Source organism: Moschus berezovskii, chromosome 21 (genome assembly GCF_049115385.1).
Source record: "Moschus berezovskii isolate FMDL1 chromosome 21, NW_MosBer_1.0, whole genome shotgun sequence".
NCBI classification, from domain to species: Eukaryota; Metazoa; Chordata; class Mammalia; order Artiodactyla; family Moschidae; genus Moschus; species Moschus berezovskii.
The window spans coordinates 19,357,342-19,934,057 of record NC_142480.1 but is presented as its reverse complement, the minus strand read 5'-3'; positions in this window follow the sequence as shown (position 1 = coordinate 19,934,057).

The following is a 576,716-nucleotide window of genomic DNA, read 5'->3' as shown; positions in this document are numbered from 1 at the left end:
TATGGAAGTTGCAGGTGTAGCTAAAAGGTCATTGTAGTGCCTCCAAAATTTGCATTTTCAAGCCTTCTGGGAATATCATTCTACATGGTGATGTCATCTCCTAGGCTGCTTAAGTTTTTAAAGCAGTGAGATTTTATGACCTTGGGAAATGATAGCCCCGCTGCAACCACCTCCTGAAACTTAGAGGAATGACGAAATAATGCCAATGACATTGTGCATCATTATGTTAATACTGATCGTGTGAAAACTATCCAGGTGAGAGAAACCTATGGATAGATAGATACGCCTTTCATTAACTGGGCATTCTAAGTCATTCAATTAATATTTATTAATTGATCTTACATTTAATTGTTTTTTTTCTCCACCAAGATAAAACATTGAACTGCTGCATCTCTGTGTGTATATGTGTAATGGTGGTAATGATGTTGAAACCTGTGTTCTCTGCTCAGCACCTACTCAAAGTTGTAAATATTTTAGAAATAGAAATATGGTTCATCCCTTCTAGGGACACACAGCTGCAAACCTCGCTTGAGACCTTCTCCAAACCTGGTGATTGAATCCAGTCATTTTAAGTAGAATGTTTTGAAATCCTGATATAAACACTATAGAATTTTTAAACTCATTTTTATTAATTTTATATTGAATGCACACAAGGCATTCAGAACCAATCACATAATTGTGTAATTAAAAAGCAAATAATTATGATGTTGTTTTCTATAGTTTCATACTTATGCCAGGGGTAACTTGTGTAGACAGGTCTAATGTCTATGCATACAAACTTCAAAATCTATCACAGAGATTGGGTGAACAGAGAACACTGGGTTTTCTCCATTTATGTATGGGAAAGAAACACTGATCCTTTCTTTATCTTGCAATGGAATGGAAAGAATCTTGTTTCCATTCTAACCTTTGAAGCATAAATGAATCTTTCCAAGAGTCATGTAAACCATGGGTCTCCTACTTTTAAAACCTGAAGATATTACCAAGTAGTAGATTTCATACCTCTTGAAATGTAAATACCTAGAGAAATAGAGCTTCTGTCTCTCTGGTACATTGGGGCTTAACCTAAGGCCCTCATCTAGAGCATTTGGCACTTTTGGATCAGAGAAATTAACTACTCATGGCTGCAGAACTAACTCTCATGATGTGTAAAGAGTAAAATGCTTCTTTGGAACCTGAAAGCACACATTCCCAATCTTATGTACATTTCCATGTTTTAGAAGGTCAAGGCTTGTCACAAGAGCATTGAGAAATCTAAGGGTATTTTATCTCCCCATAGGCTAGATTAAGAGACAGGTGCTTTCAAATATATTACCTGATTGTCATAAGAAGTCCGCACAATAGCTATCATGATGGTAGTTTTTAAAGTTCAGAAGAATGAGATTCAGCAAACAGAAGCATATTGCAATAAGCCAGGTGAAAAATGATGGTGACTATGATCAGGATTGAAACAGTAGAAATAGTAAAAAAGGGCTAGATTCTAGATGTATCATTTTTTCCTTAATTTTATTGAAATGTAATCTACATATGATAAAGCATGCTCATTTAAAAAAAAAAAAAGAATGAGGTGCAACAGATTTAAACAACTGGCCTAAGATTATGTAGCTATTTATCGGGCTGTATATTGTCACCTTGCTTATTTAACTTCTGTGCAGAGTACATCATGAGGAACGCTGGGCTGGAAGAAGCACAAGCTGGAATCAAGATTGCTGGGAGAAATATCAATAACCTCAGATATGCAGATGACACCACCCTTATGGCAGAAAGTGAAGAGGAACTCAAAAGCCTCTTGATGAAAGTGAAAGAGGAGAGTGAAAAGGTTGGCTTGAAGCTCAACATTCAGAAAACAAAGATCATGGCATCTGGTCCCATCACTTCATGGGAAATAGATGGAAAACAGTGGAAACAGTGTCAGACTTTATTTTTTGAGGCTCCAAAATCACTGTGGATGCTCACTGCAGCCATGAAATTAAAAGACGCTTACTCCTTGGAAGGAAAGTTATGACCAACCTAGATAGTATATTAAGAAGCAGAGACATTACTTTGCCAACCAAGGTCCGCCTAGTCAAGGCTATGGTTTTTCCCGTGGTCATGTATGGATGTGAGAGTTGGACTGTGAAGAAAGCTGATGGCCGAAGAATTAATGCTTTTGAAGTGTGGTGTTGGAGAAGACTCTTGAGAGTCCCTTGTACTGCAAGGAGATCCAAGCAGTCCATTCTAAAGGAGATCAATCCTGGGTGTTCATTGGAAGGACTGATGCTGAAGCTGAAACTCCAATACTTTGGCCACCTCATGTGAGGAGTTGACTCACTGGAAAAGCCTCTGATGCTGGGAGGGATTGGGGGCGGGAGGAGAAGGGGACGACAGAGAATGAGATGGCTGGATGGCATCACCGACTGTGTGGACATGAGTTTGAGTGAACTCCGGGAGTTGGTGAGGGACAGGGAGGCCTGGTGTGCTGTGATTCATGGGGTCACAGAGAGTCAGACACAACTGAGCGACTGAACTGAACTGAACTGAAAAATAAAATTCTGCCTGGTTCCAAGCCTATACTCTTTCTACTATGGCAAACTAAATTGAAGAAGATCAATTTTAAGGTATCTCTTGTCACAAGATTTCTTTGACAAATCAAACAGATTTCATTTTATTTATTATGGCCATATAATAGAAAGTTAAAAACTAAACAAATATGAATCTGCACTGGCGGCTGGTGTCTGGGTCAAACCTAAGAGGAAAAAAAAAGACCCCACAAAACTTTAATTGTAATTTTCAAAGGAAAATTTTGTAAGTGTCTGATAGACAGGGGACCTTTCTAAAAAGGAAAGTGACTTCAAAATGTGTTATTTTCTGGCTCTAGTTACTTCCTCAGATAGACACATCTTTTCTATCTTTTCAATGACTTCCTGTTCTTCCAAGTTAACATGAAGAAACCCATTCTGAAAGCCAAGATAAGTACTGCTAAGAAATCGTACAATAGCACATCATAGATCTAAGAAAAGTTTCTCACATATCTGAAGCCTAAAGATAGAATTTAAAGAAAGGAAACATGCTAACACAGGAAAGCTGGGTGTTATTACTATGTGAAGGGCATTTTTCATCCTGAATTGAATGCAAGGCAAGAAAAAATTCTCTTTTATTGAAATAATTCCTATAACCTAAGCAGAGCAGATCAACCAGCAAACTCTTAAATTCCTTAGTACACATTCCTTATTCCACAACAAAACACATCAGTCAAATCAAAACAAAACAAAAATTGTGCCTTTATAAGAAATTAAGATTTCTTTTGCCTTTTTGAAAAGTGAAAAAAGAAATCAAATCCATAAACTAAAAACTCTTCCAAATTAATTTAGAAAGTTCCAGGAATATTTTAAAACAAATAACACATAATATTTTCCAATTTGTCCTCAAAAAATACAGTTTTAAATTTTGGTAATTGAGAATAATAGGCAAACATTACCTTTTGTGAAAAGTCAAATGACTGACAGCTAATTCAAGGATTCATTTGAAAAGGAAACAATAATATGAATGATCATTCAAACTGAAATTGAGATCTTGTCCTTTTTTAACACTGACATGACTTTTTGAAGGAAGGAGAAGTGATACTATAGATATCTGTGTATAATTGATATCCTCCTAATAAATTCAGTTCAGTTCAGTTCAGTCATTCAGTTGTGTCTGACTCTTTGCGACCCCATGAATCACAGCACGCCAGGCCTCCCTGTCCATCACCAACTCCCGGAGTTCACTCAAACTCATGTCCACACAGTCGGTGATGCCATCCAGCAAACTCATTCTCTGTCGTCCCCTTCTCCTCCCACCCCCAATCCCTCCCAGCATCAGAGTCTTTTCCAGTGAGTCAACTCGTCATATGAGGTGGCCAAAGTATTGGAGTTTCAGCTTTAACATCAGTCCTTCCAATAAACACCCAGGATTGATCTCCTTTAGAATGGACTGGTTGGATCTCCTTGCAGTCCAAGGGACTCTCAAGAGTCTTCTCCAGCACCATTAAAAACTTTTGAAGTTCTAAAGTGTTTGTAAAGCACTTGCCAAGATTATTTCATTTTTAGCAAAGGCTACAAATTATAAGTTGGGACTGAGACAATTTTGTCAAGTGGGACATGGGGTATATATGAATTTATTCTCCAAATATACTAATATTGAACCTAGTCACTTTCCAGATCCACTTTACTATGAAGTTTTCCACCACACAAAGCTTTTTCAGCCTAAACTTCTATGCCTCCTAACCTTTCAGTACCTCAAGAATCTGCCTGATTTTTCTTCCCCAGGCTCAGAATCTTAGTTAAATATATACCTGACTTTATCAAAGAGTATATTTCATTCATTCATAATTTTCTAGTTTGGTCTTTTCTTTTAGGTTGACAGTCCCTTGACATCATGTGCTTTCTTTTACACGCTATGTAGTGCTAGAGAAAACCCAGTGGAACTAAGATGTTATTTCCATAAAGAACTGTTAAAAGAAGTTTTTGGAACTACCAGATGTAAATCATCAGCCCCGAATGAAACATGATTAAACAATTCACATAAATAGAGACTGGTCCCAAAGACAGATTCTAAAGAACTGAACACTAAATGGGAGTGTGTCATTTGTTAAATGTGAGACATACGATTGCCCGTTTGTCCCTGACCTTGGGAAAATCAATGAGTTACATTGACAGTCCTTTGACTAGCTAGGCTTAACATTAGGAGATTTAAAAATAGGCTTAGCATGCATCAATGAATATCAGTAGAGTCATATTTAAAATAACGTATATACTGGAGATCAGATAATGCAGAAGACAGAAAATACTTAAAATCCTATAGGAACAGAACCTCCAAATGATTTATTCACTAGTTCTACTAAATAATGAAGTTGAAAGTGGTTTTGACTTTTCCCAAGTGAACATGTTACTGTAAGGTACTAAATTACCCCAAATACGACTTAATTTGATATTTAGAGGCAAATGGAATGAGGGGGTAAGAGAAAAGAGTCCCCAAAGTATGAGTTAAAATAGGTACAGTAGACGTCAGGGAACCTCATGTGGGTGCTTTTACAATAGGTATGTAAATTGCTTCTTTCATACATCACAAGATGTAATTCCCTTTTTCCAAAGAGCTAAAACCAATTTATTTCCTTTTTTGAAATGTGTGATAAAATATGAAACCTCTTAAAGACTTGATAAGGTTAAAAACAGATCAGTACCAGGATTTCTACTACCCACATAAAGTGTAATTCATTGTATTGTAGTTGATAGGAAAGAGGTTTTATGGATAGATTTTTCTTTCCTAATCTGCACAAGTCACTTAAATTTAGTGAAGACTTTGTATGACATACAAGCAGCTGAACTGATCTCTTCACATTCTAAGGTTCTCACAGCATGGATAATGATTATCTTATATGCTACCACCCATCTTAAGAAAACAGGTCTTGCTAGCCTTTGAACCTCATATTCTTTCTCTGATGTGTAATGTTCTTTGGTTTATTTTCATCTTTTCTTCCTCTCAAAAGGCTAATAATTTTTTAAAGCTAGCTCAAGCTAATTCTTACCTTCGAGGATTATGTCATTTGACCTATGTTATTGACAATTATGTCAATTCCAAAGTGCCCCATCTATTTGGTAAGAAAGTTATTTTGAGAGGCAGATGAGTAGGACAGCAACACAGTCAGCTGTAGATAATCTGCAGTTTGTGGCATATTTGCTGGAGATGAAAATCACTCTGGAATTCAGTCATTACTGCTCTTTGTGCTTCCTCTCACACTGACAGAGTGGAATGTAAAGCTGAGCTAGGTTAGACCGCAAAGGACTGGTCTGACTGTGAAGTTTTACAGGAAAGATGACTTGCCTCCTCAGATTTATTTTCCCTTGGATTATAATAGGAAACAAATGCTCAGAATAAAAGATACATATGGCATAACAATAAATGTGCAGACACAAAACGAGGAATTGACCTCCCCTCCATCCTTTGGCTCCTCTTATCTTCCTTAGTTCTTCTGGGAGGTGATTGCTGTTCTTAATCAGAAAACTACTACAGCCTGTTCCTAGAAAGGAAAGCAGATTTAAATTGGAGACAGAAAGAAACCAGAAACTCCCTGCCCTTTATATGGATTGTAAGGGCATCTGCCAATTACTCTAGGTTCCATCCAGCACCAAATAAGGCAATTTGTTGCTGAGCCACAGTTATGTAGCTGGTACTCTAATATTTCTGATAACACCTTGATCTTACAGGTGCTCTGGCCATGTCCAAAAACATTTTAGCAACAGTGATATTTTGGCATCAGCCAAGAGTGGATTCCTGAAAGAACTGTCTAAGGATGAATTCATTTACAAATAACTCACCTACCTGGAAAGGAACAATATATACCAATGCCCGGAGTTATAAGCATGCTCACGCTTCAGTGCAGTTCAGTTGCTCAGCCGCGTCCGACTCTTTGTGACCTCACAGACTGCAGCACGCTAGGCTTCCCTGGCCATCAAATCTTGGAGTTTGCTCAAACTCACATCCATCAAGTCAGTGATGTCATCCAGCCATCTCATCCTCTGTCATCCTCTGCTCCTCCTGCCTTCAATCTTTCCCAGCATCAGGGTCTTTTCCAATGAGTCAGCTCTTCGCATCAGGTGGCCAAAGTATTGGAGTTTCAGCTTTAGCATCAGTCCTTCCAATGAATATTCAGGACTGATCTCCTTTAGGATTGACTGGTTTGATCCCCTTACAGTCCAAGGAACTCTCAAGCATCTTCTCCAACACCACAGTTCAAAACCAGTAATTCTTCGGTGCTCAGCTTTCTTTATGGTCCAACTCTCACATCCATACATGACTACTGGAAAAACCATAGCCTTGACTAGACAGACCTGTGTAAGTGTTTATACTTAATTGATAAAAAAAGAGGGGGACTGCATTTTATTTAATTGTTAAACACAGTTGTTCTCTCTTTTACTGCTGTACCTTGCCTTATCCTGTGAATTAGATTCTTTTTTGTTTTTTTTTTTTTGGTTTTGTGCCCTTCTAGAGCATATTTTGCTTTTTTCAGTTCTGGTCAATTGACCAAATTCCTATCTATTGTTCTGTTCTTTTTTATTTCTTGCTCTCCTTTTATTCCTTCAGGAATTCCTATTTTTAGATGGTTATGGAAAGTGGCATAGTAAATTGAATTAATTATACCTTTTTTTCTTGGTTAAGTTGTACATGGCTCACTGCCCTTGTCATTGAAAATATCTTACCATATGGGGAATCCTCATTCTGTTCTAAGGTAATGGACAAAAGTAGATATAACAAGGATCTTAGTCCCTCTTTTTATGACTTGTAAACTTTTCCCAAAATTGTGTCTTTTAAACTGCTCCTTTTCAAATATATTCTCTGATCAAGAACCTTGAGTGATTTTTTAAAAAAATTATGCATTAGATATAATCCAAACACCTTCATTGTTCATTCATAATCCTTTACAACTGTGTCCTAATTTGAAATTAACTTATCCTGTAAGCAATTAATCTTATATATCCATTATTTATTACTTGATTTATATTCTCTTACTTACTTGGAAAAATATTCGGTCCTTTTCCTTTCATCTGATATAAACCATAAGCATTTTTTTGTATCCAACTCAAATATCACCTTTATGGTATTGTATTTTAACCCTCTCTCTCTTCTGAAATCATATATGATTTATATTCTCTGTGGTTCATTTTCTGCTTTTCATAAAGTCTTATAAACTATCTCCACACATGAAATACTTTTTCAACTACATTGAAAATATCATAATAAAGTCATTTTTTTTGTTTTTATTACTGCTCTAGTAAGACGTTTTGGAGAAGGAAATGGCAACCCACTCCAGTATTCTTGCCTGGAGAATCCCAGGGACGGGGGAGCCTGGTGGGCTGCCATCTATGGGGTCGCACAGAGTTGGACATGAATGAAGCGACTTAGCAGCAGCAGCAGCAGCAGTAAGACTTTATGATAGAAAATTGCTTAGGAAATATTCATTGTATTTTTGCTAGACCACCACAGCAGATTATACCATATTGGGTGTAACAGTCTAATGTATAAGTTTCCAAGTGATTCCTAACGGAAGAATAGCTCAGGTAAATGTGTCAATGCTGGTAGTATCTATCAGGTTGCAGATGCACAGGATATATTCTTGTGAGGAGACTATGACTTATACTTCAGATTTTTATATCCAACGTGACACCCATTGGTCTTTGATCTTTTTTTTTCAGTAGATGCATTGATTGGGATTATGGTGTTACCTTAAAAAATACAAATATAAGTTTGGCAGATAGTTATTGTGAGTTTTTATTAATCTTATTAGCTAATAATCTGTATTTCAATACTTTACAAAACATCTCTATTTTTGACCAGGACTTGCATAGTTTGTGATAGCATTTCTCTAATACCATATTGTACAATGTTCCCTCCCCAGTTTAGCGTTGTACAACATATATTGAGTCCACCAGTACTGTGTGACAGTGGATATAGAGGGATGATTAACTGGAGAGAAAGGTAACTGTTTGGCATTTATCTTGATTTCATTCCTGTTTTCTTTTGGCAAGTCTTGTCATCTTATGACTTTAAGCATCCATCAATAGTCTCTAAAAAGTGGAAAAAAATGCCCACTTTGCTAGATCTGTTGGTGTTAGGGTCTTTCTAACACATCTAACAATATTAGATAAGCAGGTTACATGATGGCTGGAGAGAGATGTAAGTCATTCAGAGACATTTGGAGAGTATAATTCTCACTGACTTGTTGGCAGTAGATAAGGAAAACAAGATTACTGAGGAAATATAAATTTGCTATACCTTGATGTAGGTATAGGAAGAGAATACTGAGAACGTTGAGAGAGGCCAGCATACCACCCACTTCTGCCTAATGCCTTTCTAAAATGAATAGTTTGAGTTTAAGGCATTACAGAATATCTAAGTAGGGATAAACTTTAGATAACTGAATATATATATGTTTCAGTTCGTTCAAGTCAGTCACTCAGTCGTGTCTGACTCTTTGAGACCTCATGGATGGCAACACGCCAAGCTTCCCTGTCCATCAACTCCTGGAGCTTCCTCAAACTCATGTCCATCGAGTTGGTGATGCCATCCAACCATTTCATCCTCTATCATCCCTTTCCTCTCTGCCTTCAATCTTTCCCAGCATCAGGGTCTTTTCCAATGAGTCAGTTGTTCACATCAGGTAGCCAAAGTACTGGAGCTTCATCATCAGTCCTTCTAAAGAATACTCAGGACTGATTTCCTTTAGGATTGACTGGTTTGATCTCCTTGCTGTCCAAGGGAATGTCAAGAGTCTTCTTCAGCACCAGTTCAAAAGCATCAATCCTTCGGCGTTCAGCTTTCTTTATGGTCTAACTCTCACATCCATACATGACTAATGAAAAAACCATAGCTTTGACTAGATGGACCTTTGTCGGTAAAGTGATGTCTCTTCTTTTTAATATGCTGTCTAGGTATATGTGTTTTGATCTTGATAAAAGTGTTAAAAATAACTATACCTACAATATTTTATTAATGGATTCACAATGTAAAAATATATAAATTGTAACATTAGCAACATAAAGTATATGTGTGGGGGGTAAGTTAAAAGTTGCACAGAACATTTCTGTGTCATCAGCTTAAAATAGACTGTTATAAATATGACATGTTATGAATGTCTCATTGTAATCATAGTGCAAACTCCTAGAATAGATACACAGATGATAAAGAGAAAAAAGCAAAGCATACTACTACAAAAATCATGAGTTTAGAAATAAAGATTGCGAGAGAAGAAGAAAGCAACAAGGGAACTAAAAAACAATCAGAAAACAATTATTAAAATGATGACAGTAAGCTTTTACACATTTATAAATACTCTAAATGTAAACTGAACTTAAATTATCCAATTAAAAGGCACATAGTGTAAATGGATTTTTAAAAAATACTCAACTATATGCTACATACAAGAGACTCAGTAAAGATTTAAAGATACTCACAGGCTGAAATTGAAGGGACAGGAAAAGATATTCCATGCAAATGGAAGCCAGTATAGGCACGGGGGAGCCTGGTGGGCTGCCATCTATGGGGTCGCACAGAGTTGGACATGACTGAAGCAACTTAGCAGCAGCATCAGCAGCTATACTTAAGTCAGAGGAAATAGACTTTAAGTCAAAAGAAGGGTAATAAAAAGATCATTATATACTGGTAAAGAGTCAATTCATCAAGAATATATACAGTTATAAGTATATATCCAAACTATACTAATAATAAACAATTATTAAAAGATTTGAAGGTAGAAATAACAATGCAAAACTGTAGGGGACTTTCAATATTCCACACTAACAATGGACAGATGATTCAGTTAGAGTCAATAAGTAAATAATGGAATTAAGCTATACCAGAACATTCCATCCAACCAGCTGCAACAGAACACATATTTTTCTCAAGTGCACAAAAATGTTTCCCAGGGTAAATCATAGTTAGTTCGCAAAATAAATTTTAACAAATTTAAAATGATTAAAATTTTATTAAGTATCTTTTTCAAATACATGGTATGAGCCTAGAAAACAAAACAGGAGGAAAGCTGGAAAATTCACAACTATGTAGAAATTAAACAATATACTTACGAACAAACAGAGTTGAAGAAATAAAAAATATTTTTAGATAAACAGAAATTGAAACAAAAATTTATGACATGGAACACAGTTCTAAGGGCTTGATGATTATAAAAAAGAAAGAACTCAAACAATCTAACATTATACCTCAAGGAAGAAAAAAAGAACAGAGGCTAGAATGACAATAGAAATAATCAATGAAATTAGGAGTTGTATTTTTAAAGATAAAATAGACAAAGCCCCTTGAAATTGGTCTTGACAATAGAAAAGCTAAGCCATCGGAATTACTAATCAATCGGAAAAAAATAACAATAATTCAGTTAAAAATGGGCAAAGTACTTGAATAGACATTTTCCCATTTTTCTATGTGGTGATGAATATGCTAATTATCTTGATCTTGGCAATCATTCCACGATGTTTATTATAACATATCATCATGTTGTATACTCTAAATAAATATAGTTGCTATTTGTCTATTATTTCCCAATAAAACTGAGGGAAGAGTTTATTTCTAATTTGTGGAAAGTCCATGAAGTAATTTAAGGATCCAGGGTCTGCCCTCCTATGGATCTGTTAATCAACATGTAACTTCTGAAATTACTCTGTTCGTCTTCATCAAGCTAGCCTGGGGGTCAAGGTCATACAGCATAGATGAAGGAGATTTTAACGGATTTTAATGTAGGCAGTGATATATCTGGACAGAGGTTTGTGACATTGTACAGGAGACAGGGACCAAGACCATCCCCATGGAAAAGAAATGAAAAAAAGCAAAATGGCTGTCTGAGGAGGCCTTACAAATAGCTGTGAAAAGAAGAGAAGCGAAAAGCAAAGGAGAAAAGGAAAGATATAAGCATCTGAATGCAGAGTTCCAAAGAATAGCAAGGAGAGATAAGAAAACCTTCCTCAGCGATCAATGCAAAGAAATAGAGGAAAGCAACAGAATAGGAAAAACAAGAGATCTCTTCAAGAACATCAGAGATTCCAAGGGAACATTTCATGCAAAGATGGGCTCGATAAAGGACAGAAATGGTATGGACCTAACAGAAACAGAAGATATTAAGAAGAGGTGGCAAGAATACACAGAAGAACTGTACAAAAAAGATCTTCATGACCAAGATAATCACGATAATGTGATCACTGACCTAGAGCCAGACATCCTGGAATGTGAAGTCAAGTGGGCCTTAGAAAGCATCACTACGAACAAAGCTAGTGGAGGTGATGGAATTCCAGTTGGGCTATTTCAAATCTTGAAAGATGATGCTGTGAAAGTGCTGCACTCAATATGCCAGCAGATTTGGAAAACTCAGCAGTGGCCACAGGACTGGAAAAGGTCAGTCTTCATTCCAATCCCAAAGGAAGGCAATGCCAAAGAATGCTCAAACTACCGCACAATTGCACTCATCTCACACGCTAGTAATGTCATGCTCAAAATTCTCCAAGCCAGGCTTCAGCAATATGTGAACCGTGAACTCCCAGATATTCAAGCAGGTTTTAGAAAAGGCAGAGGCACCAGAGATCAACTTGCCAACATCCACTGGATCATGGAGAAAGCAAGAGAGTTCCAGAAAAACATCTATTTCTGCTTCATTGACTATGCCAAAACCTTTGACTGTGTGGATCACAATAAACTATGGAACATTCTGAAAGAGATGGGAATCCCAGACCACCTGACCTGCCTCTTGAGAAACCTGTATGCAGGTCGGGTGGCAACAGTCAGAACTGTACATGGAACAACAGACTGAAAGGAGTACATCAAGGCTGTATATTGTCACCCTGCTTATTTAACTTATATGCAGAGTACATCATGAGGAACGCTGGGCTGGAAGAAGCACAAGCTGGAATCAAGATTGCCGGAAGAAGTATCAATAACCTCAGATATGCAGATGACACCACCCTTATACAGAAAGTGAAGAGGAACTCAAAAGCCTCTTGATGAAAGTGAAAGAGGAGAGTAAAAAGGTTGACTTGAAGCTCAACATTCAGGAAACAAAGATCATGGCATCTGGTCCCATCACTTCATGGGAAATAGATGGGGAAACAGTGGAAACAGTGTCAGACTTTAATTTGGGGGGCTCCAAAATCACTGTGGATGCTGATTGCAGCCATGAAATTAAAAGACGCTTACTCCTTGGAAGGAAAGTTATGACCAACCTAGATAGTTAGTATATTAAGAAGCAGAGACATTACTTTGCCAACCAAGGTCCGTCTAGTCAAGGCTATGGTTTTTCCCGTGGTCATGTATGGATGTGAGAGTTGGACAGTGAAGAAAGCTGATTGCCGAAGAATTGATGATTTTGAACTGTTGTGTTGGAGAAGACTCTTGAGAGTCCCTTGGACTGCAAGGAGATGCAACCAGTCCATTCTAAAGGAGATCAATCCTGGTTATTCATTGGATGGACTGATGCTAAAGCTGAAACTCCAAGACTTTGGCCACCTCATGCGACGAGTTGACTCACTGGAAAAGACTCTGATGCTGGGAAAAGTTGGGGGTGGGAGGAGAAGGGGACGACAGAGAATGAGATGGCTGGATGGCATCACCGCCTCTGTGGACATGAGTTTGAGTGAACTCCGGGAGTTGGTGATGGACAGGGAGGCCTGGCGTGCTGTGATTCATGGGGTCGCAAAGAGTCGGACACGACTGAGCGACTGAACTGAACTGAACTGAACTGATACATTATTTGTTCTCACATTTTTTTAGCTATTGCTTTGTTTTATAGTTGGTCTGAACTCAGCTGACTATAAAGGAGTTTAAGAAATTTTGTCCTTATGTGGGCCTGGAAATAAGCGGTTAGACAGACAATTTTCAGGTTTCTGCCACATTCACTAAAGTCAAATCTTATTTTATGGGCTTTAAAAGTACCTAATTCTAGTTCACATTGGGACTAAATACAGTACGAAAATAATTTTTTCTACATAGGAGTACAGTGAAATAAACTTTTTGGAAGCACTTTAATCCTGCTGCTGCTGCTAAGTCACGTCAGTCATTGTCCAACTCTGTGACCCCATAGAGGGCAGCCCACCAGGCAAGAATACTAGTCCTTCATACCAGTATGAAGGACTAATACTAATCCAGTCCCTGGGATTCTCCAGGAAAGAATACTAGTCCTTCATTTATTTTTGGTTTTGAAAGGTTGAGAAATTAGCATTTATTAAGTGCCAAAGTTCTATAAATGATGAAACCTACTGATACAAAGAAGATTGCTAGATTCCTCTGAATCCATTTTAAAACAAGAGAATTTTGTCTATGGCAGAATTTAGGGAAAACATGCCTTGCATAAAGACAAGTATGAATAACAAATTAACATTGATATTTAGTATTCCTAATACAGAGAAAATTTTAATTTAATAGAGGTCTGCCTTCAAAAATGACTTCTGAGATAGTAATTAGCAAATAAAGGGACAGGAGTCTATGTAACTAATCAAAAACTTGCATTTTCTTCATTCATTAAAGTAAGATGAAAAGATCAAAACATTTTTCCTGTTTTATCTCTGACTCTCCTCTCTTGTCTTGCTCCCTATTCTCCCATCCCTTCTACACAAACATGGAAGACAAGTTAATAACCTGAGCAGAAGATGAAAATCATACACATAAACAATTTTTATTTCCATTTACATGCAAACAAAGTAAAATTTGAACCTTAAACAAAACAGCAAAAGAACCATAAATGTCCTCTCATTCTGTGATACAATTATTTTCACTTGAACATCTGTTTGAATTCTTTTAGTGACTACAGGTATACAAAATTACTAGTCATTATGAACTCCTAAAATTGCAAAAAACAAGATGTAGTCTTTTTCATGTATGGATGTGAGAGTTGGACTGTGAAGAAGGCTGATCGCCGAAGAATTGATGCTTTTGAACTGTGGTGTTGGAGAAGACTCTTGAGAGTCCCTTGTACTGCAAGGAGATCCAACCAGTCCATTCTAAAGGAGATCAATCCTGGTTATTCATTGGATGGACTGATGCTAAAGCTGAAACTCCAAGACTTTGGCCACCTCATGCGACGAGTTGACTCACTGGAAAAGACTCTGATGCTGGGAAAGGTTGGGGGTGGGAGGAGAAGGGGACGACAGAGAATGAGATGGCTGGATGGCATCACCGCCTCTGTGGACATGAGTTTGAGTGAACTCCGGGAGTTGGTGATGGACAGGGAGGCCTGGAGTGCTGTGATTCATGGGGTTGCGTAGAGTCGGACACGACTGAGCGACTGAACTGAACTGAACTGAACGGAACTGAAGTTAACATCTAAAAAGGGTGGTCTTTAGTTAGAAACGGGCAGTGTGCTTGAACTGTGAACATTCTAACTTGATATTTTAATTATAGACATTATACAAATGAAAAGCTACAGGGACTAAAGTGTAATAGATGGAGGAAAATGACTGAAAACAATTAGGTTTGTTTATATTACTGTGACGATTTTAGCAATAATAACTATTAACTATTTAGCATTAGTGATGCTTTTGAATTGTGGTGCTGGAGAAGACTCTTGAGAGTCCCTTGGACTGCAAGGAGATCCAACCAGTCCATTCTAAAGGAGATCAATCATGGGTGTTCATTGGAAGGACTGATGCTAAAGCTGAAACTCCAAGATTTTGGCCACCTCATACGACGAGCTGACTCACTGGAAAAGACTCTGATGCTGGGAAAGGTTGGGGGTGGGAGGAGAAGGGGACGACAGAGAATGAGATGACTGGATGGCATCACCGACTCAATGGACATGAGTTTAAGTGAACTCTGGGAGTGGTGATGGACAGGGAGGCCTGGCATGCTGTGATTCATGGGGTCGCAAAGAGTTGGACATGACTGAGCGACTGAACTGAACTATTTCTTCAAAGAAAGATTTAAATGGGGGAAAAAATAATGCTATAGATATTTAAAAATATACCTATATTTAGGTATCCCTAAGAAATATATATATATGTGGCTTATATAATAGATAGATAGATAGATAGATAAGGCTTCCTAGGTGGATCAGTGGTAAAGAATCTGCCTGCTAATGCAGAAGACATTGGAGATGCAGGTTCGATCCCTTGGTTGGGAAGATCCCCTAGAAAAGAAAATGGCAAATCACTCCAGTATTTTTGCCTGAACAATCCCATGGACAGTGAAGCCATAGGTCGCAGTCAGACACCACTGATCACGCACTCAAAAACTATAAGCAGAATGTCCAACAAGTTCTAATTATTGAATACTTTCCTGCATTTCATCATTTCAATAGTTTCCATTCCAAATTTGTCTTTTACATTCCTCACTCTGAGTAACCACAATGGATTGTGTGAATTACATCATGGATGTATTTATGTTTTTTGAATTTCAGGATGAACAGTATGTTCTTGGAGGGGAAGAGGTTGTGGAGAAAAATAATGAAAGAAATTCAATCTGCCTTCATACTTATGGCCTGGGGTGAATCTAAAAAAGAAAGTGAGATTTCTTTTGTTGTGGATGAGGGCTGGGATGAGTGACTGCTTAATATCAGTTTCAGATGATCTCTCATTGTTTAAGTATCTTATAGCCTGAATGTACTTTTAGTATTTGAGGACTCATAATTGAGACACTAATGACTCTAAGTGCCAGTCAAAACTTCCATCTGTTGCCAGCTGACAAAACATCTGTCTGATCCATTGTTGGAGGAAAAGTTACCTTTGGTAGCATTATTGAGTTATGATCTCTTTACAAAACTTTTATGGGATGGTCAAAGGAATTACTCTCTTTGTATATAATTTGATCACATGCAATTCCTTTTTTTAGGAATTAAGAACTGATTTTAGAGCATTTGTCCTGTGTAAGATGGGACTCTACTGGGTGGGATATATATGATGCCTTATCATTTTTCCTTGTTTCATTTGTATGTTTATATTGGTCCCCATATTAAGTGGGTTTATTTGTATTCTTCTGTTTATTTTTCCAAAGGAAGGGTATTGTCATCCTTTCAGCATCATTTATATGTCCTGTTTTTCATGTCTTTACTTGATTCAATGATAGTTTCCAGAACTCAATCTTTAAAAATATTCTCAAAGTAATGAGGTGTAATATTTATAATTAAAAAAAAATACAGCTCTTAAATCAGAGAATCATATGCCCTAAATATTACTGAAGAAGGATCCATAAATTCATGTTAAAATTTATGAAATATTTTATGTTTCCAAATATGTAGAGATTATCATGAACCATCTAGTGTAGAAAACGTTAAAGTATGGGAATAATTTGTAAAGGTTTGAGCTTCAAGAAGATATCTCTTAGGTTAGGACAGGATTTCAAGAAAGAAAAGCATGGGAAGTTCAGTAGGAAGCTTTATAGTACAGACAACAGTGGTCATCACAGTGGTATGGCTCTTGTCTGTGCTGATAGATATTGTGCTTGAGGGGTATTGGAACTGTCTGTATTTGTAACATATCATTAAGATATCTTTGAGTGTTTTAAAATAAGCTGGATATATTAATACAGAAGTGAGGGGCTTCCCTGGTGGTTCAGACAGTAAAGAATCTGCCTTCAATACAGGAGACCTGAGTTTGATCTCTGGGTTGTGAAGATCCCCTGGAGGAGGTCAAGGCAACCCATTCCACTATGCCTGGAGAATCCCCATGGACAAAGGAGCCTGGCAGGCTACAATCCATGGGGTTACAAAACACTGGACATGACTGAGCGACTAAGCACAGCACATGTAAATGATTTATAAACTGACACACATATCTGGGTTTATTCTTGGTGGTGTATTTTCATTTTGGAGCCTGCCAAGCCAGAAATCAATATGAATAAAAGGGGCATCTAAAAGAGGCTTTATGGAAATCAAACCTTTATTTTCTTACAAGCATTTCTTACTGCTTTTAATATGACTATATTTTTCTCCTGTAGACTAAAACTATAGTACAGTTTCACAATTGATTTTGTAACTGCTTACTATTATGTTAAAAACTTTATCTGCGGTGGATTTGTTGTATAAAGACTTTCAGAGGCTGAGAGGCTGCAAATAATGATGTATGTCTTACAAATAATGTATGTCTTGTATCTGTAGAATATTTATGTAGGTTGTCGAATAGGAAAACCTCACTTCTCCTTTGTCTCTCCTTTATTCTCATACTGGTGCCACCCTCATAACATTTCTGACACCGAATGCCTAGGTTTATTTTTCCCACATAAACAGTTCTTTCTGACACCAGCTGAGTGTTCCACCATTTAACTAAATTCTGTCTACCTGGAGATAGCATTAGAACCCATGTGATAAGAGCGCAGGCTCCCAAGACTGTCCCCCATTACATAAGCCAATTACAAGTAGTGGATCTCCAGGTTACCCACAACTTTTGTTGAACTTGGCAACAAATCAGAAGTTTCTATGACCTCCTCACACTTCAGTCCAGTTCAGTCACTTAGTCATGTCCGACTCTTTGTGACCCCATGAACTGCAGCACATCAGGCCTCCCTGTCCATCACCAACTCCCGGAGTCCACCCAAACCCATGTCCATTGAATCGGTGATGACATCCAACCATCTCATCCTCTATTGTACCCTTCTCCTCCTGCCTTCAATTATTTCTGATATCAGGGTCTTTTCAAATGAGTCAGCTCTTCACATCAGCTGGCCAAAGTATTGGAGTTTCAGCTTCAACGTCAGTCCTACCAATGAACACCCAGGACTGATCTCCTTTAGGATGGACTTGTTGGATCACCTTGCAGTCCAAGGGACTCTCAAGAGTCTTCTCCAACACCACAGTTCAAAAGCATCAATTCTTCGGTGCTCAGCTTTCTTCATAGTCCAACTCTCACATCCATATATGACAACTGGAAAAACCATAGCCTTGATTAGACGGACCTTTGCTGACAAAGTAATGTCTCTGATTTTCAATATGCTGTCTAGGTTGGTCATAACTTTCCTTCCAAGGAGTAAGCGTCTTTTAATTTCATGGCTGAAATCACCATGGATATGTAAGTAAAAGGATGCCTCTGTAGTCTGACTGCCAGTATCTGTTTTTAGCCCCTCTATCCCAGTTATGCCAAACCTGTACCATTTCTCATACAGAATCATCCACTAAGATATATGTTTTACTTGGATAACATATTTCAGAAGTGGAAATACGTTCTCATAGTGTGTGTGCTGAACTTCAGTGAACACTGTCAAATAGTATGCCAAAATGCTTGTACAAGTTTAAAATCCCACTGGTTGTTTATGAGAGTTCTAGCTGTTCCATATCTTCTCTGACATGTCTTAAAAGTTTATTGAAGTATAGTTGATTTATCATGTTTGTTAATTTCTGCTCTACAGAACAGTGATTCATACACATATATATTCTTTCCAATTATAGGTTATCACAGGATATTGAATATAGTTCCCTGTGCTATACAGTGGGGATGTTCCCTTATAGCTCAGACAGTAAAGAATCTGCCTGCAATGCAGGAGACATGGGTTAGATCCCTGGGTTGGGAAGATCCCCTGGAGAAGGAAACGGCAACCAATTCCAGTATTCTTGCCTGGAGAATCCCATGGGCAGAGGAGCCTGGTGGGCTACAGTAGGACCTGAGGCCGATACGGTAGGACCCTGTTATTTATCCTCCAACATTTTATAACTATCTCTTCTGTAGAGTATCTAACAGTATCTCATTGTAAGTTAAATTACATTTTTTGATAGCTTATAGAACATGATGTTAACAGCCTTTCCTCTCATTTCAAGGATAACCTGAGATTCTGACTATTCATTGAATCCTCCCTGCAACATGAACTCAGTGAGTTTACAGGAGTGTATAACATACAAATGTTATATACCAACCCAATCACCTGAAGCTCATTGTTGAGACTGTTCACTGAACAATAGATTACTGACGAGTGACATGTAATTGATGAGGTACAGACAAATTGGAAAATGGCAGCTAGTCATATACTCCTAAAGGAGCTAAAGGGATATCAATGTGTCTAGACATGTTAGCTTTACAGGTGTTCCAGGTCCAGTTGTTTTTCCCACTGACTCCATATACCCCAAGTGGGGAGTTGGACCTTAAAAATCATACCTGGGAGTTATAAGACTCCAGTATGTTGTTACCGCACATGTTGTCCTGTATTCTTTTTTTGAGGTTTGGGTTCTGAGTAAAACCTATTGTATCTCACAAATTTGTCCATTCATAACTGTATTACTACTGTTTATCAGAGTGGACTCTGTAATTTATGAGTTACATAGCTTGTGGTTTCATGAGCTATAGTTACATGAACAATCTGGGGCCACTTGTTCATGCTGTTTTAGAAAGCTTCTTTTCACATTTTTGGCCCATTTTTTTCTATTGGGTTGTCACCTGTTTCACATTGATTCGAAAGGTCTGCAGTACATTTTTGGTAAGTCCTTTGGCAGTTATATTTATTCTAAAAAACTTCTCCTTGACTTTTCATTCTCTTAATAAAGACTTTAGTCACAAGAAGTTCATAATTTTCACATAGTTTATTAATATTTTTTCATTTTGTTTAGTGCTTCTTGTGTTCTGGTTAAGAAATTTTATTACTACTCTAAGGTTATGGAGATATTCTCTAGTGTTAACTTCTAAAGCCTATACATTTTGCCGTTGACATTTGGATTTGCAATCCACCTGGAATTTATTTTTGTGTGAAATGAAGTAGCAGTAAGGTTTCATTTTTCCTGTGTGGAACTCACATTGATCCATTGGCATTTAGTAGAAAAGCTGCACTTTCCCCACCTTCTCTATACTGCCCTTTGATTACAGCTGAAGAGAATGTATGGGTTTGGGTCTGTTTCTAAATACTCTTTTCTGTTCTGTTCATTCATTTCTATCCGTGGCTTTACTGCAGTCTGAATCATTGTTCTTTTGCAGTAAATTTTTATGTGTGAGATTGCAGATCTCTTAACCTTGTTCTTATCCAAGAATATTTTTCTCTTTGCAGTGCTTTGTGTTTCTGTATGAATTTTAGAATCAGATTATCCATTTCTATACACATGTATACATACAAATATGCCTACAAATACTGTTAGCATTTGGCAGGAGGTAGCACTGAATTTATAAATTATCTTGGGGAGAATTGACATCTTTACAGTAATAAGACTTCCAATCCATAAAAAGTTTGCTCATTAATTTCTTTAGGTCTTTTATACTTTTTTCTCACTTAATAATTTTCTGTATAGAAGTCTTACATACTTCTCAATAGGTATATTCCTACATCTATGGTATTTATTGATACCCTTTTTTAATGGTATATTTTATGATTTTATCTTCTTCTAAGGGTAGTGAATGAATGAAACTTCATTTCATTTTTATATGTTGAACTTTGATTCAACAATCTTCCAAAATTTCTTCTAATGTGTATCCGTAGATTCTTTTGAACTTTCCATATGAAAAAATCATATGACCTACTTAGAATAATATTTTTATTACTTCTTATCTGTTTGGCTTTAATCTGTTTTTCTTGTTTGTTTGCATTGGCAAAGACTTGTAATACCTGAATAGAAATAGCAAAGATGGATTGTGGATATGTTGGGTATTTTTAAAAATTGTAGTGAAATATGCATAATATAAAATTTGCCACATTAGGAATTTTTAAGTGTACAGTTCATTAGTGCTAAGTACATTCAAGTTGTTGTGCAGTCATTACCACCAATTGTCAGAACTATTTTCCTCTTGTAAAACTGAAACTCCATGCCCTTTAAACAATAACTCACCGTTGTTTCCTCCCTTCAGCCCTCAGCAATCACTATCCTACTTTCTGTCTCTACGAATTTGACCTACTTACAGAACAGAAGAAACTCTAGTTTCCTCATAAGTGCTTAGTTGCTCAGTTGTGCCCAACTTTTTGCAACTCCACGGACTGTATCCCGCTAGTCCCCTCTGTCCATGGGAATTTTCCAGGCAAGAAGACTAGCGTGGGTTGCTACTTGCTCCTCCCAACCCAGGGATCGAACCCAGGTCTCCCGCATTGCAGGCGGATTCTTTACCATCTGAGCCACCAGGGAAGCCCTCCTTATATAAGTGGAATCATATAATATTTGATGTTTTGTGATTTATTTCACTTAGCTTATGTTTCAGTGTTCAGGCATGTTTTAGTATGTGTCAGAATTTTCTTCTTTTTAAAGGTGGAAAGATATTCCATTATATTTATATATTAATACCACATTTGTTTATCTGGTGGCTCAGATAGTAAAGAATCTGCCTACAATGCAGGAGACCCAGGTTCAATCCCTGGGTTGGGAAGACCCTGGAGAAGGAAATGGCAACCCACTCCAGTATTCTTGCCTGGAAAATCCCATGGACAGAGGAGCCTGGTAGGCTACAGTCCAAGGGGTCGCAAAGGGTCAGACATGACTGTGCGACTACCACTTCACTTCACTTGTTTATCCACTTATCTGTTTTTGGATCCTTGGGTTGTTTCTACCTTTTGGTTACTGTGAATAATATTGCTATGAACATGAGTGTAAGCTTAAAGTAAATATTTACTCTCTTCCAACTGTGGACTGATTATACTTTCCTGCTCTGTTAATGTTGGGGTTGGTACTATGAACTGTTTTGACAAATGCAATGCTAGTAGATGAGACACAAGCAAACTTTAAAACGCTTTCTCAGTGGCACTTGTACACTTGTACTTCTACCATCAACATGAGATAAACATGACTGAGGCAGCTTTCTGGGCCTTGAAGGATATAAGTCATGTTGAATAGACCTAAAACTACTCCAGATTGAAGCCAAACTCATTTGGTGATGATCCACAGTTGTCCAAATACAAATGAATAATTATTATTTTAAGCCAGTATGTTGAGGAGAGTATTATGAATCATTATTATGGCAATACCAACTCTTGATATTTTATCATTAAATATGATTGTTGTAAGTTTTTAAAAAGAGGCCATTTATCATATTAGAAAATCTCTGTTTCTAGATTTATATTTTTTCCTTTTAAATATATAATCTTATTGAAATATTTTACATATCATAAAATTTCCAATTTTAAATATCATAATTCAACTATTTTTAGTAACTTTTCCCTCTTTCTAGTCTTCTAACTAGCTTGTTTATGAATGGACATGGAGATATCAAATTCTATCACATGTCTTTTCTATGTCTGTTGAGAAGCTTGAATTTTCTAAATACAACTTTATTTTTTTAATGTGGTGAATTCCATAATTTGAATTTCACATGAAAATAATTATAACTGTAAAGACAAGATAGTAGTGCTAAATTGTCCTCATCTATCTCTTGATTGAGTGTTTATGAGATATGTTGTATTCTTATTTTTTCCTTTTTGTAATGTCCTTATCTTGCTTCCGTCCATAGTTCATCAGGCACTCTATCTATCAGATCTAGTCCCTTAAATCTATTTCTCACTTCCACTGTATAATCATAAGGGATTTGATTTAGGTCATATCTGAATGGTCTAGTGGTTTTCCCTACTTTCTTCAATTTCAGTCTGAATTTGGCAATAAGGAGTTCATGATCTGAGCCACAGTCAGCTCCCAGTCTTGTTTTTGCTAACTGTATAGAGCTTCTCCATCTTTGGCTTCAAAGAATATAATCAATCTGATTTCGATGTTGCCCATCTGGTGATGCCCATGTGTAGACTCTTCTCTTGTGTTGTTGAAAGAGGGTGTTTGCTATGACCAGTGCGTTCTCTTGACAAAACTCTATTAGCCTTTGCCCTGCTTCATTCCGTACTCCAAGGCCAAATTTGCCTGTTACTCCAGGCGTTTCTTGACTTCCTACTTTTGCATTCCAGTCCCCTATAATGAAAAGAACATCTTTTTTGGGTGTTCATTGTAAAAGGTCTTGTAGGTCTTCATAGAACCATTCAACTTTGGCTTCTTCAGCATTACTGGTCAGGGCATAGGCTTGGATTACTATAATCTTGAATGGTTTGCTTTGGAAAAGAAGAGAGATCATTCTGTCGTTTTTGAGATTGTATCCAAGTACTGGATACAGTCAGTAGAACAAAAGTCATCTTTTGTTGACCATGATGGCTACTCCCTTTCTTCTAAGGGATTCCTGCCCACAGTAGTAGATATAATGGTCATCTGAGTTAAATTCACCGATTCCAGTCCATTTTAGTTCACGGATTCCTAGAATGTCGACGTTCACTCTTGCCATCTCCCATTTGACCACTACTTTGGCCACCTCATGTGAAGAGTTGACTCACTGGAAAAGACTCTGATGCTGGGAGGGATTGGGGGCAGGAGGAGAAGGGGACGACAGAGAATGAGATGGCTGGATGGTATCACCAACTCAATGGACATGAGTTTGAGTGAACTCCGTGAGTTGGTGATGGACAGGGAGGCCTTGCGTGCTGTGATTCATGGGGTTGCAAAGAGTCAGACACAACTGAGTGACTGAACTGAACTGAACTATCTTGCTTAGGTATGCTTAGGTATCTAGGCTATTTTGGCCTTATAACATGGGTTGCAAAGCCACCTTTCTCATGTTCTCAAAACTTGATTAAAATTGGTACTAATTCTTTCTTAAATGTGTGATACAATTCACTGGTGACACAAATATACTTTTCTTCTTTCAAAGAAAATTATGTTTGTGCTAGAAACTTATAAGAGATTTAGAAAAACAAACACAAAGATAACCCTCTGTGTGGCTAATTTACAATGCAAATTGAATCCCCAAACTTACCAGGTGTGTTTGATACTGTTAGGCATTGATTAGGAAAGATGGAATCCTTAAATTCTGGATGGGGTCTGTGTTAGAGTACCCAAGACCACCCTCAGGCTTGAGAGTTCACCAGAAGGATTCACAGGACTCAGAAAAGCTGTTATACTCAGTCATGGTTTACTACAGTGAAAGTATATAGATTAAAATATGCAATGGAAAGGACACATGGGGCAAAGTCCAAGAGAAACTGGACACAAGCTTCCAAGTGTTCTTCATTTCCCAATGGAACTGCAGAGGGACAGGATTAATTACATCAGTCATGCGTGAAAGGAAGTGCAACATATTGCCAACCAGTGAAGCTGTTCCCCTGAGCTCTGGTGTCCAGGTTTTTTATTAGGGGTCAGTCATGTAGGTATGGAGCACCCAGTCCCCAAGAGCAAAAACAGGTTTTCACCATAAATCACTTTGTTAGAATAAACTTATCTGGTTATCTTAGTCTCTGCATGGCCCAAGGTCTCAGGCACACACAAACACATTATCAGGTAGAATATTCCAACAGCTCAGAGGATCTCTCTCCAGGGCTGTCCAAGGGCCAGTCCTAGAGGCTAATTTTTATTTAGAAACATGTTTCCAAAAGAAATTTCTTTGAGATGTGCTGGGTTTGAGTAACCTAGTCCTGCTAACTGTTTCATGTACACCTTCTTCATCTCATGTTAGGACGCTTGTCTTAAAGTCTATTTTATTTAGCTACATCAAGATTTAGAAATTATGCTTATTGTGCATTTCTTTTTGTATTTTTGACCTTACTATGTCCTTATATTGAAGATTTGCCTCATAAGTAGCATACAATGTGTCTCCTTTTTTTTTGACTCTTAGTTTTTTTCAATTTGAAATTTTAGTCCACTTATATTTTTAAAATTACTGAAATATATAGGTTAAATTGAACATAATCCATAGTTTATTTTCCATTTTCTTATCTTTTTAATATTATGTGTTCTGTGTTAAGGGCTATTCCATTTCCACCCTATATTGTTAGATATATCATATTTTACTATTTTATTTCTGATCCTAGAAATTAAAATATGAATTCTTGACATTTTAAGTTTGAAATGTTACAGCTTGTTAAACAATATAAGGATTCTCAACATCTTAATTTCCTCTTTTGAGTTATGTTCTATGTTTCTTATCTATTTAAATATGTATTCATTTTAAACACCACAGGCTTAGCATGGTAATTTTATATAATAGTAACACTGCAAAGAAATAGAGGAAAACAACAGAATAGGAAAAACAAGAGACCTCTTCAAGAAAATTAGAGATTCCAAGGGAACATTTCATGCAAAGATGGGCTCGATAAAGGACAGAAATGGTATGGACCTAACAGAAGCAGAAGATATTAAGAAGAGGTGGCAGGAATACACAGAAGAACTGTACAAAAAAGATCTTCACGACCAAGATAGTCACGATAATGTGATCACTGACCTAGAGCCAGACATCTTGGAATGTGAAGTCAAGTGGGCCTTAGAAAGCATCACTACTAACAAAGCTAGTGGAGGTGATGGAATTCCAGTTGAGCTATTTCAAGTCTTGAAAGATGATGCTGTGAAAGTGCTGCACTCAATATGCCAGCAGATTTGGAAAACTCAGCAGTGGCCACAGGACTGGAAGAGGTCAGTCTTCATTCCAATCCCAAAGAAAGGCAATGCCAAAGAATGCTCAAACTACCAGACAATTGCACTCATCTCACACGCTAGTAAAGTCATGCTCAAAATTCTCCAAGCCAGGCTTCAGCAGTATGTAAACCGTGAACTCCCAGATGTTCAAGCAGGTTTTAGAAAAGGCAGAGGAACCAGAGATCAAATTGCCAACATCCGCTAGATCATGGAGAAAGCAAGAGAGTTCCAGAAAAACATCTATTTCTGCTTCATTGACTATGCCAAAGCCTTTGACTGTGTCGATCATAATAAACTGTGGAACATTCTGAAAGAGATGGGAATCCCAGACCACCTGACCTGCCTCTTGAGAAACCTGTATGCAGGTCAGGAAGCAACTGTTAGAACTGGACATGGAACAACAGACTGGTTCCAAATAGAAAAAGGTGTACGTCAAGGTTGTATATTGTCACCTTGCTTATTTAACTTATATGCAGAGTACATCATGAGGAACGCTGGGCTGGAAGAAGCACAAGCTGGAATCAAGATTGCCGGGAGAAATATCAATAACCTCAGATATGCAGATGACACTACCCTTATGGCAGAAAGTGAAGAGGAACTCAAAAGCCTCTTGATGAAAGTGAAAGAGGAGAGTGAAAAGGTTGGCTTGAAGCTCAACATTCAGAAAACAAAGATCATGGCATCTGGTCCCATCATTTCATGGGAAATAGATGGAAAAACAGTGGAAACAGTGTCAGACTTTGTTTTTTTGGGCTCCAAAATCACTGCAGATGCTGATTGCAGCCATGAAATTAAAAGACGCTTGCTCCTTGGAAGGAAAGTTATGACCAACCTTGATAGTATATTAAAAAGCAGAGACATTACTTTGCCAACCAAGGTCCGTCTAGTCAAGGCAATGGTTTTTCCTATTGTCATGTATGGATGTGAGAGTTGGACTGTGAAGAAAGCTGATCGCCGAAGAATCGATGCTTTTGAACTGTGGTGTTGGAGAAGACTCTTGAGAGTCCCTTATACTGCAAGGAGATCCAACCAGTCCATTCTAAAGGAGATCAATCCTGGATGTTCATTGGAGGGACTGATGCTAAAGCTGAAACTCCAATACTTTGGCCACCTCATGCGACGAGTTGACTCACTGGAAAAGACTCTGATGCTGGGAAAGGTTGGGGGCGGGAGGAGAAGGGGACGACGGAGAATGAGATGGCTGGATGGCGTCACCGATTCTGTGGACATGAGTTTGAGTGTACTCCGGGAGTTGGTGATGGACAGGGAGGCCTGGCGTGCTGTGATTCATGGGGTCGCGGAGAGTCGGACACGACTGAGCGACTGAACTGAACTGAACTGAACATTGTATTTGCAAATTTCTTGAGAAAGTTGCCTGAGCATGCTATAGAAATACTTGATTTCATTACTTTTACATAAGAAATGTAATCAGTTTTCCTCTATAATCAGTTCTGTTATGCATTTCTTTACTTCATAGATTTACCCACACTTCTACCCATTTATTGGCCTTTATTTCTTTTTGCCTCTCTTAGCTTCCATCTGGGGCATTTTTCTTGTGCCTGGAAGCACTTGCTAGCATATTCTTCAGTGCAGATCTGCTGGTAATGAACTCTCTCACTTTTTGTTCGTCTGAATATTCATTTAGGTTGTCTTCCTTTTTAAGGAATATTTTGTTAATAGATAATTTTGTTGAGTTTTTGTCCTGTCATTCATTTAGAGTTTTTACTATAATTTATTTTGACATTTCATGTTTCTTTTGAGAAATCAGTTGTTGGTTTTTCTATTACTCATTTTGATGTAATGACTTTTTTCCTTGCAGTTTTCTAAGATTTCTTCTCTTTCATTGTTTTTTCCATCAGCAATTATTCTTAAATGTACACATGTGTTATTTCTATTTATCCAAAGGGATAGGCTATCCACTCCAGTATTCTTGGGCTTCCCCTGTGGCTCAGCTGGTAAAGAATCCACCTGCAATGCAGGAGACCTGGGTTGGGGAAAGGGAAAGGCTACCCACTCCAGTATTCTGGCTTGGAGAATTCCATGGACTGTATCATCCATGGGTTGCAAAGAGTCAGATATGACTGAGCAACTTTCACTCACTTCATGATATGGTATTTATAAAATTTATTTAATATATGGCTTGATATATTTACTCAGTTTGGAAAAATTCTCAGTGTTTATTTTATCTTCTAGTCCTTCTATGTCACTCTTTTCTGAATAGTCCATCTTTTTGTTTGTGTTCTTATGATTTAGCTTATATATTTTATTCTAAAAAACTTTCAGCTCATTACTCTCTCTTCAACTGTGTATACCAGTTCATTGAGTGTCTTATTTCAATTATTGTGTTTTCAGCTCGAAAATTCTTACATTTTATTCCTTTTATGGGATAAAATTTTATCTCATGGTATTTAATTCCTTGACATGTTAATTATAGATTAAAGTCTATGTATGACAACTCTATTCTCTTCTGGGGGTATTTTTACTATCTGAGGATACTGTCTGTTTGCTTTGTTTTTTAGTCCAGTCTTTAACTTCTGTATGCTACTCCTTAATTTCAAGAGTTGTTTTAAAGCTAAAGTAATCAAGAGAGTATAATACTGGTACAAAAATGAGTAACTGATAAATGGAACAGAATAGAGTCCAGATATAAACTCGCAGTTATATAGTAAACCTGTATTCAATAAATGTGTTATAGTAGTTTCATAAGCTGTTGTAACAAATTATCACAACCTTTGTGGCTTTAGAAAAAAGTACAATATATTCTGTTACAGTTCTTGGGGTCAGAAGTCCAAATTGGGTTTCACTAGGCCAAAATCGGGGTGTTTTCAGGGCTGCGCTCCCTCCAGGACTCTAGAGGACAGTCAGTTTTCTTATCCTGTTTTCAGTGGCTGTCTGTACTGCTTGGTTTGTGGTCCTTTCCTCTATCTTCAAAGCCAGTGGCGTAGCATCTTCTCCCTCTGACTCTATTTTGTTCCCCCATTACATGGCCACTTTTTTCTTTCTGTAGTAAAATCTCACACTCCCTTCTTATAAGAACTTTTCTGATGACACTTAGAATCCATCTGGATAATCTGATATAATCTCCCCATCTCAAAATTCTTTAATCTACAAAGTATATTTGCCATATAAAGTAACATTCATACGTTTCAGTGATTAGGACCTGGATAGGCAGCCTACCTAGATGCTAAGGCAATTCGATGGGTTAGCAATGTCAATATTTTCAACATACAGTCTTGAAACTATTGCAGAGCCATAAACCAGTAAGCTCGCTGGCTAGCCAGCCAGCCAGTGACTCACAGGAAGGAAGGAAGGTGAGAAGGAGGGAAGAAAGGAAGATCTCTTTCCCTGACATTATATTACATTTTTAACTTAACATGGATCATTGACTTAAATATGAAAACTGAAACTATGAAACTTTAAGAAAAATTATAGATTTTTGTAATCTTGGATTTTTAAAAAATTTCCTAAATATGACAAAACTCATCAGGTATAAACGAAAAATCATTAAATTGGACTTCATCAAAATAAAAATTTCTGCTCTCAAAGACACCATTTTTAAAAAGGGAATTTTAAAAACATTTTAAAAAGGGAATCTACAGACTGCGCATAAATATTTGTAAAACATATCTGAGAAAGGACTAGTGTCTAGAATATATGAAGAATTCTTACAACCCATTAAGACAAATAACCCAATAAAAATGGGCAAATCTCTGCTTTCTTGGGGCTTCCCTGGTGGGTCATATGGTGAGAATCTGCCTGCAATGTGGGAAACCTGTGTTTGATCCCTGGGTTGGGAAGATCCCATGGCAGAGGGCATGACTACCCACTCCACTATCTTTTCCTGGAGAATTCCATGGACAGAGGAGCCTTGTAGGCTATAGTCCATGGGGTCACAAAGAGTTGGACACGAATGATAAGCACAGCTGCTTTCTTTACTCTCTCCCAAACCACTCAACTAAACTCAAACCCTACAATAAATCGTTTCTAACACTTTCCTACTAAGATTCCACATATTCCCCATGGTGTACATTATTTTTCATAGCAATGAGGAGTAAACCCAATTTATTAGCTAGATTAGCTAGAAGGAAGGCATTGAAAATTAGTAAAAGTTTCAAGATTGTGTTTCAAAGAGAGAGAGAACCTCCAAAACTCCCACTATCACATCACACCTAACCCTGTTCTAACATTGACACTAACACCCTCCAGCATATTATCTATGTTTCAGTTTAACACTAATATCCCTTTTTGTGCACTAGCACACATTCTCTCTAGCCCAAAGTCGTTATTCCAGCAAGTCTCCCCTCAAGGAATAGAAGAGAACAGCTGGTATTATCATGGACCCTATAACTAGATCGCATGGACTGAAACTCCAGCTCTTCAACTATTTGTGTGACCTGGAGTAACTTAGTTACCTCCTTTGTGTCTTATCCCAATTTTCACATCTTTTAAGTATAAGGATATTAATAATACTTATATCATAGTACTGTGCAGAATAAATATGTTATTTTTGTAAGTGATTTATAAGAGGGCTTTGGTGATTGTTAGCATGATAATTACTTTAATTAATGTATCTCTTCTGCATCATCAAATTTCAATCTCTATTAGATTTTTTCCACTAATGCACAAATATGATTATTTTCTCTATCACTTAAAAAGTAAACTTCTTAACTCTGCTCTCTCCTCTAAACTCTGCTTTCTCCTCTAGCAACTGCCCTGTTTTAAAAGTCTTTCTGGCCACATTCCTGAAGGGTGAGCTCTACTTCTTATCTCTAAATTCTTTTTTTCCCCAGTCTCAGGTTTTTGCCTCACCACTCCTCTGAACTTGTTCTTCTCAAAGTTACAAATCACCGCCCCCCCCACCCATGTCGCTAAATACAATGATTAATTCTCAACGTTTATATTACTTGAACAATTAGTATTTTGTATCCTTCTACAGTTAATTTCTCCCCTCTCAGATACTCTTTCTTTACTTGGCTTCAAGTACTCCTCACACGCCTGCCATCTCTTTGGTCCCGTTTTATAGTTACCTTGTTTCTCCCTGGCTTTTAAATATTGGTAAGTGCCAGGGCTTCATCACTGGTCCTTTTCTCTTGGTGTCCTCACCTTCTTGGTGAGCTCATTTCTTTCAATGACTTCCATCATAGGCCCATGACTCTTAAATATGCATTCTTGCACAAAGCTATTCCTGAAGTCTAGAATAATAATATACCAATACCCTCCTGACATTGCCAAATCAAAATGCTTATACATCAATGTCTGGATCTTCCCTCCACAGATATGCTCAGACAAAAGCCTCCCCTCAATTTTAGTTGGTCTCTATCCCTCTAATTGCTCAGGGTAACTTGGTATTATCCTTGATTCCTCTCTCACATGCATGCATGCTAAGTTGCTTCATTTGTGTCCAACTCTGCAACTCTATGGACTGTAGCCAGACTTCTGTCCATGGGATTCTCCAGGCAAGAATACTGGAGTGGGTTACCATTTCCTTCTCCAGGGGATCTTCCCGACCCAGGGATCGAACCCGGGTCTCCCGCATTGGGGGCAGAAGCTTTAACCTCTGAGCCACCAGGGAAGCCCTCCCCTATATCAAATCTTATTGCTCCTGCCTCTGAAACATATCTAGATCTTGCCTGCTTCTCATCCCATCCTCTTGTGCAGTCTCTCATCATCTCTTGCCAGAATTTCTACAATAGCCTCCAAACAGGTAGTCCCCTCTCTGCCCTTGGTCACTGAAAAATGTAAGTCAGATCATTTTATCTCTCTACTCAAGTTATCATTTTATTCAACGTCCTTAAAATTACCTATGACTCCTTAATTCTTCTCTCTGCTTTCCCCTATCTAGCCAAGACTTGTTTCAATCCCCTCACCTATTGGTTTTCTTGTCTTTTTTCATTTATTTACACTTTAGTTACATTGGTCTCTTTGCCTTATTGAATGGCTTTTGTACTGCAGTCTGTCTTCTCCACATAGCCACATGGCTCACCCCCTGACAGGTTTCAAGTGCCTGCTCCGATTTCACCTCCACAATGAGGCCAAATCTCTCTTACCCTATTTAATCCTGCAGGTGTGCTTTTTATGTGGGTATAATTCTTAATTCTCTTTGCTATTCTTTGATATGATTTATAGTACCTAAACACTGTAATATACTAGAGAGTTGACTTATTCATTATTTTAATTATTTCAGTCTCCCTGCTGGAATGTATCTGCCATAAGGGGACAGATATTTACATATTTTTACTGATATAGCTCAAGAACCTGATTAAATATAAATAATATGTCTGTGTTAAATGAATGAATAAATAAAAATAAAGGGTTGAAAAGGAGTCTCTCTTCTTCCCTTCAACCACAGTACTCTCGTATTTTTGTCTAAGAAGTCCAGTGAAAGAGGAAAAGCTTATAAAATTTGGATAAGTAAGAACAAGGGATGCATCAACCACCTCATCATTCACTGACAAATGCAGACTACTTGTGATTTTATATATATATATATATAAGATTTAGATTATTTCTTACAAGTTAGTATTCTAAAGAACTTTTATTTTTAAAACTCTTTATTGCTTAGAAGTGTTTACTATATTTCCAAACATTTGTAAACTTGGATTTTACTTTATATGTTTCTCAAAAGTATTTACTTCATAGTCTAAGTGTGGAGTATCAAGAAGTCAGTGTGTTGTATAAGCATCTACTTTGAGTTTGTGTAAGATAGAGTTTTCTTTCAGCTCAGTTAAGGCAGGTGGCTCTGTGCCTATCTCCAGAAAAGGTTGACTAATACCGACCCTTGTCTAAGATAAGGATGAGGCAGGTAGCTAGGGATTTATAAGATGATATTTGAATTTCGGAATGCTATTGGAGATATCCAGGGCTAATCTGTTTACATTTTCTTAGGGATATACCAAGGAATGACATACAGCTAGGTTTAATAGGTCATATGCTCTGGCTTTGCTAGAAGATCCTGCTGTATATATGCCCAAGCCCTCCTGAAAACAAGAGTCCTCACACATATCTTGGTGACTCACAATCATAACATAACATAATAGCACATCCTGAGCTGATAAGAAACGACCCTAGGGATCATTTTTTAATTTCGTATGCTCCCAATCTTACCTGTGCTTTCTTTCTGTTAATGGGCTAGATCTTTTACCTTTATTAAGGGCATAATGAATGCGTGTAATCTATGCTGATGTTCAGTCACTAAGTCGTGTCCGACTCTTTATGACCCCATGGACTGCAGCACACTAGGCTCCCCTCCTCTGTTATTTCCCAGAGTTTGCTCAAATTCATGTCCCTTTAGTCAGGGATGCTATGCAACCGTCTCATCCTCTGCTGCCCTCTTCTCCTTTTGCCTTCAGTCTTTCCCAACATCAGGGTCTTTTCTGGTGAGTCAACTTTTCGTATCAGGTGGCCAAAGTATTGGAACGTCAGCTTCAGTCCTTCCAATGAATATTCAGGGTTCATTTCCTTTAGGATTGACTAGTTTGATCACCTTGCAGTCCAAGGGACTCTCGTAGAGTCTGAATTCTTCCATGATACTTGTGTAATTGATATAGCAATAGTACTTTTTCTTTCAAAGAATAAATTATCTATTTTCAATTTTAATTTATAATTTTATACCATAACTTTTTATAACGCTTAATCAGAAAAGATATATTATTTTCATAGATTATCTGTTGTAAGAAACGTCAAACTTCTCATGTCATTTTTTCCCATTCTTTTGAAACATCAGTAAAATACTTTCAGAAGGACAGGCTTAAAATCAGATTTTCGTTATTATGAAATGACTTGGCCATAGTTCAATCATTTATTAACTTTTGTATCTCATATAAACTTTTAAGGCCATGCTGTTTTTTTTTTGATGTAAGTCTCTCTTTTCTCCTTAAAATAATAACATGGAATTATATTTTGCTATAACTTCTATAACTCTAGCTGCCCAATTGATTTTTAAAATTTATTTCTCTTAAATAATTGAAAATGAATTATTTTTTCCATTTACCCACAAAGTCTAGAAGAAATACTTCCTTGGAATGTTCTCTCTCTGTTAACATGCTGCATTTACTGGGTGATTTTCACACAGCAAGAGAATTCCTAAGATGAACTTTAAGGCAAAGTCATGTCATCATTGATCTCTTGCTCAACAATCCTTGAAGCACTAATAATTCAAAATGGTTACATTATTTCATTACCATGGAAATTGGAAGTGATGGCTGTGACCTTGGTGTATAGGTTGGTGACCCAAAACATGTAATGGATTCAGTGTCTCAGGGTGCTTGACAATTATGTTTATATAACCTTTGGGGATCAAAGTATTTTGATCCTAAAATGAATCCACTTAAATTTGTTGGTAACCTGCATATTTAGAAAATAACATTGTTACTCTGATGCTTTTTTCCAGTTGAATACAGATTTAAATTATCTAATAAAAGGCTATTACTTGTTGAATCAAAAACTATAAAAGCATCTGGAAATAATGCTATGCTTTAAAGAAATGTTTGGATAGAAAACTTCAAAGTAGAAACACTGAGATAGCTCACAGCTATGCTTATTAGTTTATCTGTGCCCTTTATAAACCATGCATTCTTTTACCATAACATTTTTTTTTTTTTTTTAGTTTTTTGAAATAATCCTTTGTCTAGTCCAAAACTTACAGTCTCTTTGTGACAAACATTGGCCATGTGGTCATCATAGCCATGTCCTCCTCCCAGCCTTCCTTGCAATTGCAGGGGGAGACTAGGACTGATTATGGCCAATAGAATATTAGCAGAGGTGATGAACACCATGTGCAGTCCTAGATCTCTCAGGAGAGTTTCTACACGCTTTTCCCTCTTTTCTCCCACGTAGAAGATTCAGCATAGGACTCTATATCCCTTGGGTATTATAGCAACATAAAGTGTAAGGGCCCTTGATTGCTGAACTACTGCTAGTACAAAATGTAGTTAGAGCTCAAATCCATTCTATAGTTTGCCTCATTCATGCTTATGTTTTAGTTGTCTCAGTACACTGAGATTTTAGGTTAGTTTTTTAAAAAGAAGTTAGCATATCCTAACTAATGTGGCACCATACTTTCTGTTATGAAAAACGTTTACCATCCCTAAATTGTCATGACTGTGGTATAAATTTTGGCATGTTTTTACTGATTAAAGTTTTCTAAATTATATCTTATCTTAAAACACAGGTATACTGATAGATGTAAAAAATAAGATACATTCTAATTGTATTGCTTTATTTTGGGGAAGGGAGAAATGTAGAGATTATGTGTAATTTGTCTTACTTCTAGGTTTATGATTATAATTTTAATACAAAATGTTACCTGACAGTCAAACAAATGAAATTTTTTAAAATGATGATCCTAAGCTTTCATATTATCCTTGCATGCACGCTAAGTTGCTTCAATCATGTCTGACTCTTTGTGACCCTATGGACTGTAGCCTTCCAGGCTCCTCTGTCCATGGGATTCTACAGGCACAAATACTGGAGTAGGTAGCCATGCCCTCTTCCAGGGGATCTTCCTGACCGAGCTATTGAACTCGTGTCTCTTTTGTCTCCTGCATTGGCAGGCAGGTTCTTTGCCAGTAACTCCAGCTGGGAAGCCCCTTATTATTATCCTTAAACACTTTGAAAATCCAGCCAATCCAATCAATCTATAGCTTCAACACATTTTCCTAGGCTACGATGCTTTATCTTTTGCATCTTATCAATGATATACTTTGCTTTGATAAAACACTGTAAAGAGAGGCACAATTTCATTCAATATTTACTCAATACAAATTTACCAAAGATCTAACATCTGCCAGGTAACATGTTAAGTGCTGAATTGTATAGCAGTGAACAAACCAACTTGAATCTTGCCCTAATAAACTTGAGGTCTAGTACAGAAACATTCCCAATAATTAATTATATAAATAACCTGTGATCATAATTATCATAAGTTAGTGAACATGTGGAAGAAGCTATGAGAGTGTGTTACAAAGGACATAATTTAATGTAGAGAAATGGAGAGTCCTTACTGAGAAAGGGACATTGATGTTGAGACATTATGAAAGAAAAGAAAGAATGAAAGGAAGGAAATGAAGGAAAGAAAGGGAAAATAAAACACCCCAGACCTGGTTATGGAGAAGGCAATGACACCCCACTCCAGTACTCTTGCCTGGAAAATCCCATAGATGGAGGAGCCTGGTGGGCTACAGTTCATGAGGTCGCTAAGAGTCGGACACAACTGAGCGACTTCACTTTCACTTTCATGCATTGAAGGAGGAAATGGCAACCCACTCCAGTGTTCTTGCCTGGAGAATCCCAGGGACAGTGGAGCCTGGTGGGCAGCCGTCTATGGGGTTGCACAGAGTCAGACATGACTGAAGCGACTTAGCAGCAGCAGCAGACCTGGTTAAGTTTGTAAGGAGATATACCTGTCGGTTTACCAAATTTGAAAGTGAAAGTGTTAGTCACTCAGTGATGTCCGACTCTTTACAACACTATGGACTATAGCCCCTAGGCTCCTCTGTCCATGGAATTCATCAGGCAAGAATACTGGACTGGGCCACCATTTCGTTCTCCAGGGGATCTTCCCGACACAAGGATCGAAGCCAGGTGTCCTGCATTGCAGGCAGATTCTTTACTGTCTGAGCCACTAGGGAAGCCCTTAGCAAGTTTAGGTTTCCATAATACTGATCACAAAGCATAGGTGTATATTATCCAAAAGGGGATTTTAACTCACAATTTTTATGATGAAAAAAGTTCTTTGAATAACCATATTTACTTGATGAATTATTTTCTGAATTCTTCTACAGTTGGTTAAGATGGGTTCGCCAAATTCCACTGCCCAACCTAAAATCTAATAGCAATTGAGAACACTTTAACTGTTCGGGAAATAAGACTTTCCTTTATCAGTGGGTGAACTGAAGTGTTTTACATTGTAATTTAAAGTTTGAGACTCAGAGACAAGAACATATTTTCCACATTCAACTGGACTTTCACTCAAACTGATATTAAATCATCCATTAGATTACAATAGCAGACTGAAGGATCAGGAAATAAGCAGGTCATTTCATACTGGGAGGCCGGAGCATGCTCATTTTTACAGTTTATCCTGTATGGGGTACCACTTGTGTAACACGTCTCATACGCTCAGTTCAGTTCAGTCGCTCAGTTGTGTCCGACTCTTTGAGACCCCATGAATCACAGCATGCCAGGCCCCCCCTGTCCATCACCAACTCCCGGAGTTCACTCAAACTCATGTCCATCGAGTCGGTGATGCCATCCAGCCATCTCATTCTCTGTCGTCCCCTTCTCCTCCCACCCCCAACCCTTCCCAGCATCAGAGTCTTTTCCAGTGAGTCAACTCGTTGCATGAGGTGGCCAAAGGATTGCAGTTTCAGCTTTAGCATCAGTCCTTCCAATGAACACCCAGGATTGATCTCCTTTAGAATGGACTGGTTGGATCTCCTTGCGGGGTCCAAGGAACCCCCTTCCTCAAGGGAATTTTTCCCATCCCCCCAATTTGACCAGGGGAAAAACCATAGCCTTGACTAGGGGACCTTTGTTGGCAAAGTAATGTCTCTGCTTTTTAATATGCTATCTAGGTTGGTCATCACTTTCCTTCCAAGGAGTAAGCGTCTTTTAATTTCATGGCTGCAATCAGCATCTGCAGTGATTTTGGAGCCCATAAAAATAAAGTCTGACACTGTTTCCACTGTTTCCCCATCCATTTCCCCAAATGAAGTGATGGGACCAGATGCCATGATCTTGGTTTTCTGAAAGTTGAGCTTCAAGTCAACTTTTTCACTCTCTCTTTCACTTTCATCAAGAGGCTTTTGAGTTCCTCTTCACTTTCTGCCATAAGGGTGGTGTCATCTGCATATCTGAGGTTATTGATATTTCTCCCGGCAATCTTGATTCCAGCTTGTGCTTCTTCCAGCCCAGTATTCCTCATTATGTACTCTGCATATAAGTTAAATAAGCAGGGTGACAATATACAACCTTGACATACTCCTTTTCCTATTTGGAACCAGTCTATTGTTCCATGTCCATTTCTAACTGTTGCTTCCTGACTTGCATGAAGGTTTCTCAAGAGGCAGGTCAGGGGGTCTGGTATTCCCATCTCTTTCAGATTTTTCCACAGTTTATTGTGATCCACACAGTCAAAGGCTTTGGCATAGTCAATGAAGCAGAAATAGATGTTTTTCTGAAACTCTCTTTCTTTCTCCATGATCCAGCAGATGTTGGCAATTTGATCTCTGGTGCCTCTGCCTTTTCTTGAACCTGCTTGAACATCTGGAAGTTCACGGTTCACATATTGCTGAAGCCTGGCTTGGAGAATTTTGAGCATGACTTTACTAGCATGTGAGATGAGTGCAATTGTGTGGTAGTTGGAGCATTCTTTGGCATTTCCTTTCTTTGTGATTGGAATGAAGACTGACCTTTTCCATTCCTTTGGCCACTGCTGAGTTTTCCAAATTTGTTGGCATATTGAGTGTAGCACTTTCACAGCATCATCTTTCAGGATTTGAACTAGCTCAATTGGAATTCCATCACCTCCACTAGCTTTGTTTCTAGTGATGCCCTCTAAGGCCCACTTCCCTTCACATTCCAAGATGTCTGGCTCCAAGTGAGTGATCACGCCATTGTGATTATCTTGGTCATGAAGATTTTTTTTGTACAGTTCTTCTGTGTATTCTTGCCACCTCTTCTTAACATCTTCTGCTTCTGATAGGTCCATACCATTTCTGTCCTTTATCGAGCCCATCTTTGCATGAAATGTTCCCTTGATATCTCTAACTTTCTTGAAGAAATCTCTTGTTTTTCCTATTCTGTTCTTTTCCTCTATTTCTTTGCATTGATCATTGAGGAAGGCTTTTTTCTCTCTCCTTGCTATTCTCATACGCTCAGCTTATCTTTAACCTCAGCCACTGCTGGATTAACAAGCCTGGCACTCTGTACTTCCAGCATCCTGCTGCAGATTCCTCTGAAGCCCCCATGGGAAGATGCCTGAAGAAATCATTCCACCTTGACACTGAATGAAAATGTTATGCCCAACGGGGCATCCCTTCACTAATGGTACATGGTAACTGGCAGATAAAATTTCATCCCTTGAGAAAACCATTCTAAAGCATTATTAGAAGGTCTTGGCCATATTGAATTATACTTTTCCACAATGGTAATCAACTTGATAACACACTGGAATTGGATTTTTCTCTTTTCCTGTTTTACTTTTTTCAATCTAATTTCATTTCATTAAAAATAAATGACTTTCTTGCAATCCATGTTCTAATTTTCAGCAAGGGAGTCTAAACTAAGAGGGACCCTGACTGATACCAACAAGATACCTTCATAGTTTCCCAAAGTCAACTCAATCTGTTAGTGCTCAACAGAAATAAAATATAGCTGTACTTAACAGTTGCACCTACATCTGGCCCTGAAAGTCAAGGATAAAAGGAAATTCTCCCTGCAGGCATATCTGTGAGTAAAACATTTATTCATTTACTTTTTATGGAGGGATAAATGGCATGGGTATACAAAGGCTACTGGGCAGTGATGAACAGCTTAGCTTATTGATAAGGAGCCTGAAAGGAGCAAAATTAGAAAACTGGAGCAAGAATGTTAGGAGAAGAGGCAATCCATCCTTGACGGATTATTGGAAAGGTTTCTCATTAATGCTTCCTAGAGTACATCTATGGCAGAGGAAAATCTCAGTAACAAAGTAGATAGTATGACTTGTTCTGTGGATGTCACCATACCTTAAGTTGACCACTCAATTGCAAATGACACCTTTTACCAGTGGGTACTGTGGATACTGGTTTGCTTTTCCTGCCTCTCTGCCTGCATTGCCTGTACCAGCCCCATAGAATGCCTGATTTATTTACTGTATAATTTAAAATACACCTAATCTTCAACTCAACAATCTCATTAGTAGAAATTCCACAACAAAGACAGTACTTTATATGTGTACAAATAGTCATGATGGTTTTTAGAAGTAGGAAAATGTGACTTTATAAATAAAATGAAATTTTGAATAGTTGATAAAATAATCATGCAGATATAAATGGAATAATATGGAGTTATTAATATAATTATATCTCTCAAAGATATTGTATTAAATGGAAAAGTTGCAGGGTATTATTATGGTACTATTGATATCTTTGATAAATATGGTTACATTTATTATATTATATATACTAAAATACAGTTGACCCTGAACAACAGACAGGGACACCAACTGTCCATGAAGTCAAAAGTCTGCCTATAAGTTTACATTTGGCCTTCTATATAAGTCATTCTGTATTTATGGATTCAATTAACTGAGGATCATATAGTATGTATTTTATGATATATGTATTTGATATGCATTTTATCTTCCCAGCCCAGGGATCAAACTCAGGTCTCCTGAATTGCAGGCAGCTTCTTAACTGTCTGAGCCACCAGGGAAGCCATGTGCTCTGTAGTATATATCCAACGGAACAAATTCATAAATAAGTGGGCCCGTGTAGTTGCAACCCATGTTGTTTGGGGGTCAACAAAATGGGTTGTATTCAGTGTTTCCATCAGGTTCAAATCTTGGTTAAAAGCGAATTTGGTTGTTGTTTGAGAGAGAAATATGAGAATACAGGTAGACCTACTAAATTAATAGTCTCTTGACTGGCTTCTAAGCAGAAGTAGTTGACCCCTGGTGCATGATCCTAGCTATACAGAGGACTGAGAAAAAGAATTTGGAAATTAGAGCTCCGTTTTTGCAGAAAGGGAATTATTAGACAGTGAGTCAATTCAATATAAATGTATTAATTCTCTCCTGTGTGCTTAGTACTTGTCAGACACTGTAGAAAGAACAGTGAACACAGTATTGGGCCTGCCCCACACAGGTCCGCTTACCTGTCTCAATCAGATCCCAACAATGTTTCTTCTGTTACAATTAAACTGGAGGTTCAGGCTGCCTAGGAAAAAGAAAAGTCACAATGTCTTCAAGTCCCCTTTCAAATACAGTGCTAAGCAGAGTTCAAATATAATCAACACATTGTACCCACTGTTGAAGGTAAAATTCTTCCAGGATGCTTTATCCCAAACCCTAACATGTGTGGCTCATTGGCCTAGAAGGAGACTATGAGGTGGCTGCCCACATTCCAGAGCCAGATTATCAAAGAAGCAAGCAACTGTTTTTTTTTTTTTTATTAGTGACGCTGAGAAACATGCAACTCTTTTTAACATGAAATTACACCTCAATGTTTTCATTCAAGGAATGCTGAATGCTGACATTTAGTTCCTCATTTTTTTAAAAAATTGTTTTTTAAATTGAAATATAGTTGACTTACTAGGTTCTGTAAGTTTCTGGTGTACAGCAAGAGTTATAGTTATATATATTATATGTATATATATTATATATACATATAATTATTCATATTCTTTTCTATTATAATTTATTACAGGATATTGAATATAGTTCCCTGCCCCAATTACCAAAATTTTTTTTAATTCATAAAAGAAGAACAGAAAGAAAAGATATGATCTCCAAGAAAATGTTTAAGTAAGACATTTGGTAAATAAGTTTTCCCTTTTTCGGAGTTTATTTTCCAAGAAATGTGTACACAGTTCTTGATGTATCTAAAGAAAATTGTCACTAACCACATAGGGGTAGACAGTCATTTCCATTAGTCTGATGTATGGTTATCAAACATTTCATTCTGTTTTTATTTATGTGGGTTAAATAAATCAACATTAACCATATTTATAACTTAAAACATGAAATTTAAAAATTATTTTAAATTAATTTACTTAAAAAATAACATGTAGACCATGTTAACACAAATAACATTTTAACAAAAAACCAAATTTTCTGAGAAGAGTGATATTTTTTATACTTTTGTAAATATCTTAATATTTCTTTAATAGAGATTCTCATAACTACTTCTGTACTCAGTCTTTGTATGTTGTTTTAATTTACATATGTGAAGAAAACCCTGCCTCATAGAAATGTATAGTTGGAAGTAGAAGCATTTTAATAATCTGTATAGAAATTGTGGCACTTTGTTGATATATCATTATCATCAAGTGGTATTTTCTTAAAGATTAGTTGGAATGTGGACTCTGAATCCTTATCAATGAATATTTCATATTCTAGTGCACTGAAATCCATTAGTCTTCTTCTTTAAATAGCTTTAAATAACTATATAACATCAATTATATAACATTAGTCATTGGGAAAATACTGATTCACTGAGTTCACAGAAGTTGAAAAATATTAGCGTACTTCATTATATATTTTAAAATATTACACATATTAATATAATTTATAAATATCAATATCATCAAGAGAATATTTAAGTATGGGAAGTTGTTAATTCATGCAAGCAGACACAAATTTTCCAAAATTCTTATTCTCATTTAAAAGTTCAAATTTTATCTTTAGCAACAAATGCTGTCAGTTTTCTTTGAAGTGACAGGCTAAGTTTGTTTTTTTAAATATCCACCAAATATCCAAATCTGAATTCTTATGTCTTTTCTGCCATTCTTTTGGTAAAAATGGAGTTCAATGGAAAATGTACTAGTTCAGCTTATGATGGAATCAACAAGCCTTTTCCTTGAGACAATCATTGTACTTTATTACTGTTTTATGTGCCTCCTTCCCGCTTACACAGAATGTTAAAAAAATTATATATTGAGTGGTGAAACTCTAATAAAAGTTGTTTTTTTCCTATTTCAACAAGAACAGTCAAGTGAAACTTTTTTTTTTTTAATCAGTATGTCTATGGTACCGAAGAACATGATAACCACTAGTGTAGTTTGCAGCACTGCCTTGATTTGTGCTATGGTGCTGGCAGTTTTAACACACCATTACTCGCTCCCTCATTTAATACAGTGAAAAAAGGCTATAATGTCTTACTATCCTAATAAAAAGAGGTTTGACCTTCTGTCCCCCATGAAAGATTCTCAAGTGCTACGCTGACCAATTGATTGGTTCATTCTGGTTGAGAAGTAGCATGTTACCAGTTACAATCAGTGAGATATGAGGGCGACTATGTTAAAGGGTCTTTGAACTAGTTTCCTACTTCTTAAGTAGATGTAATAAAAAAAAAAACCCCAGCACTTCTCACCCACAAGGTATTTTCTTTTCTGAATACTAATGTGTATAAATTTGAGTCTCAGAGTTGCTTAAAGCAACCTTAAACCACAACAGTTGTTAAATAAAAAGCTTGACACTGAAAAAATGCCACAATAATGATAATAAGGAAAGAAGCTGGATCGTTGGTAATGTCATTGGGCTACCATGAATTAACTAATCATATAGCTGGCTAACCACCATCTATGGTTAAGTGGGATGATACACAGTCTTACTATTGGGATACCTCAGAGTTGAGATTATCTGTTAGTTTTACTAAGAGACATCCTGATGATAAATGCCACTGTTCTTTTACCTTAGAAATGTAAAAACACTCACTACATGGTTATAAGAGAAATTCTCCCTGCATCACTTATTATACAAGGAGTAAACCTAATCTTACAGGGAAATCCCTATGATTAAAAATGGGAAATTATATCAGATTACTACAAAAGCAAGTGTACATGAAACTGAAATACTGGTCAAATTTCTTTGATTACCTATGACTAGAGTTAGAGTTTATTTCTAAGTTATGGGAATCTCTAGGAACAAGCTAAGAGTTTTCAATTTGTAAAATTATTAGCTATAAATAAAGGAACTTAAAAGTCCACAGAGAGACACTAGAATCAATTAATGTTACCCTCACATTTAGATGTTTAGTAACTTGGAGTGTTCATTTACCAGTTTCTGCCTGTATCACAAGAGACTGAGATTACCATAGAACAAGCAGGATAGAAAAATAAAATGTCCTGTAAACAAATTAGACAACATTTGTTATAAAGTTTCTCTGTGGAATGACATTGATTTCAGTTCAAGTATCTCAGTGAAATCACTCTTGCCTGGAGGTAAAGTACCTTAATGAAAATTGTCAAGTGAATTAATGACCAGAATTAAAAAAAAACCTCTACTGTGACAGTCCTTTGGTTTGCACGGGGAAAGTTACCCAAATGCTACCATTTATACTTAGTGTTCAAAAAGTTTTAAATAAGCACATTAAGCATGACTTAAAATAGAAGGGAAAAAATGCATGCTTTTTCTTCCTTAAGCTGTGTATAAAAATAACATGTTTAAGATAAAGATGGAAAATGTTCATTCATAATCAAACTACTCAATCACAGATAGTTTTTTATGTTCTCAGTTTAGTCTCCTTTAAACAATCTCTTTTTACATAGTTAAAATCACATCACTGTATGAACATAATTTACATTTTATTCTTTCCATATTATAGTACTATTCAAATCAGTAAAATGATTGCAAAATGAAACACTGAATAATTTGCATAGGTAACATAGCTACTTACCTCTTATTGAGTATTCAAATGGTTTCTCAGTATTAACTATCCCTGGTAGCTCAGACAGTAAAGAATGTACCTGCAATTCAGGAGACCCAGGTTTGATACCTGGATCGGGAAGATCCCCTGAAGAAGGAAATGGTTACTCAATCCAGTATTCTTGCCTGAAGGATTCCATGGACAGAGGAGCCTGGCAGGCTACAGTCCATGGGGTCGCAAAGAGTCGGACATGACTGAGCGACTAAGACTTTCACTTTCTTTCATTAACTATGATATATAATACCAGAAGAAATTCTTTGGGACAGTTTTTATATCTAACAAATGGAGGACTACCTACCACTTTATTGTGGTTTTCCAAAGCATAGGTAACAGATCAAATAATATGGAAGATAATACACTATTATTCATATATAATCTAAATGTTTTTAATACACTGTACCTACTTACATACAAATTTACAGTGTGAGAATGACTATTAATTATTTTTCATGATTTAAATACTTGACAATAAGTTGAAGAGTTAATAGTGTGATACTGATTGCATGTGTGTGTACTCAGTTGTGTCCGACTTTTTGAGACCCCATGAACTGTAACCCACCAGCCTCCTCTGTTCATCGAATTTTCCAGGCAAGGCTACTGGAGTGGGTTGCCATTTCCTACTCCAGGCATTGAACCCGTGTCTCCTGCATTGGCAGTCTTTTTTTTTTTTTTTTACCACTGAGTCACCTGGAAAGCCCTAATGTGATATTACCAGCTTCTTTAATTTTTATAAAAATCTGGACATGTGTGTTTAGTATAGAAAATTCCTTGAGCTGTTTATTAATCTATCAGACTGCAAGATGTATTTTGTCCCTAATTTCATTTTTGTCCAATATTTAAAATTTTGACAAATATGAAAGTTGAAATGTTAAAATGATAGGGTCTCAAGTGATTTGAATCACACAAATATAGTCAATAACTGAAATATGAAATACGTAGGAAGGAATCAGGAATTGATTAGATGATACAGAGCAAAGAATCAGTGAACTGAAATACTAGAAATTATTCATGCTGAACAGAGAAAGGAAGATAGAATTTAAAAAATGAGGGTAGTTTATGAGATATCAGACAATATCAAGCATAATTACATTCACATTATAGGCAGACCAGAAGAAGACAAGAGATTGAAAAGGGGCAGAGAATGAATTTGTATACAAAGTAACAGAAAACTTTCCTAAACTGGGAAAGGAAGCAAGCATACAGATCCACGAAGTGCAGAGATTCCCAGACAAGATCATCCTAAACATGAACACATCAAGACATATTGTATATAAAATGGCAAAAATTAGACAATATGAAAAGCATCAAGGGAAAAGGAAATGCCCATGAGACCATCACTGACTTTTCAGCTAAAACTCTGCTTGGTAGAAGAGTGACACTATATTTAAAGTGATGAAAAGGGAAAATATCAAATGAACAATACTCTAACTGGCAAAGCTTTCATTCTGATTTGAAGGAGAGATCAAAATTTTACAGACAAGCAAAAGCTAAAAGAGTTCAGCACCACCAAACCAATTTTATAGAAAATGTCAAAGAGACTTCTCTAAGTGGGAAGCAAAAGACCACAATGAGAAATATACATAGAGAACAGACTCACAGACATGGGGAGAGGGGAGAAGAGGGTGAGATGTATGGAAAGAGTAACATGGAAACTTACATTACCATATGTAAAATGGATAGCCAATGGGAATTTGCTGTATGGCTCAAGAAACTCAAACAGGGGCTCTGGATCAACCTAGAGGGGTGGGATGCGGAGGGAGATGGAAGGGAGTTTAAAAAAGGAGGGGATATATATGTATACCTATGGCTGATTCATGTTGAGGTTTGACAGAAAACAGCAAAATTCTGTAAAGAAATTATCCTTCAATAAAAAACAATTAAAATATATAAAAATTATGAAATGAAAAACCTCATTGATAAATCAAAAATCCAATAAAAGTAGATCAGCTACTTCTTAAACTAGTATGAAGGTTAAAAGACAAAAGCAGTAAGATCATCTATATGCACAATTAGTAGTTAATGGATGCACAAAAGGATGTAAAATATGATGTGAAAAAATAGTAAACATGGGGAGAAAGGAGTGAAAATGCATAGTTATTAAAATGCTTTCAAATTTAAGAGATTAGCAACTGAAATAATCCTATATAGAGATCACAGTAAAAGCAAAGGAATTTCAGCAAAACACATATTTCTGCTTCACTGAATATGCTAAAGACTGTGTGTGGATAACAACAAACTGTGAAAAATTCTTCAAGAGAAGGGAATACCAGACCACCTTACCTGCCTCCTGTGAAACCTGTATGCAGGTCAAGAAGCAACAATTAGCAGACATGGAACAACAGACTGGCTCCAAATTGGGAAAGGAGTATGTCAAGGCTGTATATTGTCACCCTGCTTATTTAACTTATATGCAGAGTACATCATGTGAAATGCTGGGTTGGATGACTCACGATCTGGAATCAAGACTGCTGGGAGAAATATCAACAACTTCAGATATGCAGATGATGCCACTCTAATGGCGAAAAGTGAAAAGTAACTAAAGAGCCTCTTGATCAGAGTGAAAAAGGGAGTGGAAAAGCTGGCTTAAAACTCAAAGTAAAAAAGCTAAGATCATGGCATCTGGTCCCATCCCTTCATGGAAAATACATGGGAAAAAAGTGGAAGCAGATTTCATTTTCTCGGGCTCCAAAATCACTGCAGATAGTGATTGCAGCCATGAAATTAAAAGATGCTTGCTCCTTGGAATAAAAGCTATAACAAACCTAGACAGTATATTCAAAAGCAGAGACATCACTTTGCCAGAAAAGGTTCATAAAGTCAAACTATGGTTTTTCCAGTAGTCATGTATGGATGTGAGAGTTGGACCATAAAGAAGCCTGAGCACTAAAGAATTGATACTTTCAAATTGTGGTGCTGGAGAACATTGTTGAGAGTCCCTTGGACAGCAAGATCAAACCATTGGATCCTAAAGGAAAGTGACCCTGAATATTCATTGGAAGGACTGATGGTGAAGCTGAAGCTCCAATACTTTGGCCACCTGATGTGAAGAGCTGATTTACTGGAAAAGACCCTGAAGCTGGGCAAGATTGAGGGCAGGAGAAGGGGGTGACAGAAGATGAAATGTTTGGATGGCATCAGCTACTCAATGGACATGAGTCTGAGCAATCTTCCTGAGATGCTGAAGAACAGGGAAGCCTTGGGTGCTATAGTCCATGGGGTCACAAAGAGTCAGACACCTCTTAGTGGCTGAACAACCATAAATATCACTGTCTATACACACATGTATGTACATACACACATACACTGAAATGTAGTTATCAAATCATAAAATCAATAGAAGAAGAAAAAGAATGTAAAAGAATTACAAGAACAACCAGAAAACAAATAAAATGGCCCTAAGTATATATCTACAAATAATTACTTTAAATGTAAATGAGCTCAATGCTCCAATCAAAAGATACAGTGTAGCTGAATAGAACAAAAACAGGCCCCATATATACATATTTCCTACAAAAGACTTGGAGACACACAGTCTGAAAGTGAGGTAGTGGAGAAAGGTACTCCACACAAGGGGAAATGAAAACAAAGCTGAGGAATCAAAACATATCAGACAGAATGGGCTTTAAAATGAATACTGTAACAAAAGACAAAGAAGCACATTACAGAATGATCAAGGGATCAAACCAGGAAGGAATTATAGCAATTGTAAATTTATATGCATCCAACATAGGAGCTTCTTGATACAAAAAGCAAATATTAACAGGAAGAAATTGATAGTAACACACTAATAGTAGGGGACTTTAATACCCCACTTATATCAATGGACAGACCATCCAGACAGGAAATCAATAAGGAAATACTGGTCCTCAGTGACACATTAGATTAAATGAAGTTAATAGGTCTATATTGTATGGAAGATTTCATCAAAGAGAAACAACAGAATACATTCTTTTCAAGTGCACATGGAACACTCTAAATGATAGATTATGTGCTAGACCACAAAACAAGTCTCAGTAAATTTAAGACTAAAATCTTATCAAGCAATTTTTCTGAACATAATGGTATGAGCCTAGAAATCAACTATAAGAAAAGAAACTCTAAAACACAGAGGTGGAGGCTAAAATCTGTGCTATTTAGCAATCAATGAGTCACTGAAGAAATCAAAAAGGAAATCAAAATATGCCTGGAGACTAATGATAATGAAAATACAATATTCCAAAGCAAAAGCAGTTCTAAGAGGAAAGTTTATGGCCATAAAAGTCCACCTCAGTAAACAAGTACAATCCCAAATAAAAAAACAAAACTCAAAGTTAGTAGAAGAAATCATAAAGATCAGAGCAGAAATAAATTAGAGACAAAACAATAAAAAAAGATCAGTGAAGGTAAGAGTTGGTTCTTTGAAAAAGTAAATAAAATTGGTAAATGTTTAGCCACACTCACCATGAAAAAAAGAGGGCCCAATCAATAAAATCAGAAATGAAAAAGAAGAGTTACACCCATACCACAGAAATACAAAGGTTCATAAGAGATTACTACAATGAACTAAAAATCAATAAAGTGGACCATCTAGAAGAAATGGACAAATTCACAGAAATGTGCTATCTCCCCAGACGGAGCCAGGAAGAAACGAAGTATAAGCAGACAAATTCCCAGTAATGAAATTGAATCTGTAATAAATTCCCCTAAAACAAAAATCCAGGACCAGATGGCATCACAGGTGAATTCTTCCAAGCATTTATAGAAGTTAACACCTGCCCTTGGAAGGAATGCTTCTGAACTCATTCTACAAAGCCAGAATCTCTCTGATACCAAAACCAGAGAAAGTTATCACAAAAGAAGAAAATTACAGGCCAATGTCCCTGATGAATATAGATGCAAAACTCCCCAACAAAATATTAGCATAATGAATTCAACAATACACTAGAAGGCTCATACACCAACAATCAAGTGGGGTTAATACCAGGATACAAGGATGGTTCTATATTTGCAAATCATCAATATTATACACCACATTAGCAAACTGAAGAATAATTATATGATCATATAAAAAAAAAACTTTGGATAAAATTCAAGATCCATTTATGATAAAAATTCTCTGCAGTGTGGTTATAGAGGGAATATGTGAAAGTGTTAGTTGCTCAGTCATGTTTGACTCTTTGCGACCCCATGGACTAGCCCTCCAGGCTCCTCTGTCCACCAGATTCTCCAGGCAAGAATACTGGAGTGGGTTGCCATTTCCTTCTCCAAGGGATCTTCCTGACCCAGGGATCGAACCTGGGTCTTCTGCACTGCAGGCAGACTCTTTACCATCTGAGTAAAGAGTATATAAATGGAATATAAGTCAATATAATAAAGGCCATCTAGGACAAGCCCATAGATGACTCATACTCAACAGTGAGACTCTGAAAGCACTTCCTCTAAGTTCAGGAACAAGATAAGATTCCCATTCTCACCACTTTTATTCAACATAGTATTGGAAGTCCTAACCACAGCAAACAGATAAGAAATAAAAGTAATCCAGAATCGAAAGAAAGAAGTATAACAGTCACTGTTTGCAGATGACATGATCCTATACATAGAAAATGTTAACTACAGATGTGACCAAAAATCTATTATAACTTATCAATGAATTCAGTAAAGTACTAGGATACAAAATTAATATGAATAACTTTATTTCATCTCTATATATTAACAACAAACTCTCAGGAAGAGAAATTTGAAAACTATACATCAATTATAAAGTAAGCCAGTAGAACAACGAGCAAAACACAATAAGCAGTATATAAAAAGTAAGAATGATAAATAAACCTAAGAAATAAATTTTTTACTTCATTAGTATCGCATTTATTTCATTAGTATTCATATTGTATTAGTATTTTTTACTTCATTAGTATTATTTAATATTACTTCATTAGTCAGGAATATGCTAATTATAGTAAAGAGTGACATAGTATTTTTTAGAATCTAGGATGACAAAAATTAACAAGAGCTTTTGAAACATGTAAAGTGAAAGAAAATTTAAAGGAGTGATGTTGGAATATAATTGGTACAGCTACACTGGAAATCTATTGGGAATTATCTTGTGAAGCTGAATATGGTCATCTGTTAGAGCAATTTCACTTCTGGAATCATTATACAAATACATTCTTGCATAGGTGTACCCGGGGATACAAGCAAAAATGTTCACAACTAATAATAACATTGTTATAAAAGATAGGAAATGATGACTCATTATTTTGACAGTAGAATGCACACAATGGGATATAAACAACAATGCAAAAAAACTCAATGAACAATGATCTTCAGTAATTTATGGCAGGTAAACATGTCAAGTGAATTTTTTTCTGAAGGTATTATACAGCATTATTTTTTGATAAAGGCCATAAAACCCCCAGATTAAACAATATTTTAGTGATTAATATACACTCTTTAGAAATAATAACTACAAAAAAGATTTTCTAAAATCACGAAAATGGTGGCAATTGAGCTACATGAAAAGGTACTGCTTAGAATCATTATTAGTAATCTTTAACTATTTGGGATTTGAGATTACACATTTCTATTCAATAACTGATTATGTTAATTCAATTTATATGCTTTGCAAGTATTACATTTAAAATTAAGGTCAGTAAACCTAAGGTTTTTAAAAATATCCCATATTTGGATCTAGGACTGATTTGTTTAACCAACAGACTTTTGAAGAGAGTTAAACACAGTAAAGAATTACTTCTTTACAATAGGTCACAGTCTTCATCTTATCTGGATTATTTCTGTGAGAAACTATTTTATTGTTTAAGTACTTGTCAGGATATCTGAAGATTTAATATATACATGATATGTATGGTATTTTTCTATCAAAAGATTTGCTTTATTTACCATTTATATTTGGCCTTTTTCAATATAATTTAAAATATTCCTGGTAGAAAATATTCCTAGCAGATTGTCTCATTTTAATACTAATTTCAAAGAAATGATAAAAAAAAAAAACCCATCTTGCTGCTTTTCTAAGTAAACAGTATCCTCTGTCATTCAGTTCAGTTCAGTTCAGTTCAGTTGCTCAATTGTGTCCAACTCTCTGCGACCCCATGAATCACAGCATGCCAGGCCTCCCTGTCCATCACCAACTCCCGGAGTTCACTCAAACTCATGTCCACAGAGTCGGTGATGCCATCCAGCCATCTCATTCTCTGTCGTCCCCTTCTCCTCCAGCCCCCAACCTTTCCCAGCATCAGAGTCTTTTCCAGTGAGTTAACTCGTCGCATGAGGTGGCCAAAGTATTGCAGTTTCAGCTTTAGCATCAGTCCTTCCAATGAACACCCAGGATTGATCTCCTTTAGAATGGACTGGTTGGATCGGTCAGGTCTATATTTTTGCCTGCCAACCAGCAAGCAAATGTTGGTTGAATAGTGTTAAGCAAGTGAAAGATTGCATCATTGTCAATATAAATAGTGTGCTTTAATTTTACTTTAATATTAAAAGAATATCACAATTTATTATGTATAGAATCATTACATAGTTTCTGAGATATACTTTCAAAGGAAGATTTTTATTCCATTTTTAAGTATTTCATAGTGAGAGTTTATACTTTTCAAAATTGATTTTTATTTTTTTACCATAACAAGCAACTAGGAAAAAAATTAGTGTAATAAGTTATTATGGATAAAACTGGGTTATTTGAGTCAAAAAGATCTCCTGTCTTAAAAATTTGGTTAAAACTTCATAGAAGGTGAACTTATTACATATAATTTCATAATATTTTAGTAACTATTATTATAAGAGGAAAAATATAAAGATTTCCAAACTATACATATTTACAAGTCTCATAACTAAAATAGTCATTACTGTTGGTTTATATAATTTGACATTTGGGCTTTGCATACAATCGATTTAAACATTGGGCTGTATTCAGGTGATAGGAAACTGCCCATTTTCGTAGTCTTTGTCCTGTTTTATGATTTGAATTTGAGCTACTTAAATATTTTCTGAGATGAATATTGCATACAATAAAATGATCCTTCTAGGCTGAACCAACTAGATTAGTTACAGCTCAGGGGAGACTCTGCAAAATAATATTGCTATTGTTGACTTGTGCTTTCCTATTTGCTGTTTTTATTTTTATATCAGTGAAAGTACATTCCATACCAGAGCTTTATAAAAAATAAAAATCATGCCTCCAGCAAAAGTACACTCTGTGTGCTTTAGCAAAAAGCAAAATATTCTACGAATAAAACCTGATATTTGTGTTCAGCTCTTAAAAGAATCTGATATTCAGATACTGCATTAGAAAATGGATCAGCCAAATTGGGTGAATCTAAAACATCATCTAAATAAAATCTATTTCATCTTCACATATTCATATTTATTTAATTGATATGCAAACAAAAGAATTTAATCACAAATATTGGCATGCTACTCCAATGTTACATTTTAAATATCTACATATTTATTACTTTATAAGGTATCTTCCAAACCCAGGGATTGAACTCAGGTCTCCCACACTGCAGGTATATTCTTTCCCACCTGAGCCATAAAGGAAGTCCAAGAATACTGGAGTGGTAGCCTATCCCTTCTTCAGCAGATTTTCCCAACCCAGGAATCAAACCGGAATCTCCTGCATTGCGGGAGGATTCTTTACCAACTGAGCTATCAGGGAAGACCATATTAGGTATCCTACCTGAATAAATTATTTTAAAATGTTAATACAATTTAATTGTATTAAATGATGTTAAACTTGTACTTTATTTCACATATCTCAAGCCTAAAATTTATATATATAAAAAAATATCAGTTAACCTAGTAAGTTGTAACTTGATTTGAAATACTAGTAACCCTTTATTATCCATTTTAAGTACTATTATCTCTTTAAGAGATAGTATCTTTAGGAAGATTACTCCCTGTTTATTATTTGCCATTCTATTTCATTAATAATTTTCTCACAACAACCTTGTCTGGCAGGCATAATTACTGCAATTTACCAACTAAACTGCCAGTCAAAGAGATTAAGAAATTTATCTGTGAATTTAAGGAAAATAAAAGTTTACAGTAAAAGTGAAAGTTGTTCAGTCTTGTCCAACTTTTTGTGACCCCATGGACTATACAGTCCATGGAATTCTCCAGGACAGAATACTAGAGTGGGTAGCCTTTCCCTTCTCCAAGGAAAGCCTTTCCCTACCCAGGGATCGAACCCAGGTCTCCTGCATTGCAGGTGGATTCTTTACCAGGTGAGCTACAAGGGAAGCCCAAGAATACTGGAGTGGGTAGCCTATCCCTTCTCCAGTGGACATCCCCAACCCAGGAATCGAACCACTGCATTGCAGGCGGATTCTTTACCAACTGAGCCATCAGGCAAGGCCTTCACAGTAAAAGGATCTGCTTTTTAAAAGTTTGTGGACTTTTTACTATTGTAAAAAAGCCTTTTGTTTGACTTATAAATTTAATAATCACTTGACAAGAAATGTATTGAATGTGTGATATTAGTTTGAAAGTTGAATGCTTGCTTCATTTTTTGTTTGTTTGTTTTTTGTGGTAAAATAACATGCTACTCACTTGGTAAATACATATAGTGTTGTAAGGCTGCATCTGTATTAGTCTGTTAGGTGTGCCATAACAGAGGACCATAGACAGGGTGGCTTATATAACCACCATTTATTTTCTTACAGTTCTGGAGGCTAGCATTCCAGAACAAGGTGTCAGCAGGATAGGTTTCATCTGAAGGCCTCTTTCTATGGCTTGTAGATGGCTATCTTCTCCATAAACCTAATCTTTTATAAGGATACTAGTCCTACTGGATAAGGGACCATCCTAATAACCTCATCAGGCTTCACTGGTGGCTCAGATGGTAAAGAATCCAAAGAAGAAGACCCAGGTTCAATCCCTTGGTTGGAAAGATCCCCTGGAGAATGGAATGGCAGTGGCTCACCACAGGGACGGGAGCACTTGTGTCAGGAGTCCTGGGAGTTACTGCTTGTTGTGAGTTCTCTAGGATTAAAGTTTTACTGAGCACAGCCCTGCCCACTAGAGCAAGATCTGGATTTTCTCATTGCCAGTCCCTCCCATCAGGAAGCTTGCACAAGCCTCTTAGCCTCATCCACCAGAAGGTAGATAGAAGTAAGAATCCCACAGCCTCAGAAGAAAAGTCACATTCACAGAAATTTATTCATGATTAAAAGGAAGAGGATTATAACTCAGATGAAAGAATAAGATAAAATCCTAGAAAAACAATTTAGTGAAGTGGAGATAGGCAACCATCCAGAAAAAGAATCCAGAATAATGATAGTGAAGATGATCCTGGATTTTGGAAAAAGAATGGAGAAGATGCAAGAAAAGTTCACTAAAGACCTAGAAGAATAAAAGAACAAACAGAGGTGAACAATACACTAGAAGGAATCAATAGCAGAATAAGTAAGGCAGAGGAATGGATAAATGACGTGGAAGACAAAATGGTAGACATCACCATGGCAAAATAGAATATAGAAAAAAGAATAAAGAAAAATGAAGGGAGCCTAAGGGACCACTGGAACAACATTAAATGCACCAGAAACTGGCATTATAGGAGTCCCAAAAGGAGCAGAGGGAGAGGAAGGACCTGAGAAAATATTTGAAGAGTATTAGCTGAAAACTTCACTAACATGGAAAAGGAAATAGTCAACCAAGTCCAAGAAACACAGAAATCCAGGCAGCATAAACCCTAGGAGGAATACACCAAGACACATAGTAATCAAACATGAAAATTAAAGGCAAGGATAAAATATTAAAATCAAAAAATGGAAAATTGACAACATATAAGGGAACTCCCATAAGGTTACTAGCTGATTTCTCAACAGAAACTCTACAAGCCAGAAGGGAATGGCACCATATATTTAAAGTGATGAAAGGGAAGAACTTACAAACAATAATACTCTACCCAACAAGATTTAGTCAGATTGGATGGAGAAATCAAAAGCTTTAGAGAAAGCAAAAATTAAGCAAATTCAGTACCACCAAACCAGTTCTACAACAAATGCTAAAGGAACTTCTTTAGGCAGGAAACAAAAGAGAAAGAAAAGACATACAAAAAATAAACACCTCAAATTAAGAAAATGGTAATGAGATCTTGCATATCAATGATTACCTCAAATGTAAATGGATTAAATGCACCAACAAAAAGACATAGACTTGCAGGGTGAATACAAAAACAAGACTAATAAATACGCTGTCTACAAGAAACATACTTCAAACCTAGGGACACTTACAGACTGAAAGTAAGGGGATGAGAGAAGGTATCCTACACAAATGGGAATAAAAAAAAAGCTGGGGTAGCACATTCATATCAGACAAAATAGAATTTAGAACAAAGCCTATTATAAGAGACAAAGAAGGACAGTAAATAATGATCAAGGGTTCAATCCAAGAAGATATAGCAATTATAAATATGTATGCAACTAACATAGGATCATTTCAATATATAAGGCAAATACTAACAACCTTAAGGGGAAAAATAAACAATAACATAATAACAGTTGAGGGCCTTTAACACCCTACTGTCATCAATGGACTAATCATCCAGACAGAAAATTCATAAGGAAATATGGGCCTTAAATGACACTTTAGACAAGATGGACTAAGCAGATATTTATAGAGAATTCCATCCAAAAGCAAGACTACACATTCTTCACATGTGCACATGGAACATTCTCCAGGATTGACCACATGCTAGGCCACAAGTAGGAGCCTTGGTAAATTTTTTAAAAAATTAAAATCATATCAAGAATCTTTTCTGATCACAATACTGAGATTAGAAATCAATTACAAGAAAAAAAAAACCATATGAAACATAAATACGTAGTGGCTATGGATCACTGAAGAAATAAAAAAGGAAATAGAAAAAAATACCTAGAGACAAATAAAAATGAAAGCAAAATGGTCCAAAACTTATGGGATGCAGAAAATGCACTTCTATGAGGGAAGTTTACAGAAATACAGTTTTACCTCAAGAAATAAGAACAATCTCTAATAAATGAATGGGTCATGGGGAGAGTTCTGACAAAATATGGTCCACTGGAGAAAGGAATGGCAAACCACTTCAGCATTCTTGTCTTGAGAACCTTATGAACAGTATGAAAAGGCAAAAAGATATAACACTGAAAGATGAACTCCCCAGGTCAGTAGGTGCCTGATATGCTACTGGAGAAGAGTGGAGAAATAACCCCAGAAAGAATGGAGACAGATCAAAGAAAAAACAATGCCCAAGTGTGGATGTGTCTGATGGTGGAAGTAAAGGCCAATGCTATAAAGAAGAATACTGAACAGGAACCTGGAATGTTAGGTCCCTAATCAAGGTAAACTGGAACTGGTCAAACAGGAGACAGCAAGAGTGAACACTGACACTTTAGGAATCAGTGAACTAAAATTGACTGCAATGGGTGAATTTAATTCACATGACCATTATATTTACTAATGTGAGCAAGAATCCCTTAGAAGAAATGGAGTAGCCTTCAGGAGTAGCTGTTTCAAAACAGCCTGAAATACAGTACTTGGTGCAATCTCAAAAACAACAGAATGATCTTGGTTTGTTCAGTAATCCAACTTTATGCCCCAAACACAAATGCTGAAGAAACTGAAGCTGAATGGTTCTATGAAGTCCTACAAGACCTTGTAGAACTAACACCAAAAAAAGATGTCCTTTTCATCATAAGGGACTGGAAAGCAATAATAGGAAATCAAGAGATACCCAGAATAACAGGCATGCTTGGCCTTGTATACAAAATGAAGCAGGGCAAAGGCTACCAGAGTTTTGCTAGGAGAACTCACAGGTCATAGCAAACACCCTCTTCCAACAGCACAAAAGACGACTCTACACATGGACATCACCAAATGGTCAATACTGAAATCATATTGATTATATTCTTCGCAGCCAAAGATGAAGAACCTCTAAACAGTCAGCAAAAACAAGATTGGAACAGACTGTGACTCAGGTCATGAACTCCTTATTACAAAATTCAGACTTAAAAAAACAGTAGGGAAAAATACTTGACCACTCAGTTATGACATAAATTCTTTATGATTATACAGTGGAAGTGACAAATAGATTCAGGGGATTAGATCTGATAGACAAAGTGCCTGAAGAACTATGGATGGAGGTTTGTAACACTGTACAGGAAGCAGTGATCAAAAGCATGCCCAGGAAAAAGAAATGCAAGAAGATAAACATGGTTGTCAGAAAAGGCCTTACAAATAGCTGAGGAAAGAAGAGAAGCAAAAGGTGGGGGAGAAAGGGAAAGATATACCCAACTGATGCAGAATTCCAAAGAATAGCAAGAAGAGATGCAAAGAAAGGAAGGGAAAAAAATAAAGAGAAAGACTAGAGATCTCTTCAAGAAAATTAGAGATAGCAAGGGAACATTTCATGCAAAGATGGGCACAATAAAGGAGAGATGATATGGATCTAACAGAAGCAGAAGATATTAAGAAGAGGTGGCAAGAATACACAGAAGAACTATACAATACAAGAAAGGTTTTAATGACCCAGACAACCACAATGGTGTGGTCACTAATCTAGAATCAGACATTCTGAAGTGTGAAGTCAAGTGGACTTCGGAAACATTATTACTATGAACAAAGCTACTGGAGGTCATGGAATTCTAGCTTAGCTATTTCAAATCTTAAAAGATGATGCTGTTAAAGTGTTGCACTCAATATGCCAGCAAATTTGGAAAACACAGCAGTGGCCACAGGAAGGTGTTCATTGGACAAAGGTCACTTTTCATTCCAGTCCTAAACAAGGGTAATGTCAAAAATGTTCAAAATATCTCACAATAATACTCACTTCACATGCTAGCAAGGCAATGCCCAAAATCCTTTAAGCCAGGCTTCAACAGTACGTGAACCGAGAGCTTCCAGAGGTATAAGCTGGATTAAGAAAAGGCAGAGGAACCGGAGATCAAACTGCAAACATCCTTTGGCTCATAGAAAGAGCAAAGGAATCTCAGAAAAATATCTACTTCTGATTCATTGACTATGCTAAATCCTTTGGCTTTGTGGATCACAAGAAACTGTGGAAAATTCTTCAGTTCAGTTCAGTTCAGTCGCTCAGTAGTGTCTGACTCTTTGTGACCACATGGACTACAGCATGCCAGGCCTCCCTGTCCATCACCAACTCCCGGAGTTTACTCAGACTCATGTCCATTGAGTTGGTGATGCCATAAAACCACCTCATCCTCTGTCATCTCCTTCTCCTCCTGCCTTTAATCATTCCCAGAATCAGGGTCTTTTAAATGAGTCAGTTCTTCGCATCAGGTGGACAAAGTATTGTACTTTCCCCTTCAGCATCAATCATCCATTGAATATTCAGGACTGATTTCCCTTAGGATGGACTGGTTGGATCTCCTTTCTGTCCAAAGGACTCTCAACAGTCTTCTCAAAAACCACAGTTCAAAAGCATCAATTCTTCTGTACTCAGTTTTTTTTATAGTCCAACTCTCACATCCATGCATGACTATTGGAAAAATTATAGCCTTGACTAGACGGACATTTGTTGGCAAAGTAATGTCTCTGCTTTTTAATATGCTATCTAGGTTGGTCATAACTTTTCTTCCAAGGAGCAAGTGTCTTTAATTTCATGGCTGCAGTCACCATCTGCAGTGATTTTGGAGCCCCCCAAAATATAGTCTGTCACTGTATCCATAGTTTCCCCATATATTTGCCATGAAGTGACAGGACCCAATGCCATGATCTTAATTTTTATAATGTTGAGTTTTAAGCCAACTTTTTCACTCTCCTCTCACTGTCAAAAAGAGGCTCTTTAGTTTTATTCGCTTTTTGCCATAAGGGTGGTGTCATCTGCATATCTGAGGTTATTAATATTTCTCCCAGCAACCTTGAATCCAGCTTGTGCTTCATCCAGCCCAGTGTTTCTCATGAAGTACTCTGCATATAAGTTAAATAAGAAGGGTTACAATATATAGCCTTGACGTACTCCTTTTCCTATTTGGAATCAGTCTGTTGTTCCATGTCCAGTTCTAACTGTTGCTTCCTGACCTGCATACAGGTTTCTCAAGAGGCAGGTCAGGTGGTTTGGTATTCCCATCTCTTTCAGAATTTTCCAGAGTTTGTGGTGATCCATACAATCAAAGGTTTTGACATAGTCAACAAAGTAGATGTTTTTCTGGAACTCTTGATTTTGATGATCCAACAGATGTTGGCAATTTGATCTCTGGTTCCTCTGCCTTTTCTAAATCCAGCTTGTACATCTAGAAGTTCATGGTTAACATACTGTTGAAGCCTGATTTGGAGAATTTTGAGCATTACTTTTCTAGTGTGTGAGATCAGTGCAATTGTGTGGTAGTTTGAGCATTCTCTGGCATTGACTTTCTTTGGGATTGGAATGAAAACTGAATTTTCTAGTCCTATGGCCACTGCTGAGTTTTCCAAATTTGCTGGCATATTGAGTGCAGCACTTTCACAGTATCATCTTTTAGGATTTGAAATAACTCAATTGGAATTCCATCACCTCCACTAGCTTTGTTGGTAGTGATGCTTCCTAAGGGCCACTTGACTTCGCATGCCAGGATGTCTGGCTCTAGGTTGGTGATCATACCATCATGATTATCTGGTTTTGAAGATCTTTTTTCTACATTTCTTCTGTGTATTCTTGCCACCTCTTCTTAATATCTTCTGCTTCTGTTAGGTCCATACCATTTCTGTCCTTTATTGTGCCCATCTTTACATGAAATATCCCCTTGGTATCCATAATTTTCTTGAAGAGATCTCTAGACTTTCCCATTCTATTGTTTTCCTCTATTTTTTTGCATTGATCGCTGAGGAAGGCTTTCTTATCTCTCCTTGCTATTCTCTGGAACTCTGCATTCAAATGGGTATATCTTTCCTTTCCTCCTTTGCCTTTCACTTCTCTTCTATTCATAGCTATTTGTAAGGGCTCCTCAGACAGCCATTTTGCCTTTTTTTCGTTTCTTTTCCTTGGAGATGGTCTTGATCCCTGTCTCCTGTACAATGTCACAAACCTCTTCCATAGTTCTTCAGGCACTCTATCAGATCTAATCCCTTGAATCTATTTGTCACTTCCACTGTACAATCGTAGGGGATTTGATTTAGGAAAATTCTTAGAGAAATGGGAATACCAGACCACCTTTCTTGCCATGCAAAACCTGTATGCACGTCAAGAAGCAACAGAACCAGACAGAGAACAATGGACTGGTTCCAAATTGGAAAAGGAGTACTAGTCAAGGAAGTCTACTGTTAGACCCTGTTTATTTAACTTCTATGCAGATTACATCATATGAAATGCAAGGCTGGATGAAGCACTAGCTGGAATCAAGACTGCCAGGAGAAATATCAGTAACCTCATATGTGCAGATGATACCACCATTATGGCAGAAAGTGAGGAGGAACTAGAGCCTCTCGACAAAAGTGAAAGAAGAGAGTGAAAAAGTTGGCTTAAAATTCAGTGTTCAAAAACCATAGCATTCAGTCCATTAACTTTATAGCAAATAGATGGGGAAAAAATGGAAACAGTGTCAGACTTTATTTTCTTGGACTCTAAAATCACTCTGGATCATGACTGCAGTCATGAAATTAAAACAGGCTTACTATTTCAAAGAAAAGATATGAAAAACCTAGACAGCAGATTCAGAAACAGACACACCACTTTACTGTCAAAGGTCCACATAGTCAAAGTTATAATTTTTCCAGTAGTCATGTACAGATGTGAGAGTTGGACCATAAAGAAGACTGAGTGCCAAAAAGTTGATAGTTTTGAACTGAGGTACTGGAGAAGACTCTTGAGAGTCCATTGGACTGTAAGGAGATCAAACCAGTAAATTCTAAAGGAAATTAGCCCTGAATATTCACTGGAAGGACTGATGCTGATGCTGAAGCTCCAGTCCTTTGGCCACTTGATGAAAGAACTGACTCACTGGAACAGAACCTGGTGTTGGAAATGATTGAGGACAGGAGGAGAAGGGGGCAACAGAGGATGAAATGGTTGGATGGCGTCAGAGTCAATGGACAAGAGTTTCAGCAAATCCTGGAGACAGTCAAGGACAGGGAAGCCTGGCGTGCTGCAGCCCATGAGGTCGCAAAGAGTCAGGCATGACTGAACGACTGAACTACAACAACTTTATACCTAAAACAAGTAGAGAAAGAAGTACAAACAAATCGTAATATTAGTAGAAGGAAAGAAATCAAAGATCAGAGCAGAAACAAATGAAATTGAGACAAAGAAAACAATTGCAAAGGTGAGTGAAACTAAAAGCTGGTTCTTTAAAAAGATAAACAAAATTGATAAACCTTTAGCTTGACATATCAAGAGAAAAAGGAAGGGAACTCAAAGAAATTAAATTAGAAGTGAGAAAGGAGAAGTTGCAGCTGACTTCACAGAAATACAAGGATCATAAGATACCACTGTGAACAATTGTATACAATAAAATGAACCACCGGGAAGAAATGGATAAACTCTTAGAAAGGTATAGTCTCCCAAGACTGAACCAGGAAACTGTGATTTAAAAACTCCCAGAAAACAAAGGATCTGATGACTTCAGAGATGAATTTTATCAAACATTTAGAGAAGCATTAACATATCCGTCTGAAATTGTTCCAAACAATTGCAGAGGAAGAAAAACTTTAAAATACATTCTATTGGGTTACCCTCACCCTGATATCAAAACTAAAGATGCCACAAATGAAGAAATTTACATGCCAGTATCACCGATGAATGCTGATGTAAAATCCTCAACAAAATAGCAGCAATTTGAATCCAAAAATACATTAAAAAGATCATACACCATGATCAAGTGGGATTCATCTCAGGGATGTAAGGATTTTTTGATATCTGCAAATAAATCAGTGTGATACGCCACATAAAAAATTTTAAGAATTAAAAACCATACTTAATGGTCAAAAGATGAAAGCATTTCCTTTATGATCAGGAACAAGAGAAGAATGTCCACCCTCACCACTTTTAATTCAAAATACTTTTTGAAGTCCTATCTAAAGCAAACAGAGAAGAAAAAGAAAGGGAATTCAACCTGTCAAAGAAGTTAAAATTTCACTGTCTTCAGATGACGCAATACACAGAATATATACAGTTCAGTTCAGTTCAGTTCAGTCGCTCAGTCGTGTCCGACTCTCTGAATCACAGCACGCCAGGCCTCCCTGTCCACCACCAACTCCCGGAGTTCACTCAAACTCATGTCCACAGAGTCGGTGATGCCATCCAGCCATCTCATTCTCTGTCGTCCCCTTCTCCTCCCACCCCCAACCTTTCCCAGCATCAGAGTCTTTTCCAGTGAGTCAACTCGTCGCATGAGGTGGTACAGAAGATCGTAAAAATTCTACCAGAAATCTACTAGAACTCATCAATGAATTTGGTAAAGTTGCAGGTTAAAAAATTAATACACAGAAATGTGCTGTATTTCTATACTAAAAATTCCATTTATAATTGCACAAAAATGAAGAAAATACCTAGGAATTAATCTAAGGAGACAAAAGACCTGACTCCAAAATGTACAAGATACTGATGAAAGAAATCAAAGACACAAAATATGGAAAGATATACCATGTTTGTGGATTGGAAGAATGCTGCTGCTGCTAAGTCACTTCAGTCGTGTCCGACTCTGTGTGACCCCATAGACGGCAGCCCACCAGGCTCCTCCATCCATGGGATTTCCCAGGCAAGAGTACTGGAGTGGCTTGCTATTGCCTTCTCCAATTGGAAGAATAAGTATTGTTAAAATGACTCTACTACCCAAGGGAATCTGCACATTCAATGCAATTAATATCAAATTACCAATGGCATTTTTCAAAGAACTAGAACAAAACATGTTGAAATTTGTATGGAGGCACAAAAGACCCCAAACAGCCCAAGTGATCTTGAGAAAGAAGAATGGAGCTGAAGGAATTAGGCTCCCTGACTTCAGACTACACAAATCTACATCAAAACAGAATATTACTGGGAAAAAATAGAAATGTAGATCAATGGAACAGGATAGAATATCTAGAAATAAACTGATGCACCTATGGCTAATTCATCTGTGACAAAGAAGGAAAAACTATGCAACGTTGGGAAGACAGTCTCTTCAACAAATGATGCTGGCAAAATTGGACAGTCACATGTAAAAAAATGCTATTAGATCATTCTTTAACATCATGCACTAAATAAAGCTAAAAATAGATTAGAGATCTAAATGTGAGACCAGACATTATAAAACTCCTAGAGGAAAAACTTTAGGCAGAACACACTGATATAAATCACAGCAATATCTTTTTTGATCCATCTCCTAGAATAATGGAAGTTAAAAATAAATAAACACATGGGACCTACTTAAACTCAAAAGCTTTTGCATAGCAAAAGCAAACAATAAACAAAACAAAAAGAAAATCCATAGACTGGGAGAAAATGTTTACAAATGATGTGACCAACAATGGATTAGTCCCTGAAACTTACAAATATGATGCTTAATAACATCAAAAAAACAACAACAACCAATCAACAAATGGGCATAAGAACTAAATAGACATTTCTCCAAAGAAGACATGCAAATGGCCAAGAGGCACATGAAAAGATGTTCAACATGACTAATTATTAGAGAAATGCAAATCAAAAGTACAATGACATATCACCTCACACCAGGGAGGATGGCTATCATCAAAAAATCCACGAACAATAAACACTGGAGAGGGAGGGAAAGAAGGGAGCCCTCCTACACTGTTGGTGGGAATGAAAACTGGTACGGCCACTATGCAGAAAAATATGGAGGTTCCTTAACAAGCTAGGCCCTGAAATCCCACTTCTGGGCAAATATCTGGAGGAAAAAATGATCTGAAAGGATACATGCATCCTGATGTTCATTTCAGCAGTGTTTACAGTAGCCAGGACTTAGAAGCAACCTAAATGCCCATTGAGAGAGGAATGGATAAAGAAGATGTGATACATATATACAGTAGAATATTACTCAGCCATTAAAAAGAATGAAATAATGCCATTTGCATCAACGTGGATGGACCTAGAGATTATCATACTGAGTGATTAATAAGTTAGACAGAGAAGGAGAAATATTGTATAACATCCCTTATATATGGAATCTAAAAACCAATGATACAAATGAACTTACTTACAAAACAAACTCCTAGAGAATGAACTTCTGGTTGCTGGGGGAAGGGATAGTTAGGGAGCTTGGAATTGACATGTACACACGGCTATATTCTAAATGGATAACCAGCAAGGACCTACTGTACAGCAGATGGAACTTTGCTCAATATAATGTGCCAGCCTGGATGTTAGGGGTGTTTGGGTGAGAATGGATACATGTGCATATATGGCTGAATCCTTTTGCTATTCACCTGAAACTATCAAAACACTGTCAATCAACTATACAGCAATACAAAATAATTTTTTTTATATTCTCATTTTTTAAATTGAAGCATAGTTGATGTACAATATTGTATGTTATAATGATTCACGATTTTTAAAGATCATATTCATTTCACAGTGGAAACAGTGTCAAACTTTATTTTTCTGGGCTCCAAAATCACTGCGGATGCTGATTGAAGCCATGAAATTAAAAGACACTTACTCCTTGGAAGGAAAGTTATGACCAACCTAGATAGTATATTAAAAAAAGCAGAGACATTACTTTGCCAACCAAGGTCCGTCTAGTCAAGGCTATGGTTTTTCCAGTGGTCACGTATGGATGTGAGAGTTGGACTGTGAAGAAAGCTGATCACCGAAGAATTGATGCTTTTGAACTGTGGTGTTGGAGAAGACTCTTGAGAGTCCCTTGGACTGCAAGGAGATCTAACCAGTCCATTCTAAAGGAGATCAGTCCTGGGTGTTCATTGGAAGGACAGATGCTAAAGCTGAAACTCCAATACTTTGGCCACCTCATGCGAAGAGTTGACTCACTGGAAAAGACTCTGATGCTGGGAGGGATTAGGGGCAGGAGGAGAAGGGGATGACAGAGAATGAGATGGCTGGATGGCATCACTGACTCGATGGACATGAGTTTAAGTGAACTCCGGGAGTTGGTGATGGACAGGGAGGCCTGGAGTGCTGCAATTCATGGGGTCGCAAAGAGTCGGACACGACTGAGTGACTGAACTGAACATAATCATTTGATAAAAGCTTATTTACTAAACACCTATGGACTAGGCATTGCTTTGCTATTTCTTTGGAGGAAGTGAATGACTTTGGAGAATTATCGATTCTTTGAATTTCTGGTCTTATTGAAGAGACAGTATAAGGACACATAAAATTAACTCAAGAAAAATTAATCAATGTCAGTTTTTAAAACTGTAGCAAAGATGAAGTATTCTGATAATAATGTAGGAAATGAAGAAAAGAAAGATTCAGGAAGACCTTTCGTTAGGTAAGATGTGAAGACAGCATTCAGATTCTTATTAAAAAGACTTGAGACATCAGTGTTTCCTTTTACTGCTCTAGGTTCCTGAGAATTTTATATTCAAAGATTGAAAGATTATGACACCTGAGTTTAAAATTCAATTACTTGCTAATTAAGCTGATATTAGCTGTTAAAAGAATTGTGAAAATATTTTATTCTTAGAAACCCTGTAAATTATATTCTTCATGGAAGTGATAATAACAATAGTAATTTACTGAATATTCTGTCTCATAAATATGGCTGTGGATGAAATATGTTAATTTAGTAAATCACAACTATGTCATCATAAGAATTTTCTACATTTGTGATCCCTATAAATGTCTGTTTTAATTTCATTAAAAAATGATATAAGCAAATGAGCTCTGTTCAACTTTATTTATTTGTCAAAAATTGCTTTGGGCAAAATTTTCCAGTAGAATGTAAGAAATGAGATGGAAAGCATTAATGAGCCAAAACAAAACTTAAAAATAAAAGAAAGCCTATGGGAGTTTCTTTCATTTCTTCTATAAACTATAAATATATTCCATCAGGTGAACTGTAGCAGAATTATAAGAATTAAAAATGAGATGCTTCCTAGAGGCTTGGGTGGGGAGTATTAATTTGAATTTTAACTGGAGTAAGAAAAATTTCAATTTTTCCATTGCACATGTTCCCCCTTGCCTTTCAATTTGAGGGTACTGTATTATTGCCTCAGGAGAGAGCATTGTGGTTCAATTTCATGTGCTCTCCTAAGTCCATTAGCTTCGTACAATCTCACATTTTTTCCCTCAATTTTTAAAAGATGGATAGAAAATATTTTAAGGAATCACTAAATAACTAATAAGCATTATTCCTTGAACATCCCTGGTATGTGCATGCATGCTGGTGGTGGTGCTGGTGGTAATGGGATGGCAGTACAGAGGACTAGAACAAAACAATCTCTTTTGGAATGAAGGGAATTCTATTGTGTTGGCATTATCTCCTATACTTTTTATTTGTGCTGATTTTGGCCATATGACACTTTTTCAGAATAGCAGCACGAAAATTATATTAAAATAAATTACTATTTCTACCTGTATTGTCATTTAGTGGGAGCAAAGATGTACTAAAAGCAAGGGGTCAAGGAAACATATATATATAGAGGGAAGGATAGTAATTTAATAAAGTATCAAGATAGGACTAGCAGTATTTTATTTTTTAATTAGCATACTTGAGATGTAGTTTACATGTCATAATCAGTTTGAGTGTGCAATTTAATGTTTGTTTGTGTATTTTTAGAGTTGTCAACCTTCATCATATTATATATGTTATGCATTTTTATCACCCTCAAAAGAAATCTCATATTCCTTAGAAATCCTATTGGGATTTCTTAGGGGGACTTTCAAGATGGTTGAGGAGTAAGATGTGGAGATCACCTTCCTCCCCCAAAACATATCAAAACTATATCTGCATGAGGAACAGCTCCTACAGAACACCTTCTGAACACTGGCAGAAGACCCCAGACTTCCAAAAAGCTAAGCTAGTCTCCACAGAATAAAGTAGGGCAAAAGACAGAAGAAAAAAAGAGACAAAGGAATTGGGGACCTTGCCTCAAGCAAGGAGCCCTGAAGGAGAAAAGTTTCCACACACTCGGAAAATGCCTCATGGATGGGGATGGGGGACAACTTTGGAACCTCAGAGGGGAACTCAGTGACAGGTGCTTGGAAGGCAAAAGAGACAGAATTCACCACAGAAATGAGTGCCAACCAGCACTTCCCAGCCCGAAACACTTGTTTGCGTACCAGCTGAGACAAGTGGAGGTTGGATCCTAGGCTCAGGCTTCAGGGGTTACACCCCAGGGAGGGGACTGCAGTTGACTGATGTGAAGATACTCAGAGGAAGCTACTATGAAACAGCTGAGAGAGTCCAGGGAAAAGCCTGGGCTGACAAGAGATCATTGTCACAGAAATCCTTGTGTGCTCACAGACTGCAGAGCACTGTCTTCGTGAGTGCCAGAGGCAGAGGGCGAGACAAAACTGCAGTCTGTGACCACAGAGGGGTACCTGCTGGCAGGCCACCAAGGAAGGCATGAGTGGCAGAAGTGGGACTAGCCACAACAGCAGTTTATGATCCCAAAGGAGGAAAGCTAGCTGGTTGGCCACTGAAAAAGCCTGTGTGAGTGTCAGAGATGGGGGATAAGAGTCCATTGTGGTGACCCTTGAGGTTGCAGCTGCCACCAAGCTGTGACAGGTGCAGGCCACTGCCCGTACCTTCCTGGGAGCATATGCAGCTTCACTCAGCCAAGGGACTGAGACAGAGAGCCAACTGCCCTGGGGGAGTACACGATCCACCTCAGACAATAGCAGCTTTCCTCAGGCCTCAGCCGCTGCAAGCACTCCCTGCACATGCCAACTGTGTCAGCTGTACCCTCTGTCTCCCCAGCCCAACTGAGCAAGTGAGCGCTAATCAGTCCCTCCTTTCACTTCCTCTTGTCTGGGCAGGGAGCAGATGGCAGAGGAAGGGCCAAAACCAAAGCTGAGCATCAGGGGAAGGGAATTCACTCCTGCAACCACAGGTACAGTAGATTGAATCTCCTGAATTAGCCTGAGACTGTGGACTTTTGGGGGCAATCATGGACTTTGGAAGCAAGTACAATCAGGAGCAAGGCCAGTTCTGAGTATGATCTGACCCCACACTGCCCACAGAAAGTCAGAGACCTTCCAAGAAATATTACAGGACTTCCCCAGTAGGCAGATTGGCTGGGGTTCACTGTGTGATGAGGGCAACAGAGTACACAGAAGGACATTCGTCTTATCACTTTCTATTTTGTCTGTTTTCTTTCTCGTACTGTTTTATTGTTGTCTTTTAAAATTATTCCTTTTTTATTTTTACTTACTTTTCCCTTTTAAAACATGTTATTTTTAAATAAATTGATTTTATTTTTTCAAATTTTTACTGTACTTTCTTGTAATATTACATTTTCCCATGTTTTTTTGTTTTGTATAGGATTTGTTTACTGGTGTGATTGCTCTCTTCTATTTTGGTTCCTGTTTTAATTCTTTTTTCTCTCTTTCTTGGTTTCTGTGAGTGTGTGAGTTTCTTTGGGTGTTCTTATCTGTTTAGTGTTACTTCTACCATTTGTCATGGGGCTTTGTCTTTCCTTTCTTTTTTTTTGTTTGTATGTTTGTTTGATATATTTTTTTTCTATTTGTTTCTTCCTTTTTCCTTTCTATGACGTGTGGCTTGGGGAACCTTGGTGCTCCAGCCAGGGGTCAGGCCTGAACCTCTGAGGTAGGAGACCTGAGCCCAGGATGTTGAACCACCAGAAAACTCCTGACCCCATGGAATATTAATCAGTGAGAACTCTCTGAAAGGCCTCCATCTCACCACAACGATCTGACCTTACCCAAAGGTCAGCAAATTCCACTGCCAGACATCTCACATCAACAACCAGCAAAATAAGAACACAACCTTACCTATTAGCAAACAGGCTGCCCAAAGTCATACCAAGCTCACAGACATCCCCAAACACCCCACTAAGCACGATACATTCCCTTCAGAGAGACAAGAACAGAGGTGTCAGTCCCCCAGTCAGGAAAGCTTCACAAGGCACTGGTCCAATCCCACCCATGGGGGGCCAATTCCACAAATAAGAGGAACAATGGCCTTGAAGCCTGTAGAAAAGAGGCCCCACTCACAGTAAATTAAACAAGATGAAAAGACAGAGAAAGATGCAGCAGATGAAGAAATGTGGTAAAACCCCACAAGACCAAAGAAATGAAGAGGAAATAGGCAGTCTATCTGAAAAAGATTTCAGAGTAATGATAGTGATGATGATCCTCAGAAATAAATGCAAAATAGATGGATGCACAAATAAACAGAATGGCAGTGGAGACTGAAAAGATACAAGAAATGTTTAAGAAGGATCTAGAAGAAATAAAGACTAGAGAATCAACAATGAACAATATAATAACTGAAATAAAAAATACACTAGAGGCAACCAGTAGCAGAATACTGAGGCAGGAGAGTGGATAAGAGAGCTGAAAGAATGGTGGAAAGAAGAAAGAATGAAATGAGGAAAGTCTCAGACTTCTGGGACAACATTAAGTACATCACCATTTGAATTATAGTGGTTCCAGAAGAAGTGAAAAAGAAAGTATATGAGAAAATATTTGAGGAAATTATAATTGAAAACTTCCCTAACATGGGAAAGGAAATAGACACCCAAATCCAGGAAGCCCAGAAACTCCCATACAGGATAAACCCAAAGAGAAATATGCCTGGATACATATTAATTAAACTAGCAAAAATTAAACACAAAGGAAATCTATTAAGAGCAGTAAGAGAAAAGCAACAAATATACAAGGGATTCCCCATAATGCTAACAACAGAAACTTTGGAGGTCAGAAGGGAGTGGCAGGATATATTTAAAGTGATGAAGGAAAAAACCTACAACCAAGGTAACTCTACCCACCAATGATATCATTCAGATTCAACAGAGAAATCAAAAGCTTTACAGATAAGCAAAGTTAAAAGAATTCAGCACCACCAATTCAGCTTTACAAAAATGGTAATGAAACTTCTCAAGACAGGAAATACAAGGGAAAGAAAAGATCTACAAAAACAAGACCAAAACAATAAAGTAAATGGTAATAGGATCATACATATCAATGGTTACCTTACATGTAAATGAATTAAAAGCTCCATTGAAAAGACATAAACTGGCTTAATGTATACAAAAACAATACATCTATATCTGCTGTCTCCAAGAGACCCACTTCAGACCTAGGGACATATACAGACTGAAAGTGAAGGGCTGGAAAAAGATATTCCATGCAAATGGAAACCAAAAGAAAGTGGGAGCAGCAATACTCAGATAAAACAGACCGTTAAAAATAAACTATTACAACAGACAATGAAGGGCACTACATCATGATCCAGGGATCAATCCAAGAAGAAAATATAACAATTACAAATACATATACACTCAACATAGGAATACCTCAATATATAAGGCAAATGCTGAGAACTATAAAAGAGGAAATCGACAGTAACACAATAATAATGGGGGACTTCAACCATCCACTCACACCAATGAACAGATCATCCAGACAGAAAATCAATAAGGAAACAAAAACATAAAAGGACACGTTGGACCAGATTGACCTAATTGATATCTGTAGAACATTTCATCCAAAAAACAGCAGAATTCACTTTTTTCTCAAGTTCACATGGAACAATCTCTAGGATAGATCACATCTTGTGTCACAAGTTAAGCCTTGGTAAATCTTTTAAAAACTGTATTTCTAGAAGCATTTTTCCTGACCAAAACACTCTAAGATTAGACATCAAGTAAACTGCAATACTTTGGCCACCTCATGCGATGAGTTGACTCACTGGAAAAGACTCTGATGCTGGGAAAGGTTGGGGGCGGGAGGAGAAGGGGACGACCGAGAATGAGATGGCTGGATGGCATCACCGACTCTGCGGACATGAGTTTGAGTGAACTTTGGGAGTTGGTGATGGACAGGGAGGCCTGGCGTGCTGTGATTCATGGGGTCGCGGAGAGTCAGACACGACTGAGTGATTGAACTGAACTGAACAGGGAAAAAAAAACACACAAAACTGTAAAAGCACAAACACGTGGAGGCTAAACAATATGCTTCTGAATAACCAAGAAGTCATTGAAGAAGTCAATGAGGAAATAAATTACCTAGAAACAAATGACAATGAAAACAAACCAACTCACAACCTATGGGATGCAGTAAAAGCAGCGCTGAGGGAAGTTTATGGCAATACAAGCCTACCTCAATAAATCAGAAAAATATCAAATAAACAACTGAACTTACACCTAAAAAATTAGAATTAGAAATAGAAAAAAAGAACAAAAAACCCAAAATTTATAGAAGGAATCATAAGGACAGAGCAGAAATAAATGGAAAAGAAATGAAGGAGAAAATAGCAAAGATCAAAAAGACTAAGAGCTGGTTCTTTGAGAAGATAAACAAAACAAACAAAGCATTAGCCAGACTCAGGAAGAAAAAAAGGGAGAAGACTCAAATCAATAAAATTAAAAATGATCAAGGAGAAGTTACAACAGATAACACAGAAATACAAAGGATCATAAGAGACACCGTGAGCAACTATATGCCAATAAAATGGACCACCTGTAAGAAATAGACAAATCCTTAGAAAAGTATAACCTTCCAAGACTGAACCAGGAAGGAATAGAAACTATGAACAGGCCAATCATAAGTACTGAAATTGAAACTGTAATCAAAATCTTCCAATAAACAGAAGCAGAGGGCCAGATGGCTTCATGGGTGAATTCTGTCACACATTTAGAGAAAAGCTAACACCTTTCCTGCTCAAATTCTTCCATGAAATAACAGAGGATGGAAAAAACTCCCAAACTTATTCTACAAGGCCACCATCACCCTGCTACCAAAGCCCCCCCCCCAAAAAAAAAAATTATAGGTCAGTATCATTGATGAACATATATGCAAAAACTTCTACAATATTCTAGTGAACAGTATTGAACAACACATTAAAAGAATAAGACACCCTGATCAACAGGGTTTTATCCCAGGGATTATGATTCATCAATATATACAAACCAATGTGATATACCATATTAACAAATTGAAAGATTAAAACCATATGTGCATTTCAACAGATGCAGAAAAAGTTTTCAACAAAATTCAACATCCATTCATGATAAAAACTCTACACAGAGTAGGCAAAGAAGGAACTACCTCAACAAAATAAAGGCTATATAAGACAAACAAATAGCAAACATTATTCTCAAAAGTGAAAAACTGAAAACATTTTTCTAAGATCAGGAAGACAAAGGTGTCCACTCTTACCACTAATCCATTGGAGGACAGAATGAAAAGCACAAGCATGGAAACTAACCAAACTGATCACATGCAACACATCCTTGTCTAACTCAATGAAAGTATGAGCCATGCCGTGTACGGCCACCCAAGATAGATGGGTCGGGGTGGAGACTTCTTAAAAAACTGTTCCACTGGAGAGGGGAAAGAAAACCACTTCAGCATTCTTGCCTAGAGAACCCCGTGAACACTTTTTTTTTCTTTGTTTTTATTTATTTTTTTATTGGAGGCTAATTATTTTACAATATTATATTGGTTGGTTTTGCCATACATTGACATGAATCCGCCCCGGGTGTATATGAGTTCCCCTTTCTGAACCCCCCTCCCACCTCCCTCCTCTCCTTATCCTGCCTCTGGGTCATCCCCGCACACCAGCACCGAGCATCCTGTATCATGCATCGACCCTGTATTGCGATTCGTTTCACATATGATAATACACATGTTTCAATGCCATTCTCCCAAATCATCCCACTCTCACCCTCTCCCACAGAGTCTCAAAGACTGTTCAATACATCTGTGTCTATTTTGCTGTCTCATATACAGGGTTATCATTTGCATCTTTCTAAATTCCATATATATGCTTTAGTACACTGTATTGGTGTTTTTCTTTCTGGTTTACTTCACTATGTATAATAGGCTCCAGTTTCATCCACCTCATTAGAACTGATTCAAATGCATTCTTTTTAATGGCTGAGTAATACTCCATTGTGTATATGTACCAAAGCTTTTTTATCCATTTGTCTGCAGATGGACATCTAGGTTGCTTCCATGTCCTGGCTATTATAAACAGTGCTGCAATGAACATTGGAGTACACGTGTCTCTTTCAATTCTGGTTTCCTCGGTGTGTATGCCCAGGAGTGCGATTGCTGGATCATATGGCAGTTCTATTTCCAGTTTTTTGAGGAATCTCCACACTGTTTTCCCTAGTGGCTGTACTAGTTTGCATTCCCACCAACAGTGTAAGAGGGTTCCCTTCTCTCCACACCCTCTCCAGCATTTATTGCATGTAGACTTTTGGATAGCAGCCATTCTGACTGGTGTGAAAATGGTATCTCATTGTGGTTTTGATTTGCATTTCTCTGATTATGAGGAATGTTGAGCATTTTTTCATGTGTTTGTTAGCCGTCTGTATATCTTCTTTGGAGAAATGTCTGTTTAGTTCTTTGGCCCATTTTTTGATTGGGTTGTTTATTTTTCTGGAATTGAGCTGCAGGAGCTGCTTGTATATTTTGTAGATTAATTCTTTGTCTGTTGTTTCATTTGCTGTTATTTTCTCCCATTCTGAAGGCTGTCTTTTCACCTTGCTTATAGTTTCCTTTGCTGTGCAGAAGCTTTTAATTTTAATTAGGTCCCATTTGCTTAATTTTGCTTTTATTTCCAATATTCTGGGAGGTGGGTCATGGAGGATCCTGCTGTGATTTATGTCGGAGAGTGTTTTGCCTATGTTCTCCTAGAGGAGTTTTATAGTTTCTGGTCTTACATTTAGATCTTTAATCCATTTTGTGTTTATTTTTGTGTATGGTGTTAGGAAGTGTTCTAGTTTCATTCTTTTACAAGTGGCTGACCAGTTTTCCCAGCACCACTTGTTAAAGAGACTGTCTTTTCTCCATTTTATATTCTTGCCTCCTTTGTCAAAGATAAGGTGTCCATAGGTGCGTGGATTTATCTCTAGGCTTTCTATTTTGTTCCACTGATCTATATTTCTGTCTTTATGCCAGTACCATACTGTCTTGATGACTGTGGCTTTGTAGTAGAGCCTGAAGTCCGGCAGGTTGATTCCCCCGGTTCCATTCTTCTTCCTCAAGATTGCTTTGGCTATTCGAGGTTTTTTGTATTTCCATACAAATTGTGAGATTATTTGTTCTAGCTCTGTGAAAAATATCATCAGCAGCTTGATAGGGATTGCACTGAATGTATAAATTACTTTGTGTAGTACACTCATTTTCACAATATTTATTCTTCCAATCGACAAACACGGTATATTTCTCCATCTATTGGTGTCCTCTTTGATTACTTTCACCAGTGTTTTATAGTTCTCTATGTACAGGTCTTTTGTTTCTTTAGGTAGATATATTCCTAAGTATTTTATTCTTTTTGTTGCAACAGTGAATGGAATAGGTTCCTTAATTTCTCTATTTTCTCATTATTAGTGTATAGGAATGCAAGGGATTTCTGTGTGTTGATTTTATATCCTGCAACTTTACTGTATTCATTGATTAGCTCTAGTAGTTTTCTGGTAGAGTTTTTAGGGTTTTCTGTGTAGAGGATCATGTCATCAGCGAACAGGGAAAGTTTTACTTCTTTTCCAATCTGGATTCCTTTTATGTCTTTTTCTGCTCTGATTGCTGTGGCCAAACTTCCAGAACTATGTTGAATAGTAGTGGTGAGAGTGGGCACCCTTGTCTTGTTCCTGACTTTAGGGGAGATGCTTTCAGTTTTTCACCATTGAGGATAATGTTTGCTGTGGGTTTGTCATATATAGCTTTTATTATGTTGAGGTATGTTCCTTCTATTCTAAACTTCTGGAGGGCTTTTTATCATAAATGGATGTTGAATTTTGTCAAAGGCTTTCTCTGCATCTATTGAGATAATCATATGATTTTTATTTTTCAGTTTGTTAATGTGGTGTATTACGTTGATTGATTTGCGGATATTGAAGAATCCTTGCATTCCTGGGATAAAGCCCACTTGGTCATGATGTATGATCTTCTTAATGTGTTGTTGGATTCTGATTGCTAGAATTTTGTTAAGGATTTTTGCATCTATGTTCATCAGTGATATTGGCCTGTAGTTTTCTTTTTTTGTGGGATCTTTACCAGGTTTTGGGATTAGGGTGATAGTGGCCTCATAGAATGAGTTTGGAAGTTTCCCTTCCTCAGCAATTTTCTGGAAGAGTTTGAGTAGAATAGATGTTAGCTCTTCTCTAAATTTTTGGTAGAATTCAGCTGTGAAGCCATCTGGACCTGGGCTTTTGTTTGCTGGAAGATTTCTGATTATAGCTTCTATTTCCAAGCTTGTGATGGGTCTATTAAGATTTTCTATTTCTTCCTGGTACAGTTTTGGAAAGTTGTACTTTTCTAAGAATTTGTCCATTTATGTCCATTTTATTGCCATATAATTGCTGGTAGTATTCTCTAATGATCTTTTATATTTCTGTGTTGTCAGTTGTGATCTCTCCATTTTCATTTCTAATTTTATTGATTTGGTTATTCTCCCTTTGTTTCTTGATGAGTCTGGCTAGTGGTTTGTCAGTTTTATTTACCTTCTCAAAGAACCAGCTTTTGGCTTTGTTGATTGTTGCTATGGTATCTTTTGTTTCTTTTGCATTTATTTTTGCCCTAATTTTTACGATTTCTTTCCTTCTAGTGACCCTAGGTTTCTTCATTTCTTCCTTTTCTAGTTGCTTTAGATGTAGAGTTAGGTTATTTAGTTGACTTTTTTCTTGTTTCTTGAGGTGTGCCTGTATTGCTATGAACCTTTCCCTTAGCACTGCTTTTACAGTTTCCCAGAGGTTTTGGGTTGTTGTGTTTTCATTTTCATTCATTTCTATGCATATTTTGATTTCTCTTTTGATTTCTTCTATGATTTATTCGTTATTCAGCAGCGTGTTGTTCAGCCTCCATATGTTGGCATTTTTAATAGTTATTCTCCTGTAATTGAGATCTAATCTTACTGCATTGTGGTCAGAAAAGATGCTTGGAATGATTTCAACTTTTTTGAATTTACCAAGGCTAGATTTATGGCCCAGGATGTGATCTATCCTGGAAAAGGTTCCGTGTGCACTTGAGAAAAAGGTGAAATTCATTGTTTTGGGGTGAAATGACATATAGATATCTATTAGGTCTAACTGGTCTATTGTATCATTTAAAGTTTATGTTTCCTTGTTAATTTTCTGTTCAGTTGATCTATCCATAGGTGTGAGTGGGGTATTAAAATCTCCCACTATTATTACGTTGTTGTTAATTTGCCCTTTCATACTTGTTAGTAAGTGTCTTATATATTGCGGTGCTCCTATGTTGGGTGCATAAATATTTATAATTGTTATATCTTCTTCTTAGATTGATCCTTTGATCATTATGTAGTTTCCTTCTTTGTCTCTTTTCACAGCCTTTGTTTTAAAGTCTATTTTATCTGATATGAGTATTGCTATTCCTGCTTTCTTTTGGTCTCTATTTGCGTGGAATATCTTTTTCAGCCCTTCACTTTCAGTCTGTATCTGTCCCTTGTTTTGAGGTGGGTCTCTTGTAGACAACATATATGGGGTTCTTGTTTTTTTATCCATTCAGCCAGCCCTTTTCTTTTGGTTGGGGCATTCAACCCATTTACATTTAAGGTAATTATTGATAAGTACGATCCCATTGCCATTTTCTTCATTGCTTTGGGTTCGAGTTTATACACCCTTTCTGTGTTTCCTGTCTAGAAAAGATCCTTTAGCATTTGTTGGAGAGCTGGTTTGGTGATGCTGAATTCTCTCAGCTTTTGCTTGTCTGTAAAGCTTTTGATTTCTCCTTCATATTTGAATGAGATCCTTGCTGGGTACAGTAATCTGGGCTGTAGGTTATTTTCTTTCATCACTTTAAGTATGTCTTGCCATTCCCTCCTGGCCTGAAGAGTTTTGGTTGAAAGATCAGCTGTTATCCTTATGAGAATCCCCTTGTGTGTTATTTGCTGCTTTTCCCTTGCTGCTTTTAATATTTGTTCTTTGTGTTTGATTTTTGTTAATTTGATTAATATGTGTCTTGGAGTATTTCGCCTTGGGTTTTTCCTGTTAGGGGCTCTCTGGGTTTCTTGGTCTTGGGTGACTATTTCCTTCCCCATTTTAGGGAAGTTTTCAACTATTATCTCCTCAAGTATTCTCTCATGGTCTTTCTTTTTGTCTTCTTCTTCTGGGACGCCTATGATTCGAATGTTGGGGTGTTTAACATTGTCCCAAAGGTCTTTAATATTGTCCTCATTTCTTTTAATTCATTTTTCTTTTTTCCTCTCTGTTTCATTTATTTCTACAAGTCTATCTTCTAGCTCACTTATCCTGTCTTCTGCCTCCGTTATCCTCCGTTTGTTCCCTCCAGAGTGTTTCTGATCTCATCTATTGCATTATTCATTGTATATTGACTCTTTTTTATTTCCTCTAAATCCTTATTAAACCTTTCTTCCATCTTCTCAATCCTTTTCTCCAGGTTATTTATCTGTACCTCCATTTTGCTTTCAAGATTTTGAATCATTTTCACCATCAAAATTTGAAATTCTTTATCAGGTAGATTCCCTATATCTTCCTCTTTTGTTTGTGATGGTGGGCATTTATCTCGTTCCTTTACTTGCTGGGTATTTCTTTGCCTCTTCATCTTGCTTATATTGCTTTGCTTGGGGTGGCCTTTCTGTCTTCTGGCAGTTTGTGGAGTTCTCTTAAGTATGTAGTTTCCTCTCTGTGTGTGGGGTTGGACGGGTGACTTGTCAAGGTTCCCTGGTTATGGAAGCTTATGTGGCGTTCTGGTGGGTGGAGCTGGATTTCTTCTCTCTGGAGTGCAATGAAGTGTCCAGTAATGAGTTATGAGATGTTAGTGGGTTTGGAGTGACTTTGGGCATCCTGTATATTGAAGCTCAGGGCTATTTTCCTGTGTTGCTAGAGAATTTGCGTGGTATGTCTTGCTCTGGAACTTGTTGACCCTTGCGTGGTGCTTGGTTTTAGTGTAGGTATGGAGGCATTTGATGAGCTTCTATCAATTAATGTTCCCTGGAGTCAGGAGTTCTCTGGTGTTTTCAGGATTCGGGCTTAAGCCTGTTGCCTCTGGTTTTCGGTCTTATTCTTGGAGTAGCCTCTAGACTTCTCTATCTGTCACTTCCAAGGTGGTTCCCTCTGTTTTAGCTTCTTCTGTTTGCTGGTCTCTTATATACTTCCTTAAGGAGTTTTTTTCCTATGTTAGCCTTAGAAATTCCTTCATCACTGTAAGAGAATATATGTATATTTTTGTTTACTTTGTATTTATGTTTTGATTTTTGCATTTCAATTTTTACTGGAATTAAATTTTATAGCAATGTTTTTCTATATGACTAGTAAATCATCCCCAAACCTTTTAGAAATCCTTTCTATGGATTTATGTTTATACTTAACAATTATGGTAACTAGAAATTCACAGAGATGTTCTAAGTCTTAAAACATTTTTAGAATTGAAAGCATTCCTTTGATGTGCCTCTCTATACCTGCTATAGCACTAAGCCCCATGGCATAAAGCAGAGGAAAAATCACTGCCTTTAGTAGCTGAGCTTCTCACCCACCCAATGGAACCTATGCTGGACACATCACTGTTTTCTGCTTAGTTCAGTTTAGTTCAGTTCAGTCACTCAGTTCAGTTCAGTTCAGTTCAGTTCAGTCGCTCAGTCGTGTCTGACTCTCCGCGACCCCATGAATCACAGCATGCGAGGCCTCCTTATCCATCACCAACTCCCGGAGTTCACTCAAACTCATGTCCATCGAGTCAGTGATGCCATCAGCCATCTCATTCTCTGTTGTCCCCTTCTCCTCCTGCCCCCAATCCCTCCCAGCATCAGAGTCTTTTCCAGTGAGTCAACTCGTCGCATGAGGTGGCCAAAGTATTGGAGTTTCAGCTTTAGCATCAGTCCTTCCGATGAACAGCCAGGACTGATCTCCTTTAGAATGGACTGGTTGGATCTCCTTGCAGTACAAGGGACTCTCAAGAGTCTTTTCCAACACCACAGTTCAAAAGCATCAATTCTCCGGCGATCAGCTTTCTTCACAGTCCAACTCTCACATCCATACATGACCACGGGAAAAACCATAGCCTTGACTAGATGGACCTTTGTTGGCAAAGTAATGTCTCTGCTTTTACCACACTGTAATTCTTGGAAGGAAAGTTATGACTAACCTATATAGTATATTAAAGAGCAGAAACATTTGTTGGCAAAGTAATGTCTCTGCTTTTACCACACTGTAATTCTTGGAAAGAAAGTTATGACTAACCTAGATAGTATATTAAAAAGCAGAAACATTACTTTGCCAACAAAGGTCCGTCTAGTCAAGGCTATGGTTTTTCCCGTGGTCATGTATGGATGCGAGAGTTGGACTATGAAGAAAGCTGATCACCGAAGAATTGATGCTTTTGAACTGTGGTGTTGGAAAAGACTCTTGAGGGTCCCTTGGACTGCAAGGAGATCCAACCAGTCCATTCTAAAGGAGATCAATCCTGGGTGTTCATTGGAAGGACTGATGCTAAAGCTGAAACTGCAATACTTTGGCCACCTCATGCGACGAGTTGACTCACTGGAAAAGACTCTCATGCTGGGAAAGGTTGGGGGCGGGAGGATAAGGGGACGACAAAGAATGAGATGGCTGGATGGCATCACCGGTTCGATGGACATGAGTTTGAGTGAACTCCGGGAGCTGGTGATGGACAGGGAGGCCTGGCGTGCTGTGATTCATGGGGTCGCGGAGAGTCGGACACGACTGAGCGACTGAACTGAACTGAATACTTAAACTCTTTATGATTTTAATCTTAATCTCTTTTTGCACTCCCTAGTAACCTTGGTAACAGTGGCCTTGTGTCTATTTCTAATCTTCCCCTTCAAGTCAAATGATTGAATACATTTTTCACCCATGTCTCTTGCATTGCACGCAGATTCTTTACCAGCTGAGCCACAAAGGAAGCCCTCATGCAGGGTGGCATCCCCCTATTTACCAAATATTTGATCACACAACCAATATTCTAATATGTAACCAGTATGTTATTCTAAGTATACCACTACATTCTAGCATGCATTTTCAAAATTAACTCACTGGCAAAGACTTGCAAGGTGTTCTCTTTCTCTACTGTCATCCCTCTTTGTCACCATGGGTTCATTTTCAAAAAATAATATTAACATAGCCATTTTTTTCTATTTATAAAAACAAAACAACTTCTTTAACTTCTATTCTAGCAACAGTTGCATAATTGCACTTTAAAAAATGTTTACGCTGTAATCACTGTTCACACTGCCACACTTCAAGTTCTCCTTCAACTAACTCCAATTGGGTTACTGTCCCACAACTCCACTGAAAATGCTATAGTCAAGATGACCTATGATATACAATTGACAAGCTTCTCTTTTTATCTTACTTGACTTCTGAGCATCATTAGTTACAGTGAGAAATTTCCTTTACATTTTTCATTTTTGATTTCCATGATACTTCTTTCTCTGCTGTTTTTTCCTATTCAGCATCCTCTCTGAGTAGGACTCTGTTCAGTACTGGCTTGATCCCTAAATATTGAAATTCCCATGACTTTGGCCTCTTCTTTTCTACTTCCATGTTTAATTATTCATGATGATTTGGTTTCTTGGTATTAAGTGTGCATTCAGCTCCCCTTCTCTGTAGCACGGCTCTGATATACTCATGTTCTTTTGTGAATTCATCCTAGACGCCTCAAAACGTATACTCAATTATTGCCTTCCTTGGTTTTTCCTCAAGTTGACTCATAGTTACCTTAAACTTAACATTTCCTGAAAAATATCCTTTTCTCTTTCTCACCAGAACTTCTAGTTTCCTAATCTGTACCATATTAGTGGATAGCAGTACATATACATGTATATAAATCCCTGCAATTTTCAGTCTTGAAAGTGACAGTGGTTCTTTTGTGCATTTCTCTATTAGTCTGCTTTGAAATACCACAGGCAGGGTGACTTAGACAACAGAAGTTTATTTTCTCACAGTTCTGGAGACTGGGAAGTCCAAGATTAAGGTGACAGCTAACCTGATTTCTACAGACTGCAGCCCTCTTGCTGAGTTTTCAAATGGTAGAGGGAGAGAGCTCTGGTGTCTTTTCTTCTTCTTTAAGGTTTCTAATCTAAAGATGGGCACAATAAAGGACAGAAACAGTATGGACCTAACAGAAGCAGAAGCTATTAAGAAAAGGTGGCAAGAACACATAGAATAACTATACAGAAAAGATCTTCATGACCGAGATAATCATAATGGTATAGTCACCTAGAGCCAGATCCTTGGATGCAAAGTCAAGTGGGCCTTAGGAAGTATCACATGAACAAAGTTAGAGGAGGTGATGGGATTCCAGTTGTGCTATTTCAAATCCTAAAAGATGATGCTATGAAAGTGCTGCACTCAATATGCCAGCAGATTTGGAAAACTCAGCAGTGGTCACAGGACAGGAAAAGGTCAGTTTTCATTTCAATCCCAAAAAAAGGCAATGCCAAAGAATGCTCAAACTAATGCACAATTGTACTCATCTCACATGCTAGTAAAGTAATGCTCAAAATTCTCCAACCCAGGCTTGGCTTCAACAGTACATGAACTGAGAACTTCCAGATGTACAAACTGGATTCAGAAAAGGCAGAGGAACCGGAGGTCAAATTGCCAACATCTGTTGGATCATCGAAAAAGCAAGAGAGTTTCAGAAAAACATCTACTTCTGCTTTATTGTCTATGCCACAGCCTTTGATGGTGTGTATCACAACAAACTGTGGAAAATTCCTAAAGAGATGGGAATACCAGACCACCTTAGTTGCCTTCTGAGAAATCTGTATGCAGGTCAAGAAGCAACAGTTAGAACGGGACATGGAACAACAGACTGGTTCCAAATTGGGAAAGGAGTACATCAAGGCTGTATATTGTCACCTGGCTTATTTAACTTATGTGCAGAGTACATCATGGGAAATTCTGGGCTGGAAGAAGCACAAGCTGGAATCAAGATTGCCAGGAGAAATATCAATAACCTCAGATATGCAGATGATGCCATCATTAAGGCAAAAAGTGAAGAAGAACTAAAGAACCTCTTGATGAAAGAGGAGAGTGAAAAAGTTGGCTTAACACTCAACATTCAAAAAATGAAGATCATGGCATCTGGTCCCATCACTTCATGGCAAATAGATGAGGAAACAATGGAAACATTGACAGACCTTCTTTCTTGGGCTCCAAAATCACTGCAGATGGTGACTGCAGCTATGAAATTAAAAGAATTTTAGCTCCTTGGAAGAAAAGCTATCACAAACCTAGAAATCATATTAAAAAGCAGAGACCTTACTTTGCTGACAAATATCTGTCTAGTCAAAGCTATAATTTTTCCAGTAGTCATGTATGGTTGTGAGAGTTGTACTATAAAGAAAGCTGAGTGCCAAAGAATTGATGCTTTTGAACTGTGATGTTGGAGAAGACCCTTTAGAGTCCCTTGAACTGCAAGGAGATCCAACCAGTCAATCCTAAAGGAAATCAATCCTGAGTACTCATTGGAAGGACTGATACTTAACTGAAGTTCCAATACTTTGGCCACTTGATGGGAGGAACTGACTTATTGGAAAAAACCCTCATGCTGGGAAAGATTGAAAGCAGGAGGACAAGGTTATGAAAGAGGATGAGATGGTTGGATGCCATCACCAACTTGATGGACATGAGTTTGAGCAAGCTCCTGGAGTTGGTGATGGACAGGAAAGCCTGGTGTGCTGCAGTCCATGAGGTGGTAAAGAGTCGCACATGGATCAGGATTTTACCCTTATGATCTCATCTACCTTAATTGTCTCCTAAAAGCCCTATCTCCAAATACAGTCACATTGGAATGTAGGGCTTCAGTATATGAATTTTGGTGGAACACAATATAAGCCATGGCATTTTGCCCCTCCCTCAATTCATGTCCTTATCACATGCAAAACGGGTTCATTTCATCCCCACAGCCCCAAACTCTTGACTCATTCCAGTATCATATCTTAGGTCCAAAGTTTCATCAAAATATCTAAATCAGATATGAGACTAAAGATAGGATTCATCTAAAGGAAAAATTCTTCTCTAGTTGTGAACCTGTGAAATGAGACAATCTATGTGCTTCCAAGATACAATGATGAGAAAGGCATAGGATGGATGTTCCCATTCCAAAAGGGTGAAATCAGAAAAAAAAAAAAAAAGGGTGCCAGTGTCCAAAATCAAGCAAGATAAATAACACAAGATTTTAAGATTCCAGAATAATCTTGTTTGGCTCTATGTCCCATCTTCAGACCCTCTGGGGTAGTGGTTTCACCTTCTAGACCTAATGGAATGGCAGTCCCAGCATGGCTCCACTGTGTGGGGAACTGTGCCCTCCCCCCCAAGCTTTGCCAAGTGGGTCTCCATTCCTGAGGCTCCACAGGATGACCCTGACATCCATCCAGAGATCCTTTGACCTACTGAAATAAAAGAAATGGCTCCACACTTTAAAACCAATGAAGCAGCTCAGATGGTCTCTGAGTCACCTTCAGAGTTAATCTTTCCATTTTTAAAAGAAGAATAGTGCATTTTTGCCCTTGAATTGCTTTACGGTCTATTTCTGTAGTATCTTAAGTTGAATAGTCTTCTTTCATTTACAGCTACCCCACCTCCCCGCCATTTTGCTCAAAATACCAGTTTATATTCTGGTATAATTCCATCTCTATTCCCGACTTCTGCTGAGATAGCTGATTCAGTCCCTGAGTCACATCTACTATCTATTTATCAAGTGATTATATAGCTACAACCTTAGTATTCCCTTCAGAACAAGCATTCTCACTTTAGGATGCATGCATGCTAAGTTGCTTCAGTCATGTCCGGCCCTCTGCAACTCTATGGGCTGCAGTCCTCCAGGCTCCTCTATCCATGGGATTCTCTAGGCAAGAATACCAGAGTGGGTTGCCATGCCCTCCTTCAGGGGATTTTCCCAACCCGGGGATCAACTCTAAGTCTCTTACTTCTCCTGCAAGGGCAGGCAGGTTCTTTACCACTAGCGCAACCTGGGTGTTGGCTGAGAATTTTCCAAATTTGCAAGCTGTGTTTCTTAACACATTTTACTGTTAGTAATTAGAAGGAAACAAGCTGTGCCTTCAACACTTTACTTGGAAATCTCCTCAGCTAATTACACAATATCAGTGCTTGCAAATTCTACCTTCCACATTAATCAGTTCAATTCAGTCACTCAGTCATGTCCAACTCTTTGCAACCCCATGGACTGCAGCAAGCCAGGCTTCCCTGTCCATCACCAAATCCCGGAGCTAGTTCAAACACATGGCCATTGGGTCAGTGATGCCATCCAACCATCTCATCCTCTGCATCCCCTTCTTCTGCCTTCAATCTTTCCCAGCATCAGGGTCTTTTCCAATGAGTCAGTTCTTTGCATTAGGTGACCAAAGTATTGGAGTTTCAGCTTCAGCATCAGTCCTTCCAATGAATATTCGGCTCGCCTTTCCTCTAGTTTCTAATAACACATTGTATTTGTGTCTGAGATTTCAACAGAATGGCCCTTAACATCCACATTTCTACCAACGTTCTGGTCATAATTATTCACGTATTCTCTATGAAGATGAAAGCTTTCTCTCCAACTGTCCTTTTTTAATCTCACCAGAGTTGCCTTTAACATTCACATTTCTGACATTCACCTCAAGACTCTTCCAGCCTCCACCCATCACCTAGTTTCAAAACTGTTTCAACATTTTTAGATATTTGGTACAGTAGCACCCATTTCTTCTAAAATTTGTGTTTTGTCTGCTCATGCTGCTTTAACAGAATACTGCATACTGGTAGCTTAAACAATGGATATTTATTTTCTTATAGTTCTGGAGGCTGAAAAATCCAAGATCAAGGTGTCAGCCAATTTGGTTTCTGTTGAGAGCTCTTTTCTTGCCTTGCATTTGCCCAGTTTCTGTGTTCTCACATCATTTTTTTTCAGTGTGAGCATGTGGAGAGAGATCTGTCTTCTTATAAAAAGTATTAATCCTATTGCATCAGGAATCTACTCTTATGACCTCATTTAACCTTAATTACCACCAAAAAATGCCCCCCACCTCCAAATACGGCCACAATGGGCTTCAAAATATGAATTTTGTGGGAACACAGTTCAGTCCATAGCACTTTCCAGTTGCTAATTTTGTTAGTCAATGACACTTATTTGCATTTTGTAAGTAGCAGCTCTTGTTCTGGAAAAAGAGCACACTGAAACCACACCCTTAGAAATTCTGGGTGTTGCTCAAAGGAGGACATTAATATTCTGATTCAGCATAGAAGTATGAGTGTCTTTGGGAATATATTGTAAATCGCGGTTTTTGCACATTGTGTTACAGATTTCTTCGGGGCAACTCGTCTTCATGAAACTCAAACCTAGCTTATAGGAACCCCCTGATTGATAGTTAAGCCTACAGACGAAACAAAGAAAAGCTTACAGTCTAAATTCAGAGGGAAAAAAAATGAAATCAATAACATATTTTTACCACAACCATTCATATCTCCCGGGAATTTAATATCATGTTATTATATTTATTTGGATTTTAACAGTAAATAAGAACCATGTGCTTTATTTATCAGCACAAAATAGGGTATTGCTATACATGCAATAAACTGAGATAATCAGGCAACTACTTAGATGATTTAGAGCCCCAAATATTTTTTTGAATAAATTTGGGAAATACAGAATTTCTATGTTACTTTAAATTATAGAAGCAATAGACTTCTGGTTAAAATGGCAATTTGAATGCAAGGACCTATTTGCTTTTTAGAATTTAAATAATTAAATAGGTGTAAATGTACTTGAATTAATTCTGGAGCTCCTTATGTTTTAATCTTATTGCAGTATTGAATTCAGAGAAATAGTGTATACAATCTAGAAATAAGATATGTAGTTTCATCTCCCCAAGTCCACTTTAGGCTCATTTACAGCTCACAGCAAGAACTGTGAGTCCTCTTGCCGTCCCCTCTCCAAGTACCCGCTGCCTTACAGCTCTTTCGGATCATCTCACTCTCTCTCTTACTTGGGTTTCCTCACCAGAGTACTCACCTTCCTTACCTCCTGTGTGTTTCAGTAGATATTTCCTGATCCACATTCTCGGGTGTCTGTTACCTACAGTCGTGTTACATGCATTGATTTCTTTGCTGTACAGGATAACACGTGAGTATTTTGAGAGGCGCTGGAATCCCTTCAATGTCAGTGAACTCTACAGACACAGAAGGGCTGGATAGGATAGATGGGATGAGTGGCTCCCAGTCCTCACAGATGGAAAAAGAAGGCAGCTTACTCTGGGGAAAACTTGAGCACAGGGAAACTTCCTTTCACTCCCAGAAGTATTTTAACTTGTGGGCTTAAACATTACTCTGCCTTCCACCACTCTATTATTTTCAAATGCTCAAGAAATACTACAGCCTGTTATAGCTAAGGGTACACAAAGCCTTAGCACTTTTGAGTGATTTATTGAATCACAGGCAAAAATGCACATACATTTAAACTGGAAACATTTCCATTACAATATTCTTCATTTCAACTCAAATTCTCTGTTTTTTTCCAATATGACAACTTGCTGTAATTTTCAGATTCCACAACCATGCTCATTCCTTCAAAATATAAAAGGTTCTCAAAAATATTTAGGGCATTTAATGACAAAAACACAGATAAATATTTAAAGGTGCAAAGTAATAAAAGGGACCTATAAAAAACTACCATATGGTGATTCTGCTGGCTTTTATTCCCCAATAACCAAAAGCAAACTCTTGCATTTGCTTTTGTTTGATCCAGACTGTGTTCAGAAACTGCTCTCCTGTGATAAATGTTCTTAACAACATTTTTCAAACTGATACCACAAAAGCTTCTGTTTTAAAACAATACGGTTTTAATTGAAAATTATTTTAATCAATCAAGTGTGAACAGCACTGAATATTTCTGTCTTAGCATTATGCATAATAAAAGACAAATGGCTCATATGGTGTTTTATTGGCATCTGTATAATTAATGCAATCAGGCTTTTAAGAAGGTGATGTTTCCCTTTTTGAAAAACTTCTGAAAATTTATAGATTGGCAAAATATTTCATAATAGAATTTCAGATGACTGATACACTGCGGTCAATGCATATATCGCCCCTGCTGACATACTTACAGCACTTTCAAACAGTTTCTCTGTCACCAGGAAGTCATTTTGCAAGGAAATAATAACTAATTCTTCAGGATGTTCTCTGATTCTTCACAAAAGAGGACTGATAGTAATCAGAGAAGTACAGTAAAAGTCAAGGAAGCAAGAGTAGTAGAAGCATGGAACCGGCCAACTCTAAAATCAATCCTTTAGACCTTATGATCCCAAATATCCAGAAATTAATAATCATGTAGAAGATAAAAACATTTTTGTAATTATTTTTGTTTTCAATGAATATTTATGATTCAATATACAGAGGTTATTGACAGATTGAAATCTGTTAACCCATAGCCTAAATCCCCTGCCCCAGAATTTTCCATATTAACTTTTGAAGGTTAACCTTCAACACTCCCGAAGGTGTACAGATGCCTTATCCTCATTTCTTGGGCATTTATATATCTGTAGCTGTGGGCATTATTTGCTGCTACTTAGCTACTAATTCATGTTCAACTCTGCTACCCCATGGGCTGCAGCATGCCAGGCTCCTCTGTCCTCCAGTGTCTCCCAGAGTATGCTCAAATTCATGTCCACTGAGTCGGTGATGCTGTCTTACTATCTCATCCTCTGCCTCCCCATCTCCTTTTGCCTTCAGTCTTTTGCAGCATTAGTTTTTTCCAATGAGTCAGTTCTTCACATCAAGTGGCTAAAGTATTGGGGCTTCAGCCTCAGTCCTTCCCCTCAGTGGGTTTTATAAGACCTAAAAAAATCTTTTGCCTCTTTTAGGCTCTCTGAGGGTCTAATTTCTCTTAAGAGGAAAGGTTTCTCTTCACCAATAAGTCATATATGTGTGTGTGTGTGTGTATCTATCTATATATATGCATACATGTATGTGAACAAAGGTTTCTCTTCACCACTAAATCATATATACATACATACATGTACGTGTACAAATATGTATATGTCTATGTATATATGTACACATATTATGAATTTTTGGAAAAATATTTTTAAAGGTTTGAAAGAAATAAAATGTCATGTGTCTTAAGTATCACTGTGTATAGGCTCTTTCCCCATTTTTGTAACCTACTGATTTCTATAGAAGGAATTCTACAAAAAGATTATCTTTTAAAATTATCAAACTTGCTAACTCTTATAACTTAAAAATTTTGGATTTTTTAATAGCCACACTAGATTAAAAATAATTAAAATGCAGTATTTTTGTTGAAACAGGATTTCTCAATCTTGGCATCTTTGACATTTTGGGCCAGAAAATTCTTTACTGTAGGGGATGTCCTGTGCATTGTCAGATATTTAGTAGCATCTCTGTTCTCCACCCACTAGATGACAGTAACTTCCCTCAGTTGTGACAACCAAAACTGTCTCCATTCTGTTCCCTGGGCAGAAAAGTCATCCTCAGTTGAAAACCACTATCCTTAAAAGAAAATATTCCATTATTTGTCATCATTAATATATGACATTATGAATAATAATGCCCACACTTGGATAACTGTGGATGTGAATACATATAAGATTCTATATCCTAATAGGAATCAACATAATACATTTGTTCCCATGCAGTAGACATTTCTGAATTTTAGTGCATCTTATAGAAATAAATGCATGTCTGAAGCTTAATTGAATAATCTTTTTTGCTTTGGATTAGAATTATGAGGACATTTAAATTCCTCTTCCCTGTGTTTATGCCCTTTTCTTTCTTGTTTCATATATTAAGGCAGGAGGAGGTGATTTTATTATTGTCTCTGCAGAGTTCATTGATGACATCTGCTGCTTTGCCCTCAGCATCTCACAGAAATTTCAAGGCAAATTAATGACCAGATGGCTTTACCTGTTAAAAAACAAAACTTTTCTAGATATCCAGCCTATTTCAGCATAGTGCCTTATTTCCTAAAAGGAAAGCCAAAAGTAATATAACGTCATGAGGCAGAATAAAATTTAGACAATATGGACTATTTATTCTTAAAAATCCTATTTCTTCTAGTTATGCATTTTTTCACTTCTGTAAAATTGCATCATTTCTTTGTGGTGCCATCCTCCAGTTAAAACTGATGGCTGTGAATATTCTATTTTTCTTCCTCATTAAAGTTTTGTAAAATATTATTTTAGCAACTTTCCAAGCCAATTTGACCTCACATAGAGAAAGAGATTCATCCATTTTTAAGAAGCAGCTATATGCTTGTGGGCCTTATCTGTCTCTGTCTCCGGTCACTGGCCTACACATCTAGGTGTATGTCCAGATAGCTCCTGCAGCTGCATGCTTGCATACAGCCACCCTCAGCTCCTGTCACCCATCTCCATTGCAATGTGCCCATGTGACCCCCTACAGCCAAAGGAGTGCACACTGACACTCAAGGCCTCCACAGCTACTCTTAGGCCAGGATCTGGCCTCAGCTCATGTCATGGAATGCAGTGCAGTCTACACTTGCATCTAGCTCTCGAATACTCCCAGCCCCAATGCCTGTCACTCACTTTTGCTACTGCATATGTGTCCATGACTAGCCCGTGTACACCACTAGTCCCAACTCTTATCTCCAGCCTTTACTGCCACACACATGTCCATTGCTAGCCCCTGATGCCACATGAGTTCAGGCTGAAACCCTGGCCCTTGCAGCGTTTCAAGTGCCCAGATCTGCCCTGACTTCTGTCAACGGTCTGCACTGCTGCCTGTGCTGACATTCAGCTCCTATAGCAGCACACTTGCTCAGTGCTGGCCTCAACTTTCATCACTGACACCCACTATTGAGAACACAATGATGGCAAGCCCCTGCAGTCACAGTGCATATGTGCCACAGATTCAATGCAATTATTTTTTCAAAATTCCAGTGTTATTTTTCACAGATATATAAAAAAAATCTTCTAAAATTCATATGAAACCCCTAAAGACCCCAAATAGCCAAAGAAATCTTGAGAAAGAACAAATCTTGCCAAATCATACTTTTTGATTTCAAAATATATTACGAAGCTAGAGCAAACAAAACAGTATTATGGTACTGGCATAAAAAGAGACATATAGCCCAAAGTGGAAAATAATCAAGAACCTGGAAATAAATCCCCACATAAAAAGGTCAACTAATTTTGACAATGGAGCCAAAAGGATACTCAATAAGTGGTTTTGAATATTTAATTGAAAAAAAGTGAAATTGGATCCCTATTTACGTTGCTCAAAAATTAACCCTAAATTTACTAAGGATTTAAAATGTAAGACATGAAATCACATAAAAGTCCTAGAAGATGACATAGAAAGCACCTTGACATTAGTCTTGACAATGATTTTTGGATATGACACCAAAAGCATAAGCAATAGAAGTAAAAAAAAAAGCAGAACTATATCCAACTAAGAAGCGTCTACACAGCAAAAGAAATAATCAACAAAATTAAAAGGCAGCCAAAAGAATGAGAGAAAATATTTTCAGATCATACATCTGATAATGGATTGATAGCTACATAAGGAACTCATAAAACTCAATATCCAAAAAAAAAAAAATCGGGTTAAAAAATGGGCAAAGAATATGAACGTTTTTCCAAAGAAAACATACAAATGGCCAAAAGACACATGGAAAGATGCTCAACATCACTGTCACTAATCATCAGGGAAATGCAAATCAAAATCACAATGAGATATCACAATGTTCCTGTTAGAAAGGCTATTATCACAAAGACAAGAGATAAGTGTTGGTGAGGATGTGGAAAAAAGGGAAAATTTTTACACTGTTATTGAGAATGTAAAATGTTACAATCAATATAAAAAATAGTATGGAGATTTCTCTGAATATTTAAAACAGAGTTACCATACAATGCAGTAATCTCATGCCTGAGTTTATATCTGAAGGAAATGAAATCAAGAACTCAAAGAGATACTTGCACTGCCATTTCCATTGTATTAATAGTATCATTTACAATAGCTAAAATATGGAAACAACCTAAGTTTACATCAAAAGACAAACCAATAATGAAAATGTGATAGCCACACACATACACATATGGTTGAATATTATTCAGGCATTTAAAAAAAGGAAACTTGAAACATTAATAATGGAATGTGATGGTATTATGCTAAGGGATAAATCAGAGAGAAAGACAAAGACTCACTTTTATGTGGAATCTAAAATAGATGAACTTATAGAAGCAGAGTGTTTAATGGTGATTGCCAGGGACTGGTGATGGGGGGAATAAGATTTTGGTCAAAGGATACAAACATCTAGTTATAAAATGAGTAAGTTCTGGAGCTCAAATGTAAACCATAGTTAACAACACAATACTGTATACTTCAAAGTTGCTAAAGAGAGTAAATCTTAAATGTTCTCCCACAACAATAACAACAAGAAATGGTAATCAAGTGAGGCTATGGATGTGTTGCTGCTGCTGCTGCTAAGTCACTTCAGTCGTGTCCGACTCTGTGTGACCCCATAGACAGCAGCCCACCAGGCTCCGCCGTCCCTGGGATTCTCCAGGCAAGAACATTGAAGTGGGTTGCCATTTCCTTCTCCAATGTGTGAAAGTGAAAAGTGAAAGTGAAGTCGCTCAGTCGTGTCTGACCCTTAGTGACCCCACGGACTGCAGCCTACCAGGCTCCTCCATCCATGGGATTTTCTAGGCAAGAGTACTGGAGTGGCTTGCCATTGCCTTCTCCGATGGATGTGTTAACTACCCTTTTTTGGTAATAATTTTGCAACATATACATGCCTCAGATCATTGGACTGTACATCTTAAACTTACACAATGTTATGTCAATTATATCTCAATAAAACTGGAAAATAAAATAAGCAGTAATACCAATCTATATTTATAAAATTTAAGTTAAAAAATCTAATATTTGCTAGGAAAATGACGTATGTTGCAATATGATTTCAAATATTTTTCTAACTATATATATCTATTGTGTAAAGATGTTTGAATAGAATAACTCAAAGAGGAAAATAACTCATCTATAAAATAAGCCCAGAGATAATGATTTCTAACTCCAAAGCCTGAGCTGCAGCCTAGCTCTAAAAATAAAATATACACACACATATTCAAAATATATACAAACATTTGATACTTAAAAGTCCATATATAGAATATACTAATGAGTCAAAGAAATACTGTATATTTTGCTCTGTGTCCGTAATCTTACTTTTTATCTTTAAGAGACACATTTGTTAAAGTACTTCATAATCCCCGTGGAAAAAATATGCCAAAATTCTAATTATACTATAGAATAATCTGATCTCTTTAAAATACAGTATTCTTGTATGATGTTTGGGAAGGAGTCTCAAAACTACATTCAAACATCATTCAAAAATGCTGAAGGGAATGGAAGAAATGGTGTGTTTCCAAAGAAGTGAGAAGTGAAACTTGTTCTGTGTACAGGTACATGTGTACTTCTCTAGCTCTAATCCCTTGATTCAGTTCATTTCAGTTCAGTTGCTCAGTCATGTCCGACTCTTTGCGACCCCATTAATCATAGCACGCCGGGCCTCCCTGTCCATCACCAACTCCCGGAGTTCACTCAAACTCATGTCCATCGAGTCGGTGATGCCATCCAGCCATCTCATTCTCTGTCGTCCCCATCTCCTCCCACCCTCAATCCTTCCCAGCATCAGAGTCTTTTCCAGTGAGTCAACTGGTCGCATGAGGTGGCCAAAGTATTGGAGTTTCAGCTTTAGCATCAGTCCTTCCAATGAACACCCAGGATTGATCTCCTTGATTACATCTGTGAAAACGGGAAAAAAATTATATTAAAAATAAATAAATAAATATTGCGCCGGTTATCCAGTTATATCGGAGAAGGCAATGGCCAGCCACTCCAGTACTCTTGCCTAGAAAATCCCATGGATGGAGCAGCCTGGTAGGCTGCAGTCCGTGGGGTCGCTAAAGGTCGGACACGACTGAGCGACTTCACTTTCACTTTTCACTTTCACACATTGGAGAAGGAAATGGTAACCCACTCCAGTGTTCTTGCTTGGAGAATCCCAGGGACGGGGGAGCCTGGTGGGCTTCCATCTATGGGGTCACACAGAGTCGGACACGACTGAAGTGACTTAGCAGTAGCAGTATCCAGTTATATACTTTACCCTGTAACTTATTGGATTTTTTATTATTTTGGGTTTGATTGGGTTGATAATTACAAATTGCAACATATCTACAGGTGGGCTGAATTAGTATTTGTAACATATATGAAAAATTTATCTAAAAATCAGTGGCTACTAGGGTTATTAATCAGGAGTTCTTTGGACGAAAGCTTTTCTTTTTCTGTCACTATCAGAATGACTTATGAGTTTCTGCACAGTTTAGGCCCAGGTAGAAGAGATGTATTTCACCAGTGTGACTGAGTTATGGCAGAAACCATGCAGAAAAGCTGTGCAGCCACAGACATGGGAACTGCTTAAGTGATCTATCTGTGCACAGCTTTTTATCTCCAATGACTTCTCTCCTGTGGTACCGTTACTGTTCATATCATTGTGTGATTTCATGCTCAGGCAATTTCTTTTTCTGCTATACAAGCTGATAGATTTTGCTTTTAAAAAAAGTTTATTTTTTATCTACTTTCAGTTTAGCTGTCGTTTAAGTCACCAAGCATTGTTTATCTTACCAAATGTTTAGTACTATTGCTGTTATATGTTACAGTGATATACTATGTATGTTGCAGTTAAAACTTGTTGAAATTGAATTTGGGAGGAAGTACTCTACACTCATATTAATTCAGTTCTAACAGTGTGACGGAAGTACATTGTTTATGCACTAGAACTATTCGATAAGGACATTAAAGTGCAGTGAGAAAATTGCTAATTCCAGTAAAATTTATGACAGTTTAGTGTCTTGAAATGGTTGATAAAGCTTAAAAAGAACTATTTCCTGCTGAATAGACAGCTACAGTATATACTTACAAATCTTTCAAGAACCAATTCATATTTACCTAAAATTTTTAGGATATAAAATTATTTTTGCATTTGATAGAATGAACCACAAAGGAAGTATTTGCTTGGCCCTAAAGTAACTATTGATATTTACAGTCATTGTAACTAGAAAACACTTGTTTATAGTTATTGCTAGTAGGACAGAATAATTTTATACCACTCCTCATCTTTAAGGTTTTTCCTTGAAAGTATATTCAAATATAAAAATAGTGCTTATACAATTTTTTTAAAACTTTAATGAAAACAAAAGTGAGGATAAAACACCAATAATTTTACACACATACAGAAAACCCACACATAATCAATGTCAATAATTTGAAAGATTTCCCTCCTATTTCTGTTTTATTTAATGAGAATCCAATCACTTTATCTTGTGTGAGACAGTATAGAATAAATGTAAGGAAAATGGATACTTAATCCCCATTGCCACAGTATTGTGATATCACATTATCGTGACTATCCTGGTCGTGAAGATCTTTTTTGTACAGTTCTTCTGTGTATTCTTACCACCTCTTCTTAATATCTTCTGCTTCTGTTACGTCCATACCATTTCTGTCCTTTATCGAGCCCATCTTTGCATGAAATGGTCCCTTGGAATCTCTAATTTTCTTGAAGAGATCTCTTGTTTTTCCTATTCTGTTGTTTTCCTCTAATTCTTTGCATTGATCACTGAGGAAGGCTTTCTTATCTCTCCTTGCTATTCTTTGGAACTCTGCATTCAGATGCTTATATCTTTCCTTTTCTCCTTTGCTTTTCGCTTCTCATCTTTTCACAGCTATTTGTAAGGCCTCCTCAGACAGCCATTTTGCTCTTTTGCATTTCTTTTCCATGGGGATGGTCTTGGTTCCTGTCTCCTGTACAATGTCACGAACCTCCGTCCAGAGTTCATCAGGCACTCTATCTATCAGATCTAGTCCCTTAAATCTATTTCTCACTTCCACTGCATAATCATAAGGGATTTGATTGAGGTCATATCTGAATGGTCTAGTGGTTTTCCCTACTTTCTTCAATTTAAGTCTGAACTTCGCAATAAGGAGTTCATGATCTGAGCCACAGTCAGCTCCTGGTCTTGTTTTCGCTAACTGTATACAGCTTCTCCATCTTTGGTTGCAAAGAATATAATCAATCTGATTTCGGTGTTGACATCTGGTGATGTCCATGAGTAGAGTCTTCTCTTGTGTTGTTGGAAGAGGGTGTTTGCTATGACCAGTGCGTTCTCTTGACAAAACTCTATTAGCCTTTGCCCTGCTTCATTCTGTGCTCCAAGGCCAAATTTGCCTGTTACTTCAGGTGTTTCTTGACTTCCTACTTTTGCATTCCAGTCCCCTATAATGAAAAGGACATCTTTTTTGGGTGTTAGTTGTAAAAGGTCTTGTAGGTCTTCATAGAACCGTTCAACTTCGGCTTCTTCAGCGTTACTGGTTGGGGCATAGGCCTGGATTACTGTAATATTGAATGGTTTCCCTTGGAAACGAACAGAAATCATTCTGTCATTTTTAAGATTGCATCCAAGTACTGCATTTCGGACTCTTTTGTTGACCATGATGGCTACTCCATTTCTTCTAAGGAATTCCTGCCCACAGTAGTAGATATAATGGTCATCTGACTTAAATTCACCCATTCCAGTACATTTTAATTCACTGATTCCCAGAATGTCTATGTTCACACTTACCATCTCCTGTTTGACCACTAATGTAATCACTAACCTAGAGCCGGACATCTTGGAATGTGAAGTCAAGTGGGCCTTAGAAAGCATCACTACAAACAAAGCTAGTGGAGGTGATGGAATTCCAGTTGAGCTATTTCAAATCCTGAAAGATGATGCTGTGAAAGTGCTGCACTCAATATGCCAGCAAATTTGGAAAACTCAGCAGTGGCCACAGGACTGGAAAAGGTCAGTCTTCATTCCAATCCCAAAGAAAGGCAATGCCAAAGAATGCTCAAACTACCGCACAATTGCACTCATCTCACACGCTAGTAAATTCATGCTCAAAATTCTCCAAGTCAGGCTTCAGCAATATGCGAACCATGAACTCCCAGATGTTCAAGCAGGTTTTAGAAAAGGCAGAGGCACCAGAGATCAAATTGCCAACATCTGCTGGATCATGGAGAAAGCAAGAGAGTTCCAGAAAAATCTCTATTTCTGCTTCATTGTCTATGCCAAAGCCTTTGACTGTGTGGATCACAATAAACTGTGGAAAATTCTGAAAGAGATGGGAATCCCAGACCACCTGACCTGCCTCTTGAGAAACCTGTATGCAGGTCAGGAAGCAACAGTCAGAACTGTACATGGAACAACAGACTGGTTCCAAATAGGAAAAGGAGTACATCAAGGCTGAATATTGTCACCCTGCTTATTTAACTTATATGCAGAGTACATCATGAGGAACGCTGGGCTGGAAGAAGCACAAGCTGGAATCAAGATTGCTGGGAGAAATATCAATAACCTCAGATATGCAGATGATACTTCCCTTATGGCAGAAAGTGAAGAGGAACTCAAAAGCCTCTTGATGAAAGTGAAAGAGGAGAGTGAAAAGCTTGGCTTGAAGCTCAACATTCAGAAAACAAAGATCATGGCATCTGGTCCCATCACTTCATGGGAAATAGATGGAAAAACAGTGGAAACAGTGTCAGACTTTCTTTTTTTGGGCTCCAAAATCACTGCAGATGCCGATTGCAGCCATGAAATTAAAAGGCGCTTACTCCTTGGAAGGAAAGTTATGACCAACCTTGATAGGATATTAAAAAGCAGAGACATTTCTTTGCCAACAAAGGTCTGTCTAGTGAAGGCTATGGTTTTTCCCGTGGTCATGTATGGATGTGAGAGTTGGACTGTGAAGAAAGCTGATCGCCAAAAAATTGATGCTTTTGAACTGTGGTGTTGGAGAAGACTCTTGAGAGTCCCTTATACTGCAAGGAGATCCAACCAGTCCATTCTAGAGGAGATCAATCCTGGGTGTTCATTGGAAGGACTGATGCTAAAGCTGAAACTGCAATACTTTGGCCATCTTATGCGACGAGTTGACTCACTGGAAAAGACTCTGATGCTAGGAAAGGTTGGGGGTGGGAGGAGAAGGGGACGACCGAGAATGAGATGGCTGGATGGCATCACCGCCTCTGTGGACATGAGTTTGAGTGAACTCTGGGAGTTGGTGATGGACAGGGAGGCCTGGCGTGCTGTGATTCATGGGGTTGCGGAGAGTTGGACACGACTGAGCGACTGAACTGAACTGAACTGGTTGTGATATCAGGCTGGTTAGTGGTTACTTAGTCTTTGATTCTCAGATTGTGCACAAGGTAGGAATAATAATAGTACCTAATTCATAAGGTTGTATAAGAGGAGACAGTATTATTGAATAAGAAGATTAAAGAACAGAAAAAATAAATGGAAATGTAGGACGATTATGTGAGGTATTTGATATGATCAAAAAAGGACTAGCATTTAGCATACATACATAAAATTAGGACAAAAGTAGTATATTGGTTAGGACATTTATAAAACTAGTAAAGCATAAAAGAGGAACATTCAAGAGATCTAATAACCCTCACATGAATCTGTAATTTTAAAATCAAATAACTGAAAATTAAGATTCAAAACACAGACTAATACCAGATTCATGTAAACTTCATGGAACTCCTTGAAACTAATTTTTACTTGCATATCTTATATTTTTTCATAGAGTTCCTAATACTGTATCGGAAAACTGTAGAGGCCTTGAATGATGTTTACTTCTGCACAGTGAAAGAATTGGATTTCTTTCTAACAGAGATTACATGCAGATTAGTCTGCATGAGCTCCATAAGAATGTCAGTATCCCTGCTTAGATTTTTAGTCTACAAGGGCTCTTTTTTTGCTTGTTTATATTTTCCAGCACTTTTTTTCACTGCATTAGAGGCTTAGGAGTTGGCAAATACTTAGGGAGAAGTTAATGGAGAGTTTTCAGGCTCACATCTATGATTCTCTTGCTAGTATCATGACCCCTCAATTCCCTGCCCTCTGGCATTTCTGAACTCCAGTCTTTGCCTCCACAGCCCACTGAAACTCTTCCGAGCACCCATCCACCTACACACTTGCCCTTTCTTCATAGCATAGGATATTTGCAGATATCTGAATGAAGTAAACACTGTCCTCCCGTCTTTGTTGGTAATCCTAAAGCTTGTTATTTTAAATCCATGTTTTAGACTTGCATTCATTGGGAGTGTTAGTCTGATACAAATTTCTCTGTTGAGTCCACAGAACCAGTGATTTTTAAATCCAGAATATATTCTGGGTCTCTGTAATGGCACTAACAGATGATAGGCTTCTAATTAGCCCCTATAATATCAGTGTCCTCTTCAATTGTAGCCTTTGAGAACAATATTTAAAGCAGATATTCTTAATACACAGTACATGGAATTGACAGGTTGATGAAGAAAACTTCATTCACAATACAGGTAATGCTTGATACTCTTCCTAGTAGGATTTCACAATTGCTAGAGACCAGTGAGGGCTGTACATTTCTCATTATTTTCCACTTTTTATGGTTGTGTTTTAAATTTTCCTTGTTCTCCTGGATCACTCTCCAAATATATCATGAGCAGGTAACCTAAAATTCAGTTTATACATCATCAAACCACAAGGAGGTATAGTCAGACCTGAGGAGAAGAATGAAACATTACCCAGAGATCTTTTATTTTGACCTGGATGCCCAGAAAGATGGGGCTTTGCAGTATTTGTTTTAAGGAGATGGGGAGACGTGTATATGAATGTTGTGTATGAATGTTAGGGGGCCAAGATGTGAATTGCAGGAGAGACTCATTGTTGCTTACATAATAAATAGCCTTATGGACTAATCAAACTCTGATTTGTTGAAGGTACCAAAAAATTCTAACTTCACTACCTTCACATTATGAAGGTAAAGTTAAGATAATCTTAGTCCTAGGCCCTGATCATCAAGTTCAGTTCAGTTGCTCAGTCGTGTCCGACTCATTGTGACCCCATGAACCGCAGCACGCCAGGCTTCCCTGTCCATCACCAACTCCCGGAGTCCACCCAAACTCATGTCCATTGTGCTGGTGATGCCATCCAACCATCTCACCCTCTGCCCTCAATATTTCCCAGCATCAGGGTCTTTTCAAATGAGTCAGCTCTCCACATGAGGTGGCCAAAGTACTGGAGTTTCAGCTTCAACATCGGTCCTTCCAATTAACACCCAGGACTGTTCTTCTTTAGGATGGACTGGTTGGATCTCCTTGCAGTCCAAGGGACTCTCAAGAGTCTTCTCCAGCACCACAGTTCAAAAGCATCAATTCTTTGGCACTCAGCTTTCTTTATACTCCAACTCTCACATCCATACATGACCACTGGAAAAACCATAGCTTTGACTAGATGGACCTTTGATGGCAAAGTCTTGTCTCTGCTTTTTAATATGCTGTCTAGGTTGGTCATAACTTTCCTTCCCAGGAGTAAGCGTCTTTTAATTTCATGGCTGCAATCACCAGCTGCAGTGATTTTGGAGCCCAGAAAAATAAATTCAGCCACTGTTTCCACTGTTTCCTCTGTTTCCCCATCTATTTGCCATGAATTGATGGGACCGGATGCCATGATCTTTGTTTTCTGAATGTTGAGCTTTAAGCCAACTTTTTCACTCTCCTCTTTCACTTTCATCAAGAGGCTCTTTAGATCTTCTTCACTTTCTGCCATAAGGGTGGTGTCATCTACATATCTGAGGTTATTGATATTTCTCCCAGCAATCTTGATTCCAGCTTGTGCTTCCTCCAGCCCAGCATTTCTCATGATGTACTCTGCATAGAAGTTAAATAAGCAGGGTGACAATATATAGCCTTGACGTGTTCCTTTTCCTATTTGGAACCAGTCTGTCGTTCCATGTCCAGTTATGGGACTAGATCTGATAGACAGAGTACCTGATGAACTATGGACAGAGGTTTGTGACATTACACAGGAGACCATCCCCAAGAAAAAGAAATGAAAACAGAAAAATGGCTGTCTGCGGAGGCCTTACGAATAGCTGTAAAAAGAAGAGAAGTGAAAAGCAAAGGAGAAAAGGAAAGATAAACCCATTTGAATGCAGAGTTCCAAAGAATAGCAAGGAGAGATAAGAAAGCCTTCCTTAGCAATCAATGTAAAGCAATAGAGGAAAACAATAGAATGGGAAAGACTAGAGATCTCTTCAAGAAGATTAGCGATACCAAGGGAATATTTCATGCAAAAATGTGTTCAATAAAGGACAGAAATGGTATGGACCTAACAGAAGCAGAAGATATTAAGAAGAGGTGGCAAGAACACACAGAAGAACTGTACAAAAAAGAACTTCACGACCCAGATAATCATGAAGGTATGATCACTCACACTCACCTAGAGCCAGACATCCTGGAATGTGAAGTCAGGTGGGCCTTAGGAAGCATCACTACGAACAAAGATAGTGGAGGTGATGGAATTCCAGTTGAGCTATTTCAAACCCTAAAAGATGATGCTGTGAAAGTGCTGCACTCAATATGTCAGCAGATTTGGAAAACTCAGCAGTGGCCACAGGACTGAAAAAGATCAGTTTTCATTCAAGTTCCAAAGAAAGGTAATGCCAAAGAATGCTCAAACTACCGCACAGTGGCACTCATCTCACACACTAGTAAATAATGTTCAAAATTCTCCAAGCCAGGCTTCAGCAATAAGTGAACCATGAACTTCCAGATGTTCAAGCTCGTTTTAGAAAAGGCAGAGGAACCAGAGATCAAATTGCCAACATCCGCTGGATCTTTGTAAAAGCAAGAGAGTTCCAAAACAGCATCTATTTCCGTTTTGACTATGCCAAAGCCTTTGACTGTGTGGATCACAATAAACTGTGGAAAATTCTGAAAGAGATGGGAATACCAGACCACCTGACCTGCCTCTTGAGAAACCTGTATACAGGTCAGGAAGCAACAGTTAGAACTGGATATAGAACTGACCATAAAGAGCAGTTGATCAAAACACCAGCACCTGTCCCTTTTCTGACATTTTATAACATGAAAAATAAAGCTATGAGTTGTCTGAAGTACTATACAATGATCCCTTTTCCTTATAGGTAAATCCCGCAGTTTCAAATCTGCATTATTATGAGTAGTGAGCACCACACAATATTCTCTTTTCCTCAAAGGACCCTCAAATCTGCATTTTATGGAGCTGTCTGCGAAACATATTTGTTTGCTTCTCTGGTAAAATGGCTTGAAACAGACTGACCATGATTCTTACTTTGGGAATTAGATACATAATACACATAGTCCCAGTTCATGGGACTAGAATGAAAACTGACCTTTTCCAGTCCTGTGGCCACTGCTGAGTTTTCCAAATCTTGCTGACATATTGAGTACAGCACTTTTTTATATGACGTGTCTTCAGTTGCTTTAATAATAGATTTAGAATAAGGGTGGTCAGTAAGTCAAAGATGAGAAATTAAAGCCATGCATTTCTTTGCAACCTGTATTCTAAATATATGAATGTATAAGAGAACATCTATTCAGTGCTAAGCTATTAATACCATGATGTTGTACAACTCTATTTGGTAATGTTTGACTCTTATGCTGTTTATATGCTCATAGGAAACAATCATTTTGTACTGTGGTTAAAACTTAGACAGCCTTATACTTAAATCTGCAAGTATTTGGGTCTAAATCTCAGATGAGTTTTGCTTTCATTATTTTTTATCTAGGATTCAATTTTGTGCACTCATAAAATAATTATTCTATCTAATGTCTATGAAAACATCTAGATTTTTGCAGATAAAAGGGGCCGGGGGAATACAGAGGAGAGGAGGAAGACTGGAGTGGGTAGAAAAAAAAACATAAACAAGAAGAAAGAGAGGGAGCAGAATGGTACTATTTTTTTCTGTATTTTCTTTTTACCACATACTAGAGTAACATCATATATACAAAGTCATTTCATCTTTCAACAACATTATGCAATAGGTACTATCAGAACCAAAGTAAGAAAATCAAGATTTAGTGTTTTATGAGATTTCCCCCAAGTTCAGACAAGCAGTAATAGAAAAGGGGCTCACGTCACTGCGCCTGTCTCAGAAACCAGGGCACCTTAGTAACACATAAATTGTATTTTCTCAGACCTTTCTTTATTACCCAGGGCCGAAATGTGGCAGAGGGTAAAGTAAGGCAACGCTTTTCTTCTCACAGAAATTTTCATTTCATTCTACGGCTGACTTTCGAGGATTTAATGTACTATTGCCTGGGAATCTCCATCTTAAGTCTGAAGTTTTACTGGGAGCTTTTTTCCCCAAAAGAATACTAAAATTAAGTGAAAAAAAAAATTCTAAGACTTCCTACTTGAAATAGGCCTGCATGCATGCTAAGTCATTTTAATTGTGTCTGACCCTGTGACCCCATGGACCCCATCAGGCTCTTATGAGCATGGAATTCTCTAGGCAAGAATACTGGAGTGGGTTACCACGCTTTTCTCCAGAGGAATCTTCCCAACCCAGGTATCGAACTTGCATCTCTTATGTCTCCTGCATTGGCAGGAGGGTTTTTTTTTTTTTTTAAATACTAGTGCCACCTGAAAATGGGCCTAGAAGTATCTAATTCAGTTCCTTCATGATTGAAGGATGCATTAACTCTTTAACCAGACTGAGTAATTTGTATTCCTGAAGTGAGTGTTTCAGGTCACAAATTTGCATATGGTACAGCCCTTTAGGGAATCGGATGCTCCTTCAGAGTGTGTGCTCCATAGTCAGAAGAGATTCTTAGATTTTCCAATGAAGATAACTCAGTTTTTATTCACTCTTGTGTGCTCAGTTGTGTCTGACTTTTTGTGACCCCATTGCCTATAGCCTGCCAGGCTCTTCTTGTCCATGGAATTTTCCAGGCAAGAATATTGGAGTGGGTTGCCATTTCCTACTCCAGGGTATCTTCCCCACCCAGGGATTGAACCCGTGTCTCCTGCAATGGACAGGCAGATTCTTTACTACTGAGTCACCTGGGAAGTCTCTTAATCACTCTTGGCCATGTATAAATTACACAATTACAGTTACTTGACATTCTGCCCAATTCTACCACTGAGAGCTTAGAGTTACATTAGCAATATGTATAGATATGTGTCCAAAGATCCAACAAAGTGTTTTAAGGTTTCATGTCATTCTATTACCACCATTACCCTCTTACTGTAGTGCTATTCACCTCTACTTTCCCCTGTCCCTTGGCAATGATCTCGTGCCTCCAGACTGTATGAGATTCGGAGATCACTGCCAAGGCAGCAATGACTTCCACAGCTATGCTTGCAAAATAAGCTACATTTATAAGAGCAGATACAGTGGAGGGAAAAGTGAGAAGTCTATTTAGTTTGGTTTCTGCCTGAAAATCAAGAAGATAAATATATGATCACTAGATAAATGACACAGAAATTTTGACAGCTGTCACTGTCAGATTACGTGGAAAAAACCCTATTCTACTCCACAATTCCAGGCTTTGGCACTAAGTGATTCCTTCAAAATATCTTTTTGATCAAGCATAATGATACATATGATGAATGACAGCAGATCTGCTATGCTTCTTACCTTTGCTTGATACCAACTAGACTAGAAGGATTTTATGTCAACAATATGCTGGCCAGAACCATCTTTTGCAGTAGATTTTACACAAGGCTCAGCACTTCAAAACCAACAAGTTGTGGTATCCATGTACCTCTAATACATTGATCTGAATAATATCTAAACACGTACACACACAATTTGGATTAGCTACTGGGAAAGAGCAAGCGTGCTAAGTTGCTTCAGTCGTGTCTGATTCTTTGTGACCTTGTGGACTGTAGCCTGCCAGGTTCCTCTGTTCATGGAATTCTCTAGGCAAGAATACTGGAGTGGGTTGCCATACCCTCCTTCAGAGAATCTTCCTGACCCAGGGATCAAACCCACATGTTCTGTGTCTCCTGCACTAGCAGGCAGGTTCTTTTCCACTGAGGCACCTGGGATGCCCAGCTGGGAAAGAGTAGGCATCCTCTTTTCCACACTCAAAACTGTCTCAGAGGGATGAGAGAGATATAGAATAGACTAAACCAAACATGTAGCTGGGACTGAACCTATTTAAGACTTGCTGATACCAACAGAGATGCCCCCACATGGCTTGCAGACACAGGAATAAGAATAAATGTTATTTTAAGCCACTGAGTTTTGGGATGATATAGTCTGCAGCCTTACTATGGCAATAGTTGACCAGAAGTTGACACTGGGAAATGAGGTGCCATTTCAACAAAATGTGATTTTGATCAGGGCATTAGGCTGCAAGAAAACTGCTATAAATGGCCAGAAAAAGTGAGGAAACTCTAATGACGTACTAGAAAAATCTGACCTGTGGATTTTAGTACTGAAACTTTTACTAAAGTTATTGCCTGCATTTGGAGGATTATGTGCCTGATAAACATACAGAGGTACCAAAGAATGATGAAATCTGAAAAGAAACAGCCAGTTTTTGAGCACTGTTTAGTCGTATTAGAGATAATACAAGATTGCAGAGTTGCTAAATGAAATTATTTTTCGACAAATTAAAGGTGTGGCTAATAAGACAAGGAAAATGCCTAACTCAAAGGTTATCACTAAAAATAATCTCAGGATAAAGATTTAGTGACGCCTGTTATCTAATCTTTTATTAAAACTTCTAAATTAATTAACATCCCTTAAAATTATGCCTCGAAAATGAACAGAATACCATTCAGCAAGATAAAAGTGATGCTGGATGAATAAAGTAGTATTTTTACTAAAACATGATACATCCAAAATACATATAATTGAATCTAGAGAAAGAGGTTTGGGGGAAAGAATTATGGATACACTAATAGATTTTGGCAGAAAGTGAAAGTCTCTCAGTTGCATCTGACTTTTTGTGACCCTATGTACTATACAGTCCATGGAATTCTCTAGGATGGAATACTGGAGAGGATAGCCTTTCCTTTCTCCAGGGGATCTTCCCAACCCAGTTTGGGAAGATCAAACCCAGGTCTCTGGCATTGAAGGCAGATTCTTTACCAGCTGAGCCACAAGGGAAGCCCAGTTTTGGCAGAGTGGACCTGAAAAACACATTTAAAAAAACCCACATATATTTATGGGTAAAGTAGAGTTGTGTTAGCAACAAGCACCACCACCTTAGACTAGAAGAGATTAAGAGTTCTTGAGATATTAATTGCTTCTTGGTTTCCAAAATTCTGCACGTAGTTAAATAGATTGCCAAAAAGATGTCTTCCAATGTTCTCTTCATAATTGACCAAGGAGGTGATTTAAAAAAAAAAGAAATTAATTCCTAGAAGGCATGGCTGAGACTAGTAGTCTATGGACCTATTAAAAGGATATAAGTCAAGGAATATTTTCAAGCTCCAGTTAGTGTCAAGTGGAATTTCAAAATTGTTATGAAATAGTGATTACTAGGAGAAGGCAATAGCACCCCACTCCAGTACTCTTGCCTGGGAAATTCCATGGACGGAGGAGCCTGGTAGGCTACAGTCCATGGGGTCGCTAAGAGTCGGACACGACTGAGCGACTTCACTTTCACTTTTCATGCATTGGAGAAGGAAATGGCAACCCACTCCAGTGTTCTTGCCTGGAGAACCCCAGGGACAGAGAAGCCTGGTGGGCTGCCATCTATGGGGTCACACAGAGTCAGACACGACTGATGCCACTTAGCAGCAGCAGCAGCAGCAGTGATTACTAAATCCTTCCCACCTTCCAAAATTAAATGGGAGAATTTGTTGTTGTTATCCCATGACTCTTGTATCATCATATGACAGACAATTTGACTTTAGTTCATAAGTCTTCAGATAAAGAGACTCTGCAACTAGACCTCAACCAGATCAAGAGATATTGGACTTTGTACCTGATATCATGATTGGTTGAAACTTTTACAGTCCTGTGATAATGAAAGGGAGAATCAGATGCTTTTAGCAAGACATGATCTTAATTCTACAGTTAAAAATGAAATCATAGCCTAGTAGTTAGGAGTATATTGAGTAGCTAAAGTAGAATTTTAAATAGTAACTCTTACTTTATATTCCAAATGGTACTAATAAATATATACCTAATCTTATTGTAATGAGTATTTAATGTACCATATGCAAATCTGACATACCATGATGACTCTGTATATTGTGGTCCATGCTGTTCTCAGTTGAATTACCAGTTTTAACTCATTTTATATCCATTTTTGGCATATTAAAAGACTACATTTTCAACAAGGCAATAAATAGTCATGATGACACACAAAGACTTTGAAAGCTAATGAAATATTTTAACTGTAATTTGTTCTTACATATAATTCTACCATTAACAAAGATATTTAGTCTATTCAAATGTCCAATTTTTAATGACAATGATCTACTTGTATAACTATGCTAATGATATATGTTAATTTCAACTATAAATTCTGGTTATTAAATTTTGTATTACTATTTATAAGAAGAGAATATATTTATAGCAAAGAAAAGGTATATTTGATACAGTAATTTTAGTTCAGATTTTCCTCTTAGAAATGTTTTCTGAATATACCTCTGTTAAGAATTTTCATTTTCCAAGTAGATACAGTAGTTAGTTTTGCAATTGACATTTTAGTTTCCTATTTTTTAATTTTGAGAATCATCATTCAACCATTCTTTTGTACCACAAAATACTATAACAGCACTTGTAGTATGCTGAGTCACTCTATTATAATTATGACAGAGTTATTCAGCCAACATTATACTATTGCTTCCAGAAACAAATCACAAGTTTTAAAAGGAACCTGCTCCTTATTTCTGCCATACACACAAACAGCCAGCCACAAACACTCAAGTTTTGGGGAAGCAAGTTTAAGTCATAAATCTTGATTGTATGTAAAATGAAGTTGCTATTATTACTTCATAATAATAACAGGGAAGTCTGGCATGCTGCAGCCCATGGGGTCACAAAGAATCGGACTTGACAGAGTGACTAAATGACAACTAATTGTTACTTTTAGAGGGAAATTTAAAAATTGGTTACATCTGGTTCTAAAAGAAGCTAAACTGAATTTTAGTAGGTTAATATTACTAAACAATTATGATAAACAGAACTTTGCACTGGACTATCTCTCAAGATCTTGTTCACAGGTTTAGAAGTGATGTGGCTTTGTAACCCCTATTGTCAAGTGTTCCTATCAACACTATGTATCCAGAAAAAAATGAAAACACGAATTCAAAAAGATACATGTACCCAATGTTCACAGCAGCACTACTTAAAATATCCAAGCACAGAAACAACACAAGTGCCCTTCAACAGATGACTGGTTTAAGATGTGATCTTCATACAATGGAATATTACTCAGCCATAAAAAGAGTGAAATATTGCCATCTGCAGCAACACGGATGGACCAAGATGCTATCTATACTAAGTGAAGTAACGTCAGAGAAATATGATTATTCTATGATATCACTATAAGTGTAATATAAAAATAATACAAATAAATCTACATACAAAACAGAAATAGACTCATAGACATAGAAAGCAAACTTACAGTTAGGAAAGGTGAAAGACAGGGAGGGGACAAATAAAATAGGAGTATGAGATTAGCAGAAGCTAATCCTGGATGGCATCACCGACTCTGTGGACATGAGTTTGAGTGAACTCCGGGAGTTGGTGACGGACAGGGAGGCCTGGTGTGCTATGATTCATGGGGTCGCAAGAGTCGGACACGACTGAGCAACTGAACTGAACTGAACTGAACTGAACTGAACTGAATCTTATAAGCTGACAGTGAAAGTTGCTCAGTCTTGTCCTATTCTTTGCAACCTCATGAACAATACAATCCATGGAATTCTCCAGGACAGAATACGAGAGTGGATAGCCTTCCCATTCTCCAGGGGATCTTCCCAACCCAGGGATGGAACCTAGGTCTCCCACATTGCAGGCAGATTTTTACCAGCTGAGCCACAAGGGAAGCCCAAGAATACTGGAGTGGGTAGCCTATCCCTTTCTCCAGAGGATCTTCCAGACCCAATAATTGAACTGGGATCTCCTGCATTGCAGATGGATGCTTTACTAATTGACCTGTCAGGGAAGCCCTAGATACAAGCAACTATACATAAAATAGATATGCAACAAGGATTATAGCACAAGGGACTATATTCAACATCTTGTAATAACTTATAATGAAAATCAACCTAAATATATATATATGTGTATATATACACACACATATATACACACACACATAACTGAATCACTTTTATGTACACCTGAAATTAACATAATATTGTAAATCATCTGTATTTAAATTTTTTAAAAATGGAAAAGAAATAGGTGAGCAACTGGGCTTGTTTCAGATCCTGTCTTGCAGCTTTATGCATAAGGACACTTGCATTGGGTGGTAAAGGATAACAACCCATAAATATGGTTATCTGGCTAGCCCCTTGGGGAGAGTGGCCTTATGCTTTAACTTGGCTGTTTTTACTCAGAAGATCATATCTATAATTCTTGTCTAGAGTAAGAAATCCTTTCCTCTAGGACAACTGTAGCCATTGGCTCAAATGCTATTTCTCAGCCTGAGGTAACTATGGAAATCTTCTCTTATCTTGAGTTCCTCATATTTAATCCTGAGAAGTAAGTATCTTCTGAGTCTTGTATTGATATCATGTAAATAGTTTGTTGCTTAATGTCATCACTGATTATGTCCTATATATAACTGACAGGATAAATCACAGATACATACACTTTAAGTATATTGCACATAGTTTGTAGTATATCTATCCTTTTGGCATTTTTTTGCTTTCTTTTGTATAAGGCCACTGGAATTTATTTGTAATCTTTAACAGAGAGTTGTTCATATTTTGATTTGTTATCACAGTTAACTATCCGCTATTTTCTTCTTTCCTTAGATCTATTACTACCCAGTGAAGTATTTCTTTCACCATTAGTATAGTCATAGCATATGGAACATATAAATCATTTCACTCTCCTCTTTAAAATTACTTGTGACAAAGCTTTACTAACGGGTGGGAAAATAAGATGAAAAATCCTTAGCTCAACAACTGTCAACTCTTAAGCAATTAGTCAACCATAAATTCTATTATTCATGGCATTTTGCGTTAGTGGAAAATCTTTGGAAATCTAACCTCACATAAATTTTTCAGTCTCAATACTGTTTTTTTTTTTTTTAAAGGAAACCATTTGGTCTGTTTGACCCTCAGAGACAACCAAGTAGACAGCCAGCGTAAGGGTTTGATAACATATGTGTTAATTTAATAAGGTCTAACCAGTCAGGGGAACTGTTGGATTTAAAGGCATTTAATAAGATTAGACTTTCAAACATTATTTGGTGCATTAATTCAAATATGCAAATTGGCACAGCCCAGAGACCCAGGCATTAAAAAAAAAAAAAGAGGGCAGATAGAAATAAAATTAAATTTTAGAAAGTTATTAAAATAAAAGTACACTCACAATCTGAAATTGAGAACTGGAATTAGAGTTACTCAGCCTATTAAAGCTCGCTGCTATTAGTATATGAGGCCACTAAGGGAGGTAGACTAGTAATGGTGCAAGCAGGTATATATTTAAAATTAGAAATTATCATTTTGGGGGGCATTAAATTTGAATCTTCTATATAGTCTACTCAGATAATTGCTACCAATACTAGAGCATATTTAAAGTATTAAAAATAAGACAGCATTCGATGAATTATAATTGAGGATTTTTGCTCTATAGCTGGTTTGGCATTTCAGGCTCATCATACTAATGCCTACCTGTTTACTTCTGCTGCCTGTAATAGCCTATTGATAATTCAGATTCAGGCCAGTGTGTGAACCACAGAAAGAAAAAGTAAACTCTTGCTCTGAGAACTCAATACCATTGAAATCAACTTTGAAAACAGAAAATCATTAAAAGCATATCCTGCCAGGCCCTTCTAAAATATAATATTTGTTGTATTTATGAGATAGCATGCTTTTTTGTAGTTAGTAAATTAAAACTAAAATGAAATTAAAATACAGCCTGTTTCCACCATGTGGTAAATTAAAGTTATTATAATTCCATACCAAATATGAGTCAATTAATTCTACCTCAGCCAAAGCTCTGATATTTCAGAGAACAGCAGATGTTACCCTTTCTACTACTCCATTAATATACCTAGTCAGTTATTCCACTGTTCTCCCTAGGGCAGAGAATAAAGGCATATTTTCCTTTCTGTTCTTTAAGCAAACCTACTTGCTCCCCGAAGCACAAGATTTAATTATCCTTGCTGCATTATATTTGCTTGAATAGCTACAGAAGCTATTAATGGGCATAACATTTTCTGATCTTTTTTCATGAAATTCAACTATGATATTTATGCTGATTTAATTACATCTAGCACATTAATTAGTCTACTGGTAAGAATGAAGGACTTAGGATTTACAACAAAATTTAATTTATTTCTATTGATTACTATAATATGCGACAGTTTGGTTATTGGGAGAGTTTAGACACAGAAGTCACATATGTATGTAAGTGTCTGGGAAGAAGGAATCGGTGACCTACTGTATTAACTAGCTGTATATGAGAGTATCTACCAAGAAAGGACTCTGGAGCCCTAGTGGATGCTAGATCAATCACTAACTGGCTGCATTACCTTAGAAAATAGTTTAACCTCTCTGTGTCTCAGTTCTATCATTTGTAAAAAGGAAATAATGATAATCTTTATGTTACAGGATTCTTTTTATATTGGTTTGAATATAATTATAAACATAAAAATATTGACAGGATGCCTTTCTGTAAAGCACTGAGAGCAATATCTGGCATATATATTCTCTATATTAAGTGTTATTGTTGCTTTTCTTCTTATTATTATTAAAAATAAGCAGAAGAGACAGACTTTGAAAAAATAGTGAATTCATATTTGGTCACTTTGACTATTGCCAGCTGCTGCTGCTGCTGCCAAGTTGCTTCAGTCGTGTCCAACTCTGTGCGACCCCATAGACGGAAGCCCACCAGGCTCCCCCGTCTCTGGGATTCTCCAGGCAAGAACACTGGAGTGGGTTGCCATTTCCTTCTCCAGTGCATGAAAGTGAAACGTGAAAGTGAAGTTGCTCAGTCGTGTCGGACTCTTAGTGACCCCATGGACTGTAGCCCACCAGGCTCTTCCATCCATGGGATTTTCCAGGCAAGAATACTGGAGTGGGGTGCTTTTGCCTTCTCCACACTTTGACTATTACATAGAATCTAATAAATATTAAAGTATTAAGGGCTATTATGACCATGGATCTGGACTTCTGAATATGTCAGAATTATTTGACTTCATAGTTTTGGGTAACATCAAATTGCAGTTACTATTTGAACATAAGAAATGAAGGGGAAATTTGAGGGAAAACATGAAAAATTAAGCAGAGTGTTAGGACCAAACACTGGGCATTGAAAGAATTTTGTCAGGAAAGGAAAGGAATAAGGAATATGAAAGATACTGGGGTGGAGAGAAAGAGATGGTTGTAAAAGGAGCAAGAAGATTTACAGTACAAAAATCATGGAGAGTGACGTACAGCGTTATGAGCAGTAAACTAAGGGCATTAAAGGAAGCGGATGGTTTTCAGTATGAAATGTCCTGGTATCCTTGGAGGGTAGTTTGAGAAGAATCTGGGGCAAAGAAAGACACTGACTGCAATAAACTGGGGAGTAAAGGTGAGCTGAAGCAAAGGAAACAGTTCAGAAAACTTTGAAAATTTAGGTGGTCAGAGTGGCCTTTAAACTTGAGTAAAAATGAAAGGGAAACAATAACCCCAAGCCGTCCATAGCATGAGATGTCACCACCTGACTGTCTTAAAACCCTCAAGTCTGAGGTTAGTTTGAAGTGACTGAGTTGATAGTGGAGAAGCAAAAGCAGAGACTCTCTGGAGAAACCCATTTCCACACAGACCTTGAATAATTCGCATATTTAATGTTCCAGAAAATGTAAGCTTCTCATAGGAAATCAGAAAATGCCTATAAAAACAAAAGTATCATGAGTAAGATTTAGCAGAAGCAATGCAAAGCGGATTCAGAAACACAACAACATCAGACATAGTTTAAAATAAGCACTTCTTAAAGTAATGAAAGAAGGGATTACAAATATGAGCAAAAAGAAACAGATTAGAAAAATGACTAAGCATAACTTAATGCTTATGAAATAAATTAAAAAAAGTAAAATACAAATTCCAGAAATGAAAAGCATATTTAATTTAAAAAAGAAAACCTTAAAATGTTTTATTGTCTGTCAAAACATGAAGATGTAATTTTTAGTCAAGTATAGTTCATAGTTCAAAGTCATGTATGCATAATATGTGTTAGTTTTCCATGCTGCATAATAAATTATTGAAAACATAACAGTGTAAGAACAACCCACATTTCTTTTCTGAAAGATTCTGTGGGTCAGGAGCCTGGCCACAGATTCTGCAAGGCTGCAATCACTGTGGTGGCTAGGACTGGGTTCTTATTGAGTAGTTTGATGTGGAATAAATTTGCTTTCAAGTTTATTCAAGTTGTTGCAGAAATGACTTCCTTGAAGGTATAATACTAAAGGCCCTGGCTTCTTGCTGGCTGTTGTCTATAGGCTGACCTCAACTCCAAGGCACATGGCCTCCCAACATAGTCATTTTATCAAGCCAGTCAAGACAGAGATTCTAAGTGAGTCTAGGACATTTCATCACCTTTGCCCCATTCAATTGGTTAGCAGCAACTCGCAGGCCTCATGAGCACCCAAGGGGAAGGAATGACATAAGCACAGGGCATAAGTACCAGGATACAGGAATTACAGAGATTTACCTTACTTGAGAGTCAGTCTGCCATATGGTAAAAATTAAAGCCATATAGAAATATATAACATGAAATGCATGAAATAAAGTGAAAAGTAAAAGTTTCCCTCCTCCTCTCCTAATCTCTTGTTCTCCCCAATAGTGCCTGCTATATGTAAGAGTTTCTTTTGCATTCTTCTGGAAAATAAAATACTTTGCCTTATATCCTCCCCAAATGAAAAATGGCCATTAGTAGATGTTACTAATGAAACGATGTCACTTCTACCCCCAAATTCATATGCTGAAGTTCTCATATAATTATATTTGGAGATAGTGTCTTTAAGGAGATAGCAATTAAGGTTAAGTGGGGTTCCCAGGTAGAGTCCTAATCCAATAAGACTGTTGTCCTTGTGGGAAGAGGAAGAGACATCAGGGATGCATGTGTACATAGAAAAGATCACGTGAAGACAAAGTGAGAAAATGACAATCTGTAAGCCAAGGAGAGAGGTCTTACCAAAAACCAACCCTGATGTTTGGTCTTGAATTTCCAGTTTTCAGAACTGTGAGAATAACAAATTTTCACTGCTTAAGCCACACAGCTTATGGTATTCTATTATGGCAGCACCAGCAGATTAATATAGTAGCTTATATTTTCAGTTCAGTTCAGTCGCTCAGTCGTGTCCGACTCTCCGCGACCGCATGAATCACAGCACGCCAGGCCTCCCTGTCCATCACCAACTCCCAGAGTTCACTCAAACTCATGTCCACAGAGTCGGTGATGCCATCCAGCTGTCTCATTCTCGGTCGTCCCCTTCTCCTCCCGCCCCCAACCTTTCCCAGCATCAGAGTCTTTTCCAGCGAGTCAACTCGTCGCATGAGCTGGCCAAAGTATTGCAGTTTCAGCTTTAGCATCAGTCCTTCCAATGAACACCCAGGACTGATCTCCTTTAGAATGGACTGGTTGGATCTCCTTGCAGTCCAAGGGACTCTCAAGAGTCTTCTCCAATACCACAGTTCAAAAGCATCAATTCTTCGGCGATCAGCGCTCTTCACAGTCCAACTCTCACATCCATACATGACCACGGGAAAAACCATAGCCTTGACTAGACGGACCTTGGTTGGCAAAGTAATGTCTCTACTTTTTAATATACTATCAAGGTTGCTCATAACTTTCCTTCCAAGGAGTAAGCGTCTTTAAATTTCATGGCTGCAATCAGCATCTGCAGTGATTTTGGAGCCCAAAAAAATAAAGTCTGACACTGTTTCCATTGTTTTCCCATCTATTTCCCATGAAGTGATGGGACCAGATGCCATGATCTTTGTTTTCTGAATGTTGAGCTTCAAGCCAACCTTTTCACTCTCCTCTTTATTTTAGTGAACCTGAATGTATATCTGAAGACATTAATTGGAATGTGGCAAAGAAAAGGATGAAATTTATGAGAGAAACATCATGGAAGAGGAATAAAGTAAAAGGTACTAACAATACTGCAGTAGGGTACCAGAGAGGAGAACAAGAATGTGACAAGGGGAATATACACATAAATAATGGCTTCAAGAATTATGCGAAACTAACAAACATCACTCTAGAGCTTTGACAGGTTTGAGATTTTATACTACTTGCAAATTAGCTGGCCAGTTTTACAGAAGTTGGCAGGAGACAAAAGATGCCTTAGTCAGAGAAAGGACTTTATTACTCATGGACAAGTAGGAATATTGTACTTCATGTTTGTTTAAGTAGTTCCTGATCTCCAAATCTGATAAGGGCGATGTAGAAGAGGGTCTAGGAGGATAATATTCACAGTAGATTGTGGGACAGCTGGGGAATTCTGAGTTTAGGGAACACAAAATTTTAAAGTGTTGGTCCAGTGGCTAAGACTCTGCTTCCAGTGCAGGGGGCACAGGTTTGATCCCTAGTTGGAGAGCCAGGATCCCACATGTGGTGCGATATAGCCCCCCCCCCCAAAAAAATAAATAAAAAGTGATATTAGCAATGCTGCCCAATTTACCTAGAGGGACATATTGTTTTATTATTCTGATCAGGAAACAAATTTCTCCCTTGATGTGGAGGAAAACTGTATATTCCAAGGCTCTTTTCTATGCAGATACCCTTAAAAAGATAAACTGGAACAAAGCTCCCAATATCTCTTTATGAGATGTACAGGAAAGTAGGAGACCCATGTAAACTGCTTACCAACATAGTCATTGCCTCTCAGAAAGTCCACTAACTTTCAAGATGGAAGAATTTAATGAAATTCTCCTATGCATGTGAGTGTGTGTGTGTACGTATATATATGAAAATTAAACTACAAAACACCAAAGGCAAAGAGGAATCTCAGAAGCAGCCTAAAAGAGTTTACTTCCAAAGAAAGACAGTAGTCAGTAGTTAACTTTTCAAATTAACTTTTCAAAGTTTTCAGTATTTAGTCCTGAATATTCATTGGAAGGACTGATGTTGAAGCTGAAACTCCAATACTTTGGACACTGATGCAAAGAACTGAATCATTTGAAAAGACTCTGATGATGGGAAAGATTGAAGGTGGGAGGAGAAGGAGACGACAGAGGATGTGATGGTTGGATGGCATCACTGACTCAATGAACATGAGCTTGAGTAAACTCCAGGAGTTGGTGATGGACAGGGAGACCTGGAGTGCTGCAGTCCATGGGGGCGCAAAGAGTTGGACACAACTGAGAGACTGAACAGAACTTTTCAAAGGTGACAATGGAAAGCAGGCAGCAAGAACTAAAATAATCTAAGAAAAGATAACTATCCGCCTACAACTAAATGACCAGTCTCATTTTTCCAAACAAAACAACAACAGAACAGAATTTGCTACCAAGAGAATCTCACTGTTTAGCCAGAGGAACCTCATTATTTAGTCAGAGGAAAAGTGATCCTACTGGAAGGCCTGTATATAAAGGCCTTTATATAAAGAGATATGATGAGCAAAGAAAGTATTAAATATAGTTATAAATCTACACAAATATTGACTAAAGAGCAGCAATGAAATTAAAAGATGCTTTTAATGAAATTAAAAGGAAAGTTATGACCAACCTAGATAGCGTATTAAAAAGCAGAGACATTACTTTGCCAACCAAGGTCCGTCTAGTCAAGGCTATGGTTTTTCCAGTGGTCGTGTATAAATGTGAGAGTTGGACCCTGAAGAAAGCTGAATGCCGAAGAATTGATGCTTTTGAATTGTGGTGTTGGAGAAGACTCTTGAGAGTCCCTTGGACTGCAAGGAGATCCAACCAGTCCATCCTAAAGGAAATCAGTCCTGGATGTTCATTGGAAGGACTGATGTTGAAGCTGAAACTCCAGTACTTTGGCCACCTGATGCGGAGAGCTGACTCATTTGAAAAGACGCTGATGCTGGGAAAGATTGAGGGCAGGTGGAGAAGGGGATGACAGAGGATGAGATGGTTGGATGGCATCACCGACTCAATGGACATGGGTTTGTGTGGACTCCGGGAGTTGGTGATGGACGGGGAGACTGGGCATGCTGTGGTTCATGGGTCGCAAAGAGTCGGACACGACTGAGTGACTGAACTGAGTGATAATTTTTCTGTGGGTTATGATAGAACTCAAATATACAAAAAAACAGCATTTAAATCAGGAAGGGGATTATAGAAGCTAAACTTCTCAGCAGAAGGATAAACTTTGATTTTAGAGTTTGATAAAATTTAGAAGGCATATTAAAATTTCTATAAAATGTACTGAAAGAACAGAAAGAGTAAATATCTTTCAGAAGAGTAAAGGAAAATAAAAGGACTGTCACAGCTACCATGAACACCCCAGTAAAATGTTTAATATAGTAAAACTGATCTTTAGATTAATAGATAGACTCTGAGTAAAACAGAACGATATTATTTCTCCAAAGGAAAAACATACAAATACCTTTGCTGAAAGTGTTTTGTCCAAGATTGCTGATGTAGTAACATTAGCTGAAAGAAGATATTTTCCCTGGATGAGTTTTACTGACTACGAATAACAGACTTTGGAAACTGACCACCAAAATCATTGTTTTTTTAAACTTTTATGTGTCAGTACAGATCCACTTCAAGGTTTGTCTCATATTGGGCAAGTTGACTGATTGTTTTTGTGAATTATTTTTCACAAATAGTATATATTTTCAGGACTATTTTCAAGTCTATTATTTATTTAAAGTTGCCTTGCTTTTTTTTTTTTTGGAGGCTAATTACTTTACAATATTATATTGGTGGTTTTGCCATACATTGACATGAATCTGCCCCAGGTGTACATGTGTTCCCCTTCTTGAAAAGTTGCCTTGCTTTTTAAGTTAATTATTTCAGTGCCTTGTAGATGCAACTTCAAAATGATGCAGACAGTTAAATTGTCCATATTATATCAATTTTTGTGTAGCTATTTTGAAAAAGAAAAAGTTCTTTCAGTGAAAACCTGTTCAAAAACTATATAAATTAAATTAATCAGTATATAGAAAAAATATATTTTATTTTGACCAGTTTGATTTACTTTATCCTATTAGTTTCATTAACTCATATCTGCAATAAAAACAGGAAAATACAAAATATGCTTTAATATAAAAAAGATTACATGTTCTGATACCATATAGCAATATACTTCAAAAATGATAAAAAGTAGTACAGAATAAATCAAACATTCACAATTTCAATTGCTGTACATAAAAATATTTTTAAAATACAACTATAGCAGTGGCATTTAATTAATCCATTTCAAACACTGATAGCATTTTTTATGACAACCTGTAATTATATCCCTCACACGTTAGAAGTTAGAGAAAAGATATGTATTATAAATATGTAAAAAGACTATCAGCCAATACCCTGTAGGCATTGCTCTTTCCCAGAGTACTATCCTTTTTATCCTTTTCATCCCTCATCTCCCCTTTTCCCTTCTTTGCTTTCTCCTTTTCTTGTCTTTCACTTACTCTAAATACAGTTGACCCTTGAAAAACACAGGCTTGAGCTCCATGGGTCTACTTAAACATTATGTTTTCAATAGTAAATACTACAGCACTACATAATCAGTGGTTGGTTGCATCTGAAGGAATCACAGATATGCAGGGTTACACTCAGATTTCTGACTTCCAGGAGGGTTGCACCCCTAACCCCCAGGTTGTCAAGGGTCAACTGTACTTTTATGTGATGTTATTCACAGCCAAGGTTTTTACAACCTGTAATGTTAGGCTGACTCCCAGACTTACAGTATGAATCCCTGCTTTTGCTCTCTTAACCTTCCTTCTAACTGCCTATTAAATATCTTCACTTAGACATCCCCTAGTAATTTTAATTTCAATATTTTCAAACAACTAATCCTTATCTTTCATCGAAAATGTTTATAGATTCATGTTTTCTCTTTTTTCGATCTTCCACAAAGCAGGGCAACACAGAAGGCTGTAACCTTCTTTCTTCCACCTACCTTGCCAGTCTCATCTCTGCAGATCTCGCTGTGTGATCATATTCTAGTTCAGTGCTCCTTAGGCTCCTTTTTGATAAACATTCTGATTCACTTAGAGTGGGTAATCACTGCAGATGCTGATTGCAGCCATGAAATTAAAAGACGCTTACTCCTTGGAAGGAAAGTTATGACCAGCCTAGATAGCATATTAAAAAGCAGAGACATTACTTTGCCAACCAAGGTCCATCGAGTCAAGGCTATGGTTTTTCCCGTGGTCATGTATGGATGTGAGAGTTGGACTGTGAAGAAAGCTGATGGCCGAAGAATTGATGCTTTTGAACTGTGGTGTTGGAGAAGACTCTTGAGAGTCCCTTGGACCACAAGGAGATCCAACCAGTCCATTCTAGAGGAGATCAATCCTGGGTGATCATTGGAAGGACTGATGCTAAAACTGAAACTGCAATACTTTGGCCACCTCATGCGACGAGTTGACTCACTGGAAAATACTCTAATGCTTGGAAAGGCTGGGGGCGGGAGGAGAAGGGGACGACAGAGAACGAGATGGCTGGATGGCATCACCGACTCTGTGGACATGAGTTTGAGTGAACTCCGGGAGTTGGTGATGGACAGGGAGGCCTGGCGTGCTGTGATTCATGGGGTCGCGGAGAGTCGGACACGACTGAGAGACTGAAATGAACTGAACTGAACTTCAAGAAAAAAGCAGACAGCACCTGGGGGAAGTAACTGGTATACTTGCAACTGATCATGATGCTCCAGAAAGGGTTGGATTAGAGTGGGCAATCTGTGATCTAAATATTCGGAAAGCACAAAGGCATTTTCATAGCAAAACCTGTTAAAAGTTAAACAAGCATCTTCTTAGCTGTGTAATGATGAGACTAAACATTTTTTTAGCTGTGTAAGGATAAACAAGGAGAGATAGGGAGAGACTCTCCTTGACCCAAGATACCAAATACTCCACCTAAGGAAAGTACTATAATTCACTCATCAACAATTGTTACGTATTTACTACATGCTAGGTTCATACTAGGTATTGAGAATACAGCTTTGTAAAACGCTGGAGTTTGCATTCCAATGGAGTAAGTTCATGCATTTTTGGAAATAAATGTGTAGTGTGGTGGGTGGTGAGTGCTATGAAGAATAAAGCAGGGCATGGGGCTAGTGTGACTCTAGAGAAGGATGGTGTTTTATTTAAGGTGGTTGGGGAGGCACCTCAAAGCACCTATCTACTTCAGCATTTGTGTTGCTCCTCTGTTAAACATGATCAAATATTCCGATACACATTCAGTGTATTCGTAAAGTTTCTCTTTCTTATGGAAGATTTGATGCTGAAATGAAGGAATCACTACCTAGGAACTCCTAATTTTGATCTCATTTAAAGAATTTCTCCCCAGTGTGGGGTTAACTAATGGGTAAATGATAACCTAAAAGCCTTGTTGAATTTATTACACTTGGAGTTTCTCTCCATTTTGAGCTCTTTGATGGTTACTAAAATTTTAACTCTGTTACAGCATTTTTCATAATCCTTAAATTGCATGGTTCTTTTCCAGTACAGATTTTCTTATGTTAACTAGGCTTTGAGACTTAGTTAAAGGTTTGTCTGCTTTGAGGCATTTACAGTGTTTCTGGCTAACATGAACTGTATGATGCTGATTACGGTGCATATTATGACTGAACACTTTCCCTTATTTCTTCACACACAGCAGAGTGAGGTGAAAGTCATGGCTAAAACCTCACAATACAATTTCCATTCTTGCCTTTACAATCCCACTGGGGATTCTCTGATGTTCTCTAAAGGGGGAATTATCTCTAAAGACATTCTCAGATTCATTTTAACACCGTTTTTTAAAAACCCACAGCTGGCTGATACGCAAGTTGTAGCTCACATGTAACTTTTCTCTCTCCACTTGCCAGGGCTCCTTTTTTTGGCTCCCATGAGGATATCCCTTTTGCTACAGAGTAGAAGATTATGCAGTTCTCTAGTATCATCTCTTTGTATTATTTTTGAACACAATATGAGCTATCATGTTATGGAAGTATTATATTAATATACTTAATATATCAATAATTAAAGTATTCATTATGTATTTGTGCTGCTGTTTCTTAATTATTTTGTTTTCTTATTTCTAGTGAAAATTTCCAAGTAGAATGTTTTAGAGCATATAAAATTTTAAAAAAAAAAACCCATAAAAAAAGAATAGAAGACCAAGGAATAAAAATTGTATGGTCACTAACCTAGAGCCAGACATCCTGGAATGTGAAATCAAGTGGGCCTTAGGAAGCATCACTGTGAACAAAGCTAGTGGAGGTGATAGAATTCCAGTTGAGCTATTATTTCAAAACCTAAAAGATGATGCTGTTAAAGTAATGCACTCAATATGCCAGCAAATTTGGAAAACACAGCAGTGGTCACAGGACTGGAAAAGGTCAGTTTTCATTCCAATCCCAAAGAAGAGCAATGCCAAAGAATGTTCACACTATTGCACAATGGCACTCATTTCACATGCCAGCAAATAATGCTCAAAATTCTCCAAGCCAGGCTTCAACAGTACGTGAACCAAGAATTTCCATATGTTCCACATTTAGAAAAGGCAGAGGAACCAGAGATCAAATTGCCAACATCCGCTGGAGCATCGTAAAAGCGAAAGAGTTCCAGAAAAACATCTATTTCTGCTTTATTGACTACACCAAAGCCTTTGACTGTGTGGATCACAACAAACCATGGAAAATTCTTCAAGAGGAGGAAATACCAGACCACCTTGTCTGCTTCCTGAAAAATCTGTATGCAGATCAAGAAGCAACATTTAGAACCAGACATGGAATAAAAGACTGTTTCCAAATTGTTAATCAAGTATATTCTGCTATTAAGTAAAAAATTTTAAAAATAGGATTAAAACCTAAGAGAAAATACCTCTAGAAGAAACAGTATACTTTAAAGCCCCAGAACCTAAAGGGGATCCAACCACTGCTCACCAAATTCTGAAAACACAAACTCAGGCTCTGCAAATTCCCTTGCAACACCCTGATTCTCCCTATTCCAAAGCCGAGTGGGGATTACTGGTTTGTGCAAGACATAGGAGCTGTACATGAGGCATCCCTATTCATCCAATGGTGTCAAACCCATGCAGTCTCCTTACCCAAAAGCCAGGGAGTGCTCAGTGTTCTGTATTGGACTTACAGGGTACATTATTCTGTATCCCCTTGCCTCTGGACTCAATACCTTTTTGCCTTTGAATGGTGAGACCCTGACACCCTGGAAGCTACTTGATACACTTGGCCAGTGCTTCCACAGGATTTTTGAGACAGCCCTCCTCTGAAAACGCTTTAACAGAGTAGTTGAAAGAGAATGGAAGTCAGTTAAAAAATCTTGATGACTTACTGACCAGTTGTGAGACAAAATGAGATTAACATGAGAATACTGTTAAGGTTTTAAGTTTTCTGGCAGAAAGGGGATATGAAGTCTCATATGTCAGATCTCAAGGCTCAGATCTCACAGTAGCAGATTCAACATTTAGGATTTTGTTTTGACCCCGAGTTGAGAGCCCTGACCATAGATCAGAAGACAGCAATTAGTGCATTACTATCTTCAACCACAAAGAGACAACTCTAAGGCTTTCCTGGGATGGCTGGGTTCTGTTGTACCTGGACTCTGAATTATAGACTTATAGCCCCAACTTTATGTGAGACCTTGATGGGGGAAGAAAGGGAACCACTTCAATGGAATAAGGACCACCAGCAAGACTTTAAAACTCTAAAGTCTAAATTGAGCAGAAAACCAGCACTGGGGCTTCAAAATTTAGACAAACCCTTTATCCCATAATGTCATGAGAATAGTTCTAGGTGTTTTGACCCAAAAACTGGGGTCAAAGACTAGTAGCTTACTTTTTAAAACAACTGGACTCAGTAGCCCTGGGATGGTCAAGCTGCCTGGGGGTGGAGCAGCCACCATGTTGGTTAACTAAAGCAACATTTACACATATTAACTCCTCATCAGTTACAATCCATGCTAGAAGAGCATCACTTGTTGCCTGGGAAGGTTAAGAAGATACCAGCCTCTCCTGGGAAGGTTAAGAAGATACCAGACACCCTCAACATTACCTTAAAGATGTGCCAAACTTTGAACCCAGTAACTCTGCTTCTAGCTGTTGAGAGACTTACTGCATCAGTGTATAAAAACTACAGAACAAAATCATTCCAGCAGATCTGATCTTCTAGATGAACCTCTTGACAGCCCAGGGTTCCAATGGTTTGCTGATGGGAGTTGTTTTATAGAAATTGGAACCAGAAAGGCAGGGTATGCAATAGTCCAGAAGTCATAGAAGCTGAGGCTCTGTCACCCCAGACTTAGGCCCTGAAGGCTGAAATAAATGTATTAGTGAGATCTCTGCAAGTAGGGAAGGATAAGGAACTAAACATTTATACTGATTCTAAGTATGGGTTCCATGTGCTGCAAGCTCATGCCGCCATTTGGAAAGAAAGAGGTATGTTAACTGCTGGAAACTCTCCCATAAAACATAAACATTCAATCCTGGCTCTTTTAGAGGCAGAGCAGCTCCTGATCCAGATGGCAGTAATCTACTGTAGAAGGGTGGATCTTTTTTGAACCAAGAGAACAGAAAAACTGATCCAGCTACAAAATAGGCAGCTTGAGTGTAAGAGGTTGAGCAGGTTGTGATCTTAGTGATCAACCCCATCCCCCTAGGGGCTCCCTGGCCTTCTCCAGTATTTCCAACAGGAATAAGAAAAACTGAAAAAGCGCAATGAGAAAAGATGCACTGGTTGGTATATGAAGGATGACAAGGTGCTTATTTATCACTGAGACTTAAACAGTGGAAATATGTTACAAGTTTACCTGATGCCACCAACTACGGGGGGATACATGATGGAATTTAATCCTAAAGACCTTTCTAGGGAAGGCACTTAAAAGAACAGCAAAATAAGTAACACTGACCTGTGATCTATGTGCTCATAATACCCCACAGCTCCATACAATCCCCCCTCATTTCTCAAGCTCATTCACCACCAACAGAAACACCCAGGGGAAAATTGACCAGTTTATTTCACCCAAATGACCCTGCAGTTAAGATATAAATATCTTCTTGAATTTGCTGACACCTTCACGTGATGGGCTGGAGCCTTCCCTACTCCAACCAAAAAGGCTACTAAAGTCTGTAAGTCCCTCTTAAAGGAAATAAGTTCAAAATCGCTCCAGAGTGATAACAAGTTCTCTCTTACAGCCAAAATCACACAGGGGCTCTCAAGGGCTCTAGAAACAGGTTATAACCTACACACCTCCTGGTAGCCCCAACCTTCAGGAAAGATAGAGAAAATGAACTACACTTTAAAGAAAACTTTAGCAAAATTTTGCCAAGAGACTCTTGAACCTTAGACCAACCGGTTTCCTATTGTACTCCTCAGGGTCTGTATAGCCCCCAGGAGTAATCAGCAGCTCAGCCCATCTGAAATGACCTATGATATTTTCTTACTATTGGCATTCTATCTGAAGAGGAAATGAGCCAAACTGAGCAGTTTATTGTTAATCTCAGACAAATTCAAATGGCAATCCTGGACTATGCCAACAAACCACTGCAAGATCCTGCTTAAAGAAAAAAAAACAAAACAAAACGGAAGGGGCAGTCCCTTCACAAATTAGCCCTGGAGAACAGGTTCTTCTTAAACCTTGGAAGGAAGGCTCCCCCTGATATCAACAATTGCCAAAATGAAAGGGTAATCTGAGCCCCTGCTATGGCCGTCAAAATGCAAATGAAACCTAGTTGGGTACATTTGTCCACAATAAAGCCCTTACCTCCAAAAACTCTGCAGGCCACGACAGAGGAATACACCTGTGAGCCAGCGGAAGATCTGAGACACCTATTCAAAAGACAAGACAATCAACAGATAAGTAACTGATGTGGTGGGTTGGATTCCTATTTGCCACTCTTGTTAGCGTATTTCTGCTTGCATTTTGCTGGTCTGCTCAGCGACCCCCACCAGGAATGCAGCTACTTCGTCCTCACTGGGTCTAAGGGAAATACTCCACAAGCATGCACCATCCATTGATTCTGATCACTTCACTGGTCCCTGTAACCAGGGGACAATGGTGCAAAACTCACTCATCAACATTTCCAGAATCACATCTGAAGGAGGACATTTAAGAGAATGCTGGATAAGCCATCAGCAACCTCAATTAGTTACTGTCCCTGCTTGCAGTCCCTCTGAATCTGTTAATTCCAGTGGTGATTAATGATCTAAATGGAGGATGGTTGCCACCCACTTGATCTCTGTTAGCCTTAGCTGTGCCTTTCTCAGATGCCAGTAGCAAAGGCAGGCTACTGAGCATGATCCCTGCACACAGTACCAGCAAAGGAGTGGGCAGACCACGGAAGCTATGCCTCCTGGCCAACCTGGTGACACGCCCCAGTGTTACTCCATTTAAGAAACTAGCTCACTCTCCCACTCAGGGAACAAGCAAGGGCACCTCTTGTTTTTGCTCCCTCACACTGCATCATGAGCATCAATAAAGCTTTGCTGAAATCCTCAGACCTGTAATAAGTTTCTATTGATTACAGAGTCCAAGGACCCACGTTGGTAATAGTTGTGTCAAAAGAACTGAAGAGCCAACATGAAGGGGATTCTGTTGCCCAAATATAAAACAATTTGACCAACAACAATAACTACCCTTGATTGAAAATAACATACTTAAATCCTAATATATATCACATATAGTGAAATGAGATAACATTTAATGAAAATACTAATACATAAAAATACTAATTTTCAATGTTGTAGGATACAAGTAAATCCATTCCTTATTTTGAAAATAGGAAAATATTTCAAAAATAACGTGAAAGAATTAAGCAAGCAAAATAGAGAAGAGGGAGATTAACTTTATGGGAAGTTTCCAGATATTAATACAAGAATGACCAGAATAACATTTTGTAATGCTTAATCAATTTATTGAATCTAAGTACTTGATCATCAGTTAACACATAGGAAGCAGTCCATTTCTCCAAATCATACTGGAGTTTGATCTAAGTTGAATGCACATTTTATGGGAAATCTAGAATATAGAGGAAGATGTTTATACTTTGAGGATGCAATCAGCAAAATTCAGATGGAGAATGATTCTAGTTGGTTTTTCTCGAAAGTGGCAAGGGAAAAAAGATTAAAGAAATATGAGGCATGTCAACCAACCACAAAGTGTGTGCTTTATTTGGATTCTGATTAAATAAACTGTCAAGAAGAAATGACACTTATGAAGAAATTAGAATTTTTACTCACTTATTTAAAGATAATAACTCATTCTTATTATAATAGTATGGTTATGGCTTTTAAAACTATCATTGAGTGATAGTGAAATAAGTATGGATGACATGACATGATGACAGATTTGCTTAATAGTGATATGGAGTTGGGAAATGGATGAATTCATGAGTCTCATGAATTGACAATTATTAAAACTAGGATGGGTAGACGGGGGTTGATCTCATCATGGTGTCTATTTTAGTATGTTAAATTTATCCTGACTAAAAGTTTTAAGTACAGATTTTGCTGCCATCAGTTCAGTTCAGTTCAGTCGCTCAGTCGTATCCGACTCTTTGCGACCCCATGCATCACAGCACTCCAGGCCTCCCTGTCCATCACCAACTCCCGGAGTTCACTCAAACTCACTTCCATTGAGTCGGTGATGCCATTCAGCCATCTCTTTCTCTGTCATCCCCTTCTCTTCCTGCCCCTAATCCCTCCCAGCATCAGAATCTTTTCCAGTGAGTCAGCTCTTCACATGAGGTGGCCAAGTATTGGAGCTTCAGCTTTAGCATCAGTCCTTCCAATGAACACCCAGGACTGATCGCCTTTAGAATGGACTGGTTGGATCTCCTTGCAGTCCAAGGGACTCTTTTCCAACACCACAGCTCAAAAGCATCAATTCTTCGGCGTTCAGCTTTCTTCACAGTCCAACTCTCACATCCATACATGACCACTGGAAAAACCATAGCCTTGACTAGACGGACCTTTGTTGGCAAAGTAATGTCTCTGCTTTTTAATACGCTATCTAGGTTGGTCATAACTTTCCTTCCAAGGAGTAAGCGTCTTTTAATTTCCTGGCTGCAATCAGCATCCACAGTGATTTTGGAATCCAAAAAAATAAAGTCTGACACTGTTTCCCCATCTATTTCCCATGAAGTGATGGGACGAGATGCCATGATCTTTGTTTTCTGAATGCTGAGCTTCAAGCCAACTTTTTCACTCTCCTCTTTCACTTCCATCTAGAGGTTTCTTAGTTCCTCTTCACTTTCTGCCATAAGGGTGGTGTCATCTGCATATCTGAGGTTATCGATATTTCTCCCGGCAATCTTGATTCCAGCCTGTGCTTCTTCCAGCCCAGCGTTCCTCATGATGTACTCTGCATATAAGTTAAATAAGCAGGGTGACAATATACATCTTGACGTACTCCTTTTCCTATTTGGAACCATCAAGTATACCTTTTTACTCAATGGCCCACCATGAAGGTCAAAGTGCAGCTCCTGACTTAAAGGTACATTTATTCCATCAGCTTTTTAATTACACTTGGATCTTGGCAGATAGCCTGACTTTCTCCAGGTTCATTTTATAAAGAAGGAGGCGTTCTTTTTTAAATATTTATGGACAAATGAGTAAGCCCCTCACCTGGGATTATTTTGCAATGGAATTAATTTAGAAAACAGTTAACAGAAAGATGAAAATTCCTAATGATTTAGAAATCAAGCAGCACTATTTCTAAATAAGGTATGGGTCAGTGTGAGATAGGCTGGGGCCTGAGACCTTCTACCAGAGTGCTTGCCGCGGGACAAATGTCTCCTTGCCCAACAGACTACAAAGAAACTATTAGGGACTGAAATTAACTGCACACTTAGGCAGTTATGAACAAAACGACGCAAAAATGCCACAAAACAACTTTGTCTTTCTTAGCTGCCACAAGAAAAAGTAGGCTACTGCTGGTTATGCCTGCACCCGGGACCACACATGCGTGGACAGACCACTCAAACTATACCTCCTGCCCAAGCCAAAGACCCACCCCCACCTTGTTATCCTATTTAAGGAACCAACTGGCCAAGGATACCTGTTTCTTGTTTTTGCTCCCTCCAACTGCACCACGAAACCTATTAAAGCTTTGTCAGACATTTTCCTTGCACCTGCTAACCAATTTCTGTTGATTAAACAGTCCAAGGGCCCAGGAGGGTATCAAAAGTGAAATCGAAAAATATTTTAACTGAATAAAACTTAAAATACAACTTACTAAAATTTACAAAATGCAACTAATGTGTGGCTTAGAGAGGAAAGTTTAGGAATTTTGAAAATTCCTAGATTTTTGAACTCTTGCCGGACCGCAGAACTCTTAAAAACAAAGTGGCATTTCCGGCACGATTATGTGGCAGCCCCCGAGCAAGCCGTCGAGGAAAACGTTAGTTCTTCTCCTGTAAAGAACTCCCCAATCCTGGACGGCTCTCTGGGGATGTCTTCCCAAGACAGAAGAGAGGCCCACACGGTGCGGAAGGAGAAAACTGGCGTGGTGTCTGCGCATCCACCGCTTGGTCCCTAGAAGGAGCCCACAGAGCTCGGGCCCCTGGCATGCCGCAGCCACCGCGGAGTATACGCCTAGTCCGGAAAACACTGACCGGCCAGCCCTCTGAAGGCCGGAGGGGCCACGTCCCCATGTCCTCAGAAGGAAAAGCCAATGCCCAAGTAGGTGACTCTTCCAGGAGTGGGCTCCTAAAGCTAGAATTTGACGTCTCTGAAGACGCTGCCAACAAAGCCCCCCACCCATCCCCCTCACCAAGGAAACTGGGAAAAGGGGCTCAGCCTCAAACCTCCCTCCAGGAGACCGAGGCAGGAAAAGGCCCTGGAGCAGGTAGAGGAGGGCCCCATTCCCCCGCCCCTGCTTCCAGCATGGACTGGGACGAGCTGGGTGGCCCCAACTTTAACCTGTTCCGAGGATGCAGAGAGACCCGGCTTCCCACGAAGACCCTCAAACAGGCTGGCGGAGCCTGAGGGTGGACGGCTCAGAGCAGGGCCTTTGACAGCCAAACTCACCTCGGTGGAGCAGGGTGCTTTCCGCCTCCGTTGGATGACACCCCTCCACTGCAGGCCAGGGCAGGGACCGCCAGGAGCAGCAGGCAAACCCGGGATTCTCCGGGTGGAGTGCGGTCAGTGAGCCCGGGGCTCATCCCCTCCTCTGTGGGGCCAGAGCTGCCTTGGCCTGGGGAGAACCTCTGAATCAATTGAGCTTCCAGGTACCGGGTAGGGTGGATGGACTCTGGAGCAGTTTGGGGCGTCCCTGGTTAAGGAATCAGCCAGGAGGAAACAGTCCTTATACCTCAAGTTCCACTGGCTCCTTTAAGGAACGTCTGCTGAGACCGGGGCCCATGAGACCAGCCTGCACGCGTGCCCGAGGCCAAGCTCGCAGAACCTGGTTTTCCACGAGCTTCCGATCTTCTCCAGCCTGGCTGGCTCCGGTGTCCTCCTTGGCCGTGGGCATCCGCTTCTGCCCGTGGGGCGCATGATCAACATACTGCCACTGCACAGCAAAGATGCGTGTTGAGAATTGCAGAGTAAGAAAGGAAGGCCAGAGCAACCTGACTGACTTTATTTTGGGGGGCTCTAAAATCACTGCGGATGCTGACTGCAGTCATGAAATTAAAAGACGCTTACTCCTTGGAAGGAAAGTTATGACCAGCCTAGATAGCATATTAAAAAGCAGAGACTAAATACTTTGCCAACCAAGGTCCGTCTAGTCAAGGCTATGGTTTTTCCAGTGGTCATGTATGGATGTGAGAGTTGGACTGTGAAGAAAGCTAATCGTCGAAGAATTGATGCTTTTGAGCTGTGGTGTTGGAGAAGACTCTTGAAGAGTCCTTTGGACTGCAAGGAGATCTAACCAGTCCATTCTAAAGGAGATCAGTCCTGGGTGTTCATTGGAAGGACTGATGCTAAAGCTGAAGCTCCAATATTTTGGCCACCTCATGCAAAGAGTTGACTCACTGAAAAATACTCTGATGCTGGGAGGGATTGGGGGCAGGAGGAGAAGGGGACGACGGAGAATGAGATGGCTGGATGGCATCACCAACTCGATGGAGATGGGTTTGAGTGAACTCCGGGAGTTGGTTATGGACAGGTGCTGTGATTCATGGGGTCACAAAGAGTTGGACAGGACTGAGCGACTGAACTGAACTGATTTCACTTACTGATGTACTATAATCATCAAATGCATTTTCACTAGTTTTACTTTAAGCAAAGACTATCTTTTAGATCAATTAAGAATAGAACGTTATTTTACATTTATTCTTTCTCTGATAGTCTTATTTATGCAGATTGAAGTTCCGATCTATATCATTTTTCTTTTGCCTGAAGATCTTAACATTTCATGAAAGGTAAGTCAGCTGGCAATTTCCTATTTCTTGTTAGTTTGAGAGTCTTCATTTTTTTCTTCACTTTTGATGAGTAATCTACTGGATATAGAATTCCAGGTTGACATAATTTTTTTTCTTTCACCTCTTTATTTTTCTTAACTCTCATATAATTTCTAATGAGAAATTTACTATAATCCATTTTCCTTATTTGTTCTTTCACAATTTCCTTTTTATGTTGGTGTTCTACAGTTTAAATATAATATGCTTGGGTGGTTTTCTGTTTGTTTATATTCACCCTTGTTTATTCATTGAGCTTCCGTAAAATGTGTTTTGGTGGCTGTCATTAATTTTAATAGATGCTCTGCTGCTCCAAAATTTTTGAAACAAAGGCTGATTGAAATAAAGAGGAATGTTTATTTGTAGTTTGCTAGTACTGCAGCCTGGGAGACACAGATTCAATAAGCACTTGAATTATGTTCTGCTAGCCTGTAAAATCGGAGAAGGCAATGGCACCCCACTCTTTGTACTCTTGCCTGGAAAATCCTATGGATGGAGGAGCCTGGTAGGCTGCAGTCCATGGGGTCACTAGGAGCAACTTCACTTTCACTTTTCACTTTTTATACATTGGAGAAGGAAATGGCAACCCACTCCAGTGTTCTTGCCTGGAGAATCCCAGGGAAGGGGAGCCTGATGGGCTGCCGTCTCTGGGGTTGCACAGAGTCGGACCCGACTGAAGTAACTTAGCAGCAGCAGCCTGTAAAATAGAGGAAGCTTATAAAGGCAAAAGCTGTAAGGCCAGTTAGTCACATAAGTTTCTTTTGTCAAGAATTGTAATTGAATCTGTCAAGAATGGTGCTTGTTAAGCAAGGATTTGTTGGGATCTGACATGGTTGCCTACATGGTTACAAGCAGTGAGAGGGACTTGAGACCATAAAGTTGCAGTTGGTGGACACTATTCCTAATACACCTGGTGATATCATTTGGTTTGATATAATTAGGAGGAAATTCAAGTTCTCAGTGGTCTAGAGATACATCTTGGACCAGATCCTAAATGGTTTCCTGTCCCCATTTTTGTGTGTCTGAACTATGAATGCTGCTGCTGCTCAGTCGCTTCAGTTGTGTCTGACTCTGTGCGACCCCATAGATGGCAGCCCACCAGGCTCCCCCATCGCTGGGCTTCTCCAGGCAAGAATACTGAAGTGGGTTGCCATTTTCTTCTCCAATGCATGAAAGTGAAAAGTGAAAGTGAAATCACTCAGTTGTGTCCAACACCTAGCGACCCCATGGACTGCAACCTACCAGGCTCCTCCATCCATGGGATTTTCCAGGCAAGAGTACTGGAGTGGGCTGCCATTGCCTTCTCCAATAGTTTGCCATAGTAGCTACCAATTTACAATCCTACCAAAAGTGCTTGAGGGTTCCCTTTTCTCCTCATCTTCACCAACACTGTGACTTGTCCTTTCAATGCCAGCCCATTCTGACAGGTGTGAGGTGGTATCTCATTGTGGTTTTGACTTGAGTTTCCCCAATGATTAGTGATGCTGTGCATTGTATCATGTACCTATTGGCCATCTGTATGTCTCCTCCTCCATGATGGGGTCTCTCAACCTGAGTAGGGCTTGAATACTTGCACAAGTTTTGTGTCAGGCATTACATTTTAAGGTTTCTTTCTACTATGAATTGTTGGATGATCCCCAAAGCTCAAGTTCTGAATAAAAGCACTGCCACATGTGTTGGATTTATGTCTGTGTCAGTATGCATTTTTTGATGCCTAGTGCCACCTCATGCGATGAGTTGACTCACTGGAAAAGACTCTGATGCTGGGAAAGGTTGGGGGCGGGAGGAGAAGGGGACGACGGAAAATGAGATGGCTGGATGGCATCACCGACTCTGTGGACATGAGTTTGAGTGAACTCCGGGAGTTGGTGATGGACAGGGAGGCCTGGCGTGCTGTGATTCATGGGGTCGCGGAGAGTCGGACACGACTGAGCGACTGAACTGAACTGAACTGAAATGAAGGCTTGCAAATTGGGTATAAGCTTTCCCACATTCATAACATTTGTAAGGTTTCTCTCCAGTATGGATGGTTTTATGTTGAGTAAGGTATGAACACATTGTGAAAACTTTGCCACACTTATTACATTTGTAAGGTTTCTCTCCAGTGTGAGTTTTCTTGTGACCCCAAAGTTGGGGATGTTGGATAATGGCCTTATCACAGTCCTTATATTTGTAAGATTTTTCTCCTGTTCAAATTCTCTGATGCGCCATAAGGCTTGAACGTTAGGTAAATCCCTTGCAACACACATTACATTTGTTTGATTTCTCTCCAGTATGAATTCTCTCATGACCCCAAAGTTGCGAAAGTTCAGTAAAAGCCTTAGCACACACATTACGCTTGTGTGGTTTCTCTCCGGTGTACATTTTCTGATGTCAAGTAAGGCGTGAAAATTGGGTAAAAGCTCTGCCACACTCACTACGTTTGTAAGTTTTCTCTCCAGTATGGACTGTCTCGTGCTGAGTAAGATTTGAATACTCCCTTACAATTTCAGTTTGTCATCAGTCATTATTAAAATTATTTTCTGCTCCATTATTTTTTTCTTTTTCTCTTGCTCCAATTATAGGTATGCTATAATTGTTTTTATATTTTTTCTTTATACTTCAGTTTGAAATATTTTTGTTTGTTTGTTTAAAGAGACTTTGTTTTTTTTAAGGAGTTTTAGGTTCACAGCAAAATTAAGTGGAAGATAACATAGAGATGCCACACACCTTCCTACCTCCATCACGATGCAACCTCTCCTGCAGTCAACATCCAATAACATAATATAAAAATGTCAACAGTCAGTACAACTTCACTGTCACATCACACCCAAAGTCTGCAGTTTACACCATAGTTCATTCAGTTCAGTTTAGTTCAGTTCAGTCGCTCAGTCGTGTCCAACTCTTTGCGACCCCATGAATCACAGCACGCCAGGCCTCCCTGTCCATCACCAACTCCCGGAGCTCACTCAAACACATGTCCATCGAGTCGGTGATGACATCCAGCCATCTCATTCTCTGTCGTCCCCGTCTCCTCCCACCCCTAATCCCTCCCAGCATCAGACTCTTCTCCAGTGAGTCAACTCATCTCATGAAGTGGCCAAAGTATTAGAGTTTCAGCTTTAGCATCATTACTGGTTCATTATCAAATTACATAATTCATTATCAGATTTTATTGATATTCCTTTAAGGTCACTGATTCCTCAGTTGTGCTGTCTGCTGATGAGCCCATGGGGGACATTCTTTGTTTCTGTTACTGTGTTTTGATTTTTAGTATTTGTTTTTGAATTTTCTTGTAGTTTCTATCTCTTTGCTGATATTACCCATGTCATTGCATATCGTTTCCTTTTTTCCCATTAGTGCCTTTAACATATTAATGATTGATATTTTAAATCCACTAGGTCCAGCATCCATGTCCTATCAGATCGTGGTTCTGATACTGCTGTGTCTTTAGACAGTGTTTATTTTTTCTTGCCTTTTGTCATACCTTTTAATTTTTTTTTATTATAGAACAGATAGATTATACTGGGTAATAAGGCATCAGAGACATGCATTTGATCCCTGGGTTGGGACGATCCCATGGAGGAAGAAATGGCAACCCACTTCAGTATTCTTTTCTGAAAAATCCCATGGACAGAGGAGCCTGGCAGGCTATAATACAAAGGATCAGTTACTGAGCATGCATGCACACACACACACACACACACACAATAAGAAATCAAGTAAATAGGCTTTTAGTGAGAATTTATATTAATTTGGCTTGAAGCTGCTTTCAATGTTTGTTCAGTTGTAGGTGCAAGATGCTTTGAATTCCTCTAATACCATTATTTTAATCTCTCCTCTTGACTTGGGGGCTTCGCTGTACTGCTACTCAGAAACAGTAAGCATCTTTTAGCTCTTTTAGCTATTATCTCCTGGAGCAGCCTCATTGTGGTGCTAAAATGTGGGGGAGAGGGAGCACTCTACAATCTATATCTACAGATGACTTGACAGCAGTCAAGTCTGACTTTGAAATTAAAAGATATTTGCTCCTTGGAAGAAAAGCTATGAACAACCTAGACAGCATATTAAAAAGCAGAGACATTGCTTTGGGTCCGTCTAGTCAAAGCTATGGTTTTTCCAATAGTCATGTATGGAGATGAGAGTTGGACTATAAAGAAAGTTGAGCACTGAAGAATTGATGCTTTTGAACTGTGGTGTTGGAGAAGACTCTTGAGAGTCCCTTGGACTGCAAGGAGATCCAACCAGTCAATCCTAAAGGAAATCAGTCCTGGGTGTTCATTGGAAGGACTGATGCTGAGGCTGAAACTCTAATACTTTGGCCACCTCATGCAGAGAGCTGACTCACTTGAAAAGACCCAGATGCTGGGAGAGATTGAGGGCAGGAGAATGGGACAACAGAGGATGAGATGGTTGGATGGCATCACCAACACGTGGAGAGGAGTTGGTGATGGACAGGGAAGCCTAGCGTGCTGCAGTCCATGGGTCACAAAGAGTCAGACACAACAGAGTGACTGAACTGAACTGAACTGAACTAGTTTATGGCTCTGGAGCTCCCTGGTGGCTCAGATAGTTAAGAATCTGACTGCAATGCAGGAGACCTGGCTTTGATCCATGGTTTGGGAAGATCCCCTGGATAATGGAATGACAACCCACTCCAGTATTCATTCCTGGAGAATTCCATGGACAGAGGAGCCTGGTGGGGTATAGTCCATGGGGTTGCAAAGAGTCAGACACAGTTCAACTACTCACACTGTAACTTTTATGACTCTAGCAGCTTCTGCTCCCACTAAGCAGACCTTGGCTCTGATTCTCTAGATTCACCTTTCTCTCTAAATTTAATAGTGGAAATTTGCACTGAGATCTCAGATTGCTAATGGATCCAAGAGACGTCACCAATTTTTGGATTGTCCAGGTTTTTTCTTCTTATAAGAATCAGAGTGTCTGCTTCCAAAATCTTTATATTTTTAAGCTGAAAGTGCCTGTTTTTCTAATTTTTGAAAACTGATTTTGTGTAAGTTTAAATGACTAAGCATTGCCACCTCAACTGCTTTTAGTTCAGAATATTTGAACAGTATCACATATGCTGTAGCAATCTAATTTTTGCATTAAATATTTTGAGGCATGCTTATGTTAACATCTGAATGAAATCTTAAATAGAAATTAATCTGAATTGTTCAGGTATTTCTATTAAATATTTAAAAATCTTCCACAAATATAATAGGTATATATGCAAAAATAATCTTGGTTGGAGTGCAAGAAACACTTTTTTATGTGCTATAGCAATTAACTGTGATTTACTTGAATGGAGATTTATTAAATACTTGAGGAATTCTCTGTTCATGACTCTACAAAAGTGTTATTATATCTTTCCCAAATAAGGGCTAAGTAAATTTGGTTTAAAATGCTAGTAGTCTAAGGCAGCAGAGGTGTTAGAAGTTTGCTTTCTCTGCAACTTTGAAGAGAACATCTTGATGTCCCATTAAGACTCTAAGCACTGACAGAAAGGGAAAGACAGCTTTTTTCTTTTCATTTTAAAGGTTTTGTTTACATTAAAAATACAATTCCATGTTAAAGGAGAAAAGAAATCATTGTGACACTATAAATCTGCAGCAAATTTTGTACATTCTGCTACTGTACAAATTGGAGAATTACTAGGGTGAATTAGAGATGCTGATTCTACAGTTTTCACAAGTAAATAGGAGACAAAAATAGAATCAGTCATAAACCGCTAGAGAATTATAGCAGTATGCCATGATGTTGATTTTTTATTTTAGCAAGTAGACTTTAACGCATGTTAATGATTTGAGCGATTACCCATATTAGGTACTATAAATAATCTGATGCACATATATGAATACTCTAAAAAATATCTGAAATAATTGCATTATCTGGTGATATTTTTCCTGCTCTTATATGTTAACTGGTTTGTATTTCAATTTCATTTTCTTATTTAGTTTATAGATATGGTAATTCAAATATATTTTCAAAATAATCCTAATTTAAAAACCAATTTCCTTTTGACAATATATTATACTCTATATCTGGCATATTTCTAGTACAATTCAGAACCAAATGGCTAGGTTTCTTCAGCCTAAATTGCCAATTTGTTCATAAAGTTAAATCACATTCAAATACCTTAAGAAAAAATTCTAGCAGAAATCTAATTATTAATACTATTATTGTTAAATTAACATTAAACCAACCCAAAGTGAAATCACTAGCTGTTTATTACTTTGAAAAAATTTTACATTTTCTTGTAAATATTATCTCAGGTTTAAAAATGCCACTGAATTTTTATAGCATAGCACGTGTGCTTTGATTTATGACTTAGATTGTAGTTATAGTTAAGAAAATATTGTTCTCCAAGATTAAAAAATATCAAAGGGAAAAGGCACAGTAAGTTTTATGTGCTGTAGGCTGTAGTAACTAGAAAATTATGACAAAGTTGATGCATACATATGGCCAGTTTCCAGCTAAAAAACTCAAGATGCATGAACCTCTTTTCACAGAAATCAACACTTCATCATTTTCAGCCTTGGCAATGAGAGTCTCCCCAAAGAAACAAGAAGTGTCTTGTTTGCCCAGTTCTAGAATTATGTTTGACTGGTGCTATTTCTCAAAGTCACATCTTAATTTGTTTTCTGGGCTTCATTGGAAAGTGTTTGATGCATCCTCACATTCACGTTTGCAGTCCTGAAAATGAATCTTTCTAGAATAAGAAGACTGGAGAGGACTTTTTTAAAGGGCTTAAAATGAAAATATACAACAAAGATAAGAATATTATGAAGGAAAATAATCTTCAACAAATATAAACTCACTTGATGGTAAGGACTTTGGGAAATAGTAATGCAGTGTTATTTATGTTCTATACTCAGTTGAGGCTTATGGGCAAATCATTTTAGTTCAAGACAGAGTTTAGTCATGCTTTAATAAATTTAGTAAAAATAAATTTTATAATGAAATAAAACAGATTCACAGTAGCAGTTATCCCTATTTGAACTTATCATTGATAGTTTATATGAAGAAGTGACAGCTGAGCCCTGACTTCAAAGTTTCACATCAGCAGGGGTAGAGGAAAGAGTCCAAGTTGAGCGATCAGTGTGAACATTAGCACATAGTGTTAGACTGTGGAAAATATTCTCTATAGGAGAAAATACTTTTGTTTCAGCCAGTGGAAGATACATGGTTGTTAGAATTTAGAACTGATACTTGGGTATGGCCAGTTTATTGAAGGCATGGCTTTGGAATTTAGAGACATTATTTTGGAAACATTTCTGGTCTGGGGGCAATAAGGAGGTAATTACAACTGTCAATTGTAATTGTCAATTGTAATTTCCCAATTATAAGGAAATAGGAAAATACTTTTTGGAAATATAAATTAAAAAGCTAGAAGACTGTAATAGATTTTAGGGATAGAAATAATATATCTGGTAATTGATTAAAAATGAAGGTGAGAAAAGAGTCAAAGATAACTGACGTCAAACTTAAAAGTCTTTGGGGCTGGTATGCTTTAATAAAATGCAAGGAAAGACAAAGAGCAGATTTTAAAGAAGAAATTACTGTTTGTTTTGGATATCATGATTTTCAGGTGATGGTATATTATTAGAGGGGCTTCCCCGATGGCTCAGCAGGTAAAGAATCCACCTGTAATACAGGAGACATGGGAGACATGGGTTCGACCTCTGGGTTGGGAAGATCTCCTCAAGGAGGTAATGGCAACCCACACAAGTATTCTTGCCAGGAAAATCCCATGGACAGGAGTCTGGCAGGCTACAGTCTAAAGGGTCACAAAGAGTTGGAAATAACTGAGCAACTAAGCAAGCATACATGTTATTAGAGAGCCCGTGTATTTGTCATGATAATTTGCCTATATTATAGATGATAAATTAAGTCTAAAAGAGGCTAAGGTCACATGATCTTGAGTTATTTAGCAGACATTTGAAGTCAGTTTTGTCTAAAACAGCAGCTCTTTTCTATAAAGCACACATTTCTTTTTGTCAGTGTGAGTATGAAAGGTTATATTTAGTAAAGGACTCGAAATGTGTAAGAAAGCCCAGACTGGCCAGGCTGCTTGCTTTCTCCCACAATTTCTACTACTTGGAACATATCATTCAACCACTGTGAGTTTCAATATAGGTTTAAAATATGGATAATAGCACCCACCTTAAGCTTCTTGAAAGGATTATATGTAATACTGTTTTAAGAAGTTGAAGTAACATCAAAATTCTCCAAGCCAGGCTTCAAAAGTATGTGAACCCTGCATTTCCAGATGTTCAAGCTGGATTTAGAAAAGGCAGAAGAACCAGAGATCAAATTGCCAACATCCAGTGGATCATCAAAAAAGCAAGATAGTTCCAGAAAAACATCTACTTCTGCTTTATTGACTATACCAAAGCCTTTGACTGTGTGGATCACAACAAACTGTGGAAAATTCTGAAAGGGATGGGAATACTAGATCACTTGACCCTCCTCCTGAGAAACCTGTATGCAGGTCAGGAAACAATGGTTAGAACTGGACATGGAACAACAGACTGGTTCCAAATAGGAAAAGGAGTACGTCAAGGCTGTATATTGTCACCCTGCTTATTTAACTTATATGCAGAGTACATCATGAGAAACGCTGGGCTGGAGGAAGCACAAGCTGGAATCAAGATTGCCGGAAGAAATATCAATAACCGCAGATATGCAGACCGTTATGGCAGAAAGTGAAGAGGAACTAAAAAGCCTCTTGATGAAAGTGAAAGAGGAGAGTGAAAAGGTTGGCTTGAAGCTCAACATTCAGAAAACAAAGATCATGGCATCTGGTCCCATCACTTCATGGCAAATATATGGGGAAACAATGGAAACAGTGTCAGACTTTATTTTTGGGGGCTCCAAAATCACTGTAGGTGGTGACTGCAGACATGAAATTAAAAGACGTTTGCTTCTTGGAAGAAAAGCTACGACCAACCTAGACCTCATATTAAAAAGCAGAGACATTACTTTGCCAACAAAGGTCCATCTAGTCAAAGCTATGATTTTTCCAGTAGTCATGTATGGATGTGAGAGTTGGACTATAAAGAAAGCTCAGCACTGAAAAATTGATGCTTTTGAACTGTGGTGTTGGAGAAAACTCTTGAGAGTCCTTTGGACTGCAAGGAGATCCAGGCTATCCATCCTAAAGGAAATCAGTCTTGAATATTCATTGGAGGACTGATACTGAAGCTGAAACTCCAATGCTTCGGCCTCCTGATGCGAAGAACTGACTCATTTGAAAAGACCCTGATGCTGGGAAATGTTGAATTCAGGAAGAGAAGGGGACAACAAAGGATGAGATGGTTGGATGGCATCACCAACTTGATGGACATGAGTTTGAGTAAACTCTGGGAGTTGGTAATGGACAGGGAGGCCTGGTGTGCTGCATTCCATTGGTTCGCAAAGAGTTGGACACGACTGAGCAACTGAACTGAACTAAACAAAAAAATAAAAATTTATATAAGGCTGGGAAAAAGTGGGTCCTATCCACAGACCATCAATATCAATGGTTTTTTGCTAGGCCAATACATATGACATGACATTGAAGGGTGACATCAACTTTTGACTCACATTTCTTAGGAAGGTGAGTTATGAAAACAAAGATCCTGTTACATCTCTTTGGAGGCCACAGAGATGAAAACAGTATGCTATTTTAGAACCAACTGAGAATTCTAGCTTTGGCCTTTTTGCACTCCACTGTATCAGTGGTTTCAAAAGTGAACTACCCTTTACTTGTGGGGCAGTCAAATACCTGAGAAGCTACAGTTAATCACAGTATACATTTAGAGTATGTGGACATGTGACAATAAAGATAAAAATTGTGACCTCTCCCTATTATGACTTGATTCAATAGGGATAACAACTATTATAGCAATTCCAAGAAACAGGTTGAACAAGATGTCATATTTGTGTCAGGGAAGCTGGTGTTGGTGCATAGGACTCTCTAGAAACAAGACCACTGGACAGTCAGTGGTTCAGCTACCTTCCTCTTCTTTGAAGAGGCTGGGTTACTGAGCTGGTTACTGAGCTGGTAGCATAAACTGGCATCATCTGCCATCATGGCAAACACAGATCTCCCATTTTAGGGGTAAAGGAGTAGGAGAACTTACTTGAGTTATTGTTTGTTTCTAGGATTTATTCAAGAATCTTCCTTGTCTTTCTTCTGTGAAGAATGACAAGCACCTCTGATTATCATAGTGATGAACTCTGTTTCTTCCTCTCTAGATATGTTTTATCAGGTACTGGCACATCTCATCTCAATGGAATTGAAAATCTTTATCTTGGTGTGGCTTAGGGGAAATAGGTCATCTTATTTGCTTTGATTTGAGTGTTAGTCTATTGCAAATGGACCAAAAAAAAAAAAAAGTGTTCCACATGTTCTGTGTCAGTTCATTCCCATTATCAGTGTACGACATAGTGGTTTGGGACCAAAGGTCAAGTTATAATTAGCATACTATTTCAATTCCTCCACTTCTTGGTAAGTATTCCTCTGCTTGAGTCCTCTTGGGAAATAGTGTGACAGCCAGGACCAAGTCAGGACCCAGGGTAATGTCGATTTCCTGGTCAAAAGCCTGGTGACATTTTGTAAATATCATATGAAAAGAATTCACATACTTGTAAAGCTTTATTATAAGGCACAGAAAAGGAACCAATCCCTGTATTGGGACAAAAATCACAGACCTTTGAAAAGTGTTTCTGTAAGAAATAAGAGAAGTTTTAATATCTTCAACTTATTTATTTATTAAAGTTCAGAAGGACATTTGATGAGATTGAATAGCTTAAAAGGATAGTCATGAAAAGTATAATAAAGGCTATTGTAGAGGAAAATGTGATTGACAATTTCTGCTTTAAAAGTGCACTTGGAGAGAGTAAATATAAGACAGGGTGATAGAAAAGCCCATTTTGTGAAACAGAAGTTAAAGTTAAGAAATTGATGAATCATAAAGGCAAAACATAGAAGACATGGAATAGATCTCAGATGCCCAATGTAGTCTCATTTAATTAATCTTTATACATATTTATTGATATTGTAATTTTATATAGAGCACTATCCTGATTGTTTGGGACCTAACAGCATAGCAGATACTGTCCTTTTTCTGGAAGAGGCTAAAGTCAAGCAAATGAAACAGAAAATTAAGTAATTATGGTAAAGCATGATAAATTGTCTGATCAGGTAAGTATAGATTGATAAGAGAGTGAATAATGTTTATATGAGGGTACTCTTAATAGGATCACAGAGTCTTCTTAGAGAAAATGATATTTAAAATGACATCTGAAATATGATAGTAGGTAAAAAAAGAAATGATGTGTAGGATTTCAGAGAAAATACCATGTATAATACTCTATTAGGTCTATACAGAGGAGAGAACAGGCTTCCCTGGTGGCTCAGATGGTAAGCAATCCACCTGTAATGCAGGAAACCTGGGTTTGATCCCTGGATTGGGAAGATCCCCCAGAGAAGGGAATGGCTACCCACTCCAGTATTCTTGCCCAGAGAATTCCATGGCCAGAGGAGCCAAACAGTCTACAGTTCATGGGGTTTCAAAGAGTCAGATACAACTGAGAGTCTAACACACCCTTTTCATACACAAAGGAGAGAACAGGGCTTCCCAGGTGGCTCAGGGGGTAAAGAATCTGCCTGCCAAGCCAAGGACATGGGTTTGATCCCTGGGTTGGGAAGATTTGCTGGAGGAGGAATGGCAACCCACTCCACTATTGTTGCCTGGAAAATCCTATGGACAGAGGAGCCTGCTGGGCTGCAGTCCATGGGGTCACAAAAGGGTCAGATGCAACTTAGTGACTAAACAATAAGAGGAAAGAACACAGTACATTCAAAGAAATGAAAAACATTCTGTTTTTGGTTGAACAGATGGTCCATTTCTTTCGGCTGTATAATTCACTGGGTTAAGCTTAATTAGGCCAGATACTGGCAAACTCTTGTCTTCGAGCCAAAAATTAAGAAGCAGTAGCAGGGGCCAGTGTGTCTAGAGACCTGCATTTCTTACTGTGACTGCACAAAAATTGAGTGCACACAGACAGTAGGAAATTATTAGATTTCATAGGACTTTGACACATTCTAGTAGTTTATTGCAGTTTCTTATTTTTGATCATAGATGTCGTATTCTTGGATCTATGAACATCCTCCATTACTTTCATTAGAGTGCATTGAAAGCAAATATCTTCTGAAATTAATTTAAAATTAATTTTTTCTGTGAGATATCTCTGCATCAAATGCATCTTTTATTTATCCTGAACCTTGAATACTGTATTTCCCATTTTTTAATCTATCAAGCACTATAATCTTCACTGCTGCTGCTGCTAAGTCACTTCAGTCCTGTCCGACTCTGTGCGACCCCATAGATGGTAGCCCACCAGACTTCACCGTCTCTGGGATTCTCCAGGCAAGAACACTGGAGTGGGCTGCCATTTCCTTCTCCAATAATCTTCACTATAACCCTGTAAAGTCAGTGCTATGTTTTGTTTTTTGTTTTTTTTAAACATTTATTATTTTACCAATGAGAAAACTAAGACACAGGGAGCTTGAGTTACTGGCCAAAGTCTTCATAGCTAGAATAGTGGGGATAGTTTTCAGATACATTTATTCTAAGTGCAGAGCTACCTTCTTAATCACTATACTTTAGAAAAAGAACCTATCTATAGATAAATTTTTAAGTAATATCATTGCTGATTTAAGAAATGTGAGGGAATGAGAAAAAGATTTAAGAAAAACAGACAAGATAAAGGAAATTAGTGAAGAAAGAAGGAAATAGAAAATTTTCTGAGCTGAAACAAGAAGTTTATTTCACCAAATGCCACCATATACTCCCTATAATGAAATATGTGTGTTTATGAAACTATGTAGCTCTTTTTTAAGCATCTAGGCCAAAAATTTATATTTTAAAAAGTAGATTGATAACAGTTTTTTCCCTGTAATTTGAACATTTTTTCTAAATTTATTGATTATTCTTTCACATTTTAATGTGAAAGATAATCTCAGAGTTTTGAGCCAGAGAAACTATATAGGAATGTAACTGATAACACAACAATGCTGCTCCTGCTAAGTCGCTTCAGTTGTGTCTGACTCTGTGTGACCCCATAGATGCCAGCCCAACAGCAGAATAGATCATTAATTGTAGACACATCTCGGAGATATTATGGCTTTGTTTCCAGAACACAGAGATAAAGTAAATATTAAAATAAAGTGGGTGACACATATTTTGATTTTCCAATGCACATAAAAGTGATGTTTATAATATACTGCAATTGAGTATAGTATAAAGCCTCTAATAGCATTATGTCTAAAATAAACAATGCACTTAACCTTGATTAAAAATAATTTATTGCTAAAAGTGCTAAACTTCATCTGAGCCTTCAGTGAATCATAATCTTTTTGCTTGTGGAAGTTTTTGCCTCCAAATAGATGGCTGCTGACTGACTGATCAGGGTGGTTGTTGCTTAAGGTTGTGGTGACTATGGCAGTTTCTTAAAATAAGACAACAATGAAGGTTGCAGCATTGATTGATTCCTTGTTTCACAAATGATTTCTCTATAGTACCCAGTGTTGTTTGATTGTATTTCACCCACAGGAGAACTCTCAAAAGTGAAGTCAATCCTCTCAAACTCTGTTGCTGCTTTAATAGGTAAATATATGTAATATTCTAAATCCTTTGTTGTTGGTTCAACAACTTTCACAGCATCTTCACTGGGAGTAGGTTCTATCTCAAGAAACCGCTTTGTTTGCTGATCCATAAGAAACAACCCCCATCTGTTAAATTTTTATCATCAGATTATAGCAATTTGGTCACATCTTCAGGCTCCACTTCTAGTTCTCTTGCTATTTCTACCACATCTGCATTGTCTTCCTCCACTGAAGTCTTGAACTCCTCACAGTCATCCATAAGGAGTAGAATCAATGCCTTTCAAACTCCTGTTAGTGTTGATATTTTGACCTCTTCCCCTGAGTCACAGATTTTCTTAATGGTATCTAGAATGACAAATTCCTTTCCAGGTTTTCAATTTACTTTGCCCAGATTCATCAAAAGAATTGGTTTCTCTGTCAGCTATATTGTTATGAAATGTAATTCTTAAACAATATGTCTTGAAAGTCTAAATAACTCCTTGTTCCATGCTGCTGAATTCATGCTGTGTTAGCAGATGTGGAAACAATATTAATCTCATTGTCCATCTCCACCAGAGTTCTTGGGTGACCAGGGGGCGTTAGCAGTGAGCAGTGCCAGTTTGAAATGTTTTTTTTGTTTTTTTTTTTGAGCTGTAGGTGTCAACAGTGGACTTAAAATAGTAGATAAACCATGTTGTAAGCAGATGTGCTATTGTCTAGGCTATATTATTCCATTTACAGAGCATAGGCAGAGTAGATTTAATGTAACTCTTAAGGGTCCTAGGATTTTCAGAATGGTAAGTGAGCATTGACTGCAACTTAAAAAGTCACCCGTGCGTTGGTCTCCAACAAGCGAGTCAGTCTGTCTTTTGAAGCTCTAAAGCCAGCCACCAATTTCTCTTCTCTCCCTTATCAAAGTCTTCTATTGCATCTTCTTCCAAAAGAAAGCTGTTGTATCTCCATTGAAAATCTTTTGTTTAGTGTAGCCACCTTTATTAATGATCTTATCTAGATCTTCTGAGTAACTTGCTGCAGCTTCAATGTCAGCATTTATGATTTTATGTTATGGAGAGGGCTTCTTGCCTTAAACCTCAGGAACCAGTCTCTGATAGCTTCATACTTTTCTTCAGCTTCCTCACCTCTCTCATTCTTCATAGAATTGAAGAGAGTTAGGTTAGGGTCTTGCCGTGAATTAGACTTTGACATAAGGGAGTGCTGTGGCTGGTTTGTTCTTCTATCTAGACCACTAAAACCTTCTCCATATCACTTATAAGGCTGTTTCGTATTCTTGTGTTCACTGGAGCAGTACTTTTAAGTTCCTTCAAGAACTTTTCCTTTGCATTCACAACTTGACTCTGGCACAAAGGGCTTTAGCTTTTGATATGACTTCCTCACTAAGTTTAGTCATTTATAGCATTTTTATTTTAAGTGACTCTTTTTTACACTTAAACTTAGAGGCTTTTGAGGTTTATTAATTGGCCTATTTTCAACACTTTTGTGTCTCAGGGAACAGAAGAACCAGAGGAGAGGGAGAGAGAAAGAGGAACGGCTGATCGGTGGTGGAGTCACAATACACGTAATATTTATCCATTGTCTATCATCTTATATGGGCACAATTCATAGTTTCCTCCGAACAAATACAATAGTAACATCAAAAGTCACTGATCACAGATCACCATAACAGGTATAGTAGTAATGAAAAAGTTTGAAATACTTTGGGAAGAATTACCAAAAAGGGGATACAGAGACATGGAATGAGCAAATGCTATTGGAAAAGTGGCACTGATAGTCTTGCTTGGTACCCAGTTGCCACAAAGCTTCAGTTTGTGAAAAATGCAATATCTGTAAAATGCAATAAAGCAAAGTGTAATAAAATAAGGTATGACTATATATCAATCAACCCAAGTATATACACTCTCAAATTTTATGGCATTTTAAATGCAGTGATGTTTGAGTATCTTTTCACTGACACTTGATAAACCAAATTAAATGACAAGGAAAAACTTAGAATTTTTTTCATGTAATTGCAAAAAGAAAGAACATAATCAAGGCATGTGAATTTTCATTACATTCTTGAATTTATTTACAATAACTTTATCATTAACTTTCTTTTATAAAATTGAGTTCTGTCTGCTTTCATGTCCTCCAAGAGGCACTTTACAAAATAAATAATGGTTGTGAAAAACACATTAAAACATTTATAAGAATTTGATAAGTACAAATGTTCCTAGTACATCCCAAGTTTCTAATTGTTATGAAGCAAGAATGTAATAAATAAGTCTCAAATTTCTCGAATCTGTCAGCAGGAGAATTTTCTAGTTCTTATACTAAAATGCCATATAAAACTTCAATTATTATATAAATTTACAATAAATTAAACAAAAAATGATTAATTCAGAGTTTGAAGAAATAACCACAGAAGAAATTTAAATTGGCTGTTGTTCCATTCTCCTCCTTTCTTCATGCTCAGCCTAACTTTTCTCACTCTTAACTGCAGAGATAAAGAATATGAAAAATAATATGTCCAATGTACTTTTTCTTTCTAAAGTAGCTTTTCTTTTCCTATCTTGGGAAAAGTTAAGGCCACTGACTAGATAGGAGCTAGAGTTAGAAAAATAAATAAGAACAAGCTAGTAATTCTGTTATCAAAGAAATTCTGATCTAATACATATTTTTCAACAAGAACTAGCTAGTAATTCGGTTAGCCTCTTTTATTTACCATTGTGTTGAGTAGCATCAGATAAGAATGAAGTATGTTTTAAAATTGTACACACCTCTACAAATTCCAGATAAATTCCTAATTTAAATTATTGCTTTGTAGTCTTTGAGAACATAACTACGTATCACTATCTGCTCTTGCAAATTGTATCCATAAATAAATAATAAATACTGTTGTTATCTTCATTTGCAAAAATTCCTGAGTATTGTAGTTTTGAAAATAGTTAAGTTTAAAACTATGACTTTCTCTGCTACTTGAGTTTGTTGTATTGCAGATCCAAATATAACTCGTGCTATTCTTAGAAGATATTTAAAGATTTTGTCAACAGTATGTTTCATTTATCTGAATTGAAGTGAGATTATGTCAGATTTTAGTGAAATGTCTCATTTATATTAGGAAAAATAAACATTAGGTTTGTTACAAAATTTATGGTTTCTAAATCATGCACATAAATATTAGCAATAAGTATATTTTAAAATTGTTTTTAATTATAAATTAATGGAAAAAGAGATTGTGTTTGGCCAGACAAAACAACTAGATGACTTATGTAATTATTAATATTTATTCATTAAAGTGATTTTTGTCACGACTAATTGCAATCATTTTATGCATTAATATGTGTCTTATCTCATGTAGAAATATTTTCATATTTCATGTTTTGTATTTCTAGAATATATTTTCCACACTCTAGATTATTGTCCAAGCTATTATTTCTAGAGCAAAGTATTTTAAACTAATTTCTTGGTGTTATAGTCAATTCTAGTATCTTAATATCGATTGCTTATACACAAGATGAAAGAGGTTATTTTCAGGATGTCATTGTTTTAGTGGCCTTGTTCAAACTGCTCAGCAGAAAAAGGCCAGTGTGACTGACTGTTTCCTGCATTATAAATTACTTGTGTCTTGTACATTGGCATTAGAGACAGACTGAAAAATGGATACTCTAAGGTGGAACTTCTTAAAGCTGTAAATTTCTTAGGTCCTAGACCATCGCATACCCGAGAGAGACCATTTTTGCCCTAGCATTCAGTTTAAGGACTCTGTTCATAATACTGTAGGAATTTCTTCTGCCAAATAGTTGTTTGAGAAAAGAGAAAATCCTCCTATTTTCTTTATGAAATTCAAATGAGAAAGTTGAAGCTAAATTTGAGAAACAAAGTATAAAATTAACCTTTAAGCAAAATATATATATGTATTTAATCTAAAATAAATTTTTACAAAAATTGATGAGCAGCAAAATAGCAAAGTTTATTTTGCTCTTGATTATAAAATTTGATTAAAGCTGCATTGCAGAAGAGAGATAAGATTATTTTTCTTTTGGGATGTTGATATGTATATTTGATATGCCTTATATTTTTTTATTCTAGCAGTTGATTATCTTTCAGAAAGAGAAGAAAAAAGTATGTTTTGTTGAAGTTTACTAAACGTTGTCTCCTCTGGGAAGGAACTAGATTTTAGTGATTCAATTGGATATATTGAAGTTAGCCTTGAGAGAGTTATGAATATGATATTGTCTCAAAAATCATTTATCTGTGAAGATTAATTTTATAATGTGCTTTACATAAGCCATATTCAGTGTATTATTTCTTGATGGAATCCTTCATGTATCTAGCATTAATTTAATGGAACCTTTTAATATTGATGGTAAAAAACATAATGTGTACTCTAAAGTATTTTATTTGTCTTATCTTATTTGATTTTTCCTTGATTCCTGAAGATAGTTTAAGGATACTTTCTTAAAAGTTTGTCCCAATTTCACAAGTTGGGAAACTGATCCAAAGACTGTCAAGTTCTGGAGGGGGAGGAACAAGATGGCGGAGGAATAGGACGGCGAGACCACTCTCTCCCCCACAAATTCATTAAAAGAACATATGAACGCGGAGTAAAGTCCACAAAACAACTTCTGAATGCTGGCAGAGGACATCAGGTACCCAGAAAAGCAGCCCATTGTCTTTGAAAGGAGGTAGGAAAAAACATAAAAGATAAAAAGAGAGACAAAAGAGTAGGGACGGAGCTCTGTCCCGGGAAAGGAGGCTTTAAAAAGAGAGAAGTTTCCAAACACCAGGAAACACTCTCACTGATGAATCTGTGGCGAGCCTTAGAGCCTCAGAGGGCCACATAACCGGGAGGAAAAAGAAACAATTAAAACACACAGATTACCCACCAAACGGTAACTCCCAGTGGAGAAGAGTGCAGACGCCTGCATACGCCATTAGCAAGTGGGGGCTGGGCAGGGAGGAGCCGGATGAACTGTTTAGAGAAAGGACTGGGCTTGAATGCTGCGAGGGCAATCTGAGAGAACTGGGGATAGCAAAGCAGACTGTGGGATAGCTTCCCCGCAAAAAGGCGGAAAGCTCTAACCTAAGACTCCGCCAACCCTGCTCACAGAACAAAGGGCTGAGCAGAGCGAGTCGGCTGCGGTCGGCCCATCCCCCATCCCCCGCTGAGACAGTCAGGGAGGGCAGCCAGAGCCAGAGGGCAACCGCGGCCCCAGAAAGGCATCCGATACAAATTGCAGGCAGGCTTGTTGCTAATCAAGAATTTTTTGGCTCGGGCCGGTTGATATCCGCCTGAGAAGGTGCGCCGGTTGTACACCCAGAAAACTGAGTGGCAGGGACTGGGGAGGTGGTAAGTCGCAGCGACCGTGCTCGCCAAGCACCTGGTCCCCTGAGCTGCTCGGACCGGGGAAGTCACAAAACGCAGGCCCAACCAAGTCTGCGCCTTTGTGGAGTACCTGAGAACCTGAACTTGCTCAGACTTGGGAAGTGCATACAACCCAGCGCCGGCCTTGGACAGTCCTGGTAGAGCAACCTGGAGCCTGTGCAGTGTAGACTGGGACAACACAAGCGCTGTGAGCGGGGGCAAACCCAGTGTGGCCGAGATGCTTCAAGCAATCCCCACAGACGCCAGAGATCTTTGTCTGCAACGTTCCTCCCTTCCCAGAACAGGACTGAACAACTGAACCTAAAAAGTGTCCACCCGCCCCCTAGTATCAGGGCAGAGATTAGACAATGAAGAGACCAGCAAACAGAAGCTAAAACAGAGGGAACCACCTTGGAAATGACAGATGGAGAAGTCTAGAGACTACTCCAAGAATAAGACCAAAAACCAGAGGCAAGAGGCTTAAGCCCGAATCCTGAGAACACCGGAGAACTCCTGACTCCAGGGAACATTAACCGATAGGAACTCATCAAACACCTCCATACCTACACTAAAACCAAGCACCACCCAAGGGTCAACAAGTTCCAGAGCAAGACATACCACGCAATTTCGCCAGCAACACAGGAAAATAGCCCTGAACTTCAATATGCAGGCTGCCCAAAGTCACTCCAAACCCACTGACATCTCATAACTCATTACTGGACACTCATTGCACTCCAGAGAGAAGAAATCCAGCTCCACCGACCAGAACACTGACACAAGTTTCCCTAACCAGGGAACCTTGACAAGTCACCCGTCCAACCCCACACACAGCGAGGAAACTACATAATAAAGAGAACTCCACAAACGGCCAGAAGAGGGAAAGGCCGCCCCAAGCAAAGCAATATAAGCAAGATGAAGAGGCAGAGAAATACCCAGCAAGTAAAGGAACAAGATAAATGCCCACCAACACAAACAAAAGAGGAAGATATAGGGAATCTACCTTATAAAGAATTTCCAATTTTGATGGTGAAAATGATTCAAAATCTTGAAAGCAAAATGGAGGTACAGATAAATAACCTGGAGAAAAGGATTGAGAAGATGGAAGAAAGGTTTAATAAGGATTTAGAGGAAATAACAAAGAGTCAATATACAATGAATAATGCAATAGATGAGATCAGAACCACTCTGGAGGGAACAAACAGTAGAATAACAGAGGCAGAAAACAGGATAAGCGAGCTAGAAGATAGACTTGTAGAAATAAATGAAACAGAGAGGAAAAAAGAAAAATGAATTAAAAGAAATGAGGACAATATTAGAGACCTCTGGGACAATTTTAAACGCCCCAACATTCGAATCATAGGAGTCCCAGAAGAAGAAGACAAAAAGAAAGACCATGAGAGAATACTTGAGGAGATAATAGTTGAAAACTTCCCTAAAATGGGGAAAGACATAATCACCCAAGACCAAGAAACTCAGAGAGTCCCCAGCAGGATAAACCCAAGGCAAAATACTCCAAGACACATATTAATCAAATTAACAAAAATCAAACACAAAGAACAAATATTAAAAGCAGCAAGGGAAAAGCAGCAAATAACACACAAGGGGAGTCTCATAAGGATAACAGCTGATCTTTCAACAGAAACTCTTCAGGCCAGGAGGGAATGGCAAGACATACTTAAAGTGATGAAAGAAAATAACCTACAGCCCAGATTACTGTACCCAGCAAGGATCTCATTCAAATATGAAGGAGAAATCAAAAGCTTTACAGACAAGCAAAAGCTGAGGGAATTCAGCATCACCAAACCAGCTCTCCAAAAAATGCTAAAGGATCTTCTCTAGACAGGAAACATAGAAAGCGTGTATTAACTTGAACCCAAAGCAACAAAGAAAATGGCTATGGGATCATACTTATCAATAATTACCTTAAACGTAAATGGGTTGAATGCCCCAACCAAAAGAAAAGGGCTGGCTGAATGGATAAAAAAACAAGAACCCTATATATGTTTTCTACAAGAGACCCACCTCAAAACGAGGGACACATACAGACTGAAAGTGAAGGGCTGGAAAAAGATATTCCATGCAAATAGAGACCAAAAGAAAGCAGGAGTAGCAATACTCATATTAGATAAAATAGACTTTAAAACAAAGTCTGTGAAAAGAGACAAAGAAGGAAACTACATAATGATCAAAGGATCAATCCAAGAAGAAGATATAACAATTATAAATATTTATGCACCCAACATAGGAGCACTGCAATATGTAAGACAATTACTAACAAGTATGAAAGGGGAAATTAACAACAATGCAATAATAGTGGGAGATTTTAATACCCCACTTACATCTATGGATAGATCAACTAAACAGAAAATTAACAAGGAAACACAAACTTTAAATGATACAATAGACCTGTTAGACCTAATAGATATCTATAGGTCATTTCACCCCAAAACAATGAATTTCACCTTTTTCTCAAGTGCACACGGAACCTTTTCCAGGATAGATCACATCCTGGGCCATAAATCTAGCCTTGGTAAATTCAAAAAAATTGAAATCATTCCAAGCATATTTTCTGACCACAATGCAGTCAGATTAGATCTCAATTACAGGAGAAAAACTATTAAAAATGCCAACATATGGAGGCTGAACAACACGCTGCTGAATAACAAACAAATCATAGAAGAAATCAAAAGAGAAATCAAAATATGCATAGAAATGAATGAAAATGAAAACACAACAACCCAAAACCTCTGGGAAACTGTAAAAGCAGTGCTAAGGGAAAGGTTCATAGCAATACAGGCACACCTCAAGAAACAAGAAAAAAGTCAACTAAATAACCTAACTCTACACCTAAAGAAACTAGAAAAGGAAGAACCCCAGGGTCAGTAGAAGGAAAGAAATCATAAAAATTAGGGCAGAGGTAAATGTAAAAGAAACAAAAGAGACCATAGCAAAAATCAACAAAGCCAAAAGCTGGTTCTTTGAGAAGGTAAATAACATTGACAAACCACTAGCCAGACTCATCAAGAAACAAAGGGAGAAGAATCAAATCAATAAAATTAGAAATGAAAATGGAGAAATCACAACTGACAACACAGAAATACAAAGGATTATTAGAGAATACTACCAGCAATTATATGGCAATAAAATGAATAACCTGGAAGAAATGGACAAATTCTTAGTAAAGTACAACTTTCCAAAACTGAACCAGAAAGAAATAGAAAATCTTAATAGACCCATCACAAGCATGAAACTAGAGGCTGTCATCAGAAATCTTCCAGCAAACAAAAGCCCAGGTCCAGACGGCTTCACGGCTGAATTCTACCAAAAATTTAGAGAAGAGCTAACACCTATTCTGCTCAAACTCTTCCAGAAAATTGCTGAGGAAGGGAAACTTCCAAACTCATTCTATGAGGCCACCATCACCCTAATCCCAAAACCTGGTAAAGATCCCACAAAAAAAGAAAACTACAGGCCAATATCAGTGATGAACATAGATGCAAAAATCCTTAACAAAATCCTAGCAATCAGAATCCAACAACACATTAAGAAGATCATACATCATGACCAAGTGGGCTTTATCCCAGGAATGCAAGGATTCTTCAATATCCGCAAATCAATCAACGTAATACACCACATTAACAAACTGAAAAATAAAAATCATATGATTATCTCAATAGATGCAGAGAAAGCCTTCGACAAAATTCAAGATCCATTTATGATAAAAACCCTCCAGAAAGTGGGAATAGAAGGGACATACCTCAACATAATAAAAGCTATGTATGACAAACCCACAGCAAACATTATCTTCAATGGTGAAAAACTGAAAGCATTTCCCCTAAAGTCAGGAACAAGACAAGGGTGCCCACTCTCACCACTACTATTCAACATAGTTCTGGAAGTTTTGGCCACAGCAATCAGAGCAGAAAAAGACATAAAAGGAATACAAATTCGACAAGTAGAAGTAAAACTTTCACTGTTCGCTGATGACATGATCCTCTACACAGAAAACCCTAAAGACTCTACCAGAAAACTACTAGAGCTAATCAATGAATACAGTAAAGTTGCTGCTGCTGCTAAGTTGCTTCAGTTGTGTACGATTCTGTGCGACCCCATAGATGGCAGCCCACCAGGCTCCCCCGTCCCTGGGATTCTCCTGGCAAGAACGCTGGAGTGGGTTGCCATTTCCCATTGCACGATATAAAATCAACACACACAAATCACTTGCATTCCTATACACTAATAATGAGAGAATAGAAGGAGAAATTAAGGAAACTTTTCCATTCACTGTTGCAATGAAAAGAATTAAATATTTAGGAATATATCTACCTAAGGAAACAAAAGACTTGTACATAGAAAACTATAAAACACTAGTGAAAGTAATCAAAGAGGACACTAATAGATGGAGAAATAGACCATGTTCGTGGATTGGAAGAATAAAGATTGTAAAAATGAGTATACTACCCAAAGTAATTTATATATTCAATGCAATCCCTATCAAGCTACCCATGATATTTTTCACAGAACTAGAACAAATAATCTCACAATTTGTATGAAAATACAAAAAACCTCGAATAGCCAAAGCAATCTTAAGGAAGGAGAATGGAACTGGGGGAATCAACCTGCCGGACTTCAGGCTCTACTACAAAGCCACAGTCATCAAGACAGTATGGAAATGGCATAAAGACAGAAATATAGATCAATGGAACAAAATAGAAAGCCCAGAGATAAATCCACGCACCTATGGACACCTTATCTTTGACAAAGGAGGCAAAAATATAAAATGGAGAAAAGACAGTCTCTTTAGCAAGTGGTGCTGGGAAAACTGGTCAGCCACTTGTAAAAGAATGAAACTAGAACACTTCCTAACACCATACACCAAAATAAACTCAAAATGGATTAGAGAGCTAAATGTAAGACCAGAAACTATACAACTCCTAGAGGAGAATGTAGGCAAAACACTCTCTCACATATATCACAGCAGGATCCTCCAAGACCCACCTCCCAGAATATTGGAAATATAAGCAAAAATAAACAAATGGGACCTAATTAAAATCAAAAGCTTCTGCACAGCAAAGGAAACTATAAGCAAGGTGAAAAGACAGCCTTCAGAATGGGAGAAAATAATAGCAAATGAAGCAACTGATAAAGGATTAATCTCCAAAATATACAAGCAGCTCCTGCAGCTCAATTCCAGAAAAATAAATGACCCAATCAAAAAAATGGGCCAAAGAACTAAACAGACATTTCTCCAAAGAAGGCATACAGATGGCTAACAAACACATGAAAAAATGCTCAACATCCCTCATAATCAGAGAAATGCAAATCAAAACCAAAATGAGGTACCATTTCACACCAGTCAGAATGGCTGCTATCCAAAAGTCTACATGCAATAAATGCTGGAGAGGGTGTGGAGAAAAGGGAACCCTCTTACACTGTTGGTGGGAATGCAAACTAGTACAGCCACTATGGAGAAAAGTGTGGAGATTCCTCAAAACCTGGAAATAGAACTGCCATATGATCCAGCAATCGCACTCCTGGGCATACACACCGAGGAAACCAGAATTGAAAGAGACACATGTACTGCAATATTCATTGCAGCACTGTTTATAATAGCCAGGACATGGAAGCAACCTAGATGTCCATCTGCAGACGAATGGATAAGAAAGGTTTGATACATATACACAATGGAGTATTACTCAGCCATTAAAAATAATGCATTTGAACCAGTTCTAATGAGGTGGATGAAACTAGAGCCTATTATACATAGTGAAGTAAGCCAGAAAGAAAAACACCAATACAATATAATAACACATATATATGGAATTTAGAAAGATGCAAATGATAACCCTGTATACGAGACAGCAAAAGAGACACAGATGTATAGAACAATCTTTGGGACTCTGGGAGAGGGTGAGGGTGGGATGGTTTGGGAGAATGGCATTGAAATATGTATATTATCATATGTGAAATGAATCGCCAGTTCAGGGTCGATGCATGTTACAGGATGCTTGGGGCTGGTATGTGGGGATGACCCAGAGGGAGGATAACGGGTGGAGGGAGGTGGGAGGGGGGTTCGGAGGGGGAACTCATGTACACCCGGGGCGGATTCATGTCAACGTATGGCTAAACCAACCAATATAATATTGTAAAATAATTAGCCTCCAATAAAAATAAAAATTAAAAATAAACTAAAAAAGACTGTCAAGTTCTAAACCCAATCTCATTAGACTCTATCGCCATAATTCTCTATTAGGTATGTGACTGGAATTGGAAACACTTACTTTACCCGCAGAGTAAGTGCCTGCTGTGTGTTTACTTTTAAATGATGATGGTGAAATGCTCCCAAAACTAAATCCACATCCTGTATTTGTTCATGTGTTGCTTTGTTGAACCCTAATGTTTCTGAGTTCCCTTTGCATCCACTAAAGTGATTAGAAAATAAAATGTTTTAATAATAAAACAATCCTTATTTGCTCACTGTTGTAGAGGTATATCTTCCACCCTAAAGGCAATGATAATAGCATTATGTTAAGGATTATTAAGTGTGGAAATTTTTCAAAGGGAGAAAGAAGTTGGGAAATCTTCTTTGTCCAGATCTCTCCTCATGTAATAGACATCTATTGCTTTGCTGCCCAGCATCTGTATAACTTTCTGTAAGCAGCTCATTTTTGTGTTTGGGAAATTACCCTTCTACCAGGGTCTTCTTTGGTGGCTCAGCAGTAAAGAATCTGCCTGTCAATGCAGGAGACCCCAGTTTGATCCCTGGGTCAGGAAGATCCCCTGTAGAAGGGCTAGGCTACCTACTCCAGTACTCTTGGGCTTCCCTGGTGGCTCAGATGGTAAAGAATCCACCTGCAACGCGGGAGACCTGGATTTGATACCTGGGTTGGGAAGATCCCCTGGAGGAGGGCATGGCAACCCACTCCAGTATTCTTGCCTGGAGAATCCTCATGAACAGAGGAGCCTGGTGGACTACAGTCAATGAGGTCACAAAGAGTCAGACATGACTGAGCGACCAAGTACAGCACAGCACAGAGACTTACCTTGGTGCTCATTACTTGTTCAATTACTCTTAGTTTCCTTTTGGCTAGTTGTAAAGCACTCCCTTTAGATTCTTGAGCTACCCACTATCTGTCCAACAAATTCCCTGTCAATTAGTTTAGTCTTTATCAATTTAAGTTGCTTTGGTTAAGGAATATTGTCTTGCACTGTTTAACTGCTAAGACTTTTCACTTCTTTCCCCATTAATCATGCTTCTCAGTATGATTCTACCATTACAATACTGAAGAAGAGGCAGGAGTGTGAAAGATATAGTGTTAAGGAAGTCTGGATGAAAAAAAATTAACTAGAAAATTTACTTTCTTTGTCCCTAATTAATTTTAAGAAGAAGGAACATGGAGGGAGGGTGGCAATTGTTGAGATAAATGTATCCTCCTTGCCTTTATCAGAATGGATGTTACTGAAGAAATATTTAAAAGAATTGTGGGCAAAGTCAAAACCAAGGGGCTTTTTATTCCTCAGCTATCTATTTTGCACTTTGGGAAATTACTGAACTATGACAGTATGGGATAAGTACACATGAATATTATCTGTAGTGTGGAGTGTTTAGCCACCATGAATGCCTTCTTTTGGATTCCTTGAGTTCCCCTGAAGTTCATTGCTTCCTGTAACACTCGCAAAAGTATCAAAGAGTTCCCTCATTAGTCATGTAGCAAGATGTGATTATGTGGTCAACAGCTCAAGGAGCTCACTTCCTTGATAGGATTTGAATAGAAGTCACAGTCAAAATTCAAGGGATATGAAGCACTGGCAATAGCTGAGATGTGGCAGTCAACCCGAAGCGACCTGTGGAGCTTACCTAGGATAGAGTAAACGCTTCTCAAACAGCAAAGAGGTGAACAGTGATGAGGTGGAGAGTGAATGCTAATGCTTCCAGGATCAGAAGGAGCAGATGTGCTGAGCAGAAACTGATCCTCACCAGCCACTTGGTAGCAGGGACCTAAGAGGGCCAGAAACAGTGGCAAGATGGAACTCCAGTCTTTCCAGAGACCTCAAGAACAAAGCAATATTTCCTATAGCTCCAAAAATATCATCTTAGGAGGAATTACAGAGAGGGAGCAGAACATAGATGATGGATTTAATAGTTTGAAATGAAAGAGGCCGTAATTGACTGATTTAACATTAGTTCTTCTTTTTTGGATCTGACTACTTTTATCTGCAAAGTCACAGAATAACAATATTATATATTATAATAATTATAAGTCAAAAGTGACTTAAACAAGATAACGGAGGCCTATTTTTATCTCACATAACAAGAATCCAGAGATGGACAGTCCCAGGTATAGCACAGAGATCAAATTCTGGGTCTAAATTCTGTTCATCTTTCTGATCTGTCATCTTTAGCATGTCAGCAAGGTCTTGCTTCCTGGTTATAGGATGGCTACAGCAGCTCCAATCATCACATTCTAAACCGATTCAAAATCAGGAAGAAGGATATTGAGGGATAGGTGATAAAGACAATAGTATATACATTTATTTCTCATGTATAATCATATGTGTGTGTGTATTTATGTTTCTGTTTTTATTAGAAATATATTTCTGAAAAACCTTAAGCAGACTTCCAGTTTCCAGTTTGTTATGTGAAAAGCTTAGAAAACATCACTCCATTCCTAACAACAAACAAAATGCTGAAAGAAAGTAAAATATCAACAACTCTTCTTAGATCCCTAAGAGAAATGAGGTCACAGGGTGAACTGCTGCCCCCTTCCTCAAATTGGAGAGATTGACAGGCTAATACAGGGAATTACTGCTTATGAAAGTGGAAACATGCTAACCAAAACTTCCATGAAAACCAGTGCCAGAGTAGTTTACCTGAACTATAACTGATGCATTTCTGAAGGCTTAGTATGTAAAAATGGGAGGTAAATACATCAGGTTTCCAGGGGGGATGGTTATGGCAGAAAATAGGCAATAAAAATTAAACATATGTCATCTGATATGAAATTAAAATGTAAGCTTTATGAGAGAAGGGATTTTTGTCTGCTTTGCTTAGCCATTAGCGCATCACCTAACATATAGTAGAAACTCAATACATGAATGTTGATGAATGTTGCAAAAATAAGTATAGCATGATAAGGTGATAGGGAGTAACAAGTGAGTGCTACTTAAGCTGGAGGGATTGATTTAACTTCACATCTTGGATGAGATGACATTTCAGCAAAGACTTGAATGTACTGAGAATACCTTGGAGAATGTTCTAGGAGAAGGAAAAACATAAGCAAATTTTCAAGGATGGCAGTGTGCATGGTACATCTGAGAAACCAGATCATGTAGAGCTTTGTAAGTCATAGGAAAAGACTTGAATCTTATTAAATGTGATGGAGGAAATAAGATAGTCACAACTTGAGTATTGTTGTGATCTAATACATAATTTTACAATATCATTTTGGTTGATCTCTTGAACAAAGGCTGTATAGGAGCAAGGATGGAAACTGAGAAACTAATTTTTATGCTCTGATTGTCATTATTGTCACATTATTAACTCTTTATTATTACTTCTTTCCTCATTGTTGAGAAATATTATTCTTTGAAAAATGTCTTCACCCAAACTAGAGCTGATAATATAAAATGAAATAAAGAGAAAAAAGGCAAATATTGTATATCAACATATATACATATTGTATATCAACATATATATATATATATATATATGGATCTAGAAAAATAGTACTGATGAGCCTATTTGCAGGGCAGGAATAGAAATACAGATATGGAGGACAGACTTGTGGACACCAACTTGTTGGGAAAGGAGAGGGTGGGAAGACTTGAGACAATAGCAATGAAACATATACATTCAGTTCAGTTCAGTTCAGTCGCTCAGTCGTGTCCGACTCTTTGTGACCCCATGAATCATAGCACGCCAGGCCTCCCTATCCATCAGCAACTCCCAGAGTTCACCCAAACTCATATGTTACCATATGCTAAACAGGTAAGTAGTGGGAATTTGTTGTATAGCACAGGGAGCACAACCAGGTGCTCTGTCACAGCCTGGAGGGGTGGGATGGGGTGGGGGCATGAGGGAGGTTCAAGAGGGAGGGGACATATGTATACCTATGGCTGATTCACATTGTTGTATGGCAGAAACCAGCACAACATTGTAGAGCAATTATCCTCCAATTAAAAAAAAATAGAATCTTCACTCAAATGATTTATACATTAAACCACGAGGAAGGCAAATGTAAAAATTCGTATCTGCAAAAGGACCAAGTGGAATCTCTAGAAATAATTGAAAATCAACATTATTGTTAACAAAAATTTAGTGGCTCAATTAAACAACAGATTGATACAGCTGAAAAAAGAATAAGTTAACTGGAGCTGATCTGACTTATGAATTAGAAAGCAGTTTGGAGAAATATAGAAGTGGAAAGTAAGTGAAATGTTAAGAGACACGGGAAATAGGTTGACAAGTTCCAAACATCATATTCGGGAAAATATTAGAATTAGTGAAAGTAAATGTATGCTGGTATACAAGGTGAATATTTTCTGTAGTTAATAAAAGCATTTTCACAGTTAACAAATACAAGGAATCCTTAGCAGAACAATCTAAACATAAAACCACCCTTTAATATTGTCGTGAAACTGCAGAACACAAAAATGAAAAAGTCTTATGAAAGACATTGAGAAAAGGCCTACTATTACAATTTAACCCGACAAGAGATAGATCAACAGCAAGAATAGAATCCAAAAGAAAAAGAAACTATAACTTAAAATGCTAAAATTGATAAAATAGCTGTCAACTGAAAACTCTGTACCCAGTTAAATTAGCATTCAGGATTGAGGGTGAAGTAAACATATTTCCACTAAGTAAAGACTGAGTGAGTCTGTCAACCATGAAAACAATAATTCTGAAGGAAGGAAGTTATTCCAAAGAAAGAAATGAGATGCAAGTAGTAAATGAACAAATAAATTAGTGAAAGGTTGCTGCTGAACCTTGAAAGACCCCGGGATTCTTGGCCTCCGGAGGAGAAGAATTCAATATGGGGCCAGAGAAGAGGCTTGATTGCTCAGAACTTTTGTGTAATAGAGTTTTATTAAAGTATAAAAGGGATCAAGAAAGCTTCTGACATAGACATCAGAAGGGGGCAGAAAGAGTACCCAACTGCTAGTCTTTAGCTGGATGCTATATAGTTACTAGCAGTCTGTTAATGAAAGAAAGGAAGGTCTTAAAACTCAGAGAACTTGTGAGCCCCTCACCCACAAGTTGTATTTTGGGATAATCTTGTCACCAGGTGAGTCATCCCTGGGCCACAAAATAATTGACTTGAATCTTGTAGAAAAGCAGATTACCTTACAAATAGTTTCCTTTATGTAGATTAGGAAAATAATGTCTGAGTATAACATACTGGTTTGTCAAGTCAGTTCTGAGCCTTTAGGCGGAAGCTACTTGAAGACAGAGTCTGGGGTAAATGCATAGTGCATTAACATAGCTTAAGACAAACATTTCCATAAGAAAAATGCATTGGTTAGCTCAAAATTTGAGAAAAGTTAAGTTCAGGTGGAACCAGGTGTCATTATGGCAGCACAGTATTTTAAGAGAAACCTCTTTTTAAATTTGTATAATGAAGGGAAAAAATATATCACTAGTTTGTTTCCTCCTGCATCTTAAGAGAGATAAAAAAAAAAGTCTGACACTTGTAGCCTATTTCCTCTGTTTGGAGACCTCTGGCCTTCCTGCCTGTTACCCTCTCATTAGTAAAGTTAAATCTACATAAGAAATGAAAATAATGACTCATTTTGAAGTATGTGGTGGTGGTGGTGGTGTTCAGTTGCTAAGTCTTTATGACCCCACAGACTGCAGCATACCAGGCCTCCCTGTCACCCACCATCTCCAGGAGTTTGCCCAAGTTCATGTCCATTGAATCGGTGGTGCTATCCAGCCATCTCATCCTCTGTCACCCTCTTTCCTTCTGCCTTCAATCTTTCCCAGAATCAGGGTCTTTTCCAATGAATCAGCTCTTCACATTAGATGGCCAAAGTTTTGGAGCTTCAGCATCAGTCCTTCCAATGAGTATTCAGGGTTGATTTCCTTTAGTATTGACTGGTTTGATCTCCTTGCTGTTCAAGGGACTCTCAAGAGTCTTCTCCAGCACCACAATTCAAAAGCATCAATTCTTCAGCGATCAGCTTTCTTCACAGTCCAACTCTCACATCCTGTACATGACTACTGGAAAGACAATACTGACCTTTGTCAGAAAAGTGATATCTTTGCTTTTTAATTCACTGTCTAGATTTGTCATAACTCTCCTGCCAAGAAGCAATCACTAATTTCATGGCTGCAGTCACCATCCACAGTGATTTTAGAATCTAAGAAGAGGAAATCTGACACTACTTTTACTTTTTCCCCTTATATTTAGCCATAAAAAGGGTTTGGGACTGAATGCCATGATCTTATTTTTTTTTTAACACTGTGTTTTAAACTGACTTTTTCACTCTCCTCTTTCACCCTCATCAAGAGACTCTTCAGTTCCTCTTTCCTTTCTGCCATTAAGGTAGAATCATCTGCATATCTGAGGTTGTTGATATTTCTCCAGGCAGTCTTGATTCCGGCTTGTAAATCATTCAGCCTGGCAATTTCTTTTGATGTGTTCTGCATATGTTAGATAAACAGGGTGACAATAAACAGCCTTGTCATACTTCTTTCTCAATTTTGAACCAGTCTGTTGTTTCATATAAGATTCTAACATTTGTTTCTTGACCCAAATACAGGTTTCTCAGGAGACAGGTAAGGTGCTCTGGTATTCCCATCTCTTTGAGAGTTTTTCACAGTTTGTTATGATCCACACTGTCAAAGGCTTTAGCGTAGTCAATGGAACAGACGTAGACATATTTTTGGAATTCCCCTGCTTTTTTTTATGATCCAGCAAATGTTTTGGCAATTTGTTCTCTGGTTCCTCTGCTTTTCCTAAGCCCAGCTTGTATACATCTGGAAGTTCTCAGTTCACGTACTGCTGAAGCCTAGCTTGAAGGATTTTGAGCATACCTTAATAACACGGGAGATGAGCATGCTTTTCCGGTAGTTTGAACATTCTTTAGTACTGCCTTTCTTGGGAATTGGGATGCAGATTGACTTTTTCCAGTCCTGTGGCCACTGCTGGGATTTCCAAATTTGCTGACATATTGAGTGCAACATTTTAATAGCATTATCTTTTAGTATTTTAAATAGCTCTGCTGGAATTCCATCCTCTCCAGTAGATTTATTGGCAGCAGTGCTTTCCTGGGCCCACTTGACTTCACACTCTAGAATGTTTGGCTCGGGGTGAGTGACCACACCTTCAATGTTAACTGGGTCGTTAAAATATTTTGTATGGTACACCTGTGTATTCTCACCATCTTTTCTTGGATTTGTTCATCTACTAGGGCTTTACTATTTCTGTCCTTTATTGTGCTCCTCTTTGGATGAAATATTCATTTAATGTCTCCATTTTTCTTGAAGAGCTCTCTAGTTATTCCCCTTCTGTTCAGTTCAGTTCAGTCACTCAGTCGTGTCTGACTCTTTGCAACCCCATGAATCACAGCACGCCAGGCCTCCCTGTCCATCACCAACTCCCGGAGTTCACTCAAACTCATGTCCATAGAGTCGGTGATGCCATCCAGCCATCTCATTCTTTGTCGTCCCCTTCTCCTGCCCCCAATCCCTCCCAGCATCAGAGTCTTTTCCTGTGAGTCAACTCTTCACATGAGGTAGCCAAAGTATTGGAGTTTCAGCTTTAGCATCAGTCCTTCCAATGAACACCCAGGATTGATCTCCTTTAGAATGGACTGGTTGGATCTCCTTGCAGTCCAAGGGACTCTCAAGAGTCTTCTCCAGCACCACACTTCAAAAGCATCAATTCTTCGGCGATCAGCTTTCTTCACAGTCCAAGTCTCACATCCATACATGGCCACGGGAAAAACCGTAGCCTTGACTAGATGGACCTTTGTTGGCAAAGTAATGTCTCTGCTTTTTAATATGCTATCTAGGTTGGTCATAACTTTCCTTCCAAGGAGTAAGCGTCTTTTAATTTCCTGGCTGCAATCAGCATCCGCAGTGATTTTGGAGCCCCAAATAATGAAGTCTGACACTGTTTCCACTGTTTCCTCAACTATTTTCTATGAAGTGATGGGACCAGATGCCATGATCTTATTTTCCTCTATTTCTTTGCATTGTTCATTGAAGAAAACCTTCTTGTCTCCTTGCTTTTCTCTGGAAGTCTGCCTTCAGTTGGGTATACCTTTCCCTTTCTCTCTTGCTTTTTGCTTCTCTTCTTTTCTCAGCTATTTTAAAGCTTCCTCAGAAAACCATTTTGCCTTCTGACATTTCTTTTTCTTTGGGGTGGTTTTGTTTACTGCCTCCTGTACAATATTACCTGTATAATTTGACTTTTGAAGTGTGTAAACAAGGTCAACTAAAAGTAATGGGAAAATCATCTAAGACATGAGGTAATAATTTATAGTTAAAGTTTTCTAAGATCTAAAAAGATCTTATCTTATTAACTTATAATTTTTATGTCAAATATGTAGGTTCAAAATTTATTGTTATCCATAAAGACAGAGAAATAGAATGCCTAATATCTAAAATAGTAAAGAGGGAAACAGAACTAAAATATAAAGTTTAGTAATATACTTAATGCTAAAGAATAAATTAAAAAATAACATATTTAGTACTATGTGACGGAGAAGGCAATGGCAAGCCACTCAAGTACACTTGCCTAGAAAATCCCATGGACAGAGGAGCCTGGTAGGCTGAGGTCCTTGGGGTCACTACGAGTCAGACGTGACTGAGCGACTTCACTTTCACTTTTCACTTTCACGCATTGGAGAAGGAAATGGCAACCCACTCCATTGTTTATGCCCGGAGAATCCCAGGGACAGGGGAGCCTGGTGGGCTGCCATCTATGGGGTCGCACAGAGTTGGACATGACTGAAGTGACTTAGCAGCAGCAGCAGTACCATGTGAAGTAATATAGCATTGTTTAAAACAAAGTTATACCTTTAAATATATATAAATAATAATAATCACAATTTAATAATCTAAATATTCCCATGTAAGTCATTAGATAAAGAAAAATAAGCATGGACAATGTAGAAAGAAGGGATAATAAATACAAGAATATACTTTATGAGATAGGAAACAAAAATATTTTATTAGGCTCTCTGAAGTTGTTCCTCTGAAGAGTTTCATTAAATAGTAAATTATTTGTTGAATCAAAGCAAGAAAAATATATAATGTTAGAAATAAAAGGTATCTATAGAAGGATTGAAAATAGTGAAAAAATTTTTGTTGGAAATTATTTGGAAAGGGTAGATTAAATAGTTAATTTTGGGGGGAAATGCAATGATTTTTTAAGGAGAAAAGTTATGATCTATAACCATTAAAATATTTGAAATCTAAAGCAACATCAGGTACAAATTCTATAAGTGTCTAATCTTACATAGATTAGAATAGAAAAAAAAGAAAATTTTCTCATCTTTGATGTCTCATATAATCTTAATGTAGAAATTAAATAAGGAGAGATTTGATATCATTAATATGAGCAGGTAAATGTTCCAGAATTGAATATAAATTTGGAAAAGAGAAGTTATATAATTATTCTCAAACCTAATGAGTTAGACCCAACCAGAAATACTGAAACTCTTTACATTGATGTATTTTGCTCTCTCTTTATTTGAAGCCATGAGTGTAAACAATTATTAAATTCCTCAATAAAACATAGGAAAAATTCAGTTCAGGACTTTTGTTTATATAACATATAGGAGACTACTTGGAAACACGTATCACCATTTAGCTTTTTAAGTCTAAATTTTTGCCTATTTTTGGCTTTATTTTGGAATAGTTTTATTTAGGGGATAAAATTTATAAGCTATGTGAACTGTGGGTTTTTCTTTGTCCCTCCTTCTGAGCTTTTTAAAATGTTATGAGACTATATAACATAATGTTTATGAAAATACTTAAAACCAAACTGTTTTATTTTGGATTATTTTAAGCAAATTGTATTTTCCATAATGCCTTATGTGAGAAAGCTGATGGTTAAGGGATTGCAATGAGAAGAGGAAAGTTCAAAACTAAAATATCGTTTGTTTGTCATGTGAGCTTGTTACTGAGTTATTTCTCCTTTGTATTTTGCCTAAAAGACAGTCTTGTGGGTCAATGTAGGACAGAAGTGGAGAGAGGGAAGAGTGTTATCTGTGATTGGTTTGTCTTACATTCTTTAGCTAATATTTTTTGGTATTTTAATTTGATTCATTTTCTTGTCTACTTTTGCCAGAATTTTCTACATGTAAAACTTTGAGGAGCAAATATCAAATGTAAACGAAAACTCTAATAAGATAATAAGAAGCTGGATGAGCTTTCAAATAGTTTTCCACCCACCTCATATTACTTATAGTGCAGAAAACTCAATTTTAAGTATAACTGTCCAATTCCACAGCACAGAAAATGAACCTATATATATCATTACAGTCCCCAGTAGAGATAATGAGAAGCATATGCACAGCTACAGTTATCCATTGAGATAATGAGATTATAAATACTATACTCCTACTGCTTCCAGGTGTAATGAGAAGCTACCGTTTTATGGTCATATTTCCTGCAATCATCCTTGAGACCAAGAAACAGTGAATTCAGAAATAACCTAATTAGGAATAGAAACAGATAACCATTTATCATAGCCTTTCCAAAATCAGCTCATGAAGAAAGGCACAAATGTCAACAAAGTTACTGAAGACATCCATTTGTTAACTAATACCTGCTTTTCCCTTAGAGAACCATGAACAATGAAGGCATTATTAAAGAGGCAATGACTTGAAATACTCCTCTACAGAGTTAAACATCATCCAACAGCTCTCATAAATGTAGGGTACAATTTAGAGATTTTGGAAATATTCATTTAATGAATTCTTTCTCTTTCAAAGTAAAAAAAAAATGAGTGTCTAACACGTTATTCATAAATAGTGTTTTTGGCAATAAAAATATTTATTTTTTTTTCAGCCAGAGGATATTTATATTCCTTATATATGTATATATTTCTAGTGATATTTGTGTTCAAAAATATAATGTGGAAAGTGGTCCAGGCTCAGTTTGGAAATGGTGTGGGGGATTAATTTCCATGTAATCCAAATTGAAAAAATTTTAAATATTCTTCTGTTCAATTTTGATACTTGAAATCTAATCCCCCAAATAAAATGTCCTTGAATATAAGAAAATATGATTCTAGTTTTAGGAAGATGAAATTAATTTTTTATTCTCTTCTGCATGAACTAAGTTGCAGATTTTTAATCTCTGATTAGTTTGAGCCTTTGCTAGAAGTTTTGAATAAAACCCAGATTTTGAATATTTCACAAAATTATTTCTGCCTACTTCTAAATTTCAAAATCCACCACTCACCTTCTATCCCCTGATGCTTTAAGATCCATAAACAGCGGTTTTCTTACTGTTGTCCAATATGCAAAGTCTTTTTCTAGGCCTGTTCACAAAGGCTTAAACCTACTTCCTTAGCTAGAAAATGAGTTATTCTCTCACTTCCTTTAGGTATCCAGGCAAGAGAAGTCTGTCATGCCTAATCATTTTATTTATGAGAACACTCTTAACCTATCAACCCAGTCAGGTTACTGTATCATGATACATTTCCATTTTTTTCTTAGTAATTGTCACAATCTGAAGCTATATTTCACTTATATTACTTAATATCTGTCTCCCCAACAAAAACGTAAGAGGCAAGAAATAAGAAAACATTTCTATATTGTGTATAGTTATAAAATAGGAACATAACACATGCCTGAGACATTATAGATAATAGATGAGTGATAAATAGAATCAATGACTGTGTACAGGTGACTATAAATAAACAAAAATAATTGAGGTTATGCTTATTCTATGTTAGATATATATTTCTGGATACCTAAGATGATTTCATATACACACTCACACACACATATTGTTGTTCAGTCGCTTAGCTGGGTCCGAGTCTTTATGACCCCACGGATTGCAGCACGCCAGTGGTAAAGAACCCACCTGCTAATTCAAGAGACACGGATTTGATCCCTGGGTCGGGAAGATCCCCTGGAGGGGGGCATGGCAACCCACTTCGGTATTCTTGCCTGGAGAATCCCATGGACAGAGGAGCTTGGCAGGCTACGGTCCATAGGGTCACAAAGAGTCAGACACAATTGAAGAGATTTAGCACACAGTATATATCTAAAGTAGCTTCAGAACTACTCCATACCCTTGAAAATGTTCTAGCTTTAACTAGAGGAACATTCATAATTCCAAAACAGAGGTAATGGAAGTAGAGACTTGACTTCCCTTCAAATTGAAAAATTTGTTTTTACAAAGACTTGCAGGAAGCCCGTCGTTTGCCAAAGTGTTCTTAAACGATTTCTCACTGCTAGCTGTTAATTTCATCTTTAGCTTTCTTGAGTCCTTGAGAAACATATCCAGTCTAAGTTTTCACTTCAACCCTCTGTCTAGCTTTGTGGAAACCTGCTTTTTTAAATTGTACTTTATTTTCTCAATTTTATGATACCCAATTTCTTATCTTCGGTGTCTGGTTCATTTCAGAGCAATTGCAAGTAAGAGCTGCCCCTGCTCCTTACTTACCATATGAAAAATCAATCCTAAACCAAATAGAATGGGTAGTAGAAGCCTTTTCAATCCTTAATCTTTTTATCTTCTATTTCCACCATTCCTACCCTCATTTGAGAGAGTTGTTCTTTAGAAGTCCTTCTTTCCATTGATGACAGAGCTACCCCATTCTATCATATTTACACAGGCTAAAACTTAAAGACATTGTTGATTCTTCCCTTTACTTTGTTTTTAAATTTAATTCATGGCTTCACAGTTTAAATTTTAAGTTAACTTTCTTACCTATGATTGCTTTCATGTTTTTAGGCCCATGGGAGTCTTGTTATAATACAAACCTGCAGTACATTCTGCATGAGAAATTTTAATTTGTTGCCCCTATGTCCCAATGTAGTCTGCATACTGCTAAAAATAACCTTATTAAAGTAGCTGCTGATTTATTTTCTAGGGCTGACTAGATCACAATAGATTTAAATACAATCTCTTAATCAAGCATTCCAATCTTATTATGCTATGATTTCAACCAGCATTTCTGGAGGGATCTTTGATCTTTCCCTGGACATCTGCAGTACTAAAGTAAAAATAGACAATTCTACATTCTCTGAACCTTCATTTATTTTCATTTTACCTGTATTATTTCCTTTGTGTTTCAGAAGAAAAGTTATAGCAGTAAAGACATATATTCAGTTCAGTCGCTCAGTCGTGTCCGATTTTTGTTGCTTTATGGATTGCAGCACAGGAGGCTTCCTTGTCCATCACTAACTCCTGGAGCTTGCTCAAACTCATGTCCATTGAGTTGGTTATGCCATGCACCGTCTCGTAACCTGTAGTCCCCTTCTACGTATGCCTTCTTTTCCAGCATCAGGGTCTTTTCCAGTGAATAAGTTCTTTACATCAAGTGGTCAAAGTATTGGACCTTCAGCTTCAGCATCAGTCCTTGCAATGAATATTCAGGACTGATTTCCTTTAGGATGGACTGCTTGGATCTCCTTGCAGTCCAAGGGACTGTCAAGAGTCTTCTCCAACACCACAGTTCAAAAGCATCAATTCTTTCGCACTCAGCTTTATTTATGGTCCAACTCTCACATGCATACATGACTACTGGACAAACCATAGCTTTGACTAGATGGACCTTTGTCAGTAAAGTAATAGCTCTGCTTTTTAATATGCTGTCTAGGTTGGTCATAGTTTTTCTTCCAAGGAGCAAGCGTCTTTTAATTTCATGGCTGCACTCACCATCTGCAGTGATTTTGGAGTCCAAGAAAAGAAAGCCTGTCACTGTTTCCATTGTTTCCCCATCTATTTGCCATGCGTTTTAAGCCAACTTTTTTATTCTCCTGTTTCACCTTCATCAAGAGGATCTTTAGTTCTTCACTTTCTGCCATAAGGGTGGTGTCATCTGTGTATCTGAGATATTTCTCCCACAATCTTGATTCTACCTTGTGCTTCATCCAGCCCAGCATTTCTCATGAAGTACTCTGAATATAAGTTAAATAAGCAGGGTGACAATTTACAGCCTTGGCGTACTCCTTTCCCAATTTGGAACCAGTCTGTTGTTCCATGTCCAGTTCTAACTGCTGCTTCCTGACCTGCATACAGATTTCTCAGGAGGCAGGTCAGGTGCTCTGGTATTCCCATCTCTTTCAGAATTTTCCACAGTTTGTGGTAATCCATACAGTCAAAGGCTTTGGCATAGTCAATAAAGCAGAAGTAGATGTTTATCTGGAACTCTCTTGCTTTTTCGATGATCCAACAAATGTTGGCAATTTGATCTCTGGTTCCTCTGCCTTTTCTAAATCCAGCTTGAACATCTGGAAATTCATGGTTCACATTCTGTTGAAGCCTGGCTTGGAGAATTTGGAGCACTATTTTGGAAGTGTGTGAGATGAGTGCAATTGTGCGGTAGTTTGAGCATTCTTTGGCATTGCCCTTCCTTGGGATTGGAATGAACACTGACCTTTTCTAGTCCTGTGGCCACTGCTGAATTTTCCAAATTTGCTGGAATATTGAGTGCAGCATTTTCACTGCATTGTCTTTCAGGATTTGAAATAGCTTGACTGAAATTCCATCATCTCTACTAGCTTTATTTGTAGTGAGGCTTCCTAAGGCCCACTTGACTTCATATTCCAGGGTGTTTGGCTCTAGGTGAGTGACCACACAGTTATGGTTATCTGGGTCAGTACGATATTTTTCTGTAAGGTTCTTCTGTGTATTCTTGCCATGTCTTCTTAATATCTTCTGCTTCTGTTAGGTTGATACCAGTTCTGTCCTTTATTTTGCCCCTCTTTGCGTGAAAACTTCCCTTGGTATCTCTAATTTTCTTGACGAAATCTCTTTTTAAAGAAAAAAATATTTTTTATACTCTCAAATAATTAGCACATAACTGAAATATTCAAATCCATGGCATCTATAGAAAATTAAATAACTAGGCATAACTCTAACACAAGCTGTAAGTCTTCTAGGCTGAATACATCAAAGTTGTATTAATAGGAAAAAGTCTTCTCTGTTTTATTTACAAATTCAATACCATTCCATTCAAGTTTTCAGCAGGTTTTTAAAACGGAAATTGATAAAGTGATTTAAAAATGTGTATGGAAATGAAAATGACCAAGAAAAGTCAAATTACTTATATTAGTTTTCTGTTGCTACCGTTAAAGCAAACAGTGGCTTAAAACAAAATTCATTTGTTATTTCACAGTTTCTATAGTTCAGAAGACCAGGCCCAGCTCAGGTGGGTTCCTTAATTTAAAGTCTCATAAGGGTATAATCAGGGTGTCAGCCAGGCTACATGCTCCTTTGGAGGACTGACTAGGGTTGATACATTTCTAAGCTGATTTAGGTTGTTGACAGAATTCAGTTCCTTGTAGCTGGGAGGTTGAGGTCCCTATTTTCTTTCTTCTCTTAGCCAAAGGTGCCTCTCAGCTCCTAGAGATTGCCTAACTGCATGGCTCTCACAATACCTGATAACTTATTTCTTCTACATGATAGTCTTATATAAGGTAATGTAATCATGAGAATGACAATCCTTTCATTTTTTCTGTATAACATAAGCTAATCAAGGGAGCCATTAATCCATCATATCCTCAAGTCCTGCCCATGCTCATGGAGCAGGTACTGTGAAGAGGATGGATTCCATGGGGTTTGGGGAAACTTAATGGGCCATCTTAAAATTCTGTCTACCACAGTATTCCTTAAGCATAAGAATTAAGCCTAAGGATGTACACAACCAGTCATAAAGGCTAATTATAAAACTGGTTAGTAATGTCTATTTTTGGTTCGAGAATACACAGATATAGTAATAGAAGAAAGCTGAGTGACAGGAAACAGACCCACACATATAGAACTGCTATTTGGTTTAAAGATGAGAATGTAATAGATTGAAGAAAAAGGTGGTATTTTTAATAAAGAATATTGTGTCAATTGGTTAGTTTCCTAGAAAAATCTGAAAACAGAAGCAAGTCTTCACCTTCTACCTTATATCATAACACAAAAGTCAATTCCAAATGAATTGGATCTTTAAATGTAAGAATTAAAACAATAGAATTTAAGATAACATGAAAATATCTTCAGGACCATGAGTTCAGCAAAGATATTTTAAGGAAGGAATGGAAGGCAATAATCATACAAAATGGATAGGATTCATGAGTTGCTAAGTCGTGTCCGACTCCCTGTGACTCTATGGACTGTAGCCCCCAGGCTCCTGTGACCATGAGATTTTCCCAGGCAAGAATACTGGAGTAGGTGGCCACTTCCTTCTCCAGAGAACCTTCCTGACCCAGGGATCAATCCTGGGTCTCCTATATTGCATGCAGATTCTTTACCTACTGAGCCATCAGGGAAGATAAATTTGGCTATTTATTTATATTTGTCACAAGGACCATTAGAAAGTAAAAGCACAATGCACAGAAATAGAAGATATTTTCAATATGTATCAAATAGATCATATACAATATATGAATGTGAACTGACTTTTGGAGTGTGACAAAAAAATAAGTAGCCAATAAACATGAAAATTTATTTCACTTAATTTTTAATAATATGCACATTAAACTGGCAATGTTATACAACTGCACATCCATCAGAATGGCTAAAATTTTTTAAAACCTAATAATTGGCAGTCCTTTTGGTCAATATGTAGAGTAATTAGAAATTTTGTGTATTTCTGTCAGGAACATAATTTGGTAAAACTATTGCAGAAAAAAGCACAATTGTGTCAACAGAACCTGCGGCTACTGCTGCTAAGTCATTTAATTCGTGTCTGACCCTGTGCGACCCCATAGACGGCAGGCCACCAGGCTCCCCCGTCCCTGGGATTATCCAGGCAAGAACACTGGAATGGGTTGCCATTTCCTTGTCCAATTCATGAAAGTGGAAAGTGAAAGTGAAGTCGCTCAGTCCTGTCTGACTCTTCGCGACCCCATGGACTGCAGTCTACCAGGCTCCTCCGTCCATGGGATTTTTCAGGCAAGAGTACTGAAGTGGGTTGCCATTGCCTTCTCCCTACAGAAGCTGCTGCTGCTGCTGCTAAGTTGCTTCAGTCGTGTCTGACTCTGTGCAACCCCATAGATGGCAGCCGACTAGGCTACTCTGTCCCTGGGATTCTAAAGGCAAGAATACTGGAGTGGGGTACCACTGCCTTCTTCCTACAGAAGCTAGTCATGTGCTAATCTTATTAGTCAGGCATTTACTCTCACATATGCATCAAAAGATACAGAGACTATTCATAGTAGCACAGTTTGAATTTGCCCAGTTTGGAAACAGCCCAAATGTATATCAGTAGTAGAATGGGTAAGTAAATTTGGTATATTCATGTAATGGAATATTAAAGCACAATAAGATGAATCTCATAAATATTGAGCCAGAGATACCCTATGCAAAAGCATGAATTACTGATTCAATGTATATAAAATATAGAAAGAGGAATATCCAATAGTTTGTGACAGAAGTCAGGATGGAGACCATTCTTGACAATGGAAGTAAGGAAACTAGGAGGGCCATATGAGAGCCTTATTGCTGAGAGGTCTGCTCAAACACAAATATGCACAGGTTGTGAAAATTTGTTGAAGTGTACTTTCATGGTCTATGCATTTCTTGATATATTGTCTTAAAAACATAATCTTCAGTTTTGTAGGGTAATTTTACTTAACTTTTAATTTGCATTGTTCATACACACATCAGAACTCTACAGTTAACTGTGATGTGTGTGTGTGTGTGTGTGTGTGTGTGTGTGTGTGTGTGTTGCTCGCTCAGCCGTGTACGACTCTCTGCAGCCCCATAGACTGTAGCTTCCCAGGCTCCTCTGTCCATGGGATTCTCCAGGCAAGAATACTGGAGTGGATTGCCATTTCCTTCTCCACAGTTAACTGTGATAATTACCTATGAATTCATTTATTTGTGCCTTATATACTGAAATACAGCCTTGTGCTTGACTAGAGAATACATGATGTGACTACTAATTATTCAGTTAAAATCGTGACATTGATAGACTTCTTGTCAGCCTGAACTTCGATGATGATAGTAATTTCAAGCAACTTACTCCATGTTTCCCCAAAGTGCAGTGTATTTGTAGTCACATGGGTACTGTAATATATTAATTTTATTCTTTTTTCCCCAAGATAAAAGCAATATATGCTTGAAACATTTTTCATGTCAATATATGTAATGCTTTCACATTGACTATTTGCAAATTTTGTTTAAATTTCAAAGTTAACTTTGAGCTTAAGATTTTTGTAATTCTGATTTAGTTTGTCCATCAAGTAAGCACATCTCTAGGAAGATATCACTTGGTGGTTTTGCATCAAATACCCATAAAATATCTTATTACTGGGCTATGACTTTTCAGAAGTATTCTTTTCTTCTCTATGCTAGTCTTACAGCTGAGAGATTAGGAAAAAGAATTTACAGTCATCCCTTGGTATCCATCAGGGATTGGTTCCAGGACACCTTGCAGAGACTAAAATCTGCAGTGCTTAAGCCCCTCATATAAAATAGTATAGAATTTGCATATCTTCTGATATACTTTAAACCATTTCTTTTTAGGGTTTCCCTGGTGGCTCAGAGGTTAGAGTGTCTGCCTCCAATGCAGGAGACCTGGGTTCGATCCCTGGGTCGGGAAGATCCCCTGGAGAAGGAAACGGTAACCCACTCCAGTATTCTTGCCTAGAGAATCCCATGGACGGAGTAGCCTGGTAGGCTGCAGTCCACAGGGTCACAAAGACTCGGACACGACTGAGCGACGGAACGGAACGGATGCTATCTGCTGCTGCTGCTGCTGCTAAGTCACTTCAGTCGTGTCCGACTCTGCGTGACCCCATAGACGGCAGCCCACCAGGCTTCCCCGTCCCTGGGATTCTCCAGGCAAGAACACTTGAGTGGGTTGTCATTTCCTTCTCCAATGTGTGAAAGTGAAAAGTGAAACTGAAGTCGCTCAGTCATGTCTGACATGTAGCGACCCCATGGACTACAGCCTACCAGGCTCCTCCGTCCATGGGATTTTCCAGGCAAGAGTACTGGAGTGGCTTCTAATACAATGTAAATGCTATGTGAATAGTTGCAGATATGCAGCAAATTCAGATATAGCTCTTGGAACTATTCAGATTATTTCATTCTGTTTTTTGGAATATTTTTGATGTGATATAACCCATGGATATAGAAGGTCAATTGTATTTTATTTCCAGAATACTTTCTTAGTCCACTTATGTTTATTTCTGATACTTGGTGAGAAGAAACCTTTGCATTTCAATTAACTCATTTTAAGAAACTTCTCCTCTGCTTCTGAGAGTAAAACTGTCTGCAAGTGTTAATACACTTAGAGTTCACAAATCATTTATCCAAAATAACTCATAGGAAAGTAAACTGTAACTGTGACACCTCCAAATCTGAGAAGAAACAGTATTTAACTACACTTATTTGCCCTAACATGTAGGCTTAAAGTTTTAGAAATAAAATCTTGAAATTTTATAAAAGTCTGTAATGTTCTTATAAAATTATTTCAGATTAAAAAAATAGTTTCATCACTTTAAAACACATCAGTCTCTAAATCTATTTTTACTCAGGCATTTTTGAGAAAAGATTTTAAGAAATAGAAAAAAAAATTCTTATTTTGTCTATTTCTGGCCTAACCAGAGAAAAAAATCAGTGTGGACAGGAATGTTTTTCAGATGACTGAAGCCTAACTAAATAATCATCAAAATGTTTCATTTTATTATTGTTTTTGATGTAAGTAAGAATGAGGGCTTCCCAGGATGCTAGTGGTAAAGAACTTGCCTGCCAAGTCAGGAGACATAAGAGATGCAGGTTCGATCCCTGAGTCAGGAAGATTCCCTGAAGGAGTGCATGGCAACCCACTCCAGTATTCTTGCCTGGAGAATCCCATGGACAAAGAAGCCTGGCAGGCTACAGTCCATAATACCACAAAGAATTGGACATGACTGAAACGACTTAGCAGCAGCAGCAAATAAGAATGAACTATTTCAAAAATCTTCCTGCCTTCTTAGAGGCTAGAGAGGAAAACTTGGCCATTTCTAGGAGTCTTTCACACCTCAGACTGCTATAACAAAATTACTATAGGCTGGGTGGTCTAATAAGCAACAGAAGTTTATTTCTCACAGCTCTAAAGGGTGGAAGGAAGTCCAAGATCAGGATGTCTTCTAGGCAACATCAAGGCCAGGAGAAGAGATGAAGTGACCAGGGATGTCCCTAGCCACAGGCATAAGAAATAGCAGCAAGAAAGGGTCTGGGGAAGCTATGGAAATGGGACCAATATTCATTCATTAATTTATCAGTCATCTGCAGCACACAGGATGATTATGGAATTTGTTTATCTCAGTATTATTAATATTAGTTAAACCTTAATCTGGAAGAATCTTCAAAGTTGTTTTGTTTTTTAATTACTTCTGCTCAGCACCTGTCTGGATGTAATTACTGAAACACATTATCATAAGTATCTAATCAAATCCTCCACACTGGAGTACACAATCCATTTCCTCATGAAAACTGTTCTAGTCATTCACTTAGAAATGTTACTGACTTCTATTAAGCCTGAATTTAAACCATTCTATTCTATTTATTTGAAGGAAGTTCTGTTTTTTGAATTTCAGTGGGTCCACTTAAATTCCCATTGTGTTGTTGGGTTACCTGAAAAAGTAAAATTCCTACATTTTGATGTCTAAAGTCAGCAGTGTCTTCTGCACAATTACAACTTAACCTTGAGCCAGCCATTTGGCATACCTTGCAGATGCAGGGAACAACACCTCAATTTGGTTATATTTCTGTTTTATATGGGCTGGAAATATTGCAAAATGTCATATACATACATACATATGTATATACACAATACATTCTTGTCAATGTCATATTCACAGTCATTTCATAGATTAATAGATACAGAAAACAAAATCTGGGACCTTTATTATACAATAGGTATACATGCATATTTTTCCTGGCTATCAAAAACAAAATTTTCTTTGGCTCATACTGCATATTTTTAATGCATTTAAAGTATTCATTTCATGTTGGATCTAGATACATAGATTTATATTGATTCACCTTATCATCCTTCTTAATTCAGACCCCATACTTTTTGTTTTTAATCTCCGTTATCAATAACTTTCCTTCTCATCATTAAAACACATTATCATAAATAAAATACTTAAATTGCCAGTCCTCCATCTCTATATTTATATACAAATGTGCATACAAGTTGGAGAAGGCAATGGCAAGTCACTCCGTACTCTTGCCTAGAAAATCCCACGGACAGAGGAGCCTGGTGGGCTACAGTCCATGGGGTCGCTACTAGTTGGACAAGACTGAGCGACTTCAGTTTCACTTTTCACTTTCACACATTGGAGAAGGAAATGGCAACCCACTCCAGTGTTCTTGCCTGGAGAATCCCAGGGATGGCGGAGCCTGGTGGGCTGCCGTCTATGGGGTCACACAGAGTCGGACACGACTGAAGCGACTTAGCAGCAGCAGCAGCAGCAGCAGTGCATACAAGTAAGTGATAATGTGTATTTTGTGTGGTTTAAAAATTATGTATATTTAATGTAGTGTTCTACTGGAACTTTTTCATCTAATTTCCTGAGGTAACCCATGCCAAAAAAAGGGCTTCCGAGGTGGTAAAGAACCTGTCTGCCAGTGCAGGAGACATAAGAGACATGGGTTCAATCCCTGGGTCAGAAAGATCCCCTGGAGGAGGGCATGGCAACCCACTCTAGTATTCTTTCCTGGAGACTTCCATGGACAGAGGAGCCTGGCAGGTTACAGTCCATAGGGTCACAAAAGAGTCAGACAATGATGTGAGTTAAGACATGCTGAAAAAAATCAATAGATTTTGAGATCTATCTCTTTAATTACATAGTATTATGGCTTGTGTCATGCCCCATTTTCTCTATCCACTGACCCAACTGAAGCATGTTAAGCTATTTCTGAGGATGCCACAATGAATAACTTCACCCCTATCTCCAAGTGTATTATATACAGATTTCCGTAGTATGCAAATCTAAGAGTATTGGTTGGCTATAAAGGTAAATTTTCCCTTTACTATTACCAAATTGTTCTTTAATACTTTGTGGTCTATTACTTTACCGGCAGCATATTTGGGTTTCTCTTTTCCCCATACCCTCAAACTTTGGCATAGTCACACGTTCAAATTTGCCAGTCCAGTGGATGAAAAATGTTTTCTCCTTGTTTCAGTTTGCATTTCTTTGAGTACTCCTGACACTGAATGGCATCTTTATGTTTCACCTAGAAATTTCCTCTTTATAGCCTCTGCCCATATTTTCTGTAGTTATCATTTTCTGTATACATATGTATTTGTATATTCATGTTGTTTCATTTTCTCTCACTACTAATCTTTTCTTACAAGTTTTCAAACATAAAGTGGTTTATTTATTTATGGTATTTTTTCTGTCTTCCGTAGTTAATCATATTAGCTCTTTTGTTTTTCTTTATCCCTTTAAAATTTCCTGATAGGTAAATTTTAGTTTGTTCCAGCAGATTTTGTTTTGGGTTGCTTTCACTGGAGTTCTTTTCCAAAACTTCCATAGATTTCCTCTATATCCTTAGAGTATTAAGGAGTGAGTGTGTGAAATATTGGAGAAGGAAATGGCAACCCACTCCAGTATACTTGCCTGGAGAATCCCAGGGACAGGGAGCCTGGTGGGCTGCCGTCTATGGGGTCACACAGAGTTGGACACGACTGAAGCGACTTAGCAGCAACAGCAGCAGTGTGAAATATGGGTGGGTTTTTTCTTCTGTCTATGGGATTATGAAAATTGTCTTTCTACTATTGATTTCTAATTACATTGCATTGTAAACTAAGAATTTCTCCTGTAAAATTAAAATTTTTAGTATTTCTTCAGATAGCCACTTTTCTGTAATATGTGGGCAATGTTTCATAATGTTTTTATTATGTGATGAATATTTTTTATTTTTTATTCTTGGGTATAAATTCTTTGAAATAGCAAGATCAAAGGTATGTAACTATGTCATTTCTAATGTTGATCTGTTTTATATGCTAACTTATGCAAGAAATATGTTAATTATGAAGCTAATCATTGTCCCTTTTATTGGCACATCAGCTGCTACTTCTCCTCATCCTATTTCTTCTCTCTTGTTTGGTTAATATTTATCTGATACATATTTTTCTATTGTTTTATTTCCAAATTCTAAAGACAAATATTATTTCTATTCTGTCCCTTAGCATATTTTTGTGTCTGTGCTTATTTTTAATATTGTTTCTCTTCTTTTTGCTACTTTCTACCTCTAACCCTTCTTTTCTGTCTTCCCCAGCACAGCTCCAAAATTTTAACCTTTGGCTTTTTGGTTCTGGACTTTTATGGGAGCATGCTATTGTTATTGGATAGGCAATAAAAATTTCAGTTACTTACTTTATATGTCTTAATTTTCCTCCTGGATATATATATATTTTTTTTCTTCTTGGATGCTGCTGCTGTTAAGTCGCTTCAGTCGTGTCCGATTCTGTGCGACCCCATAGACGGCAGCCCACCAGGCTCCCTGTCCCTGGGATTCTCCAGGCAAGAACACTGGAGTGGGTTGCCGTTTCCTTCTCCAATGCATGAAAGTGAAAAGTGAAAGTGAAGTTGCTCAGTCATGTCCGACTCTTCGTGACCCCATGGACTGTAGCCCACCAGGCTCCTCCGCCCATAGGATTTTCCAGGCAAGAGTACTTGAGTGGGGTGCCATTGCCTTCTCCGTTTCTTCTTGGATAGCATTTAATAATCATTTCAGAGAGGGTCACTGGGTGATAAGCTTTCTGAGTCATTTATCTGTCCGAAAATAACCACTATTTAAATATTACTCTGCTAGAAATTGACTTTCATTTTCCAAATTTTTTTTCCACTTTGTATGCATTGTTTGCCTACAGTATTGTTAAAGATAAATCAGTTATCAATTTTATGCTCATTAACTATAGGTATTTTGTCAGTCTCTGAGATATTTAATAAGCTTCACTTTATCCTTGATTTCAGAAATTTTATTCCCACATAAGTAGAAAAGGTTGCTCTTAATTTATTTTTCGTATACTACCTTGTTCCTTTTAAATATGCACTATGAAAAAGCATAGCATACTTTAGTTCTGGGAATCTTTTACTATAAATTTTTCAAAAGTTTCTTACTATTTTTCTCCCTTTCATTTTGAACCTCCTGTGAATAAGATATTGTGTATGTGTGTGTGTGTGTGTGTGTGCATGCGTGTGCATGTGTGTAAGTGCTCATTCTCAGTCATGTCTGACTCTTTGCAACCCCACGGACTGTAGCTCACCCCATGGACTGTAGGCTCCTCTGTCCATGTAATTTTCTGGGTAAGAATATTGGAGTGGGTTGTCACTTCCTTCTCCAGGGGATCTTCCTGACCCAAGGGTCAAACTTGTATCTATTGCATCGCCTGCATTGGCAAGCAGATTCTTTACTACTGTATCACCTGGGAAACCCAATAAGATATTATACTTTAGCATTTATTCTTTACTTCTATAGTTTATTTTATATTTTCCATACCTCAATTCATTTCTGCTTTAAACTAGGGAAGTGACTCTCTTTCCTAACTTGCTGATTGAATCTTTGTCTTTACCTATGTGCTGATTCTCTATTTTTTCATTTCATTTCCAATATCTTTGTTTCTTCTGAACAGACCCTGGAATTCTGTACTGTCACAATTTCTGGACTGCTTCATATTCTACACTTATCTCTAGTCTGCTTCAGTAATGGTAAAATCAAGATCATGTTATATAAAATTCTAAAGAATAAATAATTTTATTATCCTTTTCCAACAACAACTTCCAACTTCTTAACTCGCACTCCCTATGCACCTGTTTCTTGTTTTCACCGTTATCTCTTATAGATCTTTTTCTATGTTTTCATCTTGGCCTCTGTTTCATTCTAGGTATTAGCCGATGATTGAACTTCACAAACAGAGAGATGTTTCAACACATCTTTTATAGAAACCAACAGGTAAATGTAAAACCTGAAAATTCCCAATAAAATATTTGGTTAAAAATAAAGAGCATGTAAAATTTCCTGTTTATAATAGTGGAAAAAATCATAATGATAACTCTTCCATATCATTTGCTTCATATGCTGGTCAGAAACAGTAAAAATCTTTTTTTTTTTTTTCTCCAGCAGTGGCATTCTTCACTGATCAAATAACTTAGTTGGTTCTTAGCCTTGTCAACCAGAATACTTTTCATTTCTGGGTCCATACAACTATCAGTGTATTTCTTATTGTCATAATTATGGGGCCTGGGAATTGTCATTGGAATTGTGTAGTAACCGTTTAGTCATAGAGATCAGTTCACTCTCTGAGAGGATTATAGTCTTTGGGTTGTTTTTATCTTCTAGGGGAACTCTGTGGACTGGAAGCAAAATTTAGAAATCTTGTCTCATGGAATTGTCAGTGCTAGAGTTAACATAAGAAAGATTTTGCTCATCTTTAAATGTCTTCATTTTTCCATTTTATTTTTTCTATTTGATTTTAAACATTTTGGAGGGGTATGTGAGAAAATATATGTATAAAGTATATATGTAATATACTGTATGCATAATATACCTGTCTAAAATTATACTTTTTATATTTTTCAAGTTAGTGGATAATACTTTTTTCATATTTTAAATTATATTCATGATTAAAATATATAGTCTTTCTAAATATGTAAATTTTTTGACCTTTGCTTTTTGGATTATGCTTGCTTGTGGAAAAAAAACAAATCTTACCTGAAATCATAAATTCTTCCATGATACTGCCTTTGTCCCCTTTTTATAAACATGATATATGTATTTATATGTCACTTAACATTGCTCAAATCTACATCAATAACATTGACTTATAATTATTAAAATTAAACTCGAACTTAGTTATGGTTAGTATTATTTTTATTTAATAAGAAAAATCATTAAATACTGTTTATCTCTGAATACAGTTTTGGGAAAAGTTAATAAGCTTTAGTAGGCTTTGTTCTTATTTTTATATCCTTAAAAACTGCAATTTACATTAGGATTTATACTTTTAATTTGAATCTTAGTTAATGTTAATGATCATAGTTTCTTATTTAATAAGAAAAATCATTAAATATACATTTTTCTCTGAGACCACAGTTTTGGGAAAATTATACATTTTCATGTTTTGTTCTCATTATTGCTTATCTTTAAAAATTGTGTAACTAACTTTGGTTTTACTCACTGATTTAGACATTAGATAAAATTTTCCCCCTAAATGATATTTTCCTTTACCCTGTATATACTTTTGTTATTAATTTTTGTTGCTTGTATTTCTTTTAATTTTTGAAGTGAGTCAATTTTATAAAAATATTCTACATATACAGGAAAGTTGACTCTGTTCTTAGAGACAGAATTTGATATATTTTTATTTAATAGAACAGATATTTTTACTCATATTATCTAAATTCTTAGTAATTTTTGCTGTTTGATCTATAAAGTTCTAAACAAATATGTTTAGTACTGCATTGCAGCTGACCTTTCCCCCATATTTATTGTTATCTATTTAAATATGTCTCTAGGAAAATACATATGCATTGATTGATGGATTTGCTATTTTAAAGTCCAAGTGCCAATTGTTCCCAGCAGTAATAACTTCATTGTGGGCTAAACCTTTCATAGAATTTTTCACTTGTGGGTAGTAACACTACAATTCTTGTAAATTGACTCTAATTAGACACTTCCAGAGCCAGTTTAGTGTCTGAAAATGGGACTTAAAAACAGTTTTCCACTTGTTGCAAAATGGAAGAGCAATATCTGATTTGATCTCAGAGAGGCAAGAACCTCCAAATTGGACTAGTGGCATTATTTGGCCATATGCCCACAATGCGTCACAAAGCACCATATGTAGAAAATAATATGAGATTTTAGAGGTTGTGATAATTTAGTGGTTGATTCAGAGGTGGATAAGAGAGACAGCCTGTGTCTGTTGACACTAAGCAACTTTTTCCTCTCCAAATTAAAGATATAAACCTTTGTGCTAGAGCAAACTAAATGGTAATAGTCTGTTCCTACTCCTTGAGAAGTCACCATTCTCCAGTTTAAAGGTTTATGAGAAAGGATTGTGTTGTCGTCAGTCAAACTCTGAGTCACAGTACCTACAAAATCTCTGAGAGATTTTTTACTCCTAGTGAAAGAAGAAAAGACAGGAGATATTGGGCTGTAAATGAAAGGAATACAAAGCACACACATAGCTACTATTTTTAGGATCCACCAGTCTTCACCCCTGCTTACCAAAAGTGGAGAAATATAAGTCTTTCTAGAAGGACAAAAAACTCCGCATATTTTGCACTTTGATGGTATGTGCAGAGTGAGGAGCTTACAGAAGTGGGAGCAAAGCATACAACTTTCAGTTCAAATCAGTTGCTCAGTCATGTCCCACTCTTTGTGACCCCATGGACTACATCATTCCAGGCCTCCCTGTCCATCACCAGCTCCTGAAGTTTATTCAAACTCACCCCCATTGAGTTGGTGATGCCATCCAACCATCTCATCCTCTGTTGCCCCCTTCTCCCGCCTTCATCTTTCGCCCCATCAGGGTCTTTTCCAGTGGTCAACTCTTTGCATCAGGTGGCCAAAGTATTGGAGTTTCAGCTTCAGCATCAGTCCTTCCACTGAATTTTCAGGACTGATTTCCTTTAGGATGGAATGGTTGGATCTCCTTGCTGTCCAAGGGACCCTCAAGAGCCTTCTCCAGCGCCACAGTTCAAAAGCATCAATTCTTAAGCACTCAACTTTCTTTATAATCCAACTCATATCCATACATGACTCCTGGAAAATCCATAGCTTTGACTAGATGGACCTTTGTTGGCAAAGTAATGTCTCTGCTTTTTAATATGCTGTCTAGGTTGGTCATAGCTTTTCTTCCAAGGAGCAAGCACCTTTTAATTTCATGGCTGCAGTCACCATCTGCAGTGATTTTAGAGCACCCCCCCCAAATAACGTGTGTCACTGTTTCCACTGTTTTCCCATCTATTTTCCATGAAGTGATGGGACTAGATGCCATGATCTTAGTTTTCTGAATGTTGAGTTTTAAGCCAACTTTTAAGCCATACCACTTTGGGAGAAGAAAAATTATAATGATTCAGTAAATAGAGAGGAGTGACATTCCAGTCAGCAGTTTAGATTTTTGTGGGGATGCAAGAATGAGTATGTGTAATACAAGTCCTTTCTGCTCTAATCCTGCTTACTATGAACCCAGCATCTTTTCTGTGGGGACTTAAGTTTCCAGCACCTGAAGACTGAAGGAGGAAACAGACAGAACAGGCTCCATCTTGAAAGCAGGACTCCACCTTGGGCTGGACTATGATACGCTCAGTATCTATGGAGACGACATACCAACTGGAAAACCAGCCCCCTATCCCTGTATGGAAGAGCCCCAGTGCTCATACCTGGACTCTCCGTCAACTAAAAGAATACCCTAATTATCTGTGTAACTGAATAATAAATTCTATTATGTTTACTAGAATTCTATTTAATATAGAATAATAAATTCTTTTATGCTTATTGGGGTACGACCACAGGCCTATTGATAATTGTCCACTGTTAATTACCTGGGCCTAAGGCATATGAATCACAATTTATCTTTGACTGTATCTTTCTTTTCTTTTGTTCAGACTAGTTTCAGGGAATTTGGGGAGGTGGGTTTGGGCACATACACTTAGGGAATATAAGGTTTTCACAAAAACTGGTCGGGGTCCTTGGCTAAGAGGAGACTCTGCCTTGGGCCCACTGGTATAATAAACTGCACTGTCTGCATTGTCCTTCTGAGTGAGTTTGTTTCCCAGAACGTGTGGCTACAACAAGACACTTTTGTAAACTTTAGAAGGCAGAACCATGCAACACTCTAGGATAAAAACCTATATATACACACTTTTTAATTCTGAGAAGTAAAGGAAATGTTCACTATAATGTGCCTCTGTGGTGTTATCATTAAAGCTAAACATTAGTGAGTTCAATTGAAAGTCACTCAGTTGTGTCCAACTCTGTGCGACCCCATGGACTATACAGTGCATGGAATTCTCCAGGCCAGAATACCTTAGTGGATAGTCATTTCCTTCTCTAGGGCATCTTCCCAATCCAGGGATTGAACCCAGGTCTCCTGCATTGCAGGCAGATTGTTTACCAGCTGAACCACTAGGGAAGCCCAAAAACTGAAAGTCACTAAGTTGTGTCCTACTGTTGAGACCCCATGGACTGTAGCCTGCCAGGCTCCTCTGTACATGAGATTCTCCAGAAATAATACTGGAGTGGGTTGCCATTTCCTTCTCCAGGGGATCTTCCTGACACAGGAATCTAACCCACGTCTCCTGCATTGCAGGCAGATTCTTTACCAAATGAGCTATAAGGGAAGCCCATGGAATTCTCCAGGTCAGAATACTGTAGCGGGTAGCCTTTCCCTTCTCCAGGGGATCTTCCCAGCCCACGGATTGAACCCAGGTCTCCTGCATTGCAGGTGGATTCTTTTCTAGTTGAGCCAAAAGGGAAGCCCTTAGTGTGGTCAAATGACTCTTATCCTAGCATCAGCATACGTTTCTGTTTAGAAATTTCCAGCTGCCTTTTGTGTCTCAAGTTGTTGTCAGCTGTCTTCTGAGCATATCACAGTCTTTCCACAAATACCTTCACCTGCCTTTACCAGAGGAAATAGCAACAATGCTGTAATACAAAGCACCCCAAGGGCTAAACAGGAAAATAAGAGGATGTGGAACTTCCTTATCTCCTGGTCTTGTCAGTTTAATCAAACTGGCAGGAAGTATTCATTGTAGGCCTATTATCTCTCATCTACATCTGAGAAGGTACCAGAGCTTTCTGAATAGAAACTTAAGATCATTCTGTCAGGACTCAATTGAAATACAATGCTCATTGTTTTTATCTTAATATAGCAAGGTTTGAAAGAAACAACACAAAAGCCTTCACAATCTGTTTTGGCCTCTTGTTACAAGCAGCGAGAAATTAGAATTGAACACAAGTGAGTTTTCCAGGTAGACAAAATGAAATAAAATGTGGATCACGTTCTCTTAATGGTCAGTGTGAGAAATCTGTCTCTTTCTAATCAGTGTAAAGGGACTGGGTCATGAAACCAGTTATAAATCTATTAAATAATGAAAGAAAACTAGGAAAGTCGTATGTGCCCAGCATGAAGCAGAGACAACTGTGAATGATTTATACCTACTAGTACATAATTTTGCTACAATATACCCAGCAATTTAATACTGACACGTATGTTATAATGTGTCAGAATTGTGCAAGTAGGTAACAAGAAAATAGGCATGAAGGAAAGCTGACAAGTCTGAATTACTGGTGTTGATAAAATAAGGTCTGAGTGTCAAAGTTGGCTCTCCACTTCCTTTTGTAAATAAAGTTTTATTGGAAGTTAGTAACACTCATTCTTTAGGTATTGTCCATGGCTGTTTTCAAGCTACAACAGCAGTGTTGAGTAGTTGTAATGAAAATCTTATAGCCTAAAAAGCCTAAAATATTTACTATCTGGCCCTTTTTAGAAAAAAGTCTGCCAACTTTTGCTGTAGAGGATAATTTTAATCCATCCAGACATCCTGATTAAGAAAATAAGTTATAGTCAAGCTTTGTGTTTTGTTTTCTTTTAGCAGAGGAGTCTTTATAGCAGGGTCAAGCAAGGAGAGGGCTTCCCAGGTGACTCAGCGGTAAAAAATATGCCTGCCAAGATAGGAGACACAGGAGACTGAGTTCAATTCCTGGGTCAGAAAGATCCCCTAGAGTAATAAATGGCAACCCACTCCAGCATTCTTGGCTGGAAAATTCCATAGAGAGAGGAGATTGGTGGGCTGCAGTCCATGGGGTGGCAAAGAGTTGGACATGACTGAGAATACTGAGCACAAGCAAGGAAAACAGGTGGCTTGTGCTCAAAAAACCTGAGCTCCAGTTATAATTAAGTTTTTAATGAGTGTTTGTTTAATTAAATATGCTACCCATATATTGCGAACTCCTTGAGTATGGTGCAAAACCTTCATAAATGAACACATACACTGATTTGGTTTTGAATTGTGCAAAAATTTAATTCTGTGAAAAGTTTGGCATACCAAAGCCATTTTAAAATAGGAATTACAGACTTTAAGATATCAGTAAGTAATTGATATTATAATTATAAAAGTAATACATGCACATGTTACCATATTGAAATAGTGAATAAATTTAAATTAGAGATGAAGTCCTTCCCTTACTTACTGAGCTACTGTTAAGTTTTTTTTTTGTCTGTGCAGCCAGACTTTGTTATAACTTTGAATATACTTATTTTTAAATTTCTTATCAGTGTAAACAGTTTCTATTCTCACTTTCTAGACTGTGTTCTATAATAGACTTCCTCTACTATTCTTATCCTATCCCACTGTTTCTTCAATAACATGTTTAATTGTATTTATTTTATATATTTTAAAGTATTTATAATGTTTATAAACATATACTAAGCATATGGTTAGTTCTAAAAGGTCTTGTAGGTCTTCATAGAACCTTTCATCTTCAGCTTCTTCAGCATTACTGGTTGGGGCATAGACTTGGATTACTGTAATATTGAATGGTTTGCCTTGGAAACAAACAGAGATCATTCTGTCATTTTTGAGATTGCATCCAGGTACTGCATTTCGGACTCTTTTGTTGACCATGATGGCTACTCCATTTCTTCTAAGGGATTCCTGCCCACAGTAGAAGATATAATGGTCATCTGAGTTAAATTTATCCATTCCAGTCCATTTTAATTCACTGATTCCTAGAATGTCTATGTTCACTCTTGCCATCTCCTGTTTGACCACTTCCAATTTGCCTTGATTCATGGACCTAACATTCCAGGTTCCTATGCAATATTGCTCTTACAGCATCGGACCTTGCTTCTATCACCAGTCACATCCACAACTGGGTATTTGTTTCGGTTTAGCTCCATCCCTTCATTCTTTCTGGAATTATTTCTGCACTGATCTCCAGTAGCATAGTGGGCACCTACCGACCTGGGGAATTCCTCATTCAGTATCCTATCATTTTGCCTTTTGATACTGTTCATGGGGTTCTCAAGGCAAGTATACTGAAGTGGTTTGCCATTCCCTTCTCCAGTGGACCACATTCTGTCAGACCTTTCCACCATGACCCGTCCATCTTGGATGGCCCCACACGGCATGGCTCAAAAGTAGGAAGTCAAGAAACATCTGGAGTAACAGGCAAATTTGGCCTTGGAGCACGAAATGAAGCAGGGCAAAGGCTAATAGAGTTTTGCCAAGAGAACGCACTGGTCATGGCAAACACCCTCTTCCAACAACACAAGAGAAGACTCTACACATGGACATCACCAGATGGTCAACACTGAAATCAGATTGATTATATTCTTTGCAGCCAAAGATGGAGAAGCTGTATGCAGTTAGCAAAAACAAGACCAGGAGCTGACTGTGGCTCAGATCATGAACTCCTTATTGCCAAATTCAGACTTAAATTGAAAAAAGTAGGGAAAACCACTAGACCTTTCAAATATGACCTAAATCAAATCCCTTATGATTATACAGTGGAAGTGAGAAATAGATTTAAGGGACTAGATCTGATAGAGAGAGTGCCTGATGAACTCTGGACAGAGGTTCGTGACATTGTACAGGAGACAAGGACCAAGACCATCCCCATGGAAAGGAAATGCAAAAAAGCAAAATGGCTGTCTGAGGAGGCCTTACAAATAGCTGTGAAAAGAGGAGAAGCAAAAAGCAAAGGAGAAAAGGAAAGATAAACATCTGAATGCAGAGTTCCAAAGAATAACAAGGAGAGATAAGAAAGCCTTCCTCAGTGATCAATGCAAAGAAAAAGAGGAAAACAACAGAATAGGAAAAACAAGAGATCTTTTCAAGAAAATTAAAGATATCAAGGGAACATTTCATGCAAAGATGAGCTCACTAAAGGACAGAAATGGTATGGACCTAACAGAAGCAGAAGATATTAAGAAGAGGTGGCAAGAATACACAGAAGAACTGTACAAAAAAGATCTTCACAACCAAGATAATCACGATGGCATGATCACTCACCTGGAGCCAGACATCTTGGAATGTGAAGTCGAGTGGGCCTTAGAAAGCATCACTACGAACAAAGCTAGTGGAGGTGATGGAATTCCAATTGAGCTATTTCAAATCCTGAAAGATGATGCTGTGAAAGTGCTGCACTCAATATGCCAGCAAATTTGGAAAACTCATCAGTGGCCACAGGACTGGAAAAGGTCAGTCTTCATTCCAATCCCCAAGAAAGGGAATGCCAAAGAATGCTCAAACTACCGCACAATTGCACTCATCTCACACGCTAGTAAAGTCATGCTCAAAATTCTCCAAGCCAGGCTTCAGCAATATGTGAACCATGAGCTTCTAGATGTTCAAGCAGGTTTTAGAAAAGGCAGAGGCACCAGAGATCAAATTGCCAACATCTGCTGGATCATGGAGAAAGCAAGAGAGTTCCAGAAAAACATCTATTTCTGCTTCATTGACTATGCCAAAGCCTTTGACTGTGTGGATCACAATAAACTGTGGAACATTCTGAAAGACATGGGAATCCCAGACCACCTGACCTGCCTCTTAAGAAACCTGTATGCAGGTCAGGAAGCAACAGTTAGAACTGAACATGGAACAACAGACTGGTTCCAAATAGGAAAAGGAGTACGTCAAGGTTGTATATTGTCACCTTGCTTATTTAACTTATATGCAGAGTACATCATGAGGAACGCTGGGCTGGAAGAAGCACAAGCTGGAATCAAGATTGCTGGGAGAAATATCAATAATCTCAGATATGCAGATGACACCACCCTTATGGCAGAAAGCGAAGAGGAACTCAAAAGCCTCTTGATGAAAGTGAAAGAGGAGAGTGAAAAGTTTGTCTTGAAGCTCAACATTCAGAAAACAAAGATCATGGCCTCTGGTCCCATCACTTAATGGGAAATAGTTGGGGAAAGAGTGGAAGCAGTGTCAGACTTTAATTTTTGAGGCTCCAAAATCACTGCAGATGCTGATTGCAGCCAGGAAATTAAAAGACGCTTACTTCTTGGAAGGAAAGTTAAGACCAACCTAGAAAGCATATTAAAAAGCAGAGTCATTACTTTGCCAACCAAGGTCCGTCTAGTTAAGGCTATGGTTTTTCCCGTGGTCATGTATGGATGTGAGAGTTGGACTGTGAAGAAAGCTGAGCGCCGAAGAATTGATGCTTTTGAACTGTGGTGTTGGAGAAGACTCTTGAGAGTCCCTTGGACTGCAAGGAGATCCAACCAGTCCTTTCTAGAGGAGATCAATCCTGAGTGTTCATTGGAAGGACTGATGCTAAAGCTGAAACTCCAATACTTGGCCACCTCATGCGACGAGTTGACTCACTGGAAAAGAGTCTGATGCTAGGAGAGATTGGGGGTGGGAGGAGATGGGGACGACAGGGATGAGATGGCTGGATGGCATCACTGACTCGATGGACATGAGTTTGAGTGAACTCCGGGAGTTGGTGATGGACAGGAAGGCCTGGTGTGCTGTGATTCATGGGGTTGCAGAGAGTCAGACACGACTGAGCGACTGAACTGAACTGAACTGAACTGAAGCATATGGTATTTTGATTATTTGCTAAAACGTATAATTTTAAGTTGTGTTTTACTTCTAGGTTGATGATAAAATTGAGAATCAATAAATAGAATGAATTACTATTATAATTATGCAACTCTTTATCACTAATGAAGTATATTTTCAGCATCAGAATTTAGCTATCAGTCCCAATTCATAAACATACTCAGTATTTTTTGCTTTTTAATCCTAGGTTCTCAAAATTCTTGGATTCCTTTTCCATTTTTTAAAAATTTGTTTTCTGAGTAATTTAAAAATCATATTAATCTATACATATTTACATTTTGCTTTCAAATAATATAGAAAAATTGACCAGACAAAAAAATTCTGGCTTTAATGTAACTTTTTGTTTTTGTAATTCACATCTGCTGAATAGAAATCTTGTGTTAATTTAAAATTTACTCTTCTAGGAAATTTTGTTTTTCTTTTTAAAAAATATTCAGTTTTCCTTTAATGGTTGAAATTAAAATTTCATAGCATTTTATCTAAATATAGTGTTCTGGTCATTTATCCTCCTTGGTCTCTGTGGTTTCTTTCAATTCAATCTTTTTCAAGCTTTGAGGACTTTCTCCTCTAAAATGTTCCCCTGAATTTGCTGAAACTACCATTAAGCAGATGTTGGACTCAACGGCTGAATTAGAGTCCATGAGTATTAGCTTTTCTATTCTGTTTCCTAATTATATCTCTATGCTCTGTGTTCCTGGGATATTTTTATATTGCCTCTTTTATTACCAGCTTGTGTCTTACCTGGGATCATTTTATTATATTTTAGTTCAGTAGTTACATATTCCTTACAATATTTTGTTCTCTTATTGCCATTTTCTCCTAGTAGTTTGTACTTAATTTGGTGATGGTTTAGTCACTAAGTCATGCCCAACTTTTGCTATCCCATGGACTGTAGCCTGTCAGGTCCTCTGTCTATGAGATTCTTCAGACAAAAATACTGGAATAGGTTACCATTTCCTTCTCCAGGGGATCTTCCTGACCCAGGAATCATACCCAGGTCTCCTGCATTGCAGGTAGATTCTTTACTGACTGAGCTTAATTTATGAATATGTTATCTTCCTAAATATCACTGATGTGAGTAATTTGAATGGATTAAAAGTTTACCTTTTGAAACATTTTCCCTTAGGTGATATTACTGTCATGACAATGACATATCATTCAATCTGTATAACTGCTATGTCTTTCGTCTATAGTACCCCTGTTTGTAATTCACAGAAAAGAAAGGAAAAATAGAAGAGGACCCCTTGATCATGGTGTTTGTTCTGTGGTATTAACATTACTGTGACTTCAAGAAATCATTCAGATTATTGAAAGCCAAATAGCAAAATAATCAATTTTTTCTCATCAGCTAGTAATTCTTGAGTAAATACTTTCTGCTCAATTAAAAAAACAAAAGTTGATCTTTCTTATCTTGGGAATTTGTTCTGTTTGTTTGTGTTAATCTTCCTCATTTAAAAAATAATCAAATACATACATTGATTTATAGAAGTGGCTGGTACCGTTTCCACCTACAAAAGATTAAGATTGATTTCTCAACAGGCGCCCTTGAAATAGAAGGGTGACTGCAGACTGACATAAGTTAACAGATGATGTTAAGTGGTTGGATTCCATTTCAGGCATTTGGGTAGGTTACATATAGGCAGGCTTTTTCTTTTTTTTGCCTCCCACTGTTGCCAAAGTAAGGAGTGCTTTTACTCTGGCAGCAGAGATATTTGAAGTTTTCCCTCTTGGGTAGAGCTCCATTTTCTTCCTTTATTCTATTTGTTTCTCCTTTCTCTTAAAATAGTTATAATAGGAATCTCCAGTAGATTTCTTATATCCTTGAGGAAATGTTTCTGTGAGCCTTGGTGTCCGTAGCTGAAAGAAGGAATGACCCGAGTGACCCAAGTTTTTCCGTCAGACAAGCTGCATTTCAAGTACTCAATGCTCAAACTAAATCAGATAGTACAGTTATAGAACTTTGCCAACATTTCAGAAAAACTCTGTTGAACAGCACTGGCCTAGTCTTCACTGATCTAGTCAATTCAGTTAATTCCATGATATTGTGACGTAAGTGTAGGCATATACAGTAATGATATAATTTTCATTTTTCAAAATTTGTTTTTTTTAATCACATCATGCTAAGTCACTTCAGTCATGTCCGACTCTGTGTGACCCCATAGACGGAAGCCCACCAGGCTCCCCCGTCCCTGGGATTCTCCAGGCAAGAACACTGGAGTGGGTTGCCATTTCCTTCTCCAAATCACATCATAAAGATAGTAAAAAACTAACATATTTTCTTATGGCTTATTCAGGTATAAAACATGTTTCCTCTGCTGGATTAGTCCAGTGTAACATATGATAAATGAAGAAAATTGAAGTTGTTATTATAATCCAATTAAATTATGTGAGTATAATGATATTGAAAATTAAATTAGATTTACTCATTTATATCTTAAGATTAGTATATAAACAAACACTGAATAAATAAAGCTAGAAAGTATACTTGTTACTATAAAATGAAAGCTTTCCAAAGGAGAGTCACTCATTGAACAACTACTGGAAACAAGAATCCTATGGCAGTTACTTTAAGAAAACACATTGCATAAGAATATATGGTATGAATATTACACAACCATAAAAAGGATGAAAATGCCATTTGCAACAACATATATGAACGTAGAGGCTATCATACTGATTGAAGTAAATCAGACAGACAAATGTCATGTGATATCACTTATATGTGGAATCTAAAAAAAATGACAAAAAGAAACTTATTTACAAAATATAAATAGGCTCATGGACATAGAAAACAAATGGATGGGTACCAAAGGAGAAAGAAGGGAAGGATAAATTAGGGATTTGGGATCAACAGAGGCATACTACTATACATAAAATATACATAAACAACAAGGACCTACTGTGTAACACAGGGAACTATATTCAAACTTAAAATGGAGAAGAATCTGAAAAACATACATGTTTAACTGAGTCACTTTACTGTACACCTGAATTGTTGCAAATCAATTATACTTCAATTTTTAAGAAAGCATACATCATGGATTGTTATATGTTACATCCAAACTAGTAAAAAGCATGTAAAGGATGAGTATCATCAATATAGCAAAATGTGTCAGTATCACACTATTAAATAGGTTGGTATGTGAGGAAAGAGTATCTTTGAAATATGAAGTTTTAATAATGTGATAATCCCAAAGTAAAAAATTAGTTTAAATACTTTGGATGAAAAGTTCATATAAAGCAAGTGGGTTAAGAATTATATGAAAGAAATAACAGCTGAATACCTAAAGCAGAGTGGTTCTGGCAGGAAACTAATTAAACAAAATGTTGAAAGGGTTTTAAAGTTTGCCATGAAATCAAGCAAAATATATTGCTTGGTATAAACAACATAGTTGCATAAAAATTCCCATAATTTTAGGGTTAGTCTTCCAGTATATACTGCATATTTTATATGTGTAAAATATTGGTATTTAATATAATAACTACAAGGCAACTATCTTGTTAAAAAGATATTTACCAGAATTAATTTTCTATTCTAACTTTATTTTAAAATTTAAATCAAATTTTCTAAAATAAAAATTATCTCAGAATAGCTAATTATTGATAGCATGGTACTTTATTTTACTTTTTTTCTTTTGTTAGCAATTTTTATTTTGAAAGGTATTAAACAGAAGAATACAGAAAAGAATGGTGTGATGAAGAGTTTTGTATATACTACCTTTGTTTAACAATCGCTGATATTCTAATTAGCAAACTTTCCTTTAATCTCCTACCTTTGTTGAAATTTCTGTGATTGTTTCAAAATATTATTTTGAAGCTTTTAATTTTTTAAACAAGAACAATGCATTTGATTTTTCTCTTTCTCTCTCAAAGAGTCTACAAACCCTTTTTACATGACTGATTTTTGGAGACACCAGACTGATGGCCTTATAAAATGTCTTGAAAAGAAGAAACTGTTAGTTACTCAACGTGTCTGACTCTTTGGGACCCCATGTGCTGTAGCCACCAGGGAAATCTGGGTTTCCGCATGGCAGGCAGATTCTTTACCTTCTGAAAATGTCTTACAGGAGCGTTTTCTTATGGTGCTGGTCAACTTGTTCCTTCATCTGCCACATTTGCAAGATACTAGGATTTTTATTCGTACGCCAATGGAAATAGACTGACAGTGTCAGCTTATGTATCTTCATTGAGTTACTCTTTCATTTGGCTCCTGAGGATCTTTTTTTCTTGCAACCCCTGGTACATGTGCTTTTGAGTTGTAACCCAGTATTTCTCTGCACCGATAGCAAGACTGTGAGACAGAGGGCAGAGTTGTCATCTCATTCTAACCCACCTCATTTCTGCAGAATGTTTTATAAATCATTTATCTTTATTGAAATTTGTGCTTTCTATTATGCACAAACTCTCCATAAAATGTTTTGAGGAAAAAGCCTCTTGGTCAGTTTAAAAAAAGTGGAGGTTGATATCATCTTTCTTCTCCACTGCCATTTCTTTTCCATCATTCTTCCATTGTCATTAAATCCATTCTCCCCTTACCTCTAAATCACTCATGCATAGTAATCCACTAGACTGGATTGTTGGCCCAATGAACACAACCAGAACAACTAATGTGAAATTGTAGCAACGAATACTCAGAGTGCTACTCAGAGTAACAACCTCCAACATTTGTTGTTCCCTGTTCTTTACTTTCACTTCAAATGCAAGTTGGTGCTATAAAAATCTTTATTGAGACGTAACTAACTAACATATAACATTGTGTAATTTAAGATGCATAGCATGTCGATTTGATACATTTATATATTGCAATATAACCCCAGTATAGCTAGGGAACATGTCCAATATGTCACATAATTATTGTTTCTTTTTTATGTTAAAAACATTTAAGACTGTGTCTTTTAGCAACTTCCAGCTATATACAGTACCGTTTACTGTAATTGCAATGCTGCACATCACATTAGACTCTCAGAACTTACTCATCTTCTAACTTTAAGTGTGTATCATTTGACCAACATCTTCCCATTTTCCCCATTCCCCATCCCTTGATAAACACCATTCTGCTTTCTTTACGAGTTCAGCTTTTTTAGATTCCATGCAAAAGTGACATCAGGTAGTATTTATCCTTGACTGATTTCACTTAGTATAATGACCTTAAAGTCTATCCTTGTTGTCTCTCTCAGTATCAAACTATCCCTATTTTTACTTCTTTCCCTTTATCCTCTGTTTGTGTGTTCATCATAAATTTTCTTGTTTTGCTGCCTTTCTTTCTAATTCAGCAGTTCTCTACCTAACATCAAAGAGGAACACTGTCACCCACGTCTGTCCATGTTTGTAGGCTGCACAGCACAACTGTAGGCAATCACAGACTCACAGATTAGCACCCCTCTCCTTGTATTCACTCAACTGGATTAAATCACCAGGTAATGCTGTTTGCCCCTGATGTAAACAAAACAAACAAAATCAAACAAAGAAACAATAACAACAAAAGGAGAAAGCAAATGAAAAGTTTTCTCTTCTTCGTAACAACTGTTCAGTCTTTTACTATCATTCTCAGACTCTGTTCATATTTGTTAAGTTTTAGCAGATACATTGTACTTATGGCTTCATGGTGAGAAAAGTATACCTTTTGTGTGAATCTGCTTCTCCAGCTTGCAATTGTAGCTATAGCCTCTAGAGTATTCTATTCTTTCAGGGACTCCATATACATTCTCTTCTGCCTCCTCTGACTCCTATCATAGAACCTATAAACCCCAATTTCTCAAACTATTTTTGCCTTCAGTTTTTCAAAGAATATTTGTTAGAGACCAGCTCCAAGTCAGGCTCCCTGTCATCATAGTGACTTAATATTCAGTGTTGTACAGAGGCAGACTTTCTACTTCTGTAGGACATATCAATGTACACACACGCACACATACAAGAAAATATGAGATCTTGTCATTTACCACTTTTCCTTTATCGACAATCCTGACAAGTTTCTAGGAGACCTTTTATTACATTATCGAATTATTAAAAGTTCAAGTTTTTGTTAACATAGAAATAACCTTTGGGAGATAGTAAAATATCAATAAGTGTAACAGCTATTAACATTTAAAATACTTTTAAGAAAACTTTTTATAGTAATGAATATAATTTTTTAGATGTTTCTGCAGGGGGTTTCATTAGAGATATCATTCTCAAGGAGGAGAGAGACTCCTTTGCTACACAATATTGCTCAGCCTGGGCCTGGTCAGTGCCAGTATCATAAAAAAGTGTGCAAAAAGGGTGAGCAGGAGATAAATAGGAACCTCAAGGATGTCAGCAAATGGACTCCTGTTATATTATAGATTTACTTAGGTCACGTTCAACCCTGAGAGGATTTGGTATTCATTGCCTGTGTCAATATCTCCTGAGGTATCATATAAAGTTCAGATTTCTAGACCCAACATCAGGTCTGTGGAGCTAAAATTCTTAAGTGTAGGACTTGGGAAATCTGTATTTTTAACCAGCTCCCCTGGGCTTTATATGTATTCTGAGTTTTGAGAACCACTGCAGTAAGAGATTAACATGATAAATAGTAAGACATTTAGATTTAGTCACTGTTTATGAAAATTGTGTTTGCCACTTACATTCTCAACATTTACCTCACCATTTTTCAGGTAAATAGTTTCAGTTCTGTCATGGTGATCAACATTAGCCATTAATTTATACCATTGTTTGGATGTTTGAAAAATGAAACAAATTATATGTGTGTGATTAGTATTCATTTTACCAATCATAAATTTGTTTAGGCATGCCATTAACCTGCTAGAATTTTGTTTAAATGGTAACACCTACTTACTATTCATAGTGGCATTAGTTCTGATTTTAGAAGACATTGAGCAATAGTATTATAATGAAAATTAAGCAATTTTAGGTACTGCCAAATTAGCATTCTGGAAAAGGCAAATAATTTGTAATAATTGAGTTCTCAAGTAATAATAATTTTAAAAATCTATGTTATTTAAGCTTCATTTGAATATCCACATTTTGAAATTTTAAATGGAGCCATTACAATTCAATTGAAAGCTAAGTTATAAAACTTCATTTTCTCTCAATAGCTTGGAGAAAAACAGATAAATTCAATACAAATACTTGCTATAGAATCACAGCTTCTATGTGAACATTTATAACTGTAAAATGCTAGACGCTATTTTGAAAAATACTCAATTCAAGATCCAAAGGAAAAGAAACCAAATGCAACATAGTCCATTTTAATAGTTTGCTTTAAAAAGTATAATTTATGAGAGAATGTTTCCATGAACATAAGTTAAGAAAGTATTCTTAGCAGAACACAAAACTGCATAAACTGGAAAGAGATATATTGTAACTAAGATATTTTCATTAATTGACACCATTAAGGTAGTGGTTAAATTGCAAGCTATATAACAGGCAATATATTTCCATGATTTATAACCAACAAAGAGCTCAGAAAACCTAAAAAATTAAAGTGTTAGTCGCTCAGTCGTGTCCCATTCTTTGCAACCCCATGAACTGTAGCCAGCCAAGCTCTACTGTCCACAGAATTCTCCAGGCTAGAATACTGGAGTGGGTAGCCATTTCCTTTTCCAGGGGATCTTCCCGACCCAGGGATCAAACCCAGGTCTCCCAGATTACAGATTCTTTACCATCTGAGCCACCAGGGAAACCCTGGAAAGCATAGAGAACTTATATAAATCAAAAGGTAGATTAGCAAATATACATGAAGACATGTTCAATTCTTTAGTCATCAGAGAAATCCAAGCTGGAATTACAGTGAAACAACACTGTATATGCAACTGAATGGTAAAAAATATGTCACAAATGAATAAATACATGAAAAATTAAAATAGACAGTGGTGAATATAAGCAAGAATGTGAAGCAATTGCAAATCTCATACTCTGTAGGTGATACTATCAACTGGTGTAAAATTCTATGAAACTGTCATAAAGTAAACTAGTTCAACTTCTTTGGAAAATTATCAGTATCTTCTGAAACTCAAAAGTTATATATTGCTTTACTTCCCTGGTGGCTCAGACAGTAAAGAATTTGCCTGCAGTGCGGGAGACCTGGATTTGATCCCTGGGTTGAGAAGATAATCTGGAGGAGGGCCTGTCAACTCACTCCAGTATTTTTGCCTGGAGAATCCCTATGGATAGAGGAGCCAGGGGGCTACAGTCCATGGGGTCGCAAAGAGTTGGAAACAACTGAGCTACTAAGCACACAGCTTACTAATGTTACTGTACTCAAGTCTGGCTGCTTGCCACTCAAAAGTCAATACTCAAGAAGCATGTGTTGATAGGAAGGAACGGTTGCTTTAGTTAGAAGGTTAGCAGTCTGGGGAGAAGGCATACTTGTTTCCCCCAAAACCAGCTCCCAAGATTCTGCTCAGACATGACAGCTTTCAAAGAGAAAAAGAAAGGCAGTAATCTCAGTTAATCATTGAGGCAAAAGGTTAAGTTCAGCACCATTTTTTGTGAGTGCAGGCTGGCTGAATCCTCACGCTATTTCTTGAGTTAGTGTCTTGCCCCTGTGGTCTGCCTGAAGGATTGCTAAGGGGCTGATGGGGATTGAGAATTAGTCATTGTTTAAATACTTAATTCTTCAATCCTACTGTTTTTAATCTAGGAAAGAATCAAAGATTAGGCAAGTATTATGTACCATTCAGTTCAGTTCAGTTCACTCGCTTAGTCGTGTCCGACTCTCTGCGACCCCATGAATCACAACACGCCAGGCCTCCCTGTCCATCACCAACTCCCGGGGCTCACTCAAACTCATGTCTACAGAGTCGGTGATGCCATCCAGCCATCTCATTCTCTGTCGTCCCCGTCTCCTGATGCCCCAATCCCTCCCAGCATCAGAGTCTTTTCTAGTGAGTCAACTTCGCATGAGGTGGCCAAAGTATTGCAGTTTCAGCTTTAGCATCAGTCCTTCCAATGAACACCCAGGACTGATCTTTAGAATGGACTGGTGTACAATTAGTAGAGCATAAATCAGGACTTAGGTTAAATGTTACCTAGTGATCTCATTTTTATAGTTAAGGTTTAAGGGGAACAGAAATGGACAAACTGGAAAGGGACAAAAGAGTTGCTTTCACTAAAGCATATCACTCCCAGATACACATACACCACAAAAGTGCACATATTTGTGCCATACAACACATATGCCAGAATGTTTGTGGCAGTTTTATTTATAATAGCTTCCCATTGGAGACCAAGCAGAATTCCATAAACTATCAAATAAGTCGGATACAGGTATCTGTCAGAGAAATTGTGAGTTCTGTCTTTTACCATCACGGTAAGCAAATATGACAAGAAAGTGAGTCACATGAATCTTTTGTTTTCCCAGTTTGTATGAAAGTAATGTTTCGAGTATTGTCTAAAAAATGTACATACCTTAATTTAAAATATTTTATTTCTAAAAAAAGATTAACTGTCCTCTGAGTCTACATATTCATAATTGTTTTGTGTGGGGGTGAAGGGCTTGGCCTCAGTGTTGAGGACCGCCGACTAGCGTGAGTGGTGGTTGCTGGAGATTGGGGTGGCTATTGCAGTTTTTTAAAATAACAATGAAGTTTGCTGCATTGATTGACTTTTTCTTTCTCATGAACACTCAGAGGCCTTTGTGTAGTTATTAGTCAGCCTAATTCCAATATTGTGTCACAGGGAATTGGGAGGATCAAGGAGAAGGAGAGAAACTAGGGAATGGCTGGTCAGTGGTGCAGTCAGAATACATATAACATTTACCAGTTAAGATAGTCCTCTTATATGGGTGAGATTCCTGGTGCCCCCAATTACAACAGATCACATCAAAGATCACTGACTGCAGATCACCATGATGAATATAATAGTGGTGAGAAAGTCTGAACACTGCGAGAATTACCAGAATGTGACACAGAGACACATAATGAGCAAATGCCATGGAAAAATGGAGGCAGCAGACTTATGGCAGGTTTGCCCCAAACTTTCAATCTGTGGAAAAAACCAAACAATATTTATGAAGTGCTATAAATCAAAATCAAAGGACAATAAAATGAGTAACTCTGTATATTCATAGAATGAATATCATGCAACTATGAAAACTTAAAAAAACTATGAATCTCACAAGGAAAATAATGAGCAAAAGAAAATGCATCTCAGTACAATACAGCCATTCACTTATTTGTACATTTTTCTTATTAAACTGTACTTTAGTAAAAATAAAATAATTTAGCTCATGATATGATTATTATTGGAGAAGGAAATGGCAACCCACTCCAGTGTTCTTGCCTGGAGAATCCCAGGGACGGGGGAGCCTGGTGGGCTGCCGTCTATGGGGTCACACAGAGTCGGACACGACTGAAGTGACTTAGCAGCAGCATGATTATTATAGTGAAACTCAACAAATGTAGTCCAGATGCAAAGAATTTCATCAACAAATTGGACTGAACAAGTTTTAAGTTTGTGGTACAATTAGTGAAACAACTTTCTCATGGTGTGAGGAGGTACCACAGTTCAGTTCAGTTCAGTCATGTAGTCGTGTACAACTCTTTGCGATCCAAGGATTGCAACACACCAGGCCTTCCTGTCCATCACCAACTCCCAGGGTTTACTCAAACTCATGTCCATTGAGTCAATGATGCCATCCAACCATCTCATCCTCTGTTGTCCCCTTCTCCTCCTGCCTTCAATCTTTCCCAGCATCAGGGTCTTTTCAAATGAGTCAGTTCTTTGCATCAGGTGCCCAAAGTATTGGAGTTGCAGCTTCAGCATCAGTCCTTCCAATGAATATTCAGGACTGATTTCCTTTAGGATGGACTGGTTGGATCTCCTTGCAATCCAAGGGACTCTCAAGAGTCCTCTCCAATACCACAGTTCAAAAGCAGCAATTCTTCAGGGCTCAGTTTTCTTTATAGTCCAACTCTACTATCAATATATGACTATTGGAAAAAACCAAGCTTTGACTAGACAGACCTTTGTTAGCAATGTCTCTGTTTTTCTGTTTTTTAATATGCTGTCTAATTTGGTCATAATCTTTCTTCCAAGGAGCAAGGGTCTTTTAATTTCATGGCTGCAGTCACCATCTGCAGTGATATTAGACCCCCCCAAAATAAAGTATGTCACTGTTTCCACTATTTGCATGAAAGTGATGGGACCAGATGCCATGATCTTAGTTTCCTGAATGCTGAGTGTTAAGCCAACTTTTTTACTCTCCTCTTTCACTTTCATCAAGAGGCTCTTCAGTTCTTCATTCCTTTCTGCCATAACAGTGGTACCATCTGCATATCTGAGGTTATTGATATTTCTCCCAGCAATCTTGATTCCAGCTTGTGCTTCATCCAGTCCAGCATTTCTCATGATGTACTTGGCATATAAGTGAAATATGTGGAGGTCCCACATATAATTTAAAACAACATAAAATAATGTGAAATGAAGTGAAAGTCGCTCAGTCATGTCTGACACTTTGTGACCCCATGGACTATACAGTCCATGGAATTCTCCAGGCCAGAATACTGGAGTGGGTAGCCTTTCCCTTCTCCAGGAGATCTTCCCAACCCAGGGATTGAATCCAGATCTCCCACGTTGCAGGTGGATTCTTTATCAGTTGAGTCACAAGGGAAGCCTAAAATAATGTTGAATAAAAAGATTATAGTATAGAAGCAATAAATCTTGTCATTTAATTGAGTGTAATGTTCTCAGAACACATGTGTATCCTGCTTTAATAAAGTATTGTCCAATTCACAAAATGTTTATTGAATTCTTAAATGTGCAAGAGGCATTTTGACAGGGAAAAAATAAAGAAAAGACCTAGCATTTCTTTCAAGGAAGTAGCCATCAAAATGTATATTACAGGAGTATTCACTCTTAAATTTAATATGTTTTTGATATATACTTTCAAAACAAGGAATAAACAATCACTGTGGCAAGGTTCCAGTCTATATTCTTTATATGATTTTTAAAAAGGGAAAACCCTTTATTCTAAAGGTTAAGTTCATGCCTGTAGTTTAAAAAAAATGTATCAGTGTGAAAGCAACTGAAAAGGGTTTTAAAGGATTGGGGAATGGCTATACTTATTACAGGAAATAATTAAGGTTAAGAGTGAGATAAGAGCACTCCAGGAAAAGATGATTTCTTGAGCCGAGAAGGAACTGTTGAAAACTGTGGGATAATTCCAAATATCTGGTCATATTGTTTGCCAGCTTTGTAAAATAAAAATCTGAAAGAAATGTAAGACAAGATCTGGAAGTTATTGGGCTTATTTTACAACAGAGTTTTCCTTTTCAATTTAGAAGATTACCTATTAATTTGTTAGGCAGCAGAGGAAGTATCAAACTACTACTGACATTTTATGAAGACTTACATTAAATTGATCCTTTGCTGCTGCTGCTGCTCAGTCACTTCAGTCGTGTCCGACTCTGTGCGACCCCACAGATGGCAGCCCACCAGGCTCCCCCATCCCTGGGATTCTCCAGGCAAGAACACTGGAGTGGGTTGCCATTTCCTTCTCCAATGCATGAAAGTGAAGAGTGAAAGTGAAGTCACTCAGTTGTGTCCGACTCTTCGCGACCTCATGGACTGCAGCCCACCAGGCTCCTCCGTCCAGTAAATAAGGATGAAAGTAAATAAGGAAATGACTATGAATAGTAAAAGTTATTTTACTTTTATGGAAAAGTCCAAGGATCATTGTAGAATATATTGGTCCTAGTTTTTTTTTTTAATTGTGCTCTTATTGAATGACATTACATTAGTTTCAGTTTCATGTGTATAGCATAATGATTCAATCTTTTGCAAAATGATTCCCATATATTGCATAATGATCACCATGATAAGTCTAGTTAACTTCTGTCACCATACATAGGTAGAGATTTTTTTTAGACTTTTAATATCTATTCTCTTAGCATCTTTCAAATATGCAAAAAATACCTTATTAAAGAGTCAGACCTGATTGAGTGACGAAACAACAAAATTTTTAACTATAGTCACTGTGCTTTACATTACATCCCCATGACTTAATTTTTATAACTGGATATTTGTACCTTTTGACCCCCTTCACTCTTTTCATCTACCCACTACCCCAACCTCCCCCTCTGCCAATCACCAATGTGTTCTCTGTATTTATGAGCTTGGCCTTTTTTTTTTTTTTAATTTTGGTTTTTCTCTGTTTTTTGATTCCACATGTGAGATCATATAATATATCTTTCTTTGTCTGACTTGTTTCACTTAGCATAGTGCCTTTAAGGTACAAGTTTCATCCATGTTGTTGCAAACGACAAGATTTCATTCTTTTTTATGGATGAATGAGACATGCGTTCTCAGTTGTGTGTGACTCTTTGTGACCCTATGCACTGTAGCGCCCCAAGCCTCTCCATCCATGGGATTTTCCAGGCAAGAATACTGGTGTGGGTTACCATTTCCTTCTCCAGGGGATCTTCCTGACTCAGGGATGGAATCTGCATCTCTGCTATTTCCTGCATTGGCAGACAGGTTCTTTACCGCTGAACCACCTGGGAGCCCTTATGGATGAATAATACCCTGTTATATATACCATGGCTTCCCCGATAGCTCTGCAGTGCAAGAGACCTGATTTGGATCCATGGATTGGGATGATCTGCTGGAGAAGGGAATGGAAAGCCACTCTAGTATTCTTGCCTGGAAAATACCATGGACAGGGGAGCCTGGTAAGCTATAATCCATGGGGGTCTCAAAAAGTTGGACATGACTGAGCAACTAACACTTTCACATATACCACATTTTCTTTATCCATTCATTCATGGATGGACAGTTAAGTTGTTGCCATATCTTGGCTATTATAAATAATGCTGCAATGAACATAGGGTTGTATATATCTTTTTGAGTTATTCTTGTTTTCTTTGGATAAATATCCAGAGTTCCTTGTGTTTGGTTGAAAATCAGAGAATAAAAATCTGGGGTTTAAAAGGAAATGGCAACCTACTCCAGTACTCTTGCCTAGAGAATCTCATGGACGGAGGAGCCTGGTAGGCTACTGTCCATGGGGTCGCAAAGAGTCAGACACAACTGAGCGACTTTTCCTTGCCTTGCCTTGCCAAAGTTTGAAGTATAGGTGACTCGGTATCAAGTAGTGAAAGAGTAGCCCTAGCCAAAGTTAGCAGATTTTTTGTGTACTTACCAATGAATGGAGAGAAATTATAGGAAGGTGAAACTGAAGGCAGAGGACGGTCAAGGGAAGAGATTTTCATCTTAGAGTTAAATCAATGCTTTATTTTTCTCTCACCACAATTTTTAAAGCATTCTTTATATGCAAATGTGTTTTATGCTATTGTACTGAGAAAAAATATTTGAAATTGCTTTCAAATAGTTTTCAAAAAATCACTATTTATTTTACTTGCATCATTATGTGTGTATGTGTGTGTGTGTGTGTGTTTGTCTGTGTTTGTATACCTGTTGATTACCCCCTTTCTCTCAAAAATAATTTTATGTAGGTCTAGATCTTCTCCATAATGTTTGATGATTCTTTCTCTCATTTCAAATTCTGTTTGAATCTCTCTGTATATAGTCTTCCACTGATGATTAGGGTCACTTCAACTACCATTTTCCTATTACACTGTCTTTTTTTTCCCCCATTTAATTCCAATATGAATGCAAATCTGTATTGTATTAGCACCTTTATGTGAATAACTTACTTTCCAAATTTAAAAAGTCTGTAAGAAAATTCTTTTTAATATCTGATATTCCTCTAGCTAATTTCTGTTCTCTAAATGGCACCACTATTTGTCATGCTTTTATTTATTCAATCTTTCTGAATTTTGAAACCATGACACCTTGCAGGATTAGTGAGAGAGATAGATATGTAAATCCTGGAGTAGGATGCAAGCAGATTAGAGTTGGAGACCATGACATTGTGATTACAGGACTTCAGAGAAATATTATGGTGTGTAGCTAAAATCCATCAGCTGGAAGAATGGATGGGATAAGTGTTTAGCCAAAATCTTTAGTGCTTTATTGGAAAAGGATTGCTGTCCTTGTTAACTCTTCCAGACCTCTGAGTTGTAAGCAGCTGAGTACCAAGGAATTATGCAGTCATCTGAGGTCCAAGTGCTGGAAGCCTCAGGGAAGAAAGAGAGACTCTCAGTAGGTGGCCAGGGCAGACACACTTGAGTTACACTTACCAGAATCTGGGCTGTGCTGGTCAGAAATTACTGGAGCTAATTGCTGAAGTCATTGCCAAATAACAGATGAGTGTAGAGAATGTGAAGCAAAAAGAACTATCTGGCACATTGCAATTTTTCTACATTTTAAGAGACTAGATTACTTTCCAGTTACCAAACCTGACCTCTGTGTTCCCCTCTTGCTTATTTTGATCAAGCTAATCCCCAAGAAAAAGAAATGCAAAATGGCACAATGATTGTCTGAGGAGGCCTTACAAATAGCTGAGAAAAGAAGAGAAGCTAAAGGCAAAGGAAAAAGGGAAATATATACCCATCTAAATACAGAGTTCCAAAGAATAGCAAGGAGAGACAAGAAAGACTTCTTCAGTGATCAATGCAAAGAAATAGAGGAAAACAATAGAATTGGAAAGACTAGAGATCTCTTCAAGAAAATTAGTGGTACCAAAGGAACATTTCATGCAAATATGGGCATAATAAAGGACAGAAACGGTATGGACCTAACAGAAGCAGAAGATATTAAGAAGAGGTGGCATGAATACACAGAACTATATAAAAAAAATCTTACTGACCCAGATAACCACAATGATGTGGTCACCTACCTAGAGCCAGACATCCTGGAATGCTAAGTCAAGTGGACCTTAGGAAACATCACTACAAACAAAGATAGTGAAGGTGATGGAATTCCAGTTGAAGTATTTCACTAAAAGATGATGCTGTGAAAATGCTGCACTCAATATGCCAGCAAATTTGGAAAACTCAGCAGTGGCCACAGGACTGGAAAAGGTCAGTTTTCATTCCAATCCCAAAGAAAGGGAATGCCAAAGAATGTTCAAACGGACCATAGAATTGCATTCATCTCACATGCTAGCAAAGTAATGCTTTAAATTTTCCAAACAAAGTTTCAACTGTAGGTGAACCATGAACTTCCAGATGTTCAAGCTGGATTTAAAAAAGGCTGAGGAACCAGAGATCAAATTGCCAACATCTGTTGGATCATTGAAAAAGCAAGAGAGTTCCAGAAAATCATCTATTTCTGCTTTAGTGGCTATGCCAAAGACTTTGACTGTATAGATCACAACAACTGTTGAAAATTCTTCAAGAGATGGCAATACCAGACCACCTGACCTGCCTCCTGAGAAATCTGTATTCAGGGCAAGAAGTAACAGAACCAGACATGGAACAGTGGACTGGTTCTAAATTGGGAAAAGGAGTACATCAAGGCTGTATATTGCCACTGTGCTTATTTAACTTATATGCAGAGTACCTCATGAGAAATGCTGGGCTGGGTGAAGCACAAACTGGAATCAAGATTGCCAGGTGAAATATCAATAACCTCAGATATGCAGATGACACCACCCTTATGGCAGAAAGTCAAGAAGAACTAAAGAGTCTCTTGATGAAAGGGAAAGAGGAGAGTGAAAAAAACTGACCTAAAACTCAACATTCACAAAACGAAGACCATGGCATCTGGTCCCATCACTTCATGACAAATAGGGAAGCAATGGAAACAGTGACAGACTTTATTTTCTTGGTCTCTAACATCACTGCAGATGGTGACTGCAGCCATGAAATTAAAAGATGCTTTCTTCTTGGAAGAAAAGCTTTGACCAACCTAGACAGCATGTTAAAAAGTAGTCATGTTAAAAAGCTGACAAAAGTTTGTCTAGTCAAAACTATGATTTTTTTGGTAGTCATGTATGGATGTGAGAGTTGTACCATAAAGAAAGCTGTGTACTAAAGAATTGATGCTTTTGAACTGTGTTGTTGGAGAAGACTTGTGAGAGTCCTTTGGACTGCAAGGAGATCCAACCAGTCCATCCGAAAGGAAATCAGTCCTGAATATTCATTGGAAGGACTGATGCTGAAGTTCAAGCTCCAATAGTCTGGCCACCTGACCCTGAAAGACTGACTTATTTGAAAAGATCCTGATGCTGGGAAAGATTGAAGTCTGGGGGTGAAGGGGATAACAGAGAACAAGATGGTTGGATGGCATCACCGACTCAATGGACATGAGTTTGAGTAAGCTCTGGGAGTTTGTGATGAACAGGGAAGCCTGGTGTATTGCAGTCCATGAGGTCACAAAAAGTTGGACACAATTGAGCGACTGAACTGAACTGAATCTGTCCTTTTATATGCCTGTCTTCTCAGTTGTGTCTCTTCTGATTCCCACTGTTCTTTAATTCCCAGCTGAAATTATCCCTCCTTGATTTTGCCGCATTAGTAAGAAGCTATTTCTTCCTCCTAATTCGTATATTCCAGTACAGAAAACTGTGGTTTCCCTAATGAAGTGAATCTTTGTTAAAGACAAGAGTTTTTTTTTTCTCTTTTTTGTAGTGTTTAATTCTCTTCCAACTAATGAGTTTGGAGAAGTTTGTCATGATGACAGTATATCTGTGACCATATGTGTGTGTGTGTGTGTGTGTGTGGCTTAGTCGCTCAGTTATGTCTGACTTTGCAACCCCATGGACTATAGTCTGCCAGGCTCCTTTGTCCATGGAATTTTCCAGGCAAGAATATTGGAGTGGGTTGCCATTCCTTCTCCACCTGATCTTCCTGACCCAGGGATCGAAACTGATTCTTTTGCATCTCCTTTCATTGGCAGGTGGATTCTTTATCACTGAATCATCTAGGAAGCCCATGACCATATATATCAGTTATCAATTCCATTTGAGCCTTAACTTTCTCATCTATATAATCTGGGTTAATAATATCTATTTTGCTGGGTTATTTCCAGTTTTAAATAATTTAAAATATAAGTAATAGGCTTTCACAGAATGAATGACCTTGGAAAGTTCACTTCTCACACTAGAAATTAGGCGTTGATTTTTTTGGTTCCCTTTATATTCTGCTGAGGTAATTCATTGAAAATTTAGTTGTTCATGACTGCTTCCCAGGTGGTTCAGTTGATAAGGACTTTACCTGCTTAATGCAGGAGACACAAGAGACACAGCTTCCATCCCTGGATCAGGAAGATCCCCTGGAGAAGCACATGGCTACCCATGCCAGTATTCTTTCCTATAAAATCCCATGGACAGAAGAGCCTGTGGGCTATAGTGCATGGTATCACAAAGAGTTGGACATGACTGAGTATACATGCACACATGGGTAATGTTTTTTTCTCTGGTGAGGATTACATTTCTTTTTTCAGTTTATCTGATCCTCTGATTGCCATAGAGATCATATTGTAAGCGCTGTGGGGAGGGACAGTACAGCCTTGGCATAAAGGTGATGCTGAGGTAGACAGAGCAGAGAGCAAAATGATCCCACTGTCTGTCCTTTTAGAACATGCTCTACTTCTGACTTCTAATTTTATGAACACATTCCTAAATTTTCAGGCCTGATTTGGTTTTTCTGGGTTCTCACTGTTTTAAATTATCTAAAATGATAGATATTTCATTCTACCTCTACTGATGTTTATGCTTTTCATTTATCTCAGACTGCTGGTGTCCATGCCATAAGGTCAGGTGTTGGCAAAATATTAGACCACAGGAAACATGACAGCCTCAGAGAAACATGACTCAGCACGCAGGGTGGGACCACTCCAGTGTGCACAGGGTTTGTCCAGCTTTCCAAGCTCCCCACAGCCTCTGAAGCTTGGCATCCCTGGAGGCACTGCCCATATGTTTACCTTTATTACAACCTGTGGTTGCCAGGCATCTGCTAAATTACAGTTTTGAGTGCTTAATGGCGACTTCGTTTGCATACAAAAAAGAGACTCTGCCCCTCATGGGGTTGCAAAGTCAGACACGACTGAGCAACTGAACTGAACTGAAGTTAAAATGGCAATGTGCCACAGTGTAGAGCTTGCATATAGGTGTAGTCAAAGACTTGAGCTAAGAGGCTTAGAGGCTTCAGTGTGCCGTGGGAACTCAGGTTGTGTTCGTGTGTGCTTATTGTACTTTCTCAGAACAATAAAGTAAACAGATTCTCTCCTCTGAGAGAAAAGGAAGTTCAATAATGTAGAATTTGCTTTGCTTCTGTCTAAAGCCCTTATGTTTTTTCAACTCCCCAAAACACATTGCAGAGAATGTAAGAGAGTACTGGCGACATATAAAAGGATATAAAGGCAACAGAGCAGCAGATGTTCCCTGATCCTGTGCAAGCTGATTCATCATGGTGGCTTCCTTCCTGCAAAGCTTCTAGCCCATTCTGTAGCAACACCTGATTAGATAGCAGTGCACTGCAACATTCCCAGCTGTCCATACTCCCTCAGTTAACTTTTCTTGTCAGTGCAGTTGAGTTATCAAATGCTATAAGTGCTATGTCAATACCACTTCAAATATAAAACACTAGCCATGCAAAGGCTAAGGCAAATTGTTTTCCAACTAACTGCTGGCAGCCTGCTCTTACGGATTAAGGCCAGGTCTCTCCACAAAGCACTGAAGCAGCAAATTTAAAAGGAGGCAAATAGAACATAGACTATTTGGCATCAGAGATAAAACAGTTCATTACCTGGTTAATGTTTGCATTTTCTAGGTTTAGAGCAAGCATAAAATTACAGATAACAAAGTGACACTTAATAGACGCTGGACATTTCAAGAGAAATGTAGTTTTTAAAGACATTCCTTTAGCATTCCTGGAAAAAATACAGGTAGGATGAGGTGGGAAGATTGTATCAGGTACAAATCTCAAAGGCAGAAAATATAGGGGAAAGAACTATGGTCTGGCCCCAATTCTATGAATTATGGAAATTGGGCCAAGCCACTCTCCTTCTAGCAAGGACTTACTTTTCAAATTTATTATACAGAAATTAAAACAGCTATGTTTTCTACTATGCAGAGTTGTGGCAAAAATGAAATAAAATCTCATATATAAAAGTGTGTTAAAGTGTGTTAGAAACTCTAAACCACAGTGACAAAATTTAAGCCATTCTTTTGTGTGAAGATCCACTGAATTACATTGAATCTGCAATATCAGTGCGTAATAGCCTGAGAACAATGAAATCACGGAACACACAGTGGAGGGTGAGATGGTTTTGATTCACAGAGGTGCTATACTTAACCCAACTCAGCCTCTCAGAGTTGAGAGGCACTTTAGAAACTATCTAGTCCATCTATAGCTAGAGTCCTGTACTTCCCTTTCAAGGAGTTTTTTCTGTTTGTACTTGGACACATTTTGTGATAGAGAGTTCTATACTTATTTGATCCCAGTGTGCCGGGTGACGTTTCTTATCTTAATGGAGTGACCCACACCTTCACATTAACTCTTAACATATAATATTATTATAGTTTTCTTGTGAAAGCTAATTGTTTTCAGCTTGGTTCTGCTATCCATCCTCTTTCTAAGTGGTTCAGTAATAACAGGACGATCTAAAGTATGTTTTCTGTTCTTTACTCTCCCTAACTTTTGTAGGTGGAGGGGGCAGCTGCTATCAGCAAGGCAAAGTAGATGATGTTTTTGTAAAGTTGAATTGGGTAGCTTAATAGTGATAATACTAAAAATTGTGTAATATACAATTCAGTCATTGAATATTTATTGCATAGTATCTTGCCATTCTCAACTGGATTCTGACATTATTTACTTAAAATTGTCTATAATATTTTAAAGATCTGTTCTGTATTTTAAATTATTAAAATAGTTTGTGTATTCCCTTTTTGTTAGAAAATAATACATAAGAAAACAAAAAATATATTAAAAGATTTAACTGTTTAAATAACTCATAATAAAAATATGAGTTATTCATACAATAGTATATTAAATTAATACTTGATTAAATTGTTTATGATCAATAAAAAATAAACATGCCAAATACAAACACTGAGATATGTATATTCTGATGTTATTATTTTATTCATACTTAGTCATTGAAGAGTAGGAGTGACCATATTTATAAAAATATCATATATATTTCTATTTTTAAAAAATCATATGAGCAGATGCTTATTGCCTACTTAATCTCTAGAGCAAGGAGTCTTAATGAGTTTGTGATGCTCAAATATCCAGCCCACTTTTATTATTTATTTTTTTTGTCTGCCAGACTAAATCAGAGTGAGAAAGAGAGTGATTTTTGGGGTGGGAGTATAGATGGCTCCTTCTAGAAGGGAATGGCCATCCTCTCCAGTATTCTTGCCTGGAGAATCCCATGGACAGAGGAGCCTGGTGGCCACAGTCCATGGGGTCACAAAGAGTCGGATGCGACTGAATGCCTAACACTACCTCTACTACTATAGATGGCTCAGCAGGTAAAGAATCTGCCTGCAATACAGGAGACTTGGGTTTGATCCCTGCCTGGGTCAGCAAGATCCCGTGGAGCAGGAAATAGCAACCCACTCCAATATTCTTGCCTGGAAATTCCACATAGAGGAGCCTAGCAGGCTACAGTCCGTGGGACACAAATAATCAAACACGACGGAGCACATGGCACATGGATAAATGCAGTCGAATCAAGAAGACTGTTTAAAGTAGAGGAAACAATATTGAAAACACCATGTAGCAGCTGTCATTTTTCTGGCCACCAAACATCTGAAAATCTTCAACATATTTAGGCAGTTACTATTATTTGTTCATATACAAATCAATTTATTTAACAAATATATGGATTGCTAACTGTGTGGCTGTTGGAGTGGGTATGCAGTGGGAATAAGGTAGGCAAGGTTACTGCCTTCATTAAACTTAAATTCTAGAGGTTTACTATAGAAAAAGAGAGGTCACCACCCGTTATAACTAAAGGAAAGATGTTTGATTTTCAGGTCCCCTCAGTCTTCCCCCTTCCACACATCCATACACATGGACTGTTTGCAACATGACCAAGAGCTTTAACTTGACCTTGGCTAGTCAGAAACAATCACCCGTGATTTAGAATTCAGAGCTACTGATGCAAAGAATTGGCAAATCCATTCTGGTTATATCATTAAACAGCCCCTATTCCACTCATTACAAGGACTGTCACCAAATATGTGTGTAATTTACCCATGTTTAATGATTTGTATAACTATTTACCATGTTCTAATATTTCATTCAGCTATAATGTTTCCTGTTTTATTCTTTAATATATTAATACTGCTTTACTTTTATAAATGTCTGTACCAATTTTCTATTTGGGGGAAAAAATGCTCACCTCTACATCCACAAAATTACTTTATCAGCATTCATCTATTAATTAACATAATACTTAGTAGCACATGTATGATTATCAGACGGGCCCAACCTGATGGGATAATTTATCTTGTCCCCTGAATTCCTAGGATTGCACTAAATGTTCAGTTCAGTTCAGTCACTCAGTCGTGTCTAACTCTCTGCGACCCCATGAATCACAGCACGCCAGGCCTCCCTGTCCATCACCAACTCCCGGAGTTCGCTCAAACTCATGTCCACAGAGTCGGTGATGCCATCCAGCCATCTCATTCTCTGTCGTCCTCTTCTCCTCCCGCCCCCAACCTTTCCCAGCATCAGAGTCTTTCCCAGTGAATCAGCTCGTCGCATGAGGTGGCCAAAGTATTGCAGTTTCAGCTTTAGCATCAGTCCTTCCAATGAACACCCAGGATTGATCTCCTTTAGAATGGACTGGTTGGATCTCCTTGAGGTCCCACTTAATTCCCAATTTGTGGGAAAAGTCATGTCTTTTTTTCATAATGCTTGAAATTCATGACTGGTAACTGATTCTAAAACCTGAGTCTCTTTACAGATTCACAGGCCTAGAAAGAGTGACCAGGTATTCTAGAGGCAGGTCCTGCTGCTGCTGCTGCTAAGTCACTTCAGTCATGTCTGACTCTGTGCGACCCCATAGACGGCAGCCCACCAGGCTCCTCTGTCCATGGGATTCTCCAGGCAAGAGTACTGGAGTGGGTTGACATTTCCTTCTCCAATGCATTCAAGCATGCTAAGTCGCTTTAATCGTGTCCAACTCTGTGCGACCCTATGGAGAGCAGCCCACCAGGCTCCTCCATCCACAGGATTCTTCAGGCAAGAATACTGGGTTGGGTTGCCATTTCCTTTTCCAATGCGTGAAAGTGAAAAGTGAAAGTGAAGTCGCTCAGTCGTGTCTGACTCTTAGCGACCCCATGGACTACAGCCTACCAGGCTCCTCTATCCATGGGATTTTCCAGCAAGAGTACTGGAATAGGTTGCCATTGCCTTCTCTGGAGGCAGGTCCTAGCTATATAGTATTACAGATATACATTGTGAATCATTTTCTCCAAAGACTTCTATGACCATTCTCAATTTCTGAGTATCTGGATATGAATGATACAATATAAATAAAATTATACTGAAAAAGGTCAATTTTCATTCCAATCCCAAAGAAAGGCAATGCCAAAGAATGCTCAGGCTACCACACAATTGCACTCATCTCACATACTGGAAAAGTAATGCTCAAAATTCTCCAAGCCAGGCTTCAACAATATGTGAACTGTGAACTTCCAGATGTTCAAGCTGGTTTTAGAAAAGGCAGAGGAAACAGTGGTCAAATTGTCAACATCTGCTGAATCATCAAAAAAGCAAGAGAGTTCCAGAAAAACATCTATTTCTGTTTTATTGACTACGCAAAAGCCTTTGTGTGGCTCACCACAAACTGTGGAAAATTATGAAAGAGACGGGAATATCAGACCACCTGATCTGCCTCTTGAGAGATCTGTATGCAGGTCAGGAAACAACAGTTAGAACTGGACATGGAACAGACTTGTTCCAAATAGGAAAAGGAGTATGTCAAGGTTGTATACTGTCACCCTGCTTATTTAACTTATATGCAGAGTACATCATGAGTAATGCTGGGCTGGATGAAGCACAAGCTGGAATCAAGATTGCCGGGAGAAGTATTGATAACCTCAGATATGCAGATGACACCACTGTTATGGCAGAAAGTGAAGAACTAAACAGCCTCTTGATGAAAGTGAAAGAGGAGAATGAAAAAGTTGGTTTAAAGCTCAACATTCAGAAAACTAAGATCATGGCATCTGGTCCCATCACTTCATGGCAAATAGATGGAGAAACCATGGAAACAGTGGCAGACTTTATTTTGGGGGGCTCCAAAATCACCCCAGACGGTGACTGCAGCCATGAAATTAAAAGACACTCCTTGGAAGAAAAGTGTGACCAACCTAGACAGCATCTTAAAAAGCAGAGACATTACTTTGCCAACAAAGGTCCATCTAGTCAAGGCTATGATTTTTCCAATAGTCATATATGGGTGTGAGAGTTGGACTATAAAGAAAGCTGAGTGCTGAAGAATAGATGCTTTTAAACTGTGGTGTTTGAGATGACTCTTGAGAGTCCCTTGGCCTTCAAGGAGATCCAACCAGTCCATCCTAAAGGAAATCAGTCCTGAATATTCACTGGAAGGGCTGATGTTGAAGCTGAAACTCCTTTTGGCACCTGATGCAAAGAACTGACTGATTTGAAAAGAGTCTGATGCTGGGAAAGATTGAAGGTGGGAGGAGAAGGGGACAAAAGAGGATGAGATGGCTGGATGGCATCACTGACCCAATGGACATGAGTTTGAGTGAATTTCGGGAGTGGTGATGGACCGGGAGGCCTGGCATGCTGCAGTCCACGGGGTTGCAAAGAGTCAGACACAACTGAGTGACTGAACTGAACTGACTGATATATACAGATATCTCCTCAGAAAGTAGCAATATCAGTATCGTCCCATTGATTGCCTAGGTGAATAAAGTAAAGAATGAAGGTGAATAAAATAAAGGCTGGAAGATTCTAGAAGTCCTTGGATTTCCCTTTTTTAAATTGATAAAAGAAAAAATAATGTCACATTGAAGAGAGGATGGTGAACTTAGTGTAATTATCCAAAACTTGAAAGGTTCAGATGTGATTTTTGGTATCACATTGACATTTAATTCTCCAGTTTGCTCATTACAGAAAGTAAATGAGACATGGAGAATGATGATGGAGTGTTTTAAGTCTAACATAGTGGTGACTTTAATTGCACCAAATGTGACTGAGCACCAAATGTGAGATTCTTGCAGGAATAGATCAATGTGGACTTAGATACCTAAAATGAAACCAGTGACCTCATTGGGTTTTGTTTGTTTGTTTTCCTCTTCCAGGAAGACTTGAAACTTAAAAGTAATTTGTACCCAATAGGGATAGCGATGCACCGTCACCATCATGAATCTTCACCAATAGATCACAACAGTTTCTGTTCCACGATTTAGTCTCCAATTGTAACGACAATCTCACTCTTACAGGACATGGTGTCATGCTGATTCACTATTTTAATAATACACTAATCATGAGCACTGGCGAGCAGAAAGCAGCAGGAACTAATGGTAATACATATTTCAGTAAAATTTCTGCTATTTGTTGTAATAGAACACATAAGGATACCATCACAAAAGTGAGTGACTGGTTCTGATTCTAAGCAATAGAAACATTACATTGAAATCTTTGATTTTGTGTTCAACACATACTAAGTTTGAGTGTCTTACTCATACTATTTACCTAGTGTCCTAAAATGCTGCTAGCTTTGATTGATAAGGACATTTTAATGAGTCTAGACTGCACTATAACCAACTCTTCCTTTATGATCCACGGTAGTCAGAAGTTTTGTGGTTGATTGTGATACTGTATAGAATCTGTAACAAAACACAATAGAAAAATCACAGAGAAAGGCACCAGTGCTTTGAAATGACGCCAAACTTTTTTGGGTTTAATAACCATTCTGTTTCTCAGAAATGTACCTTGCCTTATTTCTGCTATCTCACATAAACTAAAGACTTAACTATTTGACAGCAGATAAATGTGTGGCTCATTATGTTGTCATATCCTTCTGATATGACAACCAGCTGATGCTGATTGCAACCAGCATTCCTACTATAGGGCTTCAGCATGTGTAAGTAGTTGGCATAAGCAGGCTCTTCCAAATGTCTGTTCTGCCACACTGCTGGCTCTTTCTCAGTGCACCGCTGTTGTTTCATGGAATGTTTCCTTGACTGCTCAGCTGAGGTCAGGGAGAAACTGAGTCTGAGTCACACTCTGTGGGATATGTTGGCAACAGCCATAGGTGGCTATAAAGAAGAATGGAGAGGAAAAGCTACACTGAAAGCAGAACTCTGAGCATTACATCTCCCTGTTCATCTCAGCTAGCTTTAATAGAATGATATCAGAATTTTAATCAAAAGTCAGATGAACAGAGCCCTCCCTGTTGGCTCAGCAGGTAAAGAATCCATCTGCAATAAAAGACATGCAAAAGACACGGGTTCAATCCCTGGGTAGGGAGGATCCCCTGGAAGAGGAAATTGCAACCCACTGCAGTGTTCTTGCCTGGAGAATCCCAGGGATGGGGGAGCCTGGTGGGCTTCCGTCTATGGGGTCACACAGAGTTGGACACGACTGAAGTGACTTAGCAGCATTAGCAGCAGCAGTGTTCTTGCCTGGAGACTCCCAGGGATGGCGGAGCCTGGTGGGCTACCGTGTATGGGGTTGCACAGAGTTGGACACGACTGAAGCGAATTAGTAGCAGCAGCAGCAGTAGCCAGTATTCTTGCCTGGAGAATTCCACGGACAGAGGAGCCTGCCAGGCTCCACTCCATGGGGTTGCCAGGAGTTGGACAGGACTGAGTAACTGAGCACACGTGCATGCAGGGAACCAGTGTGAGCTATCCAAAATTCAATTAGAATATCATAATGATTATTCTTATTGATAGTAGATATATGAAACATGTAATATTTCATGACTTTCAAAGGTGACATTCAAACCTTAGGATCCCGTCATCCCTCAGTTCAGTTCAGTCACTCAGTCATGTCCAAATGTTTGTGACACCATGGACTGCAGCACGCCAGGTTTCCCTGTCCTTCACCAACTCCCAGAGCTTACTCAAACTCATGTCCAATCAGTCGGTATTGCCATCCAACCATCTCATTCTTTGTCGTCCCCTTCTCCTCATGCCCTCAATCTTTCTCAGCATCAGGATTTTTTCCAATCCGTCAGGCCTGCACATTAGGTGACCAAATATTGTAGTTTCAACTTCAGCATCAGTCCTTCCAATATTCAGGACTGATTTCCTTTACGATGGACTGGTTGGATCTCCTTGCAGGCCAAGGGACTCTCAAGAGTCTTCTTCAACTCCACAGTTCAAAAGCAACAATTCTTCAGTGCTCAGGTTTCTTTATAGTCCAACTCTCACATCCATACATGACTACTGGAAAAACCATAGCTTTGGCTGGTCATAACTTTCCTTCCAAGGAGTAAGCATCTTTTAATTTCATGGCTGCAATCACCATCTGCAGTGATCTTGGAGCCCCCCAAAATAAAGTCTGACACTGTTTCCACTGTATCCCCATCTATTTTCCATGAAGTGATGGGACTAGATGCCATGATCTTAGTTTTCTGAATGTTGAGTTTTAAGCCAACTTTTTCACTGTCCTCTTTCACTTTCATCAAGAGGCTCTTTAGTTTCTCACTTTCTGCCATAAGGGTGCATATCTGAGGTTATTGATATTTCTCCTGGCAGTCTTGATTCCAGCTTAGGCTTCCAGCATTTCTCATGATGTACTCTGCATTTAAGTTAAATAAACAGGGTGACAATATACAGCCTTGCCGTACACTTTTCCCTATTTGGAACCAGTCTGTTGTTTCATTTCCAGGTCTAACTGTAGCTTCTTGACTTACATACAGATTTCTTAGGAGGCAGGTCAGGTGGTCTGGTATTCCCATCTCTCAGAATTTTCCACAGTTTGTTGTGATACACACAGTCAAATGCTTTGGCATAGTCAATAAAGCAGAAATAGATGTTTTTCTGGAACTCTCTTGCTTTTTCAAAGATACAACAGATATTGGCAATTTGATCTCTGGTTCCTCTGCTTTTTCTAAATCCAGTTTGAACATCTGGAAGTTTGCATAATGTTGAAGTCTGGCTTAGAGAATTTTGAGCATTACTTTGCTAGTATATGAGATGAGTGCAATTGTGTGGTAGTTTGAGCATTCTTTGGCATATCCTTTCTTTGGGATTGAGTTGAAAACTGACCTTTCCTATTATTTCTAAAGGGTCATTAAAGATAAATGGATAAAGCCAGCATACATTTAAGGATAGATAAAATTTCTTTTCTGTGGTAAATCTAGATAGGTGTTATGTTTCTGTGATTAATCTCGCTTTGACTGTTAAACAGCTGAAGATACAGTAATTATTTTTAAAATGGCTCACTGAGAATACTTAATATGCATGTCTGTACTGCCAGGTCTCACACTCAGCTGATACCTGATTGTGAATAACTTCAATTAACTAGGATGATGCTTGTGTTCTTCCTGTATAGGCAAACTCATTTGAATGTGGTGTGCTTTTTAACATTTGAAGATATTTCTTTAATACTGTAAAATGAAACCAAACACCTTAAAAAGTGATTTTTAAAATTTACTATTCTTGTAAAGAGAAGAAAATCTGTCTTGCTGAATTTAATAGCCTAAAGAACTCATTTTTAAAGTTGGTAAATTTAATGAATTGAAAACATTGTTTAAACAAAAGCAAAATTCTAGGTGAGAGGGTAACAGGCAGGAAGGCTCGGGGTCTCCAAATGGAGGAAATAGGCTGCAAATATATGTTTTTTTATCTTTCTCTTAAGCGGCAAGAGGAAACAAACTACAAGTGTAAGATTTTTCTCCCTTGTCTGCGCAAATTTAAAAGGGTGTTTCTCTTAAACTTCTGCGTTGCTATGATGACACCTGGTTCCAGCTGAATTTAACTTTTCTCAAACCTAGAGCTAAGCAATACATTTTTCTTTTGGTAATATTTTTCTTAAGCTATGTTAATGAATTATGTATTTACCCTAAATTCTGTCTTTCTTCAAGTCGATACTGCTGAAGTCTCAGAACCAATAAGGGCTCAACAAACCGGTTTGTCTTATTCATATATTTTTCTCCTAATCTATGTTAATGAAACTATATATTTACTTGGAAAACTGCCTTTTTTCAAGATCGATGTCAATCATTTTATGGCCCAGGATGACTCACCTTGTGTCAATGTTATCTCAAAATGCATGTTGTGGATATGGGGTCTGGTGCCAGTCTCTGAGTTCTGAGATATTCCCCTTCTCTAATTAGCAGCCTACTGGTAGCTATATGACATTCAACTAAAGACTAGCAGGGGAGCACTCTTTCTGCCCCCATCTGATGTCTATGTCAGAAGCTTTCTCTCTCTCTTTTATACTTTAATAAAACTTTATTACACAAAAGATCTGAGCAATCAAGCCTTGTCACTGACCCCAGATTGAATTCTTCTTCTCCAGAGGCCAAGAATCCTGGCATCTTTCAAGTCTCCCAGCAACCTTTCATAGGTATTTGAAAATAAAGCTAACCTGAGCCTGAAGTGTGAATGCATTTGTAATTCAGGTAGTGAATTTAAAGATCCCCACTAATGAAAGGGATTGTAATTTTCTAACGCAGATGTTGAGAGTCTGCAGCCTGCACATCAGATCTAGCCATGTTTTTGTATGGCTGGAAAAAAATAAAAATAAGGACTACTTCAGTTCAGTTCAGTTCAGTCGCTCAGTTGTGTCCAACTCTTAGCGACCCCATGAACCACAGCACGCCAGGCCTCCCTGTCCATCACCAACTCCCGGAGTTCACTCAAACTCATGTCCATCGAGTCGGTGATGCCATCCAGCCACCTCATTCTCTGTCGTGACATGCAAAAATTATGTGAACTTCACATTTCAGTGTTCAAATGTGAAGTTTTATCAGTCCAGTCTCATCCATTTATGGATTGTCTATGACTGTTTTTGTATTTTAAAAGCAGTTGAGTAATTGTGACAGAGACTCCATGGCCTGCAGAGCCTAAAATACTATGTGACTTTTACAGAAAAAGTTTGCTGACCCCTGATCCAGTGAATAAGATGATAGGTTCTGAAGGGGCAATATGTAATTTCCTGTTATGTTTCACCACAGCAAAAATTTGAAGTGATGGGTGCATCGGTGTTACAGCTCAGTTTTATTAAGAAAAACAAGGTATAGTACACCCTCGAGGAATGAGGGCAGGCTGACCCAAAAGATGAAGAGAAGAGAGACCCTCAATCCTTCTAGGCTTCTTCCTTTTACACATTAGTCTCCTCCTCACTGAGCCTGCCCTATGTAAATTGGCTAGCCAGGAGGGCTGTTTGTTTTACCTGAGGTCCTCACTGCAGTCCTCAGACCTTCCCTTGTTCTATTTTCATGGGCTTTTCCCTTTGTCTTTTAGCCACTGCCATTTTGGACTCGTTTTTCTTATTCTAATTTCATTAACAGTTCTATGGATTTTATTCATTACCGTGTATTCCCCAGAAAAACAGAAAATCATTCTGGATTTGGTTCTGTTTCCTCCAGCCCTGCACTTTTTGTACTTAATATATGTACATACTCATTTGCAGAAGCACCAACTGCACCTGCACCCAGGTTCAGGAGTGGCTCTGCTCGTGGGACCAGCAGCCTGTGTGGTGCCCATGTTCTGTGCTGAAGCACAGGATCTTCTGCTATAGGTCTAATTGACTCACCTCTCAATTTGTCTGAACCTTCCCAGAGATATCCTGCTTTCCTGGAGGTCGTGAAAACTACCCAAACTTTCCATTAGTCTTCCTTTTCTGATTAAATCCAATAAGTAGTTTCTTGTAACTAAAAATTCTGATGGTTTCAAAAGCAAACACACCAGTAAGTGAATAAACAAGATCAAGAAGATACAAAGATAGGGACCTGTGTAAGTAGATGAAGTGATTGTACACAAATGCTCTGATTTCTATAAGGAACATCCAGCATCCAAGGACCTGTACTTATAAGACATCAGAACGAGTACAGTAGATGTGACCCACCATCTTTCAAGAAAAATGAAATATAAACAGGCCAGAATTAGGGGAATAAACTCAAGCAAATTTTAAATAAAATAACATGAACAGTAACACAATGAAAATAATTTTTTAAAAGTATATTTTAATTTTCCCTTCAAAACAGCACATTTCTAAAGAGTCACTGGGTGTGAAGGAAACAGTGAATTTCAGTAAGTTAGTTCAATGTCACAAAAGATGAGCGATCAAGAGAAGACTGGCAGAAGGGAAGGGAGGAAGGAACTTCTCCTCTCTGTAATTTCTAAATTCTCCTGATTCAGCCAAGGCACTATTCTCATACTCTCAGTTTCCTCATCTCCACATCTAGGATAAATTTGACCTCCTTTTAGGGTTAATTATGGCATGGCAAGCCACTCCAGTACTCTTGCCTAGAAAATCCCATGGATGGAGGAGCCTGCTAGGCTGCAGTCCGTGGGGTCAATAAGGGGGGCGGACACGACTGAGAATTTCACTTTCACTTTTCACTTTCACACATTGGAGAAGGAAATGGCAACCCGCTCCAGTGTTCTTGCCTGGAGAATCCCAGGGACGGGGGAGCCTGGTGGGCTTCTGTCTATGGGGTCACACAGAGTCGGACACGACTGAAGTGACTTAGCAGCTTAGCAGCATGATGACTAAATGACCCTGATTAACAGCGTGATTTCAAAGCAGTCTGGGAATTATATTCCCCCACCCCCAAAATTTAATATCAGGGTACATTTGGCAAGTTACATATTCCTTCCAGTTTGATTTTCCTCCTCTTTAAGTGGGGATTACAGTATTAGTATCTAATATATAAGCTTTTGTGAGACATTAAATAAAGGATCATGTTTTAGTTCTTGGCAGAGTGCCTGCATATAAATGATAAATGGAGGGAAAGAAGCATAATGGTTTGTCTAGGGTGGTCAAATAAAAATGAGGTCAGTCCCCCACCCGCCCTTACTTTTCTACTTTGAAACCACAGTGAAATGCTCTCGAGCAGGTTTCTTTTAGATAGATAGGGATGACACCAGATAGCATGCAAGTAATTCTTTTTAGAATTGCATTGGCATCTTTCAAATTGGGCCTCTGTATCCAGTTGCTATTTTAGAAGTGGGGAGTGACACAGTTTTGTGAGAACAAACCGTGTGTTATGGAAGCCCTTTCATCCTTTTGTTCAGAACTGACTTTTCTCACAGCATTCCTCAGTCATATCCATGTGCTAGGTAGCATAGCCTGAACTTTTATTGGTCAGTCTACCCTACAACGTTACATGAGACATCAGGACTGACTTTTCATTGGCTTATTTATTTTTAAGGCAACTGCATTTTGAAACAGGTCTTATTTATTTTGACTCAACGTTTATCTTGTTTAAAGAAGAAAAAATTTAATAACATTGTAGAATCTAATTTTGCAGTCCATGGTTATCTAGGGGTACAGAGAGGAGTTTCTATTTGCTTTCTCATCATAGCACTTGGCATGTGTAAATAAACATCAATTCTTTTGTTTTTATTTCTTAGTTCAAAAAAAAAACATAATAAGGATTTTAAAAAAGTGGACAATTAAGAGTGTTTCACAAATGTCTTATATTAATATTTGAGAACCAGTACATTCTAGAGGAGATCAAACCTGGTGTTCATTGGAAGGACTGATGCTAAAACTGAAACTCCAATACTTTGGCCACCTCATGCGACGAATTGACTCACTGGAAAAGACTCTGATGCTTGGAGAGATTGGGGGCGGGAGGAGAAGAGGACGACAGAGAATGAGATGGCTGGATGGCATCACCGACTCTGTGGACATGAGTTTGAGTGAACTCCGGGAGTTGGTGATGGACAGGGAGGCCTGGCGTGCTGTGATTCATGGGGTCGCAAAGAGTCAGACACGACTGAGCAACTGAACTGAACTGAATAACAAATTCCAGACTTTCAGAATAACCATGCTATATACATGTGGTCAAAGTATTTGGTCAAATTTAGTTCAAACCCAGAAACGGTTTTGTCATTTCTCAGAAGATTTTCAGAAACTGAGGTCAATCAAAATGGCATATATTTTAGAAGTCTCTTAATTCTCAGGTGGCTCAGTGATAAAGAATCTGCCTGCCAAGCAGGAGACCTGGTTTCAATACCTGGGTTGGGAAGATCCTCTGGAGAAGGGACTGGCTACCCTGTATTCTGTCCTGGAGAATACCATGGACTGTATAGTCTATGGGGGTTACAAAAATTTGGACATGACTGAACACCTTTCACTCCACTTCATTTCACTTAATTCTCTTCTGATCATAGATGCTTGACTTAGCATGCATATAAATTTAAACCTAGTTGCTTATTTCGAGGCTTATCTATTTGTAATTACCTGCTATTCCTTTGAAGAAGACTTGGCACCTATCTAAAGCTATCGTCAATAAACTTGGAATTACTATTAAAAATTTTGCATGCAGTAGAGCTATTGACAAACGTCAAATCTGAGGATACCCAAATCTAATCCTTTTTATTAGGTAAATTGAATTCTTTTTATACTGTCTTTTTTCAAAAAGCATGTTTGGTGGAAAGAAAGGAGATTTATAAAAATCAGTTTTTTTCAGTCATAAAAATCAAAGATGCTGTATTTACTAAGGATATTAAATTTATAAATGATTTAAGATTAGAGTAAACCAATTTATAAATGGTTTAAGATTAGAACATTATAACTTGCTTTAAACTTTTATTAGAAATAAGTTTTTAATTTCTAATCTAACTGGATTTTGGCCAAATTTATACTTATAATTACTAAAAAGCAGCAATGTTACTGAAAATGTTAGTCTCAACAGCCATTTAGACTGCTTTTAACCTCTTAAGTAAATAGCAAGTGTTAGACCAGTATTTAAAAAAAAAAAATTCTTCTGAAAAACAGATTAACTTAATGATCAGAGAGATCATTAAGAGAATAACTTAAGAGAACATTAAATTAATTCTTTGTTATAGAAAATAAGGGACCAGATGTCAGTAAAAACGACATCTGATGAACCCCTTAAGGTGGAAAAATACAGCTAATTCATAGAATGTAGGGAATCAGACTGAGAAACAAAATACTCAAGAAAACAAAGGTTTGTGTGCAAAAAAATATTTTTTCTCTTCTACTAATTTGAGAAGTGAGAAATCTTTACTGGAGTAATTGTTTTACATTTCTGGTTAAATACTTCCACCTCTCCCTTTTGAAATATCATTCAGAAAGCTTGAAGTATTAATATATTAATTTTCCTATGCAAGAAGGCACACCACTTGCGTGGCTAAGTAAACCCGCCATTCAAAAAGAAAAAACATTCTGTATTTCTGATTGAACAAGTGGAGAGGTTAGAAAAAGATGGGAAAAGATACATGAAAATGAGATCTTTATGAATAAAGAGGTTTGAAAGGACTGATTGGTAGCTTTCTTATGTCTTCCCACCATGCAAAAGAATGAGTGATGCTGTTGAATAAATGACAAACACTTTTCTCTTTATGTTGTATCATCGGACAATAATCCCTTACTATAGATATTCCTGTACAAGTCCTATATGTGTGTGTATGTGGTCGGTTGCTCACTCATGTTCAACTCTTTGCAGCCCCAAGGACTGTAGCCTGCCAGGCTCCTCTGCCTGTGGAATCTTTCTGGCAAAAATACTGGAGTGGGGTACCATTTCCTACTCCAGGGAATCTTAACGACCCAGGCATCAAATCCACATCTCTTATTTCTCCTTCATTGGTAGGCAGAACCTCTTTGCTAGCACCACCTGGGAAGCCCAGCAAGTCCTCTAGTGATATATCACTAGTGATATCTATTCATATCCATATCATATTTTGTGGATTGAATCTGTAGAGGAGCAAAATTTGCTACCCCTAAGTATCTCTTTGGCGTGTGCATTCTCTCAAGTTGAAAACAATCAAGATCCAAAAGACTTTTCCCTTAACTGCCTAAAAGAATCTGTAGAGGAACTGTTCCTAGAACAGAGCTTTTACCAGAAATGTCTGCAAGCTGTTTGGGGTAGGTATGGAGTAGGAAATCTGTCAGGGCCTAGAGATCAGAGTCCACTCTGTGTCCCATGTTTTCTGTAAGGCCCAGCAAGCGTTTATTCACCAACATTCGCTTTTGAATCTACATGTCAGAGAAATATAGGTGCTGTTATATTATCAAATAAATAGGGCCCTGCTGCTCACTGCTTACAAAATCAAACTCATAAATGTAGGTAGAGGGGAAAGTTGTTTTTAATCAGAATGCCAGCAATCTGGGGAGGTACTAGACTTAGTGTCCCCGAAGAAACCACTGTTGAAGATTTTGCTCAACCATGAAAGTTTTAAAGGAAAGGAGGGAAGTACCCTCAGATAATCATTGAGATAGAGCGTCAGAGTCATCGCCATTCCCTGTGGCATGCAGGCTCCTTGACTCTAACTCTGTGATCTTCCTCTAGATGTTATCTTGTCCCCACAGTTTGGTCAAAATTTGTTTATAAGGTTACTGAAATGGGAGCTAGGGAAGAGATCTGGTCTTCTGTCCATTACTTGTTCTTCATTCCTGTAACAGGGAAGAACCAAATCTTACTCCGTGGTTGGATCTGTTTCTTTTACTTTAACCTTTGCTCTCCTTTGCTTTTGTGGCTACAGTCACTAAAAAGATGCTGTCTGGCTATGAGCATCCAGAATGATGTACCTCAGGGAACCCTGCTCCTCTGCCTGACTGTTAAGCTAAAGCGCCTTTGTTCAGATCAGAGAGAGACAGTCTGCCTCTGCCCACCTGTGAATCGCTGTAGAAAAGAAGAAATTAACATATCCCCTGTGGCACCTTTATCAAAAATACTTATGTCCTTCTTTAGCTATGGTATTGTATTAAAAATAAGTAAACAAAACACTTCATGCCAGATGTCTGTGACTTCTCAGGCAGGTATGGTGCTGATTTCTGCAGTGGTCTTAGGAATTTCTAGTCTATTAAGAATGTGCATATAACCCTTTATTCTTCAGATGACAGCCTGAGCCAGGACAGTGGAACTCTTTGGAAAATTCACTGTGCGGGGAACAAAAATCCCAAGTGCTATGTATCACTGACACCTCTTTATTGTATCATAGTCATCATTAATGTAATAGTAAGATAAATTATAGATAATATTTGGAAGAAAAAGTGCTTCAATGACTTAAAAATAGAATATATATTAATCTTTTTAGAAAAAAATGTAAAGATATGAAAAAAGCTCCTTGAAAAATATGTTAACTCCAGGTAGCTAAGTTACTATGACATGTTTCTTTCTAACATTTGAATGACAGGAAATGATAATGTGATGTAAATTGTTTAGTTATGGAAAATGCATAGAAAATTCCCACAACTTTTTAAAATAGTGAACACTTGTCAAGTTATGAGAAAAGACCAAAAAAATGAGAGTCAGTAGAAAAGAAAACTATTTTATTGAATTTGAAGGAAGAAGATTAAATGGTTGTGTGTGTGTGCTAAGTTGCTTCAGTCACGTCTGACACTTTGCGACCCCCTGGAATGTAGCCCGCCAGGCTCTTCTCTCCCTGCGATTCTCCAAGCAAGACTACTGGAGTGGATTGCCATATCTTTCTCCAGGGGATCTTCCTGATCCAGGGATCAAACTCAGGTCTCTATGTCTCCTCATTGGCAGGTGAGTTCTTTACCACTAACACCACCTTAAATGGTGGAAAAGCTTCAACTGGGGCTTCCCTGGTGATTCAGGATAAGAAATCCACCTGCAAAGCAGGAGATGCAGGAGACCTAGGCGGGATCCCTGAGTTGAGATTCCCTGGAGGAGGAAATGGCAACCCACTCCAGTATTCTTGCCTGGGAATTTCCATGGACAGAGGAGCCTGGTGGGCTACAGTCCATGGGGTTGCAAAGAGTTGGACATAACTAAGCATGCATGAAATCCACCCAGTACAACTTCGATTCAGGTTGATGTTTTTCCTGAACAGAAATATGTTTCTAAAATAAAATTAGGAAGAAAATTATCCAGAAGAAGAAAAATATTAAGATTTAGAGTCATTCAAAACTAATTTACATATATTATATAAAGTATCTATTGCATTTCTGCTCTGAAAGTTGAAATTTGGAACTATTAAATTATGTAATAGATATATTAATATTGACACTAGTTAACATTCATATCAATATTATGAATTAGTCATTTTCCACCAAATAATGTGAAAAAATCTGATATCTCAAGTGAAAAAAATGTATTACAAATTATTTTGTAATTATATAATATTTACCTTAAGAATAAGCTAAAATAATATCATCAGTATGACAATAGCTTTGACTGGGTATTTGGTTGACTGTTTTTCTTTTTTATCTTTTGTGAATTATTCCCTTTACTTCTACAATGACCATGTCTAATGTTGACCTGAAACAAATAGATAGACTGCCAGATAGTTCTCTAACAAAGAGAGTATTTGGGATCAGCAGAAAATTGCAATTTGGGGTCTCAATCACGGGTGAGTTATGTACAAGTCCAAACACAGCATGGAAAGACAAACATTGTTGTAATAGTAAAAGAAAGTTGGGGGGGCTGTAGGAAACAACAATTCTGGGGCTTTTCATTGCCCAGAAAGAGGAGAAGTCTTCATTTTCCCTGATGGGCTCTGCTATGATTGTGAGGCAACAACTCTATTTAATGGAGATCCCTGTTCATTAATTTTTACACTAATATGGAATGTCTATAACAGTAAAATATTTTAAGTGTGTACAGTAGTGTACCAAGTATGTGCGTGCATATGTATGTGTACCCCATTCCCACTTTATTGGTAATCTTTCTTAGTGCCCTCCAAAGATGACCAGTAACACCTACAGTCAAAGAAAGTTGGGTTTAATACTTATTTCAGGAGGAAGATGCTCCACAAGGAAAAACGTGTGTGTCACAGAGGATACTGGAGTGAGTGCTACAGGATTTAGACTTGGGTTAGGTGATTTGTGCTTGCATGGGGAGCTTTTGCTGGACTGGGTCATGGATGAAAGTGGGAATAATGATATGATTGAGTAATTTAGTAATTTTTACATAGGAAACAGAAGAAAGGAGAGGGGGTAACATTTAACGGATGAAGAAACAGCAGTCACTAGTAGTGTCAGGAGGGGAAGATGCTTGATCATGTTTGTGGTTTGCACTAAATTCCAGTTTTTGTCAGTTGGGCCATAGTTTTATAGTTTTTTTTTTCCTTGTTCATTATGGACACAGAGTGACTTCAAATTATTTTGATGTTTGTAAAATTGGTTAACTAGGAATATCATAGCCTAGCTGTTAGTACTAGATGTCAAAATTGCTTTTCTTTTTCATGCTCTGGTTTAGAGGAATTGTTCTCAAAGTGTAGGTGCTGGGACCTTGTTAGAAACGTATTCTCTCAAGCCCACCTCAGGCATCCTCAAACAGAAATCCTGTGGGTGGGGTCAAGCAACTTATGTTTTAATAAACCTTCCTCTCCAGGTGATATTCTGGTGCTAGCTAAAATTTGAGAACCAATGATGAAGTGGTTTTCTATCCTGATGATGAGTTAGAATTATCTGGGGAGAGGTCTTTAAAATCATGCTGCTGGCAAGGACCAACTCCTGCTCATCTATAATCAGAATCTCTGGTACAGGCCTAAGGTTTGGTAATTTTTAAAAGTTCTTTGGTTGTTCAAATGTACAGCTAGATTGGAGAAGCTCTGTTCTGGTGTATTTTTGAAAATATACATTTACTACATTTACATTTATTTTTATATATACTTAACCTCTTCTGCATTCACTCATGATGCTATTGCCTTTCTTTGGAGAATGATTTTGAAATATCAGTTTAAGTTGAAAATGCACATAACATACAACTTAGCAGTTCTGTTATGAAACATAACCCATAGAAAACATCTCGTGTGTGTTCATGCCTAGCTACTTTAGTCGTGTCCGTCTCTTCTCAACCCTACTGACTGTAGCTTGCCAGGCTCCTCTGTCCGTGGGATTTTCCAGGCAAAAATACTGGAGTGGGTTGTCATGCCCTCCTCAAGGGGGTCTTCCTGACCTAGAGATTGAACCCACATCTCTTCTGTCTCCTGCATCGGAAGGTGGGTTCTTTACCACTAGGCCACCTGGGAAGCCCAGAAAACATCTTACATGTGCACAGATATTCTGAGTAAGGATGTTTATTTCATTACTGATGGTAACAGTAAAGGGTGTAAATATGATATAGTCCCCAGCTGAGGAATGGATAAATCATAGGGTATTTATAAAATGCTACACAACCTTATGTTTAAAATAAACTACAGATAGTTCCCAGCTTTATGATGGTTCATTCTACTTGTGATTTTTTAACTTTACACTGGTGTGAAATGATATACATTCAATAGAAATCATACTTTGAAATTTAGTGGAATTTTCAGGCTAGTGATATGTTGTAGCATACTCTCAAGATGCTGGGCAGCAGAAGTGAACTCCCATTCAGCTCTGTGGTCATGAGGGTTGCTGCTGCTGCTGCTAAGTTGCTTCAGTCGTGTCCGAATCTGTGCAACCCCATAGACGGCAGCCCACCAGGCTCCTCTGTCCATGGGATTTTCCAGGCAAGAGTACTGGAGTGGGTAGCCATTTCCTTCTCCAATGCATGAAAGTGAAAAGTGAAAGTGAAGACGCTCAGTCGTGTCTGACTCAGCAACCCCATGGTAAGCAGCAGATATACTTAACAGCCATTCTATACTCCTGTAACCATTCTGTTTTTCACTTCAGCACAGTATTCAATAAATTACATTAGGTATTCAGCAATTTATTATAAAACAGGCTTTGTGTTAGATGCTTTTATCCAATAGTAGTCTATTTGCATGTATTCTGTGCATGTTTAAAGTAGACTGGGTTAAACTATGACGTTCAGTAGGTTTGATGTAGTGAATGTATTTTTTGATTTACAATATTGTCAACTTACAGCAATGGGTTTATCAGGACATAGCACCACTGTAAATCGAGGAAGCCTGTATATAAACTATATCAATGTGAGTGAATATAATGATGCGTGAATGCAGCAACTTGAAAAATGTTACATATAATTTTAGTAAATCCTAAAAGCTACATCTTACTTTAGGCACAATATAGTGTATTGTAAAAAAATTAAGAGCAACCACACGAATGATTTGTACATCTTCAGCAGAGAAGTTGCTCCTTTGGGAAGTAGGGCAGGGATAGAATTCTGGGAAGTTTAGATATATTTGTAATGTTTTATGTCTCTAAAGAGTGAGTGAAACAGAGATAACAATGTGTGATATTTAGAGATTAGACTAGGGCTGGCCACTTCAGAGTTCTTGTCTGGGACTACTCTGGTCCTTCAATCTAGTGCTAATAGTGTCACACCGGTGTCGTCTCCTTCAAAGCCTAACTATTAATTCTGCATAGACTGTGAAGTTGTGTGTTTACATTTTAGAATAACCAGATAAAATATCAAGCAAAAACAAAATGAATGAAACAAAAACTGGAAGCTGAATGTTAGATATCAATGTTTCTGGACTCCAGGATTAGATAAAAATGGCAGAATTTTCATACAGGATGTCTCATCTCGATCTCCCTCATTTCCCCTCCCTGAGAGTCTCCACCCGCATTCCACTCCCCTTTAGAAGAACCTAATAGGAGGTCTCACCCATAGGAGATGATCTCACCCTGGGTTTATACACAACACTCTCTCCCATCATCTCTCCGACCATGTGACTCACTGCCAAGAGCAAGGCAGGGTTCAAGTGAAGATAGTATTTCAGGTAAAAGGACAGTTTTGGCAGAATTGTTTATAATGGGTATTTCCACTTTATGGTCAATATTATTGATTTACTCCTGCATCTTGTAGGGATATTCCTTCATTGGATTTCCAGGTTTTTATGGAAAATTATGGTGCAATATGGGGCTTTCCAGGTAGCTCACTGGTAAAGAATCTGCCTGCCAAGCAGGAGGTGCAGGTTTGATTGCTGGGTTGGGAAGATCCCCTGGAGGAGGAAATGGCAACCCACTCCAGAATCCTTGCCAGGAATATCCCATGGAGAGAGGAGCCTTGCGGGCTAAAAGTCCATGGAGTCGCAAAAGAGACAGACATGACTTAGCTACTAAATGACAACAGACACCATTTGGCAATATGTAGGCAATCATTCTCTCTCTCTCTCACACAGATATAAGCACAAGTTTAAAAAAGTTATTATTCTTGGTGATATCATAGTTTAAATTTATGTTAAGGAAAGGGACCACACTAAAATGCAGATTCTAATTTATAAGGTCTTTGTGGAGCCTTAGAGTCTGCATTTCTAGCAAGCTTCCAGATGATACTAATTTTGCCAATTGAGAATTATATTTTCAGTAGCAATGTGCTGCACTATAGTTCTAAATTACTTGTCAAAGACCTCCTAATTCCTCTTAGAAGAGCACAATCATAAGAAGAATGAACATATATTCATTGTTTTTTCTGGACTACTTCCAAACTGTCATTTATCTTTCCTTGTCTCCGGAACTCATTGACAATAAAAATGATCATCCTCAAAGCCACGTGTAACAATGGTTCTTCATGAATCTGTATTCACTGTAAAGTTGTTTTAGTTTTCTTTTATTATAAAACAAACCATCCCCAAACTTAGTGTCTTAAAGCAGCAGTTTATTACATACCATGATTCTGCAGGTTGACTGGTTTGTCTGCTTTGATTGAGTGTTTGGGTGTCAATCTGGAGGCTCGACTGGGATCTCAGATGGGCTGTCAGTTTGAAGCCCTAGTTCTCTTCCATTTGGCTACTTGGGTTCCCTCATAGTATGATTTCAAGATGGAGCATTCTAGCAAGCATTTCGAAGAGGAGAAATTAGAAGAATATCAGACAAGTTAAGGGTTAGGCTCAGAACTGGCACAGTGTCTCTTCTACTAATTTTTTCTGTGTCAGATAAATCGGGTCATGAGAAGGGGCTTAGATAAGGGTGGAAATCTGGGAAGCATGGTACACTAAAGTAACAGTCCACTGCAGGTATTTACAGAATGAATGTTGTTACTGAGAAGTTGAGTTAAATTTACTTTTTTATTTAACTGTCATTGACTTCTGACATTTATTTTCTTTTTATCTGTTGAATATCATCTTTGTTCATTAGGTTAAAAAAATGTGATTCTCTTATTTAAAGTAGACATAGAAAACAAAAAGAGAATGAATGAGGAGAAAAATAATATGATAGAGGTGGGAGATCATTTAAACATATATACCCTCAAAAACCAAAATAAAAGTTCTACTGCATTTATGACAAAAGATGTTCGTTATATAGTACTATTTTATTATAGTAAATATAATACATTTAATTGCCTGTAATTATATGAATCTGTGAAAGAATGGTTGTAGCATCCTTTTATGTTACATTATTAAATAGTCCATTCAGTTCACTCTTAATATCTAGATCTTGACTAGCTAAAGCTTTAAATTTTATGCAGCAGTCTTTCACATAATCTTTAGGCCCAATGTGGTTTCGTAGAATTAAAACTTAAATAAAGTTGAATTGTGATTTCTGAAACTTTTCTATATCTGAGATTCTCAAGACCTGAATAAAACTCAATAGAAACAATATATGCTGGAGCAGTGGTGATATTAAACTAAACTCTTTTCTAAAGAAATAATATTGCAAAATGAAAATCAGTTTCAAGAGATGTTGAGAGAAATAAAATTCCATCTAATAAATCTGTGACAAGACAAAGAATTTAGACAACTGATTTTCTCCCTCTGCTTCAATGTACTTGGAATTTCAGATACACAGTGACAAAAAGCTCTGAAGTAATATTTATCTAAATGGGTTTTTAGTTTCAATGTTTGATTCATGCCCAAAACAAGCCTAGTACATGTCTTTAAGTAACTACACTGGGAATAGTATAAAATACAATTTTACTTATTGTGCAAGAGCAATTTAGGTTTTAATGACTATCACATTTCCTTGTTTTAAAAATATACTCTTTGTGGTACCTGTAATGTGTTTAGTTATGTTTTTATACTGAGCGAAATATCTTTATAATTACATAGATTTTTAAATGAACCTTTAGTTTGAACTAATGTGTGATTTTCAGAAAAACTGCAATCATAGCAGAGACAGGTCATGTATATCCTTTGTCTAATTTTTCCCATAGTTCAGTTCAGTTCAGTTCAGTTCAGTCGCTCAGTCGTGTCCGACTCTCCGCGACCCCATGAATCACAGCACTCCAGGCCTCCCTGTCCATCACCAACTCCCGGAGTTCACTCAAACTCATGTCCACAGAGTCGGTGATGCCATCCAGCCATCTCATTCTGCGTCGTCCCCTTCTCCTCCCGGCCCCAACCTTTCCCAGCATCAGAGTCTTTTCCAGAACATCTAACATTTCCATTGGTACAGTTGTCAAAATTGATAAAGTGACCTTGGTAAATTGTTTTTAACTAAACTACAGTTTTGGGGCTTCCCAGGTAAAGAACCTGCCTGCAAATACAGGAGACATAAGAGACCTGGGTTCGAGCCCTAGGAGAGCCCCTGGAGAAGTAAGTGCAAACCACGCCAGTGTTCCCGACTGCAGTTTGAGCTTCAGTGTCCCCAGTTTTCCCATGATGTTCTCTTTTGGTTCCAGCATCCAGTCCAGAGCACCACGTGGCATTTATTTCTCATGTCTCCTCAGTCTGCTTTGGTCAGTGACAGCTTCTGAGTCTTTCTTTGTTTTTTTATGACTCTGAATATTGAGAAGTACTGACCAAGTATCGTGCAGAACGTCCTCCAACCTGGGTTATTGAGGTGTTTTTTTGATGATTAGTCTGAGTTTATGGGTTTATGGGAAGAATACCACAGAGGTGACATGCCTTTCTCAGCACACTGTATCAGGGAGTATGTGATATACACACAACATCATTGGGGATATTAAGCTTCATCACTTGATTAAAGTATTGTTTGTCAGCTTTCTCCGGTGTAAAGTTATCACTTCTCCCCTTACCTATTCCGTTCTTTGCAAGTTACTAAGTCAAGCCCAGCCTAAAATGTGTATGTGTGTGAGTGTTTGTGTGTGTGTGTGTGTCACCCTCTTGAAGCATGGAGTATATGCATATATGAAGTAAATCTCTTCTGTAAGAAATATTCTTCTGTTCCTCATCATTTATTTATTCAGTCATTTATTTCAGTATAAACTCATGTGTATTTATTTTGTACTTTACATTATAATCTAATACTTCATTATTTCTTTTGCTGTTCAAGTTGTTCCAGCTTTGGTCATAAAAGCTCTTTACCGGTGGCTCCTTTGTTACTCTAATCTGTCCTCTTTCCCTTGTATTTTGCGTACTTCCTTATTCTCTGGTGGAGTAAGATGCTCAAAGCTCATTTTGTATTTTGCTTGCCCCAGCCCTAGTACTGGTCATTTCTCCAACGAACTTGGTTCTTTTTATTAGAGAATAGTAGTTGGAAACTAAGATCTGGACACTGATATCCTTGTTGATGGGATGTTATTGTTTCTAGGCCTTATCTACAGACAGACTATAAATATATGTAGTCATAATACTCTACATGAACAATATATCTGTTCATATAATTGTTTCTATATCTACATTTTAAGCTAAATATTAGTTCACTCTAATGTTGCTGACTCTAATTTAGTACCACATGGTTTAGTCTAAACTTCCTTTTTTGTTTCTGTATTACAACTCTCTTAGAAAGTGAGAAACATAGCTGCATGCTCATTCGCTTCAGTCATGTCCAACTCTTTGTGACAACATGGACTGTGGGCTGCCAGGCTCCTCTGTGAATGAGATTTCCTAGGCAAGAATACTGGAGTGTGTTGCTATGCCCTCCTGGGTAGAGAACCTTCCTAGCTCAGAGACTGAACCCACATCTCTCGAGTCTACTGTATTGCAGGCAGATTCTTTATTGCTGAGTCACGGGGGAAGCCTCAAAACTTAGCTAAATATACTTCATCTAAAAAATTTTATTTGAGATTTTTTTTGTGTTTAATATTTTGGCACTATCTACATGTGGGACATTACTTATATAGAACAACAATCCATTAAATAAACATGTACATTTATCCTTTGAATGGATTATATTCTATGTATATATAGGTTGTTAATTAGAAATATATTACCTTTAATGTATGTCTCATCTGTGCTTTGCAAGGGATGAGTATAGCAAGAATCTAAAAGTAATGTTGAGTGACTAATCAGGCTTAATAAAATTACCCTAGTGTGAACTGCGGTTATTTGAAGCTGTAGATCAGTGGTTCTCAGTCACAACTACACGTAGGAATCACCTGGGGTGTTTTAAACAAATACTGATGCATGGTTCTTACCTCGGAGATTCTGATTTAATTTGTCTGGGTTAAGAATGAGAGCGAGTTCCTTGGACAGCAAGGAGAGCAAACCAGTCCATCCTATAGGAAATCAACCCTGAATATTCACTGGAAGGGCTGATGCTGAAGCTGAAGCTCCAATACTTTGGCCTCCTGATGTGAAGAGCTGACTCATTGGAAAAAACCCTGACGATGAGAAAAATTGAGGGCAGGAGGAGAAGAGGGCGACAGAGGCTGAGATGGTTTGATGGCATCACTGACTCAATGGACATGAGTTTGAGCGACTCATGGAGATGGTGAAGGACAGGGAAGCCTGCCATGCTGGAGTCCACGGGGTCTCAAAGAGTCGGTCCTGACTTAGTGACTGAAGATCAACAACAAGAATAAGCACAGGGACTTTAAAAGCTCCCCGGGTGGTCTTGATATGCAGCCAAGAGTAGGCCAAGTTTCTAAACCTCCGCTGTACTTAGATGAGTTGATACTAACTGCAGCATTTTCTGTACTGTCCTGTTGTCTGAATGCATATATTCCAAGCTAAGTAAACTATGAAATAGTAATATGTGTTTGAATTGGAACAATGGGGCACATTGTATTGTTATCATTATTGTCACCCCTGAAGCACTGTTATAACTGTTACAATAGGTTATCCAATGATGTTGGGTCTCTGTCTGAGGAATAGTGTCGTATATTGCTTTTCTGTTTTGAATTATAAAACACGGGGCAGCCACTAAAATTAAAAACTCCACCATAACGTTCTGTAGGAATTAAACCCCTGTAAAATTATGACCTGGACATATAAAAGTCTCAGTTCAGTTCAGTTCAGTTCAGTCGCTCAGTCGTGTCCGACTCTCCGTGACCCCATGAATCACAGCACGCCAGGCCTCCCTGTCCATCACCAACTCCCGGAGTACACTCAAACTCATGTCCACAGAGTCGGTGATGCCATCCAGCCATCTCATTCTCCGTTGTCCCCTTCTCCTCCCGCCCCCAACCTTTCCCAGCATCAGAGTCTTTTCCAGTTAGTCAACTCGTCACATGAGGTGGCCAAAGTATTGCAGTTTCAGCTTTAGCATCAGTCCCTCCAATGAACACCCAGGATTGATCTCCTTTAGAATGGACTGGTTGGATCTCCTTACAGTATAAGGGACTCTCAAGAGTCTTCTCCAACACCACAGTTCAAAAGCATCGATTCTTCGGCGATCAGCTTTCTTCACAGTCCAACTCTCACACAAGTCTATGCCTGCCTTAATCCAAATTGCCCTCCAAGCAATTCCAAGGTACTCCTTTTTCATTAAGAAACATAGTTACCATGACCTGGTGTTATAGGTTGAATTTGGCCCCCCACCCTCTGTACATTCATACCTTGAAGCCCTAACCCCTGTCTTTGGAGATCAGTTCAGTCGCTCAGTCGTGTCCGACTCTCCGCGACCCCATGAATCACAGCACGCCAGGCCTCCCTGTCCATCACCAACTCCCGGAGTACACTCAAACTCATGTCCACAGAATCGGTGACGCCATCCAGCCATCTCATTCTCCGTCGTCCCCTTCTCCTCCCGCCCCCAACATTTCCCAGCATCAGAGTCTTTTCCAGTGAGTCAACTCGTCGCATGAGGTGGCCAAAGTATTGCAGTTTCAGCTTTAGCATCAGTCCCTCCAATGAACACCCAGGATTGATCTCCTTTAGAATGGACTGGTTGGATCTCCTTGCAGTATAAGGGACTCTCAAGAGTCTTCTCCAACACCACAGTTCAAAAGCATCGATTCTTCGACGATCAGCCTTCTTCACAGTCCAACTCTCACATCCATACATGACCACTGGAAAAACCATTGCCTTGACTAGACGGACCTTGGTTGGCAAAGTAATGTCTCTGCTTTTTAATATACTATCAAGGTTGGTCATAACTTTCCTTCCAAGGAGCAAGCGTCTTTTAATTTCATGGCTGCAATCAGCATCTGCAGTGATTTTGGAGCCCAAAAAAACAAAGTCTGACACTGTTTCCACTGTTTTTCCATCTATTTCCCATGAAGTGATGGGACCAGATGCCATGATCTTTGTTTTCTGAATGTTGAGCTTCAAGCCAACCTTTTCACTCTCCTCTTTCACTTTCGTCAAGAGGCTTTTGAGTTCCTCTTCACTTTCTGCCATAAGGGTAGTGTCATCTGCATATCTGAGGTTATTGATATTTCTCCCAGCAATCTTGATTCCAGCTTGTGCTTCTTCCAGCCCGGCGTTCCTCATGATGTACTCTGCATATAAGTTAAATAAGCAAGGTGACAATATACAACCTTGACGTACACCTTTTCCTATTTGGAACCAGTCTGTTGTTCCATGTCCAGTTCTAACAGTTGCTTCCTGACCTGCATACAGGTTTCTCAAGAGGCAGGTCAGGTGGTCTGGGATTCCCATCTCTTTCAGAATGTTCCACAGTTTATTGTGATCGACACAGTCAAAGGCTTTGGCATAGTCAATGAAGCAGAAATAGATGTTTTTCTGGAACTCTCTTGCTTTCTCCATGATCCAGCGGATGTTGGCAATTTGATCTCTGGTGCCTCTGCCTTTTCTAAAATCTGCTTGAACATCTGGGAGTTCACGGTTTACATACTGCTGAAGCCTGGCTTGGAGAATTTTGAGCATGACTTTACTAGCGTGTGAGATGAGTGCAATTGTCCGGTAGTTTGAGCATTCTTTGGCATTCCCTTTCTTTGGGATTGGAATGAAGACTGACCTCTTCCAGTCCTGTGGCCACTGCTGAGTTTTCCAAATCTGCTGGCATATTGAGTGCAACACTTTCACAGCATCATCTTTCACGACTTGAAATAGCTCAACTGGAATTCCATCACCTCCACTAGCTTTGTTAGTAGTGATGCTTTCTAAGGCCCACTTGACTTCACATTCCAAGATGTCTGGCTCTAGGTCAGTGATCACGTTATCATGACTATCTTGGTCGTGAAGATCTTTTTTGTACAGTTCTTCTGTGTATTCCTGCCACCTCTTCTTAATATCTTCTGCTTCTGTTAGGTCCATACCATTTCTGTCCTTTATCGAGCCCATCTTTGCATGAAATGTTCCCTGGGAATCTCTAATTTTCTTGAAGAGGTCTCTTGTTTTTCCTATTCTGTTGTTTTCCTCTATTTCTTTGCATTGATCACTGAGGAAGTCTTTCTTATCTCTCCTTGCTATTCTTTGGAACTCTGCATTCAGATGCTTATATCTTTCCTTTTCTCCTTTGCTTTTTGCCTCTCTTCTTTTCACAGCTATTTGTAAGGCCTCCTCAGACAGCCATTTCACTCTTTTGCATTTCTTTTCCATGGGGATGGTCTTGGTCCCTGTCTCCTGTACAATGTCACGAACCTCCGTCCAGAGTTCATCAGGCACTCTATCAATCAGATCTAGTCCCTTAAATCTATTTCTCACTTCCACTGTATAATCATAAGGGATTTGATTGAGGTCATATCTGAATGGTCTAGTGGTTTTCCCTACTTTCTTCAATTTAAGTCTGAACTTCGCAATAAGGAGTTCATGATCTGAGCCACAGTCAGCTCCTGGTCTTGTTTTCGCTAACTGTATACAGCTTCTCCATCTTTGGTTGCAAAGAATATAATCAATCTGATTTCGGTGTTGACCATCTGGTGATGTCCATGTGTAGAGTCTTCTCTTGTGTTGTTGGAAAAGGGTGTTTGCTATGACCAGTGCATTCTCTTGACAAAACTCTATTAGCCTTTGCCCTGCTTCATTCCGTGCTCCAAGGCCAAATTTGCCAGTTACTCCAGGTGTTTCTTGACTTCCTACTTTGTTTAAAAATATTTAAGGTTAAACGAAGTTAAACAAATCAGGCCTTGATCAATAGGTCTGATGTCTTTCTAATAAGGGGCAGAGATAAGGAGTGTGTATACACAGAGGAGAGGCCATATGAAGTCAGAGAGAGGTCTCACCAGAAAACAACCCTACCAGCCTCTTGCTTGTGGATTTTCAGTCCCTAGAACTATGAGAAAACAAATTTCTGTTGTTTAAGTCACTGTTACCTTCTGTTCTGGCAGTTCTAGAGACTAATATACCTAGCTTATATAGCAACATATATATCTCAGTATATATGTATGTAGACATTTCCAGAAATGTTCCAGGGAATTCCCTAGCAGTCCAGTGGTTAGAACTCCACCCTTTCAATGCTGAAAGTATGGGGTCAATCCTTGGCTGGGGACCTAGGATCCCACAAACTGCGTGGCATGGCCAAACTAAGAAAAAAAAAAAAAAGAAAGAAAATGAATGTTCCAAGATATTTATAATAGCTTTATTCATAATAAACCCCAAACTGCAAATACCCCAAATTCTAACCTAAGTGAACTATTCAATGAGTGACATATACACACAGCCATATAATCTAAACCTATAACACAATATTTCCACCACACTGGAAATTTCCTACACATGTTTTCTTAATTAATACTTCACATCAGAAAGTCTCACTTTTTAGTTTTTTTTTTTTACTATCGATTAGTTATACCTGTTGTAGATCATAAAGGAAATGGAATTAAAACATAGAGGCCAGAACTATAGTTTTTCGCCAGAAAAAAAGATTTCTAGCATTTTACTACTTTTACTAAAGCATTTAGTGCTATTTTGGCACAGCATAGCCTACAAATATTTAAATATATAATCTAAGTGAAGATAAATAATACTTTTTCCTCATAGTCATTTATCTTTAATAATTTAGGGCACATCATTACTTGGAAGTGAAGGTATATATCATGAATAATCTTATAAATCTTAGACATGCCTGCATAGTTCACTGTGAATTAAAATAGTGCATCACTTTACTTGAATCAGTGATTTACGGCAGTAATTGCAAAGTATTTGGAGTTAATGATTTATTATTTTTGCTGTATACATGTGGTTGATGTTTTCTGTGTGTTCATTTTGGACCAATATGGATGTTCATAATATCTGAACTCAGATATTTTAATTATATACCTTGAAGGCATTGATGAGTCACTTTGGATTTTACAGAATTACAAGAAAAATGGTACAATACTAGATTATATATTTTTTTCCAGCACAGCTACTTTTTAAAAGTTATACATTCAGTGCGTTAAAGGGCTTACCTTTATAATTGGATTAGTATTCATTTAAATAAGACATCTTAATAATAAATACTATATCAAGATACAAATTTAAGATACCAGTTTCTATGGCTGTATTGTAAAGATCAACAGTATATTATTTTGCGTTATTTTTACCTGAGGGGAAATAATGACTCTGATAGTCTTATTCTAGCCATATCAATGAACATTTTTCTCTAAGATATTCAGTATCCCATGCATATTTCTGAAACAAAATTTCAAGTTAGGTGTGGTTCAACATGGGAGTGAAGAAAGAGCCTCCTCCTTGGACACAACAAAGCTACAACTACATATGGATTAATTCCCTCAGAAAGGGACTTGAAAAGTGGATGAACAGAGCCTGCACAACAAAGGGTCAAAGGAGAGCATGAAGATGAGTAGAAGTGAGATATGGGGTCACCTATCAAAAACCCACACCCTTCCTATGGCAATCCACAGTCAGGAGGCATCACAAAGCTATGACCTTTTCCCTGAGCAGTGAGGATTCCAGCTCTCTAGATCCTTCAGAGTAGAGATGAGCCTCCAAAATACGTGGTTTTGAAAACCAAAAGGAAACACACCCAGGAAAACTATGGAATTGCAGGGGACAGAAAATCTGCTTGTTAAGTGCTTGTACACAGACTTATTCGACCCCAAAACCAGCACAAAAACAGCAAATTGAAAAGCACATGGACTATGGGTGAAAGGGATCCACTTATTAGTCTTTAAGTATCTACTGTGGAGGCAGGCACCAGTTGGAACACTCCCGAGGGACTGAGTCCCTGGCAGGGGCCGCTTATATGACTTCAGGCCACCTTGCAAAGCTGAGGCTGTCAGGTGCCCTTTACAAACTCTCCATCTAATCTGTTAGCACCAGTGAGTTTACTCTGCTGAGAGCCCCGCCCACCTCTGCACCTTGGCTGGGCTTCTCAGCCAGTCTGGGGACCAACTTTGCTCACCAGTGCCCTGTGGCAGCCCTGACCTCAACACAAGAAGAGAGCACACGACCCACATAGGGGACACCCCTTGAGTGCCTGGCAACAGATAGAGGAATACATCGTACCACTAACCAGTCCCTAAGTAAGAAATATTAAAGGGACTTCTTTAAGCTAAAAAGAAATGGCACTAATTAATAATAAGGAAACATACAAAAGTAAACATCTCACTGGAAAAGGTAAATATATGATAAAGTAGACTATTTACTTGGAGAAGGAAATGGCAACCCACTCCAGTGTTCTTGCCTGGAGAATCCCAGGGACAGGGGAACCTGGTAGGCTTCCGTCTATGGGGTCACACAGAGGCAGACATGACTGAAGTGACTTAGCAGCAGACCATTTACTTATAAAGCAAGTATGAAATTTAAGACAAAGGTAGTAAAGATAACATTACTTAATTATTGTAAAATTACAATAGTTAAAGGATGCATAAAATGAAAATATGTAAAATGTGTCATCAAAAGTATAAAATGTGGGGGAAAGAGTAAAAAAAATAAACCTTTGAATGTATCCACATTGAAGTTGCTACCAATTTAAAACAGGCTATGACCTGCATGGGATGTCGTAAGTGAACCCAACGGTTACCACAAGGAAAAAATATTAAATATGTGGAAGGAAATAAGGAAGGAATCTAAGCATAATGCTGAGGAAAACCACCAAAACACAAGGAAAAGAAGAAAGAGAAAAGGAAAGAAACAGGGAGGAATTTACAAAAGCAGCCAGAAAGAAATGAACAAAATAACAATACGTGTGTATGTGTGCTCAGTTGTATCTGAATTTTGTGACCCTATGGACTATAACTTCCCCTCTCATCCCTCAGGCTCCTCTGTTCATGAGATTTTATAGGCAAGAAAATGGAGTTGGTTGCCGTTTTCTCCTCCAGGGAATCTTCCCAAACCAGTGATCGAACTGGCCAATGTACCAAATTTGTCAATCAAAAACTTCAGTTCAGTTCTGTTCAGTCACTCAGTTGTGTCCGACTCTTTGCGACCCCATGAATCACAGCACGTTAGGACTCCCTGTCCATCACCAACTCCCGGAGTTCACTCAAACTCATATTCATCGAGTCGGTGATGCCATCCAGCCATCTCATTCTCTGTTGTCCCTTTCTCCTCCTGCCCCCAATCCTTCCTAGCATCAGAGTCTTTTCCAGTGAGTCAACTCGTCGCATGAGGTGGCCAAAGTATTGGAGTTTCAGCTTTAGCATCAGTCCTTCCAATGAACACCCAGGATTGATCTCCTTTAGAATGGACTGGTTGGATCTCCTCGCAGTCCAAGGGACTCTCAAGAGTCTTCTCCAGCACCACAGTTCAAAAGCATCAATACTTAGAATGGCCTAATGGATAAAAGGGCAAGGCCCACCTGTATGCTGCCTACAAGAGAGTCACTTCAGAAGAAAGGACGCACACATAAAGAAAGTGAAGTGATAGAAAAATATATCCTGAGGGATTGAAAATGAAAAGAAATTTCAAGTAGCTAAACTTTGTTCACCTGATGCAAAGAGCCGACTCTTTAGAAAAGACCCTGATGCTGGGAAAGATTGAGGGCAGAAGGAGAAGGGGATGACAGAGGATGAGATGGTTGGATGGCATCACTGACCCTGTGGACATGAGTTTGAGCAAACTCCAGAAGATGGTGAAGGACAGGGAAGCCTGGTGTGCTGCAGTCCATGGGGTTGCAGATTTGGACATTATCTGAGCAACAGAACAGCAACTGAACAGCAACAACAAAACATGAATCAGACAAAATAGTTTTTAAAAACAAAAATTGTAATAAAAGACAAACAGGGCATTACACAGTGATAAAGGACTCGATCCAGTGAGAGGATGCAATATTATAAATGTATACAACAGAAGATCACCAAGATATTTAAAGCAATATTAACAATCTCAAATGGAGACATCGAAACTGGAGACTTTAATACCTAATTTACATAAATGAATAGATAATCTAGACAAGAAATCAATAAGGAAACCTTAGAATTAAATGATACATTAAATCAGACTTAAAAGTCCCCAGTAAACAACTTTACACCTAAAGGAACTAGAATAGGAGCAAACAAAACCTAAAATTAGTAGAAACAAGTAAATTATAAAGATCAAAATGGAAATAAATGAAATAAAAACTACAAAAATAAATATTGATGGAACTGAGTTGGTTCTTTGAAAAGTATAATTGACAAACCTTTAGCTAGACTAACCTAGAAAACAAGAGAAAGGACTCAAAATCAGAGATGAGAAAGAAGTTACAACTGATACCACAAAATATAGAGGGTCATACGAAAACTATGAACAATTACATGCCAACAAATTGGACAACTTAGAAGAAACAGATGAATTTCTAGAAACATGCATTCTTCCAATACTGAATCATTAACAAGTGGAAAATCTGAATAGACTGAGGATTCTTCTTATTTCTTGAGGTAAGCCTATGTTGCTAAGAACTTTGCTCTTAAATTCACTTTTTGCTGCATTCTATAGATTTTCGTATGCCATTTTTCTTTTTGCATTTGTCTCTGATATTTTTTGACTTCTTTAATTTTTTTTTTTGATGACTCACCGGCTGCTCAGTATCGTGTTGTTTAATCCCAGGTGTTATGAATTTTCCTGTTTTTCTCTAATGATTGATTTTTAGTTTCATACATTTGTGATTAGAAAAGATGTTTCACGTGACTTCAGACTTCTTGAGTCTACTGTGATCTAACGTGATCTCTCTGGAAAGTATCCCATCACTGTGTACTTGAGAACAATTCTATCTTTTGGGTGTAATGTTTTATATATATAAATGTTTTATATATATATATATATATATATGTATATATAATTAAAGTCTATCTGCTCTAGAAAATATTTATTTTTCCATGCTCACATTTGGACAAAGTATATCTCTTAATTCCACTGATTTCATGGACTCTGTGGCTCACTTTGGCCTGTGGAATGACCAGGCCAAAGTGTGATATAAGCAGAAGCCTTGAATGTATTTTATCGGGGACCTGCCTCGATATGGCCCAGGGTATCCTCAGGATGAATGGCGTCGGCGTCAGCGAGAGAGAGAGAACGAGAGAGAGAGACAGGGGCTGATGATTCCTTGGTTTACGCAGGAAACCAATAAAACCCCAGCACGGGGTTTGCTCTGTTTACGTAGGCCGCAGGCGCCCTCTCGAATCACTGGAGGCACCCCACCAGGGCACCCCCTTGAGTGGGTCTTAGAAGCCCAGGCAGATAAGTAAACGCAGAGGGCCCAGTGCTCCAAGGATCTCAACCAGAAAAAGGAGAATAGAGAAAAGGATGGAAAGAGAGAAAAAATGACACGGGGAGACCAAGCTTCAGTGAGCAAGGCCCAAAATTTTATTTTCCAGTGCTACTTTTATACCCTAAGTTGTGCACATAAAAAATAGAGAAAGGGAGGTATAGAGTCACGCCAAAATCACGCGGGGTCAGCAGTCTTGACCCTTATCAGGATCAGGGTTTATTTTTGTATGTCTCATGATATACAAAAGTTTTAGGTGGTTTACATCATCTTCTGGCCAGGGGGCCTGCTAACAGTTTATGGCCCTCTCTCCGAACAAAGGTTAGTTAGCTAAAAAAAGGCTTATATTCTTTTAAGGTGATTTTCCTAAAGTCAGGTGCTATTCTCCAAAGGCACATGACAAAGTTACGTTCCTATAAGGCAAGGGTGTAGTGAGCTACAAGAAAGGAATTTATTAACTTAAGATCTGATGTGGTTAAATCAAAGGCTACTACTTATTTTCTCTATATGTGATTAATATATTTCCAAGGATAAAATAGATAGAGGAAACTTTGCAGCAAGCAGTGATTCAGCAATGAAATCTTTTTTAGTACTATTCTAATGATTTTAACTTCTTCAACAAATTCCTGTATTTTAGAATATTAGGCTTTCTGCCCTTGCATGGCTGGGAGGCTGTAAACAGTCACATTGTAGTTTTAAGAGCCCGGACAAACTTGTCAGGCAAGTTAGAAAGCTATCAGAGGGGCTTGGATTAGAACACTCCTAATAAGCCGAGGAGAACTTTTAAACTACAGCTCTGAATTAATGTTTTCAGAGAAAGGTGGTTGGGGGGAAGCCCCCGTAAGTATTAGAGGACTTGGTAAGAGACGTAAGATAGTAAGGCAATCAGATTCCGGTTTTCTTTGGGGTAGATGCTCGGGTAAGTCCAGGGGGGTCCTCGAGTCCTGCTTAGCCTTTGTCTGTCAGGCCTCTTCCCCAATTGATCTTTGCCACGGGTAGGATTTCCCTCGCTGGCTCCCGGCAATATTTGGTTTGCCTCTTGTGCTCCAGTGATCCTTCAAAAGAAGAGAATGGCCTTAGCACCTGTTGCACAACAGTCTTGGCTTCAGAAGAAGAAGACCTAAAGAAGACCTTCAGAAGAAGTAGACCTAAAACTCTACCCAAAGCCTGAATCCAAGTTATGATGAGTCGTATTGTGAAACAGAACTATGGAGTTAATTCTTACTTGATTAGTCCAACTGTAGTCAACCTGCTGACTCATGAAAGTTAGATTTTTAGTTTAAAGGTTATGTGGTAGCAACTGAGACTAATACAGTCTTCAGTTCAGTTCAGTCACTCAGTCATGTCCGACTCTCCGCGACCCCATGAATCACAGCACGCCAGGCCTCCCTGTCCATCACCAACTCCCAGAGTTCACTCAAACTCATGTCCATAGAGTCGGTGATGCCATCCAGCCATCTGATTCTCCGTCGTCCCCTTCTCCTCCTGCCCTCAACCTTTCCCAGCGTCAGAGTCTTTTCCAGTGAGTCAACTCGTCGCATGTGGTGGCCAAAGTATTGGAGTTTCAGCTTTAGCATCAGTCCTTCCAATGAACACCCAGGACTGGTCTCCTTTAGATGGACTGGTTGGATCTCCTTGCAGTCCAAGGGACTCTCAAAAGTCTTCTCCAACACCACAGTTCAAAAGCATCAATTCTTCGGCGATCAGCTTTCTTCACAGTCCAACTTCACTTCCATACATGACCACAGGACAAACCATAGCCTTGACTAGATGGACCTTTGTTGGCAAAGTAATGTCTCTGCTTTTTAATATACTATCAAGGTTGGTCATAACTTTCCTTCCAAGGAGTAAGCATCTTTTAATTTCATGGCTGCTTGTAGATAGTTAATTTTTGCTTATCAACTGGGAGATATAGAAGCAAAATAGGACATGATCCTTTCCTTTCATATGTCTATAATCTACTTGTTGATCTAAGGGGGAAACCGAGGAAACTAGTCAGGAAAATAAGATTTATTGGTAAACCTAATTAGATGGATGAAGATGGAGATATTTGTTTGGTGGGTCACAACTCACTTAGAAAAGTCACTGGGAAACTAAAGAGATAAGCTATTCTAACTATGTATACTATAAAAATAAACATAACCTAGTGTCTCAAAACTACAATTTATTATTACCTTTAATATTTACATGTATTAATGTAGTCCAACTAAACAGTTTTCACTTGCTTCTCCCATGTTTGGTAATTGTGTATCAGCTAGAGATGTCATCATCAGAAGGCTTGACTGTGCTGGATGTGTGAAAGGGTTACTACATGGTACTTGGTGCTGGCTCTTAGCTGGGACTTTAGTTGGACTGTCCACTAAAGACCCACATGTAATCTCTTTATGAGGCTTGGACATCTCACAGCACAGTTGCTGGGTTCTAGCTGAGAGTGTCCCAAGAGCAAGTATTTCAAGAAACCTAGACAGATACTGCAAGGTTTTCTAATGACCTAACCTCAGAATGTCACTATTACCATATTCTTTTCTTCAAGCGAGTTACTATGATCAACACATATTCAAGCTGAGGGGATGTAGACTCCAACTCTTCATCTGGGAAGCAGCATGTACAAACAGAAGAGAAGAAATTGAAAGTGGCCATCTCTAGAACCTATTTAACGTGGAAACTTCAATTTAATTTGTGATTATAGTTTTATCTATAGACTTGCTCATACAATTTGTCATCCATATCATGGCATATTTAAGAGTAAAATGGACCCTGAGTATGAATACATTGGAACTTCTCAGAAAAACTGGGATTTCTATCATTGTGTTGATTACTTAGCCCTTATGTATTTGCTCTAACTCATTCTTTGGTGTTATGCTTTGTGATGCTGGGCCTGTGATTCTAGAAATCACATTTCTTCTTTACCAGCTGGATCTCTCTTAGGCTCTACCACAAGGGGCACCGAAGGGAGGCCCAAAGGCAGGTAGAGGAAGGAGAGACTTGCCTGTTCCTATTCCCGTTGACTCTGTCTCAGCAAAACCTTACTAGTGGCAGTAGGTTCCAGTTCCCAAGTTTGATTTTTTCACATTCCCCAATGTACTTCCTCACTCAGATAAATCAGCATCAATACATGGCACCTCCTTTTCAGAGAAGTGAGAGTCCTGTGAGCTCCTAAGTTCGAACAACCTCAAATTCTTCCCTTTGTTCTTTCTGCCCTGGAGGTGTGAGCTACTCCTGTTAGTCCTTCAATGCCTGTTTAAACAATTTCATACATTAAATTCATTGTCAAAAAAAGGAGGCAGTTTCTGTTTTCCTATTTTCTTGACCTTGATGGATACCAGAATCTTATATACCTGGCCTTTTTTCCTGGTATATTACTATGTCAATCCAAAAGTTATAATAAATAATCAGAATTACAATGGCCATGTTCTGGGAAATAAAAGGATAAAAACAGCACAAAAGCCAATCCTAAAAAAAGTTACACATTTCTTAGAGTGAATTTGGAACGCTGAAACAGTGAATGGCAAGGACTGGTCTCAAAGACATAATTCTGTTACTTCTGTGGTATAATTCATATAGTTACTGTTAAGTATTGAAAACTGTCCCTAAATTACTCTATCCATTTATTGTATGATATATAGATCTTGGTTTCTTTACCACAGAGAAATAGATTCTATTATAAAGCAGTCATTCTCTGATTAATATATATGCAAATAAGTTCAGTTCAGTTCACTTCAGTTGTTCAGTTGTGTCCGACTCTCTGCAACCCCACAGACTGCAGTATGCCAGGACTCCCTGTCCAACACTAGCTCCCGGAGCTTACTCAAACTCATGTCCATTGAGTTAGTGATGCCATCCAACCATTACATCCTCTGTTGTCCCCTTATCCTCCCACATTTAATCTTTCCCAGCATTAGGGTCTTTTCCAATGAGTTGGTTCTTCGCATCCGGTGGCCAAAGAACTGGAACTTCAGCTTCAGCATCAGTCCTTCCAATGAATATTCAGGACTGATTTCCTTTAGGATGGACTGCTTGGATCTCCTTGCAGTCCAAGGGACTCTCAAGAGTCTTCTCTAACACCACAGTTCAAAAGAATCAATTCTTTGGCGCTCAGCTTTCTTTATAGTCCAACTCTCACATCCATACATGACTACTGGAAAAACCAACCATAGCTTTGACTAGATGGACTTTTGTTGGCAAAGTAATGTCTCTGGTTTTTAATATGCTGTCTAGGTTGGTCATAGCTTTTCTTCCAAGAAGCAAGCGTCTTTTAATTTCATGGATGCAATCACCATCTGCAGTGATTTTGGATCCCCCAAAATGCTAATATGTATATAAAATAATTTTTATTATTCTATTATCTTATTAACATATAGTAAAGAGTATTTAATGCAGTGTCCTGATGTGCAATATGTGAGAGAATCAGAATGCTTTGGCTCAGATTCTGCAGATAGCAAGCTGATTCAAAGCTGGCAAATAGACTTTAATTTATATTCCACATAGAATTCTCATTGTAGATACTTTTAGTGATTCATACCCACACATATGATCTAACATAGACATATTCACCTGTAAGGTTAATTATTTTTATTTAGAGGATCAAGGCCAAGTATAGTGGAGTTTTTAGTGTTACCAATTTCAAGGCACTTTCAAGATTGAATTTGTATATGTTTATAATGTTTGAAAAACATTAGAAATGCAGTGTCTCCTTTATTTTTCTAAAATTTTCAGTAGTACAACTACTTTGCTTATGGCAAAATGGATGAATTGTCATGGCAAGAATTTTTCTAACATTTTATTTTGTCTTTAGCTTTTGTTTTGGTTTTTCTTGTCTCAACAGAACAAGAAAACACACTGACCCAGGTGACAAGATGATTCCCTTTGTCATATAAACCACTTAAAGATCGTAGAAACTTATCCTCTTCTTTGATGGAGACAGAATAGATACTGCAGATACATAAGAAACATGTGCTTTGATGGTTCTTTAAAAGTACTATGCATCTTTCACTGGAGAAGGGAATGGCAACCCAATGATTTAGTGTTCCTGCCTGGAGAATCCCAAGGATTCTCATGGGGCTGCAGAGAGTCAGACATGGCTGAGTGACTAACACACATACATACACACACACACACACACACACACCCTTTATATGAGATCTGTTTATTTAAAAGCATATGAAATTGATATTGTCAGAGATCTTGCTTTTAGAGTATGCCACATAATTATGCTAAGGCAGCAGGATCTGCCTGTAATATATAGTACCAGAGGTATAGCAAAATGACTGAGAAAATAGAGTCTAACGATTTTGTTGTTTTAGTCAGCAGGAAGGGGGCTTGCTGTGCGTGCTGCGTGCTAAGTCGCTTCAGTTTTGTGCGAGTCTTTGCGACCCCATGGACTGCTCTGTCCATGGGATTGTCCAGGCAAGAATACTGGAGTGGGTTGCCATGGTCTCCTCCAGGGGATCTTCTGACCCAGAGAGCGGTGTCTCTTACATTTCCTGTATTGGCAGGCAGGTTCTTTACCACTACTGCCACCTGGGAAGCCCTAAAAAACCGATTTTGTTTTTTAGTCAGCAGGGAGTGGGCTTGCTATAAATATACAAACCTGTGTCTGCAAAAGTGCAGGTGGTTGGTCACTTGACAGTTATATATGTATGGGAATATGGACAAAGATATCAGGATACAAATACTATAGAGGATAGAGAAAAGATGTCATAGGCAAAGAGAAGAAAGTATCTTTTGAAAGGAAGGATGTTTAAGAAAGAAAAGTCAGAATTTGGGAGCTGTGTTCTAAAATAATTTGTTTATATTTACATATCCTCTCTTTTGTTATTGTTATTAAGATGGATCATTTATGTCTGTCTTTCTAATGTGGGATGATGATAAATGAGAACAAATTAGCTGAAATTGAAAAATGATTGTTTATCATAAGTTTAGTAAAATAATATTGGAGAATGATATTTTCTGGCTAATATGTACTGTGAATATCTTACATGATTGATGGCAATCAAACACAACTATATTTATCCTGAAACCCTAATTTAAAACCTGTATTTATTCTTTAGTAATTTAGAAGGTTTGCAGAAATCTTGTAGGTTTGAAAGATTTTCCAGAATGGTTCCTCAAAGTCAAGGTTAAAAAGAGATAGATGACTGAGGAGACAAATTCAAGGTGTTATAACCCCATTTGTCTGACACTTGTACCATTATCATCTGGGAGAAACTGAGGAAGTATCACTGAAATCTTCTTACGCAATTAATGCCCTACTCTTGGTATTTCTGTAGACAGTGGGTTTTCTGGTGGAACCTGATTCACTTTCTTTGTAGCTTACCCATGGCTACCCATCAGAGATTCAAGTCTTGGAACTTAAAAAAGAAGCATCTAATTCAAGCTCAGCAAACTATGGACTTCATGAAAACACTGTGAGAATACATCTACAAAGAATATCTCTTTGTAAAGCAAGTACTTTCCAATACAGTCATTGATTAACTACTTCTCGCTGGCATTTTGTTTATAATTCCTGTTCAAATGGGTTCAGTAAAAGGCATGGTTTTCTTAATAACTGGTGGAGCTATGTAAAGTGACCACTTCAATAACACTAAAAAAATCCATTAATTTGGAGAATTGCACTCAAAAATAGATTCAGTCTGAATTCCTTTTCTTTACCGTGGCACCTTGCTTGTGGTTCTTCAGAATATTTGTAACATATATATATGTATATAACCTCATATATTCTTATTCCCTTTCCACCTCTTCTCTACCCTCACACACAGTATTTTTGCCCCATATGTTATCCTTTATAACTATCCTGTTTCTTTCCCACACTATTTTCTTAAACCATATAGATGGTTATTCTATTGCTTTCTCCTTTAGTCATACTTTGTATTACTTTCAAGACCATGTAGAAATGACAGTGATGCAAAATGAAGCTCTAACTTTGGAGATTTTTATTACCATATGTTACTACTTTTGAGGGAGGGGTGTCTGAATTTAAGACTTAGATAACTCTAGAATTATCTTTAGGAACTGTCTCTCTGTGGAAAGTAATAAATGATATTGAAAGGAAATCCAGTTTTAAGACTTTTTTTTCCCATCTGTGTCTTTGGCCTTTCTTGCATCTCTTCTCCAAAAATAAAAGTAATTTTTTATAATTATTTTCAGATTCTTCTTGAGAAATTTGAATGTAGGTTATTTATTCATTTTACACCAACATATGGCAAAATCTGAGGAAAGGAAAATAAGAGTTCATGTTATCAAGAGTCAAATGTGACCAATGGAATTAAACTTCATATAGAGTACAATGGAGTTTCATTGCCTTGTGGAAAGTTACACCCTCTGCAGGTATGTCCCAGGGATTTTCTGCTGTGATGAAGTTAGTATTCAGGTGTCTATTTCTCTGTCTTTAGTCTTATCACCTGCTTTCTGTATTATTTAACTTAGGAAAATGTCTCCAGTAATCTAAATTTTGATATATTTCTCCTAAAACACCCATCGATTCTGTTATTCTGTATTCTATTACACATATTAAAACTAAGAGAAAAACAATCAAAACAAGAAAAAGATTCCCAGTATTTTAACAAAAATAATTCTCATGCAGTTTTATCTCTATCACTTCATGGGAAATAGATGGAAAGACAGTGGAAACAGTGTCAGACTTTAGTTTTTTGGGCTCCAAAATCACTGCAGATGCTGATTGCAGCCATGAAATTAAAAGACGCTTGCTCCTTGGAAGGAAAGTTATGACCAACCTTGATAGTATATTAAAAAGCAGAGACATTACTTTGCCAACCAAGGTCCGTCTAGTCAAGGCAATGGTTTTTCCCGTGGTCGTGTATGGATGTGAGAGTTGGACTGTGAAGAAAGCTGATCGCCGAAGAATCGATGCCTTTGAACTGTGGTGCTGGAGAAGACTCTTGAGAGTCCCTTATACTGCAAGGAGATCCAACCAGTCCATTCTAAAGGAGATCAATCCTGGGTGTTCATTGGAGGGACTGATGCTAAAGCTGAAACTGCAATACTTTGGCCAGCTCATGCGACGAGTTGACTCACTGGAAAAGACTCTGATGCTGGGAAAGGTTGGGGGCGGGAGGAGAAAGGGACGACGGAGAATGAGATGGCTGGATGGCGTCACTGACTCTGTGGACATGAGTTTGAGTGTACTCCGGGAGTTGGTGATGGACAGGGAGGCCTGGCGTGCTGTGATTCATGGGGTCGCAGAGAGTCGGGCACTACTGAGCGACTGAACTGAACTGAACTGAATGGTATTTAAACGCACCTGTCACAATTTAGATTCTTAATGTCTCTTTATATAATAAAAAATAATTCAACAAATGATGCACCTGCATTTCCAAATCCACAAAAACATTTTTATGAAATTTGCTTCTCCAATAAGGTGGCTGGTTCAACATAGCTACATTAAAATTGCTGTCCAATATAACTGTAATAACCAGTCATAATATACAATTTATAAAGACTCTGTCACATTTTCTGAAGAAATTATATAGGAAAAAATGAAACCTACAAAAATACTAAAATTTCACTTACAATGATAAAGCTATCATTTTCAGGAGAGAACAGACCAAATGGAAAGAATATTCCTGGTTGTAGAACTGTGATGGTTAGGTTTTAAGTGTCAAATTTCCTTAGCTATAGTAGGCAGTTAGTGAGATATTAATCTACGTGTTGCTGCTATGAAGGTGTTTGTAGATGTGATAAACAGCTGCAATCAGTTGACTTAAACAGTATTTTTCCTTAATGATATGGATGAACACCATCTGTTGAAAGGCCTTAAGAGAAAAACTGTTTTCCTGAGGAAAACAAAAGAAATTCCCCCTCAAGCCTGCAGTGTAAACTCCTACCAGAGAATTTCAGGCTGCAGGCAGGCCCTATGGACTAAGACAATCCTTGGGCATAACCCAATTACTTGAAATCAGTCAAGGATACATATGTGTGTGTGTGTTTTTGTGTGTGTGTATTTTTCCTTACATATCTTACTGGTTCTGTTTATCTAGAGACCTTGACTGATTTGATACAGGAATGCCTGATTGTATAAGGGTATTAATCTATCCCAGTTAAATAATTCTGAAATATGACTAAATTTGGCAAAATTTTACCTGGAAAAACATATTGGAATGGTGAATATACAAATACCATAGAGGTCAGACCATTGATGAGAACATAGCAACCAGCCCAAGAAGCCAAACCACTTCGTTTCCCTGAACGAGCAACCTACAATTGGAATTTTCTTGAAGACTCCTCTCTTTCTCTCTCCGTCTATTCTACTCCTCTGCCTGTCTTTGAGTTTCTGCCAAATCTTTAAATCAAAACAGCTGATTCCCTAGGTATAGCACGCTCTGAATAAATAGCCTCTTTTTTATTTCCACAGTTTTCCTGGAGGTTCCATGGAGATACGGTCAGCACTGCCAATTGCTGTCAGTTTGTTCTCAACCAGGTATGAAATTCAGATATTCATAGGGGCCACTGGTGTCTTGTTACTCTTGGTTTATGGATTTCCTGTTCCGATGTACAGAGTCAGCTTCAGGTTTGAACTCTAGTCTCTCTGCATTAAAGGCCTTGGTTATTGTCTCAGTTTGGCACTCAGGATTTGCTACTACTTTCAATTTGGCATCCTTGGAAGAAACAGGCAATTGTGTTTCATTCATTATAGCTCTTTTGTGCTTCTATTTTTGTATTGTGCTGTAACACAGTGTTACATGTCATCCAAAAGAGAATCACAGGTTAAATCAAGAGTCACAGGTTGAATCACAGTTTAAAACCAGACACAAGCCTTATAAGCCTGTTGTTGGAGCTAGCCTTGAAGACTGGTTGAGTTTGTGATTCTCATCAAACTAGTATCTGAGTGTTGTGGGTTTCCAATAAAACTGGACGAGGTTATTTTTCCACCTAAAATTTTTGTTCTGAGAGCTTAGCTATGATACAATGAAAATGTCTTCTCTAGTTGTCCATCTTCTGGGGGGTGCAAATTATCAGCTCTTTGTTTGGAGATGGCCATGATAAGGTTGGAAGACCAAGACATAAATTATATACATAAATAATAATACAGTATTAATATATTTAAGATGTTAAGAGTAGGCAAACTGGCTATCAGGTATACGGGAACACTTTACTATCTCCTCAACTTTTCTGTCAACCTAAAAATATTCTGAGATAAAAATTTTAGTTCCTCCTCAAAAAGCAACTGGAATATTTTTTTTGTGAGAATATATTTTAACAACATTAAATATTAAAAAAATTTAAAATGTAAGTGAAGTAAATATTGGGGTCACAAAGAGTCAGACATGGCTTAATGATTGAACAATGACAACAAATAATACCAACAGATATTTTTGCAAGTTCATGTTATGAAGATATTTGTGTTATTGCTGAAATAGAAAATGATGATAATTTCAATATAATTTAGAGGATAAAAATAACAGAATGGAATTAAGAGATGATATCCACTGCTCTGTTAGCCCTAGATGGAAAGTACAGTTTGTTTAATCACAGGTATTCTTTAGCAAAAATGTTGCTAAAGTTTTCTGAACTGCGTACTTCACTTCTGAAACTTAGTAGGATTGTCATGTATTACTCTTTCACTAGAGCATCAAGATAGCATTTTTCAAAGTATGAAAGTGGAAGAAAGTAAAATTGAAAGTCACTCAGTCGTGTCTGATTCTTTGTGACCCCATGGAATTCTCCAGACCAGAATACTGGAGTGGGTAGACTTTCCCTTCTCCAGGGGATCTTCCCAACCCAGGGATTGAACCCAGGTCTCCTGCACTGCAGGCAGATTCTTTACCAGCTGAGCCGAAGCAATGTATAGCTGGTATATTTAAATACTAATGGACTTAAACATGCCTGTTTTTATTTTTACATTTTTTGGAAGAAACCTGGTTGAAGATAGAGTATTTGACATCTGCTTTTTACCCTTTTAAGTTCAGTTTTCTATATAGTGGCTCTGAAAAGCAAAAAAAAAACAACCTTCCCCACAAAAACATGTAGAATGACTGCTTATTATTGCAAAACTTCAGATATATCTGTTTTAGTACATGTATAATACTATACATGCGACGAGTTGACTCACTGGAAAAGACTCTGATGCTGGGAAGGATTGGGGGCGGGAGGAGAAGGGGACGACAGAGAATGAGATGGCTGGATGGCATCACCGACTCTATGGACATGAGTTTGAGTGAACTCCGGGAGTTGGTGATGGACAGGGAGGCTTGGCATGCTGTGATTCATGGGGTCGCAAAGAATCAGACACGAATGAACGACTGAAGTGAACTGAACCATATACATTTAGACTACATACTTCTGGAATGTAACCTACAAGGGAATAGCTAAGACAGTTTACCACTTCGGCAATGCCTAGGACAATCTCTTACTCAGTTTATAAACAGTACTTTATAATAATTCCTAATATTATAGCTCCAGTGGCTGCATTCATTTGAAGTCATATAATGTTTATGTAAGTATTAGGTAAACAAAATATGACTCTTGGTAGTTCAGCCATGATTCCCTTTGAAGGGACTGAAAGATATAGATTAGGAAGGACTGTATAATATAAACTAGAGTCTTAGCAAAGTTATATTTGCATATTTGTCCATAGGATTTTGAAAAATATTTATTAATAAGAATAAATGCATTTATATATAATTTGACTTCAACTATTTACCTGGTTTGATTTTCTCTTTATTGATCTTTCAGTAAAATATGGTCAAGTCTACAGGAAAATTATAGTATTGGCTAAGTGAAATGGAAATAAAATTTTTATTTAAAAAATACTACATCCATTTTGTACCTACTCTTCCTTTCTATTAATATTTCTATTAAAACTTACTTTTATTGAACTTGAAAAAGTGAACTCCATTTTTGTCTATTTCATATAATGTATAGTACTAATATAGTTTTTTAAATATTTGCAATTTCACCTAACTTAATCTCATATGCATATACTACACGATAATTGGATTCTTAGATTTTTAAAATAGGTTTGTTGTGTTTTAAGGAAAGTGAGTCTACAATTTAATTTTTTTGACAATAGAAGTGATCTAAGGAAAAACTCTCCACTGACAGATTTGTTTCTCAAATTTTTTATATAATGGGATATCAAATCACAGGAAAATGTATATTTGAAATGTTACCCTGGTGTGGGTAGGAAGCTGAGATGATTAATGAAAATATATTTGGAACTTTGTTTTAGTTCAGTTCAGTTCTGTTCAGTCGCTCAGTCATGTCCGACCCCATGAATCACAGCATGCCAGGCCTCCCTGTCCATCACCAACTCCCAGAGTTCACTCAAACTCATGTCCATCCAGTCAGTGATGCCATCCAGCCATCTCATTCTCTGTCATCCCCTTCTCCTCCCACCCCCAATCCCTCCCAGCATCAGAGTCTTTTCCAGTGAGTCAACTCATCACATGAGGTGGCCAAAGTATTGGAGTTTCAGCTTTAGCATCAGTCCTTCCAATGAACACCCAGGATTGATCTCCCCCAGAAAGGACTGGTTGGATCTCCTTGCAGTCCAAGGGACTCTCAAGAGTCTTCTCCAACACCACAGTTCAAAAGCATCAATTCTTCGGCGATCAGCTTTCTTCACAGTCCAACTCTCACATCCATACATGACAACGGGAAAAACCATAGCCTTGACTACATGGACTTTGTTGGCAAAGTATTGTCTCTGCTTTTTAATATGCTATCTAGGTTGGTCATAACTTTCCTTCCAAGGAGCAAGTGTCTTTTAATTTCATGGCTGCAATTAGCATCTGTAGTGATTTTGGAGCCCTCAAAAATAAAGTCTGACACTGTTTCCACTGTTTTCCCATCTATTTCCCATGAAGTGTTGGGACCAGATGCCATGATCTTTGTTTTCTGAATGTTGAGCTTCAAGTCAACCTTTTTACTCTCCTCTTTCACATTCATCAAGAGGCTTCTTAGTTCCTTTCACTTTCTGCCATAATTTTTTACCCATGTCTAAAAGCCTCCAAACACTCTGTGAATTCTAATGACTGCAATATCATCATTACCTAATTTGATCTGAAATTGTACGACCACTCTTAATTTCTTTGACTTTGTTTGCTTGTAAATGGAAAGAGAAGAATTTATATCTTATATATCTTTTATTTTCTTAAAATCATGCTGGGTTTTTCACCGTTACCATCACTTGCTCTGACAATGCTGTCAGTATTAATACAGAGAGGGCATGAAACAAACATTCAAGAAAGTTTAAACTTTTACAACAGGAAGCCATATGGAAACAGGATGATTTTTTACAGTGGAGAAAACTGAACTGACCAGCCAATTAACAGAGAATATTTATGAAACAATATTTTTTAAGAGTTTCATAAAACCTCAAGCCAACATTGGAACAGAGCTCTCTATTCATGGGTACCTTGGATTAGAATCAGACAGTTTTGACAATTTTATTTCTGCCTATATCAGAAATGTGATTAAACATTGTTGACATTTATTTTATCCAGTAGCTACATTGGGCTTTTTACCTGCATGGCTCTGAAGAATACAAATTGTTTGACTCAAGCTCAGCCGTAACATCAGGATTGGGAAACAAAATAGTTTATGGTATAAAATAGATGTTCTCTTATCCTAGAGAAGGACCTAACAATACTTCAGTGATAATGGAATAAAACACATGAATAACTAGAAGGCCAACCCATTAGAAACAGAGATGGAGGGATAACATATTATCATCAGTATAATTAGGACAAAGAGCTACATAAAGGCTGTAATCATTTTCTAAGCATATTTTCATTCAGAAATCAGAAGAATAAGTGGTTATAGCACATAGTACAATGCCATAAGCACTGAAAATACTAAGGAAATAAAACAATTTACTAATTTATGTGCGCTCACAACTCACTAAAGGAGACCAACAATAAAACAAATTCATTAGTATTTCCTTTGATAATGGAGAGGGCATGGTTTTCAAACCACTGCCATTCTGTAGGAATAGCAAGTAACTCAGATTGGTCTACAGGGGAAGATGCTAAGGAACCATGCTGGGAGGTACTACTTGAGCTGAACATTAAAGGACAAGAATTGGATTTCCAGAGTAGTTGTAGAATAACATTCCAGTGGATGGTAGCAGAATAGACAAAATTTGCAGAGGCATGAAGAAGCATAGCTTTGGGGGGTAAAACTTATTTGATGGTAATTTGCCTGGTGATAAGACTGGACAGACAGTTGGAAGCGAGTTAATCAACTATTCTCATACACTTCTTTTCCATCCATAACATATAGATAGCCTCCTGTATTAATCAGGATTCCCTGAGAAACAGAATCAGTATGGAGTATGTATGTTCTGTGGTGTGTGTGTGTGTCTGTGACTGTGGGGAGAGAGTTACTTTTAGAAATTGGTTCACATAATTTTGGAGGATAGCAAGTCCAAAATCCATAGGGTAGGCTAACAGGCTGGAGACCAAGGAATAAGAGTGAGTGTTGCAACTCAAGTCTATCTGAAGCCAATCTGTATACAAATTCTCCCTCTTTTGAGAGATACTTTGCTTCTTTTCTCTTAAGGGCTTCAGTCTGTTGGATGAAGTCTGCCCACATTAAGGCTAATAATCTACATTACTTAATGTCTACAGACCATGGCCTAGCTAAGTTGACATAAATTAGTCATGATGAATCCACCCTTTGTCAACTTGATACCCATAAGCATTTCCATTTTTAATCTCTAAAGAAAATAGCAGTATCATACCTCTGTTTAACATGATGCACCTAGTCAGTATACAACTGAAAACACACTAACCTTTGGACAGAAAAGGATAAAAAGTCCTTGGGTGATGTTTACTCTTCTCTGTGATATCCTGTAATTTAAATACTGTGATATAGAGTCAGTGCATGTTATGTTATATGATAAGGGTATAATAAGGGAAAAAAACAGATATTTCCTAGATAGGTAGGCAGGTAGATGTAAACATACACACAGATATAACCATATTCATAGAAAGTAAGGAAGAAATACTCATGGTAATCACCGTCCTCATTTCTGTAACTGGTGATATGGTCACGTGCAATATGCTAAGTCACTCAGTCATGTCTGACTCTCTGCAACCCCATGGTTGCAAAGAAAGTTTAAGCCTATAAAGTTTAAGTACTATAGCCTGCCAAGCTCCTCTGTCCATGGGATTCTCCAGGCAAGAATGCTGGAGTGCGTTGCCATTTCCTACTCCAGGGGATCTTCCCCACCCAGGGATCAAAACTCTGTCTCCTACCTGTCCTACATTGGCAGGTGAGTTCTTTATCACCAGCACCATCTGGGAAGCCCAATGTGGTCATAGCTCATATTTATAGCTGCCTTTTTCCATTACACATTCCATGTTCCCTTTGGAGTTAAAAAGCACCTCAGATGGTTGTGATTCTTTACCTGGAATGTGGATAAGGGTGATCCAAACCTTGATTCCTGAAGGGTCTGGACCTTTAGTAGTCCTGTCTGAATTGGCTTGTTATAGTCTTCCATTGACTTTAATCACAAGTCAAACAAAAACTAACATTCTAAGTGATCTCTTGTATTCCAGACATGTTTTTTCCATATCTCCATTGTGGAATAGCTGTCCAATTTCCCCTTCGTGATTAGGATCAGTCAACCCAACCAGAGTGGTAACTCCTTTCTTTACCTGCTTATTCAAAGGCATGAGAAAGCCAAAGTGGCTGGGTGGCAATATTAACTTCCTATTCAGTGGAATCATTGTTGTGTCTCCTGGTGGAAGCATTCCTCCCTTTGAAACGACTACTTCTAAGCCAGAAATTCATAAAGACATGGCAATAAGAAGCAGCTGTTTTGCTAGTGGGTCACTGGGGTCATAGTGAGTGGTGCCACTTATATTTCCATCCTTTGATCCCTGGCTGTGAATCCTGTCTGTGGGAGAAACAGTGCCACATATTGCACACTGATTCAGAGCACATGCAGCCTCCTGGAGAACTTTGCCAAACCCTGCAAAATATTGTCACCTGACATAGTTACTGAGTATTTAAAAGTCAATTCTACCATTATCTCCAGCCAGGTGCTTCAGAATGGTGGGAAACATGGTAAGACCAGTGAATTACAAGAGTACGGGCCCATTGCTGCACTTATTTTTGCTGTGAAGTGAGTTCCTTGATCAGATGCAATGCCGTGTGGAATACCATTACAGTAGATGTGGCATTCTGTAAGTCCACAGATAGTAAATGGTGGCAAACACACTGCATGCAGGCAAATCAGATCCACAGACGGAGAAAATGGCCATTCCAATAAGGGGAAAAAAAAAATCACTTCCACAACAGAAGCTGTACCGTGTAATTAACTTGCTATCAAGTAGCTGGCTGACCATCCATGAGGAAAGGTGCCATGTTGAGGGTCTCAGCTGCTGTCATACTGGACACTCAGCATTGGCTATAGCCAGATTTGGCCTTGGTGAGTGGAAGTCTACACGCTGAATTCATGGATTACCTCTATCCCTGCCACCATTTTATTAATAGTAGAATATAGCAGCAAAAGTATCTTGTTTTGATTATATTACATATGTTAGAAAAAAATATTTTATCAAGTTTAATGTTGAACTTTATCACCCTTTGCAATGTTATGAAGTATGCCAATGCTCACTTTTATTTTTTATGATACTTTCATGAAGTAATATTAGAAACATTTATCTCGTTTGTGTAAAATCTCACTTTGGCTTATGATGTAAGAGTTAGTGTTTTAATTCAAAGTGGTATATTCAAACTCAGCTAATAATAAGATGTAAAATGTCTAGAAAATTCTCAGAAAAAAAAGTAAATGCACCAACCGACATACACAAGCATATTTTGCTTTCTTTCAATAATGAAACATGTGTGGCATATTTATTAGAGTTTAAGAGCACAGCCATCAACAGCACTATTTTTGTTCAGTGTCAAACAAACCTTGATGTGTAAATAACAGGGTTATTCCATCTATCAAGTACTGATGTTCTTTCAGGCTTGTAATTATTAGTTGGGAAAGCATCAAAAAACTGGTAATTTTATTATGCATTTTTTATAGTTTGATTCATTTTCTTTCCATCATATCAAAAAGAACAAATAATAAATCTTGGTCCTCTTCAATAATTGCAATTTTCTTGCTTCACTACAGTTTTAAGCCTAATAAATCAAAGATATCTTCAACAAGAAAAAGAGAAGGCACAGTATTTTTTAAATTTTCTGAGTGAGAATTTTATTTAATTTGAAGATCTTAGAAGAGAAGGAGTCATATAGTATACCTGCAGGTTCTACTATTTAACTTTTAAAATTCAAAATAAAAATAAGCAAAAATGAAAAGACCTAGGTATCTCATTTAGTAAATCTAGTGGTATTCTAAAGTGCAGGCCCTGGGACACGTTAAACACCGTTACTTCTGCGACTGTGTTGAAATGATTTAGAGTAATGCGTGGTTATGACTTGTTTTAATGACAGGGAATTTTAGATTATGGTGTGATACAGAGTCAATACGGTTCTGTTTACCTATTTTACTGTAGAAAATCCCTTTAGCTATTTTATTCTTTAATTTGGTTGACTTTCCCTACTTTTATGCAGAAAAGCTATTATATGGTTCTTACAGAAAAATCCCTGTCTTTGTGAAGAAACATAAGTAAAAATACATATTACAAGTATATATATTTAAAGGTCTCTCTAGTCAAGGCTATGGTTTTTCCAGTGGTCATGTATGGATGTGAGAGTTGGACTGTGAAGAAGGCTGATCGCCGAAGAATTGATGCTTTTGAACTGTGGTGTTGGAGAAGACTCTTGAGAGTCCCTTGGACTGCAAGGAGATCCAACCAGTCCATTCTAAAGGAGATCAATCCTGGGTGTTCACTGGAAGGACTGATGCTAAAGCTGAAACTCCAATACTTTGGCCACCTCATGCAAAGAGTTGACTCACTGGAAAAGACTCTGATGCTGGGAGGGATTGGAGGCGGGAGGAGAAGGGGATGACAGAGAATGAGATGGCTGGATGGCATCACCGACTCGATGCACATGGGTTTGAGTGAACTCCGGGAGTTGGTGATGGACAGGGAGGCCTGGCGTGCTGTGATTCATGGGGTCGCGGAGAGTCGGACACGACTAAGTGAGTGAACTGAACTTAGAGGATGTTAGAAAACAAAGTGCTTTGGGGAAAAGTAGATCAGGATCAGGGCTAAGAAGGATTAGATGTGTATGGAGGAGGGTGGTTTGCGCAGACCTAGTTGAGAAGGTAGCATTTGATTACATACCAGTATTTGTACCGGAAATTCCCTTTACTGACTTAACACATGACCTCAGTCATAATCAACTTTATCACACGTCTATGAAATAAAAATGAATCTATAATCAAATGTTAAGATTTAGTTTCAAATGCTTAGTATAATTTGAGAATTATTTCTGTTTTCTAGGAGAAAAGTTGACTGCGTTGATAGAGTGAGCATTATGAGAAAGCTGCAGTATTTTAGTGAACTTCCAAGGTTCTGAAACTTCCTCAATGGTTGTCTGAATCATAGCCATTCCAATCAGATTATTTTATTTTGCTTGTATGCGTGTGTGTGTTTGTGTGTTTATTTTTTGTTTTGTTTTCTTAAGTGAAATTTCCTTTTAATGATACATGAAGAAAATCAGGCTCTTGTCCATGGATTTCTACTAATTGCAGTTTTTTTAGGTTTAACTTGAAATAAATGTTGAAATGTGCTTCAAAAAGAGTAATTTATTTTTAATGAGACTGGGAGAAGTACGAATGGCTTTTAATCCTTTAAAAAAATTACAGTTCAGTTTCATTCTTTTACAAGTGGCTGACCAGTTTTCCCAGCACCACTTGTTAAAGAGACTGTCTTTTCTCCATTTGATATTCTTGCCTCCTTTGTCAAAGATAAGGTGTCCATAGGTGCGTGGATTTATCTCTGGGCTTTCTATTTTGTTCCATTGATCTATATTTCTGTCTTTATGCCAGTACCATACTGTCTTGATGACTGTGGCTTTGTAGTAGAGCCTGAAGTCCGGCAGGTTAATTCCCCCAGTTCCATTTTTCTTCCTCAAGATTTCTTTGGCTATTTGAGGTTTTTTGTATTTCCATACAAATTGTGAGATTATTTGTTCTAGTTCTGTGAAAAATATCGTTGGTAGCTTGATAGGGATTGCATTGAATGTATAAATTACTTTGGGTATACACAAAAATAAACTCAAAATGGATTAAAGAGCTAAATGTAAGACCAGAAACTATAAAACTCCTAGAGGAGAGCGTAGGCAAAACATTCTCCAACATAAATCACAGCAGGATCCTCCATGACCCACCTCCCAGAATATTGGAAATAAAAGCAAAAATAAACAAATGGGACCTAATTAAAATCAAAAGCTTCTGCACAGCAAAGGAAACTATAAGTAAGGTGAAAAGACAGCCTTCAGAATGGGAGAAAATGATAGCAAATGAAGCAACTGATAAAGGATTAATCTCCAAAATATACAAGCAGCTCCTGCAGCTCAATTCCAGAAAAATAAATGACCCAATCAAAAAATGGTCCAAAGAACTAAACACACATTTCTCCAAAGAAGACATAAAGATGGCTAACAAACACATGAAAAAATGCTCAACATCAATCATAATCAGAGAGATGCAAATCAAAACCACAATGAGATACCATTTCACACCAGTCAGAATGGCTGCTATCCAAAAGTCCACATGCAATAAATGCTGGAGAGGATGTGGAGAGAAAGGAACCCTCTTACACTGTTGGTGGGAATGCAAACTAGTTCAGCCACTATGGAGAACAGTGTGGAGATTCCTCAAAAAATTGGAAATAGAACTGCCATATGATCCAGCAATCGCACTCCTAGGCATACACACCGAGGAAACCAGAATTGAAAGAGACACATGTACTCCAATGTTCACTGCAGCACTGTTTACAATAGCCAGGACATGGAAGCAACCTAGATGTCCATCTGCAGACGAATAGATAAGAAAGCTTTGGTACATATACACAATGGAGTATTATTCAGCCATTAAAAAGAATACATTTGAATCAGTTTTAATGAGGTGGATGAAACTGGAGCCTATTATACAGAGTGAAGTAAGCCAGAAAGAAAAACACCAATACAGTATACTAATGCATATATATGGAATTTAGAAAGATGCAAATGATAACCCTGTATACGAGACAACAAAAGAGACACAGATGTATAGAACAGTCTTTGGGACTCTGTGGGAGAGGGTGAGGGTGGAATGATTTGGGAGAATGGCATTGAAACACGTATGTTGTCATATGTGAAATGAATCACTAGTTCAGGGTTGATGCATGTTATAGGATACTCAGGGCTGGCGTGCGGGGATGACCCAGAGGGAGGATAAAGGGAGGAGGGAGGTGGGAGGGGGGTTCAGGAAGGGGAACTCATGTACACCCGGGGCGGATTCATGTCAATGTATGGCAAAACCAACCAATATAATATTGTAAAATAATTTGCCTCCAATAAAAAATAAATTATTTAAAAAAAAATTACAGTTCAGGCCAGCAAACTGAATAAAGTAAGCAAAATATTCACTTTCAGTTCTAAACTATTTATATTGAGTTATAACTTTTGTTAAATACATAAGATGCATTTCTATATTCCCATTTATTTTTTTAAGTTAACTTATTTTTTATTGAAGGATAATTGCTTTATAGAATTTTGCTGTTTTCTGTCAAACCTCAACACGAATCAGCCATGCTGCTGCTGCTGCTTCTAAGTTGGGTCAGTCATGTCCGACTCTGTGCAACCCCATAGATGGCAGCCCACCAAGCTCCTCTGTCCCTGGGATTCTCCAGGCAAGAACACTGGAGTGGGATGCCATTTCCTTCTCCAATGCATGAAAGTGAAAAGTGAAAGTGAAGTCGCTCAGTCGTGTCCAACTCTTAGCAACCCCATGGACTGTAGTCTACCAGTCTCCTCCATCCGTGGGATTTCCCAGGCAAGAGTACTGGAGTGGGGTGCCATTGCCTTCTCCGGAATCAGCCATAGGTATACATATATTCCCTCCCTTTTGAAGCTTCCTCCCATCTCCCTCCCCACCTCACCCCTCTAGGTTGATACAGAGCCCTTGTTTGTTTCCTGAGCCATACAGCAAATTCCTGTTGGCTATCTGTTTTACATATGGTGATACAAGCTTCCATGTTACCATTTCCATACATCTCACCCTCTCCTCCCCTCTCCCCTTTATTCCCGTTTATTTTATGCTATATATATGTGGCATTAAAAGTAAGTTATATAGGGATTTTTATAGATAATACAAGTATCAGTAAGCACTGATATCAAAATGAACTGTAAAAAGTGAATTAGAAAATGGAATACAGAAAAATTTTCCTTTTTTTTTTTTTTTTAAATATTTTGGCTCTGTTGGAATCAAGGATGAGCCAGATGAATGCGGGTGAGTGGAGGAGGAGAGTAGAGGGGTTTGAGGTACATGTAGCATCTCTGCAAAGATACCGGGAAAATAGCATATTACATTCAGGGCATATCAATAAGGGAGAGGATCGAAAGATGTTGGAAACTTAAGTATAAATCCATAATTATGTATGTGTATATATGTGTGTGTATATATATATATTTAAGACTATTTTAAACTATTTTTTTCAGTTCTGAGAAATAATTGACATAAAGCACTGTGTAAGTTTAAGGTGTACAGCATGATAGTTTGATTCACAAATATTGCAAAGTGATTGCCACAGTAGGTTCAGTTATCATTTCATCATCTTATCAGTTCAGTTCAGTCACTCAGTCGTGTCCCACTCTGCGACCCCGTGAACCATAGTACAAAAAATAAAAATAAATTCTTGAAATGAGAACTCTTAGAATCTGCCCTTTTAACAACTTTCCAGGATGTTTTACAGCAGTGTTAACCACAGTCATTGTGTTGTACCTCTCTAGTACTTATTTACTTTATAAGTGAAAGTTTTTACCTTTTACTACCTTCTTCTCCAATTTCCCCCTTCCCCACTCCTACCTCTGGTAACCACAAATCTGATCTCTTTTCTATGAGTTTCATGTGTGTGTGTTTTTTTTTAATTCCAGTTTTGAACTGTGGTGTTGGAGAAGACTCTTGAGAGTCCCTTGGACTGCAAGGAGATCCAACCAGTCCATTCTAAAGGAGATCAGTCCTGGGTGTTCACTGGAAGGACTGATGCTAAAGCTGAAACTCCAACACTTTGGCCACCTCATGCAAAGAGTTGACTCCCTGGAAAAGACTCTGGTGCTGGGAGGGATTGGGGGCAGGAGGAGAAGGGGATGACAGAGAATGAGGGCTGGATGGTATCACCGACTTGATGGACATGAGTTTGAGTGAACTCTGGGAGTTGTTGATGGACAAGGAGGCCTGGCGTGCTGTGATTCATGTGGTCGCAAAGAGTCGGACACGACTGAGCAACTGAACTGAACTGATAAGTGAGATCACACAATATTTGTTTCTTTCTGTCTGATTTATTTCACTTAGCATAATCCCTTTAGGTCTATCCATGTTATCACAATGGAAGGATTATCTTGTTGTTTTTTGTCTTCTTATGAATGACTAATATTCTGTTGTGTGTAAATTCCCTATGTCTTCTTTATCTGTTCATCCACTGGTAGATACCTGAGGTCGTTTCCATGTCTTGCCTATTGTAAATAATGCTACTCTGAACATCAGGGTGCAGATAGCTTTTAAATTGCTGAATCACATGGTAGTTCTATATTTAATTTTTTGAGGAGTGTCCATAATGCTTTACACAGTGACTATACTAATTTATAATCCCTTCAATAGTGCATAAATTTTCCCTTTTCTCCACATCCTCACCCGCATTTATTTTCACTTATCTTTTGATGAGCTTCCCTGGTGGCTCAGTGATAAAGAATCTTCCTGCCAGTGCAAGAGATGCAGATTTGATTCCTGGGTTGGGAAGATCCCCTGGAGAAGGAAATGGCAACCCACTGTAGGATTCTTGCCAAGATGATCACACAGAGAAGCCTGGCAGGCTACAGTCCATGGGGGTCATAAAAGAGTCAGACAGGACTGAGCGACTAAACAGCAACAACAAATCTTTTTGATGGTGGCCATTCTAACAGATGTGAGGTGATATCTCATTTGGTTTTAATTGATATTTTCATAATGACTGAGCATATCTGATGATGAGCATTCATACGTGAAATGAATCACCAATCCAGGTTCGATGCATGATACAGGATGCTCAGGACTGGTGCACGGGGATGACCCAGAGGGAGGATAAGGGGAGGAGGGAGGTGGGAGGGGGGTTCAGGGAGGGGAACTCATGTACACCCGGGGCGGATTCATGTCAGTGTATGGCAAAACCAACCAATATAATATTGTAAAATAATTAGCCTCCAATAAAAAAAAAAGAAAAAAAAAGAAAAAAAAAAAAGAAATACCTCACTCTTCTGTGTTTTGCTTTGTTGTACTTCTCAGATACTGTATCTTTTTTTTTACACATTGACTGTAGCAACACTGTATTGAGCAACACTACTGGTTCCATTTTTTTCAACAGCAGTTGTTCAGCTTGTGTCTCTGTCACATTTAGTCATTTTCGTGACTATTTGAAAAATTTTCACCATTATTGTATTTGTTGGGGTTTAAAATGATCAGTAAACACTGACGCTACTATTGAAAAGAAAGACTATAACTCATAGAAGACTCACATTATGATTAGCGTTTTTGAACAATGACATTGTTTAATGAAGGTATATACATTGTTTTCTTAGACATAATGCTACTACACCCTTAATTACAGTATAGAGAAAAATAACTTTAATGTATGCCCTGAGAAGCCAAAAAATTTGTATGACATACCTCTGATATTTGCTTTTATTGATGTGGTCTGGAACCAAACTCCCAATATCTCCAGAGTATGTTTGTGTCTCTAGGCCATTTGTATATCTTCTTTGAAAAAATATCTACACATTTTTCCTTTGCCCAAATTTTCATTGGATTATTTGGGGTGCTTTTTTTTTGCTATTATATATTTATTATTAACCCCTTTACAGATATGTTGTCGTTTAATTGCTAAGTCATGTCAGACTCCTTTGCGACTCCATGCATTGCAGCCTACCAGAGTCCTCTGTTCTTGGGGTTTCCCAGGCAAGAATACTAGAGTGGGTTGCCGTTTCCTTCTCCGGGGTATTTTCCTGACCCAGGGATTGAACCCACATCTCTTGCTTGGCAGGCAGATTCTTTACCGTTTGAGCCACCTAAGGAACATATACAGTTTATAGTTTTGTTTTGTTTTTTTCCTATACGTAGGTACTCTTCATTTTGGAGACAGTTTCTTTTCCCTGTGCAGAAGCCTTTTAGTCTGAAGTAGTCTCACTTACCTATCTTCTTGAATCTGTAGATAACTTCTGGTAGTATTGACATTTTAACAATTAATTCTTCCAGTTTATGAATACATATCTTTCCATTTGTTAGTACCTTCTTTGATTTCTTTTATCATTGTCTTGTTTTTGGAGTAGAGATCTTTCACTTTCTTGGTTAAGCTTATTCCTAAATATTTTATTTTTTGATCTATTGAAATTTTAATTTTTTTTTTTAAAAATATTTTTGTTGGTTGGTTTTTACATTGACATGAATTCGCCCCAGGTGTACATGAGTTCCCCCTCCTGAAACCCCCTCTCACCTCCCTCCTCCCTTTATCCTCCCTCTTGGTCATCCCTGCACACCAGCCCCGAGTATCCTGTAACATGCATTGACCCTGAACTGCTGATTCGTTTCACATATGACAACATACATGTTTCAATGTCATTCTCTCAAATCATCCCACCCTCACCCTCTCCCACAAAGTCCCAAAGACTGTTCGATACAACTGTGTCTCTTTTGCTGTCTCGTATACAGGGTTATATTTCCATCTTTCTAAATTCCATATATATGTGTTAGTATACTGTATTGGTGCGTTTCTTTCTGTCGTACTTCACTCTGTATAGTAGGCTCCTGTTTCATCCACCTCATTAGAACTGATTCAAATGAATTCTTTTTAATGCTACTGCAAATGTGATCACTTCTTTTTTTTTTCAGAAAACTTTTTGTTGGTAAATGGAAATATTGTTAATTTTCTGTGTTAATTTTCTACCCTGAAACTTTATTGAAGTCATTAGTTTTAACAGTTTTTATTATTTTTGGTTCAGTCTCAAGAATTTTTTAATACATCAAGTCCATGTCATCTGAAAGTACAGTTAATTTTACTTCTTCCTTTCTAATTATTTTCTTTTCTTTCCTGGTTGCTCTAGAAAGGACTTTCAGTACTGTGTTGATTGGATGTAGTGAGAGGCCTTGCCATGTTCCTGATCTTAGAGGAAATTCTAGCCTTTTACCAATTTAGTATGATGTTAGCTATGGCTTGTCATATATGTTCTTTGTTATATTGAGATATGTTTCTTTTATGTCTCATTTTAAGTGTTTCTATCGTGAATGGATGTTGAATTTTGTCAAATACTTTTTCTGCATCTATTAAGATCATGAAATCATTTTTTCTTTCATTCTATTAATGTATCACAAAATTTGTGTATGCTGAACCATCATCATCCCAAGGATAATTCACAGTTGAAAGTGATGAATAATAGTTTTAATGTGATGCTGAATTTGGTTTAGTAGGATTTTTTGATAAGTTTTACATCTGTATCCATCAAGGATATTGGTCGATCGTTTTATTTTCTAGTATTGTCCTTGTCTGACAGTGTTATCAGGATAATGCTGGCCTTGAAAATAAGCATGGGTGTGTTCCCTTCTCTTCAGCTTTTTGGATGGTTTTGAGAAGGACTGATATTGATTCTTTTTTTTAAATTTGTTTTCATTATTATTATTATTTTACTTTACAATATGGTATTGGTTTTGCCATACATTGACATGAATCTGCCACGGGTGCACATGTGTTCCCCATCTGAACCCCCCTCCAACCTCCCTCCCCATCCCAACCCTCTGGGTCATCCCCGTGCACTAGCCCTGAGCATACTGTATCATGCATCGAACCTGGACTGGCAATTCATTTCACATATGATAATATACATGTTTCAATGCTGTTCTCCCAAATCATCCCACCCTCGCCCTCTCCCACAGAGTCCAAAAGACTGTTCTATACATCTGTGTCTCTTTTGCTGTCTCGCATACTGGGTAACCATTACCATCTTTCTAAATTCCATATCTATGCATTAGTATACTGTATTGGTGTTTTTCTTTCTGGCTTACTTCACTCTGTATAATAGGCTCCAGTTTTTTGTTTGGAATAATTTACTAATGAAGCCATCTGAGATGAGCTTTTCTTCACCAAAAGATTTTTGATCATTGGCTCAATCGCCTTACTAATCATTAGGCTACTCAGGTTTTCTCTTTGTTACTAACTCACTCTTAGTAGGTTCTTTCTAAGGATTTTTCTGTGGCTTCTGGGTTGTCCAGTTTGTTGATGTATAGTTTTCCATGGTAGCCTCTTTTTTCCTTTGTGTTTTTGTGATACCAGTTGTAATGTTACCTTTTTCAAAATTATAATTTTGCTGATCTTGGTCATTCTTCCTCCTTTTTTTAGTGTAGTTAAGGATTTGTCAATTTTGTTTATGTTTTCAAAGGACCGAATCTTAGTTTGGTTAAAGTGTTCTATTGCTTTTCTATTCTTCATTTTATTTATTTCTGTCCTAATCTCTGTTGTTTCCTTCCTTCTGCTAACTTTGAGCTCAATCTTTTCTCTCTTTTAAAATATTTTTAAGGTGTAGTGCTACATTGTTTCCTTGGGATTTTTCTTGCTTCATAACATAGGCATTTGTTGCTATGAACTTTTCTCTTACAAGTGTTTTTGTTGAACCCTATAAATTCAGATATGTTGTGTTTCCATTTCTGTTTGTCTCAATAAATTTTTTATTTCCACTTTAATTTCTTTTCAATTTATTGGTTGTTTAAATAAGTGTTTAATTCCCACTTATATGTGAATGTTAAAATTTTCCTCTTTTTATTGATTTCTAGTTTTATGCTATTCTGATCAAAAGAGATACTTGGTATGATTTCTGTCTTCCTGATTTGCTAATTTGATTTTGTGGTCTGACCATTGGTCTGGCCTAGAAAATGTTCCCTGTGTGTGCCTGAGTACAAAATGAATTCTGTTGTTGCAGGATAGAACTGTCTATATGTCTATTAGTTATATTTGGTCTACAGTATTGTTCAAGTCTGCTATTTCCTTATTATCTTTATCTGGATAACATCCATTGTTGAGAGTAGGATGTTAAAGTCTCCGATTATTGTATTGGTTGCTTATTTCTCCCTTGAGATTTTTGGTTTCTTTATTGCTTTAATATATCAGTTCAGTCTCTCAGTCATGTTTGACTCTTTGATACCCCATGAACTGCAGCATGCCAGGCCTCCCTCTCCAACACCAACTCCCGGAGTCCACCCAAACCCATGTCCATTCTGTTGGTGATGCCATCCAACCATCTCATCCTCTGTCGTCCCCTTCTCTTCCTGACCTCAATCCTTCCCAGCATCAGGGTCTTTTCCAAGGAGTCAACTCTTCGCATGAGGTGGCCAAGTATTGGAGTTTCAGCTTAAACATCAGTCCACCCAATGAACACCTAGGACTGATCTCTTTAGAAAAGACTGGCTGGATCTCCATGCAGTCCAAGGGGCTCTCAAGAGTCTTCTCCAACTCCACAGTTCAAAAGCATCAATTCTTCGGTGATCAGCTTTCTTCACAGTCCAACTCTCACATCCATACATGACCACTGGAAAAACCATAGCCTTGACTAGATGGACCTTGGTTGACAAAGTAATGTCTCTGATTTTTAACATACTATCTAGGTTGGTCATAACTTTCCTTCCAAAGAGTAAGCGTCTTTTAATTTCATGGCTGCAATCAGCATCTGCAGTGATTTTGGAGCCCCAAAAAATAAAGTCTGACACTGTTTCCACTGTTTCCCCATCTATTTTCCATGAAGTGATGGGACCAGATGCCATGATCTTAGTTTTCTGAATGTTGAGCTTCAAGCCAACTTTTTCACTCTCCTCTTTTACTTTCATCAAGAACTTTTTAGTTCCTCTTCACTTTCTGCCATAAGGGTGCTGTCATCTGCATATCTGAGGTTATTGATATTTCTCCTGGCAATCTTGATTCCAGCCTGTGCTTCATCCAGCCCAGCGTTTCTCATGATGTACTCTGCATATAAGTAAAATAAGCAGGGTGATGATATACAGCCTTGATGTACTCCTTTTCCTACTTGGAACCAGTCTGTTGTTCCATGTCCACTTCTAACTATTGCTTCCTGACCTGCATACAGGTTTCTCAAGAGGCAGGTCAGATGGTCTGGTATTCCCATCTCTTTCAGAATTTTCCAGTTTATTGTGATCCACACCGTCAAAGGCTTTGGAATAGTCAGTGAAGCAGAAATAGATGTTTATCTGGAACTCTCTTGCTATTGGTTACCATTTTACTAAAATATCTTTTTCCATCCCTTCCTTGTAGGTATGTGTATCTTTAAATCTAAAGTCAGTCTCTGGTAGGCAGCATATTGTTGGCTCCTGGCATTATTTTTTTTTTTTTAACATTCAACTATTTTTGTCCTCTGATTGGTGAATTTTGTCTTGTTTCTTACACTGCTGTCTTTTTGTGTGTGTGTGTTTTGATGATTTTTGATATCAGTACACTTTGACTTCTTTAGCATGTTCTTTTGTGTAATGGCCATAAAGTAGTCCCATGTGGGTACCATGAGGCTTACATGAAATACCTTAAAATTATGACACCTAATTTTAAGCTGATAAAAGCTTAATTTCAGCAGCATTCCTAAACTTTACACTTTTACTTTTCCTTCTCATATTTATGTTATTGTTGCTGCAGTTTATTTTTTTACTATTCTGTGACTACTAACAGATTATTGTAGTTACAGTTATTTTTACTACATTTACTTTTTACTTTTTAAACTGGAGTCATAAATATCTTGTCCACTATTAGCTTATTACAGAATCTAACTTTAACTGTATATTTACCATTACCTGTGAATTGTGTGCTTCATTATTTATTTTGTTTTTATGTTGTTATGTCTTTTTATGTTATGTTATGTTTTTATGTTGTTATTTTTTTTTTCTTTTTCCCTCCACTTAAATAGTTGACTCTAGCATTTCTTGCAAGTTAATTATAGTGTTAATATATTCGCTCCAATTTTTGTTTGTTCATGAAGTTCTCTGTCCTTTCTTTGTCTCTGGTTATTGCATTTTTAGTTAACAAGAACAAGGTGTTTTGTTTTTTTGTTTTGTTTTGTATTTTTTGACTGTGCCACATGGCATACAAGATCTTAGTTCCCTGACTAGGGATTGAAACTGTGTCCCCTGCGTGGAAGCACAGAGTCTTAATTACTGGACTACCAGGGAAGTCCCCACCCTCTCACATTTGTTGCTGTTATTATTTTTTTTCTACTAGTATTTGAATATGTCATTCCATTTTCTTCTGGTCTGGAAAGTTTATGTTGGAAAATCTGCTGTTGTCTTATGGGGATCCCCTTGTAGGTAACATCTCTTTTTTTCCCCTCTTGCTGATTTCTTAAATCTTTTTACATTTCAATGGTTTAATTATAGTGTGTCTTGGTGTAGCCCTACTCAGGTTCAACATATTTGGGGTCCTTCGGTGCTCATGGATCTGGATTTTTAACTTAAAGTCTATTTTGTCTGATATTAGTGTAGCTACCCCTGCTTTTCTTGGTTACTATTATATTAAAATATCTCTCTTTTTTTTTTTCAGTTTAAATTTTATTTAAACTGACTGAAAAAGAGAAGAAATTTCTATTTCCCTTCCCAGATTTTGGAAGTTTGTAGCCATTATTGCTTTAAACATATTTCTGTACCTTTTTATTTCTCTTCTCCTTCTGGAATTTGCAGGATGTGAATATTGCTTATTTTCATTGTGTGCTACGAGTCCTGAATCCTTTGTTTACTCTTTTTTTTTAATTTGTTTTCTTTATCTTCCTTTGATTGGAAAATTTAAATGTCTTATGCTCCAGTTTACCAAGTCTTTCTTCTGCATGTTTGAGTTTTCTTTTAAAAGTCTCTATTGAATTATTCAATGATTGTATTTTTCAACTCTAGGTTTTCTGTTTGGTTTTATTTTATGGCTTCCATTTCTTTGTTGAACTTCTCACTTTATTCATGCATTATTTTCCTAATTTTGCTTAGTTGTTAGTATGTTTTTGGAGTCCACCAAACTTCCTTGAGAAGATTATTTTGAATTCTTTGTCTGATAGTTCACAGATCTTTATGTTTTTTAGGGTCAGTGACCACAGCTTCATTAATTTCCTTTGGTGGTATTATTTTTACCTGATTTTTTTCATTGTCCTTGATTCCTTACATTGGTATCTACATGTTTGAGTAATTAGGCTCCTCTTCAACTTTACAGAATTGTTTTGACATAGATCTTTACTGTTAGCTCAGTTTGGGTTTCTTTGTGTGTCTGCTGATAATGTCCTTGGGTAGGTGGGGCTTGCTATTTTGATCTGTTTTTGAGAGGCAACTGTTTCAGCTCTAAGTGTCATAGAGATCTCCTATAACCCACTCTTCAGGTTTGCTAGGGCAGCTTGCAGAATTTAGGAAAACATTTTATTTACTAGATTGCCAGTTTATCATAAAGGATATTACTCAGGAATAGTCAGATGGAAGAGATACATAGGCCAAACTCTGGGGAATGAATGCAGAGTTTCCATTCCCTTTCTTAGGAGCATTACCCTCCAGCACCTACTTGTGTTCACCAATCAGGACATTCTGTGAATCCCTTTGTTACCTGTCTCTAATGGCAGCTTTAATATATGGGAATGATTGGTTAAGTCATTGGTCAGCTCAGTTTAGTTTCTCAGTCGTGTCTGCCTCTGCGACCTCATGGATTACAGCATGCCAGGCTTTCCTGTCCATCACCAACTCCTGGAGCTTGCTCAAACTCATGTTCATCAAGTCGGTGATGCCATCCAACCATCTCATCCTTTGTCATCCCCTTCTCCTCCCGCCTTCAATCTTTTCCAGCATCAGGGTCTTTTCCAATGAGTCAGTTCTTCGCATCAGGTGACCAAAGTATTGGAACTTCAGCATCAGACTTCCAATGAATATTGAGGACTGATTTCTTTTAGGATTGACTAGTTGGATAGCCTTGCCAGTCCAAGCGACTCTCAAGAGTCTTCTCAAACACCACATTTCAAAAGTCATTGGTCATTGATGATTAACTCAACCTCCAGCCAGTTTCCCTTATCTGGAAGTTGGAGGCTGGGGTAGAAAATTCTCACCCTATAATCATCTGATATATTCCTCTTACAGCCAGTTCTCCATCCTTGCGGGCTTACCAGAAGTCACCTTGTTAACAAACTCGGGTGTTGTTGAAGGGGACTTGATATGGATAACCAAAGATTCTCCTCTCATCTTTATTGCTCTCAAGATATTTTAGGAGCTGTAACAAAACCCAAATATTATAACAAAAGATGCTATCATTCCTATCTTCTAGGCAATTACAGTGGTTTTGGGAGCCCTAGCCAGGAGCTGCAGAGAAGGCAATGGCAACCCACTCCAGTACTTTTGCCTGGAGAATCCCATAGGGTGGAGGAGCCTGGCAGGCTGCAGTCCATGGGGTTGCGAAGAGTCAGGGCACGACTGAAGTGACTTGGCAGCAGCAGCAGCCAGGAGCTGAGGGTAGAGACCATGTGTATATTTCTTATTGTTACAATCTGGTTCTCTTTCTCTTAGAAGATAACCCTCTGTTAACCTAAAATCTCATTCCCTTGTATATGATATGTTTTACATGTGGGTCACTAGGGTATTTTTCTCTCTATCCCTGTGTTCTGGGTCACTGTGCAGCCTTAATCATAGCTTTAATTCTTCCTTTTATAGCTGAGAGAGAGTTCCATTTCCCTATTCAAACTAATATTTGTGCCAATCTTTTTTAGCTTGTATAGGTACACTGTATTTAAACCTTGGGTCAGGGGCAATAAGATTCCCAGTCACATTTAAGATATTAGTATTTCAGCTTCATTTGGTACTAAATGCAGTCTTTCCCTTTTCTCTTTCACTCTCAGGATTCTTGCTCATTCTTCCAGGTAGTTTTGGTAGATCTGCAATCTTGTTTCTGCCACTCTCTTTTGTCCCCACATCTACTCAACTTTTCATCCCTGTGGCCCTGATTTTGTTTTAATAAGAACAGCAGTTCCCTCACAAACCACACACATACAGAAAAATGCGAAAAACACACCTCCCTCAAACATCATAATCACCGTGATTTGGGGAAGAGTAAATAGCAGGAACAAAGGCCCAGGATTTATAGCTTCAGCTGAAATCCCTGCCAACTGCTGGCATCAGTTGTGAGCAGAATAAATAAAACTTCAAGCCATTAAGTTTGATGGTGGAATGTTACACAACAATAGCTAACTGTTGTAATTGAAATAATGTAGGACAGAGAACTTAAAGTTCTAATTTGTTTAGACCTTTGTCCTCAAGTATAGTGAATTATGCATTACTAGTGTAAGGAAAGGAAAACGGATGGCAAGTTTAGGCCAAATGATGCAACCTTTACAAAATAGTTCTTATAATTTTTTAAAAGGAAAAAAATCCTTCAGATATTGTTATATGTAGACATTTTGTCAAGAGCATCTAAACTAACCACTTAAGTCAAGGTTCGGGTTGCAGGGTAAACAAAAGTTCAGTTCAGTTCAGTTCAATTCAGTCGCTAGTCATGACCATGCAACCCCATGAATCACAGCACGCCAGGCCTCCCTGTCCATTACCAACTCCCGGTTAGGCATCACTTTTATTGAGTTCTAGGGATTTTAATTTAATGGAAATAGATATTTATAACTATATTTTTAAAATTGAACACATGGCTAGGTGTATCAAATTTAGGAGCCATATTAAGAATGATTTAATCTTAATACATTTGCTTAAATTTTCTTTGTATCACCCCTTTCTTGTTTAAAAGTATTTTATCTATGTTCTATGTATTTGAAAACTCAAAATAATATGCTTTCCAGTGTTACATAGTAAATCTAAAGTGAGAATTCACTTTCTAGAGAAATATAATGTTATATATTCTAGTTTTAGATAGGTTTGGTGTCAGTGCATGAAAATAAGAAAAGTATTCTAAACAGGAGTATCATTTCTGCCTATTTAAATACTGATCTAGAGTGGTTTCAAGTTGGAAAATTTGTTATTTCCCTCTAGTCTTAAGTATCAAAATGTATTGAGTATAATTAACACAATTCTTATATTTTTACTTTCCTTCATCCTCTGCTTGTGACAGTCCCTGTGAAAGAAGCATGAATTCTTGATGAATCTACTTCATTCTATAATTATGTAATTTCTAAACAGAGATGTCAATGAATAATAAACCTTTAACAATTGAGGATATACATATCCATACTTCCTGATTTTGTGACAATATGAAAAGTTGCATGTTTTTATCTTTCTTTAAAATTCAGTGGAATGTGTCCACAAAACTTCAATTGTGTCTCGTTTTCTATGAACAATTTGTTTTGGTTCATATCCTTTTTCAATTATGTTAACATTTGATAAAATACAAATTATGAAGAAGTACTCAAAATGATAATTTTCAGAAAGATTGTTTCTATGAGGCAGAACTCACACCAAAGGTAAAAAAATGGATTCTAATGAATATTTCAACAGCGAAACAAGTGAAAGTCATTCAGTCGTGTCTGACCCTTTGCAACTCCATGGACTGTATAGTCCGTGGAATTCTCCAGGCCAGAATACCGTAGTGGGTAGCTTTTCCCTTCTCCAGGGAATCTTCTAAGACATATGGTAAATTATGCCATTTATTGAGTACTTTTTATATAAATTAAATTGTATTTCTATTGAATATCTTCTTTGAAGTTTTTTGCTAACATTTACTAGTTATTTTACATGTCTATAAGTTTTTTTTAAATGGAACAAAAGGTTTTCTTAGAAAGAGATGCCATAAACACCTCTGCAAAGGAAATATTCTCAGTACAGTAATTAATGGAAAAGCTCAGACCATCAATTTCCAATAAAAAGATAACAATTAAGTAATTATTTGATTCATAGTAGTTAAGTAGAGCTCCTTTTCTGAGAAGTCCAAAGCATTCTTTACACACTATCACAATTTAGTTTTCTGAGTTCAAATAATAATAGTACAAAAGCTACTTAGGTTTTGTAAGGCCGGACCCCGGTGGCCATTGTGGCTTCTCCTTCTCCTCTTCCCTTTCCTGCAGGTGGGAAAAAGCCCTGCCAGACTCTGGCTATTGTGCTCTATTCTCTCATTCCCTCCCCAACTGCTGGAGTGTCCTTGATGTATTGGTTCCTGGTAGAAATCAACCCTCTCCTAACCTCCTGTCCAGAAACAGCATTCTGCCCAGAAACAGCAAGAACTATTCCTCTGCATCAGCACAACCTTGAGCAGATCGGGCAACCAACCCAGTCTTGTCCCCCGGCTAACTGACCAATGAGAGACCACCACTCCAAATCTTGCCTAAAGTTAATAAGTTGCCTCTTGCCTTTGTTTGGCGTGGACTTCCCAGACCTTGCTCTGTTAGGTCCGGGAATCCCGCCCCGGGGGCGCCTAGTCATTAAAGCCTGTTACATTATCTATTTGGCATCTGGGTTCTTTTATTTAACATCATTAGGCCATTTCCACCTTACAGGTTTATTATCCAAGACATATGAACCTTGTTATGGATGTTTGTGAGCTCTTAATTGATGACTACTGAGCAATTCTGAAATACTTTAGATATTTAATGATAAAACATTGATGAATATTAAGGTATTAGAGAAAGTTGGCTCTTCTACCAGTTGAGGGGGTGTCTGTCCTCTTGAATTCTTACAAATCATGGAACACTTGTGTAATTCCTATACACTTGTAATAGGAACTTAAACTGATCTTATTGTAGTAAATAAGTTGAATCATTAAGTTAAAGTATTCTAGTAGTCAAATTTTAATCTTTCTTGAAAATTGAACAAACTATTTCAAATGTACCCATTTTATAGAAGTTTCTTAAGGTTTTTTAATTAAAATATTGTGATCTATTTCACATCAACTTGAAAGATGGGATATCATCAATAAAAAGTGAAGAAATAGATAAATTACAACCAAGTCCTAGGCTGTTCTATTTATTTTCTTAGTCATTATTATTCAATGTTTCTTTCAGTAGGAGAGACAAATGATTATAAAGGTAGAAATTCCTGCTTCCAGAACATGGATAAGATCTAATAAGAATATTGTAAAAGAATTCCCATCTTTCCACTTCCCATGTGTGCTTCATCAGTGTCACTTTTTTCTTATAAAATATGTATATCTTTTCCATCCTATATAGCTATAGCATTATTCCAATTTTATATGTACCAGTATGTTATTCTCAATTCAAATTTCTGAGACTAGGGTGTAATAATTAGTTAGCCTGTTTTCTTTTTATTCTTTAAGTTTTAGGTAAGGACTGAGCGACTGAACTGATCTGAACTGAAGTAATAGGATTCAACAATAGGCTTACAATATTCAGTAAACCATGCTGTAAATAGATGTTCTTCAGGCTTTGTTGTTTCATTTATAGAGCACAGGCAGTAGATTTAGCATAATTTTCAGATTTGGAGAATGATAAATGCACATTGGCTTCAATTTATAGTCCCAGCTGCATTAGACCTTGACAAGAGTCAGCCTATCTTTTGAAACTTTGAAACTAGTCATTGTTTTCTCTTCTCTAGGTTTGAAAGTCCTCTATGGCATCTTCCTCCAACAGAAGACTGTTTTGTTTCCTTTGAGAGTTTATTGTGTAGTGGAGCCCCTTCATTAATGATCTTAAATAAATCTTCTGGATAACTTGCTGCAGGTTCTACATCAGCACTTGTTGCTTCACGTGGCACTTTTATGTTATGGAGGTGACTTCTTTCCTTCAACCTTGTGAACCAGCCTCTGCTAGCTTCAAACTTGTCCTCTCCAGCTTCCTCACCTCTGTTGGCCCTCCTAGTGTGGATAAGAGTTAGGGCCTTGTTGAGGATTAGGCTTTGGCTTAAGGGAATTCCATGACTGTCTAGTCATCTGTCCAGACCCCTGAAACTTTCTCCATATCAGCAATAAGGCTGTTTCACTTTCTTCTCATTCCTGTTTTCACAGCAATAGCAGTTTTAATTTCCCTCAATAATGTTTTCCTCATTGCATTCACAACTTGGCCAACTATTTGGCTCAAGAGACACAGCTGTGACCTATCTTGGCTTTTGACATGCTTCTTCACTGAGTTTAATTATTTCTGGCCTTTGATTTAAAGTGGGTGATGTGAAACTCTTTTGTTTTTTCCACTTGAACACTTAGAGGTCATTGTAAGGTTATTAACGGGTTTTAAAGTTAACGTTGTCTTGTTGCAGGGAATAGAGGGGCCCAAAAAATAGGAGAGGGATGGGGGAATGGCCAATTGGTGGAACAACCAGAACACACGCAGGGCTTTCTGGTTTGTTCTCTTATATGAGCACAATTTATGTCACTGCAAACTAATTACAATAGTAACATCAAAGATCATTGATGACAGGTCACCAAAAACAAATACAATAATAAAAAATTAAATATTGCAAGAATTACCAAAACGCACAACAGTGACACTGAGCAAATGTTGCTGAGAAAATGATGCTGATAGACTTGCTTGTTGCAGAGTTGTCACAGATCTTCAATTTTTAAAAAAACATAATATCTTTGAAGTGCAATAAAGTGAAAAGATATGTCTGTATTCCAGATAAATGTGGGAATAGATACAGGACAAAAATAATTTTATATGTAATCATGATTAAAAGTATTATTAACTACCTAGAAGTTAGAAAGTTCTTCCTCTGATTAAGGATATCTGTAAAATGTAAATAGCAAATATCTTACTTTTAAAGGAGAAATATTCAAAGACAAGTATAACTTCTAACAACACTACTATTCATCGCATTGCGTATTCCAGTTAGTGTGAAGGCAAACAAAAATTAAAGAATTAAAGCTTTCACTTTTTTTCACAATTAGCAGATGACAGCATTTTTATGTAAAAATATTTGAAGAATAATACAATTAAATTATTAGAATTAAGTGATATTTAGCATGTTTTCTAGATACAGGTTAAAATATTTTGTGTGTATAGATAAATATTTATAATGAAAGAAAAAAGTATATTTACCATTTATAACATTATCAAGCATACAGAATTCCAATTAACAAGTCACAAAAATATGTATTATATGTAAACACAGAAACTATTAAGTAAGTTTCATAAAAAAATTAAAACTTTTAACTAAATTAGTTAATTTAGTTCTTAATTCATGAACAAGGATAAGATTCTTGTTCATGAATTAGGAAATTCAATATTGTACAGTTATCAGTTCTTAACAAAGTGACCTATGGATTCATTTTGGTAGGAAATAAAATTTCCTTAGGTTGTGTGTATATGCAGTGTTTGTGCATGTGTGTGTATTTCTAATTTGTCAAGATGGGTTCTGAAACCTTATGGAGATTCAATAAGTCAAAAATAGAATAGCTATGGCACTTCTGAAGAAGGTGGAAACATTTTTTGAGAACTTGACTATCAAGATTTACTTTCAAGATGTTACAAAGCTATAGTAGGTAGGTAACTTTTTAGAGTACAAGAATACACACATAGAAGAAAGAAAGAAAAAAGAAAGTGAAGTCACAGTCGTGTCCGGCTTTTTGCAACTCTATGGACTGTAGCCTACCAGGCTCCTCCATCCATGAGATTTTTCCTGGAAAAATACTGGAGTAGGTTGCCATTTCCTTCTCCAGGGAATCTTCTCGACCCAGGATTTGAACCTGGGTCTTCCCACATTGTAGGCAGACACTTTACCATCTGAGCCACCAGCACAGTCCATACATGCATAGAAAACTGGAGCTAATTAGTCCAGAAATAGAGCCAGGAACATATGAATATTTGATCAAAACAAAAAACTTTGTGTTAAATCATGCTAGGCAAATTAGATATCCATATGCAAACTGATAAAATCTGACCACTGCTATATACCATACAAGAAAGGAAAAGCTAGATGTAAAACACAAATTAATATTCTATAAGTTACAAAAAGAGACTATTTGTTAGGATTCAGGAGTCTTAAAAGTTTTGTCTTCTTTATTTGCTTAAAGTGATTGGACTTCATTAAAATTAAAAACTTTCATTTATGAAAGGAATTATTAAGAGACTGAAAATGCAGGAGACAGAGAAGGAGATGGTGTTTGTAAGATATGTAAGAGGCAATGGGCTCATTTCTTAACTCTACAAAGAATTCTCACAAGATGATAGGAAGCAATACAAAAGAAAAATAGGCAATAGATATGAATAGTATTTCACAAAAGAGTATGTTAAATGTCCAATGAAAATATGAAAAGTATTCAACTATTCAACCTTATCAGTAACTATGGAAATGTTTCTTAAAGTCATGGTGATACACTGTAAAATATCCATCAAAATGTCTAAGATTAAATACACTGTAATACCTTGTCATGCTGAAGACAGAAAGAAATATTTTTTTTTTTACACATCATGCAGTAAATTGACACAGACACTTTGAAAACTGTCATTATCTGCTGAGGTTGAGCACATAAATTCCCTATCACATACTACTTACACTCATATTTCTATACCCAGTATAAATCTGTGTTTATGCATATAATAAGATGGATACAAGAATGTTTGCAGTTACATTATTTATAGTGGTCATGTATTAGTTGGCTAGAGCTGCTGTGACAAGTGCCACAAACTGGATGGTTTCAACAACAGAAATAATTGTCTTATATGTCTGAAGATTAAAAGTCCAAGATCAAGATATTGGTAGTATTGCATCCTTCTGAGGGCTCCAAGAGAAAAATCTCTTCTCTGCCTCTTGCTAAGCTTTTGATGATTTGTTGGCAATCTTTGTCTTGTATGGTATTCTTGCGTGGAATACCTTATTCCACAGAAAGAGGAGCCTGGCTGTCCCCAGTTCATGGGGTTGCAAAGAGTCAGACATTACTGAGTGACTAACACAATCAATTTGTGTAAGTATCACCCAAATTGCTGCCTTCATCTTCATACGGCCTTTATTCTGTGGGTGTATGTCTCCAATTTTCCAATTTTTATAAAGACACCAATCAGATTCGGAACCCTCTTAATGATCTTATTTTAGCTTGATTTCCTCTGTGAAGACTTTATTGCTAATTAAATCTACATTCTAATGTATCAAAGTTCGGCCTTCAACATATTAATTTTGAGGGAACGCAGTTCAACCCATAAGTCCAAAACCAGAAACATACCAAATTTCCAACAATATTAGTGATAATTAAACTGTGGCATATCATACAGGAGAATAACAAGCAATAATTAAAGCTGATAAAGTATCACTCTGTAACAACTATATTTCACAAACATAATTTAGCAAAAGAAGGCAGGCACAAAAATATGCGTACATAAATATTGCTGGGTAAATTTCCAAAAGACTGAAGAAAGTTAAAATATAGTCTTAGAAATTAGCATAGCGATTTACCTTGGAATGTGGTTGCTGCTGCTGCTGCTAAGTCACTTCAGTCGTGTCCGACTCTGTGAGACCCCATAGACGGCAGCCCACCAGGCTCCCCTGTCCTTGGGATTCTCCAGGCAAGAACACTGGAGTGGGTTGCCATTTCCTTCTCCAATGTGCGAAAGTGAAAAGTGAAAGTGAAGTCTCTCAGTCGTGTCCGCCCCTTAGCTACCCCACGGACTGCAGTCTACCAGGCTCCTCCGTCCATGGGATTTTCCAGGCAAGAGTACTGAGGTGGCTTGCCATTGCCTTTTCCGTGGAATGTGGTTAGGGATGGTAATTGATAAGAGCAGGAGAAAGCTTTTGGGGGCTAACTGTGTTCTATTTTTTGCATGGGTGATAGTCATATGGACATTTGCTTGTGATATTTCATTGAGTTATATAATTTTTAACATGCATGTGTGTTGTGCTTCATTAAACATTAAATAAGGATTCTTGATATAACACATATATATTTTATATGTTTGTAGGGTATTTACACAACAAACTGTTAGATTAATTAAGAAAATAGCCTTGGAGAAGTGCGGTAAAGAGACATTGTTAACTTTTTCTTTTATTCTTCTTTTCCCATTCACTTACTGTAGAGAACATTCCTGCAAAGAAAATATAAAATGCTACAGAAAGCAAGCAATAAGACAATCAGTGCATTAAGACTGAATGGAAACGTGGTCAGTTGCTCTTCAGGTCACACTTAGACGGGAACATCTTTTAGAATTTGCCTTTGTTCAATCAACCTTATGAACCATACATTTGGAACTGGCAAATAGTTTGTTAAATATGCATGCATTCTCTTGCCATAGATAGCAAAAGTAGTAATGAAACAATAAGAATAACAGAAGAACTTCTAATATTTGAAATCTCATTATCATAAATATGAAATTGAAATGCCTTGCAAAATAGTACATTCAAAGAGTGATACAAAATAACTTAAAAGGCCTTTTAGAGTTTAAGAAAAGGGCTAAACTATTTCCTGTGATTGTAAAATCGTGTTTACATTTCTTGTGTGTGTGCAAAGTCACTTCTCTTTGCAACCCTATGGATTATAGCCCTGCAGACTCCTCTGTCCATGGGATTCTCCAGTCAAGAATACTGGAGTGGGTTGCCATTTGATAAAAGCAGGGAATCTTCCCGACCCAGGAATTGAGCCCATGTCTCCTGTGTCTCCTGCATTGGCAGGAGGGTTCTTTACCACTAATGCCACCTGGGCATGTTCTGTCCATTTGAAAGCTGTCCAGTAATCCTAAAATATTTAAGAAGAACCTAAATTTGAGTTCTGAAATAACAAGACTGCTTCAAAGCCCATTGTACTTTTCAATTAGATTACATTAAATTTGCATATAAAATGTCAGATGATTTTCCTATATATTTATATATTATTTTACCTATCTTTCTACATCTCATCCAAGCTTGAGAAGACATTTTGTAAATATTAAAAAAAAAACAAAAAACAAACTGAGACAATGGGACCTTTCTCCTCTTCTTGTCTGTTGTTTAGCCTGTAAGTCCTTTCCAACTCTTTGTCAATCACCATGAACTGTAGCCTCCGAGGCTCCTGTCCATGGAATTTCCCAGGCAAGAAGACTGGAGTGGGTTGCCATTTTCTCATCCAGAAGATCTTCCCAACCTAGAGATTGAACCCATGTCTCCTGAACTGGCAAATGGATTCTTTACCACTGAACCACTAAGGAAACCATTTTCTTGTCCACTAAATTTTTAAGAATCCATATTTTTTAATTTGCTGTGTCCTCGTAAGTTTTTATGAAAATGAATAAGGAAGGTAGCTTTAATGATAAAACGATAGCACTTTTTAAAGTTGCATTAGCCAGAGGGGTGAAGGCCAAGGTGTCCTGAACTGAATGAAGAATAAGAAACCTCAGAAAAAAGATAGCACACTAAAACGTTTCTTACATCTATTTATTAACCCTAAATATCTAAACTGAGACTGGTACTCTTGCCTTCCTTTGTTTATTCCTCTGAAATGTGCTTTATTCAACAATGGCATTGTTTGGATATAGCAAAATATTGTACATTTTAATATATTAATTACTAATTGTCTATTGCAATGTTCTCAGAAACTTTAAGGGAGGCTAAATAATTTAGGCAGTATCTATGATTTTATTAACTAAATGAATGATACACTTTTCCATTACAAACAACATTTACGTCTGTTGCTATTTTGAATGAAATATAAACAGTAGCTACCTTTAGATGTTAAGACTTTTCATGAGATTAATATTTTAAAATATATTTTAATTCAAATAGATGTGTATTTTTGAATGTGTATTTTTGGTAAGCATTGTGCTAGTTGATAGACTATGCATATGAATAGCATATAACCCCTACTACTACAAAGAAAAGCTGAAATTAACTCACTAATATCTTCTGACAAGTATTTTAAAGAGACTGTATGCAAATACTATGAAAGCATAGGAAAAAGCAATTAATTCTATGAAAAAAAGGAGAGGGCTTTACAAAGATAATGTATGACCTAAGATATTGGATAGAGTTATATTTTTAGATATAAAGTATACTGTGTAGAAAATAAAATATAATCAACAGCATGGAAATATGAGATCAAAACATGGGAAGTTTTCTGCTAAGGGTTCACTGGAAAGGACAGATGAGAAAATAGCAGCATATAGAGCATTAGATTTGGGGCCTGAATATATCATAAAAAACTATATAGGATATGCTTCAGTTCAGTCACTCAGTTGTGTCCGATTCTTGGTAAATCCATGGACTGTAGCACGCCAGGCTTCCCTGTCCATCACCTACTCCCAGAGTCCACCCAAACCCATGTCCATTGAGTCAGTGATGCCATTCAACCATCTCATCCTTTGTTGTCCCCTTCTCCTCCTGCCCTCAATCTTTCCCAGCATCAGGGTCTTTTCCAATGAGTTAGTTCTTCACATCAAGTGGCCAATATCAGTACTTCCCATGAACACTCAGGGCTGATGTTCTGATCTCCTTGCAGTCCAAGGGACTCTCAAGAGTCTTCTCCAACACCACAGTTCAAAAGCATAAATTCTTCAGCACTCAGCTTTCTTTATAGTTCAACTCTCACATCCATACATGACTACTGGAAAAACCATAGCCTTGACTAGACAGACTTTTGTTGGCAAAGTAATGTCACTGCTTTTTAATATGCTGTTTAGGATGGTCATAGCTTTTCTTCCAAGGAGCAAATGTCCTTAAATTTCATTGCTGCAATCAACGTCTGCAGTGATTTTGGAGCCCCCCCAAAATAAGGTCTACCACTGTTTCCACTGTTTTGCCATCTATTTTCCATGAGGTGATGGGACCGGATGCCATGAACTTAGTTTTCTGAATGTTGAGTTTTAAGCCAGCTTTTTCACTCTCCTCTTCCACTTTCATCAACAGGTTCCTTAGTTCTTCTTCACTTTCTGCCATAAACGTGGTGTCATCTGCATATCTGAGGTTATTGATATTTCTCCCGGCAATCTTGATTCCAGCTTGTGCTTCTTCCAGCCCAGCATTCCTCATGATGTACTCTGCATATAAGTTAAATAAGCAGGTGACAATATACAACCTTGACGTACTCCTTTTCCTATTTGGAACCAGTCTGTTGTTCCATGTCCAGTTCTAACTGTTGCTTCCTGACCTGCATATAGATTTCTCAAGAGGCAGTTCTCAAGAGGCAGGTCTGGTATTCCCATCTCTTTCAGAATTTGCCACAGTTTATTGTGATCCACACAGTCAAAGACTTTGGCATAGTCAATAAAGCAGAAACAGATGCTTTTCTAGAACTCTTTTTTTTTTTTTTTTTTTATGATCCAGCAGATATCAGGAATTTGATTACTGGTTATTTTGCCTTTTCTGAAACCAACTTGAACATCTGGAAGTTCACAGTTCACATACTGTTGAAACCTGGCTTGGAGAATTTTAAATGTTACTTTTGTAGCATGTGAGATTACTGCAATTGTGCGATAGTTTGAACATTCTTTGGGATAGCCTTTCTTTGGTATTGGAATGAAAACTAACTTTTTCCAGTCCTGTTGCCACTGCTGAGTTTTCCAAATTTGCTGGCATATTGAGTGCAGCACTTTCACAGCATCATCTTTTAGTATTTGAAGTAGCGCCACTGGAATTCCATCACCTCCACTAGCTTTGTCCATCGTGATGCTTCCTAAAGCCCACTTGACTTCATATTCCAGCATGTCTTTCTCTAGGTGAGTGATCACACTATCGTGATTATCTGGGTTGTGAAGATCTATTTTTACAGTTCTTCTGTGTATTCTTGTCACCTCTTCTTAATATCTTCTGCTTCTGTTAGGTCCATACCATTTCTGTCCTTTATTGAGCCCATCTTTGCATGAAATGTTCCCTTGGTATCTCTAGTTTTCTTGAGATCTCTAGTCTTTCCCATTCTATTGTCTTCCTCTATTTCTTCGCACTGATTGCTGAGGAAGGCTTTCTTATCTCTCCTTGCTATTCTTTGGAACTCTGCATTCAAATGGATATATCTTTCCATTTCTCCTTTGCTTTTCATGTCTCTTCTTTCACAGATATTTGTAAGGCCTCCTCAGACAGCCATTTTGCTTTTTTGAATTTCTTTTTCTTGGGATTGGTCTTGATACCTGTGTCCTGTACAATGTCACTAACCTCCGTCCATAGTTCATCAGGCGCTCTGTCTATCAGATCTAGTTCCTTGAATCTATTTGTCACTCCCAATGTATAATCATAAGGGATTTGATTTAGGTCATCTCTGAATATATCAATAACCTCAGATATGCAGATGACACCACCCTTATGGCAGAAAGTGAAGAGGAACTAAAAAGCCTCTTGATGAAAGTGAAAGAGGAGAGTGAAAAAGTTGGCTTAAAGCTCAACATTCAGAAAACTAAGATCATGGCATCTGGTCCCATCACTTCATGGGAAATAGATGTGAAAACACTGGAAACAGTGTCAGACTTTATTTTTCTGAGCTCCAAAATCACTGCACATGGTGATTGCAGCCATGGAATTAAAAGACGCTTACTCCTTGGAAGGAAAGTTGTGACCAACTTAGATAACATATTAAAAAGCAGAGACATTACTTTGCCAACAAAGATCCGTCTAGTCAAGGCTATGGTTTTTCCTGTGGTCATGTATGGATGTGAGAGTTGGACTGTGAAGAAAGCTGATGGCCGAAGAATTGATGCTTTTGAACTGTGGTGCTGGAGAAGACTCTTGAGAGTCCCTTGGACTGCAAGGAGATTCAACCAGTTCATTCTAAAGGAGATCAGTCCTGGGTGTTCATTGGAAGGACTGATGCTAAAGCTGAAACTCCAATACTTTGGCCACCTCATGGGAAGAGCTGACTCATTGGAAAAGACTCTGATGCTGGGAGGGATTGGGGGCAGGAGGAGAAGGGGACGACAGAGGATGAGATAGCTGAATGGCATCGCCGACTTGATGGACATGAGTTTGAGTGAATTCTGGGTGTTGGTGATGTACAGGGAGGCCTGGCGTGCTGCGATTCATGGGGTCGCAAATAGTCGGACGTGACTGAGTGACTGAACTGAAATGAATGGTCTAGTGGTTTTCCCTACTTTCTTAAATTTAAGTGTGAACTTGGCAATAAGGAGTTCATGATCTGAGCCACAGTCAGCCCCTTGTTTTTGCTGACTATATAGAGCTTCTCCATCTTTGGCTGCAAAGAATATAATCAATCTGATTTTGGTGTTGACCATCTGATGATGTCCATTTGTAGATTCTTCTCTTGTGTTGTTGGAAGAGGGTGTTTGCTATGACCAATGCGTTCTCTTGGCAAAACTATATTAACCTTTGCCCTACTTCATTTTGACTCTAAGGCAAAATTTGCCTGTTACTCCAGGTGGAGAAGGAAATGGCAACCCACTCCAGTATTCTTGCCTGGAGAATCAAAGGGTCAGAAGAGCCTGGTGTCCTGCCATCTATGGCGTCGCAAAGAGTCAGACGTGACTGAAGCAACTTAGCCTCTGCCACCACCAGGTGTTTCTTGACTTCCTTCTTTTGCATTCCAGTCCCCTATGGTGAAAAGGACATCTTTTTGGGATGTTAATTCTAAAAGGTCTTCTAGGTCTTCCTAGAACCATTCACCTTCAGCTTCTTCAGCATTACTTGGATGGGCATAGACCTGGTAACATGATATTGAATGGTTTTCCTTGGAAACGAACAGAGAAATGAACTCATTCTCTCATTTTTGAGACCACATCCAAGTACTGCATTTTGGACTCTTTTGTTGACTATGACGCCTACTCCATTTCTTCTAAGGGATTCTTGCCCACAGTAGTAGATATAATGGTCTTCTGAGTTAAATTCACCCATTCCAGTCCATTTCAGTTCACTGATTCCTAAAATGTTGACATTCACTCTTGCCATCTTCTGTTTGACTACTTCCAATTTGCCTTGATTCATGGACCTAACATTCCAGGTTCCTATGCAATATTACTCTTTACAGCATTGGACCTTGCTTCTATCACCAGTCACATCCACAACTGGGTTTGTTGTTTGTTTGTTTTTTGCTTTGGCTCTGTCTCTTCATTCTATCTGGAGTTATTTCTCCACTGATCTCCATTAGCATATTGGGCACCTACTGACCTGGGGAATTCATCTTTCAGTGTTCTATCTTTTTGCCTTTTCATACTGTTCATGGGGTTCTCAAGACAAGAATACTGAAGTGATTTTCCAGTCCCTTCTTCATGGACCACATTTTGTCAGAACTCTCCACCCTGACCTGTCTGCCTTTGATGGCCCTACACGGCATGGCTCATAGTTTCATTGAGTTAGACAAGGCTCTGGTCCATGGATATGCTTGCTGCTGCTGCTAAGTCGCTTCAGTTGTGTCCGACTCTGTGCAACCCCATAGATGGCAGCCCACCAGGCTCCGCCATCCCTGGGACTCTCCAGGCAAGAACACTGGAGTGGGTTGCCATTTCCTTCTCCAATGTGTGAAAGTGAAAAGTGAAAGTGAAGTCGCTCAGTCTTGTCCGACTAGTAGCGACCCCATGGACTGTAGCCCACCAGGCTCCTCTGTCCATGGGATTTTCTAGGCAAAAGTACTGGAGTGGCTTGCCATTGCCTTCTCTGATGGATATGCTTAAGTTGTAGCAATATTTACTCCAGATTTTAAAGAGCTAATAACATCTTCAATTTTATAATTATAATGTAAAAATATAATCAGATCCATATTTTAGAAACATAATACTCGTAGTCTATAATAGATTAACTGGAGAGAGGGAAGAATTGGAAGCAGATAAAATTACTTGGTGGTTTTTATATATGATAAAGGGCCTTTCCCAGTGGCTTGCTGGCAAAGAAGCCACCTACAGTGTAGGAGCCACAGAAGATGTGGGTTTAATCCCTGAGTTGCGAAGGTCCCCTGGAGGAAGGCATGGCAACCCACTCCAGTATTGCCTGGAGAATCCCATGGACAGAGGAGCCTGGTGGGTCTATAGGGTCACAAAAATTTGGACACGACTGAAATGACTTAGCACACACCACCCATTATTAAGATAGTGTCTTTAAAATAGTATATCCAAAAAATTCTTTGTTCTTTATTTAAAAAAAAATCTATTAATGTAAAATGCTGCACATTTGTCTCTTATTATTAATCCTGAATTCAAGGATTTCCAAAGATTATGTAGTTCAATGAAATATAATTTGTACATAATCTTTGATTTAGAGAAAATTAAGAAGGAAGAGTAGGGTGATATAAGAAATTTGGAAGTTGTTTGGAGCAGGAAGTCATTCACATCTCAGTTGTGTATTATGATCAAAAGGATTGTGTGATCAAAAAGTTGTGTCTTTATAGAGAGGTGGATGTATTTAGTGTTATTTTAATATCAACTTTATCAAGAAGGATGTTTAATATAACAAAAGTTATTCAACTTAATGTTTTGGGGACAATTAATTTCAGTGAATGGATAATTGTATCTAAGTGAATGACCATTTATCATCTCCAAAATGTCTAAAAGCTGTCTTCTGAAGGCAGTAAAATCTGCTATTGAAAACCAGATAGTCTAAAATATCAACACTTCATTCCAGGATGAATATATGTGCCATAAAGCCTCATTCAAAGATAAATTTAAGTATTTGTTTATTCTCCCATAAAAATTCCTGAAAGTGAAAGAGAAATTCCTGAAAATTATTCTTTCAATTCTTTTAATATATTTCTAATAATATGAAGAGAAAAGATTTCACCTTTAATAAAGGTAGATTTTCAGCAAAATTTCTCAGGTACCTTTGTGTTTAATGTGTTGACATTTTTATTTGTTATGCTTATAGTAAAAGGTGAATATTTGGGAATATAATTCAAAAACACAAGGTCTGTTGGATGTAGCTATCAAACAATGTAGGAGAAAATAGCCTTAAATGAAAAACTTTGGTACAATTGTCACATTAATACTGGACATGACCATCTTCTTGCATTTAAGTTCAAAAATGTTATGATTAATTAGCAAAGCAAAATAATACTAGAATTATATGAAAGTTTGCAGGTTTCTTTCAAAATAGTTATATATTTTATAAAAGCTTAGAAGTAATTATCATAATTTCCAAATTCGTATACTTGATTAAATCAGTTAAACACATTTCTCCAAGAGAAGATAAAGGCAGAAGTGTTTTAATAATAAATAATAAGCAGATGGAGAATTGAGTTGTTAAACTTACTACATGTAACTTAAAGAAAAATTAGTTGCATGAAAGAAAAAAATGCCACCTCTCATTGTTCAACTTTTCTTCAAACCATCAAACACTGGAGAACAAGAGATAATTCACAGCAGTGTGTTTCATTCATCGTACAGAAACACATGGCCATAAAATGTTACTGACTCAGATAAATATGTAGTATGTGCATTTGTTTCTTGAGTGGTCTATTATAAGCATTAAACTTTGTATGAACTTGACTGTGTACATTTTCTGTAGAGTTCTCACTCTGATAATACCTTTTCAAAATGAAAACCACAATACCATTGCAAATAACATCTGTTCACAAGGATTCAATGACCTCAGTTCGGATGAGATAGCTTCTCAGGTCTTGTCTTCAATAAAACTGTAATTTGTAAACTTTCACATCGAAAACATAAAATATCTTAGTGTTTTAATATTTAATTCATCAAATATTAAACTTACGTTACTTAAAACCTAAGAGGCAAAATAATAATCTGGTATGCAATAAAAAAACAGATTTTCCTAAAGTACATACTACTGAGCTAGAATAGAAGCTAAATAAATTTTGGAAACCTTAACTTATTGCTATTATCATTGTGAAATCTCAGAGGAAAAAGTAAAGTGCTTCTGAAGTATTTTTAGGGCTTCCTAGGTGGCTCAGTGGTAAAGAATCAGCCCCTGGGTTGGGAAGATCCCCTGAAGAAGGAAATGGGGAAATCTTGCCTGGGAAATCCCATGGACAGAGGATCCTGGCAGGCAATAGTCCATGGGATCTCAAAAGAGTCAGACATGACTTATCCACTAAACAACAGCAACAACAAGTATTTTTACCATATTGAATTCCTTTTCTAATCAGCAGAACAGTTTTTGAAAATGACCCAGAAAATTAATTATTTTAAGGATAATACATAAATGTAAAATCAGTTATTTATTTTTGATGTTTTTTCATGTTTGAATTATTTACAAATTGTAATGCAGATCATGATAATGGTTCACCTGGTGGAATAAACGGCATGTGTTTATCAGAGTCTTTAAGCTTCTCACTGAGCTTCCTCTTTTCTCTCTCTCTGTTACATTTTCTGCTGCCATGGCCGTTACTCATTGCACTAATGCTATTTTTGTCTCTTTGTCTATCCACACTCAGATATTTTTTTAAAGCTTGCTTTCTCCTGCAGGTACATAGATAACATTTTCTCTGTTCAAAATTCTCTTTCCATATATGTTCACCTAAGGAGATCTCATTCAGTTTTCAGGGATTATTCTGTTCATTGATAATAAGAAACAATGCTGTATAAAATACATTTTAAAATATATCCTTCACGTTAATGAAATCTAATAATACGACTTAACACAATGAGAAACTCAAAGGCTAGTTTCTACATTTAGTCTGTGGTCAAAAAAGTAAGGTAGTTTCTGAGCAATGAAGTTATTTATTGTCACACATATTTATACCAATATAGCAATGACTGACCAAAACTACTTAGGGTAGGAAGTCTTGTTTGAAATATCTTTGAATGAGGAAGGTCAGAGGGGACCATGACTTTAGGATGGGGAGGCATTATAGCTGGATGACCAAATCACTCCTTGCCTAAATGATATTAGAAATAAGAGGAAGAAGCATTTCTGGAATGACAAAGTTAAAACCTTCAAAACTACACTCTGGTAAAGCAATGAGAACAATGCAAAAATTTTTTAAATTAAACCATAAAATTAAAAATATAAAGTCAACCAGAAGTTTATAAAATCTGCAAAATGTTTAATCAAGAACAATTACTGAATTTTGGTAAGAATGGCAAGCTTTGTGGCCTATTAACTTGTTCCAGTGTGTACTCTCTCCTAAAGCCTGTAGTAGACTGAAAGTCAACATTTTTGCAACAACCTAAGTAAATAGAAAAATGTCCTATACTTAATTATTTATTGGGTAATTCCGTTTGACTAAAAGGAAATACTCCCCAATTTGATGTAAAACAACACAATCTTTATAATCTTTAAAATCCCCAGCTTCTTTTTTTCGAAGAAAATGACAAGCTCATCATAACATTCATAGGGAAAGGCAGGAATCCAGGGTATTCAAAACAATATTGAAAAAGAAGAAAAGTTGAAGGACTCACATTTCCTGATTTTAAAGCTTACTTTGAAGTAAGTAATCAAGACAATGTGACTCGTGTGTGGGTAGATACTTTGATTTAGGGTTAGGGTTAGGGTCAGGGTCAGGGTCAGAAATAACCTCTTGCACTTGCAGCCAATTGATTTTCAGCAGGAGTGCTAAGATAATGTATTTGTGAAAGAGTAGACATTTTACCAACTATATATGCGTGTGTTCAGTTCAGTCGCTCAGTCATGTCCGACTCTCCGCGACCCCATGAATCACAGCACGCCAGGCCTCCCTGTACATCACCAACTCCCGGAGTACACTCAAACTCATGTCCACAGAGTCGGTGATGCCATCCAGCCATCTCATTCTCTGTCGTCCCCTTCTCCTCCCGCCCCCAACCTTTCCCAGCATCACAGTCTTTTCCAGTGAGTCAACTCGTTGCATGAGGTGGCCAAAGTATTGGAGTTTCAGCTTTAGCATCAGTCCCTCCAATGAACATCCAGGACTGATCTCCTTTAGAATGGACTGGTTGGATCTCCTTGCAGTATAAGGGACTCTCAAGAGTCTTCTCCAACACCACAGTTCAAAAGCATCGATTCTTCGGCGATCAGCTTTCTTCACAGTCCAACTCTCACATCCATACATGACCACGGGAAAAACCATTGCCTTGACTAGACGGACCTTGGTTGGCAAAGTAATGTCTCTGCTTTTTAATATACTATCAAGGTTGGTCATAACTTTCCTTCCAAGGAGCAAGCGTCTTTTAATTTCATGGCTGCAATCAGCATCCGCAGTGATTTTGGAGCCCCAAAAAATAAAGTCTGACGCTGTTTCCACTGTTTTTCCATCTATTTCCCATGAAGTGATGGGACCAGATGCCATGATCTTTGTTTTCTGAATGTTGAGCTTCAAGCCAACCTTTTCACTCTCCTCTTTCACTTTCATCAAGAGGCTTTTGAGTTCCTCTTCACTTTCTGCCATAAGGGTAGTGTCATCTGCATATCTGAGGTTATTGATATTCCTCCCAGCAATCTTGATTCCAGCTTGTGCTTCTTCCAGCCCAGCGTTCCTCATGACGTACTCTGCATATAAGTTAAATAAGCAAAGTGACAATATACAACCTTGACGTACACCTTTTCCTATTTGGAACCAGTCTGTTGTTCCATGTCCAGTTCTAACTGTTGCTTCCTGACCTGCATACGGGTTTCTCAAGAGGCAGGTCAGGTGGTCTGGGATTCCCATCTCTTTCAGAATGTTCCACAGTTTATTGTGATCCACACAGTCAAAGGCTTTGGCATAGTCAATGAAACAGAAATAGAGGGTTTTCTGGAACTCTCTTGCTTTCTCCATGATCCAGCGGATGTTGGCAATTTAATCTCTGGTGCCTCTGCCTTTTCTAAAACCTGCTTGAACATCTGGGAGTTCATGGTTTACATACTGCTGAAGCCTGGCTTGGAGAATTTTGAGCATGACTTTACTAGCGTGTGAGATGAGTGCAATTGTGCGGTAGTTTGAGCATTCTTTGGCATTTCCTTTCTTTGGGATTGGAATGAAGACTGACCTCTTCCAGTCCTGTGGCCACTGCTGAGTTTTCCAAATCTGCTGGCATATTGAGTGCAGCACTTTCACAGCATCATCTTTCAAGACTTGAAATAGCTCAACTGGAATTCCATCACCTCCAATAGCTTTGTTCGTAGTGATGCTTTCTAAGGCCCACTTGAGTTCACATTCCAAGATGTCTGGCTCTAGGTCAGTGATCACGTTATCGTGACTATCTTGGTCGTGAAGATCTTTTTTGTACAGTTCTTCTGTGTATTCCTGCCACCTCTTCTTAATATCTTCTGCTTCTGTTAGGTCCATACCATTTCTGTCCTTTATCGAGCCCATCTTTGCATGAAATGTTCCCTTGGAATCTCTAATTTTCTTGAAGAGGTCTCTTGTTTTTCCTATTCTGTTGTTTTCCTCTATTTCTTTGCATTAATCACTGAGGAAGGCTTTCTTATCTCTCCTTGCTATTCTTTGGAACTCTGCATTTAGATGCTTATATCTTTCCTTTTCTCCTTTGCTTTTCGCCTCTCTTCTTTTCACAGCTATTTGTAAGGCCTCCTCAGACAGCCATTTCACTCTTCTGCATTTCTTTTCCATGGGGATGGTCTTGGTCCCTGTCTCCTGTACAATGTCACGAACCTCCGTCCAGAGTTCATCAGGCACTCTATCTATCAGATCTAGTCCCTTAAATCTATTTCTCACTTCCACTGTATAATCATTAGCGATTTGATTGAGGTCATATCTGAATGGTCTAGTGGTTTTCCCTACTTTCTTCAATTAAAGTCTGAATTTCGCAATAAGGAGTTCATGATCTGAGCCACAGTCAGCTCCTGGTCTTGTTTTTGCTAACTGTATACAGCTTCTCCATCTTTGGTTGCAAAGAATATAATCAATCTGATTTCGGTGTTGACCATCTGGTGATGTCCATATGTAGAGTCTTCTCTTGTGTTGTTGGAAGAGGGTGTTTACTATGACCAGTGCATTCTCTTGACAAAACTCTATTAGCCTTTGCCCTGCTTCATTCCGTGCTCCAAGGCCAAATTTGCCAGTTACTCCAGGTGTTTCTTGACTTCCTACTTTTGCATTCCAGTCCCCTATAATGAAAAGGACATCTTTTTTGGGTGTTAGTTGTAAAAGGTCTTGTAGGTCTTCATAGAACCGATTAACTTCGGCTTCTTCAGCATTACTGGTTGGGGCATAGGCCTGGATTACTGTAATATTGAATGATTTGCCTTGGAAACGAACAGAAATCATTCTGTCATTTTTAAGATTGCATCCAAGTACTGCATTTTGGACTCTTTTGTTGACCATGATGGCTACTCCATTTATTCTAAGGGATCCCTGCCCACAGTAGTAGATATAATGGTCGTCTGAGTTAAATTCACCCATTCCAGTCCATTTTAATTCACTGATTCCTAGAATGTCGATGTTCACTCTTGTCATCTCCTGTTTGACCACTTCCATTTTGCCTTGATTCATGGACCTAACATTCCAGGTTCCTATGCAATATTGCTCTTTACAGCACCAGACCTTGCTTCTATCACTGGTCACATTCACAGCTGGGTATTGGTTTTGCTTTTGCTCCATCCCTTTATTCCTTCTATAGTTATTTCTCCACTGATCTCCAGTAGTATACTGGGCACCTACCGACCTGGGGAATTCCTCATTCAGTATCCTATCATTTTGCCCTTTGATACTGTTCATGGGGTTCTCAAGGCAAGTATACTGAAGTGGTTTGCCATTCCCTTCTCCAGTGGACCACATTCGGCTGTGGTCCATGCGATCAGATCGACTAGTTTCCTGTGATTATGATTTCAGTGTGTCTGCCCTCTGATGCCCCCTAGCAATACCTACCGTCTTATTTGGGTTTCTCTTACCTTGGTCATGGAAAATCTCTTCACAGCCGCTCCAGCAAAGTGCAGCCGCTGTACCTTACCTTGGACGAGGGGTATCTCCTCAAGGCCGCCCCTCCTGACCTTGAACGCGGAGTAGCTCCTCTCAGCCCTCCTGCGCCCGCGCAGCCACCGCCTGTTGGACATGGGTGTATATATATATATATGCGTGTGTATATATATATATATGTATATGTATGTGTATATGTATATATGGTGGACTATTACCCAGCTATAAAATGAATGAAATACTGCTATTTGCAGCAACCTCGATGGACCTAGACATTATCATACTAAGTGAAGTGAGTCAGAAAGAGAAAGACAAATACCACTTTATATCACTTATGTGAAATCTAAAATATGATAGAAATGTACTTATTTACAGAACAGAAACAGACATTGAAAACAAATTTATAGTTACTAAAGGGGAAGGGAGGAGGGATAAATTAGGAGTTTGGGATTAACAGATACAAAGTACTATAAATACTATAAATAAAACAGATAAACAACAAGGTTCTACTGTATAGCACAGAGAACTGTATTCAGTATCTTAAATGACATTAGGAAAGGATTTGAAAAAAAATTATATATATGTATATATAAACTGAATCACTTTGTGGTACACCAGAAACTCACACAACCTTGTTATTAACTAGACTTCAATAAAAGAAATACACTTTTTAATTATAAGAAGGATTTAGAATTAATAACCAGTAATTATTTATGAACAATTCTCAACAAATTTGTAAGGAATGTAATCACATTTATTTTTGACCACATAGAATTAAACTAGAAATCTAATATAAAAACACAACTTAAAATGTGCATATGTTTAGGTATTAAAAATATATAATAACCCATAGATCAAAGAAGAAATCATAATTTTATTGAGAAACTATTTTTAACTGAATGATATAAAAATTAATGTTTATCAACATGGCTTCAGTGAAAGCAGTAATTAGACATTTATGACCTACAATAAATATATTGAAAAATAAGAAGGCTAAAAATCATTGTGTTCATTTTTTCTCTTGAACTTCCCAATTCATTCCATGAAGCTAGTCCAGCCATTCTCAGATTTTGGCATCTCAGAATCCCTTTCCACTCTAAAATTAGTCTTCTCTCCAATTACCAGTAATTGAAAAAGGATCCCACACCATCAGACAGATTTGACCGAATACTGTATACAGTTGTAGTGGGTTGAATGGTGGCCCCACAAAAGATGTGTTTGCTTCTTACACCCAAACCTATGACTGTGATATTATTGAGGAAAGGGGTCTTTTCAAATATATTTAAGCGTCACCAGATGACAGCATTTTGAACTATTCTGGTGGATCCTAAATCCAATGGCAAAAGTCCTTAGAGATACAAATTAGAGACAGGGGAGCAGAGCAAAAGTCTATGGAAGATGAAGACAGAGATTGGAGTAATGCAGCCACAAGACAAGGAATGCCTAAGATCTGCCAGAAGTTTCAAGAAGCAAGAAATTATTTTCCATTAGAGTATTTGGAGGAAGGGAGGCCCTGCCAAAGCCTTGATTTTGGACTCCTTGCCTTGAGACTATGAGATTCTCTATTTCTGTTGTTTAAAGTCACCAAGTTTGTGGGCATTTGTAACAGTCAGTAGCCCTCTGCTCTGCTAAGTCGCTTCAGTCACGTCCAACTCTTTGCAACCCTACGGACTATAGCCCACCAGGCTCCTGTTTCCGTGGGATTCTCCAGGAAAGAATACTAGAGTGGATTGCCATGCTCTCCTGCAGGGGATCTTCCCAACCTAGGGATGTCTCCTGCATTGGCAGGTGTGTTCTTTACCACTGATGTCACCTGGGGAGCCCTCAGTAACCCTAGGAAACTAATACAGGTGTTCAAATCATTTTGAAATAGCAACCCTAAGTCTTCTAGTAATAATATAATTGAGACATTTATGTTAATTGAGTAGCATCTAAAGAGTTGAAGACTAGAACCATATAACTGATTTTGGCTTCCTTTGCTGACTGCATTCTAGAGGTTGAATTCCTAAAATAGGATGAATGAATTGAAAGATATTTAAAGAGCTAAGAGTACATCAATGAGACCGCTTTACTTGTAGTTAACAATCTTCTAGATCTGTGTTGCTCTTCATTTGTAGGGAAAGGTGTAATCAATCTTTTCTTGTTTAAATGACAAGGGTTTATATTTCTTACTGTCGTTTTGAGAAATCCGAAGAGTGACTATGAGCAAGAGAGTAATTCAGATATGAGAATTAGGACACAAACTAATATTGCCTTTATTTGTCAGGAGGAATTAATGAAAAAAATCTATGTTGTTGGATAGAAACTACTGATTCTGTTGCCAATACTCAGCCTCTGTTCACCAGTGCTGAATAGAAATGCAGACACAGAGTTTTGGGTGAAGCAGAAAATAATAGCTTATTGTTTTGCCAGGCAAAGAGGGCCACAGTGGGCTAATGCCCTGAGAATTGCATGTCCCACCCTGGAGGGGATTAGTGAGGAGTCTTACAGTGTTTAAGGAGGAGGGCCTGATTGGCTCCTGGAGATTCTTCTGGTTGGTTGGTGGTGAGGTAATGGGACTCAGTATCATCAGCCTTCTGAATCCAACCTGTCTCTGGGGTCTATATGATAGTTTGCAGTATAACAGTTAACTTCTTACAGGGGTTTCAGTATCTGTAAAACAGATACTGTTTCAGATGACGTGGCTCAGAATATTATCTGTAGTCCTGGAGGAAGAACTAAAGGTCAAAGGACTTTGCTTATTGGCTAAAGTATTATTATTTTGTCTTCCTTGACTGTTTTCCTTTCTTTTTGCCTTTTTTCACGTTTCTGATTAAATTTATTTTGGACCAAAGTTTTCCTCCAGACAAAAGGCAGAGGGACAGCAAGGGTGGCGGTCTATTCTGGAAGGCCTCATAGGGCCTCAGTTACAACTCCAAAAGAACAGAGACTCCAATATTATATCTACATCCTCATAGTTTTTAATCCTATATTTCTGCCTGTCATTTTTGATGTTTTTATACAAACTGCTTCTCCTTTGCTTATCTGTATTGTTTTTGTTCAGTTGCTAAGTCATGTCCAACTCTTTGTGACCCCATGGTCTGCAACACAGCACCCTTCCCTATCCTTCACTACTTCCCCTTGTTTGTTCAAATTCATGTCCATTGAATCAGTGATGCTATTTAACCATCTCATCCTCTGCTGCCCTCTTCTTCTCTTGCCTTCAGTCTTTCCTAGGATCAGGGTCTTTTCCAATGAGTTGGCCCTTCACATCAGGTGGCCAAAGTGTTGGAGCTTCAGCTTCAGCATCAGTCTTTCTAATGAATACTCAGGGTTGATTTCCTTTAGGATTGACTGGTTTGATCTCATTGCTGTCCAATGGACTCGGTCACATGGAGTCGGACACGACTGAGTGACAGAACGGAACGGAACGGACTCTCAAGAGTCTTCTCCAACACCACAATTCAAAAGCATCACTTTTTCATCTTTCAGCCTTCTTTATGGTCCAACATTCATATCTTTACGTGACTCCTGGAAAAACCATAGCTTTGACTATTCGGACCTTTGTCAGCATCATAATGTCTCTGCTTTTTAATATGCTGTCTAGTATTGTCATAGCTTTCCTTCCAAGGAGCAATCACCTTTTAATTTCCTGGCTGCAGTCACTGTCTGTAGTGATTTTGGAGCCTAAGAAAGTAAAATCTGATAAAATCTGTCACTACTTCCAATTTTTAACTATTTGTCATAAAGTGATGGGACCAGATGCCATGGTCTTAGTTTTTTGAATGTTGAGTTTTAAGCCAGCTTTTTCATCCCTTCTTTCACCCCCATCAAGAAGCTATTTAGTTCCTTTTTACATTGTCATTAAAGTGTTATTATCTACATATCGGAGGTTGTTGACATTTCTCCTGGCAGTTTTGATTCCAGCTTGTTCTTCATCTAGACCAGCATCATGCATGATGTATTCTACAAAAGAAGTAAGGTAGTTTCTGAGCACTGAAGGAAGTTGTTTATTGTCACATACACCTTTATACGTATATAGCAAAGACTGTGACCAGAAGCACTTAGGGTAGAAAGTCTTGTTAGAGATATCTTTTAATGAGGTGGGTCAGAAGGGACAATGACCTAAGGATGGGGGTGGCATTATATCAGATGACCAAATCACTCCTTGCCTAAATGATAGTAAAAATAAGAGAAAGAAGCATTTCCAGAATGGCAAAGTTAAAACCTTCAAAACCACACTCTGACAGATTAGTTAAATAAATAGGCTGACAATATATAGCCTTGTTGTACTCTTTTCCCAATTTGGAACCAATCAGTTGTTCAAGGTTCTAACTGTTGCTTCTTGAACCACATATAGGTTTCTCAGGAGACAGATAAGGTGATCTGGTATTCCCATCTCTTTAAGAATTTTCCACATATCTATGTTGGTGTTTCTTATTTCCTCCGTTCATTTTTGCAGTTTTATTTACCATTTATATACCATTTACTCCCAAATGGATATTTCTGACCCAAACTTCAGACCTAGATGATCTATTCCCTGGGACAGCTCTACTTTCATTTTCTGCAGGCATGTAACTTCAAATTTAAAAATCTGACAGTTCAAAAAAAATCATCTTCAACCTTCTCTCTTACCTTGCTTTCCTTTGAACATTGTGGATTTACCAAACCAGAGTTAGAATCTGGTCCTGAATTTCTGCCTCTTACTCTGACATACAAATGTAATCACTGAACCTTGTTGGGATTATCTATTTTATATTTCCTGAATCATTCAAATTTGTTCGGCTTGTCCTTATTTTTATTAAGATCCCAGTCATCACCTCTTGCCTACAAAACTTTTAACAGCTTGTAACCTCTCTCCCCCCCGTCTTATTTCTTGGACTATTCTTCCATCTATTGTCAAGATGATCTTGCTAAATAAAGCATGGACTCCTCCTACAGGAACTCCTTCAATAAGCATTGTCATATCTTGTCCCCATTGCTGACTGTGCCATCGCGACTGATTGCCCTTCAGATAAAGTCAGAATTCCCTGTGAATGGCATGGCTTGTGGGCTATGCGCTTAACATGTCGGTTTCCTGAATCCTTTCTCTTCACACTTCACTGAATTGTATATATCTCTCCAAACTTGTCATAGCAGACTTTGTTACTTAAGTACAAAATAGTTCTTGTAATCTCTTATTTGGATATTTCAACCCTATTCAGTGGGTCTTTTATTAGTATCTTAAAAATACACTTATTTGAATCTAAACAGCCTTCATTTTTGAATATGTAAGTAGAATTAGAATGGCATTGAAACATGTATGTTGTCATATGTGAAACGAATCACCAGTTCAGGGCTGATGCATGTTATAGGATGCTCAGGGCTGGCGTGCGGGGATGACCCAGAGGGAAGATAAAGGGAGGAGGGAGGTGGGAGGGGGGTTCAGGAGGGGGAACTTATGTACACCCGGGGCAAATTCATGTCAATGTATGGCAAAACCAACCAATATAATTTTGTAAAATAATTTGCCTCCAATAAAAAATAAATTAATTTTTAAAAAAAAGTGAAAAAAAGAAAAAAAAAGAAAAATGAAAAAAAGTTTTCTGAACGTTTTCAAATAAAATAACCATCCTATGCATTTTAATATAAATGTTATTTTAGAATATTGTTTTAAAGCCTTTTTGTCATATAAAATAGAGAGGGATATATGCCAGTAATAAAATGTATCAAATAATTATGTGCATAGATACAATCTTGTGGGACATTACACGTTTTGAGTAATATTTTTCAATAAGTTTTCATTTTTTTAAAACCAGATCCATAGAAATAAAACTGATTTGTAAAAACATTTTTTTTCTTTGACAGACTTCTACAAATTACTGCTTACCTACTTGACAACATATAAATCATATTTCCCCATCTAATTGAGTAAGTCATTTTGTACTGTAGCAACACATTTTTGGTGTGGGGGGGTTGCAAACTTATGAATTAGATATTCACCTAGCTTTAGAGGGCTTATTGGAAATAATTTTACACTAAAATTAATTTACATCTTATGTTTTACATATGATATCAAAGCTTTAAACTTTCTGAAAGAATACAAAGCAAAGCCTATGAGAGTAAAATTTCCTCTCCTGAAAAGTGGAAACAAGAATTCTGTATATGCTATTCAGTTATTACCATATGCTGGTTTCAGACCTTAATTTCATGCTGTCTGCTTCAGTTCTGCTTTGTAAACAGAAGAGATAAAACATCTTCAGTGAGTGAATATATCATGTTTACACAACAATTATTTGGAGTGATTTCATTTTTTAAGACGGCAACAATATGAAACTGTCATTCACTCTGAAGCACCCTTAGAAACTTGTCTTCTATTGTGATAGACTTTTGGCTCTTGGATACAAACAGAAGTTTTATCCCCTTTAGGATTCCCTTTCAAGTTAGCTAATGAGGATGTGTATTCAGAGCTATTTCAGATAGTGTGAACCTTTTTCCCTTTTTACCTGAATTTTACTTTGTTAATGTGAAAAACCAACATTTCCCTCCAAAGCCAGTTTACTGAACATTGGAGGGATTCACATTGTTCATTATTATTAAAGTCAGTGGTCTTTGGAGACAAAATTATAAGAAGTTTCAGGGTTGTTTTTTTGCCACTTCCAAGTTATTGAAGCATAGTTTATGAGGATGCCATTGTAGCAAAAGTTGATTTTTAAATTAAAATTTCCCAACAATCTATTGAAAATAACTCAAAGGGTAGCTCCAAGAATACCTTATCAAATTATATTTTAGTAAGAATGTGTCAGTGTGTAAAAATGATAGTTCAAATCAGCAGTTTTTCAGTTAAATAATATATATCTATGTCATTATGTTGCAAAATGTTCAGAAAGGAAGTGCCATATTAGGAAGGAAAGTTAGTTATTCTGATACTGTTAAACAATAGGGCTTTATGGGGATATTGTTGTTTTATACAATTTAAAATATTTAAATATTTGATGACTTTTACAGGTGGTTGAAAATAAAAGTATTGTTATGGGATTCCTGCAACTATTAACAGCGATGTAAAAATGAAAATTATGGTTAAACTTGAGAAGAAATTAATGATATATGGTGAGAGAAATGTAAATTAGTTGGTATGAAGAAAATAAATAAGAATTCTTTATAACAGGACCAATGACAGCATATTAGTGCTGTCAGAACACAAAGAAAATCTATGCTGTGCATTCACCGAATGATACAGACCATTTAACCAAGAAACAGACAAGCATGTGTCACAGAAGCATAGAAAAGGTTATGCCTTATACTTTTTTGTTGGGTGGATTCCTCACGTTCCTCTCTCCTATCATTTAAATAGTTTATTTTCTTTTCTGAAAAATATGCTCCACAAAATAGTAAAATCACATTAAAATATCCATAATCACACTCATCAAGGGTTAATCCACTAATGCATGAACTTTAGGTCCTTGTGGTGTGTGCCTGCACATATGAAGGTGTGTTATATGTGTATAGTAAAATACTCTCATACTCTTTGAAACCAGTTTTTTCATATAAAAAATTTTCCTGATTTTTGAGTACATAACCTTAGATTCTGAACTTGAAGCCTTAAGTGTTTCTACAAACACTGACGTTTTGTTCACTCTTTGAAGAAACATAAAAATATCCATAAAACTGCTATCAGTTTAGTTTATTGTGGAAATAAAATTTTATATTCTCTTCTATGAATTTATTCTAGAATATAACCTATCACTAGATAGAAGGTACAATTGAGACACATTTTTCATTGTAAAAGTTTTAAAAGAGCTATTTTTTATAGGAATTCTGTTTATATAATACTTTAGGTCTCTTAAAATTGGACTTGATTGATTATAAATTCTTTCTGACTTCTTTTATATTTATTTCACACTCATAATTTTTCAATGTTAACAAAACATAACATAAATGAGAAAAAAGACATAACAAAAATGAGATGAGTGATTGCCCAGATTGGATCAGGGTCTTGTCTATCTATAGCACATTTCTCAGTTCCAAGCTGACCCAGAGGCACTGCTTTGAAAGCTTTTTGACTGTTACACAGAAATCCTGATGCATCTCCATATTTGATGTCCCCAAACACACTATCTTTGTGAGCCTTGAAATGGGTATGGCATTAAAAAAAAGCTTCCACTCAAGAATTCTTCTAGGTCAGAATTCTGGCCTGTTTCATGTCTTCCCTGGGCTTGTTTGTAGACCAAATCCACTTCACTTGATCATTTGTTTTCACATTGAACTTAATTTCTACTTAAAATCTACTTCATAGGTTAGAAAGTTGAATTTACTTTTCAACTGTCTACAGTTATCAGTTACCAAGAAGCCCCTATGTATTTCTTGTTTTAACTCTGTCTCCCAAATTTCCAGATTGTTTAGGAGAAGAAGATGAATTCTGATCTCATAGTTACTATTTCTACTCTGATTTATTTCTGAAGTCATGCCTTTTATGTATTTTCCCCAGAAGTGGAAGAGCAATGTTGATGTATTTAAACTGAATTAAGTGAAAGTTGCTCAGTCATGTCCAATTCTTTGTGACCCCATGGACTATACATGGAATTCTCTAGGCCACAATATTGGAGTGGGTAGCCTTTCCCTTCTCCAGATCTTCCCAAGCCAGGGATCAAATCCAGGTCTCCCACATTGCATGTAGATTCTTTAACAGCTGAGCCACGAGGGAAGCCCAAGGATACTGCAGTGGGGAGCCTATCCCTTCTCCAGTGGATCCTCCCAACCCAGGAATGGAATTGGGGTCTCCTGTATTGCAGGTGGATTCTTGACCAACTGAGCTATCAGGGAAGCCAAAGCATGAGAGAAACTCCTTACATATTTATATTCACATATATATGCATACAGAGATACACAGCAAAACTGACTAAATATAGGCAATATTCTTTTGTTCCAAATTATTTTTCAAAAGCATTTGACTCCAATAGAATTATCTTTTTGCAACTCCCCAACATCCTTTCTGTTCCCCTCTGTTTTTCCTCATTGCACTCACTGACATTTGGTATATGGTATTTATATATTTATAATGTATAAATTTAGCATATATTTATTTATACATAATATATAAATATCATCTCCCACTAAAATATAAATTGAGTGGGAAGATCAATTTTTTCTAGTTTTTTTCTCAGTTTCTAGAGTTCAGTTCAGTTCATTTCAGTCACTCAATTGTGTCCAACTCTTTGCGAGCCCATGGACTGTAGCAGGCCAGGCTTCCCTGTCCTTCACCAACTCTCAAAGCTTACTCAAATTCGTGTCCAATGAGTCAGTGATGCCATCAAACCATCTCATCCTCTGTTGTCCCCTTCTCCTCCCATCCTGAATCTTTCCCAGCATCAAGGGTCTTTTCAAATGAATCAATACTTTGCATCAGGTGACCAAAGTATTGGAGTTTCAGCCTCAGAATCAGTCCTTCCAATGAATATTCAGGACTGATTTCCTTTAGGATGGACTGATTGGATCTCCTTGCAGTCCAAGGGACCCTCAAGTGTCTTCTCCAACACCACAGTTCTAAAGCATCAATTCTTCGGCACTCAGCTTTCTTTATAGCCCAACTCTCACATCCATACATGACTACTGGAGAAAACAAAGCTTTGACTAGATGGACTTTTATTGGCAAAGTAATGTCTCTGCTTTTTAATATGCTGTCTAGGTTGGTCATAACTTTTCTTCCAAGGAGTAAGCGTCTTTTAATTTCATGGTTGCAGTCACTATGTTCAGTGATTTTGGAGCCCCTAGAAATAAAGTCTGCCACTGTTTCCATTATTTCCCTAACTATTTGTCATGAAGTGATGGGACCAAATGCCATGATCTTAGTTTTCTGAATGTTGAGTTTTAAGCCAAGTTTTTCTCTCTCTTCTTTCACTTTCATCAAGAAGCTCTTTAGTTCTTCTATCTGCCGTAAGGGGTGTGTCATCTGCATATCTGAAGTTATTGACATTTCTCCCGGCAATCTTGATTCCAATCTTGATTTTCCTGGCAATCTTGATTCCTAGGGTAGTAGCTAGCAAAACATAGGCACATCATATATATTTGTTAAATTGACTAATGTAATATTATTTATTGATTGTTTCTTTATTAAGGTTTTTAGTTTTTTTAAGTATAGCATGTTAAAGGAGAAATAGCTATTAATTATGAATGAATAAAAAGTAGAATCCTTGGTTTGCCTATCTTTTGCACCAAGAAATCAGATGGAAAGAACTGTGGGACTGTTCTGTAATTTTATTAAAGTGTGTTCAATCCATAATATCTACAGAGAAGATGAAAAACAAGATGGAAAAATATTTCCATCCTTTCTCTAAAGTTAGAGCAGCACACTTCAAAGGTCAAGTAGAAAAGGCAGCCATGAAAAAAATCTAAATTCTTAAGATCATTTTCTCTTACCTTTAAAACTACTATGCAGACAATTTTAAACTTCTCAGAGTAAGGGCATGATAATGTGTCTGATATTAAAAAAAGGTGTTGGCATCAGTGCAAAGGCATTCATCCATCCACTTATATATAGTATAACTCCAGCTAAGAAGAGGTAGCAATGTTCACCTAACTCTTATTACTCAGCTTTTCAGTCTTATGAGGGGAACCACAGATTCTATTAATCATTACCAGGATAGCTTGGGGAATAGAGACAGATGGTTTGATGAGCTTCTTTATCTCGCTTTTATTTTAAATCAGGTAAAAATAGACAATCATTAACTATGAAATCCCACTGTTAATGATAACATTGTTTGAGTGTGAAGCCACATTTTAAAAGTTCTGACATACCTAATAATATGTCTGTACCATATAAGAGTTTTATATGATTATCCACTTTTCCTCCATGCAGCTCACCAAAAGAGAGAATCTTTCTACTTTATTCTCTTTTAGGCACATCGTATAAGCAGCTGTACAAGTCAGATTTTAAATTTAACTTCAGCTTTTCAAATATTGTCAATAATATTTCACATTACACACTTTCAGCAGTTGTTTGTTGCATAATCAGCATGAAATCTAACAAAACTGTACACCAAAGAAATTCAAAGACATCTGCCTAACTGCTTTATTGAATGTTTGAGCAATTCTGTTGGAAGCTTTGCCTATATCACCTGTGGTGGAACAGATGTGGCTACTGTGTGAAGCATATATTAGGGTTATAGAATACCTACTAGAAAGAAATTCCAAATGCAGGAAAATATATTTTAGCTTATGAAAAGTGCCTCGAGGGATCCAAATCACCTTCTCTTATTACACAGTTATAGACTGAAAAGAACATATCATACAAGACAGATCTAGCTGAATAAGGATTTTATGTTAAGAGCTTGAATAAATTATAGTTTTAAAGTTTTTTGTTATTTTTCTTAAATATTAAAACTTTCTGTGTTTGAAGTCACAATGATTAAATATTTGGTCGAAGTTGTCTAATTTTTATTTTGGTTCTTATTTAAATAAATTTTTATCGAGATATTTTAGGGTATTACACAAAGTATATTTTGTAATATTTTGAATAATTAATGTTTATACCAGTTCTTTTGTGCCTCTTCACAAAAGGATGAGAGAGAGGAAAAAGTAAAATTATAAAAATATCTAAAATAAGAGTGAAAAAGAAGGACTGTGTCACAGCAGGACCCTTCTATTCCACTCTTGACATATCCACAGGGAGGGGCTTTCAATAAGACCACACTCTCCACTTCTGGGATGAAGAACACATTAAGTATATGCTAGTTATTTTGGTTTCCCTGGTAGCTCATTAGTGAAGAAACTGCCTGCTAATGCAGAAGGCACAGGTTCAATCCCTGAGTTTGGAAGATCCCCTGGAGAAGGAAATGGCAATCCACTCCAGTATTTTTGCATGGGAAATCCCATGGACAGAGGAACCTGTTGGGCTACAGTACGTGGGGGTCGCAAAGAGCTGGGCACAACTTAGCAAATAAAAAACAACAGAAAATTATTTTGAAAGAAAATACTCTAGCATTTATGGGGGGAAACCTGAATACATACCATTGGGCTTAAAAGATTTTTTGATATCCAAATCTTCATTAGGTTAATTTCCCTCCTTAAAGACTATGAAGAGATTAATACAGTTGGATCTTCAGGGGAAAAGGTAGGGCAGTGATCATGGAATTATAAATACATTTAAGAAAAATATACAGATAAGAGAGTCATTTGACCAAACTGTATTAATCTTATAATTCCTTAGAGGATTTTCACCCCTCAGAGGGATCAAATCTACACAGGTGACACTCCACTCACCTTTCTTTCAGCCATCAATAGGTAGCAGTGGATATAAATCAACTGTAAATATCAATCTTAAATGACAGTTTAATTAAAGATAGTAATTTAAAGATAATTCAATGGTTATTTTATTTGGTTGAGATAAGGTCCAACATTGATTAATCTTTTGAATTAAATATTCATATTGTTCATATCTCTTATTTACTAGACCTCTGAAATCTTTGTAATTTTCATTAAATTTATATTCACTCTATACCTAAAGAACTGACAAAGGAGTTTATTAGAAAAGATGTGACCAGGGTTTAGCTGTTTAGCAGTCTCCTTCCTGTCTTATGCTACTTTTAAACATTTCCTCTAATGGTCCACTTAACTTTATTGCTGAAATGATTACTGCCCCTGAAGCCATTTTATTCTTCTGTTGAGTTTACTTCATGAAGCTTTCAGAGGCTCTAGGGGACAACTCTGAATCTTCTGTTGTTGTTGTTTTTTTCTTTGTCGTGTTATTTCCCTCATACCATTGTCTGTGTTATTGTCTATTATTTCATGTGCTCTTAAGCACTGCACACAGACATTCTATCTTCTTTCTCCCTCTCCTTTTTGTTCTTTGTTTTTAAAACCCCCTCCAGGTGTAAATGTTTATATACTTTTACTATAAGAAACTCAATCATTTGAAAAGATAGACCTAACAAAGTGGCAAATCTACCAGCGTAACAGTCTCTCAGATTACAGACCCTTCTTACTTAACTCTAGAACATGAATCCCCTGAAAGAAGTAGTGAGGTCTTAATCTTTGTACTTGTGACTGGTGTATGTTGTAGGTGCTTACCTAGATTTCATTTCATATGCTGTCTTAAGGGAGAGAAAGGACAAATGGAGGTGAATACCATTTTTTAAAAAATCAACAGAAGTTTGGAATTGATAAAATAATAAAGAGTGGAGAAACACCTAAGAGAATCAACTATTTAATGACCCAATTAATAGAAATAAGGCAGCAACTTCACTTTCACTTTTCACTTTCACACATTGGAGAAGGAAATGGCAACCCACTGCAGTGTTCTTGCCTGGAGAATCCCAGGGACGGGGGAGCCTGGTGGGCTTCCGTCTACGGGGTCACACAGAGTCGGACACGACTGAAGTGTCTTAGCAGCAGCAGCTGGTGGTCCAGATGGTAAAGAATCCGCCTACAATGTGGGAGACCGGTTTGATCCCTCAGTCGGGAAGATCTCCTGGAGAAGGGAATGACTACCCACTCCAGTAGTCTTGCCTGGAGAATTCCATGGACAGAAGAGCCTGGTGGGCTATAGTTATAGGGTCTCAAAGAATTGGACACGACTGAGAAACTAACACACACACACACACACACACATGCTATAAGTAAGGTGGTTTTAGTGGCTCAGAGGTTAACGCGTCTGCCTCCAATGCAGGAGACCCGGGTTCGATCCCTGGGTTGGGAAGATCCCCTGGAGAAGGAAATGGTAACCCACTCCAGTATTCTTGCCTGGAGAATCCCATGGATGGAGAAGCCTGGTAGGCTACAGTCCCCGGGGTCACAAAGAGTCGGACACGACTGAGCGACTGAACAGAACAGAACAGAACAGAAAGAGGAAGGATTATGAGTTAGGGATGCTCTTTTAGAATTACTGAAACTAAATTTATATGTGAAACATCTGGAAGGATTTTCACAAGGTGAAATCTGCTGTTCAGAGAGTAAAAACTGGGGTTGGGTGTAATTGGAACTGTGTTATATAATGTTTTAAATTCTGACTTTATTCATTTTTAATTGTGCTGTCTTATGTACAACTATAAATACAGTTTCCTCACAGAACTCTGGAAAGGATAGGCCTCTCTATTGATTTGTATGCGTGGGTCATTTGCAGAACAATGATCATGGTATTTCAAATCAAAAGGACCAGTAAATGATTTTCGAAGGGTGTTCAGTTTTCTTCTATTGGAAATGGTAATGGGTTTTCCTAGTTTCTCACAATTATATTTTTTATTTTAGATTCTTTTTGTGAGTTCATGAAAGGTTATTAATGACAAAATTCAGTGAAAGAAAGAAAGCATAGAGAAGTCACAGCCTTCATATTTCAAGTATATTAATCACATTCACATTTTTATTCTTTTATGTATGAATAATTATGTGCATTGATATGCTTTGTTCTTAGTGATTTTCTTGTGATTCAGATGATCACCCACTCCATTCATCAAACAAAAAATACTCTCATAATCCATCTCACTTTATTATTCATAGTAACCCATGCTTCTGAATATTAAAGAAATCAATATGCACAACTGTGGGAAACAGTCATATTTTGTAAGGCTTTCTTAGTTAGGGATGCTAAACGCAGCTTTCAGACTCATTGTGGGAACATTAAAAAATTGTCCATGGGATTAATTAGAACCTTAATTCTGTTTGATTAAATTCTATCTGTACCTTTAAGAAATAAGAAAAGTCAAAATTTTACATACAGTTGGTTAAATTGTAGCTATCTGACTACCTTTTCTAGAAATTAATTTTCCTTCATATATATGTATAAAATGTTTTGAGACTATTGACTAACACATCAATCATCCACTTTTATATAAAATGTATAAAAGTGGGGAATATTAAATAAACTTGTTCTGGATATATAGACTATGTTTCATTGTATTTCTATATATATAGACTATATTTCCTCATCCCTTTTTCAATCCCACCATCCACACCTGAGAGTTACCTCTTAAATATATACTAAATATTTAGAATACTTTCTTACCTGGATCTATCATCTCTCATCTAATCAATCTGTCAGCCTACAAATACACTTAAACCATTCTGTGCTCCTTCTCTTTACACTGTGTTTTTTTTTTTTTTTAACATGAAAGTTATATTATGTTTGAGTCAACTTCTTTCCTCCTTCTCTCTGCACTCAAACCTTAAAGACCTTTAGTGGATGTTCTTAGAATGAAAACCAAAATTCTTAACATGTAGTTTGATTCTCATCTCACCAATTTGGTCCAGATTCTCTGCACTGTTTAGTTACAGCCTTCAAGACCTGGTCCTTGGTGTGTAAAGCATCTATAGGGGAAAAAAGTGCATTGGACATACTAAAAGCATCACAGAAAGATTTATTCAAGACTATTGAAACAGGAGAAAGAGATTGAACTCACCTCTGCTAGAACAAAAGGTGGGAGAATTTTTGAAACCCTGGTGTAAGCTAATGGGAAAGTACTGGAGAATATTAGCTGGGAGGTGATCCCTGTGACAGGCTGTCTGTTTTTGCTAATTGTCATTGAAGTTACACTACTACCGTTCCACAGAGACTAGGAGATTGGGTCCCTGCTTTTCTTAATGATTGCATTTCAAAGGAATGATTTCCAGGTCCTTAAGAAAGACATTCCTGGGTTGTAGAAGATTTACATAAGAAAGGGTCAGAAGAAAAGAATTTATAATTGCAAGTTTTCTAAGGGAAATGCAGTATAAAAAGGGAGATCAAGGGGCCAATAGTCAGGAAGAAACTTGTCTGATATTTGTGTGTGTGTGTTTGCTCAGTCAAGTATGACTCTTTGAAACCCCTTTGGACTGTAGCCTGCCAGACTCCTCTGTCCATGGGATTCTCCACTGGAGTGGGTTGCCATAGGCTCCTCCAGGGGATTTTCCTCCCCAGCAGATCCAACCCGTGTCTCCTGTGTTACTTGCTTCTCCTGCCTTGGTTGGTCGATTCTTAGGGTATCGGAGAAGGCAATGGCAAGCCACTCCAGTACTATTGCCTAGAAGATCCCATGGATGGAGGAGCCTGGTGGGCTGCAGTCCGTGGGGTCGCTGGGGGTCGGACACGACTGAGCGACTTCACTTTCACTTTTCACTTTCACACATTGGAGAAGGAAATGGCAACCCACTCCAGTGTTCTTGCCTGGAGAATCCCAGGGACGGGGGAGCCTGGTGGGCTTCCGTCTATGGGGTCACACAGAGTCGGACACGACTGAAGTGACTTAGCAGTAGCAGCAGCATTAAGGGTATTGAGTCAAGCTTGTCTTGGCCAAGGGTTTCCCTGGTGACTAAGTGGTAAAGAATCTCCCTGCAATGCAGGAGATGCAAGTTTGATCCCTGGTCAGGAAGATCCAAAGGAGGAGGATATGGCAACCCACTTCAGTATTTTTGCCTGGAGAATTCCATGGACAGAGGAGCCTGGTGGGCTACAGTCCATAGGGTTGCAAACATTCAGACATGATTGAATTGACTGAGCACACATGTTTTGGTCAAACCGAAGATTTAGAATTTGTAAATCCCCTTCTTCACAAAGCTTACCTTTTAAAATCATTCCCTGGTATACACTTGCTAAGATCTTAAAGCTCATCAAAGATATCACTTTTCTTGATAATACTCGACTTCTTCTCAAGGATAAGGAAGAGCACAATGATTTAAGGAAGTTATAGCACTGCGATAATGAATAAACTCTTAAGACATTGCTTATTACAGAGTTTTAGAGCTCAGCTTCTGAAGTTGAACATTGTATGAATAGCATTTGGCTTTCTTTCTCTAATAATCTTTCTATTATTTTATCTGCAAGATGGAAGTTATAATAGCACTTCACTGGCAAGATTTCTGAGACAGTAAAAAGAGATGATACATGCAAATGCTTTAATAAGATTGACTTTTCAGCAGATATTCAATACATGCTAGTAATTACTGTTAGTTAATATTGTAAAAACTTTGCTTGCATCTAGTAATGTGCTAGTGATGTTGGCTTGTCTAACATTTTAATTAGAGTAAGTGATTTTCTCCTAGTGATATCTCCCCCCAACCCGGGTGATATTTTTTAAAGAATGAAAAATTGTTTGTGTGAAAACAGAGATTTAACATTTTTCCTCTCTATATGTGTCTTGTCCTTCCCTCAATTAAAAAAATCAAGTAGGAAATAGACTATTCCAACTAATTAGCTTTGGTTTCTAGGCAAAATGCATGTGTAACCTTCTAATCAGGGCCTATGAATCATTTTTTGTCAAAACTCTTTAAATTTTTTACAAAGTGTTTGTGTTTCATTGCAGTCAGCTGGTATCCTGTCTTTTAAAGAATGACATTCCTCTATTTCTCAGAGCATTATATAAAGCACAAACTAAATTTAAATGAGGAGTCATATGAAACAAATTTTATTTTCCTGGATTTATAATCTAATTCATACACCAATCCAGGGTTCTGTACATTTAAGCAAGAGGACATATATTTATAATTCCATGACATTTATAATCTATATAAAAGGAGAAGACAGTTTCCCTGTTTACCTATGCCATATCCTGGGATGCCATCCATCCTAACCTATATGCCATAGCCATTATAGTTTGGATGTGGTGCCATATCTGGGAACATGCGATTTTATACAAGTATAATCTAAATTAAGTCTTGCCTTAAAACTTTGAAATAGCTGGCTTTGGAGATACTCAAATTAAAATTTTGGCTACTTCAAGTCATCTGATTATATTGCTCTATACAAATGAGATTAAGAAGGTGATGCATTAAAATGTCATATTGTAAATTACAGAATAGATCATGAATGACATTTAGAGAATAAACATTCTTGACTCCTATTTATCTTTGATTCCCATATTTAAGTGACAGTAACTGGCAGTTAACAATATAAAAATAAACTATAATTGTGCACACAAAGAAATCTATGAAATCCTTTCTAAAATATCCACTGATATAGAATAAAACTGCCTACTTTCTCTTTGGTTCCTTTTCAAAAGCATAATTACCTTTTCTGATTATAATTTTTTGACTTGAATTTTCAAAACAAACAACACTTATGGATGGATGTGAGAGTTGGACTATGAAGAAGGCTGATCGCCGAAGAAATGATGCTTTTGAACTATGGTGCTGGAGAAGACTCTTGAGAGTCCCTTGTATTGCAAAGAGATCCAACCAGTCCATTCTAGAGGAGATCAATCCTGGGTGTTCATTGGAGGGACTGATGCTAAAGCTGAAACTGCAATACTTTGGCCACCTCACGCGACGAGTTGATTCATTGGAAAAGACTGATGCTAGGAAAGATTGGGGGCGGGAGGAGAAGGGGACAACAGAGAATGAGATGGCTGGATGGCATCACTGACTCGATGGACATGAGTTTGAGTGAACTCCGGGAGTTGGTGATGGACAGGGAGGCCTGGCGTGCTGTGATTCATGGGGTCCTGGAGAGTCGGACATAATTGAGCGACTGAACTGAACTGAACTGAAAGAGATATGCGTGTAGTAGTAAATCATAATAATATCTTGAATATTAATCTTAGCTTTGGCGTAACATTTGAAAATATCACAAATACATTGAGATATATATTTGTATTACAAAGCTAATGGCATAATCTATATTGATAACCCAGAGAAACGTCTTTTAATAAGATTATGAACTATGAAATCTTGGAAGTTATTTGAAATAAATTAAGCATGCTAGTATGCAAACATGCCAAATAATGCCAAAGTGACTAATGATAAGTAAATAAAATAATTCAGTACTAAATAGTGGCCCTGCTATTCTGACTTGATACTGACAAGACAAAATCTAGAAAAGAGCTTCCCCTGCAAGCAGTTTGTCTTGATTAATGTTTTTCTTTAAAAGACTCTTCTATTCTTCTTCAGTTCATCCCTGGTTTTCCAGTGGTTAAGAATCTGTGCCTGCACTGCAAGGAGCATGGGCTTGATCCCTGGTTTGGAAACTAAGATCTCCAAATGCCGTCTGGTGTGGCCAAAAGACTTCATTTGGGGGGGCAGGAAGTTCTTGCTTTGGGAAATGGGCACATGGGAAATTGAGGTTATACTAGAAATACTTTGAAACTGTTATAGTTTAGAAAGTAAGATATCATTTTTTAGATATAAACAGACATAAATAGATACTGCTGAAGATATCCTACCCACTACAGTGGACTGTGATTTTTTGCCTTGATTCTTTCAAATGGGATTTGAAACATTTAAATGGAAATCATATACAAGTAAGTAGTTCTAGCAACACTATCCCTTGCCATTTTCTAAGCTTGTGTTTCATTTTCTAAGATATTTAGATGAAGATCTCATTTCTTAGGGCAAAAGATGATGGGGTGTAGTAAATAGAAAAACATATTTGTGTATGTGTGTGTGTGTGATTTATGCCAAGCTTTTTAATTAGTTTCATTTTCCTTTCTGGAAAATAAAATCTAGTGTTTAAAGAGTGATTATACTGTATTGAATGCAGAAAGCACTAGATTTTTTCTTATAATTTTTATGAGGAAAAGAGAAATCAAATAACTAAACAAAATTATTTCAGTATTATTTCTAGAAAGCACTCTACATAATTTTATTCATTATAATTCCTTTAGCACAGAAGAAAACACTCTAGATTTCAATGAACCTTCTTTCTATTTAATAGAAATAATTAATAGCTTATAGGAGTGAAGGTCAGAGAAGCTGCTGATAGGGTGCAGGAAATTAGAAAGCAGGAATCCCAGGAAACTACTGACGATTTTGACTGCCAGCAATACGTGGTTCTTTCCAGCAGAACAGTGGACCTCTTTGGCTGTAAGTTTCTGAGGCAATGATGACATCTTATTCTCCAGTGTCTTGCAGAATTTGTGCAAAGTCTGTCTACTATGAGAGAAACTTAAATTGGAATGCTGCTGGCAATGGAGCTTATAAAATGTACATTTTTTAAAGGTTTTGCATCCCTGCATAGCAAGGAGAGTGTTGAAGAGAGAAAGAGTGATGCACTCACGTAGTATCCTGGCTCAGTGATCTACCCTGTGCTCAGTGATTATGAAATCTGATGTCCTATGTCTTCTGTTCTACACATGACACATTGTTTGTTTATTTAAATAATGTAAATGTTAATTCATCAAAGAAAAATGTAAGTTGTAGAGAACTATTTTATCTCTTTTTAAGATTATATTAATTTTTAAATGAGTTCACTCAGAGTTACAACCAAGTGAATTTTCTTTTTAGCTTTCATGTAAGAAAGTATAACTTAGTGATCAGCCATCCCAGTTTGCCCAGGATTGAGGGGTTTCCTGGTGCAATGGAGTGAAGTTTGTCCTTTCAAAATGTTACGTGCTTCAGCCCTAAACCTCAAAGTGAGTGTTTGGAGACAGGGCTTTTAGGAAGAAATTAAGGTTGGAAGAAGGCATGGCAACCCACTCCAGTATTCTTGCCTGGAGAATCCCATGGACAGAGGAGTCTGGCAGAGTTGGACACGAATGAAGCGATTTTAGCACACATGACATAAAGGGCCCCTAAGTGGCACTAGTGGTAAAGAAAAGTGAAAGAATTAGTTATTCAGTTTTTTATGACCTGATTCTTTACAACTCCATGGACTGTAGCCTGCCAGGCTCCTCTCTGTACCTGGAATTCTCCAGGCAAGAATACTGGAGTGGGTAACCATTCCCTTTTCCAGGGGATCTTCCCAACCCAGGGATCAAACCCAGGTCTCCCACATTTCAAGTAGATTCTTTACTGTTTGAGCCACCAGGGAAGCCCCACCCACCACCTGTATAGGAGATAAAAGAGACTCAGGTTCAGTCCCTGGGTTGGGAAGATCCCCTGGAGGAGGGCATGACAATCCACTCCAGTATATTTGCCTGGAGAATCCCATGGACATAGGATACGACTAAAGTGACTTAGCATGCACACACTCAAGGTCATAAAGCTAACGCCATAATCTTGTGAGAAGAGAGATCTCTTTCTGGTGTCACTCATAGCAAGGGCCTTGTGACAATGCAGTGAGAAGGGGGCCATCTACAGCCAGAAAGAGAACTATCATCAGACACTGAACCCTGCCAAAACTTTGACCTTGGACTTTCCATCCTCCAGAACTGTGAAAAAACTATTTCTGTCATTTAAGGTTCATGGTCTGTGATATTTTGTTATGACAATTTTAGCAGACTAATACATCTGGGGTGCAGGACTTTCAATGTGAAAATGAAAAATTGTGAGCAAATCGAGATGAAATGGCCACCTTAGGATATGCTTTTGAATGGACAATATTGTGCCATACGTTTCTGCAGAACTTAAAGTTGGTATTTATTCAGGAAATTTCAAATATCTGATCTATAATAATATCCAATTACATCTGAGCTCATTCAAGTGAATCATATTTGCTGTATATTACTTAAACATGTATCTTCTATTCACAAGAAAAAGGAGTAACATTCTTTCCGTTGAATCATTCAAAATAAGTTTTAAAAATTTTTTTAATTTAACATTTCTGAAAGCAGCTTGTGTCTCACAATCAGTGACATGTGACAGTTATAACCAACAGCATTTTTTTCTCTTAGAGGATGTGAAATACTGGTGCATCTTACAATAGTTGTCAAGTGAAAGAGTGAAATGTTAGTTGCTCAGTCATGTCTGACTCTTTGCAACCCCATGGACTGTAACCCACCAGGCTCCTCTGTCCATGGGATTCTTCAAGCAAGAAGAATGGAGTGGGTTGCCATTCCGTTCTCCAGGGGATCTTCCCGACCCAGGGATCGAACCCAGGTCTCCTGAATTGCAGACATTCTTTACTGGCTGAGCCACCAGGGAGCTGGCATTACAATTACTAGTTGTCTTAACTGTGAGAGAATATGTAGTGATATTTATGAATTTATGCACAGACAAAAGCTTAGATATATGAATATGCACATTTAATCTCTATCATTTCAATTGCCTAGTAAGGTGTTTTCTGTTACAGTTTTTATTGGACATGTGATCAAATAAACAACCAAGTTCTCATGGTAAAGAAGTACTGGAAAATTGTCTTGACAAAGTGAGAAGAAATAGAAGGAAATATTATTCACTGAAATGTTTGAATAATACTTTGATCATTGCTTATTAAGTCAGATGGCACAAGAATTATTGAGCAGGTGTCTTTTCGTAATGAAGGTTTGTTTACTTTTGTTTTTTTTTTAATATTGGCATCATTCCAAAGGTGGGATGAGCCTAGCTGTGGACGGCTATGAAGAAATAATAGGAAGAAGAAAACATCAGCTAGACTTCAAACAGCTTGACAATCTAATAGGCAAGCCACCATTATTTTGTAATCTGTATCATTTAATATAAGAGTAGTCAATCTCTTGATTAAAGGGAAGGAAGTTGGAGTTGCTGTCATTGTTTCCAGTAAACCTCATAGATGATGAATAACTTCATATGATCTATAGGAGATGGAGTAGTCTAAACAAAATTTTGTGTCAGATCATTTGGCAGATTAACAGATAGAAGTAGATATTAATAAAGTATGTTCCTGTATATTGTGTACACATATGCATTTATCTACAACTATAAAAGCCAAAGAGAAGAATTTCCCAATGAATTCACTCTCTGCAAGAAATGTTTATGCAAATATTCTACTTTAAAAGACCACTGGGGTTTTATGAACTCTTGGGTTATTAAAGGAAATAAAAGGAGGGCAAAGACTACAGTCACAATGCAAAACTTAATTGGTATAATAGAAAATTGATAAAAGGAAATGCTCTAAATTTACACTTTTTAAAATATATGTATTATCTATGTAGGATGCCTGAAAGATTATAGACAATGAGATGTTACAAATAGTTTGCTGGTGATGATTTAAAGACTATGTAGGAGATTTGAATTTCTGTAAGCAGCTTTTATTTTTATTGAGCCCAAAGACTTTATCCAAATGGAAGTAAGTATGCCTTTGAGAGACTGGTTGATCTTAGAATTGTAGATAGGTAAACCCTGAGAAGACCACACACTATAGCTTGTGTCAGGGCCATAAGGAGAAGAAGAGTTTAAGAAGAGAAAGAGAAATGATAGTTGTAGAAAAGAGGGTTTCATTGCAAGGGTAGAATACAGAAGAAAAAAATCAGGATGGGAGAAAAAAAATAGAAAAAAAAAAACAGCAGAGGGACAGGGTATACTAGCAATAATAGCAATATTATTTGAAAAAGAGTTTGTATAAATACCGCAAAAGTACATAGTCTTCTGGATTCATATGATAAATCTCATTAGATCTGCTTCAAACTTGAAAAAGGCACTGATTCTTCATCTCATCAAACTATTATCAACTCCTTAGTAAGAGAAAACTCATAGGTAAAAATCTCTCTAAATAATGAAGTATATAAATATGATTTTATATATTTTGTTTTATTCACTTAATATAATTTGGAGTTTTATACAACAGTGAATATTAGGCCTTTTTTGAAAAGTGAGGCCTCTATTTCTTTCTTGTGTGTATTTTCTGTGAATGGATAGAGCCCATATTACCGGCCATTCAATTGCTTGGTAGAGAAGGGAGAATTATGAATTAATGCCTAAATTAGAGATTCCAAGGGAACATTTCATGCAAAGATGGGCTCGATAAAGGACAGAAATGGTATGGACCTAACAGAAGCAGAAGATATTAAGAAGAGGTGACAAGAATACACAGAAGAACTGTACAAAAAAGATCTTCACGACCAAGATAGTCACGATAATGTGATTACTGACCTAGAGCCAGACATTTTGGAATGTGAAGTCAGGTGGGCCTTAGAAAGCATCACTATGAAAAAGCTAGTGGAGGTGATGGAATTCCAGTTGAGCTATTTCAAATCTTGAAAGATGATGCTGTGAAAGTGCTGCACTCAATATGCCAGAAAGATTTGGAAAACTCAGCAGTGGCCACAGGACTGGAAAAGGTCAGTCTTCATTCCAATCCCAAAGAAAGGCAATGCCAAAGAATGCTCCAACTACCGCACAATTGCACTCATCTCACATGCTAGTAAAGTCATGCTCAAAATTCTCCAAGCCAGGCTTCAGCAATATGTGAACCGTGAACTCCCAGATGTTCAAGCAGGTTTTAGAAAAAGCAGAGGCACCAGAGATCAAATTGCCAACATCCGTTGGATCATGGAAAAAGCAAGAGAGTTCCAGAAAAACATCTATTTCTGCTTCATTGACTATGCCAAAGCCTTTAACTGTGTGGATCACAATAAACTGTGGAGAATTCTGAAAGTGATGGGAATACCAGACCACCTGACCTGCCTCTTGAGAAACCTGTATGCAGGTCAGGAAGCAACAGTCAGAACAGTACATGGAACTACAGACTGGTTCCAAATAGGAAAAGGAGTGCGTCAAGGCTGGATATTGTCACCTTGCTTATTTAACTTCTATGCAGAGTACATCATGAGGAACGCTGGGCTGGAAGAAGCACAAGCTGGAATCAAGATTGCTGGGAGAAATATCAATAACCTCAGATATGCAGATGACACTACTTTTATGGCAGAAAGTGAAGAGGAACTCAAAAGCCTCTTGATGAAAGTGAAAGAGGAGAGTGAAAAGGTTGGCTTGAAGCTCAACATTCAGAAAACAAAGATCATGGCATCTGGCCCCAACACTTCATGGGAAATAGATGGAAAAACAGTGGAAACAGTGTCAGACTTTATTTTTTTGGGCTCCAAAATCACTGCAGATGCTGATTGCAGCCATGAAATTAAAAGATGCTTACTCCTTGGAAGGAAAGTTTTGACCAACCTTGATAGTATATTAAAAAGCAGAGCCATTACTTTGCCAACAAAGGTCCGTCTAGTCAAGGCTATAGTTTTTCCCGTGGTCATGTATGGATGTGAGAGTTGGACTGTGAAAAAAGCTGATCGCCGAAGAAATGATGCTTTTGAACTGTGGTGTTGGAGAAGACTCTTGAGAGTCCCTTGGACTGCAAGGAGATCCAACCAGTCCATTCTGGGGGAGATCAATCCTGGGTGTTCATTGAAAGGACTGATGCTAAAGCTGAAACTGCAATACTTTGGCCCCTCATGCGACGAGTTGAGTCACTGGAAAAGACTCTGATGCTGGGAAAGGTTGGGGGCGGGAGGAGAAGGGGACGACAGAGATTGAGATGGATGGATGGCATCACTGCCTCTGTAGACATGAGTTTGAGTGAACTCTGGAGTTGGTGATGGACAGGGAGGCCTGGCGTGCTATGATTCATGGGGTCGCAGAGAGTCGGACACAACTGAGCGACTGAACTGAACTGAACTGAGGGATTCTTGTACAGATAGCCTTATAATCAAGCCTTATTAACCTAGAGCTGATAAGTTTACAGAGCATTCCTTCATATTACATTCTTCAAATATAATTCCTGTTTTAGAGGCTTGTGGTGTATCAGTGAACAAACTAAGAAAGACATCTGCTTTTGTGTAGCTTATGATGCAGAAGGGAAGACAGAAATAAAGTAAGCTTTTGGAAACATAAAGCAAACATTACAGCAAAGTAAGGGAATGGAGTGTATGGGCTAGAGGGCAGCAGGGAGTAGGGGTACAAGAAATGAGTAACTTTGTGAGTTGAACTTTTAGCAGAGAGTTGAAGGATGTGAGGGAATTCACCACATAGATATCTGGGGAAAATTGTATTTCATTTTGAGAAAACTGCTAGATTCAAGGCCCTAATTATTTGGAATCCATACTGGTGTTTCCTAGGGATTAGATGAAGGCCATTGTGTCTGAAACAAGGTCGGGGTAGTACTAGTTATGATCAGAAGTCACTGAGAGGGATGTCCATAATTCTGTTTGCAGTTGTTCCCTATTGGTTTGGTACAGAGGAGGAACCTGATGTGACAAATTTTAGCACATCATTCTGGATGCTTTGTTAACATTGGTGGAAGGGGGGCAAGTGAGAAGCAGACCGATTGGTGGAGGCTGGGATGGATGAGGAGGCTGAGGTCATGATGGTTTCATTGGCATTGGTAAGAACGTATAAGATTCTGGATATATTTTGAAGGTGGATCCAAGGGAATTTTCTAATCAGTTGAGTGTAGATTTGTGACGGAAAGAGAGGTGTCAAAAATAAATCTGATATTTTCTGGCCTAACAAATGGAAGGACAAAGTCAGTATTAAGGTGATGTGAAAGGCTGTGTATGTGGCTGGCTTGGGCTAGAAATGAGCAGAAGAAAACTGAAGTTCTCTGTGCTCAAGTGCTATAAGAATATAGCAAAATTGCTAATATTTTAGCTCAATATGGGACCTAGCTTGGTTAAGAGAATCATATTCACCACATTATCTCATGTAACCATTTTCTACCAGGATGAAAATCTGTCTCTTCTTCCTTGTGAAGATATCTGTGCTACTTGCTAGTTGCTTCATTCATGTCTAACTCTTTGCGACACTATGGACTGTAGCAGACTAGGCTCCTCTGTCCAGGGGATTTTCCAGGCAAGAATACTGGAGTGGATTCCCAGGCCCTCCTCCAGGGGATCTTCCCATCCCAGGATTCTAAACTATGAGTCTTTAAGTATCCTGAATTGGCAGGTGGGTACTTTACCACTTAGTGCCACTTGACACTCCTATGTAATCCTATTGCTGTAAAATGTCATCTAATGTGTGCAGCATTTTCAAGGAACAGGCCTGTGATTTTAGTGTTTCCCATTTGCAGGCTGAAACAAGCATACTTGCTTTTACTAGGGCTCTGCTACCATGGAACTGATATTATCCACTTCTGCTATCCTTCAATTTTCTTTGATTGATTTGCTAATAACTTAATTTCTCACTTTGTCATCTGCAGACATTTTATACTAATTGTATTTAATGGACTGTGAGCTACTGAAATATTTAAAGTTATTGCTAGTAAATGCAAAATATGCTTACTGATAGAATATAAAAATAAGCAATTGGTAAACCAATGAAGATGTGCATTATCTGGGATCATTGAGCTTATAAAAGTTTAATGGAGACTAGAAGAAATATATCATTACCATTCTAAGGAACTAAAAAAAAGTCATAGGCAGATTGATGTAGCAAACTAATATTTGAATAGACTGAAAGTCATCTTGTTATTCACTGATAACTTTTAAATTTATTATAGCAAAGATTAATATCTTCCCGTGGTTGGTGATTTTGCAACCAAAATTCATCATACTTGACTATATCAAGAGCTACTTTTCTCTTCATTTTCTTTTTCTCTTATTTAATGCTATCATTTTGTGCATATTTGTTGGCATTAATATGAATAAACTCTATCCAACATCAAAATTCTACATTTACCTTTGTTGTTAATGTACTTTAAATGTATAAAAAAAGATACTTTTGGCTTCATTATTCATTTTTTTATTTACCTATTATGATGAAAATTGATAAGTGATAAAATTCTCAAAGCTGTTTCACCTGAGGCTTTTTGTTTGTTTGGTTTACACTTTTCTTTGCCTCCTCCTGTTCTGAGATTTTGATTGTGTATAACAGAATGCAGGTAGGCAAATAAGACTGATATATGTGGCAAGAAAAATATATCTATGTGATTCTTTAAGTTTATTAAGATGAAATAATTTGGCATCAAGGAATAGTAGAAAATAAACTTTGGTAAATAATAATGAAAATCACACAATACTACAAGAAGGAATGTTACATGGCTCAAAATAGCCTGGAGTTAAAACTTCCCTCTGGGTCCTCCCCACCATTCTATGCAAAACAAAGAACTCTCTCACCAGAAGAAAAATAATGGATATTAAGGTTGATTACGCGCAGCTCCAGCCACCGGTCCCAGCCTCTGGCCCATCTCCAGAATTCCTTGCCCCAGCTGTCTGAGAGATAACTACTCCGAACAACGGAGAAGACCAGGCCCCCTTAAGACAGCAGATTTCCACATATATGCCTATATATACTCACTCTTTTCTTGGTTTAGTGCAGCAGCTCACTAATCTGACTGCTGCCCCTTCTCGCCTCATTAAAGGTGATCTGTTCCTGTAACCTTGACTTCTGTAACTCCCTTACCCTAACACTACAGATAAGAACAACTAGCCTCATCTTACAGTTGAATTAACTGAGGATACAAACATCCTATGGTTTCAATGGCTGCAAGAGGTAGAAAGGATTTTTTCTGAGGTCATTATTTCTAAAGTTGATGGTCTATTATTCATTGTAGTATCCTGACTTGCCAAGGTGAAACAATTAGTGATACCAAGGATTCTAAGTGATACCAAGACTTATCCTGATGTATTATCCTCTAGGCAATAATGAATTATTAAAGGATTTCAATAAGGAAGTCATATGATAATCATAATATTGTAGGGAGATTTAATTTAATACATAACTGGAATTGGTGTTGGGGGAGGGAGGGAGAAAACAGTTAGCTTGTTATTACTTTACTCTAGCTGTAAGTTGATAATGATATTAAATGCAGGATTGGTAATATAAATAAAGAAGAATTATTAAAAATATTTCAAAGAAATAGAACAATGTTTACTTGTTGGGCTGAATGTAAGTAAAATGAATGTAGATTGCGGTAAGGTATTGCATATTATGGGTTTCCCTGGTGGCTCAGTGGTAAAGAATCTGTCTCCCAGTCAGGAGATGTGGATTCAGTCTGAGTTGGGACGATCCCCTGGAGAAGAAAATGGCAACCCACTCCAGTATTCTTACCTGGGGAATCCCATGGGCAGAGAAGCCTGGTGGGCTACAGTCCAAGGGGTCACAGAGTTTGACATGACTTAGCTACTAAAAAATATTGCATAGTTACAGATGCTCTAAATTCTATTTTTGATGGCCACTCTCCACTTGACTGATCTTGTACTAAGCATTTATTCTGTCTTTTCTACTTCAGAGGATTCTTATAGAAATTCATAGAGCATAAGGTTCTCAAAAACGTTTTATAAACAGTAAAAGCCCCAACAAATATAATGTGGTTTTTGTACTATGACTTTAAAAATTATCAAAATAGTGTTATTAAAAAATAATTTCAATTTCTGTCACAAATCTCAGGGATCAATATTATTCAGGTAGATGAAATTTTGGTGAATTTTCAAATTACGTTCATATTCTCTTGTCATCATTTTCTCTCTCTGCTCGGGTGTATGTGAAAGATAGCAAATTTCTATCTTCACCAGAGAGTTCAAAATAGAATGGGTATTAAAGAAAGTCACAAAATTCAGAACACAATCTACTTTCCATATTAAATCTGCATATTTTGGCTAAGACACATAATCACTAGTGTAGTACAGGGTTTTAACTAGGGCAGAAATGCTGCCTGCTTTCAACCTAACCTTCCTATTGTCATAGAAGTCTTAGAGAGATTCTTCCCTGTTGAGAAGAGTCCCGGGACACTGCAACAGTCACAACTATTGATTGTCTTGGGGGTAAAACAGTCCCTAATTTAATTCAGTTCAAAATTGTTGTGAAGATGTGTACACACCTCTTGGATGGTCAAGAACTTTAATATGTAGGCCAGACTTTAAGGACACAGAACTTATGAGAGAAATTTGAAGAGGTTTGGAGTGGGGGCCACACACAGCAGCAAGCTTCAAGCAACGGAGAGGACGTGGATTTCACATGCCCTTTGAAAGCTGTTTATTGCCATTTCCTGGTTTAGCCCGTCCCTGAAAGGTCTAAATCACGTAGAGCAGAGAAGAGGTGTGGAGTAAAGGAAAGAAGGGAATGGAGATGAGGCAACAATACTAAAGGGAAAGACCCACTAAAAGAGTTGTTAATCGGAAATGAAAAGGTTCAGTAATTCAAAGTAGAGTTTTTCAAGCACAGTGATATGGAGGGCAAATCATGAGATGTAGAACAGAGGGCCAGTGGAGCACGGCAATGGAGGACAGCAGGGATGAGTGCAGAGAAATGTATGCATATGTGCATGCGTAAGTATATTCCATGTTCTCCACTCCTCCTCTGTTCACCTTAAAATATCTCAGGATAGTAACGTGGAGGAGAGCAAGAATAAGACTGGAAATGGTAGATGAACATTAAATTAAACTGAGAGTCTCACTCTAAAGATGACATACCAGGGCTCTATGGCAGGTGAAGGCAGAAAACAGTTTAAGAATCTGAGATCCATGTATTAGTTATTTTTAATCCCACTTTCCAATTTACAATGTTTTAAATGGGAAACAAAACCAGACAGTTGTTATTGTACCTATTACAAATTTTGTTCATTAAGTTTGAGAGAAAGCAAAGTAGTCCATTGAATTATCTCATTATTTTCAAAAATTTTGCTATATTTCTGGCTGGGTCCTACTTTTTTCTTTCTTTTTGAAATGCCATTTATTTTTATCTTATTTTTAAAAAAATTTATACTGGATTAGAGTCGATTTATAATGCTATGTTAGTTTCAGGTTTACATCAAAGTGATTGTTATACATACATATATATTCAATCTTTTTCAGTTTATTTTCTCATATAGGTTATTACAGAGTATTGAATAGAGGTTTCCCTGTGTTATACAGCAGGTGCTTGTTGATTAGCGACTGAACTGAACTGAACTGAACTGATACATATAACAGCAGCAGCAGCAGCATACATATTAATCCAAACCAACTAATTTATCCCTCCCCCCCGACATTGCACCTTTGGTGATCATCAGTTTGTTTTCTAATTCTGTGAGTCCATCACTCTTTTGTAAATCATTTCATTTGTATCACTTTTAAGATTCCACATGTAAGTGATATCATATTATACTTGTCTTTCTCTCTGACTTACTTCACTTAGTATGATAATCTCCAGGTTCATTAAAGTTGCTGCAAATGGCATTATTTCATTCTTTTTAATGGCTGAGTAATATTCCATTGTATACATGTACCATATCTTCTTTATCCATTCATCTGTTGATAGACATTTAGGTTTTATTATAATGAAAGCCTAAGTCAAGATAATTTGCAGGATTTCACTAATTCTATGCCTCTGTGAATCTCAGCAATCCAGAGAAGATGGACAGTATTTGGTGGTGATATCAGACTCCCTCGAAGAATTATTCATGTGCTTCAGAAACATTTACACTGTATTCTATCTGTTGGGGGACTGTAGGAAAACAATTAATTGATGGTATGATACTCTTATAATGCTATTTATGCATGTACCACTTTTAGCATGTCAGAACTGAAAATAGTACTGCTGCTGCTGCTAAGTCACTTCAGTCGTGTCCGACTCTGTGTGACCCCATGGACGGAAGCCCACCAGGCTCCCCAGTCCCTGGGATTCTCCAGGCAAGAACACTGGAGTGGGCTGCCACTACCTGAAGCTTAACAAATAATGCAGATCAAGGAAGAAACTCTACTGGTTTTTGACTATCCCAAAAGTCAAGTCACTTAGGGAAGTGGTGGTGGCTAGAAAATCACCATGATACTGAACACAAATCTTTAATATATTCCCAATAGTAACAGGGAAAAGGAAACACAAGCCATAATGTGTTTACAGTCACAAGAGAAAATACGGTATGAACTTTGATATGTGGAAATTTGACATCATCAAATATTCTGTTATAATCATGTCACATAGGTAAGGGCTTCCCAGGTGGTGCTAGTGGTAAAGAACCCCCCTGCCAATGCAGGAGGTATAAGAGATGCAGGTTCCATTATGGATGGGGAAACCCCCTTGGAAGAGGGCTTGGCAATCCATTCCAGTATTCTTGCCTGGAGAATCCCATAGACAGAAGAGCCTGGAGGGCTATGGTCCATAGTCACAAAGAACAGCACATGATTGAAACGACATAGCACACATATATGCATATAAGTAAATGTCATTATATTTGAGGACATTAAAGACATTCAAGAAAAATAATTACTAGTGACTTTAACATATTACTGCAGTCATTTAGGAAAACATAAGAGAAATGAAAACCCCTGATCAAGTTTTGAAACAACTGAGAATAGTGGGACTGCATCCCAGAGTTACTTCTTAACAGGAAAAGAAAAGGTGATGTTACTTTCAAAGGAGGAAAGTTTTGGAGAGACAACAAAAACAACAAATTAATGATGAAATGAATAGAACAGGAACCAATAGATCCAAGGCTCAGTTTGAAATTTATATATTGTAAATAATTTCAATCCAATGTATATAAGAGCCACAAGAAATTTTTGTTAACTGTGAAATGATTCACTAACTAAATCAAAATAGGTTAAATAATTACTATGAACGTATTATTTCAGTACAAATAATTTTTATCATTGAATTTTATATCCAATGTGCATATTTATGTGTTAAATTAGTTTGCTTTTCTTTAATACAGAAATAGAATTATTTTAACTTTCTATTTTAGTAGAGTTTCTATTTCTTTTTTTATGTTCTTTTAATCAAAAAGACTTCAGTACCAGCTATTGATTGTGTGACTGTAATTGATCTGGCAGTGGAATGTGGAATTTTTCCAGTTGATGCAGTGATTAGAATTGATTTAGCAGTAGAACTCATAAAAGAGTCAATAAAATACAGAGGATAAGGCAACAACCATTCTTAGAAAAGATTGTAATTCAATTACAGCAGTCAGTTCTGTCTACCTTAATTAATCTAGTCAGCATTCAGCGGGAGACTAAAGTTGCTTTTTTAGTTTGGTTCTTTAAAAGACAAAGAGTTCTTCAAATGAGTCATTCTTCATAAGATTTTAAAACTAGTCACATATTTATATAAATATTTTTCTTCACTTTCCAATTAAATGCAGGTTCCTTAGTATGTTGTTTATTTGCTCCAATGAGTTAGTACTTATTAAATTGTGACAAGCTCTACATTGAGCTACTAGGTTGAGGTCCACCATTTCAAATTTGTGAAGTGACGTGAAAGTCACTCAGTTGTGTACGTTTCTTTGCAATGCCATGAACTATACAGTCCATAGGATTTTCTAGGCCAGAATACTGGAGTGGGTAGCCTTTTCTTTCTCCAGGGAATCTTCCCAAACCAGGTATTGAACTCAGGTTTCCTGAATTGTAGGCAGATACTTTACCAGTGAGCCACAAGAGAAGCATTAGATGTGCTATTTTGGAAATTCTTAGTAGTTATTGACAGAGTACTGTCATATTTCTGGAATGTGTTCCTTTCTTGTTCCCAATATACTTCTGTAATATTCAGGATTGTAAGACATGTTTCCTATATTATATTTATTTGTATTTATTATAAGCTACTGCAGCTCAGTGGTAAAGAATCAGCCTCCAATGCAGGAGATGCAAGAGACATAAGTTCAATCCCTGGGTTGGAAAGATCCCCTGGAGTAGGCAACCCACTTCAGTATTCTGGCCTGAAAAATTCCATGGATGGAGAAGCCTGTGGGCTAAAGTCCATGGGATTGCAAAGAGTTGGACACAACTGAGCATATGAGCCAGAATCCTGTGGCATGCTGCTGGAAACTTTCTCGTGATTATTTATAATGATATTGCTCTTTAATTTTAATAACTTTAATTATAATTTTAATAACTTCTCCTCTACAATGCTTCTTCTCATTTTATAGATGAATCAAATATAAAGTGATTTATATTTGAACCATCTAATATTTTATTATTTTTTAAAATTTTGTCAAAGTTCTTAAACATGATTCAACTATGGTACTCATAAAATTTTCAGATCTTTGATATGCAGATATGTTCTCAATATACATAAAATTATTTGATCATAAACAAACTCTTAATAAAGAATTTTTATAAACCTATTTAAAATCAATTAAAATTTTTTTCAAAGTAATATATGTATATGTATGAGTATACCAGTGCTAAATGGCTGTAATGAAATATAGCAATTTCATTATATAGCAAATTTTCATTATATAGCAAATATTGCTATCCAGCCCTTGCTCACCTTCAGTATTGTTTGCAAAGACAATGTTAGCATTAGCATCTAAACACTTTCTTCAGTATATCTTAATATTTTCTTACACTGCTGTCTTTGATTTATATATTTTAGATAAACATTAACTTCATTTTGTGTAATTGGAAAATATAGCTCTTTCTGTATGAACTGTTTTCATTCTTCTGTCAATCTTCACAACACTTTTGTCAGAATTTTTGTTTAAACTCGTGGCCAGAAAGCTATACTAACATAATAATACTCAAACTGCAGGGGTTGCAATAGAAAAAGGGGCCCTTGTAGGAAAGAAAATCAATATATTTCTTTCCTAGAGTAAATCTTGTATGAAAAAAATAAAATACCTGCAGGGAAAAACAATGTGCTTATTGATGTAGTTGATTTACTGAAGCTACTTATCTGCTCACTACATGGTAATGTACAGTTGAGGACTGGTAGCCCGTCAGCGACTACATTTTGATGAACAATGTTAGTTTTTATCATATAATTCCTTTGTTATACAGCTTTCTTATTTCCTTGAATTAAGCATTATTTCACGTTTTCCCATTTGCTTAGTTTGATGATTTTTTTGAGTCCACAACCCCTGTCAAATATTTTTCCAAATACCAGCACTTTTAAATCCACAAACATCAATCAACTATCAATTGAGATGATTTTTAATAGTCTCTTCACACACTTCTCCGCCGTCTTGCTGCAGTGTGGGTTGGGTGCTCTCTCGGCCTGCTGCAAGTCTTCATCCTGCTGTCTCCTTTACTCTATCACCCGCGGTTGAATTCTCAGCCTCTTCAGTCCTATCTTTTTTTTTCATTAGCTCTCTCATGTTGCCGAATAGCAAAATCAGTTTTTGCGAGCTCACTGAATTGAGTATGTATAGAATTAGGATCGGAGAAGGCAATGGCAAGCCACTCCAGTACTCTTGCCTAAAAAATCCCATGGATGGAGGAGCCTGGTAGGCTGCAGTCCGTGGGGTCGCTATGGGTCAGACACGACTGAGCGACTTCACTTTCACTTTTCACTTTCACACATTGGAGAAGGAAATGGCAACCCACTCCAGTGTTCTTGCCTGGAGAATCCCAGGGACGGGGGAGCCTGGTGGGCTTCCGTCTATGGGGTCACACAGAGTCGGACACGACTGAAGTGACTTAGCAGTAGCAGCAGAATTAGGATGGAGTAACCTTCCCTCAGAATGCTGAAGGTGTATTTCCAGTGTCTTCTAGGATACAGTATACTATTGAACTTTCTGATACCATTCTGAATACTGTTTGTGTTTGTCTAATGTTTTTGGTTCAAGGAATTTAAAACTCAAGCTTTCTCACTTGTGATCCACATTCAGTTCAACCTTTTGGATTCATGTTGTTACATGCTTTATATTTAAAAGAGGTCAAGTTGGAACTGATTACTATAACTGCTTAGCTTATCTTCATTCATTAGCTGTTATTTCCTTAAAAATATTAAGAAGAATGAAACTACATTTGAAAGAGTCAAGGACTGCTCTCTTCCTCCTACTCTCTCTCCCTTCTTTTTTCTTTACTTTCTCTCCACATTGTTGCTGCTGCTGCTAAGTCACTTCAGTCGTGTCCAACTCTGTGTGACCACATAGATGGAAACCCACCAGGCTCCCCTGTCCCTGGGATTCTGTGTTAAGTTATTTTAAAAATAATTTTTAAATTTATTGCCGTAGAGTTGACTGTGTTAGATTTTGGTGTTCAATATAGCGATTTGATTTTTTTATAGATTGCATACCATACAGAGTTGTTATAAAATATTGAGTGTTTTCCCTGTGCTGTACATTGTGTTACTTTGACTTGTTTTATAATTGGTAGTTGCTACTCTTAGTAACTGTCACCTATTCCACCCTTCCCTCCGACACTGTCCCCTGTGTTAACCGTTGGCTTATTTGCTATATTGGTGGGTCTGTTTCTGTGTTGTTACATTTGTTCATTCACCTTGGTAGGGGGGCAAAAGCCATAGCTGGGTTTGAGGTAGGACTTTCCATCTGCTCAGTGGACATCACTGACCTTTCTGGGTGGGGTCTGATCTCAAGCTGCTGGAGCAGAAACCATGAGGGTTGGGCCCGAGCTGTTCCTGTTACTTTGTGTTTTCCCCTCTCACTTCACTAAAGCCTTGCCCCAGACAGCATATTAAAAAGCAGAGACATTACTTTGCCAACAAAGGTCCATCTAGTCAAGGCTATGGTTTTTCCAGTGGTCATGTATGGATGTGAGAGTTGGACTGTGAAGAAAGCTGATCGCCGAAGAATTGATGCTTTTGAACTGTGGTGCTGGAGAAGACTCTTGAGAGTCCCTTGGACTGTAAAGCGATCCAACCAGTCTATCCTAAAGGAGATCAATCCTGGGTGTTCATTGGATGGACTGATGCTAAAGCTGAAACTCCAATACTTTGGCCACTTGATGCAAAGAGCTGACTCATTTGAAAAGACCCTGATGCCGGGAAAGATTGGGGGCGGGAGTAGAAGGGGACGACAGAGGATGAGATGGTTGAAAGGCATCACCGACTCGATGGACATGGATTTGGGTGGACTCCAGGGGTTGGTGATGGACAGGGAGGCCTGGCATGCTGCAGTTCATGGGGTCACAAATAGTCGGACATGACTGAGCGACTGAACTGAACTGAAAGGCGAAAGTGCTGAAGCAAGTGGGGCCTGTGCATGCTCTCGGCTCATACTGGCCACAGTTAGGGGTCCAAGCTGTCAATTATGTGCTGCCTGTGAAGGCATTGCTATATGTTTCCTCGTTCTGTTTAGATGTCAACAGATGACAAGATGAAGAGTGAAGTGTGAGATGTTTTTTAGGGATCAACACCATGAAAAGAAGAAGATGAGTGCAGTGAAGCTTAGAGGGAGAAGGTGAACCACCACACAGGTGCTGCAAATCCTAGGCCAACCTGGGTGGAGTGGGGAGCTCTGGAGCCACTGCTGACTCCTCAGAGTGTCCCACATTTAGTGAATTGTGCAGGCCTTTACACACCTGTCTTGCTCAGTCACTGTATGCCAGCTGTTCAGGCCCAGTTATGAACTCAAGGGAAAGACTCTGCAGCTGAAGAAGACCATGAAGGAAATAGAGGAAGAAATATGAAAACTGACTGCTGACCACTGCTCTTGTCTGAGGACTGGAAAGGAAGTCTTTCCTTAATGCTAATTCTCCATGGCTCATGTCTGTCTTTACCACAGTTGCTTTAGGAAGAAAGTCAGTGTTGCCCTGACCAGAGTTAGTGAGGGGACAATGTTGTTAAGATCCAAGATTGAGGTACAAGAGGGATAAAACTCCATACAGAAGGTAGTTAGGTCATGTTTCACCCATTCTAGAATTTCATGTATTTGAAATTGTCCAGTCTAGAGGAGATCAATCTTGGGTGTTCATTGGAGGGACTGATGCTAAAGCTGAAACTGCAATACTTTGGCCACTTCATGCGACGTGTTGACTCACTGGAAAAGACTCTGATGCTGGGAAAGGTTGGGGGCGGGAGGAGAAGGGGACGACAGAGAATGAGATGGCTGGATGGCATCACCGACTCTGTGGACATGAGTTTGAGTGAACTCCGGGGGTTGGTGATGGACAGGGAGGCCTGGCGTGCTGTGATTCATGGGGTCGCAAAGAGTTGGACACGACTGAGCGACTGAACTGAACTGAATCTTTTTTGTGTGTCTGCATTATTTTGTTGTCCACATTATACAAGGTATTTTTCAAGTTAAAAATATTTTATTCATAATTTTGCATGTATCAGATATTCTTTTTCTTAGCTTTATGGTAGTTAATTTTATTATATAAATATCCATTTTCCTCAGATAGACATCAGAGTTGTTTCCATATTATGAAGAAACATAACATGAACATTTTTTACAAGATTATTTGTGGATAAAATTTGCTTAGAATTGGAATTGCTAGATCATAGAGTAAATGTTTAATTTTCCACGAACAGTTTTCTGAGGTGGCTGTTATTCCCCTCCCCTGTAAATTTTGAGAGTTAATACTCAACATTTGATTTGGTGTTTTCAGTCATTTCCATTTAGCCATTTTAGTGGGTATATAGTATTTTGATTTTATTTAGTATTTTTCCTTTGGAAAATTTATGATAGACATTTGTTCATGTGCTTATTGGCCATTTGTATATCTTTTGGGAATTATCTGATCAATTCTTTGTGTGTTTTGTTTTGTTATTTAATGGCTCATTCTTGAATGCAAGAATCATGTTTTATATTCTGAATACAAGTCCTTTTTCAGATAAATGTGCTGCAAATGTTTTCTGCTAATTTTTATGAAGACCACTATTTCATTTTTCTCTATTATGCTTTTTGCCATCTGTATTTTCTCTAAACAGATCTTCACTTATGCCACGATCTTAAGGCTATCCCTCTATATTTTCTTCTAGGAACTTTATAGTTCTGGATTTCATATTTTGGATTATGATTTAATACATTTGATTTTTGTGGATGATGTGAGGTAGGGACTGGGTTATTTTTTCCTTTCACATAACTATCTAGTCATTTTAGTACTTCTTGTTGAAGAGATTTTTTTTCCCCCTCTTTATTCAATTGTTTTGGCCATACTGTTGAAATTTATTTAATCACTTCTGAGTGATGGCTTTTCTATTTTGTTTAATTGATTTATATGCTTATCATTTTACTGATGTCAGACTATCTTGATTAGCATACATTTTAGTAACACTTGAAGTCAAGTAGGATGAATTCTTTAAATTTGTGATTTTTTTTCTGGATTTTTGCCTTTCCAAATAAAATTTTAATTTATTCGATTCATTCCTAGGGGGAAATTTCTATTTGTATTTTTACTGAGATTGCAAAAAATCTATACATGAATGTGAGGAGAAATGATATCTCAAAAAGATTGAATTTTTCAGTCTACGATCATGGTATAGCAGTCCATTTCCTTTTTATTTTTAATCTCTTGAAAATGTGCTATGGTTTTTAATGTAAAGGCCTTGAACATATTTTGTTTTATTTATCCATAATCTTTATAGTTTTTTATGGTTTTATAAGCAGTATTTGTATTTCATTTCTAATTGTTAATTACTGATATGTGTGTGAGTGTGTGCATGCTAAATTGCTTCAGTTGTGTCTGACTCTTTGTGACCCCATGGACTGTTACTTGCCAGGCTCTTCTGTCCATGGTGTCCTCCAGATAAGAATACTGCAGTGGGTTGCCCTGTCTTTCTCCAGGAATTATTGATAAAAATAAACAAAATTGATTTTTGTATATTGACTGTATTTAAGAAATTTTATTTACCAGTTTTAGTAGATTTTTGTAGATTCCTTAAGATTTATCAGCAAATCAAGAAAGCTTTACCTCTTGCTTTCTAGTCTCATTTGGCTTTTATTTATTTTTCTTCTTTCTTATTTCTCCTTTTCTTATTGTTCCCACTAAGACCTCCTTTAAATAATGCTGACTAGTGCCGGGAGCCAGCGAGGGAAATCCTACCCGTGGCAAAGGTCAACTGGGGAAGAGGCCTGACGGACAAAGGCTAATCAGGACTCGAGGAGCCCCCTGGACTTACCTGAGCATCTACTCCAAAGAAAACCAGAGTCTGACTGCTTTACTATCTTACGCCTCTTACCAAGTCCTCTAATACTTACAGGGGCTTCCCCCCAACCACCTTTCTCTGAAAACATTAATTCAGAGCTGTAGTTTAAAAGTTCTCCTCGGCTTAATAGGAGTGTTCCAATCCAAGCCCCTCTGATAGCTTTCTAACTTGCATGACAAGTTTGTCCGGGCTCTTACAACTATGAGTGTGACTGTTTATAGCCTCCCAGCCATGCAAGGACAGAAAGTCTGATATTCTAAAATACAGAAATCTGTTGAAGAAGTTAAAATCATTAGAATAGTACTCAAAGAGATTTCATTGTTGAATTAATGCTTGCTGCAAAGTTTCCTGTATCTGTTGTATCCTTGGAAATATATTAATCACATATAGAGAATATAAGTAGTAGCCTTTGATTTAACCACATCAGATCTTAAGTTAATAAATTCCTTTCTTGTAGCTCACTACACCTGTACCTTTTAGGAATGTAACCTTGTCATGTGTATAGCACCTGACTTTAGGAAAATCAACTTAAAAGAATATAAGCCTTTTTCTAGCTAACTAACCTTTGTTAGGAGAGAGGGCCATAAACTGTTAGCAGGCCACCTGGCCAGAAGATGATGTAAACCACCCAAAACTTTTGTATATCACGAGACACACAAAAATAAGCCCTGATCCTGATAAGAGTCAAGACTGCTGACCCCACGTGATTTTGGCATGACTCTATACCTCCCTTTCTCTGTTTCTTATGCGCATAACTTAGGGTATAAAAGCAACACTGGAAAATAAAGTTTTGGGCCTTGCTCACTGAAGCTTGGTCTCCCCGTGTCGTTCTTTCTCTTTTTCCGTCCTTTTCTCTATTCTCCTTTTTCTGGTTGAGATCCTTGGAGCGCTGGGCCCTCTGAGTTTACTTATCTGCCTGGGCTTCTAAGACTCACTCGAGGGGGTGCCCTGGTGGGGTGCCTCCAGTGATTCGAGAGGGCGCCTGCGGCCTACGTAAACAGAGCAAGCCCCGTGCTGGGGTTTTATTGGTTTCCAGCATAAACCAAGGAATGGTCAGCCCCTGTCTCTCTCTCTTTCTCTCTCTCTCTCTCTGACGCCGACGCCGTTCATCCCGAGGATACCCTGGGTCATATCGAGGCTGGACCCCGATAGACTAGAAATACTGAGGTTGTACAATTTTTTATTGGTGTCTGTTCTAGAGGCAAAGCATGGGATATTTCAGCCGTGTGTTTATTGTAGGTTTTTCATATATGTCTTTATTAGGTTGAAATTCTTTCTGTTCCTACTTTGCTGAACATTAAAAAAAGTTATGTATTTTGAAAAATGCTTTATCTGCTTCTATTTAAATGTGTACCTAATACCTCTTCCTTCATCTATTAATGTGAATTACCTTGATTTTTGTATCTTGAAATAATTAGCATGCAAGCTTGACCACGTTGTATCACTGTTTTATATATTGCTGGTTTTAATTGCTAATTATTTTTGTTAAGAATTTTTGTATTTATATCCATGAATGGTATCGGATTTTGCTTCCATTTTCTTGTATTATTCTTTTCTGTTCATAATAAAATTTTCACATCTTCTTCCCTTAGACCAGGTAGGTTGTAGTTTGGGGGACTTATGATCCTAACACCATGAACTGAATTTACCCACGTTTCTTATCAAAGCCTAACTCCAATGTTGAAGTAGACAGAGGGCAGGCAGAGGAGGCTACGAAGTGTACTTCTTTTTACTTGCTTTTTGGTCCTAATGACAGATTCTGGGGCAGAAGAAAACTGTTACCCAGCATCTGTTACAGTAGTATGTTGCTATTTAGTAAATATTTTCATTTATATTTTTCATAAAAGGTGTACAACAGTATTGTATATTAAGTAATATTATCATTAATATAATTTGTGGTTTAAATGGGAAACCACATTTCCCATTTAATGGGAAAATCAATGATATAATTTATTAATAATATTTCCTTCTAACCACAGAATTGATTTTTAAAAATTTTAAGAAGGGCGTTTGTATTTCAGAGAATTTAGGCTGCTTGGAGTTTTGCTGTAAAGCACTAGTATACCATGTTTTATATTTCAGTTGCTTCCCCAAGAGTCTTATAAATTTCATTCTCTGCTCTTTCAGTCATATGGTCAAAATCAATTTCCTCTCAGAGACCTGGAATTTTAGTGAAAAATAAAATGAGAACAAATACACCCTCCTGATTCAGTGTTCACCTTGGAAGTGGGTTGGAAGAATGCCTGACATTCATTTCTAAGCAGTTGCTAAGGAAGGTGGAATCCTTTCTTATGTGAACCATTAACACAAGCTAATAATTGAAAAGCTTCATTTCAAAGTGTGGTCAGAATTAAGGATAAGAATAGAGTGAACTAATTTGAAATCATAATATTGCATTAAAACTGAGAAATATGTAAATAACTATAGTATAGTAAAATTCTATGCTGATTTTATATGCATAATCTAATAATGAAGAAAGAGGTTCAGATCTTAAAGTGGGATATCATGAGTCTTTGATATGGACAGAATCAAATCTCTGTGAATGACCATAAAAATGTTTCTTTCTCTCCTTCCAGTGGCACATGGCAAAAGAATGTTATAAACAGTGATGTTAATATATTTCATAAACTTTATTTTTAGATTTTTAGGTTTAAAATATTATATGTTAATATAGTTCATAAACTTTATTTTTAGAAGAGTTTTAGATTTTTGTAAAAAAAATTGTGAGGATAGCACAATTTCTAGAGTATGTGTTAAAAGTATGTGACCTCATTACTGATACTGTTAATGTTGACTTTGGTCATGTGGCTGTAAAGTGTTGTCAGAGCTCTTTTTCAAACTTGCCATACTGTACTCTCTGGAAGGAATTTACAATAGGTAGCCTCTACTTAAAGACTAGGGAAATATGCTCCACCAGTTTCAGGTGGAATATTTGCAGATTGTTTAGAGACTGTCTTATTATGTTCATATTGATATAAGTAAATTACTCAATAAAAAATAAATGAATAAAAATAGACAAATCCTATGCAGAAGAACTCCAGAGGAGCCTGGTGGGCTACAGTCCATGAGGCCAAAAAAGTAAGACATGACTGAGCGACGAACACACACACATATAAAATATTCTAAAAATGTTCAAGTGACACCTAGAAAAACAGCAAAAGAGAAGAAAAGAAAAAGAGAGATAGGCAAGAAATAGGAAAAATAAAATAAAATGGCAGAATTAAGTCCTAATTTTTTCATAATTATGTAGCCTGATATAGCAATTAAATGACAGAGATTCGAAGAATGGGTGCAAAAACACAAGCCAACTGTATGGTGTCAACAAACTCACTTAAAAATAACACATAGGATTTCCCTTGTGGCTTAGTGGTAAAAAATCCGCCTGTCAATGCAGGAGTCACGGCCTATCCCTAACGCGGGAAGATCCCACATGCCAGGAGCAACTAAACCCAGGGGCCAAAACTTTTAAGCCTGTGCTCTAGAGCCCAGGAGCCACAACTACTGAATCCTATGAGCCCTACAGCCCAAGCTCTGCAACAAGAGAAGCCACGGTAATGAGAAGCCCATGCAACGCAACTAGAGTGTAGAGAAAAAGAAAATTACTGAAGACAAAGAGGGTCATTATATTTCGATAAATGTATCAATCTACCATAAGACATAGCAGTCCTAAATGTGTATGCACCAAAATTCAGAGCCTTAAAATAGGAGAAGCAAGTTGGATCTAACTGAAAGGAGAAATAGACAAGCCCATAGTTAGAGTTGGGAATTTTAACACCCACTCTCAGAACCTGATAAAACACCTTAGGAAAAATAAAACAAAACTTAGCATGAAATTAGAAAATCTGACCAGCACAACCAACCAATAGTTTATAATTGACATGCATGGGACATATTTATAATTGTACATGTTTTGTCAAGAGCCTAAGGATGTGAGAGTTGGACTGTGAAGAAAGCTGATCGCCGAAGAATTGATGCTTTTGAACTGTGGTGCTGGAGAAGACTCTTGAGAGTCCCTTGGACTGCAAGGAGATCCAACCAGTCCATTCTAAAGGAGATCAATCCTGGGTGTTCATTGGAAGGACTGATGCTAAATCTGAAACTGCAATACTTTGGCCACCTCATGTGACAAGTTGACTCACTGGAAAAGACTCTGATGCTGGGAGGGATTGGGGGTGGGAGAAGAAGGGGACGACTGAGAATGAGATGGCTGGATGGCATCACCGACTCAATGGACATGGGTTTGAGTGAACTCTGGGAGTTGGTGATGGACAGGGAGGCCTGGCGTGCTGTGATTCATGGGGTTGCAAAGAGTCCATCACGACTGAGCGACTGAACTGAACTGAACTGAACTGAACTGAAGGAATATTTACCAATATAGTCAAAACTCTAGGCTATAAAATATGCTTCAACAAACTTAAAAGCACTGAATTATATAGCATATGGACTCTGGCCATTCTAGAACCAAACTGGAAAGTAATAGCAGAAAGCCATTTGGAGAAACCTAAATACAAGAAAATTAAACAGCACACTTCTAAACAACCTGAGCTAAAGAGGAAGTATCATCAAAAACATAATATAGAACTGAATGAAAATGAGAACATATACAAAAGCATTTGAGATGAAAATAGTACCAAAGGGAAATTTATATCACTCAGTACTTACATTGGAAACAAGAAGTGTCAAATCAATAACCTAATTTTCAATTCCCTTAAAAAAAAAGGAACAAAAGAAGCCAGAAGTAAGCATAAGGAAGGAAATAGTGAATGTAAAAGCAGAAATAATCAAGTTGAAAATAAAAAGATGTGGAAAATCACCAAACAAAATATCTTCAGTAATATCAACATAATTGATAAAACTCTAGCAAGACTGATGAGAAAAGTCATCAATAACACAACTGAAACTGGCACATTACTGCACAACCTACAACCATTAAAAATAATAAGGTAATAACATAAGCAACTTTACATTTATAAATTCAGCTTTTTGAAAGAAGATAAGGACAAATTATCTTCTATGCATCACTGACTCGATGGACATGAGTTTGAGCAAGCTCTGGGGGTTTGTGTTGGACAGGGAAGCCTGGCGTGCTGCAGTCCACAGAGTCGCAAAGAGTTGAACACGACTGAGCAACTGAACTGAACTGAAGGAGAAATTTGTCTAAAACCACAAACTACCCGGGCCCAATTATTCTGGCCTGCAGCATAAACCAATTTGGTCAAAGTGACAGAATTTTCTCATTAGTAAAAACATATTGCCACCTACTTGATAATCTTTCCTGGTTTACTTTTGTAGACTTAACCATATTATACTCCCACACAGTACTGGACATCCTTCTGTCTTGATAACATTTGGGGTTAATATATGTTTGTAGAATTTTGGCACATTATTAGAGCATACGATAGGTGTAACAGTGAATTTTTACACCTTACTCCATGCCTCACACTAAATGTGCCCATAATTAATGCATTTAAACGAAAAGATATATAAATACTTCATACTAACCAGTTTTAAATAGTCTTACAACTTAAATATGAGCATTAAATAATCCATTTTTGTATGCCATCCATGCTAAGTTATATTCTGAACATGATTTTATTTCCATGTATCTTACATTTTTGCAGAATGTATTAGCCAGAGTATGTGTGTGTGCTTATTCCTATTAGCCTTTTATTTTTAGTTCAGTTCAATCACTCAGTTGTGTTCGACTCTTTGCAACCCCACGAACTGCAGCACACCAGGCCTCCCTGTCCATCACCAACTCCTGGAGTTTACTCAAACTCATGTCCATCGAGTCAGTGATACCATCCAGCCATCTCATCCTCTGTCATCCCCTTCTCCTCCTGCCCTCAATCTTTCCCAGCATCAGGGTCTTTTCAAATGAGTCAGCTCTTCGCATCAGGTGGCCAAAGTATTGGAGTTTCAGCTTCAACATCAGTCCTTCCAGTGAACACCCAGGACTGATCTCCTTTAGGATGGACTGGTTGGATTTCCTTGCAGTCCAAGGGACTCTCAAGAGTCTTCAACACCACAGCTCAAAAGCATCAATTCTTCTGCGCACAGCTCAAAAGCATCAATTCTTCTGCGCTCAGCTTTCTTTATAGTCCAACTCTCACATTTTGTTGCAAAATAATTTCCATTTTGCATTGTTGAACTTTGCCATTCGATACTGGGATTCATTCTTAAATAAATGTGATTATGCAACAGTAACAAACCATTTCTCAATCGGATTGTGATGATGTGTGATGAAAAGTGGATTTTATATGACAACTGGTGATGATCAGCTCAGTGTCGGCAGAGAAATTCCAAACACTCCCAAAGCCAAAATTGCACTGAAAAAAGGTCAGACCACTGTTTGGTAGTCTGCTGCCTGTCTGATCCACTCTGAATCCCAGTGAAACCTTTACCTCTAAGAAGTATGCTCAGCAGATAGATGAGATGCAAAGAAAACTGCAACATCTGCAGCCAGCATTGGTTAGCAGAAAGGGCCCAATTCTTCTTCACGACAACCACAGCCTGACCACACATGATACAACCAATGCTTCAGAAGCTGAACAAATTGGGCTACGGAGTTTCGCCTCATCTGCCACATTCACCTGACCTCTCACCAACCGATTACTATGTCTTCAAGCATCTTGACAACCTTTTGCAGGCAAAATGCTTTCACAGAGAGCAGGAGGCAAAAAATGCTTTCCAAGAGTTTGTCTAATCCTGAAGCATGGATTTTTACACCACAGGAATAAACAAATTTATTTCTCATTGGCAAACGTGTTGATTGTAATTGTTCCTATTTTGATTATTAAATATGTGTTTAAGCCTAATTATAATGATTTAAAACTCACTGTCCGAAACTGCAATTACGTTTGCACCAACCTAAACTTCTCATTAAATACTGATAAATCGCTCTGTTTTAAATAGTGTTCCCACACAAGGCTTTAGTAGAATGATTTAGAATTTCAGAATTTGATAATTCTGTGACACTGAACAAATCAACATTTTAAGCAAGTAAAACCTGAGCAGACCCTGAAATACAGTAATAGGAATGTGAAAATTAGTATGCAGGGCCTCTGAAGAGATAACTAGAACAATCTAAACTCTTTTCAATATCCTCATATGAATTTTATTTTACATTTATTTAATATACTTTATACTTTATAGTTTAAAATCTCAAATAATTTCCATACTTAAATACATTCATAAGACTCATGCAATATTGCAGTTTTATACTACACTATGACTGTGAATGAATAAAAAATGCTACTGTGGTGTGGGCTTCCCAGGTGGGCTAGTGGTAAAGAACCCGCCTACCAATACAGGAGATGTAAGAGACGTGGGTTTGATCCTTGGGTCAGGGAGTTCCTCTGGAGGTGGAAATGGCAACCCACTCCAGTATTCTTGCCTGGAGAATCCCGTGGACAGAGGAGCCTGGGGGACTACAGTCCATAGGATTGCCAAGAGTCAGACAAGACTGAAGTGACTTAGTACACATTGTGGTGTGGGTACAATATGGAGGGTAACATTAATGGTAAGATATGTAATGAACCAATTAACAAAATATAATTAAATGCAAGTTACCCTTGCTTTAGTAGACAAGGAAGAGGATAGCAACAAACTCCACGTATTTTAAACATCTTGTAAGCATTCAGTTCAGTTCAGTTTAGTTCAGTCACTCAGATGTGTCCAGCTCTTTGCAACCCCATGGACTGCAGCATGCCAGGCTTCCCTGTCCATCACCAACTCCCAGAGCTTGCTCAAACTCATGTCCATGGAGTCGGTGATGCCATCCAACCATCTCATCCTCTGTCATCCCCTTCTCCTCCTAGCGTATAACTAAAAATGCATAGAGGAAGTAAAGCTGTTGGTTTACCACCTCAGCAAAAGCCAGCAGTGGCCATCCTCACCCCGTTCAGATTCAGTGCCAGGTCCACACCTGCTCCATCCTCCACAACTGCTCACTCTCCTCAGCAACAACTGCCTTTGCCCTAGTGGAAAGTGACACTCAAGGCAGACAGTTGATAGGGTGTGCTTGGTACAGACCAGGGTATGCAATAGGGCAGTCATATGAAACAGGCCAGAGCACAGGGAAGTTTTCATCTGCTTCTGCACCCCTGTTGCTGGGAGCAAGCATGTGTGTGTTTTTCACTGGCAGATTCTAGGTTTCTTACAACCTTTCTGTTTTCAAACCAGATAAGGCTTCTCTTCTTAGTTTGAGACCACAAGGCTAGGGTGCATAATACGTTGTTCAAACAAATTATTCCCCAGGGAAAATCTCTGAGCCTATGATATTCTCCTTTTCTGTATCCCCTCTCTAGGGGTGTAGGTCCCAACCTGATCATTTCTCTCCCTTCCTTCCTGACTCCACGTGGATCTGTCTTTATAGCTTTAGTTGCAGAAGAACCTTTTTGCTAATCTCCAGTTTGTTTTTGGTGAGAAATGCTTCACTGACTCAGATTGTAAAGGATCTGTCTGTAATGTGGGAGACCTTGGTTTGATCTCTGGGTGAGGAAGATCTCCTGGAGAAGAGAATGGCAACACACTCCAGTATTCTTGGCTGGAGAATCCCCATGGACAGAGGAGCCTGTCGGGTTACAGTCCGTGGGGTTGCAAAGAGTCAGACATGACTGAGCGAGTAACACAAGTACTTGGATGTGTTCTTGATGTTCTCATGGCAGGAGGGATCTTAGCATCCTCCTACTTTGCCATCTTGATCTCTTCTCCCCTGAATGAGTTTCTGAGAAACAATTTTTAAATATAAAAGTAATAGGATATGTTATATGGTAAAAAAAGAAACATTTCTGAGGGCAAATCAGTAAGCTGGCATAAATCAAAGGGACATTTCAGTTTATTCCACCGTTTTCTCCAGGGATATAGATTCATTCTCCCCAGTCAGAGGTTACTTGGTGCTGCTGCTAAGTCGCTTCAGTCATGTCTGACTCTGTGAGACCCCATAGATGACAGCTCACCAGGCTCCTCCTTCCCTGGGATTCTCCAGGTAAGAATACTGGAGTGGCTTGCCATTTCCTTCTCCAACGCATGCGTTCATGCTAAGTCGCTTCAGTCGTGTCCGACTCTATGCGACCCTATGGACAGCAGCTCACCAGGCTCTTCTGACCACAGGATTCTCTAGGCAAGAATACTGGAGTGGGTTGCCATTTAAAATACCATCCTGCACTATCTAAAGAATTTTATAGAAGTAAACTTAATTGAACCAAACATCTTTGATCAATGAAAAGAAAGCCTCAATTATTTAATGAATTTAAGTTTTATGTCAAAGTTTCTGCATTGCCGATACCAATCAGAAAACTTTCAGCTTCTGCTGAAACCTTTTCTCTTTGTGGTTTGAACTGAGCCACAAGATCTTCTTGGAGAGCTACAGAGTGCTAAAAAGCAGATGCCTTTCAACTTTTGAAAGTATATTATATGTATATATATTAGTTTATAAATAAATTTATTGCATTATAAACAGAGGCTGAATAGTGCCTGTAGGCTGTGGGTATTAAATGTGTGTGTAAGAGTCGGACACGACTGAGCGACTTCACTTTCACTTTTCAGTTTCACGCATTGGAGAAGGAAATGGCAACCCACTCCAGTGTTCTTGCCTGGAGAATCCCAGGGACAGGGGAGCGTGGTGGGCTGCCGTCTATGGGGTCGCACAGAGTCGGACACGACTGAAGTGACTTAGCAGCAGCAACATGTGATGCCAGATTCTAAGGGTTTACTCTAGAATGGTACTAACCAGTAGAACTTTCTTCTTTGATTGAATGTTTCTGCTCTGTCCAATCTCATGTACATATTGAGTACATGAAATATTTCCAGTGCATTGAGATATATATGGACTTGGGAAAAAAAGACTTTTAGACAAAGAGATGAGCACTTATTAGGACATTTATGTAATAAATTGTTATAAAATAAATCTTGTCATATTCTTTACGGTAAGCCACTGCAGCGATTGCTGGGAATAAAATATATTACCCAGAGTTTAGAATGAGAGAGAACTAAAGACTGAAGGTCTTCAATCATTCATTCCTTCATCAAACATTTATGTTTTATTATAGTGAAGGTAATTTGTTAGATGATGAACATTTAAAAACATAGAATTTTTGCCTTCAAAACTCACACAGATGAATGAGAACGATTTATAAGTGAACTTTTCCAACTAATTTTAATGCACGTTAAAAGAGTGATATATAAGACTATAACCTTGGCAAGAAGTAACTTTCCATAGGATTGATTGCAGGTTGAGCAAGGGAAGAAAGGAGAGACTCTCAATCTGTCTCATGAACGATGAGTCAGTGTGGGGCATATCCGGTAAGGAAATATAGATATGCAAAACCGTTAATTCATGGACAAATTTAGTACATTAAAGGGACTTCTTCAAGATTTCAGTATGGTTATAGAATATGCCACTGGTTGCAAGCAACAGCATGACAGTCTCAGGTTAATATTAATAGTATAGAAACCCCATCAGGCTTTCAACAAAGAGAGTTAGTACAGGCATTAGAGGGTTAGAAAAGCAAACTCAATATAAAATAAGATAATGGCAGTCAAAACAGCTATCAACTCTTGGGGTCTAGGAACAAATGCAAGCAATCAATGGTATAAGAACAGAGACACTTGAAAGTGCATTCCTATGAAGCTGGGGCTTAGATCTCTGAGGGAAATTACTGCTTACCTAGTGCTGATACCTTTGAGGGTACATAAGTTAGTTTTAGTGAGCGAAAAGAAACTGGAGTAACACTGACAAGAATAGCAGTTGAAAGAAAAAAATAGTCCAGTGACTCTTCCTATTTCCTGTTTTCAACACTTCTTAGAGCCTACTATAAAATAAAATGAGACAATTTTTTAAAAAAGGTATTATAATGACTCCAGTCTTAGCATCCCAATAGGAGGTACAATTTGGAATAAGATAAAACAATTACTATCATAGTGGATTTCATTGGTCAGTCAGCATTTATACATGCTCTTCTGTAAATTTAACTTTCACATCACGACAGTTATACAAATAAAACATTTTCACTGTCCCTACAAAAATGTGAGTAACAAAATACCAAGAATTAATATGATTTGGGGGCAGCAGTCCCAGGATCCATCACTGAATAATGTAAGCTACTCTTCTCGTTCATTCCCAGTCTCTCCAAATAGTCTATAATTTGGGAGATCAATTTATAAAGCAAACTACCACCAGGAATTCTTATAGAAACTGATGAGTAAAGGACAAAAGTGTAGTTAATATTAATAAGAATAGTTAGTATAAACCTGTGTGCATGAGATATTATGCACGTGTGTGCACATAAAATAAAAAGGAAGAACATGCATGGCTGTATCAATTCCTGTTTCTATGATACGTTAATTGTTGTATTTTCCTTCTTTTTCCGTCTGTTTTTGTTGATTATCACCCAGCTAGCACTTTAGGTTTCTTATCAGGTAACACAAACATTGTCACCTGCCGAAAGCTTTCAAATCAACATTGGCCAAATTCGTAGGGATAAAAAGCCAGGTTTGTATAAATGAATTATTACATGTAAACATGAGGGGAGCAGGAGCAAATCTTGATGTCAACCTTTGATTCCTTGGCTCATTTATTTTAGTTTGGGCTGAACCACTACATATAACATGGTTATTCAGTGTATATACTCCATCCTGAAAGATAGAAACATACAGTTTCAGCATATTCTCTCTCAATTTGGGCTGTAATAGTCTCTTCACTAGACTATTAGGCTATTGTGCCATTCTCTTATCCCAGAACCTTCAAAGTGACACTGTAATTCTATAGGCAGGAGTGAATTTTATAGGCAGGATCCAATTCTAACACTTTGATATGAAATAAATTCCTTGGCAAAAGCAACTTTAGGAAGAATACTAGAACATAAAGTAAGTCATTCCCTAAGTTCACAGAATGTTGACAGCAGTGGAAGAGTTGTGAACATGAAATGCATGTCCGTTGAAGGCACTACATATTTATTTCAGTGAAGCAAAGTAGTTGACATCTCCATATTGGAAGGGATCCAGTATAGTCAATCTACCACCAGCTGTGTGGCTGGTCCATCTAGAGAACTGTGACAGCTCTATAACATGACATTTGCCTTTGCTGTTGGCAGATAAGACACTAGGTAACCAGGTCAGACTCAGTGAAGAAATCTCATTTTTGTTGAGTACATACCTAGACTCTATTTTTTAAATCATGACCACAATATACTTAGGTACCAGAATGGCTGGGAAAGAGACTTAGTGTTGTCCAGTATGTATATATACTCATTCTGCTGAGCTTCAAATAAAAGCAGACATTTTAATATCCATTATCTTTTTCTCAAAACCTATGCTTTGTTCTCTTCTAATCTTTCCATTCTATTCTTTCCAGGACTTGACAATAAGGCCAAAGCAGATCTATCACCCATTAATCTGTCCAGATCCATATTTCTAACCATTTCTTAATATAAAATAGATGACTTAAATATACTCCCCTGGGTTTTTGCCTATTGGCAAAATTTCTCTGCACTGCTGTCTTTCCGGGAAGTTGTTGATTGAGACTGTGGTGTTGCAGCAGTCCAATTCTGATTGTTACAAGTATGGCCTGAAAACAATTTGTTAAACAAGCAAAAAGTTTATACCTCCAATGAGATGGCAGTGCCTGTGTATTTCCAGATTATAGATGCAGATTGAGGAGAGGAAAGGATGAAACTCGAGTAGTTGCTCTGAGAGTCTCAGCCACCTATTGGTGCACCTCTGGTTCCCTGGTGGCTCAGATGGTAAGGAATCTGCCTGCAATGCAGGAGACCTGGGTTTGATCCCTGAGTCAGGAAGATCCTCTGGAGGATGGCTTGGCAACCCACTCCAATATTCTGGCCTGGAGAATTCCATGGACAGGAACCTGGCGGGCTACAGTCCATGGGGTCACAGTCAGGCACGGCTGAGCAACTGAGCACGCATGCGCATATCTTGGGGCCACATATCCTGTTTGTCTGATGATACGCTCTGGTTATGAACGCCCAAACTTCTGACTTGCTGAGCTGGATGACATGCACTTCTTGGTAGACTGTTGAGATACCTTCATCACTTGATGTTTTATGTCAGATATTCAGTCTCTGACAAGGGTTTAAAAACAAGACAGGAGTAGTTTTTCACGAAGATAATCATTGTCTTCTGATTTCATGGTTTTGCAGAGTCCCAGTGCCAGAATACCAATGGTTAGTGGTAGATTTGGAGCGGAGAGACCATTTAAATATCACAGTTGGTCTGTGAGAGTGAAAGGTAGGTTGAACTGGCATCATAAACATCTCTTACCTTTGATAAAAAACTTCATTTTCTAATAATATAGTTAGCAACTCAACTGGGTTGATTTAGAGAGTAACATGGCATGTGTGTGTGTGTATGCTAAGTCATTTTAGCCCTGTCTGACTCTTTGCGACCCCTGGTCTATAGCCCACCAGACTCCTCTGTTCATGGGATTCTCCAGGCAAGAATACTGGAGTGGGTTGCTATGACCTCCTCCAGGGGATCTTCCCAACTCAGGGATCTAACCCTCATCTCTTATGTCTCCTGAGTTGGCAGGAGAGTTCTTTACCACCAGAGCCACCTGTGAAGCCTGTAATATGGCATGTTTTCCCTTTAAAAAGAAAAATCTAGCAACATAATAAATAATGGATTTGAGAGTAAGGAAGATAGTATTAGCGATAAGAAATCTAATTAAGGTATTTTTACATTAGGTCAAGCCAGAGATGGTATGGGAATGAATAATGCATAAGCAAGGGAAAAGAGGAGGTGCAGTAAACCGAGGTCACAGTTTACATTACTTGATTATTAATTGGGTATGCACTGTGATGGAGAAAGAATGAACATTCATTACCATTAACAAAAACAGATTTCTTATGTTGATGGTAATGGTCTTAACCAGGATAGTAATATATAAAGAACAACATGTTTTAGAGACTAAAATTTCATTTTAAGGCCTCTGACAGTGGTTGAAAGATATGTGTGATAGGCAGAATAATGGCCCCCACAGAGATGTCAATGTTCTACCAGAGCCAGTGACTGTGAATTTACTTAGTGAAAGGAGTTTTTCACGTGTTAAGGACCTTGAAATGGGAAAGTTATCCAGAATTACAAAAGTTGCCCCAGTGTAATCAAAGGGTCCTTAAGACTAGAAGGTAGGAGTGTCAGAGAGAGATATACAAAGATGCTACACAGCTGCCTTTGAGGATGAAGGAAGTGGCCACGAGCTAAGGAATGCAAGCAGCCCCAGGGACAAAAAAGTCAAGGAGACAGGGTCTCTACTAGAATCTCAGAAAGAACACTGCCTTTTTGACACCTTGATTCTGGCTCAGTGAGACTGGTGAATTGTAAGATAACTCTCACAATTATGTATGATATTTTAAGCCACTAAATTTGTGCTTCCCAGGTGGTGATAGTGGTAAAGAACCTGCCTGCAAATGCCGCGGAGAAGGGCATAGCAACCCACTTCAGTATTCTTGCCTGGAGAATCCCATGGACAGGGAGCCAACTGGTCTTCAGGCCATGGGAAGTCAAAAGTCTGACATGGCTGAGCGACTAATCATAGCAAAGCACAATAGGATAGTCAGAGATAGTGGATGTTTCCAAATTGTTTTCCAAAGTGGTGTCAGATGACACTCCCATTAGCAAAGTATGAGTGCTAGTTTCTTTTGCATCCTCATTAGCAGTTGTCAGTGTTGTTTTAGCATTTCTGTTGGATGCCTAGAGGTATCCCTTCATGGCTTTACTTGAACCTTCTGTGGTGAGATATTTTTCTCATTTTTCATGTTGGCCTTCCAGTACTCCTTTTGTGAGCTACTTTTACAAGGCTTTTGACTACTTTTTAAAATGTAGTTGCCTTAACTATAAACATTTTATTTTAGGAATTCAAAATACATTATGGAGTCTGACACAACTGAACGACTTTCACTTTCTTCTTTAGGTGTGAATTAAATAACTGTATTCCTATAGGTCTATTTCTAGATTTAGATCTGTTCTGTTGCTCTATTTGCCTATTGTTTTGCCAAAACCACCCTATCTGCATTATTTCAGCCTTATAGAGATTATTAATTATCAGATAGTAAATGTACTAACTTCTCCATTTTCATAAAATAGTCTGGGATATTGTTGGCTCTTCTTGATCCATTGTGGTGTCATTTATATTTTAGAAGCAGTTTTTCTTTAAGGCCCACACACACAGATACACACACATACACACCTTCTATAGTTTTTGATGTAACTGAATAGATAATACACAGTTCTTATTTATTTTTTGGATTAGTTTCTGATACTTTTACAACAAAAATCTTTTCAATGTAATTTCTAGTTATTCCTATGTGTTTTCTTAATGGGATGAATTCATAGCATCACAAACAGAATGAGTTACAAATCTAATATCAAAGCATTTCTACTCATGATATTATATAGAATTTTAAATCGAACCCAACAATCTATTAGCAGGGTATAAATACCTGGTTCATATTTTTAGTTAACTTAAAAAAGAAGTACATTTATCTCACACACTAGTAAAGTGATGCTTAAAATTCTCCAAGCCAGGCTTCAGCAATACGTGAACTGTGAACTTCCAGATATTTATGCTGGTTTTAGAAAAGGAGAGGAACCACAGATCAAATTGCCAACATCTGCTGGATCATTGAAAAAGCAATAGAGTTCCATAAAAATATCTATTTCTGCTTTATTGACTATGCCAAAGCCTTTGACTGTGTGGATCACAATAAACTGTGGAAAATTCTGAAAGAGATTGGAATACCAGACCACCTGACCTGCCTCTTGAGAAATCTGTATTGAGTTCAGGAAGCAACAGTTAGAATTGGACATGGAAAAACAGACTGGTTCCAAATAGGAAAAGGAGTACATCAAAGCTGTATATTGTCACCTGCTTATGCAGAGGAGAGTACATCATGAGAAATGCTGGGCTGGAAGAAGCACAAGCTGGAATCAAGATTGCCGGGAGAAATATCAATAACCTCAGATATGCAGATGACACCACCCTTAAGGCAGAAAGTGAAGAACTAAAGAGCCTTTTGATGGAAGTGAAAAAGAGTGAAAAAATTGGCTTAAAACTCAACATTCGGAAAACTAAGATCATGGCATCCGGTCCCATGACTTCATGGCAAATAAATGGGGAAAGAGTGGAAACAGTGTCAGACTTTATTTTTCTGGGCTCCAAAATCACTGCAGATGGTGATTTCAGCCATGAAATTAAAAGATGCTTACTCCTTGGAAAGAAAGTTATGGCCAACCTAGATAGCATATTAAAAAGCAGAGACATTGCTTTGCCAATCAAGGTCCATCTAGTCAAGGCTATGGTTTTTCCAGTAGTCATGTATGGATGTGAGAGTTGGACTATAAAGAAAGCTGAGCGCTGAAGAATTGATGCTTTTGAACTGTGGTGCTGGAGAAGACTCTTGAGAGTCCCTTGGACTGCAAGGAGATCCAACCAGTCCATCCTAAAGGAAATCAGTCCTGGGTGTTCATTGGAGGGACTGATCTTGAAGCTGAAACTCCAATACAGTGGCCACCTGATTCGAAGAGGTGACTCATTTGAGAAGACCCTTATGCTGGGAAAGATTGAGGGCAGGAGGAGAAGCGGATGACAGAAGATGAGATGGCTGGATGGCATCACTGACTCAATGAAAATGGGTTTGGGTGGACTCCGGGAGTTGGTGATGGACAGGGAGGCCTGGCATGCTGCAGTTCATGGGGTCACAAAGAGTTGGACACGACAGTGACTAAATTGAACTGAGTGATGTTGAAAACTTGAATAGCAATATTACACTCTTCAAGTTTTTTATGCTTTTGCTCCTTCGCTTCTTCCTTTTCTTCAGTCTGTTCTTCATCTTATACTTTCTTCACTGTAGTGCCCATGTATTGAAAAGAATAATAATAATAAAAATAATAAATGTTAATTCTATAACTTACAGCAAAGCACTTACCATTCCCTGTAAAATTATTGTCATTAAGAACATAGACCATAGAGCTAAATTGCTAGTTCAAAGCCTAGTTCTGCCCTTACATACAAAGGAATTTCAGCAAGTTATGTAACTTTTCTGTCCCTTAGTTCTTTCAACTATCAAATAGAGATAGTTAAGATATCTAAATTTTTTGTGAGATTTAAGTGAGTTACTGCATTTAAACTACTTTGAAGAGTGCCTACTGTTTAAGTATTTATTTTTAATTATTAAGGCTATCTTTTTGTAATGTTTTTAAAGTGAATTGTTATGTGAAAATATGTCAAAGGAATTTGAGAAAGCAAGAAGTGTTATACAAAAGTAAAACAGCCTCCATTTTGATTTCTAGGATATACTGTTTTCACTAGCCTAGATTATTTGTTTGTGTGTTCATCTCCTTCCAGTATTAGAATAGCATTGAAAATTCTCATTATTTTCTTTACATACATATAATATATATCATGCATATAACATTATCAAAAAAACCTGAAAATCTCTTTATAAACTTAGCAACTTGTTATCAGATACAGATACTTTTTTACATTATTTTCTCTCTCTCTAAAACTACTCTTAGCAAAATTCAAATTTGGCACTTGGGTTATATAGGCTAATATTATTTGAGAAAGAGAGGAAATTGAATCAATTACTTAAATCACTAACTTTGTCGTGTGGACTTATAATAAATTCAGTGAAGGATAAGAAACAATTTCAGGCATCTGATCAAATTTGAAAGTCATACATTTTAAGTCAAATTGGAAGATATATTTGAGTGACAAGGAATGAAATTTACATCTTAGAATTCTGATATTGAAACTCTAGACATGAAATTAGATCTTGGGTATCTTTAATCCCATTTTTAATAAAACTTTGAAGAATAGCCATTTCTGGGTTGTCTAGTATAAAATGTCAAACATCTCAATTAACAAATGCTCTATAACCACAACAGATGTACATACTATTTACGCTAGCCTAGAATTTTCAAAAATATATAAATAATAATTTATTCTCAGTAGTGAATAAATCTCTTAAAGAAATTTCCTTTAAGCAGTACTAAAAACTTAGAACTTTAATATGGTGATTACTTAATGGAAAATTCACTAGACTCTGTGGGAGAGGGTGAGGGTGGGATGATTTGGGAGAATGACATTGAAACATGTATATTATCATATGTGAAACAAATCACCAGTCCAGGTTCAATGCATGATACAGGATGCTCGGGGCTGGTGCACTGGGATGAACCAGAGGGATGGGATGGGGAGGGGGGTTCAAGATGGGGAACATGTACACCCGGGGCAAATTTATGTCAATGTATGGCAAAACCAATACAATAATGTAAAGTAGTTATCCTCCAATTGAAATAAATAAATTTAAAAAAAAGAAAAAAAAAGAAATCATTCTATAGATAATAGACATATTTGATCTTCAAAGTCCAGGCTAATACTATTCAATACAGATATAATGTAAGTCAAATTCATAATTTAAATTTTTTCTCATAGAAACACTTAAAATCTAAAATAGAAACTGGTGGAATTAGTATTAATTATAAGCTTTATTTAAACAGTTACATCTCAACTATCATTTTGACATATACTCAATATAAAAAATCAATAATGATATATTTCACTTTCTTTTTTTCTCTTTTTTTGGTCCTGATGTTTTCAATCAAATGCATGTTTTATACTGAAAACACAGCTTGGTGTGGACTGGCCATATTTCACATACTCAATAGCTATAGGAGACTAGTGATTTCTGTGTTGGACAGAGCTTCTCTAGATGGAATGAGAAAATGTAGGTGACCTCTATACAAATAATGATTTTTGTGTTCTCCTCTCTGACAATGAAGCATACCAGTGCAGTAATCTGATTCTTGGTGGAAGTAATTTCTAGCCCTCAAACATGCCTTGCCAAGTAGAGAAAAGTTTCCAAAATCTTCCTATCTCAATTTTTGTAAAACATGCATGTGCTGGGTTTATGTTCACTACTCCTTAGACTTCCAGCCTGTTTTATAAAAAGTTCATGTATCAGCCAGTCTTTAAATTAGGAAAGCAGAAGTGAAACGAAAGGGAACGGTTTGATAGTAAGAATTCAGGGCTTACCTTATTACTATTGGAAATGTGGGGTGTTATAGTCAGAACACTGCCTTTGAGAAATCTAGTTCACATCAGTCATGAAGGTCACCTCCAGTTATCCCAGTTACCAACATAAATTAATGGAACTCTCATTTTCTGGAGCAGTGATACTTCTCCTAACAGGGAAATTATGCACTAGATCTTAAATCCTCACCTGAAAAGTGATACATGCCACTTTTGGCAGAGTATAATCACCATAAATAGTAAGTCACACATCCAAGCTCAACTCAAGATAGATGTAATGTGCAGTTCTAACATGTACAGAAAGAGGAGAATTGTAGTTATAAACAGTCCTAAAAACTATCTCAGGACATACTAGTTCAGTTCAGTCGCTCAGTCGTGTCCGACTCTCCGCAACCCCATGAATCATAGCACATCAGGCCTCCATGTCCGTCACCAACTCCCAGAGTTCACTCAAACTCATGTCCACAGAGTCGGTGATGCCATCCAGCTATTTCATTCTCGGTCGTCCCCTTCTCCTCCCGTCCCCAACCTTTCCCAGCATCAGAGTCTTTTCCAGTGAGTCAACTCATCGAATGAGGTGGCCAAAGTATTGGAGTTTCAGCTTTAGCATCAGTCCTTCCAATGAACACCCAGGATTGATCTCCTTTAGAATGGACTGGTTGGATCTCCTTGCAGTCCAAGGGACTCTCAAGAGTCTTCTCCAACACCACAGTTCAAAAGCATCGATTTTTCGGTGATCAGCTTTCTTCACAGTCCAACTCTCACATCCATACATGACCAAGGGAAAAACCATAGCCTTGACTAACAGACCTTTGTTGGCAAAGTAATGTCTCTGCTTTTTAATATACTATCAAGGTTGGTCATAACTTTCCTTCCAAGGAGTAAGCGTCTTTTAATTTCATGGCTGCAATCACCATCTGCAGTGATTTTGGAGCCCAAAAATAAAAAAATGACACTGTTTCCACTGTTTTTCCATCTATTTCCCATGAAGGGATGGGACCAGATGCCATGATCTTTGTTTTCTGAATGTTGAGCTTCAAGCCAACATTTTCACTCTCCTCTTTCACTTTCATCAAGAGGCTTTTGAGTTCCTCTTCACTTTCTGCCATAAGGGTGGTGTCATCTGCATATCTGAGGTTATTGATATTTCTCCCAGCAATCTTGATTCCAGCATGTGCTTCTTCCAACCCAGTGTTCCTCATGATGTACTCTGCATATAAGTTAAATAAGCAAGGTGACAATATACATCCTTGATGTACTCCTTTTCCTATTTGGAACCAGTCTGTAGTTCCATGTACAGTTCTGACTGTTGCTTCCTGACCTGCATACAGGTTTCTCAAGAGGCAGGTCAGGTGGTTTGGTATTCCCATTTCTTTCAGAATTTTCCACAGTTTATTGTGATCCACACACTCAAAGGCTTTGGCATAGTCAATGAAGCAGAAATATATATTTTTCTGGAACTCTCTTGCTTTCTCCATGATCCAGCGGATGTTGGCGATTTGATCTCTGGTGCCTCTGCCCTTTCGAAAACCTGCTTGAACATCTGGGAGTTCACGGTTCACATATTGCTGAAGCCTGGCTTGGAGAATTTTGAGCATGACTTTACTAGCGTGTGAGATGAGTGCAATTGTGCGGTAGTTTGAGCATTCTTTGGCATTGCCTTTCTTTGTGATTGGAATGAAGACTGACCTTTTCCAGTCCTGTGGCCACTGCTGAGTTTTCCAAATTTGCTGGCATATTGAGTTCAACACTTTCACAGCATCATCTTTCAAGATTTGAAATAGCTCAACTGGAATTCCATCACCTCCACTAGCTTTGTTCATAGTGATGCTTTCTAAGGCCCACTTGACTTCACATTCCAGGATGTCTGACTCTAGGTCAGTAATCACGTTATCGTGACTATCTTGGTCGTGAAGATCTTTTTTGTACAGTTCTTCTGTGTATTCTTGCCACCTCTTCTTAATATCTTCTGCTTCTGTTAGGTCCATACCATTTCTGTCCTTTATCGAGCCCATCTTGCCTGAAATGTTCCCTTGGAATCTCTAATTTTCTTGAAGAGATCTCTTGTCTTTTCCATTCTGCTGTTTTCCTCTATTTCTTTGCATTGATCACTGAGGAAGGCTTTCTTATCTCTCCTTGCTATTATCTGGAACTCTGCATTCAGATGCTTATATCTTTCCTGTTCTCCTTTGCTTTTCGCTTCCCGTCTTTTCACAGCTATTTGTAAGGCCTCCTCAGACAGCCATTTTGCTTTTTTGCATTTCTTTTCCATGGGGATGGTCTTGGTCCCTGTCTCCTTTACAATGTCACGAACCTCCGTCCAGAGTTCATCAGGCACTCTATCAGATCTAGTCCCTTAAATCTATTTCTCACTTCCACTGTATAATCATAAGGGATTTGATTTAGGTCATACCTGAATGGTCTAGTGGTTTCCCCCACTTTCTTCAATTTAAGTCTGAATTTGGCAATAAGGAATTCATGATCTGAGCCACAGTCAGCTCCTGGTCTTGTTTTTGCTAACTGTATAGAGCTTCTCCATCTTTGGCTGCAAAAAATATAATCAATCTGATTTCGGTGTTGACCATCTGGTGATGTCCATGTGTAGAGTCTTCTCTTGTGTTGTTGGAAGATGGTGTTTGCTATGACCAGTGCGTTGTCTTGACAAAACTCTATTAGCCTTTGCCCTGCTTCATTCCGTGTTCCAAGGCCAAATATTCCTGTTACTCCAGGTTTTTCTTGACTTCCTACTTTTGCATTCCAGTCCCCTATAATGAAAAGGACATCTTTTTTGGGTGTTAGTTCTAAAAGATCTTGTAGGTCTTCATAGAACCATTCAACTTCGGCTTCTTCAATGTTACTGGTTGGGGCATAGGCCTGGATTACTGTAATATTGAATGGTTTGCCTTGGAAACAAACAGAAATCATTCTGTTGTTTTTAAGATTGCATCCAAGTACTTCATTTCGGACTCTTTTGTTGACCATGATGGCTACTCCATTTCTTCTAAGGAATTCCTGCCCACAGTAGTAGATATAATGGTCATCTGAGTTAAATTCACCCATTCCAGTCCATTTCAATTCACTGATTCCTAGAATGTCGACGTTCACTCTTGCCATCTCCTGTTTGACCACTTCCAATTTGCCTTGATTCATGGACCTAACATTCCAGGTTCCTATGCAATATTGCTCTTTACAGCACCGGACCTTGCTTCTATCACCGTTCACATCCACAACTGGGTATAGGTTTTGTTTTTGCTCCATCCCTTTATTCCTTCTAGAGTTATTTCTCCACTGAGCTCCAGTAGCATACTGGGCACCTACTGACCTGGGGAATTCCTCATTCAGTAGCCTATCATTTTGCCCTTTGATACTGTTCATGGGGTTCTCAAGGCAAGTATACTGAAGTGGTTTGCCATTCCCTTCTCCAGTGGACCACATTCGGCTGTGAGAGACGCCGGCCCTGGCGCAACCAACCACACAAAGAAGCGCCGGCCGTGAGGAGCTACCCCACGCCTGAAGCCAGGGCCAGCGGCCTAGAGAAGCTGTCCCACGTCCAATAGGCGGTGGCTGCGTGGGCGCAGGAGGGCCGAGAGGAGCTACTCCACGTTCAAGGTCAGGAGGGGAGGCCTAGAGGAGATACCCCTCATCCAGGGTAAGGTGCAGCCGTTGCGCTTTCTTGGAGCAGCTGTGAAGAGACATCCCATGCCCAAGGTAAGAGAAACCCAAATAAGATGGTAGGTATTGCGAGGGGGCATCAGAGGGCAGACACACTGAAATAATAATCACAGGAAACTAGTCGATCTGATCACAGGACATAGTAGAGGCCACGTTAAATGAGATAGTGACAGCCTATTTTAATAATTTGTTGAAAGTCACATATATCTTGATTGAAAAGATACACTTAATTCCTAGAGGATTAATAAGAATTAGTTCCAAATGTAACTACTCAGTGATAAAATAGATCAATGAGAAATATTAGGAACACTAGAAAAAGATAAATTGATATAATTAGGTTGACAGAAGATTTCTATAAAAATTCCAGAAAAGACATTTTCCAACATCTCTTTTAGGATGTCCAGTTAATAAGTTTGAAAATGGTAGAATGAACATAAATTTCCAGTCTTACCATTTATGTTCTAGCTTGCTCATGCTTGTTGGGTGCTAGTTTATTCTCCTGAGATTAAACTTGTCTGTTCTCCCCTTTATATCTTGATTTTCTACCCTTTGGACTTCAGCCTTCAGCTTCAGACACAAAGGCACTAAAAAAGACTATTTAACTCGCTGCCACAATTGCATACTGTCAAATCTCTGTAATATAGCTCTCATTTCACGTACTGGAGTGCTTATGCTTCTTCTGTTGAACTCTAATACAAACTTTGATATTGATACTGTTTCTGACAGAATAGAATCTAATGCAAGTGTCTACAAAAGGCAAAATTCCTGGTGACAGAGAATTTGTTGCCATAGAGAATGTCAGTAAATAGAGGGATTATATTGACATATCATAACAGAACTGGAGAGCATCCAGAGAGAATATGTTAAGCTCAAGCCTTTAAGTTAGTTCTCACCACAAGGTCTACATAAGGGACCTAGAAGCTTTTGTGATTACTCTAAAAGTAATACTTTTTGTAGCCATAGGGCTGTGCTTTCTGAAAATAATATCCAAAATCTGATCCTGCAGGTGACTGAGTTACAATGCAAATTATACTCCTAAACATACAGTATATCTCAGGAAAGGATGGGATCTTAAAAATGAGAATGTGGTCAATTGCAGACCACAATCTGCTCATGTGGCTAATGAGCAGATTCCAGTGGAGCTAGAAACCATGAACTGTTAAGTCCTACTGAACTTTCTTTGCCAGCAGAGGTACCCTTTACCTATATGAAGGACACTCTGCTTGCCTGAAGAAACTGTCCCTCAAATGGCGATTTCATTATAGTGGATTGCTAACACTTTCCAGTATTTATCCCTACCGCATTTCCCTGGTTCTAAATATTTAACTAGACTGAATTCCCAGCATGCCTTAAAGAATGAGATATAAGAAGTAACCCATAAGAAGATATGCTACATAACACGGGAATTGCATGACTTTGCCAATTTATAGAATTCTGTGGTTGCTGTGAATGTGGGATCAGAGTATAAATAATACACAAGTCAAATCAGCACACATTTATTGATATAGCATCATCAGCAGAAAGCCTGAATTCTTCACTAGACTTGAGAAGCTGGTAATGGCTCTAGAAGTTTGCTTGGTTGGGTGACTGACTTATCAAACCAAAAATGACCCACAATAATTTAAAATGTCAGAAGGTATTTAGAAAGGTACACAAAGGCTTAGGGGTGGTGGAATACTTGAGTAGATTTATTGTACAATACATTTTTTACTAATTTTTTTAGTATGTCCTCTGGGAAAATCCACAAAGCGTTTACTTCATTGAGGCTGCAAGAACTTCATGAGGGGAGCAGCAGCACCCTTGAGCATCTCCGTGGTGGCTTTTCTCTGTAGGCCACAGTGAGATTTGTTTCCATCATACTGGGATCCCTAAATTCAGTAAAAATGCAAAGTCCACACTAGTCACCAGGAAAATATGAGCTTACTTACCATAAAAGAGAGTGAACTGAGAGGCCGAATAGACAAATGGACAATGGTCAGATCATGTATAAAAACAGATCTCTGACTCACAACCTGAAGTTGTACAACAATCTACCCAGGAAACTAACCCCTTTACTACAATAAACAACCCAGGAACCAACCTGATATAGATCAGAATTGCAGATTCCTATCTATAGTAATCCAGGACACTAAACAATAACATCTGTAAGCACTGGCCCACAAATGCTGAGGGCTTGAAAGACTGATAGCTTCTCTAATTTTTGTCCCTGCTTCCAAATTAGCACCAACCAGAGAAAGTCAATTATGCATTCCTAACCAATCACACAGAATACTCTACTTCTGTGAGTCCACCTTCAGCTTCTCCATGCCCAACCATCTTCCAGAATCAGTTACCCTAATTCTGTGCACTTTCTTTTGGGTGACAAGAGCCATCTCTCCGGAACATAATGTACAATACAATGCAAGGAGCAATTCATACTACCCATGGCAGGAAAAAACTGTTACAAAGTTGATTAGAATGAAATCAATAGTTTGCTATTTGTCTTCCTTAAGTTTTAAATTTTCTTTCAATTTATCATGGACATGGACCAGTCATTGTTTAAAGGCAGAGCTTTACTGACAGAATAAATTAAATTTCTGAACCAAATTTACAATCCAGATATTTAAAAGCTGAAGATTTGAGAATGTAGTATTTCATAAAATAAAATTTTAGCACTCCCTTTTTAATCTATTTTTCCCAATGAAGAATAAGATGAACTTTTTCACTAAAAGTTGTAACTTAGGTTACCAATGGATTGTATTTCTTAGTTCCTCCACTCAACCAACAGTGGTGGACTGTGCAATAATATTGATGGACAAAATTAATAAAAATTTGCACATCACATACTCAATATTTCATTTTACACTATAACCATTAGTGAATATATTGCTCTTCTTGGTGAAAGAATCAGGGCATATGGTAAGAGCTTGGCATATTATTTCATTTACAGCTCAAACCCTAAAGGTTAGATGCCATTGCCACTTTCCAGAAGCATAAACTGAAGCTCAGAGAACTTAATTAACACATTTGTCGCTCAGTCATGTCTGACTCTTTGCAGCACCATGGACTGCAGCACACCAGGCTTCCCTGTTCTTCACGGTGAGCTTACTCAAACTCATGAACATTGAGTCTGTGATGCCATCCAACCATCTCATTCTCTGTTGCCCCCTTCTCTTCCTGCCTTCAATCTTTTCCAGCATCAGGGTCTTTTCTTTGCATCAGGTGGCCAAAGTATTGAAACTTCAGCTTCAGCATCAGTCCTTCCATTGAATATTCGGGGTTGATTTCCTTTAGGGTTGAATGGTTTCTCTTTGCTTTCCAAGGAACTCTTAAGAGTCTTCTTCAACACCACAGTTCAAAAGCATCAATTCTTCGATGCTCAGTCTTCTTTATGGTCCAACTCTCACATCATACGTGAATACTGGAAACACCATAGCTTTGACTAGATGGACCTTTGTCAGCAAAGTAATGTCTCTGATTTTTAATTTGCTGTCTAGGTTTGTCATAGCTTTTCATCCAAAGAGCAAGCATATTTTAAATTCATGGCTGCAGTCACTGTCTGCAGTGATTTTGGAGCCCAAGAAAATAAAGCCTGTCACTGTTTCCATTTTTTCCTATTTCTTTCCTTGAAGTGATGGGACCAGATGCTGTGATCTCACAGAAAGTTTTAGAATTAGGAATCAAATATATATCTAAAATATCTCAAACTGATAATTTGTAGCTTACTGTTAATGGTATTTGTGCTTTTTCAAGGTCTTTCTTTCTTTCTTTTTCTTACAACTTTGGTTTGATGTTATAGTCATTCAACTTGAAATGAAAGAAGAGTCATCAATCCATCATCATTATCACTGCTTTGTTTTCCACAGTTCAGTACATGTCCAATTGCATTCAATTCTGTCCAAAGGCTTTTCTCTTTTTCTATGCCATTATTACTTAGATGGTCTCTCTTCATTAGGCTGAATAAGAGTGAAGAGTTTTTATTTCTTGGAGAGATTCAAAAGTGTCTATCCCTGTTACCTCTTTATTATTTTTCAGAGTCTCATTTTTTACCATCTGTTAAATTTCAAAGACCAAAACTGTTCTGATTCAGAGATTAAAAGCCAAACTTGGAAGCATACCATAAGAGAAAAGAAATGGAATCTGGAAGGGTTAGGGAAGTTTCAATGCACTAATTCATTTGATTTAAGGATCAAGACTTTGTTTTTGGTTTTCTTCATTAGTAGACCATCTATTTTACCAAGACAGTTTTTACATAACAGAATTCTCATTTGTTTTTTGGATTAGTTTCTAACGCTTTTCCATCCATTTCTATGAATCAGATGTACTCTTCTTTTAGGATTCTTTTCACATTTATTTTTCTTGATGTTCAGAACTCCTCTTTTTCAGTCTTTTGACTTTTTTTCTTTCACTGAGACCATCGTCCTCTCTTTTCACTGCAACCGTTAAGAAAAAAAATCAGAAAGCTATTGATGTCACTATCTTACTCCTGTCACTTTCATCAGAAAAAATGGGAGTTCCAATGTGCAGCATCCAGTTGCTTAGCAACAATATTTTCAGCATCCTTGTCAGTATGAAGAGTGTGAAGCTGTGTCTGCTAATGTGGCTGCATTACAAAAAAAGAGCATACTTTGAGTGGAAATGGGAAAAAAATATGCCCTGAAAATTCAACAATCTCAGGATATAATGAATGCAGAAAAGGATGAGCATTTTTCAGTGGGAGATTTTTTTTTACCACATGACACATCACATGCAGAGAAGTTTGTTCTCTATAGCAGCATTTCAGTAGTTGTGCAATTGAAAATGCCAACACAACTATGTTCTGCATCAAGTTACTACTCTGATGGATTACCTTATGTTCATATACATGTATCTTCAATTGTAAGAACAAATCACTTTACTGTGAATACTTTAGGCACAAGCTATATTAAAATGTATATCATTTTTAATTATATCTTTTTTAAGTTTGTTATCATTATTTGTTTTAATGAACAAGAACTGATGGCCTACAATTTAAGTGTGTGAATGCATTTCAGATGTTTTTTGTAACTTCATTTTAATCATGCACTATCTTTTTTTGCTTTTGTGGTAATAGAGCAATGTATCTTTCCAGGTTTGGTATCTTTATAGATGTCTGATTTTTAAATAAAGCATTTTGGTTAATTTATATTTATGTTGTTCATTGTTATGTGCTCGAAATTGGTTAGATTATAGAAAGATTGAAAAGTGAGATTCACAATCTGTATCGTTAAATGTAAAGATATCCTTTAAATTAGAAGATAAAATAGTATTTAAATGTACCTTAGGTATTTCTAGCTTCTGATTTTAAATATAAATTTTATTGTATACTACTTAGGAGTTCCTTTTCTTATTAATTTAGAAATTTAATTATAAACTTATTTAAATGTTCTTATTTGAATTTATCCATTTTAATATAGTGGAGGACAGGGAAGCCTGGTGTGCTTCAGTCCATGGAGTCACAAAGGGTCAGATAAGACTTAGTGATTGAACAGCAACAACATTTTAATATAAATTGGTGATATGAGCAGAAGTGGCAGAAGCAGTTATCTTTTGTTTCAAATTTTGATTTGACCTTTATCTGCGTTGTATCTTGGAACATGTCTTTTAATCTAAGACCAAGATTGTGCATCAGATCATCGAAAAACAAGAGAGTTCAAAGAAAAACATTTATTTCTGCTTTATTGACTATGCCAAAGCCTTTGACTGTGTGGATCACAATAAACTGGGGAGAATTCTGAAAGAGATGGGAATACCAGACCACCTAACCTGCCTCTTGAGAAACGTATATGCAGGTCAGGAAGCAACAGAACTAGACATGGAACAACAGACTGGTTCCAAATAGGAAAAGGAGTACGTCAAGGCTGTATATTGTCACTCTGCTTATTTACCTTATATGCAGAGTTCATCATGAGAAACGCTGGATTGGAAGACGCACAAGCTGGAATCAAGATTGCTGGGAGAAATATCAATAACCTCAGATATGCACATGACACCACCCTATGACAGAAAGTGAAGAGGAACTAAAAAGCCTCTTGATGGAAGTGAAAGAAAAGAGTGAAAGAGTTGGCTTAAAGCTCAACATTCAGAAAACTAAGATCATGGCATCTGGTCCCATCACTTCATGGAAAATAGATGGGAAAACAGTGGAAACAGTGTCAGACTTTATTTTGGGGGGCTCCAAATCACTGCACATGCTGATATGAGCCAAAAAATTAAAAGACACTTACTCCTTGGAAGGAAAGTTATGACCAACCTAGATAGCATATTGAAAAGCAGAAACATTACTTTGCCAACCAAGGTCTGTCTAGTCAAGGCTATAGTTTTTCCAGTGGTCATGTATGGATGTGAGAGTTGGACTGTGAAGAAAGCTGATGGCCGAAGAATTGATGCTTTTGAACTGTGGTGCTGGAGAAGACTCTTGAGAGTCCCTTGGACTGCAAGGAGATCCAACCAGTCCATTCTAAGGGAGATCGATCCTGGGTGTTCATTGGAAGGACTGATGCTAAAGCTGAAACTGCAATACTTTGGCCACCTCATGCGAAAAGCTGACTCACTGGAAAAAATCCTGATGCTAGGAGGGACTGTGGCAGGAGGAGAAGGGGACGACAGAGAATGAGATGGCTGGATGGCATCACCGACTCTGTGGACATGAGTTTGAGTGAACTCCGGGAGTTGGTGATGGACAGGGAGGCCTGGCATGCTGTGATTCATGGGATTGCAAAGAGTTGGACACGACTGAGCGTCTGAACTGAACTGAAATAAGAATAATGCTTACTAATTTCTGTTCTGCTATAGAAATTAAAATGATATAATGCATGTAAAACACTAAGCATGTCTGATATTCAAAAAATATTCAGCAATTTAAACCTTTTGTTACTTAGAATTTCTCAGAAAATAGGTGACCTAAACCAGATGTATTTTTTCCAGACACTTTTCTTTTAATATACATACATATTTTAACCATTAAGATATGCTGAGACATATTTAGACAGTAAAAGTTTTAAGCATATAGCATCCTAAGAAGTTGATGAGATATGAATAACTGAATATGTTAGTACTAACCATGAATATTGAGTGGGTAGACATTAATATTTATTAATATTTTTGAATGAAAATATAAATAATAGACTGTAGAAAATACCATAATTATAGGTATTTTTGTTTCATACAAGCAAAGTTTTGTTTAAAAAGTAAAAAATTAACTTCATATTCAAAATGGTAGGAAATTCTCTAAAGATCACAAATAATAAGGAAATGTTTTAAATAATATAATCTCATCAAAGACTGCACCATCAGCAGACATTGCCATTTAAAAAGATTCATAAATGTGGAAAAAAGACTGAGGCTTTAATTGAGAGGGAAAAACAGGAGCTATATGTCAGAAAGAAGTCAATTGCATTTGCGCCCCATTGAAAGTACTCATAACTTAGAGAAAATGAACCGGGCAATATAGAATGCAGAATTGAGATATGAGATTAAGAATGGAGAATCAACAGGAAGTTAATACGTAAAACAGCAGACAGTTGTGTCCCTGATACTAGAGGAGCACACTGTAGGCAGGAAAAAAATAATAGCCTCTTACAAAATCCGTAGCATTTTGACATTTCAGAATGACCAATGCCATGGCCATTTTTTTGGCAAAAGTGAAGATCTCTATACCTGCCCTACAAAAACTCATAGACAACCATATTTATTGACTCTTTCTTAAGTAATGTAAAATCATAAGAATTTGAGGAAAACTTGGAATACAAAATATATCAGTTCAGTTAAGTCACTCAGTATTGTCTGACTCTTTGCAACCCCATGGACTGTAGCACGCCAGGCTTCCCTGTCCATCACCAACTCCCGGAGCTTACTTAAACTCATGTCCATTGATATATAATTCAAAATAAATTAAATAAAATATCCAGAGAAACATAAAAGTCCTAAGATATTCTTAATGCTATTAATTAAAATATATCTGTAACAAGTAAAGCATCTAAAAAATAAATAATAATACACAAGCACATCTTGTAAATCAAAATTCTGGTAAAATTTTTGGTTTAAATTGAAGAAATATCTTCAAAGAGAACACAAAGAAAGTGAAATAAATATGTATGCTATCAAGATAGGAAACAAGAAAATGCAATTTAAAAAATTCAACTTTTGACTGAAATGATTTATATGTGGAAATAAATAAAAACATGGAGAGAATGACTTTTTCAAAGTAAAAATGATTCCTAGAGCTGAAGGATAAAATAATGAGTTTATATAATAAACTCAGTAAATGCCTAACCCCCACAATTAAATAATATATATGTATTGAAAATGTGTATTATAAAATTGAAAATTTGTATTATAGTAATAAAAAATTTCAGAACATCAATGATAAACATATTAAAGCTCTAGAAAGTAAAAAATATAATCTGGAAGAAATGACCTTCAGAAACTTGCATCAGTTCAGTTTAGTTCAGTCACACAGTCGTGTCTGACTCTTTGCAACCCCATGAATCGCAGCATGCCAGGCCTCCCTGTCAGAAACTTGCATAGAATGGGACAATACATTTAATAGATTGAAGGAAATTTATTTTAGGTGTAGGGTAATATACCCAGCTAAGAATATAATCAATCTGATTTCAGTGTTGACCATCTGGTGATGTCCATGTGTACAGTCTTCTTTTGCATTGTGGAAGAGGGTGTTTGCTATGACCAGTGCGTTCTCTTGGCAGAACTCTATTAGACTTTGCCCTGCTTCATTCTGTACTACAAGGCCAAATTTGCCTGTTACTCCAGGTGTTTCTTGACTTCCTACTTTTGCATTCCAGTCCCCTATAATGTAAAGGATATCTTTTTTGGGTGTTAGTTCTAAAAGGTCTTGTAAGTCTTCATAGAACCTTTCAACTTCAGCTTTTTCAGCGTTACTGGTCGGGGCATACCTTGGATTACCAAGATATTGAACGGTTTGCCTTGGAAATGAACAGAGATCATTCTGTCATTTTTGAGATTGCATCCAAGTACCGTACTTCAGACTCTCATTGACTGTGATGGCTACTCCATTTCTTCTAAGGGATTCCTGCCCACAGTAGTAGATATAATGGCCATCTGAGTTAAATTCATCCATTCCAATCCATCTTAGTTCACTGATTCCTAGAATGTCGACATTCACTCTTGCCATCCCTTGTTTGACCACTTCCAATTAGCCCTGATTCATGGACCTAACATTCCAGGCGTCAAGGCTGTATATTGTCACCTTGCTTATTTAACTTATATGCAGAGTACATCATGAGGAACGCTGGGCTGGAAGAAGCACAAGCTGGAATTAAGATTGCTGGGAGAAATATCAATAACCTCAATATGCAGATGACACCACCCTTATGGCAGAAAGTTAAGAGGAACTCAAAAGCCTCTTGATGAAAGTGAAAGACGAGAGTGAAAAAGTTGGCTTGAAGCTCAACATTCAGAAAACAAAGATCATGGCATCTGGTCCCATCACTTCATGGGAAATAGATGGAAAAACCGTGGAAACAGTATCAGACTTTATTTTTTTGGGCTCCAAAATCACTGCAGATGCTGATTGCAGCCATGAAATTAAAAGACGCTTACTCCTTGGAAGGAAAGTTATGACCAACCCTGATAATATATTAAAAAGCAGAGACATTACTTTGCCAACCAAGGTCCGTCTAGTCAAGGCTATGGTTTTTCCCATGGTCTAGTATGGATGTGAGAGTTGGACTGTGAAGAAAGCTGATCACCAAATAATTGATGCTTTTGAACTGTGGTGTTGGAGAAGACTCTTGAGAGTCCCTTGGACTGCAAGGAGATCCAACCAGTCCATTCTAAGGGAGATCGATCCTGGGTGTTCTTTGGAAGGACTGATGCTAAAGCTGAAACTGCAATACTTTGGCCACCTCATGTGTCGAGTTGACTCACTGGAAAAGACTCTGATGCTGGGAAAGGTTGGGGGTGGAGGAGAAGGGGACGACGGAGAATGAGATGGCTGGATGGCATCACCGACTCTGTGGACATGAGTTTGTGTGAACTCTGGGAGTTGGTGATGGACAGGGAGGCCTGGCATGCTGTGATTCATGGGGTGACGGAGAGTCGGACATGACTGAGCGACTGAACTGAACTGATGCAATATTGCTCTTTACAGCATCAGACCTTGTTTCTGTCACCAGTCACATCCACAACTTGGTGCTGTTTTTGATTTGTCTCCATCCTTCATTCTTTCTGGAGTTACTTTTCCACTGATCTCCAATAGCATATTGGGCACCTACTGACCTGAGGAGTTCATCTTTCAGTGTCCTATCTTTTTGCCTTTTCATATAATTCATGGGGTTCTCAAGGCAAGAATACTGAAGTGGTTTTCCATTCTCCTCTCTAGTGGACCACATTCTGTCAGACCTCTCCACCATGACCCATCCATCTTGGGTGGCCCTACACGGCATGGCTTAGTTTCATTGAGTTAGACAAGCTGTGATCCGTGTGATCAGCTTGGCTAGTTGTCTGTGATTATGGTTTCAGTCTGTCTGCCCTCTGATGTTCTCTCTCAGTGCCTACTGTCTTATTTGGGTTTCTCTTGTCTTGAACGTGGTGACTGCAGCCATGAAATTAAAAGATGCTTACTCCTTGGGAGGAAAGTTATGACCAACCTAGACAGCATATTAAAAAGCAGAGACATTACTTTGCCAACAAAGGTTCATCTAGTCAAGGCTATGGTTTTTCCAGTAGTCATCTATGGATGTGAGAGTTGGACTGTGAAGAAAGCTGAATGCAGATGACTTGATGCTTTTGAACTGTGGTGTTGGAGAAGACTCCTGAGAGTCCCTTGGACTGCAAGGAGATCCAACCAGTCCATCCTAAAGGAGATCAGTCCTGGGTGTTCATTGGAAGGACTGATGTTGAAGCTGAAATTCCAATACTTTGGCCACCTGATGCCAAGAGCTGACTCATTTGAAAAGACCCTGATGTTGAGAAGGATTGAAGGCAGGAGGAAAAGGGAATGACAGAGGATGAGATGGTTGGACGGCATCACCGACTCAATTGACATGAGTTTGAATAAACTCCGGCAGTTGGTGATGGATAGGGAGGCCTAGTGTGCTGCGGTTCATGGTGTTGCAAAGGTTGGACATGACTGAACAGCTGAACTGAACTGACTATACCGAGCTAATATATTAAGTCAAGTGTAAAGAAAAACGAGCAATATTTTTAGATATACATGATCTCAGAAATTTCACTCCCACACTCTTTTATCAGAGAATTTCTAAAGGAGGTTTTTTTTTTAATTTTTTTGTAAAAATCTACGTGCAAAGAAAGAAAAAGGCACAAAATATGGGGAAAAATCCATTAGATGTGGTTAGCAGTCATGAAAATTAATTGCTTCAGATAGAAACTAATATATAGGGGCACACACCCATCATACAAGGGTAAAGAAACAGAGAGGAATTCAGAGATTTTTATATCATCTATAATAATATGGGATTACCTAAAATGTGATAAAAATGTCAGTTCTAATTTTTTTAAAAAAAGAATGGGAATCTAAAACTGCAGGAAACACAAAATGCTGTTAGAAAACATGCAATCATATTATCCTTGTCTGTGCTGCAAATAACAATAAAAACTAATCATGACATTAAAGTTCACTTTGAGTTTATTGTGAGCACTTAATAGTGATCCATAGATAAACAATGCTATTAAGTATTGACTAACAATATACAGGTGAATATAAATGACAGAAAACTTGACAATGTGAAAGTAGAAGTAACTGAATTTTCAGTTAAGAAGATAAGTTGCAAATAAAACTAAAGATAAATAGTAACTTCACTTAATAAAGTAAGGAGTTTATATATGCTTTCAAGAAATGATGGAAAAATAAATAAATTAACCTTCTGTAATTACAGATTATGCACAGAGAAAAATTAAGAGTCATGTCATAACAATTGTGTCATGGTGGAAGAAAGAGATGTTTTGTGATAAATCCTCAGATATTTTATCAGGCAATAAATAGATTATGCCTAAAAGGATAAGTCAAAGACTAGTGATTTAAGCATATATTTTAGAACTATAGATTAAATAGAATACTCTTTAAAAAATCAAACATTTTCTTAATTTATAAACTAGATAGTCTAGGAGCAAAGGCACACTTCTTTTCATTATTAGCACATCAACAGTATTATTTTTTCATCAAGTGTATACATTATTTAAATAAAAAATGTGTATTTTTGTGCATTTTTATAGTCAGTGATAAGATTAGCTGTGCTATGTGCTCAGATGCTCAGTCGTGTTCAACTCTTTGTGACCCCATGGACTGTAGCTCACCAGGTTCCTCTGTCCATGGGCTACTCCAGGCAAGAATACTGGAGTGGGTTACCATTTCCTCCTCCAGGGGATCTTCCTGACCCAGGGATGGAGCTTGTGTCTCTTACATCTCCTGAACTGGCAAGCAGATTCTTTACTGCTAATGCCATGTGTGGAACCTGATAGAATTAGAGGCCATTCTTTACAAAAAAGAACAAAGATTAAGTTTCTTTTTAGAATTGGTGAATAATTTTTAAAGGATATAGTCATTATCTATAAGATCTAAGGTGATTTAAATAAGAAGTTTCAACATAAATGCATCAAAAACCTGGTAAAAGATATTAAAAAGAAAAACTACAGGGCACAGATACTTAAATAGTAAAAGACTAAGCTCTTTCTCTCTTTGATCATGAAAAATCAAGGATATCTGTTCTTGCCATTTCTATTAAATAATTTAAATATAAATATGAATGCAATAGGTAATAAAAGGATATCAAAGACAAAATTTAAAAGGGAGATTATTTAAAATTATATTATGCTGATGATTGCACAATTGTGTATTCTAAAAGCCTTTGAATTGTTCACGTTAAATGGATAAGCTTTATGGATTAAATTATATCTCAATGCAACTATTAAAGAAAAGAAGTAAAGCTGCCTTTTTCATATATTATATGATTCTGTGAATAGAAAGTCTTATTGATTGTACTGAACACACTAGATCTTATGTATCCTTAGCAACATGACAGGATGCACAGTATTGAAGTAGAAAAAGTCACTGTATTTCTACATAGTATCAGTTAACATTTGGAAAATAATTTTAATGTACATTTATAATACCACCAAGACAATAGCTAATGCCTAGAAATAAATCTAAACCTAATTATGCAGTGTCACTTTAGAAAATGACAGTAAATTTTAGAAAAAATATTACTGAGAAATATTAAAGTGAAACAATGAATATATCATGTTCTCTTTTCATGAATTTAAATAAATTAAATTATTTTCAATTTTGTCTAAACTGGATTTCGCATTTCAGCACAATGCAGTCGTAATCCAATTGGCTTGTTAAATATATATTGACAAGCAAATACTAAAATTTATATGGAAATGCAAAGATTCTAGAATAATCAAAGTTTTTTGAGAAAAAGAAGAGCGAAGATGAAATACTTGTGCTACCTAATTTCAAACTAATAATTTCATCATTAAGACAGAGTGGAAATATTTTTATGGTAAGTAAAATATATATAATTATATATAAATTATTTGGTTTTGTAATATGGCAAATATTTTCTTTCCAATAAGAGCATGTAAAAATAATTTTGCATGTTAATTTGTTAAATAATTACAGAGGCTTCCTTAAGAAAAAAAATCTAAAAATAATTAAATTGAAAACAGTGTTCTTTCCCTAACAATAGTTTCTTTCTATGGCTCCTGAAAATCAAGACTCTCCTAGTTCTTGATGGAATTACATACATCTGTTTATAAATTCTGACATATTGATTGTTAAGGAAATTCCACTCAATCTACCAGTTTTCAATATTTTTTTAATTAAGAAAACCACTTAGTTAAAATGAATGGTTTAGAGAATTTTTGTTAACTTTGTCTTTTATTTTTAGCATACCCAAGATAATTCTTAACATGTAGTGTCTGCGTGCTCAGGCTCTAAGCCTCGTCCAACTCTTTGAGACCCCATGGACTATAGCCCACCAGTCTCTGTCTGCGGGATTTGCCAGGCAAGAATCCTGAAATGGGCTGCCATTCCCTTCTCCAGGAGATCTTCTTGACCCAGGGATTGAACTCACATTTCATGCATTGGCAGGAAAATTCTTTACCATTGAGCCACAAGGGAAGCCCTAAACATGTATTAGACAAACATAAATGTACGCTATATATCAAACATATAATTCCAAAATCAAATAATCTTCAATAGCATCTACTATGATCAACTGTTACTCATCACCATGATTAACCTAAAAGAATTAGAAAATACCATTCAGTCAACCCAAATATATAATTTTAAAAGGTCTGTAATGTTTTAATCTCAAAAGAAACCATGGTAGAAAGATAAAGATGATTTCACTGGGAAGTCATCATTATAGGAAAAACATTGTATTGGAATTCTTTGGTGAGCAGGGAGAAATTTAGGAGCTAATGCTTTTTAAACAATGGTTTAGGAAAAAAACCTTGAAAAATATAGCTAAGAAATATGGGAACATGATATTTTTGGAACTGATTCTATGACAGTAGAGAATTCTGTTTTATGAGTTTCTCAACATCTCTCCTGGACTGGAGCAGACAGAATGTATTCTATTCCTTCCTCCTCTCTTGTTAAGTAATAGTTTGTTTTTGTTTTTTTTTTTTCTTTTCACATGAGCTAAGGAGCTCCACTGTTTATCCATGGTACCCAGATTGCTTTGTTAATATTTGAGACATTTCTCAGCCCTAAGTTGCCTGTCTCTCCAAGTTTTATGTGTCTCTCTCACCATGCTCATCTCCTACTTGCCCTTTTTAGAGCTCTCCTATGAGCCTTGCACTATTTTCTGTTCCATTATAGATATTTGAGTGAATGAAAAACAGACTCTTTTGGTTAGGTATAATGGGAAAATATAAATATATTGTGTATGACCAGGAAAAGAGGGAAGTTATTATTTATTAGCCACTGTGTTGACACTGTGTTGATGAGATAGCAACTGAACTGAATTGTATTGACAATCTTGAATACCAGGTATAAAACATAAAAACAAATCTTTATTTCCTAAGCATATATATGATGTGAGGAAAGAATGTGACAGGAATTATTTATGATTTATAAGTTAGATTGTTGTTGTTCAGTCTATCAGTCATATCCAAATCTGCGACACCATGGACTGCAGCACGCCACACTTTCCTGTCCTTCATTATCTCCTGGAGCTTGCTAAAATTCATGTCCATTGAGTCAGTGATGCCATCCAACTATCTCATCTTCTGTCGCCCCCTTCTCCTCCTGAATTCACTCTTTCCCAGCATCAGAGTCTTTTGCAATGAGTCAGCTCTTTGCATCAGGTGGCCAAAGTATTGAAGCTTCAGCTTTAGCATCAGTCCATCCAATGAATGTTCCAGACTGATTTCCTTTAGGATTGACTGGTTGGATCTCCTTGCAATCCAAGGGACTCTCAAGAGTCTTCTCCAGCACCACAGTTCAAAAATATCAGTTCTTCGGTGCTCAGCCTTCTTTATGGTCCAACTCTCACACCCATACATGACTACAGGAGAAACCATAGCTTTGACTAGATGGACCTTTGTTGGCAAAGTCATGTCTCTGCTTTTCAATATGCTGTCTAGGTTGTCATAGCTTTTCTTCCAAGAAGAAAGTGTCTTTTAATTTCATGGCCGAAGTCACCAACTGCAGTGATTTTGGAGCCCAAGAAAATAAAGTCTTTCACTGTTATTTATCTAATATTTTCTGTTTATAAATTATTAAAGGTAGCCCTCAGTTACTTCATTTTGTAAAGCTTATTTTATAATACTGTTGGATGTTGATACTTTTGAATAGAACAATACCAGAGTAAAATAGTTGTCATTCCAGAGTAGACTCTTTAACATAATCTACAAGGGTTGTTTTCTAAAGGTTATGCCATGGGAAGACAATCATTCATTCCTACTGACATTTTGTCAGAGAAAGGATTGTAAAGTCCACCCCCCGCCACGCACACCATATTATCTTCTAGGTTCTGCGATGTTAGTATTATATTTGCTCTTTACATTTGCTCCTGTGAATAAGACCCATATCTCTGAGTACCATAGTTTGTGTTTCAACTGAAAACCTAGAAGCACATGTTGAAGTATTATAAAGGGCCTTCCTGATGAGAGGCATTCTGTGTCATAATTGGAGAGATATCTTCCAGAAACATTGATCAACCGTTATTTGAAGGAAACCATTGCTTGCTATAAGAATGTTAAACTAAACAAAACAAACAAAACTCTGGAGAAGATAAGAGTAAGTAACCTCATCTTTGAAGCATAATGATTATGACTCTGTAGGTAGACAACCTAGGTTAGTATCCCAATCCATCACTTTAAAGTTGGGCTTCTCTGGTGAGTTTACTTGTTTGGTGATTCAATTTCATTATTGATCAGATTACAGCAATATATGTACCTCATAGGCTTATAGTGAGCACTAACTTAATGAAAAATGCTTTGAGTTATGACTAGCGTTGAGTAAATTCCATCAATATTATATATCATTACTATGATTAAAAAAAGAAAAAAAAAAACCTGCCACTGTAAGGAAATACGTATAAGGCATGACTATAAGAGACATTTCAGTTTCCTTGTTGAGAGACAGTTCTCCATGTTCTTTATGAATTTTTATACCAGTTTTTGTTCTGGAATGTCTATTCAAGGGTATTTTTATAGCAAACTATCCTTGGAAGGTATAGTGCCTTCCTCAGAGAAAGAGAGGTTTATTTCCTGATTAGTATAGTGCAGATAATGTCTCCCTCTCTCTGGAAAGCCTTGGGCAGGTTGGCTTATAGTTCTCTTAAATGATCCGGGGTTTCCTAAACTTAGAGTTCATTAACTGTGACATAAGCCCACTGTGTGTGCCCAGGCTACCCGTCTCATCTCCCCTGCGTGACTTTGGTGGAACAGAGGAACATTTGAGAAAAATAAAGCTCATTCTGCTTGATGAACTGTGAGTAATAAAGCCCTTTGCCACTGATCCAGGGGTCTTGCCTATTTTGCCAGGTTCTGTGAAACTGTAGCCTAAGACTTCAGCTTTCAACCAGAATAAATATGTCAGATCCTTCACAGTTCTTGACATTCACTACCTGAAGTTTGGCAGAAGTGAGAGTGAACCTTCAACCTTTAAAAGGTGTGACAGTCAGTAAATATACAGATTTTATTTGACTCACAATGCAGCTATACCCCAATAAACGCATCATAAATCAAAAAATATCATTAGAAAATATATTTAATACATTAACCTACTGAACATATAGCTTAGTCTTACCTACCTTAAACAACCATACATCAAGAACTGTCTGTAGTAGAATATCTTAATATTCAGCAAACATTCATTTTCTCCTCCATCCTTCATGGAAGGAGTGTACTTTCCCATTGAAACTGTATCCCAGACATTTATCCATGTGACTGACTTTGTGTGAACAAAGGCTTTGTACGTTGTCATGTCAGTTACTTTAACCTCTTGAAATCCTGTCTTCCACCATGAGAAGAATATTTCAAGCTAGCTATTGGTCCCCCAATGTGGCAAGGAATAAAATTGACTTAACCCAATATTTGGCTTAAATTGAAGTTCAGCTGCTGTCAGTCCCTATCAGCTGAATCCATTTAGACCATGTGAACAATAGCTGCAAAACAGGCCCGCAAGAGAAAAGCAATGTTCGTTTGAAGCCACTAATACATGTGGTCATCTGAAAAGTATGCAGTAAGCCTTAAACAACAGATATTGATCCCAGGAATTATAGGATCACTTTAATATTTCAAAAATGTTGTCACCTCAAACTACAATTATTTTTACCTGCAAGATCCAAATTTCTTCTAAGGGAAGAATATGTAATTGGAATATAATGTTTCTTTGCTTATGAAACTCATAATGAAGACCTTAGCACTGTTGTAGTCTTTTCAGAAATGCAAATTACTACAGTCCATGGAGTCTCACAGAGTTGGACATGACTGAGTGACTGAGCACACACACCTGTTTTTACTGTGAGATCGAGAAAATGAGAGGATTCAGGGGTGGATTTTATAAAGATTTTTAGACCGCAAACTAGCTCTGAGTTCTAGAAGCAGTGATATTTCTGCACTCTGAGATAACCAAGAAAAATGATCCTTAGACCATAAAATGAAAGTAATCATTTATGGGTCATAATAAGTTTCTATTGTCTTTTTTAAGAGATATAGATTCTCAGGTGCCACCCCAGACCTAGTGAATCAGAAGCTGGATTTAAACAAAATGTGCAAGTGATTTAATATACATTGAAGTTAGAAAAGCATTGGTCTACCAGAATTCCTTCCAGTGCCAAAATAATGCCCATAATCTGGGACATTTCTGTAACAAATGCTGATAAACTAAGTTGTGAGGTGCTGAACAGTATTCAACGGAACTTTCTGTGATGACAGAGAAGTTCTTTACCTGTGTTTTCCAATATGTTAGCCATTGAAGATGTGTAGCTTATCAAAATCACTTGATATGTAGATAGCATGATGGAGGAAGAAATTTTTCTATTATTTTAATGAAAAAACATTTAAATGTAGATAGCCACATGTTTCTGGTGCCTACCATGTCAATCTTGGAGTGTCTAGACAATGCTGTTCTGCCCAGCTGTTACTGTTAGACTGACCTTTCTGGTTTCAGGACATTGCAAACAAAGTTTTGAATTTGAGGGGATGGTCACAGGATTTGGACTGAGTTCAAATTCATCTCAACAATTTGCTAGGTGTGCAACCTTGGGTAAATTCCTTATTCTATGATGCCTTATTTTTCCCACCTACAAATGAGACAGTGGTAATTACTTATGATTATTATAGTATCAAATGAAATAGTAATTTAAACCTAATAGAACACTGTTATAGAAATAGTAATACTAAATATGTACTTATTAAATTAGTAAATATCCCACCAGGCCTACTTGTGTTAGAACCTAAAACATTAAAACAATGAGTTCTAATCATTTTTTTTTCTAAATCCAAGTACCATATTTCCTTCAGAAAAGTCTGTTAAATACAGTTAATACAGAAATTAATTCAGAATGAAGTAATATTGTGAGAGAATCATATGAATCTGGATTTGAAAAATAGCTTGAAAAGCTTTTCCTAAAGATGTTCCGTCATCTGGGTTGAGAATGATTGCCATGGAAGCCTCTTTAAATTCTTTAGTGTCTGGATATTTTAGTTGCCCCGATGAAGCTATGTAAGATATGAGAAGCTACCTGTAATTATAGCATCCACAGACACCTGGATCCTGTCAGTTATCTGCTTTCTGTATATCAAGGTCGTGTTTGCTTAGGAAAATGTCTCGGAAAAGAAATCTTAACTACTGGCTGTGTATTAGGTCCAGAACTTTGAGGCAAGCTTTTAACTTTGACAAGTTAGGCTTCTGTGACTTATCTAGCATGAGTCTCATGCTAACTCTGCTTGGTATGATAGAGTGTACAGAGCTGGGAATACATTTTATACAAAGTAGGAGGATGCTCTAGGAACATTTGCTTCACTGGAAAAAAGAAGTAATGTGTGTGTGTGTTGTGCATGTTACCTGTATGTGGTTAAAAAAGACATGACTGAGTGACTAAACACAGCATACAAAGCATGGAGAGAAAAATTGAGGAGATTTAGAGAAATGGCCACACTGCTCTTTACAAAAAAGTGAATTTCACTGAATGGTCCTGTCACTCCAGCTGCTAAGCCAAAAACAAGCCTGAATTGGGAATATGTCCAAGTACACTTGACATTTAACTGGAAACCTGGCATTTAAAATGTCCTTGATTTTGACCTGTAAAGGCCTTCTTCCTCCTTAAGAATACAGTTAAATGAAAGTAATAACTCAGGTTTGCAGTTGCATCTACTTACGTTTTAAATTACCTCTTCAGTAATTAAAAAAGGCATTTGCAAAATAAAATTTCCTAAGAGATAATTTATGTGTCAAGGAGGAAAAGTAGATAAAAAATTGATATACTACAAAAAAAAAATGCTGTCCAGGGTAAAAATAGACAACTTCTAAATGACTGTACAAGGGTAACTACAGATAACAGCAGCATGGTAGGAAAATCTTGATCCAGTGGTTCATTTAATTTATTTCATGATCATCCATATACAATAACCTATGGCTTAATTATTCACTCGTATTTTCTCTCTTATGTCTTACTAATAACTAAAATACAAATAAAAACAAAGATACAGTTTTTTAAAAATAGCATTGCAGTTCTAGCTAATATCAGCCTTCTTTCAGAACATAAAATTCAACTAAAAGTCAAAGAAATTTACATTTTTTTTTTCCTTTTGAGGTAATGATTTTGTTAAGCACGTGCTTCATGGTAGACTACTAAATCCAGTGGAAATTATATCAAACTACATCTGTTTTGTAAACTTTTTTTTTTTCTGTTCTAGATCCTTATGGATTAGCCTGAAATTTAAATTCTGACCGCTCTTTTCATCTTCCCACTCACTCAGCACATTTTCACTGTGCCTACACCAAATAGGGTTAAATAACTATATTACATTTGGAGTTGGTTATTTACATTCAGATAATATTCTGTTACACAGTTCCTTTTTAACATCCTAGAAGAACAAACACTTGAAAGTGATTACTAGGTTAGTTGTATTACTTTATATTTTGAAACAAAACTTAGTGACAGCACAATTCTTAAGTGATTAAATATAGCAAATTGTTTCAATGACTATAATATTTACTTCACTTCTTTGTTAGTCTGATAATTAATATGCATGTTGTTTAATTATCCTTTTTTAAAACAGTACCTATGAGAATGCCTTGTTTCATTTCCTCTGATAGTTTTTTAATTTGGGGCTGTTTTTGATTTATGCAGTTTCTTGATTTAGTGGTTTTACTTTTTCTAATTCACAAAGTTAAATTCACTTCCTCCATGGTAACTGCTGTGTTTGTACAGCTCTCAATAACTCAACAGCTTTTTGATGCTTGCTTCATAGTAATGCCCTTTCTACCTTGATTCTACCACAGAGCTGATCTAAAGTACCTGGACAGTATTGCTTTCAGTTGAAGATTGTTATATTGAAAAAATATTGTACTCTCACAGGCATTGTTAGAGAAATTCTTGTATGTTTTTATTTGAGAACTATGGCCATCCTTGGAGAAGGAAATGGCAACTCACTCCAGTATTCTTGCCTGGAGATTCCTGTGGATGGAGGAACCTGGTGGGCTGCTGTCCACAGGGTCGCACAGAGTCGGACATGACTGAAGCGACTTAGCAGCAGCAGTCGCATGGCCATCCTCAAAGTCTAATTTTACTACATAATTTGGATTCTTTATTTTTTTCTATCATACCAGTAACTAATATAATCATTTAAATATAAAAAGTATTAATAAAATAGTCTTATGTCAAAAAATGTCATTTTGTCCAATATTACACAAATGTAAAAGACATAATGGTCTGTAATGCTGGGTTTCTCACTCAAGACCCCAAAATTTCTGAAGACAATTTTTTTTTTTTTATATAAAAGGATGCCATCAACATGAACTATGCCTTTACCAATTTTGAAGGATAGTAGAAAGCAAAAGTAAAGGAGAAAATAAGAAAAGTTAAGAATCAGAGCAAGTGAAAATAATTGAACCAAAGAAATTAGAGGCCCTGATTTTGAAGAGTGAAGTTAGGAAAGCCAAATGAGAGAAATAACTTAGATATAAGAAATAATTCAAGAACATCAAATATAATATAACCATATGTTAATATAACATGAAAGGTGGGGAATTTTTAAATTTTAGATCTTATTCTCAAATGATTTGTGTTATTTTTATTTTCTTTCAACCTTGGGATAAACTTTTACTTAATATTACTGGAGTTTTAAAATCTATTTTATTATGATTATTTCCTCAACTTCCCTTTCTCAATCTGCCCAAATTTTTGAACCATATAGTAGATATCCAATAAATTCTCACTGACTAAATAAGTGAATGACAACATATTATCATAACAAAAGAACTACTAATAGTAAGCAAGGAATTTGGTATTCATTTGACTGTTCTTTATATTTTAAAATATTTCATAATGAATCTGATAAGTGCTATGACCAGGTGCCATGCTATAGAATTTCTAAAATTTCAGGAAATCTCAAACGCTTGTAGAATAGGCCCTATAGATTTTTTTATTACTAATTGTTAAGGGCTTGTAACATACTGAATACTGAATTAAATTGAACATATTAAATATATGTTGCAAGTATTTTCTAGTTTGTGTTTGTTACTAATTTTAGATATTGGGGGGCATAAATAAACTTGGAGTTTTACGTAATTAACAGCCTTTGCTTTATAAAAATTCCTTATCTTACACATAAAAAGTTATGTGACCAAATCTTAATTAAAAAAATAATTATTTGTATTTTGTTCTGCTTTTTTTTGCAGCCAAAGATGGAGAAGCTCTATACAGTTAGCAAAAACAAGACCAGGAGCTGATTGTGGCTGAGAACATGAACTCCTTATTGCCTAATTCAGACTTAAATTGAAGAAAGTAGGGAAAACCACTAGACCTTTCAGATATGACCTAAATCAAATCCCTTATGATTATACAGTGGAAGTAAGAAATAGATTTAAGGGACTAGATCTGATCAATAGAGTGCCTGATGAACTCTGGATGGAAGTTCATGACATTGTACAGGAGACAGGGACCAAGACCATCCCCATGGAAAAGAAATGCAAAAAACCAAAATGGCTGTCTGAGGAGGCCTTACAAATAGCTGTGAAAAGAAGAGAAGCGAAAAGCAAAGGAGGAAAGGAAAGATATAAGCATCTGAAACAGAGTTCCAAAGAATAGCAAGGAGAGATAAGAAAGCCTTCCTCAGTGATCAACGCAAAGAAATAGAGGAAAACAACAGAATAGGAAAAACAAGAGATCTTTTCAAGAAAATTAGAGATATCAAGGGAACATTTCATGCAAAGATGGGCTCAATAAAGGACAGAAGTGGAATAGACCTAACAGAAGCAGAAGATATTAAGAAGAGGTGGCAAGAATACACAGAAGAACTGTACAAAAAAGATCTTCATGACCAAGATAATCACGATGGCATGATCACTCACCTGGAACCAGACATCTTGGAATGAGAAGGCAAGTGGGCCTTAGAGAGCATCACTACGGACAAAGCTAGTGGAGGTGATGGAATTCCAACTGAGCTATTTCAAATCCTGAAAGATGATGCTGTGAAAGTGCTGCACTCAATATGCCAGCAAATTTGAAAAACTCAGCAGTGGCCACAGGACTGGAAAAGGTTAGTCTTCATTCCAATCACAAAGAAAGGCAATGCCAAAGAATGCTCAAACTACTGCACAATTGCACTCATCTCCCATGCTAGTAAAGTAATGCTCAAAATTCTCCAAGCCAGGCTTCAGCAATATGTGAACCGTGAACTTCCAGATATTCAAGCAGGTTTTAGAAAAGGCAGAGGAACCAGAGATCAAATTGCCAACATCTGCTGGATCATGGAGAAAGCAAGAGAGTTCCAGAAAAACATCTATTTCTGCTTCATTGACTATGCCAAAGCCTTTGACTGTGTGGATCACAATAAACTGTGGAGAATTCTGAAAGAGATGGGAATACCAGAACACCTGACCTGCCTCTTGAGAAACCTGTATGCAGATCAGGAAGCAACAGTTAGAACTGGACATGGAACAACAGACTGGTTCCAAATAGGAAAAGGAGTACGTCAAGGTTGCATATTGTCACCCTGCTTATTTAACTTATATGCAGAGTACATCATGAGGAACGCTGGGCTGGATGAAGCACAAGCTGGAATCAAGATTGCTGGGAGAAATATCAATAACCTCAGATATGCAGATGACACCACCCTTATGGCAGAAAGTGAAGAGGAACTCAAAAGCCTCTTGATGAAAGTGAAAGAGGAGAGTGAAAAGGTTGGCTTGAAGCTCAACATTCAGAAAACGAAGATCATGGCATCTGGTCCCATCACTTCATGGGAAATAGATGGGGAAACAGTGGAAACAGTGTCAGACTTTATTTTTTTGGGCTCCAAAATCACTGCAGATGCTCACTGTAGCCATGAAATTAAAAGACGCTTACTCCTTGGAAGGAAAGTTATGACCAACCTAGACAGCATATTAAAAAGCTGACATTACTTTGCCAACCAAGGTCCGTCTAGTCAAGGCTATGGTTTTTCCCATGGTCATGTATGGATGTGAGAGTTGGACTGTGAAGAAAGCTGATCGCCAAAGAATTGATGCTTTGAACCGTGGTGCTGAAGAAGATTCTTGAGAGTCCCTTGGACTGCAAGGACATCCAACCAGTCCATTCTAAAGGAGATCAATCCTGGGTGTTCATTGGAAGGACTGATGCTAAAGCTGAAACTGCAATACTTTGGCCACCTCATGCGACGAGTTGACTCACTGGAAAAGACTCTGATGCTGGGAGGGATTGGGGGTGGGAGAAGACGGGGACGACAGAGAATGAGATGGCTGGATGGCATCACCTACTCAATGGACATGAGTTTGAGTGAACTCCGGGAGTTGGTGATGGACAGGGAGGCCTGGTGTGCTGTGATTCACGGGGTCCCGGAGAGTCGGACACGACTGAGCGACTGAACTGAACTGTTTTTTTTAAGTAATTATACCTGCAAGTAATTTAGAGTTTTTTTATTTATTTTTTGTGACTGACGAAGGCATCTATGGTAGAGGGCATTTGGTATCAATCAATTAAATTAAAGCTTTTACTTTTTAGTGACAGAAACCTGCATTTATTTGGGGATAACAAAGCTTTCAGCTAAACACAAAAGAACCTTGCAGCTAAGTATAGTCATGTAAATAAATCTATATATGAGATATGATTAAAGACATTGTGTTGGACTTCTGGGAGAGCATCTTAAATGGAGTTCAGTCATTTAGAATGCACAATCTTATTACTGTTTTCAACTCTAATTTACTACCATACAGATCATTCTAGGCTTTTTTTGCATTGCTCGTCACTCCAGATATATGAAACTTGGCTTCCAGAATCTGCTATCCACCTATTAATTGTTCAGTTTCAATACACCTGTTTGTGTGGATTCATGTATAATGGTTTCAGAATTGTTAACTGACTTAGCATGCACGCTGTGGGAAACAACTTTATTAACTAGAACACAGTGCTAATATCCCATTAGCTTTGCCTTCAGTGTACGTTCTTCACTCACTTCCAAATTTGTTTTGGTTAGCACCTTTTTCCATCACTTCCTTCAGTGAGGTTATTTCATTCTCTGAAAAATTATCAACAACCACATTGTTTTGTTACAGACTTATTCCCTCCTGGAAACCCCTTATTTCTTGAATGATTTTTATTTAATTTGTATACATTAAGCTTCACTTTCTGTGCTGAAAAGTTCTACTGATTTTGAAGAATGCATAACGCCATGTATCCATCACTATATATCAATTAAAATATCTTTGTTGCCTTAAAAATTCCCTTTGAGCTCCCATATTCAATTTTATTCATGTACCAGAAAAGTGTCTCTTATCTGTAGATTACTAACTAAAGTCAGAATTTGAATGTATCACTGGGGGATAAGGAATAAGACAAAGTCTAAAGGAGAAAGTCATTTCAGCATTGACAGCTAGAATGATAACTGGTCTGGTAGCTGGTCCCCAACTATCCATGCCTTCCAGTATTCATGCTCATGTATGATATTTATGAAAACCATTCAAACCTACTGCACAATTGACTCAAAACCTGTCAACTCTTAATTATGCTTAGAAGAAATGTCTCTCCATCTAATGTAGACTGCAGGATAAGCTTATTATCTAGAGAATCAATAGTGTTTGGCATGTCTGTAACTAATGAGAAAGTATAAAGGCCCCAAAGTATTTCCTAATAAAGCAAGTATATTAGAGATCGCAGTCCTTTTAGGCCAGTAAATATATCACGTTTGAGAAATAGTTTTGACATGATATATGGCTCTGAGAGGGAGAGTAAGTAATGTACAAGGACAACAAATAACTACCCAACTTGAATCGAACCACTGTACTGCTGACCGCTTTAATAAGCAGCAAGCATCCACTCCTGCATTCCAATGTGGTATTACCTTCTAGGAGGACTAGCTAACCCAATTAGTTAAATGTTGGTTACATCGGACACTTCATTTAGAAAGATCATATATCTGTCCCCACTGAAATAGAAGCTTGGATTTACATTTTTTTAAAATCTATGAACATGATCACATCATCAGCACTGCCATTCTCAGATTTTCTGAATATTTTATTCATCATTATTGATTCTCCTGTAATATTATTCTGTATAAAGAAATTATTTTCCAATTAAATTGTGGACAATTTATTAAAACTCATAGCTTTTGCATTCCCTCAGTCCACCAAAGCACTGGCTATGTAGAAAGCCATAATGATCTGTTAAATCTCATTACAGCAGTGGTCCAGAAAAAAACATCTTGAAAATATAAGCTGCCATTCTAATGATTGCAAAATATTCTATGAGATATTCAGTATATATTGGCTTTTCATACCATGGAAAACATAAAACCCAAGTTCCAATAAACAAAGGGAAAAGATAAATTTTGCTCATGCTCAACATTTCTGACAATCTTCTTTGTCACTCTGAGCTCTACTTTTTGGAGATTTGAAAAATGGAATACTTCTATTAGGAGATAATCCAAGTGAATTGGAAGTTGTGACCACTACAGAGTAAGCTCTGCTTCCTTGTAGCATAGCCAAAAATAGGGAGAAATAATGTTGGATCGAGGGATGGATTTTGTCAAAGAGAATGGCCACCATAAAAATTAGGTAAAGTTAAAACATAAAGATTTTATTTTGAAACCCAAAGAGAATGCTGGGAATATTTTAGAACTTCTCTGATTCTGTCACCTTTCTGGGAATCTTGGAAACACGCTTTCATAAAAATTTAAGGTGAACTAGGTAACCCGATTTTTTCCTCTTAATTTTGGAATTGATCAGTTCTACAATGTATCAGTTTAATGAAAGATTTGTTAAAGCAGGTACTAAAGGCACAAAGCATAAAGTAAAATATAGATCAATTTAACTAGATTATAATTTAAAAACTTATTTCAGACCAAAAAAATGGTCATACACAATGAAAAGGCAATATTATCCTTTTACAGAGCATGAATTAATTCATGTTATGCCTTCAATAAACTATGAGCATCTTGATGTTGGGAATCATCTTGGGATATTAGGAATTATCTTGATGGTGCCAAGTAAATATTATTAACTTAAAAAAAAAAACACTGAACTTGATTATTATTATCATGTGTGTGTGTTAGTCACTCAGTCATGTCTGACTCTTTGCAACCCCATGGATTGTAGCCCACCAGGCTCTTCTGCGCATGGGATTCTCCAGGCAAGAATACTGGAGTGGATTGCCATTTCCTTCTTCAGGGGATCTTCCCAACCCAAGGATGGAGCCCAGGTCTCTTGCATTACAGGAAGATGCTTTACCATTTGAACTACTAGGGACAGCATTCAATTCTACAGGCAATGTAACAGCCATACATAATGGGTCATGGTGTAATTCGTTTCAGTTGTGTATGGCTGTTACACTAACTGTAGAACTGAATGCTATCACAGACAATAGTGTTGTTTATGTTTATGTACAAGTTTGGAAATAATATTTCAAAATTTTATAACACTTATCCTTCTTCATTTCCATATTTGTTTTTAATCAAGCCAAATACAAATCATCAAAATCATAAGCAAGATATGGAAGACATGTAGCAAACCCCATTAAAAAATAAAGACACAAACAATACCAACAAAGCCCTAAACATGTAAAAACTAATACTCATTCAGGATGCATCTGACTTAAGTAGTCTCCAGATGGCAGTCTAACACTACCTCAGTCAAAAAATGAGCGAGAGACACTTGGTGTCTCTTATGTTCTTAATTCCTAGCAAAGACCAACCTGTTTACCATTCTCCTTGGTGTACTACTTCACTAAGCAGTCGGTGAAAACTCAATTTATTCAGTTTGCTGTTGCTGGCTTTCATAAAAGAGACAAGAAATAATCCTATACTATTTATAGTTAGTTTTGAAAGCAATTATGCATTTTCACTTTTAATCAGTTTTATATTTTTTAAAAAAAGATAAGGGTGCATTTTAGAACAATTAGTATTTTCTTGATACTATTGCATTTCAATCTATATAATACCCCATCGAAGTCTAAGTCTAAGGAATAGCCTTCTACTCAAAATGGCAATACTTCCACGAGATGCATATTCAGATAAGATCAATTACTGGTAATGATAATAGAAGTTCTTTTCACATAAAATTTCAAAACAAAACAAAACAAAAAACTAGCCTTTAGTTCATTGTTAGCAATGTATAAGAGGAATTTTACACTAACGCAACATTTCAGGTTGTAAATTTAAAATTGCAGGTTGTCACAAACACTTCATATTGTCTATTTTTAAATTTCAAAAAACATGTAAATATACATTTTTTCCGTAGTCTTTATCTATTGTAGTAGCATAGGCTGGCATACAAATACTGTAGTTTGTGTGACTTAATAGAAATGAATTTTTTCTCATAGTTCTAGAGGCTGAGAAGTTCAAGATCAAAATATAAGTGGCTTTAATTCCTGGTGAAATCTTTCCTGGTTTGCAGTCACTGCCTTTCCTCATTGGCATCTTTTGGCAGAGGTCTCTCTTCCTATTCCTCTTAGGCTACCAGTCTTTAGGGTTAGGTGTATACCCTTGTAAACTCATTTAACCTATATAACCTCCGAAAGGTCTTAACTCTGGATACAGTTATGTTGCGACTTATGGCTTCAACATATGAATTTTGAGGGACACAATTCAGTCCATAGAATCTATTATCAGTCAGTTCAGTTCAGTCGCTCAGTCGTGTCCGACTCTCCGCAACCCCATGGATCACAGCACGCCAGGCCTCCCTGTCCATCACCAACTCCCGGAGTTCACTCAAACTCATGTCCACAGAGTCGGTGATGCCATCCAGCCATCTCATTCTCCGTCGTCCCCTTCTCCTCCCGCCCCCAACCTTTCCCAGCATCAGAGTCTTTTCCAGTGAGTCAACTCGTTGCATGAGGTGGCCAAAGTATTGGAGTTTCAGCTTTAGCATCAGTCCTTCCAATGAACACCCAGGATTGATCTCCCTTAGAATGGACTGGTTGGATCTCCTTGCGGTACAAGGGACTCTCAAGAGTCTTCTCCAACACCACAGTTCAAAAGCATCAATTCTTCGGCGATCAGCTTTCTTCACAGTCCAACTCACATCCATACATGACCACACAAGATTAAATGGCTGCAATATTACAGTAGAGCCAATTTTCTTTCTGGCCATATTTCACATAAATGAAAACTTAGTAATATATCTGCTATTTCTTATTTGGTGAATTCTCTGTTAAATTCTCTGCTGATTTCCATTATAAAGTAGAGAAATGATTCTCAGTATAACAAATCTAAAGTGAAAAGTGAAATAGAAAAGGAGTGTATACTGTACTAGGGGAAACGCAACAGGTAGAAATTATCAAAAAATAGATAAAAAAAGACCAGATGTCACTGGTTATAGATATAAAGGATAGTTTCTTTGAAGAATTTTTTTAAATTAAAAAGAGAATGTTTATAGTAATTGAATGGAAAAGAATAAGAGGAATAAAGAAACTTAGTTGGGGAATAAAGAAACTTAGTTGGGGAAAAGCCAAAAAATAAGGCTGTGAATGGAAATTCACTTTTAAAACCAAGTAAGATTAGAAGAATGGAAGTAAAAGAAAATCAGTATATTAATCTTATACTAAATGCATTGTGTGAATTCAGAAAATGATTTTAAATCCAATCAAATGTTTTATAAAATTTTAATGTAATGCACTAAATTACATTATCACACCCATTATTTCAAGGCATATAATCACTATTTTCACACTGTACCAGAAACTATAAACATAGGAAAGTATGCAAAATAAATCATAACAATAATTTTTTAAATGCCATATTTTATTATAAAGGCTGTATCTACATTTCTCTCAAAGGAATTAGTGAAGTACAAGTGAGAAGAATATATTATCAGAATTGACTGAAAGTTTAAAACATACAGCTTTTTCCAGTAGTGAGAAAAATAATCATTTAAATTTCAGCAATTATTTGAAAGTCATACAGAGTAAGCCAGTATCATAAAAGATTCAGTAACTTTGTAAGCTAGATATTTTTATATGAATATAGAACAAAAAGTAAAATCCAGCAAAAATAGCAAAATAGACCTGTTTTAATCATGAAATGAATGCAATATTACATTTTATATCACTTTATAAATTTTATGACATATACATGTATTTGTATTTTTAATATATTAAAGAGTAGTTGAAGGCTGAAAATATTGAATATTGAAATACATTTAATCCCTTTTGTGTCACTATCTCATTCATTATTCCTTGGGAAACAATTTAATTATTCATTAAATTTGTGTTTTCATTTATGATCAGTATATGAATGTCTGGTACAGTGTAAGGATTTCTTGACAATTGTTTTCTTGAAAACCAGATGAAATCATGTAAAAATCCTTTGAAATTTGATATCATTATAATTTTAACTAGGAAATGGTCTTCTACTATCTAGGGCAAGTTATTTTCTAAACCTCCTTTTATTAGATTACTAATGTAAAATTTGGAGAAGACTGTTTCCTATATCACTTAAGAAATGATGGCATCTGGTCCCATCACTTCATGGCAAATGGATGGGGAAACAGTGGAAACAGTGGCAGACTTTATTTTGGGGGCTCCAAAATCACTGCAGATGGTGACTGTAGCCATGAAATTAAAAGATGCTTACTTCTTGGACCAACTTAGATAGCATGTTAAAAAGCAGAGACATTACTTTGCTAACAAAGGTCCATCTAGTCAAAGCTATGGTTTTTCCAGTAGTCACTTATGGATGTGAGAGTTGGACTATAAAGAAAGCTGAGCACTGAAGAATTGATGCTTTTGAACTGTGGTGTTGGAGAAGACTATTGAGAGTCCCTTTTACTGCAATGAAATCCAACCAGTCCATCCTAAAGGAAATCAATTTTGAATATTCATTGGAAGGACTGATGATGAAGCTAAAACTCCAATGTTTTGGCCACCTGATTTGAAGAGCTGACTCATTTGAAAAGACACTTTTGCTGGGAAAGATTGGAAGCAGGAGGAGAAGGGACAACAGAGAATGAGATGGTTGGATGGCATTACTGACTCAATGGACATGAGTATGAGTATACTTCTGGAGGTGGTGATGGACAAGGAGGCCTGGCGTGCTGCAGTCCATGGGGTTGCAAAGAGTTGGACAGGACTGAGTGACTGAACTGAACTGAAATGGCCCCATCATCCTATGTCTATAAAGTAATATAGACAAAACAAAGAGAATGATCAAAGAGGGATTCTGTGACCATGTTTGTCAGTGGGGTCCCAGAAAGAATCAGAGGCACATTCAACAAAAGCAAATTGTGCAAAATCACTCCAGTCTTATCGGACTCTTGGTGACCCCATGGACTAGAGCCCTCCAGACTCATCGGTCCATGGGATTCACGAGGCAAGAATCTGGAGTTGGTTGCCATGCACTCCTCCAGGGGATCTTCCCAAATTAGAGAGAGATTTTAATGAAAAGCCTATTGCATGCCAAAGTAGAGACCCACAGAAGGGATGCTACAGAGAATAGATTAGAAACATTGTGCTTTGGTGGAATTGTAGCCAACCTGGGGCTATAAAGAATGAGAGGTGGGGTGGTTCCTAGAAACCAAGAGAGTCATATATGGAGGGACTTTTGGAGATGAGTGACCTTCAGTAAAGAGACACAGGTATACAGTGGCCACTCAGCAGGAAGAGAAACAAAGCAATGTGTACCTAACCTCAGTCTCCTCCTTCCCTTTCATCTCCTGCCAAGTCCCCTAGTTAGCTGAGCTCTGTCAGAAGCCAGCGTACAAAGGAGCCTTTTGATGAGGTTTATGAAGGTCATTCTCTTAGTATACAAGGTAAAGTGTAGAAGTACATTTGTGTGGGTGTTGGTGTGGGAGTGTGTGTGTAGAAAGAGAGAGAGAGAGACTACTTATAGGGATTGGCTTATGAAATTATGAAGGCCAAGAAAACCCTGACATCTGTGGTTTGTAAACCAAGAAAGCCAGTGGTGTAATACAGTCTCAGTCCAGAAACACAGGAACAAGGGGAGCCAATGGTGATAGTACCAATCTAAGTAAAAAGGCCTGAGAATTGAGGGTCATTGGTGTTAAGGCTGGAGGGCAGGAGAAGACAGACGTCCCAGCTCAAAGGAGAGCAAATCTGCTTTTCCTCCATCTTTTCTTTCAACTCAGTCCCTTAATGGATTAGATGATACCAGCCACATTCATGGGAGCAGATCTCCTTTACTCAGTCTTTTGATTCAAATCCTAATTTCTTCCAGAAATATTCACACAGACAGACCCAGTAACAATATTTTACCAGCTATCTGGGCATCCCTGAGTCTAACTAGGTTGACACATAAAACTAACCATTACAGAATGGATCCAGAGGGGCAAATGGTAACTATCTGGGAGATAGTGTCTTTCCAACAATCTTTGGAAAATATCTATGAAATAAATATAGTAAAAATAGGAACCCCCATTTGGTTGATAAATAACCTAGTTCAGTTCCAATAGACAGAGGTTTAAGATGAAACCCTTTTAAAGTTGTATGTGAAATGACATGCTTCCCATTATCTTGAGTTCTATATCCAAGAAAGTTCTGGAATTTTCTAGGTCATATGCTAGTTGATTCAGTTTTTCATTCTTTTCTAAAGATACCTTTAATTTTCCTTGTGTCCTTAGAGTATACAGAATAAATCACAGCTTACTTAATCTCACATTTAAGAATCTTCTCTTTCTAAAATCAATGTGTTATTTTCTAACATAATATCTGTGAGCAAATCAATAAAAGCAACCATTTCCCATTCTTCCTGAGTATTTTAGCTCTTTTCCTCTAGAAACTTGATAAAAGTGAGAGGGTAACTGTTATTAGGACATTTAGTCATTGCAAAAATGATCCACATTTAGCGTACTGTATCTGGACGAGGAGAAATGAAAATATTAGTAGGACATATCTTTGGATTTCTCTCGAGTCTAACGATTCTTATCTGCATGTCCCGTGCAGGAACCGAGCATCTGTCTCTGAAATTGTCACAAGTGATAATGGATTTTGAGGGCCATGTGGTGTCATATTAGTCCTACACCTGCCTTACAAATTTTATTTTATTGCTTCTGAAACCATCATTTGGAGAAGCAGAGATAATCACTCCTGGCTAGCTCTGTGGACTGCTCCAAGACCTATCCTAGTTGAAGACATGCGCGGTTGTGCCCTGGAGGCATATTCTCTGTTGTCTTCTGTAATCTTCCAAAAAATCTGCTGCCAAAATTGACCTTAGCTAATATATTAATATTCAGCAAATTTCGATATAGAAGGAGAGTTAAAAATGAGAGTGGGAAATAAAAATGCAATATGTTTTTTCCCACTATCTAACTTGAATAATGGTACTTGGTGAGCCAATCAGGAATTACATTTCAGTGGTAATGCTAGTGATCAGAAATACAGATATTTAAATATTTTAGAGGTTTATTTTTCTTCAAAATTAAAAGAATATGGAATTAGATGTTCCAAGTCTAGTAGTATAGTTCACCTATAATATTGCTGACAAAAGGTAGCCTCTGTCTATCTTTCTGTTCTGCCATTCTATGTAGTTTTGTCCTTAAAGTTGCATCCTGGTAACATGGAGGTTCAGCAGTCCCATGTATCCTATGCAAGGGGTAAAGAAAGGTAACTCAAAGAAATACAAGTCAGATGAACTAGCTACTTCTTCCTTTACTTTCAAGAAGTTCTCCTGGATACAGTGCTCAACAAATTGTATTAAATTTTTACTGGGTTGCCAGAAAGGAAAAGGAGGAAGAGGAAAATAATCAAAGGAAAGGTTTATGTATTCTTTCAGTTTTCTATATAGATGTTCATTTATAGCCTGTAAATGTAGAGCAATACAAAAAATAAAACCAAGTGCTTACTTTTTAAGTACTTGGATTTTAACTTGGTCTGGACCAGTGGCAATTCTTAGGTTACATTACTCTTCTTTTCTCTCCATCTAATGAGCAATAGTTATCTGCCATAGCACCTCCGATTCTTTTTCAGCTCTTTTTCATTTTACGCTTGCTCCTAGCTGGCCACCGTTCTTATTATTTTTTAACCCAAATTTTGGAGTGAATTGACTGATCAATTTTCATTCCTATTGAATACAAGCCTATGTTCAAGTCTCATCCATGAAAAAGCTCAACCTACTTCTTTATATGTTGTTCAATTGCCCAGTTGTGTCCGACTCTGCAACCCCATGGATTGCACCATACCAGACTTCCCTGTCCCTCACTATTTCCTGGAGTTTGCCCACATTCATGTCCCTTGCATCGGTGATGCTGTCCAGGCATCTCATCCTCTGACACCCTCTTTCCCTTCTGCCCTTGATCTTTCCCAGCATGAGGGACTTTTCCAATGAGTTCTCTGTGTGCATCAGATGACCAAAATACTGGAACTTCAGCTTCAACATCAGTTGTTCCAGGGAATATTCAGGGTTGATCTCCCTTAAGATTGACTGGTTTGATCTCCTTCCTTTCCCAGGGACTTTCAGGTTTCTTCTCCAGCACCACAGTTCAAAGGCATCAATTCTTTGGCATTCTGCCTTCTTTACCGTTCTGCTCTCACAACAGCATGCGGCCACTTGGAAGACTGCAGCTTTACCTTTGTCGGCAGAGTTCAGTTCAGTTCAGTTCAGTTCAGTCGCTCAGTCGTGTCCGACTCTCCGCGACCCCATGAATCACAGCATGCCAGGCCTCCCTGTCCATCACCAACTCCCGGAGTTCACCCAAACTCATGTCCACAGAGTCGGTGATGCCATCCAGCCATCTCATTCTCCGTCGTCCCCTTCTCCTCCCGCCCCCAACCTTTCCCAGCATCAGAGTCTTTTCCAGTGAGTCAACTCGTCGCATGAGATGGCCAAAGTATTGCAGCTTCAGCTTTAGCATCAGTCCCTCCAATGAACATCCAGGATTGATCTCCTCTAGAATGGACTGGTTGGATCTCCTTGCAGTATTGTCTGTTTTTCAACCTACCGTCTAGGTTTGTAATTGCTTTCCTGCCAAAAAGCAATCATTTTCTGATTTCATGGCTGCAGTCACCATCCACAGTAATTTTAGATCCCAGGAAGAGGAAATCTGTCACGATTTCCACCTTTTCCCCTTCTATTTGCCATTCAGTAACATGGGGTCGCAGAGAGTCGGACACGACTGAGCGACTGAACTGAACTGAACTTACATGTATATATAAATTCTTTATAACTTATATAACTTCTTTATAACTTACAGCCTGACTTTGCTTTTCTGAGTGGAGATCAGTTTCAATAAAAGATGATCATGGACTTGAAAGAAATTGTGACTGAGCTGTACAGAATAGTTTACGTATTTATTTTAACATGTAAACCACCTTTGGGATGATATACTGTTTGGAGAAGGTGTTTGAGCTTCAGAATGGCACATTACTTTTTTCCATTCTGTGATCACCATGTGGATTTTTAATAGACTATTTATGATATCCTGAAGAAGTGGTTTTACCTTCAAAAAAGAAATGAGAAAGGAAGAGAATATACATAAATATGTGTTTTCTCCTATGTTTTATGTGCAAATTTACCACCCTATATATTCAAAATATTCTTCACTGGCCATCCTAATACTATTTAGATTTATGTAAATATGTACATGTTTAAATCCTGTTGAGGGTTATAGCTGAGATGCGGAGAATTCTCAGAGTATTCCTAATGCATATAAATTAAGGAAAATTAGGCTTTATTGATTTCTAGTTGAATTTGAGAACATTTTTTTCTTTTTCTTCTAGAGAATGGAAAAGGACAAGTGAATAATTATCACCTATTTTGTGGGGAGGGTGACATTCATTTATTTTTATAAAAATATCCATATTTACTAAAACACTTTTTATTAGGCAGCATTATATTTTATTTTCTATTTTAAAGAAACATTTGTGTTCTGTCTGCTTATTTTGATTTAACTTTTGCTAGGGCCATCTAGCTATTAACCAGTTATCCCTTGAAGCCATTTTGAATGTGAACAGATATTATTGACAGTTTGTCACTGATAAATGCTGGTTCCTGAAGGAATTAATATAGAAATAAAATCTCTTTTTAAAATTATTATCAATCAGTCTTTTTGTATAAGTGCATGCCAATTATATAAATGTTTTAGGTGAATATATATTTATTAATTTGTCCTTGGTTGGTAGTTTTCTCAGACTTGAAGCTTGGTTTTTCCAGACATGGTTTTTAGAAGATGCTGTATTGCTACAGCTTCTTGTTCTGTCACTTACAAATAGCATAAGCAAAGCATCAAATGTTACTTATTGGTACCAAAATAATCACATTTTAATGTACGGGCAAGGCACTATATGTGTTAATTTTTCCCTATGGAACAAGTTAAGGAAAGGAAATATAGGAATGCCTTTAAGTGGGCATGTGTTCCATGAAATTACTTAAAATTGTTTTGAAATATGTTAAGAACTGTACATGGAACAACAGACTGGTTCCAAATAGGAAAAGGAGTACATCAAGGCTGTATATTGTCACCCTGCTTATTTAACTTATATGCAGAGTACATCATGAGGAACGCTGGGCTGGAAGAAGCACAAGCTGGAATCAAGATTGCTGGGAGAAATATCAATAACCTCAGACATGCAGATGACACTACCCTTATGGCAGAAAGTAAAGAGGAACTCAAAAGCCTCTTGATGAAAGTGAAAGAGGAGAGTGAAAAGGTTGGCTTGAAGCTCAACATTCAGAAAACAAAGATCATGGCATCTGGTCCCATCACTTCATGGGAAATAGATGGGAAAACAGTGGAAACAGTGTCAGACTTTATTTTTTTGGTCTCCAAAATCACTGCAGATGCTGATTGCAGCCATGAAATTAAAAGACACTTACTCCTTGGAAGGAAAGTTATGACCAACCTTGATAGTATATTAAAAAGCAGAGACATTACTTTGCCAACAAAAGTCCATGTAGTCAAGGCTATGGTTTTTCCTGTGGTCATGTATGGATGTGAGAGTTGGACTGTGAAGAAAGCTGATCACCGAAGAATTGATGCTTTTGAACTGTGGTGTTGAAGAAGACTCTTGAGAGTCCCTTGTACTGCAAGGAGATCCAAGCAGTCCATTCTAAGGGAGATCAATCCTGGGTGTTCATTGGAAGGACTGATGCTAAAGCTGAAACTGCAATACTTTAGCCACCTCATGCGACGAGTTGACTCACTGGAAAAGACTCTGATGCTGGGAAATGTTGGGGGCGGGAGGAGAAGGGGACGACGGAGAATGAGATGGGTGGATGGCATCACCGACTCTGTGGACATGAGTTTGAGTGAACTCCGGGAGTTGGTGATGGACAGGGAGGCCTAGCGTGCTGTGTTTCATGGGGTCGCAGAGAGTCGTACACGACTGAGCGACTGAACTGAACTGAACTGAACTGATGTTAAGAGCACACCAAAATGGACAAATAACTGTTTAATCTCAGTGTTCACATAACTAAGGTGTGACTAGAAAATATAATATAGCTCAGATGATTACTCTCATACCGCTTCTTATGCGAGTGTCTTTTACCAAAAAAGAAAAAAAAATTAGCTAAAGCCTAAAATGGGTAGAGGAAGAGACCAAGTTTCATATATTACTTTCTCAATTCTGCATTTGACTTTACTTTGTAAGCAGCAGAAAAAGTGTTTAATCATGCTGAACTTCAGATTCCTTCTCCATAAAATGATGTAGTATGCTTTACTTCTTAACGGCTATGAGACCATTCTTTAAATAATAAGAAATCCAGGGTCTATCAGAAGATATTTTAAAATTAAAGGTATTTTTCAGCTGCCACTTTCAATGAAAGGTCATTACATATTAAAAGAGAAATATGTAAATTGTTTCTGTGGCTAAAAGTAAATGCACTGCCATATCTTTTATTTCTTTACAAATTAGAGGCAGATCAAGCCACTGAAAGGGTTTAGTATTACTCTGAGGAATTTGTAATAAACGTATGTTTGCTGTTTCAGATTTCTATCCAATAGTACAATAGATTGACCACAGCAGAAGCTTTTCATGACTGTTAAAATTTTAGTTACCAAAATGTGATTTGAAATGGAATGTGCAAGCAGTGTACACAAAAGTGGTTTAAATATGAATACATTTGACATCAAATAAAGGTACAAAGAAAATATGTATCTGTGGAACACAGACTGCCAGTAAAATCCAGACACCAGAAAGAAACATGCTTTTCATCAGCATCCTTCAGAAAGCTGTGTGAGCCTGAACCTAGAGGAGATGCCTGATGGTACTTAAGAAGCAATGACAGGGAGAAGCCCATATGCTGTGATGTATCCCTCAGGCTCAGACAGCCTTTTGGTTTTAGTTTAGTGCTTGTGGCTGCCACATAAGCCACAGGGTGACCTTCCCCTTAATATTGCCTAAGGATTTCAAAATAGCTTCCTCACTATGAGGAAAGGACAAAATAAAATTTTGATAAAAGTTGAAACTCATACTGCTGGCTGCCGTAAGAGCAGCCAAAGCTTCTTCAGCTGTGCTTATACACAGCAGGTGGAGGGATCACCATTAGTGTGGGGGCGCGGTGGGGGGACTCTGCCTGCAGCGGTATTAGGAGGGCCCGGCTGTGGTTCATCAGCCATCCCACAGGATCATAGCATGGCCCAGACACCAGCCAGCCCTGGATCCATCTCAGCAGGCACGTGTATCTTCTTGGGAAAACGTCACTGCTGTTACTTTCTTACAGATGGTATTAAGTTCATGACATGGAATATAATGATATACAAAATGAGCACATGTGTCCCCAGGGATATTATTCAAATTTCTTCCATAAGCTTGCTCTATAGCTTGCATATCTATTATCTAAATGCAGTGAACGAGGGACAAGTGAGTGGGGAGAGTTATGTCCGAATTACTTTATAGCATTCTCAGCCTTTGAAGTTTTGGGAACAAGTCAATTTTGTACTCTCATGCCTAAAATCTAAATACAGCCAATAAAATCAGCTTGATCAGTCAAGCTGTTTTATCTAGTTTTGAATCATAAATATACTTTATGATTTCTAAAATCTCAGTTTCCTTGAGATTATTTGATAAAATATTATCTTTGTTATAAAATTAGTTCTGGTAGTAACTTTCCCCAGATATATATATATATATAAATATAAATATATATATATTTGTGTTTTTTTCCAGTTTTGTATGGGAGCTGTCAATATTATTTTTTCATTCAGGATATTCCAAAAGCCTAAAAGTTTTCACCATCCAAATTATCGCCACTCTGAAGTATAATACTTGAAATATATGTTAGTTTCCTAATTGAAAGAAAGAGGCTATATAGTTAGAATGTGAATTTAATGAATCTAAGCATCAGATCAGGAACTAAGCTTTTATCAAAGCTACAGAAAACAGTGACCTGACAGGGAGATTCTTTTTCCTGGAAAAGGAAGTATTATATTTGATCACACAGACAGATCTAATTGAACATTCTTCAGCATCACTCTCAAGTGAAGCAGTTATTCATCAATGATAAAAGTTTAAGAGGTTTTGATATTGTCCTCATTGGCACATTATTTTATCATTTCCTGATTGATTTAATTGGACATATTTGTAGTACATGCTAAGTTACAGTGTGATTAATAATTTTAGTGATGTAAAGCTTTGATTCCTCCTTCATTGCACAGCTAGTAAAATATGTCAAAGGATGGTTTCAGACAGCTATGCATCCCCATCTATGGAATCCTAATTCAGTCTACTTTTAATACAGTCACCTAAAAGCAGGCAGAGTGAATGCTTTAGAAACATAACCATGATTATATAGCTGAAACCTGTACCCATGCCCTCTATACCTGATTAAAATACCTCAATAAGTTTGCTATGCTCCCAGGACCAAAAGACAAATCATTAACATGCTGGATGGCTTTGTATCATCTGGCCACTTCCTGTATTTTCTACCTTGTTCCTAGTACATCTAATCTCACTTTAAGTGTCTTTACAGTTGCTGTTTCCTTTGTCTAGAATATTTTCTTTTCCTTTATCTAGTGGATTTCTCCTCTTTCTTCTTATTTTTGCTCTATTATAACTTTTTCTTCTCCGTGATTAGGTTAGTATTTCTCAGGTTATGCTTTTATATTAATTTATCACCAAATAAAATATGATTACAAATAGCAATTACAATTTTACAGTATTTTTGCATGCAATAAGAGAACCTAATTAAGCAGAGATTTTCCCCCCAGTTCCCTCATGTTGGAATGGGTAACCATTCCCTTCTCCAGGGGATTGTCCCAAACCAGAATTCGAACCCAAGTCTCTTGCATTGCAAGTGGATTCCTGGTGGCTCAGACTGTGAAGAATCTGCCTGCAATGCAGGAGACCTGGGTTCAATCCCTGGTTGGGAATATCCCCTCTAGAAGGGAATGGCAAACCACTCCAGTATTCTTGCCTGGAGAATTCCATGGACAGAGGAGCCTGGTGGGTTACAGTCCATGGGTTCACAAAGAGTTGGACAGGACTGAGTGACTAACACTTTCAGTTTTCACTTTCTTTACCATCAGAGTCACCTGGGAACCCCCAACAGTTTCCCATATTACCTCAAGTTCAGGTATTCTGCTCTATACACTTGTTTTTAATGAATAAAGCTACATATATTTTTATGGTGATGAATTTAAATAACTTATCATGGTGATGATTTAAAATATAAAGAAATCTTGAATCACTATGCTGTGTAATGGGAACCTAACATAGACTTGTAGGTTGATTACTATTCATTAGTATATAGGTCGATGTCACAGATTATATTAAAATTTTTAGCAAGTAGCTGTTATAGAACTAGTCACAAATTAATCTCCAAATTATACAAGCAGCTCCTGCAGCTTAATTCCAGAAAACTAAGTGACCCAATCAAAAAATGGGCCAAAGAACTAAACAGACATTTCTCCAAAGAAGACATAAAGATGGCTAATAAACACATGAAAAAATGCTCAACATCCCTCATCATCAGAGAAATGCAAATCAAAACCACAATGAGATACCATTTCACACCAGTCAGAATGGCTGCTATCCAAAAGTCTACATGCAATAAGTGCTGGAGAGGGTGTGGAGAGAAGGGAACCCTCTTACACTGTTGGTGGGAATGCAAACTAGTACAGCCACTATGGAGAACAGTGTGGAGATTCCTCAGAAAACTGGAAATAGAACTGCCATATGATCCAGCGATCGCACTCCTGGGCATACATACCGAGGAAACCAGAATTGAAAGAGACACATGTACTCCAATGTTCATTGCAGCACTGTTTATAATAGCCAGGACATGGAAGCAACCTAGATGTCCATCTGCAGATGAATGGATAAGAAAGCTTTGGTACATATACACAATGGAGTATTTCTCAGCCATCAAAAAGAATGCATTTGAATCAGTTTTAATGAGGTGGATGAAATTGGAGCCAATTATACAGAGTGAAGTAAGCCAGAAAGAAGAACATCAATACTGTATATTAACGCATATATATGGAATTTAGAAAAATGGTAACCTGAACCCTGTATAAGAGACTGCAAAAGAGACATAGGCATTTAGAACAGTCTTTGGGACTCTGTGGGAGAGGGTGAAGGTGGAATGATTGGGGAGAATGGAATTGTAGCATGTATATTATCATAAGTGACCAGTCCAGGTTCGACGCATACATTTTCCTCTGTTCATTTCTTTGCATTTGTGCTTTTTTAATAAAATTCTTTTTTAGAAATAAAAAAAATAAAAAAAAAAAGAAGAAATTGGAGGGAATAAAGGGAGTGCCCAGGAAAAATAAAAAAATTAAAAAAAAAAAAGAACTAGTCACAAAACTACATAGCTCTTCTACAAGTAATAATTGTACAAATGACACAATATTTTAATGTAAAAGTTTACGTTGTTTAGTTGCTAAACTATATCAGACTCTTTTGCAACCCCATGGACTGTAGCCTGCCAGGCTCCTCTGTCAATGGGGTTCCTAGGCAAGAATACTTCAGTAGGTTTCCATTTTCTCTCCAGGGGAAATATAATTTAAATTTCTATTGAGAATTTATAAATTAAGGAACCAGAATGTCCCATAAGTATAAAGTACTCCAAATATCCAGAATTCTTGTAGGCTAAAATATTGCTAGTTACAATTCCACACTTCTCATTTTGATTCAAAATAAAAAAAAAAGATCGGTTGTAGCACACTGAGGAACATGTAGAGCAAAGAAAAACCTCTACTAGATTGAGGTCTATGAAACAAGAATACGACAGTAATTTTCATTTCCTCAAACCTACATTCTAATAATTATGTGACCCACTGAAAGAGGCAGTGTTAAAACATGTAAAAGAAGACAAAGCCAGAGCTATGAAATAGAAATTTAGAGGGATGGGGCATTGCAATTAGTAAACTTCTTGACAGAGACTAATGGACTTACAGATTCTTTTGTATGTTTTAAGAACCCATGCTTTATTGACTACGCCAAAGCCTTTGACTGTGTGGATCACAACAAACTGGAAAATTCTGAAAGAGATGGGAATACCAGACCACCTGACTCGCCTCCTGAGAAATCTGTACGCAGGTCAGGAAGCAACAGTTAGAACTGGGCATGGAACAGCAGACTGGTTCCAAATCAGGAAAGAAGTATGTCAAGGCTGTATATTGTCACCCTGCTTATTTAACATATGCAGAGTACATCATGAGAAATGCTGGGCTGGATGAAGTGGAAGGTGGATTCAAGATTGGCATGAGAAATATCAAGAACCTCAGATATGCAGATGACAAGAAAAACTAAAGAGCCTCTTGATGAAAGTGAAAGAGGAGACTGAAAAAGTTGGCTTAAAACTCAGCATTCAAAAAACTAAGATCATGGCCTTTGGTCCCATTACTTCATGGCAAATAGATGGGGAAACAATGAAAACAATGACAGCCTTTTTTGGGGGGGCTCCAAAATCACTGCAGATAGTGACTACAGTCATGAAATTAAAAGACACTTGCTCCTTAGAAGAAAAGTTATGACCAACCTAGACAGCATATTATTTTTATTTTTTTTCGAGATACAGACCATTTACTTATGAATGTGTAAAACTCAAGAAGGTCCACATTATTCCTATAGCATGTTGAAAGTACTTCAGAATTCACACAATACTAATTTTCTTATGGTTCTGGTTATATATACCAGTTTATAACAAATGGTAAAATCTGTAACTCTGTTCAAAGTTTTAAAAGATTACTTAAGAATAGTTTCTTGTATTTGTATGCCACCTTTATAGTTCTGTTTTCTCATTTCTTAATTAGTAAATTCAGTGTGCAGGTTCTATCCCAGGCTAATTTATACACTTCTGGAAGGAACGGCCTCTTACATCCACAGAGTATTGAGGTGGGGAACCCCCAACCACATCAGATTCGTTTCACATATGATAATATACATGTTTCAGTGCCATTCTCCCAAATTATCCCACCCTCACCCTCTCCCACAGAGTCCGACAGACTGCTCCACACATACGAGTCTCTGCTATTGTCTCATATACAGGGTTATCGTTATCCTCTTGCTATATTCCATATATATGTGTTAATATACTGTATTGGTGTTTTTCTTTCTGGCTTACTTCACTGTGTATAATAGGATCCAGTTTCATTCACCTCATTAGAACTGACTCAAATGCATTCTTTTTAATGGCTGAGTAATACTCCATTGTGTATATGTACCAAAGCTTTCTTATCCATTCATCTGCAGATGGACATCTAGGTTGCTTCCATGTCCTGGCTATTATAAACAGTGCTGCAATGAACATTGGAGTACATGTGTCTCTTTCAATTCTGGTTTCCTCGGTGTGTATGTCCAGGAGTGCGATTGCTGGATCATATGGCAGTTCTATTTCCAGTTTTTAAGGAATCTCCACACTGTTCTCCATAGTGGTTGTACTAGTTTGCATTCCCACCAACAGTGTAAGAGGGTTTCCTTTCCTCCACACCCTCTCCAGCATTTATTGCTTGTAGACTTTTGGATACCAGCCATTCTGACTGGCGTGAAATGGTACCTCATTATGGTTTTAATTTGCATTTCTCTGATTATGAGTGATGTTGAGCATCTTTTCATGTGTTTGTTAGCCATCTTTATGTCTTCTTTGGAGAAATGTCTGTTTAGTTCTTTGGCCCATTTTTTGATTGGGTCGTTCATTTTGCTGGAATTGACAACATATTAAAAAGCAGAGACATTACTTTGCCAACGGTCTGTCTAGTCAAAGCTATGGTTTATCCAGTAGTCATGTATGGATGTAAGAGTTGAACTATAAAGAAAGCTGAGCACCAAAGAATTGAGGTTATTGAACGGTGGTGTTGGAGAAGACTCTTGAGAGTCCCTTGGACAGCAAGGAGATTCAACCAGTCAATCCTAAAGAAATCAGTCCTGAATAGTCATTGGAAGCACTGATGCTGAAGTTGAAACTCCAGTAATTAGGCCACCTGATGTGAAGAACTGACTCATTTGAAAAGACCCTGATGCTGGGAAAGATTGAGGGCAGGAGGAGAAGGGGACAACAGAGGATGAGATGATTGGATGGCATCACTGACTCAATGGACATGAGCTTGAGTGAACTCCAGGAGTTGGTGATGGACAGGGAGGCCTGGCGTGCTGAAGTCCATGGGGTCACTAAAAGTCAGACATGACTGAGTGACTGAACTAAGAACTCATGAATATGAAAAGCAAATACAAAAGTACATATAATTACTCTTCTTCACCTGATGTACAATTCTACCAATATCACATTCTCATGTGAATAATTTGATTTATAATTGATTTATATGTGAAACTAGTAACAAACAATTAACTAGTGCTGTGGATAGACCATATTTCAGCATCCCAGATAGGTAAAGTGCCTCCTTAAAGTTCCTAGTAGTCAAATATCCAGTGAAGTATTCAGTCAGTTCAGTTCAGTTCAGTTCAGTCACTCAGTCATGTCCGACTCTCCGCGACCCCATGAATCACAGCACGCCAGGCCTCCCTGTCCATCACCAACTCCCGGAGTTCACTCAAACTCATGTCCACAGAGTCGGTGATGCCATCCAGCCATCTCATTCTCTGTCGTCCCCTTCTCCTCCCGCCCCCAACCTTTCCTAGTATCAGAGTCTTTTCCAGTGAGTCCATCACTTCGTGGGAAATAGATGGAAAAACAGTGGAAACAGTGTCAGACTTTATTTTTTCCGGCTCCAAAATCACTGCAGATGCTGATTGCAGCCATGAAATTAAAAGACGCTTACTCCTTGGAAGGAAAGTTATGACCAACCTTGATAGTATACTAAAAAGCAGAGACATTACTTTGCCAACAAAGGTCCATCTAGTCAAGGGTATGGTTTTTCCCGTGGTCATGTATGGATGTGAGAGTTGGACTGTGAAGAAAGCTGTTCGCTGAAGAATTGATGCTTTTGAACTGTGGTGTTGGAGAAGACTCTTGAGAGTCCCTTATACTGCAAGGAGATCCAACCAGTCCATTCTAAAGGAGATCATTCCTGGGTGTTCATTGGAAGGACTTTTGCTAAAGCTGAAACTGCAATACTGCCTCTCTTCAGTGTAGTATGATATGAAATTCAATACATCTGCTATAAAATGAATGCAAGTACATATAAATAGAATGAGTGAATGAAGAGATTTTAGGGGAGAAGGCTAGAGGAAGCATCATCAATTAAATGTGAAGAATAGGAATGAATCAAAAAATATAATCTAAAATTATTTGTAGACTTAGGTTGTTGAGTTCTTTTTGTTTGCTTGACTAAATATTTTAGGAGTTATGTTGCTGCAGGTCTCAACCATATACAATTTAGAAAAATATTTAGCAGGGGCCAAGATGATCTACTGGAGAAGGAATAGGCTACCCACTCCAGTATTATTGGGCTTCCCTTGTGGCTCAGATGATAAAGAATCCACCTACAATGTGGAAGACCTGGGTTTGATCCCTGGGTTGGGAAGATCCCTTGGAAAAGAGAAAGGCTACCCACTCCAGTATTCAGGCCTGGAGATTTGCATGGACTGTATAGTCCATGGGGTCACAAAGAGTTGGATGTGATTGAGTGATTTTCACTTTTCACTTGGGGTGCAGTGCAGTGCACCCCACCTTTTGCCCCACCATGTGTCAGGACCTGGGTCTGGTGCAGAGACTTCTTCATCCTGAAACTCAGGTGTCTGGAAAGGTGGCCACCCAATTGCCCATTACTCGCTGCACGTTTGTGGGGAACCAATGCTAAATCATTGGTAGAGGACCTTAATCTGTGTGGCGGTTTCAATACAGTAGCAGAGCAGCTCCCTTCCTGTGACCTACTGAAAGTCAGCTCTCAACAAAGTGTTTATAAAGAAGAAAAAAAAAATTGCATCATCATTATGTTCTTGTAACTGCTAGGACTCAGTACAGCTGAATGGCTTTGAGCTTTCTAAGATGCTAATTTTATTTCCAATGTTGAGGAACCATTGTGGAAACCTAGAAATAGGAAGCAATAACAACTTGGGAAGTTGCATATTTGTATCACCAAAATCATCTAATCACTCACAAAACAGTGTTTGTTACACAGAATTAAAATAGAAATTGAAGATTTCAGAATTTTAGAAAACATTCTGACAGTCAGTCAAGTTATAGTTTATGAGTTCCAACACCACTCTGTCATGTCTCTCTGCAGTTATCAATTATTCTTTAGCATATGTGAGAAAGATGAAAGCAGTTATATGAAAAGGGATTATAATCTAATCTGGATTATAAGGATGCTATATTATTAATCCATTTATATACAAACTCGGAGAAGGCAATGGCAAGCCACTCCAGTACTCTTGCCTAGAAAATCCCATGGATGGAGGAGCCTGGTAGGCTGCAGTCCGTGGGGTCGCTAAGGGTCGGACACGACTGAGCGACTTCACTTTCACTTTTCACTTTCTCACATTGGAGAAGGAAATGGCAACCCACTCCAGTGTTCTTGCCTGGAGAATCCCAGGGACGGGGGAGCCTGGTGGGCTTCCGTCTAAGGGGTCACACAGAGTCGGACATGACTGAAGTGACTCAGCAGCAGCAGCAGCATATACAAACTATTTTTTTAAAAACTTGTAGTCATTATTTTCACCATGAATAGCTATAAGAAAGCTTAGTAAATTATTCCATAGTTTCATCATTACATTGTCATTTCTCAGGTAAATTAAAATTTCTGTTATGTAGAAGGTTAGATAATAGGGCAATTTAAAGAGAACGCAGAGCCCCATTCTGTATAGAATCTGGGAACTACTAACAGTCATAAAGAATAAGGAGAAGATTCAGTCTTGAATATTCTGTCTCTCACTGGGTGAGTGACGTATGCCTTGACAATAAAACACATAGAAATTTGCTCTGAATAATCTCCCCATTAAATTCAAGAAAATGATGTATATCCAGTCTATGAGAAGATATTGTTTTGCCATATACTGGATGGAAATATTTTCTCTGAGAACATACCATGGCTGTGGATTTAGCTTTACTATTATAGTAGCTTGAATATGAATAATCCAATATATTTCAACTCCTCATCTTTTCTGCCTAATGGGATTCTAATCATTTGCCAAACCTAGATTTTCATTCTTCCAGAAATGTAGGTCAAAGTGAACAGGGAAGACACTGTGTCTTAATTAATGTATTTTTAAGAAAGTAATTATATGATTGGCTGTAGCATCATTAGTTCACAACTTAGTCCAACCCTCAGTTATTACCAGCCAGACAGAAAGTGAAGGAATTCATCCATTTCCATTCATTAAATAAAATTTATTTCTAAATACCATTTTAAATGTAAAGGGAAATAACTGGAATAAAATAGGCATTAGAATCTCATTTTAAGAACTGAATTAAACCTCCTACAAATTAATTAAATTACACCCTCAATTTTCTGTTGTATCATTTTGCTTCATTAAAAAATGAACACATGAAGAAGTGTAATATATTCACAATGTCCCTTCATGTTGGATTTGCATTTGGAAGTGTAAGCCAAGATGTGAAAAATCACATGTAGGCAGAGAGCTCTCTATAGACACAGACATTTAACGAGGTGCCTATGTATCATCCATTTGGCAAGTACATGAACTACCTTATGCTGAAGTGCAGCATAACTACCTTTAATTTTCAATGAGAGTAGTACATGCATAAATGACATGTATAACTGAAACCTCTCTTCTACTGAAAGAGAAACTATTTTAGATAATTCAACAGGTGCATTAGTCAGACACTGCGCTCATTCCAGCCTTGCAGGGCACCAAAGTCACCAATTAAATACTCTCTTAATGTTGAAATGTAAATAGCTTCAGAATTATTAGCCATCCTCTACTTTTAAGTCCACTCTTCCAACATAAAGTTGTACTACAACTTTGTGTAGTAAAGTATCTAGCTTTTTCCAAAGAGTAAGCCTAATTTTACAACTAAGGAAAATATAATATAGACAAAGTATAAGCCAACTTGTTCAACAAAAAATAAAATTAATAACTAGATGTATTTCAGATTGTATTTAGCCTTTAAGCAACAATATCTATATCAAGGGGCTAAAGAAAAACAAAAAACTAATTTATGGTAGTGTTGCCAATCTAGTTGGAGACAGAATTTTCCTCAAGGGACATGTTACTTTTGTGAACCAAAAATATATTTAATCCTCAAAATTGCATCTAGTGACATATTTTGTACTGTCCAAAACAAGTTGAAAATACTTTTTTGATCCTCAGAAGTTTTCATTTTAAGACAGATTTTGACATGAATCACAAGTTGCCAAAAGAGTTGAACAAAAAGTCACATAATAATTTATGTTTAGAATAACAAATCATAATTCTTCACAATATGGGAGTTTTCTACTTAGAATTAATAGGGAAATAAATGGTCATTTTTTTACAATCACATTGATTTGGGATGAGAAAATAAAGTTGAGAATTACTTCATGTTTTTTTTTAAAAAAGCTTCAGGCATAGAGTGAGGCATAATAAATATTTTGTAGGCAAAAATCACACGATCAGATAATATTTATATAAATATTATCTGATCGTGTGATGCTGGAGAAGACTCTTGAGAGTCCCTTGGACTGCAAGGAGATCCAACCAGTCCATTCTAAAGGAGATCAATCCTGGGTGTTCATTGGAAGGACTGAATTTGGCCACCTCATGCGAAGAGTTGACTCACTGGAAAAGAGTCTGATGCTGGGAAGGTTTGGGGGTGGGAGGAGACGGGGACGACAGAGAATGAGATGGCTGGATGGCATCACCGACTCTGTGGACATGAGTTTGAGTGAACTCCGGGAGTTGGTGATGGACAGGGAGGCCTGGCGTGCTGTGATTCATGGGGTCGCAAAGAGTCGGACATGACTGAGCGACTGAACTGAACTGAACTGATCTTTCAAAAGCCACACAAAAATGAGAAGGATTTAAAAATTCATAAGACTGAATCAGTTTAAAAAAATCAATCCATATTATTTGTTTTATTTTGAACACTCTTATCTATTTGTGAGAGTAAGAGGATCAGTTGTATAGATTAATCACTAGTAACATTTGTTACTTTAATAAACTTAAGTACATATACACCTTCCAAAACTTGAGGGACCATATGTCTTGATTTTCTTAGGACACTTATAACTTATGAGATATTCTAATGTAATTTTCGTCATTCTCAAAAGTTTTCTAGTTTGAATGAAGAATTATATGGTCACCTTATTTATAGTTATTAATGAAGATTACATGGTTTTCATTTGTGTCTACTACACACATTAGGTCTTCCCTGATCGCTCAGTTGGTAAAGAATCCGCCTTCAATGCAGGAGACCCTAGATCAATTCCTGGGTGGGGAAGATTCACTGGAGAAGCGATAGGCTACCCACTTCAGTATTATTGGGTTTCCCTTATGACTCAGAGGTAAAGAATCCCCCTGCAATGCAGGAGACCTGGGTTCAATCCCTGGGTTGGAGAAGGGAAAGACTACCTTTCCTGGAGAAAGGAAAGGCTACCCACTCCAGTTTTCTAGCCTGGAGAATTCCATGGACTGTATAGTCCATGGGGTTGCAAAGAGTTGGACATGATTGAGAGACTTTCTCTTTCACACACATTAGAAATTGCTGGAAGATGTAGCAAATGAAAATCAAAGAAATTTCATTGAGGAAATCAAATTAATTTGTGTGTTTTTGTGTAGTAGATTTTTGCCTAATTAATGATTTTCTGAAGAAACATTTTCTATTATCAACAACTCATTCATTATTATTTTACTTTAAATACTTTCTTTAATCAACCTAATTCTAATACACAGAATAAGTAGAGTTATTTTAGGGTTAAATTGGATAGAGACAGACAGGAGCCCCAGAAAATCTGGGTTAGAGATTTGAGAGTGCTGCTAAACATGTTTCATCCTGAGCTGTTTAAATGAACCTTGCAACTCTGAAGCCCTCATTTGAATTTCATTGTGCCCATATATCCTAAGTTCAGAGTTATTTATTCGAGATTGCTTATGGCAGAAATCCAGAGTCAAATAGCTGTGGATTTTCCTCTTGTCAAATCTGAGGAGATGGCTGTAGCTAGTATTTGCATTTCTCCTGAAGTCTGGCGCTGCATCTCCATAGGAAGCAGAGTTAATGACTAAGGAGTTGGCACATTTTCTAAAAAGCCAGTAAGGAAATAAGAGTGCCCAAATTACTCATGGAGGCTAATTCTGAAGTGACTACCTTTCAGACTGCATCAGTAGATCTAAATATAGTTTAAGCCTTTCTATTTAAGTATGATAACTTGTTAAACTCTGATTTGCATTTGAAGTATAACTTAAGGAACAAGCATGAGATGGTACTTAAACTGGTCATAAACCATCATAAGATGCTGAGTCACACATTCTTCCTTTTAATATTTCTCAAAGATGCTCGCCATGATTTTGTACTCTAATCGTGAATTTTTCCTGCCTAGAGGTAGATAGTCAAGTTGCCAACTTCTCACATTATGGAGAAGGCTTGCTGGCTCAGGGAATGTTTGTTGAAATCTCAGAGTGGAAGTGATATTCAAAATAATAAAAACTAATGTTAATAGTAGATCAGATATGGGTTAAAACTAACAAACAAAAAAAAAGCAGAAGTGAAATTAAGCAGGAAGGTGAATCACAGTAGAATAAGAAGATCAGAAAATTCTAAGAGAAAAAGACAATTTGCAAAACATGGTTTAAAAGGTCAGTAATTAAGATTTTAGGCTTATTGGGCATATTTACAATCTTGAAGACAAGAGAGTACAGATAAGAATGAGTTAGTGCTAATATTCAAGAAGTTCATTGATTGCCGGTTTGGGTAATGTTCATAATTCCTCCATGGATTTAGACAAATTAAGCGCTTATATGTGCACAGTTAATGACTTGTAGTCTTTGAACTTTTACTTTTTTATTTCTCAATAATATTTAAAGAAACTCTTTGGAATGGATGAAATGAAAGATGCTAATAGAGTAGATGTAGGATATGATAGGTGAAGGAGAAATAACAGTTTCAGGGTTTGGATGAAGAAAATGTGAAATAAGAACTTCTGCAGAAAAATGAGCAACATGCTTTGGGCAAAGTTTTATTTTACATGTCATGAAGTTACCCAATTATAAATATCCAAAAACAACAACAACAACAAGAATTTCTGGTGCAAGAAACGTTGAAAAGTATAGTATAGAGCATGCTGCCAAGACGCTATTATGTTGCCTATCATAAAGTTTTAGAAAAATTTGAGTGGCTAATGAGAATTTTAAAAGGCATAAACTGTCAGAAAGAATTCATGAGTCTCTCTGCATTTGTTTAAAAGTATACAATTTGTCACTTTCTCCATACAACATTGACAAGCTGTAGAAAATCACTGGAAACATAAATAAATTTTATTCTGCTCTGAGATACTTTGGTTTTCAACAGTTTGTGGTGTTCCTCTGTATGGTGGTGTATCTATGCACAGTCATCTTTGATTTCACTTGCTTGGGCTTTGCTGGACATTTTAGATTTGTAGGTTCATATTGTACATCAATTTAGGGGAATTTTGGCCATATTTCTTCACAGATTTTTGTGTCCTATTCTCTTTCTTCTCTTCTGCCAAGATTCTAATTATTGTGTTAATCACTCATGCGTGTGTGCATGCTTAGTCACTCAGTCGTTAAAGACTCGTTGCAGCCCCATGCACTGCAGCCTGCCAGGCTCCTCTGTCCTTGGGGATTCTCCAGGCAAGAATACTGGAGTGGGCTGTCATGCCCTCCTCCAGAGGATCTTCCCAACCCAGGGATCAAACCCAGGTCTCCCACATTGCAGGCACTCAGTTGTGTCCAACTCTTTACAACCACATGGACTGTAGCCTGCCAGGTTCCTGTGTCAATGAAATTCTCCAGGCAAGAATACTGGAGTGGTGCCATCTCCTACTCCAAGGGATCTTCCTGACCCAGGAATTGAATTTGGGTCTTCGGCATTGCAAGAAGATTCTTTCCCTTCTTACAAACATTAAATTATTTGACATTATCCAACAGGTTATTGAGTTTTCATTCATTTTTTACACTTGCATGTTGAAGTAATATTTAGGCTTATAAATATGTTGTTGAAATAGTATAGGCAGTTCCAGCATGTTCTTTATTTGGCTTTTCATTATCATTACAAAACCATAATGCAATGATCAAAATAAGGTAATTAAGACTAGTATAATAGCAATAGCTAAACTACAGATCTCATTAGGCTATCACCAGCTTGTTTTCCTCCTTAATGTCATTTTTTAATTTTAGAATCCAAGTGAGGATCCCACATTGCATTTAATTTTTTGTCTGCTTAACCTTTAACAGTTTCCCATTCTTTTCCGTCTTTCATATCCTTCACACTTTTGAAGAATTCTGGTCTATTATTTTATAGATTGTCTCTCAGTTTGGGTTTGTTGATATTTTCTAATGATTAGGTTGGGTTGTGTATTTGGGGTAAGAATATCACATTCAGTCAGTGTACTATATCAGGGATTACCTGATGTTGATATGTTTTTTACTAATGAGGTTAATCTTACCTAGGTTAAGAGGATAGCTGCTGTGTTTCTCTATTATAAAGCATTATTTTTTTCTTTTGTAAACAGTAAATATACTGAGGAAGATCCTTTGAGACTGTTAATATCCTGCTTCTCTCCAAGGTTTTGCCCACTGATTTTATTGTTGAATCATGGTTTCATCAGTTATTTCTGTGGTGTTTGTTTAATGATTATTTTGTGTTTCTTTCATTTTTTTTACATTTATTAATTGCAATTGTTGTGTACTTAAGAGCTTCCCATCTCTCTCTCTCATACATGTACACACACACATGTCAGTATGGATATATATAGATTTGTAAATCATATGGACTCACTAATTTTTATTGTGTTATGTGGATGTAATTCAATCCTGCTTTTTGTTGTTGTTGTTGATCCTAAATTGTTCAAACATTGGTTGTTGAGACCTCTGTTTGATTGGCTGCTTAATATGCCCCACTCATTTTTTTTGAGAAATTGATTATTATAGAGCATCAGAAGATGTTCCAGCCTCATTTGCCCCTGTCCCAGCCCTAGTTGCAAATTCTTCTTGAAAGAGCCTTTGTCCCTTTAATTGGAAAATGGTATCTAGAAAGCTAGCTCTTGGCCCTAGATGTGCTTATTACTAGTGAGATGGCATTGCACCTAGAAGCCTACTCTCAATGAGCAAAACCATGAAACATATGCATATATGCTAACCCATTTACATACATTTACATGTATTTATTTCTCCACCTGTATGTGTATACATACACACACAGGTGTGCGTTTGTATACATCAAACTATGAGTTTATGCTGATTTCTCTGACTCCAGTCCAATTCCACAATATTCATTCTTGTCCTCTCTTTCCCTTATCTGTAACTTGCTTCTTTAACATGAAAACATGACTCTCAATATCTACCATACCATTACTCATTTGTTTAATCCTAGTATACATATAAAGTAGCTACAAAGTGGGCAATTGGATACCTAGGAAAAGCAGATTTATTAAATTCAGTGCAGTATTTAGGCTTCCCTGGTGGCTCAGTCAGTTAAAAATCCACCTTCAATTCAGGAGACCTGGGTTCAAACCCTGGATAAGCAAATGGCAACCTACTGCAGTATTCTTGCCTGGAAAATCCCATGGACAGAGGAACTGGTTGTCTACAGTCCATGGAGTCATAAGAGTTGGACACGATTGAGTGGCTAAACAACCACCACCACCAGTTTTGGTTTTAGCTTTAGATCACTTTGTTATTTTTCCCACCTTTTTTGATATGGTTATGTTCTTCATTTGCAATGTAAATAATCTCTTTGTTACTGCTGGATTATATCTTGAGTTCTTCTAAATCCTTGTTGTTTCTATAATTTTATATGTATATGTATGTAAAATATATCTATGTAAAATATATATGTATGTACATTAATCTTTCTATAATTTTATATGTATATGTATGTAAAATATATATGTATATAAAATATATCTATGGTTTTGAAAGTCAAATCTATGCAATGTCAGGACCAGGACTAGCATGGAATATATCATGCACCTAGAAGGCAAAATATAAGGACGTCAGGTACTTTGCCCACTTACCTGTTTTATTTCAGCCCTACAAAATGGTATAGTTCAAGAAATAGTGCTACCTCTTCAACCTCTTTTCTCATCACTTTCACATCCACTCTCTGTAGGTAATTTATTAAGTTTATGGTTTGTTCTTTCTGAATTCCTTTTGCACAAGTGAGTAAGTATCCTTATTTTTTATATGAAGAGAAGGATATCATTAATACTTTGCACTTTGATTGCTTCATTTGATAGTATGTCCTAAAGATAACTCCAAATCAGCTCTGAGATATCTTGTTTTAATAGTTCCATAGTAGGTGTAACATAATAGATTCAACCACTCTTCTAAACTGTAGAATTTTAGAATTTTTCCAACATTTGACTATTACATACAATGTCAAATTGGATAACCTTACACATATGTATTTTCATATTGTTAGATACATATATTTAAGTCGATTCCTGGATGATACTAGATCAGAAGTCTAATGTATACATAGATTTTTAAATATTGTCAATTTTTCACATTTTTATATTAATCTGCATACCAAGCAACAATATTTCAGTGTGTTTTCCACAACCTTACACAGAATGTGTTGTTATGTATTTTTTTCAGTTCAGTTCAGTTCAGTCACTCAGTCGTGTCTGACTCTTTGCGACCCCATGAACTGAAGCACGCCAGGCCTCCCTGTCTATCACCAACTCCTGGAGTTTACCAAAACCCATATCCATCGAGTTGGTGATGCCATCCAGCCATCTCATCCTCTGTCGTCCCCTTCTCCTCCAGCCTTCAATCTTTCCCAGCATCAGGGTCTTTTCCAATGAGTCAGCTCTTCGCATCAGCTGGTCAAAGTATTGGAGTTTCAGTTTCAACATCAGTCCTTTCAATGAACACCCAGGACTGATTTCCTTTAGGATGGACTGGTTGGATCTCCTTGCAGTCCAAGGGACTCTCAAGAGTCTTCTCCAACACCACAGGTCAAAAGCATCAATTCTTCAGTGCTCAGCTTTCTTTATAGTCCAACTCTAACATCCATACGTGACCACTGGAAAAACCATAGCCTTGACTAGATGGACCTTTGTTTGCAAAGTAATGTCTCTGCTTTTTAATATGCCGAAGAATTGATGCTTTTCATCTCGTAAAGGAGATCAGTCCTGGGTTTTCATTGGAAGGATTGATTTTGAAGATGAAACTCCAGTACTTTGACCACCTTATGCAAAGAGCTGACTCATTTGAAAAGACCCTGATGCTGGGAAAGACTGAGGGCAGGAGGAGAAGGGGACGTCAGAGGATGAGATGGTTGGATGGCATCACCGACTCAATGGATATGGGTTTGGGTGGACTCAGGGAGTTGGTGATGGACAGGGAGGCCTGGTGTGCTGCAGTTCATGGAGTCACAAAGAGTCAGACATGACTGAGCAACTGAACTGAACTGAATCCATCATGTAAATTTTGAAGACATATTGCAAGGAAAAAAATGAATTTAGCTGTCATTTACAAAAGTTTTAGACACTCTATGTAGATACTAACATTCCCATGGCCATACATAAGATATATTCAGCAACAATGTAATTGAGGGTGATACTGCCAACTTGGGGCTCCCCAGGTGGCTCAGTGGCAAAGAATCCACATACCAATGCAAGAGACATAGGAGACACAGGTTCGATTCCTGGGTTAAGAAGATCCCTTGGAGGAGGATATTCCAGTATTTTTTTCCTGGAAAATTCCTTGCGCAGAGGAGCCTGGAGTCCATGGGGTCACAAAGGGTAGGATCTGACTGAGCACCCATGCATGCACTGCTGATTTAGATTAAAGTTAACTATCTTAAAGATGATTTTGAATTATTGTAGAACAACAATCAGCAGGAGATAGCTAGAAAGGGCAAAATATTATAATTTCTGAATGTGTCAGCATGCATAAGCACATGCATGTCTCAATCATAGAAATTAATACTAGAACAAAATTTTCAAGCAAATGATTATTTAGCTAGCCTAACTTAGATGTTGGACTGTGAAGAAAGCTGATCGCCGAAGAATCGATGCTTTTGAACTGTGGTGTTTGAGAAGACTCTTGAGAGTCCCTTATACTGCAAGGAGATCCAACCAGTCCATTCTAAAGGAGATCAATCCTGGATGTTCATTGGAGGGACTGATGCTAAAGCTGAAACTGCAATACTTTGGCCACCTCATGCGATGAGTTGACTCACTGGAAAAGACTCTGATGCTGGGAAAGGTTGGGGGCGGGAGGAGAAGGGGACGACAGAGAATGAGATGGCTGGATGGCATCACCGACTCTGTGGACATGAGTTTGAGTGTACTCCGGGAGTTGGTGATGGACAGGGAGGCCTGGCGTGCTGTGATTCATGGGGTCGCGGAGAGTCGGACACGACTGAGTGACTGAACTGAACTGAACTTAGATGTGCAAATAATACTATGTCTCTTGGGGAAAATTAAAATAGGAAAGAACTTACAGAAGTTTTGGATGTTTGAGAGATTCTAAGATTGCTGGGAAAAATATCAATAACCTCAGATATGCAGATGACACCACCCTTATGGCAGAAAGTGAAGAGGAACTAAAAAAATCTCTTGATGAAAGTGAAAGGGGAGAGTGAAAAGGTTGGCTTGAAGCTCAACATTCAGAAAACAAAGATCATTGCATCTGGTCCCATCACTTCATGGGAAATAGATGGGGAAACAGTGTCAGACTTTATTTTGGGGGGCTCCAAAATCACTGTGGATGCTGACTGCAGCCATGAAATTAAAAGACGCTTACTCCTTGGAAGGAAAGTTATGACCAACCTAGATAGCATATTAAAAAGCAGGGACAGTACTTTGCCAACCAAGGTCCATCTAGTCAAGGCTATGGTTTTTCCCATTTTCATGTATGGATGTGAGAGTTGGACTGTGAAGAAAGCTGAGTGCCGAAGAATTGATGCTTTTGAACTGTGGTGTTGGAGAAGACTCTTGAGAGTCCCTTGGACTGCAAGGAGATCCAACCAGTCCATTCTAAAGGAGATCAATCCTGGGTGTTCATTGGAAGGACTGATGCTAAAGCTGAAACTGCAATACTTTGGCCACCTCATGCGATGAGTTGACTTACTGGAAAAGACATGCTGGGAAGGATTGGGGGTGGGAGGAGACGGGGACGACCGAGAATGAGATGGCTGGATGGCATTACCAACTCTGTGGACATGAGTTTGAGTGAACTCCGGGAGATGGTGATGGACAGGGAGGCCTGGCGTGGTGTGATTCATGGGGTTGCGGAGAGTCGGACACGACTGAGCGACTGAACTGAACTGAACTGAACTGAACATTTTCACTGATAAGTGAGGAGGCCTCTGCATAATATTTCAAATACAAAACAATATAAGAAGCTGACTGTGGCAAACATATGAAACAAGACTGAAGAGTTTGTGAATCAAGAGTTTGAGACATTGCCTTTAATATTTGCTTATCAAATGCCAACTACTTTCAGTGTGACTAAGATTAGATATCTCTTCTGAAAAAACAACAGGTTAAGAAATCTTTTCATTGGTCAGGAATAGCAAGCTTCATTCAGGTGTTGTTGCAATGGTAACGAAGAACAAGTGTTGGACCTCTGATAGGAAGAAGACATGCATTACAGCAGTCATTTATAAAAATGATTAAAGAACTGTTTTGCTTGCTTGTTTTCCAATTGTCCAGTGTTACTTATGTTCAGGATTGAATGGTTGACTGTTAATTGTTGATTTAAATTTATACCGTGTGATGCAGAAATTTAGGATTTGTTGTGAGGGTAAAATGGAATTGTTTCATAGCTATTAATGTATATTCTTGTCTATGTCAACTTCTCTGCCGAATGAATCACCTTTTGAGTTAACTGCTTCTCAGTCAGCTAAGATAATTAGCATCAGCTACTCCTCATTATTGGAGAAGGCAATGGCACCCTACTCCAGTACTCTTGCCTGGAAAATCCCACGGACGGAGGAGTCTGGTGGGCTGCAGTCCATGGGGTCGCGAAGAGTCAGACACGACTGAGCGACTTCACTTTCACTTTCCTGCACTGGAGAAGGAAATGGCAACCCACTCCATTGTTCTTGCCTGGAGAATCCCAGGGACAGGAGCCTGGTGGGCTGCCGTCTATGGGGTCGCACAGAGTTGGACACGACTGACGTGACTTAGCAGCAGCAGCAGCACTCCTCATTATATTAGTTCCACTTTGTATTTTCACCACTTCCTTTAACAAAAATTGTCTAAAATGGAGCTGGAAATACATAAAAATATGAATTGTTTAAACTCAGTAGTTTGTGACTTCAACATTTTACCTAATTTTTCTAATAAACATATTCTGTCATTAGCCATCTAATTGCCATATTAGTGTTGCAACTGAAATAAATTAACTAAATTGGCAAAATACACAGAGAAAAACCAACATAAAAGCAAATAATATTTTATCTCAGACTTTAGTGAAGGGAAATGCTATTTTTCAAAAGATGAAAAATACATAATTAAATAGACTATTTCAACTATCAACATATCACATGAGAAAAATATTCTAAAATATGTTTATGGACTTTAACAAATAAGATAATGAAAAAAATGGTAACAAGTATAACAGTGTGTTAATTCAGAAGTAACCGTTCTATTTTACCATTGTATCTGTGTTCAACTTGCCAATAAAATTAGGACCTTAACTGCATTTATGTAATAAGTTTATAAACCTATGGTGACTGGTGCTAAGTACAACTATTTAGTGTATTTTATATCTATATCTATATCTATCTATATATATATACAAACAGATAAAATAAGTAGAAAAGATGGAAACAGTCTTCTTACATTAACACATGGTTTTTATTTAATTTTTTATTGAGGCATATTTGATAATTGTCAATTTTACATTTTGATGTACAATTTAATGATTTCATATGCATTTACTTTGTGAAAAAAATCACCACATTCAATCTAATTAATATACCTATACCATAGGTCATTATTACTTTCTTGTGTGTGACGAGAAAGAACATGTAGAAAACTCTCAAGTATATAATAAAATATTCTTAACTAGATTCACATTGTTTTATATTACACTTCATGAACTTATTTGTCTTTCAGAAATGAAACTTTGTATCCCCTAGCAAATAGCTCCCAGTTTCTTTCTCCTCCAGCCTGTTGTTACCATTCTATTTCATGCTTCTACAAGTTTGACAATTTTAGATTCCACATATAAAACATTGTGTTTTTTTAAATACCTGGTTTCAGAGATTACGAAATACCCAAGCCTATTTATAGTAATATAGATACACATTATTTGAAATGTTATTGCTTCATTAATGTGCTAGCATGCAAGTATTCAATAATCCTAGGAAAATTTATTTTAAATACTTCAATTCTGAATGATATAATTTAATGTAAAATTAACTTTGTAAAGTAACTATTAAGTATATACATATTTGAAATAATTTAACAGAAAATATTAAAAAGAAAACAAACATGAGAGGATGCAGTTGGAGAAGAAACTGAAAATAATTAAATGAAAGGAAATTACATACACTTAATTTATTAACCTTTAAGATAGAAGTCTATGAATTTTTCATTCCTACCTCAAGACTCCCAGATTGGTGAATTTTGTTTTGTCAATATCATCACATCATATCAAGTGTACCTGTTATTACTGTGGCTTATCAGTTTTCAAAAATTGTGGTAAGATATGCATAACATAAAAGGTACCTTTTTTAAACTTTCTATTTTGGAATCTAATTGATTAACCTTGTGTGTTAGTTTCAGGTGTTCAGCAAAGTGAGTCACTTACACGTGTATCTGCTATTGTTGTTCAGTCTCTAGTCATCTTCAGTACTTTGCAACCCCATGGACTGCAGCACCTCAGGCTTCCCTGTCCTTCACTATCTCCCAGAGTTTGCTCAAACTCACGCCCATCCAGTTGGTGTTGGTATCCAGCCATCTCATGCTCTGTCCTCCGCTTCACCTTCTGTCTTCAATCTTTCCAGGCATCAGGGTCTTTTCCAATGAGTCAGTTTTTTTGTACAAAGTGGACAAAGTATCGGAACTTCAGCTTCAACATCAGTCCTTCCAATAAATAGTGACTGATTTCCTTTAGGATTGACTCCTTTGATCTCCTTGCTGTCCAAGAGACTCTCAAGAGTATTCCCCAGCACCACAGTTCAAAAGCATCAGCTCTTGGGCGCTCTGCCTACTTTATGGTCTAAATCTCTCATCCATACATGACTACTGGAAAAACCATAGCTTTGACTAGAAAGACCTTTGTTGACAAAGCAATGTCTCTGCTTTTTAATACACTGTCTAGGTTCGTCATAACTTTTCTTCTGAGAAGCAAGTGCCTTTTAATTTCATGACTGCAGTTACCATCTGCAGTGATTTTGGAGCCCCAAAAATAAAGTCTGTCACAGTCTCCATTTTTTCCCCATCTTTTTGCCATGAAGTGATGGGGCTGGATGCCATGATGTTATATTTTTGAATGTTGAGTTTCAAGCCAGCTTTTTCACTCTCCTCTTTCACCTTCATCAAGAGACTCCTTAGTTCCTCTTCGCTTTCTGCCGTAAGGTTGGTGTCATCTGCATAGCTGAGATAACTGATATTTCTCCTGCAATCTTGATTCCAGCTTGGGCTTCATCAACCCCAGCATTTTGCATGATATACTCTGCATATAAGTTAAATTAGCCAAGTAACAATATACAGCCTTGATGTACCCCTTTCCCAGTTTTGAACCAACCCATTGCACCATATCTGATTCTAACTGTTGTTTCTTGACCTGCATACAGATTTCTTAGGAGGCAGATAAGGTGATCTGATACTCCCATTTCTTTAAGAGTTTTCCACAGTTGGTCGTGATGCACACAGTCAAAGTCTTTGGAGTAGTCAATGAAGCAGATGTTTTTCTGAAATTCCCTTGCCTTTTCTATGATCAGGTGCATGCTGGCAATGGGATCTCTGTTTCCTCTACCTTTGGTAAATCCAGCTTGTATGTTTGGAAGTTCTTGGTTCACTTACTGTTGAAGCCTAGCTTGAATGATTTTGAGTATTACCTTATTAGCATGTGAAATGAGTGCAGTTGTGTGGTAGTTTGAACATTCTTTGCCATTGTCCTTCTTTGGGATTGGAATGAAAACTGACCTTTTGCAGTATACATGTATCTATTCTTTTTCAAATTCTTTTACTATTTAGTTTGTAACATAATATTGAACAGTGTTCTCTGTGCTATGCATGAATGCATGCTAAGTTGCTTTAGTTGTGTCTGACTCTTTGCGACCCTATGGACTATAGCCTGCCAGGCTCCTCTGTCCATGGGGATTCTCCAGGCAAGAATACCGTCCTGGGTTGCCACTCCCTCCTCCAGGGGATTTTCCCCACCCAGGGATTGGACCTGCCTTTCTTATGTCTCTTGCATTGGCAGAGTTTACCACCATGTGCTTTACCACTAGTGCTGTCTGAGAAGCCCAGTGTATACAGTAGGTCCATTTTAATCATTCTTACTGTATAGTTTTTTGGCATTAATTACATTTGCATTCTTGTGCAAATATCACCACCATCCAAGATGATTTAACTTAGGAAGTGTAAAATGCATGAAAACTTAGCTTCCACAAAGGTTGCTCTTCTTTTGTAGCACCATGTAGAAGAATCATTTAAAATTATTAAATATTAAAACCGTCTTATAAGAAAGCAAATTAAATTTGTTGATGAATAAGCAAAGTGGAAATATACACATTGATTTAAATGAAGGAATATGCATGTTCAGGTGTACCACATTGTCATGTTGAAAACAAATTCATTGTCATCATGAAAGCATTGTGGTGAATATAAAAAATCCAGGAAGACAATGAGATTAGGAGAGATAAATGCAGGAATACTGTTAAAGAAACATCATACAAAGAGATAGAGAAAACTTTGAACCCCTTATTTGATATTAAGAAAAATAAAAGAAAAAACTCAAGATGATGTTTAAGACAAGCTTATTGGTTTTTAAACAACCTCTGTTTACCTTCATTTTAAATAAGCTCAAAAGTGCTAGGCTTCCCTGGTAAGAATCTGCCTGCAATGCGGGAAACCTGGGTTCAATCCCTGGGTTGGGAAGATCTCCTGGAGAAGGGAACGGCTACCCATTCCAGTATTCTGGCCTAGAGAATCCCATGGACTATACAGTCCATGGGTTTGCAAAGAGTTGGACATGACTGATCAACTTGCAGTTTCACTAAATAAGCTCTACATTCTGAAGAATATTCACAAAATCTCACTGAAGTATCGCAACCACTCATTAAGCTGTGATTTTACCCCATTCATAAATTAAGATGTTGATAATTTAATAGATTTTAAATTGCCTAAAATGCCATCGTATTCTTAAAACAGAACTGGAACTAGGGAGTATTGGAGTATTTTCCCTCTGCAATCAATGTAATTTATGCTGTGCCAAATTCCTTGTCTTTGTATTTAAAATGTATTTTAAAAATCATTTTGTGAAATAAGTCAAAACCAACCACAGATCTCATAAAATAAGTAAAACAAGTAAAATTTCTATCGGAAATTTATCAATGTATATTGAAGTGATTTTAAAACTATAGAAATAAATACATGATCACGTCCAGCAGGATGTGAAGTGATGGGGCTGGATCAGGCAATGTTTATTTTTATCTTTATTGAATTTTATTAACTGAATGTTAATTTTGTGTTAAAAACATTCTTACCTAATTCCTTAAAGAATACCATGTTTAATTGATTTACGTGATTTCATATGAAAATAATTACTTTAAACACAGCATGATACTACGTATAAAATATACACTAGGGGGAATAATATATTAGTTTTAGAAAATAGACAAGGAAGGTTCAGTCAAGTGAGTTATAGTTTATTGTTATCTGGGCAGACCATAACTGGGAGGTAGTTTATAATACTATATTTTGCTAATAGCTTTTAAAATAGACTTTTTATAAAACTGTATTAAGAGTCTAATGCATATCAGCCAATGTATCATTATTTAGGTGTGCCAAGCAAAATGTGATAATGTCCTTGTAAATTTCTCTTTCTTCTTTTTCATTTTCACATTCCCAGATTTCTGTTTGGTGATGCGGCTCATAGAAATTATGCACAAAGTGTGAGTTAAGCAAAACTGTGGTTGTAAAAGCTCCAATGAATTAAAATATGAGAAGTGCTGTACTTATATATTGATGGCATAGAAACCTTGAAATTTAAGAAAAGGACTGAGATCTCAGGAAAAGTAAATGGTGGAACAATGAGTAAAATTATATTTTAAAATTAAATTTTTTTCTGAGTTTTCATAATGCAGAGGTACTGCTGCTGCTGCTGCTGCTAAGTCGCTTCAGTCGTGTCCAACTCTGTGCGACCCCATAGACGGCAGCCCACCAGGCTCCCCCGTCCCTGGGATTCTCCAGGCAAGAACACTGGAGTGGGTTGCCATTTCCTTCTCCAATGCATGAAAGTGAAAAGTGAAAGTGAAGTCGCTCAGTCATCTCCGACTGTTAGCGACCCCATGGACTGCAGCCTACCAGGTTCCTCTGTCCATGGGATTTTCCAGGCAAGAGTACTGGAGTGGGGTGCAATTGCCTTCTCCGCAGAGGTACTAGCTATTCCTTTTTTTCTGGGAAATTATCTCCCAGGTCAATGGCCTCACGCTTTCAACATCTTTAAATTTTTGATTGAATATCATCTCTGTGTGACCCTAAACTGACCACTCAAAGTTTAACTGAAGTTCTTCATCCTTTTTCCCTGTTTAACTCAGTGTTTTTTCCATGACAATTATTGCCTTCTAAAATACTATACAATTTGAATATCATTGTGTTTTTTTGTGTGTGATTTGTCTTTCTCTTCCAGAATATAAGGTACACTAGGGCAGTTACCTTTATCTGGTTCATTCTTCGATGTTTTCTAAGCACCTTAATTGTGCCTGACAAATCTAATAAGTGAATAAATGCATGATATTTAACATTTTCAAATACATAAATCTACTTAACATTGTTTTGCTTGTGACAGTCTTGGAATGAAAACAGTAATGCCCGCCTCCTTTGGCCTTATTTCTTTATACTTTTTCATATTTTTTAATTAAAATTTTGTGTTTAAGAATGAGACAAAAGATTCTCAAAGAAAGTATCAATCATCTGGTCCCTCTCTATTTTTCCAATCCTATCCATCCCAAATTAAATAAGAATTACCAATCTGGTATGTTAATTTTAGTATTTTTATCATGCTTTAACATATTTATATATATGCACATATGTATTTTATTATTATTTTATTTTCATAATAAGCATATGTACATGCATTCACTTGCAACTTTTGGACATAATTTGACAAAATACTCTGAACAAAATTTTGATTGGGCAAAATCATTGATAGTTAATTATTTCACTTAGCTATTTTTTTTTTTTTTTGAGAAGACAAATAGAATATTATTTAGATACAATTTCTCTATGGTCAGTTATTTCTTTTTTTCCCACTTCCCAGTGCCATATTGCAATATTTCTGTTGGTATGAATTCCAAAATTGAAATTACATGGTCATAATGTTTATGCATTTTTAGTTTTCACTGTTATTTCCACTTGTTTTACACGTGTTTTAGCTTTTTACTTAATCCACAAGGCACTTTTGCATAAGTCCATTTGCCTTTTTTTTTTTTCCTTCAACAGAACACACCAGTGTTCTAAAGCCAACATAGAATCTGAGTTTTGAATATAGTCATAGATTTGGACACACTATCTTTAATGAAAATTGCTGACATGTCTCAGGTTCAGATGTAGATTTCTGGAGCTGTTATCAAGTGGTGTTATTTTCTCTTTAATTACTTTCTGTTATTCAAAAGCCTGCTGATGTCTTAAATGCAGCAGTTACTCCATAACTCCACTGAATGACTGGAAGTTGATCAGTTGACCATAGCAAGTAAGTTCTCATTAAAAGTCATCACTACTTATCATGGCCAGCTGACTGGACTGCTTTGATTAAAAATATATTGGAATAAGTTTATAGGCTCTGAGTACCTTTTACATGCTGAAGTGCTACCCTAATCTATCAACTTATTAAATAAGTTCATCTTGCTTGAGTCCTTTACAGAAAATTAAAAACAATGTTTTGAGAAAAATATAATTTTATTTTCCTTTCACTAGCATATTTTCTTGAATTGAAAATATAATCTTGAAACTTTGATTTGAGAAACCTCTATTTACCACAGGTGATCTGTTTCAGTCTACTGTTTCTGTTGTGGATGTTATTTAGGCAACAGTAAATTTTCTAAATGCATTGGCAGGAAGAAATGATGATGGGCATCTTGTTAAGCAATTTGGATATTTGAGCCAGCAGAGTATTAGCACTTTAGAGCCTATCTCTTACAGAAATAAGTCAGTAACAACAGATCATTTTTGTCAAAAAGTTAGCATTTTTTTTATACTTATTAGCTAGTTGTGGGGAGTGGATAGGATAGGAAAGAAAGACAAAGAGGGGAAAACCAGTTCTCTAGCAAGATGTTATCTACTGATGAGAATAAAACCTCTTAGACTCATGAATTTTCAGCCAAAGAGAAATGAACTAGAGTAGGCTTGCAATATAGAACAAAAGTGGCTCTGGACAGAATCTACTGCCAGTAAGTGTGTGAATTAAGGCAAATTACCATGATAATTTTCCTCATTGTGACTCCAAGGTCCTAATTCTAAGTTACCACAAATCAGTTATTACATTTAAAAAGTCATTTTCTAAAATAAACCTAGAGTAATTAAGCCTCTTTTAAAAGCAGGCTTATTTGTGATTTATACAGAAACATTATGAACTAAAACTTTTTTCAGGAGGTAAAATGTTATAGTCTGTGAACCTGTTGGAACCCAAAAGCTGCAGGTGGTTCTTTGAAAAATGACATTTCCATCATCTACCTGACAAGTACAGCTGAAATATCAAAGTTATAAACATTCTGGTTCTATGTGCCAGCTGTTGTTTCTGTGGAAACAGCCTGAGTTGCCAAAGGAAGGTAAATGTCCTTAACAAATAATTGGGAGACTAAATGTTTAACTAAATATGCATTTGGATATATCTGACTTTTTTATTATAAAATTTCCATTTTCATTATTTTATTTATTTATCTGTATATCTACATATATAAGATCAAATATTTAAAATAAATTGCATTCACTTTTATTTTGACTTTAATATTATATTATATAAAAATAGTTATAAATTATAAAATTAATTATATTGTAAATATTCCTCATCATTTAAATATTATAAATTGTTCAAAAATTAAAAAACATAGGGAACAAAAGGACATATTTAATATATTTTTATTTTTGATATAATCTAAAAATAGCTAAACAAAGGGGAAATTATTTGTTAGTCTAAAAACAAACTGACTTTAATTTGCACTGATTATCCAGATTACTCAGTCAAAAAAGAAACAAATTCATTATTGGATTTATGTTAGTGGATTCTCATATTTTTACATTTCCCTAACTTGCTTTGGCATCCGGTCCCATCACTTCATGGCAGAAGATGGGGAAACAGTGGCTGACTTTATTTTTCTGGGCTCCAAAATCACTGCAGATGCTGATTGCAGCCAGGAAATTAAAAGATGCTTACTCCTTGGAAGGAAAGTTATGACCAACCTAGACATCATATTAAAAAGCAGAGACATTACTTTGTCAACAAAGGTCTGTCTAGTCAAGGCTACGGTTTTTCCAGTGGTCGTGTATGGATGTGAGAGTTGGACTATAAAGAAGCTGAACACCAAAGAATTGATGCTTTTGAACTGTGGTGTTGAAGAAGACTCTTGAGAGTCCCTTGGACTACAAGGAGATCCAACCAGTCTATCCTAAAGGAGATCATTCCTGGGTGTTCATTGGAAGGACTGATGTTGAAGCTGAAACTCCAATACTTTGGCCACCTCATGTGAAGAACTGACTCATTGGAAAAGACCCTGATGCTGGGAAAGATTGAGGGCAAGAGGAGAAGGGGACGACAGAGGATGAGATGGTTGGATGGCATCACCGACTCGATGGACATGGGTTTGGGTGGACTCAGGGAGTTGGTGATGGACAGGGAAGCCTGGCATGCTGCGGTTCATAGGGTCGCAGAGAGTTGGACGTGACTGAGCGACTGAACTGAACTGAACTTGCTTTGATAATGCAACACATATTTTGGTATATGCAATTTTTTCTGCTGCAAAATAGTAGATAAAAATGGAGCAATTGTGATATTTTCTTATCTATATATTTAGCATTGTGATATATGACATAGTCAATGAAAAACTTTCACCCTGTTCATTATATATTTGTAGACTTGGAAATTGTAAGCAATAGTAATTTTATACCTTCTGGAAAGATGAAAAATGTAACTTTATGATACTTTCAGTGTGTGAGCCAATGAGATTTCAAATAAACATGTTCTAGGTACTAACATCATAACACTGTCATATTACTGGAAAATACACTTTGCCATTTAATAATAGAGCATTCTTAAGTGTTGCTTCTATTATATCAGTTACTTAGGATATTATTATTTAATAGAGATGACCGTCACTTTAAGAGTGTTAAAAAGGCTAATAGTTAACTTGCATTTCAAAGATAACGTAACCTTGGACTGGCTGAGCCATTGGGAAGATCTGTATCATCCTTAAATCTTACTTAGCTAAACGATTTTTGTTATAACTCAAGACTTCTATGATTTGATAAGACCAGTGCATGTATTCATATCATAATTTTTTAGGGAATTGATTATATTGCCTTTTTCTTGGTAAATTAAATGGAATATACATCAATCTTTGATGAAAGCATTTCAGGTTTCTTTTTTAAATTGAAATTTATTTGGTTTATAGTATTGTGTGATTTGCAGATGTGCAAAAAAGAGATTCAGCATTTTTTTCAGTTTATATTCCTTTATAGGTTATTACAAAATATTGAATGTAACTCCTTGTGCTATACAGTAAATTCTTGTTGCTTGTCTATTTTTTATAGTAGTTTGCATCTGTTAATCCCAAACTCTAATTTGTTCTTCCTCCTTCCCTCTCCCCTGTGGGAACAATATATTTATATTCTGTTTGTGGGTTATATCGGTTTTGCTATAGATTCATTTATATTATTTTTAGATTGCACAAATAAGTGATATCATATAGTGTTTGTCTTTCACTATTTGATTTAATTCACTAAGTATGCTATTCTCTAGGTCCATCCATATGCTACAAATTGCCGTATTATGTTCCTTATGGCTCACTAATACTCCATTATATCATGTGTGAGAATATTTCTAGAAAAGGAATTGTTGGATCGTATAGAAACTCTATTTTTAGTTTTTTGAGGAACCTCCTTACTGTTTTCTATCATGGCTGCACCAATTTACATTCCCAACACTGTACGAGAGTTCCTTTTTCTACACATCTTTATCCAGCATATATTTGTATGCTTTTTTATGATAGTCATTCTTACCAGTGTAAGGCAATACCTCATTTGGTTTTGATTTGTGTTTCTCTAGCAATTAGTAATGGAGAAGGCAATGGCAAGCCACTCCAGTACTCTTGCCTGGAAAATCCCATGGATGGAGGAGCCTGGTGGGCTGCAGTCCATGGGGTCGCTAGGGGTCGGACACGACTGAGTGACTTCACTTTCACACATTGGAGAAGGAAATGGCAACCCACTCCAGTGTTCTTGCCTGGAGAATCCCAGGGACAGGGGAGCCTGGTGGACTTCCATCTATGGGGTCCCACAGAGTCGGACACGACTGAAGTGACTTAGCAGCAGCAGCAGCAATTAGTAATGCTGAGTATCTTTTCACATGCCTATTGGCCTTCTGTATGTCTTTGGAGAAATGTGTATTTATGTCTTCCCCGCTATATTTTAACTGGGTTTTTGTTTTATTGAGATGAAGTTGTATGAGATGTTTGCTTATTTGAATATTAACCCTTTGTTGGTGGCATAATTTGCAAATATTTTCTTCCATTCTATAGATTGTCTTTTTGTTTTGTTGATTTCTCTGGTGTGCAAAAGCTTTTAAGTTTGATGAAATACCATTTGTTTATCTTTTTCTCTTATTTCTTTTGCCTTGGGAGACTGATCTAAAAAATATATTTGTATGATTTATGTCACAGATACTTTTGTCTAGGTACTCTTTTAGGAGTTTTATAGTATCACATAGTTAGGTTTCTTAAAAAATTTTGACTTTATTTTTGTATTTGGTGTGAGAGGGGAGTTCTAATTTCATTGATTTCCATAAGTCTGTCTAGCTCTCTTAACACCAGTAGTTGAAGAGACTGTCCACTTTTCTCCATTGAATATTCTTGACATCTTTGTCAAGATTAATTGATTATAGTTGTGTGGGTTTATTTCTGAGTTCTCTTTTCTGTTCTGTTGATTTATATGTCTGTGTTTATCCAAATGCAATATTGTTTTGATTATATTAGCTTTATAGTATAGTCTGAAACTTGTAAGGGTTATCCCTCCAGCGTGGTTCTTATTCATCACAATTGCTTTGGCAATTCTGGCCCTTAAATATATAAATTTTAGGATTATTTGCTCTGTTTCTGAGAAAAATGCCATGAGTATTTTGATCAGTTCAGTTCAGTCACTCAGTCGTGTCCAACTTTCTGCGACCCCGTGAATCACAGCACGCCAGACCTCCCTGTCCATCACCAACTCCCGGAGTTCACTCAAACTCATGTCCACAGAGTCGGTGATGCCATCCAGCCATCTCATTCTCTGTCGTCCCCTTCTCCACCCACCCCAAATCCTTCTCAGCATCAGAGTCTTTTCCAGTGAGTCAACTCGTCGCATGAGGTGGACAAAGTATTGCAGTTTCAGCTTTAGCATCAGTCCTTCCATGAACACCCAGGACTGATCTCCTTTAGAATGGACTGGTTGGATCTCCTTGCAGTCCAAGTGACTCTCAAGAGTCTTCTTCAGCACCACAGTTCAAAAGCATCAATTCTTCGGTGATCAGATTTCTTCACAGTCCAACTCTCACATCCATACATGACCACGGGAAAAACCATAGCCTTGACTAGACGGACCTTGGTTGGCAAAGTAATGTCTCTGCTGTTTAATATGCTATCTAGGTTGGTCATAACTTTCCTTCCAAGGAGTAAGCGTCTTTTAATTTCCTGGCTACAATCAGCATCTGCAGTGATTTTGGAGTAAAAAAAATAAAGTCTGACACTGTTTCCACTGTTTCCCCATCTATTTCCCATGAAGTGATGGGACCAGATGCCATGATCTTTGTTTTCTGAATGTTGAGCTGCAAGCCAAACTTTTCACTCTCCTCTTTCACTTTCATCAAGAGGCTTTTGAGTTCCTCTTCACTTTCTGCCAGAAGGGTAGTGTCATCTGCATATCTGAGGTTATTGATATTTCTCCCAGCAATCTTGATTCCAGCTTGTGTTTCTTCCAGCCCAGCATTCCTCATGATATACTCTGCGTAGAAGTTAAATAAGCAGGGTGACAATATGCAACCTTGACGTACTCCTTTTCCTATTTGGAACCAGTCTGTTGTTCCATGTCCAGTTCTAACTGTTGCTTCCTGACCTGCATACAGGTTTCTCAAGAGGCAGGTCAGGTGGTCTGGTATTCCCATCTCTTTCAGAATGTTCCACAGTTTATTGTGATCCACACAGTCAAAAGCTTTGGCATAGTCAATGAAGCAGAAATAGATGTTTTTCTGGAACTCTCTTGCTTTCTCTTTGATCCAGCGGATGTTGGCAATTTGATCTCTGGTTCCTCTGCCTTTTCTAAAACCTGCTTGAACATCTGGGAGTTCACGGTTCACATATTGCTGAAGCCTGGATTGGAGAATTTTGAGCATGACTTTACTAGCGTGTGAGATGAGTGCAATTGTGCAGTAGTTTGAGCATTCTTTGGCATTGCCTTTCTTTGGGATTGAAATGAAGACTGACCTTTTCCAGTCCTGTGGCCACTGCTGAGTATTCCAAATTTGTTGGCATATTGAGTGTAGCACTTTCACAGCATCATCTTTCAGGATTTGAAATAGCTCAACTGGTATTCCATCACCTCCAGTAGCTTTGTTCATAGTGATGCTCTCTAAGGCCCACTTGACTTCACATTCCAAGATGTCTGACTCTAGGTCAGTGATCTCACCATCGTGATTATCTTGGTCATGAAGATCTTTTTTGTACAGTTCTTCTGTGTATTCTTGCCACCTCTTCTTAATATCTTCTGCTTCTGTAAGGTCCATACAATTTCTGTCCTTTATCGAGCCTATCTTTGCATGAAATGTTCCCTTGATATCTCTAATTTTCTTGAAGAGATCTCTTGTTTTTCCTATTTTGTTGTTTTCCTCTATTTCTTTGCATTGATTGCTGAGGAAGGCTTTCTTATCTCTCCTTGCTATTCTTTGGAACTCTGCATTCAGATGCTTATATCTTTCCTTTTCTCCTTTGTTTTTCGCTTCTCTTCTTTTCCCAGCTATTTGTAAGGCCTCCTGAGACAGCCATTTTGCTTTTTTGCATTTCTTTTCCATGGGAATGGTCTTGGCCCCTGTCTCCTGTACAATATCAAGAACCTCCATCCATATTTCATCAGGCACTCTATCTATCAGATCTAGTCCCTTAAATCTATTTCTTACTTCCACTGTATAATCATAAGTGATTTGATTTAGGTCATATCTGAATGGTCTAGTGGTTTTCCCTACTTTCTTCAATTTAAGTCTGAATTTGGCAATAAGGAGTTCATGATCTGAGCCACAGTCAGCTCCTGGTCTTGTTTTTGCTAACTGTATACAGCTTCTCCATCTTTGGCTGCAAAGAATATAATCAATCTGATTTCGGTGTTGACCATCTGGTGATGTCCATGTGTAGAGTCTTCTCTTGTTTTGTTGGAAGAGGGTGTTTGCTATGACCAGTGCGTTCTCTTGACAAAACTCTATTAACCTTTGCCCTGCTTCATTTCGTGCTCCAAGGCCAAATTTGCCTGTTACTCCAGGTGTTTCTTGATTTCCCGTACTTTTGCATTCCAGTCCCCTATAATGAAAAGGACATCTTTTTTGGATGTTAGTTCTAAAAAGGTCTTGTAGGTCTTCATAAAAGCCATTCAACTTTGGCTTCTTCAGCATTACTGGTTGGGGCATAGGCTTGGATTACTGTAATACTGAGTGGTTTGCCTTGGAAACGAACAGAAATCATTCTGTCGTTTTTGAGATTGCAACCAGGTACTGCATTTCGGACTCTTTTGTTGACCATGATGGCTACTCCTTTCTTCTAAGGGATTCCTGCCCACAGTAGTAGATATAATGGTCACCCTGAGTTAAATTCACCCATTCCAGTCCTTTTTAAAGTTCTCTGATTCCTAGAATGTCTATGTTCACTCTTGTAAATCTCCTGTTTGACCACTTCCAATTTGCCTTGATTCATGGACCTAACATTCCAGGTTCCTATGCAATATTGCTCTTTACAGCATCAGACCTCACTTCTATCCCCTAGTCACATCCACAATTGGGTATTTGTTTTGCTTTGACTCCCTCCCTTCATTCTTTCTGGAGTTATTTCTCCACTGATCTCCAGTAGCATACTGGGCACCTACCGACCTGGGGAATTCCTCATTCAGTATCCTATCATTTTGCCTTTTGATTCTGTTCATGGGGTTCTCAAGGCAAGTATCCTGAAGTGGTTTGCCATTCCCTTCTCCAGTGGACCACATTCTGTCAGACCTCTCCACCATGACCTGTCCATCTTGGGTGGCCCCACACGGCATGGCTTAGTTTCACTGAGTTAGATAGGGCTGTGGTCCATGTGATCAGATCAACTAGTTTTCTGTGATTATGATTTCAGTGTGTCTGACCTCTGATGCCCCCTCGCAATACCTACTGTCTTATTTGGGTTTCTCTTACCTTGGTCTTGGGATATGTCTTCACAGCTGTTCCAGCAAAGCGCAGCCATTGTACCTTACCTTGGACGTGGGGTAGCTCCTCTCGGCCATGCTTCTGCTCGTGGTCGGTTGCCCTGGAACTGGTGTCTCTTGTGTCTGCGCCGCCGGAGCCGGTGCCTCTCGTGTCTAAATCTGTAGATTGTTTTGGGTGGTATGACAATTTTAACAATTTAATTCTTCCAATCCAAAAGCATTGTATATCTTTGCATTTCTTTGAATCATCTTCAATTTCTTTTATCAATGTTTTGTAGTTTAAAACATATAGGTTTTTCTCCTCCTTGGTTATGTTTATTCCTAGTTATTTTTGATACAATTTTAAATGAGATTTTTAAATTTAGTTTCTGTTTCTGATATTTCATTATAATTGTAAAAAAATGTGGCAAATTTCTGTGTACTATGCTTTTGAACTGTGGTGCTGGTGAAGACTCTTGAGAGTCCCTTGTACCGCAAAGAGATCCAACCAGTCCATTCTAGAGGAGATCAATCCTGGATGTTCATTGGAAGGACTGATGCTAAAGCTGAAACTGCAATACTTTGGCCACCTCATGTGACGAGTTGAAAAAGACTCACTGGAAAAGACTCTGATGCTGGGAAATGTTGGGGGTGGGAGGAGAAGGGGACGACAGAGAATGAGATGGCTGGATGGAATCACCGACTCTGTGGACACGAGTTTGAGTGAACTCCGGGAGTTGGCATGCTGTGATTCATGGGGTCACAGAGAGTCGGACACGACTGAGCCACTGAACTGAACTGAACTGAACTGAATCTTGTATCCTGCTAGTTTGCCGAACTCATTTATAAGTTTAATAGTTTGGGGTGGGAGACTTCAGTGTTCTCTGTATAGATTATCACGTCAGATATCTTTTATATCCTTTTCTTATATGATTGCTGTTGGTAGGATTTCTAATAAGTCACATATAAGTAGTGAGACTGGACATCCTTGTCTTCTTCCTGAATTTAGTGGAAAACTTTCAACATTTTACTAGTGAGTATTATGTTGGCTATGGGTTTGTTGTAAATGTCTTTTACCATGTTGAGATATGTTCTATCTGTACAAAGTTTGGTGAGAATTTTTATCATGCACAGATGTTAAATTCTGCCAATTTTTTTCTGAATTTATTAAGATGAACATGTGATTTTTGTCTTTCCTTTTCTTAATATTGAGTATTACATTAAATGGTGTATATATGCTGAACCATCATTGAACACTGGAATGAATCCAAATTAACTATCATGTGTGATCCTATTTCTGTATTGTTGGATCCAGTTTGCTAACATTTTGTTGAGGGCTTTGTGGTTAAATTTTTGTTTTATACCATTGTGATCAGAAAAGATGGAATATACATTGAAATCATTTGTATCTTCTCAAAGTTTTGAGAATTGTTTTGTGACCTAGTAGGTGGTCTATCCTAGAGAACATTCCATGTACACTTGAAAAGAATGTGTATACGGTTTTTATTTTTTGAATGGAGTGTACTGTTCAGTTCAGTTCATTTCGCCTCAGTCGTGTCCGACTCCCCTGCGACCCCATGAATCGCAGCACGCCAGGCCTCCCTGTCCATCACCAACTCCCGGAGTTCACTCAAACTCATGTCCACAGAGTCGGTGATGCCATCCAGCCATCTCATTCTCCGTCGTCCGCTTCTCCTCAACAGTTAATTCGAAGCAGTGTGTTTTTTCGCTTGGTGCCTCTGTTGCCTTACTGATTTTCTTTGGATGTACTGTCCATCGATGCCATTAGTGGTGTCACAGTCTCCTACAATCATTGTCATTCCCTCTCTTTATGTCTGTGTTTGTTTGTGACCCCATGGCTGCATACACTGATAGTGGCCTCTGGGGCTTCACTTAGATCACAATCCTGGTGCCCCAGTTTGTGCAGCTGGAGTGAATCTTTGCTCAGACATCATACCAGGCTGTGATGTGGAATAAGCATGGCTAGGATGTTTGCACCTTCAGATTGGGAAGTGCAATTATGTGACACCATCAGTTCAAGGCTCTCTCCTCCCCGATTGTCAGCAAGCCAGCACAGACACAATCCTCCTGAGGAGAGTCTAGGCTTCTCTAGTCTGTCCATCTGTCTCTGTGGATTTTCAACCGATCAAGAGGGCTTTCTCTTCTTCTCAGAGCCCGAGGACTAGGATGCCCAGATTTTAGATTGAGCAGTTCACTCCGCAGGGTGAGAGTTCACCCTTCCAGACATTTTCCTCCTTATAGATCCCTCCTGGGGGCTCAGGCTCAAACCTGATGCATCTCCCCCGCTTTTTTCTGTCCTACTTGGTTACATGGACATGTTTCGTGCAGTGTGGTTGTATAGAAGTTCTTTTGCTAGTTTCCAGTTAGTTTTCCATTTGAATTATTCACATGTAGATGTAATTTTTCTTTTAAGCATTTGTCTTCCTACTCTGCTACCTTGTTCCGCCTCTTAAACTCTCTACTTTTAATCTGCTAATTATGTTGAGTACATTTCTTGTTACTTCATCTCCTTATACTTAAATTCCAAGTCTACAGTTCTTTTAGTATCCCCCACTATGCCAGGAGTGATCCTGGCACCCAAAACTGCCACATAGACAATGCACTTCTCTAGAGCAAAAGCCACAAGGACCTATGCACAGGCCCCTGGGGAGAGAATCGAAGCATTTCAAGTTCCTGAGATAGCTCTATACATCAATATTTTTAAAATAGCAAAATGAAAATATAAAAACAATTAAAATGCAGATAATATACATATAAACATATTCACTATGCAGGATGATTTTTAGTGACTGTGTTTAATGTGCATTTTTAAAATTAGATATTTAAGTAAAGATTATGAACTTCAGTGGTATAGCAATGAGTTTTCTTATTCTTGGGTAATCAAAACTGACAGAAGTTAAGTCATCTTATGTTAACCTTGATTCTATTCTTCAGCGTAGTAGCAGATGACAGGCAGGATCCCAGGGTGAGAAATGTGAACTTATTGCAGCTAAAGCATATACCTCAGCAGCGGACTTAGAAATTCAGTCAGGTTCTACCTGGGCTATTATTTTTTAAACCAACTTTGGTCTTGCTAACAGTAAATATCATACGACCTTTTACCATTTTCCCCCCCTTTTCCATTCCTTAATTGGATAAGATGTATTCGTTTTTTTCCCTTTACTTTTATGTGTCTTTTTCTCCCTACAGTTCCCAAGCACAATTCTTTGACACTACTCCTTGAAAAATTAAAAGAGTGTCACTCATCTCCTGTCTGATTGTATTTCATATTACTGATAAAAAAATAAATTATTTGTAAACCATAGTGTTTCTGGAAAATATAAATGGTGAGTTTTCATTATCCTCCTATGTTAATGTATCAAATATAATGTATAAAATATCATGTGGCTCTATTAGTCACAAACCATTTTCCTGCTTTCCCCCATACTTACTTGATATTACTCTGTATCATAATACAGTAGAACTGGAAAGGTTAGAGTGTAGACCCTGAGAGGTTAACCCCTTGACCATGATTACCTAGATAATTAATGATAAAGCTAAATTAACTCAAACTCATTTTTATTTGTTGTCCTTTATTAATTGCACATGATTTTGTATTGAAATCATTTCAAGGTCAATGTATTCCAAGCCACAGTGTCTATTCTTTTTTCCTTAAGACAATTTGTTACTTCCTTTTTCCCTCTTACAGTCCTGGTGAGGTAGGTTTGTATACTATAGTAGAAAATACACTATATTAGCCAAAATTAAATAAGTTATATTAATAAGCATAAATTACAAAATATAATTCATTTATATATGATTTTATAAAATTAATGTATTTTAAAAATTCATGTACCATCTTATTTACTTAGCAAAATAACCTGTTAAATTATTTTCTAGAACACACACTGAGGGTTCAGCATTTTAATTATTTTCTTAAGGACACAAATTAAGTGGAAGGAGTCACTTCTGGAGTCTTTCATTGTTGAAAATGTAATTTGATTTGCTTTATGTTAAATGAAACATCAAAAAGATTAAACTGGCAATTATAAATTATCCAACAGAAATTCTATAGCTGATATTTTAGTAATTATCTAGATTCACAATATAGCTACTTTGTCTTAATTCTAACTTGATAATTCACTCCAACATGTACATTTTTCTAAGAAATTGGAGTTGTGTGTACGATTTTCATTTTAATATTAACAATTAAAGAAAACCTGAAGAACTGATCACAATCATATTTGAATATAAAGTTAGATATTTTCTAATCATTTCTTTTCAATTATTATTAGTAATTCTTTAACGTAGTAGAGACTCCATTCCTTACTGATGCAGTCAAAAACACAAAACTTTCTCTCTCTCTGGCTCTCAGTTGGACTGTTTTTGTAATAGCGGTGCCACTTAGAGGGATACTTGCCATATACTTGCCATTGTTACCAGCCCTAACTTCAGAGTCCTGGCTCAGTGCTTCCTGGCTCTTAATTTTTACAGAATTACCCAGGTGGCAATTCAAATCCACATTAATAAAAGCATTGCCTAATTATATAAATCAGTTCAGTTCAGTCGCTCAGTCGTGTCTGACTCTCCGCAACCCCATGAATCACAGCACGCCAGGCCTCCCTGTCCATCACCAACTCCCGGAGTTCACTCAAACTCATGTCCATAGAGTCGGTGATGCCATCCAGCCATCTTATTCTCTGTCGTCCCTTTTTCTTCCCGCCCCCAATCCTTCCCAGCATCAGAGTCTTTTCCAGTGAGTCAACTTGTCGCATGAGGTGGACAAAGTATTGCAGTTTCAGCTTTAGCATCAGTCCTTCCAATGAACACCCAGGATCGATCTCCCTTAGAATGGACTGGTTGGATCTCCTTGCGGTACAAGGGACTCTCAAGAGTCTTCTCCAACACCACAGTTCAAAAGCATCAATTCTTTGGTGATCAGCTTTCTTCACAGTCCAACTCTCACATCCATACATGACCACGGGAAAAAACCTGTATGCAGGTCAGGAAGCAACAGTCAGAACTGTACATGGAACAATAGACTGGTTCCAAATTGGAAAAGGAGTTCGTCAAGGCTGTATATTGTCACCTTGCTTATTTAACTTATATGCAGAGTCCATCATGAGGAACATTGGGCTGGAAAAAAGCACAAGCTGGAATCAAGATTGCGGGGAAAAATATCAATAATCTCAGATATGCAGATGACACTACCCTTATGGCAGAAAGTGAAGAGGAACTCGAAAGCCTCTTGATGAAAGAGAAAGAGGAGAATGAAAAGGTTGGCTTGAAGCTCAACATTCAGAAAACAAAGATCATGGCATCTGGTCCCATCACTTCATGGGAAATAGATGGAAAAACAGTGGAGACAGTGTCAGACTTTATTTTTTTGGGCTCCAAAATCACTGCAGATGCTGATTGCAGCCATGAAATTAAAAGACGCTTACTCCTTGGAAAGAAAGTTATGACCAACCTTGATAATATATTAAAAAGCAGAGACATTATAAATCAGTAGGAATATATATATATTTCTCATTTTCTCTTCATTTACTTTAAAAGCCATTGTATAAAATTGTGCATGCTATAGATAATATATAATACATATTTATAAATATTGTATATCAGTCTTTACATAATATATGTGTAAATATTTTATGTACAATTTATTGTAGGGCCTATGACATATAGAAATATATTTGACAGTAAAGAGCACAAAAGAGGCACATGAGAGCAAGGGCTAAGGACATGACTATTGATGCTAAGTAGTAATTATAACAACATATTGTTTACTTTGCACATTAATGTGATATACATGTATGATACCATAATGAGAGGGAAATGGAATAGAAACAAAGATATAATTTTGTATGTAACACTAGAATTAAGCTAGTACAAGTTGGAAGCTGATTCAGTTGTGATATATATGGCAAATTTTATAGCAGCTAGTACAAAAAAATTAAAAATGTAGCTAAAATTATTAAAGAAATTGAAATGCTACATTAGGGAAAGATAAGTATCAAATGATATAGTTTATATGTGGATTCTGAAAATATACTATAAATGAACTTATCTATAAAACAGAAATAGAATTACAGAAGTAGAAAATAAACTTATGGTTAATTGAGGATAAGAGTGGCAAGGGATAAATTGGAAGATGCGGATTGACACATGAATACCACTATGTATAAAATAGATAACTGATCAGGGCCTATTGCGGAGAAGGCAATGGCAAGCCACTCCAATACTATTGCCTAGAAAATCCCATGGATGGAGAACCCTGGTAGGCTGCAGTCGGTGGGGTCGCTAGGGATCGGACATGACTGAGCGACTTCACTTTCACACTTTGGAGAAGGAAATGGCAACCCACTCCAGTGTTCTTGCCTGGAGAATCCCAGGGATGGGGGAGCCTGGTGGGCTTCCGTCTATGGGGTCACACAGAGTCGGACATGACTGAAGTGACTTAGCAGCAGCAGCAGCAGGGCCTATTGTTCTTGGAGAAGGAAATTGCAACCCACTCCAGTATTCTTGCATGGGAAATCCCATGGACAGAGGAGCCTGGCGGGCTTCAGCCCATGGGATCACAAGAGTCAGAGATGATTTAGTGACTAAACCACAACCACCACCACATGGGGCCTACTGTATAGCACAGGGGACTCTACTCAATATTCCATAATGGCCTATATGGGAAAAGAAGCTAAAAACATGTGGATATATGTATATGAATAAGAGATTCACTTTACTGTACACTTGAAATGATACTGTAAATCAACTATAATCTGATAAATTTTAAAAAATAAATAATCGGAAAGGAAGTGATTACTATTATACAAAATATGACATTCATGATAATAACTCTGCTTAAATCTTTTAATGGCACATTGATAATAGCTAGTCTTTTAGGTAGCTATGTTTTTGCTAGATGGGCTGGGATACTCCTGGTTCATACCTGGCTAAGACATCTTACTTTGGTGTAAATGATGTGTGGCCCACTTGGGGCAAAGGGCAGGTAAGAAATTGATACAGAGCAATGCCATGATAAACTAATGGAGAGTAATCAGATTTTCTTATTTAAACAAGAAAATGTAAAGACACTGTAGAACTTGAAATATATGTGGGACTATTAAGTTTGTGAAGGAGAAGAAACTAGTAGAGGCAGTCAAACAGTACAGAGAGAGGAGTGCACAGGGATTGAACAAGGAAAAAGCAAAGTCAAAATTCATGAAAGAGAAATCATATAACATATGATGAAACTGTAGCCAGATACATCTTGATACTGTAAAGATTATCCATTTAATCTTGACAGTATTTGCACTTTAGAAGTGAGCAGTACTGTTCTTTATACAGAAATTTGACATTTACTTAGAAAAACAAATCTTTGAGAATCATATTAAGTCAAATTCTCAATAGAAGCATGTTAAAATTCTCTTTTAAGTTTTTTTGAGATAAAGGGATCCAGGGGTTTATTTCTTTAATAGTCTTTCTTTCAAAAGTCCCTAAACATGGCCATGTAATTTAACTTATCCTTGACATCTTGACCTTTTTCCCTTTAACAACTGTCATCTATTACTAGCAGCAGTTTCACATCAGTGCTTTCCTAACCAGAATGCCAGAAATAAATGAATACAAACTTTGATGATTTTGAGAGTAATGGTTACAGTTATCTAAGTGGTATAGATCTTGAGCTTTCATTCATGAAATAATGTTCTAAGGTAATATTTCCAGTCATGTATAGTCAACAATGAAAGTCTATTAAGAATGTCAGAGTGCTCATAAACTTTGCTTTTGTCAGAATCTTTACATTTTCCCTCATAGATCAAAACAGTGCTTGTGAAGTGAATCAACATTAATAAAAGCTAACATATTCTCATTAATGAGCCTTAATAATATTTAGTAATGTTAGTGCAACTTGTTAACGTTACAAGGCCTGACATATTTTCTCCCACTCTTAATGAAATACCTGTAAATATATTCATTAAAAATGAATACAAAAGCATTGAATAATATGAGAAGATGGAAATGTGAGCTTTAAAATTTATATTAATCTCAATATATAGCCATTTGCACAAAGAATTTGCTAACCATCAGACATTGGCACTCATCTCCAGTGCTAGTAAGGTCGTGCTTAAAATCTTGCATGCTGGGCTTCAGCATTATGCAAACCAAGAACTTCCAGATGTCCAAGCTGGGTTTAGAGAAAGAAGAAGAACCAGAGATCACATTGCCAACATTCACTGGATTATATAGAAAGCAACGGAATTTCAGAAAAAAAAAATCCATCTCTGTTTCATTGACTATGCTAAAGCCTTTGTGTGGATCATGACAAACTGGTAAGCTCTTAGAGAGATGGGAATACCAGAACATCTTACCTGTCTCTTGAGAAACCTGTTTGTGGGTCAGGAAGAAACTGAACCCTGGGATAACTGATTGGTTCAAGATTGAGAAAGGCTGTCTGCTGTCACTCTGTTTGTTTAACCTATGCTGAGCATGTCATGAGAAATGCTGCTACTGCTAATTTGCTTCAGTCGTGTCCGACTCTGTGCGACCCCATAGACGGCAGCCCACCAGGCTCCGCCGTCCCTGGGATTCTCCAGGCAAGAATACTGGAGTGGGTTGCCATTTCCTTCTCCAATGCATGAAAGTGAAAAGTGAAATTGAAGTCGCTCAGTCGTGTCTGACTCTTTGCTAGGGTGGATAAATTACAAGCTGGAATCAACATAGTCAGGAGAAACATTAACAACCTCATATATGTGAAAGATACCACTTTAATGGCAGAACGAGAAGAATAACTAAAGAGCCTCTTGATGAGGGTGAAAGAGGAGAGCGAGAGAGCCAGCTTAAGACTAAATATTTTAAAAAAACTCAGATCATGGCATCTGGCCCTATTACTTCATGGCAAATAGAAGGGGAAATAGTGACAGATTTCCTCTTCTTTGCTCTAAAATCACTGCGGATAGTGATTGAAATCATTAAATCAGAAGACGTTTGCTTCTTGGCATGAAAACTATGATAAACCTAGACAATGTGTTGAAAAGCAGAAACAATACTTTGCCAACAAAGTTCCGTATAGTCAAGGCTATGGTCTTCCCAGTGGTCATGTACGGTTGCAAGAGGTATACTATAATGAAAGCAGAATGCCAAAGAATTGATGCCTTTGAACTGTGGTGCTGGAGAAGACTACTGAAAGTCCTTTGGCCAGCAAGGAGATCAAACCAGTCAATCTTAAGGGAGATCAACCCTGAATATTCATTGGAAGGACTGATGCTGAAACTGAACCTCCAGTATTTTGGTCATCTGATATGGACAGATGACTCATTGAAAAAGTCACTAATGATGGGAAAGATTGAGGGCAGAAGGAGAAGAGGGCATCAGAGGATGAGATGGCTGGATGGCATCACCGATGCAATGAACATGAACTTGGACAAATTCTGGAAGATAGTGAGGGACAAAGAAGCCTTTCATGCTGCAGTCCATGGGGTAGCAAACAGTCGGACATGACTGGGTGACTGAACAAAAACAACATAGGCATTTGCATATTATTATAGAGACTTCCCTGTTGGCTCTGTCATAAAGATTCCACCTGCAGTGAAGGAGGCGCACAAGATGTGGGTTTGATCTCTGGGTCAGGAAGATTCCTTGGAGGTGGGCATGGCAACCCTCTCCAGTATTCTTGCCTGGAAAAATCTCACGGACAGAGGAGCCTGAAGAACTACAGTCCACGGGATTGCAGAGGAGTCAGACACAACTCAGTGATTACAAAGACAATGTGATTTCACAATCTGCATACAGTGCAGCTTAAACAGTAACTTGGGCATGGGGAACTGAGAATGGGGATGGATGACAGGAGTAGTCCAGAGACTTCCCTTCCCTTCCTTTCTCCAATTCAGGAACATTATGCCTACCTGTTTAAGAAACTAGAAAATCAATTATCCAACCAGAGATGAACTAAGAAAAAATTCCTCTGAATATTTGCCCAGATCATCGATGTGCAAAGGACCTTAAAACATCATTGTATTAATAATACTAGTTGTTGTTCAGTCACTCAGTTCTGTCTGACTCTTTATGACCCCATGGACTGCAGCATGCCCTCTCCTTCACCATCTCGTAGAATTTGCTCAAACTCATGTCCACTGAGACATTGATACCATTCAAGCATCCCATCCTCTGCCATCCTCTTCTCCTACTGCCTTCAATCTTTCCCAGCATCAGGGTCTTTCCCACTGGGTTGGCTCTTTGCATTAGGTAGCTTAAGTATGGAAGCTTCAGCATCTGTCCTTCCAATGAGTATTCAGGGTTGACTTCCATTAGGACTGACTGGTTTGATTAGTAGAGAAGCATGTAAATAAGGGAAGTAATAATTTTTTCCCCAAATCCCTCTCTATACTTTATGTGGATCTCCAGAAAGTAAAAGAGAGTGGAAAATTAATAATTACCTGTAAAAATCATTTCCTAAAACACAATAAAAATGAGGATTTTTCTAAAGATCTACCATATGTGTATTAATTTTTTAAAAAAGGTACCAATGTAGAGTATAATGTTGAACATATAGAAATTTAGGGTGAAGAAACCCCCCACAAAATTTCCAGATCATTAAAAAGAAAATGTACTGCTACTCACAAATAAAATTCAATTTAACTGCATATTTCTTATAATTAACAATTTAGACTGTAGAAAACAGTAGATTAATATTTGGGAGAAGATTTTTTATAATCTAGAATTAATACCTATCCAAAATAGCATTCTAATATAAAGGTAAAATTTTTTAAAAATTCATTGTGTATTGATACACAAAGCTTATAATTTAGTCAACATCTGAAACAACCATTCTAGAACAACTAGCAAAATAGTTAACAAACTTAATAAAGAAATCAAAGAAAGCAGAGGGATGATGTAAAATACTAACATAAAAAACTCCCTTTCACATTCATATTTACATGAAAAATTTTCATTTAATGAAAATTTTTAAAGGAACTGGAACTAAAATGACAAAAAGCAGACAATGTGAGAAGAAAAAAATAAGTAAGAGTATGCCAAAGTTTGTGTCTTATGTTTGGCAAAATTAAATGCTTGTTGGCATCTTATTAATACAAATGATTATTAACATGTATATTTTGTAATAAAGATAGCTGCATTTCTCTGATTGTGAGGGATGTTGAGCATTTTTTCATGTGTTTGTTAGCCATCTGTATGTCTTCTTTGGAGAAATGTCTGTTTAGTTCTTTGGCCCATTTTTTGATTGGGTTGTTGATTTTTCTGGAATTGAGCTGAAGGAGCTGTTTGTATATTTTGGAGGTTAATTCTTTGTCAGTTGTTTCATTTGCTATTATTTTCTCCCATTCTGAAGGCTGTCTTTTCACCCTGCTTATAGTTTCCTTTGCTGTGCAGAAGCTTTTAATTTTAATTAAGTCCCACTTGTTTATTTTTGCTTTTATTTCCAATATTCTGGGAGGTGACAAAATGAGATACCATTTCACACCAGTCAGAGTGGCTGCTCTCCAAAAGTCTACTTGCAATAAATGCTGGAGAGGGTGTGGAGAGAAAGGAACCCTCTTACACTGTTGGTGGGAATGCAAACTAGTACAGCCACTATGGAGAACAGTGTGGAGATTCCTCAAAAAACTGGAAATAGAAGTGCCATATGATCCAGCAATCACACTCCTGGGCATACACACGGAGGAAACCAGTATTGAAAGAGACACATGTACTCCAATGTTCATCGAAGCACTGTTTATACTAGCGAGGACATGGAAGCAACCTAGATGTCCATCTGCAGACGAATGGATAAGAAATCTTCGGTACATATATACAATGAAATATTACTCAGTCATTAAAAAGAATGCATTTGAATCAGTTCTAATGAGTTGGATGAAACTGGAGCTTATTATACAGAGTGAAGTAAGCCAGAAAGAAAAACACCAATACAGTATACTAATTCATATATATGGAATTTAGAAAGATGGTAATGATAACCCTGTATACGAGACAGCAAAAGAGACACAGGTGTGTAGAACAGTCTTTTGGACTCTGTGGGAGAGGGCGAGGGTGGCGTGATTTGGGAGAATGGCATTGAAACATGTATATTATCATATGTGAAACAAATCACCAGTCCAGGTTCGATTCATGATACAGGATGCTCAGGGCTGATGTACGAGGATGACCCAGAGGGAGGATAAGGGGAAGAGGGAGGTGGGAGGGGGGTTCAGGAAGGGGAACTCATGTACACCCTGGGCGGATTCATGTCAGTGTATGGCAAAAACAGGTCAGTTCAGTTCAGTCACTCAGTCGTGTCCGACTCTCCGCGACCCCATGAACCACAGCACGCCAGACCTCCCTGTCCATCACCAACTCCCGGAGTACACTCAAACTCGTGTCCACAGAGTCGGTGATGCCATCCAGCCATCTCATTCTCCGTCGTCCCCTTCTCCTCCCGCCGCCAACCTTTCCCAGCATCAGAGTCTTTTCCAGTGAGTCAACTCGTCGCATGAGGTGGACAAAGTATTGCAGTTTCAGCTTTAGCATCAGTCCCTCCAATGAACATCCAGGATTGATCTCCTTTAGAATGGACTGGTTTGACCTCCTTGCAGTATAAGGGGCTCTCAAGAGTCTTCTCCAACACCACAGTTCAAAAGCATCGATTCTTCGGCGATCAGCTTTATTCACAGTCCAACTCTCACATCCATACATGACCACGGGAAAAACCATTGCCTTGACTAGACGGACCTTGGTTGGCAAAGTAATGTCTCTGCTTTTTAATATACTATCAAGGTTGGTCATAACTTTCCTTCCAAGGAGCAAGCGTCTTTTAATTTCATGGCTGCAATCAGCATCTGCAGTGATTTTGGAGCCCAAAAAAATAAAGTCTGACACTGTTTCCACTGTTTTTCCATCTATTTCCCATGAAGTGATGGGACCAGATGCCATGATCTTCGTTTTCTGAATGTTGAGCTTCAAGCCAACCTTTTCACTCTCCTCTTTCACTTTCATCAAGAGGCTTTTGAGTTCCTCTTCACTTTCTGCCATAAGGGTAGTGTCATCTGCATATCTGAGGTTATTGATATTTCTCCCAGCAATCTTGATTCCAGCTTGTGCTTCTTCCAGCCCAGCGTTCCTCATGATGGACTCTGCATAGAAGTTAAATAAGCAAGGTGACAATATACAACCTTGACGTACACCTTTTCCTATTTGGAACCAGTCTGTTGTTCCATTTCCAGTTCTAACTGTTGCTTCCTGACCTGCATACAGGTTTCTCAAGAGGCAGGTCAGGTGGTCTGGTATTCCCATCTCTTTCAGAATTTTCCACAGTTTATTGTGATTGACACAGTCAAAGGCTTTGGCATAGTCAATGAAGCAGAAATAGATGGTTTTCTGAAACTCTCTTGCTTTCTCCATGATCCAGCGGATGTTGGCAATTTGATCTCTGGTGCCTCTGCCTTTTCTAAAACCTGCTTGAACATCTGGGAGTTCATGGTTTACATACTGCTGAAGCCTGGCTTGGAGAATTTTGAGCATGACTTTACTAGCGTGTGAGATGAGTGCAATTGTGTGGTAGTTTGAGCATTCTTTGGCATTGCCTTTCTTTGGGATTGAAATGAAGACTGACCTTTTCCAGTCCTGTGGCCACTGCTGAGTTTTCCAAATCTGCTGGCATATTGAGTGCAGCACTTTCACAGCATCATCTTTCAAGACTTGAAATAGCTCAACTGGAATTCCATCACCTCCACTACCTTTGTTCGTAGTGATGCTTTCTAAGGCCCACTTGACTTCACATTCCAAGATGTCTGGCTCTAGGTCAGTGATCACGTTATCGTGACTATCTTGGTCGTGAAGATCTTTTTTGTACAGTTCTTCTGTGTATTCCTGCCACCTCTTCTTAATATCTTCTGCTTCTGTTAGGTCCATACCATTTCTGTCCTTTATCGAGCCCATCATTGCATGAAATGTTCCCTTGGAATCTCTAATTTTCTTGAAGAGGTCTCTTGTTTTTCCTATTCTGTTGTTTTCCTCGATTTCTTTGCATTGATCACTGAGGAAGGTTTTCTTATCTCTCCTTGCTATTCTTTGGAACTCTGCATTCAGATGCTTATATCTTTCCTTTTCTCCTTTGCTTTTTGCCTCTCTTCTTTTCACAGCTATTTGTAAGTCCTCCTCAGACAGCCATTTCACTCTTTTGCATTTCTTTTCAATGGGGATGGTCTTGGTCCCTGTCTCCTGTACAATGTCACGAACCTCCGTCCAGAGTTTATCAGGCACTCTATCAATCAGATCTAGTCCCTTAAATCTATTTCTCACTTCCACTGTATAATCATAAGGGATTTGATTGAGGTCATATCTGAATGGTCTAGTAAGCCAACCAATATAATATTGTAAAATAATTAGCCTCCAATAAAAAAAAAAAACTTAAAAAAAAAGAAAATAGTGGCAATATTTGCCAATATGAAACAGTTTATTTGATCTTTAAAATACACAAAAATCAAAGGCCTCCATACATACACTGAAACCAGGCACCACCCAAGGGTCAACAAGTTTCAGTGAAAGACATACTACGCAAGCTATCCAGCAACACAGGAGAATACCACTGAACTTCAATATACAGGCTGCCCAAAGCCACCCCAAACCCACGGACATCTCAAACTCATTATTGGACACTTCCTTGCACTCCAGAGAGAAGAAATCCAGTTCCACCCACCAGAACATCTACTCAAGCTTCCCTAACCAGGGAACCTTGGCAAGTCACCCATCCAACCCCACACATAACGAGGCAACTACATAATAAAGAGAACTCCACAGACTGTCAGAAGACAGAAAGGCCACCCGAACACAGCAATATAAGCAAGATGAAGAGGCAGAGAAATACCCAACAAGTAAAGGAACAGGATAAATGCCCACCAACACAAACAAAAGAGGAAGATATAGGGAACCTACCCGATAAAGAATTTCGAATTTTAATTGTGAAAATGATTCAAAATCTGGAAAGCAAAATGGAGTTACAGATAAATAAACTGGAGAAAAGGATGGAGAAGATGGAAGAAATGTTCAATAAAGAATTAGAGGAAATAAAAAAGAGTCAATATACAATGAATAATACAATAGATGAGATCAAAAACACTCTCGAGGGCACAAACAGTAGAATAACGGAGGCAGAAGACAGGATAAGCGAGCTAGAAGATAGAATTGTAGAAATAAATGAAACAGAGACGGAAAAAGAAAAACGAATTAAAAGAAATGAGCACAATATTAGAGACATATGGGACAATATTAAACGCCCCAACATTCGAATCATAGGAGTCCCAGAAGAAGAAGACAAAAAGAAAGACCATGAGAGAATACTCGAGGAGATAATAGTTGAAAATTTCCCTAAAATGGGGAAGGAAATAATCACCCAAGTCCAAGAAACACAGAGAGTCCCTAACAGGGTAAACCCAAGGCGAAATACCCCAAGGCACATATTAATCAAATTAACAAAGATCAAACACAAAGAAAAAATATTACAAGCAGCAAGGGAAAAACAACAAATAACACACAAGGGGATCCCCATAAGGATAACAGCTGATCTTTCAGCAGAAACTCTTCAGGCCAGGAGGGAATGGCAAGACATATTTAAAGTGATGAAAGAAAATAACCTACAGCCCAGATTACTATACCCAGCAAGGATCTCATTCAAATGTGAAGGAGAAATCAAAAGCTTGACAGACAAGCAAAAGCTGAGAGAATTCAGCATCACCAAACCAGCTCTCCAACAAATGCTAAAGGATCTTCTCTAGACTGGAAACACAGAAAGGGTATATAAACTTGAACCCAAACAATAATGAAAATGGCAACAGGATCATACTTATCAATAATCACCTTAAACGTAAATGGGTTGAATGCCCCAACCAAAAGACAAAGGCTGGTTGAATGGATACAAAAACAAGACCCCCTTATATGTTGTCTACAAGAGACCCACCTCAAATCGAGGGACACATACAGACTGAAAGTGAAGGGCTGGAAAAAGATATTCCACGCAAATAGAGACCAAAAGAAAGCAGGAGTAGCAATACTCATATCAGATAAAATTGATTTTAAAACAAAGGCTGTGAAAAGAGACAAAGAAGGAAACTACATAATGATCAAAGGATCAATCCAAGATGAAGATATAACAATTCTAAATATTTATGCACCCAACATTGGAGCACTGCAATATGTAAAACAATTACTAACAATTATGAAAGGGGAAATTAACAATAACACAATAATAGTGGGAGATTTTAATACCCCACTTACATCTATGGATAGATCAACTAAACAGAAAATTAACAAAGAAACACAAACTTTAAATGATACAATAGACCAGTTAGACCTAATAGATATCTATAGGACATTTCACCCCAAAACAATGAACTTCACCTTTTTCTCAAGCGCACACGGAACCTTTTCCAGGATAGATCACATCCTGGGCCATAAATCCAGCCTTGGTAAATTCAAAAAAATTGAAATCATTCCAAGCATCTTTTCTGACCACAATGCAGTAAGACTAGATCTCAATTACGGGAGAAAAACTATTAAAAATGCCAACATATGGAGGCTGAACAACACGCTGCTGAATAATGAACAAATCATAGAAGAAATCAAAAGAGAAATTAAAATATGCATAGAAATGAATGAAAATGAAAACACAACAACCCAAAACCTCTGGGACACTGTAAAAGCAGTGCTAAGGGGGAAGTTCATAGCAATACAGGCACACCTCAAGAAACAAGAAAAAAGTCAACTAAATAACCTAACTCTACATCTAAAGAAACTAGAAAAGGAAGAAATGGAGAACCCCAGGGTTAGCAGAAGGAAAGAAATCATAAAAATTAGGGCAGAGATAAATGCAAAAGAAACAAAAGAGACCATAGCAAAAATCAACAAAGCCAAAAGCTGGTTCTTTGAGAAGGTAAATAAAATTGACAAACCACTAGCCAGACTTATCAAGAAAGAAAGGGAGAAGAACCAAATCAATAAAATTAGAAATGAAAAGGGAGAAATCACAACTGACAACACAGAAATACAAAGGATTATTAGAGAATACTATCAGCAATTATATGGCAATAAAATGAATAACTTGGAAGAAATGGACAAATTCCTAGAAAAGTACACCTTGCCAAAACTGAACCAGGAAGAAATAGAAAATCTGAACAGACCCATCACAAGCACGGAAATAGAGGAAGTAATCGGAAAGCTTCCAGCAAACAAAAGCCCAGGTCCAGACGGCTTCACAGCTGAATTCTACCAAAAATTTAGTGAAGAGCTAACACCTATTCTACTCAAACTCTTTCAGAAAATTGCTGAGGGAGGAAAACTTCCAAACTCATTCTATGAGGCCACTATCACCCTAATCCCAAAACCTGGTAAAGATCCCACAAAAAAAGAAAACTACAGGCCAATATCACTGATGAACATAGATGCAAAAATCCTTAACAAAATTCTAGCAATCAGAATCCAACAACATATTAAAAAGATCATACATCATGACCAAGTGGGCTTTATCCCAGGAATGCAAGGATTCTTCAATATCCGCAAATCAATCAACGTAATACACCACATTAACAAACTGAAAAATAAAAATCATATGATTATCTCAATAGATGCAGAGAAAGCCTTTGACAAAATACAACATCCATTTATGATAAAAACTCTCCAGAAAGTGGGAATAGAAGGGACATATCTCAACATAATAAAAGCTATATACGACAAACCCATAGCAAACATTATCCTCAATGGTGAAAAACTGAAAGCATTTCCCCTAAAGTCAGGAACAAGACAAGGGTGCCCACTCTCACCACTACTATTCAACATAGTTCTGGAAGTTTTGGCTACAGCAATCAGAGCAGAAAAAGACATAAAAGGAATACAAATTGGAAAAGAAGAAGTAAAACTTTCACTGTTCGCTGATGACATGATCCTCTACACAGAAAACCCTAAAGACTCTACCAGAAAACTACTAGAGCTAATCAATGAATACAGTAAAGTTGCAGGATATAAAATCAACACACAGAAATCCCTTGCATTCCTATACACTAATAATGAGAAAATAGAAAGAGACATTAAAGAAACTATTCCATTCACTGTTGCAACGAAAAGAATTAAATACTTAGGAATATATCTACCTAAGGAAACAAAAGACTTGTACATAGAAAACTACAAAACACTAGTGAAAGTAATCAAAGAGGACACTAATAGATGGAGAAATATACCGTGTTCGTGGATTGGAAGAATAAATATTGTGAAAATGAGTATACTACCCAAAGTAATTTATACATTCAATGCAATCCCTATCAAGCTACCAACGATATTTTTCACAGAATTAGAACAAATAATCTCACAGTTTGTATGGAAATACAAAAAACCTCGAATAGCCAAAGCAATCTTGAAGAAGAAAAATGGAACTGGAGGAATTAACCTGCCAGTCTTCAGGCTCTACTACAAAGCCACAGTCATCAAGACAGTATGGTACTGGCATAAAGACAGAAATATAGATCAATGGAACAAAATAGAAAGCCCAGAGATAAACCCACGCACCTATGGACACCTTATCTTTGACAAAGGAGGCAAGAATATAAAATGGACAAAAGACAGTCTCTTTAAAAGGTAGTGCTGGGAAAACTGGTCAGCCACTTGTAAAAGAATGAAATTAGAACACTTCCTAACACCATACACAAAAATAAACTCAAAATGGATTAGAGAGCTAAATGTAAGGCCAGATACTATAAAACTCCTAGAGGAGAACGTAGGCAAAACACTCTCTGACATAAATCACAGCAGGATCCTCCAAGACCCACCTCCCAGAATATTGGAAATAAAAGCAAAAATAAACAAATGGGACCTAATTAAAATCAAAAGCTTCTGCACAGCAAAAGAAACTCTAAGCAAGGTGAAAAGACAGCCTTCAGAATGGGAGAAAATAATAGCAAATGAAGCAACTGATAAAGGATTAATCTCCAAAATATACAAGCAGCTCCTGCAGCTCAATTCCAGAAAACTAAGTGACCCAATCAAAAAATGGGCCAAAGAACTAAACAGACATTTCTCCAAAGAAGACATAAAGATGGCTAACAAACACATGAAAAAATGCTCAACATCCCTCATCATCAGAGAAATGCAAATCAAAACCACAATGAGATACCATTTCACACCAGTCAGAATGGCTGCTATCCAAAAGTCTACATGCAATAAATGCTGGAGAGGGTGTGGAGAGAAAGGAACCCTCTTACACTGTTGGTGGGAATGCAAACTAGTACAGCCACTTTGGAGAACAGTGTGGAGATTCCTCAAAAAACTGGAAATAGAACTGCCATATGATCCAGCAATTGCACTCCTGGGCATACACACCGAGGAAACCAGAATTGAAAGAGACACATGTACGCCAATGTTCATTGCAGCACTGTTTATAATAGCCAGGGCATGGAAGCAACCTAGATGTCCATCTGCAGATGAATGGATAAGAAAGCTTTGGTACATATACACAATGGAGTATTTTTCAGCCATCAAGAAAAATGCATTTGAATCAGTTTTAATGAGGTGGATGAAATTGGAGCCAATTATACAGAGTGAAGTAAGCCAGAAAGAAAAACATCAATATAGTATACTGACGCATATATATGGAATTTAGAAAGATGGAAACCTGAAACCTGTGTACGAGACTGCAAAAGAGACATAGACATATAGAACAGTCTTTGGGACTCTGTGGGAGAGGGTGAAGGTGGGATGATTGGGGAGAATGGCATTGTAGCATGTATATTAGCATATGTGACCAGTCCAGGTTCGACGCATGATGCAGGATGCCTGGGGCTGGTGCAGGGGAATGACATGGGGGGAGGATATGGGGAGGAGGGAGGTGGGAGGGGGGTTCGGGAGGGAGAGCACATGTACACCCGGGGCGGATTCATGTCAATGAATCGCAAAACCAACCAATATATTAATGAAAGGTAATTTGCCTCCAATAAAATAAATTAAAATTATAAAAAAAAAAAATAAAATAAAATAAAATACACAAAAATATTCCCTGAGGGGCAAAATCGTGAAATTTATCTGTAAGCATCAGCTATCCTCTGAACGAGCTGTTCCTGTTGTTTTAAATTGTAGAGCAGTTTTGAATGTGTAAGATGTTAGCTTCATGAATCATATTGCGTAATAGTTTTAGACTGGAAACCCAGGTTCATTTCTATTTTCATTCTGTTGTAACTCACACAGTCCTTTGCCGTTTGCTCTTTGATCACTATTTATTAAATCAGATTCCAGTAAAAAGTTGTTTCCTTTCTCTTAAAAAAAATAAAATGATAGCTGCATAAGCATAGAAATATACCCATTATTTTTCTAGCAGTGGAATAGTAATAAGGAAACAAAATTTTATAATCCAGTAATGGATCATGGAGAAAGCAAGAGAGTTCCAGAAAACCATCTATTTCTGCTTCATTGTTTATGCCAAAGCCTTTGACTGTGTGGCTCACAATAAACTGTGGAACATTCTGAAAGAGATGGGAATCCCAGACCACCTGACCTGCCTCTTGAGAAACCTGTATGCAGGTCAGGAAGCAACAGTCAGAACTGTACATGGAACAACAGACTGGTTCCAAATAGGAAAAGGTGTATGTCAAGGGTGTATATTGTCACCCTGCTTATTTAACTTATATGCAGAGTACATCATGAGGAACACTGGGCTGGAAAAAGCACAATCTCGAATCAAGATTGCCAGGAGAAATATCAATAACCTCAGATATGCAGATGATACCACCCTTATGGCAGAAAGTGAAGAGGAACTCAAAAGCCTCTTGTTGAAAGTGAAAGAGGTGAGTGAAAAGGTTGGCTTGAAGCTCAACATTCAGAAAACGAAGATCATGGCATCTGGTCCCATCACTTCATGGGAAATAGGTGGAAAAACAGCGGAGACAGTGTCAGACTTTATTTTTTTGGGCTCCAAAATCACTGCAGATGCTGATTGCAGCCATGAAATTAAAAGACGCTTGCTCCTTGGAAGGAAAGTTATGACCAACCTTGATAGTATATTAAAAAGCAGAGACATTAGTTTGCCAACCAAGGTCCATGTAGTCAAGGCTATGGTTTTTCCCATGGTCATGTATGGATGTGAGAGTTGGACTGTGAAGAAAGCTGATCGCCGAAGAATTGATGCTTTTGAACTGTGGTGCTTTGGGGAAGACTCCTGAGAGTCCCTTGTACTGCAAGGAAATCCAACTAGTCCATTCTAAAGGAGATCAATCCTGGATGTTCATTGGAGGGACTGATGTTAAAGCTGAAACTACAATATTTTGGCCACCTCATGGGACGAGTTGACTCACTGGAAAAGTCTCTGATGCTAGGAGGGATTGCGGGGGGGGAGGAGAAGGGGACGACAGAGGGAAAGAGATGGCTGGATGGCATCACTGACTCTATGGACATGAGTTTGAGGGGAACTCCGGGAGTTGGTGATGGACAGGGAGGCCTGGCGTGCTGTGATTCATGGGGTCGCAGAGAGTCGGACACGACTGAGCCACTGAACTGAATGGAACTGAACTGAATGATCATTATAGGCAATTATAAATTATAATAGCAAAAAAGGCATGCTGAGCCCTTGGCATGTAAAAAGATTGGAAGTCATTTCACCTATCCTTACCAGAAAAACTTAACAAATGAAAGTCAGTGCCTTTTCATGGATCCTTCAGAAACTCTGGTTGTAAAGCAAACCAAATCTTTGAAATCTAGAGAGACAGCCATCACCACCCTCCTCCCGTACCCCTGGAGCAAGGTACAATATTGCGTGTCTATCTGCTTACCTGGAGCAGAAGCCACCAGACACTGCAGCTGATTTTTTAAAAAATCCTTTTAAATGGTAATTTTAAAAAATTACTTGGAGACTGAATACAGAGAAACTATGGAGGGTTGTTTCACCTGAGCTCTGCTATTTTCATGGGTTTCTCTCCAAGAACCTTAAAGATTCTCATGTTGAGAAGCTGAGAGAAATCATCTAATAATCCTGAAAGAGGGAGGGGTAGACTAACCACGATGAAATTCTCCTAGACTCTACTAGTAAAGACCCAACCTCCAGGAGGAAGGGATTCCTAGGGGACAATTCTGAACCCTTATCTTGTGTAAAGGAAGGGAACTCTTCCCAACTCCAGGCAGTTTCAGCCGTCATCTGTGAAGTAAATAAAAATATCACAGCCACCAGGGGTCAGGCATTTAAGAAAGAAGTTGGAGTGACTCCAGCCAGGGAAGAATAGCAATAGGGGCATTTCTTTAAAGAAGGGATAAATACTTGTGAAGGCCCAATGAAAGAGAGGCACCACCAGAAGATTGTAGAATGTCCTCTGCCCCATTCTCTATCCACACACCATAAACCTCCAGTATAATAACAATGTACTACATTGAAAGACCTACATCACACTGAGTCTCTCTCAGTAGCAATGCATGAGAGAATTTGAAAGCCTGGAAGTGAAACTAAAACAAGGACCATAAATGATTTTGAAACCTCTTGTACTTACTGATATAATAAATGTTAAATATGGCCCAAATCCCAGGCAGATTATCATAAATCTTCACACTAAAAGAATATTTATGTTAGCACTTATGGCCTTATATGACATATCCTGTTTTCAATTTTAAAGAGCTACAATGGCATACCAAAAAGTAAGAAAAGTACACTGAAGGGACAAAGCAAACCAAATAAGACTCAGATGTGACATATTTATTGGAATTACAAATTCATAAATTTAAAATAATTAGTTTAAAGTATTACTTATTATAATAATTATTAATATATTATGGGATCTAATGAAGAAAGTACACAACATGAAAGAATAGAAGGGTTATGGATGCCATCAAAGAGAAGAATCCATAAGAAAGTATCAAAATGAGACACTAGAAATCAATAACACAGTGACAGAAATGAGTAGTGCCTTCAGTGTGCTCATCAGTTAAGACAAGGATGAGGAAACTTCAGAGTAAGTCAATATGAATCTCCCCAGCTGAAATGCAGAGCAAATATGAATGAAAACAAAAAGTCCAGGAACTTTGAGATAATATCTGAAAGTGTGATATGCTCACACTTTTGATAGGATCCAAAATCATATCCAGAAAACTCTTAAAAAATAAAGAAATATAAATATAAAAACAAAGCAAGGGTCTATGGTTATATAAATAATCAGGTCAAGTTTATTGAGAACAGATCTATTTTTTAAACAAGTCTTAATTTGGTTATATTTGGTAAAAATGAGGGTGATTTTAGGGAGAAAAAGATGTTTCAATAAATGTTAAATCCCAGTTTGTTAATGGCGGTCTACCAATGGAGGTAGTAAGACTCATTTCTTGGATAGTTCCTTGCTGTTATGTGATATTAATGTAAAATTTAAATGAATTCTTAAACACCCTAAGTTTGTTTCTGAAGCTTATCTCAGTGATCTATCTTTGGATGAAGATCAGATGCCTCGTGACCTGCAACCAGGACTGAAAAAAAAAAGAACATAATTTAAAGGACTGTCTCCAACCTGGATGAAAGGACTTTTTTCAGAAGAAACTACACTACACCAGGATGAGAAGACAACGACATCAGAGGTAGACAGCTTGCCCAAGATGCTGGACCTGACTCATATGATCATTTATAATGTTTTCTTGACTTCTTAGCCCTCTGCATATAAATCAAATGCTTTTCTACCATAGGCCTGATCCTATGCTAGTTTTAGAAATTAATCCAATTGTCGGGTTTGTAGACATGTAAAAGCTCATTCCGCTTATACAAAAACTCTGTTAGACTTGTGCCATCCTAATGTCCTTAAACCATGGCAACAGTCTGCTTCTAAATTGAAAAATTATCCCTAGACCTGGGAATGAGCCTTCCCAGCACCGTGGGATACAATGGCCATGAAATGGTGTCACATGGTCAGATATGTGGCTATGAAGGGACCCTGCTGCCTGGAAGTTGGTACTTGCCAGCTGCCTCTACAAAGATTACATCATGACCATTGCAAGCTGCTGACCTTCAACACCCCCTGAAAGAAGTTCAGGGTGAAAATCAGGAGTGAGACACTCTGTGCTCTGAAAAAAAAAAAAAAAACAAACTGGCAGAACAGGCCTTTAGATAGTTAGATCTTTACAGAAAAAGGTTTTATGAGTTCCAATTCTTGCATCTTCTCATACCCAGAAAAACACTGACGTCATTAATGGTGAAATCTGCTTTGGCTATTAAAAAAAAAAATTTTTTTTACAATTAAAAGTCAAAATAGAGTAGCTATGGTTCAGACATCCTGGGAAATAACTATTTCCCAGATATCCCGAAAAATGATATTATGGGTGTGATTTCAGATTAGATGCTGTGACCTAATGTAGAACTTAATGCTCCTGTAATGCATTTTTGCTTCTGTACTTTGCTTGCTGCTCGTAAAACCAGTTACTCCATTTTAAGATAAGGTTGTTTTTAAGTAAAGATTCCTAAAATTGTTTCTGAAAAAAAAATTAATATTAAATCCAGAAAGATTGCAAAAATAAAAACTAAACAAATAAACATGAAAAAAAAAATAAGAAGTTACCTTCAATACAATACTATCAACCAAACTAGATATTATTGCAAAATGTTTCTCTTACTCTTTGATAATTTTCCTGGTTGAGGAGTCTACTCTCCCTGACACTAATATCGCCATTCTTATAATTTGTGTTTTGTACAATATAAGCTTTCTATTCTCAATTTTAAAAAAAAATCAGTTTCTTTAAATTAATCATAAAAGCTTCATTTATTTCAAACATTCTCCTGAATTCCAGATTGTTCAACAGAAAAAAAAATCACCAGATTGACTTATCTTTATAATCTCGTAAATGTAAATGAAATTTAGTATATTAGAAAATACTAAGCACTCATGAATCATTAAAATATGCAGTGTTAGGAACTGTATTTTCCTTAATCATTTTAAAGGAAACTTTTATTTGAGTTTAATGTTCTATATTGAGTCCATTTTTTTAAAGACAGAACAAAGTCGCTTTTACTATCCAAATAAAACTGTATGATCCTCACATAAATGCACTTAATTCTGAAAATGTAATTATGAGAACTTAATGAGAATAAAGCCAAATTAATTGCTAAAAAAAAAAAAGCAAAACAAAATATATATTACACACACACACGCATCCCTGGATATATCACAATGAAATTGCACAAAAACTCAAAGACAAAAAGAAAATCTTATTATGGGAAGTCAGAAGATAAAGAAATACCTATGGGAGAATTAGGCTAATAATTACAATCGACTTCTAATAAAATACCATGAAAGTAAGAAAAGAGATTAAGTTAGATACTACTGATTATCTCATACCTAGCACAGATAATGAACCCTAATTTGTGTGTTAATAAGACAAAATTAAGGAATCTGGAGAATTCAGGGTGAAATTCAGATGGTGACAAAATAATTTATTAAAAATGTATGATATAATGCCACTCAATACGTTGGAGGAAAAAAGGTTCTTATCTAAGTAACTCTGGAAATAAGTGGAGACCATAAGAGCAAAAGGAGCTGATCATTAGCTCTGTACTGTAGTTGGTGTAATAATTCCCCACAGGGCTGGGGGTTGATGTGTCACATATATTCTGAGATTGAACAAATAAGTAAATGGATGGAACGTGGTGAATAATGTTTTTCACTGACATCAGTAGGAGTGTATAGATTTAAAAATATATTTGTATAAAATGCCAGAAGACTAGAATGAACCATGTGATATTGGATTAGGGCTGGATCCTTCAGTATGGATTCACTCAGCAGAGGAACCTGACCAACACAACCTGTCAGGTGACCAAAGTTATCATCAGTAACCCATACACCCAAAACAATGATGAAAGAAACATCAGACAAACTCATGTGGAAAAGTAGTTTAGGAGGAGGCATGAGCCCTAGCTCGAGCTAGAAATAAACCCCATTCTTGCTTTTTCATTGCTGTGAGTGTCTTATTCTACCAGTATGGGGGGACCGGACTCAGGGCATAACATTTGAGGGCTCATCCGGGATCCCTCTGACTGGGGAGAATAACGCTCTCCCGGCAGAAGGGGTTCATCAGCCCGGAGGAGGGCTGATTACAGCACCGGTGCAAGGTCTGTTCAGGGGCGAATTGATCACCGTAGCCAGCATAAGGCCGAGGCCCAGCATTCGCGCTGGAAGGCAGCTGGCTTTGCGGGAGAGAGGAGGTCTCTGCCGATCCGGAATCTGGTAGGCAGTGGACGCCCTTCAGGAAGGTTACTTTAAACTGCAAGAAGCTTCAGAGGTCTCAGAGACCTAGTAGTGTGTTTTCGGCCGACGTGTGTCTCTCCTCCGTTTGTCGTGTTTTCGTGTGTGCCGGCACTGTCTGTCTCTCTCCTGCGTCTTTTCTCTCCCGTAATCTATTCTGTGGTCATGGGTCAAGGAACTCTACCCCGCTCTCCCTTATGATGGATCATTTCTCTGACTTTAAATCTAGGGCGCGAGACTTGTCTCTGCTAGTGAAGAGGAATAAGCTGGTGACGCTCTGCTCCTCGGAGTGGCCCACTTTTAATGTCGGGTGGCCGAGAGAGGGAACCTTCAGCCTGACCACCATCCGGCTGTTGGGGGAAGGTTCTCACGCCCGGCCCTTCCAGCCACCCGGACCAGATGCCCTATATCCTGGTGTGGCAAGATCTGGTGGAAAACCCACCAGCCTGGATAAAGCCTTTTGTTTCTATCCTTTTCACCCATAATCCCACCTGGGATGACTGTCAGTAGCTGTTACAGGTGCTCTTCACCACGGAAGAATGGGAGCGGATTCTATCGGAAGCTCGGAAACATGTCCCGGGTGTGGACGGGAGGCCCACCATGTAGCCGAACCTAATTGATGAGGAATTTCCATTGACCCGGCCCCAGTGGGACTTTGAGCGTGCAGAAGTAGGGAGCATCTTCGAGTGTACCGCCAGACTCTTATGGCAGGCCTCCGAGCAGCTGCCCAGAGACCAAGGAATTTGGCTAAGATAAAGTTGTTCAGGGATTGGTTTTGGCTATGGAGATTAAATGAAAATTACGCTGCGAATACAATCCCCAGAGCTCGGGTCAAGTAAAAAGGATGAATCGGACCCTAAAGGAAACATTGGCAAAATTGGCAATAGAGACTGGCGGGCACTGGGTGACTCTCCTTCCTTATGCCCTTTTATTGTTTATGGGGTCCCTCCACCGACCCCCTATAGAATCGGTCCAACTGTTTTTATAAACTAGTAAATTTTATATTGTAATATCTAATTCATGACTAGAGACTCGCACTGTGTCTGTCTTAATATGTCTTGGTATGTCTTAGTCTCTGAGTAATATTTTTGAAGTTAATTTGTAAATGAGCTCTATTTAATTGGCTTAAAAAAGGGTAAGCGCTTACAAATCAAATAATTCTAAATTAATAAATTCCAGGTTCATGTAAACTGGAAAATATTCAGTATTAAATATCTGATATTAATGTTTGTTGATCTATCTAATATAGACATGTCTTAGAGTAATTAACATTAAGTAGAATATTTTCATTGCACCTTGGTTTAATATAAATTAAATATCATATCTGTTACAAGTTTGTCAACAAAGAAATTACCTTGAGTGAGAAAAAAAAAAAAACTTCTAAGAAATGTAAATGAGACATGAGCTTTTAGATAAACTCTATTAAGATTAAAAATGTCTGTCTAAAACAGTTTCTCTAGATTTTGGTAACCTGAATTTCTAAGGTTGTGCTAAATTAAGTAACAAAAGTTTATTGAATAGCTAGGTCGTTTTCAAATAAAATAAGATTCTGAAAAAAAAAAAAATTCCTTACCAATACTCCTCAAAATGCAAAAGTCATCAGAAACAATGACAGTCTTCAAAATTGTGACTGCCAAGAGACATCATGGCAATATATAAAGTGGTAGACCAGAACAGAAAAAATATACTAAGCAGAAAAGAAGGAAATCTCAATAAACGAGGGTTTAGTTAATCATCATATATCGATATTGTTCATTTGCACGACAAATGTACCCTACTAATAGACATTAACAATAGAGGAAACTGAACATGGTGTAAAAGAGAATTATTCTCTTTGCAACTTTCTGTAAATGTAAAAGTACTGTAATAAAAGCTATTGTACGTAATGTAAATATAAAAACTATCCTGTAATTAAATGTTTATTTAAAAAGTAAAGGAATGAATTAAGGGTAAAATTTTATGACCCTAACTCATTGGAAAAGACTCTGATGCTGGGAAGGATTGGGGGCGGGAGGAGACGGGGACGACAGAGAATGAGATAGCTGGATGGCATCACCAACTCGATGGACATGAGTTTGAGTGAACTCCGGGAGTTGGTGATGGACAGGGAGGCCTGGCGTGCTGTGATTCATGGAGTCACGGAGAGTCAGACACGACTGAGCGACTGAACTGAACTGAACTGAACTGAACAACCTTAATAGTAGTTACAGTCCTCTATTATACAAACTGGTTACACTACATACACAAACAGACAATAAGCAAAACAATTTATTGAGTAGTATATATATACTATATAATACTGAGAAACTTTAGAATGTATTTAGAGCATTCTTGTTTTAGCCCTCTTCCCTACACACTACATAGTCCCTTTGCCTTCAGTAAGCACCTCAGCTGGTCAAAATTCTTTGCCTTGTCAGTATTCCAAAATCTTTTTACCAAGGGGTTTGGGCAATTATGAATCTTTTCTGTGTTGGATTGCTGTAGATTTCCATTGTTTTGTCCTATTGGATATGAAATTACTAAGACATAATTAGATATTCTAACTTACATATTTCTCACTACTCCTATTTTGTGATGACAGCTAAGTGAATCTTCCCAGTTTGCACAGTAAGCTCCCCTGAGTGTTGGCTCAGTTGCCATTAGCCAAATGGCAATCATGGTCTCCAGTTTATCATTCAATCCTGATAGTAGATTGTCACCTGAAAGCGGAAACTTATGTATTATCTTTCTATTGCTTTGCAACATATTACTACACACTTGGGAGCTTAAAAGACTCATTTTCTATGTTTTTGTATGTGAGAAGTCCACAGCAGGGATCAATTGAAGTTCTCTGCTTGGGGTCTCCTAAGGCCAAAATCAAGGTGTCAGTTAAGCTGGACTCTTATTTGCATGGATGATTTATGGAAGAACTCACTTCCAAGCTCTTTTATGCAATTGGGAAAGATTATTAATATTTCCTTATAGTTTTAGGACTGAGTCTACTGGCTGCTGGCCAGGGGACGGGCCCATCTTCCAGACACCGTTTGGATTTCTCATTGCATGGCCCTCTCCCTCTTTTAGAGTCAGAAACATTTTCTTGAATACTTTCCTGGCTTGTTCTTTTACTTCTAGTCTTTAAAGGTACACTTTACTAAGTCAGATATAACCAGATAATTTTCACATCTTAACGTATATTTGGAAAACTCAGCAGTGGCCACAGGACTGGAAAAGGTCAGTCTTCATTCCAATCCCAAAGAAAGGCAATGCCAAAGAATGCTCAAACTACCGTACAATTGCACTCATCTCACATGCTAGTCAAGTCATGCTCAAAATTCTCCAAGCCAGGCTTCAGCAATATGTGAACCGGGAACTCCCAGATGTTCAAGCAGGTTTTAGAAAAGGCAGAGGCACCAGAGATCAAATTGCCAACATCCGCTGGATCATGGAGAAAGCAAGAGAGTTCCAGAAGAACATCTGTTTCTGCTTCATTGACTATGCCAAGGCCTTTGACTGTGTGGATCACAATAAACTGTGGAACATTCTGAAAGAGATGGGAATCCCAGACCACCTGACCTGCCTCTTGAGAAACCTGTATGCAGGTCAGAAAGCAACAGTCAGAACTGGACATGGAACTACAGACTGGTTCCAAATAGGAAAAGGAGTGTGTCAAGGCTGTATATTGTCACCTTGCTTATTTAACTTATATGCAGAGTACATCATGAGGAACGCTGGGCTGGAAGAAGCACAAGCTGGAATCAAGATTGCTGGGAGAAATATCAATAACCTCAGATATGCAGATGACACTACCCTTATGGCAGAAAGTGAAGAGGAACTCAAAAGCCTCTTGATGAAAGTGAAAGAGGAGAGTGAAAAGGTTGGCTTGAAGCTCAACATTCAGAAACAAATATCATGGCATCTGGTCCCATCATTTCATGGGAAATAGATGGAAAAACAGTGGAAACAGCGTCAGACTTTATTTTTTTTTACTCCAAAATCACTGCAGATGCTGATTGCAGCCATGAAATTAAAAGACGCTTACTCCTTGGAAGGAAAGTTATGACCAACCTTGATAGTATATTAAAAAGCAGAGACATTACTTTGCTAACAAAGGTCCATCTAGCCAAGGCTATGGTTTTTCCCATGGTCATGTATGGATGTGAGAGTTGGACTGTGAAGAAAGCTGATCGCCGAAGAATTGATGCTTTTGAACTGTGGTGTTGGAGAAGACTCTTGAGAGTCCCTTGTACCGCAAGGAGATCCAACCAGTCCATTCTAAGGGAGATCGATCCTGGGTGTTCATTGGAAGGACTGATGCTAAAGCTGAAACCGCAATACTTTGGCCACCTCATGCGACGAGTTGACTCACTGGAAAAGACTCTGATGCTGGGAAAGGTTGGGGGCGGGAGGAGAAGGGGACGACGGAGAATGAGATGGCTGGATGGCATCACCAACTTGATGGACATGAGTTTGAGTGAACTCCGGGTGTTGGTGATGGACAGGGAGGCCTGGCGTGCTGTGATTCATGGGGTCGCAAAGAGTCGGACACGACTGAGCGACTGAACTGAACTGAACTGAAGGTATATTGGACTGGAGATCTAAGTCCTGGGTGTTCATTGGAAGGACTGATGCTAAAACTGTAACTCCGATAACTTTGGCCACCTCATGCGATGAGTTGACTCACTGGAAAAGACTCTGATGCTGGGAGGGATTGGGGGCAGGAGGAGAAGGGGACGACAGAGAATGAGATGGTTGGATGGCATCGTCGACTTGATGGACATGAGTTTGAGTGAACTCCGGGAGTTGGTGATGTACAGGGAGGCCTGGCGTGCTATGATTCATGGGGTCACAAAGAGTCGGACACAACTGAGCAACTGAACTGAACTGAACTGAAGGTAGGTTGATTGAATTGCGATTATGATTATGTCACAAAATAATGTCATCATGTAATTGCTTTAATGCTTGAATAACCAGGGAACAGGGGTGCGTGATAGGGGGAGAAGGGAGCAGAATTTTAGAATTTTGCCTGTCCCAGCCTCTAATCCATCCAGCAGAACCCATATTTTCAAAAAGATGGTAATAAAAAATGTGAAGGCTTTTATTAGGTATAACTGTGAGAGGAGGTGCTATAAATTTTATCCTTCTACTCACAGAACCATGAATCCAGGGTATGGGAGAAACAACACAATATATTCATTCTTAGCATATATACATCAAGGAGGATATTATCCCAGCTCTGCAGTGTTGTCATCAAGCCAGCACCATGACTAGATTTGCAAAAGATTTAGTTTGTGAAATGTCTTTCAACTGTTTAACAGGGTGATGGGGGAAATGATAAGACTAGCAACTTCCCTGACCAAGAACTCATTAGCACAGTTCATTTTGTAGACAATGACTTCCCTGATAAAAATCAGTGATATTGGCAAAACATAAGCAATGTTGTTGGCATAAACTTGATGAGATTTGTACATACATAAGCATATAAGGAATTTTTTTTTGTCAGAAAAATTCAAAGCAGGGAATACAGATCAGTATCTAAATTAGCTATCAATTCCAGTGAGAACAAATCATTCCGTTATTGATTTTATTATAGAATTCACCCAGTGTGGACAGAGGGACTTCTCAAGGAATGGCAGCATGTTATGGGGTAAGTATTTAACCTCTTTTCTGGCAGGTTTGACACTTAGGAGTGGCCATCACCAAATGATTCTTGGTGAGTGGAAGTTCATACTGCTTAATCCATACATACCCTCCATTCTTCCCCTATGACCACATTAATCAATGCCCACTGGGTTGTCTTGGAGAGAATCTGACTGACATTCAAGGAATAATTTATCTTGTCTACCTGATTGTTAAGATTTTTATTTGCTTCTTTTTTTTTTCTAAATGTGGCCATGGGGCATAAGTATATTTATTAGAGATGTCTGTCCTTGTAACTTTTCCTGTCCCCCTCATCAATGATTTTTTCAACCATATTCCTTCCATGCCCCTAACTCTCAAGCCAAACTGTTCACCACAGGTCAAGGTACCACTAAAATTCTGGACATCTCTTCTTCTAGTCAAAGTTAACATCAAGGTAAACTGCTTGGTAGAAGGATTTTCTCTGAGAATGTTGCTTCAGAGCTACTCCTGAATAGCATGCTAATGTTGTATATCTTCACTTTTGGGTGGTACCAAAAGATTCTGGAGAGTTATTTTTAAGCCAGACTTACTGAATACTGTGCATAAAGAATTTCTCATGGACCATAAATGCCAGTAAAGAGAAAGGGGAGGCTATCTAGTGGTAGGAGAAGTTATGAAAACAGGAACTTTGTTTTTTTGGTAACTGAGTCTTATTTTAACTGGGAAGGGTTAATTTTGACTTCGTACTGGATCTACTTCTGTGACTTCCACTCTTATTTTGCTGCTTTTGTAATTATAGGTATATATAATGGCCTGCTTCAGGGACACCTGACTAGGACACACCAGCCTCCCTCTTCTTGACCCTTGGGCCATAGGCTGGCTTTGTTTAGCTCACAGAGAACAAGCCTGACCCTGCCCACTTGTGAAGGACTGTGACATTCTTTAGTTCTTTGTGTGGGAAATAACATCTCTTGTCTACTGCTTGCCAGCATGGCTCAGCAGTTCACATTTGGGGGATGGAATCACAAATAGCAGTGGTATCTTTGTTTATTGATATGACAGGAGATATTCCATTTCACACCACCCATGAAATGACTGTAACGAAGTGAAGCTAACACATCCATTGCCTGAGGCTTGCAGGAGATATTTTCTAGGAGATATTTTCAAGAATTAAAAGGTCTTTTTACTTTGATTCCTCACCCCACCCTCATCTCTGATCCATAAAAGAACCTGTCATCCAGGCCCTGACAAGATGGTTATTTTGAGATGTTAGTCCGCCATCTTCTCAGTCAGCCTGCTCTCTGAATAAAGTCATATTCTTTGCCTCACACCTTGTCTCTCAGATTTATTGTCCTATCGTGTGTCAGGCAGAGTGAACTTGCACCCAGTAACGTTGTTTGTGTGTATGCTACCTACTTTTGAAGACTGAGTGCTACTTTGCACTCTCAACTTCATGGCCTGATGAATCAGACAACACCCAGTTAATGGTGGGCATATGGAATTTTATGGTAAATTGGTGTGTGTGTGTGTGTGTGCTTAGTCACTTCAGTCTTGTCTGACACTTTTCAACCCTATGAACTATAGCCCACCAGGGTCCTCTGTCCTTGGGATTTTCCAGAATACTGGAGTGGGTTGCCATGCCCTCTTCTGGGGATCTTCCCAACCCAGGGGACAAACCAACACCTCCTGTGTCTCCTGCACTGCAGGCAGATTCTTTTCTCCTGAGCCACTGGGGATGCCTGGTAAATTGGGGAACAATTTTAAATATTTAGTCACTTCTAGGACCCCAAAACAAGCATGAAGTATTTTCCTCCTCCTGTGACTAGTTATCTGTAGAGATCAACATAGCTTTACTTCAAAATTATGGAAGTATATGATGTGAATTGGGCTTCCCAGGTGGCTTAGTGGTGAAGAATTCACCTGCCAGTGCAGGAGACATGGGTTTGATCCCTGGGTTGGGAAGATCCCCTGGAGGAGGAAATGGCAATACTCTCCAGCATTCTTGCCTGGAAAATCCAATGGACAGAGGAGCCTCACTGGCTATAGTCTATAAGTCGCAAAGAGTCAGAAATGACAGAACACATACACGCGTACTGTGAATCACCAACACTGTCCTGCCAAATATGACAAACTTTATCCCTATCATCCTTAGCACCATTGGATCTGCTGGGTCTTGGGGACAATTGACATAATAGCCTGCACAGCAGTCTGGACTTATTGCACTACATGTTCTCTGCATCTTACTGAAAACTAGCATCTTTTCATCTTATTAGGTAAATGGATTAGAATTGCAAACTCAAATGAAATATGTATTAGTCCCAAAATTCAAAGGCACTAGGCACTGCTTCTCTTTTATAAGAAGGAAATGTTATTCATCAGGTGTATACATTCAATGGATAATTTTTTTCCCCATATTTTCTGCAGAAATTAGTGCTGCCAAAATTCCTAACACAGAGCACTTTTTCGCTAGACTAAAATTTCCCTTTCAGCTTTTACTAATATTCTCCTTTAGGACCCTTCTAGCTTGCACCTGACAGCTGGTCCCAAAGCCAATCCACATATTTCAGCCTTTTGTCACAGCTACAGTCTAATTTTGTTACCAATATCTGTCTAGGTATCTGTGCTACATGGCAAATCTGTTCTAAAACCTGCTGGATTATTTGACAAGGATTTTATTTTTTAATTTCTTACGATTCCGTTTGTTGATAGTGGCTCAGCTGGATGGTTCTTCTGCTCCAGGTCATTGTCATCAGGTGCCACTAGAATCTGTAGTCTGTACTGGGTTGAAATGTTCGAGACATTTAACCTATGTGGTTCCAGTTAATGCTGGTTCTTGCTGGGAGCTTCTTCATGGATCTTAGTGAGAACGACAAAGATTCTGTCACTTTGATCTCTCCACGTGGCTTTGACTTCTAACCACAAGGTGACTGTTTCTTTTTGAGGGGTGGGTGCTGTGCTGGGTCTTCATTGCTCTGCACGGACTTTCTCTAGCTGTGGTGAGAGGGGTCTACTCTCTAATTGCAGTGCGTGGACTTATTGTGGTGGCTTCTCCTGTTGCAAAGCACAGACGCTAGACACTTGGGCTTCATTAGTGTGTGCACAGACTTAGTGGCTCTGAAGCATGTGGAATTATCCTGACCAGGGATTGAACCTGTGTCCCCTGCATTAGCAGACAAATTCTTATCCACTGCACCACCAGGGAAGTTGCAAGGTCAAGTGTTTAAGGGCAAATGTTCTAAAAGGTAAAAGGGGCACTTCAGATCTTCTAAGGACTATCTTTGGAAGTTACACAGAATTACTTCAGCTGCATTTTATTGATCAAAAAGAGTAACAAGGCAAGCCCAAATTTGATGAGGGGGAATACACTGCGTGTGAGTTCTTGAAGGTCTCATTCATTAGGGGCCATTTCTGTGGATTAGCTATAGTAGAAAAGCTTTGGAATGTTTGTATCAAATATACACAGTGTTAGCACCTCAAACCCTATAATCTTGAGCATTATAATATGTTCTGCTTATTCACTTCTCTTTAGTTGCCTATGCTCAGATCCTTGTTACTGATCCTAGAATGATCTGTGTGAACACAAATCATACATATCTTTCTACTGCTCAGTATTGTTTATTGACTCCCTCAGATTTTAGAATAAAGATTATGTTACACATCTTCTAGTTTCAGCTCTTTGCACAGGAGTGAGAATGTAGTCACTGCAAAGACAATTTTATAAATGGTTGAATGAATGACGAATGAAGCACCATGTAGTGTAAGCTTCTCTAAATGGCAGTTTCAGTTTTCAAAACCAAGAAGTAATATTTAATTCCTTTACTTTATTTACAGTAGGATCTCATTGGTACCCTCAAGGAATTCAGAGCTTAGTAAGAAAGACAGATATAGAAAGGGATAAGGAAAGTACAGTATGGTAAATGTCATAAAAGTATATTTAAGAAAAGTAATTTAAGAAGGGAGAGTAGTTTAAAAGATGCATAAAAAAATGCATGTACACATGCACTGAATTTTCTTGGAAATCTCAAAGTTTATAACTGTTCCATTGATGGCATCTTTTTATATTGTAACATTCCAGTTCATACAATATGCTATAGATGTTTCCTTTGAAAAATGAAAGGTGGATACGTGTAGGCAAAACTGATTTATTTTTATATTATACACTCAAAAAAACACTCCTGTATAATATAAAAATCACTTAAACAAGTTTTCATCTTGTTTTGTGAAATGTGTAAATAATAGAGTACACCATGGGTATGCACTGGCTTCTGGTAGTAAGATAATAACAACAATAAATCTATTTGGCACTATAATGTACACATTTATTCTCCTAATTATTTCTATAGTAATTAAAAAAATGATGTTGATTTAATCTGATTTTTAAGGTATTATGAGTACATGATAGGAAGCATTTTCCAAAAATTTCTGACTTCAACAAGCTCACTCCTTGGAGGTTATATTTATAAGTATCTTTTCTTACTAGCTGTCATTATGACATTTTGAAATCTTCATTCCTGTTTAGCTTATCTCTTGAAAATGTTATGTCTTTTGGGCTGCTACTGCTGCTGCTAAGTCGCTTCAGTCGTGTCCAATTCTGTGCGACCCCATAGACGGCAGCCCACCAGGCTCCGCCATCCCTGGGATTCTCCAGGCAAGAATACTGGAGTGGGTTGCCATTTTCTTCTCCAATGCATGAAAGTGAAAAGTGAGAGTGAAGTCGTTCTGTTGTGTCCGACCCTTAGCGACCCACGGACTGCAGCCTACCAGGCTCCTCCATCCATGGGATTTTCTAGGCAAGAGTACTGGAGTGGTTTGCCATTGCCTTCTCCATCTCCAAGACTAACAGCACATATTTCAGATATATTGAAAACTGGCATTAGAGTTAAGACAGTGCTTTCCATCTAGATTTCCCATGTTGTTATAAAGTATGTATGTCTGTACATTCTTGCAAATATAAGATTATAACATGACTAACTTTGTATACAACCACATGAAATAAGCTTAATGCAATATTTTTATTGTAATCTATTTTAAATTTATATTTACCAGATAGTTGAATTTCTTCACATAGATTTGTATTTGATCAAGTGCACCCTTAATTTTTCCCTGATCATTTAACCTGGAAGCACTTTTATACATGACCCCCAAAGCCCACGGTACCGCCTTCTCCATCTAACGATCTATATCAATAATTGAACACACATTCTTCCATATTTTTCCTTCAGGCTCATAGGATCAGAAAAGGCAAGACAGACAATAAAGGCATGTAATCAGGCAAGTTAACAGTGTAAGTCCCTGGAGTCCAACACCTATTGTAGAACTTAAGGGGTCATTGTAGCTCATGCATCTCAAATTATCCACCCAATAGGGACAGGAGAAATTGGGTGCTTATCCAGCAAGTCCAATCAGGTTCTGGTTAAGCACTCTTACTGAAGACATGCAATGCTCGGCAGCACTGATAGCCTGCGGTGTTTGCAGGCAGAACAAACCCAAATTTTCAAAGAAAGCCCTCATTTGAGTGGTACACGCTGGAGGTTGGAAGGCAGGCTGAAATGTACTACACCAGTAAGCTCCAAGATATTTTGAACAGGGTGATGCCAACATTTTCTGACAAAGAAACTTTAGAAATTACCTGTGGAATATGGAAGAGCCTTTATCAGTCTGTATTCTTGAGTGACTATGTTCAATCAGCATCCCAATGCTGCAGACTGGACTTTAGCAAGTAATAAATCATAGTTGTTAAGGAATAAAGATTTGGGTGTTTATGTATTACAACAGCAGCTGTTAATAAATATCTGATATTTCTCTGACTCTAAAGGACTCTAAAAATGAAGTATTAAATTTTCAATAGCCCTAATCCTTTACTGGATATCAAGATCCCATAGCATACATTTTAAATACCTTATTTAAAATTCTTCAAAAGAGGTACTGAATACTCTTTGTAATTCTTGTTCTGAATTTCCATGGAGTAATACATAGGACATTATCTTATGATTTGTTTCCAACATGACAATGTATTGTTTGCTAATGTGTTACCAGAATAATCAGAGCTTTTGAACCTGACTATAACTTTGCTGGTGGTTCAGTGGTAAAGAATCTACCTGCCAGGAGATGTGTGTTTGATCCCTGGGTTGGGACGATCTCCTGGAGAGGGAAATGGCAAACCACTCCAGTATTCTTGCCTGGGAAATCCCATGGACAGATAAGCCTGGTGGGCTGTTAGTCCATGGGGTCACAAAAGAGTCAGACACAACTTAGCAACTGAACAACAACAACATATCTTTGCTGCTACTGCTAAGTCGCTTCAGTAGTGTCCAATTCTGCACGACCCTGTAGACGGCAGCCCACCAGTCTCCCTGTCCCTGGGGTTCTCCAGGCAAGAACACTGGAGTAGGTTGCCATTTCCTTCTCCAATGCATGAAAGTGAAAAATGAAAGTGAAGTTGCTCAGTCGTGTCCAACTCTTCGCAACCCCATGGACTGTAGCCTACCCGGCTCCTCCGCCCATGGGATTTCCCAGGCAAGAGTACTGGAGTGAGTTGCCATTGCCTTCTCCATATCTTTGCTAGTGACCAAGAACTCTATAGACTTCCTTACTGATCAATTTTACAGAAACTCTTCAGTTGCTAATATCTCTTTACTTCTTTTTAACAGAAAAATTAGAGATTTTAAGGTCTTAAAATATTAAGGAAGACCCTCAGTGGTTTATTCTTGCTTGAAAGTGAAAGTTTTAGTCACTCAGTCATGTCCGACTCTTTGGGACCCTATAGACTGTAGCCTGCCAGGCTCCTCTCCATGGAATTCTCCAGGCAAGAATACTGGAGTGGGTTGCCATTCCCTTCTCCAGAGAATCTTCCTAACCCAGGGATTGAACCCCAGTCTCCAGCATTGCAGGCAGATTCTTTACATATGAGCCACCTTGAGTTTATAGCTCTAGGACTTCCCTGACTTGTTGCCTTCCCATTCAGCTTGTGTAACGTTTATCTTGGCTAGGTCATTTTCAAAATTACTCTCCTTCTTGGGTCTCTAATATCCTATAAATGAATTAAAATTCAATATGCTTTTATTTGTCTTTATCAACTATCTTCATCATATTCATAGGAATTAATTGGCTATTTATTAAACACAGAAAACTCAGACTAACAGTTCATGTACATTGTACATTTTAATCATCATAAACATACTGTAGAACAAGCATTAATGTTTTGATTGACAGATGAAAATATCAAAGTTTGTTGTCAAAGTTTTCAAGGATATTAAATTGGCAAAGCTAAGTGTAACTCAAATCTGGTTAAGCCAATATATTCACTGTCATGTACCACTTCCCTCACTGGATTTATTGTCCAATGTATTAATATCTGATGCTCAATGTTACAGTAACAGAAAAACAGGTTAAGATTCCATACATAAAGCATAGTTAGAGATATTTATCATTGACTTCAAAGTTTAAGAACATTTCCTAAATTGAAAATATTCGTTTGTGGAAATTCCCATTTGTAATGCTAATCTTAGGTTGCTTTGCAAGATAAGAAACTGGACCACCCTCCAAAAAGTATCATAAAGCACATTGCTCCCAGCTTATAGAAATATCAATTGATTGCCATTAACAAGTTATTCTAGGTACATATTCTAGCTTAGACAACTTGTGTATGTATATTTGGCAGAGTCCTCTATTTGTTGTTATCTGAAGAAGCCTATTAATTTCAAATGCCTGGCATATTTGAGTAAAGTAGGAGAAAATAATTAATGTGGTGCAACAACACTGTGTGGGATTTACTCAAGTTACTGCCAAGACTGAGCAGAATGTAAGAAATTAGCGTTGATCATCAGTGTCACAATTTCTTTCATCAAGCTAAATCACAGTCACATCTGGAGTCTTTAACTGTGCCTTAAAATACACTTAGCATACTGTAAGTGCTGATTTAAAAAAGAGTTGGAAAAAGCAACATGAGGGTAAGCAGTTTGGGGAAATAATATATTTCTCTTAAGCTGCTACTAACCCATATAGTTAGTTATAGAATTACCCTTTCATTTCCACTGTCTTATACTTAGAAATTTGAATGTAATAAAGACATATTTTTACACTTCCTTTTTGGTTTATTCTGTCTTGTTTGCTTTAAAATAATGATTCTTTAAACTCATAATCTTCGTTCACACTGAAACATCTTATTTAAAAAAACTTTTTTCTTCTCATTCAGAGTAGAGGTTGCAACGTGATAGAAAGAGTGCATTTGGTTTTTGAAAAAGGTTTTAGCTTCCTCTAGGAAATACTGCAGATAAACTCCCAAGGACAGAATCCTACTGTGGGGAGTAGAGCAGAGCGCATTGGTTTCCATATGTTAGTGTGCATGTGTCATCCAGGATATTTTGAAAAAATTACAGATTTTAGGACCCTACCTTAAGACATTTTAATTCTACACAGAGGAGGGGAAGCAGGAAAATGAACTTCAATAAGCAAATTTGTGGGTCTGATTCTGGTCACCTGATACTGGAAAATCATTTTTGCAGACTCCAAGAATAAACGATCTGATAAAAAAAAGATGGAGGGGGGGATATACATATACCTTTGGCTGATTCATGTTGATACATGGCAGAAACCAACATAATATTGTAAAGCAATTATCCTCCAAATAAAAATAAATGAATTTAAATTAAAAAAAAAAAAAAATTCAGGAAGTCTTTGATTGTCAGCCCAAATTGGTCTCCATGGAGCAGACATCTTAAATCTAATCCTGAATATTTTCTTGAGTTGCAGTGGACCTAATACTAACAAGCAATCCCAACTCGGAAATCTTTCCTGTTCCTGGAAACTCAGAACAGACAACATTTAGATCTATCCATACTATGCCAGTAATTTCAGCAGTATTTTGACTGGCCTCTCCACCTATCTCATCTCCTCTGAAATCGAGTATTGAAGGATAGTGGTGCTGTCCAGTTGGCCTAACTGTTTGCACAGTTAGTGGGTGACAGAACAGTCAAATTGAAGGTTCAAATGTTGTGAAGGTATAATGTTAAATTAGTTTTCCTGCTCATAGTCTAATAGCTTTTCCTATATATGTTATTATCCTCATTCTATATTTCAACAGTAATCCCAGTTATCTGGGTCATTAAGACCAATTTTTTTTTTTTTTTTTTTTTTTTTACAGTTCTGTTTATTCTTGCCACCTTTTCTTAATCTCTTCTTCTTCTGTTTGGTCCTTACCATGTGTTATACTTGTGTTGCTGCTACTGCTGCTGCTAAGTCATTTCAGTCGTGTTCGACTCTGTGTGACCCCATAGACGGAAGCCCACCAGGCTCCCCGGTCCCTGGGATTCTCCAGGCAAGAACACTGGAGTGGGTTGCCATTTCCTTCTCCAATGTGTGAAAGTGGAAAGTGAAAAGTGAAAGTGAAGTCGTTCAGTCGCGTCTGACCCTTAGCGACCCCATGGACTGCAGCCTACCAGGCTCCTCCATCCATGGGATTTTTCTAGGCAGTAGTACTGGAGTGGCTTGCCATTGCCTTCTCCGATACTTGTGTTAGATATTGTTTATCAAATTCATTTGTTTGAGGGTTAAATTTGCAAGTCTGCTATTATGAGTAAAGATGAATAATTTTTTGTAGGGCCAGTTTTACAGTATTCTTTTTTTTTTTAAATGAATTGATTGTTCATACCTTTTGTCCAAATTCATTTTCCCTAAGATTTTTACTTTATTCTTTTCTTCCATTTTAAAGATTTTTTTATATTAAAGATATTGGTTTTTTCTGTGATATATGTTATAAATATTTTCTCTTGGATATATAAATATTTATTTTTTTACCATGAAAATATTTTATTTTCATATTCCTTTAAATCAAGCTAAATAAGCCTCTCCTACATAGTTTATACAGCAGTTAATACTAATTTCCTTCCAGTATTTGTGTAGCTTTACTATTGATATTTAGATTTCTCATCCATATTGAATTTATATGTGTGTATAATACAATTTTGTCTATTTTTCCTATCCAGCTTTCCATTTCCTGAACCTATTTTTTGTTAATTTTAATTTATGCTTATCGATGTGAGATGCCAACTTGTGATAAACTTCCTTAGGGGACTTAAATAATTTTTGGATTTTCAGTTCTATCTTATTGATATGTGCTAATACTTCATTGTTTTAATTAGAAAATCTCTTTAGTATGATTTACTATTAATATTTGTATTTCTGTTACTAATAATAAATTATTGTTTCACTTTTGAATATTCCATAGTTTATTTTTATTTTCCATCTACCATTAGAAGTTTGGATTATTTCCATTTTCTGTCTATTGCTATTGCTGTTCCAGTGGGTATTCTTATATATGAAAACTGGGGTACAAGAACATTAATTTATATGGGTATGTATCTACAAATTTTTTTCAATCATTGAGCACCTACTCTTAATCAATTTAATATTTTCTTTAAATGATATAATCTACACTTGTGAAGATATATGCTGTGAACCCAAGAATGATCTCTTCAGAATTATATATATGTCAATCCATTTGTTTCATTTGGGTTACAATTATCTCCCTTTGATGACAATTGATATTTTGTGCATCCTACAATATTTATGGGGCTTCCCAGGTGACACTAGTGTTAAAGAACCTTCTGGTCAGTGCAGGAGACATAAGAGACTTGGGCTCAATCCCTGGGTTTGGAAGATACCCGGGAGAAGAGCAAGGCCACCAACTCCAGTATTCTTGCTTGGAGAATCCCATAGACAGAGGAGCCTGGTGGGCTACAAGTCCATAGGGTCACAAAGAGTCGGACACAGCTGAAGCGACTTAGCACACATGCATGAACAATGTTTATATGGCTAGATTTTGTTATCCAGGTCATATTTTTTTTCCTTTGATAGTCACACATAAATATTATTTCTGACATTGATTTGTAGGAGTGAAAAAAAGATGGCTAAAACAAAACTTTAGTAAAACATGGTTAACCTTGTTTCTTTAATGTTTCTGAAGGGATTCTATAATAGCAAAGTGGAGAAAATGGTGATCAAACTATAATTTGAAATCGAGGTGAAAAAATATGCTAATATCAAAGAATCTCATTAACCTGCTTCAAACCTCCAGGAGTACCCAAACTTCATTGCTGTTTCATTAGGAACCAGGTATCCAACATATGCTCTGAGTAATAAACAGCCTATATGAAAATGCTGGTTGTAACACTTCTGAAATTGTAAGCAAGTACCAAAATTATCCAATTAGTTAGCATATATACCTATGTAAACCAGAAGAGTCCCTGGAGCTACCAGCTGCTACCAAATTCTGTTAGCTTTGGGGCAAAATTTATAGGAATTAGATTGACTATTAATTAAAATGGAAACTGCATGAATAGCACCATATATGAAGAGGCTTCTTCCACTAATACATTAGCAAAAAAGGGCCCTCAAAAATTATTGACAAAAATATATTCGAATATGTTGGTCATAAATCCTCACAATATATTACCTAATAGTTATCAAAGCTCAAACTCAATTTCCGCAACAGTGTTACAAATTAAATATTTCACAAAGTCCATGCATTTTGATTGATAGTTACCTAAAAATTTCAGAAAGGAAAAGCAGAACTAAAATTTATATAAAAAATTGACATACACAGTGCGCTCAAGGATTATGTCTACTATCTTCAATATCCTATCCTCAGTCAAAGGTTATTTATGCTGCAGGATTAAAATGTAAGAACATAGTGCTAGATAAATATACAATGTTATGAGAATCAGAATAAATCTTACTAATGCTGCTATTTCCATTTCTGAATTGAAAATCAGAAGAAATATTAAGGTCATTCCCTATGTTCAGTCATTCCCTATATTCAGTTGAGTTCAGTCACTCAGTCCTGTTTGATTCTTTGCGATCCCATGGATTGCAGCACATCAGGCCTGCCTGTTCATCATGAACTCCTGGAGTTTACTCAAACTCATGTCCATTGAGTCAGTGGTGCCATCCAACCATCTCATCCTCTGTCATCTCCTTCTCCGCCCGCATTCAATCTTTCACAGCATAAGGGTCATTTCTAATGAATCAGTTCTTCACATCAGATGGCCATAGTATTGGAGTTTCAGCTTCAGTATCACTCCTTCTGGTGAATAATCAGGACTGATTTCATTTAGGATGGACTGGTTTGATCTCCATGCAGTCCAAAGTACTCTCAAGAGTCTTCTCCAGCAACACAGTTCAAAAGCATCAATTCTTCAATGCTCAGCTTTCTTTAAAGTCCAACTCTCACATGCATACATGACCACTGGAAAAACCATAGCTTTAGACAGACCTTTGTTGGCAAAGTAATGTCTCTGCTTTTTAATATGCTGTCTAGGTTGGTCATAACTGTCCTTCCAAGGAGTAAGCATCTTTTAATTTCATGGCTGCGGTCACCATCTGCAGTGATTTTGGAGCCCCCCAAAAATAAAGTCTGTCACTGCTTTCATTGCTTCCCTATCTATTTGCCATCAAGTGATGGGACCGGATGCCATGATCTTTGTTTTCTGAATGTTGAGCTTCAAGCCAACCTTTTCACTCTCCTCTTTCACTTTCATCAAGAGGCTTTTGAGTTCCTCTTCACTCTCTGCCATAAGGGTAGTGTCATCTGCATATCTGAGGTTATTGATATTTCTCCCAGCAATCTTGATTCCAGCTTGTGCTTCTTCCAGCCCAGCGTTCCTCATGATGTATTCTGCATATAAGTTAAATAAGCAGGGTGACAATATACAGCCTTGAGGTACTCCTTTTCCTATTTGGAACCAGTCTGTTGTTCCATGTCCAGTTCTACTGTTGTTTCCTGACCTGCATATGGATTTCTCAAGAGGCAGGTCAGGTGGTGTGCCATCTCTTTAAGAATTTCCCTATAGTAAATTGCCGTAAGTTTAAAAAAAAATGTAGTCTATGTAGCCCATATAAATGATACCATTCATTTTTTTGTTTTTCTATTTTTGAGTTTTTAAATATCTTTCTAGTTCTAGATTTAATTACTATCATTGTATAAACTTAAGGTTTATAGCATAATGATCTGATGTATATATTCACTGTGAAATGATTAACACAGTAGGTTTAGTTTACCATCATCTCACATAGCTAGTTTTTTGTTTTGTTTTTTCCTTGTGATGAGAACTTTTAAGATCTACTCTCTTAGCCCATTTCAAACGCAGAGAACAATGTTGTTAACTGTGCAATCATGTTATAAGTTATGGCTCCAGGATCAGAAAGATCATGGAGGAGGGAATGGCTACCCATTCTAGTATTCTTACCTGGAAAATCCCATGAACAGAGGAACCTGTCAGACTACAGTCCATGGGTCACAAAGAGTCATGCATGACTGAGTGACAAACATGATAAAGCTATTTTTAATTTTTTGTGGAACTTCTGTTTTTCATAGTGGCTGTTTGGCTTCCCTGATGGCTCAGCTGGTAAAGAATCTGCCTGCACTGTGGGAGACTTGGATTTGATCTCTAGGTTGGTAAGATGCCCTGGAGAAGGAAACGGCTACCTACTCCAGTATTCTGGCCTGGAGAATTCCACAGACTATTTCATGGGGTTGCAAAGAGTTGACCATGACTGAGTAACTTTCACTTTCAGAAAGTTTAAAAATACATTATAAGTATATGTACTTGTCAGGGTTCTGTGCTTTTGGATATTATATTTTACAAAGCAGGAAGAGCGTGGATTTACAATAATATTCTGATGAACTTTGAAGATAAACCCTAGGATATGACTTTAGGCTTTACACCTACTCTTCCCCCTAGAAGGAAGAGAACATTATGTAAGTCTGCATTATTGTCCATCAGAAGAAACCGAAAGACATAATCCACAATGCTATTGATGTAACATGGAAACACTCACCATTTTGTTATATTTATGTCTATATTCATACTTTTTGCTGAGTTATTTAACTTTTATTACAAAATTATGACGATATTATAAACACATTACAATTTTTAATTTAGTTGTAGAATTTGTCAGAATAAAGCAATACAATTGTAACATTTCATATACTTTGCAAATTGTAGTACAGTAATATATATTCTGACATCCATAATTATTTCTGTTTGAATTTGAGCAAATTCACACCTTCTATTTGCAATACTAACTTCCTAGAAATAGCAAACATCATAGAGTACTTAAAATAACATAAAAGATGTATATATTATTTTTCAGTCTTCCTGACTGGTAGTCACTATTTAGCTTTAAATACGGCTACTATACATTAAAAAGATTGCAAGTTAAAAAACAAAACAAAACCAAAAACCTACTTTGGTTTTATGGATTTGAACAAATACATAGATGTTTTGAAATTAGTCTGTATTTTGGTCAAAGAATATACACTTCTTATACTAGGTTGAGTCTCAATGATTTTGAATGCTTTTGAACTGTGGTGTTGGAGAAGACTTTTGCGAGACCCTTGGACTGCAAGGAGATCCAACCAGTGCATTGTAAAGATCAGTGCTGGGTGTTCATTGGAAGGACTGATGCTAAAGCTGAAACTCCAATACTTTGGCCACCTCATGGGAAGAGTTGACTCATTGGAAAAGACTGATGCTGGGAGGGATTGGGGGCAGGAGGAGAAGGGGACGACAGAGGATGAGATGGCTGGATGGCATCACCGACTTGAGGGACATGAGTTTGAGTGAACTCCGGGAGTTGGTGATGGACAGGGAGGCCTTGGCGTGCTGTGATTCATGGGGTCGCGGAGAGTCGGACACGACTGAGTGACTGAACTGAACTGAACACCAGATGACACGTCTGTGTGTGCATTTTGTTGAATGAAATCAATTTAATAAATTATTTATGTTGTTGTTCAGCCACTCAGTTGTATCCAACTCTTTGAGACCCCATGGACTACAGCATTCCAGGCTTCCCTGTCCTTCACCATCTTCAGAAGCTTGCTCAAACTCATGTTCATTGAGTCAGTGATGCCATCCAACCATCTCCTCTGTCATCCCCTTCTCCTCCTGCCTTCACTCTTTCCCAGCATCATGGTCTTTTCCAGTGAGTCAGCTCCTCGCATCAGGTGGCCAAAGTATGTGACCTTCGTGGCCAAATGACCACAAAGTGGACCTGTGGCCAAAGAGATCCACAGCTTCAGCATCAGTCCTTCCAATGAATATTCAGGGTTGATTTACTTTAGGATTGACTGGTTTGATCTCTTTGCAGTCCAAGGGAATCTCAAGACTCTTCTCCAACTCCACAGTTCAAAAGCATCAATTCTTCTATACTCAGCTTTCTTTATAGTCCACCTTTCACATCCATATATGACTACTGGGAAAATCATAGCTTTGACTAGATGGGCCTCTGTTGGCAAAGTGATGTCTCTGCTATTTAATATACTGTCTAAGTTTGTCATAACCTTTCTTCCAAGGAGCAACCATTTTAATTTCATGGCTGTAGTCACCATCCACAGTGATTTTGGAGCCCAAGAAAATAAAGTATCTATTTCCACTGTTTCCCTCTCTATTTGCCATGAAGTGATGGGACTGGATGCCACTATGTTAGTTTTTTGAATGTTGAATTTTAAGTCAGCCTTTTTACTCTCCTCTTCTCCTTCATCAAGGGGCTCTTTAGTTCCTCTTCACTTTCTGCCTTAAGGGTGGTGTCATCTGCATATCTGAGCTTGTTGATATTTCTCCTGGCAATCTGACAAAGTGATCCACTGGAGAAGGGAATGGCAAACCACTTCAGCATTCTTGCCTTCAGAACCCCGTGAACAGTATGAAAAGGCAAAAATTTATTTATAGACACTGGTAAACATTTCTGTTTACAATTTAATTAATTGATACTATTTTAATCAGATAAGCAGGAGATATTTAAAGTTGATATTTGAAATTTTGAAGTTAAAAATATACTTTGTAATCTGTCTAAACAGCACTAAACCCTATATAATTAACATGAATTGTCCAGTTCACTTAAAAGTCAATTTTTCCAGAGAATTATTTCCTTTGTATTTTTCAGAAATCTTCTATGTACATGCATGAAATCTAGGTTTCTTCATAAATTATTTTATTGCAAATCTTTATGCTTATGATAAAATTACTATTGTGTTAAAATATGTACAAAAGTTGTATAATCTAAAAGGGCACAGGGGAATATATTTTCACAAAGCAAGCATATTTGGGTGACATCAGAAGAAGGTATTTCTAGCGCTTGGGATGCTACTGATGTTTAGTCCCTACTCCCCGAGTCGTGTCCGACTCTTTGCAACCCCAAGGACTCTAACCCACCAAAGGTGGGTTCCTTTGCTTTCACAACTTTCCCCTACTGTTGAGATGATTGATATACAACTCTGTAAGTTCAATGTGTACAGCATCAGATGATATTATTCTAAGAATATTTCAAGACCTATCTACTTGATTAATAACACCTTTTGGGAATGAAAGTTTTCCTTCAATGTAAACTTATGTTTTTGAGCTTAGATATTTCTCAGCACTTAAATTGTGTGTGTCTCTCTGTGTGTGTGTGTGTGTGTATAGATGGAAAAGCGCTGTGTCTTCAGTTCAGTTCAGTTTCTCAGTCCTGTCCGATTCTTTGCGACCCCACGGACTGCAGCACTCCAGGCTTCCCTGTCCATCACCAACTCCCAGAGCTTGCTCAAACTCTTATCCATCAAGTTGGTGATGCCATCCAACCATCTCATCCTCTGTCATTCCCTTCCCCTTCTGCCTTCAATCTTTCCCAGCACCAGGATCTTTTCCGGTGAGTCAGTTCTTCAAATCAGGTGGCCAAAGTATTGAAGTTTCAGCATCATTCTCTCCAATGAATATTCAGGGTTGATTTCCTATGGGATTGACTGATTTGATCTCTTTCCAGTCCAAGGGACTGTCAAGTCTTCTCCAACACCACAGTTCAAAAGCATCAATTCTTCAGTGCTTAGCTTTCTTTATGGTCCAACTCTCACATCCATACATGACTCCATTGACCATACAGATATTCTATAGTAAAATTTAGAAAATTTTACTATAAAATTTTCCTGTAGCAAATAAGAACCTAAGTTGGAATTATTTATTTGTAGTACTCACTTATGAGGATCTTTTAAGAGACATACAGTCTTATATTCATTTTTAGGATATTTAATTGTATTCAGTTTTGCAAGTAGTCATGCTGAGATGGACCACAAAACTGCTTTATTTCCTCAACTTCTCTTAGTTCATATACGGTTTGTCAATAAGATAGAAAAAAATATCGATTCCTATTGCATACAAAGAAAGTGGAAATTTCCATTAACTCTAGTTATCAATTTATGTTTTCTCTCTCTGCTTATTTTAACTGGCATTTTTAAATGTCAAATTTCCAAACTACACAGGCAGTGGGATTTTTAAAGTTATTTTACATGCAATATGTAATTTCCTTATTTTTCTTCAGATTATACATTCTTGGCATTGGTGAAAGTGTAAATTTTTGGTAGTCTTATAGTTCAGATTTATGTCATGCTTACATTTACCTGTGACAGCCAATAGTCCAGTGAAACTAGTAAAGATTTTCACAAAAGATTATGCATCACATAACACTACTCTTAGTGGTGAACAGTATGATTTGGCAATTATTATAAGACATTTTGTGTCTTATAGCAGTTGCCTCAGTTTATCAACACATTGTAACACAAGTAACTGTATAAAATTTTCATTTCTATGTGACTATCAGGAAAAAATACCAGTACTTGGCAAAAATTAACTTTGCTTTATCTTCCTTGTACAATGCACATGATGTTTCACTAAAACTTTTTATCTTTTGCAGTTTACGAATACATGGTTTGATATTCATTATAAATATATCTTTTCTGAACATTTCAACACCTGGGGGTGAATTATGATAATTAAGTACTATATCGTTATGTTCTTACCTTTCCTTTCCAGCCCCTACTGTGAAAATTCAATTTCCAGATGCTTTTGATGTTTCCAGTTTAAAGGTGTGAAAAGATCTGCCTTTTCTAAGCTCTCGGGTTTGTCATACTGGAGATTCATTTAATAGCATTCTTTCAGTAGTTTCTTATTTCTCTAACTAAAATAGGGCATGTATTTTTCAGGGGAAATAATAGATTCAGCATTTGCAGGTTGGATTTCATTGAATGGATTTTAATATTTCAAGTTATTCTAAACAGTACTTTTAAGAAGACAAGAATATGAAGTATACTTAAAATAACATTTAATTTGTTGTCTGAAGACATATAATTAAATCTCAGCTCAGCTGTGTAATCTGAATGACTCATTAATAATGTGGTCATATTATTTGATCACATGGATATAACCCTTTATTGGTAGAAATGCAGTGTACATTGAATGAGATAACTAATATAATGTATTATATAAACCCTACAATGCTGTACAAGGAATTAAGGTAGTGTTGCTGTTGTTACATTGATTTTGATTTCCTTTACATATATATTCCTAGGCTTGAACCTGGATGTAGAAAAATACTATACCGGGTTTTGTATTCTTGCAAACTAGATAAAGGTAATTATTTGTAGAGGATCATGGAAAGACAAAGAACATGATTTTAAAATTAGCATAGAGGGGTTAGCTAATTTCCTTTATTCCTTCCTAACTGACAGGTCAAATTTGCTGGTAAAATATTTAATAATCATGTATATATATGTGTATATATACATATGTGTGTGTGTGTAATTTTTTTCCTTGAGTGTTTATCTGAATCTTCGAAAAATCCTTTGGAAATTATTTTGATATGATTAGCTAAAATGTGTAATTTCCTAGAGAAATATTAATGATAAACTAACAGGGTTAAATAGAAATACTAAATGGCATTGTAGTCATTATACTTTTCATAAATAAGTAAATATCTTCCACTGAGGAAAACCTGAGGTTCACATATATAAAGACACTAATTCTACCAAATAATACAGAAATAGATAATTTAAATCTTATAGTAACTAATTCAGAAATAAGATAACAAAACTCAAATTATTTTGAGTTGATGCTGCTAAGGGTGCTAAGTCACTTCAGTCGTGTCCGACTCTGTGTGACCCCATAGACGGAAGCCCACCAGGCTCCCCCATCCCTGGGATTCTCCAGGCAAGAACACTGGAGTGGGTTGCCATTTCCTTCCTTTGAGTTGATACTAGATATTAAAACAAGATAAAGACAAAATTGCAAAAGTTTAATAACCACTATTTTACTCACCGTTTTTATGAGATCAACTTCTTAAATTTTCATATACAAAACATATCAATCATTATTTGTCTTTCTCTGTTTGGCTTATCTCTTAAACTGATGAGTGTGTCAAGCGGGGAAAATATATACCCAAATATAGGGGACTATTATTCAGTCATGAGAAAGAAGGAATGAAGGAAATCCTGCCATTTATTACAACATGGATGGAACTTGTATTAAAACACAACATACTGGTTTGATACATCTGTATGTTGCAAAAGAATTACTGCTCTTTTCCTAAAACTGCTTCAGTTGTAATGAATACCAGAACAAATGTATCTATTACTTTAAAGCACATATTGTAACACTGCTAATGATTCCCTGTTTGTGCATGCACTTAGAACTTGAACCCAAGACCCACCTCTCAATGCTCCAAATCTGAGGATTAGCCTTTCATTGATAATATATACATAATATATATATTTTCATGAATTTGAATTCATATAAAATGATTATTCATCCATAAAACATTTTATTTGCCAAACAGTCTCAGTAAATTGGAAGTCATTCAGATACACAGCATTACAATAAAATGAGTATGTCATCAAAGACACTTTTCCCCCCAAGCTGTGTGTACAAATATATTTTGGTCAGAGTGATTATGTGAATTTATGTAGTGAGATTATTGCATTAAATGATTTAGTCATCAGAACACTAATTTTTGTTATCACAATATAAATATAAAATTGATTACAAATCATCAAAGCAAAGCTATTTGCAATGTAAATGTAATTGAGATGATAAGAGGAGGAAATTAATGTTGAGGTAAATGAGGTTATTTAAAACACCTTAAGTTATGATTGCATTATTTTGAAATCCACATTCATTTGAAGAATTTGAACATGCAACAAGGTGATGATTAAGATATATGATTTTCATTTTTTCTAGTATTTCTAATTTTAAATAAACCTCATCTCTAATCAAATTTCTTTTCTAGAAACGTATCAAAGTCTCGATTTGTGAAGAAAATTTACATGTAGAGGATTTGTTGTTGACGAGTTCCTCCTCTCTCCTGAGCTCCACACCAACTTCCCAGACAACTCAAAAAAAAGGTAATCATGCCTATGATGACAATACAACACTATTTTACTGATGAGTAAAACTAAAGAGTCTTATTATGGCCTACAGGTAACGTTAGAAGTTAACCTCTTCCTAAGTTTTTACCTGATTCAGTCTCCTTCTACGTTACATTAGTTTATGCACTCGTTTACCATTATAAAATTACTACCAGTCCACTCTTTGTTTAAAACTGCTTCGGTGCTATGCATACCGGAACGAATACATCTATGTTGTTCTGAAGCACATACTGTACCACTGCAAAACTCTTAACTCCCTGGATATACTCTTCTGTTTCATGCCTTAATGCTTTGGTTCATGTTTTGCTTCATTCTAGTAGCACCCTTAACTCTTTACCACCTTGTTCACTTGGCAAACTTTTTATTAATATAAATTATTCAGAACTTTGACAAGACAATTGCTGTGAGGCTTTCTCTAACAGAATTCACCATTAGAGGCATGTGCTAATTCTTCAATTTTACATATCTATCCAGTACAAGTGGCTCCATTGGAAATCATAAAATCTACCTAAAGAAAAGAAAAAAAAAACTGTATAAAGCTGCATTTCTTCCACTCAGGGACATATACAATCTACACAATGTCTCAGAATTTTAAAGGAAAAAGAGAAAAGTCCTGCCATCTATCATTCTATTACAGCTGTGCTGCTCTTGGTCCTTAACGATACACAATATCTCTGTTTTATGTGGCCTTCCAACATTGGGTCAACAAATTAGCACCATGCTAGAGCTAAATCCGGCAGATCCAACTTCCAGCACAGATCAATGTGGTTTAAAAGAGAAAAAAAAAAAATACTAAAATGCTCCTCTGTTGATATGACACTCAACATAGTGTGCTCTAACCTGTGCTTTTCAGTCCATGACTCTTAAGGTCCATGTAATCTTTTAGGTAACTCTTGTAGATATTGTCCTTTGAGGCCCCAATACCAGAAGTATAGTCTCTAAAGTAAATTAGATTTTCTCTTCTATTCAGTTCAGTTCAGTTCAGTTCAGTCGCTCAGTCGTGACCGACTCTTTGCGACCCCATGAATCACAGCACGCCAGGCCTCCCTGTCCATCACCAACTCCCAGAGTTCACTCAAACTCATGTCCACAGAGTCGGTGATGCCATCCAGCCATCTCATTCTCCGTCGTCCCCTTCTCCTCCCTCCCCCAACCTTTCCCAGCATCAGAGTCTTTTCCAGTGAGGTGGCCAAAGTATTACAGTTTCAGCTTTAGCATCAGTCCTTCCAAAGAAGGACTATTCTATTAGAACCAACCAAATTGATCCCCTGATTCCAGATTCTAGGTCCCACCAAGATTCTGACTAGTTGCCTTTTCAGCCCATGAAACACAATAGGAGCTCTACAACTTCTCTTCTTGACACAGTGCTTGATTACTCCTGTGGGGCCAAACTGAAATACCAGTGTGCTGTTTTTGTGTTATCTTGGAGTGCTCATATTTACTTAACAGTGTTTACTTTGCACAGTCAGTACAATTAGCTCATGTTAATAATTCTTGTCCTTTCATGTGGTCCATATCTATACCATCATCTTTTCCTCCTCCAACTCACAATCTGTGGTTTGGGGAAAATATCTATAAATCATGACCTCTTACAAGTGATAAAGTTGTCAGCTTTGATAGAGCAGAGAGCAGTAAAAGACAAATTCCATGGGTGTTTAATCTAGAAAACTCCATCATGCTAAACATATTTCTGGTTTGTACTTAAGCAATATTTTGTAATGATGTCTTTAGTGCCTAACAGCTATGTGAAGACTTTGAAGCCAGCTGCTATGTTTAGTTATAATTGTACCTGATTCACAGTGATTTCAGTTACTGACACTTTATTTTTCTTCTATTAGTATTGTATTCAATTTTGGGTAGTCTATTATTATAGTTACACTGGAAATACACTTCTCTAACAAAGTTGAAACTCCGATACTTTGGCCACCTGATGCGAAGAGTTGACTCAGTGGAAAAGACTCTGATGCTGGGAGGGATTGGGGGCAGGAGGAGCAGGGGACGACAGAGAATGACATGGCTGGATGGCATCACCGACTCGATGGAGTTTGAGTGAACTCCGGGAGTTGGTGATGGACAGGGAGGCCTGGTGTGCTGTGATTCATGGGGTCGCAAAGAGTCGGACACGACAGTGAGTGAACTGAACTGAATACAATAGGAGTTCCTATTTGAAATATCTGCTTCAGAATCATAGTAAGACATGTTAGTTGGATCTCTGACTGTTGATGAGATCACCATGGGGATATGTAATGCAAAACAAAGCACCAACTAAGACTCTTGACAGATAAAGTCAGCTGAGTGGCAGAGGAAGAACCTTCTGTGAAGCAAAAGATATGGAAGGAGATTAAGCACCAGGGAGAAGCTACTGACAGTAATTTTGTAAACCATCAAGTTTAACAATGTTTTTCAATAATGAAAAATAATGCAAATTGTTAAGGAGGAGCAAAGATATTATTAGAATTAGCACTTAGGATGCCAATGTAAATGTTCAGAAGTATATGAGGAAAGCATTGACAAATGTAGTAGAATGGATTAAAAAATTTATTGGAAATAGTGAAATAGGACAAGTAAAGAAGAATACCAGAAAAAGAATTTTAAGTAGATATTTCAAAATGTAAAGTTAGCAGCAAAACAGTGTTCTCAGATTGCCTGTGGAACCAAGTTCCCCATCCATGGAAGTTTCCCAAATCAAAGTCCTTCCTAATGTATCAGTTCAGTTCAGTTCAGTCGCTCAGTCGTGTCCGACTCTCCACGACCCCATGAATCACAGCACGCCAGGCCTCCCTGTCCATCACCAACTCCTGGAGTTCACTCAAACTCATGTCCACAGAGTCGGTGATGCCATCCACCCATCTCATTCTCTGTCGTCCCCTTCTCCTCCCGCCCCCAACCTTTCCCAGCATCAGAGTCTTTTCCAGTGAGTCAACTCGTCGCATGAAGTGGCCAAAGGATTGCAGTTTCAGCTTTAGCATCAGTCCCTCCAATGATAACAGTTTATAGACACCCTTCTCATGGATGCATTTTATGTCTTCAGTTCTAAGACTGGGAGAAAGTAGGACCCAGAAATGTTATCAAAGGTCAGATGTAGGTGGAGAGGAGCAAGACATGGACCTAGTTTCTACAAAATGGGTTTTATGACAATGACAGAGCAGAAAATGGCATAAACAGAACTAAGAAGGCAAGAGTAGGAACAAAACAAGGCTATGATGAATTTTTATGTCCATACTTACTTAATTAGGGCTTTATATTGTATGGATTTGAAACTAGATTAATACCAGCTTAAGCCCTTAGCTGGAGAATTGGAGATTATTTTCAGTTTGAGAAATGACCTCAGTTCATAGAATGGGAGAGATTGAATAGTGTGTCCGTTGTTCATATCACTGAAAGCATCTTCTCTATTTATTTATATTGGTTGATGCAAACGTGGTGCCCACAGAACAGAAACTGACTGTATGTCTTAAAGTCTTTTGAAATGAATGTATTAATGTTAATTATATTCATGTATTATTCAATTGGTGCTATTTTCCCTTTATGAATATATATATTATAAAACATGTATATTATTATATAAAATAGGACTTATTTCATGCAAAGAACTAGGCAAACATTCCAAAACTTCTTGCAAATTGTGTCATATACCGGAATTTTAAAATATTCTCCCTAAAATCTAAAGTACTGCAAGATTGCTTGAATACTGGCGTGTTCTCAACTGTAGGGTTTTAAATTGAATGTGTTAGCAATCAAATCACATCAAAATATTTTCTGATTACAAACAGAATGTGCTTACTTAATATGTTTTAGTTCATTTAAAAATACTGAAAAGATCCAAAGGATATTAATTTAGAATTCTATTATTAAAAAAAGACTATGTTGAACTATACAGACTTTTTTCTGTTTTGAAGGAAGTACAACTGCATGGTTTTTGATAAAATGATAAAGCAGTCCTTAGTTATACATACTCTTTTTTGTGCATTTGGCTCAGCCTGATAATACAGATCTTAGCTTAAAAATTTCTCTTCCAGGTTTTTTCTGGGATCACCTGATCTAAGGTAAGTAATTACACATTTTATTCACATATTGGTTCCACTGGATATTAGTAAGCAATAATAACATTATCTGTTTTTCACCATTGAATTCATAGTACCTCAGGGCATACCCCTAGACAAAGTAGGAGGGTTTAGGAGAAAAAGAATGTGAAATTTTCATTTGGGGAAATGGAAAATCAGACATCATTGACAATCGTGATGTGATTCTTTTTCTTTGCCTTGATGCCATGAATTTCCAATAACATTAAGCAAGACACTTTTGTGTTGCTTTCTCACCAGCGTTCATTTTGCTTCAGTTCAGTTCAGTTCAGTCGCTCAGTTGTGTCCGACTCTCCGCGACCCCATGAATCACAGCACGCCAGGCCTCCCTGTCTATCACCAACTCTGGAGTTCACTCAAACTCATGTCCATCAAGTTGGTGATGCCATCCAGCCATCTCATTCTCTGTCGTCCGCGTCTCCTCCTACCCCCAATCCCTCCTAGCATCTGACTCTTTTCCAGTGAGTCAACCCGTCGCATGAGGTGGCCAAAGTATTGCAGTTTCAGCTTTAGCATCAGTCCTTCCAATGAACACCCAGGATTGACCTCCTTTAGAATGGACTGGTTGGATCTCCTTGCAGTCCAAGGGACTCTCAAGAGTCTTCTCCAGCACCACAGTTCAAAAGCATCAATTCTTCGGTGATCAGCTTTCTTCACAGTCCAACTCTCACATCCATACATGACCACGGGAAAAACCATAGCCTTGACTAGACGGACCTTGGTTGGCAAAGTAATGTCTCTGCTTTTTAATATGCTATCTAGGTTGGTCATAACTTTCATTCCAAGGAGTAAGTGTCTTTTAATTTCATGGCTGCAATCAGCATCTGCAGTGATTTTGGAGCCCAAAAATATAAAGTCTGACACTGTTTCCATTGTTTCCCCATCTATTTCCCATGAAGTGATGGGACCAGATGCCATGATCTTCGTTTCCTGAATGTTGAGCTTCAAGCCAAACTTTTTACTCAGCAGTGGCCACAGGACTGGAAAAGGTCAGTCTTCATTCCAGTCCCAAAGAAAGGGAATGCCAAAGAATGCTCAAACTACCGCACAATTGCACTCATCTCACATGCTAGTAAAGTCACGCTCATTCTACTTAGCTGCAGTCAAAACAGGAACTGATCATTGAGTTTAACTTGAGTTCGTGTCACTGTCAGAGACAGTGCAGTTTAGGGATCCTGTGAGGGACTAATAATGATTGCCATGCGTTGTAACATGAATAGGTTCAGAAACAAAAATGGTAGGACTAGTATGTGGGAAAGCAATGAAACTCGATTTTTCATTTTATAGTAGATAAGTTTTGATCGTTAGAGTTAAGAACGTTTGAACTTTACTTTCTAACATGCTGTCATTGATAATGAAAAAGCCAAATATATAACAAGAATATAGACTAGAGACTGTGAGGAAAAATATATTTGTAGATGAGGAAGTTGATTACAGTGGGGTTAGACTAGGACAATGCTGTTCGCTAGAAAGATTATGTAAGCCCCAAATGCGAATGACACGTGTAATTTAAAATTCTTATTAACCACATGAAAGGAAAAGGAGACATATAAATTTTATTTTAATTTAATAATGTATATTTTAATCCAGTATAAAAAAATATTGTTTTACATTGAATTATTATACTATTTTAATGAACTGCTTACATTTTATAGATTATGTTTGCATAGTAAGTCTTTGCAATGTTATGCTTTTATAGTTTTATATACTTTAATTCCAGTATCAATTCATCCCAAGTTTTCATCAGCTACATGTGACTGGTAGTTGCTAATATATTGGACAACAAATAACTAAAAGTCAATAACATTAATATACCTGGAAAAACATATATTTGTAAATGAAATACTGCATTTCTCATAGACCATACATGAAATCACAAGAGAAATTAGAAAATATTTTTAATTGAATCGCATTGAAAATATAAATATCAAAATTTACAGAATGTAGCTAAAGTAGTGTTTAGAGGTAAACGTAATTTTAAATTATGTTACTAAATAAAACAAAAATAAAATACATTTCTATGTGTATTATATTCTTATTGTTGCTACAATATATTACCACAAATTTAGTGACTTAATGCACAGAACTATAGTATCTTACCATTTGGAGGTCAGAAATATGAAAACAGATCTTATGAGGCAGGGTTGCATACCTCCTGGAGGTTCTACAAGAGAATAGCTTCCTTTCCTTTGCTAGATTTTATAGGCTGCCTGTATTCCTTGGCTCATGACTCCTTCCAGCAATGTTGTTACTCTGACTTCTACTTTTATTTTTGTTCTTGTTTAGTCAGTAAGTCATGTTTGATTCTTTTTGTAACCCCGTGGACTGTAGCCTGCCAGGTTCCTCTGTCCATGGGATCTCCCAGGCAAGAATATTAGAGTGGGTTGACATTCTCTTCTCTAGGGGATCTTCCTGATTCAGACCCAGGGATCGAACCTGTGTCTCCTGCATTGGCAAGTGGGTTCTTTACTACTGAGCCTCCAGGAAAGTCCATCTCTGCTTCTATGATCTTCACTAATTTTGATTCTTTTGCCTTCCATTATAAGGAACTTAAAGATTACTTTCTGCCCACCAGTATAATCCAGAAATCTCCCCATTTCTATATCCCTAATTTAATTGCACCTTCAATGTTCCTTTTGTCATGTAAGGTAGTTTACTCATAGGTTTGGAGGAATGAAACGTGAGTATTTGGGAGGAGGTATTCTGCCTACCATGTTAAAGTCTAAAAATGAGAAACTAGAAAAAAAAAAAAAAGAGCAAAGTAAGTTGAAAGGAAATAGAAATAAGTAATGAAGATGATTGCAGAAATCCAATTTAAACAACAAACAAACAAATATAGCTGAGTGATTGAAATAATCAAGAAAATTGGCAGACCTCCAAACTGGACTGGTCATTAAAATCAAGAAAGAATCAATGCATCAATATCAGGAATAAAAATAAGGATTTTCATTATTATTTTCAATATTATAACAAATCCTAGTGATATTAAAATGATAAAAAGATTATGGAAAAAGAGCTGCAACAAATTCAACTGCTTAGATGAAGTGAAAATTTTCTAAAAATACAACTCACTAAGGGAAAATAAAGGGAAAGTTTTAATAAATCTCTATTAAAGAAATTAAAATTTTTACTCAAAACTTATATGAAGGAAAACCCAGGCCTACATAATTCACAATTTCACTAAATTCTATTGAATATTTAAGAATAAAACACCAATGCTACATTTTATTTTTTTTTTTTAGAAAATAGAAAAAGTACTATTTAGCTGGCATAATACTCATATATCAACATCTGATAAAAATATAATATGCCAAAATATGGTTGCACTAGTTCAAATGCATTTATACATGAAATATAAAAATAAATAAACTGAGCATTAAGAATGCTCAATTTTGTTTTGTGGCAGGGGTACACAATTACTTTATATGTTCCTACATACATGTTTACTTAATTTAATGAACACATTATTTAGCAAACACATGCAATTTTAAGGGAAAGCAATACACTATAACTTGACATTTCATGCTTTGTGAAACACACTTGGTGCCTGAAACTGGCCTCATTCTGAGAAAGCTCTGTAAAAGTTGAATTTGATGATTGTTTACAGGAGTAATTGTTGAATTTTAGTGTAAGAATCACTTGGAGGTCTTAGTAAAGCACAGATGACTGGGGCCTCCACCCAAGGGTTCTGATTTGATACGCATGGGTTGGAGCCCAAAATGTACATTTCCAATAGAATTCCAGATGATATCCCAGCTGCTGGTTCTGGCACCATATTTTGGTAATAATATGCCTACAGTGAAAATCATATCAAAACTAGTATTCCCTTGGCAAAATTTGAGAAAAGTTTCTAGGAATTTAGGGACTGATTGTATATTACCTTAGAATCCATCCCATGAATATCATCACCAGAAAGCCTAGGAGATAACTTCTTTAAGGAAAAAGAAAAAGAAACGCACCAATGATGAGAGTATCAACATACTGAGAAGCTCAATAGTGACTGTCTCTAATCTTTAACAGTGACTAGGGTTGACATTAGGAATGTTGCCATGGAAAGTGAGTTCTGTAATATCTGATACGATGCAATCCCAGAATTACAAAGACAGTGTAGCTACACTTAAGCTGCCAAAGGAAACATCATGTAAGCAATGAGAGTAGCAATCAGAACGCCATCTGATGATTAAGAACACCTCTGCTGTAGACAACCCTTTCTTGGGCATGCACAATGTGCCCATTCTGAAATGTCCACCCATTTGTATCTTTCATAGTCCTTTTTGTCACTGACTTCTCAATCCTCTTTCTTTTTTGGCCATTCAGCCAAACTATTGCCAACTTTTTCAGATTTATTCCTGAGTAGGCTTGAATACTTGAACTTTCCCACTAATTCAGATTATGCCATTGTATAATGTAGACTAAACTGTAACTCACACTTAAATTTCTTCCTCCTCAGTCATTTGGTCATAATGAACTTCTGAGGACAACATAGCATGGATTGAAGGACAAGAGGCAAAGCAATAGGAATAAGTATCAAAAGAGCCCAAGTCACCTTCTCATTCAGCGTACATTCATTTCTGAGTCTACCTGAGCTCATTTTCTTATAAATCATTTTCATTTGATGATACTCAGATGCTGCACATCCCCCCCCCACCCCACTCCAATGCTCTTTGTGAAGAGTTGCATCAGACAGTGATAAGTTCATAATGGGAAGCTTAGACCTCATGATTACTGGATGTTCCTGGTTAGGTATTCGCTGTCTACCCAAGTCCATTAACAAGTCATAGTTATTTGTCAAAAGAATAGACACCTGCAGAAGAAAGGAGATATACCAGAGTTCTGGGCTATGAATTTCCCATTGATCTTTTCAGAGGTTTTTTACAACACTAGTCTTTCAAGCATCAATGATTCTGTTAGAGCATTAGTTCAAGTTTCAAGTCCTAGGGCAGCTGGTACTACAGTTTGGATTTGCTGGAGAGCTTCTCTTGCTATGGCCTTGGAAGATCTGCAAGTCTAAAACGTGAATCTATGATGAGTTGATAGCTGGGCTTCTCTGATAGCTCAGGGTAAAGATGCAATACAGGAGACCCCGGTTCAGTTCCTGGGTCTGGAACATCCCCTGGAGAAGGATAGGCTACTCACTCCAGTATTCGTGGGCTTCCCTTGTGGCTCAGCTGGTAAAGAACCCACCCACAGTGCAGGAGACCTGGCTTTGATCCCTTGGTTGGGAAGATCCCCTGGAGAAGGGAAAGGCTACCCACTCCAGTATTCTGACCTGGAGAATTCCATGGACTATATAGCCAATGCGGTTGCAAAGAGTCAGACACGACTGAGCGACTTTTACTTTTACTTTTAAAATGAGTTGATATAGCTCACACAACTATGGCATACTTAACTTCCAAAATCCCCAAATGTCTAAAATGATTATTGTTCTTTTTTAAGAATAAGTGTTACGAGGCTTGACAGTTTAGTTTTCACTTTGGTGGGAATATCTCAATATGCTGAAAATCACAGAACTCCTACAAACTTTACTGAGTGAAAAATACCTTTGACTTTTTTTCAAGTTGATATCCCACTATCTACTTTATACATGTTTTACTGAGGCATCTAAAACATTTTCTTTTTGTTCACAAGTCAAATCAGTATAAAAATCATTAACACAGTGGGTTAGCCTGATGTTTCGATTAATTTCAAGATTAAAAATCTCTAGAGACAATTTCTACCTCTTGCCAAATGGAATAAGATCCATCTAATTTGCTCTCCTAAAATAAACAACTAAAAACCTAAAATATAGAAACAATTATTTTCAGATATTGACTATCTGACAAAAAGAAAAGAAACAAATGCCTAAGTTCTGATATTGCCATAAATTAAAGCCTGAAGAGAATTTCTTAACTGTAGCAAAGGAAAGAGGATCCTATCAGGGCACACAGATATCTTTGAATGGAGGATATGGAGTTATAATCCTTGAGAGTTCGAGGAACCTTGTTTTTGCAGAACAGAGTACCAGAGAAGATGTATGCATACTGAAGAGCTCTAATGCTGTGTTACTCCATCATGGCTGGAAGAAATTTGATGATGGATAATTTTTTTTTATTCTTGCAAATATTATTGAGATCTGCTGTGGATTGTATTTAAACTTCTTGAAGATAGATTGATCCCTTCATAGTTTATTAGATGAAACCTAAGCATTCTTAATCTAGGTCTCATTGTCTGCTCTGCACAGCCACCTAAAACTGGATAAAATGCATAACATTATACATCGAATATCATGTAGAGGTCAGTGATGCTTGAGAGACAGGGAACAGATTCTGTAAGTACAAGATTGCCTAAATCAACTATTTGGAGAGATATAGGATTGAGAATAACCCATGTCTCCACCAGCTAGCATGAAATCTCATAATTCATGGAACGCTGGCTAAAGTATCAGAAAGCTTTTGACTCAGTAGAGAAGATAATTATTGCTAGACAATATACTGTATCAGTACCGCCTAAAAGAGATTCACATTAGTATATTTAAAATCCATGGGCAAAAAACCGTTTATATGGATTTAATAGAATAATTAGGCTTTTTTTTTCTATTTCTACTAAATATGCAAATATGGTCACAGTTGATAAAAGATTTTCTTCTTGCATTACAAAGCATTTTTCTTTCTACAAATTAAAACAGGAATACTTGCACAAACACCTTACTTACTATACAAACACTTATTTACTTGTTATACAAATCCACAAAAAAAGCAAGTTTCAATTTAAATGTTATTTAAATTTTCATATATATTAGTTAAATAAGGTTACTCTTTTAAGCCACAGTATAGCTAGTTACTGTAATTAAGTCATGCTGTTTTATTTTGATAATGAGCTCAAATATTTCACTGGTGATATATTAATATTGAATTAAAATGCTCTGTAAAAATTTGTTAAAACTCAACCCCACTTGTCTAGGGCATTTGAAAATACTGCCAAAGATTCCATGCAGACAGTCAAGTGAGAAATCACATGTTTAACTTACTGTTGAAAACATAAAAGCACCTTTTTTTTAAATGATTTGTATATTTTCTTATAAGTTTAATGATATAAAGATAACACCAGGAATATTGCTATTGGAATAAACACACAGTTTTTAATGTACTATTCAAGTGTGAGTGCTTAGTCACTCAGTCATGTCCGACTCTTTGAGGCCATAAGGATTGTAGCCTGCCAGGCTCCTCCAACCATGGGAATTCTCCAGGCAAGAATACTGGAGTGGGTTGCCATACCCTCCTCCAGGGAATCTTCCCAACCCAGGGATCAAACCCAGGTCTCCTGCATTGCAGGTGGATCTTTACCAACTGAGCCACTAGGGAATTGCATATAAACAATATTCATGTGGATAGGTTGAAATAATCTTTAAAATGATAATGTGTGCCAACTTATAAAGAACAGTGCCACCACCTATACCAGAAATTGTAGGTATAGATCAGGCTTATTGTTCTGCTGTTATAATGGTAGGAATACAACTAGATCAGGCATTTAATAAACATATGAGGAGATCTATAAAAACAAGTCATGTACATAAGTATTTTTTGTTCAATTAGAAAATAAAATTTAAGACTAAACCATCTAGAAAAAATCCTTTGTTATTTTCTTTCAAAATACATTCTTAAATAGATATGAAATAGATATGAAATGTTAAAATATTCATTGTAATATGAATCTAGGAAATAGATCTTCTAGAATAAGTTCTCTGTTAGCTTGTAAAATGTCCTGAATTATTTAATGTATTTCTAAGATCTTCAGTGAATCATGGCGCAATAATTTTTTCATGAGTTCAGTCATCACAATGGTAGAATTTTAAGGTTTTTAAAATTCATTTTTTTTCCCCTACTTTGAGGAGAGTAAAATCACTCTTCGGGTCATACAGACCTTATTTCCCTAAATTGATGAGGATGCCTGATATCACAGTTTTTTGTATAAATGTGAAGTTACAATATGTTCAATGTGAAATTCAGATATCTCTTACTTTCTGTTTCTGCTTAGGTATCAAAACTCAAAAAATTGAGGAGAGGGCCTGAACTGCTATGAGATTTATGTAAAACTAGACAAGAATTCATCTCAAACAGTCTGATGATTTGCAGGGCATTACAAACCTCAAGGAAATATAAAGGAAGGCTCTGGAAATGATCAGGGACTTGGTAATAAGGAATTCTTAGGACAGCACTGGTGTCTAATATTGTATTTTTTCTCTTATCCCTCCAGTTACATGAAATGATTTCTAATATTTTTATTTAGAAATCCTAGTATGCAGCCACTGGAACTTGGGAGAGGAGAAAAAAACATGGACCAATTCCTGAGTCCCTTGGTGATTTAAACAAACTTCCTAAAGCTAAGAGTAGATTGGAAGATATGTAGTGAAAGTGAAAGAAAGTAGCTTATAAGTTATTGTAATCATGAAATAATATGCGTTTTATGATGGGCCAAATGGACCTGTGGAATGGAACCAGAGTTCAGTTATGAACAAAGGGACTTAATCCAAGAGGCTTAAAGTAGGGGGAGGTTGGGGTGCAAACCTACAATGCAAACATTGTGTCTGGGGGGGTTGTTCTTGAAACTTTAGGAAAGAAATTTTAAAAAATAGCTTTAGTGTTTCTGCAGTGCCCAGACTGAGCTATTATTCATCCATTCAGACATAATAGCCTAGCCACATTTCTCTGATTCCTCTCTTCATTGATCCTGAGTTTGCATAATTTTTAATTCATACCTTGTTGTAGATGAAAGAAAAGAAATCTGTGTTTCCTCCTGTGAGGACCTCAACTGAATCTGGACAGAGAGATAGCCAAATTGCCAGGTGCCAAAATAGCTGATTAAAGCAACAAACCCGACAGGTAAGAATTAGGTCTTTAATCACTTAATGAGAGGGTGTTAGGCTAGAGTCTAAAACTCAATACTCCAATTCCTCCTGTTGTATTTTCACCTATGGAAGAGCCCAGAGCTGAAGGATCAGGTGCATCAGCATAGATATTGATGTGGTCATTCTATATTTTGAGGGAGTCCTAAGAAAATGGCAACCCACTCCAGTATTCTTGCCTGGAGAATCCCATGGACAGAGGAGCCTGCCGGGCCACAGTCCATGGTGTCGCAAAGCATCGGACGTGACTGAGCAACTATCCGCATGCCTGAGTAAAAGGCTCTGGCAGTTTTATGGACCCGGACCTGGGGGAGGCAAAGGGAAGGACCAAGAGTGAAAAGTGCTGGCTTCTGAGAAGTATGCCTCCAAGGTTTCTCTCTCTTGCCCCACTTAAACGGCCTAAAAATACCATGCTCAAGGCTTCAGATAAGAGACCTGGGAATGCAGTTGACTAGACTGGGAATTTCAATATGCAAAGACAGTAGCTGTGTGGAGGGCCAGCGTCCCTGACTGCACCTTCTTTCAGAGACTGCAGAGCACTGATCATGCACCAAGTCTGCTGTGGGGATGGCAACTCTTCCCCAAGGGGCCTACAGAATATAGCTTTGTTAATGCCTGTGATGGGGCCTGAAAAATCACACATGGGTTTTAAACCAGGAACCAGACTCCTCACCTCCCTTCCAAATAGAAGATTTCTACATACAATATGGATACTAAAAGAAAGAGAGGAATAAGCCTTATTTGGATGAGACATTGGTATTTTGTCATTAAAGTAAACTGAAATTTTGTTCTTAAATATTTCTATAAAACCTTTGAAATAGATATGGGACTAGGAGTCTGGGAACTAAAGATATTGGTGAGGATATGTAAAACTTCTCTCTGATTAAATGCTGTCAGGTCAGCTTGATTGATAAATTATATATAGTTATGTTAAAATGTTTCACATTTGAATTTTGCTTATTATTATGAAGGCAGTATATGTTTGATATAAGAAGCTATCTGCTTAAGTGTTAAAATAAGTAAAGTATAAAAAAATTGTCAGGTGCCCTGCAGTCCACCAGTTTGTGTCCCTAGACAAGTTCCTCTTTGCTCATACAAACATATTGAGGCCTATAAAATAAGGTGTTTCTTTTTGTCTGTATGTCTTTGTTTTGATTTACCAAATAAAATCATACAACTTTTTCTAATACTCCACTTCCCTAGTGCCTGCTATATTGTTGTTGCTCAAGTGCTCAGTTGTGTCCGACTCTTTGTGACCCCAAGGACTGCAGGATGCCAGGCTTCTCAGTCCTTCACCATCTCCCGGAGCTTGCTCAAACTCATGCCCATTGAGTCGGTGATGCCATCCAACCATCTCATCTTCTGTCATCCCTTTCTCCTGCCTTCAATCTTTCCCAGCATCAGGGCCTTTTCTAATGAGTCGTCTTTGCATCAGGTGGCCAAAATATTGGAGCTTCAGGTTCAGCATCAGTCCTTCCAGTGAATGTTCAGGGTTGATTTCCTTTAGAATTGATTGGTTTGAGCTCTTTGCTTGCTGTCCAAGGAGCTCTCAAGGGTCTTCTCCAACACCATAGTTCTAAAGCATCAATTTTTCACCGCTCAGCCTTCTTTATGGTCCAGCTCTCATATCCATATATGACTGCTGGAAAAACCATAGCTTTGACTAGACAGACCTTTGTCAGTAAAGTAATGTCTCTGCTTTTTAATATGCTATCTACGTTCGTCACAGGTTTTCTTCCAAGGAGCAAACGTCTTTTAATTTCATGGGTGCAGTTACCATGATTTTGCAGTGATTTTGGAGTCCAAGAAAACAAACCTCTCACTGTTTCCATTGTCTCCTCATCTGTGTATTTACATATGCTCTATATTTAAAGTTATCTTATGGTGAGACCTAGTCATGTGATTGTTTTGTCAGTTCTAAGCATAGGATCGACTGAGGTCAAATTAGTATCCACAAAGCACATAATGAACATTGATGATGTTAATTATTAATTTCTTGATTTCACATAAGTGCCTAGTTGGTTTAGCATGCAACCATGAAGAAACAAATCCTCTAGTAATCTGAAGAAAATGTAGTTGAGTTTTCAAGTGCTGAGTCCTGTGAGGAAGAGGGGAGAACCACAGACGTGAGAGCAAAAAGAAGAGGGTTTGTTGTAAGGCACCCCAGCAGGTGTCCTTGAACAAGGGTCAGCGAGAGACATCAGTAAAGTTCTGTACGGTCACTAGGGTGACAGAAAAACAGAGACAACTCAATTGCTACCACGAGGTTATGGAAACTTTCTGCTACATTCAGATACTAACTTGAACTGGAAAAAGCAGAGAAGTCCCTTTTGAATCAGGTGGAGGGAGGTTTGATGACAACTTTTAATTTTTAATTCAATGAAAATATTCAAAATGGGATATATTAGGCTTAAAAAACGATTTAAATTTTAAAATGATTATCTACTTTTCATTGATAAGATTCAACAAAATATTTGTATGCTGTCAAGAATGGACATGAGCCTTCCTGAGCAATTTAAGCTTTGTTATAAATAATAAAGAAAGCTATATATCATTCGCATATTTGAAGTGAAGAATAAAAACTTCACCTTGATTCTAGAAGTGAGATAAACAATTCAAGAAATTATCACTGAATGAAAATGAAAGGTATATAAACTACATTGTATAAAATTAGGGGATGAATGGGATAGAATTTTGAAAGTTAAAGAGGAGTAACTATAAACTCAGCTTCTTCCATGATAGGATATTAATCTCTATAATTTAATTTAAAATATTGCTTAGAATAAGGAAAACAACATAACTTCAAACTCCTGAGAGTATTCCATTTTTTCCTCTTTGCCTTAGAGAAGGATTGAAGAAACCAACATCACTTGTGGGGAAGAAATAGTCTTTGATTCAGCAATTCCTTCTGTTCTTTCACCACTAAACAAAAGTAAAATCTAGTATTTTATAATATATGAGATACACATATACACACACATATACCTATGTACTCGTGGGTGTGATTTTTCTGTGTGTGTGTTTGCTCAGTCATGTCCAACTCTTTGCAACCCCATGGACTTATAACCTGCCAGGCTCCTCTGTCCATGGGATTTTGCAAGCAAGAATACTGGAACTGGTTTCCATTTCTTACTCCAGGGTTTTCTCTATAATATAGTCATTTACACAGTCACACATGAGAACAATAGTCAACTTATCTAAACTTTTCTCTGTGGGACTTAGTGCTAACTCAGGATTTTATAATTTGGTCCACTCAACTATCATCAAACTGCACAGGAATATTTTTAAATGACTACATATCCACAGTTGAATATAAGAATATTTATTCTATGCAAGAAAAAGTCAAGACTTTCTGGTGGCAGTGGTTTAGTCATTAAGTCATGTCCAAGTCTGTGACCCAATGGACAATAACCCACCAAACTCCATGGGATTTCCCAGGCAAGAATACTGGGGTGGGTTGCCATTTGGCTGGTGCTCATAATCTTGTATGTAAATTGGACACTATCTTATCATTACATGTTAAATACAAAGCAGATCAAGTCAGCAGAAATGCCAAAAATGACAACTTTACTCTGGAGTGTATGAGTTCTCCGCAATCATCACATTGCCTTCAGTTTGTCAAATGGGTTTCCCTGGTGGCTCTGTGGTAAAGAATCTGCCTACCAATGCAGGAAATGCAGGTTTCATCCCTAGGTCAGAAAGATCCCCTGGAGAAGAAAATGGCAACTCATTCCAGTATTCTTGCCTGGGAAATCCCATGGACAGAGGAGTATGGCAGACTTCAGTCCATGGGGTCACAAAAAAGTCGGACATGACTTGGCAACTAAACAACAACTACTTGTCAAATATGGACTAATAGTAATAATAAGAAAGCTATCACCTCCGAGTAGATGAGATATAAAACACATACATAGTATCATAGGTATAAGAAATGTATATTTCAGTAATAACTCTGTAAGATAGTGCATTAAAAACTCAGTTATGCACTTAACAATGGCTGACTAGAGTATCTATTTGTTTAATGCTAAATAAGTTGTTGGAATGAAAATTAGGACTTGTAGAAGCCCAGTGTTTCTGAAGTGGACATTAAGAATTTAGAGAATTTGTATTGCAGATAAATATTGAAATCCTTCATTAAAAAAAGTCATCCCATCTCCAGAATACCTCAGAGCATTCTAACATATTTCAATTCTTATAACTTTATATTATTTTTTGTTCAATTTTGTTTTTTAATTTAAAAAGATATGTGTATGGGAACTGATGTCTGTTGGAACTGCTGCTGCTGCTAAGTCACTTCAGTTGTGTCCGACTCCGTGTGACCCCACAAACGGCAGCCCACCAGGCTCCCCCGTCCCTGGGATTCTCCAGGCAAGAACACTGGAGTGGGTTGCCATTTCCTTCTCCAATGTGTGAAAGTGAAAAGTGAAAGTGAAGAGATCTCTAGTCTTTCCATTCTATTGTTTTCCTCTATTTCTTTGCACAGATCACTGAGGAAGGCTTTCTTGTCTCTCCTTGCTATTGTTTGGAACTCTGCATTCAGATGCTTATATCTTTCCTGTTCTCCTTTGCTTTTCGCTTCCCGTCTTTTCACAGCTATTTGTAAGGCCTCCTCAGACAGCCGTTTTGCTTTTTTGCATTTCTTTTCTTGGGGGTGGTCTAGATTCCTTTCTCCTGTACAGTGGCAGTTGTACATTGGAGACAACTGTACTGCATCCTGTACTTGGCAATTTAGACAGTTCAAAATGGTGTGGGAAACTGAGGAATGAGCAATCTTGTTTCTATCAAAAGCCACAATACTCAGGGAAAGGACAGACATCAAGTTAAGAACTTGAGAAACATTTAATGTGTGTGTTTATGTAGAAATGCACGTTTTGTAAAGTAAGAGAAACAACATACTAACATACTAACAAGGATCTTTTCTCCAAATTAATAAATGGACGTTCACCCCATTTATTTGAACATGTTCCAATTTCAATCGAAGTATTGAGGAGGAATTCTCTCTACACAATGAAAGAACACCCAACTTGTTGACTGTGAACAATAATAAGCAAAGTTGAAATAAGGCACATTCTGCAATTTCTCTCCTGGCACCCTTAGCTCAATACCATATATTATTTCATTCGAAGCACTCATTTTGATTTCACCAAACGTCAGTACAGGAATGAACCTGAGGCAGGCTTGAAGCCTGGGTCTGCTGAATGATGCTATTACCTAGGAAATGTCTTTCAACTCATCCAGTCCCACAAGAACACTCAAGAATGTGCTGGGGTTACCTGCTCCAATTATTTGCTCCCACTAAAAGCTGGCAAGCTGATCCAAACGTCCTGGGTCAGAGAAAGGAGGGTGTCATCAGCAGACAAGTCCTTGTAAGGATCTAAGAATCCTTACTTCTATTTGCAAGTGTGCTGTGTTGATTGCTGAAATTCCATATCCTTTGCTATTACAGAAACTGTACACTCTCAGACTGTCAGGAGACTCTGTCAGTGGCATCCCTGTCCTGATGTGACAACCAAGCCAACTATCCCCGACATCACTTCCTATCACCAAAGCTTTCTCTTTCTCATCTAGGTGCTCTCCCTAGAAAGAGTGGAATTCAAAAAGATGCGGTCTCACTGCCAGCAAAATGTCTAGCCTATATGGGCATGTTTGAAGAGAGGTCAGAGACAGCTCGCCACGCCACCAGCATGAAAGCCCCGGGAGCCCACAATGAGAGATGCAAATTCATCTGAAACAAACACATCGTCTTTCTCGTACTTTCGCTCTAGGGTCACTTACAAATGAAATTTGGAATAGAAGTAACACTTGTGGATCATCTATTCTGCGTCATGCATTGTGCTAGCTACTTAAATCTCTCATTTAACCCTAACAGCCGTTCAAAGTATCTTTGTTATCAGTGCCTTTTCACAAATGATTTTCACAAAGATGCTGAAGTGAAGTCAAGTGACTCAGTCGTGTCCGACTCTTTGCGACCCCATGGACTGTAGCCTACCGGGCTCCTCCGTCCATGGGATTTTCCAGGCAAGAGGACTGGAGTCGGTTGCTGTTTCCTTCTCCAGATCACAGAGATGTTGCTGCTGCTGCTAAGTCACTTCAGTCGTGTCCAACTCTGTGTGACCCCATAGATGGCAGCCCACCAGGCTCTGCCATCCCTGGGGTTCTCCAGGCAAGAGTACTGGAGTGGGTTGCCATTTCCTTCTCCAATGCATGAAAGTGGAAAGTGAAAGTGAAGTCGCTCAGTCGTGTCCGACTCTTCGCAACCCCATGGACTGCAGCCCACCAGGCTCCTCCGTCCATGGGATTTTCCAGGCAAGAGGACTGGAGTCAGTTGCCGTTTCCTTCTCCAGATCACAGAGATGTTAGGTGACTTAATTTCAAAGTCTGAAAGCTACTACGTGAAAGAGGCAAAAGTTAAACCCAAATCAGTACATAAATCTTTATGACATTTCTTACAACCGTATTTGCTGTCCAAAGGAGTCATACTGACTTAAAATGATACCAGAACCAAAGATATTCCTCCTTCATTTTTTTTTTGGTGTGAGAACTGGGTAGTTTTAATACCCGGCAGGGACTACCATGCTTGGAACCAAATTCCTATATGAAACCAATACCCATTTCCATATACCCAATCTCACAGTCTATACCAAATCTCTCCTTACCAGTTAGATTGTGTGTAGTCAGTGGAAGAGCAGAAATATTTTATTCAACCTCTACAATATTTTCAAGTATTTGGACTATACAAGTTGCCCTCTACATTTCAAAATCTATGAATAATAATCTTTCTCAGATTTATGTTCGTGGACTTGGAAGTACTAAACCTTTGAATTTTACTATAAAATGAAGATTCCAAAACATGTAGTATTCAATTTGCTGAAAGCACTATGACAAATGATTACAGAATAAAATTAAAAAAAAAAAAAACTTTAAATTCTATGTACTATGTAGCTACATTAATATTAGAATATGGGAAAATGGCAAAAACTATCACTTTCAGAGAACTTACTCCAAAACTACTGTGCCAAGTACTTTACAAATGCTTCATTTTGTATAGCCCAAAGTGTTAACTCTAGTTTACAAGCAAAGTGACAATGGTAAGAAAACTCAAGTAACTTGCCCAAAGTAATACAGATAGAAAGTGGAAGCTGCTGCTGCAGTTTATACAACTCCAATGCTTTTACCTCTTACTGTCACAGTTTCAGTTCAGTTCAGTTCAGTCGCTCACTCGTGTCCAACTCTTTGAGACCCCATGAATCACAGCACGCCAGGCCTCCCTGTCCATCACCAACTCCCGGAGTTCACTCAAACTCATGTCCATCGAGTGGGTGATGCCATCCAACCATCTCATTCTCTGTCGTCCCCGTCTCCTTCCACCCCCAATCCCTCCTAGCATCAGACTCTTTTCCAGTGAGTCAACTCGTCACATGAGGTGGCCAAAGTATTGGAGTTTCACAGTTTACTGCCCCCTAATTCCTATCTGGTCAACATATCTTTGTCCACAATTCTAAAACCATTATTGAAACACATACGTAATTATTTAAACCTATTATTAACTGTATCCATTGATTGGTCATAGCTTCTAAAGTAAAAGAATTAAAAAGTGCCTAAAGAATTACCATTAGAAAAATTCAAGTAAGGCAACAGATTTTCATGAAGTCCTGAGAGGTCAAGAACAGATAATTCACACAACAAAACCTTTATCACTGCTTGGGAGTTGCTGTTCTTAAATCGATGTGAAGATAATAAGATCAGTTGGAACTGAAATGACAAAAATAGTGTTCTTATCCAGAAAAAGCATAAGTGAAACAATAGAACCTAAAGTATGCTACCAAGTTCACTGATGTCGTCTCCTGTTTTAATTCAGTATTTTAATAGCCTATATAGTGTATATTGAGCTTCCCAGGTGGTGCTAATGTAAAGAATCTGCCTACAAACTCAGGAGATACATGAGATGCAAGTTTGATCCCTGGGTTGGGAGACACCCCTGAATAGGAAATGGCAACCCACTCTGGGATTCTTTCCTGGAAAATTCCATGGACAGAGGAGCCTGGTGGTTGGCAGTCCGCGGGGTCACAAGGGTCAGACACAACTGAGTGACTGAGCACCTGCTGCTGCTGTTGCTAAGTCACTTCAGTCGTGTCCGACTCTGTGTGACCCCATAGACGGCAGCCCACCAGGCTCCCCTGTCCCTGGGATTCTCCAGGCAAGAACACTAGTATATATTAAAGAGATTTTTTGCATTTCACTTACATATATTCTTATTAAATACTACAAAACTCTCTGTGAATATAGATTCTTTGGGGAAGTAAATAAAAGAAACAGTGAAGTTGATAAATTTATATATAAATCTGAAGATTGTTAAATTCTGAATGAATAAAGCATCACTAACTTTTATACATCTTGGCAAGTGTTGTTTGACATTATATAAGCGATCTGGGTCTTCCCAGGTGGTGCTACTGGAAAGGAACGTGCCTGCCAATTCAGTAGCCACAGGAGACAAGCGACTTAGCATGCAGGCATGCAAGAGGTCTAGATTGTTGTTTTCTGACTTTGTAAGATACATTTATTTCAGAGTCAATCAAGAATTAGTTAATTTATACTATTTTTAATCATCAAGGAAAGAAGACATTCAGATGGCTAGCAAACACATGAAAAAATCTCAACATCCCTCATAATCAGAGAAATGCAAATCAAAACCACAATGAAATACCATTTCACACCAGTCAGAATGGCTGCTATCCAAAAGTCTACATGCAATAATTGCTGGAGAGGGTGTGGAGAGAAGGGAACCCTCTTACACTGTTGGTGGGAATGCAAACTAGTACAGCCACTATGAAGAACAGTGTGGAGATTCCTCAAAAAACTGGAAAGAACTGCCATATGATCCAATAATCACACTCCTGGGCATACACACTGAGGAAACCAGAACTGAAAGAGACACATGTGCTCCAATGTTCATCGCAGCACTGTTTATAATAGCCAGGACATGGAAGCAACCTAGATGTCCATCTGCAGATGAATGGATAAGAAAGCTTTGGTACATATACACAATGGAGTATTACTCAGCCATTAAAAAGAATGCATTTGAGTCAGTTCTAATGAGGTGAATGAAACTGGATCCTATTATACAGAGTGAAGTAAGGCAGAAAGAAAAACACCAATACAGTATACTAACGCATATATATGGAATTGAGAAAGATGGCAATGATAACCCTGTATACGAGACAGCAAAAGAGACACAGGTGTATAGAACAGTTTTTGGGACTCTGTGGGAGAGGGTGAGGGTGGGATGGTTTGGGAGAATGGCATTGAAACATGTATATTATCATATGTGAAACGAATCACCAGTCCAGGTTCAACGCATGACACAGGATGCTCGGGGCTGGTGCACAGGCATGACCCAGAGGGAGGATAAGGGGAGGAGGGAGGTGGGAGGGGGGGTCAGGAAAGGGAACTCATATACACCCGGGGCGGATTCATGTCAATGTATGGCAAAACCAACTAATATAATATTGTAAAATAAAATAAATAAATAAAATCACATAAAAAAATTTAAAAAAAGAGAAAAGTTAAAAAAACACAACCAAAACAAAGAAACAAAAAATCATCAAGCTATTAAAATTATTCAGAAAACTATGTAAAATGGTTTATTAAATTATTTCTAAATTATCTGTGAGGAAGAAAAGAATGACTTTTCCAGTTCTTTCCTTTGGGTGAAGAATTTATCCTAATTCTCAGCTGCTTGATCTCATTTATGTACATATGGCAAATGGAATAATAGAATCATTTTCTTTTGCCAAACTTTTTATGTAATTTAAGGACAATTTTTTTCAGAATGGAATTACTTCCAGAGGACTTTAGAAAAAGCAACTTATTTTTCCCTATTATATTTCAAATATTTGTTTTATTTTTAAACTGGAGGGAAAGATTTTGATTTCTTAATGAAAAGTGACTAAATATAGATCCCTGGGTGGGGAAGATCCTCCACAAAAGAAATGGCAACCCACTCTAGCATTTTTGCCTGGAGAATCCCATGGATAGAGGAGTCTGATGGGCTACCGTCTTATGGTCGCAGAGTCAGACATGACTAAACCACTAACACATAATCAAAAGAAAGGGGAATCTATATTTTTTAATTGATTTCTTACTGCAGGCAATGTAATTTTGTATTGTAAAATAGAAATTAGAACATGTTTATAATCTGCTTTATATGAAGTACAATCTTTATTGACTCTCCAACTTCAATAGATAGAACTTTGGAGGTTTTAAAAGTCATTTTCAAAGGACAACTCACTTTCTGGTAGCCTTTATGTTTATTTAAAAGTCTCAAAATAATGGTTTATACTTAGTAAAATTGAGCCTTATGAAATTGCTAATGTCTGAACTTTCTGACCAACAATAGAAATTTTACATGATTCAGACCAGAGACTTTGAAAAGAGATTGCAAGCGCTAAATACTGAATGAAATGATCCATTTCAGCCCTGTGATAGTGTTTCTTTCTAGGGAAAGAGATGTTAAAAAGGAAAGAGTTGGGAGTATAGCTATGTATTTACATTTTTGTTTATCTAAAATAAAAGTTAGATGAAAATTTTTTCATTAACAAGAAATAAAATGCTTTGATATATATTTAACTATAAATACAAATAATGATGTGAAAAAACTATAATACCTTTTATAGGGACTAACATTAACACCTTATTAAATGATGAGATAAAGCATAATCTAATATTAAAATTTAGGAGTGAAGTGAAGTGAAAGTCGCTCAGTCGTGTCTGACTCTTTGCCATGGACTGTACAGTCCATGGAACTCTCCAGGCCGGAATACTGGAGTGGGTAGCCTTTTCTTTCTCCAGGGGATCTTCCCAATCCAAGGATCGAAACCATATCTGCTGAATTGCAGGTGGATTCTTTACCAGCTGAGTCACAAGGGAAGCCCAAGAATACTGGAGTAAGTAGTCTATCCCTTCTCCAGCGGATCTTTCTGACCCATGAATCGAACCTGGGTCCCTGCATTGCAGGAGGATTCTTTATCAACTGAGCTATCAGGGAAGCCCAAAATTTGGAAGTGTTACTTTAATTTTTGTTTTAAGTAAAGAATAGTTAAGTTCTGATGAGGATATTTTTCATTCAGTTCAGTTCAGTTCAGTCGCTCAGTCGTGTCCGACTCTCCGCGACCCCATGAATCACAGCACGCCAGGCCTCCCTGTCCATCACCAACTCCCGGAGTACACTCAAACTCATGTCCACAGAGTCGGTGATGCCATGCAGCCATCTCATTCTCCGTCGTCCCCTTCTCCTCCCGCCCCCAACCTTTCCCAGCATCAGAGTCTTTTCCAGTGAGTCAACTCCTCGCATGAGGTGGCCAAAGTATTGGAGTTTCAGCTTTAGCATCAGTCCCTCCAATGAACACCCAGGATTGATCTCCTTTAGATCATTAGAAAATTGAAAATACTATATTTCATTTGCATTCATAAAGCAGTGAACATAAAAATCTGATGAATGAGCAAAAATATTTTCATATATCTAGACCAGCCTGAGTCTGTAGCTTGCCAACTCATGCTTAAGATCTTGGGACCACCTAGCCTCCTTAGTCATGTGAGCCAATTCAGTAATGTAATTATCTTTATAATAATAGTTATTATTACTATTAATACAATTAATTGATAATAAGTAATAACTAATGATACCAGTGTAGGTATCCTTCTAAGAAAAGGAAATGACAACCTACTCCAGTATTCTTCCCAGGGATGTCCCACAGACAGTGTCTATGGGGTTGCAAAGGGTTAGACACGACATAGCAAGTTATGTAGTTACGTTATTAATGTAAAATACTATGTAGCCATTACAGTTTTTAAAATGATTTTAAGATATCCATTATATGTGAAATTTAAAACATATCCATATTATGTGAAATTTAAAAACATAACCATAATATGTGAAATTTAATCTTGCTGTATGATTTACTTAACAAATAATACCAAAAAACAAACAAAAAAATAACCCTAAAACTAAGAAAATTTAGAGAAGAGAAAGTAAGGCAATAGATAGAGCAGTATGAGTTAAAGATAGGAAATTAGAGATTTAACAATAATACTTAGTTTGAGATATCACCCCCTCAAAATGCATAAAACAAACATTCAAAACTCATTACTGCTAAAGATGGGCTAAAACTGAGAGCAGATTGGGAGGCTAACCTTCCATGATGATGAATATTTACTTCCATGTGCATATTGAATTAAAAATATCTCTATCTAGATTATATGTATGAGTGTGGTTGGGGTTGATAGTGTTTCCATGACATGGTGGAAAGTGTACTTGAGTTAGAGAAAGATGGATTTTAGCTGTGTCTCTGTCTTTAGCTGTAAGATTCTGGATACATATCTTCCTCTCTTTTTATGAAAATACAACAACAATTGAATAACTATGTATTTATTTTCCTATGTAATTTACAAAGTGATATTCAACATCCATCTTCCCAAACCAGAGACTGAACCCAGGTCTCTTGCATTGCAGATGAATTCTTTACCAGCTGAGCTATCAGGGATGCCCAAGAATACTGAAGTGGTTATCCTATCCCTTCTCCAGCAGATCTTCCTGATCCCGGAATCAAACCAGGGTCTCCTGCATTGCAGGTGGATTATTTACCAACTGAGCTACTAGGGAAGTCCTCAACATCCATAAATGTACTTTAAAACTCAGCAGCATTATCTAGACAATCAGGGGGTGTTTTGCTCAAAATTTCAATCTATAATTTCTCTTTTCTCATTCTTACAGCTCTACTGTATCCATAAAATTTGTGATACCAAGTAAGAGATTTACTGCTTATATAAATTCCTGTTTAATAAAAGAAAATGGGTTAGTGGCATTGTACTTAATACAAAATGGGAAGCTAGTAATGTTTGGAACACTGATTAAGTTAAATGCATTATGTACCAAAATTTAAATGTTGCTGTAATTCAAAAGGCAATATCTAAAATAGGGATGTATTTTGGGGAAGCATGTGTGAATGTTTCAGCAAAATTTATAGAGATATAACTTAGATGCTATAATTGGGCACTACATTGGCAATGATTTCTATAATAGGCCAATGTTATGGACAAAGAAAAGATTGATGATATTAGCGACTACTATTTGTCATCTTGTTTAGAATAATTAGATCTTCTGAAATGATATGTGTGTGTGCATTTATTTATTTATATGCTGACCACATGTCCAGCATTATACCAGGATCTAGAAACAAGATTAATTGATCATCTCTTGGGGGCTACAAAGAAGTGAAATAAGAGCGGTCACATTAGAGATAAGTGCAGGTGTCCTAGAATATAAATCAACTTTTAATAATGAGTGGCATGTAGTTTAACCTCATCACTCACAGTTTTAATGAGATTAAAAATTGTCATTCAATAAATATTAAGATCGGTAGAGTGGCAAAATACATTCATCTCCTTAAGATAATGCATACACAATTACTTAATAGTCATATTGAGTATGTAAAACAAAATTCATGGAATTAACATTCCCATTAAAACTAATGAATCTGAGAAACACTTTGACCTCATAAAATATTTGCAAAATTACAATAGAAGAAAAGATTTAGAGTCTAAACATAGACAATTCCCCTGTTCTATTGATTCACTGAGACATGTAAGATTGTTCTGCTATTCTGGGTGAGGCTGTGGAATACAAGTTCTTTAGAATTAATGTGTCCTTTATTCCCTGATCTGTGCTTTTCCTGATTCTTGCTGCCAGTAATTTAACTCTTCATTGCCACAGAAGTTCCTTTCATATGACCAACTTTTACGAAAGGAAAATATTGCTTAAAGCTTCACTTTTGTACAAATTCTTTTTCACTTTCCTCTAGTGTAATCTGTGTGTAATAATACTTTCTCAGCAGTATCTTCAAGGAAATTTGTTTTTGTTTTATTCTCTATTACAAATAATGTGAATCCTTTAAAATGTGTTGCGATTACCATCATGAATCGAAATTCAGTATTACCCCTGTGAAAATGTTTTTCCAAATAATGATGCATTCCTTTATTTATATAATACTTTAGTTCTCAGTTTGTGATAAGTACCAAAAATTTTAATTATAAACCAAAACTACTTGTGCTGAAGTGTTTGATATGTGTTTGTATGAGTATGTAGATAAAGCATTTTTTTATTCTACAGGAGAAATATGTAGTTTCAGTTCAGTTCAGTCCCACTCTTTGCGACCCCATGAACCCCAGCACACCAGGCCTCCCTGTCCATCACCAACTGCTGGAGTCTACCCAAACTCATGTCCATTGAGTCGGTGATCCCATCCAACCATCTCATCCTCTGTCGTCCCCTTCTCCTCCTGCCCTCAATCTTTCCCAGCATCAGGGTCTTTTCAAATGAGTCATTCTTTCGCATGAGGTGGCCAAACTATTAGAGTTTCAGCTTCAACATCAGTCCTTCCAATGAACACCCAGGAATGATCTCCTTTAGGATGATCTCCTTGCAGTCCAAGGGATTCTCAAGAGTCTTCTCCAACACCACAGTTCAAAAGCATCAATTCTTCGGCGATCAGCTTTCTTCACAGTCCAACTCTCATATCCATACGTGACTACTGGAAAAACCATAGCCTGGACTAGATGGACCTTTGTTGACAAAGTAATGTCTCTGCTTTTTAATATGCTGTCTAGGTTGGTCATAATTTTCCTTATATTTTCATATCCCAAGGCTATTTTTAAATCCTAGGGTTGTTGGTACTGACAGTATTAAATGGAGGGATGGCCATCACTTAAGTAGTCATGTAACTGATAGAATGTTACCACCACTAGAATCTGAATAGTCAGTTTGATTTGACACAAAACCAAAAATCATTTTGTATTTGTTTAGAATGTAAAAATCTCTAGCTTAAAAAAAGCACTTTTAAACTTTTTTCCTTAAATAATCCATTCTTTTGCATGTATCATTTTGAATGATATTTTCTTCTGGGTATATGCCCAGGAGTAGGATTGTTGGGTCATATAGTAATTCAGTTTTTAGTTTTTTAAGGAACCTCCATATTGTTATCCATAGCAGCCTTACCAATTTACATTTCCAATGTAGGAGAGTACCCCTTTTCTCCACACCTTTTCCTGCATTTGTTATTTGCAGATTTTTTGATGATAGCCATCTGACCAGTGTGAGGTGAATACTTACTGTATTTATGATTTGTATTTGGGCTTCCCTGGTGGCTCAGAGGTTAAAGCGTCTGCCTCCAATGCGGGAGACCCGGGTTCGATCCCTGGGTCGGGAAGATCCCCTGGAGAAGGAAATGGTAACCCACTCCAGTATTCTTGCCTGGAGAATCCCATGGACGGAGAAGCCTGGTAGGCTACAGTCCACGAGGTCGCAAAGAGTCGGACACGACTGAGCGACTGAACAGAACAGAACAGAATAATTAGTGATGCTAAGCATGTTTTCATGTGTTCTTTGTATATCTGTATGTCTTTTTTTTGAGAAATGACTATTTAGATCTTCTACCCATATTTTTATTGACTTGTCTGTTCTGGTATTGAGCTACATGAGCTCTTTGTATGTTTTAGAGCTCAATCCCTTGTCAGTTGCTTCATTTACAAATATTTCCACCCATTCTGAGGGTTGTCTTTCTGTTTTGGTCATGGTTTCCTTTGCTATGCAAAGTTTTTTAAGTTTAATTGGAGAAGGAATGGCAACCCACTCCAGTATTCTTGCCTAGAGAATCCCGTGGACAGAGGAGCCTGGTGGGCTACTGTCCATTGGATCCCACAGAGTTGGACATGACTGAAGTGATGCAGCAGCAGCAGCAGGGGTTCCATTGTTTATTTATTTATTTTTAAATTTTCACTAGGTGGCAGATCAAAAAAGATCTTGATGTGATTGATGTCAGAGGTTTCTGCCTATGTTTTCCTCTAAGAGTTTTATAGTATCTGACCTTTTATTTAGGTCTTTAATCCATTTTGAGTTTATTTTTTATATGATGTTAGATAATGTGCAAATTTCATTTTTTTACATGTAGCTGTCCAGTTTTCCCAACACCACTTATTCAAGAGACTGTCTTTTCTCCATTGTATTTTCTTGCCTCCTTTGTCATAGATTAGTTGGCCATAGGTGTATGGGTTTATCTCTAGACTTTCTATCCTGTTCCATGGATCTGCACTTCTGGTTTTGTGCCACTCCCTTAGCTTTTAAAGGTTCTGTATGCTGCCAGTATTTCTTTTTCTTGGGGATGGTCTTAATTCCTGTCTCCTGTACAATGTCATGAATCTCCATCCATAGTTCTTCAAGCACTCTGCAGATCTAATCCCTTGAATCTATTTATCACCTCCACTGTATAATCCTAATGAATTTGATTTAGGTCATACCTGAATGACCCAGTGATTTTCCCTACTTTCTTCAATTTAAGTCTGAATTTGGCAATAAGGAGTTCATGATCTGAGCCACAGTCAGCTCCCGGTCTTGTTTTTACTGACTGTATAGAGCTTCTCCATCTTTGGCTGCAAAGAATATAATCAATCTGATTCCAGTATTGACCATCTGGTGATGTCCATGTGTAGCGTCTTCTCTCGTGTTGTTGGAAAAGAGTGTTTGCTATGACCAGTGTGTTCCCTTGGAAAAACTCTCTTAGCCTTGGACCTGATTCAACCTGTACTTGAAAGCCAAATTTGCCTGTTACTCCAGGTGTTTCTTGACTTCCTACTTTTGCATTCCAGTCCCCTATAATGAAAAGGACATCTTTTTTGGGTGTTAGTTCTAGAAGGTCTTGTAAGTCTTCACAGAACCATTCAACTTCAGCTTCTTCAACATTACTGGTCAGGGCCTAGACTTGGATCACTGTGATACTGAATGGTTTGCCTTGAAAATGAACAGAGATCATTCTGTTGTTTTTGAGATTGCATCCAAGTACTGTATTTCAGACTCTTGTTGACCATGATGGCTACTCCATTTCTTCTATGGGATTCCTGACCATAGTAGTAGATATAATGGTCATCTGACTTAAATTCACCCATTCCAGTCAATTTTAGTTCGCTGATTCCTAAAATGTCAATGTTCACTCTTGCCATTTCCTGTTTGACCACTTCCAATTTGCCTTGATTCATGGAACTAACATTACAGGTTCCTATGCAATATTGCTCTTTATACCATCAGACTTTGCTTCTATCACCATCACATCCACAACTGGGTATTGTTTTTGCTATGGCTCTATCTCTTCATTCTTTCTGGAGTTATTTCTCCAGTGATCTCCAGTAGCATATTGGGCACCTACCAACCTGGGTAGTTCAGCTTTCAGTGTCCTATCCTTTTGCCTTTTCATACTGTTCATGGGGTTCTCAAGGCAAGAATACTGAAGTGGCTTGCCATTCCCTTCTCTAGTGGACTACATTTTGTCAGAAATCTCCACCATGACCCGACCATCTTGGATGGCCCTATAAGGCATGGCTCATAGTTTCATTGAGTTAGACAAGGCTGTGGTCCATGTGATCAGATTAGTTTTCTGTGATTGTGGTTTTCAGTCTGTCTGCCCTCTGATGGAGAAGGATAAGAGGCTTATGGAAGCTTCCTGATGGGAGAGACTGAAGGAGGGGGAAACAGGGTCTTGTTCTGATGGGCAGGATCATGCTCAATAAATCTTTAATCCAATTTCCTCTTGCTGGGTGGAGCTGTGTTCCCTCCCTGTTATTCACCTGGGGCCAAACTATGGTGGAGGTAATGAAGATAATGGTAACCTCCTTCACAAGGTCCCATGCATGTACTGGTACACTCAGTGCCCCGAACCCTGCAGCAGGCCACCACTGACCCACGCCTCTGCCAGAGACTCCTGGACATTCCCAGGCAAGTATGGGTGAGTCTCTTGTGGAGTCACTGCTTCTTTCTCCTGGGTCCTTGTGTGCACAGGGTTCTGTGTGTGCCCTCCAAGAGTCTATTTCCCAGTTCTGTGTAAGTTCAGCCAGCTTTATGGTGGGGTTAATGGAGACCTCCTGCAAGAGGGCTTATGCCATACCCAAGTCTGCTGCGCCCAGAGCCCCTGAATCTGTGGCAGTCCACCGCTGACGTGTACCTCCACAGGAGACACTCAAACACATTTCTGTCTCAGTCTCTGTGGGGTGTCTGGATTTTTGTGTGAACAAGGTTTGTTTGAGCTCTCTGAACGTCTCTGGCAGGAATGTGGTTTGATACTAAACTTGAATTTGTTTGCCCCTCCTATCATCTTGCTGGGGCTTCTCCTTTGCCCTTGGACATGGGAAATCTCCTCAAAGATGCTCCAGTGCTGCACAGCTGCTGCTCAAGCGTTTTTGACATTGTACAGGAGACAGGAATCAAGACTATCCCCAAGAAAAAGAAATATAAAAAAAACAAATGGCTGCCTGAGGAGATCTTACAAATAGCTGTGAAGAGAAGTGAAAGGCAAAGGAGAAAAGGAAAGATATACCCATTTGAATACAGGGTTCTAAAGACTTGTAAGGAGAGAAAAGAAAGCCTTCCTCAGTGATCAGTGCAAAGAAATAGAGGAAGACAATAGAATGGGAAAGACTAGCGATCTCTTCAAGAGAATTAGAAGACACCAAGGGAACATTTCATGCAAAGATGGGCACAATCAAGGAAAGAAATGGTATGGACCTAACAGAAACAGAAGATATTAAGAAGAGGTGGCAGAAATACACAGAACTATACAAAAAAGATCTTCATGACCCAGATAATCACAGTGGTGTGATCACTCATACTCACCTAGAGCCAGACATCCTGGAATGTGAAATCAAATGGGCCTTAGGAAGCATCACTACAAACAAAGCTAGTGGAGGTGATGGAATTCCAGCTGAACTATTTCAAATTCTAAAAGATGATGCTCTGAAAGTGCTGCACTTAATATGGAAAACTCAGCAGTGGTCACAGGACTGAAAAAGGTCAGTTTTCATTCCAATCCCAAAGAAAGGCAATGCCAAAGAATGCTCAAACTACCACACAATTGCACTCATCTCACACGCTAGCAAAGTAATGCTCAAAATTCTCCAAGTCAGACTTCAACAGTATGTGAACCGTGAACTTCCAAGTGTTTAAGCTAGATTTAGAAAAGGCAGAGGAACAAGAGACCTGACTGCCAACATCCGTTGGATCATCAAATATGCAAGAGAATTCCAGAAAAACATCTATTTCTGCTTTACTGACTATGCCAAAGCCTTTGACTGTGTGGATCACAATAAACTGTGGAAAATTCTGAAAATTCCACCTGACCTGCCTCTTGAGAAATCTGTGAACTGGACATGGAACACTAGACTGGTTCCAAATAGGAAAAGCAATATGTCAGGGCTGTATATTGTCACCTTGCTTATTTAACTTATTTGCAGAGTACATCATGAGGAACACTGGGCTGGATGAAGCACAAGCTGGAATCAAGATTGCCAGAAGAAATATCAACAATCTCAGATATGCAGATGATACCACCCTTACGGCAGAAAGAAAAGAACTAAAGAGCCTCTTGATGAAAAGCTTTTTTTTTTTAAGTAAATACAATATCTTTATTTGGCATTGCATATCCTGACATTTGTTCATGACAGTTCCTTAAAAAACAAACCAAAAGATCAGAACAAATTAATCAAAAATAAAAGATCCAATGGCCGTATGTACATATAGCAAAGACAGCCCAGGCATCTCTCATGTGCAAGCACACGCACGCATGAGCACACACTGATGCACACACATACTCCCCACACACCCTGGGAGACAGTTAAGGGGTTAATAAGCTTTGGGGAGTGTAGGGGGGTAGGTTCCACATGTCAGCAATTTAAAGACACCCTTCCACATGAAGTAAGGGTGCCTCATACAGCCAGTGGGGTATCACAAGTGTGGTTGGCAGCTTTATTTTCCTCTCCAGATGTCTCAGAAAATGATCCTGCATTCAGCAACTTACAGTGTCTTAGATTCCATGAGACTAGGCCACTTCAAAGACCTCCCTTCTCCATTTTCCCCACACCCTCTTGATGAAAGTGAAAGAGGTAAGTGAAAAAATTGGCTTCAAACTCAACCTTCAGATAACTAGGATCGTGGCATCCAGTCCCATCATTTCATGGCAAATAAAGAGGGAAACAGTGAGAGACTTTATTTTGGGGGGCTACAAAATCACTACAGATGGTGACCGCAGCCATGAAATTAAATGACACTTGCTCCTTGGAAGAAAAGCTATGACCAACCTAGACAGCATATTCAAAAGCAGAGACATTACTTTGCCGAGAAAGGTCTGTCTAGTCAAAGCTATGGTTTTTCCAATAGTCATGGATGGATGTAAGAGTTGGACTATAAAGAAAGCTGAGTGTCAGAGAATTGATGCTTTCTGACTGTGGTGTTGGAGAAGTGCCTTGAGAATCCCTTGGACTGCAAGGAGATCCAACTAGGCCATCCTAAAGGAAATCAGCCATGAATATTCATTGCAACAGAGAAGGCAATGGCACCCGACTCCAGTACTCTTGCCTGGAAAATCCCATGAATGGAGGAGCCTGGTAGGCTGCAGTCCATTGGGTCTCGAAGAGGCGGACATGACTGAGCGACTTCACTTTCCACTTTCATGCATTGGAGAAGGAAATGGCAACCCACTCCAGTGTTCTTGCCTGGAGAATCCCAGGGATAGGGGAGCCTGGTGGGCTGCCGTCTGTGGGGTCGCACAGAGTTGGACACGACTGAAGCGACTTAGCAGCAGCAGCAGCATTCATTGGAAGGACTGATGCTGAAGCTGAAACTCCAAAACTTTGGCCACCTCATAGAAGAACTGACTCAGTTGAAAAGACCCTGATGCTAGGAAAGATTGAAGGTGGGAGGAGAAGGGGATGACAGAAGATGAGGTGGTTGGATGGCATCACCGACTCAATGGACGTGAAGTTTGAGTAGATTCCTGGAGCTGGTGATGGACAGGGTAGCCTGGCGTGCTGCAGTCCATGAGGTCACAAAGAGTCAGACACAACTGAGGGACTGAAGAAGGACTTTTGTGATTACATGTAGGGCCAACCTAGATTATCTCCAGGTTAAATTATCCAAGAAAATCTCAAGAATAATACTAGAATTACTCAAGATAATTATCTAGGAACATCTCCCCATCTCAAGATTCTTAATTTAGTCACATTCCCAAGTGTGTTGCTATATGAGATAATTCACATATTCTGGAGATTGTGATGTGGACCTGTTAGAGGGCCATGCTACCAATACTACAGTTTATATATATAAACATCGGTAATTTGAACTACTAAAATTTCTACCCTTTATCCCCCTTGCTTTGTAGAAGCAACATGTACAGATGTTCCATGCATCTCTTTATCTGTTTCACAACACAGTTCATGTTTTCTGTTTACGTTCGCTCCATGCATATCTGGTAGCTACCCCGTGGTGAGGAAAAAATAGAGTAATGTAGACACTGGAACAGAGTCATCAGTCTTTCTCACATAATAATGAGATGCAAGTGACTTCTGGCTTTTTGGCTAATTACATAATTGGAATGGTAAAAAAATATTTGTTTTCTTGAACTCTGGCCAACTTAGATCTTGAGGCAGCTATTTATTTGACTCATTTCTTTCCTTGACTCATTAATTTCCATCTATTCAACTCATGTTATGTGAAATTTATCATCAAATTAACATTAATTACTGATGTCTCCAAAGTACTCCCTTTATTATTCATCTAGGCATTTTCCTGTCAACTGTTCAATACTAGGGTGAATTAACATTTCGAGAGTAGCAAAGATTTCAGGAACACCTAATTTTAAAGTAGTCTGAAGAAATGTCTGGAAGGTGTGCTTACGTGATTAATTAATTTTAATAAATGGTAAAAGTTTGAAGCCCTCCTCTCCTAAATTGAATGTTGAACTAGTATCACTGTGAATATAAGACACTAATTTTACTTTGTGGAACTGTTGCATGTGTGCTAGTTACTTCAGTCGAGTCTGACTCTTTGTGATCCCATGGAGCCCTGCAGGCAAGAATACTGGAGTGGGTTTCCATCCCTCCTTCAGGGGATCTTCCCAACCCAGGGACTGAACCCATGTCTCTCATGTCTCCTGCACTGACAGGGGATTCGTTACCACTAGTGTCACCTGGGAAGCTCTGTGGAGCTGTTACCTATGGTATTTCCAGTTTTAGGAATCATTGACACTAATATATTAATCTTAGCAATTAATTCTGTAAGAAGACCCAGATGCAGTGGGAATGTCCTGGGATTTGAACCAGAGACACAGGGGATCATCTGCATATTATTACTCATTTGTTGGGTGATTTCACCAAATTCCTATAGTTTTCTTTTCTGTAAAGTGGTGTTAACAAATGCTATCAAATTTTCTGGAGTAATTTTGAAAGGTTGATGAAATAATATCTGTAATTACTCTCTCACAACTTAAACACTCAAAACAAGTTCATATTTTCCCGTTTCATTATTAGTCTTTTATCCATAGAAAGTGAAAGTGAAGTTGCTCAGTCATGTCCGACTCTTTGCAACCCGGTGCACTGTAGCCTACCAGCCTTCTCTGTCCATTGGATTCTCCAGGCAAGAGTACTGGTGTGGGTTACCATTTCCGGTTCTTCCCGACCCAGGGGTCGAACCCAGGTCTTCCACATTGGAGGCAGACACTTTAACCTCTGAGTCACCAGGGAAGCCATCAGTCAGTTCAGTCAGTTCAGTCGCTCAGTCATGTCCGACTCTCTGTGACCCCATGAATCACAGCATGCCAGGCCTCCCTGTCCATCACCAGCTCCCAGAGTTCACTCAAACTCATGCCCATCGAGTTGGTGATGCCATCCAGCCATCTCATTCTCTGTCGACCTCTTCTCCTCCTGCCCCCAATCCCTCCCAGCATCAGAGTCTTTTCCAGTGAGTCAACTCGTCGCATGAGGTGGCCAAAGTATTGCAGTTTCAGCTTTAGCATCAGTCCTTCCAATGAACGCCCAGGATTGATCTCCTTTAGAATGGACTGGTTGGATCTCCTTGCAGTCCAAGGGACTCTCAAGAGTCTTCTCCAACACCACAGTTCAAAAGCATCAATTCTTCGGTGATCAGCTTTCTTCACAGTCCAACTCTCACATCCATACATGACCATAACTTTCCTTCCAAGGAGCAAGCGTCTTTCAATTTCATGGCTGCAATCAGCATCCACATATTTATATACAAAATCCTAGGTACTCGAATTAACTTCTTTCTAGTAGTTAAACATTTCTTTGTTTAATTATGATAAAAATCATACTTGGGGAAAGTTATGATGCGGAACATGATCATGTAAACCCTACTAATTTTCTAGTAAGTATTTTTATATTATAGCTATTCCCAAGAAAAATTTTAATTCTGTCACATGATTGTGCATTAGATCTCTGATCTCAGAAACAGTTTTTCCAGATTAAAAAGCAATGGGTCCTTTAGGCCTTCTTCAAAACTTGATTCATACCAATATATCAGTGCATCCTACTACAAAAGGAAAAGTCCTCAAGACAACCAATTTCTTAGATTAGCAAATAAATATATATTCTTTCAAGAGTTGGGCTTAATGGTGAGACAGCATAATAATCAAAAGAAGCAACTGTGTGTAAAAGCCAGAATGAATTTTGTTATCTGATTCACATTTTGGACACAACTTCAGTTTTTCCTTCTGCTCAACCGTATTTATTTTCTTTCTTTCACAAATATTGATCCCTGGTCGATGATGCACCACATACTGCTTCTTAGCATCTGCTTCCATCAAACACAACCTGCAGAGGTGATATTAGGAGTAGTCCAGGAGCAGGTTATAAAATGAGGTTTTTGAGCTGATTGTACATTACTCAGCCAGCGTTGAGAACCCCATCAACATCTTCTGATGCAATGTGGAAGTTTGTTGTTAAAACATTTGTTGCTGGTATATTTGGACAGTAGCAGTTGAATAGAAAATAAACAAGTGTATTAGATTATATTTCAAACTTATTGGAAAAAAAATAAACTGGAAGGATCATGGGATTGGATGCCTTTGCTAAATTGCACTAATTTAACATAAGATAATGCACTACTAAAGAAAACTAACAAGTAATTGAAAACTGAGAGTCATGGCCAGAGGGTTTCTTTGAAAAATAAATGAAGTCCTCCTCTCCTGCAGAAGGAAGGTAAAGAAATCTGAAGACTAAGGTGACGATGTAATAAGATCTGAGTGACTTCACTTTACAGAAAGCCAAATATCCAACAAAGCAGATCTACCATTTCAAAGTCAGGGCTCTGTTTGGTAAACCCTAGAAATTTTATGACTGAGATGGAGATATGGTGGTTGTCCCCAAAGATTTGACCAGCCAGCTTCCTCTGAAACTTCTGAGACTGCAGAAGTAACCTGTGCCTCCTTACAAGAACTGGAACTCTGCATTTACTCAGGGGTAAAAGAAAAAGTAGAGACCTTGTGTGAGATGAGACTACCACACAATTGCACTTATCTCTCCCTGCATCAGGGCCTTTTCTAAAGATTTGGCTCTATGTATCAGGTGGCTGGTCCCATCACTTCATGGGAAATAGATGGGGAAACAGTGGATACAGTGTCAGACTTTATTTTGGGGGGCTCCAAAATCACTGCGGATGCTGATTGCAGCCATGAAATTAAAAGACGCTTACTCCTTGGAAGGAAAGTTATGACCAAAGTTATGCAAAGAGTCGGACACGACTGAGCAACTGAACTGAACTGAACTGATTAGGTGGCTAAAGTACTGGAGCTTCAGCTTCAGCATCAGTCCTTCCAATGAATGCTCAGGGTTGATTTGCTTTAGGATTGACTGGTTTGAACTCCTTGCTGTCCAAGGGACTCTCAAGAGTCTTCTCCAAAACTACAGTTCAAAAGCATCAGTTTTTTGGCACTCAGCCTTCTTTATGGTCCAACTCTCACATCTACACATGACTACTGGAAAAACCATAGCTTTGACAATATGGACCTATGTTGGCAAAGTAATGTCTCTGACATATGATTCTATTTCATTTAATATGATTTCTTAGAAAGGCCATATCATTGTAAAATTTAGAATTGAAGGCACATTCTACTTCGTTTATGCTTGCTCTTCATTGTTTAATTAGGAAAGTGAAATCTCAGATAAAGTGGCTCATTTAAATTTGAAAGATTCACATCAAATTTTTAGCCCAGTCATCACATTTCTGTACTTTTAAAAGGTTCTCCAACATCATTGGGGAAATAAGTCTCTTTAAAAAATTATATTGATCAAAAATGTGTATTTTGATTACTTAGTTTTACACTGTCTAGATGAAACTTAAATGGATTAAAGTATAGTTAGTATACCTGAATAATACACCTGAATAGTTAATATACATGAGTTGTAGAATAATTATAAGGCCTAGTGTATCCATTTTATCTAATCTTTTCAATACCATACAAGGATCTAGGATGATTTTCACTTGACAGGCTTGGAAACTGAAACGCAGGACACTCTATGACTTGATCACATCAAAAAAATTAGTAAGTGGCAGAGATTTCTTTTTCAAACTGTTTTTTTTTTAATTTTTAAAAATTTATATTTAAATTACACAAAACAAATATTTATTGTTTAATAGTCACTAGTCAAGTGCTCACCGTGAGAAAAGCATTGCCCTGATTTTGAGAAATACAAAATAATACAGGATGCATGATCACACTTCGAATACACTGAGGTCAAACTGCTCTTTAAGCTTGGTCTCTTTGGTCACTTGTGTGATTAGAAGTGTCTTGTGAATTTTTAAACATGGAGGCTCTAACTCCAAAGAGTCAGAATATGAGAAAGCAAGTCATAGATTTGTGTTTGTACCTTAAATCTCATATGATTTGAATGCACATTAAGGTTTGAGAACCACTGAACCACTGGCAATACTAGTAAACATATGAAGGTAAATGCTGGGTAAATACCAGAATGGAGCATTATTCTTTTACATTAGATTAAATGAAACAGCTTTGCAACATCTCTGAATCATGAATATGAATATTTTTTCATGTTTCTACATGAAGAGATGATCTAGAAAATCCAAATTATATCCTCAAAAATGTACACTAAAAAATAATATCCTAAACAAAAACTTCTTTGGGGCATCAGGATTTAGCCTTAACTTTTCAGATGAATCTTGTTAAGCTTTTTCTAAAAATATCATTGTGATTTTTGAAAATTCTAACAAATACTTTTTGGCCTATGTCAATATTTTCAGAAGGATGTTCAAGTGGGAGGGGACATGGGTAAACCTATGGCTGATTCCTGTTGAGGTTTGGTAGAAACCTACCCAAACTGTAAAGCTGAATACTTTACTGAAAAGTATTTTCAAAGGAAAATGTTTAGGAGTAAAACAGTCATCTTTTTTTTATTATGGTCAGTTGTTCCTCAGACTTTTGAAGATATTAATGTCAACTGAAATTCCTAAAACTTTGGTCACGAAGAGCTTTTTCAGAAAAGCTGAGACGGGATATGAGCTGGCATTTATTTTCATATAGGCTGTTTAGTTTTGAAGATTCTAAAGAAGCTGATAAGTATTTTTAAAGATCCCCTTCCCTTTCATCTTTACAGTAGCTAGTCTACATTTCCTTAGTTTTCTTGTAATTTGGTGACCTTGAAACTGAGTTATAACCAATGAACTAGGAAAGAAAATTCTGAAAACTGGCCTCCTTGCTCCTCTGTGCTCTTTCTTCTTCTGTTTGGAAAAGATGGAAACCCAAAGAACTAATTTGTAAGGCATCTGTTGAGGATGACTTAGGTTACCACCAAAATTTTTTCTGTTCTATAAAGTTTTAAAAAAATGCATTTCAGCTTTTAGAATTTTAGAGATCAATCTGTCAAGGCAGTCTAGCCTTAGTAATACAAAGAAGAAAACTAATTTAAATTAATATTTGGTTAGGACACCAAACTTTAACCATCAGTATTAAAAGCAGGAAAATAAATAAAGGATAATTGAAGTATATTTACACATTTTAAAGAAAAACTATCCTGTTTCACTGTGCTGAATCACAAGGTCTATTTATGCAGGAATGTCCAGTATATTAAATATTAAACAAAATCTCTTATAGATTCATATAGTCTTTTGCTGTATTGTTTGCACAATTTCACAGTGATGGGATATTGTATCATTTTGTGAAATCTGTCTTCTTGATTTTAACTGCTTCACTAAATCTCAAAGACTCCTATGGCAATGGCCTGATAGTATATTTGCTAAAGCTGAATTACTGAATAGTGCTCTCAGATGTCTGAACATCCTTTTCAAATACTCTTTGAGTCGTTGACTAAGCGATATTTTGATTTTTGTGAGTCACCTTTTCAAAACAGATTCATCTCTTCCCTTGGCATCTATGGTACTTAATAATTCATCCTGGTCTCCATTTTCAGGGATGATGGGCGAGGTGCCCTTCTTTAGTATTTCAGAAATAACCTTTCTAGAGAATCACATTGCAGTTCTTCTTGTAATGAGGCTTAACTATTGAATAGATGAAACGAGATTTTAAAGAGCGAAACCAGCTTTTAGTTTTCAAAGAATGAGTTTCAATCTAATTTAAAAATACAGTTCTATCTTACTTTAACCAATGTTCTTTCCTTTACGAAGTTTATGTAAGTAAATCCCATGGACAGAGAAGCCTGATGGGCAACAATCCATGGGGTCACAAAGAGTCAGACATGCAGAAACATATAACTTCATTCCTTTAAATGCGATGATCTAGTCACCTGCAATCTAATGACCACAGGCACCATAAGGGAAATTACTGCATCTGATCAGAAACTAACAGAGTACTGGGGAAAAAAGATCATTCATGTTTAGGGGGGAAAAATATATGTTTTAAGATTATTTTTAAAAATATGTATTGGCATAAATACATTGTAGTATATTTATATGCCAAAGTAGCATGCCTATATTTATCATTGTGTTTTAGGAGGTCTTTTACTGTTATTGAAAAGAATTAAGGGTATACTGCTGAAAAGTTAGTATTTAAAACAACGTAAATTTATATTTAAAAAAGAGAAAAAATATATATAGAGAAAAATGAGTGATGAGGAGTGATGGTAAATATCCATTATCTTTTCTTTGAAAATTATGGGCAAGCTTTGTTTCTTCTAGGTGATTTTTATTTTTCATATGTTATGAATTTATTATTTTTATAATCAGTAAAGTGTTTGAAATAGACACTTACTTTTCAAAAGTTAAAGAACAGTTCTTCAAAATATCCAGTGTGTCTTTCTTTTAACTTACAGGAATTTTTTATTACTAATTGAAATTATTTTAGTAAAAATGGTATAATGTTTATTCAAAGTCTGAATTGATATCTTTCCCTGTAACCAGGCACAATTTTATTTAAACAAGCAGCTAAATTTTAGTTAACCAAATATTTCACTCTAACTTACCTGATTTTTTAACCTTTCAAAGTTGCATAAACCTGATGTGGAAGTAGAGAGAAAAAAATCCATGAAGTATGCAGTTGATTTTAATATTAGAGTGCAAAATATCAGTCTTTACAAAATCTTATAGAATACTAACTTAACTTTGGTATTATTTACCTTTCAAATTAATTTTTTTAAATTTCAAATTGCAGACCCACACTATTTTCAGTGTTAAGAAAATAACCCGATTACTATTATCTTTATAATCATGAATTCTTATAAAATTCATACTTTTAAAAGTTAGATTCTCTTTATTTCAATTAAAGCCACAATTCATCTTTTACTGATTGGTGTTACAGTCATTTCAAGATGATAAGAATCTTGACTGCTATTTAATTTAGAAAGTTCAGCTATTACGGTGAGGCATATGAGTTTCTCATGTTCCCTGGTGGCTCAGTGGTAAAAAATCGACTTGTACTCTGGGAGAAGCGCGGGTCTCGAGTTCAGTCCCTGGGTTGGGAGGATCCCCTGGAGAAGGAGGTGGCAACCTACTCCAGTATTCTCCAGTATTCTCAGGAAATCCCATGGAAAGAGGAGCCTGGTGGGCTATAGCTTTGGGGTCGCAAAAAACAGACATGAATTAGCAACTGAACAGCCACCACCATGAAATGCTCAATTCCTGGCTTTCATCTTCATTTAAAGGAGCCATAATAGTATCTTTCCAAGTGTAGTATAGAAAATAGGAAGACTGATATAAGGAGAATGCGCACATTGGAATAGAATTGCCCAAAGTCTCATATGATGGTTTTCCCATATGTGGTAGACAGATCTCTACCACAAGATGTGTTGTTTAATGTAATCTTGATTTAAAATACATTTAAACATATGTTAAAATATTATGATTTTAAATGAAAAATATATCATCATTAAGTAATCTTCACAATTTTATCAATGGGTACCATTTGAATCAGTTCAGTTCAGTTCAGTTCAGTCGCTCAGTCGTGTCCGACTCTCCGCGACCCCATGCATCACAGCACGCCAGGCCTCCCTGTCCATCACCAACTCCCGGAGTACACTCAAACTCATGTCCACAGAGTCAGTGATGCCATCCAGCCATCTCATTCTCTGTCGTCCCCTTCTCCTCCCGCCCCCAACCTTTCCCAGCATCAGAGTCTTTTCCAGTGAGTCAACTCGTCGCATGAGGTTACCAAAGTATTGGAGTTTCAGCTTTAGCATCAGTCCCTCCAATGAACATCCAGGATTGATCTCCTTTAGAATGGACTGGTTGGATCTCCTTGCAGTATAAGGGACTCTCAAGAGTCTTCTCCAACACCACAGTTCAAAAGCATCGATTCTTCGGCGATCAGCTTTCTTCACAGTCCAACTCTCACATCCATACATGACCACGGGAAAAACCATTGCCTTGACTAGACGGACCTTGGTTGGCAAAGTAATGTCTCTGCTTTTTAATATACTATCAAGGTTGGTCATAATGGACAATTAACAAAAGGAAATGTTCCTGTCATTTCAAAGCCATAAGAAACATGTAAGTTTATATATTACTTTGACTAATTTACTTGAAATTCATTCAGTGGGATCTACATAAATATCATTTATGAGATATAGATGGACTTCCTTGATGTCTGAGCAGTAAAGAATCTGCTTGCCAATGCAAGAGACTTGGGTTCCACCCCCAGGTCGGGAAGATCCCTTGGAGAAGGAAACGGCAGCTCACTCCAGTAGTCTTGCTTGGGAAAATCCCATGGAGAGAGAACCCTGGAAGGCTACAGTCCAAGGGGTCTCAAAGAGTTGGGCATGACTTAGGGACTAAACAACAAAAGCACCACGACAGCACATGAGTTGTAGATATCTCTCCTATAAAGAACTCAGAACAAGGGAGTAGCTTCTTTGAGTTGTTTCTTTTCAATGATGGGCACTGTTAGGGGGAAAAAAAAATCAAAATATTTTTTTTTCTCTAAATGCAATTAGGCCGAGACACATTTATTATGAGCTGTAGGTGATAATTTGACAGATAATATAACTGATCCATGGGTTTTCAGTGCCCTTTACTGATCAGAATGAACATCATTAGATTGGAATTCTCATTTGCATCATGATTATGAACTGTTTTTCACACAGTGGTCATTTTTCAGTAACTCTGAAAAGGATTTTACCTCTGAGCCTCACAGGACAGTGACTGTACAATAATGAAGCACATGTATCATGGAACTGTGCTATGGCACATATGGCACAATGTGACACTGTGTTGAGGTTTTTAAAAGACTGAGGAGTAATATTTTTCTACAAAATTACCTAGAGTGGTAATGCTTACCATGTATCCCAAATTCTATTTCAGAAGGGGTAATTGTTGGGAGGAGGAGTATTTTCCTGGGAAACACACTTTTTATAGTTATATATTTAGTGCATCATTGAAACCAACCCACACTCATGTTTGCAGCACACAGTGTGAGCCTAGGAGGAGGATGGTAATATGTAGATGGAACATTTGTATCACTAAATTAATATGACAGTATTCCTGAGTGCAATTTTGAGATAAATCATGTATCTTTATTCAAAATTGATAATATACCATGTTAATGACTATGTTGATACCTTTGAACTGTGGGGCTGGAGAAGACTCCTGAGAGGCACGTGGACAGTCAGGAGAGAAAGTCAGTCAATCTTTAGGGAAATCAACCCTGAATACTCATTGGAAGGACTGATGCTGAAGCTGAAACTCCAGTAATTTGGTCATCTGGTGCAAACAGCTGACTCATTGGAAAAGTCCCTGATGCTGGGAAAGATTGAGGGCAGAAGGGAAAGAGGGCATCAGAGGATGAGATGACTGGATGGCATCACCGATGCAATGGACATGAACTTAGGCAAACTTTGGAAGATGGTGAGGGAAAGGGAGGCCTGGCGTGCCGGAGTCCATGGGGTTGCAAAGACTTGGACATGACTGGGCTACTGAACAACAACGACTTTAGAATAGGATGTGTTTTGAGGACAATGAGCAGGTGATGAGGAAGATGAGGCAGAGTAGCCCTCTTAAGGGAGCTATCAGATCTGCCCATGTTATTGTAAAGCAGAATTAGAAAATGTGTTCATAACTATTCTTTCCTTATAGTTGGACCATAGAGTTAACTACTCGGTGGTACAGTGATGATAGTACAGACATATGTGTTTGTGCCATGTCACTCCAGAGGTCTCCAAGGATACTTATTGTTGTTGTAAGTATACTTAAGGTATACTTATACTTACAAACCAATATTGTCTGTCTTTTTCTCATTTTTGTTTGGATTTGTTTTATTTTCAAACTGAAGTATGGCTATAACTCCCAGAATTTCTGAATCCAATATTTAATTATCATTGGCTTTACATGACTACTGCTGTTTACACAAACATATGGTAAATGTGATAGGCACTCTTTTGCTGAGAAAGACAGATGTTTGGTATAGTAAACATTTATTTATGTTTGATTAATTACACATAATTAATTTAGTATTAATATCCTATATACAAACCAAGGTGAGGATATTTGGTGTAGTAAACATTTAATATTTCATCTAGTGCTATCTATGTAATAAAGGAATTATTGACAATTTCATGGACATTAAGCTCAATGTTTGCTGATGAGCATATTGGAGATAGAAAGTTGCTTGGGGAAATTAATGGGGCTAAGTGAAGGCATACTATCACTACCTTAATGTTCTAAATCATGTTAACCATTGACATACATGCAGCATTTTAGTGTTATAAATCTCTCCATAAAGAGAGACTCCACAAGATAAGAGAACGATTTGCCTACCAGTATATTAATCCAGAGTCAGGGGGTGGACCAACAGATCTGAGCTCTTTTCTCAGACCCAGGGATGCCTAGGATATGTTTTTGAATTTACTTTTTGTAAAAGTTGCCCCCCTTCCCCCTAATAAGCTAAATGTAGAACAAAATTAAATGTAGAGTGTTAACTGACCTAGTTGATCATGAGTATCAGAAATGGTTAGTCTTTAATAATTTCAGTGACAACAGAAGTGGTGCACCTGGCAGTTGTCCTAGAGGGGCTATGTGACAGATGTATTAGAAGATAAGGATGGAATGGAGTAGTTTCTCCAAGTTAACCTGTGAAATAAAGGTGTCTGAAATGTCATGATGATTCTCCATGTGATCACTATTTGGCTGAGAACTATGTTGCTTGTTTTATATATTTAAAGCCAGGTTTGTATTATATGTCATTTGAACAAGCCCTGTAGTTTCATGATATTTGGACAGTAGTCATGTGGCATGCCGGAGAAGGCGATGGCACCCCACTCCAGTACTCTTGCCTGGAAAACCCCATGGATGGAGGAGCCTGGTAGGCTGCAGTCCATGGGGTTGCGAAGAGTTGGACATGACTGAGACACTTCACTTTGACTTTTCACTTTCACACATTGGAGAAGGAAATGACAACCCACTCCAGTGTTCTTGCCTGGAGAATCCCAGGGATGGGGGAGCCTGGTGGGCTGCATCTATGGGGTCGCACAGAGTCGGACACAACTGAAGCAACTTAGCAGCAGCAGCATGTAGCATGCAATGATGAAAGCTGTTATCATGATAAATTTCTTTATTTTCTACAAAATCTTTTTTTGTACTAAAAGAACCCATACTAATTGAATAAAAAGGAGAAAACTACTTTATAATACAAATAAAGCAAAAAGCAATACACCTCTATAGAGTTTGGAGAAGTAAAGAGTTTAGTTTAAATATAAATGTATTGGGACTTCCCTGGAATCCAGTGGTTAGGAATCCACCTTCCAATGCAGGGGACACAGGTTCATTCCCTGGTCTGGGAAGATGCCACAGGCCACAAGGCAGCTGAGGTCATGGGCCACAAGTACTGAAGCCTACCTACCCTAGAGCCCATGCTCTACAATAAACGAAGCCACCGCAATAAGTCCAAGCACCACAACTAGAGAGTGGCTCCCACTCACTGCAACTAGAGAAAGCTCACATGCATCAAAGAAGACCCAAGCAGCAGCCAAAAGTAAATAAATAAAAAATAAATTTAAATGTGTCGATGCTCTAATTGACTCAAAGTGAAGCTAAGCTGACTAGATGGACTTCCAGAGCAGGTCTGTTGAAACAAAGTTTGCTGACGCTGTGTGATTCAGCACAGGACTGCTGTCAACCAGTCTTGCAGTGCCCTGTGGATATGCCTGAGGAAACGGTTAAGGTCCTTCAGGCAGGAGTGGAATTTTCCATTCTTCAATAAGATAGCCATTGCTATTGCCTTGTGTTATATATAGAATATTTATAAAAATGAATTTTATTAACATTGACAGGGATAAAGAAAGACTGAAATGTGGCCACTTGGCATGTTAGAGAGTTTTCTTACGCAGAACACTTATAATTTTATATTCCATTAATAAAAAACATGAGGCCATACTGACTTGTTTAATATTCAGATAATATAAATGTTTTACTTTCAAATACATCAGTGATAATTATGCATTTGTCATCCAAATCTTGTCAAAGAGAAATATTATTTTCACTTATATTAACGTTAAACTCATCAAACTTAACTCTGATTTAAATAAATGAAGCAGTAGTAATTAAATTCTGAAGAAGATATATATCTTCAGGAAGTAAGGCATCTAATATTTACAGCTTTGTGGTGATGAGATCTCTGGCAAGCTGGTTCTGCTCTAATAGAAAAGAGCAGGTTGGAGAGTAGTACAAGGGGCCCTGTCTCTTGTACCTCAGTAGTTGAGGTTGCCATGGAGAATACACAGATTTAATTGAGAATCTGAGACTAAGCTAAACCCGTCTTCTAGCCATTTAAAAAGGAGAGTCTCAATAAGGGATCTTTCCACTGCCATTCACATCTATCCTGAGGAAAAATGTCACATATTGAGACTCCCTTTTTGAGACAGAGTTTAGATGATTGGCCAAGTAGTGACATTTGCAATTTGTATTACAATTAAACCATTTGAATCAACACATCATTATCTAATACCTACCACATTTCTGGCAGCACAGTGGGTCCCAAGGTTACGATGTTTGCAAAATCAGGCATTGTTCCAACCCTCAGAAACCTTACAGGAAAGGGCAAGATAAATAATAAAAGAAGATCATATAAATGAATGCAAAATTAAAAAAAAAAAAATTGCTGTGAATACAGGTTTTCATTTTGTACAAATGACAACAAAGATCCTGTAATTTAGGAATTCAGTGTTTATTTCTAAAAATGTGATTTCTGGTGTGCTTGTAGAAGAATATGTAGGTACTGACTCCTGGAGGGAGATGGATGTGGGTAGAGCTCAAAACATAGGGAACAGTTTGTTCAGATTCCCTAAAGAAGGCTCTTATGGTAAGAAGGTGGAGTTCCAAATCATTGATGATAGTGCTAGAGGGTGAAGCTAGAGAAACAACCATGGGCAAGACTTGTAAGATTTTAAAGAACATTTTTTTTTCTTAATCATGAAAGGAATATGACTCTTTAGAGAGTTTTAAACCAAACTAATTTGTGTTTAAATTTTGAAAAGTTCATTTGATTTGCACTATTAATTTGGAATTGGAAATGGTGAAAAATCCAATAAGGAGATGTTTACAGTAGTAGAGGTGGGAGATGAGGGAAGGTCTGACTGCATTTGAAAAACAAAAATATTAAATTGATTCAACAGAAAATAATAAATATAATCTTTTTTTGGTTCAGTTCAGTTCAGTCTCTCAGTCGTGTCCGACTCTCTGCGACCCCATGAATCACAGCACGCCAGGCCTCCCTGTTCATCACCAACTCCCGGAGTTCACTCAAACTCATGTCCACAGAGTCGGTGATGCCATCCAGCCATCTCATTCTCTGTCATCCCCTTCTCCTCCCGCCCCCAAACTTTCCCAGCATCATAGTCTTTTCCAGTGAGTCAACTAATCGCATGAGGTGGCCAAAGTATTGCAGTTTCAGCTTTAGCATCAGTCCTTCCAATGAAAACCCAGGATTGATCTCCTTTAGAATGGACTGGTTGGATCTCCTTGCAGTCCAAGGGACTCTCAAGAGTCTTCTCCAACACCACAGTTCAAAAGCATCAATTCTTCGGCGATCAGCTTTCTTCACAGTCCAACTCTCACATCCATACATGACCACGGGAAAAACCATAGCCTTGACTAGACGAACCTTTGTTGGCAAAGTAATTTCTCTGCTTTTTAATATACTATCTAGGTTGGTCATAACTTTCCTTCCAAGGAGTAAGCGTCTTTTAATTTCATGGCTGCATTCAGCATCCACAGTGATTTTGGAGCCCAAAAAAAGAAAGTCTGACACTGTTTCCACTGTTTTTCCATCTATTTCCCATGAAGTGATGGGACCAGATTCCATGATCTTTGTATTCTGAATGTTGAGCTTCAAGCCAACCTTTACACTCTCCTCTTTCACTTTCAGCAAGAGGCTTTTGAGTTCCTCTTCACTTTCTGCCATAAAAGTAGTAGTGTCATATCTGAGGTTATTGATATTTCTCCCAGCAATCTTGATTCCAGCTTGTGCTTCTTCCAGCCCAGCGTTCCTCATGATGTACTCTGCATATAAGTTAAATAAGCAAGGTGACAATATACAACCTTGACGTACTCCTTTTCCTATTTGGAACCAGTCTGTTATTCCATGTACGGTTCTGATTGTTGCTTCCTGACCTGCAAGAGGCAGGTCAGGTTTCTCAAGAGGCAGGTCAGGTGGTCTGGGATTCCCATCTCTTTCAGAATTTTCCACAGTTTATTGTGATCCACTCAGTCAAAGGCTTTGGCATAGTCAATGAAGCAGAAATAGATGTTTTTCTGGAACTCTCTTGCTTTCTCCATGATCCAGCGGATGTTGGCAATTTGATCTCTGGTTCCTCTGCCTTTTCTAAAACCTGCCTGAACATCTGGGAGTTCACGGTTCACATATTGCTGAAGCCTGGCTTGGAGAATTTGAGCATGACTTTACTAGCGTGTGAGATGAGTGCAATTGTGTGGTAGTTTGAGCATTCTTTGGCATTGCCTTTCTTTGGGATTGAAATGAAAACTGACCTTTTCCAGTCCTGTGGCCACTGCTGAATTTTCCAAATTTGCTGGCATATTGAGTACAGCACTTTCACAGCATCATCTTTCAAGATTTGAAATAGCACCACTGGAATTCCATCACCTCCACTAGCTTTGTTCCTAGTGATGCTTTCTAAGGCCCACTTGACTTCACATTCCACGATGTCTGGCTCTAGGTCAGTTATCACATTATCGTGACTATCTTGGTCATGAAGATCTTTTTTGGGTTAGTGCCTGATTATTAAAGAATGATGAATTTTATTGATATGTGTAGGTATTCCAGTAAGAACATGAATTAGCTATATATAATTTAAGCCATTCATACCAGTGATTATTCCTCCAGACCTTTTTTGAAATTTATTTTTATTGTGTACTTTTTCTAAACTATGGGATTTACCTACTATAGAATGACTTAAATTCCTGAAGAATATTTTCCGACTTAATCATCAAAAAACCTCTAGGGTATTATTATTCTTTTTACTGTATAACTGAGTAAGTTAAGTAAGTAATCAGATTGTTCAGAAAATTTCAGAGCAAATAATTCAAATTTAGGTAGTATAAAGCTCAAGTCAAGGATTAAGCACTGTTTTTAAATGTAGTAGGTGGATATTTACAAGTACTATACTAAGAGGGTCAAAGAAAATGTAGCTTATTTCCTGTCATGATTTTATTTTTCTCATATGCATTCATGTAATATCCGATGAGAGTAGAGACTGCTAAACTGAAGTGGGTATTGGGAGGTGATATCTTATCAAATGCATTTTGTAGCCATTTCTTTCACTTTCATCATTCTTTCATACCTAGTACTTGAGCAGGATAGCATTAACATTCCCCTAAATAGCCTAATATTTACAAAGATTTCTTCTTAACTACAGACCCTAGGCCTCTGCTTTCTTAGAATTTACTCAGTTTTTATTTTATTAAAAGATTTGCAATTATAAATTCTTCCTGGCCTTTTTGAAATATGTGTATATCTTTTTGCAGCCTCTTGCCAGTTTTACAAAAGAAAAAGTATTTTTCAAAGACACAGAAACCAATCTTCCAATATCTGTGGGTGGTAGGACCCCAACCTCAATGGATACAAATCAGGAAATGCAGATGGCTCAGTCACAAAGAACTTGGCAATCTCAGGAATAACTCGTGAGCGAGACACATCTACTGATCAATTTTCTCCCTAAAGTCCTTCAGTACTTTTCCACGAGCTCAGCTCAGTACTCAAAAACCCTCCAGCTTTTTGCTTCAGCAGAGTTGAGTACAGTTTATAATAAAATCTTGCTTATATATTTAATTTTTTCTGGCACTTTTTTTTTTTTTGCTTTGACATACTAAATGCTTCTCAGGTACATTTTTTTGTCCTCTGAGCTACTCTAGAGTGACTCAAGATTCATGGTGTCTCAGATGGTAAAGAATCTGCCTGCAGTACAAAAGACCCGGGTTCAATCCCTGGGTCAGGAAGGTCCCCTGGAGAAGGGAATGGCAACCCACTCCAGTATTCTTTCCTGGAGAATCCTATGGACAGAGGAACCTGGCATGCTACAATCAGTGGGGTTGCAAGGAGTTGGATGTCCCCATTTGCCATCACTATAGATGATATCTTTTGCCACTTTTCCAAATTTTATAACAGTTTCCTCACCATCCACTGTCTGTTCCACAGTAAATGCCACATATTTCGATTCTTTCCCCTTTGGCAATGTCCCATTTCTAATACCAGTTTCTGTAACAACCAGCTATATCCATAATAATGTCGCATAGCAAACTATGCCCAAATTTAGTGGGTGTATACATATAATCTTTTATTTTTCTGATCAGATTGGCAAGTAAGCTAGAGGGGCTCAAACTTCGGCTGTAGGTCTAAAATTCAGCTGGTGTGACTCTGTTGCAGGATAGCGATTGGCTAGGCTTGGCTCCAGTTCCTGGATCTGCATAGTTGTAAGTGGGATTTAAGCCACTCTATCCTGAATATTCATTGGAAGGACTGATGCTGAAGCTGAAACTCCAATACTTTGGCCACCTGATGCAAAGAACTGATTCGTTGGAAAAGACCCTGATGCTAGGAAAGATTGAAGGCGGGAGGAGAAGGGGATGACAGAGGATGAGATGCTTGGATGGCATCACTGATTCAATGGACACAAGTTTGAGTAAACTCCGGGAGTTGGTGATGGACAGGGAGGCCTGGTGTGCTGCAGTCTATGGGGTTGCAAAGAGTCAGACATGACTGAGTGACTGAACTGAACTGAACTGAACAGGGTCAAAAGTCTTCTGCTCCTTAAGATAGATTTGAAAAGATTCAGAAAGCTGGGAAGGTCTTGTGTTTGTATCCCACCAACAGAGTTGCTCTTTCAGACCTTCTATCCTGCCTTCATCCTCCCCCATGAGCACCAGGTGGAGATTTTGTAAGTGAGGACTCTTTTTGGGTCTGGCACTCCAGATAACTCTAAACTGTTATTCTGACCAACATTAGGGTCTTAAAAATCCATTAAAATTTTACTGTCCTTTTTTCATGTACATTTTTATTGCTTCTACTCTTTCTCCCATGTTGTGCTAGAGGTAAAATAGTTTTTCCTAGAAAGGGCTTGTTTAACTCTCTGGAATTTAGTTTTTATGGCTGCCTTGAAACCTCAGCTCCCTGATGACCTCAAGAATATTTATGATTTTGGAGACTGAATACCTTTTTCTCATCAGGGGAATGCATTCTCTTGTGACTTTCCACATCCTCAACCACTAATCTATAAGCTCTTATTTTCAGGAAAGTAAGTAGTTAGCATTCAATGTATTACTTGCCCTAATCACGTTCCATGAGATAGTTATCATTTTCTCTTTTTCAAATAAGGAGCCGAGTCTCAGGAAGATTAAGTCATTTGCCTTAGGTCAAGCCACTATCATTTGTTATGGCTAGATGTAAATTACACTGTACCATGCCTGCCCCAAATGATCTTTCTATGCCCTGCTCGCTCCTTTCCTAAGTACCAGACTAATCTTTTGTGCCATAAATTACACCCCCCATGTTTTTCTTCATATTGTTCTTTCTGCCCTATAATAGTATTTTACATTCACTAAACATGTGTTTATATTACATTTTTGTATTATTTTTCTGAAAGATATTCCCCCAAGTTGGGTAAGCATCAGCCTTCATAAAACCTGATCTATCTCTCTGGGTGAGTGTTAATTGGGGATTAATCTGAATTTTAAATTGGTGATACTCATGCAATCCCTATGATGTATCCATAGCAGAATTATATTCAATAGTATAGGCATACATGAAATAAGAGACTAGTTAGGCAGAGTAATGATAGCAAATATTGTCGGCATTTATTTTAGAAAAAAAGATCTTTTCATTTTAAAGGGCATACTAATTTACACCCGGAAAGTGGAATTGCTGAAGCACAAAACTACTTTGACATCAAAATATGTCTTGAATTTTCTTTTAGCTATGATTGAATTGTGTTTTAAGTGATGGATCTTTTAATATTGTTAGTCAGATTTACTCAATGGAGCAGTCACAGCCTACTTTAAAAAATGTCATGTGGCACTATAGATGTTATGAGAATATTTTGTAAAAGAGGAATTGAAGTAAAGCGATCCATCTTGGATCTCCCTTTCAGCTAGGTAATGCTATTATAGTCCTGTCTCTGTGTAATAGAGATGCTTTCTCTAAATGAGAAATAGCATCATAGAGAAGTAAGACGTTTTGCAGGATCCCTACCAACGACTCTGCCTCATTCTATGTGTTTAATGATGCCTGTAGGAAAGCTTACTTACTCTGACAAGATATTTCCATCAGTGTCCTTGAGTTGAGCAGAAAAAAAATAATGTGAAGATCATGTCTGCTTTTTATGTGAGTGAAAATCATACCCTTAATTGGTTGCATTTTTGGTGACATTTTAAAAATACATATTTCTGTGCTATAATTTTCATCAGATAGTGCATACATGTTTCAAGGTGGTCAAATTATTTCTTCATGGCCAAAAATTAAATTTAGTCTAGCAGCAGATCGTTTTATCTCAAATTCACATTTTTATGTGTTCTGTAGGTTGACATATCAATACATTAAATTGCCAAGTACTAAGAAATACCTAAAATGTCCTTATAACATGGACCTTGCCCTCTTAATCTTTGAGTCTATTGATTCAGTTTTGTACCAAAAATAAAGGAAGAACTTAGCTATAAAAATATCAGCATTTACATTGTCAATAAAATTGTCCTTTCATCCAAAGTGTGTCATGTTTATTATTATAGTGATAATAATAGCAGTTGATTTGGGTTTATTAACAATGGAGTTAGACACTTCCATGAATGTATCGTTTATTAACAAATTTACATGAAGGATATAGAGAAAATTACCTTGTAAAAGTTACTAATTTTCCCCACTAATTAATAAATCTTAGAAATATGGAGATATATTGTTCTTCAATAAATTTTTATGTACTGACTATACCATCGGTTGATGATTATTACTAGAATAAATATTGCCTGAATTAATTATTTTTATTTTTATTTTAGTTGACAGTCATTGTCTAATTCTACCATTACTTCTACATTTATGTAGTTTGCATTCTATTTTGGGAAATAACTTTCCTTATTTATTTATTTATATTGTTGTGGACACATGGATTCTTCTTTTTTTGTTCATTGGTTCATGGAGTTTAATTCATTACCACTATTATTTTGGGACATTTAAGTAAAGCACATAATCTTAGTGGTTGATACAAATTTGGGCAATAGGTGTTCCATTTCCTTTTCATATGCTCCTATTTTTCTTTGAACAATTTCTTCCGTTCTAGCAAAGCATATTGTTCCAAGCTTCTTCATATCTTCCATGCCTGAGACCTGGAATCAGCCATTTCTCTGAAGAATCTTGATTCCTTTAAGTGAGGAATAATATTTAGATACTGATTCTAGACACTGGATATGCTAATTCCTAATTAGCAGCATTTTATGGACTTGGCCAGTGTCACAGTAAAGAATCTGTCTCCAATGCAGGAGACAAGAGTTCGATCCCTGCGTTGGGAAGATCCCTTGCAGGAAGGAATGGCAACCCACTCCAGTATTCTTGTCTGGAGAATCCCATGGACAGAGGAGCCTGGTGGACTACAGTCCATGGGTTTGCAAAGAGTCAGGCATGACTGAAGCAAATTAGCATACATGCACAGGATTTTATAGCACGCTTCAGGGAACATAACTAGGAAAATGGTTTTACAAAATAATTGCAAGCTTATATTGATACCTCACATTGAGCATAGCACTGCATGTTTTTTTTTTCCTTTTCTTCCCATGTTTCACATTTACATCATCCTTCTTCCACAGTGAAAATATTGTGTCCCAAACACAATATATTTGCTTATTTCTCCTATGTAAGAGGAAGTTTCTGATGTAGGTCCCTTCTTGCATTATATAAATTCACATTTGCTCTTCCATTACATTTAGCTCTCATAGCTCTCATAGGGAGAAGGCAATGGCACCCCACCCCAGTGGGATCTTGCCTGGAAGATCCCATGGATGGAGGAGCCTGGTAGGCTGCAGTCCATGGGGCCGCTAAGAGTCAGACACGACTGAGCAACTTCACTTTCATTTTTCACTTTCATGCATTGGAGAAGGAAATGGCAACCCACTCCAGTGTTCTTGCCTGGAGAATCCCAGGGATGGGGGAGCCTGGTGGGCTGCCGTCTATAGGGTCACACAGAGTCGGACACGACTGAAGCGCCTTAGCAGCAGCAGCAGTAGCAACTCTCATAGAGTGGGATACCTCTATACTAATGGAAACATGATGCCCACTTCCTACTCAAGAAGGAGGTAAAAGAACAAATAATTACCTTCAAAGTGTTAGTAAGCCTCAATTTAAAAATAAAGATATATTTGGTAACTATAGCTCATTCCGCACTCCATATCTTCTTTGCTGTGAGTTAACATCATGTGGAATTCCATGCTGATAGATCAATCATTTTGTAAGTCATGAGAAGATAATGCTGTAGGAGGCCTCTGAGCAAGAAAGATAATGCATATCCAGAGTATATATCTATTCTGGTGATGATGAATCAATGTCCCTCAAAGAGCTTCTTTATAATTTCCATGTCACCTAGTGGCTGACGAGCCTCCTTAAGTAGGGTTGTCATATATAAGGCTCAGCAAGTTCTTTGCTACCAGCTGACTGGGCATTCATCCTGGCAGCAGTTAGATAATTATTGAAGATAACTAGTCCATATTTTTAGTTCCACGCAGAGTCTCATCATGAACTCATTGTGTTCATTAACACTGGGAGGCTAATGAGAAACACTTCTTAACATCCAAAGAATGAATGACATTACCTAATCTTTGAGAATTTGTATTAATTTCCTGTGGATGCTGTATAAATTATCACAAACGTTGACGCCTAAAATGATGTGCATACATTCTCTCACAGTTCTGAAGATCAGTGTAGGCTAGAATCTTCCCTTCCTCTTCCAGTTTCTGGTGTCTGTTGGCACTCCTTGGCTTCCTTGGATTGTGGTCACATCACTAAAATGTTCACATTGACACTTCCTCTTCTCCTGTGTATCTTCGGTAGTGACAATTGTCACCAGATTCAGGGCTGATCTGGATGACACAGAAATATCATCTCAAAAACCTTAATTTACTTCCATCTGCAAATACGTCTTTTCCAAATAAGGTTACATATACAGATCCCAGTAACCTGACATGGACCTGTTTTGGAGTCTACCATTTGAACCACTTTGCTGATAAAGATACATATAGTCAAAGCTATAGTTTTCCCAGTAGTCATATACAGATGGATGAAAGAGTTGGATCATAGAGAAGTGCCCCCAAAATTGATGCTTTCCAACAGTGGTGCTGGAGAAAACTCTTGAGAGTCCCTTGGACAGCAAGGAGACCAAGCCAGTCAATCTTAGGTGAAATCAATCCTGAATATTCATTGGAATGACTGATACTGAAGCTGAAGCTCCAAAACTTGGCCACCTGATGTGAAGAACCAACTTACTGGAAAGACTCTAATGCTGGGAAAGATTGAGGGCAAGAGGAGAAGGGAGTGACAGAGGATGAGATGGTTGGATGAGATGGTTGGATGACATCACCAACTCGATGCACACGAGTTTGAGCAAACTCTGGGAGATGGTGAAGGATAAGGAAGCCTGATGTGCTGCAGTCGATGGGGCTGCAGTGAGTTGGACATAGTGATTGAACCACAACATTTAAACCACTACATGTGGTAAATGCAGAATATTCCTGAATGAAAGTATTAATTTCAGCCATGTCACCCATATTTTATCAAATTTGAATCGTGCATACTGATAACATGATTTCAGTGAGGATATTTTTAAAAATTAACAACCAAAAAACCCAGGTAATGCTATGGTCCCTATTCTGCATCCTTCCTATTTACACATTCTAGGATGTTTTATTTTGAGACTTGCCATATTTGATTTATAGCACAAAATTAAAGTCTTAAAGTTCTTCGTGGTGCTTCCTTTCCAGGTTCTACATCAGAACTGCTGTGAGCAGAAATCCTGGAAATGTGAAGATGATCTAGTGGGTGGGGGTGGCCCCCACACGCACAGGCCTAAAGGGCCTAGATGCTTGACAAGTGTGTGGGAGCAAACTGCATATACATGCTCCAGGCCAGAGCATCCAAGATTCATGGAATGGGTCCCAGTGTCTGTGCCTAGTAGATCTAGGGCCCTGAGATATAGAGAGGCTCTTCTTCGTAACACACCATGCTACCCGAGTCCAGCCTGCCACAAAACACAGATGCCAAACTACATTTTAAACTCATTAAGACATTTTCCTCTTACTTGGAAATAGTACTATTTTACCAAAAAATTAGTAATTTATAATCCAATGATATAACCACTATAAGATTTATAAGGAAATACAGTAATGATATTACAAACATCTTTTAATATAAATGTTTAAATATAATTTATTCATAAGGGTCATCTAATTTTCACCAAGCATATTTATGTTCTTGATTGTCATTATTATTAGGGGTAATTCACCAACCAACTTTAAGTCATAATATAATTTTGTAACCTATCATAGATTGGAACATATGTTCTGTCCATCCATTAACATATATTTGGTCATGTTCCAAACATATTGATGGAAATTTTGCATTTTAAAATGGTTGCCTGTGAAATAGGCATAGGGGTAAATATCAATGTTTCAACATTTCTGCTTAAATTAAAATTTGTCAGTCAATGATTGATTGGGTCCTCACAGTTCAGAAAAAGGGAAAAAATATTTTACAGTTTTAAAATTGAGCCATTCAGAATATGTTGATAGATTTTTAGGGAAAAATAAACAGTCTCGTTATACACCTTGGTCTCTTCCTCCAAACAATCACAGGTGAAGGAGCAAAGGGCATGACAAGAGCTGGAGAGAAGGTTAATGTTAAGAGCCTTTCAGAAGTTGCTTGTTTTGTTTGTTTGTTTATTTGCTTGCTTTTATGAGGTACTATGGTATCTCATAAAAAGAATAAAGCCAGAAAAATTTCAAGGCATAGCTGAGCAAACTTCTTAAATAGAGGATGGTATATCCACTGGAAATACATAAAAACTGAACTTTTCCCTGAGTTTTCAACTTAGACTTTCATGCATGAGACGCTGAGGAAGTTTTATGATGTTTAAGTCTTATTCACTTATAGAAGTGCACTAGAGTTGGGAGCTTAGACCTCTAGTCAGTAAGTTTAGATTTAAATTCCAACTTCACAACAGACTAGCTCTGTGACCTAGGGCAAATTAATTTTCTAGCCTAGTTTGTAAAAATGAGGTTTGTATACAGATTAAGAAACTGCAGGAAACTTGTGTAACACAACACCAGGTACATGGAAACCATTCAATAAACTGCTAAAGTGCAGGTACAGATGCTATTACTATTATTAGTGTTATTGTTGGCTACATATTTCACCTATTCCAGGTCTTTGCTCCATTACCGCATCTCATTACATATTCTGATGTGTTTATTTGTATGTTTAAGCCTGGCCCCTTTCCAACTTTTTCCCAGTCTATTTTACATCAGATCATTTATCACCATTGGAGGAACTCTATTTTATTATTTAATAATTCATTATGTAATAATTTAATTTTCTATATATACCTCCCCCCATCCCATCAAAATTTAAGTTCCTTGAAAGAGGAATTTTATCTGCTTTGTCCATGACACTTTCTTCAGTGACTAGATTCTAGCCCCTAGAACAGTATATATTTAATATTTTATTTTTTTTAATATTTTAAATTAATTAATAAATATCATGAAACCTTTGTGAACTTCAGCATATAAGAAGAGTTTTAGAGCCCGAGATAATACTCATTTCACAGATAAAAATTAACTCTAAAAATTGAATGCAGGAGACTTAAGAGACTCAGGTTCAACCCCTGGATTGGAAAGATCCCCTGGAGAAGGCCATGGCAATCCACTCTAGCATTCTTGCCTAGAGAATATCATCTCAGTAAATGTCTTATCCAAAATCAAAATGCAATAAAATAGTAGATTATAGCCTGTTACTCTGATGCCTAGAAATCTTTTGCTCACTTAATAATCATAATCTTTTACAGTTATGTTTCATTGAGGATCGATAATATGACTACTATATTAATTGATGTATATATTGTAGATAATTTTAATTTTCCCCATAAAGTTAAAACATAGTATCATTTCCCTCATTTTTGAAAATGGTTCTGAAGGCTCACACTCTGCCTCCTCTCATTTTTTTTCCCTCCCAACTATCATATCAATCAAAATTCTTCAATTTTCTCGGACAGCAGCCTTCATTATTTGAAGAGCTAGCACCATTTAATCACAGAATCTGCTATCGTGTCTTCCCTCAGATTCCCATATTTTACAACAAATAACCTAATCTGATTGCCAAGCAAGACAGTGCTTCCTCTTGTACTACAGCATATTTTACCTTTGAAATACTCTCCAAAAATAAACTCTCTAGTAGAAGGAAATTTTAGCTTTTTATTACTGCTCTACAGGGTCATATGCAAGCATGTATTTACTGATCCTAGACTGACAATGTCTCTTTGAGGACTTAGGAAAACTTACTCCTCTGTTAAACAAAACTCTGATTTAAATTGGACTGATGGTTTTTAGGTTGACCAATGAAACTGTTCAAATTGTGCCAAATATACTGCTTTGGCTTTGCCTAATTTTTATGTCTTGTCAATTGCATTTCTACTGAAAATATATTTAAAGAAGTTATTTTGATCTCAAAAACAAATGAAAATAGAGAAATATTAATTTTTAAAGTGACTACTCTTTACTGAGCACATATCAAGACTCTCTTAGTCACTTTATACGTGTTATTTCTGAAAAGTAGTAGCATTCCATTTCTCCACTGGAGAAAATGATGCTCACAATGTATAAGTAAATTAGAAAATGTTTCAAATGAATGAACTTTCATATCTTCTTAAATGTAAAATCAAACCAGGGTTATTTTAATCATGCTATACTGTCACTTCACCAGGACAGAAAATAAGACATAATAATATACAGAGCATCATTGCTATTAGAACTCTACCTTCCCTCCCACCCACCCCCGTTATTATAGAGAGAAAAAATTAAAAGATTCTTGATGGATTATTTACTATACCTTTTGTGTTTGCTTGTATTGTGAGACTAGGGCATGCTATATCTCAAGCACAACTTAAATCAGTAGATTTCTACAAAGATTTATAGAAGTTGCAAAATACTGAATGGTATTCCCCTTATCTCTCTTCAGTGATCATAGCAGTCCACATTCCAAAGCATTATCAGAGAAGTTAAATGCAGCAAAATGCAAGGTAATTCAGAGCCATTTTTCCTTGACAGTTGTTCAGTAATCCTAATTTGTCCTTATACATACTTGGTATCTTCTATTAAATTATACTTAATATTTTATATTCATTACACTCATGTATTGTATCTTAAATGAATATGTCAATAGGTAAATTCAGCATAAAATATACCCTCAAGAACTGAAGAAAAATAGAATAGTTATTCTCCAAATTTTGATCCACTAATATTGCTTAGAGCAATGCGTACCCATACGAGCGTCTATGAATATGTGAAACACCAAAACTACATATAAATTTAAATATTAGAAATAGGAAAATGTCTCAGTCCTACTATTTCTGGCATTGTGAGATATAAACAAAGGCAGGTGACCAATTATCAGATGTTTGGGTTCTTGGACATGAAAATATGGGATACTACATGATTCTGGGAATAATGTATCCCTCAGTAATACAAGGGTAAAGGTCAAGGAGGACTGAATGAAGGTGTATGCTGTTTAACTGTGATAAATGTATTTCATGAGTTTTATTTCTATCATTCAAGGAATTTTCTTATGTGATCATAGGCGTTGGATAAGCAAGTCTGAAATGCATAGGCTGGAAACTCTTGAGCAGGAGCTGATGCCGAATCCCACAGGGGAAATTTCCTTTTCCTTTTTCTTCAGGAAAGCCTTAGTTCTTCTCATAAGACCTTTCAGCTAATTTGATCAGATCCACACCAATTAATCTCCTTTACATAAAATCAATTAATTGTAGATGTGGCTCACATCTACAAAGTACTTTCACAGAAACTCCTAGATTAGTGTTTGATTGAGTAACTGGGGACTATAGCCTAGCCGTGTGGACATAAAAAATTGATGATCTCAGTTCACCTCTTGTCAGCTCAGCATCCATGCACAATCTCTTTAATCCACTGCTGATCTACAAAGAGACACATTGAAAAAGCCAGACTTCCACTGAACATGATACGACTGTTCTGTATCTAACCAAAAGCATGCTAAACTCTCCCCCAGAAAGTAATTCAAAATGTGTGCTAAGTTGCTTCAGTTGTGTCCTGCTCTTGGCAAACCTATGGACTGTAGCCCACCAGGCTCTTCTGTCCTTGGAATTCTCCAGGCAAGAAGACTGGAGTGGGTTGCCTTTTCCTTCTCCAGGGGATCTTCTCAGGAATCAAATTCTCCTCTTGTATATCTTCTGCGTTAGCAGGTGGGTTCTATATCACTGGGAAGCCCCAATTCAAAATACTTATTCTTAAATAACTTTTCTTGTTATCACATACTTAAGTCCTGTGATATAAAGTAAACTGTTATTAATATTTTTTATGGTATAGTGTAGGGCTTCCCTGGTGGCTCAGATATAAAGAATCCACCTGTAATGCAGGAGACCCAGGTTCGATTCCTGGGTTCGATTTCCAGGATCCCCTGGAGAAGGAAATGACAACCCACTCCAGTATCCTTGCCCAGAGAATTCCATGCACAGAGGAGCCTGGTGGGCTACAGTTCATGGGGCCACAAAGAGTTGGACATGACTGAGTGACTAACACTTTCACTTTCATGGTACACTATAAAGGGATAAGGAAAGAAAGATATAAGTATACATTTATCAATATATACACACTCATACAAATGCATTTATAAGAATGATAAAGAATACTCATCACAATCACAGTCTTTGTTTATGCAACTAGTCACACAGTTATAGCTGGTATTTACAACTACCTTCCTGTACTACTCATTCCATATTCTTTACCCTTGCCATCACTTCAGCTGGTTGTGCTTCATTGCCTGGTGGACTGATGTGATTTCACTGCTAAAGGTTCTTGGCCATTAGCAGTACTCTGTAGGCTGAATCATTATAGTTCTCTCTATATGATTGACTTTAATCATAGGACATGGAGGAAATGAGGGACGACCTGAGGGACCTGCTGTGTCCCACATAAACACTTTGTCAGAGGCGCATATTTACCCCTTGGTGAGCAGGTGAGTCACCTCACTCAGGAATGCTCTGTTCACACACACACACTTTGTCAGAGACTCACAGTTACCTCTTGGTTGAGTAGATGAATCTCCTCACTCAGGACTGCTGTGTTCCACACACACACTTCATCGGAGCTGCACAGTTACCCCTTAGTAAGCAGGCCAGTCACCTCACTTAGGACAGGAATTCCCTTCCTTGTCTTTTGGTTCAGAAGCATGAGGAGTCCAAGTACCACAGTAGCATTTCAATGGAATTGTTTTGCCTCTCTTTGGAAGATTTTTTCCCTTTGGAATTAAGACCTCTGTAGCAGTATAACTTAAGGTTGTAGGGGACAAGAAACAAATATTTACTCATGGATCAGTCCCTGGAGGTAATATTTAGTAGTGCCACTTCTTGAATAGGCAAGAAGTGAGTCCTATTTATGTGGTGATGAGCACCCTACTGTAGAAGTTAGTTTAGAGCATACACAGCCTCCTGGAGGGCATTGTACCCTGGTCTCAAGGTGTGGAGACACAGCTGGCATTGTAAATGAGTCTTCAAAAGGCCATTTCATCTTTCTTTCAAACCACATCTTTAAGAATAATGGAGAACTTGGTTAAACAAGTGAATTCCAAGAGCATGAGCACACTGGAATATTTCATTTACTGTGGAGAGAGTTCCTTGATCCAAAACAATCCCATGTGGAATACCATGACTATGGCGAATACCATGACAATGGCTAAGACTGAAAGTTCACAGATGGTAATTAGTCAAAGGATTATTTGCAGGGAAATAAATCTATATCCAGAGGGTCAATTCCTGTGACAAACAAATGCACTGCCCTTTTTTAAGATATAATAAGTAATCAACCTGCCACCAGGTAACTGGCTATTCACCATAGGGAATGGTGTTTATCAGAAACTCAGTGTTTCAGCACTGCTGGTAGGGTGGATACTTAGCAGGGGCTGTAACCAGGCAGGCCTTGGTGAGTGGAAGTCTCTATTGCTAAACCCAGGCATTATCTCCATCCTTCACACCATGGTCACTTTAGTTATGAGCTCACTGAATGATGACAGGGCTGGCTGGGAAAAGAGACTGATTGGCATCCACAACATGGGTCATCTTATGCATTTGATTATTAAAATCTCCTCTTTAGTTAACATTCACTTGGGGCACAAATACTCTTAGAAAGAGCAGTGAGCATAAATGTCCATATCCCTTCCCCAGACTTCCTTGTTATCAACTTTTTAATAATGTTCTTTCCAATTCTTTAGTGATCCAGCTAAACCGTTGGACATTGCACATAAAATAAATCAGTGTTGACATGTACCTTGGCCATTTCTATTTTCAGTGCAAAATAACAGATTGAGTACAATGCTTTGGTATCTACCCATGGGGAGGACTTCCCTTCACCACTTTCCTCTGAGATGTCCCTAAAAGAGGCTGTGGTATTATAGCTATTTACTTTTAGATGGTGCCAGCATATCACACAGAATTATTTATAAACCAGACCAAGTTTTCTCTTTACTAGTCAGCTATCTGTAGGGCCTTCTCCACGAGGCCACAGCATTACTGGGAGAGATAAGGTCATATAGCAAGAGATGGGATCATAGACATTTAGGTCACTTCATCATGTAACTTACCTATGCCTCTTATAAGTAAGTTACTCTGAAGAGCCTCTCAAACCTATTATCATCTGGTAGGACAGAGAAGTCTGGTGGGCCATGTGACTATGGGGTCACAAAGAGTAGGACACAACTGAGCGACCAAGCACAGCACAGTAGAGGGCTACTATTCACAGCCAATATTATGACTGCATGGGTTAGAAATGATGGGCAACTCAGATAGCACGGTATCTTAGTAGTTCAATCTCCACTGAGGCCCAGTAGCTAGCCAAAAGTTATTTCTCAAAGAAACAGTAGTTATTCTCAAAAGTTGATAAAGTTTTGATCCAAAACTCTAAGAGATTGAGCCCTCTGGGGGGCCTGCAAAAGGCAACAGGCAGTCTTTCATTCTGCCACTGACACTTCAGACACCATTGGATTTGCTAGATTAGATGATGCAAGTGGCAGAGCATTTTGCATGACAGTCTAGATGTGTTGCAGAGTCTTCTCTTATTCAGACTCTCTTGGTCATACACAAGGCTAGCAGCTCTTTGGGTCATGGGGAAATAGGATAGGATAGCATACACAAGTGAAGTATATGTTGTCTCCAAATCAAATAGGTCCACTCTGTGTTATGCTTCATTTTTATTATAAGAGGGGTCAGATACTTCTCTTTCTTTACATGTGTTATACCACTGACCTCCCAGAAATTTCACTGAGTTTTCGGGAGTTTTGTCAAATTTTGTATCCACCTTCTGATATGCAAATGTCTTACTGATATGTCTACAGTCATTTCTATTTCTTGCTCACCAGTTGCAGTAGGCATAATTATCAACATAATAGACCTGCAATATGTCATACGAAATTGGAAGGTGAGCAAGATTCTTGTAGATTGCTGCTGCTGCTGCTAAGTTGCATCAGTCGTGTCCGACTCTGTGTGACCCCATAGATGGCAGCCCACCAGGCTCCCCCGTCCCTGGGATTCTCCAGGCAAGAACACTGGAGTGGGTTGCCATTTCCTTCTCCACTGCATGAAAGTAAAAAGTGAAAGTGAAGTCGCTCAGTTGTGTCCAACTCTTCGCAACCCCATGGACTGCAGCCTACCAGACTCCTCCACCCATGGGATTTTCCAGGCAAGAGTACTGGAGTGGGGTGCCATTGCCTTCTCCATCTTATAGACTACATTAGTAAATAAGGCTAGAGAGTTTATATGGCTAAGGTAGTAAGTGAAGGTCTATTATTGGTCTTACCAGTTGAAAGTAAACTGCTTCTGTTGACCTTTACTGTGTATTCAGAAAAAACATTTTCCAGATCCATAGCTGCTTACTATATACAGACATTTATATTAATTTTTAAAGCAGATTAGGATCATTTTACATTTTGATCCAGCAGGAATTCTTTACTGTTAATTCAAATGAAGCACTTTGAAGAGAGATATATCTCTCTACCACAGTTTTGAGGTTTATGGGTCTTTTTCAAAAACTAATCAATTTCTAGTAGCCTGAGGTTGTATTTATATGCTAGATTGAATGGATTGCTCTATTTATTTTTTAAATAACTAGGTTATTAACAGTTTAGTAACTGTCAGAATTGTTAGAACAATTTTTTAACATTAAGAATTAACATATTTTTTTAATATATAAAATACTTTGGAGTAGTAGGATTATGTACTCCTTGGCTGAGAATACCAAGTTATGTAGCTCTGTTTAGTGGAAGACTCTGGAAGTTAAAGTATAAAACACGAGTCTTTTTATAGTGGGCATAGTTGTGTGGAAGATGACCCCAATAAAAATGCTTCATAATTCTGGTATGTATGTGTGTGTGTGTGTATATATATATGGCTATATCTGGTGTGTATATATTCTGAATCTAGATTGATACAAGATTCTTGGTGAATCAAAATGTAAAATAATCTTAACTTACAGACAGTTTTTTAAGGTACAACTTAGGAAATTTTAAATTAGCATAGAGAAATTTTTCAATGAATATTATTTCACTTTCCCTTAGGCTAACCTTGAAGCATATCAATAATTCTTTTTTAATGTAAAGAAGAAAACTTTATAAGCTGAAAAAACTGTTATTTAATGACAGATTCACAAAACACTGCATGAAGAAACTGGTTGAAACAATTATTATTGTAGTTGTAATACAAATATCATTATAAGACTCAAATTGGAATATTAGCCTAACTTCTAAAAAATGTCAACTTCTACATGACTGTGTATAATGGGATTCCAGCAAAGTCTGAAACTATTTATAATTATGCTTTTCCATTCACTGGTAAATTTTCTAAGGTACCATATTAGTAACTTTAAATTAAAAATAGGAAGCATTTCTCTTTCTTCATGTAATTTTTTATGATAGCTGTCTTTGGCAAATTTTTAAGCTATTAAAAATATTTTTTAAAAAATCCATCAAGTGGACACTTGTTTCTCTTGAACAAAATGTCTGGGAAAGCATTTCATTGTATTGCTGATCTTAATAAAACTATTAAGTATTTCTCCAGCAGTATTTCTCTGCCAGTTATTTCTCCAGCAAAAAATGGGCTTAAAAGGGATCAGCCAAGAATAACAACTTGGAATCTGCAAACATGGAGAGCCACATGCAAGTGACAAGGAGTGAACTCTTTTATAGAGAGGAAAAGGAAGATAGGAGGGCTAGTCTTAACAGAGAGTCTAATAATGAAGGAACCATAAGTTCTAAGTACTGTGATTTTCACTGGCTGAGTTGTGATGCTGTTTCATTGGCTGAACTCTTGCCAGGCAAAAAGAAGTCTTTCTTCTTCCAGTTGGGTTCTGCTATTGTTGTAGGGAATGAGAGCTCTCCCTTGTGGCTTCCTGACTTTATTTTAACTGAGATTTCTGTTTATTAACTTTTATGATATCCAGAGAGTCAACAATTATACCCCATTTATTTCTAGCATTATAATCTAGCATTGCCTATAGTAATGCAGTTTTTAAAAGTTAAAGTGATATTTTTAACTACAAAATTATTTCACTTTATTGACAAAATAATTTGGTGATGGTTAGTGGAATATTGGAAACATCAAGGGAGCGTTCCACCCAAAGATAGGGACAATAATGGGTAAAAATGGTAGAGACCCAGTAGATGCTAAAGAGATCAAGAAGAGATGGAAAGAATACATGGAAGAACTCTATAAAATAGATCTTAATGAAGTGGATTACTATGATAGTGTGGTTAGCCATGCAGAGCCAGACCTTCTGGAGTGTGAAGTCAAGTGGGCCTTAAGCAGCACTGCTGTTAATAAAGCTAGTGGATGCGATGAAGTTCCAACAGAATTATTTAGATCCCTAAAGGATGATGCCATCAAGGTTTCACATTCATTATGTCAGCAAATCTGCACCCAGCAGTCTCCACAGGACTGAAAAAGGTCAATCCTCATCCCAGTTCCCAAGAAGGGTAGTACCAAAGAATGTGCTAACCATCAGGTAGCCAGACTCATCTCCCATGCCAGTAAAGTAATGCTTAAAATCTTGCATGCTAGGCTTCAGCATGATGTGAATAAAACTTCCAGATGTCCAAGATGGGTTTAGAAAAGGAAGAGGAACTAGAAATCAAAGCCAATATTCAATGGATTATAGAGAAATCAAGAGAATTTCAAAAAGAATCTCTGTTTCATTGATTATGCTAAAGCTTTTCACTGTGTAGATCATGACAAACTGTGGAAAACTCTTAGAGAGATGGGAATATCAGACCATCTTACCTGTCTCCTGAGAAACCTGTATGTAGGTCAAGAAACAATAGTTAGAACCCTGTATGGAACAACTGATTGGTTCAAGATCAAGAAAGGAATAGGACAAGGCAATCTGCTGTCACCCTGTTTGTTTAATCTATGCATTTAGCACATCATGAGAAATGCCAGACTGGATGATTTACAAGCTGGAATCAAGATAGATGGGAGAAACATCAACAATCTCAGATATGCGGATACCACTCTAATGGCAGAAAGATAAGAAAAACTAAAGAGCCTCTTGATGAGGGTGAAGGAGGACAGTGAAAGGGCTGGCTTAAGACTAAATTAAAAAAAAATCGCTAAGATATAAAGAAAGCTGAGCAACAAAGAATTGATGCTTTTGAGCTATGGTGTTGGAGAAGACTCTTGAGAGTCCCTTGGATTGCAAGGAGATCCAACTAGTCAATCCTAAAGGAAATACATTGAAAGGACTGAAGCTGAAGCTGAAGCTCCAATGCTTTGGCCACCTGATGAGAAGAACCAACTGATTGGAAAAGACCCTGATGCTGGGAAAGATTGAAGGTGGGAGGAAGGGACGACAGAGGATGAGATGGGTGGATGGCATCACCGATGCTATGAACATGAGTTTGCGTAGTCTCCATGAGTTGGTGATGGACAGGGAATCCTCACGTGCTACAGTCCATGGGGTCACAAAGATTTGGACATGACTGGTGACTGAACAACAGCAAATAGAATATCTAAGCAGTTGGTTTCATCCCTTAACTCCCATTATATCAATTAGAAGGTTGCATGTGGTTAAACTCAACTCAAGCAGAGTGAGAATTTGATCTGAGCTCAAATTCTGACTTGAAACAGTTAGAAGAATAACAAAGTTGGCTGTGAAATCCTATAGCACTTTAAAAGTTTACCTTAGAGGACAGGTGAACATAGCTTGATGGAAAGTGTTGAGATTGCTAACGAAAGGAAATATGAAAATTGTCAAAACCAGGAAAAAAAGTGAAAAAAACAGGTAATAAGCAATACTAAAAATAATATGTATGTACCAATACTCAGGTTTTTTTTTTTTTTGTAGCTTTCTATATTCAACTGCATTAATGATTTTGGGTTCAGCTGTCATTACCTGGTGGCATAAAGTATCAGAGTGTTGGAAATAATACAACTTCTGCCATATGCTGATGTCATTTACCTATATTTTTAGTCATCCATGAGCTAACTGATATTATAGAATCGCTCATTGCAGCAAACTAAAATTTACTTTCCAAATTTGTGAACACTTCCTTCCTAAAATACAGGGTCAGAATAGCTTTCATAATTGGGTGTGATGTTAGTTGTGGGTTTTCCATATATGTCCTTTATCAGGCTTAGAAAGTTCCATTTTATTTCTAGTTTGATACAGTTTCTTTTTTCTTTTAAGCAAATTGGAGTTGTATTTTGTCAATTTTTTTCTGCATCTCAAGATGATACTATATTTTAATAACATAACTTTTAATATGTTCTAACACTGAATGACTTTCAAGTGATAAATCATCATTTCATTCCTGTGATAAATCTTACTTTTTCAAAATTATCATTTTTCCATGTTGGAGTCTAGATACTAATATCTTGTGGACAATTCACATCTGTGTTTATGAGGAAAATTTTTTTCCTATTTCTTATCAGGATTTGACAATGCAATCCTGGCCTCATAAAATGAGTTTGGAAGCATTTCACCTACCTTTTTCTGAGATATTTTGTGCAGATTTGATAGTATTTCTTTTAAAGATGACTTTGCAAATCAAACTGCAATGATTATTCAAAGATTATTCAAAGAATAAGTAAAACATATGATGATGTAGGCTCACAGCAATTTATCTTGTTAAAAAGAGACTTATTTAAGGAAGAGAAAATTATCATATGCCTATGTAAAGGGAAGTCATCAAATATTCACTTAGGTTAAAAACTGTTATAATGAATGTGCAGATATGACTTCTACTGTATTAAGCACATTTTTCAACTTGTGAAATAAATGTTTAATAAAAATGTTAAATCATATTATTAAAATTTCAAGATAGCAAATACATGCATACACACACAAATAAAATTTGTTGCTGCTTCTTGAATAAGAAAGTTATATTCAGTTAAATATACCAAGTACTATTTATGTTATTTTGTAATTATTATCTTATTTTTATGATAACATTATTTTACATTAATATGATTTTGTATTCTTTTGAAAGTAATAATGATAATTTCTTATGTTACATCCACTCATGTTAAAGCCATATCCAAAATATATCACAATTACTCTGGAAAAAGATTAAATTGACTTTCTGTAATAATTCCATTACATTTTCGAAAATAATCTATTCTGTGATTAAGATTAGCAATACAATAACTCAATATTTAGTCCATCTCTTTACAATGAATTACATATCATTTTGACCTAGTTGGATTTATTATAAAATTCATGCTGGAAAATATTTATTTTCCTAATTCCTCTTTGCTACTGAAATATTTTTTCAACTACAGTAGGATCCATTTGAAACCATCTGGAACCAAATATACTTTTGTAATTTTATATTTTTAATTACAAATGCTTAGATAGAAACTTTTCATGATACAGCTTTTCATGTAAAAGTAACAAGCCAATTCAATGAAAAGCTTGACTTTATGTTATTTTTCATACCTCAGAAGAATAAATGCATTGTATTTAGTGAGGATGCTGGCATACTTAGTCATTTGCTGAGACAGACACTGAAGTAACAAATTTATTAAAGAAGGCAGAAATCAGAAATTAATATTTTTTAGTTAACAGTTAATTCTTATAAATGAATCTATGGTTTAAAGCAAGTATGTGTACTTTTTAATCTCCATAAATAATTAAAACCACTTGTCAATATTTAAATTTGAAGCATACCCAGATTCTAAACATTGTAGTGATTAAAGACAACCTGCTATCCTATTTGATCCTCTCATACGTCATCTGTGGTCAATCACACACACAGACATCATTCGTTATACACTTTACCTCATCAACAACGTGGAAAGAGATAGAGAACAAATAAAGAAATCAATATTTTTGTAGTTTCCAAAGCTATAAATAGAGATATTTCCCAATATATTATGGTATTATGTTCCTAAAATTGTATTTAACTGTAGGGTACAAATAATTTTTATTGCTCTATAAACAAATTTTATTTAATCTCATGGAATTTTGTTCAGTTCAGTTCAGTTCAGTCACTCAGTCGTGTCCAACTCTTTGCGACCCCATGAATCACAGCACGCCAGGCCTCCCTGTCCATCACCAACTCCCGGAGTTCACTCAAACTCATGTCAGTTAGCTCATCAATAATCATGATTCCTTAAGAATCTGTGTTATTCACTTTTATGATGTTAAAAATCTGTTTGTTCTTCCAGTTTTTCTCTTAGACAGATGAATCTTGGCTCTATTTTTAGAATCCCTTCTGATTCTTACCATTATATTAGAAGTTCTTATCACGTCACATGACTTTGCTTAATATTTCTAAATGACAAAGTCCAAAGTGATATCTTCAATTCTAGAGTTCTTTCTTGGGCACAGAATAATATATTCAACTGTAACACTTTCCCAAGTGAGGACTTGGGAGTCATTTTTGAGTCAGCCACCCTTCTCTCTTATGATTTCTTGCAGAATTTGACTTCTACATATTTTTCTAATCAAGTCACTTCTTTTCATCCTCACTGCTGCCATTCTGGTTGAAGCCACAGTACCTCTGAAACTTACTGTTACAATGTCTAGTTCTGTTTTTAATGTCATCTGTCAATGCATTCTCTACAATGTACTCTTGTGTCTGTAAAAGTATTAGGTTGTGTCACTCCCCTGCTTCAGTGTATGCTTTCACTTTCCTTTACTCTGACAAAATTCAAACTTCCATATCACTCTTTTATCTAGTTAACACTAGATAATTATACTAGTAGTAGACTACAAATAGATAATCATGCTCATTAGTGATATATATATATATGTATATATATAACGAATAAGTTGACAAAGTATAAACCTATTATATTATAATATTAATCAAAATATGGGACTAAAAAACAGGGAATCATAAGAGGGAGGGTAAAAGAGGAAGAGTAAATTAGAGTTCTGTATAATTTCCTGGGACCAGAGACACTTCAAGCACAAGGATACATTTGTATTTCAGAAAGGAACTGGAAAATCATTTACATTATCTCTCTGTAGAGTTTGCTTGAGTGTATGTATGTGCGTGTGTCCATGTCATTTATGCCTTCTCTGGGAAAAAGTTATTTTTTTCTTATTAGATTGAGGGATTGATAAACTTCATAAAATGATCTATGAAGACATGTTCCCACAACCTTTTTCATTCTCCTCTTGAGACTTCCCACTGGGAAATTTTATTTACTTCTTCCATAATACATTAAAATGTGCTTTGCTTCTTAATTATCTGCTTCCAATTAAACCCCCTATTCCCCCTAGAAATTTGTTTCGGCTAGTTTTTAAGGAGAAAACTAACATGCTGAATAATAAGATCTGAATAGAATGAAATGTTATCATGACAAAGAAGTTGATGTTTATTAGGTAAATAGAGTGGACTAGAATTAAACACATGTTTTTACACTACAAAGAGAGGTTTTGATAATTTCAAGAGCAGTAAGTTTTTAGTTCACTGCGACGAGTTGACTCACTGGAAAAGAGTCTGATGCTAGGAAGGATTGGGGGTGGGAGGAGACGGGGACGACAGAGAATGAGATGGCTGGATGGCATCACCGACTCGATGGACATGAGTTTGAGTGAACTCCGAGAGTTGGTGATGGACAGGGAGGCCTGGCGTGCTGTGATTCATGGGGTCGCAAAGAGTCGGACACGACTGAGTGACTAACTGAACTGAACTGAAGCTTCTAAAAAAAAGAGAGTTCAATATCTTACACTGTATCATTTGAAGTATAGACTCCAAAACAATATTCCCAAAAATATTATATTAATTTCTTATTAATGTGCTTTAAGAGGAAATAATAAACTGCTATATGCCTAACAGCACAAATCTGATGATGAAAGGACTTGAAATCATGTGATAAACAAAATTATTGCAGGCATTAAAAATATTTGAATTTGACATGTTTGTTCTTTTAAGCCTAGAATGCTTAAAAGATTATTTTTACATATTTAAGGGTGCTGAGGAAAAATAATTTGAATCTTCACCTCTTGATTTAGAGGCATATCTTTAGAGTCATCAAGTAGTTATTTGAGAAACAAAGGTAAAACTGCAGATCATCATTATTCACTAAATTTTCTATGTAGGTAGAAATCCAAATATCACATATTTGGATTCTTAAAATAAGAATTCTAAAATCTGTTTGCTTTAAATGTCAGTGAGTAAACTGAACTCACAGGGAACTGCAAATACCTCACTGACCTTACTAGAAAAGGAATCAGATTACACATTTATTTAACACTCATTAGAACCATTCCCATTTCTTCTTGTACTTTTTAGGGCAAACCTAATTGTTCCTGCTGCCTTGACATTTTTACTACTTTATATGCCTCATCAGTATAAAACATTTACTTCTGTGACTGCTGAACCATTGAGCAAATTGGTTCTTCAGATCAATATTCTTGCTCCAGAAAGGAAAAAAGTCATACACAGGTGTCTGGCAATGTTTATTTACTGAAAGCAGTTCATCTTCTACTGTTGATAGTTGGCAAAGTGACACTCCATTTTAGGTCTTTAATCACTGAAACCATTTCCTAAGAAAAGTGCAACTTGAGAAGAAGAGTGAAAGCTCAATGTACTATTAAATAAAAATGGCCAATCAGTCAACATAGGCACCCTCTCTTCACAGCAATCAGCAACAGCTGTATCCCAATTAAGGCTATGATTTTTGCAGGTGCTCACAGAAGTCTATGTCAAAATAAATCCACTTATTTAAAATGTTTTGAAGCATTATAAAGTCTTTATAGCTAAGTTCAGGTAAAAAAATGTGTACAGATTTTCAGACAACTTATTTATGAATGTCAAGATTCTTGGGTAGAAGAAGGAAATGATATCAAAAAAAAGGAAATGTCTTTGGAAAAAACATCATTCTCTTATTAGCTGTGAAGATAGAGAAGGAGAGTTTGAATAACACTACATGCAATTGGTAGAAACAGATGCCACCCTATTCAGTATACTAATATGGAAATATTCATTTGTAACTATCGAGTTCAATCTATGTGTGTATATCACAGTATATACAGCAAGGATTAAACTTCTTATTCCCTTTTTGTAGATTTTTACTAAATATGATTTACCTATAAACTCTAAAACTATGGTCTTAAAATTTCCTTTACATAAAAATGACAGGATGATGTTATATAGTACATTCCATTTCCCTCACTCTACTTCTAGAGATTCTGATTTTGTAGGTGTATAGTTAGTTTCGTTCAAGGAACCTATATTTTTTTTAATCAAATACCTCTAGTAATTATGATATTGATGTCCCAATATTTTTAGAAAACCTGCTCTAAAGTTTTGCAAGTAAAAAAGTCACAGTTTTAAATTTTCTTTCAAATATTTGTATTTTAATAACACTGACTTCCAAAGCCACTCACGTTCATTTTCTTACATATACCAAGTGTTTTCTGATAATATATTTCCTTCTTTGGGTCCACTCATCACTATAATGATGTTTTTATCTTAAAAAAATAAATATCATCATGAATCTTTATTTATCTACATCTTTAGGTAGTTGTAAAGCTTAATTATTTAATGTTTGCATGGTGCTCTGAAGAAGAGATATTCTGTTTAAGAGCTAAATATTATTGTCACTATTAAACATCTGTTGTATTCTAGTTAGAGCTGATGACATTTGACAGCAGCACATGAATTTAATCCCATAGGGATTTCTAAGTTGTCTAAGTTGAACATACCACACAAGATGACAAGATATTATTGATTTATTTTAAGAGAAGAGTTTTAGTTGTCCTTAGTACTTTTTAAAAATATTGAGAAAAACATCAGATAAATTCATGTTAGGAATCAAAGTAGCAATACCTTGACTTACAGCTCATTTCTCAACCAAAATGATGGAAGACAGAAGAGAATAGAATTATTTCAATTAAAGTGCTGAGAAGAAGTAACTGTTAATCTAGAATTGTTTATTATTCTTTAAGGTGTTCTATAGTTTCAGGTAGAAAATTAAATTACTATAACTACTTATTTATCTTACATTTTAGCTTAAGCATAACATAATTTTTATTGAAGTGTAAAGGACATCAGTTATAAGTATAAAGCCTAATGACTTTTTACAGTGTTAACATAACCATTAAGGAAAACCCAGATCAAGGTGTAAAAATATGTTCAGTACTTTGGAAACTTCCATCCTGCCCTGTCCAAGTCATTACCTTCCTACACTTTGATCTTAGACTAGTTTTCCTTGATCTTGAGATTTATGTGAATGGAATCATACCTTATACATCTTTTCTGTCCGGCATCTTTCATTTAGCAATATGTGTGTGTGTGTGTGGTGTATATATTTATGTGTGTATATATATATATATATATTTTTAAGATTCATGCATGTTTTATATGTAGTGTACAATTTACTGTCTTTATTGCTTTTCACTATACCTTGTTACCAATATCCTACAACTTATTGTACGATTCTATTACTGTTGATGACCATGTTGGTTGCAGAGTAGTGTGTGACCAGATGTTGTGGTTACCTATGCAGGTGGGGTAGACTCTCTACCCCAAGTTTGTTTCAGATGTTGAAATCACGATGATGTACACAAGTGCCAATGAAATATGAATTTATTACTCACTAGTGCAGCTTGCTGGGGAGAGCAGGGTATCGGTCTGAAAATGGCTTGAGAGCGCAGGAAAGAGGAACTGGCTCGGGTTTTATATTGGTTAAGGGACAAGGGCTGGGGCAAGAGTTCATGTGAATGGAGGCAGGGCTTGCATAGTTTGAACCTCCTTCTTGTTCCCAGGAGAAGGCATGCCCAATTTCTTATCAGTTTGCACATACGTGGAGCAACTAGGTAAGCAGGAGGGTGGTCTGAAGTTTGTCAGCAGTCAAACATCGACAATGCTGCTGCTGCTAAGTCACTTCAGTCGTGTCTGACTCTGTGTGACCCCATAGACGGCAGCCCACCAGGCTGCCCTGTCCCTGGGATTCTCCAGGCAAGAACACTGGAGTGGGTTGCCATTTCCTTCTCCAATGTGTGAAAGGGAAAATGAAAGTGAAGTCGTTCAGTCGTGTCCGACCCTTAGCGACCCCACGGACTTCAGCCTACCAGGCTCCTCCATCCATGGGATTTTCTAGGCAAGAGTACTGGAGTGGCTTGCCATTGTATTCTCCAAACATCAACAATAAGTTGCACCAAATCCTGTTGGTTTTAACTCATAGTTAGAAGGGAAGCCATTTAAGCAGAGTCATGACATAGTCTGAGATAGTTCTCCGTTGAGTGTTGTGTTGAGAATGGAAAGAAGGTGAATACAGGAAGATGCCTGGAAGCCAAACATAAGCATTTAATTTAATTTAGTGAAAGATGGCAGTGGCTCAGAACAAGAAATTAGCAGTGGGGCTGGTGGGAATCAACTGTATTAATAAAAAGCAGGATTTGTTCATGAAACGGTTATGCTAGGAGCAAGAAAACGTTTGACGCTGAAAAATTGGGAAGAAGGGACTCATGACAACTGATAAAGGGAAATTCTGATACAGATGATTTTGAAGGAAATTTTTTTTTATATTTATTGGAGGCTAATTATTTTACAGTATTATATTTGAAGGAAAATTTTAAAAAAGAAGCTATATTTGCCACTGAAATTGAGGGCTTGAATATATAAATGTGGGGGCTTTGGCAGATCATAGCAGAGATAATATTCAAAGGCATCGAACTGGAAGTGAGCGTATATAGAAATGACTCTGTATAGGAAAAAAACAAACAAACAAACAGTGCAAGGGCTTATCCATATGACACTGAGAAGTTCAGAGATCAATTAGATGTTGATAGATTAGCAAAGTAAGCTGAGAGGCGGACAGGGCTGGGAGTAAAGTAGGCATCTAGGATATACAAAGATAAAATGTGTCAGGTTTAGAATAATAAACTGTAGGTCCAGTTTCCAGAGGAGAGATGAGAACGAAACTTGCCTGGAGAAAGTTCAAGAGAGTGGGAAGAGGAAACATTCAGACAAGTACAACTTACTTTGAGGAGGAACTTTGCTCCAAAGGAAGAAACACATGGATGGTAACTTTTAAAGGGTTATATTTTAAAGTCAGTGGGAGAAGTAACAGCATGTCTGTCTGTCAATATGAAATAGTCAAGTTGGAAAGTTTCCGATGCATGAGAAAGCCAAATTACTTGGATAGGATCTAGACATAAATGACCGTTTGTCCTTACTAATAGCACAAGAATTAAAAGTATCTTAAAAAAATAAACTGAAGCATATTAGCATAAATTCAGAAGATGGAGTCAGATTTTGTGGGCGCTTGTGAAGGTTTTCCTCTGAAATTTCTCTGTTCTCAGTAAAATAAGCATCAAAACCACTAACTAAATGATAGGGAAGAATTGTTAGAAGTTTGAGAAACGAGGGTATGATATAGTGCAGTCCTGAAATTCTAACCCTGTGCATCAAAGAGCACCCAGACATTACAATGAGCTCACATTGAAAACAATTTTTTTGAAGGAATCACAATGATAATTGATAACTAACAGATGATATGCTAACTACTCTGAGTTGAAGTGTTCACAGTTCCAATATTAGATTGTGTTGCATTCCTTCAGATAACATCATTCATTTGCAAAGCTGAACTTTAGTTGTTGCTCTATGATGTACAGCAAGTAGTACATGAAAATCAGTGTGAAAAGCTGGAAATGAAGGTGGTGGCATCCCGTGTTATTCCTAGGATTGAGAAATTGTGCCTCACCCAACAAGGTTCTCATGTCTTAGTAAGTGATTGCAGTCATTTAAAGTTGAATTTACAATGTTTTATTTCAATTTAAATGTATATATTTTGTCATTTTTATTTAAATCCTTATACATTTCTGGGCTTCCCTGGAGGCTCAGTTTGTTAAGAATCTGCCTGTAATGTGGAGACCTGGGTTCGATTGCTGGGTTGGGAAGATCCCCTGGAGAAGGGAACTGGCTACCCACTCCATATTCTGGCCTGGAGAATCCCATGGATTGGATAGTCCATGGGGTGGCAAAGAGTCAGATAGGACTGAGTGACTTTAACTTATACATTCCTTAATCTAATAACCTTATAATAATAACAGTTCAGTATTTCTTTTTATCAAAGGGTGTGTCATGTTAAAATGAGCAAGACACTAAAGGTTCATGAAATGAGAAATTTGAGGTAATTGTGATGGTATCTCCAGCACAGCAGAAGGACCTGCAGACCAGGTGACTTCACAATCCTATGCCTAGATGGCATTATAAGTGCACTGCATGTTCCCAGCCAGAGTTCTGAAGTGAGATGAGATATTATGATATTGTGTTTTTCTTCAGCCTTTTCAGCTACACAAATGTAGTGTGTAATTTGAGGGTATTTGACTTCATATTTGTGATGCTTTTCAACCAGTTAAGGTAAGTCATGGAGAAATGACAGGAAGTCAAAAATATATTAAAGGGAGTGCTGGCAATGCAAAGTATCAGTTCAGTTCAGTTCAGTCATTCAGTTGTCTCCGACTGTTTGCAACCCCTTGAATCACAGCACTCCATGAGTCCAGTAAATAATATGTTATAGGATCAGAATGGTTTTGGGTTCCACTGATCATGTTATTTAAGATGGACTGAGTGAGTGAGTGAAAGGCAATCAGCCATGTCTGACTCTTTGGGACCCCATGGACTATAACAGTCCATAGAATTCTCCAGGCCAGAATACTGGAGTGGGTTGCTGTTCCCTTCTCCAGGGTATCTTCCCAACCCAGGGATTGAACCCGGGTCTCCCACATTGCAGGTGATTCTTTACCATCTGAGCCACCAGGGAAGCCCAAGATGGATTGAAGTAAAATAAAAATGAGCAGTAGATTGTTGCTGTCATTGTTCAGATTACTAAGTCATGTCCTACTCTTTACAACAACATGAACTACAACACACCAGCCTTCCATGTCCAAATTTGCTGGCATATTAAGTGCAGCATTTTAACAGCATCATCGTTGAGGATTTGAAATAGCTCAGCTGGAATTCCATCACCTCCACTAGCTTTGCTTGTAGTAATGCTTCCTAAGGCCCACTTGATTTCACACTCCAGGATATGAAGTGACCACAGGTGAGTGCTCCAGGTAAGTGACCACACCACTGTGGTTATCCGGGTCATAAAGACCTTTTTCGTATAGGTATTCTTACGTAGGTATTCTGTGTATTCTTGCCACCTTCTTTTAATCGCTTCAGTTTCTGTTAGGTCGGTGAAGTTTCTGTCCTTTATTGTGCACATCTTTGCATGAAATTTTCCCTTGGTACCTCCAATTTTCTTGAAGAGATATGTAGTCTCTCCCATTCTATCATTTTCCTTTATTTCTTTGCATTGTTCACTTAAAAAGCCTTCCTTACCTCTCCTTCTATTCTCTGGAACTCTGCATTCAGTTGGGTATGTGTGTGACTGTGTGCTTAGTTGCTCAGTCATGTCCAACTCTTTGCAGCCCCACACACTGTAGTCCACAAAGCTCCTCTGTTCATGGGATCTCCAGGCAAGAATACTGGAGTGGGTAGCCTTTCCCTTCTCCAGGGGATCTTCCCAAACCAGAGATTGAACCCTGGTCTCCTGCATTTTAGGCAGATTCTTTATCATCTGAGCCACCATGGGAGCCCTCAGTTGGGTGTATCTTTCCCTTTCTCCTTTGCTTTTCACTTCTTGTCTTTTTTCAGTCATTTGTAAAGCCTCCTCAGACAACCATTTTACCTTCTTGCATTTCTTTTTCTTTGGGATGATTTTGGTCACTGCCTCCTATACAATGTTACAAATATCTGAAGGCCAGTAAATAATAATTTATAGCGTCAGAAGGGCTTAAGGTTCCACTGAGGTCACGGAGTCTGTGCATGAAAATGAATGGAAATGAGCGTAAGAGCCTGACATTATCAGTTATAAGCAGTTATAAGGTCTGTGTATAAAAATAAATGTCTTAGGAAGATGAAGAATGAAAGTAGATTTATTGGATGTCTAACTTGAAGTTTATTGAAGTTAGCTCAAGAGAAATTGGGAGTAGAAACTTGAAAATAGCAAGCATAAACAACTGTTTTGAAGAAAAGATTCATTCCAATGCGAAAGACAGACAAGATCATAGAGAGATAGAAAATTAAGAATATAAGAAATGACTTTCTAGTATGACTTCTGCAAAATACTTGCGTTTGAATGAGTACTTACCATAGTTATAGAAAATACACTTAATAAATTAAAAGATATATAATAGGGTTGTTTTGATAATCATATTTGTGGCTAGAAAGGATGATTATAAGTTAGTATATTTTGGTATGTTGTAGTAAAATATTTTTATTGTGTGTATAATTTAATACTGTTAAATAACATATGCTTATACTTCAGATGATGGACAAATATGTCTTCTTCATTCATGCAGATTATTTTCTGTCTATACATATACCATGGTTGCATGGCATCACTGACTCAACGAACGTGAGTTTGAGCAAACTCAGGGAGATAGAAGGACAGGGAAGCCTGGCTTGCCACAGTCCATGGGGTCGCAGAGTTGGACACTAGGTAGCAACTGAACAGCAACAATACAAAAAACGTGTATTTTTAAGTCACTATTTTAAGGTTTTTCTTTTCCAAACTAATTGAATAGGTTTATTTTCATTGTTTTAGTGTTCTTCCCAGCTAAATAAATAGCTTCTGCAATATCGGAAATATTTCTACTTCTCGGCAAAGAAAATAAGTTAAATAAATTTCATCCTGAATAGGTAATTGTCCTACAAACACTCTAATATTCTAGTAACTGCATGCATAGCATGAACAGAAGGAACTGTGGAGTAAAGCATTGCAACATCATAATTTGGCTCATTGATGTATGTCCTAAGATCTATAAAACAGAAACTTCTACAATGAAAACGTTGAATGAAATTAAATGAATTCATAATATAAACACAAAAAGGCAGTAGGATTCAAGTTATTGTAGAGAAGTGCAAAATTAGCACAGGGAAAATTTCACTATAACAGTTTAGTTAGTATATACATTGAACATAAAATTATATATAGTAAATATTTTTAAAGCTCTTCTGCTAAAAACATAGACTGCAGGGTCTATTATCTTACCACTTTATCTCTGATTCCATTCATTTCAGCATGATATATAACATAAGAATCAGCCTCAAATATATTCATCCACAGATATCTTCTCCACTAGGAGGATCTGTGAATTCTTTTTTAGATGATTAAAGTCAGATTTTTGTAAAGTTTGAGTAAGTAACACACAGAATTGAGAAATACATTAAATATGGTCTGAGGGATAATTTGAGCAGCTGGGAAAATCATCTAGGGTGGCATAAGTTTCTAGGGTTTAACATGTGACGAGAAAGAGTAATTTAAGATGATAATTATTTAAATTCAACAGATATTGCTTTTGAGGTAAAAACATATGGACACTAGACCCAGAACAGTGTGGTAATTAAGAAGAATACAGAAAGAGAGGAAAGATCAAGTTAAAAATAAATTTCCCACTTCATAATTTTGCTGAAAGTGAAAGTGTTAGTTGCTCAATCCTGTCTGACTCTTTGCGACCCCATGGAATGTAGCCCACCAGGCTATGGAATTCTCAATGGGAGTTTGTTTTAATAAATTTTAGATGCCAGTCTTAGCATTAAAATTCTGTCAATGGAATTCTCCAGGCAAGAATACTGGAATGGGTCGCCATTCCCTTCTCCAGGGGATCTTCCTGACCCAGGAATCAAAGCCAGGTCTGTTGCATTGCAGTCAGATTCTTTACCATCTGAGACACCAAGGAAACCTCATTTGTTTTTCCCTTTTTTTTTTTTTTGCCTAAGCAAGAATACTTAACCTCTTGCAAAATAACTTTTTAAAAAGAAATAAACCACTGATCAGGGTGTGTCTATTTTATGAACTTTCTCATTTGATCAGGACTCTGGATCCAGAAATAATTTTAAATGGTGAAAATGATAATATCGTGTCACTTTAAAAAGAGAATCATAAGTTTCAAGATTGTGTCAGTGATTGTATATAAGGATTAAGGATATAAGATTTACAATGAGAAGTTATATAAATGACTGATTAAATGAAAACAAATTTTAGAAGAATTGTATATGGAGAAATATTGAAAATAAAATGTTCAGATTGGTAGTGAGTAGAAGTAACTGCTATCTTGCTGAAGACAAACTGAGGTAATTCATATTCTAGTACTCTATTTCATGGGTTTCCCAGGTAGCTCAGCTGGTAAAGAATCTGTCTGAAATGCAGGAGACCCCAGTTCGATTCCTGGGTCAGGAAGTTCCCCTAGAAAAAGGATAGGCTACTCACTCCAGTATTCTTGGGCTTCCCTGGTGGCTCAGACAGTGAAGAATCTGTCCATGATGTGGGAAACCTGGATTCAATCCCTGGGTTGGGAAGATACCCTGAAGAAGGGAAAGGCTACCCACTCCAGTATTCTTGCCTGAGGGATCCCCATGGACAGAGGAGCCTGGCAGACTACAGTCCATGGGGTCACAAAGAGTTGGACATGACTGAGCGACTAAGTACAGCACAACAGTTTCAGGAAGAATCTAATTATTCTTTTGAGTCTCCAGGCCTTAGGAAAGGAAATAAATACAGATTATATTTTCTTGTTTCCTTATGCATAGTATTTAAAATTTTGCAAAGTCTTTTAGTATGTATATAATATTTCAGTTTCCCATAGATGTATTTAAATAGCCTATTTTAAATCACTTTTTAAGTTGTTAATTAGAAACTTATAAAATCTCATCTAATAGTAGGATACTAGGTAGAAAAAAGTAGATAACTTTTATCATTCTATATTCTTACAGAATTTTAATGCTAAGACTGGTATCTAAAATTTATTAAAACAAATTCCCATTGAGAATAAAGGAAGGATAGAAAAACTTCATTAAAACTTGTTTCATAATCTATTTAACATTTTAATGCATATGGCCCCCAAAATGGAAAGCAGCATAATTATTTTTTCTGAATGCATTTTACTGTGGAATTCACTTGTCTTACAGGTTTCCAGGGTATCTATGAATTCTTTTAATCCTCCCGAAATCTGAATATTTTTATGCACAATTTTTTTTTGAAAATTATCACAGTCTTGAGATGTTAAATTCTTACAATTGAGACTATGAAGAAAATATTTCCTCACTGTATGATTTGTAAAGGGAACGGATCTACCTAGAGAACGAAATACTTCAGTAGAACTAAAATGTTTGTAATTAAGTTCTGTAAAAGTAAAGGAAATTGGGGGAAATTAATGTTGAATTTGAGGATTGCACTCATATTTTTTGATTTGGGTAGCTGTGTGACTGAACTGAACCGAACTGATTTTTGGATAAGAGGCTGTTACAGGGTACAGTCATATTCTGAGGTTTCCTAACAAAAATTATTACATGTGCCATTGTCATAGAAAAAGTAACTTGTTAAAACATATATATTTGCAAATGTGAATTTCCCTCCAGTGGATAAATAATTAAAGTAGTTTACATTCTCACAGTATTTATAGAATCAAACTGTATTTATAGTCTGGGGACCATGTGAAAAAATAAATAAAATACTATAATGGAAATGGAAACCCCAGTACTGTTCGGTGTAAGATCTGCATAGACATGTGGTATCTTTGAATCTAGAATATTTCTGTGAAAGGAAAAGTCAATGGATTGATTAGTACAGAAGTAAAAAGTGTATTTACAAGCTTATCTTTAAAATTACATTTGCTTACCATGAAGCAACATCAGGCAAACCAAAATGGAGGGGCATCCCACAAAAGACCTGATTAGTACTCTTTAAAAATATCAAAGTCCTGGTGATAAGGAAAGCCTAAGAACTATTAGAGATTAGAGAAGATCAAAGAGACCTGACTGAATGCAACATGACACCACAGATTGTGTCCTGGAACAGAAAAAAAAAAAATTAGTTGAAAAATCAAATCCAAATCTGTAGTTTACTTCAGACTACATATTATATCCAATTAATGTCTGTTTTGATAAATATACCATGGTTATATAAAATTTTGAAATTAGGAGAAATTGATGGAAGGGTATATGGAAATTCTTAGTATTATTGAGTTTCAGCAAATCTGAAATTATTTCCAACTACTTTTATTTATTTATTTTTAATTGAAGAATAATTGCTTTAAAATATTGTATTGGTTTTTGTCATATATCAACATGAATCAGCCATAGGTATGCATATTCTTGTTTCCCTTACATTTCTGTTTTCTCCTTTTTTAACATTAGAACCTTTAGCACGTTAGTTATAATCATCTAAAACTTTGTCTGTTACTTCATACATCTGTGATTTTGAAAACTGCTTGTCCTTTTGATCTATTATTCTTACTTTTTAGCATGCCTCATGACTTTTGTTGAAATCCAGCAGTATTGCACTGCTGTGTGTTACTCAGCTCTTCGTGACCTGGTGGGCGAGACTAGTCAGTGGTGCAGGGGAGGTAGTGGGAGGAGGTGAAGGTGGAATTCTTTCTGATCCAGCCTTACTCTAAATCAGGCACCAGATCCCAGATTTGCTGCCATGGTCTTCCTGGCTCTCCTGTCACTCTTCTAGCTGTATCTCTGTCTTATATTTTTGCTGCTCCTCCTTTTCCATTGCAGTGATCCAAAGTGCTACTCAGACTTCTAGATAAATCTCCGATCCCAGGTAAATCTTCCACATCCACCCTAAGAAAGTTCCAAATGCCAACCACACCACTCTCAACTTCTGTTTTCCTGTAGATATTACCCAGAGAAAGGCCTCTATATGGTACATATAGAAAGTTCTTCAGTGAAAATTGTCCTTCGAGGTATTTATTTCCTCTGTCTTCCATTACTGGAAGCGGATGTCCTTGTAAATAGATAAATGAACAGATTAGTTAAAGTGTATAGATGTAAATTTCGAGCTGTGTATTTAAGAACTAGATAAAAAAAGTTGCCAAAGAAATATAGAGACTCAAGGCAATTGTGAGAGTAGTCGCATTTTTTTTTCTTTTTTAAAAAATTTCATAGTTTAAAAAAATTTACAGTGTTGTGTAGGTTTCTGCCATACAACAGCACAAGTCAGCCGTAATTAGACATACATCTCCTCCCTCCCTAGCTTCACCCCATCCCATCCCTTCAGGTCATCACAGAGCACCAGACTGGGCTCCCTGTGCTACACAGCAACTTCTTACCTTCTCACCAGCTGTCATCTCATACCCAACAGTGTATGTATGTTGATCTACTTTCTCCATGTGTCCCACTTTCTCATCCCCAGCTGTGTTCACAAGTCCATTCTCTATACCCGTGTCTCCTTTCCTTCCCTACAAATGATGAATGGATAAATAAGATATAGTACATATGTATAATGAAACTGATGCAGCCATGAAAATGAATTTGAGTCATTTCTACTGAGGTGGGTGAACCTAGAGCCTGTTATACATATAGTAAGTCAGAAAGAGAAAAATGAATATAGTATTTAATGCGTATGTATGGAATCTAGAAAAGTGGTAAGGCATATTGAAAGTAGTAGCTCTGAGGCACTGAATCACATGATCCACTTGTGAGTGATAAGGGATTCAACAAGTTGGAGCTATGGTAACTGGAGAGAGAGATAAACCATATTTTTCAGAGACATACATTATGCTATGGACTAAAAATGAGCTTAATGAATATATGGCTGTCTTCATGTATTTGGGTAAATATATTTTTTATTTTCAGAAGATAATCTTAGTAGAAGCATGAAGCATATTGTGATATAGGAAGATAAGCATGGTGTCCATATAACTGCCTCCAAAAATAAAGTATTTCTGCAGAGACAAACATCAGCTCCAATGTAGAGCCACAGGGGGATATATCTGGAATCTTCAAGTATCAGTGTCCACACTATTGGCTTAGAAATATAAATGTCTAGCTTCAGAGTCCTCAGGTTCAAATGTTCCAACATCAACTCCTGTTTGACACCGTACATGTATTTTCCCTTAGCCATCCTAGATTGACTTTCTTTTCTGTAATCAAATGGTTTATACCTGAAATACCCCTTTCATTCCCATTATCCATAAGAAATTAAAACATTTAATTTATAGCAACAACATTATATAACATCAAAAACAAGTTTAAAAGTTCACTTGTTACATTGGTATTGATGGTAGAGTTAATTGTTATTTTTTTCAAAAAGCATTTGTGCGTCTAACATAAGCTGGATGCTGTGTTATTTCAAATAAATGTTTGGTTTAAAAATAAAGCTTTTTTTTAAAGGAATTTAGAAAGGAATAGTTGAGGTACATGGAAAAATAGGAAATAACAGTACTTTGAAAAATGCCTCATCAGAAATAAGAAGTCACATGTCCTTCTAATAGTAATTTATGACACTTTCAAAATATCATTTTAATTTTGATTTCTCTTTTAATCACTATGATTTTTTATTTTTATTTTTTAAAATGTATGTATGTATGTTTTCATGACTGTGTGGGTCTTCATTTCTGCATGGGCTTTCTCTAATTGTGGCAAGTGGGGCTATTCTCTAGTTGCAATACTCTGGATTCTCACTGTGGTGGCTTCTCTTGTGGCATAGCATAAGCTCTATCTAGAACAAGCAGGCTTCGGTAGTTGCAGCTCATTGGCTCTAGAGTGCAGACTCAGTAGTTGTGGCACAAGGGCTCAGTTGCCTCCTGGAATGTGGGACCTTCTGGGACCAGGGATAAAATTCATGTACCCTGAATTGGCAGGTGAATTCTTAACCACTGGACTATCAGGAAAGTCTTAAACCAGTTTATTATTAAAATCAGGTATGCAATTAAAAATGCTTTTATATTCCCTTAAAATATGTGCTCTGATCTATTAAAATGTGGCTTTCTTTCACATTCAAAATATGTTATTGATTTAGAAATAGTGAGAATAATGAACATTTACTTAATGACATTAATAGTATGGAAAGAATGGGGCTTCCAAGGTGGTACAGTGGTAAAGGATCTGCCAACCAATGCCAGAGACAAAGGAGACACAGGTTTGATCCCTGTGTCAGGAAGATCCCCTGGAGTAGGAAATGGCAATCCACACCAGTATTCTTGCCTGGAAAATTCCATGGACAAAGGAGCCTGGGGGGCTACAGTCTCTGGAGTTGCAGAGAATTGGACACATCTGAGCAATGAGCACGTGTGCACTATGGAAAGAATTTATGAAAACATAAAGCCACAAGTAATTATAGATGAGCAAGGGTGGATATACACATAAAATGCTGCTTCTCTGAGGGAAATAATATAAAGTTATAAAATATGTAAGATATTTATTGAACTATGACCACTGGGTACATTTAAACTCTTTTGAGTAAGATATGAAAGAGACTTACAGTAATGAATATTTCAGTGCCTGCTATTTAACTGAATTATAAACTTCTTAAGTGATCTCTATTTTGGCAAGAAACTGTTAATAAAATCAAATTCTGAAATAGTCTGCTACAAAAAATTCTTCAGAAATAATCTGCTGCAAAAAATCTTCAGACTATGAATAATCAAGAAAATATCCTATTGAGAATATTGAAGCCTGATGCTGCTTTCAACATTGACTATGTTAAAAAAAAATTAGTTTCGACCAACAATAAATGATTCTTGTGAAATGATTGCTTACATTTTAATTTGCTAGCTAGTACTTTATTTACAGTATGAGAAAAGGCAGGTTCCAAAGCCCCTTTTCAAAATGTGCCTAATGGTCTACGAGAACACAGATTTATCTATTGTAACAAGCTGTGCAATTCTGTGCAATGGTTGGAGGCAAAAGTGATCTTGTGATAATCTGTTATTTACTGACAGACCAAAATATATTTTTGAGAAAAACTGCCATTATTTCCTTCACAGATGAAGTAAAATATCCTTGAAGCAGAAGGATCTGAAGAAGCTATGTATGAACCCAATTCGAAGCAAATAGTCAAATAAGATGTTAGACAGCAAACACTGGCATTAGGAGACAATTACTTAGTTTTCTAACATTTTTCTTGTGGCTTTTGAAATTATGAATAGATTGGGGCAGTATGTGTACATATGTCATCTAATTAAAAATAAAGATATGTGCCGTAGGTAATAACATAGCTCATTTCAGAAAAAAAAGACTTTCAAACAGGGTTGAATAGAACTGAAGCAAAATACCTTATAGAGAAGAAGGAACATACACTCTGGTTAAAAACAAACCAACAAACAGCAACAACGAAAACAGAAAGCAAATAAAATCAAAATCAAAACAAACCAACCTGCCAAAGGAACCTAAGACAAAGGAAAGACAAAGCAATCCTAGGAATAGTGTCTACTAGAACATGACAGATTACTAAAATTAGATGATAGAGATGAAGCAGAAACTTCAATACAAAAGATAACAGCTGAAGGAAGTATGAATATCATAGGGATCTTGAGAAGCCAGTCATTTCTGCAACTCTGAACGATAATGGTGCTGATGTGTGTGCTAGGATGTGGTAGGGAACTGAGATGTTATCATCACCATATTAAAAAGATTAAATAATTTTCATGGCCAAAGCATTGAACTAAGTACTGATATTATTGAAAAGGATAAAAATGAGCAAAAAACTGGTTTTTAATTATTTGCATGTATGAGCGGAACAAAGATAGGATTAAACCCTAATTTAGTCAGCCTGCACTCGGAGTCCTGCCCACTGCTGGCCTTTCTGGGATTCCAGGTTCCGGCCAGAAGGGCAACTGAAGGAAAATTTTTCCCTCGGCCTGGACAGCAGCCAGCCTCTTGTAGGAAAGGCTAGTCACTTTCATCCTGACCTTCCAAACAGAATTTTTTCCTAAGGAAACAACTGGAAACATAGTGTCAAACTTAAGAAATTGTCTTTACTTTGCTGTATTAATGTATTTGGTAAATTTTGAAAATGGGTAATAATTTATGCTAAACATATCTTTTCATTTAAATAATGCTGCTTTCAAAGTTGTTATTTATAAAAGTACAAGAAGCTATATAATACACTTAATATAAAAAAGTACAGTATAAATCACAATAAATGAGCTCCCTAAGGCTAAAACATTGTTTCAACATAAAAATATTCAGCACGGAAATATTGCTTCTGCCAGACATGATGGAGCAAAAGTATGTTTTAAACTCGATTTAATATTCTGCTTACTAAATTTGTTACAAGGTACACACAGCTTTTCCCATTTTGTTCAAAAACATGTATATATTGAATAAAAGTTTCTAATTTTATTCCCTGCTTTCAAACATATTTCTTTTTTGCTATTAAGAATTGTCGCATTGACTGTGTTTTTCTTCTAGTATTTTTCTCAATATTGTAGCTTTATATACATTTACTGCCATGATGTGGTATATTTTATAATCTGGCATTTATTGAAAAAAATTATTTTCCCTATTCTTTTTCTTCAGTTGCATCATAAGACTGTTGATAATACCTGAAACTTGATAGTAAAAACTTTTCACTCACACTTCGTCACCTCCTTATAGCTGAAGAGACTGTATTGCACAGTTTTTTGACACGTTTCAGCAGTGAATGGAGAATCCCAGGGATGGGGGAGCCTGGTGGGCTGCCGTCAGTGGGGTCACACAGAATCGGACACGACTGAAGTGACTTAGCAGCAGCAGCAGCAGCAGTGAATGGAGGTCTAGACATGTGGGATGGAGAATCACCAAGTGTTACTGATGACAGGGGCAAATCAGAGTTTCTGAACAAATAAAGTCTCTAATGAATGTCAGATGGATAAAGAGTATCATGGCTATCCTCAGTATCACCTAGAAAGTTTGTAGTTCAACATCCGTTACCTTTGAGATGATTTTTTTTTTAATTGGAGGCTAAGTGAAGAGGAACTCAGAGCCTCTTGATGAAAGTGAAAGAGGAGAGTGAAAAGGTTGGCTTGAAGCTCAACATTCAGAAAACAAAGATCATGGCATCTGGTCCCATCACTTCATGGGAAATAGATGGGGAAACAGTGGAAGCAGTGTCAGAATTTATTTTTTTTGGCTCCAAAATCACTGCAGATGCTGACTGCAGCCATGAAATTAAAAGACGCTTACTCCTTGGAAGGAAAGTTATGACCAACCTAGATAGCATATTAAAAAGCAGAGACATTACTTTGCCAACCAAGGTCCATCTAGTCAAGGCTACGGTTTTTCCCGTGGTCATGTATGGATGTGAGAGTTGGACTGTGAAGAAAGCTGATCACCAAAAATGGTGCTTTTGAACTGTGGTGCTGAAGAAGACTCTTGCGAGTCCCTTGTACTGCAAGGAGATCCAACCAGTCCATTCTAAGGGAGATCGATCCTGGGTGTTCATTGGAAGCACTGATGCTAAAGCTGAAACTGCAATACTTTGGCCACCTCATGCGACGAGTTGACTCACTGGAAAAGACTCTGATGCTGGGAAGGGTTGGGGGCGGGAGGAGAAGGGGACGACCGAGAATGAGATGGCTGGATGGTATCACCGACTCTGTGGACATGAGTTTGAGTGAACTCAGGGAGTTGGTGATGGATAGGGAGGCCTGGCGTGCTGTGATTCATGGGGTCACGGAGAGTTGGACACGACTGAGCGACTGAAATGAACTGAACTGAACTGAATTATTTTACAATATTATATTGGTTGGTTTTGCCATACATTGACATGAATCCGCCCCGGGTGTACATGAGTTCCCCTTCCTGAACCCCCCTCCCACCTCCCTTCTCCCCTTATCCTCCCTCTGGGTCATCCCCGCACACCAGCCCCGAGCATCCTGTAACATGCATCAACCCTGAACTGGCGATTCATTTCACATACGATAATATACATGTTTCAATGCCATTCTCCCAAATCATCCCACCCTCACCCTCTCCCACAGAGTCCCATAGACTGTTCTATACATCTGTGTCTCTTTTGCTGTCTCGTAAACAGGGTTATCATGATTTTGACTTGTGTTCACATGCCCTGTGCTGAGCTGTTCTTAGCCGTTCAGTCGTATCTGACTCTTTGTGACACCACGGACTGTAGCCCACCAGGCACCTCTATCCATGGGGATTCTCCAGGTGAAAATACTGGAGTGGATTAAAATGCCCTCCTCCAGGGGATCTTCCCAACCTAGGGATTGAACCCAGGTCTCCCACATTACGGGCAGATTCTTTACTGTCTGAGCCACCAGGGAAGCCCAGTCACATGCCCTAACTCCATCCAAATTTTGCTTCTGAAGCATACCTTCTAGGAAAAGCAATTCACCCACATAAATTTAAAAGGGGCACAGTAATATATATGGAAAAAAAAAAAATCCCATTCATTCTCTTTTCCCCATGCTTTCCATTTTCTTCCACAGTTCTTTCATGATATCTTAGGTCAAGGTTAAGGAATATGATATAAGGCATGTGAGCTAAGTTGCTTCGGTCGAATCTGACTCTTCACTACGCTATGGACCATACCCTCGTAGGCTTCTCTGTCCATGGAGTTTCGAGTGGGTAGCCACGCCCTCCTCCAGGAGATCTTCCAAACCCAAGGATCAAACCCACATCTCTTGCATCTCCTTCAATGGCAGGCGGGTTCTTTACCATTAGCACCAGCTGGGGAGGCCATGATATATAGCATAATATTTCAAATATTACAGCAACTTTTCATATGAAATGCAAATGGGTGATGAGACTCGGATCACACTCTCTGGCTTTGCCAGGTGGTGCAGTGGTAATGAATCTGCCTGCCAATGCACGAGACACAAGAGACGCAGATTCAATCCCTGGGTTGGGAAGATCCCCTAGAGGAGGAAATGGCAATCCACTCCAGTATTCTTGCCTGGAATATCTCATGAACAGAGGAGCCTGGCAGGCTACAGTCTGTAGAGTCACAGAGTCAGCGTGACTGAGCGACTCAGCACTCCACACCGTTAGTATATGTTTTGATTTATCCAAGATACTGACTCATTCAGCCTATCCTCACAAAGCTTTCCCTGACTCCTGCTCCATCATTTGCACCCTTCGGCAAGTTACCCTGTCCTAAGGTAGGGTAATGCAAAAGCTCAGGAAAAGCTCAGCTCTAGAACTCTTTTTGTATTAACCTATTGCTGAGGAGTATCTTTCATGAACAACCTGTGTGCTTCATGAAAGGAAACCGTTTTTCCTGTTTTGACCATCACAATCAACAGGTACACATCTTCACTTATGTTGGGTTGCACCATGCAGGCCTGTATGCCTTCTAGTTGCCTAGCCTGGAAGGGCCAAGAGACAGCAATAGAGATCTCAATGATTTATTGGATAGGAAATCTTATAAGACTGAAACAAAGGTCCTGAAGTGACACCTCACTTTGGACAGCAGCTGGCAGGCAGAACCCAGCAGTAATCTTCACTACTCAGGGGAGAAGGAGGCTGTCATTTATAGGGGGACTTGTCATCCGGTT